This window comes from Strigops habroptila, chromosome 2 (assembly GCF_004027225.2).
Source record: "Strigops habroptila isolate Jane chromosome 2, bStrHab1.2.pri, whole genome shotgun sequence".
In the NCBI taxonomy this organism is placed as follows: domain Eukaryota; kingdom Metazoa; phylum Chordata; class Aves; order Psittaciformes; family Psittacidae; genus Strigops; species Strigops habroptila.
The window spans coordinates 81,566,950-82,114,662 of record NC_044278.2 but is presented as its reverse complement, the minus strand read 5'-3'; the positions used below and the strand labels follow the sequence as shown (position 1 = coordinate 82,114,662).

The 547,713-nt window shown below is 41.3% G+C and overlaps 2 protein-coding genes across 10 annotated transcripts; one reads left to right on the top strand and one right to left on the bottom strand.

Annotated features, from left to right (window-relative positions):
- Positions 1 to 18,588: 18,588 nt before the first annotated feature.
- Positions 18,589 to 37,561, top strand: KLF5 (Kruppel like factor 5). Its single transcript, XM_030477349.1, has 4 exons — positions 18,589 to 19,065; positions 20,920 to 21,787; positions 22,935 to 22,994; positions 35,594 to 37,561. Exons 1-4 carry the CDS (start codon positions 18,832 to 18,834, stop codon positions 35,770 to 35,772), a joined length of 1,341 nt encoding a protein of 446 aa, XP_030333209.1. The 5' UTR covers positions 18,589 to 18,831; the 3' UTR covers positions 35,773 to 37,561.
- A 198,095-nt stretch (positions 37,562 to 235,656) lies between these two features.
- Positions 235,657 to 495,137, bottom strand: KLF12 (Kruppel like factor 12). 9 transcript variants are annotated; one of them, XM_030476581.1, is made up of 9 exons: positions 445,662 to 446,001; positions 415,772 to 415,835; positions 395,682 to 396,112; positions 388,890 to 388,979; positions 330,333 to 330,885; positions 314,577 to 314,712; positions 301,633 to 301,692; positions 261,930 to 262,087; positions 235,657 to 245,319 (listed from the first exon to the last, which is right to left on the bottom strand). In XM_030476581.1, the coding sequence occupies exons 4-9, from the start codon at positions 388,953 to 388,955 to the stop codon at positions 245,138 to 245,140; spliced, it is 1,155 nt and encodes a 384-aa protein (XP_030332441.1). In that variant the 5' UTR covers positions 388,956 to 388,979; positions 395,682 to 396,112; positions 415,772 to 415,835; positions 445,662 to 446,001; the 3' UTR covers positions 235,657 to 245,137. The 9 variants fall into 9 exon arrangements, with proteins under 9 accessions (XP_030332441.1, XP_030332436.1, XP_030332437.1 ...); XM_030476576.1 differs by lacking the exons at positions 395,682 to 396,112; positions 445,662 to 446,001 and adding an exon at positions 494,778 to 495,137; XM_030476577.1 differs by lacking the exons at positions 395,682 to 396,112; positions 445,662 to 446,001 and adding an exon at positions 494,564 to 494,769.
- Between the last annotated feature and the right edge of the window lie 52,576 nt (positions 495,138 to 547,713).

Sequence of the window (547,713 nt, the reverse complement as noted above, 5' to 3'; positions counted from 1 at the left end):
AGTTCAACAAGAGCAGTTGCAGTCCCACGTGTAGGGTGGAATAACCCTGTATGCCAGTACTGGCTGGAAAGCAGCTTGGCAGAAACAGACCTCAAGATCCTAATGAACAACAAATAGAACATGAGTCAGCAATGTGCCAGCCAGCTGCATCCTGGGTGGTATCAACGACAAGATAGCCAGCATAGGGAGGGAAGTGATCCTTCCCTTCTACCTGGTGCCTAGGAGACCACATCTGGAGTGCTGCATCCAGCTTTGGGCTTGTTCAAGACATACTTTGACAGGTTGAAGTGAGTCCAGCAGAGAATCACCACCATGATCAGGGGCTGGAGCACCTGATGCAGAAGGGGAGGCTGAAAGAACTGGCCTTGTTTAGCCTTAAGAAGAAAGGGCTTGGGGGGAATATATTGCAGTCTCCAAATACCTAATGGGATGGTACAGAGACAGCGGAGCCAGACTCTTCTGAGAGATGCACAATAGAGTAATAGGCAGTGGACACAAACTAGAGCACTAGAAAACTCAGCTATTATGAAAAATGTTTTTACTGTGAGGGTGGTCAAACACTGAAAAAGATTGCCCAGGGAGGTGATGGAATCTTCATCCTTGGAGATACTAAGACTGGACAGAGTCCTGCTCAACCTAGTATAATTGGACTTGACTTTGACACTGACCACATGACTGGTTTTCAGAATTCCTGTCCAACCTAAAATCACTGTCTGGTGATATTTCTAAATATAAGGATATAAAATAGTGACATGAATTTACTTCTTAACATCCAAAAGACACAAAGTGTTTAATTCTCTCATGGAAATACAATACACAAGAACATTTTGATGCCTCCAGAACAAATTGTGCAATGTCAATTTCTGTGTCCTCCAGGTAGCCTGATTTTCTAGGATGGCAGACAGAAAATTAGGCTGATTTATGGTGAAATTTTATTGACATATAAACTACTCTTCAGATTGCAAAGTTGTTGGGGTTTTTTGAAAATCACTAATGAAGTCCATAGTTACACTGTCAAAAGTCACTTGTTAGCATATACTTATAACACATAATGCTGTTGGTAAATTCTTGTAATCCACATAGTTCTTGTGTAAATCTCAGTATGGTTTGGGGGATTTTTTTCCCAGTTGAAGACTTTGTATTTTTCCTGTGTCTCCTCACTCCATTAATTATGTAGGAGGACACCTTGTAAGCTTTTCATGTGAAAGCAGAATGTCACTTAAATGTAACTATTCAAATGTGAAATGCCCTACAGCAAAAATTAATTAATCTTTTTGCTCTTTAAGTAATGAAAAGGTTCAGTTGCATTACCTGTCCAGCATTTTTACTGATGTTCCTTCCCACAAACATAGTTGTCAAATGAATTATTCCAAAATTCTTCTTCATGGTCTTTGCAGTCTCCTATTATAGTAGGCCTTGTGTCAATAATGTGCAAGTCAAAAATAATAAAGAGAAATTTCTAAGGGTAGTCATGCATGTAAGCAACTTGTGACTGAAGTGCCCAACCCACATAATCATCCTCATTTCCTCTTTTTCAAACCAAAGGGAGCAAACATAGAAAAACCTCTATCCACTATTACGTGTCTTAGTACATTAAATTGGTGTTACTTAAGTGGCAAGTTTTGTAAGTATAGGGACTGAACAGGAAAGAAGGAAGGACAGTTGATTTAGAGCAGGTTAGGATGGTTTTCCTTGTTTTTAACAGTGTAATTGCTTTCTCACTTTTCTGTCCCTTGCTAGAAGCAAAGAAGCTCTAACACATCAAGGAAACCTTTTGTCTGAGGAAAAAATTAGAAACATTAAATTGCTTTTTTTTAAAATAAGGACCTAAATTTTGAAAGCTTGTTGCTGAATCCTGTAGTCATACTTCCCTGGCATTTTAGTTTCTAAATATTTTCTGTAAAAGAGACAATATGTCATTGGGATTTGTAGTCTTCCTCCCCTTCAAGACCTGTACAAAACTGATGAAACCTTGTAAAAGAGGAACAACTGTAAATTCAAGTATTAGTTGACTGATATTTGTATCTCTGGGATACAATTTTCTACCACTTGCACTTTAGCTGCTATTTTCTGTTTCAGTTATCCTTTTGTATGATATCTAGTTCCTACAAAATGTGATATTTAGTTCTTACAAAAAGGAACACTTAACTCTCCTAAACCTCTGACATCTGCAAGATGGTCAGGTAGAATTATTTTGCTCCTGGTAGGCATTCATCAACTTCAGTGTCTTTGAAACACATGACTCAGAGAACATGACTTTCTAGAAACAAATTATTACCTTTTGAAGAAGTAAATATGTTATTATATATATGTGTCTCAATCAGTTGTCAGCCTGTTGCACATTTACATGAAAACAGATTTATATACAACAGTTTGAGCCCGTAACAGCCTGTCATCTTTCAGGGTTGCACTCATTAGGGAGGTCTACTGAGGAAAGAATTTATCTCTCTGTTAACATTACATTTGATAGAACACATGCCAGACTTTTTACTGAGTCAAATAAATGTATGTCTGGTATTTTCCTATACAAAATAATACAAAGAATCCGTATTCATTATTGAGCTTTGAAAATGAAATAGGTACCTCTAGAAGATCATGTTTCGCTTAGTGTCTTTGGGAAATATTATCATCTTCTTAAATTCCTAGGATTGATTGGGAACTCTTGACCTTTAAAATGCATACTTCTGTAGCTTAATTAAGGCAGTCATACTTAAGGGTATTTCAGACTGAAGCTGGGCAGCAATCAGCAGCCATACAAGGTGCCAGCTCTTAGGGGATGGCATCAGTACTGGAAATGGACAGTAGTTGGGAATTATGGAAGAGTGAGTGGCAGGCATTGCAGAAGTGTTTAGTAGTAGGAGAAGTAGGTACCGCTCTTCACGGATGTTAGACCCTCTGCAGCTCTTTAAGCCCTCTGCTGACAGCACAGGAACCACAAACTTTGTTCCACAGAGTTCATTTTGCAGAGTTCCCTGGTTTTCTTTCCTCACTAATGAGTTTTTCATGACAGTAAATTCCTGTATTTTTCTTTACTTCTTTTTGAGTGAGTGAGAGAGAGACTCTTTTTTCTCAGGACATTGGAGCTGGGTTAAAAAAATGGTGAATTTAATCAGTTTACCCTTTAAAGGATAAGGGGGACAAAAAACCTCAGCGAATTTCATCCCCATGAAAGCAGGAAATGGCAAAAGTATTTAATGCAAAAAGTTAGGACTGATCATGGAAATAGCTTTTACTCAGAAACTTACATGTTTTCATAGACTGCGTGCCCTTTTTGAAGATACTACAGAAATAACCACTGTAAAAGAGAATGCCGCTTTGATTGGAGCAATAGAATCAACTTTGTTTGACCACGAATAATTGAAGTCTTTGTGTTAACGCTTCTTTTAAGAAGTAGTGGATCAGTAAATGTAACTTAATTGCAGGAAAAGTCTTATGGATGGAATTTATGACTGTATTTTAATGAAAGTCTTTTCATTTTTCCTTTTGGTTCAATAGAAGAAGGATGACTTAGATTATTCAGTGTTGCAGCTGAAATTGTTATCAATTCCCGGTGCTCCTTTTTATCGTGAATTTTGGAGATACATATTGTGGTCTGTAAGACTTTCTCTTTTGCTTTCTTATTCAGTTCTTTAGAAGAACTTGTTTCTTTGTGCATTATTATTAGGTACAGACTGGTAATGCGCTTGACTTCTACAAGAGAGTTGTCATCTAGGATGTATATGTGGATTTTAAACATAGGATTTTTACCTAAGTGCAGTGGTCTTTTCTAAAAGAAAGAGTTAGAAATATTCCCACTGAGTTCTCAGATCTTGAGAGGGTCGTTTCTGTGCCCAGGCTTTCCTGAGCTCCCCATTGCTGGTACAGTGCCACACATGCAGGAGACTTGTCACTCCATGTTTCACAGGCCTATGGTTTCCAGGCACACAGCTCCCAGTGCCAGTGGAACTGTGTAAACAAGAGATTCACACATTGTCATCTGGAGCTACATGTAAGATGTTTACACAGAAATTAAGATCACTCATCTCCTCTGTGATACTGTCTAAGCCAGGAAAAAATACAATATTTTGGTGCAGCCTATTCATTTGTCCCTTTTCCTTCTTGGGGTTAAAGTTTTTTAGCGTTTGAATGAAATTGTAGTTGAGTCTTTGTTCTTAGACATTGAAAAGGAAACATTCTACAAGGATGCCAAAGTCTTTTTTTTTTCAGGCACTTCATCAGAGATCTTCCGTGTTAGTTCTCAGGTACCAACCAGACAATTCCTAAGACATCATTAGGCACCACTTCTTAGACATTAATCTTTATTTTACTAACTTAAATACTAAGTCCCCAAAATCCACTCAGTATTTATGAGTGAAGGAGTACGTGCCTGAAAGTTGCAATGAGCAGTAAATGGACTAACATGTCAATGACTTGAGTCTTACTGAATTAGCAAATTCCTTGTCATTTTGTGTCATTTCTTTCATTATTGCAGTAATTAACTTTGCAAATTGCATTTGTTCTATTCAGTGGGGAACAGAGAACAATAACAATGTTTACCAACAGCAGGAGGGAGCTTACCTTTCTTTCTTAACCCTGTAAAATCTCTGCAGGCTTATCTCAACGCACAGCTAGGGTGCCCCCCCTACACAATGGAGACAGTCTGAAACCTCCCTTAGCGAAACCTGTGTGAGCTGAAGAGGTCTGTTGTTAATGAAAACCAAATACCCAATCCTATGAAATATAGCGGTTTTTTGTTCTGACATGCCATACCAAATCTGTACAGGCTGAAAATGTTGTCATAAGGTTTTACACCATGATAGTAATTCTGAGATAGCTGAATGACTTAAAAACAAGTACAGAGTATTTTCAATCCATTAAACTCTGTGAAATTACAAACTATGTAAAGTTCTTAAGTTTCCAGCTGCAGTAACATCAAGAATCTTTGATAATTCACTGTTACTCTTTTCAAGTTGTAATCTGAAATACGTAAATACAGATATATTTTTAATATAAATATAAGTTAAATTATTTGGGTTTAATAATACAAAGCAAAATATTTTTCATAGAATCATAGAATGGTTTGGATTGGAAAGGACCTTAAAGATCATCTAGTTCCAACCCCCATGCCAGGGGCAGGGACAACTTTCTGTGAACATCCATGTTTAAGGTGCTTTTGGTCATGAACGAAATGCCAATAAAGTACCTTGAAATTGCTTTTATTTAATAATATGAAGAACAGTGTATTGCATAATCTTTATGAGCTTGTCTGATCTACTGTCTTGTCTCCAATAATTGTCAGGTTCATCACAGAAAGGTGCAAACTCCCCATGGGCCAACAGTGGACAGCACAACATTTACTGATTTGAATGATAGCCCTAGTTTTCATAAAAATATACAGATCTTTAATATGCAAGATTTCAGATTGACTGGATGTTTCTGGGAAAAGGAATACCTGATCCACATTCTCAGCTATGTTTTTTGTTTTTTTTTCATGTAAGAGATTTTCTGTGTTCTTAATTGCTATCACTTCCAATTTCTGAAAACATAAAGATGTAACTGTAAGGTTCTTAACACCCTGCTTCAGTGCCACTCAGCCATGGACGTACAAAAAGTACAGCTATGCCAGCATTCCCAGTGACCACCTAGACTTCTAGTTTTTACAACGCCAAGTCCAGCTTCTACATAGAGAGATGACAGTACTAACAGTGCTTCACTCTATATAAAATAGCAATTGTTGGGTTTGGTAATAAGACCAAGTGTGGTCCCGAACATTTATGTATTGGACCAGAAACTGGAACCCAGTCTGAACAGAGCTGGCAAGGCTGTTGGCTTCACAGTGCCCTATCGTCCTTCCACTGCTTCCACAGGGAACTGAATACGTTCCCTTTTTCCTCAGGCGGTGGATAGGATTGAATCTGATCATTCCCCTTGAGTGTTCACAAAAGTTAATATTGCAACATGATGATAGGAGCATTTCTGAAGAAAGGAGTGAGCTTCAGCCCTTCAGCTTTGGAAAGAAACAGCCAAGAGAAAATCCAGAGCTTCCAGTCTATTTAGCTTGAAGCACCTTATACAGGCTACAGAAAGCTTCTAAGTACTGTCAGGGTACTGAATTTAATATATGCCTCTTTGTCCTTCATTTTCTGTTGTCTATTTTAAAAATACTAATTTTCTAGTTTTTATTTATCCCATTCTTAAGCACCTAACTTCCTGAAATAATAAGGAACCTTGGGCAAATCTTAGAGATTATGGATACCATGACTACTTTGCAAAGGTTAGCACTTAAATTTCAGTTTTAGGTTGCCAGCAAGAGTAGATTTGATCCAATAAAGCAAATTATGGGGCTGTAGCATTTGATGGAGGGTGGATATGTAAAAATAAAATGCATTAATGTTTAACAAAGTATTTGCAGAGGGGAATTCCTTAAGTTGCGTGATTCAGTGTGAACAGGCAACTTTGGCTATTACGTAGGTTTCCATGAGCACTGCTTTCACTTGTGCATTCAGAGTAGAGGGAAGCAGGCATTGCATCACTCTGTCTCTCAGTGTGATATGTTTGAAAGAAACACTGACATGAGACTAGTTTAATGGTACCACAATGCCCTTGGGATAAACAACGCAGAGCCTTTTTTGTTCTCCTTAAATTCGATACCAGGAAAGCTTATCGTCACTGCTTCATACTACTAGTAACATCACCTGGATTGGAAGTGCTGCAACAGATCATTGCGAAATGCTTCTGCTGATAGAACACAGTGGACCAAGCTGGGCTAGCCTACTGTGACTAATAATTATCTCATAGGTTAATTTCACTATGTTCAAATACTTGTTTCAGTGTAAGATCTAAAACAACAGTGATGGATGCAGATGCTGTATTGATGAAAGACAGTTTGTGCAATTGCAATCTGCTCTATTCACATCATCTGGCAATGATAACATGTAGTAAAAGAAAAAGAGTTAACATCCTCTTTTAGTCCCTTCCACTTTTACTTCTTTCCCTTTTTGGTGAAGTCATATCTGAATACAGAATTTAAAATCTGAAAAACTGTAGTGCTGCATGGTAAAACACTTTAAAACACGTAGAACAAGATGAGGTTATTATCCTGGTCCTGCTAAAATATATATTTTAATATTAATTTGTTTCTTTGGTGCAATAAAACACAGATTTATATTTTTTTCCCACAGGTTACATGCAGTTATGTAGTATCTTACGGCAATTTGTACCTGATGATATGTGCCAGATTAAGGAATTTTAAGGCCTTACTCTTGAATTGCACAGAAGCAAGGTTTTCTAATCACAAAAAACCCCACTGTATTTTGTCACTCTACAAAGTTATCAATACGCAATCTAGAGAGAATTAGCCTTGTTTTGTTAAAAGATTGAATCAACTTTCCTCTCCTTTATCTTATTTATATCTTTCAAGCAGTACAGGGATTAAGATGTGTTGTTCAAAGTCTTGCCTCATCCAACTGGCCACATTAGGTACAAGTTCATGCATAAGCAGGCTCCATAGCTTAACTAAGCATGTTATGAACCAGTCAGGTAAAGGCATTTGAAATGGGTTATACATTCATGAACTGCAGTTTTCCATACCATAACACAATAGACATAGACCAGCTTTCATTAAGTTACCCAGCAGCAAGAATACTTATGGATCAAATGTGAACATTCTAATACATAAATATTTGTATCTAGATCTGCTCTAGCAAAAAAATATATTAACAAAACATCGTTAAAATAGAGAAAGGTTTTTACTGGTCTCTTGTTCTGAAAGTAAGCATTTCTTTTTACCTTTTTTTTTTTTTAATATTTAAAAAAATTTTCAAAAAAATAAAGAGCTCTTAAAAATTATTAATATATTACAAGTGGAAACTAGGTGAGCTGGTTGTAACATGATTGCAATTTAAATCTTTCTTTTTGAAAATAGTATCCTTAATTACCTGAATAAATGAATATCCTTAAACTGTGTAGAATAAAGCTGGGTTGAATATTTTACTGAGTATTTTGTTGCATGATTTTCCAGCAAGTTTTGTAGAAAATAATGTAAGCAACACTTGAAGCTGCAAGTGCCAATATGTATGTTAACAAAGTGTTCCATGTTTTTCTCACTGAAAAATTATTTTACTTCTGTTGATCAGGCTCTAAATATTTTCAGAAAGGCAGAAAATAATGAGAAAAAAGCAATATTATGTTAATTAACTGTTTAACTACATTGTATGTTATTTAACATAATCTACTACTTAATGTATGTCTGAGAACGGAAATTAAAAACATTATAAAGGACTTACTTACTTAGAAAATTAATGCATCCGCAGTTCATGGGAATAATATAGTGAGATGTGTAATACAGTCCTTTGTCATTAGACATTTCACCTTCTATAATACTTGATTTGACTTCTTTTTTTTCAAATGGACATCGTATGTTACTTATTTGAGAAGAAGATGTGCATTTTGATAGATGTATGTCAGTTCTAAAGCCCTGTTGCGTAGAGACATTTGAGTCATTGCCGATGACCACTGGCATTTTTCTCCTATCATCTTCTAGCTTGTTCCGGTGTTGGTGAGTTGGTAATTTTCTGACTACATCTTTCTTACCTAAGTAAATGAAACTACTCCAACTGTGGAAGCAGCTGCTTCCTTGATGGGAGGAGTTCATCATAAGGCAAATAGAAACCATGGAGAGGGATGCAGCTGAGCCTTTTCATTACAGCACATGATTAGAAATATAGAAATTTCCCCATCCAGCAAGATAAATAATTGTCACCAACTCTGCAAGCCCCTGGTGAACAGGAGATAGGACTTGTGTGCAGCCACGGAATATCAAGGCTGATCAGCTTTCTTGTGGTGGAGGACTGGACTCTCCGAGGTCGGTAGTGTTTAGTTCATTCATCTTTCTTATCAGTCAACTTGTGATGGCCACTAAATGGAGCAGATGTTTTGCTGAGTTTTTAGCTCTATTGCCAAGTCTAAATATATTCTATGACTTCTGGAATTTTGAGTAAGATCAGGATTTTAAATACTCTTATCACAAAATTACATTCCTCTTCTATGGTGTGATGGGGATGAAAAATCAAGTACACTTTCAAAAGCTTCCATGGGAAGCACCTTTCAAATCTGATTCACCCTTCTAGTGCAGCCTGAGGTACGTGTTTGTAATCTCTACTTTGCTGTTATGCCTCCTGACAAGTGACATCCAGTCACTCAGCTCACTTACTGAAAGATGTTTAATATGTCTTCAGCGGAGGTCAAACCTCACTTAGTCTTGAGGCAGATGCATGGAAAGTCAGTACTTGCTATTGACGTTTTTTGAAATTGCTTGTTCCTAAACTTCCTCCTTATTTCAAAAAATGTCAATCAAGCTAGCAGGATATGTTGAAAAATGTAATGGTCAACTCGGTTATTACCCTGATCACTAAGCAGGAGAGAACCCTGTTGTAACTTTAATACCCTCTGACTGACTGAACATCCTCCTTTTGCTGCTGCTGCAGCTGTTTCTCAGAGCAGAAAGGCTGGTTCCTTCCTATTTTTTACTCTCCCTAGGGGCATACTGTTTAGATAGACAGGAGATACTACCTAACTCTTTGTGCTCCTTGGAGTTAGGGTGGCTCCTCTGAACAGATCATGGAATTGGGGCACGCAACAGCAAAAATGAAGTAACAACAACACATTACCAGTTTACTTACATTGGGAATTCCTGAGCTATGGTGCACATGCCATTAGTGCTCTATAAGCTGCTTCAGAGTGATTCTCAAATACCAACAAGAAAGATACATTGGAGCATAAATTATGATACTCAAGCAACCTCACTTGGGAGACTGGTCAAGTTTGAAATTGTCTAGATTTAACTGCAAGCATTTAACCTCCTGCCTTGGTAGATCTGTATTTGATAGCTCAAAGAATCCATTCTCGCAGTTTTTACTGTATTTTGGTATCTATACTGCACATAAGTTTTAAGTGTGTACCGAAATGGTCCTTCTAAACAGCTGTCAGTCTGTGAGCTTGTGCTCATGAACTACTACGACTCCTCAAGAGATATCTAAGAAAAGCAAGCTTGTTGGTAATAGGTTTACATTCATTATACAAGCTTTTTTATTTTTAATTTAAAAAAACGGGGGGGGGGGGGGATAAGTAGGAAAGACTGAAAACTGCATTCTTAAAATGAGCACCTCATGATCAATACAAAAATAAGGCCTTAGAGGGAAATACTGTCTGCCTCCATCTGGAGGCCTAGCCATCTCCATTGGCTACACATACCAACTATTTCAGTAGACACTACAAGTAGGCGCAGGCTCAACTGCTAATTGTTGGATTTCACTCCCTCTGGAACTGTGGATGCTCAAAAGGATTGAGCATTTCAGTAGAACACCTTCACCAGTGCCAGTTACAGTAGAACAGCTCTACATGAGTTTCATCTGTTTAGGCATCTGAGATTTACATCCTTCTTGACCACCTGAGGAATCATCTTGAGGTAGCTAGCCATTATTAAGCCAAGAACCTTTTCATGTCTTCACATATATCTGTACTGGAAGATATATAGTTTAGAAGCATCCAACGTACCAAGGAATCTAGGGATTTGTTTCAGTAGGCAGATTTCCCACCTTTATTATTTATTTCATAGAATTATAGAATAGTTAGGGTTGGAAGGGACCTTAAGATCATCTAGTTCCAACCACCCTGCCATGGGCAGGGACATCTCACACTAGACCACGTCGCCCAAGGCTCCATCCAACCTGGCCTTGAACACTGCCAGGGATGGAGCATTTACCACTTCTCTGGGCAACCCATTCCAGTGCCTCACAACCCTCACAGTAAAGAACTTCTTCCTTATATCTAATCTAAACTTCCCCTGTTTAAGTTTAAACACATTACCTCTTGTCCTATCACTACAGTGCCTCATGCATTTCTCCCCCATGTTTAATGCCCTCAGTAAAATTAATCAGTTATTATGTTTCCTTTAAAAAAGGTAAAAAGCTTTTTTTCCTGTTAAAAACCAATCCCCGTAACACCTTATACATCAACTTGGCAATATTCTATTTGAAAAAAGTTGAGACATCAATTAGGAATTTTAGTCAAAAATGTTGAGCTGAATCGAGTGATAATACTTTACAAAAATGTGTTTTGCATAAACTCTGTTACCTTTGGTGACCAATTTTATTCAAAGGCAGTTCAACAAGGTCTTGTTTTTCTTAAGCATATACTGAATGGCATAAATTATATTATCTATTTTAATACATCCTCACATTGACTATTCACATTAAGCTGCTCAAATTAATGTCACGATGCAAATTTATAATTGCCTTTATCATCTAATTTACATTTTCTTTTAAGTATTGGTTCTAACTCTAGCTTTTTTAAAAGTCTTCTGGAACATGTCTAATATTCTAGCAATTACTGAATATTAATCCTGAAGGCTCACTGACCAGCTCTTTTAAAATTCTTGGTGTGAAGTTATCCAGACATACTCCTCTAAGACCGTTAATAGTAGCTGGTTTAATATGCTCTTGAATTACTGTTGAAATGGAAAATATTTTGTCATTATGTGATACAAATACATTTCCTACTATTTTCCCAAATACAGCACAGGAATATTTAGCATGGTTTTCCTCCTTGCTTGTCAACAGTTCTACATCTTTTATCTAAAACCAGACAATTGTTTGAGTTCTAAATACATTTCATGGACATTTTTTAGATGTTCTTTTCAACGCGGGTAATTGACTTCTTAGGCATCTTTCTTCCTCCATATTATTTTTCCATAATCACTGCCATCAAAGTTATATTTGCTGTTACTAGTTCTTTTCCCAGCTGTTGAGTATCTATAATTATAACTGCTTTACAGAATGCCCTCTAACGACACAGAAGGAAAGAGGTTGTTCCTTTGAGGAAGGAGTGTTTTGTTTTGACTAGCTTCTGTGGGATTGTAGAATTTGAGGACTGTACTCACCTCACTCAGACTCTGCCTAATTATTCAGTGGTCACTGCTTAAGCCTACTATTTATTTCAGCTTTGTCAAATCAGCCCTTTTAAATCACCATACCTTTTTGTTTCAGCCCTTTCTGCTGATTACAGACAGTATGATTAAATAAACATTTGGGGATGTCCACCAAGTTTCCCTTTTTTTGACCAGTTATCAGATCTGATGATTATAAACATTATCTAGTGCAGAATTCATCTGTGCTGGATGCAAAATTGTTTGAATACAGAGACTACTGGTTAATTTTAGAAGTTGTGAAGACATTAGTGCCAATAGCATGAGCTCTGCTACTTCACCGCTGAGGGCATAGCTATGCAACACACTGAATTTTAGGTTCCTACCATTGCTCTGAATAAGGCAGTTCAGGCACCACAGGGAACATAGACATAAAGGCTCACTAGCTTCTCTGGACAGCCAAAGTGGTCTGTCAGGGTCCCTGCAGTGCTCCCAGTATCACAGTAAGCAAGCAGCTCACTGTACCCTGCAGATATTACACTCTGAACACCCCAGGATCTTCTTTCTGCACATTACAGGCAGTTGATTAAGGAGCTTATCCTCCCTTGCCATGCTTGAAAGAACACAGCATAAGAAGTGAAGGATTGTTTTTTTTCCTGCCCACATCCCTTAATTATTTTTGCTCTCAACATCAGGTTTTACTTCCAAACGAGTATTCACTGCCCCACCTCATTATGCTCCTAGGGATTGTTAAACAAGTAGCCTGTCATTGCTTTAATGCCCTCCTAGCTTGTCCAGCCAGACCATCCCCTCTGCCACGTCCCAGCCTGTAAAGGCTCCATCTCCCAGCTGGCAGGCCAGTATTTCACAATCCCCAAACCACTCTATGTTGTTTCCCTGATCAGGAGATTTCCAGCCAAGACATGCAAGCATGGCAGTTTTACAGTTAGCGTTTGTTAACAAATTTTCAGCATAAACACTCTGGAGCCAAACTGCTTTCTTTAGTAGTAAAGAATGTGGGTTTGTCTCATATATTCAAGCAGTTAAACATAAGTGTAGGACCACCCATTGCTAACAAATGTTGCCAACAGCATTTGCTTTTATAAAGCGGGCAGCCTACGTGTTGCACAGGGAGGTGGAAGAAAAGAGTGGTGCTGACTCCCACCAAACTTCCAGGTGACAGGGAAACCCCCTTTCCACAAATTGTGAATGTTATTTTCTAAGTATGCATTTTAATTTATCTTGTGTAATTACTGCCATGTAGAGATTTCCATCTGCACTAATAGTACATAAATAATTAAGTGATATGCTCAAGGAGCATGCTGTTGGAGTTTCTGGCCCTACCATACAAGAAGTCAGAGCTGAGCAGCTGTATGACAACAGATGAAAATACAGGAAACACTCATCTCCTAAAGCTGAGTCAGTGGCCTGTTGTTCTCAAAAAGGCCTGTTGTAATAAACAGCCTCCAGTTCAGGTATATGTTTAACCTATAGAGGTCAAAAACAGGACTGGAAACAGTAAAAGATTTTTATGTACTTTGTCTTCTCAGATGGGCTCAAAATATTTGAAAAGCACCTGAAACCGTGAAATACAAGGCTGTTACCTGAAGTTATGAAGACTCCTTAAAACCCCAGTAAAGACTGGGTTCAGCTAGTGAGTAAGATGTCTTGTTTCCTCCAGACAGGTCGATGATTCTTAATCCAAGAATTCAAGTAATGAACAGTTGAAGTTTCCATCTTGAAGCATCTGTTCCGCCAAGTCAGCACTGGCTTTGATAAATAGCAAATCAGACTGGTGCATGCAAGTGTATACACACATGCTCAAGTTAAACTTCAGGGAAAATACTTGAACGGATCTCTGCATAGACAGATTTCTATAATTAATCTGTAATTAGGCTTTATACAGCACAGACTGACTCAGCCAGGTCAAAACACAGAAAATGCAGACATGGTAGGATCCTTACCTGTTGCTGCAAACAAACTTTTTCAAAGGTTATTTGTGGGTAAGTTTACATACCTTTGTTTAGTGTCACAAACCTTCACTGCTATTCTTACTTACTCATCTTACAGTGGAAGAAAAATATGTTTAGCTAAAGGATAAAAACAAACCACAAGTACAACTGCATCTGGGTGCTTTTAGTAATCTCAGCAAACTTCAAACATAACTTTAACAGTTTTGTCTCATTTTTAATTGTGCAGAAGAAAAACTTGCATAGACCACTCATAAAGTCTGTACCAAGCTTTCTAATGGTGACTCTCCCTTGGCCTGTAAAATACAGGAACTATTTATTTTGCAGTTTTTATATATCTTTATATTTTGAAAACCTGTCAAATCCAGTTCTCTGATGCTGGAGTCACTCTACTGAGGAGGCTTCTACCTGACATGATGTGCCACTTCAATTCCAGTAACAAGAAATTCCAAGCTGGTTCAGGAATTCACTCCCAACAGTGCGGCAAAGAAATCCTGACGGACTCCACTGGGAATGGGAAGGTTTTATACAACTGTCCTAGGGCATACGGGCGGTTTGGCAAAATGAAAACTCACTTTCTGTACATGCTTCACAACAGAGCCTTGTCCAAGGAGAACTAGAGGTATTTTCCTCATTGTAAGATTTGCACACTGGAGCAGAAAGGTAGAACTGGATGACTACTGAAAGAGTCATCTTTCAGTAAGATCTCCATTCAGCTAAGAGGGGAAAGAAGTCAAGATGAAGTGTGTTTTTACTCAAAATGGCAGGCTGAAGCAATTAAGGAAGTGCCATTCGTTACTTCAGGAGGAATATCCTTTTCTCCGTAGGGTCTGGCACAGCATTTTTGGTAAAGTGAAATGAAAACCTGCATAAGCAAAGGAAACACCTCTGTAAGCTAATCCTGAAATAGCAACAGGTACAGGTACACAGCAATTGACTATAGTTTCATGATTTTCCAATTAACTTTAGCAGAAAGTCACCCTGCTACATTCCTTATTGTGGTGGTGCTGTATTATATAGCACGAGTGGCATTCACGAAGCCTGTCATGAGCTAAGATGTCACCTCATGGCTAGTGCAATCCTGTTTTCAGTGGAAAGTTAGAGCGAGAAAAATAATGACTTTCTTGAGGTGAAATGATGGTACTGGCTCTCTTTCAAAAGTCGAAAGTAAGAAGAGAAACCATTTCTTCCCTTGGGGACATGGAGTCTAACAACTGGTCAGAAGCACAGCCAGCCACTGATTTTTCAAGAAGAAAGTTTATTTCCCCTTCTCTAGTAAGTTTACATGAAAAAGAGAGGTGAGCATCTGCTGACTGAGAACAGCGTCTGAATGTGCTAAAAGCTCCTGAAATCATTACCAGCCATCTTCCTACAGCTTCAAGCCTGGCTCAGTTCAGCTGAGGTCTTCAGGTTTCCTTCACCTCACCATTATTACGAAAGAACTTGTGCACATCTTTCCACTCCTTCCCTACCCCTCCAAACAATGCACGTGCAGGTCCCCATCAACTCTGGCCCTTCTCCTCCCGACCAGGAACACAAGTACCTTCTCTAAGAGGTGTGTCTGGCAGAGACGAGGAGTTGGGAAACCAGGGAGCCTGTCTCCACCTCATCCCCCCTCGCACCCGTCCTGAACACCTTTGCTCCCAACCCCTCTCCCACAAGGCAGTGCTGTGCTCCACCACTGCCAAGCTCCAAACTGCCTGAAACTTGACATTTGTTCTTGTTTTCTCCTGTCTCCCCTGATGGGTATAGCACTACTAAGTGAAGAGGAATGCACGGAACAAGAGAGTTCAAAGTAATTGAGGCACATTCATTCAGAAAGCCTGGATCCTTGCCCGCTCAGAACCTGCAGCATTTACATAGTTTCAGAAAGTTTAACCCTTTTTTATTGAGCCTTAGAATGCTCTTTTGAGCACAGAGCGTTGCACTGCTCTTATCAGTGACCAAAGACACTGCAAGGTGTCTTTCACATATCCAGCTCAAGGTGCTTACTACTCAAAGTTTTATTCCCCTTTTTGGTCTACAGGACAGTAACTAAAGACCTTGAGTTGTCATTTTTTTGATGCTCAGGGAACTGTGTTGCAGAGGAATGATCACTTACCATAACTCCTGAACACGCCTGACAAAAGTCTTACACAAACAGAACTGTGCTGGGTTTAAAAGAGCTTACTCAGTTTTCTGCTGCAGAAATGCGTAACCTCACTTTTAACTCTGCAAAATCAGTAAAGAAATAGAAATGCTCCAAATAATTATAACTGTAAACTCTTTTTTTTTTTCCCCTGATGATTTATTCTGAACAAACTCTCATTTCAATTTAATTTAGGAGATGACGTTAGTTGGCAGCTTATTACTGACTTTAAATTTGTAAATAAAAATGATTTGTTCAAGGAAGTATAAAATCTAATAACAATGGAAATTCTTAAAATGGTCTATCAAATAATTTTTCTGTCTGGATCTATCCATGCATTAGGCTATCTCTAAGCTTCAATAGTGCAGCACTGTGTAGGTCAGGTAAGCAGACAACCTGAGCAGGAACAAGAGTTGATCTGACTTGCCTGCTTGCTAGTGACGGTAGAAATGCCAAAATAAAAAAATCACCCTTTAAAAATTATATAGTCTTTAGTAATCTTCCATTGACTGTTGCTTGACAAAAGACTGTAGGGCCCATCATTAGCACAAAAACATAGTGATGGGTTTGGATTTATTTACCTGCAGTTCAGACCTAATTATATCCTTTTAAAAAACATTAAAACACATTCAGAGCTGCTTCTGAAAATGTTTAAGTACACACAGAGCTTTACTCAGTGATGCCGTTCTAATTAACCTGCCAAAGCATTTGCCAGAGCAGGCCCTTTATAAATGCACATATATAAAACAAAGCAAAACAAAAAAAAAACGATTTTGAAATGATCTGTTTATCATTCCTTTAATCAGATGGAGGTAAAGCATGTAATTAAAGCACGCAAGTCCCAGAAACATTTCAGTTACTACAGCTACACAATTTACATAAATGTCTGAAAGTTACTAGTATATGCACTACATCAGATGCTGCCTAGCCCTATATTGTGCCTCATCTAGAAGAATTACAGCCGAATTAGTCTCCAGACACCATAGTGCCGTGTTACTAGTTTTGCATTTTTAAAACTGTTCGAGCAGTTCATACTAAACGTGTCGTTTCAGAGGGTCAAAAACATAGTACAAAACCTAACTGGGTCGAAACAGGGTACATGAAGGGCATTCAAAAAATGTAGTTTGAAGCATAACCCTAAACTAGGGCTATGTGAAGAGCATTTACAGAGGAAAAAAGGTGATTTTAAAATCTGCTGGTTAAAACACCCGTTTCTAGGCTAGAATGGGTAAAGAAATGCCAGCCACAGTCCGCGGAAAAGGACTGAAGTCGCACATTGTCTAAACACAAGTACGTGTTAGTGTTGGATGGAAATCCGTCTGCATGACTTTAAATGCTACGCTGACGGGAGTAGCTGGATCTCTGTTAGCAATAACAAGCATCAAGCGGCTATATATTGCTAAACAGACAGTTTGTGTAAAGAAATGTTATGCTGATTTCTTTCCTGGTTCTGTAATTAGCTTTCTGCGTACAGGCTCTGAGATGTTTTACTTGCTGTGGACTGTAAGGCAAAGCGGAGGAGTGCCAGGTTGACCAGAAAAGTGCTTTTTTACATCTAAAAAAAGAGCCTTGTCTGTAATTGATAGGGGATAAATGCATGGAGGGGGAAGTTGCCAACACTTCCATGGATTCACAGACCCTCTCCCAGCGCCGCAGGGCTGGCAGGGCCAGGAGAAAGGTGGAAAGTTTGTTTTTTCTCCAAGGCTCCACTACGTGCTGTACTTTTCCCATACAACGTGAGCCCTTTGGTATTGCACTAAAGGATGGTGTCCCTCCTTTTTCTCCTCCTTCAGTGAAACATGCAGGAGCTTAGCGCACCGTCCTGTGTCTTACGAGGAAATACGCTCTGCGTTGAAACCACACCTCAAAACAAGTAAATAGAAACTTGCCCCATCCGAGGGGGGGGGGGGAGGGGGGGGACTGGCGAGCGGGGGGGAGGAGGGGAGGGAAGAGAAGACACAATCGTCGCTCTTTTCCTCTCCGCTCCTTCCTCCTCCTCCGACCTGTTTCTGTAACAGCGTTTTCACGGCGTACGGTGCAGATGTATATTACAGCACCGAAATGTATTAGCAGCAGGTTTTGGACTACGAGTTGCCTTCGGGACAGAAAATAATAAATTTGAATGACTACCTCTAAACCCCTTTTGAACATGAAAGGTAGGGCAGACGGTTATTTTCCAATGCCTGCATTTAGCAGCGCTTCTTTAAAAGACTATAAATAATAGTCAAGCACGAGAGGGGCCACGGCAGATCGCCGCACTTGTTGAAAACCACCTTCCACTTCGCTGCGAGCACCGAGCCGTCCGTCCCTCCCCGTACTGAGCCCTGCCTGCACTGAGCCCTGCCTGCAAAGCGCACGGTGCCGGGGGCAGCCCGGCTGCTGGCCGCCGGGACCGGGGACGAGCCGAGGACCGGGACAGGGCCACCGTGCCCCTCCGCCACCGCCGCGCTCCCCGGCCCGGGCGCTCTACGGCGGGCGCGGTGCGGGGAGGAGCCGCCCGCGCTCCCCGTAGGCAGGGCAGCCCGCAGGGCCGGCCCCCTTCGTCGGGCTGGGTGGGGTGTAGGGGGGGCCGGGGGTGGAGTAGGGTGAAATAGAGGCGGGCGTGTGTCACCGGGTAGATACCCGCGGCCAGGTACAGGCGGAGGCACTGACGCCACCGGAGTGGATGCGCGCTCGGGCTGGGGCTCCTGGGGAGTGAGCGCACGAGTAGCCACCGCCCGCCCGCCCGCTCGCCCGGAGCCGCCCGCGGGCAGTCCCCCTGCGCCGGGGCGGGCAGCCCGTCCGCGCCGCACCCGCTGCCGCCGCCGCCGCCGCCTCCTCCAGCCCGCCTCATGGCTACCAGGGTGCTGACCCTGAGTGCGCGCCTGGGTCCCGCGCAGCAGCCCGAGGAGCCGGTGTTCGCGCAGCTCAAGCCCGTGCTGGGGGCCAGGGACGCAGCGATCTTCCCCGGAGACGACCTCAAGCAGCAGCAGCCGCCGCCGCCTCAGCAGCAACCACCACAGCAGCAGCAGCACCCGGGGGGCGGCGGCGGCGGCGCGACCCTGCCGGCGGAGGAGATGGTACAGGTAGGCGGCGGGCACCCCCCTCACGGCCCACCGGCCGTCGCCCGGGCGGGGAGTGGCCGGGAGGAACGGACGGGCGGGCGGGACTGGGTGGGGCCGCGGTGCGGGCCGAGGGCAGCGGACCCCGAGGTGCGGAGCTGAGGCGGCGGGCGTGTGTGAGGGGGAGCGGCCGCCGCCGCCCAGCCCGCCTGCGCGGAGCGCCGCGGAGCAGGGAGAGCTCCCGCCTTCCCGCCGGCGGAGCGCGGTGAGGCGGCCGGGGCCGAGGCGGGGCGCGGGCTCCGGGGCGGCTGACGGGGCGCAGGGGGGAGCGGGGCTGCCCCCGCGGCTGTGTTGAAAGCCACAGCTGCTGCCTGCGCGCTTGCCCGGCGGCGGGATTAGAGCGGCCGCCTGTCCTCCGCGCCCACGCTGGGAGTCATGTTCGGGGGGAGGACGGGGACACGGCACACCGGGCGAGAGGGGACTTCCCGGGACTTTCTGCCCGTCCCGGGAGCGGATCCACCGGCAAACAGCTGGAGGAGCTAAAAGGGGGAAGGCGGCGGCGGCCGCAGCCCCGCGGAGGGTGTTCGCTGAGAGGCGGCACCCGGCGGGCAGCGCCCGTGAGGAGACACCGGCCTCCCGCGGCGGGGTGTCAGCCGCGGAGCCCGTCCCCGGGACGGGGCGTCCCGGCGAGCCCCCGGTGCCGGACAGCGGTCTGTCGGGCGCTGTGTTTCGGTGCTGCCTTCCCCAGCGAATAAATAAGCCTTCAAAGCGAGCTGCCCTCGGCTCGTAAACAAGAGCTGGAAAAAGTAGCCTGGCATGTCGGGGCAGATCCAGATCAAAGGGACGGGAAAGGCGGCTCTGTTTGTTTGTGGTGTTTACCGGGGGTCTTTGAAGAAAGGTCCTAAAAATCCACTTTCGGACAGACTTGCTGTTTGTCAGCTGCTTTCTCTTGCGGGGCGCTAAACGGGTCTGGTATGAGCACTCTCTTGACAGGGCAGGGGGGAATGTAGCATTTGCCCACTGGAGAGTGCGTGATAAATGCTTTGCCGATGACTGTACCAGCAATGGATCGGGCTCCAGCCACCCACGGATTCCCTCGCACCACTACGCTAAGGGAGTAATTTCCCAGTAATTAAAGAGCTCTCCTAGGACCGAGGCATGGATAGGGACATGTTTATCACGCTGTTGGCCAATTATACACCACCTAGATTACTATTTTATTTAAAGTGTAGTGCCGGAGACGCGTCACACAAAGGGTATTCTGAGGCAGTTAACCCGTGCTCTTTTTATTTTACATTATTTATAAATGTAACACTTTGGTGTTGTACTTTTAATCAAATACCTTTCTTTTAAGGATGAAAAATCTTGGAAGTATAGAGAGAAAAAAAAAACCCCAAAACATTATTTGAAGTGTTAGCATTCAAATAGCCAGCTGAGGATGTGGCTTTTAGAGTTAGCATTTCAAAGAGAATCGGGTGAAACAGATAGGCAGTCACCCTGCTCCAGCAGTGAATTCCAGAGCAGGAGATCTGCAGATTAGGCAGAGTGCCTGTCATTTCTGCACCTCGCGCTGTCTGGTAGGCATAAAAGATGGAAAGTTTGCTGTACGCTGAAATACCGGCTCACTCTTTGTGCTTGCTCCGCGTGAACGACTCACACCGTGGCTTTTTCTCCTTGTTCTTGATGATGTTGATTAACACGCTGATTATAAAAGACAGGTTTTCATTAGCGTGAATGTTTATAGCTTCCTCCGTAGGTAGCTTGCGACCGGCTGAACAGTATTGGCTTTTATTTGCAAAGCCTCACGTGACTTGCATGCCATCATCTTTCTCAGATGGTAACAAATCATGTGGATTATGATCTGTTTTGTTTTTGTAGACAAGATGCGAAATGGAGAAATACCTGGCACCTCAGCTCCCGCCTGTCCCCGTCATCCCTGAGCATAAGAAATACAGAAGAGACAGTGCCTCGGTTGTAGACCAGTTTTTCACTGACAGTGAAGGGTTGCCTTACAGCATCAACATGAACGTCTTCCTCCCCGACATCAGCCACCTGAGAACTGGCCTGTACAAATCCCAGCGACCCTGTGTAACCCACATCAAGACAGAGCCGGTCACCATCTTCAGCCACCAGAGCGAAACTACTGCCCCTGCACCCCCCACTCAGGCCCTCCCTGAATTTACCAGCATTTTCAGCTCCCACCAGACCCCCGACGTGAACAACATTTTCATCAAGCAGGAGCTTCCTACTCCAGATGTTCATCTTTCCGTCACGCCCCAGCAAGGCCAGTTGTATCAGCTCCTGAGCTCACCGGATTTAGATATGCCCAACACTACTACTCAGGCAGCCGTAATGGACTCCCTTAACAATGTCTCCATGCCGTCAGCCATGGCGGGCCTTAACACGCTCTCCTCGGCTGTTCCACAGACTGCGATGAAACAGTTCCAGGGCATCCCCCCCTGCACCTACCCCATGCCAAACCAGTTTCTGCAGCAGCAGGCCACTTACTTCCCCCCTTCTCCTCCAAGCTCTGAGCCTGGAAGTCCAGACAGACAAGCAGAGATGCTACAGAATTTAACCCCTCCTCCGTCATATGCCGCAACTATAGCTTCCAAGCTGGCAATTCACAATCCGAATTTACCAGCGACTCTGCCCATAACCCCCCAGAACATCCAACCAGTCAGATACAACAGGAGAAGTAACCCAGATTTGGAGAAAAGACGTATCCACTACTGTGACTATCCTGGTAAGCGATCTGTGCCAGAAAATCCCAGCTCTTGCAATAATAAAAAGTGGGAATAATCATGGATGAGGTATAAGTGGTTTCCTTTAGCTGTAGTGTACACCTGAGGAGAAGCAAATAGTTCCTTGTCAGAGTAGAATTTCTCTATTGTTTTATTTTGCGTGGCACACGTTCACATGCTTTAAATAATATACACCCTTTTCTTCATGTCATTTGAAATTCATTTAAACACCTCAGCTTGTTTTACCATGGTACGAAACTTGTACTTCGCAGGGAAAAAAAACCCAAACAATAAAAATAATTCCCTCTTGTAACGTAAGTCAGAAAGTTAGCTCCCGCTTGCACTTTCCTAATGCCTGTGGTGGAGCAGAGGCTCACTTTGTCCAACGCAGCACAGCTCAGTTAGATTCTGCTGGTGCTAAAAGAACCACTTCAGCTCCCGGTAGCCGAGGCCACGGCCGTATGTTCCGTGTTACAAACAGGGGATTTAGCTGCCAACATAAATCCATTAAAGCTGTCTCTGAAAATTGTCCACAGATGGATTCCCTTCCATCCTTTTCTGTGTTGAAGGGGAGATGGACCTGACTATAAACTGCGCCTCCATGTAGTATGTGATCCCAGATACAGGACGTTCACACCCATCCTAGCACAGAGAAAAACTGCTGCTTGTGGTTGATCTCCCCCAGTACCAACATAACTCTTAGCGGGGTATCACCTGTTCAGTGTGCCGTGTGATAAATGTTCAGTGGGAGAGTTATGCTGAGCCCCGGGTGACACTGACACTAAGTCTGGCTTCATCAAATCCTTTAGGAAATTTTTGAAAAAACGAAAGTTCTAGTCTGAGCTGTTAACCTACAGAGCAGGTGTTACAGTACGTAGATTGTAGCAGCTGTCGGTCTATACTACATTACAAGGTAGTAAGTCTACCAGGAACATCCGCATTTTTCTCTTTTCTGTGTAAAGCAACATCTCTCTAGGAGCCTTCTGTATCAAATTTTACTTCTAGATGATGATGGTGCCAGGAGGTGGTAAACTTAAATGTTTCCAGCTAGTACCCCAGCACCGAGTGAGAAAGCTTAAATGTAACACGGAGTGTTTGTGTTCTCCCTGCTGAAATGCCTCTCTGCTTTTTTGTTTTGTTTTGTTGTAGGCTGCACAAAAGTTTATACAAAGTCTTCTCACTTAAAAGCGCACCTGAGAACTCACACGGGTATGTACTCGCTATATCTCACTGTCTCTTCTTCGTTCATGGCTTACATGTTTTCTGAGAAAGCAGGCATGTTCGATCTGCCATCTTCTCCCTGCTTTCTGTGGAGTGCTGTGGGTTGAGGCTGGCTGTTCAGTTAAGAAAAATTTTAAGGTTCAGTCAATAACCAGAAAAATTGCTTTTATCATTACTGCAGTTTCCTTAAACCTTTTATAATACAGAACTCAAAATAGGTAAGAATAAAAGAGATGAAACTCTCCTTTTCAATATAAAGTGTTACAAAAAAAGGACTTTTTTTTCCTTGAATAATGAATTAATCATAGCAAACATGCTACAGTTTTCAAGACTTACGTAAGTAGATAGAATTTTCTGGCTTGGGCTTTTTCTTTGACCTATTAGAATTATTTAATCATAGAATTTTTCAGAAATGTCATTAAAATTCCCAAGATATTTCTGTTTGCTTTGTCCTTAGTGAAGTGTGCCTTTTTTATTTTTAAGACAAGTAATTCTATATATTTATTTTTAAAAAAGAGACATAATTTAAAATTTTCGTCAGTGAAAGATATTAAAATGGAGGAATTTGAAAGTGTTGGTGTGTCACGCTTGGTTTTTGTGCTTAAGTCAAATTGTACCTGCAGCTACAGAGACAGTCCCTGCTGGTGGGCCTGCGTGGAACAGAGCTGGGGACAGCGTTGCTTGTGCATGGGCGCAGGAGCCGTGCAGGCAGAGGACAGGGTTGGAAGGTGGAACCTCCTGCCCTAGGTGCTTTTCCTAAGCATTCACCTGCTGAGGCAGGGGGAAGGAGGAGGGAAATGAGAGAAAAACGTACTCACCAGCAGCATGCCTGAAACTGTTTAGGACAGTCCTTAGCTGGGATGTTAGTACAGAATTGCTCATGCTAAAGCAGTGAATGCACATGACCGATCTCGTAAATAAATCAAATGAGAGAGCTGCAACTGCTGTTTTTAAAACCAAGTATGAACCCCAGCTCTTCCGTGTGTGGACCTGGATTCAGAGCAAAACAGGAGGCACAGTTGAAGCAACTCGCTTATTGAAGCAGGCTGTTGGCGCTGTGGCTGTGCCGTTCAAGTAATGGGGTTTCACCCAAGTTTAAATCAAAAGTCAAAACAAAACTTAACATGAGCTATGATCTAACAAAATGTTTTGCTATCTCTATGGAAACAAGGCCTTCTATTCAGCAGCTATTTTGAATGGATTGTTGGATTATTGTAAAGAAATCGAGTATCTCCAGGCTAAATGTTACTATGGAAATTTTGTTTTGATAAATGAAAGAGTTATCTGTGCTGCAGTCACAGTCAAAAATTACAAGCAAGCGTACAAAGGTTATTGCTTTGCGTTAGTAATAGACTAAGCAAGAACACTGTTAAAAATATTTTTGATGTATGTAATCACTTCTTAGCCATAAGCTTAGTAAGAAAGGAATATTTTTATGAGGCTCTCAACCTGAATAATCTCAGAGAGTATAATCCTGTTGCTCTTTAATAAATAATCTGTAAATTTGAGAGTGTGCGATTTCCTCTTGCGCACTTTAGCCAGCAACTAAATACCAGCTTTAAATATCTCACTTGCTATTACATGATAACTAGGAAGAGAGATAAAAGCAAAGCTTTAGTCTAAAAATGAACAATTACATAGTCAGCATTTCAGACGTACTAATTTCCTTTTTAAAATCAATTTATATCTTTTGTTTTGGTAATGACTGTAGGGTGTATAAACTTAATGCCTGTGTGCACAGAAGTACAGACCATGTTGCTAACATATATTGCTTAGGGTCACTAATGTTTATTGTTGCCTTCACTTTTTTACCTATAGATATTTGACCTTAGAAATGTGGATGAATGTGCGAAGGTCAGAGGAGCTGATGTATTCATGGAAACAAGAATGTTGTTTTAGATAAAAATCTAGTGAACTTAAGCAGGTCTGTAATACAAAGGGTCTTCTGGGGAGGTGAATGAAGGGATAAACTGTCCAAGGAGTGCATTACATGCAAGAATGTGAGTCTGTATCCTGTTACCTGCATTATTTCACAGTTTGCATTAGTTTAACTCTCTTGAATATTCACTTAATACTTGAAGATTTGCAGCACCGATTCTGATCTCTGCCTTAACATATGGTTGAAATGTGTATTAGGAGGAAGATCTCTGACTTACTCAGTACTGTAAATCCATTAAGTGAACATTAAAGTAAATGGGTGCAAACTCAGGGAAACCTGTGAAGTTGCACAGCTCCCCCAGGAGCGCAGGGGAATCTGGCTATTGATCTCCAAAGGGCTCCATGCCGAGGGCTAAATTTGGGTGTGTACCTCTGTGCATCCCATCCCCCAGCACTGTGAATTCATACTGCACTATTAAGCTTTGATTATTTATTTTTTTTAAGTTGGTGTTTTTTTTTTTTTAAAGACTTCTGTGAAGCTTTTACCTTCAAAGTCTAAAGCAAGTGTCACGTAATCCATTTTAATAAAATTGTGTGTGATATTCTTTCAAATCCCTTCAGGGATAGCAGACCTGTTTATCTGGCTAAACCCGTTCTTTAGTAATCATGGACCACTGAAGTTGTTTTCTCCTTATTCTTAGTTTCTTAACAATACCTTTTAAAATTGGCTGCAGTCTCTCTCTCATCCCAACCAGTTCCCGCCCTTCTCAGCAATCTGTCATCTTAAAATAAAAGAGCCTGCAGCAAAGTTTGTCTGCCATTAAAAGTCAAGACAGACCTTATGGTTTTCCTTTTGTATTGGAAAATCTCAGCCTTTTCACAGTATTTATTTAGCAGCCTTTCTCTTCTGAAAGGCTTTCACTGGGTTTAGTAGACATTCTTTGAGAACAAACCTAAGGGAAATGTTATTTTTGATAGATGGAATGTAGGCTGTGGGGGGTTTTTTTGGTTTGTTTTTTTTTTCAATTCAGGTATGAACACACTGTCAGACTTTAAAAATTACAATTAAGAAAAAACTATAGGAAATAATAGGCAACAGAAAAATCCCTTACATTTTTCTTCTTGGGTGTGCCCAAGCTGTTTACCTTACACCAAGTTAGGTTCTATAAGCTGGTGTAGTTACGCTGATTTAGTGTAATTACACTGAACTTTTTGTAGTTGATAAAGAATCCAATATTCACTAACGAGCTAAGCAAGGTTAATATATTTGTACCTGTCACTGAAGCAGGCACTCTTTTTTTTTCTTTCTGGGTAATGCTGTAATACTCATAAATTATGAAGTAAATTTTAGTTGTGTATGTTGGGTAACCCCAAAATTGAGCATGAACAAAGATTTGAATGCTGCAAAGATACAGGACATTTTGTATCCATCTCCACGCAGTTCTGAAGCAGATGTCTGGTACATTTTAGTACCTTAAAACACTTAATTACGATATCTTAACTCAATATCAGTTGTTCCTGAAACATGTAAAATAGTATTCAGTATGCTAAAGTACCTGTTGGAACATCTCTCAAAACAGATGGGATTTTTTGACTTTTTGAAGCAGGGATTTTTCTTTTAAAACAATTTTACCTGTTAGTCATGGAACAAGTTTTTGTTTCATAACCAGCATTGTGCAACTACAGTATATGATGGGGGACAGGGTTACACATTTATTGCGGGCTGTCCAGCAGTAAAACCACCTTCAGGCTCTGGCATAACAGCTGTAACGTGCCAAATGTCACTGAAAAGCAGTTACTTGTGTGTTGTAGATAAATCTCATTCAGTTCCTTTTCCGGCACCTGAGTATGTACACGTATATATCAAGTAGTACCTTAGAAAGAGCATTCCTATAACTTACCCTGTTAGATTTCTTAGTGTTAAAGATACGGACTGTGGAAGTTGAGCCTTTGATATGCCCTATAGGGAATACCTTACCTGTGCCCTACCTGTAACGCTGCAGAAGAGCTGCTCGGTCCAGGGTGGGGGTTTTCTTTTATTATTTCTGTGAACAGCTGCACACTTCAGACTTGTGTATGGTTTTAAGAGGAAAATCTGTCATTGTTTTGAACACATCAAGGCACGCGCATTGAGGACATTTTCCAGCTGCGTGTTGGTTTTCCGTATACAGAGTCTTTGTACAGGCATGTTGTCTGGTCACATGGTGGGCTTGCCATTAATAGTTTCGAGCATTAACTGCAGAACTGTTTCATCTCTATCTATAGATCTAGTTTGTATTTGGTGATGGGAAGTGGAAGCCGAGATAACTGAAGAGAAATGGCATTTCTCTAAATGAGATGCACTCAAAATACATCCACTGTCCCTAGTTATTTCAAATGTTTATGTAGGCATCGGACAGCTGCTGACTTGTGTGGTTCCTCAAGGTGTTAAACGTTTTTATTTTGGATCTCTCCCTCAATAGATCCAGAATTAGGCTCTGATATACATCAGTATTAGGACCAATTGCGTGCAATAGACTTCCGCAGCCCATAGGACTTGACACTCCCAGCTTACCATAGCATAGCTGTGTGCGGATGCTTGTTAAAGGTGGTACCATACAGAATTGCCTGGGAATTCAGGATGCCTGTTGTTCAGAAGGGAGGACAAGCAGTAGCTGGACTTCTGCTGGGAAAAAAGCACCTTTTGAAAACATGTATTGACTCAAATAATTCTGACACTTACGTGGGGGATTTCGCTCATGGTGTACAAGTGGGAAACGGAGGCCTCAAAAGATTCAGCGTTGCTCATGGTTGCAGCATTCTGTGTACATAGCAAATCTCATCCTGGAAAAATCTTTGCATCATGAAAACAGCTATTAAGTAATATCTCTGTGCAGATTCTCCTTCTTTAACCTGTTAGATGAGTCAGTTGCACAGATTATACTTTAAGAAGGTGTCGGTAAATGCCATCATTGGTAGAGACAATAAGGAAAGATGGAGGAGAGTTAAATAAAACTATTGACAAAGTGCATTAAAGTGCAGTGTTGCTAGACACTGCAGGAGAATATGTTGGTATCTTTTATTTATGAATTCTGCTAAATCCATTAGTTGCCTGTGTGAGAAATGGAAGTACATTATTTTCCTGAGCAAACCACAGTTTAAGGGAAAGTAATGTGCTTTTTTTTTTTTCAAACACTTTGTGAATGATTGCAGACCTTGGGATTAATTGATCCGGTCCTTTATCTGTAGTCATAAGCTAAATGAGACATGTTTGAATGTGGTGTTCAAAAGAGGGTGAAATCTTAGCAACACAGACCAAAATTTTAGTGAAGTATTATTGGCCATTCACATCAGTGTGCAGCACACAATTTTTATGAAGCAGGAATTAAATTCCGAGATGTCAGGTGAGGGGTACTCCTGTTAGATTTTTAGATAATGAAGAGAAAAGCCTAATATTTTCTTTCTGATTAAAAGCCTAGAAAGTCCCTCTAAGCATGAAAGCTTAAAAAAACCTGTTGTTTCTGTCAATTGCTCCCTGAGAGGATTAAACTTCAGTTCCAGGATATTTGATTCCTGATAAGGAAACTGTTGACCTAAGAGACCGGCTTTAAATATAGTTCATTTTGAGTCCGCCCTACATAGGCTAATATAGTCCCAAGATTCACAGCAATTGCCATTGATTAAAACTTTCCATTATTTGATTAGACGTTCCTTATTGTAATTAATTTCTGAGCTTGACTGGGACGATTGACTCCTGGTTCCAGGGTAGCGTGTTGTTTGTTGTTTGTTAGATGACCTGCACCTCCCATTGGTGAAAGATTAGAAACATTTAAGTAATGTCCTAGTTTAGTCTGAGTATCTTGGTAGCAGCATTCCTGTCCTGTCAGCTTGCATTATTTATATTCAGTGATCTCTAACAACTCTGATTAAAGACATATTAAAACCTTTGATTTTGGCAAGTGTACAGTGCTTCGCTTTGAGTTAAAACAGCTTTAATGTATTGCTTTTTTTTCTTTTTGTGTGTGTGTGTGTGCATACAGTAGATGGAAATCTGGAAGTCTACAGTACATGTTGAATAAATTCCATTTTAAGAGCACCTCTTATCTGACTGTACAAGAGCCAGTGTTATTGATGTGTGTTCTTGCACCACGGGCATAGATGAGGAAATAGTTCTTCGGCACAGGACGTGTAGACACAGCAGTGCACCCCAGATGGCATGGATTTCTGATAAACCTACTTTAAAAAAAAATTCCTTTCCTCTTTGTTTGCATATCTCCTCGAAGAGAGACCACCTCTGTTAAGACAGAATGTTATACCAGAAAGAAAATAAACCATCACACGGGCCAGTCACGATTCCCCAGTAATCCTCGAACTGTGTAAGACAACACTTAGCAAAACAAGAGTGCTTCAAGCACTGGTGGGAGCGCTGAGAAGATAACACCTTCTGAACCTCTGTAGTCAGAAAGTGAATGATGCACAACTCGATTGTCCTCTTTGCTTACCAGGCAGTTACCTTTTTTTCCTGTTCATGCTTCTGTTAGAGATCAAATACTGCTGGTTTATCAGTGATCAGACTTACATGGTGTGACAGCTGTCTGTTACAGGATTCCTTAAAATGCTGTTTTGCTGTGAAGTAGTACTTAATGGTCACCCTCTAGCCATTACTATACTAGGCAGAGGCTTTATCACGTTTAAAAATGTGCAGCATATGTTATGGATTCGTATTACTGGTGGATGTTTCAAGGACTAAATTTATTTTGTCACTCACAAAATAAGCTGGATGTACCTTGTGTACTGTCAGCCCCCTGATCCATCTCCATCTTGGACAACTGAGGATTTCAGTGCACTAAAGAGCTTTTAAACACCTGAGAGACTTTTTTATGTTGAAATTTCAGCTTTCTGCTATTTCGCGGGGAAAAAACAAACAAACCAACAAAACCCTGTCTTAAAAAAGAGAGGGAAAAAAAAAGCCAACCCCCTCCCCGCCCCAGCAAGCTGCTTTTAATGACGACTACAGTGCTTAGTCAATAGCAAAAGGAAGGTCTAATTTTAGGTAAATGCTGAGAGCTAAAAACCTCTTTTGAATGAGTGCAGGCATACACCCAAGCAGCAACTTTCATTTCCAGTCAGCCTGGAAGAGACCAGAGTTAAAAACCTTAATGCTATAAACTAGAGGAAACCTATTTCAGGCAAACTGAAACAGAGGAAACACATTTCATTTGTTCTTTTTTTTTTTTTTTTTCTAAAAAATTGAGGCTACACCATGTGAGGGAACCAAGACAACTGATGTTAAGACGTGAAAAAATTGAAAACAAGTGCACCAGAAAACTTTGACACATAAATCTGTATAATAATCTGTTTTAAAATAATACAGGTTGTGCATATAAGTGGTGCAATTGCAGTGCAGAAACTTCTTCTTTGCTTACCACCTTTTTATCACACCTAGTTGTACATTTTTTAAGGCTGAACCCTTGCCACTAGAAATAATTCCATAATAAAAACAAGTAATATTAAAATGATGGAAAGAATGGCGGGGGGTGTCTTTACCCTTTTATACCCTCACGAGCTGTATTCAGATGTCTTTTTGGAGTCTTTGAAAAGTGTGCTGCTTCTTCAAGGAAGCTCCAAACTCACTGCTCTGACAGAAATTTCTGATAGGAAATAAGAGAAGTTGCAGGCGTTGGCTGGTGTAATACCTGTATTTGGGTTTCTGCATACCAACAGAGTTACCTAACTTTAGGTTTGAAAATCTGGCCCTTGTTGTTCACAGCTTTATATTTAAAGAAAGCCGTCCTAGCAGGGAATTGCAGAAATGAAGTCACACAACTCTTTGGTGAAATAAAGCAGCTTATTTTCTTGTTGATGGGGATATTCATCACTAATGGAGGTTTTCGGTGGCTTGTTTTTCCCAAACAGGATTTTAACAGAAACATTTTCTTGAGCAGAGGCTGTGTGTTGAAGATAGAGGGTGTCTTCAAAATGACCGTCACCCCCCCACCACTGGTGGCACCATACCTTGCCCAAACGAGCATGCCCATGACAGTCACTGCCAGTGGCCAGAGTTAGAGTTCGGAAAGCAATGGGTACCTTTGACACCACTAACTCCCAAGAAGACAGGTGAAAGGGAGAAGAGCTCACACGGTGTGTCTCACTGGTTCAGACCATTCTCTTACAGGATCAACAAGGATCCTGAAGCTTGGAATAGTTTTATCTGTTGAAGTGGCTGGTTAGTTTAGTATGTTGTATGTGGATATCCAAGCATCTTTTTGACATCCTTACAATCTCGCAGCATTATAAATTCTGGGGTTTTGTTTTTTTAACAGACAGTCACACTGCAAGCAGAATAGTCTCCTTTCAGGTTAAACTGCCTTATCTCTTCCTAGGTGCTTTCTGTAAAAGAGCTTCCAAACTAAACAAGAGGGCTTAAAATTTCTGTGCTCAAATGCAAGTCTGTTTCTCATGCTCCACAAATGTATATTTTTTAAACTGGAGAATGGATGCATATTAAGTGCTCAAGAACTTAAAAATATATTTTGTGATGTATAAGCCTAGCAAAACATTTTAAATCAGTGATACTGGAAGGAGGTTATGCAGAAATCCAATTAAACTTATGAAATCCCTATCCTGTTGAAGTATAATTTAAAGGAAAGCAGTTCTGTTTCCCAGAAGTGCTGTGTATAATATTTCTGGCTTGGGAAGAAAGGGTTGGAGCGTGCTATTTGGCTGGAAATCGGTACCAGCTTCCTCCATGGTGTTTTAGTTGAACAGTGTTGACATTCTAACAAATCCTGTGGAAGCTCCCCTGAAGTGGAGGAGTTAGCTGTTTTCTTGCTTCTACAGTGAAATATCTGTTTGATACCGCGATCGTGTTCCAGTAACCGAGTCGTACTGCCTTTGCATTTGATGACCAGTGGCATTCTTGGTTTAACACCCTATAGAAGCCCTAAATTGCTGGAGGAAAACCAAATATTTCTGAAACTTTACAGCTACTGTATTTCGCACAATCATTAAAGTAAACAAATCGTACATTACTATGTAGCCAATGAAAACAGGGGATAAAGGGTTCAGTGTCCCTTGTTGTGTATACCTGCCTTTTTAAAAATAAATCTTCAACCCCAGATTTCTCAGCAAAGAAGTAGGGTCACTTCAGAAAATACATGAGGCTCTTTTTCCCTTGCTGCAGGAACTTAAACCAAATTCTTATTTCTGCTAAATGACAAAAAGCATGTGTATAGCTTGAGAGAGAGAAAATATTACCAGCTAGTTGTTCTTCTGCTTTCTTTAAAGGAGTGAAAATAATCTCCACCTTCTTTTTCTTGCCCCCTTCCCCCTTGCCCAAAAGGAAAACATTTGAAATTGATTCAGTTCTTAAATAGAACTTTCCAACGGAAACTAGCATTACAAACATAGATATTCAGTATTTTACCCCTAGGATTTATTCAGAATAATCCGTGCCTCTACACTGGCGCTAAAAATACATTTTCCAGTTCTCACTGTTGGCCAAAGCAGGGGTTAAAAGCAGCATTCTGGCTTTAATTTCCAGTACATAAAAGTAACACTGTTAAAACAATCTGTGTAAAGGCACCAGCTTGTTCCCTGACGCGCATCCCTTGAGCACTGCTCGGTTTAGCTCAGGTTTAGCTCAGGTCTGCAGAAGGGCTGGCCAGGAGGAGCAGTCACTGCATGGCACTGCCCCATTTTACCCCTGAGCAACGCTGTTGCCCAGGAGGCTTGGTGGCTGCTGCAGGCAGTGAAGCGACCAGGACAGCAGGGTAAATTTCTAGGTGGTGTGTCTGGGAAGCTGAGTCCCCTGGAGTTTGATAGGGGTCTCTCTGATTCAGCGTTCACTTGGATGCTGTGGCATCCAGCAAGACATGGGGTTCACTGTAGCTGATAGTTCGCATGCCAGGAGCCTTCATATCACCTGCTGATGCTGCTCATAGATTAGAAAATGTTTTAAAAGGGGACAGCAGTTTTGTTTGGACTCGGGCAGGGTGAGGTACCACCTACACAGGACAGTTTTGAGACTCCTTTTTCGGTACAGTGTAGTACAGTGAAGTTGCACATACTTCATACCTCCTTGATGCCAGGCTTGGAAACTGATTTTAACCTCCTGGTCCCCATTCCGGTCTGGTCTGGATATTCCTAGGCTTCTGTTCAACTAGTGGTGTTTTCCTGCCCTCTTTGCCATTTCTCTCATTCCTCATGTAAAGGAGATAAGCAAGTGTTTGGAGTATATAGAGGCTTGACCATATATATGCTCTCTGTGGGTGGTTAGGGTGGCAGGATCACAAGACTGGGAGTTTAGCATCAAGTATAATATGGCGGTTTTAAGTGAAGGCTTTTAAAGAAGCCTTCACTTCAGAAGAGTTTGAAGCCAACGTGGAAGAAAGAAAGAAAGGAGAGAAAGAAATACACTGGCTTTAAGTTAAGGTGCTTCAAATGATGGAGTAATGCTTTTGTGCAACCTCCATGTGTGCACATGTGTTTTAACACAAAGTTCACGGAAGATCTCCCTGCTGCTGTGCCTATGGATCAGCAGAAGTCTTCTACAGACTGCTTTAATAACCCAGTTTAAATACATTAAGGATGATGTATATAGTGCAAAAGATCCTTCGTTGAATAAAGACCTTTCCTGTCATTCTGCCATGAAGAGCAAATGTGTTATCTCAACAGGCTTCTCGGATGTTAGAAATGCTTTACACACTGGGTTTGAATGAAATCTGTATTTTAACCTGCTGTATATGTTGCATGGAGCAAAACAGAGTCCTCTGTAATGGATCATTCCAGTCTTCAGTCAGCACCAGACAGAGTAAATTCAGCTATGACAGAAATTTGTAATGATCGGTGTTCTGATTTGCTATCCACCAAATACTTTTGAACTCTGTGAGAGGAGATGCCAGGCTCTAAGTTTGTTTTTCTTAAGGGATGATATGTTTCCACTGTGATTTCAAAAAATCCCAGTCACTGTTTATGCAATGAAGTGGTTGGTGGGTGGGGGGTTATTTTTTCTTGTAGAGGTCTGGTCCTTGTTGCGGCTGTGCTGCCAACATGAAGTCACATCCCCATTGCGAGCAAAGGGCTGGTTTTGCTCTTAGTAGTAGATAGAAAGTTACTAGTTAGTTGATCAGAGAAGCTGTAGAAACTCCCAGACAAAACCAGTTTCATAATTTCATCTGTATGATAAATTAGCACCTCTGAAGTAATGTTTTGGAGTTTCTCAGATGGTGTTCTCTGCATAGCTGGTGCAGAACAAACAGTCTGATTGCAGGATACTGGCTCCTGTCTCTCTTCCGCATGCTTGTGTGATGGTAAACCAGGGAAAAGTAGGAGTCACTCCACTTGGCTGTAGGATTGAGACTGTGAGGGTAAAGGTCTGAGGCTGGTGGAGAGGGAGAAGCTCTGTAAGATGTGTTGGAAAGGACTTTTTGGAAAGCTCAGGCTTGTTCTGATTCTGCTCCAGATGAAGCCACTGCTGGGAGCTTTGATATACTCATTTTTCTTCCTCTGTTTGCCAAATGAGTCAAGTTAATATAAAGGCTATAGATAGCAATCCACTCTCCCAACTGAAAGGTGTTTTTGTCAACCAACATCAAGCAATAGCCTATAAATAGGTAATCTTAGCCTCTTTATTTATATGAAGATTGCTTGCACGGTGACATCATGTCCATAGCAGCTCCTGAGCAGGTGTATGTACACGCGGAAAGTTCTGGTTTCACACAGAAGTCATCTTGGCTTTGTGGCTTTATAGTTCTTCCATTTCAACAAACACCTATAAATTATAGGCATGCTTAAAATACCTCATTTATGGTTCTAGAATGGATGAATGCAAATATTTTAGGTGCTTGGGTCAGCGTATTCAAGACTAGCTGGATAGTTTGAAGTTGTATTCAGAGCTGCTGTGAACACAGCAAGTTCTCAGAGACAGCATGCTCTTCCTACATGAGTATAGACTTATGGAGAGAGCAAGCACTAAAATATGGCTATTCAAACACCCGATTGCAGATGTTAAATTCTTAAAACTGCTTTGATCCTTTAGGTGCTTTCTCCTGTATATAACTAGCCCAAATCAGGATACCACAAGTGTTTATTGCCCCTGACATTTTAGAAAATACTGTCCCTGTGGTGTTTGTAACACACTGTACCCCTTCCTTTGCACATCAGAAGCTCTTGAATAGATCTGCACACTACAAAGAATGTTTATAGAAATCTTCCTTCCCATTTCAGACCTCTTAAAAAAAGCTCTGTATAACTTAATTTACCCATTTTTTAAAGGTGCAAGCGTAAGTCACAAACTAGGCTGGATTGTCATGTGCGACTGCTTTTTCCCCAACTCCCTATCATATTGAGATGAGTGTAAGGGAGGGTATTTCAGTCTCATGCAGGTTTTTTTTTTTGCTGTGATTTTCTGTACCATAGCTGTCTCCAATTTGTATGTTTGAAGGTTTCTTATATTTTACCGAGGTGTTAAATCACAGAATAACTGAATTGATAGGGTTGGAAAGGACCTCTGGAGATCAGAGGGAAGAGCAAGATTCGCTGGAAAAGCAAAGGGACTGTTAGTTTGAGGCCTATTGGATAGATACATGAATAATTAGGAAACATCAGCTTCTGCTTTGTCATTTATTTCTGGTTTAAATTGAAGAGCAGTGCCATGCAATGCAATCTTGCATCAGTTTTCTCCTGAAGAGTGACAGCTGACAGTGTCCTTTCTCTGTGCTCTCTTTCAGGTGAGAAGCCATACAAATGCACGTGGGAAGGCTGCGACTGGCGATTCGCTCGCTCGGATGAGTTAACGCGCCACTACAGGAAGCACACGGGGGCAAAGCCCTTCCAGTGCGCCGTCTGCAATCGCAGCTTCTCCCGCTCTGACCACCTGGCTCTCCACATGAAGAGGCATCAGAACTAAAAGCTGGACTTGTCGTTGAGGCTGTTCTGTATCTATGCAATTTCCTATTGACTCTTGACACGGAACTAAAGTTAGTTTAATTTTTGAGTGTGGGTTACCCATTTAAAAGAAATCTCGAATGAAACTGGAAATGTATATTTTGTATATTTATGCAGAAAAAGGGAAGACACTGTATCACAATACCAGAGTGTTCAGTCATTTGTTTGCTCTCATGATGTATATGGCTTTAGTCAGCAGGTTTCATCTCTTTATAAGTATTATGTCTTGACACATTGCAGCTTTATGCATTTTTTTTTCCTCTTGCGGTGTTTTGACCAAAGCACTGTCATTATTGTGACAGTGTTTAGTAAACAAATTAATGAGAGGCTGCAGGTGAATGAACACAGTGGAAAAGCCATGAATTGTAATCTGTCAGGTTTTTACTGGACATACTTAGTACTTGTGGGGTTTTATTTTAAATACTAAGTCATTCTGTGGAAAAAAGTACATAGAGAAATTCATAAACAGCCATAGAACAAAACATTTTGTTCTGTATGTTGCATGTTTGCTATGACAAAGATTTTGTAAATATGCAAATCAGCTTTTTAGGTTTAATGCAAAATGTTTTCTAAGAATCATCTGAAAAAAGCAGTTGTTTTACATTTGATAACACAGCACATTTACAAAAAAAAAGTTATTTAAATACCTCTCAAAATCATACCGACTTAGCTTCATTTTTCCTCAGAGAAATGAGCTAAGCATTCAGACGTGTTGTACCTGTTAACTCAAACGGTGTGCACTGAATCTTCAAAGCAGAATTTTGTTTTCAAGTTGCTTAAAAGGGGAAAAAACATGGAGAATGAACCGTAAAGTCAACATTGGAAGCTTAGCTAACGGGGATAGTTGCAAGGAACACAGAATGTTAAACCTCTTACTATAAGCTAAACTTAGTATCACTTTAAAAAGAAGGATTTAGGATGAAATTTTCATATGCAGACATGTTAAGCTGCTTCAGCACCAGTGTGATCTAGTTTCGTGTGGATATTGCATGTAATTTACTAGAAGGTAAGGATACAGTAATTTTGTGTCAAATTACAGCACAGTTTAGTTAATCCACTGTTGAGATTGACACACGTAGGGAAAAATTTACTGCTGACAAAAGTAGCTGAAACTCCACTGAAGACAATGAGGTGGTGCCCTTTTGTGCTAACAATGACTTTGATCCACCGTGTTCAGCCTTGAAATAGTAGATGGAGGGCCAAAGATGAGGTTAGACCACATAGGATTTGGCCAGACAACAGGAGAAAACCAAACAAACCTAAGAAGTGTCTGGACTTCACAAGCCGTAACATTAAGCTGTCAACCAAAGGCTAGAATAGACAATCAAAATACCAAAAAAAGGGTCTTGCAGGAAAACTTAGCTTTGTTAAAACTGTTGTTTGTCTTTATTTATTTGTGGTATATGATAGACTCCTTTTTTTTTTTAAAAAAAAAACAATTTTACATATACTTGATAAATTATAGTTTTGTTTGTTATAGTTAGAAATGTTGCTCTTAATGTAAATAGTTGACAAACGATGTAAATAATTTTGTAAGGCTTCAAATGTTTATACATGGAAACATGCAGAAATTGGTCGCTGTTTTGCTTCTTTTGCCTCCCCCCCCCCACCTTATTTTTGTATTGTGGTATTTCCTATGCAAATGATGGAGCAAACAGCTGTATAGTTGTAGAATGTTTTGAGAGAGAATGAAATGGTTTATATATAAAGACTCTTTTTTTTTTGCAAAATAAAACAAAGTGCCTAATGCGTGTTCGTGTGTGTTTGTGTGTGTGTGCTCTCTGTAGCTCCTGACAGAGACAGTTCTGTGGTTTTGCACTGGGAGCTGGCAATTGTAGCAACATGAAGCTAAGAACGCCCATTCTTCACAGCAAGGATTGTCTCTTTGGAAAGTACCTGGCACTTCTGCATCCTGCCCTGATGAAAATGATAAATGGAAACAGAGAAGGGATGGTGCTGTTCTGCTATCAGAACTTTAAAGGAAGTGTGTGGTAGCCTGAAAATGGGTGGTGCAGTTGTCCATCCACAGTATGACGATGGTAAATTAAAGGTACCCTTTGGGTGCATGGAAGTATACAAATTCTCTCCAACTTTCAAAGTGGGTAAAACCTACTCATGCTTCTGACAACCTACAGTGTTTTCAGAAGAAGTTTCTCCCAAAAGAAACTTCCTTCATGCCCTCAGAAGACGGCAAGGCCCTGCAGCAGTGCTGTGACCACCACTGCCACCACCCCCCGCCCCCAGCAGACTGTCCTTTTCAGTGTTTTGCCCTTGGGAGGTGGAAGTGTGGTTCAGTTGGTAGTGGATGTGTATGTTCAGATCTGGGGGTTACATCTGTCTTCTGGTTGCTTCCTCCAAGCTTAAAGAAAACAGGCACGCTGAGCATTTTAAAAGAAATGTATCTTAAAACCAATCAAAGAGTCAGTTTGAATATAATTTACTATCAAATTATAATCAATTAAATCAACTGTCAGTTTATTAAAATTTCAGTTGTTCTCTTGTAAACTCTGAGCTCCTAAATGCTTTCTTGAATTGCTCTGCTCTTTCCTTACAACCTTTGATTTTTCTTTCATTGCTGTTTCTCTCTTAATTAGCCTCTCCCACATCAACTAATCCCTCCTTTTTAAAAAAAAACCCTAGGATATCATTAACAAAGTCAGCGAAGACCTGGTTAAACACCAAGAAATTTCGCCTGCCTCTCACCTAACTGCACAACCACAAACATGAGAGCGATGTCTTGGAGAGCAAGGAGAGATAACTCCCAGCAGCACTGCTGCGGCATTCCCTTTTCTGATCCAGCCATTAGGAAAACACATGAGTTTCTTAGGAGCCTTTCTTGCTCCAAGGGGAAGCTGGCAATGAGTTGGGCAATCATTCACGTGCCATCACTGTGAAAGAGAGCTACCAGAGCTTATTTTGCTCAGCACAGGGTGAAGTGAATAACAGCAGCAGCAGCATGGGGTGTTTGGAGCTGCAGGCCTCCCTGTTCAGCTCAGCCCACCAGTTTGGGGCCAGAGCAGTGATGGGTTTGGTAGCTCTTTAGTCCTGGGCAGTGAAGTCTTGTCCCATCCTGTGTTTTGTCCCAACTCCATAGATGAAGGCAGCACTTGCTTTTGAGTTTCTCATGCCTTTTCACAACGAAAGCCCGCTGATTGTGTGATTTCAGCCTCCAACATTGCCTCATACTTGTTTTAGATGTTTCTGTTGCTCAGCTACCTGGTTGCATAAACCAGCTTAATGGCTTCATATTAATCTTGAATGAAAGGCCATAATTAGGCCCATCTACTTCAGCAGCGTTTAACCTAATGCAGAGACAGGCACAGCAGACCCGTGCACCAGAATACATTCCAAAACCAAAAGCAGAGGAGCTTCTTTCACTGGCAAGTGCTATGTCTGCAACACACTGTATTAATATAGTAGCTCAGCAGCATGGCTGATCTTGAAACCTGCAATGAAAAGTAGTGCCACCATAGCCCCTGCTTGTTTTGTTTAAAGCAGCTGGCACAGAGTCTCCCAAGGTACTGAGGCCACCCTCAAGTTCAGCTCTCCAATTATCCTTCAGCACCTGAATTATCATTCCACACGAAGAGGGAAATTCCAGTTGGCCGACTGGCTTTTCTGGTGGCTGCATGAGCAGCTACTCCTGCTCTTGACTGGGTGCTGAGTTCCTTCCTGTGGTTTTCAATGTGAGTTTAGGGCCTGATCCTCCACAGAAGTGTGCCCACATGGGAACCTTTTGGCCTTCCTTACATGGATCTTTGCATGGATCCTTGTTTTAATCTGGTCAGTATGGTGCCATGAGGCTCTGCCATGCTCTACAGCTACAATAGTGGTGTTGCTGTTAACCTTAATGAGAGTCTGGCTCAACAACTGACTATTAGCTGAAAGAATGTGGTGAATTACTCATGTGCTGAATAATGCATCCTGGCACTTCAAGTGTAGTAGGACAGAGGAAATTCATTGGCCACTGCAAGTAGAAGCAGCAGCCTGATGGATATGCTTTTAATAAAATGACTTTTATACTTAGCTTGTGTTTATTTATTCCTCCTCTCCTCCCCTTACTCACCATTAGGTTATTGTTGTCATGTACTGTGTTTCTAGCACCCTCACCAATGCTGCTTGTTTGGGATTTGCAACTGGATCTGGCACAGGCCACTGGAGAAGCCTACGGCAGACCAGGCAGAGTCCAGTCTGTCTACAGTGAACAAAGGCCCGTGTATGGCAAGTGAAGAGTGCTGTGGTTCCTGAGATGTCTTTGATGTTGTTATTGTGCCTTTTAAAAATAGTTACTGTTTATATATAAATATGTATGCAAATACATATTGGCACGTGTGTGTGTGAACGCGTGTGCTTTTGCATATTCAGTTCAATCCTGAATCCTGGCAAATACTTGCTTTAGACAACGTGTCACAGCAGCAAGCTCCACAGCTTAGATGGGGAGCGGCAGGGGAAGAGGTGTGTGCTCATGTGTTTCCACACTGAATTCCCAAACAATTAGGGAAATTTAAAGGTCTGCTTTCTCCTCTGTGCATACTGCACTGAGGAAGAAATGCAACAATGAATTTCTATTTCCAAGGATTAGGTTATTTCTTTATTTTGAAGTAGCCTACATTTGTGTGAGAGAGAGCGAGCTGTGGGGAGGGGGAGGGGCAGTACAGTGCAGAAACAAAGCTAAATCACACTGAAGAAGAGACTAACTCTTCAGCCAGGCAAGTTAAAAACATGAGTTATTTCTGCAGGAGAACCTGTGCAGGTGTTAGCAGACAGAATCCTGAAATGACGTCTCAGGTTTATCTTGTCAAAGCAGACTTCATAGAATCACATAATCATAGAATAATAGAATGGTTTGGGTTGGAAGGAACTTGAAAACTCATCTAGTTCCAACCCCTGCCATGGGCAGGGACACCTTCTGCTAGACCAGGTTGCTCAAAGCCTCATCCAGCCTGGCCTTGAACACTGCCAGGGATGGGGCAGCCACAGCTTCTCTGGGCAACCTGTGCCAGTGTCTCACCACCCTCACAGTAAAAAATTTCTTCCTAATGTCTAATCTAAATCTACCCTCTTTCAGTTTAAAGCCATCATTGCTTGTCCTATCACTACATGCCCTTCTAAAAAAGTCTACTCCAGATTTCTTTTATGTCCCCTTTAGGCACTGGAAGCTGCTCTAAGGTCTCCCTGGAGCCTTCTCATCTCCAGGCTGAACAAGCCCAACTTTCTCAGCCTGTCTCCGTAGCAGAGGTGCTTCAGCCCTCTGATCACCTTCTTGGCCTTGTCTGGACGCACTCAAGCAGGCCCGTGTCCCTCCTGTGTTGGGTGCTCCAGAGCTGAATGCAGTACTGCAGGTGGGGTCTCACAAGAGCAAGCAGAGTGGGAGAATCACCTCCCTCAACCTGCTGGTCATGCTGCTTCCTCCTCCCTTAGCTCTGCTTATCCTTTCCAGTCTCCAAGAGATCTCATCTCTTCTGGCCATTGGTCTCAGGCTTGATTCATATGTCCCATCGTTCCCACAGCTCCAGTTGCTGCTGTTGCTCCTTCCCACCCCACCAGCAGCTGGTGATGGGCTTGGACTAGTGCTGCCCCTGCCCCTGCCCTGCTGCTGCACTGCTCCCGGCTGGGGCACACATCTCACCTAACTCAGGTTTTAATTCATGGCATAAAGAATAACAGCGCAGCTTGTTTACTTTCTGCCAGTCTCCCCATGCTGTATAACCAGGCACATCTTCCTCCAAGATGTGCAGTACATGTATCAATACATGGGACATGCTATTACTATGTGCATAATGACTTTCGCACCTAGTGTGATCTTTTTTCTATGCAGGGCTCAGAAAGCTGATTAGGGCCTTCTCCTTCCCATGGGACTGAGCAAAGGCATGTAATGCAAGGGGGATTCTTGTACTTCTGAGGCAGCAGCTCAGCAGTGTTTAGCTGTTCACCATGGAGTTGTGGGGTTTCCATCCTTGCTTTTTGTGCTGACATCCCCATTTTCTTGACGTACTCTTTTTTACTATAGTAGAGTCAGTTCAACCGCTTCAGCTACAGGAAGCTTTAGGAAAATGTGGCTTGCCTCTTTCTCAAGAACTAAGGAGTCACATTGGCTGATCTGCCATCTCCTCTGCCTGGGAAATCAAAGTCTAAAGCCTCTTCTAAATAATATCCCCAAAGGCCATTTCTCTTCCCAGCCTCAGTTGTTGTTTCTGTTTGTACTTGTTTTGTTTAGCTGGCTATTGTTATTGTGGTTTGTCATTATTTCCAACCCATTGGGGTGGATCACTAGACCAAAAAAAGGATGAAGACACCCTCAGAGGGACCAGAGTCCCAGTGTCCCAGGTCAGTGCCCGCACTGTGAGGTTGCAGACTCATGGCTTTCTTTTTCCAGTCCCAGGAATCCAACACTGTCAGCTGCTCACTGGCCTGGCCTTGAGGACGAAAGCAAACAGAGTGAGCCCTTTCTGTGCCTCAGTAGCCCGAGACCTAGTGGGTCTCTTGGGAAGTCAGGGACGTTGGATTTTGGCTCTCTCAGGCCCAGGAGGAGCGGGTACCACATCTCTCAGCCACCAGAGGATTGTCCTGCTTCACAGGTTAGCCTATCAAACAGGGGCATCATCACCAAATTCCTTCAAATAGGTAGCTTCACAAAGTAAAGCAACGGCAGCTTCTGAGAAGCTTCATCCTGTACGCTTGCAGGAAGTGAGCTGGAAGAATGCCTTTGACATTAAAACCCCCAGAGGATTTAGGCAGAACATAAGGCATTTAGGCATCCATTGTTTCTGGATCCTGACCAGGGATGAGGATGACCTGAGTCCCTAACAGCATGAAGCCTGAGGCTTTGCTGCATATCTGCCCAAGCACAGCTCTAGGAACACAAGGAATTTCAAACTCATAAATTTATCAGCATACAGAGTTTACCCTGTAGGGTTAAACATTAGCAGTACGAAGGTTTTCTGGATTATGTGCTTACATTACACCCCACCTTAGGTGCTAAATCCCTTCTAGGTGGATCAGCCCTGATGTTTTGCTTCAGTGAGAAGAAGCAATGTGCAGCTTCGATAACTCACATGGCTGGAGAAGGCTTGAGAAATCTGTTTCTGCAGGCTGCGTTGGCACCAGAGCCGTACTTGAGGTCTGGGTCTGTAGGAGCAGCCTTCTCCCCTGGTAGCAATGGTGCAGAGCTGGCACCAGGTGAGCACTGCCACCACCTTGTAGGTGACTCTTGCCACATTGTATACTTCAGGCTGGACCAGGAACCTCCATCAGTGTTTGAAATGATATGGTGAAATAGGATTTAATTTGAAAACTGCTGCATTGAAGTACGACACAAAAGACCTGAAGTCTGAGTGTATTGCTCTCAGGGAATTTTCACAATAAATCTATGGATTCCAGTCTTTTAATCTGCAGTCTTTCTCGAGGCCAGGTCCAGATTTGATCCTGAAGAAGAGGTTTATTTTCCAGTGTATTATTTATCAGAATACACTGATCTCACAAGAGCAAAATTTGTAAGATTTCTGCTGTGGAAGATGGCAGAGTTCTTGCCAGATTAACACCATTCCCTTTGTTGCCCGTTATCAGAAAGAACCTTACATGATCGAAACCTTTCCCCTCAGCCCATCTCTGGTAAATCTCTTAAATGAACACTCAAATTCGCAAAGTGTTCATGAGAAAAAGAAATAGTAATGTGTTCAGATATACTTGAGGTTGAAATTGGGTTGGCTTGGTTTCTTGTTCTCAGTCTTCTCAGGTAAATAATGAAATAGCAGCAGTTTTCTTATACAAATATTTGTATGCTATTACTAAATTTACCTGTGGCTTCCCCTCCACCCCCAAAATTAATAAATCGCTGCTTTCCTAACAGTAGGTTTAGTTTTTCTCCTGTGCTGTTATCAGGCTAGAACTGAGAATCATTCCTCCTTTGAAGAAGCTCAGACAAATGGGTAAGCCAGGCTAAATGTCCCCAGGGGAAAACTTACTTCATTTCTGAAACATTAACAACAGCAATCAAATGAAATGTGAGTATTTTCAGAGTACATACTGTGCCTTAGGACATTTAAGCTAATTTCTTAAATAAAGGAACTTTTCAGTAACCTTAAAGAAGCATGCCCTGAAAAGACAGTTCTGAATACCAGCTATAATGACATGTACCATCTGCAGAAAAAATAGGCTCAGGGAACCCACGTGTTCCTCTTTTTGTGAGATTATTTTGTTGGACAGGGCTTTGAGCAACCTGGTCTAGCGGAAGGCATCCCTGCCCATGACAGGAGGGTTTGAACTAAATGAGCTTTAAGGTCCCTTCCAAGCAAAACCAAATAATGTATATTTACATTATTTAGGTTGCATATAGTGGTTGGTAGATGTTCCTTCATGTGCTTGTGGCATTGCTGTTTTGCAATGGTCCCTTAGAACCACCTCCTGCTGTTTCTCCTCACTGTTACTCACTTTGTCCCCTTGGTAGGGAGCAGGGTCTTAGCTGAGGTCTAGTGAAAGGAGGATCACCATCCAACCAGCCTTCCATTTGTTTCCAAGCAAATATCCTTTTCATGCAAATACCACCAGCCACCACAGCACCATGAGGTGTATGGGTTGGTGCCCTGTGCCGTGCCTGGAGAAACATTTGGGGTTGGCACATTTGCTGATAAAACCGAATAAACTTGAACTGTATGCTATTTGAACAACTGTGGTCTGGGTTGGTTTAGGCCATGCTTGGATAGACACCTGATTTGAATCATATTCCAGTGCTCAGTGTAAGCGCAGAAAGTTTCCATCTGCTCCCTCTTCAGACTTCTACTTCTTAATGTCACTGGGGAATTAGCAAAATGGACAAATGGTTCCCCCCCCCCCAAGTGTCTCATCCTTAGCATATAAGCATAAACATCCAAAAAAGACCTCCTTGCAAATTAACGGAAATAAATCAATCTATCTTACAACTAAGGCAATGTATAAAATCAGTCTACAAGCAAATATGTATGTTCATGCTGGGAAGTTGGATAAGCAGCTTTCTCCTCAAAATGGTGTAGTTGTATAAGCATTGAGTTCGAGTAACTATTCTGTGTCAGTACGAGTAAATGAAGCATGGTTGGGACCATCACTGGTGCTGATGGAGATGAAAATGGAAATGAAGGCATTCATAGAATCATAGAATCACAGAATCACAGAATAGTTTGGGTTGGAAGGGACCTTCAAAGGTCATCTAGTCCAGCCCCCCTGCAATGAGCAGGATCATACTTCTGGCCTCCCCTTCGTGCCCTGAACATAAACCGCCTATTGAGCATGACCCTGGCCCATGCCAGCTGTTGGCCCATGTTTTGGAATTGTTTGGGAAAGCTGGCCCCAGCCCCTCTGTGCCAGGCACTGTGCTAACAATTAAACAGCACAGATAATTGCCTTCCAATGCCTGGGAATGTTCCCCAGCACTGTTTCATTTACCAAGATGAACGTTAGCTTTGGAGTTCAAGCTTTGGCAGATTCAGCTCAGCTTCACCCTGATTTTAAAAGGAAGAAAACAAACAAACAAAAAAACAAACGAAATGACATTCAGGAGAGCAGATCTGCTGCATGTAGTCCTTCTTAGAGCCTGAGAAATATGCAAATACACAGACTCTATTTGCTTCAAATTACTCCACACTGACAATAGAATAAAGGCAAAAGCAGAAATGACCCAGAAAATTGCCTTACTATTAAGAAAAGGGAAAAGACATTTTATTTTCATTTTATTTTATTTCAGTGAGCGAAGAAGTCTAGTTGGGGGGGGCTCAACTAGAAGCCTCCTCAGGGAGCTATGTAGAAAACAGGGGAGGAAATGTTCAGTAATATTCCTTTAAAAAGAAAAAAAAAGAAAAAGGAAATTAAAAAGAGAGAAAGAAGGAGAGAAAAGAAGAGGTCTAATCCCTTTGAAGCTTGCAGTTTTATGAGAGCTTTGTCCTTGGGAACTGTGCACCAAAGATGACTAGAGCCGCTTCGGGCTTTGCAAAATTACTACAAACATAAGGTGAGTGGCTTTATCATAAAATTGGAGTGGCCATTAAAACTTCAAAGGAGACGTATGACCTGAATTTTACCTGTCACAGTCTGGAGTATTTATTAGAGGATGATTTGATACCTTTCTTTAGTTAACAACCCAGTACTCACGTGAAGTCCTGGGCTAGATTATAGTTTTCATTGGTGGTATGACAGATTAGATGTTAATATTTTATTGCTCCTGACCTTGGGAATCCATAAACCATTGGACAGGTGAGAACTGAAAAAAAACCCAACCTGGCTTCTTTAGGAATGAAGGTGTATTTCTAATACCTGAGTGTGGCCATAGTGGTACCGTTCCTTTGACTAGCACCCAACCAGGCTGACTTTGACGCGTCCCTCAGAGGATGCTGTGGATTGTAGTCTGTTAGGAGTCCCATCAAACAGTGACATTGCCCATTCACTGGCAAACCTTGAAATAAGAATACCCCAAAGGAGGGGCAGACTCGGTAGTCAAAATGGTAGAGAAGGACACTGTGATAAAGCTATCTTTTCCTAGCAACACTCATGTGTTTTCCTAACCTTTTTCCTTCCTGCCACATCTGCTGGTTGGCTCTGCTCAAGCCAGAGTGTTTCAACACCGCACCATCTCATGGGCCCCTTCCTTTGTTCTACATGAGGCTGCCAAATTGGTCACCCTTTCTACTGCCTTGGTTCCTTCTTTTCAACCTTCTCCTTTTCCTCCTTTGAAACTTCCCCAAAAGACAGGCCTGCCTGTGGCTTCCCACCTTCCCTTCCAGTCTTTCCTGCTATTCCTCTGCCTGCCTGCCCACCACCAAGAAGTGCTTTTAACGGCCTTTTTAAACGAGCAATTGCCACACAGACCTTTAGCGTCTCAGGCTGCTTGCATTGTACTTTAGCTGGAATCTGTGTGAATATGCTTGCCTGCAGCTGTACTTATAAATGATCAGAAAAATTGTACCAATATTTGCATTAGACTGACATGCCTTTTGTTTTAAGAGAACATAGCAACAGCATTTTAACAGTACTCAAGTGGGATCCTCTGTAAAACTGTTAGTCTGCACATTCCAAGATAGTGAAGTAGCTTCTGCAATACCCTAGCTGAGGAAATAAAAGCATTAAGAGCTACCTTGATTGAAAGATGTGGTATAGCTGTGGCCCAGTTGAGAGCAGAACCTGCAGGTCTGGATTCTGAGGCAAATACTAACCTTTGTAATTATCTGAATATGATTTCCTAGGTCTAGATTAAGATTTAAAATTGGGATTTTAATGGAATTTTGGCGCCTAGTCCTGGACAATAGTCAAGATAGCCAGCTTGCTAGTACTGCCCTACTTTTAAAGGTACCCCTATGATCAGCCTAAAAACAGTGGTACTTTTGCTTATTAGGAATACTGGTGGTCATAGACAGCTTTTGCATAAAAGGCTTGTAGGAGGGCTACTTTCCCAAGGACTCAGAGGCCCACAAGACATTTTACATTAGCCCACCACTGAGGTCACCAACAGCATGGCATCCCTAATAGCCTTGCCCATGTAGACAAGGAGGAGTGCAAAGACTCCTTGGAAAGGAAGACTGTATGAAGGGGAGAAGTACTTGGGGGTGTTGGTTGGTGAGAAGCTTAACATGAGCCAGCTTCAGTGTGTGCTCGCAGCCCAGAAAGCCACCCATGTGCTGGGCTGCATCAAAAGAAGTGTGACCAGCAGGTCAAAGGAGGTGATCCTGCCCCTCTACTCTGCTCTCATGAGACCCCATTTGGAGTACCGTGTGCAGTTCTGGTGTCCTCAACATAAAAAGGACATGGAGTTGCTGGAGTAAAGAGGAGGCCACAAGAATGATAAGAGGGCTGGAGCACCTCCCGTATGAAGACAGGCTGAGAAAGTTGGGACTTTTCAGCCTGGAGAAGAAAAGACTGCGTGGAAACCTCATAGCAGCCTTCCAGTATCTGAAGGGGGCCTACAAGGATGCCAGAGAGAGACTCTCCATAGGATAGGACAAGGGGTAATGGGTTTAAACTTAAACAGGGGAAGTTCAGGTTAAATATAAGGAAGAAGTTCTTTACTGTGAGGGTGGTGAGGCGATGAAACAGGTTGCCCAAAGGAGTGGTAAATGCTCCAGCCCTGGAAGTGTTTAAGGCCAGGTTGGACAGAGTCTTGGGTGGCATGGTCTAGTGGGAGGTGTCCCTGCCTATGGCTAAGGGGTTGGAACTAGATGATCTTAAGATCCTTTCCAACCCAAACCATTCTATGATTCTATGAAAACTGGATTTTAGATGGACTGTTATGGTACATGGAAGTAAAGCAGACATCTAAAATCTAGATATGATTTTAAATGCAAAATTAAGATGCCTACAGACAACTCTGTGACAGGCCTGGCTCAGACCACTTGCAACTGCATGGTTAAAGTAGGTTGCAATCTTGCAATCTTTGAAATTAAAAAAAAACCCCACCAGAAACAAACAAACATACAAAAAAAAAAACCCCAAACAAAAAGCACACAGCCCACAACCCAAACCTAAAAACGAGGTGCATGCCTGTTTCCCTGGCTTAAAGCTAGGCTCTCAGATCCATCCACCCTTCAATGCTGAAGTGACCAAGAACTGCAGATCTCTTGGGCCTTCAACCAAGATGTCTTTCTCTAGTCTTGATAGATCCCTCTTCACCTCCACAGCAACCTAAAAAGCCATCACCTTATCTCCCTTGCTCTCAGTCACCCTCTTTCCCTCATCCTACCCCATTAACTCCCAGTCCTAGCACCAGATTATCCCGATCATTCATGGTCTGCCTTTTCCTCCTTCCTTTCTCCTCCCAGACTGAACTGTGGTCACAGTGGCCCTAATCACAGTCTGGCTGGTGGCATGGTAGGATGTCCACCATAACATCATCTCACCACCCTGCTACCAGCAAGGTAATGATGTTCTCTTCCAAGACAGCAAGAGAGAGACTCAACCTCTTCTTTCTTGCTGCATCAGGCCCATTGCATTCTCTCTGTTCTCTCCTAGCACAATGGGACCCCAATCCCCTCACAGAAGGAAAAGCCATGATTAAATCATTCCACCAGCAGCTAACAAGCCACAGCAAAACTGGCCTGGCTGGTTGGAGACCAGCCAAGTAGCAATACAGTGGATCATGTGTCATGGGTACTTATAGAAATGAAATGTCACAGCACTCAAATAGAGAAGGAAGACTTGGTCTCAGGCCATGAGGTGTAAAAAAGCTTTATTGGAATCTTTCCTAGTTGAAACTGATCGTAAACTACTTATTGCCACTGCTAAAAGGGGCTTGGCAAACATCTTGCTGGGAAACAATATGAAATAATCTTTTTTTTTCAGTTACAAATATAAAAATTGCAAACTGAATACTAGCCTGAGTGAGACTTGTGAAGCAGATAGGCTCTCTAGAGCACCTGGGAAAAAGTGCAGTGGAATAAAGTTCAGAGATAGGTTATTTACATTGCAATTTTATTGAAAAGCCAGTCTGAGAGAAAATATGCAGTGTGACTGCTGTATATAAGGATGTGATCCCACAAAAAGGAGTTGAGGCTTTCAGCATAATGTTTCTGGAAAGTCTATTTCCAGTTTCTGTTATCAGTGTTAAAAGAAGCTCTTAGAGTTAGTAGGATTTTGGTTAAAGTGGTCATGAGAATGAGCCTTAAAGTGTTATAATAAAGATAAGTGTTTTAAAGAATAATGCGAGCAGCAGGAAAGCAATCTAAGAAAGGTACAACAGACTGGCTTTAGACAAAGAAAGAAATCTGTAAAAGCGTGGCCAGTGTTTTTGATACGTAACAAAAAAGCGAGACAATCTATATTCAGTATTTCAGATTAGGGCTAGAAATAACACAGGCTGACCCAAATAATCATAATTCAGATGGATGCAAAAGCATACATTAGTTTAGCAAGAAAGTTCTACTTGCAAGTACCACAACCAGGCAGATCATCACACATGTCAAGTATTTTTTACTGGACAGGGTGCATTGTAATGTCTGATTGTGTGTCACGAGTTGGTCAAGAATTAAACAACAGGATTAAACAGGTAGTGGATAATGTCAGAAGCAGGCACCAGTTGCATCCAGCCTCTCACCTGATATCTGATTCCCTGCATAGAAGGCTGGTCCCAGCCCTCTACTGGGACTTGCTACAACCCAGTCTGGTCACACCTCTTGGCCTTGTCATGCGGTCTGCCTCAATACCCAGCCCATGGTCTTTCCAGATCATTATGCCATGTCCACTCCACCCCCATGTTCCCCCCAGACCTGCTTCCCATTCACAAGGTTTTGCCTCAAGAGTCATAGAACCATAGAATCATAGAATGGTTTGCATTGGAAAAGGCCTTAAAGATCATCTAGTTCCAACCCACAAAGTCCTCCAGCTCCAGCACTTCATTTCATTGTCTTTTCAATCACGCCCAGTCTTCCCTCATGCTCAGACTGCTCATATCCATTAGAAACCATGGTCATATAGTTGTCTTGGTCTTTCTCAAGCTCCTTATCTAGACTTGCTCTTGGTGTTTACACCATTGGAGCCAAGAGTGCTTCCCAGTTCCAGTGTCTGGATGTGTGCTTAGTCATGCCCAAACTCCATACTGGGATGGAAACCTGGACATGTGTGCTGGATGGGAGCTGCAGCATGTCCCAACAGGCCCAACAATTCAGATGACCAGGAAATGAGAGCCCTAAGATATGCTGCAGAGCAAGTAAGTACAGATGCAGCTGCTGTTTCTCAGCTAGCTGGCTCTCTAGTCCCAGGTTCTAGTCCAATTTTCCATACTCAGTCATCGCTCCCTCTCTCCACACCCAGCCAGCCTAAGTTTCAGTTCCCTGCTTTGGGACAATCTCACAAAACTTCTTCTCCTGGTGGATCCCATTCTGACCCTCTGATCTGATTTTTATCATCTCACCCTTCAAACCACATCTCCGCTTCCTCTTCCCACTGCCTTGGTTCCAGCAACGATCTCCAAACAATGCAGGAAGGATACATTTCTTGCTCTTGGTTCTTGTACATGATCCCTTCCAACTCCTAACCATTGGTACCAGCCACTAAGTCATGAAGAACATCTGCTTTCCATTAGCTCAGTTGCTTTGTGCTGACACTCAGTGCTTGGTTCTACAGGGGCCATGCTTTCACCTCTGATCTGAAAATGACCCTATAGCTTGGTCGTTAAAGGTCTGATGACAAATGCCTTGAACATAGTGGTGTTGACCAGAGCATGAGCAAAGAACTTGGTTTTACATATGCAGTAAATGAGACCAGAGTCCTGCACGGGTGATATGGAAGCAGATACCTGCCCAGACTTGCATGCTTTGCCTGGGACCATGTTTGTGCAGCACGGTCATGTGTAGAAACTTGTGAGAAACTCAAGTGTGTTCAGTGACGCTGCAGGATTTTAGCCTGAGCAGGCTAAAACACCTGCTCAGACAAATCTCTGAGCAGGTGCAGACCTCAAATTCTCAAATTCTCAAATTGATGATTCCTTGGCTCCTTTGATGTGTGTATGAAAGTTGATGAAATTATTGAAGTCTATCAGCTGACTGACACAAACCACCATAGAATCATACAACAGTTTAGGTTGTAAGGGACCTTCAAAGGTCATCTAGTCCAACTCTCCTGCAATGAGCAGGGACATCTTCAACTAGACCAGGTTGCTCAGAACCACATCCAGCCTGGCCTTGAGTGTCTCCAGGGATGGTGCATCCACCACCTCTCTGGGCAACTTGTACCAGAATTTGCTCATGCTCATTGTAAAAAATTTCTTCCTCGCATCCAGCCTGAATCTCCCCTCTCTTAGTTTAAAACCACCACACCTCGTCCTGTCACAAAAAGTCTGCTAAAAAGTCTCTCCCCATCTTTCTTATAGGCTCCTTTTAAGAACTGAAAGGCTGCAGTAAGGTCTCCTTTGAATCTTCCCTTCTCCAGGCTGAACAACCCTAACTCTCTCAGCCTTTCCTCATAGAAGAGGTGTCCCATCCTTCTGATTATTTTTGTGGTCCTCCTCTGGACCCTCTTCAACAGGTCCATATTTTTTCATGAGACAGCCCAGGTAACATACCACATCCAAGCCAGCTTAAACCTAACAACCCCCAGTCCTTTATACAGTTGAGAAGAGCTGGGACTTTCAGCTAGGTCTGTCATATCAAAACCAAGCAGTTCACAGTCTCTTTGTTCCATGGCTGTATCAGGTTCTAGTCTGACTTGAATGGGAGAGGTATTCTTAAGACTGCTTTTGTTTATTTATTTTCAGATGTGCATACCACAAAAATTAGATTACAGTTTGGATTTTGTCATGGCTGTCTCCTGCAGAGACTGATTCTGTCTTTAGCAAGTATTTTCTGGAGGGTTTCTTCTGTTAATTACATGCTGCCACCACTTATTTCCTTAAGGCACATTTTGCATCTGTGGTTTCCCTATGAAGCTTCCTTCCTTTAAGGTAGTATGTCTTCAAGGTGGGCAAACTGACAGCATAGAAAAGGCTTTTACAAGCCAGGGGCCAAATATTTTTCTTCTGCCACATGGAGGAATGGAAAGAGCACAGACTGTGTGACAGAAAGCATTAATCCTGTGCTAATGCTGGAAGCAGTTGCAAACTGAGGACACAGTGGGAGAATGTAGTGTTGCCTTGATCCTGCAATGCCACACGTGCTTGACTTGACATTTGTAAACAAGAAGCATAAGATAAACACCCAACACTAGAGAGGTGATAATTTGAAAGTTCGTTAGCATAAGTTGGTTTTTACTAGTTAAATGGCAGTATGGCTGAGGCATCCTGCTGAGGGGCCGATGATGTGGGTGCAAGCTCTATTCAGGCTGCAGTTCAGAGTCACCTGTGTATGGACATCCCGCCATTCGGGATGGAAAGTCGGAGAATGGGGACTGCCTATCAAAATATCAGCATTGCGTGAGCCTCACAGACCAGCCACACACAGAGACATCTCTAACCTGGGTGTAAATGTCAGTTTTGTGGTGCAGCATCTCTCTGGTGACTTAGTAAACAGTTCATATAGTATGCATACATACAGTTGCTACATGTCTTCATGGGGAAGTCTGGGAGCCCTGGAAACTGCTGTTCTGTGAAAACTGGAGGTGATCATAACTTCTAATGAGTTTGTCACTGCTTTTTAATGACAGATTTGCTGATGCAGGACCTTTTAGGGCATTGAGCTCTCTCTCCTGCCCAGCAGCTCTTGCTTGCAGTAGCACCATGTTTTCTTTTGTTTCTTTCTATCTTTATCTCCCTGGCTTAATAAATATTTCTTTACTCTGTTCAACGTGGGGCCATTTCTGAGGGAAGGTTCAGACAACCCATCCACATACTTTGGGTATCCCCAGCTGATGGCAGGGGTTTCTGGGAGAAGGCCGGGTTGGACCTTGAGCAACCTGGTCTAGTGGGAGTTGTCCCTGCCCACGGCAAGCGGGTTGGAACTAGATAATCTTAAGGCCCTTTTCAACCCAAACCATTCTGTGATTCTATGATTCTATGTGTGTCCTCCCTCCACCTCCTCAGGCAACACAAAGCAGACTCTCGTATCTTGAGTAAGTGCTTGAACTGTGAGGTACTGAGTACAGAAGAATTTGCTACCGTGTCCCTTCTCAGCTAGGCTTGGTGTTTGTTGTCTTACCTGCTCTGTGTGTCCTGAGCCCTTTAGGTAAAGCAGAGAGGCATGGCCAGTGTGTGCGTCTCCTGTGAAGGCTTTGCTGACAAGCTGCTTCACACAGTCCTACCAGAGGCTTTCATCACCTTGATTGCAAACACGTTACCTTCAGGGTTTGTCTCTCTTGTTCCTTTTCTTTTCTTTCTTTTCTTTTCTTTTTAAATGGAGGGCTTGATGGAGCGTCTCATAGCTTAAGCACCACCTGAAAACCATCTTTCCCTTCCCCCTTTCACATACTCTTGAGTGTACACTGGAGTGAAAGCTCGGCCCTTTCACCCTTTGTAGGATGTTTATAGAAAAAACAGAAACATTTTTAGCTTTTAGATTGGTATCTTCACCTTAGTTCTCCGTCCCTGCTCCCATCTGCCTTTTAATTGTGTCAAAGGTTTGTTTGGAGTAGTTGTGGTTTAAAACCGGAGGAAGGAATATTCTGCTTTGGCAAACCTTGCATGCAGAAAATCTCCTGCAACATGGTTGTCAGTTCATGCTTTGTGACTTTATTTACAAATACAGTTCAAGGAGCAGAAACTGAGTATAGTGTGTTTTGACAAATTTGTTAAAGCAGCACTCCTTTGAGACAGCTGACTTGGATTTTTCCACCTCCTTTTCCAAAAGCAAGAACTCATGAGCTAAGTTTCTATTTCCTCATCATTTAAGTTGTGCTTCTTTCCATATACTGACTTTACAAGCTATATCAAATCACACTGTATGTTACTTGGAGTAACCAGAGTTGGAGAATAAAGGTAGAAATGCACCTGAAATGTGTGAGTTATTTGCAGACTGTTAATATAGGAGACTTCACTATGTTAGTAAAACCTATTGCTGGCCTGCTGAGGTTTTTTGTCCTCAGGTTGCACAGCTGGCCTGAGCTGATAGAAACACTGTTCTGAATAGCACAAATAAAGATTTAAATCCCCATGTGAGAATTTTAATGAGTCTAATGACTCCACACTTAAAAATGTTCACCCATGGAAGTAATTTATTTCAAACTTTTAATAGTAGAAAGTATGAATATGTATTTGTATAAGTCACAGTTTTCCACTGACTAAAGCTACATAGAGGCCTTGATGAAAGTTATCATTGAACATGATTTTTAGCTCTCCTAAGCACACTAACATGACAACTGAGTTTGCTAAGAAAGCCCAAATGCTCCTTAAATAAAACTGAAAGGAAGCTGTAGCACCTCTGCTTAACAATAGCAAACAGAAAACAGCGAGAGAGCACTTGATGTTGAAAATTTAATTTTCGTCACCATGTATTTATCTGAGCTTGGCTCTCACTCTTGGCTGATAAGGAATAACTAATCATGATTTAAGCATTTCTTCAAACCTAGCAACCTGTTGAACAGCTTCTTAATGTGCCTATCAATCACTTGGAGATAAGGATAGTTTGCACTCATAATAGCTAGTTGTAAAAATAAATAGAAGTTACTATAACTAGTTCAATCAACAATGGGATCTTTGAGGTCAGAGTGGAAATAATCAAACAGTAAGTATGAATAGGCTGTAATTTTTCTGATTAACAAATGTTTTGCTTGTCATGTGATCTTGAGAGCTGCTCTTAGCTTCTTAGAGGACTAAAATACATTTCAGAACGTATGTATTTACATTAGGGGGTTAAACAAACGTATGCACATACCAGTTACTTTCTAAAGCTATCTGTGCATGTAAAGCTTTTTGTTTCTTATTTAAAAAAGTATCTTCATCCTAAGATTAAATCTCAACAGGCCACTCTAAAAAGCATCCAGGATAAAAAAGGGAAATCTAATAACGTGCAGAAAGTACTGTGGAATGCAAACTACAAATTACTGACATGCAAAATAAACATATTACATCTCTAAAATCCAGCTGAAAATATAGCAGCCAACAGGAACATATTACATCTTAGCAGCAGTTGCTGATCAAAATAACAGTGTCCATATATAGCTACTAGATGTGTGAAAGGAAGAAGAGAACTATATCTATATCTGTATATACATCCAAATCAATGACATCCACAGCCTGAAGACTGAGGAGACATTGACCCTAGCTTTATGAATCCAAAATAGATGCTCTGATCATCTTCTGGAACACTTATCTTTGTCAAGATTATATAAAGAACACAGGCCACTCACTTCAGGTATTTTAAGTTGCACCTGGGCTACACATCTAAAATAGTAAACGTGGATGATGTGAATACAGCTTTCTTCTGTCCTCATGTTGCCTATACAAAAATACAAGGTCTTCCTCTATGCCATGTGATAGTCAGTGCAGTGATTTCAGACAAAGGTAATATTGTAGCTCATATACTATACTCATATATGCATAAAACCTGGAAACATGTGCTCTTAAAAGATACAGAATCACAAGATCACTCAGGAGGGAAGAGACCTTGGGAAGTCTCCTGCCCAAGGCAGAGTAAGACACAAACTCACACCAGCTTGTTAGGGTTCTATCTGTTTGGATCTTGAAAACTTCCAGGGGGTAGTTTTCTCCACAATGAGTTTTGCTCCCCCCCCATCCAGCTACTCTGAACTTCCCTTTTTTTCAGCGTAAGGCCACCACCTCATTTCCCTGCCACGTGCTACTGTGGAGGACCCAGTTCCATCTCCTTGATGGCCTCCCTATAGGTACTGAGGGCTGCTGTTGGGGGCCTCACAGCCACCTCTCCTCCAGACTGACCAATCCCCACTCCCTCATCCTCTCCTCACAGTACAAGTGCGCCAAGTCGAATTAAATTGCTGATGGATTCCCCCATGTTGGCAAGAAACCACAGCATATTTGCTCTATTGATTGGTTACTTCTTCTAACGTTGTTCATTCAATCATGAAAGGAGTGACAGACAACACTTGACAACTTTCTGGGATCTTAGATGGTGAATTCATGTCAGCCTTTTCTCCCTGAAAAGGAGAGTGCCCAGTTCATCACAAAGTAGCATATAAAGTTTGGCCTGATTCTGCAAAGAAATGAGCACTCGCAACTTTTGTATGTCTAACACCTCACAGCAGCCAGCCCTCTGTTAGATATAATAAGGGTGTTGGCTATTTGGTATTTCAGTATGCAGAAAGAAAAACCAGTCTGGAGAGAAGGAACTGCAAGGAAGCATAATAGAGGAAAATTTCCTTAAAGACCTGGAAAAGACAAGATTCATTGATGTCTAGGAGGAGGAGACAGGACTTCAAATACCATGAAGTCATCCTGATAAAAACCCCAAACCTTTCAGAGCAGCAGATTGTGTGGAACTCTATTTACCACACAATATCTGCATCAATTTTGTTTAAGGAAAACTGATGTTCTAAATGAGATGCCGTGACTACTTATCCATCAGTCACTTTGATCTATTTTGACTCATGTCTTTTAATTTGAACACAACATAGGAATACAGCAATAGTAGCTTTATCAGGACCTGATTAAAGAAAACAGAACATAACAAATTGATGAGCAAATCTCCAGAATTGCAGGCAGTTTAGCTGGGACATGTCTTTTCAAAGAGCCATCCTTTTTTTATTTAGGGGTCTCAGATGGAGAATCCTCTTGATCCCATAGTAGAATGTTCCACTCATTTGTTACGCCGATAGCTGAAAAAAAAATAAAAAGTGTGTCTATTCTCTGAACACAGAAGTTAGTGCAAATGTGTTCATTCAAAGGGATCAAAAAAGATTTTTAAATAAATTTTGCAAATTATTGCTTAGATCTCACTTGTGGGAGTGTGCATATGTGTGTTTGACTTAAATCCAAGTCTGTCACTGTAGACTTGTTTTTTGTTTCATAAACTTAATAAGACCTGTAAGTAAATTAAATGAGAAATTATGAATATGCCACTGAGGACACTCATAAATATTAATCATTGGCTTTAAATAATGAGACCTTTAGAAAACCTGCTAAGTAAACTAATCAGGATTCATCTGAAGCCACTTAGATCCCCAGTAATAGAATTCCAAAAACTGTCTTTCCCTCAAGTAAATAAACTTCAGGTCCTTGACCAATTGTAAAATTGTGAATGGTCTAATGCAAAATATTGCATTGTTCTGACTTAATAAAAATGTTTTTATTTGTTTTCGAGATTGCAGTAAGGGGTTGTTTCCAGCAACAGCTGCAGAGTAACAATTCTTTTTTCAGTGTAATAGCCGAGCATCTGTGATGTTGAAAAACTTGAGTTGCAAGTTTTAAAGTTTAAAGCTTTCCCATGAATGCTGGTCATAGGGAAATATAAGCCATCCAGAGGGACCTTGACAAGTTTGAGATGTGGGCCCAGGTGAACCTCATGAAGTTCAACAAGGCCAAGTGCAAAGTCCTGCACCTGGATCAGATCAATCCCAACCACAGGCTGAGCAGAGACTGGATTGAGAGCAGCCCTGAGGAGAAGATGTTGGGGGTGTCAGCTGACGAAAAGCTCAACATGAGCTGGCAGAGTGCGCTCAGCCCAGAAGGGCAACTGTATCTTGGGCTGCACCAAAAGAAGCATGACCAGCAGGTTGAGGGAGGTGATCCTGCCCCTCTACTCTGTTCTCACGAGACCCCACCTGCAGTACTGCATCCATCTCTGGGGCCCCAACACAAGAAGGACGTGGACCTGTTGGAGCAACTCCAGAGGAAGGCCATGAAGATGATCAGAGGGCTGGAGCACTTCCCCTGTGAGGACAGGCTGACAGAGTTTGGGTTGTTCAGCCTGGAGAAGGCTGCAGGAAGACATTAGATCAACCTTACAGTACCTAAAAGGGGCCTATGAGAAATCTGGAGGGGACTTTTTAGAAGGGCATGTAGAGATAGGACAAGGGGTGATGGCTTTAAGATGAAAGAGGGTAGATTTAGATTAGATACTAGGAAAAAAATCTTTACTGTGAGAGTGGTGAGACACTGGCACAGGTTGCCCACAGAAGTTGTGGATGAGCAATTCTAGGAAGTGTTGAAGGCCAGGTTGGACAGGGCTTTGAGCAACCTGGTCTAGTGGAAGGTGTCCCTGCCCCTGGCAGGGGTTTGGAACTAGGTGATTTTTAAGGTCCCTTCCAATCCAAACCATTCTCTTATTCTATGGTTCTATGAGTATCAGTTAACAAGTGAGACTGTGCAATCTGGCTGGATATTTCCCCTTTCAAACACATCCTCTAGCAAAGGCGAGGGCATCCTTGATGTAGGCTGCACCTATGCAAACTAAGGGCTTGAGTCAGGTGCCTGAGCTTAGGTGTCTAGTTCCATATGATAAGCTGTAGATATGTGGTGCCACTGGACTTCTCAGGGCAGCCCAGGTAATTGCATGTGGCTGGTTGATAGGGCACAGGAGTGCTGGGGTGTTTTGGAAGTCACTTGAAACACCTCAGAGCACCTTGGAAATCCCTCAATTCCAGGCAACTGAAGTGAGCCCTAAATGATATTTTGCAGAGACGGGATTCAGCTCCAGGTTGTAGATATCTAAATTTAGGTGCCACTGCAGGCAAAACATGGGAGCTAAGTGTCTGAGAAAGCAGCATGGTCAGTGGAATTTTAGCCGACACAATTAGCGGGGTCCAAAGAGGTATGTGGTAAGTCTTCCTGTGTGGTAGATAGGCCATTCTTGGTATGAGCTGAATAGTTTTCTGGACCTCACTAAACTGACTACATATTTCAGTTTTTATAGATGAGTGGTTATGCAGAGTTTGGAATGAACTGCCTGGGATTACACTAATATTGCAGAAAGAAAAAAAAAAGGAATTATCTGCAATTATCTATTGCAGGGAACTGAGCTAAACCAAAGGCAGTTTTTGGGTTTTAAACTATCTATCTGAAACTGAACCATTAATTTAATGTTTTTGTGGAATATGGATGGCACCTCAAGAAAGTCTTTCCATTTAATGTTTTTTACCTGGTTACTCAAAGCAGGGACCCATTCAGCTTGCAGTGGTTTGCCCTCCCCAATGGCAAAAGCAGATTGAGTTCCATCCCCCTGTCTCCTTCTATCTGGCTCACAGGTACATGCAGCTTGAGTTCTCAGTCCTGAACAGTAGCACTGATTTACTGGAGAGGGAAAAAAGGTCAAAGTCCTCATCTTCAGCTTCCCTGCTACTTCTCCAAGTTTTCTGTGGGACACAAAGCCACGTTTCTTACTGGTCCCTTTCCTTACATGAAAGGAAATGATTGGGGTTACCAGGCAATGAATTGGTCTGACAGATGAATAAATGAAAAAAAAAAAAATAATTAATGACTTTAAATCATGGCTGCAAAATCTTGGGCCTTACTCACTGATGCTTAAGAGGGCTGGAGCACCTCCCGTATGAAGACAGGCTGAGAGAGTTGGGGCTATTCAGCCTGGAGAAGAGAAGGCTGCGTGGAGACCTCATAGCAGCCTTCCAGTATCTGAAGGGGGTCTACAAGGATGCTGGGGAGGGACTCTTCCTTAGGGACTGTAGTGGCAGGACAAGGGGTAATGGCTTCAAACTTAAACAGGGGAAGTTTAGATTAGATATAAGGAAGAAGTTCTTTACAGTGAGGGTGGTGAAGCACTGGAATGGGTTGCCCAGGGAGGTTGTGGATGCTCCATCCCTGGTGGTGTTCAAGGCCAGGTTGGAGAGAGCCTTGGACCACGTGGTTTAGGGCAAGGTGTCAGTGCCCATGGCAGGGGTGTTCGAACTAGATGATCTTAAGGTCCTTTCCAACCCTTACGATTCTATGATTCTATGATTCTATGCTTTTACTCTTGCCAAAAGTCAGTCCTCCTGTGCAAGAGGCAATGTAGTCAATAGAATTTTCATTTTGTTAACAAAAATTAGAAACTTCATCTTTAGAAAAGAACAAAAAAAAAAAAAAGAAAGAAAACTTCAAAACCATATTATTACTTAATTTAGACTTCTTGGTTTTCTTCCTACTTTGCCAACTCAGCCATGACAAAAAGAAACCAAATGGAGCCTTTCAGCTTATAAATTTCTCATGGGCTTACCAATGAATGCTTGGGTTGTGTCTCTGTCATCTGGATTTCCAAATTGCTTCCTGCTCAACCTTTGCGTAGAGTTAGGTTTACTTGGGTCCTTCTATTGGACACCTTTAAGCAGTCATGGCAGAGGTCTCCTCAAGGTTAGCCATCAGACTGTGATTCCCAGTCAAAACTGGAAGAAAACACTGATCAGTGCATTTATTAAAGTATAAAATTCAGTTTATTTAAATGATTCTGCTATACCTACATCCACAGGGCACAAACTGAGGTGGGGGAGGAGGGGTAGGGGCTCTTGGATGTTTTCCTGTTACTTCAAAAGTTAGAAAACTGATGTGTAGTCTTTTATAACTATGTGCTTGATGCAGATGTGTCTGAATCTTTTCCAGAAATAAGTATGTGAAATGTGACACCTTGACGACTTCCGTGTTTTGATTTCACTTTTAAGGACCAGGATACTCTTACACAGCAATGTGATACTATTGTGATGGGCTACTGAAAATATCTACAATATGGAAGTGTTTAAGGCCAGATTGGATGGGGCTTTAAGGAACCTGGTCTAGTGGAAGGTGCCCCTGCCCATGCTAGGGGGGTTGGAACTAGATGATTTTTAAGGTCCTTTCCAGCACAAACTATTTTATGATTCTATGAAAATACAAATTTGTTTCTCCTATTATAATAATAATAAGTTTGTCTTTTACAAACCATGAAACACAATCCAACATTTTCTTACTGTCTTATTTATTCTAAGTTTTGTGGCTGCAATTGAGGTAGGAAAAGGGCTTGTTGTTATCTGGGAACTAAACAAATTAAATGTTAAAAAGATAGGACTTGTGTGTAGATTTAACAAGAATAACGGCACATTTTAGAAAAGCTCAGGCATTCTGTGTTGTTGGGAGAGTGTACTGACACTTTAAAAAGTTTCAGCCCACATGAGGAATACTGGAGATGCTCAAGGAGTGCCCAAGACTTTCTTGATTTCTTTAAAGAGATGCTAACATCCTCTCATTTAGAGTAAAGTGAGCATGTGTGTTCATCTGCACAGACATAAAGTTCTCTCATTAACACGTTTCCATACTTCCTGGTCATATTGTTCCTGAGTGACAGAAACACCCTGTCTCCCACATTTGCGTGACCTGGGGAAGACTGTGTTTAGGCAACTAGTTGCTCAGGAGGCTGTGACATTTTGGGAATAATTTGCAATTGCTTGTTCACTGAAGAGGTCTCATGCTGTAACTCCGGAGATACCAAAAGTCTTAGTGCAGCCCACACAGTTCGGTGAAATGTTGTTCTCATATGTCTTCTGTGAATCAGAATTAATTTTGGAGACTGGAAGAAAGGATATGAAAGGAAAATTGGAGTCTGCTTCTATGTGAGATGCAATCGCTGACTAACAGAAACGTAGAACATTACATTAGTTCCAAACTGTCACCCTGGCTTCCTCTAATCTTATTTAGATAAGAAGAGATGTCAAGAATGTGCAAAATATGTGAAACAAGTACAAAAACTTGAGTCAAACATCTGCCTTAATTCTAAATCTTCCCACTTCTAAATTTAAACTAGTATTTCCAAAATACATTCATGAATACTTTTCTTATTTAAAAGCAAAGAAAAATCCCCCATATGTATAGGCTTCAAAACTCCCTAATTATTTCTAAATCTTGTTACAGTCTGTCAGACAATTGTTTGATCTTTCACTCTTTTAAGTCAATGTCAGAACTCTTACTGAGCTTAATCAGTTCAGAACTCAGGCTGAAGTAGGGAATTTTAAAAATACAGACTCTTGGCACCAGGTACCATAACATTTCTGAAGGTGTATAATGTTAAAAAGGCTTTTCAGCAAGCAGCAGAGTAAATTTCTTTGAAGTTATTCAGCCTATTGGGCATATGAATGTACAACAAGCACACAGTATGTTCACCCATCGAGGACTCTTGTAAAGTTTTAAATGACAAAAATTCCATGCGCTTGTAAATGCTGGTTGAAACCCTCGTTTGCTTTCATAGTTCTAAATATCCAGATTTTCCACAAAAACTAAGGCACAGTCCCTTTCTGAGTACAAAGCTACATCAACATTATGGGGACAGCTCCATTCTTTACCCCTTTCCTAAGTTTGAACACAACTTTTTGTTCTGAGAGGTTATTTTTGAGAAGTTATTTTTCTTAATGCAGCTGGCTGAGTGGATTTTGAAACATCACTCTGGGCAGGAGTAGTCAAGAACTGACTTTGCATTGGGATCTCACCATAGTCTTGGATAACTCTTTCATTACCATGACAAGAAATCAAATTTACCTCCAGAACCTGCAAGGGGCTTAGTGCATCCTCACAGTTGCCTCCTTGGTAGCTTCTGGTGGTATTACATAAGGAAGTGCTTGCTGCACTCTGTGGGTCTATCTACTTTAGCTACTTAGTGCTCTGGAGAAGTTATTGTTGAGGTGCAGGTTTGCCCTGTGTCTGTAATCGGAGTCATGTAGCACACACGTGAGAGCACTCCACTGGCAGTGTGGGTGTGAGGTAGCTCCAAAACAGAGAAAGCACATCTTCCCTATGTCCTCCACAGGGAAAGGAAACACTCTTCACAAGCACATGACTCTGCCAGCAACCTCAAAACAGTCTGAGGTGGCTGTACAGAAATGCACTTTGCATTGCCTACTGGATACAGATGTGTGGTGTCACATGCCTAACACAAGCAATTAGACTGAAATTGATAGCCATAGAGATGCTCCTAGAACCAAGGTGGATCACACCAAACCAAATGCTGGTCCTCCTTTTTCTTGCACCTTGCCAGCTGGTTATATGAATGCCCACAATGTGGCAACTCACTTGAGAAACACAGCAGGTATCTATCTGGTCTATCTGTCTGCTTGTGTTTAATTTATCTCTAGCTCTGTGAGGTAAAGATCTTATCTTTATTTATGGGTAAAATCCTGTGGGGTTCTCAGTTGAGCAACTTCAGTTCTCATTTAGATCTCTCACAAGTTACACATCTTCTGGGGCTGAGACCATCACACTTGCCATGAGGAGGTCCTAAGTCAAAGACAGGGACAGATCCAACACAATATTCATCAAGACACTGAAGTATAAATAGTGCATAAAGTGGATTGCAGAATTATAAACTCTATCTGAATTTATTCCTGGAGTAGTTTTAGGTGTTATTACGGTGAGGATACTGAAGCGGCTTTTGTGTTAACTGAAACCCTGTGCAAATTAATAAACAAAGCTTAAAATTGCATTGGGAAAATTAGACTTGCAGAGTTGCCAGGAAAACAGTTTTAATGGAAGGTGTGTCTTTAGAAGAAGGAGTCTGAAATGGAATCCTTGTGTGTGAAAAGGCTACCCATCCAACCTTAGAGAAATGATCACTGCAGGCGGGAATGAGGGACATGGTCAAGGCTCAGTGATGAGACTGTTGGTTTGTGCTGGAAATAGCCTCCAGGAATCTAAGCCTTACAATACTGAAATCACTAAGAGAACAGATTGTGGGTTGTTTGTTTGTTTGTTTTTTCTGGAAAAAGAAAGCAACTAAAATCTCTTTGCTAAAGTTTTGCATGTCAAACTTTAACCTGGGACTGATTTGCCTGGTCAGAGGGAAGTCAGCAGTGACTGTGCACTGGTGATTGAAATACACAACAGACCCTTCCACAGACTGGGCAGATGGGTCCACAGAAACTGCACAACTGCCATAGCTGCCTCAGAATCTGAAGCTGTGTACTGTTTGGAATAGGAGGATAGTTAGCATGTCTACATGGCACAAACCACTGCTTTGCAAAGCTACCTCTAAATGAGTCGGAAGTAGTCTATCTTTGTGCAGCTTTCTCCTCAGGCTAATGAACTCTCCCTCTTGGCAGGGCTAATTAACCCATGCAAAGTGCTATGCTAATACGGCTAAATTGTGTTCACTATCCACATTACATAGTTTCAAGTCAGGTTGGCTATCTCTGCATTAAACTGCAGTCATGGCTGTGCCCACGGCATCAAAATACCCTGCAAATGGGAGTCTCAGAGCTTGACTCTGCCTGGCCTCCTCAGAGAGAGTTCTCATTGCAGGCAGTGGGAACAGCCTAAGGAGCCCATGACTGGGCCTTTAAACATTCAAGACCAACATTTTGAATAATTGAGTCTCTAGTTTGCCTCAGGATATTATGATAGCTTTCAAAGGCTGGTTCCAATATAGCAATAAGCCACAACAACGTGTGTGTTAGTATGCAATTGGTGAATGCCTTTAGTGCATTGGCATGGAGCCTTTACCACCCAAGACGTATTCCTGAAGTGATCCAAAGCCTACTGAAATCTGTGGAAAACTTTCTATTGACTTCAGTTGGCTTTGATTTCCGTTGACTTCAACAGGCTTTGGATCGGCACCAGAGATTCCTGTCCCTCATATTAGGGCTGTTTACATGAAGTAATCATTAGATAAAATACACAAACAATTCTTGGAACAAGGACCAACACCTAGGACTCTTCTCCTTGGCAATGGATGCAGAATCATACCCTTTCTTGCTTTCTCTCTCTTTTTGTAGGTGCCTGTGTTTGTTTTTCATACAGCCTGGCAACTTGAAGATGCCTGGAAGATGGGTAGCTGAACCTCTGCAGATGGGAAACTACCGTAAGCTCCATATCACCCATCCTTCACGAACACCCTAGCTGCTGAATTCTTGTATACAAAGTGGTTGTTGGCAGCTCTTCCTTTGGCTATGTTTTACAAAAAGTGGTATGAGCCACACTGTTGTATGCAAATGGATTCAGACTGTGTGTAGAGTGCCTTAGGAAAGACATGGATCAAAGTTCCTCAAGCTGTAGATCCCACTGAGGCTGAGGCTTGAGCAGGGGCCAAGCTCCTCAGCTCATCACAGGGGAAATATGTCTGAGGCAGAAATCTAGGTGTGCGGGGAACTTCCTGAGTCAAAAAAGCAAGAATTTATGAAAGTGAGATGTGTGCGGTGGTACTGGGAAGTTGCAAGAAAGCAAGCTTGGATGTAGGTGCTCAGAGGCTGGTTAAGGCCAGTGTTGCAGGCTTCTCCTAGTCCTGGTCCAACCTACTTTTCGTGGCAGAGAGTTCAGCACATTCAGCACTGCACCCTCAAACACAAAGGCTTCTCCATCCATGGTCTAGCTTAGTCTTTCAAGTTAGTGCCTATGGCAATAGCATCTGGGTACATACTCTGTTTTGCTTAGCCTCCTGGTGAAGAAAAACAGAGATGGAAAGTCCTAAGAGTCCAATTTCAAATAAAAGCTCCTGGATTTGGCGTTGTCAAGAAGCCTTATTGAGGTTATTACTCTGGCACAGAAATTTATTTTTATTGTGGAATGGGAGCTTGTTGATGAGTAAACTTTGATAATTGGTGCTGCAAAGGTAGTAGAGATGATGATAAGATCTGAGGTTATAGGAAAGTGGTAGCTGTTTGGTGATAATACAAGTAGAGTGGTTATTTCCACAGCTAGATTAGCAAAAATATCCCAGTAAGAAAGGAATTAAAAAATTAAAATGCTCAGAATTCTTTAATCAGTATCCTCTCAGGGTAATAATTTAATAAATGTATTTCTTATATACAGATGAGATTTATTTCAAATCATTTAATCTATAGGCGTATTGATTAATGTATTAATGGAGAGGCAATTGTCTAACAAAGTGCCTAGGCAATGTGTAGTTAACAATAAATGTTCTGTTATTAATAGTTAATGTATACTGTCAGTTAAATGTACACTCATTAATCAAAACAGAGCAAGCTACAACAATGCTAAGTATTACTAAGTAATATCAGTGTATTGCCAGCTTGGACAGTGGTGTTAATTATAGGCCAGATGTTGATAAACTTGCTCAGATCAAGGAGTTACTTGTCCCATCAATAGCCTCGGGGGCCATTTCTACATTCACTCAGATCTTCCGAGAGGCTGCTCCCAAGACCACATGCACTGAGTCTGCCTTTCCACTAGTAAAATAAATGGTGCCAGGGCACTGGAACTTAAGCCATCAGAGCGGTCGCTGACATGCTTTTGGCCTGGGCCATCAAGCACTCCCTGAAACAATTCCCTGGCACAACTGGGGACTCAGCAGACGCCAGGGTCTGTTTCCAGGTGGCCATGTGAGTATGGCCACCCTGTTTTGGGGAGTAAGAGAGTTTAATAAGAATTGCATGATACACTGTGAGTTGGCCAGCTTTGACGCTGGAGAATGGTCTCATGCAAGTGTCATTCATTAGTGTTAAGTGCAGCTGCGCTGCAGAAGTAGTAAAATTTGCAAGCACAGCCCCAGCTGTGGCTGAAATCTACTTTGCAGAGTCCAGGAGGCTCCCCCTTAATTCACAGTCCTGCTCTGCACCTCACAGCCCACCAGGCAGCTTTGCCAGGCACACCAGAAACTGGAGGGCTCTTTCCAACCCTCTTTCCCAGCCACATGGGCAGTGCCATGGTTGCTAGTAGATGCTTCTAGAGTGCTACAGGTACTGTTAGAAGTACACAAGTGCTTTTCCCTTTTGTTTGTTGCAAACAATGGGTTGTAGCAGCTCAAGCAGTAAAAACAAAGTCTGTGGAGGCTCCTCAAAATAAGATGCAGGTGCATCTGTTGCACCCTCTTGTAGCACACATGGGTATTGATTGCTAGTCCAGTCTGGTGTGTTCAATGTGTTCAGTGAAAAGTCAATTGTGACTATAATGTTCTGCAGAACTGAGCCTGAGGTAAGCAAACCAAATATTGTCTTTTACTTCAAGAAATATATAAATATGTATATGTGTATACACATATATTGTTGACATGTAGTAACTGTTGATGGAGCAAGTTCTGATGCTGCTGTTAAATTGCACTAGGTAGTTAATCAGTGGCCCTATTTTATTGTTTTTGACATCATTTTCTACAGGTTGAAGAAGTTTACCTTTATAAGAAGCAAAAAGTTGTCAGATATTGTAGATAATTCTGTTATGCCTGCTTGGAAATGATTAATGCTAAACTTCTGAACAGGTCTGCCTTGAAAAGGAAATGTCACCTGTTCAAACGCAGCTTTGTATGTTCTCCTGCGGTAATGTATTCAGGGCTTATCAACATGCTGATCTGCTGGTAGTTTCAGGGAGTAAATGTGAGTTTCAGCAATTGAAGCCCGATCCTGCAGGTGCATGTTTAGGCAAAGCTGCCATTAGTTTTAATGAGAGTTGTCTTATTCAAAAGTGCAGGATGAAGCCAGCAAGTGGGTAAATGAAATATGTGAGCACAAGGGTGGGTTTTTGTTACTCAGAAAACATTGATGTGCCTTTGAGACTTCCATCCAAAAATGTTTGGAGTTTGCTTGAATTTTTCATGCAAAACCAGTCATTGGAACATTTTAATGATTTATTAAATTCTCATTTTATTTCCCTCCCTTCCGGCTGGTTAATAAAGAGTTTCCAGCTGTTTGTACTTCCATTTGACAGATAAAGTAGACCCTTATTCTGCAAAGCACTCAGTAACGTGTAACTTCAAGTGTGTGAATGATGTCCTCTGACTGTGACAAGATATCAGTGGGCTTGAAATTATGCATCTGCAAAGAGCTAGCTTTTCATAAGCACCTAGATGTTTAAAAATACAGATGCAGTGCATTGGGATTTTTAAAGCTGCTTAAACATATTCCTTACTCCCTCTGTAATGATTTCTTTAGTACTCCATGTACTAATTAGAGAATAGCAATTGCAGAGCCCACTTGAACAGTAATATATTCCAACAAACTGTAGTTTTTGTAGTATGGAGAGTTAGGAAAAAGAGGTTAAATTTAACAGGAATGCCAGAAATAGAAAGAAACTAAATAATTGCAATACATGACTGTCATTTCCTCTCTAGAACTGCGTTACCCACCTACAGGTTTATTACCACGCTGCCTCTCAGATGTACTAGGACCCCACTGTTTCTGGCACTATGCAAAATAAGAGGTCTTATGATCTATGAAGTTGTTTGAAGAACTCCAAATGTTTCTGCTGTTCATGATACGCCTATGAGCTGTTCACGTTTTCCATGAATTTGTCCATTGTTTGGATTTGTATGAAATTTATTTTCTGGGAAAAGCCTATTAATTAACTAGCTGAGGAACCAAAGATTGGGGCCAAAGGGCCAGGTTTTCAAGGACTCACTAGGGAGAGTTCTGTTTATACATATTTCATGGGAGGGGTTATAATTTCAAAAATAATTGTGGTGGTTTGGAATTTGTAAATGCTTTGAGTGGATATTGTTACATACTAAGTTTTTGAACTAACTAACATTCAAATTACATTCTTAGTCATTTAACTATTCAGTATTTGAACTTCTCCTTAGAAAGTAGTTTGACAAATACCAACACCATGGAAACTGTAATATTTATGTACTAATCGAATACAAATAGAACTTTTCTCTTACCACTTATCTTTGTACAGGGTAGACAGTTTCCAGATCTGTCCCTCTATCTATCTATCTATGTATCTATCTATCTATCCAACCAACTGTGCCATATTCAATTCTTAATTCATATTACCTGCATTCTGTCAATAAAATCTTTGTTCTACACACTTCTCTCCTTGATCAATTTGCATACAAATAATGCACTGATAGTCTGTTTGATTTTTCAAGTTTGACACAACGGAAACTGCAGTTCAGTATGACTATTTTTCCTTGCAAATAGGTAAATTTTCCAGTTTTCTAAATGCCTATTTTTAATGTATCCCGTTTTTAGCTGGATTCACACATTTTGAATGAGACCAGTTCAGTTCTTGTGTAGATATTTGAAGGCATGTAGGTGTTGCTACTGGGGTGTTTGCTTTTTTTACTGAACATTACAAAATGTACTGAGTTAGAAGAATAAATAAGGATTAGAAGTCTTTGTTGGCTGTAATTGGAAATTATTAGAAAACAAGCCTAGTGAATCTCTTCCGTTTTAGGCTGTATCTGTGTGGCAATCAAGGGTACCACTGTAGCCAGTGTTAATATCACCACACTATCCATAAATTAGCTAATAGTGCAACTGTAGCAGTACAGGGCTCTGCTTGGGCCGATCACACAAATGTTTACTTGGCCAAGATGTACATGCAGCCTGTAGTAAACTTACATTGCTCTAATTTGGTCTGTATGGTTTACAGTTAGCTCTGTCCTGCCTGCAAGTCGTATCGTTGGCTGTTGCTGAAGAAAGAGCTGTCTGCAAGCTGGAAGTTAATTGGTGAGCAAGGAGAGCTACTTTGGTAAGCAACTGATAGCCCAGAACTGAGTGGCTGGCTCTGACTGGCTTGGATGATTAAACCACTATTTTTAGAATTAGGAATACTGTCTTCTTGGAAGGTTGATATTGTGTTGATTGAAATAAATATACCAAAAGATGATCATATTTCTGTTGCAAATACACTGATTCAAAGGATCAGTGACACAAGATGACTTGCTTGTTTTCAAATGAGCCTGGCTGAAGTGTGTTTAATAAGAATAATAACAAAACCAGAGAAAATACATTTTAGGCCTGAATCCCAGTGGTTCTATATAGTCCCTAGACCATCCCCTGGATTGAAAACCGGGAATGGATCAGATGAGGTGAAGAAGAAGAGAGATCTGTTTCTAGCACACAAAGTAACAGAAAACCTGTCTGCAGAACTTGCAGGACCAGTGGATGAAATAGTCACTGGACGTCAGTACCTCCTGTGTCATTGTGCAGACAGAATTCAGCAAGAAATGGCGGGCTTATGGGAGATCTGTTGTTGGCCCGTTTTATTCTCTTGCCATGTGCCTTAGTACAGTAATGCAGAGAGATGCAGCTTCTCACAGATTCAAGAAGGATACACTCTCTGCCTGGCTTTTCTTATTGTCCTTGTCCCTCATGTGATATAACAGCATCATTCCCACTGTTGGAGACTTTCCATTGCTCTCCTGGAAAAGTCCAAAGGACTTCTAGGGTATAGAGTTAACAATCTGATTCACCTCCCATTCCCGTGTAATGCTGAGCGGAGCTGCATACCCTGTCTGAAGAACAGAAATCATTACACAATCACAAATCACTCACTGATTGTGAATCATACACAAGTATGTTATTATCTGATTTAATTATTATCAGGTTAAAATATGCTGCCTTTCTCTCTGCACAGAAACAAAATAGTATTTTGCAAATAATCCCAGAAGTCGTCCATTTAATGCATTAACTGCCAGGTTCTTAAGTGTCATTCCAGACACTGATTAAAGTACAAACTAGAAAATAGTGATTGTTTGATGACAATCTTTATAAAGATGCCCAGACTTTTTGTTTCTTCCCTTGTTCAGTGTACCAGTATGGACCTAATGTAAACAGAAACATGAGCTTTCATTACCTTGTATTCAGGCAGCTGCAATAAAAACTGCTAATGGAAGAGGAGGAAAGAAGAGGGAAAAGATCAAATGCCCTAAGAGATATTTACACAACATAAGAGTTCTGTGACCATGAGATACTATTTTGAGGTTATGTACAGGGACTGAAAAAAGAAACTGCACTTTCAGGAAACTTTGTGACAAGAATAGATGGGAAAATAATTATGTTGCATGACTAGCCTTCTCTTTGTACAGACACATTATAGAGCAAATGCCAAAGCAAACAGTTTATAAGTGAAGCGTAAGTTTTACTCATTTGCTGTCTGATCAGAAGTATTTATTCATACCTGTAGTATGAGTCTATTTTTTTCTTTTTTAAACATGGGAGGTTTATTAAATCACCAATAGGAAAGTTCAGGCAATTAGAAATTGGTTTATTTTAGAACATAAGGACTGTTGCACGATTCAAGGTGAAAGTCTTAATGTGCCTTTTTCCTTCTTTGAGTGGAAATGGGAGGGGATGATGTTCCAAACACTTTGAAGGAGAGCTTCGGAAATCAAACGGGCAAAGAGGAGGGGTGGCCTGAAATCCATGGAATGAAACTAAGCAGGGGGAAGTGCAGAGAACTGCAGTTCAGAGGGAGAAATCAAACACACAAATAACATGGAGAATAATGAGATACAGCAGCACAGCAGGGAAGGAGCTGGAGATTACTGTGAAGCACAAACCAAGTCGGCAATCTGAGGCTGTTGTGAACAAGACCAATTCAGCATGATGTGATCAAAACCATCATCTGTAAGAGACAGAAGTGACTGCTTAGCTTTATTTGGTGTTGGTAAAACCTCAGCTGGAAGACTCTGCCCACTTTTGACACTGCACTTGGACAAGTACGTAGGCAAACTCCAGATGAAGGTAACGAGCAGGGTAAGAGGTTTAGAAAACATGACATATAAAGGAAGAGCCACAGGATGAAAATTGTTTGTTGTAAAAGGGAAAGACTGAGGAGGCAACGGAAAAGTCCACTACAGTAAGAAGATTACCATAAAAAGATAGATTCACTTGAGGGAATTGAAAATCTCCTTTTTTTGGAGGTTTTTAAGGGTGGGCTAGAAAAATGCCTGTAGGAATGATCTGGGAACACAGCAACCTCTTAAAGTAATTTCCAGCCTTATATTGCTTTGATTCATTGGCCCACTCCATAAAACTGCATCTGAAATCAAACATCTATATTTAAATAGATTATTAGGAGAGTTTTTTAGGTGGTATATTTTTAGCATGGCGCCCTATTTTTTTTCCACAGATAGATAATTTTGTAATTCCGATGTCAGTGTTTTCTTAGTACTTAATGATTTTCATGAATATTCACACTGAAGCTTTAGGAGGCCTTTTCTAAATCAGAATTATGTTTCAGAGGGTTTCTCTCTAATGTTATAGGTGTTTGTTAGATGGCAAATACCTGTTTAATCTCTTTCCTCACAGATAGCTAATCACAAAGGGTAAAGTTTCAATCTGTCTCAGAACAATTGTAACATTTGTATTTAATGTATATACTGATATTTAGTTGTAAAATACATGATTCTGAATACTTTTTATTTATCCAGTGTCTTTAGTTTCCAAGCCATATCTCAAAGTACTTTTTTTACTGGCACTAGGGAGATTCATTTACATCGCATTTATTTCCTTCGCATCACTTTGCAATGCTTTTTGTTTCAGAGCAATTGCCTTTTAAAAATATACTTACCTTACAATCACTGAGACAAGATTGTGAGAATAACTGACTTCTTTGTTATCTTGAAAACATTTTATCATTCAAGAAATCTTGAACTGATTGAAAAGAAAATGTGCTGTGAAGATTTCAAATAAAATTTAGCATTTTACTTAAAAGAAACCCATAATGCTTCATTTATTTTTGTATCACAGGAAATGGAGAGACAATTTTGCTTTAGAAAAAAGTTTTGAATGTGACCATAGGCTGCAGATCCTCTGGAACAGAGCTCTAGACCCAGCCCAGCCCACGGGCCATGGATTCCCAGCCCGACCCAAGAGGGAAGCCTCTTCCCATATGGCAGCAGAGAAAATGGTGCAGCCCTGGGGGATGAGCAAGGAAGACTGTCTGGCAGCATGGCTTTGCAGGTCTCTGAAGCATGAAGTCACCTCAGTGAAGCCACCCTATGCATGTCAAATCTACTGATAGATTACGTATGTGCGCTGCCTTCCCTTTCAGCTCCATGCTGTCAGCAGGCCTGCATGGGATGCCTCCTCTGGCCAGCGAGATTTTACCAGGGATTCTGCTTAAATTGCCTCTCCACCAACCTGAACTTGACTCTTTCTTGGGAAGAGTTCACACACCTGCAGGGATCTCTGGAGAGCTGCTCACTATTCCAGCCTGCTCATTGGGAAGGTGTGTGTACACGAAGGATGCACCTCCTGTGGTTATTTTCCCTCTGAGGCAAGGGAGGTGAAATTGTTTGCCTGGTATATACCATTCATTTTCCTTGTGCTAATTGGCAAACACCTTTTTCTTGCTGTTGGCTTTTCTTGATGGAACCTGCAATGCTGCACAGCTTTCCTATGCGTTTACCCAGCCTGTAGGGCGCTGTATTCTGGTTTCATTCTTCAGCTTTCTTTGAAGCCAGTGAAGCAGGACTGGCTCTTGAAGTGCAGAGGTTGCAATCTAACCCATATTCATACTGTATTGGGCCTTAACTGTGCAGGTTATACAAAAGGGCACATCAGGTCCAAATAACACATTAACTCACATCTTAAGTAAGCAAGAAACTTTTTTTTTGATTTTTATTATTGTATGGATTTTAATTCAGTTGTTCATCCCAAAATTTTAGCACAATAGATTTCTGCTAATGGTTTGAGGTCAAACCTTGCTATACCACAGGGCTGATTAAAGGGAAAGAAGTGATTTGTACTTTATTGTTTCTGCTTGAAAATTAACAAAGATTCTTCAACTACATTCAAATCAAAGTAATACTTTCCCTGAAACAAGTCAGAAGACTATCGTCACATCTGAACAAAATACAGAGAGGTATGTACTCTGCTTGAAGCTGTCTGGTGTAAGAGTGGTCTTTTTCCAGGGCCATGGTCAATATAGACAGGCCTCTTGCTGGTATGTCCGTATTTGTCAAAACCTGGAAATCCCACATGCAGCAACAAAGCTGTCCCAGCAGAAATGCAGAGCACTGACCAAACCCTGGCTGACCCCATAAATCCAACATTGCATCTCTCCAAGAGCTTGTGTTGATTGCCGTAGTTGGGTAATCCATGTATTATTTATCAAAAGATATATTACAGTAAAGAAAGATGTCAAAAATTGTGCACATCTCCATCTAAGCCTTAGTCCTTCCTTGTGTGTTTTCCATATGTTCCACCCAATTCTGTCCCACTTTTCTCCTACTAGAAGTGACAGAAAGCCAGCAGCGCTGTTTGTTTCCCACCCTTTATACTCCAGGCAAAGGGCTTTAACAGGTTTAAGTTTCTTTGATCCTGACCTTGGAAATATCCATCTATAGGGTCTCCCAGGAATCAGTATTGGGCCCAACACTGTTTAATATCTTCATAAATGATTTGGATGATGGGATTAAGTGTACCCTGACCAAGTTGGCCAACGATACCAAACTGAGTGGGGAAAGGCACACTTTGGAAGGGAGAGCCACCCTGCAGGATGACCTGGATAGGCTGGAAGTGTGGGCTAACAAGAACCTTATGAAATTTGACAAGGACAAGTGTAGGGTCTTGTACCTGGATAAATACAATCCAGGAGTGCAGCACAGGCTGGAATCTACCCAGCTGGGGAGAAGCTCTGTGGAAAGGGGCCTGGGGACATGGTGGACAACGAGCTCAATATGAGTGAACAGTGTGCAGCTGGGGCAAAGAAAGCCAACAGGATTCTGAGTTGGATCAACAAGGACATCACTAGCAGGGATAAAGAAGTCATTATCCCACTCTACTCTGCACCTATCAGGTCACATCTAGAATACTGTGTTCAGTCTTGGTCCCCACTATACAAAAAAGATGTGGACAGGCTGGAGAGGGTCCAAAGAAGGGCCAAAGAGATGATCAAAGGACTGATTCCAAAGTTCTAAAGGACTGGGAAGCCTGCCGTTTGAGGAAAGGCTGAGGGAACTGAATTTTTTCAGCCTTGAGAAAAGAAGTGTTAGGGAAGACATTATCACCTTTTTCCAGTATTTAAAGGGTGGCTACAAAGAAGGTGGAGACTCCCTTTTTTACAAGGAGTCACATGGAAAACACAAAGGGTAATGGGCGCAAGTTAATCCTGGGAACATTCCAGTTGGAAAATTTTTCATGATGAGATAACTAGCCATTGGCATAATCTCCCCAGGAAAGTGGTAGATTCCCCAGTATTGGATACTTCTAAGATTCTGCTGGACAGGGTGTTGGGCCATCTTGTTTAGACAATGCTTTCGTCAAGAAAGGTTGGACCAGATGATCCTTGAGGTCCCTTCCAATCTCGTATGCAATGATTCTCTGATTATCAATCTGGAGCCAGGTGGTACACATTTTGCTGTTAGCAGTCTCTTAAAGGCTCCTAGGTGTCCTCTCAGGAAGATATTAATCTTTGTCATGATTCTATTTAGTATTTGGATTTCTTAACAGTCTCCTTTAATTCTGTCTAATCGAACAAAAAATATGAAACAGATAAAATAAGGTACTTAGGATAGTTGTGAAAGTAATAGAGATATCTCATTCTTTACAATGACCAAATGAATATGAAATGCTTTGTAGACTGCAACCTTACAATCTGGATATTACACAAGTAAAAATAAATGCACACACCCCTAAAACTAGTAAAACTGGCTGTTGCAGCTACACATAGTTCCTTGTGTTCATTAAAATTCTATCTTTATTGAGCTTATCTTGATTGGCATGCAGATCAAAGTGAAAATGTAATAAATAAAATAATATATATAATGGATTCCATGGAAAGAAGCTATTCAGAAGATAATTCCAGTACATAAATTGCAATGCAGTATTAAAAACAACAGTGCAGAAGCATTTGAAACATAACACGTCATACGCTGTTGAAGGGCTGGATCCTGAGGCCATTACTCACTTGCGTAGCCATACTGACTTCAAAAGAATAACTCACCATGAGTAAAGACAGTTGGAGTACAACTAAACGAGAGCATTAGTTTCTTCTGTGCAGCTGTGTAGCTGAACAACAGCTCTGTGTGAGTGTCATCCTGTTGGTGATACCCAGCTCAGCCCATAATGGCAGCTCCAACCCCGCTCTGGGGTGCGATAAGCACCTGTGCAGGGCAGAGGATCTCTAATCAGATGGAAAGCGGGAGCACAAATACGCATAAATATGAAATTACTATGTTTTCCTTCAGTTGTGCCCACCTGCGCTGCTTATGAAAATAATTTTCTTACTTTACTTCCCTAGCTCTGGCTGGCCTTGCACAGCCCGTACATGGAAAAATGAGCTGGATCAGTTTCGTCTTATCCATTATTAAGCAAATAGTTGCGCTTTGCTGAACTGGGGCCTAGATTTCCATAGCTGGATTTTTGTATGTTTAAATGTATGGAGAAAGAATAGTTTGACTTTCAGATGTCAAGGATGAATTTTTAGGCCAAGCAGCAAAGAAAATTTTGTTTTTTCACCCTAAACTACTAACTATTTTGACATAGTCATAGGACATGAACTTAAGGCCTCTTAACGTCATTTTACTGAAATTTTTATTGGCACAATTATACAAGTGAGATAAGGGATGATTTACAAGGTTAGACACAAAAGGTGAACAAAGCAGAAACTAGATGACAAATTCTAGACAACAGAAACTAGAAGACAGAGTCTGTATATCTCGGGCTATGGAACAGAGTGAGTTCAATCCAGAGTATGAGACAAAGAATATGTAGAAAAAATTGACAAAGGAGAAGCCTAACTGGCATCAGTGGCTGCTGTTCACTTCTACTGTTTCAGCATTGGGAATCAACAAAAAGATCTGGGTATGCCAGATTTTGCTTTTCTGGAAAATGAGGGAAAATTTCTCCCACTTTGGTCTTTCATCCCTTTTATATTTGAGCATTCTTATTACGTACACAGTATAACCAAGAATTAGGCAGGCTGTCGTGCCATAAGGATGAGTTTCAACAGAGAAAAACATTTGCCTGTGGTTACAGACTGGCTCTCTGGGAAAAAAAACAAAACGAAAACTGGTTGTGGCAGTACGTACTGGAACTTCTAAAAGCAAAGCATGAAGCTAAGTTTACTCGTCTACCTACTCTGCCTAGAGTGTTTTCCCAGGTCTCAGCTAGTTTATAACACATGGTTACCTGCAGTCATGTGAAAGTGTTTTCAACCAGCCTGGTGAATTATTGGCAGCCACTACTGTTTTACATAAAAAACATTTCACGCTATTTTGAAGTAGTAAGAGGCAGTGTCCCCTTCCTCAAAACATTAATAGACATTTTGAGCCAAATCCACTACCTCTCTGACCCAATTTTATGTTTATATGACTCAATCAATCCCAGCAGTATTACATACATGTGTCATTTTGGAATAAAACACTGTAGTGAATCAGTCCCTTTTGCTCCTTTATTCTACATTTTTCCACCACCACCATGAGCGATTCAAGGAAATTTTCCACATCTGGGACCTTTCTGAATAAGTAGTAGAAGATATTGGCATCCATAAAACCATGACAAATATCTCAGAGATTATGTTTCTATAATACTGAAAAAATGACACCTAGATTATTTCAACTTTTTTTTTTTTTTTTTAATTTATTTTTTCTTGGTTATATTTTGTGAGCAAAACTAAATCCAATTCGAATGGCTGAATGGAGCCTTCTTTTTACATGAAAGTATCTTCCCCAGCTCACCCAAGCTCCTAGCTAACTAACATGGAAGTTAGCTGTATTATGTGGGCTTCAGGCCATCCTCAGCACAATCAGTCTTCGTCAAGCTGAAACTTGCTATGTTTAGGCAGGTTGAGATTTCTAAACAGGTTGTTCAGCCCTATTTTCTATGCTCAGTTGCCCAAGGATTTTTTTTCTTCCAAGAGCAACAACAAAGTATTTGGCTTACAAAAATTTTGAAAGAGTCTATTATTTGGAGAGATTTTTCTAGCCTTAGAATGGGCAGTTTTAACTAGTTCAGACACCAGGTTTTCAAGATGGAAGGGCTCTGCAAACTATGAAGGACTGGTGGGCTGTTACTTCTGGCTTTTCTCCTGAAATTGTGATCTTTCAGGTATGCTGTGACATGGCAGCAGTTTGACAGGATCTGGAGATCTAACTGAGGACATCTGAGGACTCTGAGGAAAGATTCCTCTCGAGTGTTGATGCCATTTTACTTGATCATATTCCTTAATAAGGTGCTTAGAGCCTAGAAAGGGTCTACTCTGTCTACTTGAGCCTAAATGAAGATTAATATCCTTTCATGAGTGTATATATTTGTATGGTATTTGTATGGGATTGTATGTCCTGTGTGTGCTAGAGACTGTTCTTAGTGTAATATATTGAGCTACACATTTAAGCAGTACTGTATGACTAAAAGATACATAAATATCCAACTTACTCAACTTCACAGTTATCTTCACTGATGGAGTTAACCTTGCACCTGTAGACTCCTATGAAATTCTTAGACATTCAACAGCTATGCTGCCTTCGTAAGCTTTATACTACTATAGTAGTTCAAAGAAGAAGAAATAAAACCCCCAGAGTTTTTAGACAGGTTCAAAAACTGCCAGTAGCACTTACTTACACAGTTTCTAATGTTAACTATAGATTTATGTCTTCAGATCTACACAAGTCTGTGGTATTCTGTATACAACAAACATCATATCTGCTTGAAATCTCATGCCAGTCCTCATGTTTTTGTTTACATTCAAATTCCAAACAAGAGAGAAATCCTGAGGTGTTAAATGCCACATAGAGTGCCTAGAAAGAGACAGTCCTTGCCACAAAATGTCTTTGAGGCTGCAAACATAAAAGAAAGAAAGTACCGTTATCCCTGTTTTATAACTATGGTCATCGAGAGATGAAAGGATCTGCCTCTGTTATTCATGGAAAGATTATCATTGACTTCAGTGGGTGTAGTATCAGCCCTATAGCGGTATGAAACTTGGCTCCTAATTACATTAGGCCCACGTAGGCTTAGTTTCAGCCACAGTTCATTTTTATCGCCAGGTTGTTAACCTGCAACGAAAGGTATTTCAACTGCTGACAGAGTCTGACTTGCGGTTCTAGGCTCCCAGGATGCTTGACTAAGAGAAACCCATGTCCAGTCACGTTTTGTTTGTGCTCGAAGTGTTTGGCTTCCATCAATGGCTTGGGATGGCCTGTTCTCTGCAGATTAAGAGGAAATAATATATGACGCACAGGCTTGTCTCACTCACTTCAAAGTGTGAGCAACAGTGACTCACCCACCTCCACAGACATCTTTAAACCCTGTGCTGAGTTTCCTATTTTTCTTTTTGTGCCACAGATAACATTGCTGTCTTTTGTTTTCTCCAGCCTACGTTCACCAGCTTTGCAGAATTTTGAATTCCATTTGGCAATAAGTTTGAGTTTTCTTTTTTACGGTGCCTTTGGTTCCCATAATCTTTCATAGTTTACTTAACCAAACAGCATGTGTTTAAGTTTCTCAGTAACTCCGGGTGTTACCAAATAAGAATAATCTGCATAATATCTACGTGAAAGGGAGACTTGTTATTCACACTTCATTATCATCTTGTCCCAACAGACAGCTGCTGTCACTGTTTGCCCTTTTCAGTGGAAGTGGGCTAAATTCATCCTTGTCACAGGCAGGGGTAGGTGGCTGTGATGCAGTCCCCATCCATCTGGAATATAGCATGCTAGACTGAGTTATTCTTTTACAGAGTAGGGAAGCTTATTGAGCAGAAAAGATTAATTAAACTGTGGACCAAACTGGTCCATGCAAAACATCAGCTGGAACAAGAAAATCTTCTGTAAGTTTTTCAAAATGTACTTCATTATGAATACCATGAAAAAAACAGCAATTACCTTATTATAAAAGTCTTGCCAGAGAATACCACGACTTCACCAGGAAGGATTTATCTGCTCTTGTGTTTGCAGTCCGATGCCAAAATTCAATGAAGCTGGGTCATCCATGGCTGTGTAGGCTGTTGATCCTGTAAGCTAGTATGCAAAAAGTGGATATCACCTCCACAACCACCACTGCTTCTCCCATACCACTGTTTTTAAATTGAAGTGACTGTGGCAGCTCTGCCCTGTGCCGAACCTAGTGCTGTTGATACGCATTAGACATAATCTAAGCATGCCTAGAAGACTGGGATCTTTGGGGGCCTTAGGCAATGGAATATCTACTTTGCAAATCCCAAATGCACTCCAAGGAAACTGCAGTCTACATATTTAGTTCAGTCAAGGTGTCAGTGGTGTAATTTTCAGCATCAAAGTAAATTTTGTAATGGAAATTTTGGGTGTTTTAGTGGGGCAAACTTTATTGGGAAAATCACTTTTCTATTTCTTTGATGAAATTCTCCTCAGTTGCACCATAAATGCTTAGGTTCTTTGTTTGAATCTTGCTGTAGGCACCTGACTGTCTCAGCTTCAGCTCTTCTGGGTGTCCAGGGCTCTGCCTTGGCAAGTGCCCAGAACAGTTTAAGCAACCTGAGCAGCCTGATAGCTATCTCCCACCTAAGAAGCTAGGCATTCCTCTGCTGAAGTCTCCTGAGGGGCTCAAACCTGCAGACATTCTCAAAAAACACGAAACACACACCCAGAAGGCTCCTTGGAAAATGCTTTGTGGGTGATTTTTTAGAACAGACAGTGGAGGAGGATCTGCCACCCACCGTTCACAGAATACTCTGTGGTTAAGCCATTTGCTTAGGAAGTTAGACTCAGACTCAATGCCTTGCTCTGACTGAAGGGGCTGAAACTAATGTTTCTCCAAGGAAAATGTCCTCCCCAGAGGTGACATTGTTTCGAGAGGGAGACATGGGGTTTCATCCACACTCTCTACTCTTATTTTTGAAATTGTTTTACTGTGTAGCTGAAAATTCAAAGGTCACTGGACAGACACCTCCACACTTGTGCATTATTCTGTAACCTGCACAAAGTAGGTTTGGGCAGCGGTCCCTCCTTCAAGGCCTGTTTATACGGTCTCTGGTCAACACCCTTTCAACACAACTCAGACAAGTAGGAGATCTGACACTTGAAAAACTGGAAGAAGTTAAATCCTGGTCTCCCACTTTGTCCTCTACAGCTTTACTTGTAGCAAATTGACAGCAAGACATCACCAGCAAATTTCAGAAGTATGTGTTTGGAAAGAGGAAATTGTAGGCACCTTCTTGCAGGATCTAGTCTATGAATGCGAAGTAAGACATGATATTTGTATTTGCTGTAAAGTAGTAGAAAGTGCCTGAATGGTGAGCATGGCAAAAACGTAGCTCTGAATCCTGTCTTGGGGCACCTGACCTTCCCTATGTTGTGTATGTAAAGCCTCATACATAGGTTCTGGTTTTACACTCCAATGGCCAGCCACACATACTACAACTGTACTTAGTTTTCATTATTCTTGATAAGATTTAATAATGCCAATTTGAGTTCCTTTACACCTTAACCAACAGCCCAGCAGTTCTTTCATTTGGGATATAATTTTACTGTTTCTAGGTCTACTTGCCTTTCTGGACCCCTATATCTCTCACTTAACCTCAATTACATTTGATCTGTCTTGTAGACATTCATTTCAAATCATTCGTAATGGCAAGAAGGTTATATTCTACTGTATCTGTGTCTTCTATCCTTTCTCTTTTTCATGAATGTACGTTTTTTTTCTTGCCCACTTAGCAAACACCAAAGTGGATTCTTGGTAGAGAGTGTGAGGTCTTTAGATCCTCCCAAAGCAGAAGAAACCGTAAGGAAATCCAGAAAGCACAAAGGGCTAGGCAGAGAGTGCCCTGGTTTAGATACCAAGTGGAAGCTCTGTCTCTGAAGTTATGATGGCAGCAGAAGATGGCAACAGCACATCTGTGTAGGGAAAGGAAGGGTTGGCAGGAGCCGGGAAGCTTGGAACAAGGGAGTTTAGGTGAGGGACAACAGGTGAGAGGTCAAGTTGGATGGGCAGGAAAAACTGGGATTTTGTGTTGCTAGGAACTTGGGTGTCAGTCTAGAAGGATGAGAAGGGGTATGTGGGAAGTTCAAGTGGGAGGGATTTTTCTGCAGAAGAGTGGAGAGGGGTTAGGAGAAGTCAGGACATAGTTGACACTTAAAAGAGCAAAGTATAAGATCTGCAAATTGTGCTGGGGAGGAAATTTTCCCTCAGGAAAAGGACACCAGATGTATTGGGAGTTGGTGGAGGCCTCTGAGGAAATATGGTGACTAGGAGCTGAATACTTTGGAGAGTAATAGGCTCTGAGATCAGACTGAGTAGAACTAGGGGAATGGAGGCAGTCTCTCACCTTCCCTTCCTTACTTCTTCCACTCCAGGGTCCTCAAAATTCCTGCATGGGCACAGCAATTCATACAAAGGACAATAACCTCTTCCTGCATCGCGCATCAGTCTTTGATTTCAAAAGGACAAGAGCTGGTTGAAGGTACTGACCATGTGGGTAACCCTTGAAGTCTCTAGGTGACTTGTACGAAAACTAGAGCAGTTGTGGCATCTCCATCTCTGAAGGACTCCAAAACTCAGCTGGAAAAGGCCTTGGCTGAGCTGTTCCAGTATTTGCAACAGTACCTTTGCATTATATAAGCCTCATACCATTTTCCTTAATTTTTTTACTCAAGATGACAGAGAAGTGTGTCTGCATTATCCCACAATGTTGATGTTCTCATAGGCTTGCAATAATATATTCCGAGTTCACATTTCTGTAACAGAAAACAATATAATTCAGAGAGTACAAAGAAGACCACCCAAGGGATGCATGTGCCTGTTGCTGAATTCATCTTACAGTACAGACTTCTTTCTAATCTCCCCCGTTTGTCCCTCAAAATCATCACTTCTCCTTGACCTGCCTGTAGGTCAAAGGGCAAGTTGACTTGACTTCTTTCCAGATCCTGTTAAAGGCCATTTCTGAAGTCATAGATATAGTTTGCTGATGCATGAAAGCACACCTTTTCCTGTATGAACTGGTAGTATAGCTGAAGCTGGTGGGATGATTCAGACCAAACGTGCTTTACTTTCTAATGACATGGAAGCTTTTGTAGAATCAGGAAGATTTTCCTTATGTCTTCTGCAAAAAAACGTAATCCTCAACATGAACACCAAAGTAGGAACAATCACACTATTTCATTGATTTGTTTTGGAAACCAGGAGAGATGAGGTAGTGCCTGAACCTGCACTTGGCCTTTTCAGCTTCAGCCACACCACTGAGGCACTGGTGTTATAGCCCAGCCATCATGGCTCCTTCTATTCTTGTGGAGCCACCAAGTCTCCCTGTCACCCTGAGAAAGTGCCCATCTTACTCCTGCGACATTAGAGGGAGTCTGAGGTGACTAACCCCCTAATTTACATGCCTCTCATAGGTGATTAACGTTAGGTAGGATGAATTGTGGCTGCAGTGTATCGTTGAAACATCTTACCTTATTTTCCAGATCAAAGTATCTCGTGTTTTTGTTCTGATGAAACAGTTTGGTACTTAACAAGAGAAGCACGTAATCATTGGACATACTAATTAGAGAAGCCAGCTGTTTACTATATCTTTCCATTATCCTGCAATCCTGTTTCAAATAATATGTTATGGCATGTGTTTTATTATGGACTTCCACAATCAAGCCATAAAAGTCAGTAAATATCTGTAACTGTAGTTGTATAAATTATATTGCTAACAATTTTGGGTTGAATTGAAATCAGGATTCCCCTCCAAGTTAATTTTAAAAGTAAAAATGAAAACCCTTTTATTCTATGGCAATTTTTAAAATGTTTGGTTTAGTTGTGACTCAGCACCAAAACGAATTTTGAAATTATATTTAACATGAACTATTTTCACAGTTTTAACCCGCCTTTCTGTCCCAGCAACAAGACATATATTCAGCTGTCAATTCTCATCTTTAAGACTGAGTGAAGGGTTGGAAAGTAAAGAGAAATTCCAATGATCTTTGTTGGTAGTAGGTCAATGGACTGCATTACCACTAAACTGCTGGATACTACCCAAATCATTTGACCTTAATATGCAAAAGTAAGCTAAGTGTTTAAGGATATGACAGATACTATTCAGAAAAGTTCTACGTCAACATATTATAAATGGGTAATAAGTATAGATATTTACAAAAACATTTTCTAACAATAGCAAGAAAGTCACCAGAAACTTATTCAACCTTAGAAAAAAAACCAAAAAGAAAAACCTTACATTGGTTTTAATAGACTATGAGCTGAAGAACACACACAAAAAAATCCATTTATGATATTTTTTGACTATGCAGTGTGCAGCTGAAAATGCTGTGATTGTTTGCAGAGTATCTACTATTAAATAAATTATATATAAATAAGAATAAATTATTATATAAAACAAAAGTATGCTGTGACTCGATTGACCTATGCATCAGTGCGTGCTAATCTATTTGAGTTACTTCACAGTTTGGGAATGTTCTCACATAATCCTATATGTATGCTTACTGCATTTTTTTTTTTTTTTTTTGAGTTAACTGCCTTTCTTTTGAATAGTACACGTAATCTTCAATGCTCAGCTGGGAAAACAATTTATAAACAGTGATTCTCAGCGAAAAAACAGCTCTGCTCTTCTTGTTGGAAAGGGTCTGGTACAGAAATCACTGGATTTCTTGTAAAAGTCCACTTTATCTGAGCAGCAAGAAATCTGTCATATGATCTTAAGAAGAGATGTTTTGGTTCTATTACAGATAACAGATTTGAGTCAGCAGTGGACTGTGCTCAGGACTATGTAATCAAGGTGGTTTGTAAGTTGAGAAATATTGCAGCCACATGCAGAGGAGGTGGCTTGGCATTTGGCAGGAATCTCCATTCTGCAACTGTCAAATCCACAACCACAATCCGTCATACAGAATAATGGCTTCCTCCTTCCTGTTCACTCCATGGTCTAAGCATCATTTGCTATCTTGAATGAATCCAGTCTTTCACATACGTTTTGTTTTATTGTATACAATCAGATACACACTATGGTGTCATTAGAAAGTAAATATTTATTAGTCTTTATTAACAGAAATACTCCCTGTACTGGCATATGATACTTGAAAGTAACCATTTATTTTACATGTATACATGGTATACATTGTGGTGTGACAACAGATGACGACTGTTGATTTTTCAACAGTGGTCATGATGGGGTGAATGAGTACAAGGTGATGAGATAATCCTTACTCCTTACTCCTCCCACACTCACTTGTCTGTGACAGGAAAGGGATGGAAATAGGGGGAAAAAAAAATCAGAATTCCATTTCAGGATTTATCAGTAAGTATTCAAGGTATTCCTGAGAAACTCTGCAGCCCTGATAAAATACCGGTTTTTAGCACCTACAAGAAAAATTCCACCTGAAAGTCTAAAAGACCTTTAAACATTATATGGTAGCAAATACATTAATATAATCTAATTTTTTTTTTTAATTTATTTTTTACCTTTAATAACAATAAGTAACATTAGTATTGCCTTGCAGGAACTGCCTTGGAAAGAAAGCCTTGATATACTCCAGATTCTTAGCCAAATGAAAGCTTAGAAAGATTAATGTATTTATCAGCAGTCCCCAGGGAGTTCATTTTATGCTGAGTTAGAATGCAATGACTGGAGGTAAATAATTTTCCACTGCTAAGATACTTTCTTTTGCTTTTCAGTGCTAAGACAAGTTTTTACTTTTTTTTTTCCTCTTTTCCGGGTTGAAAGCAGGATTCCTCCTAGCTATTTGCAAGTTAGGGTCTGAAGGAGATTTAGGAAACAAATGTGTTTACTGAGTAAGATTAAGTCAGTGCATGAACAGGGGAATAGGAAGGATCATAAACCAGAGAGACCAGTTCAAACCAATTTTCACAGAACTCCTCCCTTTAGTAACATTACTGTAAGTTACAAATATTACATCATCAGAACAAATGATTATTTGCTAATCCATGATTCAGAAAGCCAGCCATTGTTAAACAGCACCCTTTGGAAACTGGTTAACCCTTTGTCCTCCATTTACTACATCACCAAATGTAAAGATGCAAAGAAGCTATGAATTAAGTGTGCCACGAGGATAGTGATTACAAAACTGGTAAAATATGTATACTCTCCTTTATACAGGGAACTGGCAAAAGGTGGCAGGTAACCAAACCTGGCACAAAAAACTGTAAGAACAGTCACAGAACAAGTGCAGTGCAAAAATCTTGTCATAACCCTATTTAGTTAATGTTTACATACCTGATAATTCATTTTCTGGGCACCGTGCTGAACTTCTCATGAAGAATGTTAATTACGATAAATTCTTTGATGTACATCTGTAATTTGAGAAACAGACTTGGGCAACTACAGTCATATATAAAGACACTGCTACCTGCCTCTGCCCTGACCTCTCTTTTTTTTTTTTTTTTTTTTTTGTCCCAATGAATACTCCTGCTAAAGGACAGAAATACCTCTGGAAATTAATGGATGTATACAGTGTACAATGGTGTCCTAGGAACTACAAGCAGAGCATACCACCAAAATCAGAAGACAGGAGAAGGAGATGTTTAAGAACAGGTCTTTATTAGTGTTTTAGTTTGGTTTGGGAGTGCTACTTTGAGAGGAATGTCCTGACTGCCCCTACCAAATATAGTCATAAAATCATAGAATGGTATGGGTTGGAAGTGACCTTAAAAGTCACCTAGCCCAATCCTCCTGAAATGAGCAGGGACATCTTCAACTAGATCATGTTGCTCAGAGTCCCTGACCTTGAACAGTACCAAGGATGAGGCCTCTACAACCTCTCTGGGCAACCTGTTCCAATGTCTCACCACCATCATCATAAAAAATTTCTTCCTTACATCTAGTCTGAATCTCCCCTCTTTTAAACCATTACCCCTTGTCCTATCACAACAGGCCCTACTAAAAAGTCTGTACCCATCTTTCTTACAAGCCCCCTTTTAAGAATTGAATGGCTGCAATAAAGTCTCCCTGGAGCCTTCACTTCTCCAGACTGAACAACCCCAACTCTCTCAGCCTTTCCTCATAGGAGACATGTTCCCTCCCTCTGATCATTTTTGCGGCTCTCCTCTGGACCCTCTCCAACAAGTCCATGTCTTTCCTGTACTGAGGACTCCAAAGTGGGACACAGTACTCCAGGTTGGTCTCACCAGAGTGGATAGAGTTGCAGAATAACCTCCCTCTACCTGCTGGCCAGTGAAGCTTTGGTTTGCATCACGAACCCTCTAAAAGCATGCAAGCTGGATTCCTTTTGGATGACACTAAGGTTCCAGAAGACTACCTAACACCCTTGACTTGCTAATGGAAATTCAGTCAACAGGACCAAGCTAGAACTAGTCTGACGTCAAACCCCTGAAATGTGTGCAGTGTACACATCATTCCTTCAGCCCCTGTTGCCATTGCTCTGTATTTGCTAATGCAGATGTAGCCTTGGATAACTCAGGTTTTGAGAGGCTTACTGCAGAGCTCTCAGAGGAGTCCAGAACCACCTCATTGCAATTTACAGCTATTCCATTTGTGTGTGATGTGAGTGGGACAGTGCCCTTTAACATTTTGTCTGCTGTCTTAGAAAGACGTTTTGTTTTTGGAGCCCTGAGAGCCTTTAGGAACGTCCATTTATTTTGGTCACTTGTAAGTGAGTTTTCTCCCATGTGCTGTTGACCATAATTAGGCTACAGATGGTGCCGATTGTGGTTTTCTCCATAGCACCTAATTTCCTTTTCGTCTTTATGCCTTGGTTTACTTTGCTCTTGCTCGTGTTCAGAATTAAAAGTGCAATAAGAGTATTGAAGGGTCCTGAAAAAAGTATGTTTCTTTTTAGAGAAGGTTCCTACAGACACATGAGCTTATTTCCTTGGGGCTTATTTCTTTGGGACAGAGTTAGCATTGTGCATGCAGATGATCCTCTTGACTTTGTGTTTTGGTGGTTGTTCTGTTATGCCAGACAGTAATGGATTACATTGATGTAAATGGCTGTACAAGAGGTGTGAATTACTTTCTGTCTACAAACGATGGGGGCATTCTTGAGTCTATGTGTAAGGATTTGAAGTATAATTGCAAGGAAAAAAGCATCTCATGAGAAGGATGTCTGAATTCCTAATAGTCCTAAATAAGTCAGAATAAGTTAGCCAGAGAAGCCTCCGCAATCCCTGAAACAGACTAGTGTCTGTTCCTCTCAAGTGCGAGTGTGTAGGATTCAGCTCAGCCTAATTTAAGGTGTCTGCAGTGTAGATATCCGCACCTCAATTAGGTGTTAAGTTCTGATTAAAGTTAATGGAGAGATGAAGGTTGCCTAAGCACAGTCTTCTAGTGCCATTTGAGATGCCATCAAGAACATGAGATATATGCAGGAAACTTGCAGATAAGACACAAGACCTAGGGGTGACCTGTGCTTTTCTGGAGCAGCCTAAGGGTGGCAACACACAGCATCTAACACGTAAGACATCTAGGTTTAGGAAACTGGACTGCATCTGAGCTTTTCCTTGACCCTGATGGGAATTTGGACAAGCTCAGATACAGACACCTGCATTGCATAGTTTAAATTCAGGCAAGCTGAATTCTCCCCAGTATCTCATAATGAATGCAGTGGAAGTGGTAAACAAGTGCTGGCAGTGTGAAGAATAGCCCTATTCACAGGAAAGAAAGGACAGAGGTAGGTTGTGGTACTATTAGTGAACAGGAATGGCATATTTATGTGTGCTGGAAACAGAAATGTGCAAATAATGGATTTTGGGGTTTGGTGGTTGAACTGAAAGTTATACAATAAATTCCTTTCAGCTAACCTGAAATAGCACTTTCATTTTTTTTTTTTTTTTTTTTGTGTGTGTGTGTTTGTTAACTAATATAAGGAACACGTGTCTCATCTGGTTTGTTAATGACTGGGAACTAGATTTCTATGTAGCCTGTAGCCATGGTTTAAGTGTGGTAGCTATATTCCTGTAGCTATGGATTAAAAAGCTTAGAAAGGATGCTGGGCAGGAACCACCGGACCATGATCTGAAAATTACCATGCAGCGATATGACAGGAAATAATAAACAATCTTATTTAACAGCATGACTGGAAAGCTTATCTGCTATATTACGTATTTTATGGGTTCTGCTCTGCAACTTTTACTTTGGATTGCATTCACTTGAAGTGCCTCAATACTAACTCACCTACGTGAGCAAGCAAAAGTGATTCATCATACGAAAAGATTGTGAAACTGGGCAGTATCTCTTATGTATCTATGTGTTCACCCATCTCCAAAATAATCATCCAAAACCCATCATTTGAAGGGTATATGAGGTAGATTCTTATGCTCTGACATCAGATTTAGACTTGAAAGTTTGTCTGGTTTAGTTATATTGTTAAACTGTAAAATATGTCAATCTAAACACGCTATCACAGTTTTGGAAGTACTGAAACTGCTGCAAGTTATGCTCATTCAGGGTGTAGAATAAGCTTTAATAGCATTAAAACTTACATGCCAGCATAACTGTGTTTGCATCAGAGCACATAACTGTGCTCATAAAGCTGCTTGGTTTTACCTACTCTGAGTCAAATGGGAATACTCACGTGAATAAAACGAACAGACTTTGAGTCCTGATCAACACAAACTTATATGGAAAAAAAAAGTAAAAATACCTGTGATATTAACTTCATACCCATGAGCAGTTTAAAGCTACAAATGTTCAGAAATATATAAGTTGAATTTTTCAAAGAAGATACATGTTGATACTTCATAGTATCACATGGAAAGTTGTGCAGTTGGCAGCAAAAGTTGCTTTTCCTTCAAAAAAAAAGTTATATTAGTATTTACTTGATTGCCTGATAGAAGTAATACTACAAAAGAATATTTCAAAACCTTGGAGGCTTGGCAATCTTTTCTATGTGGGTGGAAAAATGTTGTGCCAAAGCCAAGTTGGAATGAATCATGAAACTGTAGCATAAAAAATATACTAGAAGATCTATATATTTTTTTAAGAAGATGACAGGTAGAATAATAAAGCTGTGGCCCTTACAAGAATATGCAACATAAACTTGTTACTGGAATAATATTGGATGGTGTATTACGCAGGACAGGCTTTGACTGCAAGGACAGCAGTAGGGCTTTGGCCTTTATTCACAAGTTTAGGCGCTGAACTAAGACGTTAAAGTTAGGAGTCCCATCACCCAAGGCGTTCTCCCAGGGAAGTCTCCTGCTGCGTATGTTCTAAGGGACATATTAAGGTCATATTATGGGATATAACTTAATTTCTTTTGCTTCATCTTGTGTATTGATAAGTGTCAAAATCATGCCGCACTGGTTAACTCAGCAGAGGTTGTCAGGTGGTCAGGGGTTTTTTTGGCTTTATGCTTTTCATTTCTCAACACTTCAGGGACAACTTTAGGGAAAGGCACGCAAGATTTGACTGCTATGCTGACACCCATGTCTCTTCCTATCAACCTAATGCCATAATTACCAGGTTGAAATAAAGACCCCTGTAATGCCAGGTGAAAATAAATGTGTTAATCTCATGTGTAAGCATTTGTGTTGTGTGTATGAAATGACGCTGTCTAAAAGAAAGACAGGGACCATCCCGTCACCTGGAGGCCAAGTGACACTGGCTGGCTTGCAACAATGCTGTCTAGTGCCAGTCCTTTTTACAGCAGACTAATCACAGAGACTGAATGGAGGGACAATCTTAAGGACAGGGCCAAGGAGCGAGCTAAAGATTCAAGCAGTGTGACCATGAAAAATCTGGCGAATAAGTTCATTAGCAGATTGTCTGTGTAAATGTACCATTGTGACTTATCATAGGCAAACAGCCATTGCAGATAATCCTATTCAAGTTATTAAAAGGTACATTATGTAAATGTACCATGTACACTTACCCTATCAATCAACTCTTCTAGTCCTGTGTTTCTACTTTTTATAACAATCATTAAAACACATTCACCAACTGACAAACACGGAACTGTGTCTGAAGTATTTATTTATGTGCAAAATTATTTTTAGAATTCAAGCCAAAGCACTTCTTTGGATGAACCAGCTTAAGAAAAGAGGAAGCACAAATACCAGATGCATAGAGAATTAACTTCATTGGTGTACTTTAGGGGTCAAATTTTGGTTTCTTCAAAAAAATTAAGGTGAAGGTCTTTTGGAACATCTTCAAGGATTTACTTTCAAGATTCCACTGAGAATAGAGTAGTTGGGAGAAAAAAAAAAAAAAGAAAGAAATGTATACTCCTTTTTGAAAGGAGACAAAAAACCAACAAAGAAGAGCAGACAGATCAAAACCCAAGCAGGAGTACGCTCAGAAGCACATGAATGGGAGGAGTGAGATGTGCTTGTGCCCTTGTAGCTGCTTCTTGCAGCTGCTTCTCCCTGCCCCATGCATATGTGTAAGATCCCAGGGATCTTATCACTCACCCCATCTGGTTTTGAGGCTGTTCCCAAGGCAGACACATTGGTCTGGAGCTTTGGCTGGGCATCACGAGCTGCATTTGGCCTCAAGGTCTTCACTTGAGGAATATTGCTGCAAGGTCCAAATCCTGTCGCTCTTGCTGTCATCAAACAGTCCCTTATTTCCCAATCCATTTGCTATCTCTCAGGTCCCAATTTGGCCCTCAATTAGTAATACAGACAAGCTATTATTTACATTACACTGCAATTTTTATTGACATCAGAGAAATTTGCTCTGGGTGATGTCTCCATGTGCTACTTCTAACGATTGAATGAATGAGCAGTTGTCAAGGGGAGGGAGAAATTTAAGGACAAACTGTTGAACTCCATCCTTGTCTCCATAACTGAAATACAGCAAGCCCTGCTGAACTGTGATGCATTTAGGCCTATGCATCCACTTTTATATTTTAATTTATTTTAGTGTTGGCTATTTATTATTTGCTTTATAATTCCATAAACATGAGCTCACTTTAAAAGCTATGACTGGATTAGGGTGCTGGTGGTATTCACTATAAATGAAAGTTTAAAGCTGCGCACAGTCTGTATATATATATGCAGTATAATATATAATGGAGCTTTTTCTCTCTCCCTCTTTTTTCTTTTTTTTTTTTTTTTCCATTTCACATAAAGCTAGGAAAAATGTGTTTCCTATCAACAGTTTTTATAAGAAAAGGAAACACATTTTAACAATATATATTCAAATAACATTTAAAAAAAGTCTAAGAAATACAAAGGCTAGAGAAAATAATTAATCACAGTATTTCTACCAAACAAACAACCTTTTCTGTCAGTTGTATTCAATCAATACAAGATTGGGGAATGAAGACAAGAAAGCGTATGGATAGATAGAGCATATTGTCTGTAGTTACGCAAACAGCAAATATAATTGTACCTCCAGCCTAGTACTGTGATCAACTGCTTCTGTCATCATTGACTATGAGCAACATTTCTTCCACAGAAGCAATGTCTCCACATTCCCTCAGGAAATTCCCACATGACTTTCTCATCATTTTAATTCTACTTGTTAGAAATTTCATACTGTTTTCTTTCAGAAATTTTAATTTGCTCTTCTGTGTTTGTATCATATTTGGCAGTATATGAGGTTTTATATGTTCATTAAATAGCAATCCTTCCCAAATCCCACACACAATTTCTCTCGGAGCTTGGCGTTTCCTATCCTGCTCAAAGATAAAATGTAAAGTTCGATTTTTCACATCTATCCCAGAACCAGCAAGCAGATAAACAGTGAGAGAAATAGTTTGTATTCACCTGTATCTGAACAAGCTACATCAAATATTACCATTCATTATTCTCATAGAAGGAGCCTAAAGCTAGAATCCAGTTTTCCTAAGAGATGTCTTGGATATACCTCTGCCCTTTGAAGATTTTCCCTTTCGTAAGCTAATACCATAGCTTTTTAATTTAGAAGTGCTTTCCTTGGTAGAAAACTTGCTGGAAAACAACAAAAACATATCAACCAGAAACTCCAGCTAGTTGACATAGTTGTAGAAACAACCAAAACGGGGACAACGGACAACGACTTCGGTGGGAAAGAGACTGTGATAATGTATACACACCACTGACATGATAGCATCCCAGGAATAGGTAGTGACAAGGCAAATTAATTGTGACCAAGTGACACAGCTGAGACAATTTGACTCCTAAAAAGCCCTGGAGGCCCAGTCAAAGGCATTCAGTAGTTCAAAGTTCTGTAGGTTATCATGGAGGTATGTAGGGTGCAAGAAGCTGTTAACAGAGTACAGAGAAGATATAACATAAGGAACCTTCCTAAATAATTTATTTATGCAGTGGTATGACTATGATATAAACAACCTTCCTTCCACATCCACCTTTGTCAGTCTCCTCAGGGGGCTAAGACCATAAGAAATACTAGGCCAAATAAGACAAATATCCCCATAACTCTGTCTTTGATACCACCCAGGAGCAGTTGCTTAGAATAAGTTTCTGTAAATGATAAGGGTATCTATTCTTAACACAGTTTTCTGTATTTTTCTGATCAGATGAGTTTGGAGTTGAATCCAAATCATTGTACTAAACAGGCATTGATGAACTCTTCTGCCATGTTTGTCTAACTCCGTTTTGAACCCATTCATGCTTTTGTTGGTCTGCATTATATACGTGGAATATATAGTCAGTCAATTTATGAAAAAGTTTTGTGGCCCTTCTACTAGTAGCTTCAGTAAGTGGCCTCCATTTTATGAATTTTGTAGGAATAGTGTTTCCCTAACTCTCAGTTATACAGATCTGTATAATTTCTGTTCTTCACTAAATGTTCTTCAATGGGAAGAATCCTTTGTTCTGTAGTTACAGAAAGGAGTAAGGAACATAAAGAAGAATGTATAATAAATACAGATACATGAACTGGAAGTATGATGAATACTCTAAACGTTGTGTGTATTGTACTATTTGTCATTCATTTAAAGCAAAAAATAGCTAATTCTTTATCCCAAATAGATAAATTAGGTGCCTTGGTCCTGTCTTTTTCATAGGAAAACCAGATTCAGAGATGGCTGTACAAGGCTTCTGTGTTATGGTCCTGTCCACCTAAACTCAAACACTGGACCTTAATCCAAAGCAAGAGGTTAAGTTTCTTGTACAGTCAGATGCGTATGGAGACTATGGCTATGGAGGAATTTCAAAGGGACATCCAACCTGCTTAGGATAGTCATATCTCCATACTTTTTTTAATGTTTGAGATACTGTCATAGTGGTGGCTGCTGTATATTCAATTACTAGGTGCCTAACTTCTCCACACATCATGTAAGAAACAAAGAACTTTATAGCTTCTCCTCCAAGAACCAGAAACACTAAATTATGAATTCAGGTGACTTGAATATCACGTCTTTTTTCTATTTTATTTTTCCTCTAGTTTTGTTTAAAAAGAAACATTAGTACTCCAATAGGAAGTCTGTGCCATTAGGTGCATCAGGAGCCAATTCACTGTAAAGTTAAATTTGCGTGTTTAACTGCGTTTACATTCCTGGGATACTTTTTTCCCCTGTGACAGAACTACATGGCATACTTGGTTTTTGCTTTTTTTTTCTTGAAGTAGGCATTAGAACTTATAAGCATTCTGAAAACCTTAGTGTTAATAGGGGAGATGGCCACTGATCCATATATGTTCTAATCCTGGTAGGCCTGTCCCCAGAAAAAGCAAACAACTTTGCCTTGAGTCTTGCTTATGACTCTGTGATTGCCAGATAGAAGCCCTTGGCAGAATCCTCTTCTCTAAGCAACAGGAAACCATAATTTTTTTAGTAAATATTTAGTTATGTGTTTGTTTAATTAGAGTGTTACTGTGTAGCATTCTGTTCATCACTTCAAAATCAGCAAAAGCAGTTTTTGTAATGTTAGGTTAGGGAAATGTTTTTTCCAGTATTGAGGATTGTTCTATAGCTAAGTATTTGGATTTTAAGAACTGCCTTTCTAGCCCTTCAGTGTTGCTAAAACAATGGTCCACAGAAGCACTTCTTGGCCTTCAGGAGAGGCATGTTCCAGAAGAATATTCCACCTCCCATTCCTTCCCCAAAAGATCATAGGAAGCTGAAGAATATTGCTGCAAACATTTCCTTTCTGTTTAGAAGTGCTGTAGTCCATGTTCCACTTCAAAGATTGCCACAGACCCAGTCCTTTTTAGGAGTCTTGATATAAGCTTTGGCTCAGAGCAGGATCCTGTCTGCCTCATATTAAGGTTTCAGGGCACCAGAAAAGCAGCCAAGCCCTCCTTCACACAATGTCCTGACCGTGGCTGGAAAAAGAATTTTTCCTCAAGGGGCTGAAAGGGTGGATTGCATTCCTTGGCCTCTGGAAGGGAGAGGCTTCATGCAATTCTCAAAAGGTAGCTCATGGCTCATACTTGGAAGGGCAGCTGTAGGCAAAAATTGTCTCAGCAGCAGTGTCAGCCTTCCCCTAGAACAGGTTTTTTGATAGAGGAGCATTGATAACACATCGCTTAGGACTTCTAACAGAAGACTTTGAACCTCAGGCAGACTTTCACACTTGCATGCTCTGCAGTGCGGGGTCATATAGCTATACTTGCTGAGCCGCACTTGCCTCTTCTAGCATATGCAGCCTGTGGACACAGCTGCATTGATGAGCCTTTTCTTAGGGCTGAAAGGAGCACCCAATTCAGCCTGCTGAGGTTATCTCCTCTGTGAAAGAAACATTTGTCATCTTGTAAACATGACAGTAAAATATTCCCAGTTCACTCAACTAATTCCTGCTTTTGATGGCAATAATTGTAGACCTCAGAAAAGGATGAAGAAGTGCTGCTGTGGCCCTGAAATAAAAATTTCAGAGCTAGGCCATCAACACTGTGGTGATCATGAAGTTTAGAAAGGAAGCTTTCTCATGGTGAGCAGCAACTCCAGTGAAGAAGGGAATGGCAAGGAGGATCTGCAGAATGATGACCTTGTTGGTATGCCTCCGCTGTCAAGTAACTTACCTTCTACTTTTTTCCCCAGGTTGGTCATATCATATACTTGTTAATTCACTTTCAGTATCTCTTCTGGACTGAACCAACTTATTTCTTTTGAGATGATAACCAGTTCTGGGGATAGTTCACAGATGTCAATATGGACATATCTTCACCAAATTTGTTTCTTTTGGTCCTCCGCAGTTCTCCAAAACTATGCCCCAAGCATCCCCAAGTGAATATGTGCCATATTTCAAAACATGTAACACCTATCCTCAGGAAGTACTATTCCACTGGCTGCAATGCAGTGCTCATATCAGACATGTTGAACCAAAAAAAAACCAAACCCCGCACAAAAATGGTTACTATGTGTGCTGGTTTTGGCTGGGATAGGGTTCTTTTTCTTCATAGTAGCTGGTGTGGGGCTACTTTTTGAATTTGTGCTGAAAACAGTGTTGATAACACAGGGATGTTTTAGTTACTGCTGAGCAGCGCTTACAGAGAGCCAAGGCCTTTTCTGCTTCTCATCCCACCCCACAAGTGAGCAGGCTGGGGGTGCACAGGGAACTGGGAGGGGACACAGCCAGGGCAGCTGACCGCAACTGACCCAAGGGATATCCCAGACCATATGGGATATGGTCATACTCAGCATATAAATCTGGCGAAAGGAGAAGGAAGGAGGGACATTCAGAGTGATGGCATTCATCTTCCCAAGTAACTGTTACATGTGATGGACCCCTGCTTCCCTGGAGATGGCTGAACTCCAGTCTACCGGTGGGAGGTGGTGAATGAATTCCTTGTTTTGTTTTACAAAGCATGCACTGCTTTTGCTTTAACTATTAAGATGTCTTTATCTCAATCCACGTTTTCTCACTTTTACCCTCTCTATTCTCTCCTTCCATCCCATAGCGGAGGAGTGAGCAAGCAGTTGTATGGAGCTTAGTTGCCAGCTGGGGTTAAACCAAGGGAGGTTAAACCAAGGGAGCTGTGGTGCTCCTACTTCATGCAAAGCAGGTCCAAGCCAGTCTGGCCACGATGCACGTTGCAGTACTTAGCTTGGTGGGCCTCAGATCTTTTGAGAGACTGCCTGTGGCAGATGTGCCCAATGAACCCCTAAGCCATCATTCCGTTAGCTTCAAAAGTAGTTCGAATTCCTGAAACCCTCATTTTGGCAAGACAAGTAGAAAATATATCAGGACTATATTCTTCAGGTGGAGATACTAAGGAAGTCCTAGACATGACACAGAGACAACCCTGTCTCACATAGCCTTGGATAAGCTCACATGCTACAGTTAGTTCACCCGGCTAAGCTGGTTAACAAATGATTATTGAAGCTGGTGAGAAATGTGTTGGATGCTGACAAATGTGATAGTAACCTCTAAAACAGATACTGTCAAGAAACTTATGAAACTTGTACATTTTTTTCTTTTACTTTGCCCATGAAATAGCGAAAGGCTGGCAGCGTAAGGACACTGAATTCCATAAGCACAGAGTCATGTTTACGTCTCACATTGGAGCTTTAAATACCATGGTCTCATCTTTACTTTTGCACCAGATTACTCATTTGATTATTCTTTTTTCAAAACCTGACTTTTACACAACGAAGCCAGATTGCATATTCTGGATATACATAGAGCTCTTTTTAAAATCAGGATAGGGCCAAAGTTTTCAGTTTCCCCAACGTTGTTTGCCAGTTTCACAGTTAGGACAGAAAGTCAGACAGTTAGCCAGAGGCTATTTAAGTAGGTGTCTAATTGCATTAAGTTTGTTATGAGCTAACTAGATTAGATCTACCAATTCAGGCTAAAGATCATGCCACCACCAGAATGCCGGCAGCCTCTGTGGCTTCCCTGAGAAGTGTGCCTGTCTCTGAAATCTTGAGGAGGCTCAGCATCAGGCCATGGATTTACACATTATTCTTTGGTCGAAAAATCTGAATTTGAAGCTTGAGTTCACAGAGCTGTCCTATAGACATTCTTGAAGGTAGTCTCCAAGTACTCTATCCTCCTACACATAAGGTCATTGCTTGTGAGTCACGTCAGCAGAAAGCATAAGGATGTCAAGAAAGGATGTCAGCTATCGAAATTTCCATTACTAAGGTTTCCCTTTGGCAGAATAAAATGGTTGCAGTAACTGTGAGGATTCTCTGAGATGTTGCCCAACCAGCTATCCTCACTGCTGTGGAGTTTTATAACACCTGATTTCTGTAACAGCAAAAAAACCCATTTAGTCTTGGTGCAATGCGTGGAGGAAATTTAGGGTGCAGGTGCAGGCTTAGTGGATGCGGCTGGCCAAAATAATTCAAGCATAAGTATGTGAAATTCAGGCATGCCAAGTCTGAAGTGCAAATGGACAATGCATCTGAAACAGCCATGGTTATTGCAGGGTAAGTGCTGATTTTAGCTTGCCAAAGGGAAATCCTACTCACTGAAATTTTCCGTAGTCTTCATCATTTCTTGACTTCGTGAGAGCTGTGTCAGCTCTAATGAATAGTAATTGTATAGCGAACCTTCAATTTTATTATCTGTTGTTTGTCATAAGAATTTGAAATCTTGGTGTTGACAGTGACAAACAATAAAGTCAACTGACTTGACCAGTCAGGTCTCCCTTGTAAGCCTGATGAAAGAAACATGAATTTCAAATGGTGTGATCTGCATCAGGAAATCAAATAGTAAAGCAAAAACTGCCTCTTCTTTTTTTTCCCCCAGACTAAGATGAAAATTACTTGCTAACTTCACTGACAGCAAATAATGGTTTCTGCATTTTTCTTAGATGTTGTTATTGGACGTATTTTCAGTGCACTGTATGAGGTAATGCTTAATGTTTCTTAAGAAATAAGCCTGGGGCATATTCATAGTTGGCATGGTGGAGAATATTTTTCGTGGAAGAGAGTGGTAGTGTGCTGATGATGTACATGATAAGATAAAGAGAGAAAAAAGTACATTTTTCTGCATGTTTAAACTTTTTAAATTAGAAAATGCGATCAGCTCAATGTGATGATTCACCTGAAAAGCAACACCGGGAAAACAGGCCTCGTTTATAAATTGATTTGCCTTTTCTGCTGCCACTCCCATAAAATACAAGTAAATAGAATGTGCTGTACATGCTCTGAGAAGAATCATTCTTCCTCTTACTATTCTGTCAGTGTGGAATTTCATATACTGATCTTCAGCCATGCCATCTCTAGATCTTACAGGAAAGCAAGAGTAGATGGGAAACTCTTCAGGAAATGAATTGTGCAGAAGGAAGTGATGCTGATGACTCACTAGGTTTTATTTTTTGTTCTGAGTCAGAAGCAGGCTGGTGCTTGGCAGGCTTCTGAGAGTGCATTTGCTGTCGAATTGCCACTTTTTGGGCAAACAGTCAACCCCATAGTGCTTTTCAGAGTTGTGGCTTTTCTGAACTCCCGGTTTGAGGATTACATGTAGCCCGTCCTTCTTAAAATTCTCCTGCAGTTTGAAAGGAGCATTGTTCATTGTCTCCTTGTTTCCTCTCCTTTTTTATCATGTCATGTCACCCAGTGCCTCGCATGAATTGCCCTCTTTCTCACTGTTCTTACATGACATCTCTGATTCAGAGTCTGTTGGAGTCATTTGAGTCTGTAACAACCCCAGCAGCTTGTGCCTTCTTCACCCTGCAATGCCATCTATGAGAAAAAAAACAACCACCAGCAAGCACCTTAAAATAACATTTTAACTCCAAAATGATGTTACTTAGGAAAAAGACTGCCCCTGATGTTCCATGCAGCCCTGCTGGCACGTGGCTTGTGTTCAGACACTGATTAGCTTCTCTCAGCATCTCTTTCTGAGACACACTTTCCAGTGAGGTGCTCTCTTTTATCTATATCTCCCTATGTGTTTATATGCTTGACAGTTGCTGAAGTGAATGCATGAACTCTCCCATTACCATTCTACACATAAAAATATATTTTGTGGTAACACATGAACAATATTAATTCTCCATTTCATCACCATTCATAAAATTAATACCTCTCCTTTCCTTGACAATTTCTTACTGTATCAGTAATGAAGTTCAACATTATTACTTGGACTTTTAGATGACATAGAGTACATAGACTTTTCAATTCTTACCAGTTACTGTAGCAAAGTTTGACATAAACTCATAACCTTCAAACATACGATTGCACGCCAGCTGTTTCAGAAAGGTTCTGGTTGGACAAAATTGTGTTTGCATTTTGATAACAGAGGTAACTTACTGTCCTTTCCTGAATACTTGGTGTTCAGACAAGTTGTTCAAGTTACTTTATATATATTGTATACACGTTATGTATTTATATAAACATGATTTCCTTCAATCTATTACACAGTCTGCCATGGTGAGTATAAAGAAAACCTGTTCTCCCAGCTCTGCAGATGGCAGAGAAAGGCATAACAGAGGTTAGAGCAATATCAATATTGCAATTGTATTCAAACAGTTTGAGCCACACAGATGGTAAGCCTTGACTGGGCCTTTTAGTTCTTGTAAACCATAGTCAATATGGAGTTTATCACTTAGGGGAACCAATGAAAGATTTTTCTTCAACCTCAATGCAACCATCATTCCGTGGGCAGATAGCAGCGTCATTTGTAATACAAAACTCCGCTGTCTCGGAAGTTGACATATTCATAATGCAAAGACTTCTTTGCATCATGAGTCAGTCTCTGCAGATCTAGAGCTGAAATGTTTTACTCTACACCTTGAGCCAACAATCATATGAAGGTGATTTCTTTTAGAAGTTGACTCAAAATTTGATTACCCTACATAGGATTCAGTTGCCTCAACATAGCTGCCTAGTGCTATCTGAGGTAGACTCAGACACCTAAGGCATCTGGGTATCCAAGAAACCTGCATGGCACCAGCAGATATGGGATGTCTGTGCCGTTCTGTGGTAGCACTTGTTGATCAGGCAGGATAACATACAGTGTTTGAACAGTGCTAAATATCAATGTTTAAGCAGTTAATTTGAATCCCATGGACAGGATTCTTGTCACAGACTCAGATTACTGAAGGCAGATGTCTTCACACGGGTGTTTACATGGAAGCCTGGTGGTTAAGTTCCCATTATAGTAAGATAGCTCAGCGTGGCTGCTCACAGATGGGGCATTTGCAGCACATGCAGATATCTTGATCACCCTAGGGCATTTCATATGGTTAGAGGCCCAATGGCTGTGTAAGTGTACAGGTAGATGAGACAGGACTGCTCTCTAGTCCTGAGGGCAAGTGGTAAGATGTAGCTCACAAGCACATAGCTACCTAAGTGAACTAGGATAGAGAATAGGAACAGGCACTCATTCTAATTCAGCCTGTCTCTAGATAAATGTTATTAGTTTATAAGCAGGGCTGCATTATTATATTAGTATTATTATATTAGTATATATTTTCCAGTTTTAGAGTGAGCTTGGAAAAGATTAGAGGGTCTTTGCATAGTCCTCCACTGTATCACACAGATAGACCTTTAGCATCAGTTATAAATTTAAGTTGGGATTAACCTGGGATTTCACCATATGAAAACAGTGTAACTAAGAGAAGATTCAGGTCATGATTCTCTTCAGTTAAAGACTGTTTATTCCCATCTTTTCTGAAAATAACTCTTTATTGCTGTATCTCAACATTTTATTATGAACCTTCATGATTGATAGCTAACATTTTTCTTCAAACTTCACCTTCCTGAAGTATTGTACTTACAGAAGAATCTCAGCTCTTGTTTCAAATCATGTGGGGTTGCAGAAATGCTTAAAAATGTGAACTCTGCATGAATCAAGTATAGCTGATCTAGGTAAAAGGGAACTTTCACCACCATTAAGGTATGTCATTCACTTTTTCAACAGCCTTGCGTAGTTCTTATAAAGAGAGAGAAAGGAAGACTTTATTTCAGTGTAAGATTTTGTCAATGTAATAACTCTATGGAGTTATTTGCATTAGCAAGCTACAGAAATCTTAATTTCAGATAGAGAATTATTAATAATTGACATATACAATGACTTATTGCCAGCCAAGGAAATAATTTATTAACAGAAGTGCTCACTGACAGTAGTCACAAGAAGTTATGCATGAAATCCTAATTTAATGCCAAAAGTTACACATACCATAGTAGAGGTGGCATTTTACTTGCTCATCTAAAAGAAGAAAAAGGTACAAGAGATAGTCCTATTTGCTTCCTTTTCATAATTATGTGGTTAACTGACATCTTCATCACATTGGCATGCTAAAACGGTGGCTGAATAATGAGATACACTGGCAAAAACATGCATTTATGTAACTATAAATGCATTAATCAGTCTCTTATTTCAAAGTGTTTCCCCCATTATTTTCTAAAAGCAAGACCATCTAATTCTGCTCAAGGCAGGAGCTGTGCTGCTGGGCATTGTAAGACCGTGTATTATTTTCCCATATAACTGACTTGTAAGCCAAGATACTGAAGGGCATATTTCTGAAGCCTCCAAGGCCTCCCAGTCATACTGGCAACACACTGGCCCTCTCCGAGGGATGTGTCTAGTCTATACCTCCTAACCAGTCTCACCTACTGTGTTTGTCTGCCTGTCGCAGATTGCTCTGTGATTGGCATCCCCCCCCTGCATGGTGATGCCAGAACAGTGAATAAACAATGGGATACTCTGGCACGGGGATGTATTTTCACAACGATGAAAAATGAGTATTTCACAGACAGTGTGACTCAACTTCCCACTTCAAAGTTAGTTGAAGTCTTTATTATGGTCAGACGATGCCCAACCCTCTGTGAGAGAAGTGGGAGCTGAGGGCAGAAGCAGCTTACTCTCCTGCTGCCTCTCGGCACAGTTTGGTTTGGAGGCAGCTCACAGCTGCAGGCAGGAGACAGAGTTATCCTGCCTGCCTACAGGTGACTGAGAACAGGTAAACACAATATTTTGGGTAAATGCAGCAAGCTATGTTGCCTTGCTCCTTCACAGAGAAAATCAGACAACAGTCCCTCCTGGAGACCAGGAGGCTCCCACCTGGCTCACCTGAGCTAGTTCTTTCCCAACCTCTTGGAAAAATGCCTGAATGATATCATCTCTACCTGAAAGAGTGGCAAAGCTATCGAAAAGTTCAGTTGAGTGAGTTGTATTAGGGCCTAATTCATGAGGGACTGGATATCAGGACTGAGAAGCATTTGCTAAAAGCAATTACATGGATTAAAGAAAAGCCTTCTCTCTTTCTATGGTCTTGCGAGGGAGAAAACACATTCTTAACTTACATGTTTTATTTACTAATATTAGATGAGATCAAGCTATGTAGCACATATTTCTTTCTATCTGTTGGGAAAAAATGTCTTATTGCACCTGCACTTATCTTTGGAGGTGAGATGCATTACTCCAAACAGGTAGGAATAGAAACAGAGAAGGATATCTGATGTGGTAACCTGGAAGTGTGGTGTCAGGTACTCGACTCCTGAATATTTAGGAGCACTGTTTCACCCATAGTTTGTATGGTCATGGTAATTTTTACTCCAGCCCCATGATGACTGTTTAGTTTTGAGAGAAAACGTAAACTTTCACTGACATTAAATAAACTCTGACAACACTAAAATAACATGTCTTAAAGAACATCTCAAGATAGAAATGTTTTAAATGTGTATGATAAAACAACAGACAAAGATCATGATAATATAAAGAAATAAGTTTGTGTCTCTGGTGTTTAATTATGTTAACTCAACTCTGGAGATTCATGGCATTCCTGAATGAAAAAGAGTGAATTATAGCTTTTTCTTGTACATAGAAAGTTTTTACAGTTATATAAGTGAGAATCATTTTTAGTTTTATATCACAATTTCAGGAACTATAGCAGTACTTTGAAACTGAGCTTCAACCATTTCAGAGAAATCAGTTTCTGTAACAGAGAGGAATGAAGCTGGGTTCCTAGGCAGCAACATCATATGAGGACATCATAGGGTGAGTGGTTTCATATTCCTTATACTGCAATTTCAATCTTTCAGTTCATTTATATGCACCTTGCTCACCTCTGTATTATCTAGAACTCTTTGCAGAACGAATAAAATGTGCCATGCTCATGAATATCATTATTCCATATACTTTTCAGTGCAGGAGTTTGGGGATCAGCAGTAAATTGTTGAGGACAGTATGACAGGCCAAAACACACAGAAATACCACTCCCTGTCTTGTTTCTTGCAGGTGAGGAGTGAGTGGGAAAGAAAAGGAGACAGAGCCTCTAACCAGGAAACATACATTGCACTGAGTACTGGGTCACCGCAAGGTTAATCCTCATCATCGTCACCCACAACAAGGGTACTGAAGGGGAGCATGTTTTGATCTTGTGGGTCATCCCTCACCAAGTAGTTCCATATGCCCAAGGCTGCTAAGCCAAGCCCTGCTCTGTGTTTGGAGCTCTGGCAAAGCATAGCTTAGCCCTTGGAGCAGGTCTCCTCTGTCACCTGGCAGCATGATGTCCTGCACGGACCCTATTTTGCTGAACTGCCAGAGTTAACATTCAGGTCATCTGATCAAATTCATTAGCTACACTCAAAACCTTGTGAACATCACTTCCCCCACTACCCATGAGTAAAAGACCAGACTGTCTAAACTGCAGGTGGCTGCAAGGAGACCAAAGTGTTAATGCTATTCAGTTTCACGTACCAAGCTACCTTTCTACACTTCTCCACGCCTACCTTCTGGCATGTGATTCAGTACTGCTGTCTTTAGTTGTCTAACATTTAATTGCCTAAATGTAATCAACTTGTTTTGTCCTTTAGGGGAGAGAAATAGGCATGTTCAGCTGCTGATCCATGTGCTTTGGATTCCTGTCTTAGGGATGATTTGCCTGTCTCCCACCATTCACTGAAGAGAAAGCCTGAGAAGCTAACTTCCGAACTGTTAGAGGTTTAATGTTAAATGAGATTAATCTATGCCTAGGTGCTTACTTGTGAATAATTTGACTGTCGATTGTAAAGTAGAACAAGTATTATTAGAAGAAATAAAATTCAGGTATGAGGTAAAATAGCTTTTATATTTTGAAGTCATGTGTATGCAATATATCTTGCTATTAAAAATGAAGAAAAGCTTTTTATGTGTACCTGTGCATATGTTCATGTACACAAAAAAAATTAAGGTGTGTTAGTGAAGACAACTAGCTGTTGTAGCTGAATACATGTGACAAAGTTTCAGGCACTCATTTCTTTTAGTCTTGTTTATATATACATATATGCATATAAAGAGATCAAAATGGAAACATGGAAACCTATTTGTCTATGACAGCATACATCTAAAGTCCAAGCACACATTTGGTGTTCTTTAATGATATGCCATCACATGACACGCAGTCCCCTCAAAACTCTCCTTTTTTATGTAATTGCATACATGTACACATATACAACATACATATACTACAGTATATGTAATAGTAGTTCCAAGTTAAGCTTAGTTTGAAATATTGCTTGTATGACATAGCAGAGATGAATAGATAAATGTACACTTGTGTATACCTATGGTCAATTGTTCCATATACCTATATGCAATGTAACTGCTGCTATGTCAAACCTGTATGACTTGCCCCATCCTTCACTGCTTCTTCATGTTACTTTGCAACTAGAAAACAGCCTTGAAGATTTCACTGTACATATCTTGATATTAGATAGTGAGAGACACTGTAATGAGCTCTAAACCTCTTTCTATTCCCTTTGCTGGTAGTGTTTACAAGAAGACAGGAGAGATCTCGTGCTGCTCTATTACATTGCCGAAGAACATGCTGCCAAACCCTGGTGAGATGTGAGTTTAAAAACGGGTGCTCACAATGAGACTGACTGCTTTCAGGGTTTTCCCATTCCAGGATTGGGACAGTGACATTTCTTTGAACAAAGCACAGCTGAGGATTGTGCCTCGTCAATGTGGGAAAAATAAGTAAAAATAAGAGCATGTTAGTCATAAAGTATCATGTAATAATATAGGTATATAAGTAATGATTAATGTATAAGTCATAAACAATAATAATCAAAGTAAATCAGCTGTTTTCTCAGCTGCAACTCTCAGGTTCTATTTAATTTACTTTTGAAAATACATCTCAGGGCCAAATGTTGCCCTTACATGTATTTGTCTCTGAAGTCAAGAGAAACTCTGTGTGTAGATCTGAGCTTAAAATCTGTACCAGTGGAATGGTTGTGTTTTTATTTTTACCCTACTCACATAAATCCCATCTGTGATCTACCCTTATCCAAAATCTTCTGAAATCAAAGGAAGTTTGTAATGACTTCAATGTATTTTGGAATAGAACTAAATTATCATGAAATGGTTTTACTTCAAAAAAAATGCTAGTTCTTCAAAGCCAAAACTTTTCATGAGAAATAGCTGGTTTTGATATGTTCAGAGTGTTGAGAATAATTTGGAAAGAAAGGTTTGGAATTGTTGAAATGTACAAAAAAAAAGTTCTGCTTTTCCAATTCTCTTCATTTTTTTAATTTAAAAATATTGACCACAATAAAAATAATGTTGTTTACATAGAATTTTAAAGGAAATGTTTCCTTATTATCAAACTGAAAATATCAAATTGTCTGAACTAATTTTTCTTCTGTTTTCATTCAAAAATTTTGTGAAATTGAAGGTTTCCATCCTCATCCCTACTGGGATTTTTTTTTCAGTGGGAAGAAAATTTCACTTGGTGAAGAAACTAGTTTGTGAAGAACTCTTCTTTGGTTCAGACCTTCAGTAGCAGAATGACTCTGGAGCAAATTCATACCTTGTGACAATGCCAGCTGTAATTTCCTTTATACTGAGTTAAACCCACTGAAATGAGACAGAGGTTTCTCAACAGTAACCATTGCTGTTGTGCTTAAAAAGAGAAATTAAGAAAAAATAACACCAAACTATTTGTCTCTCCCCAACCCTCCAGCTAACATATTTGCTGTCACCAGAGGAGGGAAGTACAGATAACTTGAATCAGCTCTGTGTTACAGGTTACTAATGTGTCTTAACATTCAGCTGTTAAGTGTAATTCCGATGTACAGGCCTTCCAGTCTTCTCACTGCATTACAGAATAAATTCTTATTATTATTGTAACTAAATGTTGTCTGAAATACCTCAACAGTAAAAAGTGATAACTGAGGAATGCTCTGTTGTTGTAAAGAATTCATATTCTTTATGGAAATACATTAATAAACGGATTTAGGACATATCTCATTAAACTTCAATGAGATACTGTCTTGAGTGGTAGAAGTTTATTGAAAAATTACTAAGGGAATAACAAAAAACAAAATACAGATTTATTTTATTTGCAACAAGCCTTAATTTGCATGAACATCACAGTCATCTGTGAACTTCAGGGGGAAAAGAAAAAAAAAAAAAGAAAGAAAAGGGGAAAAGAATTCCAGTGGAACTGAGAAGGAATTACAATAATTAAAAATTACTTTCATGATGTTTTAACTCCTAGTGCCAAATCTTTGAGTTAGGAGTAATCATATACACTAAGATATACTGATCATATTGTGGATGCGCTTAGAGATATGCATTTGTACTGAATGAATTTGAAATTCAGACTTTGGAGGATAGGAAATGTTCAGATACATGATCAACTTACTGTTTGTTGGATGAACCTCATTGGCTGTCTACACACACATTCTTGGCCCATGACTTATCAGAATTAACATGATTTGCAGTCTGGTCTTTAAAAAGAGAAGTTGAAGTTTAGTTACATTATTTGGTAATTCTCTAACCTATTCCAGTGTGTAATTACTTACTCCACAAAAAAAGTCATGCAAAGGTTTGGATTTTATATGAAAATCGATTTGTACCTCCACTGAAAAATCCATTTAAGTGGTATGAAGGCAGCACAATTATCTGTAGGACATGAAATCAGCCAGCCAGTTCTTTGTTTGTTGTAACAACATGGAGAAGTTATTTTGCCAACATTTTCATAATGTGGGCTAATGTCATGCAACTGCACTGCATATTGTGTCTATGGGCATTTGACATTTTCCAGGGCATTTTCGAAACCTACTATTTAACAGATATCTACATGATATGAAGAAAGGAAAGGAAGTATTAATTTATTGCAGAAGTTAGATTACAACCTTTAAAAACAGGCTTACAAACTTCTCTTTGTGTGGTATAAAAGCTGAGAAACCCAGGGGAATTCAGCAACTGCCATTGGATCAGGTCTTTTAAAAGATATCTATGTTATATTCAGCAAGTTGTTTCAACCTAGTCCCCTGTTTTAGAATATAAAAAAGTAAGGAGAGGTGCTTTAACCTCCTGACTAGGTGTAAGGCTGAGACTCAGAAACCTGGTAGGAATGGAGAAAACGACTGCTATGACTTGAGCCCTGAAAAGCAGAGTTAACAGATTTCATGTGAATGCTGAAAGTGTTTGGGATGGTGCATACAGGAGTAGACCTGCTATCAAGAAACCATGAAAAATAAACCAATTATTCATCTAACTTGGCTGAGAAATTTTGAATGAGAAAAAGATGCCTGAAATTTTCTCCACTAGGTCAACAAGACTGTAAAATTATGTAGGTGCCAACTCCAACCTTTGCTTTAGCTGTAGAGTAATTGATACTCACAACATTGGAATGAATTCCTCTCTGGAAACCTTTAGAATAATTTATGACTTGAAAAAATTGCATTTCATGGTTCTATTAAAATCCTTATCTCCACAATGCAAAAATGCTAGACCAAATAGCATTATCTGTTGCAAGAACCTATGTTGGCTCAAATGAAGACAGACTGAAGCAGAATTTGAAATCTAGCTCTAGAGTTCCTATACTGCCCATCACTGTGGTTTTTACATAGATTATTATCAAGATCAGGATAGGTAGAAAAAGGAGATGCTTGCCATGTAGAAAAAGGAGATGCCTGCCGTGTAAGGTCATATACTTTTATTTGTCAAACCTGCATCAATCATGTCTATGGTTTCTCTGGATACGTTTACACTATCAAAAAACTTAGGTCCTCAGTTCATTCCTGGGTCCATATTCCTTTATAGTGCGTGTTGCATAAATCTTCATTTGCTGCCAGGCCATTCTCTGTAGTGAGAAAAGTAGTTCCTCTGAAACAAAGCCCCTGTACAGTGTGGTAAGAGTGAGACTGCATCAGATTTGTCTGCCTTTGCTTTACACAGTCCTCCAACAACATCACTGTAGGCTTTGGAGTCTCAAACTCCTCTCACTGCCCTCATACCAGACCTCAGGACATATGACACCTATTTTCAATCTCATGCTAAAAGAAAGAAATTTAGTGGATTACCAAGCAGATCTCAGATTAAATTGGATACTTATATATATATGCACACATATATATATCTGTGTTCACTCTATTTTCATATATATATGTATACATATAAAGTGGTGTCTGTATTTAAGGGCTAAGGAAGCACCGCAAGACAGCTGTATGCTACATCAGATTAGAAGTATTGAGCTTTCTCTGAAAGAGCTGCACTTGAGTAGTGTGGATGCAATAATTCTGCATCACTTGGCTGAGGATTCTGCCATCAGCCTCTGGAGTGAATGTGTTTGTGTGAATGTGCAATGCTTTGCAGAAATACCTCAGCTAGCTCTTAATAAACGCTGTTTTGACAAAAGAGTGAGGTGATATCAGAGGAATTAATGGTTTCTTCACTTAGCTCTTTAGTAAAAAATGTCCTATCTTTTCATTCTGAAAAGTACGAAAAATGAAAGAGAGAAGACCATGGTTTCTTACTTCTCTCTTTTTATCTTCCCATCAGATATCCCTACTACCATGTCCCCTGCAATGTTTTCCTCAACATGGCTAGCAAAGCACAGTGGGAGATAGAGGTGAGGAACATACAGCTTGCAATAAGAAGTCCACTAATTAATCAGAGCCATAGCAACAACTGTAAAGTGTTTAAAATTTTCCATAGCAAAACTATTTCACTAGTATTTGCATAATCTTAGACAAAGTGAAAGCCCTGATGTTTGGAGAAAGAAAAAAACAAAGTTAACAACTGCCATGTTAAATAAGGGAAGATGCAAATTTGAGAACATTATGTACTAAGAGTGAAAAATGCAGATTAAAGTTGTGCCCATAGATATTATTATACCTACTGATTTAGGAATAATTGCCTACACGTGGGAAGGAATGCATTATGATATCTTGCCCAGAGTACACTGTGGGTGATGCCATGTCTCTCTGGATTGAATAATTCGTCTCAGAAGACAATACTTTCAGAAGCAGAGAGCCAATCTGCCTTCCTGGCACTGTTCTCTTTTTTAGAATTTTTATTTCTTTTTGTTATTTTGTTTGGATAATTATTTCCTACCCATAAAGAGTTATGTCAGTGCTAAATATCTAATTTTTATGTAAGTTATTTATTAGGTAGTTAAACTAGGCAAGCAAGGTACAGGACTATAAGAGAAGTGTAAACAAGAATTGGTGTTCCTGGTGAGCTATATTTAATTCAGAGATTAAATTTGCAACTGAAATAGTAATTATTTCTCATCCGGATACTGAGAAAGATTCATTTTGACGAATGCATTCATCAGTGTCAAAGTGGATTAATTTGTCAAGATGTTTCTGATGTAGATGTTTCCATCTGAACTGAGGCCAGACTTATGGGTCAGACTTATAGGTAGAGTTTGAAATAGACGAGTTGTTATAGCTGGGAAAAGAAGACAAGGCTTCAGACCTACAAGGTCTATTTCAAACCAGAAAGACTGAAAAGTCCAGACATTTTGCTACTTTTACCAATGCTAATAGTTGTCCAAAAAGGAGTTATTACCTCTACCTACAAACTTTGCTTCATCTTTGACCTTAGGCAATGAACATTAAAGCAATATCTGAGCTAGTCACCATTTTCTAGTCAGTGGAGACAAACAGGACCTTCTAAGGAACATGATTCTTTTGACCCGTTTCACCTATCTACAAAAGTATGAGATTAACCTTTTACTTACATTGCCTTACTTTTCTTTACTGATACTAAGAAAAGCCGAGGATGACCAGCTCTGCTTGAAATGTCCCAAGTTAACTGATATCAATGTCGATACATCTACATTGCAATGTACATCTAAGCTATATCAAATACTAGAAGTAGTCTAACTACGGTAAAGTGGAATTCAGTGCAAATATTAATTTATCCTATGAAATTAGATTTTTGATTGCTAGCATTAATAACATGGACTTGCTAATCAGCGTAGCCAGCTGGAAATAATAATGTGATGAAGTATGCTGTGGAAATAACTATTGTGATGTGATTTGTGACTATTAGAACAAGAAAGATCTAAATAAAATAATTATAAAAACAGCATTTTTATTCACTGCCAGCTGTATTGAATGTTGTGAGTTCCTAAGAATCATCTATATGAGTCATTTTCTCTTGGAAAAGTCTTCCTCTTCATCATCTATCACAAGATAACAGTGAAAGAAAATCTTATGTTCAAAGGGCTTTCAGGTTACTGAGGGTTGATTTTAGTTCTTGTTTGTACATAGAAATACTGTACTATTTATTATTCTATATTATTATGAATATTATCTATTTAGTTGTACATACCTAAAGGCAGGTAAGTGTTCTATGTTATAGAATCATAGAATCATAGAATAGTAAGGGTTGGAAAGGACCTTGAGATCATCTAATTCCAACCCCCCTGCCATGGGCAGGGACACCTTGCCCTAAACCACGTGGTCCAAGGCTCTCTCCAACCTGGCCTTGAACACCGCCAGGGATGGAGCATCCACAACCTCCCTGGGCAACCCATTCCAGTGCTTCACCACCCTCACTGTAAAGAACTTCTTCCTTATATCTAATCTAAACTTCCCCTGTTTAAGTTTGAAGTCATTACCCCTTGTCCTACCACTACAGTCCCTAAGGAAGAGTCCTTCCCCAGCATCCTTGTAGACCCCCTTCAGATACTGGAAGGCTGCTATGAGGTCTCCACGCAGCCTTCTCTTCTCCAGGCTGAACAGCCCCAACTCTCTCAGCCTGTCTTCATACGGGAGGTGCTCCAGCCCTCTTATCATCCTCGTGGCCCTCCTCTGGACTCGCTCCAACAGCTCCATGTCCTTTTTATGTTGAGGACACCAGAACTGTACGCAGTACTCCAAGTGAGGTCTCACAAGAGCAGAGTAGAGGGGCAGGATCACCTCCTTCGACCTGCTGGTCACGCTTCTTTTGATGCAGCCCAGGATACGGTTGGCTTTCTGGGCTGCAAGCGCACACTGAAGCCGGCTCATGTTAAGCTTCTCGTCAACCAACACCCCCAAGTCCTTTTCTGCAGGGCTGCTCTGAATCTCTTCTCCACCTAACCTGTAGCTGTGCCTGGGATTGCCCCGACCCAGGTGTAGGACCTTGCACTTGGCTTGGTTAAACTTCATAAGGTTGGCATCGGCCCACCTCACAAGCGTGTCAAGGTCCCTCTGGATGGCATCACTTCCCTCCAGCGTATCAACCGAACCACACAGCTTGGTGTCGTCAGCAAACTTGCTGAGGGCGCACTCCATCCCACTGTCCATGTCGCCGACAAAGATGTTGAACAGGACCGGTCCCAACACTGATCCCTGAGGAACACCACTCGTTACAGGTTTCCAACTGGACATCGAGCCATTTACCACAACTCTTTGCTTGCGGCCATCATAGAAAAAAATTAGGCAAATTATTTCAGTCCCAGTACCGGACTTCAGAAGTCAAGGTTCCTTTTCCAGCAGGCTTCCTTAGGCACATAGCTTAGGTATTTAGGCATTGCTCCAGTCAGTGTTGCAATGATTCTGTAATCTGTCAAAGCTGTTACATGAACTAATAGCTCTAAGTTAAGTCAACACAGTTTAAGCAGATAATAAGATGAAGTTTTTCAGAAGAGTAATTAATCCTTGTAAGTAACAGACTACACATGCATAGGACAAATTCTCCAGATCCTGAAGTCTAAACCAAAGTAGGAAGTCTTTTTGAAGGATGTTTCTACTTCAGTAATATATTATAAAAATTTTCTAGCGCATTTTGGGGCCTATGTAATGAAGAGGGTCAAACGCTGTCATGGTCTCTTTGAGCTTCAGAATCTACCTAACTTAATTTCTCTTTATCACATGACTGCTATTACCTACCTGCTTCTATAAAGGTACCTATAAAGTCCTGCCTTTACATCTGGCAACTTTCAAGGTGCTTATCCTCATTTACAACCTTGTGAAACAGAGAGGTATTGCACCCGTTTCACAGGTGAGGCAACAAACAGCTATGGCTTGTCTTTAAGATATATTTAGGATTTACTCAGGTTCAACATCACGTTTCCCTGACCAGTGGCATATCTTTACTCCAGAGAGATGCAGGAGCGGGAGCTCTTGGCCAAGTTAACAGGTCTAGTGAGATGTAGAAGTTTCTCACAAAGCATCCCCTAAATATGACGTGTACCCAGCTTGTGGGAGAGTGAAGTATTCTTCCCTGCTCAAAGAGAACTGAACCTGCTCCGGTCACTCCTGAGCCAGGATCTTGGAGAGCAAGCGAGAAGCCAGGAGCCACACACCACAAGGCCTAAGCAACCCCACAAAAGTGGGGTTCACAATTTATTATTGTGAATTGCTTTTGAAAGGGACCTAAATTTCTAAATCAACTACTTCTACAGTAGCTCACAATGAACTCCAGATTTTTAATTAGAGACCTAATGGAAGCCCATGTCAGGTGTTCGAGTGTCACTGTGTTATAGAGCAGCCCTTATGGCTGAGCAGGGAAGACTGAGCAGTGCTATGAGTGGGCATGGATTTCTGCTGATTTTGCAAGGCATATTTTCTAAACCACAGATCACTATTGCATGAATCCTCACCAAGTTTTCAACATCCATTTCAGCAAGGGGAGGAAAAGCAGATGCAGGAAGCACGACTTTGAATGTCACAAGCACCAATGGTGCCACTGGCAAACTCCAGCTTAAAATAAACCTACTTGTGTGTCTGAGTAATGTCTTAGTTTGCTTTTGCTACAACATGTATTGAGAATCATGTTCAGGTGGTTCTGGACATTGACCTCTGTGTCCTTTTTAGTGTCACTGCTTTCTGAATTGCAGTCATCTGGTAAATGTGACTAATCTATTTTATTTTTGTCTTCCCTATGGTTATATGACAATTCACGTTGTTAAATCAAATCCAGCCCTCTGTTACACTTGATTTTGACTTCAAAGACTTTGAAACTAGAGTAAGAGGTGTATTTTTAACTTAGGCACATCCCTAATTGCACATGACTATGGTTTCTTAATGTCTATGAATTTAACACAAGAATCAGAGCACAGCATTGTACCCATTTGCCTAAATCTGCCCACATTGTCTTTCGCTATCACGTTATCAGCATCCAAGGAGATACATGGGAGCTGATGTACAGCTATTGCTTGTAAGTCACATTCCTACAGAAAGGTAATAAACTTGTGTATGTATAAATATTTGCATACCCTTCACACAGTTTATTTGACCCACTTGGGATTTCATCAACAATAAACTCAGGAGGGCAAAACACTGCTACTGAAGCTGCAGTTTCAGGATACAGTAGCTATGGTGCAATGCCACTGTAAGAAGTTTGGCTCTTCTGCTGCCTGCCCTCCTGCCCAGCTTTCATCCTAGAGCAGAGGCTCTATCACTTGCCCTGACCCAACACTTCTCAGAGCATGCACTGAATTGCTGAAACGGTGTGGGTAAAGGAAAAGCTCTGATAAAATAGGGTTCAGAGCCCAGGCTTTTGAACAATCGCGCTGGTAAAGTCGAAAAGACTTGGCACTGCAGCCCTGGGAGAGAGCAGAAAGAGGAGGAAGAGGAGTGAATAGCTGGAGCTGAGTGGGTGGGAATTCCTGAAATTGGCACTGCCACTGAATCTGTCCACTTGCGGTCCACAGCCAGAGCCTGAAGGTTAAAAGTGCCTTGGAAAAGAGTAGTGTAACCTGTTTGCAAACTTTCTTTCTGCAGCATTGGTTGTCCTCACATGCTCATTTTTAGGAAAAGTGATGAGTGCTCTAACACCTTTCTGGGGGTTTGCATGTGAAGTGTTTTGCCTGGTTCAGTCTGTGGCCATGACTCACATTCCTGAGCTCTTCGTCACTACTCTTTGTCCTTTTCATATGCGGACATGACTGTTCTGATGGGTAAAGGTTTGATGCAGATCAATGTGCATATTGACACATGGGGAACAAGGCAGATTATAACTTTTTTCTCCTGGTTTTCTGTTTAATTTTGTAAGGTTATAGTGCCAGTTAGTCTGTAAAGGCGTAATATAAGCTTTGTGTAAAAGCTCTACAGTTCTGACATTAATGCTGTATTTTCTGTATAGTGAACACAGTTGTCTTAATCTGGGGTGCAATGTTGTTCAAAAATCTTCAAAATATTTTAGGTAAGAAAAATGTGACTTCTCCCATTTTAAGAAGTTGGGGTAGGGGTTTTTTGATTGTTGCTGAATACCACAATCTAAGCAAATAGTACCTGTGAGCAAATAGCTGACAAAGCATTTATTTTTAATTTTGAAGATGATATTCTGTTTTAAAGTAGCTTTTCAAGTAACTGAGCTGTCATCACTTGCAAGCAAGGACTGAAGTTACAGATCAAGTCTGGACATGTGACTTTATACAAGGTCTTACAAAGATTATGATAGCATGAAATATCCCTGAAAGATTGTTTTGACTTTCACTCATTTCACTCATAAAGTCTATTTAGTCATGTCAGGGATTTTGCCAGTGGTCTGAACTGTTATCAACTCTATAGACTGTCTACTTTCATATATATGCAGAAACTATGCACTTACAGGAGACTACCCAGACTTGGCCTTCACATCTGCCTTCAGCAGTTTTCATCTTATCTCACTGATAAGGAATTTCCCAGATAAAATGATCAGGTAGAATCAATTTGACCAGATATTAAGCAATTGCTGCAGATATACTAACCTTTATTAGTTCATGATGGAGTGACTAAAATTTTGAAAAAGGTCTTGGTGACATAAAAATGAAGCAGCAAATAAATTCAATTAAAAAAATATGGAAGACAAATTCTTGTGTGTGTGAAAGCATGAGAGAGCTAAGGAAGTATTTTTATTACATTTATTATTCAACAAGGGTCTACATCTGTTTCCAGTTTGCACTGATTATTGAAACATCTGGCTATTTGGCCTTAGGAACTACAAGTTGCTGTTGTGGCATTATTCTCTGAATCAACTTTTTAGACCACCCGGAAAATAATATAGTAAGTCCTGTGAGAAGATTGTGTTATTTGTAATAAGATTACCTTCTGGCATCTACATGTATTGTACAAATGGGATTCTGTCATCTTCTGGTTTATAAATTACAATTTTGCATTTTTTTTTACACCTGTGGGGAAAATAAGGCTGTAGCCAAAGGGTTTACTATTTGACAAAGATGAATCAGAATGGCCTGATAGAGTTTCAAGTAGATGCCAGATACGGTAGTAACTACTTGCCTTACATGGAAAAATACCTTTGCATCAGTAGAAACAAAATACAGCTGAAGTCACAGAAATGAGAAAGATGTTTCTTTAACCTATGGTGAGATGTATTTTTTCCAATTAATAACCCACTGTTTGAAGTAAATACTGTCCGAGTCCTTGACCCTTCAAACATTTTTTCTGTAGTAAACAGTTACATTTTCTCCATCAGTGGTTTAAGGGTATTAATCTAGTCCAAGAGTGTAAAAGAATATATTGTGAAGTACATGGTGAAGAGTTTGAAAAACCAAAAGATAAGATCATAGGACAGAAGGGACCACCTGGATTACCAATCCCAGTCCTTTCCAATTGCATGCAAAAGATAGGATAGTCCTGAAGGATTCACAGAACATCTACTCCAAACACCCCCTCAAACCACAGATCACAAAACACTTCCAATACCCTGTCACAGATTTAAGACATAGTAGTAAAAGACTGACAGTCACAGCTTTTATGTGCTACAGGAAGGAACATGATGAAACGCTTATTTATTACAAATACTTTTAAACTTGGATAATTTGTTGTTTTTAAAGACTAGTCTAGATAATCTATATGGCCACATGAAGCCACAATGCATCTTCACTTGCTATGTTGAATTACATGTGGAATTAACTTTGCATAAAACTAATGCAGCCTTAAAGAAGCATAGAATAAAGATATATAGGAAAGAATTTGCTGCTTTTGGATGAGTTGCAGGATTGTAAATGTTTCTGTGTGCTTTCTCGGAGAAAGTTTAGAGAGCCTCAACAGTTATTTCAATTCCTTCAGGTCAAGGATGCAGTTTTTAATGTTCATTATTGAATTTTTAATTCCTTTAATAGCTAAAGAATTCGAAGTAGAGAGGGCAGGGCAGCAAAAGCACTGGGAGGCGAGAGCAGAGAATGAATACTGTATTATTTGCAGTGCTATACTACACTCTGCTATTCTCTTTAGGCTTGCTCTTTGTACTCTTCAATGTTTTTTCTCTATGAGCAGTTTGATTTCTCTTGTTTTCTCCTTAGGAGAAGAATCTGAGGGTAACCTTTGTGGTTGGAAATCGGCACCTCCTGCCAGGCACGCTGCCATACAGACTGGCAATTGGTCTTCTGCCTTGCCACATCTTCTGTGCACCTTCATGGCAATGATGATGATGACGTCTGCTCCTAGCTGCCTGGCCAACATAAGTGTCTGCACTTGGAGAGAGCATACCCAGTTAGGAAATGACTGCACTAGTGCAGTTTGCCAGCAATTACATGTATGCAAGAATGACTGAGGCAAACCAAATATGTAAAAATAGAAACTACTCAGGGCGATTCTTTTCATGTGCATTTAGCAGACTTAGGACTTCTGCAAGACCTTTGAAAAGTGATTTAGAACTAGTTTGAATGTTACCTTTGCAGTGCCTACAGAGCGCCTGCCTAGTGCTTAGGGAATAAGTCAAAGTACCTAAATCAGTTGTTCAGGAAGCCTAAGTGGACAAGTAAGAAAGTTAGGCATTTGAGAGGATGATTCAGTGTCCCACATGCTGAGCAGTAACATGCCAGGAGCTCTGAGGCCTCACAGATAGGACACTCTGCAAGGATATGCGTGGTTCCCCTCCCAGAGCTGTTTATGCAGTTTGCATGTAATAAACATGGGATTTAGAAAAGACAAGAGACTCAAGGTTCAGGACCTGAACCATGTCTCCACCTCCCAGATGAGTGACCTAAATCCAACAAGTTCCTGAATTGTTTGTTGTTCTCCTAGCAGTAAGGGAATGATCTGTCTTAAATCTGGATATCTTGCTTGAAAAACAAACCCTTAATGGGAGGAAAGCAGAGTGCCTAGCTGAAGCTAGTCTACAGCATGAGGTTTGGGGCACAGATCTAGAAAGGACGAATATGATTTGACTTCCTTTAAGCTAAAAAGGCTCAGGAATCCAAATTTCCTGCATCCTGCATGAGTGTTTAAACCAATAAACTGTTTTGCAGCGGGAAGGCTATATTTAGAAAAGCAAGCTCTGCCTTTATGAATGCCTAATCTCAGATTGGGTACAGCAGCCTGAAACCCATGTAATCAGGAGTGTCTCTCCCAGAATACTGGGTTAGCTGCCTAAACTGTGGAGAAGGGACAGGTCAATGCTGACTTCTGCTGCCTGGATCCCAACCATTTTCTTGTCAGAAGGAGGGCTGGTTCATGCAGTGCAAGCACCTCATTTTATCCACTGGTTGCATTAATCAACTCAGAGGCCAAACAGGTATCTCTAAATCCCTTGGGAATGGTTGTTTTCACACTTTGAGTGTGTCCAAACACCTACGAGGCTCAGAGTTACCATTCATGGAGACTCGAACTGTTGAGGTACCAAGGCGCTTGAAGTTGTAGGTAGGATTTTCAAGAAATATGCGAATATATCCTTGAAATTGGGACTTGTCAAGCTGCTCAGGTGCTTTATAGCATTTTTCTTTTAGATACAGTCTTTTAAAGATTCAAATGTGCCTTATTGTGCAGTAAGAGATTTTCTTTTTGGGGGGCTATTTTAATGTCACTCTTCTGGATGTTGCCACATATGTATTGGTTTTTGTTCTAAAGATAACACCTGAGAAGTTAACATTTTCAGTCAGATGGCAAAGGTTTGAAGTAGTTTTAACACAAATCAGAACACAACTATCCTAATGGGATCATATCCCCAAACTGCTTTATAGTCAGGGTACAATAAAATGTTGGGAACAAAATGATGTAAAAACCTTCAGAGATTCGGAACCTTACACAGTTCTTGGAAATAGGATCCATCTCTTTTCCTCTGAATTCAGCTCCTGCAGCTCTGTGTTGACCATCTGGCGCCTTCGAGGAAAGGAAAAATGTAATTTACCTCTGTCCTTTATGTGGTACAAGGAAAAAAAAGAAAATAAAAAAGAAAAAAATTATAAAGGAGCTATATTCATATCCAAAAAAGAAGAGACTTATTTCAACTTTGGTGAAAGCTTTGTGTTTCTTTGCCATTAATGGTACACACACAGCAAAAATTCTCTTTGAATTAGTCTTTTATGCAATTCATTCCTGTGCACTCCACTGATTCACATGCACACAAACAAACCTGCAGTCTTTCTTACTTAAAAAGACCATTCTGGATCAAACTATTTGAAATGTGAGGTCTTTCACTTGTGTTTGTGCAACTTCTCGTGCTCATGATTCAGTGTCCGATTTTCTACTGAAACTCCTATCACATCCTGGGGGGTCTTGTGGCTTCCATGCCAGCAATAGTCCCAGATGTAAATGTACAAAAATTAATGGAGTAAGGATAGTTATTCATTGATGATGAATAGGTGCACTGTGTATGGAGCATGGGTGGGATTTATATAATAATGAACTGTAGAGAATTCAGTATGTAATGGGACCCTAGAGTTTTAGTCAATAGAAAAGGAAATCCAATAATATATTTCCTTTTATCCATCATATATTTTAAGTTTTTGTCCATTCTTTTTGCCTAAGAATTGCCCTTCAAAAGACTGAATACCACATCACTTTTCTCATTAATTTTGCCTGGAACTTCTATGCCTTATTACCAACATTTGGTTTACCCTAGAAAGAATTTGTTTCATGGCATCACAACTGTAGATCTCTGTAAGGATCTTCAGTATAGTCTCAAAATCTTTTATACTTTTTTTTTAGAATCATTCTGGTGTGTGAGAGGGCTCTTCTTCAATCTCCAACCCCTCTAACCCTGGCATAGATGTGTCAGGGACAGAAGACTTGCTGATGGCATTCTGAATACATCCAAGTGGTCTGCTTGAATGATAGTACTCAGGTAAGGAGCAAGGAGAAAACTGAGCCCCTACTAGAAGACTGGAAAGAAAGAGGCCAAGAAAGCAATGCTTCTTCAGTGCTGCCACCACTGAAGTGGTAGTAGGTTTCCACCTACCTCAGCAGTGCTGGCAGAGCAAAGTGCGTGAGACACACATGAGGAACATATCTCATGGAGGGGGTGGAATGAGTGGGAAGATACAGTATGCACTGTAGGGGAGGAGGATAGTAAATCTGTGCTTTCATAATCACATGTGACTATACACTGAGGGTGGGATTCATTTGACAAAAAGTAGATGTTTTCATCTGAGCTGCTCACACTCTCTGCCTTTCACAGGCAGTGGAGAGAGGTGGGTGTTTTTTAAAACATTAGTGTGTGTTTTTGCGGCTTTATTTGTTAAGAAAGAAGAGTTAGTTTTCCACATAATGCAAAGCTTTTGCCTAAGAAAAGATTTATTACTACTTTGGCAGGGAGCTGTGCTGGAAACTCTCCTGCTTCAGTTCCCTGGACAATGTCCTCCCCTGAAATATGGTCCGACTGTTCTGAGCACTGCCTTGCAAATTCGCACACAGCAATATTGACATCTGGTTTTAGCATATGGGATTCAGATAGTCCTTGATTGCTGAACAGCTGTGCTTCTTTCAAAAGAAACAATTGCATTTGAAGAATATGGGATATAGAGTAGGCCTTGTCCTATCCCACACATCTTGCTGACATTTCTTTTTCTAAATTAACAGTCTGTTTATTAAATTTCCACAGTGTAAAAACACCAGCATTTATACGAGATTGAAGTAGATGGTAATATTGTCAGATATGCCAGCAAACAATCCATTGACAACACATGTTAGGAATCAGACCATTACAATTAGCCAAGAACAATGCCAGAAGATGGTGGGACTGAGTAAGAACAAACAAACAAGCACAAAGGAAAGGACAAGGGAAGTACTGAAGATTCAGAAAATGTTCCCACCAATTTTGTATGTAAAAAACCACTTTGATGAAGAAAACAAGATTTTTTGCAACAATCTCAGCAACTGTAATATAGTGGGCTCATTTACACAGTAACAAAGAGTGCTGCTATAAGCTAAACATCATCTGTCAGTTTGTCAGGAAACAATCCTCCGTAGCAAAGTGAAATGCAGTTATACAGGGAAAGAAAAAAAAAAAATCTTTGCAACCCAGATTTATCTTACAGAAAACAAGGATGTTGGCATATGTTGTTCCAAATTATACTTTATACAGAACTTTGCAAATTGAAGTTGGTTGTTCAAACTTTGTTTTATTTTGCAACCCACTAGTTCATATACCAGCATGATTTGGTGATTGCAGGGCTGCATATCCCATTGATACACATTTCATACACTTTTCACCTATGAAAAATTTCTGTAGTCAGGCAAAGTGTAGACACTTTCCATCAGTAAGGTCATAGGTGCCATTATGAACAGCAAGTCTGTCCAATATATAACAGTATCACCAAGAGATTTTGTATCAGAGGCATGGTATCTGTGTGAAAGATAGTGCATCTTTAAAAAATAGGTGTTTAGTACCAATTTAAAGACCTCAGGACCTGAATTAATCCCACCAAACTAAGGTGCCTATATTAGCAGTCACTTGAGGCTTTCTCAGCATTGGGTGAAGTGACAATAGTAAGCATTGTGGTAAATCAAGCTGAATTTAATGTTTGAAGGTGCCAATTGCATATTCAGGAAGCTGTTAACCTCTTATGTCAGTTACGTGCTTGAAGCCTGTATGGGACCAATCTAGGACTATGTGGGCCAAAGTTATTGCAGGCAAAGTTCTAGCACAAAGAAAATTGAGCGAAATATTGTGGAATAATACATTGGCTATAAAAGAGAACCTCCTGGCAGCACAACCCTGTAACTCATCAGAATAGCTAAGAATGGATTGCAATACAGAAAAGTGAGTTGGCTGTTGAAATAGAGGAATAATAGTGGCTTTTTAAAGGAAGATAAATTATTGCTATTTATTCAGTTCAGGGTAATGTGAAAGAGAGCAGATTTGTACTGTTCTAGCAGGTCAATTCATGATCAAAGCCTTTTAAAGCAAGAGATCCCTTTACAAAATTTATTTATAGTAAAAAAACCTGATGTGACAAAAATTATGTTACCAAGCAGCCAAACAAACCAAAGATGTATTTTCAAAGTCTTCTAGATGTATTTTCAGTCTTTTATCTTATATTTTCATTCCCCAGCAGATAACCATTTTCTCTTACCTCTGCCAAGATCATGCAAGTTATATTCTTTTATTTCATCTTTATTTACTATTAAATTTTCCTAAAGTTTGCCTTTTTTTTTTCTTTTTTGAAGATTCTTACTGTACACTTTATATATATGGTACATACCCTTTCAAATTCTCTCCCTGTCCTAGGCAGAGCAGAGCACTAAGTTGGCAGCAAAGATGATGAATGTCTCTTTCACAGAATCACAGAATGGTTTGGGTTGGAAGGGACCTTAAAGATCATCTAGTTCCAACCCTCCTGCCACGAACAGGGACACCTTCCACCAGACCAGGTTTCTCAAAGCCTCATCCAACCTGGCCTTGAACACTTCCAGGGGCTCAGCAGCCACAACTTCTCTGGGCAGTCTGTTCCAGTGTCTCACCACCCCCATAGTGAAGAATTTCTTCCTTATAGATAACCTAAATGTCCCCTCTTTCAGTTTAAAGCCATTCCCCCTTGTCCTGTCACTACATGTTCTTGTAAAAAGTCTCTCTCCAGACTTCTTGTAGGCCCCCTTTAGGCACTGGAAGGCTGCTCTAAAGTGTCCCCAGAACCTTCTCTTCTCCAGGCTGAACAAGCTCAACTCTCTCAGCCTGTCTTCGTAGGAGGGGTGCTCCAGCTCTCTGATCATCTTCATGACTCTCTTTTGGCCTCGCTCCAAAATGTTCATGGTCCTTCATACCATCTTCTGGGAAGAAATGCCATCAGTGGCTCAACCTCCACATCCAGAGTGTCATTAACTGATTTGGCAGATGATCTGCCAGGAATGCTAAGTCTTTTAATTTCACAATCTGTGGTACATGTAATTTTAAAATCTTTAATACATTTTTCCAAATTCAGTACTGTATTGTGATACAGCAAACAGCTGTGATCCAAAATGCATTGCATTTTTTTTACAGATTGCAAATACAGGAATAAAGGGTGGGGGGGAAGGGGGAGGTGAGGAATGAGGAAGGGAAGAAGATGATATCATACAACTGAAGCCCAGACTCCAGTTTTTACAGCACTGGCATACTTTTTACTCAAAATCTTAACACTTCCCTACCAGTAATGGTTTTGTTGCTCTGTTCTCTGTTTTGATACTTGGCTGGCCCATAATAAGGTGCTTGGAGAATGTACCATGAGCTCTCATTTTACTGAAACATCACAGAGTCTACAAAGGCCAAAGCAAGAGACAGGATATAAGAAGTTCCATAGCAGCTGCTTCCCTTATCTTGGCACACACTCCCTATTCTCTTTTCCCCACCTCATACTAGTGATGAGTTCTCCCTGATGAGCTATCAATTCCTTAATGACAAGAATGAACACCGTAAGAACTATGTACAAATGAAGATTAATAAGTATTCCTACCAAATATTTACTAGTGATTGGCTTGAAAAGCTATTTAAAGTCCAAATCCTCACAGACATAGAAGCTGTTTAAGTTCAAGCCAAAGCAGGATTCTCAAATTAGGGGTATCATAGGCCTGATCCTGTAAACATGACCAAAGTACAGCAAAATGTAGAGCCAGGGTATGCTTTTGTACTGCGCACTATTAATGAAACTATTCTGCTAGGTGAGCATGACATGGGCTTTCTCCTGACAGAGGGCAGAGGCTGGATACAGGCCACCTACATGCTTAGAAAAAAGCCCTTTTCTGCTGAGTTCCTTGTTTTCAGCTTCTCTTGCTGCAGTTATCTTATCTGGTATAAAAGTATTCTGAAGTGGGGATTTGTACTGGGATATTCCATCACTTACGTAAATTCTCTCACACGTTACTTAGAAAACCAGTTTCTTTTTTGGTTTTAAGCAGGCAGTAAGTGACTCCAATTTCAAATCATTGCCAGGATCTCACTGTCTATTGGTTGATGGGCTACCTACAAGAAATCTATTATGTATTCAGGAATTACAGAGCAAAAACAGATCCCAGGAACATATACACCTCTCTGTTTCTTCAGGGTGGCTTTGTCTGTGCCTTCTGGGTCACTTCAGACTGTAGTGAAGGCATATTCAATGGCCTCATTGGTAGAGACTGACATTAGAGAGGGTGCATGGAAATATATGTCCAAGCCATTCTGATTTTAATGGATGCCAGCCACTTACTGCTTCACTCAGGACTTTTTCATAATCCTGATCCTATTTTTTTTATGGGAGTGGACAACATTTTAGAGATTTGAGGAAGGCTTTGGGGATAATTGATTATGGCATTGTCTGTTTTGCAAGGTCAAAGCAGAAGTTATTAAAAGTAAGAATTTTGTTTAAGGAATGGATGGCATATATTTTTAAGTGATAAGCCCATAGGATGCTAAATATGTCCTCCTGGAAATTTAGAAAATGTAAACTATCATTACTCTGTTCTGTTCTGTGGTTGCAAGCACTGGTGCCAGAATTTTTTTATGCTTGTGGTAACAAAATCTCTCTCCCTCTCCCTTTGCCCTTAGCCAGCCTTCCCTGGCCAGGAGATACAACTCATTTTTAGGAGGGGGCATTTTACACTTGGTGTATATACACTTGTGTATACACATACATAAATCTGTATACAGCACGGTGGTTATTACCAAGTAGGCTTGTTTTCAAAGTCCTTCATTTAGAGAATGGACAAAAATGTCTTTTCCTTGAAAAGATGATTTTTTAAAAAACTGAAAGCTTAAGTTTGTGTTACAAACTGAGGAAAGTCTGGATTTTACCTCTTCACAGTGCTTTATATAGTTCTTCCGCTTACATTCTGCATGGCAAAAAGTCATTGTCATCATCAGAAGCACCATATGATGAATGCATCTGGTAAATGAATGCTTCTCATATGTCAGTTTTATTACTATTTTTTAATTATATAAGATTTCGAAAACCTGTTTCAATACTCACTGCAGTCAATGGAAAGACAGTTTTTTAGTCCTGTGGATTTCAGATCGAGACACAATGCCTCGATGGGAAATGGGTGTACTAAAGTCCATTAACATAGAATTGTTTTTTGGACTTGGCATTTTTAAACTCCCTTTTCTTTGTTTTGTGAGCCACATGGTTCGTGCTCAATAAAAAGAAATTATACTGCTGTACATGCTGTAACTGAACCAAGAACTTAAGTTGCACTGTAACTAAATCATAACCTTTGGACAAGTTACAAGGAAAATATATTTGCTTTATTGATTTTTAGTCTCTTCTGCACTGATTGATCATTTACTTTAAACACAAAGGCTGAGACAAGGATATGCAAATGCATAGTTCTTTAGTCTGACAAGATATCATACACAGCAAAATAATACTTTGTGACTTCACATAAACAGTTTAATTTATTCTTTTGTTATCACTTTTTTTCAAATATTTCAAAATAGTAGTAGTAAGAAACTAGTTTAATTAATATTTTCTAAAGGAATTTAGAGGAATATAACCTGTATTGTAGCAGCTGCCAGAAGCCTGAGCCAGACTAGGGGAAAAGGTGTCATAGGTATGTTACAGGCTTATGGGAAAAGACATTCTTGTCCTGGTAACACTGGAGTCTGAATTAGGATGGTCTTGTTCTCTTTGTTCTCTTCAAAATTGTTCTCTGATTTTATTGAGATTAAGCATATGGCGCTGTTTCTGCTGCTTGATTAACTGCAACATTTTTTGAAGAGAAAAGAAGTCAAAGAGAATTAAAATTAGCTGTGAAAATGCTTGCCCTGCAATTCTTTAACAAATATTTGAACAAACTTTTCTATGGAATTTGAAGGAAGTTACATCATGTGTTTCTTTAGGCACTGTCATCAATCCAAAACAATAACCTTAGGAAATTCTGTAGAATCATATACTGTTCTTTAACAACAGAACCGATCTCCATGGCAAAGAGTGTTTTGCAAGGAAGGTATTTTAGCTCAGGAGTGCTCCACACTAACAGGGCCATAAAGCTTCCAGGCAGAGCTGGCTTGCGCTCGGCTTGTTCTTGGTATCAACAAAGAAACTCAGGGTTTTTGCGTGTGTCTATGTAAATACGCACACACATACCAAATGTGGGAAATTGTGTCAGAACTGCTGGTCAGCAAGGATTGGACAGTAGTATATTGTTGCTCTCAGAAAACCTTTTTGCAGGTACGCTTTTACAATACTTATAAATAATGTGTCATTGTTATTATTTGATAGCATTTTATGGACATTGACATTGTGTGCCTTTAAAACTCTATATAAAACATTATAATAATATTCAGAAATAAAAGACAGGCATTCTTAAACAAAAGTCATTCTACATTTTGTTCTGATCTTCAAATCCAGCATTAAGAGATCACATAAATAGCTGATTTAGAGGGAAGTTAAACTCAGATGACAAGTTGCATGAAGGGGCTCAGAAATGGTGCTTGTTTGAACTCATAACTGTCCATCATTCTGTGGTATAGATAAAGCATCCACAAGAACAAAACAAAACAAAAACAAACAAACAAACAAAAAAAAAAATAAAAGAAAAAAATAAAGGCATAGGTTCCTTTCAAGTCCACTGTTCCTCTCAGGTGCCCTTTATTCTATATGATTATGTACTTGTGCTCTTGATATCAGTTTTACTACTGTTGTGTCTATCTATCTGACAACTATTTGTTCAAACGCATGATCCTAGAAAAGTGCTGACACATATTCGTTTTGTTATATATAAACATGTCAAAAGTGGTGTATTTTCAGCGCTGAACACAGGCAAGCACATCAGAGACTTTTAAACAGTGAAAACAGCATTACTCTCATCTTCCCAAGATACTGCTTTGTGAAAATTCTCTTTATTATTCTTCAGTCTTCTCTTATTATCTAAAAGGCAAATGTTTGGATGTTGTTCCTGTTTCAAGAAATTATAGATATTTCTTCTTGAATGAAAGTAATAAGATGACCACAGTTTGTTTATAAACTAACAGGGAACTGAACATTTATTTTTTGTTAAATAAATCTTTAATGATTCAAAAAAAAAGTTTGAATTATTAAACTGGCACTGCAGATTTGGAAAGAAAAGCAGGAAGAGATGTAAGAAAGATATGGAAAATGTGAAAGAAATTGAGGACCAAAGTTTTTGTGGCCATTTTGGAGATTAAATACACGCATCTCGAGGATCGAATAATGATTCGCAAACACAGCTTTTGCTTGTGTTGGAACTTTCTACAATCTAACAGTCCTATCTCTTTGTGTGTGTAGTGTTTGAGACTTCTTGTATAACAGAATAAAATAATGGATTTTTTTTATATAGCACAAATTCTCATTTTTGTATTACAATTATTACTACTATTACTCATTGCATGAATATGCTTATATTGTTATTTTAATCTTATTATGCAAAAAACTTTTCAAACTATTCAAGCAGTTTAGCCCTCTCTGGTTAGTGACTCATGTATGAACTTATCCTCTTTCCTTTCAGAATTATTCCAGTCTGTAAACGAAAGAAAAACAAAGGGAGTGGTGGAAAACTTTAATTTCAGACTACATGTTGTTCATGAACTGTTTGTTTAACTCTATTTGTATTGGTTGGGTTGATATCTGTGTCACATGGCAATATTTTTCTTCAGGATTGGAAGCTAAAACTGAATCACAAAACAATTACTAGTGACTAACAGCAATCACTCTCATTTATATTACCTACTCACAATAGCAGTTGAGAAACTTTTTATTCCCAAATATTTTCAGAGTAACCTGGCAATTGCCTACGTTCTCAGAACAAAGAATGCGATTAAAAATGAACTACACTGGCCGTGTCCATTCACGCACACAGATATTCACAGATATGTAGATCTATTTGACACAGACCAACTTTTCAAATTGTAGCTTTCCTGTTTCAACTATTTCTCCACCAGTAACTTACTTAAAAGTGCAATGTGATGATGTTCTCATATGTAAGTTGTAAATCCAAGTCCTGTTTGCACAAACAATTCTTTCAGGAAAGAATTTACATCAATGACAATGCAAACCCCAATGTGCCTCAGCTTTTGCAGGTGTAAACCCCCTGGGAAGCTGGTCCTGAATGATTGTCTGTTAATTACCTGTTATTTATCTTTTCTACAGTCACACTGTAAATATTGTTTATCTCCAGTAAACATCCCAGAAGTTCTTCATGAGTACATAAAGATGCCGTGTATCAGGATAGAAATCATAACCTGGGTGAATCAGTGCCTCAGCTCCCCTGACACTATGAATCCTTTAGGAAGGTTTTTTAAAATCTGATTGCGAGCTGTGTAAGCTGCATTTTTTTAATATATATTTGTGGCTCTGCCCTCACAAATCTATGATTCATGACAGGAATGCAGCTTGGCTCTCTTGCAATGTAAGCAGCTGCAGATACTTCAAATACTTGGGTACATGTGATCCAGCAGCTTGCTATAAATTTGCCCCTAAAAATAAAGTAACAAGTGATTGAACAGTGATAGGAATTAAACACAGCAGTGAGTGAATGGAATGCACAAGTCCTTACCTCAGAACCTTTTATTACAGCAATTGCTATAATTAAAACTAAAATGAAAAAAGAAACACCCTAGAATACTGTCTTTGAACAAACTTGCCGCAAGATTCCTTTAAAGGCTTTTTTTATACCACTGGTCACTGAAAAAAAGGCATTTGCTGCTATGCAATGTCATTGAGCATGATATTTATGTTGTTACATCATCTGAGAGTCAACTGTATTTTTACTTTTCACAAGTTACTGAATTCATTCATTTTCCAATTTCCCCTAGCTTTTTATCATGTGAACAAAACAGGCAAGCAACCCTGAGCTATGATACCGAAAGAATATTTTGCTGTATGATTTGTACGGAGACTGACTGAAAGATTGCAGGGTAAGCAGAAGAATTTCTACTGACAACGACCAGCTTTGGATCTGTGTCTGATAATTGAAAGTCCCAGGTTTTGTAGCCTCTTGTGTCTGGATTTCTCATTTATTTGCCCTCATTTTAAGCCTGGTACTCTCTGTGTTTTGTAACCCACGTAGGATTACACACTATGTTAGCATCACTCTGAACTGATACTTCCATGTCATCCCAGTTTTCAAATACAGTTTTAATGCCAGATGTTGGAGGATGTGGAAAATTTTAGAAGAGAGATATCATGGTAAAATCATGTATTTAGGTCCCATTAGCAAATCTCAGAATAGCTACCTGGGGGCTTGGTTGGGAATTCCAGCCTAGAGGCCAAAGAGTAAATGAGAATAGGATTTAACTACACAGCCAATCTCATTTCTATAAGTGGGTTGTTTTTTTTCTGCTAAGAGAGTCATCAGAGGATCTGTATAGCCTCCTACCTACACGTTTCCTTTTCTGCAGGCCTTTTGCTTCTGCTGTTGTCAGATTCCTATCTCACCCATGCACAGCAACAACAAAGGTGCAAAACTGCCATTTTTGAAAGGGGGCATATTAGACCCAGAATTTGCAGGTACTTGGGTGCCTCTCCTTGTAGTATGAGGTGGCTGAGCATGAACTCCTATCTTGCTTTGTCTAAAGCATGGGCATATTCTCTGAGCTTGTCTCCCAGGCTCCCTCTTCATCAAGAGAAAGATGAAGGCACCTGCAGAAAGTACAACTAGTGAGTTGAGGGCTGAAACAGGGAGGAGTGCTAAAGGAAAAATAGACTAAATGTTTAAAACCACTGCTACTTCCTTAGGTCTTTGTTGAGTTAATTATAACTCGTTCTTACACCGACAAAACTAATTCTGAAGTTGATTTATTTACAAACACATCTGCCTCGATACAGCATGTCTGATTTTCTGGGTTTCCCCTCAAGCTCTGCTTTTATCTCCGTAAAAATGATGTATTACATTACAGTAGCAGTATTGCACTACTACTTCAAATGAATGCAATATCATTTTTGCTGTGAAGAGCCCTGTTCATGTGTCTCCATCAAGTGTGCTTTGTATTTCCCTCTTTAAATGTGAAAGGTCAGGGGAAAAAAACCCCAGTGTTTATTTTGCCCTTGAATTCTGCACTAGCTGTTTAATATGTTTCTTATGAATTACCATTAAGAAAGGATTCCGGATTTAAAAGGAAGCTTATGACAATATAGGTAAGTGTGAGTGTGGTCTTTTCAGAAGAATGTTTGATTGAAGACCTGTTTTTGGACACAAGGTAAGGAGAAAGATCACTTAACCTCACTTGAATAAGTGGAGATTAAAGGTTAAAAGCTTTAAAGCTTTAAAATGCATTAGCAACAGAACAGTAAATACAATCCATGGAGACATGGAGGAATTAGCAAAACAAATGTTAAACTAAGAAATGCACTTTAATATTCAGTGGAATCTCCACACTGAGTCTGAATGCAGAGCACATTTAAATGTTTCACAGATTGTTTTAAAATTGTCTTTGTATTCCTTATATTGGCTTTAATGGAGATGATACTAAACCTTGCCATGAATTATGCAGGCGGGTTTTTATGTAGACCTTTCCATGTTTTAGCTTCCCTGGAGTTTTAAAGGGTGATTTTTACCATATACCTCATTTAACCTATTGCACATTGGCGGGGTTTGTACTGCTAATGTATCAATAATGTAGTCACAATCCTGTTCAAAAAATTCCTGTACAATATTAGGGAAAACAAAGTTGCTGTCATCAGTAAATTAGGATGTAACCTAATTGTGTAGTAGACGCAATATATTTTTTGAGTACGATATCTGTTTTATAACAGACTGAGACATCTATATTTTAACTTGTATCATGGATACCTTCAACAAATGCATTGGTTCTCTGTTCACCTTGCACAGATCAACAAACTGATTCTTACAGCTCAGTAAAACCCACAAACAATGAGCTGAACTATTTGTGAAAACAGTTACCTCTGCAAAGAAGAGAAGGAATCCCAGGCAAGGAATACTGCAACAGCCTAATTGTAAAGTAGGGAAGCTGTATATCGACAGGGAGTATCTGTCTGAGAAAAGGTTGAACAAAAAGTAAAAATGGATTTTTTTACTATTTCAACTATTGAAATGTATAGAAGCACCCGAGGTTCCATCAGGACTCCCAGACTGACAGTCCTCACCCAAGGCAGCTAAAATCAATACCCCTACTTGATCTTTTGAGCACAGAGCACAATCTTACTGAAGATGGGAGTCTCAAACTTGTAGATGCAGCAGATTTGGCATTGTCCAAGTAGCAGGTGAAATCCTGCTCCCATGGAAATCAGCATCAAAATTCTGATCTTCTTCAGTCAAGGCCACTGTGTATAGGTGACAATACAGAGCAGAGAACAATTAAAGATTTTAAACCACAGATTATATTCGATAAACTTGTAAGTGTAATCATAACATATATTTCAAGTATGGGATATTAGAAATATGTGGTAATTTTTTGCAGGCATGATCAACACCTTTCTAAAATTTGGCTTCTTAAGGATTCCAGTTAATGTATAACAAATTAGTCTCATTGCAGAATGTTCAGATATAAGAGCTTCTCAAGAGTGACTGAACTTATTTTGAACTTTTATTTTCATTTAAACTCTCCATTAAGGAATTTGGGAGGGTGAGTAGGGGAGAAAGGCATTTGTTTAGATTCTGTTTTTAATAATGTTTTAACACTTTGATATCAGTCTCTGATTAGGTGCAGCATCTTGCATTCCAAAGTGAAGAGAGACTATTTGCTCCTTCTCTCCTCTGCCCAACACATATCTTCCTTGTATCTTTCAAGCAGAGCCTCTGATTCAGCCTAATTATTGTTGCTCCACAGTTTTCTGCAGAGCAACATTCCTTTCTGTGGCCTCTCATTCTTAACTGAATAAAGGATTTATCCTAAACCCCAGTCTAATAACACTATTTCCAGCCATGGAGCGGGGGAGAGAGAGGGAGAAGGGAGGGAAGTACCAGATTCCCTGTGCCCACATTCTATGCTCAAAGCTTGATCAAAATAATTGGTTTTCTTGGTGTTTACAAGTAGTCTGTAAAATGCCTAAGGATGGGATTCAACTGCAATGTAGATGTCTGCATCTAAGCAAATCCTTGTTCCTTTTATAGTCAATAGATATCAATAGACACTCAGAGTGTGTGATTCATCCCATCTCAAGATAGACGTCTAATTTAGGTCAGGTGACTCACACCCTGGAAGTAGTTATTGACTATAAAGGGAATCTGAATGACTAACTCAAACTTTACTAAAACGATTTTTAAAGTGAGTTGAGATGAAACTCATTCTGCATGTTTCATATCTTCTGGCACAACATCTTCCTGACCCTTCTGCTCCTTGAACAGATATTCTCACTGTATTTACATCCAGATGTTTCACAGAGCTTACTTCCATTTCCAGTCTCTTCCCTGTGAAACCCAATCATCAGCTTTCATTTCAATTCTTCTCACCTGGGAAGACACTCCTCAAGCCTTGCCAATCTTCTTTTCCTTGAACACTTAATGACCCCATTATCTTTCCTTCCTTGTCTATTGTAATCCGGGACTTCAGCCCTGGTATCAGATTTTATTTTTGTCTTTCATGCTTGCTTCTTGAGGCAAGTTCTTTTTGTTAACTTGTCTTCAATTCAGAGAAAAAAAACCCTGTTTCTTCACTTAGTATTATAAGATTTTATAGAATCTCAAAATTCTATAATATTAAATCATGACTAATAAGAAACAATTGAGTTTTTGTTGTTGTTGTTTTACATTATGAGTTTTCATCAGATGTTTCACTGGTTACAGTAGCTCTCCCTGTATGTGGCTTTCTAGCTATGTGAATTTGGTCCTACCTCCCTCTCTGGCTACACTGTTATTCATCAGGGAAATCCCAGTGGAACTTGTATTTATATTTTCAAAAATAAATAATAGGTTTGAATTTTGGCCAAAGTCTTCCTCCAGTAGTGAGCGAGAGAGTTGCTGCCTGAGAGCCTCTATCTCTCATGTGGCCACATAAATTAGAGTCCTGATCGAAGATGACAAGGATTCTGCTAGCTAGATAAACATTAATCTGGTTAACTCCCCTTCTTCCCACTCCTTCCTGACACAGAGGAAAGAAGTGTCTTTGGAGAAAGTTTGAGATGTGTAGGTTGATTTTATTGTAGCTATAGTGTGGCAAAGGGTCTCCAGACAGCTTCAGGAGTTTATGAAAATCCTAAGCAGAAAATAAGCAAGCTACGTGAAGCACAAACAGCTGTCTTTCCTGTTTGCTTGCTTTTACAAGATGCGAATAAAATTATATTTTTATTGTTTATGATCTCTTGAAAAATATTTTTTTCCTACACATTCACACAAATATTTAAATCGCAAAGTCCGAGATTCTCGAGTCCTTTAATGTAATTTCCATTAAAATAATTTTGCGTTCACCTATATGAATAAAATGAGCAACCATGTCAAGTCTTAAATATAAATCTTATTCACCATACTGCGCTGACAGAGCTGTACTGTTTTCAGGTGCTGACCCATTGCTGCCCCTGAGTGGTTCACCAGGTTGTTGGACATACATGTGCTTGTTGGTGCTGTTTGCTATATTGTGGTGGACAATGCAGATCTATGCTATATAGCCCCAAAGTTTTACTCCAAAACCTATCTGCAGGACATGGTCTTCCAGGAGCCTGCCTGACTTTCAAGATCCAAACAACATAAAGAAACTTTTTTTCTGCGGAAAACAAACTTACTCAGATAATTAAGTGAATTGCCACATTTAGGATTAAGTTCTTATGTTTTTCTGTATTTGGTAGCAGTTCCTTCAGATACTTACGTGACAGTGCTATTCAAGGTGCATTCCTCATACTTTAAATAATGATTCACAGCCTGTGGATAGATTGTTGTAACTTGGGAGGCAAAGAGACCATCTGGAGGTAAAGTCTCCTGAAGTTTTTTTTATTAGGCATGAGTGTTTGCATTTGCTTCACTCCCTTTAAGGGCTCCAAAAACTCCTTATCAAGGGCTCGTACAGCTATTGTCTTCATTATCTATTCAAATGACAAAGTGTTGCTGGTGCTCTATAAAAGATTGAAAGCCAAGGTGGCCTATTCTTCAGCCTACCCCTGTTTGACCTGATCTTATAAGTAACTTTCCAGCAAGGGAAAAAGTTTGACTTTTTTTTTTATTACTATTTTATTTCTTTCCCAGTGCTAAGGGGAGTGTTTTGAAGATTCCATATACAGTTCACTTCAGGAATGAAAGACTATTGTTTTGCTCCATGAAGAGTTTATGTAAGGGATAAGGAAGGGAAAATATTCTTGAAAAAACAACCCCCTCCTCTTAACCCCTCCTCTTAAGTTGTGTATCTTGGAGCTGAGGAAACACAATCAGGATCTTCTATTTTGATTAGCAAAAAATAAAAAAATAAAAACTAACAGGACAAAGTTCATGGTATTTGTCTAATTTTCATAGGTCATTACAGACATTAAGACATTATGCAAAACTGAGAGCTGCACCAGAAAAAACCCCAACCCAACAAAAAACAACTAAAAAAACCAGCCCGAGTCTCCTCCAAAACTCAATACCAACAGCTTTCAATTATTCCACTCTGAAATATGGTCTGTTTAATTATATTTTCTCTGTCTCATTTTTCTCTTTTATCAAAACAGAGACATTACTGTCAAGTCAATCCTAATGTTGAACATCCTATGTGGTCTCTGAAGAAATTGTTGCAACTGTGGCTTGATTTATTGGATCATCCTGGATCACTTTTTTGCTTGTATCTGCCTCTGAATTCCCAAAGCGCTAGAGAACACTGTTCTCAAAACGCCTAATTTCAGCCACTGAACAAGCTCTTTACCATCTAAGTCCTGAGAATACCAAAGTGGTAGTTACATAGCTCATGACAAAACCACAGATTCTCTTTAATCCTATAGCTCAGGTGTTAGAGCAGTTTTCCTAGAACTTGTGTAGGAGCTATAATAATCATATTCTTATAAAAAAGAGCAATTGCACCACCAGCATCACCACTACCACCAGCTGCTGCCATGTTTCAAGAGAAAGTGTGATTCTTGTATTTGGATCCTGAAAATTACCATTTAACGGCCCACACCAAGTATCTTCCCATTTTACAGGTGTACCAAAGGTTCACAAATCCCTTTGGTCAGGACCTTAAAATTTCTGCTTACTTCAAAGTTCTGCAGCTATATACAAATGTATAAAACACCTAAGCCTTGATGGAATAGAGCAGCTTGCTGCTTTTTCATTCTTTTGTCCAGGACACAGTCAAACCTCAACCAATACACAACCTCAAATGTTTACCAAGGTAGCATAATGTCCCCTGATGGATGGATACTATATGGGCTGCTGCTCTCTTCTCAGTCCCTAATGGAGAAGACAGAGATTTCACTCTCCCTACTCGCAGTTTCCTGCCTCTTCCTATTTTTAAGAGAGAGAGACATAGGAACATAAAATTACAGGATAATTTTGGTGAGACTTGACTGCTGGAAGTCCTCTGGTCCAATCCTCTGCTCAAAGCAGGGCCAACTCTGAAGTCACAAGTCGCAAGGTCTTGTCCTTTTCAGGACAATAGATTACCTTCTGAATTCTGCCTAACAGGTCATTTTTGACTGGATTACCCCTTCCCTGTACTCAGAATCATTTTCCACTTAATATTATCCTAACACATATATTTCCATCTTTGCATTATTATCAATTACCAGCTAAAAAGAGGAACTTGCAACCCTTTATATTACTTAGAATTTTCATTACTTCAATTTCTCTCAAGCAATGGACATATACTTTTCATCCTTATCTATTCAGCTCAAATGAAATTGCTACCAATTTCTGATTGTCGTATTTTTAAGTCTGGAATGTGTTTGCCAATAGCTTGTAAACATAATTAACTTATTTATAGTAAAGGCTACAATGAATTTTCTATTGAAAGCTCAGCTTTAGAAATTGGCCACCACCCACTTCAATAAAAAACCCAACAGTTTCAACAGCATGGATTAAGACATGGCTAGTTTGTCACTTCCATACTTCTGAGATACAGCCTTACATACAAGATCAATGTATAAAATCTCTGTACATTTCTTGTAAGAACATAGTATAAGGACAACCACACTGAATATGACCATAGGTCCTTCTAGCACAGTAACCTGTCACAGAGAGTAGCCAATAAAAAAAAAAAAAAGATTCTGGAAGAAAACTCTAAAGATCAGGGTAACTATTCTTGATGAGAGACAGGAGAAAAGTCCTTTGTATACTGCTGGAAAGTACCATGCTTTTTTATTTGGTAAGTACAGCCATTGTGTAATTCATGGGGGAAGAAGATAGCAAAAATTAAACAGAACAAAAGGCAAAAAGAAATACTCTATTCATCGTAAGTATTGCATACGTGAAAGACTACATTTTTTCTAACAGGGTAAAACCAAGTCTGAATGTGGATGATTCTGGTGAATCCCATTCCCTTTCTGAAAATTATTTCCCTCACTTGAGCCCTTCTTCAGTTAGCATGCAGTGTCTTGCAATGCTGCATAATGTTCAAACTCTTTCTTGCAAGACGAGACTGTGTAGAGGGTACAGATTAAGGTAGGTTTGTGCTTTTTTACCTTTGGATTTATAAGCTGTATCATATCAGTATTTCTGCATGTACACATACCCTCTTCAAGAACCAAAATCAATTACTGTTGATGTCAATGAGATAAGCTGGGCCTGAATTACTAATAACTGAAGTTTTTTCACAGTTATTCAAAACATTTCAAGAGTTCTTGGAGGGCACAATTTTTCTCGACATTTTTTAATTTGTCTTTGCTTTATTTCTTATTCAAATATTTTATTATTATATGCATTTTTCGTGTTCCATGAAATAAACACCTTATTTAAAAGGAAAACCAAATGAAGAAGCTTCGAATCTTTGCATGCTGCAATTGTACATGTTTCTGAGGCAAAAATCTAAACTTTTAGCATACAGTTGATTAATGATAAGCAAGTTCTGCTTTGTTTAAGACAAACTATTTTGATGTGACTAGAAATTTCTGAACTAGACAAAGAAACCAGCTTTTGTATTTTTTATGGCATTTGCTTTTCATGGATTCTTTCCCAGTAGCTTGGTTATAGATTTATGCGATACTTACTTAGTATCTTTGCTTTACATTCCAGAAACAAAAAGCTGATATAAACCAGAGATTAAGATATCAAAACCAATTCTTTCTACTTTTCTTTTGCATAAACAAAGATAGTCAAGTATTTAGTACAAATTGTAGTTGATTGCAGCAGATTTTTACAATATTTATTTTTTTAATTGCTTTGAAGACTAGAGATTTGTAAGTGATACCTTGCTTGGGTCAGGGACTCTATCAATGTACTACTAAATAAATAACTTAATTTACTAAATTAATTTTTATGTAGTAAGCTAACCCTTACTGACATTATCTATTATCACAGTTCTCTTTGACTCAGAATAATTAATTTTAGGATGCAGTTGAGCTTCTTTGTGGAAGACATAGCTGAAACTGTGAAGCTCTTCAGCCAAAATAAGTCCATTAGCATGTCACTAGTGTGTGATGGAAAGCTTAGCTGAGTATTTCTGCAGTGTACAACATACTGCACAATACTGACTGATTGATTGATACTTACCCAGGTTTTAAGCAGTGCAGCCACACTAGTATCCTTCTGGTGCTTTTTGTAGCTCAGAGCAGTCATGAGGTATGGCTGGCTTTTGCTGTCTTGTATCATGAAGACATGCCTCAGGGGCAAAGGGATTAGCATATTGCATCTGTCTCTAAGAGTGTGAGAAATACCACAGAGAGACAGAGGAGATAGATAGAGAAAACCAGAAAAGCTACCAGAGGCAGCACTGGGAGGTGACTGGCGAAAGAGGCTCAGGACAGGGTGCAGACCTGCTCTCCCTTGTCTAAGCCCTCCTGAGTGTAGGAAACAGCAGCCTGAACATTTGCCATGAACAGGAGTGAACCAGGAATGTGTAAAAAATGTAGGTTGTGACCACCATCAATTGTTCATTAAGCTAAGCGCAACAAGTGGCAAAATTTCCACAACAGTCTCATCAACAGGGTCAACATATTGAAATAGAACTGGAATGGTGCCATAAAGAGAAACCAGTGTATTAGTTCAGTTTATGCTGTTTCCTGCTTGTCATATTTTTGAGAATTTTGCCAAAGATAATGTCACCAACGATTTCTGACCGCATTACTCACATTATTTAAATCTTTTAGGCAACTGTCACAGTGGAGTTACCCATTTCAGTTTTTCTTTTGACACCTGTTTTACAAGGAACTAATTCAAGGGAAGGTAGTAGAATAAAACATGCACGGCAAGCTGCTTAGATCAACAGTCAGACCTGCATACTGTATTGTTCTGTTAATTAATCTTGCCATAAAACAAATTAGTGTGCAAGCATTCCTCCTTCAAGCCTGTGTGCTGTCTGTGGTGCCATGCTTGTCTCCAGACTATGGTGTGGTAGTGTGTCATATAGAAGCCTTAGGGAGTTGGGTAAGTTTCGCATGGGAGCTTGTGTAAGTAGCCCTAGCAGCTCAGTTCGGGTTAGCTGGAGTTAAAAGTGGTGCTAGATCCATGCTGAATCCTTCTCCTGAGGTGTGATGGAGTGGTCAGAGAGAGCAAATGATCTCCCACTGCTGTGTCTACCTGTGAAAATGTCAGCTATCTCCACCAAATGCTCCCTCACCTCTGCACAAATTGCTCTTGGTCAGCATCAACTGGCAGTTCAAAAGGTACAGGACCAAAGAGATCATCTGCATAGGGGACCTAAATAATTAATAAATTATTGAACATTAACAGATATCTCGCCTCCACACGACCTACCTGTTATACTCTCCAGAAGACCAGTGTCTCTTGCAAAAAATGCTTTTGGAAACAGATCTCTAGTTCCTATGACTTCGCAGCATGGTAAGACCAGCTGTTAGATCTATTAAAAATTAATGTCTAATCCTTTTCTTTGAAGACCCAATCTTTGTCATTAGCAAAGAGTGATTCAAAGGCAGTGACGGCATGGGAAATCCAAATCTTTCTCCCTAATTACTGAATAAAGCCATGACCTTCATTCAAAAGGTTTTTCTTCCCTCCAGACCTTCTGATTCTGTGCAGGGAAGCCAAATTCAGGACTGCAACATCCACGTGCTGGATTGCTTGTTCCTTCCATTGGCTTTGCAGTGTGAGATTTGTCTCTTCTCCCATGGGAACCAGGTGGTATTTGTCTCACTGACCATTAATCACCTAAAAATTAAAGACCAAATCTCAATAATTTATCTTGGCTCTCTGCAGTCAATGGAAAGAATGAGATGCAGCTCATCTACCTAAAGGGCAGCTCATCTACCTATCTCTCTTAGACAATTATCCTAGAATAAGATGAATTGCCGCTTCCCTATTGACTTCCCCACAGAGAGGCAAGGTGGCAAGTTTAGATAAGAAAATTCACTTTTAGATGACAAAAATAAGGAAAGGAATCTCATCCCACCAGAATCATGGCCTCCAGCAACCACATATTTTTCTAAAAAATGCCTCTTCAGTTGTCAGTGACGTTATTTGTTTCTTTTTCTGGTGTAAGTCAGATAATGTAAGAATCATTGCTATCCCAACTGTGAACTGCTTCAAGCAATGCAGGATGAACATTCGGTGGGGTTTCATGGCTGGCATCCAGAACATGATCTTGGTATTAATATATTTATTGGTACAGCTTCTCTATAGTCTTCTGTGCAGCATGACTACATAAATAGCAATTTACAAATACATGCTTTGAAAATCTAATTTGATTTTTTTGTTGTTGTTCAGTTTTTCCCTTGCAGATCTGATATAACTCAAATGTGCATGTGCATACATACATGTGTGTATAAATATATATGCATAAAGAATAAAAACATGTGCCTTCTGTAAATGCTTTGCCGTTTTCACAATAGAAGTGATTGCTGTCCCGTCTTACTCGAGCAGTAATATGAGCTGAAACTCTAAAGCTTAATGATTTTTTCTTTGTTACAAAAAAATCAGGTAGCAAAAGCTGCTTTTCTTCTAATGCTCTTTATTAATAATAACCTGCAGACTCTTTGAGTGGGGTGTTGCTGGAATAATGATTGAGAACGGAATAGAAAAGGTACCAGTAGATAAGGACTGTTTTGTTTCAGAGTAGTTGGAAGTATAGCCAGAAAGGAAAAAAGCTATTCCATGGAAAATGCTGGCTTGATTTTCTGATGTTAAAATTGCCAGTAATTCCCCATTTCAAGATCTGCAATGTCAAAAGTACAGAGCTTCCTAGAAGTGCATGTCTAACAGCACAGCTAATACGTATTGCTCTGCTCTTTGTGATGCCCGCCAGGTTTTCAACAATGCTTGAAAGGCCAAGCAGGATTTTTAGATTAATCAGGGCAAATATGAGGTTTGGAAAATCCGTCATTTTCTTCACATACTTTTTTTTTTTTTTTTTTTTTTTAACCACTGACTAAGTGGATGAGTTGACTTGGGGTACTTTTCTAGAATGAGGTTTTCTTAGTGGCAACCACATAAGATCAGGATTTGAGAAGCTTTCAGGAACATTACAACAAAAGATAGATTGGAGAGAAATCCCTACTCCCATTTCCCTGGGCAGCACATGATGTATTATTGAACAACTGCTGCTTTCTAAACAGGATTATAGTTAACTGCAATTAATCAGTCTCCATCATCTTTAGGTAAAAAAACTGTCAAGCCTGCAAATCTGTATCTCGTGATATTTCAAATGTTCATTATTGATCCAGGGGGCCATTAAAAGCTAATCTTTACATTTTTTGACACAGTAATAGCTTGTGATGTAATTCTACACTCAGGAATTTTTACATGATGAAATGTGTTGTCCAGGAACTCCATGCAATATGGATTTTTATGATATACCTTAAAAGCTGACATATAAGTATTTCCATTTGAGCAAATGCACACACCACAGGTTATGCTTCTAATGAAGAAAGGAAGACAAATAAAACACACACATTTTCCATAAAAGGCTGAGAAGTCAGTAACTCATCTTGGAATATTGTGCAGATGAATTAAAATTCCTCTGCTTTAAAATAAGTATAACGATATCTCCTTTTAATTACATAGCTACACACAAAATAGTTTAGGTTTCTCCTCTTTTAATTGCCAAGTTTCATACGGCACAGCGCAGCAGCAACCCACGCATTACTTACAAACAGAATTTAATCTACACACTATAGGAATTCTGGGAGAGATCCTATATTTAGGCTGTACACCACTTTCCATTACAAAAGATTCTTGTGACCTTTTTGTGAGAAGCTATAATGCCTCCTTTGTATACAGCAGACTTTGACTCTTGGCAAGGGAAAGAAATGCCTTTTCTGGAGAACTGGCTGGCTTGTAAGCTACTAACATTTCCCGCTTTCCTCCTGACTGAGCTCCTCAGGAATATATTGGCTGCACAGCAAAGCAACAACAAACTACTCAGCCCCATCTAAAGCTGGGCTGATGCCACCAGTGATGCAGCAGCAGTTGGGGCTGCACTGGGAATGCCTGAGAGCTGCCAGTGGGAAGGGAGCCAGGCTGCAGCCAGCCCTACCAATTAACCACAGCACAATTACCCTTCCCGCTGCCCAGCCTCCCTCCAGGAGTGCCACATGGGCAGCTCCAGAGCGGAAGAAGGGGTATGGCTAACAGTCCAGGCTATTCATTTTCATGAATTTTTCAACCAGTTTAGAACATTTTGTGCTGGCTGACAGCAGTGATCGAAACCTTACCTAACACAAATTCGGAAGCCGGATTCTCAGCTGCGTAAAACCACAGCCACTCATTTATATGAAGGAGAAAACGACCCAAATTATTTAAAGATATTCAGCCAGGCTTTGACGTTTGGCTGAGCAATTCATTAACTCTGAAAAGACTCTTATTTAAGACTAATGACACAGTAATCTGCAATTAGTTCACTGGCACATAACGAACCAATAAAACTAAATGATATTGCATGTGTATTTACAAATCTGAGTCCTCTGCGAGTAATGTTAATGATAACTGTATGGTCCATTTATATACAGATTCCTGACCAGTGATCTCACTGTCCTTTAGGAGTCTGCGCTGGTGGAAACTCACAGTAGCCTCGGGAGGTAGGCCAGTTTCGTTATCGTAAATTACAGGTGAGGAAACAGAAGCACCAACAGTTCAAGTGACTTGCGCAGGGTCCAAGCCAGGAACAGGAGCCAGGAAGCAAATGTACCTTTGATTTAAGGTGGGTGTGCCTCCAACTGATTACCATTCGTGTTGCACCTGCCTATGCCTGGGGTGCTTGGCTCCATGTTTTCTGATCCCAGCTGGGGCTAAACCGCAAGACCATTCTTCAGCATTTGAATGATAAAGAACAACAAGAGGAAAGATTTTCTGGTGGTTAGGGTGCTAGCCAAAGTCTTTGCAAGACCTGGGTCCGACACTGTTCTGCATCGTGGTTCCTGGCAGAAGTCCTCAAGAGTATGTGGGTGCCTTGGCTGGGAGTGGGCCTAGGTGGCAAGCTTGCACTGGGTCCCAGGCACCTAGACGGTACTCAGAATCCTGCTAGAACAGCCTCCTAGGTGAATGCCTATAACTGCTTGGTTTTCAGTCTGTCCAGAGGCACTCGAGAGAAGGTCTGTTTCCCCCCTCCTCCTGGACTGCCCTGTCCCTGCGGGTGCTGTGGCTCCTGTGTCACTCCAATCTGTCAGTGCATGGAATATATGTTCAGTATGGGCACTATGTAATTCCAGGCGCAGAATGGCTTAAATGTCAGATGGCAGTTTGCTAGAAGGCAGAGATGTATATGGGGAGGAAAAAAGGAGGAGACATTCCATTTGCTCATTATTTTTCTAGTTGCTGAAGAAAGTGCTATTTGCTAATTAATACCACAGTTCTGTGCCGTATTTCACAACTTCCCTGTGTTTACTTTCATGATGATTTCCTTGAATCACATCCTAAGCTTTATCACACATTAACTTCATAGTGTGCTTCTTTCCTGTACTTCCCCTCAGTAAATCAGATGAGTGGAAAAAAACACAAAACAACCCACAACATTATTCTCAAATCATATGGGATAGATTAGGTTCTTAACCCATTTATGGTGAAGTTTCTAGTACAGGCACCAAGGAAATGCCAACAAGAAGTTAGGAGATAACTGTTGTTCTGATAAGATTTGATACCCATCCAAATGGGAGCTTGGCTTTCAACCCCATTGAAGTTCCTGCAAATTTCAAATGAGCTCAGATTTGAATCTTCACATTTGACCCACCCTGAGAAGTGATACTGATTTCATGCTTCAGGCCACATTTCAATTCAAAATAGAAAAATGGAATTATTTGTGACTTACAAAGAAGAAATGGTGGTATCAAAGGGTACTGAAATTTATCCATTGTCTTTACAGTTACATAAACTTTACAGAAAAAAATATTCCCATATGTGAATGTTAAAGAATGGATTATCATGTAGGAATGAGCCATTGTGAAAAAGTAGGTTATGCTGGTTTTAGCACGTTGATTTCCTTCAGTGCAAAGAGAAACTACTGTTTTACTCTCTCCTGCAAGAAATAAAAGAATATTGCTTCTGCTTTGGTTTGAGATTTTGCATGTTTGAAAATTTGGCGTGAACTTTTATGTTTGTTATTCATGTCTGAACATACTAAAATTTCTATGACATGTACTGATAGATGATCCTTTAACAGTGTCTGTATCATACAGTAAAAGTAAAGCAGATCTGTCTCTGTGTGGAGTGAAATGACTGATGAAGTCCATCTGAGGCCACACCTTGAATCCTGTGTTCAGTTCTGAGCCCCTCGCTACAAGACACTGAGGTGCTGGAGTGAGTCCAGAAAAGGGCAACAAAGCTGGTGAAAGGTTGGGAGAATGTCTGATGAGGAGCAGCTGAGGGACCTGGGGTCGTTTAGTCTGGACAAGAGAAGGCTCAGGGGGGACCTTATCGCTCTCTACAACTACCTGAAATGTGGTTGTAGCGAGGTGAGGGTCTGTCTCTTCTCCCAAGTAGCAAGCAATAGGATAAGAGGTAATGGCCTCAAGCTGCACCAGGGGAGGTTTAGACTGGATATTAGGAAAAATTTCTTCACAGAGAGAGTGATCAGGCATTGGAACAGGCAGCCCAGGAAACTGGTGGAATCATCATCCTTGGAAGCATTCAAAAACCGTGTAGATGAGGCCCTCAGTGGTGTGGTTTAGTGGTGGACTTGGCAGTCCTGGGGTAATGGTTGGACTTGATAATATTAAAGGTCTTTTCCAACCTTGTTGATTCTATAATTCTATGTTGTGTATAATGTCTCTGGTATACACACCCTTATGGTAACTACCCACAGTCATTATATTGGATTTAAGCGTGTATGTAAGACATAAATGCACTAGAACAGACTTCTTTTAAAATACGTGCTGAAGTCATGGAAGTAGTTTCTGAATGTACTTGCTGCAGGATGAATATAAATAGAGCAGTACTCAAAACATCCGTGCAATGAAATTCTTTGGAAAGGATGAACTGTATATGTAAGGCACTATAAGATGCTGAAATGTGACTATTTCAGCATGCATGTATATTTGCAACATAAATCCTTGACATACATAACAAGTGCCAGGCCTTTTTTATTTTATGACTTCAAAATATTTTATATAACATGTTTACACTGTAATTCCAGCAATGTAATAGTCAGAAAAGAACACGATGAACTTTATACATAAATCATATTTCAAATGCATTTGTTTGATAAACCATACACGCATGTAAGTTCAACAGAACTCGAATTGTTTGCACTTGCCTCCTGGGCCAATCAGTGAGTATTTTGCTATCCCACTTCTTATCACTTTGTGCTAATTATCACATTATGTTGCGGCACTGAAGGGAAAGACATACTGATACTGAGACCTTTACTGAGGAAGTGTAGTGCTATGGAAAAGCATTTCTTGAAGAGGCCTCTGAGGTTCCATTGACAGGTGCTTAAAGGTGTACACCCTCTGCAGAGACTGCTGGCAGTGCTCTCAACATTTCTCTTGTGTGCCAGATCATAACTAAAGAATACTTGTTTCATTTCCATGTGTGATGGAAGCCACGTATGCCATACTGTTAGGCCAGCTGTTGCAAGGGAATACCTAAAACGGCTTGTGGCAACTTGCTTTTTTTTTGGAAGACTTTCATGCAACCCCAAACATATCAATAGCATAAATTAATTCAATATAGACCAACAGAATTTTTAAAAATTTGGGGAAAACTTCTGGAGACCCTGCAAGAGATATTCATAGATGCCAAGAGACCAGTTCACAAGAGTGAAGGGAAAAAGACCCTCTATTACTGAAAGTCCTCTGGAAGTCCTTCTATTCTTGAGATGACTGGAGTTTGGCTGTCAAAGAGCAAGCTCCAGATGTAGGTGGGGAAAAGAAATTAAAATATAAAAATTTCACCACGTGGATGGAAAAGGCTGAAAAAAATATATTCCAATGTCTTAAAAGTATCTGAATGGTGTTCTGACTCAGAGTAGTATTTATAGCATGATAATGAGGTAGGTAGCAATGAAGAAAAAATGAAAATCAGCTATAATAACTCATTGAACTCCTACTGCCCTCTGTTCTTCCCCCTGCTTGGGAATCTTCCTTCTAAAAGCTGCTGCATCAGGTCCTGCACATGTCCAGCTATTTTTAGGTTTGCAACAGGCTGTTTACCAGGGATTTGAAGTCTGGCAATCCAGATACTCTAGACACAGTTGGAACGCTCGCGCCTCTCCGCAGGTTACACTTGGAATTAAAAACTGCGGTGTGGCTCTGTCATTCAAACCTTACGGTGTCTGTCATTGGGTATCAAAAAAAAATTTGTGATGAAATAAAGCACTATGGTTTTAATTTAAATTACTTAAGGCCAAAAATATTCATGGATAAGTTATTGGTCAGTGGGCAAGCTAAAAGTTTCAGGTGATCTTCCATTTAAAATCTGTAGTTTTGGTTCAGCCAGGAACTGGGATTCTTTTTTACATTATTTAAGAACATTTCTTCCTTTAAAAATAGTATTTCAGACATTTGTATTCAATATTTAGCAGGTGGCTCTTGAAAATTGGTATTCCCTCCTGCCCCAAGCATGGATTTCAGCAAATTTCTCATTCTCCATTACATGTAATATTATACCTATCCACATGATCAGTGTATACGAACTGACAAGATCAGCATAACAAGACATTTTAAATTCTGAGGTATTCTTCACCATTATATCTCTACAGACTTCTAAAATTAAATATCCCCACTGATTTTGAAATGGCTTTTAAGAACAAATTATAAGTTATTTAAAACATTAAATACATACAACATTGTTCAAAACATTACACCACTTTGGGTTTATATTTAATTTTTTATGGTTTATTTTTAAGGGTTTTTTTTAATAACGTACATTTATTATTAATTTTTAGAAGTTATCAAAATCAATTATTTTTTAAGCTTTTTAGACTTTTCAACATTTCCATGTTATGGAATTGTGATTCTTAGGGCATCCTGGATCCAGCATATTGAGGAAAATGAGGACAGATAAAATCTTATTCAAATTAGAAACTATTTAGAAAGTCAGATACATTTGAATGCTTTCTTCATTCTGTAGCTCCTATGGCTATTTTTCTACCAATGTATTTCTATAAATGCAATTCCAATTTAAATTTGCTTTTTTTCATGTAGTCCATATATGGCTTTAGCAACTGGAGGTGAAATTTTTTTCAACAGTTATAGGAGTATGACCAAAGACCACAGTACAGCAAAAGAATTTGATGTTAGTTCTTGCTGGATTTTCCCCCAGAAACACAAAGAGGACGCGATGTTAGTACTTCCTGTCAAATGTTCTGCCTTGAATTCTGTCATCACTGTTTGATATAAGTTATGAGCTGGAAACAAATGGAAAGTTAATGTTGACTTTAGAGAGACCTGAGGAACATGTTTATGTACTTGGTTCCAAAATGCTGAAATGTGAAGCCTGAAACCTTAAAGAGAGGTCAATGGGAATTCATCATCTGAATGTCTTTGAGGATCTGGGCTTTGGTGCTGTAAAAATGGAACTTTTTTATTCCAAGGTAGGCCTGAGGGCACTATCCTGATCTACAGATAGCCCCAGCTTCCTGAACAGTCTTATTGCCTGTCTCTTGACAGGGGCTGTGACTCCTCACCAGCTCTAATATTAAACCTATTGGCACTGTTTAAGGTTTAAGGTCCAACAGGACTTACCACTGTTTGAAAATGTTTTTACAGTTTCTAAAATACCATCTCTGTCAGAGGCAGCGGGCAAGATGGGAGCACATGTACTTTGCTTTTTCCCTCCTCCAACTTGAACTCTGTGTTGTGAAACAAAATCAGTCTGGTCATGATCTACACAGCTGAGTTTTCCTTAGACACAGGAGCATTCCTCTGAAGGCAACAAGTGTTTAGAATGATGTAAGGGGGTTTCTGACCCCCTGAGGGTAATACTGGCAGACAAAACGTGGACTAGGAAGTACTCTCACCTTTTCTGACCTTCCAGAAAACCAAGAAGAAAAGTCTAGTGGAACAAAGTCCCTATTAAAAGGACACAAATAGGTTTAACAAGCACTTGTACAATACTGCTATCTCTTAGATATTCTTCTGCTGAGTATGCAGGACTTCTGTGTGTTTAGTGTGCAGGTAAAAGTAACATCTTCTGGTAACTGAGCTGCTCCATCCCCGCCATGCATCTCTGACTGGGAGCTTGTTGCCTTGTGTAGCTTCATGCAATGACTTCAGCTTGTGCAGCTGTCCCTCTGTCAGCTTCAGTCTGTGCTTCCTTCCATAAGTACTGATAACAGCCATGCCCTTATAGCACATAACATGGCGCGAGCTAACAACCCAAGTATTTTGTCAACTTTTTGATCAGCCTTTGCACCTTGCCTCAAACTCTCTGTTACCACAGCTACATTGCTTTGCCTGAGCTAATGAGCAGCTCTGGTATGTTTACCTGAGCTTTAGCCCCAGAGAGTTACCTTCTGTGTATCCCTTCCTCACTTTATATGTATTGTGCAGAGTCCCTGACAGGCAGGCAGCACAGCTAAGTGGTGACAGAAGAAGGAAGGGCAATAGTCTTCTCAGTGGTGGGACTATGGCTGCTGTAAGCACTTGCTCTGAAAAGTCACTCAAGTCTGATTTCAAGTTTGTGCTTCCAAACTTCAGGTGGATTTCAGGATTGGCAAAACAGTTTCAACAGTCTATCGCTGTAGATAAAACAGAGCAGAAGCCTAGCTTTAAGTGCCCTGAACCAGTCCTGGAGGAGTGGCGAACCTCATTAGACTAAAGTCAGCCTACCTGTGTACTGCTTTTATACACCTTTGCAGAAGTCCTGTCACTAGATACCATCCAGTCCTCACAGCTTTACCTGGAACAATCCTTTGTTACACCCTGTTTCTCTTGACAGTCGCATTACATGCGATGAGAAGGAGTGATCACAGCTTTGGCATGAAAGCATATTCTTATCAGTTAATCCTTTAAAGAATTTCAAATGGCTACATAAGCAGAGCTATGGCTATCCTATGTCTAAATGAGAGAAGGTACTATCTCACCATGATCTTACATGCCTACAGACTAGTGAGTATAGAGATGCTTGAAATACCTGTAAGATTCTCCACACACTAATGGAAGTACCAGTGCATGCTCCACAACACCTGTTTCAAGTATTTCTGGGGAAAGGATCTAGACTATCCCCAGCAGACAAGAGCAAGTTAAATCATCTCCTGCAGACAGAAAGGCTAAAACTATGACACATGTACTTGTATCCGCCTTTATGCTGGCTACCATGGTTTCACGTGATCAAGTATCTGGAGAAGAAAAGGGAAGCACTTCAAAAGGAAAGAAGGGACAGGGACAGTCTTTGTGATGCTTTCTTCTGGGCACAGTTGAGCCAGGGTTGTCCAACTGCTACAGGTATTAAGGGCCCTCAAAACAAGAAACTTGCTGTAAGTGACTCCAAGCCTGTAGACACAGAGCTGGAAATGCCTAGTTGAATAAAAGAGACTTTACTCCTGGTACTCCCAGGTACTTTACTCCTGGGAGAGAGCAGCAGCAGGGACCAAGTATTGTGGGAATCCTACTGGAAGGCTCCATAATACTTTCCCAAGGAGTTAAAAGCACATGAGGTCCACACCATTTTGCTGCTTATTTTCTGTGCTCCTCATTCTGCATTGTACTGGAATTAATGAGTCCAACAGTGGTATCATAAATGTATCACTTCATTGTAATGGTATTCAGCTACCCTGTACAGATCCTTAAAAGTGCAGTCCAGTTCACATTAACAGCAAATAACCTTTATCCTTGAGATATCCTGCCAAACTTGTTTCATCTCCATGGTACACCAACAGCTTCTTGTCTTTTGGGAGTATTATTTCAGCTGCCTTTTCTCATCTGCAGCAGCACAGAGCAGGGTAAGAGGTAATCCTCAAGGTAAACATTTGTCAAGCCTTTCAGGAGTTTATAGGTCAGAAACAACACTGTCAGTCTGAAAGAAGGAAGTTGTGATTACAGGTCTACAAGGAGGAAATGCCAGAATTAATAAAGAGTCCGCTCCACCTTCAAAAAAATCAACAGGTTGGCTCTGAGAGGTCACAGGAACAAGTTATTTCTAGTCCTGTGAAGCTTCTGAGAGGAATGTTCTGCTGCCGCCTTCTCACCTTGAGGACGCAGAGCAATGATGATTCTCATAACTGACCAGAGAAACGCAGTATGAGACATTGTGGATGAGATGTCCACAAAGGATAGAGAGCTTTAACAGCTCTCTGTCTAGAAAGTCTCCACCTCCTTCACTGCAAGAGCGAGGGTTGGTCAGATGCAGAATTCAGGTGTTATGTTAACTCAGAACACGATGCCACCTAGAACTGAAAGCAGTTATCCTGACTTTGTTTCTTACAAGATTTAGACCAGTGGCAGGATATATGCTCCTGGCTGTCATCAAGTCATTTTCAATCTAACGAGCATCCTGATGAGCTGTTTCACTTGTCTGTTGTGCTTTCTCAGGCACCTAGGACCACATCAGAGCTCTTCAGGGAAACATGTTCCTTTTTCTGCCTGAAAAACTCAGACTCACTGAAGCACATTCTGTCTGTGCTAAGTAAGCACTGCCCAGGCCCCAGTAAAACTGACTCTTGCCTTTCTGAGTTATTATAAGCCAGTAGAAAGTCAGTCTGCTGCTAATGAGTACTATTAATATCTCCTTTTGTGAAAACAAGTCATCTAATACCCTGAAGCAAAAGGCAGTTAGATTCTTGCTTGAGAGACCATATCAGCCAATTATCATTTTCATCTGGCAAGCAAATATGAAGAACTAGAATGAAGATGGAGAATTAATTATACATTTTCATTGCAATTCTTAATCTCATTAAAACTTTTGCAGGCAGGATGGAATTGTATGGCAACCTTGGTTATTTATTTCTCATTGATGGATATCAGACCCTTGAATCAGAACCTCTCTGGAGGGAGGCACCAACTGGCTCAGGCTGCCTGGACTGCTCTGCATGGGGCAGTGCTGGAGATGGATGTACCTCTCCTGCCACACTCACACATCCACTGTTTTAGCAGGATGTGTCCTCCCTCGTCATCTGGTTTTGAGAGACAGGTGAGTGTCTCTCAACATGGGTGACACCCTGTATTCATGCCATGGCTTTTACATTTTGAAATCAAAGTCTGGTTAAATGACTATTTGGGAAAAGTGGTTAATGGGTAGCAGGAGTTTGGTGCTCTTAAGGAAGCTTCATTAGGTGTGTAGTATCTGTGTTCTGACAGTAATAAACAAGTTTTGAAAGGAAGAGTAGAATCTGCATGCTTTCATGTAGCTTATGGTTTCATTTCCTTGCTTTTTAGCCTTGATTTGGATACACTGCATATGTAGCAGCCCCATGAGCTTGACAAGCAAGATTTCCGTGTATTAATTATAGCAACTTTATTATTTCCTGGATATTAACATCAAATTCTTAAAATGTCATCTGGATGCCAAGCACTTAAAATTCAACATGTAGTGTGTTTAAGAAAGACTCTTATCTTGTGTTAAAGAAATGGTGCTTTTTCTCTAAGGCAAACAGTTATCACTGAAGTAATTTACAAGTAGTTTTTTCAGTTGCCTTAATCAAGCTTTTTAATATACATGCAAATTGTAGCAGCAAAATGTTTGGATACACAAAAGCAAGAAATAAGTGCACATGCTGTACTTCTTTCTAGATACTGTGTAAGCACAAGGTGTATATTTTTATAAATATAAATGCATAAATGCATGAAAAGCACACTTAAAGGCTGGTTGTAAGCTGAGTCTGGATTTAAAACCTCATTCAAAGACAAGGTAGAAGTGAAGACTAAAACCACTGAAGAACTGGGCATTGAACAATGGTATTAAACGTTTACAAAAAAGAATATTTTGTAATTTCTTGTTTTGAATCTTAATGTGGGTGGAATCCTGGCTCTGCTGCAGTCAATGGAGTTTTGGCATTGACTTCAATAGGCCTATGTTTCACCCTGTATTTTTAGGATAATTCTTCAAGGGATTTATGAGATATAATTTTAAATCACAACAGAAAACACCCACTAAGGAAGCTACTAAATATTTTTTTGGGAAGAACAAATAATTTTAAGATGGGAGCAACTTGAAATAATCTTCCAACTAATTTTCATTTGCTCTTCTTATTTAATGCAGCTGGAGTTTTATACTGCAAGAAGAGAAAAAAAAAAAAAAGTCATGCAAATGTGCATGCTGGATAATTTTGCTCTTATGAGACTTGTAAAAAAGTTGCAGCATCTGGGTTTTTTTTAGTTTCATATTTGATGAACTTTAATGAACTGGATACCCTTAGCCATGAGATAACCACATCACATCTCATCATTAGTCAGGCAGATAACTAATGGTTGCAACTGCTGTAATAGAAACTGATATTAATCAAACCTGCTATGGTCTGTTTATTATTCAGAAGCAATTCATGTATGACGAGCTGACAGCAAAATATGGAAGAAACAGAAAAGCTATTCATGCTGATTGTTTCAGTGAGTGACATTTCACATTGTTTAACACCATCTGACACAAAGCAGGTAGCCGTGTGTTTTCAAAGGCCTGCTTCAATGCCTATGGCAGACAAATAGGAGTCTTTATGCTAACTTCTGTGTGCTTTGAAGTCACTAATGATTATATTTTTGAATAGCTTATAGTGTGAAATCTCAGCTGAAGCAGTAAATACATTGGTATTAGGGAGACTGGTTTCCATTCTTCCTCCTTCCCTCTACTTCCTATGCTTGTGGTTTTCTGATGTTACGTCTTGTCTGTGATTACAGTATAAACTCTTTGAGACATGAAGACTGTATATGTATATACATGTATACATATAGGTATAGTCATATATATGTATGTATACACATATAAGTGTGTATGTGTGATTGTGTTTCTGTATGTGGCATCTCATTTGTTTTGAGCCCTTTGCATACTCCCGTGTATGAGTTTCCTAAAGCAGAGCTATATGGTCCAGGTGACAGTATGTCTTATGGTTCCTCAGTTGTTAAACCAGCTTTTTTTGTTACTCAGGGGCTATACCGTTTAATGGCAGTTACATTAAAATCCAGTGTGCTAGCTAAGATCAAGGTGATTTTCAAGGAAGTGTTTGCTTAAGGGCTGTGAGTAGTACCAAGAGACAGATTTAGTGAAGAGTTTAGATCATCCTCTTGAACTGTTTAATAATACCATTCTTCTGCAGCTTTTGTCAGAGGGGTCTGTTCATTGAGGTCAACATTTTCAACCTAAGAATTATATTTAGGTTCTTCAGTCTATATTTACATATCTAAATATAAATGGTTTCATTTTCAAAGGTGCAGATTACTCTGGACTGGCGCTGACAGCATCTATTCCCATCTTCCCTGGTAGAATTATTAACTGGCACCTTTATGCATGCTGTGCCAAGCAAGGATTCCTGACATGCAAACACATGTAAATATCATGAGTGCCATCTGCACACGTAAAAGGACCAGGATGAGGAAGGTTGTATGGACGCACTTCAGGGGGAATGAGTAAGTAAGCACAGAAGCTGGGAAGATCAGAGTGAAGACAGATTGTTGTGCTTGATTTTTTTATGGCAATGAAGATCTGGTTAGACTACAAGTAAAAATGAGTCAGTTGATCCAAACTAAATCTTGAATAATGAAGTGTGCAATTACTGAAGCACCTTTTTAAGGAAGTGTTTGTTCATGTCAGAGAAGAGCTGCAAAATGCAGTAGAGTTTATTGACTTCAGCCTAGAAGAAACCTTAACATGGAAGGGCAAAGAGCTGATTGTCCATGTTGAGTTTTATAGATGCATTTGCATAAGGATGGGTGCAAAACATCTAATTGGAACTGCTCATCCTTTCCTTTTGCAGTGTTGGCGATAACCAAGAATATTTACTCAGAGTGTGCAGAAAGACCACCAAATGTAGGTCACTTCTGACTGAAGTGCTCTCACTGAATTTAAACAAAATAAACAGCATTTATGCTGCTCATCTTGAGAGAGTTTAACAGTATTTGTTCTTATATCTTATCCACAGAGCTGCCAGGATTTGCTCCTTGTAGAAACAGTAACTGACAATACACAACTAAAACAGAATACTGGTTTTCCAAAGAAAGTTGGCCAGTTCAGGTAAAAACACTTTCAGATTCAAACTCCCGTACACACATATTACTGTTCACATTCGCAGGTATCTTTGTTACCAGGCATCTTTGTATATGATAAGCCTCCTCTTTCTTGCTACCACTCCCCAGTTTAAGTTGCTATATAAGGGAAGCCTGTAATACCTTACTTTTCCTAAATGTCTATTATTAAAAACCAGTGCACGTTCATACTTCAGAGGAGAAGTTGTTACCAGAAAAATGCTAGAAGTCTTGTAGTCTTTGAGGCTATTTGGAACAAACCATTACTGTTTGCAGACTAATTGTTTGGTGAGAATAAGGCAAGCTACCTTAATGACAGCTTGTGAAATAACAATCTATGATATAGTACTTGGATGTAGCAACAACTGTATTTCAAGCCAACTAAAAAAACTGTCAGTATCTTGTGCGTGAGAAGCTTGTAGATACCCTGAGGTGACTTCATATAATTCTAAACCAGCAGGTAGCTTCTTGCATAGCTAATCATGGCATCAGTGCCTGGAGCAAGTGGAGGTGGTTGACAATGTACTTTACTTTTTAGATGAATTCAGCTCCTTTTGAATATCATTTTAATTCCCGTTCCAGTTTCTAAAGTAAGCATTTACATGTTTTACTTTTGCAAAATATGGAAGGCAACCTTGGGGAGGGGAAACCATAACTTATGCTAAGAAAAAAAAAATCAACAAATCCAAAACAAAACAAAACAAAAAAAGAAAACAAACCACCCTGATTTTGGGAACTCTAATTAGTGTCTTGGAAAGCTGGGAGAACAACTCCCAGAAAACAGTCCCCAAAATGTCTCTTTTTCTCTCTCTGTGAAATATTTCTAAAATATTTCTGAGAAAGCTTTCATGTAAGTCATTTGAGCATGTAGGTTATCCATAAACTACTTAAACTGTACATGTCCCAAAGTATTTGCCACAAACTATTTATGGTGTTTGACTGGTTGTGTGGTGCTACCTCAGAATATCTGCTACCTCATAGAATAACTGACATTTTTCTAAAACAAGAGGAATGCAAGTGATTTCAAGATGTGTCCAAAAACTTTTCTTTAAAACAGAGGGTCAGTTTTTAAAACCATGTGGAAGAAGTGTTAGGTGCAGATAGTTCTTTAATGGGATTAAAGATAGGTAAGCACTTACATGGGTAAGCACTTAAATACTTGCCTTTGAAAAATCTATTAATACTTTTTAACATTTTTAAAAATCTGGGTCCAATTCACATTGGTTTGGGATTTCTGTTTCTCAGCAATACACTTGTTACACTTATCATAAAGAACGGCAAATTAATACTACCTTGATAGTAAGAATTAAGACAAAAACCAAGTGCTTGTTGTAGTCTCTGTGAGAAATATTTAAAAATATGGATCAAAGTGGATGTTTTACTTTCATTCAGTGAATACTGAAAAAAAAACCCACTTGACTTTTCATTCTCCCACCTCTGTTGTCTTCACTAGACAATATATACCTAGACTGTCTCAGTCTAAACTCTGAAATGGCGTGTATGTATCACAGCTTGTGTACACATGTAAAAACCTGAGGCTTACTAAAAGCTTGGGCTTCAGCACTTGAGCTGACATTGCTGGGCTAGTTAAATTTTTTGGTTAGTGGTCTGTTGCTCCAATTCACGGCAGAGGAGAATAAAAATGCTGAGAAAGACCATTTTACAATCATGTTATATCCACATGAAAGTCAGTCTCAAAAATCAAATCATGTAGACAAATCACTCACCAATGCTGTATGCCTTTCCTTCCCGCACAAATGTCCCAAACTCCCCACTATGATTGCAGAGATTTTCCAGAGCTCTACTTCCTTTCTTTTCTATTTGACTATCACTCACTTTACATCTACTGAGAGCTATTTTCTTCTCATCTGCCTGTTTGGAGCAGAACCGACAATGCAAAAGGTTATCTGCTGCTAAACTCTTTCACTGCAGACAGACCCATAAGGTGGCTCATGACAAAGAGCAGTTCACCATTCGCGCTCGTTACGCGAGCATGTAAATCTGTTGGGGGTGACCAGGAAAGTCAGGAGCTGGATGAAATTTTCAGAAACTTTCCAGAAGCCTGCATGGACTCTGTTGTCTCTGTGTCCTCAGTGATTTCAGATGCAATGCTATAGCAGTAAGCCAACATTTGGAATGAGGGATAGGAGGAAAGGGTGCTTTCCATATAAATCTAGTTAAAACTTCATGCATGAAGGGCTTAGGAAGGGCTTAGGAAGCCTGGTGGAGTATGTAAATGCCTGCCTTCCCTCTGAAAGAGTATTGTCTAGGTGGTTTGATGTAGCAGTTTCAAATCACCTCTCCCTGCAACAGTATTAATGGGCAAAAGCTTTTATAGTGTAGATGCAAATTTAGCTTGCTTGTAAACAGAAAGTAAACACAAGAGCTGGATGAGATGTCTGTGTAGGCTAGCCAAAGATTCTCAAGAAATAAGCCATTTTTAAAGCAGGGAAGATCTGAGTTATTTGTCCTAGGCAGTATAAGGAAATACAAGCCTATCTTTAAAGACTCTGAGCTACTGTTTATAATTTATTGTAACTTTTCTTCAGCAATGAATTGACACAAGAAATTGTAAAAAAAAATAATTAATCTTTTGGTCAAATGTTTAATTTTTCAAAGGATGTTGGAACAGAATATATGAACACATGCCTACAACAATGCATTAGATTTCACCCACTTTTCCTCTTTCCCTTCATTTTCTCCCACTGAAAACATGGAGGATGCAAGGAAGAAAGGGACTAAACAGAATGAATAGTGTTCTTGTACCAACACATTTTCTAATATAAAGTTTAAAAGGATTCAAAAGTTGAGAAATATATTTTCCGACCATTAAAAAGAAATCTCTGATGATTTTTCCAGTGAAACAAGAGCATAAAAACCTACCCCCAAAATATCAGGGTGAGAGACAAACATTTACATGGAAAATTCTAAATAAAGCAAAAATAATTTTTTTTTCTTTTTTTTTTCATCAGAAACAAGGCCCAATTTTAGAATTAAATGAAAACTGTTTAAGTGGTTTTGAAAGCATAACATTTTAATCAAAGATACTAAGAAATTGAGTCATTTGGCTCAGTTCATCACAGCCAGTCATAACTGTGAAACAGAACAGCCTGAGAAACAGTCAGGGAGCCACAGAGGACAGATCATCTGCAGATGATCCGCAGGTCGTGACTGAGGTCATTTAGCACAGAACAATCACTATTTTTTGTTGGTATTATGAGATCAACTGTCATATTATGCTTTCTATTTGAGCATGAGCAAACACTTGTATGTTTGGATGTGCCAAAATGAATGGTTCAGACCTTGTGTGGTGAGAAATTTGGTATTCCTGTATTAAAATGTTACAATATGTGCAAAGGTGATAATGCACAAATATTCTATGCATTATAAACAAACAAAAAAAAAAAAGGTAGAAAAACCAGAAAGAGTTAGGATCATGTGTGATGTCGTTATAAGAGTGAGAAAGGGTGAAGTATATTAACTATATGTCCATGTCTACATGTTATCTACAGAATAGATGTTTACATCTGAGTTAATCAATGTGGTCCTCCTTAATAGTCACTGGAGAGAAATAGATATTCATAGTGTGTGAGGCATCTCCATCATAACAGAAACATCTAAGCCAGTTGAGATGAAATGTGTCCTGTGTGCTTATTCCTTTCAACTGTAACTAGCAAGACTAGATCAGCTGTAGATGTCTACTTGGTACAAGCGTAAAATTAGGTGAGAAGACTCCTTCCCCAAACAGCTCACTAGATCTCTAGCCAACTCTATGAAATTTGCTTAGGAGCTCCTAATGAGAAAGAGACTTGAGTATGGCAAACTGTCAGAGGAGCCAAGTCTGTCTGTGATACTTTTTGTTAAAATTCCTAAGAGTAGTAATGTTTATCTTTCCCTCAGAAGAAGAAAAAGACCCCACCAGTGCAATGGCCACTGGTCTGATAATTCATTCATTGTTTGGGATAAAATCTAAGAACCCCATAGATGAGTGTTAATCTGAGCTGTGCCTAAATCCCAGGGTTAAGTGTGGCTATGTGTGGTTGAAAGGGTCATTCTTTTAAAATTTGTTTCTGGGCTAATTCCAGCATTCGCATTAGAATGATTGGTGCCTCTTCAGTCTCTACTAGCATGTCCTTTTCTAGTGTTAATGTAGCCAAGTAGCTTACTCCTCTCTTTAGTTTTTACCAGCCAAAAAACCACTGGTGATATTATGCCTTTGATTCTGTGATATGAGATATAGGATGAGACTTGTCATAAGTGTCCAGCTTTGCTTAACTCTGCTACCATTGAAACTACAGTGAAACGCACATTTCTGGCCATACTCTGATTTGTAGAAATGTCTTCTTAACATCTTCTGTTTATTTCTATGTCCCCATCACTTCTCCTTTTCTGCAGCTCTCACATGTACACCTAACATGTCAAGATTTCTTCAACACCTTCCCTGGTATTCTTAGCTGTGGCCAAGCTGTAGCCACAGAAAAGGCTACAGGGGTGTTCGGTATGGCTGATGGAACAGACAGACATGAAATATTGTATGTCAGCAGCAAAAGCTGGTGGGAAACATGGGGGCTGCTACCCAAGGTCTGTGTTTCCAGATAATTCTTGTGAGGTGGAGGGATTCCTGCTAGGGAAGGACGTACCAGCTTTGGAGCTACAGTTGACTAACTGTTGACAGAGTGGCCAGCTATTCAGTGTTCCTAAGCCCTCATCTGAAGTAACAGGAAAGTCAAACAGCAAGATGCCTAGTGTATTTTCTAAGCAAATAATCGCTCAAACAGAAAATCCAATCATCCCTTAGAAATTTAATTAAAAAAAGATAATTCAAAGATAGTTTAAAATTACTATGTCAGGTGATAGAGACAAGCCCACTGTGCTCAATAAATCTAGCATAGCTGAAACACTCAGCGGGTTTGGCTCCCTTGCCTCACATGAAGCAATTCTCAATTAAATGTGAGTTTTCTTCTTTAAACAATTTCCATGGTTTGATTTTCTTTTTTGTGGTTATTTGTTCCCTTGGAAGGTGTGCTAGTCATGTTGCTTTTGAACTAAAATTCAGCATACCATATACTTTTTATTGGCATCAATGCAACTTCTTCTCTTTGGCCTCCAGAAGTCCCAGACCTCCAGACTAGAACTGCTGCAGAGCGCTGCTGGCACCTGCTCACAAGTACAAAGAGGTGCAGACACATAACCCCCACATTGAAGCAACTGTAATAGTTTCTTTTTGATTTCAAGATCAAGTTCAAAATAAGTCCCCTGGTTTGTCAGCTTTTCAGACATTTGCTCCAACTTATTGTACCTCATACATCTTGGGCTAGATCCACTCCTGGCTACACAAAGAGGCTGGAAAATTGCCCGAATCATGCAGCTGACCACTCTCCCAGCTGGAGGGGTTGTGATCAGAGCAAGCTGTTCTCTAGTGATCTCTGCTGTGCAATTCCCATTTGAGAGAGGCTACTATCTATCTACCACACTTTTAGGAGGACTTCTAAGCATACAGAAGATGACATGCTAAGAAGCCAAAAGCCTCTTTCATGATACAGAGCTACGATAGGTGCTCTGTGAAGCAATTTTTCATGAGAAGGGATCTCTTTCACAGCAATTCTCAAAACTTCAGTGTGAACACCGTTAAGACTTCAGATTTTTCCTTCAAAATTCCCTGGTTTTTCTAAAGTTGTGTTCTTCTCTGGACCTCCAAGTAATCCATCATCAGCTGAGTGATGCCTGTTTTGCTCCCTTGGCTCCTACCACCTACAGCTTTCTGTTTCTATAACTCAGCACTGATGACTCTGAAGATTTTATCACAAGTCTCATAATATTTTGCATTTTTTTATCTAAACCTCCACTGAAATAAGGTAATTAGAAGAAAATCCCATCTCATTTTTTATGACATTGACACATAATCCGAGAAAGGTCTGGGCTGTGAAAATTTTAAAAGTCAAAAGCTACATGAAAAGCTCAAGAAATATTTTTAGTTTCATGGGGTTTATGGTTGTCTCCCTAATTTGGGATTCTAGCTCATAATTTTTGAATGCTTACACTGTTTCATCAACATGCTACCTGTTTTCGTGAGATGACTGTGTTACATCAGTTTACTTTGTGCTGAGCACTTGAAATGTGCATTACTTTCAGGTCAACAGCAGTGCAGATGATTAATTAAAAATAATGAACCATATATTCATCTACCCATTCATCTACAGCCTGATCAAAATATAATTTCTTCAAGAATATGATACACAGCATACATGTATATGGGTGTAAAGGAGACTATATTAAGAAGGAAATATACACCAAAGCTTGGGATGACTGCTGTATTCAGTAGTAGAAAGCTGTGGGTAAACTATGGAGATCATTCCATCTAAGAGGCAGAAAAATTTATAGCATAATATGTATTCTGCATATCCTATGCATATTACTGCAGAATCTTTTAAATGTATTTTACCAGAGGACACTGAAAAAGTGAGCAAAGTTCTGAGAGGACATATGATAGTTCTCTATAAATACATTAGGGAGGTAAATACAGGGAGGTTGAAAAGCTATTAAAAATAAAGGATAAGGCTGGCACGAGAACAAATGGTATAAACTCACCATGAATAAATTGAAGCTGGAAATTAGAAGGAGGTTTGTAACCATCAGAGCAGTGAGGGAGTTTCGCCTGTTTTTACTGAGACTATGCTATGTAGCCTTGAAAAGCCACATGCCCTACTTACCATGAATCCAGCCTTTCAGGGGTCAAGAAGAACCATAAATGTCTTCAAAAAACTCTACTGCAAAGCATAAAAATGTCACAATTCTGAGAGCTAATATTTATTGTGGGACCTTTTAAGCTAGAAACAATAGTATGAAGTGCTTGTTTCTAGCTCTGCAGTGTTGAATATTTTTTAAAAAGTAGTTATTGAACGTGTGTTTTGCATAAGGTGCCTTTTAAATTTGCCATTCCATATAGCTGAATATCACCTGTTCTGAACCTTCCTTTTGCTCTGCCATCGCGTCAAGGGAAAATTCCAATTTTGAGGGAAAGAGGGAAATGTTTCTCACTTACTTTAAAATGGATAGTGCCGTACTGTTAGATTAGTGAAATTAGAAAATCAGGAAGTTACATTTGCCATTTTAAGAGGGAAAATCTGTCCATGTTTTAATCTTGAGGTCTCTGGGTATATTGTGCAAAACTATGATTAAAAAAAAAATTGGAAAATTCTCAATACAAACAAATTATAATCATGATATTGGAGGCATGGCCTGATCCCATTTTTAGTAGGTTATGGGAAAATAATATGGAGCTGTGGTAACAGTAACAAAATAATAACTTTGAGGTGATGCTTACCAACTTCTAATTATTTTCTATGAAAAAAATAAAAACTTTCCTCAATTTGTTAAACTTGTCAGTTCAAGTTTTACAGATGTAAAGTCTTCCAAATTCACAGAATTTTGCAGGTTATGACTTTAAAATAGTATTTATATATAATTTGTGTCACATGGCTGTACAGAATTAGACAGCACTTAAGCAATTCTGAGAATAAATAATTTCAAATGTTATTTCTTACTGCGTAGCTTGTTTGGTTGGTTTGTAACTTGTTTCACCCCTTACCTAACTTAACTCTTCTGCCTGTTCAGAGGCCACCATTTAGAAAGCTGGTAGTTCCACCTTAAAGTTAACTTGCTTTTGTCTTTACTGCCTTAATTTTTGCAGCCACATAACAGTGGTGGCTGCTTCACCTGACTGTGTCTAATTACACCTGGAATAAAATGCAAGTAAATCCAGCATTGCTCTGAAACACTTTCTTGTTTCCTTGCTGACTCCTTTGGTCGTGTCATATTCATTTGCTAGATCTGAAAATTCATGTTCAGACTCAGCTACGCATCCAACTCACTTTGTTTTTATTTATCAACCGCCTAGCAACATTTTCTTCATACAGGATCCACAATGACTATGTGTCATTCAAAGGCATTACGTTGTGTGTTTGTAGCTGTGCAACCACATTTCTTTTTTTCCTGAGGTAATTCATCTCACAGCACTCACTATGAAAAAGAGAGACATGATTTGCAATCCTTTACGAGAAGCCACTTACATTTTTCTAGAAAACCTCTTTAAAATTTTTACATTATAAACAGTCATTATTACCAACTCTTAGCAAAGGTAACAGGAATATTGAAACCCCACTTTCCGGAGTCATTTGATTACATGAGCCTTTTAGACTTCAGCTGTAGCCTTCATTATAAGAGAGAACTTAAATACATGACCAAAATGTGCCTTGAAGGCTGAACCTGCCCCCCACAACACAGAAGGTAAATAAAAAAAAATGTCTAATATGTTTCATCTCTAAATATCTTTGATATTAGGGCCAAGTTCATAATTATTAGCAGGTATGAAAGAAGAGTTTTGAGCATTTATGGCACTAAGACATCCTAGTCCAGAAGTAAATATTTTGTTTACACCTAACTTCAAACACCTATAATATAGGCATCTGCATTGCTCTATACTCCCTTTATTGCCAGGGTAGAGAAACAAACACTTGCTGGGAGCCTGTTCATGTAGTCTCTTTCACATATACACCAAGGTGAGATGAAGAACATCCTGTCCATTACTTATTCTACTACACTGAGCATAAGGAACCTTCTAGTGACTGAATCACATCTGACACTGGGTAAGATCATCTTTCTTACCTTCATGGGGCTGTTATTCTTGCAGGTACAGATTTTCCACGTGAAGAGTAAGATGAAGAGGAGACCCTCAAATCCAGATGGGTTAAGGGACAAAAAGCAGACATTTTTTAGGGGAAAGGAAAAAAGCAGAGGGCAAAGTAGGTTGTTTAACCCTTTAGGGACTGGAATGTGTGAGTTTAGGCTCCACCACGGATCCTCCACAGTGGAGGGTAGCACGCTGAGCTCTCTGCTTTGTGTCCCCAAGAGCCTGACAGCTGGATACTATCTTGTGTCAGGTGTCTTTAGGGCTTGCTGGATGGAAGATGAGGCTGGAGCCAGGCAAGTAATCCTCCCAGACAGGCTTTTTGTGTCTGGCAAGGAGCAGGGCTCAGCAGTGGCTATAGCTCATTTACCGAACAGCTTACCTTTCCAGGGTACTCCTGGGCACATGTCCTGGTTGTCCTCTGAAATAAGACCTGGGCACTGCTCTGGGATAATTTGCTCCAGAAACAGTATAGCTACATTAAATGGCACTGGGCTTGGCTGCCTCCACTGTTCTCTGTCTTTAAACACCACCCACCACCCAACAGTGCACACCAAGGAGTGTGTGAAATACACTCTAAGCTTTGTGATACAGAAACACTCCTTTGGTGGACTACAACACAGCCCTCACAATATACCGTGCAGCTGCAAAAGACACAGTTGTATGGTAGAGACATAGAGGCAGCTTAGAAGAGAGCTGGAGCCATGTGCTTCATAGTGTGGGCTGTGGCTGCTCCAGCTAGGACAAGCGATCTGCATTTTTCAAGGATTGTGAATCTCCAGTTCTGCTGCACTACGCTGTTGTAGTCACAGTGTCACACTGGTCTGACTTCATTGTAGTGTCTTTCAGACATAACACCAGTCCCAGAACTGGCTTTGGGCTCTTTGCATGACAGTTCATTCTGGTTGTGAACATGTCCTTAGTTATGGTCAGCCTCATGCTCTGCAAGTATTTCATTGGCTCAGGCAGGGGTTCTACTGCTACTCTGTATAAATAAAGCTAGCGAAATCCAGCCCAAATTACGTAAGTGTGCACAAAGTTCCCCCAACCTTGGCCACAAAGCTGCATTAATACCCAGCCAAAATAAGAACTGCTTATGTTTGCATTGCAGCATGTTACAGTGATTTTTCTAAAACCTTTTGTACCTGTATGCATTACACTAATGGTCTGTCTAGGCTTGGGGTCTAGATGTTATTTTAATATAAAACAATAACATTATAACAATGATGTATGAAACATCGCTGCCAATTACAGCTAAGGGATCTGAGTTTTGCAAGGTGCTGAAAGATTTCAAATTGCATTGATTTGAATGAAATACACAGTATCATTTTCAAAACCCTAATTTTAAGGTATATTATACATGTCTTTAAAAATTGTTTTTGTTTATAAATAGTTTTAATGAAGTCAGTGATACCACTTATATCAGTAAGCACTTCTAAACTGGAGATTAGAACTCAGAGACATTGTGTCACTGGTACTTTTTTAATTGAAAAGTGGCTTTTGACCACAATAACAATTTTTAGACAGCCTGTTCTGTCTGACATTTTGTGTTCTTTTTTTCTTTTTTTTTTCTTTTTAATGGGAAATCCGCAAACTAAAACTTTTCCCTAGTGACCTTTGGGGACTTTCAGAAGAAAATAAGCTATTTTTTTCTCTTTAAATGCTTTTTTGAAAAAACTTTTCAGCTCTAAAGTTCCTTGAAGAAACAAATAAATAAAAAAGATATTAAAAACATTAAACCAAAATGCTCAGAAATCAGAGTCTTCCAGCTAGATTTGCAGGATAGGGTTCCGCAGTTTGGAAATAAGCCGGTTCCCTTATGGTACACATATATTTACATATATTATTCTAGATAACTACTAGACGTTCATTCTCAGCAATTATATGGTGATCATTTCCTGTGTAAATGCTCATATGAAAGCACAGGCCTAGATTTATCCTATCTAAATTTAAGCAATTAGGCATTGAGGGGATTGATAACCCTCTCTATGCAATGGAGAGAGAGGTATGTCTGCAGGGCAATGCAAGTGTTAGGTGGATGCAGTGGGCGTCTCCCCCTCATACCCTCTCCAGGGGCTATGGGTCACCTTGGTTCATCTCATTTCCTAACTGAAGAATCTCAGTCAAGTGAGAAATATTGTGTGTTTATGGCTCTGTGAAGTCATGAAACAGCAGAGGGTCGGAACTTCTGTGGTGGTCAGACCAAAGTCTTTCTCCTCCTATCTTACCTCCACTAGTGGTCAGCAAGGACAGGTCCTGCCCACCTTGTGCAGGCAGAAGGTATTTTTTGAGCCAGAGGTGGTAGCTTTGTGTTTAATAGCCCTCTGTTTGTATATCATGCATTCAATCAATCTTGTATGAACAAATTTAAGATCCCACATCTGCAACATCTTGTAGGAAGAACTTCCACAACTTAGCTGTATAGAATAGTTCAATGGGAAGAAAAGGGAGGGAGTCTCTCGTCCTGGTAGAACACTAAGGAAGATGCGAACTGTGATACAAATAGAGTTTGCTCAGAAAGCAGTGCACTGATACAAAGGACTAACCCTTTAGACTGTGTACATCTCTATAAACACATAATACAGAAAAGCTTGATACACGCTCTTTTTTCCCACTCTGATTCTTGGCAACAAATCAATTCTTAAATCATTACAAAGCATGTGCAATACATAATCCCATGAATTATGCAGTCCATTTAATTTATCTACTTGTTTCTGTACCTGTAAACCAGCTTGATGTCGGTGCAATCTGCCAAGTTTGGGCCGGGGAGGGGGAGAAATGGTTCAAGGTCCTTATTAAGACCTTTTCAAATCACACTACTACTGGACACAGGCTGTGGTTACCCACTCTATCATTCTCAAATATCCTTTATGGACTGTGCAGCTCAGGAGGATCAAAGTTTGTTCTTGCTGAACAGGACACATTATGCCCCTTATCTGGTGGAACTTTGTTCTTCGCTTGTGGATAAATGTATTTTTCTATTGTATCCATGGGAACTACCTTCAGCAAGGGTGGATGTCCAAACAGACGGTTCAGTTCTGCCCCCACTTCCTCCCCCCTCCTCTGAATGGATTCCTATCTAAGTAATTCCTGTCTCTACAGGTGTTGAGACAAGCAGTTCTCACATGAAAAGAAAAAAAAAGAAAAAAAAAAAACAGAGTGAAGAAAAAAAGGAAAACAAAATGATGACAAATGAGTTTACCTAGTAACCATTTGGAAACACTACCTCCTGCCTCCATCTAACTATAAAAGGAAATATGTGGTTTATTCCTTCTCTAATCACAAGGTTTCAATGAAAATACTGTAAGAGTACATTCAGAGCTACTCATCATCACTAAGTCCTAAGATTTAGGATATGTATGTGCTTGAATATCTTAGCCATAGAAACCTCAGAAACTGCTCTTAAAGTTCAAAAAGCTTTTCTTTAGTATGCACAGGCATAACACACATAATCCTTTATCTCTGGCAAAGCTGCTGGGGTTTTGCCAAGGGCATGTTTGGTGGTGTGTGCAATCTGAGGCTGCTGCATGACATTGCTATTGAGGGTGCAGAGACACCATGGTGATGGGAGTGATATAGGTGCCTAGACAGATGGATGGATGGATGGATGTTTTCTTTACATACTCACCAGCATTTTGATTCAACCAGTCCAACCTGATTTTCCAGATTATTTAAGTGAGGAATCCATCTGTTTGAGAATCCTGGCAAGCAATCAAGCCCCCTGCAATTCTCCCCCATTGCCATCTCAAAGTTAAAGGTAAACACTGAGCACTTCTCATTTAAATATGAAGTATCTGATACAGCCTTGATTTTTCTTTCTCTCTCTCCCTTTTTTTTTTTTTTTTTTTTTAGTTGCTGGAGAATAAAAACAACAGTTGAAGGAACCGCAGTCAGTAAAAAGGTTTCTCTGGCAAGGAGGCCAAACTAAATAATGACACCCAAAGCAAAAACATGCTTCACTGAAACTAAACTTTAGTCAATTCACTCTCTGAAACAAAGGATTTTTTGTAATTTCAAAAGTGAACATTGTACTTTACTCTGGCAGCCATTTCTATGTTTTTCAATGATCTGATTATCTATAAATCCCAATTTAGCATGCCTTTCAGCACCTAAATCCTATGAGTGATTTCAAAACATTAATGAAGTTTTCTATAGAATACAGCTGTGCTTCTCTTCCTCCTTTTTTTGAAATGCAAGCTTTAGTGACAGTGTTTTGATGTGCCTCATTTGTTGATGTGTATTTTCTTTCCTTTTTTCTAATTACTTTGTAAATATTTATAAAAGATATGAGATCTGTTTCACATTCACACAGCAACTCAATGCTTTTCCCTTCATTCCTGTCCTCTGCAATTGCTGTGCTTTCATGTGCGCTTTCAGACCTTTGATGGAACCTGTACTCCTTAGGAATGCAGTCATCAACACAATCTAAAATTTAGCATAAGAGCAGTTCAAAGGTTGCTCACTCAGGGGATGAAGTCTCAGCTCCTACTCGGAGTCTGAATAATCAAGCAGTTTGCAAAATTGGCTAGATTTTGTTCCTAGCTTTGCTCTGTGCCTTGGTCTCCATGTCTTTACAATTTGTAAAACATCTCTAGTCTCTGTTTGCAGGATTGTACATCTCCTTTACACTGGCCTGAAGGGGTACTGTAAATCTATCCCTCTCAGAATGATTTCAAATGCTGCAGGTGAAACTGCCTCCCCTTTGCCTTCTCCCAGGCTCTGTGTGGGGGCTTGATGCCTGAGAACACAGGTAAAGGCAAGAATCAAATGGGAATGTCTCCTGAGTACACTGTATGTCTTGGGATAGCTGCATTCTTCCCATGCCAAGTACTTCCTACTGTTAGCAGGGCTTTTTGTGCTAAGAGGGCAGTGGGGGCTGTACTTGCTATTCCAAAGGGCTCTCTAAAAATGCTTGTATATATCTGAATAACCCTTTAAAAAGAAATGCAGATAGATCAACAGGAACCTATTCAATTCTAAACAACTTTTCTATAAAGCATCTGTCTTCCAGAAATTGTTGTGAATTCTTTTTTTCTTCTTTTAAAAAGAAATATATCTTTACTGCTGATTCCAATGTTACCAGCAATAGAAAAACAAGTTTTGCAAATAACTCCTAAAAGCATGGAGGTAGGGAAAAACCTGTGAAAACCAGATCTTTTCCAAGCAAAGGTTTCCCTAGACTGAATTGCTGTTTTCAGCTGAAAGTCTGAATTGTTGAAAATTCCTACTCAGCTCTAGCCCTACTTACCCTGTACTTTTCCTGTAGGAGGAAAACCAAAACCTGAGTTACTGGGAATTATTTTCCTAAAAGTTATGGGTTTTTTTACTGAACTGAGAAATCATTTGTAATACCCTGAGTCCTCTTATTTCTTCAAAATAATCTCCCACCTTATACACATGAAGTAGTGTAACCACATTCCAACACAGTCATATTTATTAAAAGTTCGATGTCCCATGTATTTTAAGCAGAAGATGTTTTGGTTTAAGAAATAGTGGAAAACGTTAAAATAAATATTGTTCCAATCATTGCCCAGCCTGTGCTCTTACTTAATTTTACAACCAGCTGGTGAAAATGAACTTCCTCTTAATTTTAGAGCTATTTGGCCCTGCTGAACATGACATGACATGATCAGTACCGTGAGTCCTACTGTACAGGGTGAATCCAGCTGCTGGTAAAGATGCTGACAGAAATTTTAGGCATCACTCTATGACTTAGAGCCTCATATAAAATGCCCCTTCATTTCTGTCTGCTGAACCCAAACATCTGAAAAAAATATACCTGTGTTTTCAGTACGATAGGTAGTCTGCCCCACTCTCTTTGCTCTGAGGAGTAAATCCTTAAGCCACTTTTCACTGATGATCTCTTTCTGATGCCTTGGCAACCTAAGCAATTTGCTAATGGTTGTTTTAGCCTCTCTTCCAGACATGAGTCTTCATTCTACAATCTCAGATAAAACAGGGTAAACTTGGGGAAATTCCAGACTAAAGGTGTTAATGGATTGCTAGATTCAAAAGCATTAACTTGGTGGAGTTATTTTAGAATAATACCAGCATAATTGAGATGCAAATTAGATCTCTGTAGTATTAATAGATGATTAGTTAATACTCAAAATATGAAATTCATAAGCAGTTCTACATAAACTTACAAATAAATAAATTGTACTGTCAGTGCCTTATTTCTACCCGATTTTTCCTTAGAGTTATTCTTTTGATGGTGATAAATATTTTTATTATTCTTGATTTGTGGGTTACTGAGTTTTGAAAACACCGTCCAGAGGCATATGCAAATGCATGTGGTTTTAAAGGATATTGAACTCACTCCACTGTATTTATCTTAGTGTTAGAAATAGAAAGTAATAGAAATTAGAGTAAGTGCACATCACCCAAAACCCAAGGAGCAAGAAGCAGGGCTCGGTGCTCTATGCTGTCCACATTAAATGTAAGAGACAAGAGAATGCTGTGCTTCTTTAAGGACATTCTTGCATCACTCCTGCATTGCCTATGCCCATCAGTGACTCAAAGGCAGAGTGCTATGACTGAACAGATTTGATTAAACCTTTCTGGGAGTAGATCTATCACAATCTTGCTTCTTCATGTTGCATGATAACATCTGGCCCCAGGCAGACTTTTGATTAAAAGTTCCCCCGAAGATTTGTGGAGAAATTCTGTTTATTCCCACAACTCAGAGCACTGAGGTTATGTGCCCACATTTTGAAGTGCAAATTACACAAACTGCAATTTGGCAAAGATGTTTCTGGAGCTGAGAAACAGACTGGGGAGATGTATACATGTTTTCTGTTGGACTACTGTCAGGAAAAAAGAAAAGTTCATTTTCAAAAGATTTCTTTAATTTTTTAAGTCAACCCACACAATCTTTAAAACTGGGAATAATGAGCAAAGAGAAGGACAGAACTTGGAGTGCAGGATGAGAATGGGAAAAACTTTAGAGAATCCTTTTTCAAAGGAGAACCACACACTGAGGGCACAACCAGGCTTCTGTGATATGATTTATTTTCTATTCAGCACTTGCTGTATTCTTGCCTCTTCATCTTTACCTTTGTTTTGGAGACAGAAAATTTCTTCCTTGATTTTGGAAAGTTTTTTGCTATGTTTTAGAAGAATTTGAAGAAGTATTTGCCAAGTCATTTCTGAACTGCACACCAGCAAAGTGATTATTTATTAAACTTCTCACTGTTAAAAGCACGTCACTTTGGCCTACTCATAATGCAAAAAGAGCCTGATTGTACAAGTTCAAACTCTTTTTCATTAACTTTTTCCAACTAGACCATAGGTAAGCGATGAGGAGAATTGGCCCATGAAAAATAAAAGAAGTATTTGAACTGTTAGTTTGTAAGCGGTTAAGCACCAGAGGCACAGACTGAAATATTTCATTGATGGTTTGGCAGGTAACACTGCAGGGGATGACTCAGGACTTCTTACTCACTCTTCGCTCAGACTGAACCACGATGATTTTTATCAAATTGAGAAGTTAGTAGAAAATGCTGACTGGATCTCTTTGATGCCAGTGTCAGTCTTAATTCCAGATTTTTCTGAATCTGATATGCGTTGGAAAATACTTGAAACAATATGAAAAGATCTATATTGCTGTGGTATGATTTTTCTGCAATGTTAATCCCACATGGGCAGTACACTGAAGGGCCACTGAAAATCGGGCTCCTTATGTGAGGCATTGTACAGATGTAGTGCGATACTGAGAGTTCCTGCTCTGTTCTTAGCTTCTGTGATCTTGATGGTCTGTGCCAGTAGGGTAAGATGATTGATAGTACCCCACTAATACAGATTTCCTGCTGAACACAATGGTCACAAAGTGCTGTGTGAGTTTCAGACTTTCTGTTTCTGCTGTCAAGCCATCTCCAGGTTGAAAAACTTTTGCTATGTGTATTAAGTAGCAGTTCAGGACAGAAACAGAAAGGAACAGAGATTTCTGTCACCAACATCAGTGAATACAAGTGAGCAGCATGCGGTTACACAACTTTTAATTTTTCCTGCTGTTTACAAAATCTTGGCATTCAGAATATCTCCCTGTGCAGTTCTCCAGGGATTGAGCAGAGCTGACTCTGCTCTTGTTGTAGGTTGCTTGGTTCACCAGGCTTCACGGATCAGGGATTAGTTTTTATCAGTTGCACAAGTAAAAGAGATAAAGACAAAGAGATAAAGGGAGCACATTTCTTCCCCATGTTCCTGTGTAATTTGCCTATCCCCACAGGACTCGTTTACAATAAAAGAGATCAATAACTGTATACCAGTATAAGCAGGAATTCTTTTAAGAGTCTTTATCCACAATTATAAACCAGTCTCTTCCAAGTGACATATATATACTTCATCTTTGATCTCTAATCATCATGTTTAGCTATAACAGTCTGTAGCATTCTGAATGTGTGATTCTTATCTATGTGTAGAGATTAAACAGATGAGTACACAACGGTCCTGTGATTATTCCTTTTTGAATATTTTCCATTCCCCAAAAAACTATGGGACAAGGTGTCAAAGAGTAATTTCCAGTTAAACAATTGGCTAAAAAATCTGAAACAAATGGATCATTTCTAATGACTCAAGCACTGAACCATGGAACAAAACACAGAACCACTTCAATGCAGCTAGTCTAGAAGTAAACAGTAAAAACCAAACATTCATGGAATACAGGTCATGTTTTTGTGTTGAAAAAAAAAGAATATAAATAATACATGTGATGTGGAAATAAACTGAAGTTGACTGAACCTTGCTCTACTGGAGTTACTGAAACCCACAACAAACTTATGTATCCATATGAAGCTGTTACACTTTTTTGGAAGATTCTGACAAGAATTCTTATCAATTTACAAACACATACATTTAAAGTATGCAAAATCATGTGTTAGACTGAAAAAAAAAATCCACTAGGTTTAAATAGTAAATTTAGATTTTCTACAAAAACTTTATTCTTTCACTAATCACCTGATCTCTAATTAAATCCAAGAGTCAGCTTGTGCTGTGTTACTCCAGCAATTTCCAGTTGTAATCAAATAAATATTGGACTAAATGTCAGGAGACATATTCTTTGTTTTATATTCTCACTCACACCAGTTTCATAGGATTGTGGGATCACAGGATTGGAAGACCCCTCCAGGCCAGCCTCCTGCTCAAAGCAGGTTGCTCAGGCCTGTGGCCAGTTGGGTTTCGAAAACCTCCAAGGACAGGCACTGCACAAATTCTCTGGACAGCCTGCACTTTGTCTGACTGTCCTCGCAGGGGAAAAGGTTTTCATTCAATAACTTGTGGGAAAATGTGTATATATAAGCTGTTGTTTTCAATGTTGTTGTTGTTTTTAATTTCTCAATAAATATTTCATGAAACATCTGCCAGTGACTGCAGAATGAGTAACACTGGTCTAGAGCATAAAGGCAGGATTTCTCAAAATGGTCTCTTAGTCACTTTTTTAATGCTAAACTTGCATTTTTCTAAATAATTCTAAAAAGATTCTAAAAATTAGAAGTAATATAGAGCCAAAATACTAATTAAAACAGACAAATAATGGTTGGGGGGAGTTAAGTAGCTTCTCACGCTAGAGTGGTTAAGATGTCCAGCTGCAGACAGCATGTAAAAGCACATTGTCCAAAAACCCAATTATTTTTCAAATTAGAGTAATTATCTGTAGCTACTGACTGAGGAGTGGATGGGAAGGCTTTTTTGCTAAAAAAACCCAAAACCTGAGGAACAAATCCTTGCTGGTGTAAATCCATCTTTGACTAATATTGGCAGAGACTGTGTATGTAATGGGTTGCTATTTTTGGTACTTCTCAGAAATCTAAATACTAGTGTACAGTGCAATAATAAGACTGGAAAAGTTAGCCAGGGCCGTGGACCTAGCTTGAGCATTGATGGTTCACACAGTTTAATTGCTACTAGTCTCTGCTTGGGCTGCTCCAGTTGCTTCTGCCCAGAGGAAATCTGCTGTAGGGGCAGCAAGCCTGAAGCAGTGGGGATGCGAGGTAATTATTAGCATCGCTTGCCTCAGGACCAGGTGCCAGACCTCTTCTATTTGTTGGTAGAGACCACATAGCCAGGTCCCTGTGGGGCTCCATAAGAAAGGGAATGCAGTCTGGCTTGTTCTGTGCTCTTCTGCCAGGGATCATGTAGACTTGAATTCCTCCAAGAAACACCTTTAGCCAAAGCATGCAAGCCAGAAGCTTCATTGCTCCAGGCCCCTGGGGAGTCAACAGAGAAAGAAAGACATATCTGGAAGCTGATTCAGCACCCAGAGAAGTGCCTGCGTCTCCCTGTTGACTGCTGACAGCATTTAGGTCACCTTCACATCTAATGGAGTTGCCTCAGATGATACCTTTAAAATTACTCAGGGTTAGTTTGAGCTACAATTAGTCAAAGAACATTGTGAAGAAAATCTCATGATAGCTCCAGCTAAGATTAGACAGGACTATTTGAAGGGTTCTGGACATCTGGGCACCAAGCACGCACGTGGCTGTGAAACAATAAATGCAATTTATCAGACCTACCAGAGCGACCATGCATGGTGTGCATCCAGACATATTGCATGGTGTGTGCAGAACCCAGAGTTTCTGGTCCGCATTAAATGAATGACTGAATAAAACTGAGCTGAATGACTATACACAAAGAAGTGCATGCTTTCCTTGAACATGAGGGAGATGCGAGGCGTTCATTATCTTCTGCTGCACCCAGGTTCAATAGCTTAGCTAATTATGTGGTGTGCATCTTTCCAGCAATTGTTATTTCATATGACAGCACTATGGAGTCGGGTTTCAAGCTCCTGAATGTACAGCTAAACAGAAATGTTAGAGCATTTATCCTGTTCATCTTTGACAAATTGAGGGAGACCATCTTTTCCAGACTGATATTACAAGTTTATTTCACATTACTTAATTGTCTAGTTTTTTATTGTAGCTATATCTTAGTCTGCACATATTGAAGAATTTAAGGACTAAAATATGAAAACAATGAATTAAAGTGCACTGGATTATCCAGACCAACTCTTTCTACATATCATGGTGAGCACTAAGCTATCCAGTTATGCTGCGCAGCGTCCACTAGCAAATCTTTTACAATCTCCATATGAATCTGCCCAAAAGCCATCAATCATTCAGTCCATCCACTCTTTCTCTGCTCGTTCAAGGCCTGGCAAAACAGGTGCGTCTTCCAGTTAATCCTGAAAGTCATATATCTTAGCTGTAAAAATGAAGAAACATAGAAGTGACTTGTGAAGTCTGAGACGGTAGTCCATTCATCTTTCGAATTGCTGGGGACACTACTGTCATAAACACAGCTAACAATTAGTATCCATTGTTATGTACAAGAAGCCATAAACTGAAGTGGAAGAATAAAGGTCTGGTTTGCATGTTGTAAAAACTGGCGTGATGAAGGAAACCTGCTGTGACCACTAGAACCTCTAGGCTAAATGTGCCTGGAAATTGCAGATAGTTCATTGTCATTGATTTCACATTTTTCAGGGTGGTAGATGTATGGAGGAATTCCCATTGCCCATGGCCATTCCCCATGCTGAGGTCAGGGAAGGTAAAGAAATTCCATTCCTTGGGAGCTATCTTTCTAGTTTTCTTCATGTATTCAGCACTTCTCCCCAGTGCTTTACGACGTTTTTGCCATTATTGCTCAAGGTTGCTGCAGGTAGGATAAAAAATTCTCTCTTCAGGGAATTCCCTCAGATAATCTCTTACAGGGTGTGTCCATACAGTTTTTTGCAGGCACTGAGTGAGCTCTGCCCAGTCTCTAAGAAAGCCAAAAGCCATGTGCCTCCCATTAACACAATGTGAATCCCAGGCTAACTGGTCTTATTACTGGAGCTCTCAAACACTGCCTTCAGATGGCTTCCAGATGTCTGAAAATCGGCCTTCTAAGTGTGAGCTAGTCAACCAAAGCTTCTTTTATACTTAGTGTAGGAGAAAATAAACACCACCAGAGGCAAATTGTATGACCTATCTTAGATACCTATCTTAGGATGAGATGAATCACCTTCTGGAGGTGTCTCTTTCTCTATGTCTACTGTATACAGAAAGGCCAACATGTCTCTCTCAGACTTAAATTCTCATAAAAAAAAAAAAAGGCTGAGATCTTTAGACAACCATTTGTCTGAGGAACTTGGACTTCAATGAAACATCAAATAATATGGGACTTGTCATGTGAGATAGCAATGCCGTGATCCTAATACTAGGTCTCAACCCTGATTTTAAAGTCTTCCAAGAAACTTCTTTAAATTTGTTTGCAACAAGGTGTCTACACAGTCACCCTAAAAGCCAGACTCATCTTCTGTTCATTTTTCAAGCATGCAAGTAATAGCCCTAGGCTTGGACAAACCATGACCTCCCAGATCTGCCAGTGCAAGCATGCCTCCCGATGCCTGGCATGTTTACTTCTCTCTCCTCTCACCCAGCTTCCTCCACATTAGGAATTCAGTCAGGGCCAGTTCAGTCAGTCCTTGAGGGAATAATATAAATGGAAGGATCTCAGATCCTGGCTTTTCAAGACTGGTCTTAATTATTATGTACAGTATGTATGTATGCACAGTGTCCTCTGAGCTGGTGCTGTTAGAAGTTTTGACCTCCTCATTAAAGGTTTCATTTTGTATTCTAACAGTCTTGAAGAATTTAAACTGCTTACCTTTGTTTCTGTGGTGACTATATGAAATTCTTGGGTGTGCTTGCTGGCCTAAGAGCTTGGGCTAAATGTGCTACAAAGTTTGTTCTGGAAGTCTAGATAACAGAGCAATTAGAAATCAAACAGGTGTTGGAATTGATGTTTATTAAAGTAAGCAATTGTGACAATGGGATACACCCTTTTCGGAAGCACAGATTATTTCCCTTTCACAATTGGTAAACCATATAATAAACCTAGTCTTTCATAGTCACAAGAATGGCTAGAATTGTTGTTTCAGTCCCACTATGCATATCTTTAAAAACTATGTAATACATATAATGAGTTTCATTTTTCTTGATAGTTATGCTTTCTGAAGCCAATAGATTAATCAACAGCACATTTGTATTTATACCTGTACACACATGTGTACATGCTGTGTATATACATCAATACAAAAACATAAACACGGATCACTTGACCCAAAGGTAACCATTAAGAAGAGTTTGTCCAAAGCATGCAACAACACAGCAGTTCCAAACTGGAAAGGCTGGTTTCATACTACTTAAGTTAGGCGCCTATTCACCATAACCTTCGTCCTTGTCAAAGGAGACACATAGCTCCAGAGGGTGATTTGGCTTACTCCAGAATTAAGTTGTCCTCTGACAATGTTTGTTTCTTTTCACTGAAGGGAGGCCAAGGTATTCAAAGTGTTACACACTCAGAAACACCTTAGGTTTGCTAAATATAGGGTGGCTTTGTATTCATTTGAGACAGAACAGTACTGAGTTTCTCAAAACACATGGCCTAGTGTAGGAATCTGTGTGAGTGATTCTACAACCTTGCTGAAGTCATCTGAGACCTAGTCAGTTCAGGTCACTCTCAAGAAGAAAACTACATCTGATCAGCTTAACTGTTTCCAAAACTTCAATGGTTTTTCTGCATTAGAAAATTAGATACGTAGATTGCTCATATACACATTAGGCAACAAAATCTAGGATGACCTAAATCCTTCCTTGAACCTGGTGGCTTGAGGTTCACCAGGCTTCACAAGGCCTTTTCACAAAATCAAGCCTCATAAGTAAGAAAAATAGAAGTCTAAGAAGTCTGATAAGGCCAGAAAGATTTTGTAGTTTTAGTCCATACCAGAGTGGTTAAATTACCTGACCACTTAGAAAGACAGGTTTGGGTCTCACTACTGCTATTTGATTCACGTTGAGCTCCCAAAAGTATTTTAGTGCCAAGCTAACAGCTGTTCTAACAGAATAAGTCTTTCATTATTTCCCATTTAAGCTCTTCCAGTTTCTCTTTAATAATTAAAAAATCCTGGGATGTAGGAAAACAATAACCCTAAATACAAGGATTGCACCTCGAAAATGGTTGGGTACAAGTTATTCAAGCTTGTTGCTATGTTGTGCTGACCAGTCAGAACATGGACAATGAAAAAACTCTGTGAACTTAGACATCTCAGCTCTAGCTGATTTCTAAACAATGTGTTATTCCTAGAACAAACTCCTATTATTTCAATAATTATATTCTGCTGGCTGCTCAATGATTTAAAAAAAACTTCCCCTGATGACTGTATCTAAATCTTTAGCTGTCTAGTTGGTTTTACAAATTTGCCTCTTTAAAATAAAAGGTCTGGGTTCATAAGTCACTTTGAAATTTTTATGACAGTTTTTCTTTAACAAAATTAAAATATCACATGATCAAGTCTGAATTTCTGTGGTTTCCTTCCTTGTTATCTTCTTTGCCTCCCTACCCTGTTGTAATTGAGATTGCTAATCCACTATGTCCAGTGAGAATAATCAAATACAATATTACAGTAGTTTTGGTCCAATGTACAGTACACTTACCTCAGATAAGTAAGTCCCTCATTAAGGTCTCTTCTCCAATTAGTATTTAGATGTTAGCATAAGTACTACTAACAATTGCCTAAGGAGCAATAGAGAAGGTTCATCATAAAATAGTGAGTAGCAGCTTGGTGGTAAGGGTCCTTACCTTACAGAGACGTGTGAAATGGCAGGACAGGAGAGCATTCCAAAACTAAGTGATATAACAACCAACCTCGTTGAAAGAAGGGCTTTCTGATTTTTATTAACTGTGAAAATGTTCTGTTTCATTCCTACACAAAATAAGAACACTTTCTTAAATCTCAGGAAAGCTGTGTAGAGGAACTTTGGGGTTTTCTTGCAGTTCCCAGGTCTTAGGCACATAGTACAGCCTCCCATGAGTCCTACAGACTCTTTTACAAAACCTTTGACTCCTCCCTACATGACATGAATTTCAAAAATACATGGAATACAACGGTTTGTTGTTTTGGTCGGCTGGTTGGGTTTTTTCCCAGCAAATAAAGCAAGGTAGATTATTAATACAACTAACCCATTTTTAATGTTTGAACTTTAGTTCCTCACTTCCATGAATGATCATGGGAGAAAGCAGACTTGCACACACAGGGGATCTCCTTCCTCTCTATCCCAAAAGACTTAATACAGGTAGTCCTGTGTTGCGGCAGACAAGCATTATTTAATACCTGTTTGGCTTCTTTGTACTACCTGCTACCCAGAGCCCTTACCTCTGGCCAAGATTCCAGTCTTCATGACATGGTGGTTGGGGTTCCCCACACACACACTTCTTAATGACAGGATAGAGTTTTATTTGTGTATCCTTAGATCCAGCATATTTCTCTATCTCTTTACATGTCAGAGTGGTTCTGTTGTACTTTAAAGTTAGTTTTACAATGGTAATTCTGGATCAAGAGTTCACATAGTGTTGTACTTGATGTTAATAAGCAGATAAATGTATAATCGCTCAGCATTATGCAAAGTTCTAACTGAAGGACCGAAAGAGTTTGTCATTTTACTCCACCCTTTGTGAGTCAGTAAAATGGATTGAATTATATAGCAGAACCAGCACTTCACTGAGATGAAACTCATAAAAAAACACCAGAAAATGTCACTACATGTTGGCAGTTTATAAAAGGAGATTAACTAACTATCCATTGGTATTAACATGTCTTTAATAATGGTAACATTCTTTGCAAATTAAACAGCTATTAATTAAAAAGCCTGTCCAGATATGCTTATATGCCCATGTGAATATAGTCATCTACCTACCTTATTGAATAGGCCTATATAGAAAGAACTAAGCCAATTTCCATGTTTTCAGCAGATTATGCATAGAATTTAAGATCAGTTCACTCTCACTTATCCAAAGGGTGACATTTTGGATCCTAAAGTTCCTTTTCTGCTCATTCAATGACGTACAAAGCTTCATTAAAATAGTGCCTAGAATCAGTGGGGTTTTTTCAGTCCAACCTATGACTTCCCCTTAAACCAAAATGCCTCATCTGCTGCTAGAGGAAGGAAGAGTGTGGATGGTGCATACTGGATAGTGTATCCTGGCTCTGATGTTTTGTGTTTGTGTGGTTCCTGTCAATGCTGTAAGATGTTACAACAAAAGAAGCTGAGATGGTCCACTGCACTGGGGAAAAAGAGTGTCACCCATTTCCTCCACAGCTGCAGCAAGTACAGTTTAGAGGCATTAGATAAAATGGCATAGGCAGGAGAATTTGGATAGAAGTTCTTCTATTTTGTAAATCCAAATATTACATGAACTTCAAAATGTATTCAAGGAGGAAGTTTTGAAACTCTTTCAGGGATCTAAAAAGGCACATTTGCTGTAATTTACATCTGAATATCTTCAGATCCTTTTTTCTTCAGGAAGAATCTAACCTTCAAGATCAGATAACCTAAGATCCTTACGATATTTTTTTATGGGATTTTAATAGTCAACATACAGGTCTGTCACAATGACAGACACTTTCCCTCCATTACTGCATTGGCCAGGTAACCACTCTCCACCAAGCATGGATTTCATGGCAATGGACGCGTCTGCATAAATTGTGTCTACATGCCTTTGAGGTGCTGTAGGATGAAGGCTGCACTACAAGTGTTCCAATGCAAGGATTCCAGAGAGCTTTTCCATCTACTAAATATTATAGTTATGTGTGAAGGAAGGACTCTGCATTGGAAATAAACTTGGATACACTGCTCAGTGCAGTTGCAAAAACAAATTGGAATGCAAAACAGCCAGCACATCTTCAAAGGGCAAAGACGTGCATGTGTATGCGTGTACGTATAATAGTCATAACTCCCATTTATTACTGCTAGAGCAACAGTGACAGGCTTTAGAGGTCAAATGTGTCTGGATGAAGATGGAGTGACAGTTCGGTGCTAGTCTAAGCACAGCGAAATCTAGAGATGTCCTTTTACTAATTCTATTTTTACTTTCAGATGAGACCTAAAGAATGGCTTCAGATCTGCAGGAGGAAACAAAAAGGTAACTTAGAAAAGACTGTATGCTAAAGGAGCAAAAGGATTCGGAGATGTGGATACTAGGTATTCTAATTCTACAGTGTTTATTTCGTGCCCTGTCCTGGCTCCCACTATCTCTACAATATAAAGTGACAGCTGATGTCCAGCAGAAGAGTTTTATATTACCATAGTCTCTCCATTTTTGATAAAAGAAGATAAGAACCTACTTAAATTGTACCACGTTGTTAACCTTAGATTGATTCTGACAAGATTACAGATAGTGGGTTAAGAACTTCTAATCTTTTTAAGAGATACAGACCAAAGGCCGTGAAACCATCATCTTAAATCAAAGCTTTGTCTCTTCATCTCCTTATACATTGGGCCGTGGCATCATATCCTATTATGAACTGCTAAACCGACTAAAAGCAGCAAGCACAGAAGCCTTTTCCTAACTTTGTTGGAGCTCTTGATATACTGAATTTAAGCTGTGAGACTAAACTCTGGAGAACTAAAGAACAGCTGCTCCATGCCCATTCAGATTGTGCCTTAAAAGACAGTCCCACACAGTAATGAAAGGAAACTATCTGTTTTATATTGTTCAGCCCACACAGAAGGAAGCTCTCAAATTGTGAATTCCCAGTGTCTTTCTTATTTCTTTGCAAAACATACAACAAAAGACAGTTCTATGCTAGGATTATGTGTTCTTCTGTAAGTGTGCTTTATTCATTGAATAACTGAAAACAAAAGAAATAAAATATCTGACAAAAGCTTCATCTTTGAACTTCTGACACAGGCATAAAATCAAATACCAATGCACCCCCCTCAATACTGATAACATCTAAGGTACAAAACCTCGTGAGTTTGACCCCAAAATAATGGCTTTTCTGTGACTTTCATCCAAATCCTGATCTTTAAGTCTTGCCACTTACCCCTAGTAGCATGTATTATTGCTTGTTTCTTCCCAGATTCTCAAAGACAATTCTAGGCATGTTCTTCTGTCCATAGCCTTCTCACAGGTCCTTGCCTCTGCATCACCTCTGTTCACCTACAGTGCCCATAACCTACACAGAATAACATTAACTGTGAAGGACTGTCCAGGAAGAGAAATAGGAACCTCATTGTAGCTCTCTCTGATCTTAAAAAGGTCTGAATTTCCCACTGGAAGTGCCTGTTGCTGTTGCTGGTTCTAGAGACATACCAGACAACAAGGTTAGGCTTGTCTAATTATGTGAAGAATCAATCCAGGTTGTAGGCATTTAATGTGTACAAATGGATGTGTCTATGTGTGAGATAAGTGTCTAAGTTCTTATTATGGTAAATGGTGATTCAGGGGTTGATTCATATATGTTCACGAGGATGCTGAGAAGATGATTCTAGGTACCTGGACTTGTTTGGGGCTGGCAGATAGGACACATGGATGAGAAACCCAACCCCTTCTTCGTTGGCAGCCAGTCAGAATATCCTTGAGCAGATTATATGGAACCAAATTTCTACATTTACAAGTTACATTTAGAGGGATAGGGAAAAAAAATTAGATATTAGGGAAAAAAAAATCTTCATTATGAGAGTGGTGAGGCACTGGAACAGGTTGCCCAGAGAAGTGGTGACTGCCCCATCCCTGGAAGTGTTCAAGGTCAGGTTGGATGGGGCTTTGAGCAAGCTGGGCTAATGGAAGGTGTCCCTGCCCATGGTTGGAACTAGATGATCTTTAAGGTCCCTTCCAATCCAAACCATTCGATGATTCTATGATTTACATAGCTGAGCTGGCTCTCAGTAGAGCCAATAAAATTTGGAGAGCTATGCAACTCTGTCCACAGTAGATGCCTGCATTTGGCCAGCTGAATACTCCATAATCCATTCATTGTATTGACTACAGCTTGGATTACTTTCACAGGTTAGAGACTTTGCTCATGTGTAGACATCTCCATGCTGATGCATGAATCTCACCCCCAAAGACAATTTAAGCATCTGAGGGCTCAAGTCACTTGCCTAAATATAGGCATGCAGCACCACTCAAAATATCCTAGATGCTAAAAAAAAAAACCAAAAACGTGTTGACCTGCATTAGACAGGACTCATACATCTAACACTTTTCTGGGGGAGGTGGTTGGAGGCATGGTGGACTAACCTAAGGAATCTAAGATGTCACTAGACTTGTATTCTGAACTGTCGCTCTAAAGACAGGTGAGATAAATTGACCCTGCTTGTAGATGAATTTCAAAAGAAAAAATAAAGATGTCTTAACTAATTATTGAGGGATTCATTCTATTTTCAACATTCCTATGCAAACATTTAACATAATTAAACGCAATCTCTACAAATCCATACCAATATTACTTGGACAGACATAGATACAAAATGGATCTTTGCAATGAGGAAAAAACATATTTTCTTTTTAAAGAAACATTTTATTTTTTATTTTTTTTAAACATACTGATAAAGGCATGTAATATTAACTTGCCAGTAATTTAAGGTCTTAAATTCTGGTTTTGTGTATGCATGAATGTTTAGTTCACTGAAACAAGATTATTTCACCAGAACACCTAATCTAACTGACAACATCACCTGTTGAATGATACATTTCTGGCAACCATAGCAAATTTGCCGCTGGGGATGTTTGAATGGAATGTTGCTATGAAACCAAACTCCAAAAAGTGTCTTTAAAACAGTGATGAATGAGTAAAGTCCACAAATAGGGTTTTTTCTGTCACAAATGTAATACTTACATAGACCCTTTTAATTGCATCAGTAACTGAACTGTCAAGCAAATAAATCTGACAAAGAATGTGAAAAACCTGATAAATCCTACACGAATGGGTGGAGAAGATTTCAGGGAAGCTTGAACTAGTTATTCACTTAATAACAAGGTTATATTTGGTCTTATGACTGCAATTATGATTTCATGGAGTTTCAAAATCAGGATGACAACAGCCTTCACATTTTGTATAAAAAGCTAGGTATATTTTCTCAGTAGCCTATAGAAATGTGACTCAACTGAAAGCGAAAGATTTAAGAGAAGCTGAAAGATTTACTGTTATAGCAGATTAACAAATGAACTTCTTGAGAAGACCTTCTCTGTATGAAACTAAACTTTACTCGTAACAGAATGGCTGTTTGTTACTTATTTAATGTCACTTTTGGTCTACTTTATTTTCATGTGCTTTCTTTCTTAATGGTCTCTTGATGCTTTTGCAACATAAAATTTATGCAGGTAATAATTCTCCCTACTTTTACTTTTTAAATAAAAACTTTGAAAATCCTTTTTCCTAACCAACTAAATGTAATAACACAATACTGTTAAAATAATGGCACAGTAACGGTGTTAACTCAGTTAATTTTTGCATTTTTTTGTTTTCTTGGTTTTAAAATTGTAGATTTTAGACTACACCAATACACCAGCATATCTCAAAATAATCCACAGCCATTGTGAACAGTTTCAAGGATAGCTCTACAAGGCACATCAATTCGTACTTGCTATTTCAAGTCTGAACTTCTGCTAAATGCATAAATGCCCCAGTATATCCTAGCTGGGTTCTGTATTAAACTAGGAACCCAGATCTCCAGAGACAACAGGTTAATTTGTTATTTTTAGGATGTATCAGATAAAGTATTTCAAGTAGTAAAAACCCCAGAAATATGGTAGAGGTCATGGCAAGAATCTCAGACATTCCTCTCTCTGGCATTTCCTATGGTGTTGGCACATTGGCATGTTGGCTCTTGTGAGTGAATTCCATTCATAAGCACCAGCTGTACCAAATCCTCAGACAAAGAATTTAAATGTATTACTTGGGATTGTGATTTCCATTCTTGTGCCCAAAGACCAGAAATTTGTGTGGCCTCACTGTGCTAAGTTCCCCAGCACAGAACTGGTCGTTGGTTTTTTAACTAGGCAAACGGAAGGCTGAGAGAAGAAATGGCTGATCTCTCGTTAAAGTCAGGGTCTAAACATAAGAGTTCACACAGTTCAGAGTAGAAAATAAAGGAAGTACGCTAAGAAATAAATGCCCCCTCCCTGGCAGTGTTCAAGGCCAGGTTGGAAGGGGCTTTGAGCAACCTGGTCTAGTGGAATGTCTGGAACTAGATGATCATTAAGATCACTTACAACCCAAAACGTTCTATGATTCTAAGACTTTATGACTCTATGAGGTAAAGTTGTGAATCTTACAAGAAAAGTAATGGGAGGAAGAAACCTAGACATTTTAAAACGGCTTTGATCAGTTCATAAAAGGCATTCTGTAGTCCATTTGCCCATGATGATAAAGAACCGTACGCGATGATGTGATCTACTCCTGACATGGTCTTCATACTCAGTAATGTTAATTAATAATACAGAATTTGAAGTCACATGAAGCTGAGGATGTCCCATCTTATTTTGAAGTATTTCTTGAGATTTATGATAAAGACACAAGTGCCTCTCATTCTCTGTGTGGACTTTATCTGGTAAGATCCTTAATCTGCTTGGACTACCTTTATCTTCCAGTAAAACTGAAGAATAGAGGATATTCAACAGTTCTTCAGATGTTTTCCTTACTTTACAAAACCAGATCCTTTCAGGTAACAGTAAGCTAAAGATGCAGTGTGTAATAAAAATAAGAAAATTTTAAAAGACAGCTGTAACTAGCAAGGATATGAATACAGGTGGAAATAATGAAGGATCCCGCAGCAATTTTCTGGATTTGGCATGTGTATTTCAAATACTTCAGTACCTTTTAAGCTGCATTTCAGCATCGGGGAGATTCCTAATTTAATGGACAGTCTGTCTTTTTCTGAAGTCCTTCCCTTAGAGACAACAGTTACAAACAGAGGAATTAATCTTTCCAAATTTCAATGTCCACAATCTATTGGTACCTGCTTCTGAGATAACAATTCTTTGTTATAATCAGTAAAAAGAAATAGACACTCATATTATTCAATTCCCAGTTTCTTGGGGAAGATTCTGAAGAAGATCAGATGTTTAAAAATATAACTAGTTCAAATGCAGATATTTGTATTGCAGATATTTAAGCACAGGTCACACCAATTCCACTAATAGGGATTGCCTCTGCCTAGCTTAGGGACCTAATTTTTAGGGGTCTAGGGAAGTATTACTGTAAGCACCAGAGTTCTCTGGATACCAAATTAAGAGAAGTAGATGCCTCACTTAGATACCTAAAACTTAATGGGCAGTGATTCTTTTTGGATGTCTTTGAAAGCACTTACATTTTTAATTTGACTTTATAAACACCTACTTTTATAGAATAAGTTCAATAAGAACCTAAAATAGAAACCAAGTTAGATGTGTAAACTAGACAAGCAGAACTACCCTTTGCAGTGACATCTGATGATGACATAAGATTTACACAGTAGAAGGAAAGAGTGACTGAAGAGAACTCATCTTGGAGAAAATTAATCATATATTGATTTCTGTCTACATACTACAGTGAGGTCTGTCCTAGGCACAGGTGCATAAATCTGTAGATATACAAAGAAAAGAGAGAGAAAGATAGATGTGATACCAAGCTCCAGACACTCCAAAAATATGTAGGTAAAGAACAAGGTGAAAAGTTCAAAATAAAACCATTTCTTATCAAAGTAATTTTCCATTGTGCGAGGTTTTGTTCATTAGGACTGTTTTGCTGTATTACCTGTCTAAATGTATGTGAGTAAAATATCAACAGAAGTCTTCTGCCTCCGGGAAGCAAATAGGATCTCAGGAAGACTTCTCCAGCTGAAAAGAACAACAATTCAAAGCCAGCTGGTGCCTCATAACAGCATAGATCCTATGGCCCTAGGTTTAATATTTGTCTGCAAAGCGATGCATTGGAACTTGTGTGTTAGCCTGGAGTAGTAGCATTATGGCAGAAAAGTTCTGCAATTGGACTGCTTCCTCCATGCTTCCCTGACAGTGTTTCCATGTCTACCTTCTTCTTTATCAAGTCACACAGCTTGTGGTGATTATGCTTTACTACTTGTGTGCTTAAAACGGGGTTTCTGCTCCAGCTGAGTGTTGTTGTAAAACAAGCAGTATGTAATAACTACACACTGGGCCATTTCTCCTGGAGGAATTTCACTCCTCACAGCCCATTGGGGGTATCACATAACACTGTAGTTCTTGACTGGCATCTTTTCGTCAACAATGAATTGCTTTCAGAATGAATATTTGGAGTAAAAATAGAAAGTCCTATTTATCAACAGATAATTAGAATCGACTTTTATATTCCTAACTAGTTTTACAACATATTACTGAACAGATACCTCATGCGTCTGAGACATCATTATTGTTATCCATCCAACTAAGTGACACCATTGTGTATTTTTCTTTGCAAATTTCACTACCAGACACTTTCAATATGTTTCATTTGTTAAAGAGCATCAAGTATGCTATTTAAAAAGTAGCACTCGTTACTGTGCTTACTTTCACCATAAAAATAGAACTCCCAGCACTCAAAGATGCAGAGAGTTTCAAAAATAAGTATTTTAACTCGTGTCCTAGACACCTCTGAATCTGCTTTACACTCAGAGCACAGTGGTCTGTGCATGGGAAGAAGAGCACTTGCTGCTGTGCAGAAGCTGATTTTATGGAACTTTGCTTGTTTCAGAGCAATTAGTGCCTAATGGCCTTTAAAAAGAAATCCTAGTCTCACATATTTATCAACTATCTCTCCTGGGACACAGCTCCTTTCTTCTCCATTTCTTCTCTTCACACTCAGGGTCAGAAACAGGGCAGGTTTTGACATCATTCAGATATCTTTTCTTATTGATTTTTTTTTCTTTTTTTTTTTTTTTTTCCCCCAAAGGATGGATCAGCAGATCTGCATAGGTACAGCTGAAAGCAGTAACTAGCCACTTACACCTCTTCTTGCAAGGGTGTGATTTACCCAGGCAGGTGCAGGCAGACCTGAGCTCATTTTGCCTTTCCTCAGAGCTAGCTGACTGAGCAGGAGTGCAGACAGGATGAACTCAGGGCTGTCTGTACCCACCTGTGCAGGCATGCTCCATAAATCATTAGTCACAGCCATGGGATTAACTCCCCTAACACTATCCACGTAAAAGCTGGCTTTGGAAAGCCTGCTAGGTGCAGAGGTTCTCTCTGTCAGCAATGGAGATGTGGGCAGCTCAAGCGGCAATTCATCACATCAGAAAATAGGGCGATGAATGTCTCTTTGAAAATACCCTCCTTTTTCATTCTCTAAGGAACTGCAGTGCTAATCTTAGACTTCTAACTTCAAGATGTGGAATTTCTAACACATCTAAATGTCTAACTTTGAGATGTGGAATTAGGTAAGAGCAATCTGATCCCCCAAGGGTAAGGTTATGAGCAACTTCTGCAGAGTGGGCACAGCCCTCGGGAATCAGCAGTAGGACATTGATCAATGTGACTGCAGCTACCTCTGTCTGATGTTCCAGACAGGATCAACCAAGTGATTAATGCCATTGTTTTCATTGTTATCCCATTGAGACATGGGATATACAAAAACTAGAGCTTGGAAAATGTGATGTCCTGGTTCAGTTCTAAATTGATAGCAGGTCTAAGCAGATTTATGTAGCAGTCATGGGCATTTACAGTTAGGAACCATGGTCTATTTAAATCCTAAGAAATATCTTCTGCTGGACTGTGTCAAAACAAAGTGCAAGATACCTTAAGTGGATTCCTTAAACAAATAATATTAAACTTACTTAAATAATGCCCTCCAGGTATTATACTGAAACACCTGTTTTCTTGAGCAACATCTACTCCCATGGGAAATAAGTTCAAAGCCAATATAGCAGCATACGAAATGTTTTTGCCAGATACAAGCGCTGCCTATATTCAATATTGCAAATGGATTTTTCTTTTTTCCATTTGCAGTCATCTTTCCTTAATAATCCATGGTCATTTATGCAACATGACTATTTTTATTTGTATGAAAGGTATTATAATTAGAAATATTAAGCTGCAATTCTATTTTTAAAAGACTTTGTTGAGTTTGAAAGAAAGAAAAAGTAAACCTCTGCTTAGATAGGGTTTTAATGTTAATTCAGAAAGGGGAGGAAAAAGTATCTGTACTCCAGTAACAATTTCCCTTTGATCCTCAATGAGAATCTGAAATGAAACTCATCCTAATGAACAAAAAGATCCCACTTTCCTTCAATAGGCTTTGGATTACGGCCAACTCTCACTCTCACTGATTTCAACATTACAATATCTACCTGGGTTGAAATGATCTAATTCTTATCTCTCTGTATATCAAAAGTACACAAAATCAATAGTAAATATAAAGTGAGATTATAATTAGGTCTTGCTAAAGCTGACTTATTATGCAGAGTTAAAATCTAATTTGCAATGCACATTAGTTTTGGGAAGGATGACAGTAGAGAACAATAAAGGGAAGCAAGTAAAGGCTACATTGTCGGTGTCATTTCTGCCTTTTAGCCAGTAGCCTGATTTTGTTATAATCAAAGGCAAAGCTGTCATTGATTTCAGATAGAACAGGATTTTATCTGTTGCACTTTTTGTCTGTGGTTCATTTAAGAATCATGGCAGTTAAGTCCTCTGAGCAAGCAGAGGATACACTTGATTACATTTAGAGACTTTTCCACTACTCGGATTTTTCCATTAATTTCAGTAGGAGTTTGATTGAGCTCTTTGCAAACAGTAAAATCCACTGAGGGCTGGGCGTGAGCATTTCCAGAATTAATGGCAAATGAACATTTTCAAAAATAATGTTCTAGCTAAAACAATTTCGTAGTAAAGTACTCACAAGCAGCAGTCTTCCTGCAGTTCTCAGCTATGCAAAACAATTTAACCATACCTTAAAGGCAACTGGAAGAAGTTGTCTAAGTTTCAGTCTCTCCTAGAAATGCAACTGTTAACACTTCCGATGATCTTTCCTGATTCCTGTTGGAAAGAGCTTTTATTGTGGCACCTACCAGTTCAGTTTGCATTCTGTGGAAATCATCTCCAATGAGACGATTACCTCAGAGCAACTAAACAGAAATTTAGAGACACAACCAAATAAACAGAAAGATGTGAAATCTCTTTCTTGGTTGACTTTGCCAAAGCCAAAGCAAATGAATTTCCTGGAAAAAGACTGGTATCTTACCACAAGTAAATGGTAGCAGGTTAGAGGAAGAAGGTAGGAAGCTCAGAGAAGATGTAGCTTAGCCCCTCCTTGTGTTCTGGGGACATACCTGCTGAGGTCAAACCTCACTTCGCAAAGCACTGAGAAAACATATTTCATCCTGGAAGAGGGAGAAACAAGGAAAGAGTTGTAATTCTGAGAGGAGGCAGCATGATTACAGGATCTGCTGGTGGGATAGTAGGGCAAGCCGCTTTACTTGATTCATAAGATAGTATAGATCTGGGTATTGGACTCATTTTTGCAAGGGAAAGTTTGCAAAAATTCTTTTTTGTGAGCTTAACTAAATTCAACTGTTCAAGCTCAACTATGTCATTGTTCAACTATATTCTTACATCAGTTCATAGCTAAACATGATGAGTGTGTTTTTCCTGAGTCCAAGGAAAGGTTGAAAACTTGATATCATCCAGATTCAAAGGGAAATGGTGGAAAAAGTAAATCTCATTGATGAAAAGGAGTGCTCAGCCAGCCCTACAGCAGTTTGACCTAAAGATAGCCTCTTGCAGCCACCAGTGCAGCTGTCAGTGGGGTTTTCAATAGCCAGATGTTGTTACTGGAAAATACATTCCGGAGTTCATTGGAGCTACTTATAGTTCTAACCTTGTGTGACCAAGGCAGCTGATTCTGTAGCTAAAAAAAGGTATTGTGGATTAAGCTGAATGTGAAGCTTCAGCTATAAAATTATATGGTATTTTGCTAGCAGAAGAGTAATGCCTAGAACGTGCATGTGCCTCTTTACTGTGCCAACACAACTACCTTCTGAAAAAGTCCTAACCTGTTCTATATATCTCACTAGGTGAGCTTATCATTCAAACAATGGGTGGAGCTGGTATATTTTCTTATCTTCTGAGCATTTGGCTGATTTACTGTCTAGTCCCTTTAAAATTCTTCTTGTCCTTCAGGGTGAATACTGTAAGATAACTAGAAAAAGGTTTTGTTAAAAAAAAAAAAAATGCCTCCCTTTCTGGAGAACAAGAAACATTTTCAAGGTCCTGGAATGTGCTTGTTGTTCAGCCACCCACAGAATATGTGGCAAAATTAAATACATCTGACATGTACAGTACATCATGTCGTGTCTGCTAATGTCTGCAATGGAGTACTAAGCATTACTCAGTGCAAACCTTATAGAAACAAAAAGGAGATGCTGATTGCTTAATATTTACTTGTAACTTGTGAAACAGAACAAATCACACATTGATTTCAGGGGAATTTTTCTGAATTCCTGTGTAGAAAAAGAAATTCAATTAGAAAGACTTATTTTTCCTACCTTCATATAATGTTTACTAAAATATGTGGTTTGGGGTTTAAAATTGTAATGGGTTTGCAGTATGAGATGTCCCTTTTCAGCAGTGAGACAGTAGAGGGAATGGAGGACATTCAGAACCAGACGCTATAAGCAGGCACTATTCATATTCTTTAACATGGTTCTGAATCTGCACCTGCAATTCTATCAAAGGTACTGTGTTACCATTTTCTGTGTGAGCTGCAAGTGTGAGAAATCCATATAAATCTGTAGTGAATTTTATAATATACCACGTTACGTCAAATTTTAACACTATATTATACCTAAAAAAATACCTGTGCAGTTTTGACAGGTTGAGAAACAGTGCTTATAGTTTACAGGTATTAGTTCTGTGATATTGAAGTTTCATTATACTCTGTGTTAGGCATGCCCTGTGGGTTTGGATAAAAGCACTGCTAAACCTTAACCTCCTCCCTCCTTTCTCATCATATCCATTAAGCAGAAGGCAGATGACAGCAGTCATTCCCACCATAGCCTCATTTTGCCAGGTCTCTTATTTTCTGTAGAAATAGTGCCACTTCAGCTGGGTTTTTTAGTACAGAGTATACTTTTGGCTTGGTCCATCTCTTGCCATTGCTAGCACTGAAGAAATGCCTCTGTAGAGCACCTATTTGGTCTTCTTAGGGGTCTATCAGAGGTGATCAGCTCTTCATCAGTATTGCATTTTTACTGCCGTATTAGTGCAGTCTTGTATGTATTATAGCCTCTCCATTACTTCTTCCTTCAGCTTGTCGTACTCTAAATAATTCAGAATTTCTGACACCTGCCTTATAAACCCTTCAGTTTTCTCTAGAATTTGCAGTTATTTTTCTGTACTCTCTGTTTTATGGGAGGATGTTTCAAATACTATACCTCGGGACTTGATTTTTCTGGTCCTCCTAAATGCATGAGACGTATGTACTATATGGCTTCTCTAATACATTCAGGTTCTTAAATACAGTGTCCACTTTGACAATTTTTAGATTTCTTATCAAATGTATAATCACTCAGTACCATTTTAGAGTTTGTTGATATTTGAACACATCAGAAGGATATTATACTAAAATGCCCTTCCAAGAGCAACTACAACAGAAAAGCAGCTTCTATAATTATGAATAGGAAATGTATGTCTTACAGCTTCTGGTATGAGGAAATTTTGATAAAAATAAAAAAATCGTAAGGAGGGAAAATAATTGGTTTACATATCAGAAATTTACCTTCTTTCATTGCATTATGTCCAAGAAACATCCCTTTTTGGCTGACTGTACCTAGTTATTATTAGCAGTAAATATTTCACTATCATAGATAGCACAAAAAAGCAAGCAAATTCATGAATCATCCAACCTAACGTAAACTTTGAACCAACTCTGCACTTAACTCCAAGATTAAATTCCCTTTTAATTTGTCTGAAATTTTTTTCTTTTATACTTATTAATGATAAAGCAACTTCTTTGGCCATTTGAAACCCATCAAATGCTGCCTAAAATTAATGTGAAAGGAGGATTTTGTGATGGTGGTATCATAGCTACAAAGGCATAGAACAATTTTTAAAAGAACAGTAGAGACTCAGGTTTTCTTTTTTTTTTTTTTTTTAATTATTATTTTAAATAGACACTGCTTACCTCACAGATTCCTGTGTGAAAATTAGAGGCTGAGTTTATAAAATTACCAGCCCTACCCATGTCAGATCTTCTCCACGTATATCAGCTGAAAAATTAGAGAGGGGACATTAAGCTTTATAGAAACCCACAATTATGAAGAAACAAATATGTGCAGAACTATTAGAGGTTCATTTGAAAAGAAATCTCTGAAAAAAAATGTTGATCATCAGACGGAAAATGTTTGCAGAATTGTAAAGCAGTAGGGGATTTGATTCTGCAGACTCCCCATCACTGGGGAGACAGTTTGGGACTGTGGTGCATTGGGCTGCCTGGAATACACTGTCTGTGATGCCCTCTGGGCTAAGTGGCTCTTACAAAAATGACTCAGTTTTTATGGCACGTAGACATTGTTAAAAACAAGGAGGCCAGGGAGTGAGCTCCAGCAAGAGTCTCCTGATGATCCAACCACCTTGCAAGGGTAGCTTATTCCCCGGGTTTGGTTCAGAGCTCTCAAGCTAGTTCCTCCCAAGGCAATTTGCTCTTAGGGGCCAGGAGTTTTACTGTGAGGGTGGTGAGGCACTGGAACAGATTGCCCAAGGAAGCTGTGAATGCTCTATACCTGCCAGTGTTCAAGGCCAGGTTAGACAGAGTCTTGGGTGACGTGGTCTAGCAGAAAGTGTCCCTGCCCATGGCAGGGGAGTTGGAATTAGATGATTGTTAAGGTCCTTTCCAAACCAAACCATTCTATGATTCTACGACTAAGCAGCACAGAGGAATCAACCCATGGCACATGGCCAAGGTTTGGTCTGGAGACTTCAGTAGTATAAGCACAGCCCCGCCAGTATGTAGGTGGAGGGGACAAGGTGGGGCCCTACATTTTTGTTCAGATCAAAGAATAACTCCTCTTCTCTCACCTAGAAAGCCCCATTTTCCATTCTTGGAGAAAAGCAGGAAAAGTGCTCTTTCTGGAGAAGAGGAAGGTTGGGAAGCTGGAGTTCACTGAGCACAATACAGAAATGGGTTGAAAGTTGTGGGGAAAAAAAAAAGGAGAAAATTAAAAGCAGAGAGAAATTCTGAAGAAAAGTTTAAGACCACATGGACAGGACAACTGAGAGGGAAACCATGCAGCCAGAAATGCTGAGGAAGAATCATAGACTCATAGAATAGTAAGGGTTGGAAAGGACCTTAAGATCATCTAGTTCCACCCCCCCTGCCATGGGCAGGGACACCTCACCCTAAACCATGTGGCCCAAGGCTCTGTCCAACCTGGCCTTGAACACCACCAGGGATGGAGCATCCACAACCTTCCTGGGCAATCCATTCCAGTGCTTCACCACCCTCACTGTAAAGAACTTCTTCCTTATATCTAATCTAAACTTCACCTGTTTAAGTTTGAAGTCATTACCCCTTGTCCTACCACTATGGTCCCTAAGGAAGAGTCCTTCCCCAGCATCCTTATAGGCCCCCTTCAGATACTGGAAGGCTGCTATGAGGTCTCCACGCAGCCTTCTCTTCTCCAGGCTGAACAGCCCCAACTCTCTCAGCCTGTCTTCATACGGGAGGTGCTCCAGCCCTCTTATCATCCTCGTGGCCCTCCTCTGGACTCGCTCCAACAGCTCCATGTCCTTTTTATGTTGAGGACACCAGAACTGTATGCAGTACTCCAAATGAGGTCTCACAAGAGCAGAGTAGAGGGGCAGGATCACCTCCCTTGACCTGCTGGTCATGCTTCTTTTGATGCAGCCCAGGATATGGTTGGCTTTCTGGGCTGCAAGCGCACACTGAAGCCGGCTCATGTTAAGCTTCTCATCAACCAACACCCCCAAGTCCTTCTCTGCAGGGTTGCTTTGAATCTCTTCTCCGCCCAACCTATAGCTGTGCCTGGGATTGCCCCGACCCAGGTGTAGGACCTTACACTTGCCTTGGTTAAACTTCATAAGGTTGGCATCGGCCCACCTCACAAGCGTTTCAAGGTCCCTCTGGATGGCATCCCTTCTCTCCAGCATATCAACCGAACCACACAGCTTGGTGTCGTCAGCAAACTTGCTGAGGGCGCACTCAATCCCACTGTCCATGTAGCCGACAAAGATGTTGAACAGGACCGGTCCCAACACCGACCCCTGAGGGACACCACTCGTTACAGGTTTCCAACTGGACATCGAGCCATTTACCACAACTCTTTGCGTGCGGCCATCGAGCCAGTTTTTTATCCACCGAGTGGTCCATCTATCAAATTGATGTCTCTCCAATTTAGAGACAAGGATGTCGTGTGGGACAGCGTCGAACGCTTTGCACAAGTCCAGGTAGATGACGTCAACTGCTCTGCCCCTCTCCATCAATTCTGTGGCTCCATCATAGAAGGCCACCAAATTGGTCAGGCAGGATTTCCCCTTAGTGAAGCCATGTTGGCTGTCACCAACCACCTCATTGTTTTTCATGTGCCTTAGCATGTTTTCCTGGAGAATCTGCTCCAAGATTTTGCCAGGCAGAGAGGTGAGGCTGACTGGTCTGTAGTTCCCCGGGTCTTCTGCCTTCCCCTTCTTGAAAATGGGGGTTATGCTACCCTTCTTCCAGTCATTGGGAACTTCACCTGACTGCCGGGATTTTTCAAATATGATGGACAGTGGTTTAGCAACTTCATTCGCCAGCTCCTTCAGGACCTGTGGATGGATTTCCTCAGGTCCCACGGACTTGTGCACGTTCAGGTCCTTAAGATGGTCTCGAAGCTGACCCTCTCCTACAGTGGGCCTAAGGTCTTCATTTTCACAGTCCCTGCATCTGCTTTCCAAGACTTGGGTGGTGTGGTCAGAGCATTTGCTAGTGAAGAAGGAAAAGTTAGGTGTGAAAATCATGTGTCACCAAATTGATGCCACAACTCTTCTCTCCCTTTTCTCTTTCGCTCTGCCACAGAGCGAAAGAGACACACAGAGAAATGAGTTTTCAGGATTTTCCTAGACTATATTGGTGAACAGAAACAACAGAAATACATTGTCATCTCCAGGGGACAGTTCAAACAACTATCTTCAATACCTATTTTACAATGGAAATAAAAATGAAGTGGAAACGGAAATAAAAAGACTTTGCATGTACAGAGTGAAGAAAAATTAACAGAGGAGCATTATTCTTTCTCTGAGTGCGTTTACATTTCCAGAAGGACGGTAGTTTAACGTGATGGTATGTGTCTTAAAACAGGACCTCATTCCTGGCCATCTGTTAGTCTCCTCTTGACTTTCCCTCATTTTCATAGCATAGTGTTTGTATCCTTCCAGCACGTGTTCATTTCTTCATTTCTAATCAAGTATTAAAATACATTGGGAAACAGCTGAGACCCTGGGGAACAACAAGATCTAAGTGTGGTCTGAATGAACTTCCAAAAGTGATCAGAAAATTCCCTTCTCTTTCTGAAACAGTGTTATGACTTGACCTGTCTCTGTTCTCCTTTCAATATGTGATAATAGCACTAGAAGTTTCACCTTTTAAAAGTTATAGTCTTTTTTACATTTCCTCTGAAAAGTGAACCTTCATTTTATTCTAGTATCATCTAGGGGTTTGGGTTTGGTTTTTTTTTCAGATGGAAAAGCCTCAGACATAGTGTGCTGTTTGTACTAAGACACCCAATTCTCCCTGACTAGAGTGGTGCAAATAGCTTGGTATCTGAAACGACATGAGAAATGAAATCTTTCAAAATGAGTAAAAAACCATGTCCACAAGGAGGTTGGTCTAAAAATCTGTGCAAGATTTAGAAAAAATGTTAACACACCACCAATCTCCTATAAGGAGAGGAAATGACAAACCCATTTTGACTATGAAGAGACATCCAAAAATAAATTCTTGATTTAAATTTTCAAACACATATAGGGATTTTTAGCTGTTTCAGGTTGCTCAAGTTGCTGTCATAAAAGAACTTGGTACTAAAAGCACTTCCTGAAAATCAAGGTCCTTTAAAACTGTCTCTGACCGAGTGCCGAGACATTGTGGAGGGCAGAAGTCTCACTTGTCACACTTCTTTGAGGAAACACTTTATTTGGAATTCTGAAGTGTGTCAGCAGCTCCTACTAAACACTTGCGCCTCTCATTTTTTTCTCAAGACAGCTTGTGCAATGTGACATGTAAGTCAGAAAAATGCAAATACATTTACATGTGTTTAATACACACAGAATAGACCCTAGGGTATGTATTACACCAAATTAGGAGCTCAGTTGAGCTGCTTGAAACATTTTCCTTCTGTCAAACCCTGTTTTCTGCACAATTACTCAGGCTCCAGGTAGACACGGGAGGGACTTTCCCTGAGCTGGTGATGTGGAAATGTGACAGAACTCAAATCAAAGGCTTTCTGCACCTTTCTTGAGGAGAGGAAAGCATAAATCCAGACCAATCACGTCCCTATTAGAAGTCTTATCTAAAGTAAGATCTTATGGCTGTTGCCTCTTGCTATATCTATATAGCTTGTAGGAAGACGTGAATATTCAGGAGCTTAAGGAGCAAGACAGACTCTGCAAAAGCTTATGGTACTTGGCTGGGCTGTGGGCTTGAAGTCTGCACTCTGATCAGAGTGGATCAGAGCCTCACAGCTCCATCATAAGATGCCTTCACTCAGGCTGTGGGTGCTCTCTGATGTTTTTGTTTATTGTTCGTTTCCTCCCACACACAAAAAAATACCCAGGCTCTCATTTTTGTTCTCCACTAGAAGCAAACCACAGAATGTCAAAACCTCTGTGAGCTGCAGGCATCATGTTCTGGCCACCGTTCAGGTGCAGGGCTGCCCTTGGCACTTGGCTGGCTCTCCACAACGTATCCGCTGTTTCGGTGTAACACCACCCTCTCTCCCTTTACTACCAGTTGCACACCCTTTACACTGAGCCTTCTTGGCAAGATGTCTGAAGAGTGAGTAAACAGAGGAATACATAAGAGTTTTCAGGGAGCTGCTACTTCTTCTCTCTTTCTGATTTGATCCTGCTTTGATCTTTTCTGTCTTTTCATTTTTTTAAACTTAATTTCTGATTTTTAGAAATGTTTTTCAGAAACAAAGAGAACGACAGCAAAAATATCCCATTTAAATTGTTAAAAGAAGCAGTGTAGGTATGACTGTATTAGGAAGAAAATAATTCAAAATAATTGAAAGGCAGTGATAAGAGTGCTATATAACAACTGGGGAAAAAACAGTTGACATAATCAAGAGACATGGCAGTTTTTAAAGATCCCAGAGAGATTCATTTCTCCATGATATAAGAAAGCAATTCAGGCAATCTGGAGATCAGTAGGACTCTTAAAAGAAGGTATGATGAGGCTTTCAAAACTAAGTGTATCTTCTTTGTGACAGTAAGCAAGAAATTCGTAACAGTATGATGCTCAAATGCTACTTCCTGTGCTAGGCAATTGCAAGGCAGCTGAAAGCAATGTGGGAGTGGAGAACCTCTTCTGCACATCAGAAAGTGGCAGAATTCAGATTGTTTATCCTAGATTTTTTAACCAGATAGCCCCTACATCTTTTGCTAAGTCTTTAATGCTTTGTTATGAAAGGCAGTTATCAGCTGAAAAACTCCAGGCCTATTGCTCACCTTCCTGTAACCAGGATCTGCCATCAGTCAGGTTCCAGTATTTAAAAAGTGATGTCTAGCATTTAGAACTGAAATTCGCTGGACCTCCCAGAGGACTTTTATCTTCACCATTTTATTGTGCCATTTTAAGCTGCTTTTTTTATAAAATCTAAAGATATTTCTTCCTTCGTTGTGTACTGGGAATCTTCATAGTCTTCAAAAACACCTGCTCCTAGTGAAGACTGTGCAGTCAGTACGCTTCAGTCAAGGGCATATAGAAGAAGCAGCACAGCAGTAGGTGATCAGCATCCTGCCCTGAGAGTGCCTGCAGCCCATCTAGATGATTGTAGGGGAAGCCTATAGAAAGCAGATTCACCCAGCAGACCTTATGGCCTTGTACATACCACCCGGGGCATCCTGGGCTACAGTCAGATGAGTCTGAGGTTGCAGCTCCAAACATGGCTGGGCTCAGTTTACATTTGACTTAACAAAATCTCCGTGACGGTTCTCTCAGGTACAAAAAAAAAAAAAAAAGGATAAATGTGTTTTTCTATTACGTTCATTTGTTTGAAATGCTGTGCATGTCAAAACACCCTCTAAAAGTGAGGATATCTACTAAATTTTGGAGGTAAAAGCCTTCTTAGCTTAAAAGTTCTCTTGGAATACTATCACAGAGAGAAAGTTTAATAAACCAGAACTATTCACCAAAACCCCCTGGACAATATTCAGCTGTTTGTGCCATTTGTAGTACCACAACCCAGCTCTACATGACAACGCAGAAGTTAGTTTGCCAGAAGTTTAATCTCTGATGGCAAAGAGGAGCCACTGTTTCACCTTTTCAGGCTGGAAAAGCACCTCTCACCTTTCTCCTCTCTCCCTTCTGAGTACCCTTTGTACTCTTGAAAAAATGATGAGCAACCCCATGCACTGAAATTCCTGCATAATGCCAAAATGTTAAAGGAGAGAAACTTTTTTTTTCCTTAGCAAATATAAACACATTCCACTTGAAGGTACAGTTATAAAATAGCAAAGATACGATTAAAGAATTCCATGTGGATTCATTACAAGCTTTCATTTCTGGTAAACTAATAAAGCTTTCCAGCTCATTTAAAAAAAATAATGTTCCAACATTACACAGGAAGAAAAAATTATTACTCTTTGGGCCTCTGATAGGATACTAGCAGAAAGGCAAAATATAATCTATGCCAGATATACAAGCCAATATCACAGAAAAACTCATAAAGTATATCAAGTCCAGGCAAAAACATAACAAGCGAAAAGCAGAAAACCACTTGAACTGTAGCAAACTGATGGTAGACTCATAAATATAACTACTGTGCTCCCAGCCAAAGCAAAAACCTCAGAAACATTTTCAGAGATATACAATTAAGACCGGGGGCGGGGGCAGGGGGAGAAAAAAAGAGAGAGAAAATTAACAATAAACCCAAAAAGCTTTTTACAGAAATGTAATGAAGAAGGAAAAGAACATAAGGTACAATAATAAGCCAGATGAGGTAATAATATACCCAGAAAGAGTTGAGAAGAAGGAAAGCGGACAAAAGTCATTCTTAGTTCAACTCGGTAGTAGTTTAAAGAAGCAAGAAACAGATATATGCATGTGTATATATGTGTTTAAAAAACCTTCAAAAGCACTGCCAAGATTCCTTGTGGTACTATTTCTGTGCACACAAATATTCTTCCACAAATGCACGCAAGTAGCCACATGATGCAGGACATTAAGTACAGCAAACATGACTTGTTTCCATTCACAGCCTTTGAATTTCTCTAATATTGGGCTTCAGAATGCCGTGATCTGAGTAAGAATTTGCTCACTCCTGAAGATTTTCCGTAGCGAAAGGAAAAAGAGAAAGGAAACAATACCAGTCATACTGCATGGATGTTGCATGGATGTTTCCATCCTAAGTACTGTATATGCAGGTTTTGTGTATTGGAGGCCCAGCACCTAAATTAACATTTTATACATTTCTTTCAGATCTTAAAAAAACCCCAAAACAACACTGAGCCTTTCAGTTTATACATTGAAACTCCCAGAATGTATTTTGAGAAAGTCCAGTGAGTTGAGTTTGAAATATACATCTGGTAGGCTGTTTTGAAATCATATTTCAATTTTCATCTAGATCTCATTTTTCCACCCCTAGTGGTGCTTGTGGTGTAGATCTGTCCTGAAGGAACGTCTTTTGAATGTGCTTTGAAGAAATCAAAAGGTGTAACTACAGTGGGCGAAGTGAAGCAAGTTGTTCCCACACGTTTATTGCCAAATAAGAGAAACATAAAGAGCTCTCTGGAGAGTTGTAGCTACAGTGGCAGCTACGTCTTGACCTGCTATGCTGCTTTTTGGTTTATAGTCCTCAGAGGCAAATTACATAGGGTTCACCTAGGCAAACACACAATCATCCAGCTGCAGATTCATCCCACCTTGCTCTAGATCCCCAAACAAAAGGCTATGTTAGGAGCAGACCTATCTTACCCTCTCTGTACAGCTAGTGGAGAGGGAGGATTTTCCAGAAGATGACTCAAACCAAAGTCTGAATCTTGTTCAACAGGGGCATATGTCTTTCACCTAAAATCTCCGTAGACTGGCACAGTGAGGATAAGCTAGTTTAATTTTTTTCTTTCTACTGTCAGTTACAAGGTTTTTGAAGAGCAGTCCACTAGTTGTTATAAATTCATATTGGGCAAAATGCTTCTTTTTAGGCTTTCCTTTGTATGCTCTTGGTGCTCTGAAGCTTCCCACTGTCCTGCACCTTTGTGGTGGATTTTTGCTGTTTATTTTTCCTGCAGAGATGGAGAAGCGGCACCTTCTGGTACACTCAGCTGCCTCTACAACTAATGCTTGTGTTGTTTTAAAATCCCACTTAATCCACTGCCTCCGTCCAAGTCGCACTGTATTTCATGCCATTCCCCCAAGTGCCCCCTTCCTGCTCCAAACCATGTGCTAAACCAAAGCTCATTTGCCGTGTTGAACAACCCCAAATTACTCTAGGAATTAGGGCATTTCTGATCCCACTGCTACTACTGGCATTACACAATTGAGGGTCCTTCCAGATCTGCTTCTACCTAAGGATGGATAATAGAAATTGTTCAGAGGGACATGCAGTTTGCAGGGTCTGGCTCCAGCTGCCAGGGCCTGATCCTGAAGTTCGCAGCAGAGATCCACCCTCTGGAACATCTGCTACCATGGGCGACTGGGAAGGCAGACTGGGCTACCAAAGGTGCTCTGCGGCCAATCCAGCATCACCAAAATTTAGACAGAAGGACTACATGGAAGTGCCTTGTCCCAGTGGAAATCAAAGCTAGCAGGCCTCTAGATGAGCTTGTTCCTATGGGGAGAGATCCATGAGATCTCAAAGGACTCTCTAGGTTGACCAAGTGGGAAACACAGAGAAATCTACCAATGGCACAGAGAGGATTTACCAGAAGTTGGGTTAGTGGTAGAGTTATGGACAGCAGAGATCCTTGGAGTCTAAGGCCTCTACCAGTGCTCTGATAATCATTGGTTTTCTTGTCTAACATCCAGCACACAGAGGCAAAAGTCTGGAGCAATGCTGATTAACTTTAGACCTGAGAGCCTAGTGGCTTTTCTGCCTATGAATAAGTAATGAAGGTGCTGGCAGCACAGTATTCACAGGCACAAATACATGTGCCTGAGAGAGAAATAGAGAAAAGCAGACTATCACTGTCTCTTAGCTATATTTTATTCATATACTGGAAAGAAAAATAGACTTTGGTGTTTGTGGTATTCTTTAAATTGATTTCAGGGTTAAGTCTTAATTTACTCTTACCTCAGGAGTTAAGAAACAAACACTCCTTTTTAAAGTGCAGATTCTAAAACACATACTTATGGCCATCTGGAAAAACATACTGGTTGATTAAAGTTCAAACTATCCGCTTTAAGATGAGCTCACAGTGACTGCAATGGTTGCAATTCCAGCTATGAGCTTTTTCTTCTTAAAACATTCCTCACCGTTATCGGACCACTCACTCAGTAAAGCTTTCACTTATTTCGTGTATTTCATTGCCCAGGACATATCTGATAGTGTGGAGCACAGTGCTGCAGAAAGAAGAGGGTTTTGTGTTTGGTGACTCAGGGCTGCTAAAGAATACAATGGTCCAGGCTCAGCGATATGTAAACAGAGATCCACTTGCGTACCCCACGTACCTTAGAGCAGCTGAGAACATAGTGATCAAAAATATTGACCTCAGTTCAATTAGGTACTGATATGTTCCGTCTGTCTTTATATAATGTTCTTTTAATAATTTAATAATTAGGTAATTAGCCCTGAGGATATTTTGCCAACAAAGCCTACCAGCATGCAAAACAAAATCTAAGTTTAAGTTTTGCCTGTGACAAAAAAAAGCAGTAAATTATTTCAGTGCAAGAAGGTCACTGAAACTGCACATTTTTTGAATGTTCATCAAAAATGGATTTTGAAATCCAAAATTAATTGTAGAAATCTTCATGGCTACATGATCAATAGTCAGAAATCTATTCTGCCTGTATCCCTAATGGAAACTAGGCAATGCGTTTTACACATATACTATGAGATAAGCTACATACACCACATTTAGAAAGCTTTCAGACATCTCACACTCTTTGCCTGGAGCTAGCATGGGCCAGTGTTTCCCCACATCTCCCAATTATCTTCTCAACCATGACTGAAATACTTGTGATTAAATCATGTATCTTTAAATTTTCTAATAGCTCAGGGATAGCTTGAAAAACAGAGCATGAGTCAAAAGCTCATTGACTATTATTCAATGCGCATTCCCCAATTACTCTACCAGTGTAGTCAGTTCCAAACCACTAGCAAATTTGCCATAATACATTTTTCTATCGACTTTCCTTTATATATTGGTCTTGCCTTTACCATACTACTCTGAGCTCCTCCCAGCTGGATTCTTTTGCTGCTGGCAGGAGGTAAATATTTCCCTGCTGCCTTCTCAGTGTCTGATTCATTTAGTGCTTATCCTTTTTATTCAGTCTGTTAGCTACTGATTTTCCAAGTCAACGTTACTGCGGGGCCCTATTCATGCAATATAGACACGGACTAAGAAGCATATCACTTATCACATGGACCAGGTGTGCATAAGAAAAACTGATAACAGATGGTAACTACAACTACCACTCATTAAAATCCTGACATTGAAGAGTGTCATAACCAAAAGGAAATGCAGAGCTCAGGCAGATGAATCAGACCCAAATGTTCTCATCTTTTTATTTTAAATGAGGTCAACTATTTCTTCTGGTCTTCTTTCTTGCTACAGTTATTAACAAAACCCAACATCTTTAAAAAATCTTGGGGTGGAAGGATTAAATGTATGACAGTGTAAGGCATAAGAAGAGAAAATACATTTTGAATTGCTGCATAGAAAAACTATCATAGTGGCACCTTATCAATACCTGCTTTTTAAATATAAATGAGTACATAGGAAATGAGTAGTGAAAAATAAATAAGAAGGGATAGGGGGAGATTTTGGCCTGTCCTTATCCTGTCTACTGAACTTGTTTGGTGTACTTCTTATCCTGTGATTTGCTTGTAAGTTCTCTTGTAGATCATAATCTTGCATAAGGACCTAGTTTGGCACAGAACTTCAATAAATATGTTTGTAAAGGTTTGTAACTGGGACAGAGATCTGCCCATGGAAACTTTTCTCATTGATTTCACTGAGATTTAATGACCAACAGCAGCCTCTGTTATCAGACATCAATAAAAATCTGAGACTGTACTTGAGCATCTTGGATTGGAGTGGTAGCCTAGTTCCCCGGGTGTCCCATGTCTTGGTTCAATTGCAAGGCAGTTTGGGGGGAAGATAAACTAGATTCCTTCCAAAGGAAACTAAGACAGAAGCCCTGTTCCAGCTGCACACCAGTGCTTTCTGACCCCAAGGAGGGTCATAAAGGTTAAAAGCAATGACTGGCTCTTCACACAGCTTTGAACCACAGGATTTGTGGGGTTTTTCGGCCCAGAGCACGAAGCAAATCTGAAGCAAGCATGGTTGTAAGGCCTTTGCTGTGAAGCACTGATCTGCTCCTGTTGTGGCAAATTACTTGTTAGTGTAAACCCAGTCTCAGTTAGATATCTGCTATGGAGAGGATTTAATGTAATTAATTTTAGCCACCTAAAAGACATGCACTTTATCCAAGCTAGTTGGTCTCCACTTGCTGTAGTCACTAGGTCAGGGTTTTCAGTTTTTTCTATTTGAAGACTGATCTGGGATATGGGATACTGCATATTTAAAGTATGGGATGATGAACTTTGAAAGCTGCTTCTCTTCCTCCATGGGCTATCAAGGCTGGTAAATGACCTACTTTATATGACCTGTCTAACTTTTAGGCAGTTAAAATTAACCATCTATCACAGTTTGAGATGTGAGGTGGGGTTTCATGAGCAAACTGTAATTAAAAAAAAAAAGATAAGAACATCAATAGTCAGATGCAAATTCATGTTGGGGACATTCAAACTCAAGCTCAAACTTAAGGAAATACACTTTAAAAAGCAAAACCACCTATCCTGCCACCCATATAGCTGCCTGTGTTTAAAACTCAAGGAATGTTGTTAATTTGTTTTGTGCCTTTGATTTCTCTATGGAAATAACCACCTTTATGTATGCTTATCTACTAGTAGATTTCATGTTCTGACAGCGAACAGCTTCTGAGCATATTTGGATAGAAATTTATAGTTACATTGGAAGAAAACACACAGGGACAATAACACTTCCCAAAATATGCAGTAACACTTTCATGCAAAACACTTCAAAGAAATGTACATGAAAAAAAGAAAGAAAATTACCCTGAAGAAGTCTGCTGAGGGCTTCCCAACTGTGAGACTGTGCAAATTAAGATTTTTTTTTTTTCAGTCTGCTTTTAAATGGCTCTGAGGACCCAGTAATCTTTCTTGCTGTCAGAAATCCAGAGTTGGGGCGCACTCCAAAGACCCTCCACAAATGGCTCCCTCTGGTGTGAAGCTGCAAGTCTCAGCCTGCCCTGGGAACAGTTGCTCTTTAAGTTACAGTTTGTGTTTTTAACATGATGTGTAACAGCCATAGAAACATCAATCCGAAGATTACCTCAAATGTGATTTTGCATGAAAGAATTGCACCAGCAGGTCTTCATTATCTGGGCTACTGAGGATGAAAGAAGAACTTGGATAACCCAGTGCTTGACTTGTTGAATACATAGTACTAATGTCCAGCCAAACTGAATTGGCTTGGGTCCATCAGGATGTACAAGCTCTAACAGAACCCAGGAGAGCTGCTGGAGAACCACCCTGGTGCCTCTGTATCCATGTTTTCCAGCATCCTGAGGATCAGGAGACATTCTTAAACTGGCTACAGAATGAGTATACAAAGGTAACTCGGGTCAGACAAGGCTAATAAACCCTGTTAGGTCTGAGCTGGTTGTATAGCATGTGTCATATTTTGGACTTGTTCGGATCTCAAGGATATGGAGCAGGGGCAGCTTAGCTGGTTCTACCCTGAATTAGTACTCGTTTAGCAAGTTTTTTTAGTTTGGACTGTAGACACACTGAAGTGGTTACAATGCTTCTGAATATGAGCTGTCCCTAAGCAGCAGCATATTTGTGTTCAGGGATTACGGATACTGAGCTACTAAAGCAGACTCAACCTGGAATCAACTTATATGACCCTGTGGTTCTGACCCATATGATCCTCAGCCTGGATTCAACATGTGCAGATAACTGAGAGTTGCCTGAAATTCATTACTCCTGTACTTGTAACCTTCACGTGTTCTCTGCCATCGTGATTATGACAGTTTCTTGTTGCTCTCCTTTTATTCCTAGAACTCCAGGAAGAAAGAGGACCATATTAGCAGCAGCACACTGATGGCATCACCTGTGGTGAATCCTGATAGCCCTGGTCAGAGTGTTTGTGCAGACACTTTTGGCAAGAATGGCTCTCTGTGTGTTTACAAGCAACATACGTGCTGCAGAGCCAGAGCTCCACTCCAAGTCCCTTGGATGCGTGTGCTTGCCACGTAAGATACTGGATGAAGAACAAAGTCTTGCTTGGAAAGGAACAATAACTCCTAAAAATTCAAGAACAAATTTCTAGCAGCTTCAGCTGAGCAATTGAGTCTCTAAACTAAAAGTAGGCTCTAACATGACTGCTTTCACAGCTCTGAAACTCTTGGATGCCTGATGCTGCAGTGACCTGTCTTCAGTGCAGAAGTGGAAAAACAGATACTGGGCTCAGCAAGAATATCTCGTTGCCTGCCAGCCTTGGGAACTTGCTCAATAAGCTTGAATCCTTTTATGTTTAAAACTGAAATCTCACCCTCCTTGTGAAGAGGAGGAAGTCATCATACAAAGAGGTGAAACTACTTGGCAGTTACAAAAAATAACAAGAATGACCCTTACTAATGATATTGACTGCAGTTTTTACCATAGGTGAGCCTGGAGACTTTTCCAGGGAATACCAACAGCATTCAGGTGTCTGCTTACCTACAGGTAGAAGTAATTCACCAGAAACAGATGCTCGTGACCACATGTAGGTGGCTAAACCTAAATGCCTGGGGATCTTTCATGTTAATTAGGAAGGAATCTAGCAAACTTAAGCACATACAGTATTAGGCGGTTTTGGAAAGCAAGCAGGCTGAACCTTCATCTTGGATCAAACCAAGGTTTGGGCAGTAATGACTTAAGCTGGACAGAGTTTAGGATGCTTTTATCCTACCCCTAACTGTAACTAGATTCTGACTGTTGGGCTGCAGACTATGGAAAATAACCAGTCCTCAGCAGGTAGTTTGGATTTGTTATGGGCAACAGTCAATCAGACATAGCTCATTGGAGGGTGCAAAAATATGGCTGTGACATAGAAAAGAGATCCTTCACAGGCACAAGGGTGGGAACACGAAGTGTTCCATGGTTGGGTGTACAAGGACTTCCTCCCATTCATCACTGTACTGTATGATTTGCTGGCTCAAGACTGTAGATCTTACAGATGAGAAAAAACTTGAAGTGTGATTAGCCTCAATACAAAGCCAAAGAAACCAAGGCACAAAATGAGGTACAGCTTGCCTGCAGCCACCAGGGGGACAGTGGCAAAACCCACATGTCCTGACACCTAGTCCATGTGACAAATGAGCTTACAACTGCTTTGGCGCAGGCATTTGCATATTATTGCATTTGAATGTTATAACAAAGGAGACGTTTTGGGAGAAATTAGTATAAGCTCTCCTACGGGAGATCTGGAGACTTTTCTCTCCAGGTGGGTGCAGAAAGAATGGCTGTACTCTGCTCTAAGCTGGTGAGAAACAGCCTCCAAGCCCACACATTGTAGGAGCTGTATTAGCACCACACTCGGTCATAGTATAGGCTGCATTAGACGATGCCCTGAGCTGTGCTGAGGTTGCTGAGAGGCCTGCAGAGCTTCTGGGCTGGCTCACAGCTATAAGCTGAACAATGGTGTTTAACAAACCCTCAAATAGAAATACTCCAAGATGCCAGTTTTCTACTGTCCTGTTCACTGCTCTCTCTTCAGGCTAGTGAACATCTCTGGAGGACAGCCAAAAATTTGATTACTGGTATAAGCAAGAGAGAATAAATTTCGTGGTTCTGGCTGACCCAAAAGGCAAACAAATTCTGTGATTCATTCTGATAATGATAATGTCTTTGAAAATGTTGTGGAAAGGAATATATTCAGCACTTTGGAAATAAATATATTGTATGCATTTTCATTTTTAAGCTGCTATGGAATGTTAATGGTGACAAAATATTTGTGTTATACAGCCAGTATGTGAATATAAATATTTTCTTAGTGATTTTTCTACAGTTTTATAGTATTCGGGAACTTATAAGTGAAATTAAATATATGTTTAAGTCTGGCCATCAGAAATCATAATAAAAACTGTTTTCTGCAATGGAAATAAACAGACCAGACTACTTCTAAGAGGCATTAAAGCATTGCTGAAGAAACATGATTTTTACACTACTCAAGCTAAAAAGCAGAAGCATGAAAAATGCATCCAAAGTCACTTTAGAAACATAGAAGCCTATACTTCAAACCCAGGTGTAACTTCATTCATGAGATTAATTCCATTTAGTTAATAGGAGAAAGCATGCAGATAAAATTGATAACACACATAACTATCACCAGGACCAGGTCCTAAGCAGGAATTATATAGGGCCAAGAATCTTCAGAACAGAACATGATTTGTGACTGGATCCTTACCTGCTGAATACACCAATCATTGTGACCAGATTCAGTCCTTGGGGGATCTGTTCCACCTGCTCACCTGAAAAACAGCCAGAATACCCCATCCAGATGTGACCAAGGTCTGTTCATTCTGGTCTGTATTTCCCTGCAAAATCATCCCTGATTTATACCTATCAGTGAAATAGAGCAAGGGCTAACACCTCAAAGCAACACTACTTACCCAAATGGAGCAAGAAACAAAAAAACTATATTCTGTCCAAGTAAAACTGCAGGTGATAACTCATTTCAGTAAAACATGATTAGTGGGATTGGAACTTGGCCAGGAGCCTCAGCTAAACATTTCTTTCAAAAACAGGAATTGGATATTATTCTAATAAGTTTTTAAAACCAGTCTTGAATCTATGTACTCTCTCTAAATGCCGAGAATATTTCACATACAGTTAAGTGCAGGATACATGCTGTGCACACCAATAATATTTGGTGTAAAGGAGAGCTTGGGGTGACCTCAAGGCTCTTCAAAAAGGTGAAATTTCTGTGACATTAGTCACACTCATCATTACTGGGACATGCCCAAAGGAAAGGTACAAAACTGGCACTTCTGTAAGCACGAGTATAATAACCAAGAGTGGTAAGACTAGATTGTTTCTTCCCACTGGGTGTGAAAACCAAAGCAGAACCAGCAGTGATTTTTTAGTATTTTTTTTTTTTCAAGTTTATACTTTACACAGCTCATACATTTTCTGGTGGTCAGTTCTTCCTAAAGTCATTTTTTAAAATCAAAGGATTGAATTTACAGCCCAATATGGGTAACAGTTGTAAAGACTCATGTTACTTTTAAAACAAAAAATCAGCACCCCATTTGCAGGTGTTCTTGAAAGATTTACAAGTCTCAAACAATTTCACATGTCACTAACATCCTTGCAAGATTATATAGCAACCATGGAAAATGTCTACTTCCTGGTATTTTGGGGGTTTGCAATCCCATCTGTTACATTTCACAGTTCATTGCTAAGAATATGAGTTATATGATAAGTTGTGCAAAGTAATTACAAAAATACATAGCAGTCCTCTGACAGAAGCAAATGTAGTAAGGATGAGGGTCAGGTGGGGGATATGACAGCTTCAGTAAGAGTCTGACAGTAAGGTCTTCTGGAAGAAGTCTTGTCCATCTGCCAAACATAGGAGATAATTGACATCTTGGATGTTCCCGCCAGCTGTCTCAACAGTTCAAGATTGAACAGGGGCAATTCGCAGTCACCAAGAAGCAGAAATGCATGTTGTAATGCGGGAACTGGAAAACATGACAGGTGACATTTGCTAATGACTGGTAATGACACATAAGAGACGTTAAGTATTGTAGCTATAACACAGCCATTTTGGAAGACTGAAGTTGAAATACAAATTAATTTGAACACCTTCTAAAAATGCCCTGAAATGATCCGCCATCACTCCAGGTTATTCTTTGTACATCCTCATTCGACATCTAAAGATGACATGTTACCTCCTGGGCTGCTGATAGCCCTACACCTTGGATAACCACTGAGAATACAGAATAAATATAGAGGAGAAGTACATTTTTGAGATCTCTGCCTTTCCAGTAGGTCTGGAACAATTATTCTTTATAGAAGTGTCTGAATATCTTTAACTTATTCATAATGCATGGATAAACAGAATAAGTCATTAAATCCCCTTCCTCCATTATATCATCATACCACCCTCTGAGGATGAAATGCTTTCTACCATATCAGTAATTAAGAAACCTAACAAATGGCATTTCTTAATTTACAGACATAGACCTCCTGAACAATAGAGTAGTAAAGCAAAAAGTTGAGAAGCAATCTGAAACATTTGCTGCATTTTAACAGCAACAGAATTAACACCACTCTCCCCCACCCACCCAAGCATTCTGCCAACACTTCGAAAGGGTAATTGGAGTGACTTGTGTAATTATAGATGTATCATCCTGATGTCAATACCAGGCAAAACAGTCCAGCAGGTGGACATGACTCAATTAATACATAATTAAAGAAAAAAGATGCAATTGAAATAAGTCAATATAGTTTACGAAAAGTAAAACTTAACAAGCTACCATTACAGAAAGATGTTCCACGCTTGTATGGAACACACTAGCTTTAACACAAAGCCTGACCCTGCTTTGCTGTCACGCTCAGAGCACCTCTCAGCAGAGGGGTGTGTTACCTGAGCAGCAGCTGGTGGCTCTCAGAAGGACTATCTCCGTGGTCCTTTGACCAGCTCCTCTGATGATGCAGCCTGCAGGAGCTCAGCCGGCTTCAGCAGAGCTGCACTCTTTCACATCCCAAGCCCAGATTTGAAATACATACATACATACATAGATACACACAGACATACATAAATTCATTACTTCAGAAATTCAGTCAAGTGGAGCTGGCCTTGCTGGCCTTTTCAGCACTGCGAGCTTTTTGCCCAATATTACCTAAATTGAAATAAATATTTTGTGTTAGGCAAGAGGCACGTGTATCAAACCTCTTGATCTTCACTGTGTGCAGTGTAAGACCTGTTCCACTTGCTAGTAACAGGTAAAGTGTATCAGGTTTGAACAATGCAATAGATACCCAGGAGAAGAGAATTCAGAATACGGTATGAGTTCAGAGAACAGACCTTTTGGGGCTTCCAAAATACTCGAGCTCATTCCAATAATCATGCAGAGTCGCAGGTGCACCATAGTGGATAAGATGAGCTCATGTCCAGCCACAAATTGTGGGCAATGTAAGGTGATGTATTAAGTGTTTTCCTTCATCACGATTGCTCATGTGTAACCATTACGCCGACCATTAACTCACAAAACACAGGCAAGCCAAAAATCACTCAGAATGACAGTATATGTTTACTAAAGTGACATTCAGAGAACTCCACCACTAGTACATTGAAGTTTTTGCCCTCTAAATGACAACATGAATTAATTCAGTTATTTCCACCACCACCTGCAGGTCTCTGTTCTTTACTGAGTTTTGTATGGCAGAAGCAGCATAGCAGAACAGGCCTGTATTGGAGACAGAGAGTAGCTGTACACCATAGTTCACCATAATTTGTTAATTATGAAATATTTGTAATTGGAAGTAGTTGGCAGACAACATGGCAGATGATTACAGAATGAGGGTATTAATTTGTTGGCGATTTTGGTCAAGTTGTTTTTATTAAACACCCTCATTCTCATGTCCAGTCCCAAATAAGGGAATAAAATAAAATAAAATAAAATAAAATAAAATAAAATAAAATAAAATAAAATAAAATAAAATAATATAAAATAAAATAAAAAATTTTAAATGTGCTAGAGTTGAATCAAGCAGGGTTATAAATGCCACAGGTACAGAACAGAAAGCCCTGCTGATGCCTGCACTGACCAAATCTGGTGATCAGTTGATTCCTGAGCAAGCAAGCAGGAGAGACCAAGCTTGCATCTGCTCCCCCGGAGAACACTAATGTGCAGCTCTTCCTCCAGCTGGGACAAACCTGCAAGGATTCAGAGGGAGGGAAAAAGCACGTAAGCATACAAATATATATGGACATTGAATGCAAGGAAAGAATGGGAAATCCTCTCCAGCTACCTACTGAAGATACGCTACAAGTCTCTGTCAAAATGTGTAAGTTAGCAAGCATGTAACTCCCCACCACATGGGAGGTGGTGTTGACTCTCCTCAGGGACAAGTGGCCTTGGAGGAGGATCTAGATAGGTTGGAATATTGACTATGATTAATGGGATGAAATTTAAGTCCAAATTCTGGGCTCTGCAACTAGGATGGGGTAATGCCAGACACAGGTCTGTGTCTGGGGGAGAGGTGGCAGGAGAGCAGCCCAGCAGAAAGGGATCTGGGGGTGCTGGCTAAACGCAAGCTCAGTGGGAGCCAGCAGTGTGTTCTGTCAGCCAAGAGGGCAAACCTCATCCTGGGGTGCATCAAATATAGCAAAACCAGACAGTCAAAAGAGGTGGTTATCCCACTGTATTCAGTATTGGTGCAGCCTCACCTTGAGTACTGGGTTCAGTTCTGGGGCCCACAATTTAAGAAGGATGTTAAGATACTCAAATGTGGCTAGAGAAAGGCATGAAAGCTGGTGAAAGAGCTGGAAGGAATGTACTATGAGGAGCAGCTAAGGACTTTGGGCTTGCCTAGTTCAGAGAAAAGGAGACTGAGGGGCCACCTCAATGCTCTCTATAACTTCCTGAGGAGGGCAACTGGAGAGGGAGGCACTGATCCCTCTGGTTTGTAGTGGTACATGAGAATGATTCAAAGCTGTACCAGGAGAGGATTAGCCTGGACATCAAGAAGCATTTATTTACTGAGAGGGTGGTCAAACATTGGAACAGGCTTCCTGGAGAGGTGGTAGATGTCTCAAATGCCTGTCAGTGTTCAAAAGGCATTTGGACAAGCCCTTAACGATATGCTTTAACCTTTGGTCAGCCCTGAACTGGTCAGGCAGTTGGATGAGATGATCCTTGTAGGTCTTTTCCAGCTGAAGTAATGAATTTTATATTTTTTATATTGTATTTATATTTCTATATATTTTAATCCAACAAACTTTATGTTGCCTAAGAACCCTTCCTGAAAACAGTTGGTATGGTCAGCAATGTTGTTAATGAAAATACTGAACAGTGCCAGCTTAAGAGTCAATGGTGGAAACAGACTTGCTCTTCCTTTGTAGCAACTGCTTGAGATGTCTCCAGCAGCTACTTTATGACATATTTGTTATGTGTTACACTACATTAATTTTCCATAATTCACGTTTCTTAGTCAAAATGTAATTGATAAAAAGTCAAACGCCTTGGAGAAATCCAAGTATGTGACATCAGTATAGTTCATTGTCTGCCAGCTTCATGAACAAAAGACAAGCAAAACCTACCTTCCAACCAAAATACTTACAGCCTCTAACACTTTGTTCAGTAGTTCAAAACCCATGGCCATTTAAAAAAAAATGGAATTGAAGGTAGATCTGATTCAAAACTCTATTTTGAAAGCAAACAAAAACTGAACTTCCTGAGTGGCAGACACCCTGCATTTTGAGAAGATTTTTAAGTCAAGTTTTGAAACAAATTTTGACTTCCATTTTGTGTCCTACTGCCCATTCAGGTCTTCACAGAATGTGACACAGTCTTAAGCAATTTCTCACCAAATTTAAAAGAAGAGTTGCTGGAAATTTCATGGAGGGACAGCAAAATATACCACAGCAAAAAAAATTATTGAAATATGCAATTATTATAATTAATAATACTGCTGTTAACAAAAGGCACTTCTCTGCCAAAGCTTGAGGAACTCTTCAAGTCGTTAAAAAAAACCACAATAATTAACAAAGAAAATATACCGCCTAGTAGAACTTTGAGATGGAAAATAATTATTACATCACCTAGTTCTTTTTCTCTTTACCAATGGAGGACTGAAGCATTAAGTACAAATTCATCTCCAGTATTCAGATGCAGGTTTCCAACTTTTTCTCAGCATAGCAACAACTCTTTCAGCATAAGAGTAATGAAATCTTGGCAGTCTGGCCCCCAGCTTGAAAATCTCTACAAAAGCCAAAGCTTGCCCAGACTTTTCTGTGTGTTTGCCCAGGTAAATATAGTTAAATGGAATTGTTTGCATTGCTGTTTTTCCTGTTGCACTTGTTCTTCAGCAAGAAGTCCTATATAAGAAAGAGCATTTTGCATATGGTGTTGCAAAACAGGACATCTCCATACAGTACAGCTAACTTGTTTTAATAGAGCAGAAAATCAGGCTTGACATTTTTTTCATCTGCTTGCAGCTGTCTGAATAAGTTACCAGTATGTCCCAGCTGCTTAAAATTTACGTTTTCTATATGCATATTCCTATTGTAAATAAAATAATTACTTTATAGTGGCACAATGGGACAGATCTAGCTGAGGTCTTAGATGATGCTTCCAAGCGTAGCACTTGAATACTTCAGTTGTAGGCACCAAGGTCTGGGATCCATTCCACCAGGCTTGTAAACGCTCAGTGGGAGCGTTCACTAGGAGGTGTGAAAACGAGTGCCTTCTCTCTGCAGCTCACGTCTTAGATGTCTATATGGCAGTGCTCTTTGAAACCTCTGGATCAAGCCATTCTGCTCAGTCAGACTCTGAATCTCAGCATGTTGCAGACTGGAGCTAAGCCCCAAAACTACTCAGACCAGTGTTCTGGGGCATGCTCAGGCATGTGGGCACCAAGGCAACTCTCAGGTCAAACAGCAAATCAGCTGAGCAAGTCTAGTGAGCTCAGTAAGGTTATGCTGAGCAAGCATGAAGTTTTTGTTTGTTTGGCTTTTGGATCAGATGCACCTAAAGTTCATCCTTTTCCTGTCTTAGACTTCTCTGTCCTCTTGTTTTTAATTTGTGGAGCTTAATCAGTCACTTACATGAATGGGATGCTAAGCAGATCCCTGGGAGGAGAACCTGGTGTTACAGTTAAATGACCTCAGTACTTAGGGAAATGAGGCATACAACAGAAATTCCTGATCTATTGCATGCTGCTACCAGATTGGAAGGTGGAATTAGCTAATGAGAACAAAGAAATGGCCTACACTAAAATATCCTTTAGGCGGTTCTCTTTTTCCTGTTTTACACACTTGACACTGGCATATAAAACCTATTTTAGGAATGCAGGCCTGGATTGTCAAGTCCAGATCCCTGATGATTAGATAGGCAATTCTTATAAGAACCTTATTATTCCTTGATTGTGATTCTGAGTCACTTCCAGTTTGCTCAGTCTGGGGAGGCCCCATTTGCAGGTGGAAACAAGTCACAGGTTCATTTATTGAGGTCTTCTTTTTGTTGTCCTGTCAAAAATATATACACCACAAATCTCCTCTTTATTTCAGAAACACTGGGGGGGAGGCTCATACGTGTCACTTCCAACAAGCATTCAGCTTTCACCTGCCAAACCTTAAAGATCTTTTCTCTGTTCCAGTAGCTGCACAGTCACGCAATGTCCTCCCTCAAAAGAAAAAAAAAAGGAAGAAAAATAATAGGATTCAAATAAAACAAGCAGAGAAGTTGATATTGATCTAAGCTGACTACAGAGGAAAGTAATTAAAAGGCTGATCATTGCTCCTGTGATGCAATTTTGAGAATCAGCAGAAGACATTCTCTACCTTGTTTATCCTGCTCTGCCCAAATAAATAAAATCCATCTTCTTACATTAGTTAGCTCTCTGTTTCATTTAGCAGTAACCTCTGCAATTGGCCTGTGTACGTGAATAGGACCTATTTGTTTTTATACTTCTTCTCTTATTTATATGCTCACCCTGGCAGTAGAATGAATTCAAAACCAGTGACCCAGTGCTCAACTAATTATCAGTCACTTTCTATTCCAACTGTTTACAGGAAAAAAACCCAACCCTGACGTAGCTGAAGACCTTCTGGTTTTGCTATATAATATTACAGTTACTTCAATTTGGTTTAGAAAAAAACTGAGCTAACACTGATCTTACAGATGTCAGCGGTGAAACGCCAGCTGGCTCTAATGAAAGCAGTTTGGGCTCTGCTGAGGACTTCTGGAAATGCCACTTTTAATCACCAGAGTGGCAGTTTTTACAAGAGGAAAGCTTTCCCCACCTGAGGCATTCACTGCCTCCGCAGCAGCTAGTAAAAGTTACAGGGACTGCAGCAATTTCTCCATGACATATCAGTGACTCTGAGTGCTCAGGCACTCTGCCCCAGGAAATCCTTGCCTCAAGCACCACTGCGGTTCCTTGACACCACTGCTGTGCTGAACAGTCTGTGTGCTTGAAGTTAAACATGGACTTTATGAGAGCCCCCTAAATTAATTTTAAATACTACCATAGGGGAAACAGTGAGAAGCATTAGCCCGGGCTTTTAAACTCTGAAGGAAATATCACTGTCTGCCTTATCTATCCTCCTACACTTCTGCTGGGATGGAGAGCAGATGGTCATGAGGGCTGTTTAGTCTGACCATTTTTGAGTTCTTCACTTTATACATCTGTTTGGTTTTCAGCCTTTTTGCAAGACAGTGTGATTGCTCCTCCCTGTAAAGGCCTTCCAAAAGTACAATTTCACCATTAGTGAATAACATTAAGGAACTTCTAAAGCCAGTGCTAAATCATACTGGCTGGTTTCCATAGAACTTTGCTGTCTCCACTGAACAAGAGCACATTACTGCTTTGGTTACACTTGTGACAAAGCAATTTATTAGACTCCTTCACTGCAATTTGTCTGCCCTAAGCTATGCATCCAAAGTAGAGGTAGACATCTCTCCCAGTAAGGTGTTTGCACTTAGCTGCAATACGGTTGCCTGCAGGAGACAGTTAATTCTTCCATACACCCACTATCAAACACCGAGATGTCAAGGTCTTCACCCTCAGTGGCTTCTTCAGTTAGGATGGCATTTACTCCAGATAAAGAAGGCTTCCAGATTCAAGTCAGTACTTTAAACACAGGCAAGTAGATGGCCCACATGGAATTAGCAGCTATGAAGCCTGGTCTGTGAGTGAGCCTTATCCTCATGGGGAGGCAGCTCAGGCCAGGTACAGTAGTCTAGGACATCTCTGATTATACTAGATACATATGTCTAGATAAATGAGTTGAGATTTAAATGTCTTATCACTTCTCCTGCCCACAACCACTTGCTCACCCAGCCTGTGGATAGCTGTGAACAGCTCTCTGCCCACTGCAAGTAGCCAATGGGTTTAATTCCAAATTGCACTGGAAAAGAAAGCAAAACGTCTCAGCTCTGTGGTCTCCCTTCACAGCTGTGTAAGACCTTTCATGCACGTCTTAATATATCTTAAATCCTTGACTCCAGGTCCTTAGCAGGCTTCTAGCTTTCAGTAAAGTGGGATGAAATAGAAACTGCTTCAAGTTCTTAAAAGACATGTGGATGAACCCAGTGCTGAAGGCCACCAAGCTGCAAGAACAAAGTAATTGCCCTGCTACCTCATGGCACATTAGTACATTAGAAAAAACCCACCCTGAAAAAATTTTCTGCCACTGATGCTAGCTGGGACAGGACACTTCTTGTCTACACTGCAAAACTCAGTCTCCAAAATAGCATAGCAGCATCCAGCTGCCTGTTGGGAAGAGTCTCTGGGCCACACTAACTCTTTAAGGGTGCTTGGGTCTTGTCTGGAAGAATGCTAGCTTCATGATATAACAGTACAAGCAGTTGCATTACAGTTCTCGTGAATGCTTCCCACCACCATTTAATTTACAGGTATAATTGTAGCCAGAGCAGCCAGCCTTGCTCAGTGCTCAGGTTCATGGGGCTGATTCTTTCCTTTGCAGGGAGGACAAACTTAGTGAATAAAACACAAATTCCTCTTGGGCTTGATTTACAACCTGGTTTTTTGTTTGTTTTTTTCAAGCCATACTCATGTCTCAAGAACACTGTAGGGCACGTGACTCTTTGGGTTCTTGTAAACCTCAGTCACCTGACAGAGTGAGCTCCTGACAGACCATGCATAGAGGAGGGAGGCCACTCAGCAGCTGGATGAGCCTATAAGCAGTGTGTGTCCAACCTACTCAGCAGGGGGGTTGGAACTGGATGATCTTTAAGATCCCTTCCAACCCAAACCATTCTATGAGTCTGTGATTCTATGGAAACGTGATTAGTCCCTTGGTTGCTGCTCAGGGGAAACATTATCCTAAATCAAATGAGTGTCCTGAGCAGGTGGGGAAGCTATATTCAAAGCTGCATGCTGCTCAGTTTATCAGTCGGCACACATTAGGCAACGTAAGTCTATTTTGGTTTTAACATATATTCACTCTATCCTTCTGTTGCATTTTCTACATTTTCTGTCTTAATAAATCCTGTGGGGTTTTCATAAATACGACATAGTGTGGGCACATGTCCTCCCTTTTAGGATCAGCCATAGCTGGTTAAAGATACGGCTGTTTGCCACAGAATATCCACGAACTCTCCAGGCACTGGGTGCTGCAACCTTCCTACTTTCCTTTTCAGGCTGCTGGAGTTATTTAATTCTTTCTGAGGTCCTCCAGGCCTCCACAAAGCCTTTCCTTACCTACCATTCCCACCCCAGCTTCTCTTTGCCATAGCTTCTAGAGGTAGAGGAGCAAGCTGTGCATTATTTTACCTCTCTCCAGGATATAATGAAGTGCGCTCCCAGCCCAGAGGTGGTGGTGTCATCTTACGTCAGGCATTTACCAAAGGTTATGTGTATTACCATGGGAACAATCACATCGCTTCTCAGAATGGGTTTAGGTGTGCTCCAAGTAGGTCTGGTGTCAGAGACAAGGAAGACAGCCACTGGCTTCTATGGAGAAAGTACAAAACCCCAAAACAATGGATAGTTTTGAGGTATTGTTCAACACACATTGTAGTAGCTGAGATCAAGTCAAGCATCAGGTGAGACAGATACCCAAAGAGCAGCAGGGTCCCAATGTCACGTACTTACCAAAAAGCCCCTTATCTCTCATCACATTCATTCTGACTATGGCTTTGAGACCTGGGTTAGACCAGTCATTGACCTAAAGCTAAAACCACTCTCATCTGTCACTGGCTAGTCTGTGTTCATGAAGAGTCGAGGACTCACCTAAAGGACCCTGCTCTCAGTACATCTGCTGTCTCATTTCTCCACAGCTGCCTAAAGGTCAAGGACACCCTGTGTGGCCTTGATGCTTTTCACACTGTCCCGCTGCTTTATTTTCAGGCTGCCTTCTTGACCTCATTTGCTCATTAATAGTATAATAGCTTTCAGTTAGTAATAGGTTTTTCCATGGTTTAGGGACATATGTTGTCATTGATGTCTTTGCTGCAAATGCTGCCATGGATGCATGAGGAATTTTGAGCACCTGAATTTAGCCACTTACTGGATGTAAATCCAGGAGAGTAGTGGTAGCATGGGAATGAGATAACCCAGTGACAAACATTTGGGTGCCTAAGGCATCCTGGCTACCTGAGATAGGGCAGGTGAATCTCACATCCTCATGAGACATAAGCAAGCTGTATTGCATAGCACTGGGGCAGTTTGGTTACATGTAGATAGGGCACTGGGAGAAGAATTAATGGGGCAATGTTGGTCTTTGGAAAAAGAAATAGTTCATCACTGGCATCATCACTCATGCTTCTGTTTATCTCTGTCTTCTCACTTTTCTAGTGGCATAGAGGTAGTTATCCTTTCTCCTTTAATGTGGTTATCTTTCATCCTTCTTCCTCTCTACTTAGAGTCTACCTCTTCATATCAATAAACCCCCAACCTGAATTAATTTTGTAAGGAAACCATGTGACAATGAGCAGTGGTAGCATCTCTTTTACTAATATTTCTTATAATTACTTCCTCTTGAAGCTTGTTCTAGTTTCCTATGACACTAATATTTGAGACTGTATAAAAATCAAGATGTAAAAAATAAGTTTCTTGTTGACTGTCAGCTGCTTTTGACATTTTATCTCGGGTAATCTTTTTGAAAACTGTTTGTCAAGAACTTGCTTTCTGGATTTCTTCCCAGAAAGTTTCTAATTTCTCTTTCACTGCATTCTTAAGAGCATCCTTATTCTCACACATAGTCACTGTAGATAACAATGTCTCTAATTTGCAGTCCCTGTGTAGATGAACTGTATGGCTTTAACAGATGTTTCCATTTGGGGAAAAAAAAGGAGTCAGTTGCAAGCAACTCTTTCTTAATGATTTTACATTTATCTTCTACTAGAATCTGCATAATTTTCTAAAGGTTAATCAGCATAAATTCACTTCATCATTAATAAGAGGCAGCTGTTAAGAATAGTGAATGAAGACATTTTTAGGATGGTGGATTTTAAAGCTCTTGAGCCTAGATTAAGAGAGTCTAAATTCCACCTACTTCCCTATAACTTGTGTCACCTTTTGGTTGTCCCCAGTGTTCCTGTGTCTTCAGGAACACAGGGCACACTAAGCCCAGGGACTTATAGATCAGGTTTTCACTGACTGACCTTGTACTTTGGTGTGTAGATGTAACAGTGACCAATGCTTCTCAAGTTATTTAGCTACTTGTCAGCAAGTGACTTACATATTTGGTTACTGGTGCTTCATGACTTCAGGTTTTTGGTTATTTTATTTTTTATGTTTTCCTGCTGCTTACTGTTATATATTAGAGTTCAGAAAGTGCCATGGGACATAGTCCCATATGTACCTGTTCTGGGTATCTAAGTGAGATTGTGGGTAATGGTGGCAGAACTAGGGCGTCACTGGTAAGATTTCAAGCCTTGGTCTCGACTTCAACTCTTTCTCCTGCTGAAAGCTGCTTCCATTCTGTGCAATTTAAATGCATGTGTGGTTATGTGAGCTGAGATCTGACCTAGATCTGATGCTAAACACATTGTTGCTTTTCGTGCTGTTGGCTACAGAAGCATTGTATGTTAACCAATCTTGCTGCAGCAGCCAACTACTTTATCTTCATCTTTGAAGAGATTCTTAGTCTTGGATAACGATGTGTTATTGTTGGTCAGATAACACTGGCTTTTAAGGAGCTGTTGCAAGCAGCTACAGTCTTTGCCCTCTGCCTAGCTTTCAGCCAAATGTTGGGTAAGAGATTTCCAAAGGAAGACATTTTCTTTATGTTGTTCTTGACCTGATCTTTTGCAAGACTGCTGTAGACATTTGGGGAAAAGTCTTACTCTAGAAAAGAAAACAGCAGATGGACTATTGCTGATTTCACATAAAAGGGAAGATCACTTCCATGGTCAACTTTGTACAGCTGAGCAGGGAAGGGATAACGTCTAACAGGACAAAGTCTGACACAGAAGGTAGGCTGATAGGTAAGAAAGCATGTCAGGTACTTTAGCGTAAAAAAAGACTTTGCTATAATGCAGATTAATGTAGGAAGATTTACATTTAAAACTTTGAAACTCTGAGTATTTAGCCCTGAATGTTCTCATAAAAGTCCCCACGCTACTTTTATCACAAACACATCTACTTTTTCATAACTTTACATTAAGTCATGTACAAAGACTCATCAAATAGAAGCAAAGAGTCTTTTGGCAAAAAAAAAAAAAAAAGTCCTTAAAATGTTTACCTAGTCATAACTAATAGCTTTTGATTGTTCCTTAGTAAGCTTGGAAGCCATTATAGAAAGCGCAATTAAGAATCTTGACATTTACTGTGTGTTCCAGTTCAAATTTACTAATGGATACAATTCAGTTCCTTTTTGCACCACACAATGCCACAGATTCAGTTCAGAGTAATGCAGACTTCCAAGGGCGAGCTGGGAATAATTACACAGAAGGTCAAAAGCCTCTTGCCCTGCCATAAGCACCATTTCTGACAGGCTTGCTAGTTTGTTTAAATAGAACATTATAATCAAGCAGATATTGGAATAGATTTCAAGGAGACTGCTTTCATACAGTACAGAGTCCCCCTCATAAAGAAAGATATACCTCATTTTCAATTATGTGGAAGGTTTCCAAGAAAGAGGGGCCTTTTAATACAGAGGTGCAATTGCATTTCAAGTCATTGTGAGCTGCAGCTCCTTATCCGAAGTAGTATTTTATTGCCAAACTTAAAACTTACAGTGTGCTGAATATCCAGCCCAGTGCAAACAGGCTGCATAAGTATCTTCAAACCGGCCTCCCTGCATGAAAGAAGTGATGCTTTTGTGAATGAAACCTGATACTGAAGAATTAGAAATGCAGATACTCCTCTGGTCACTTTTCAGAGAAAGGATGGGGGAGGAGGAGTAGAAGAGATGTTGATTACAACATGCTGTCTACATAAACCAAACGTGTGGAGGTGTGGGAACATGCATATAAACCTTTCTCCAGAGTTTGTTGTTTCATTAAAATGAAGAAAACTCAAAAAGGTGTTCCTTCCTCTTTCCTTCTTCCACATGACCATTCTTGCTGAGCAAAGTGTAAGTCCTGGACAGACACGGGTGTCACCATTTTGACTGACAACTGAGTTCTTGTAAGAAAATAGCACAACCAATTTATCTGTATTTAAGAACAAAGACCAGATTGATACAGAGGCTCTTCAGGTTCTCTGGGAAGCCCTCAGAGTACCATAGACTTGCTGCAGAATCAGGGTACACCTATGCTGAGAGGAGTACAGCAACAGGCAGACAGACATCACCATGGTGCAAGCAGTCTAGGGCATCAACGGCATTCCTCAACACAAAGAATGGCATTATTCTTACTTCTTTTATTTATTTTTTATATATTCCAAGTATCTAAGGTACTCATAACCCTTCAATTAAAAAGAAGTGCCATTCCTTGATTTGAGAAACAAACATCTCGTGAACTCCTGAAGCACTTCGGCTTTGATAGAAAAACAAGTAGAAACTTTTGCCAGTTTTCCATTAAACTGCCCAGTGGTTCTGCGTCACCTGAACATGGAGAAGCTCAGGTTTAGATGTTTTTCTAACAGAAGAAAGGACTGCTAAGGTAGCAATTATCTGTCCTTTGTAACACCACACCCAGATTTCCTTCTACCCCTGTTGCTGCAGCTTGCTGAAAGAGCATTGGTGGCAGAGAAAAGACAGTCCTCATCACCTGGTCTTTGGCTTGTGTCACAATCACCACATGATACTTCATCTAGAGATGAAGTGTGATATTCTCTTGTCATCTTCTTTTACTCAAAAGTCTTGCAGAGCCCTTGACTCATAGCCCCATACAGAGCGTGCAGCCTCTCTAGTCCATATAGGACTTAGGATGATAGCAATGAGATCTACATGTAGTCAGCAATCATGAGATCGTAGCTGTTCTTCTGCAATAATCTCCCACTTGCAGCATGTGTCACAGGTATGAACTATTTGGCCTGTAAATCAACAGGTTTGGTCTTGCCTCTGGATGATTCCTGAATAGGCTGCTGAAAGGCTCTCAAAAGCACCTCCACCTTTCAAATGGACTCCACCCTCTTTACTCACAGTGGGTTATGAGGAAGTTGCTGCCTTTCTCATTTGTTGCTTAAGCTGACCTGTTAAAAACCATGAATGTGTTTTATGTCGTACATAAATTGTGGGGCTTCTTGCAAGTCTTACAACAAAGGAGTGCTTTAGGTATGAACGTGTTACCTTTGAGACATGGGAGAGGGTGTAGGCTGTTTGTTTCAGGGTTCAAAATGTGCACACAAACAGGGGGACCTCAGTCGAATGTAGCAGTGTTGATAGCTGGACCTTTAGAAATTTTACTTTCAAATATAGAAATCATTCACTTGTATTTCTGACCACATCTGAATCAAATCCAAAAATCTGGATCATGTGACAGTTTTGAATCCAATACCATCTAAAGGACAGATTGATTGACACAGACCACATTTTTAGGGAGGGTTATTCACAAACACATACATTTTGACACAGTAAGTCAAGTGAGTAATATGGCATACCTCAGCACTCCAAAGCACTGGGCTATGATGGAGATGATTCCTAGGTACAGTATTTTCTTCAGTTGCTTGAGCAAATGCGTTCATGCTTATTATTTAGTTACAATTCCACTGGTCATTTTTATTTAAGTAAAGGTGCCATAGATTTTGCTTCCCCCCTCCCCACCCCGCTTTCCTGCCCCGAGTTAGCCATATGTACGTGTGCTCAGCATTCTTTCGCCAAGTCATGCTACAGCTGTATCTCTAGCTGTGAATACACAATCCCACTTCCTGTCCACCTGAGGTCCTCATATGTAACCTGCAAAAAATCTCTCCTGGTCTGCTTGACCTGACTTCCTTATGTGCACCCTGACCTTCTCATAGCATGATGACAGCTTACAAACAGGCTGGACATGCCTGAACACATAAAGCACTAAAATGCTCCAAAGGGAAGTCTCTCATTGCACCAACCTTGTGTCGTCCCAGATGGTCAAGAAGAGATTTGGCTTTCAAATGGCCTCAGGTAACCCTTGAGATGCAGTGCACCTGCATCAATACACCTACACGTTCTTACCAAGCAGAATTCTCTCTTGGCTAATACAATGGAAACTAGAAGTAGGTGTGCCAACACATATCAGTAGGGAAATGCACCCTTAATCCACAAATGGTTGCTTTATAAAGACTGAAGTACTGTAAAAGCCATTCCTTTATGCAATGCAGCCTACAGATTATAAGACTCAAGAGACAAGGCATGGATTAAGTGCATTACCACACAATGGACATATGTCAGTTTGTTTTTTATCACTGCCAAACAAGCACTGGGAAAGAGTCATAAGAAAAATATTTATAGCAATAAATCCCATCTTAGCATGATAACATTCAGACTGAACACTAAAAGGACTAGAGGAATGAAGAACACAAACTGACTCAAGTATTCTGGGTAACCCATGACATATTGTAGAGTAATTACACTACTATTTCTGGCTGGCTAATAGAAGTTGCAGGAGAAACTGCACTTCACTAGTTTTGGACAAGAAACCAGAAACGTCTGGGCTGGATGCACGTTAATCTTACTGCAGTAAGTACAGACAACTTCTCTTACCATTAGTGACATGATCTATGTTAATAAACATCTTCCCAAATGTAAGAAGCACAAATTATAACTGCTTTCAAAAGTCGTATAACAAGGTGTGCACTGTTCTCAAGTCTCACATAGTCACGGAAATATCATCACTGCAGTAGTTTGCCTCCCTCTGGATTTTTCCCCTTTACATGCTTATGCTGACAGTTTGCTTTGCTTTACTTTACTTACTAATGTGGTTAAAATTTGTAACCCTCTCGATGAGTGCCATGGTTACAGAGCACATCTCTTTCAACAGGTTCCTTTTTCCTGGCGGTAATACAATGTCTCTGATTCATATGCTGCATGATGATGGTGGTGAAATCACTGGAGCTTACCGTCCCTTGGCACTGGGGACCAAACTGAGCACTTGTGTAAGCTGGGGATTACCATAGAGTAGAGAATACCATCCCTGACTTTGGCTTTTGAGGTTCAGCTTCTTTGTCAGTATTTTTCTCTTTCATTGCCTTTCAGAAACTGAGAGGAATGCAAGTGTTTCTGTATCACGCTATATAGTTTAATAGAAGACTAATATTTTGTCTGGCAACTTTGTAGCTTGCAGAGATGATTTCTTACACCAGGCTTCTCCTTCCTTTCTCCCTCTCCCCCGCCCCTCTGAGTTTCAGTGTGATGTTTTGAAAAGCAAAGCTATTTGACTACAGAGTCCTTTCCAGCAATTAATAAATTAGGTATGGGTTAATATGGCAAATGTCTCTCGTGTATGCCTTCCCTTTTCAGTTTGCTTTACCAAAGCCTGTTAAACAAAAAACACGTGCATTTGAATTGACTGAAAGTGTTCCACTGAGGCTGGCTTTTAATGAAAAGGGGTTTTTAAAGAGAGTTTTCAGAGTGGAGAGTAGAGAAAGAGGGGGAAAGGCACTTTTTTTTGGTGCTAAAAAGCAAAGGTATTTATTCAACAATGGATACTTTACAAATTAAGGATGTTTAATTTGCATGTAGATCCCAAGATAACTGCTTTGGTGTCCCACAGAAATCTGTTTGTGCCCTAATTCTCCTCTGTGAGCTGAATGTGTTGCTTTGACTACATTTCCCATCATTTGCAATAATCTTGAGACCCATGAGGCAGGTCAGCAAGAAAGACACAGCACTGTATGAGTGATGCTCTCCACAGTGTTCACCTTATAGAAACATTTTGGTTATGGTTCCTGTAAGGCACTTTGACACTTTCTCCATGTAGAAGAGGGTACTTTCCAGTCAATGTTTTGCAGTTTTGAAACAAAACTCTGCTTTTGCAATGGTCCTTATAACAGCAGTGATGATTATCGTAACAATAATAATCACAACAATAATAAGCTCATGGGAAAAGAGATCCCATTTTCTGCTTAGCTCTACTATTCCTATCTGTGTGAATCTTTTCTCATTGAGAAGACGTTCAAAGAAAAGGTGAGCCTGACATGAGCAGTGAAGAATCCAGAAATCTACACTGAGGGCCTGTTTTTAGCAATTCCTTCATCACTGAACTCAGCTTCCTTCCCAGATGAAATTAGGCTTCTGGAATACTCACTTAATATCCTTTCTCAGGCACAGTCAATCAATTTTACATTAAAAATATGGAAGGACTGCAACTTGCTGCCCATACAATTTTTTCCTGCTATACAGTATTGCCATCCTTTTAGTTATAAAATTAAGTAATGCTGCCATGTTCCTCTTGACTGAATGAAGTGTAAATATTGATCAAAGCTTCCATCAGCTTAAAATATCAGAAAATGAAAATGGTGCTGCCAAAAAGATGAGTATTTAATATACTGCTCAGTACTTCCCTGTTTTTCTCCTTTGTGTTTATCAGTGCATTAATTTTTCCTTGTTGCACCAGCGTATTTTTATTCTTTAAGCAAATTATCATGGCTGAGGTAAGTAACTCAATTATTCTTTGTTAGCTGGCACATCGCCATTCCTTTCATGTGTTCAAGAGTCAGCTATGAATTACAAGGATGTAACGTCCCTGATGGATTTAGTGGTGACATCATAAATCCTCACTCTGATGAAGACACTAATGTGTGCTGTTGCCAACAATTTGCTGACACCACTGATAGTTAAGGACACAAATAAAGATGTCTTTCTTGGCATAGTACCACGGAAGCCAAAGCTACTGTGAAAGAAAACACCAGTCAGGTGAATTTCAACTCCTTGGAAATACATCTGTTAAACTGGGAACAATACACCTACATAATGAATGCTGCTTTTCTGTGCTCATAACATGCTTTGAAAACCATGGTCAATTGAATATAAAAAGAAAAAAAGTATGCATTTGAAGGATCTGGCAATAGTTTGTGAATTATTTCAGCTTAGCTGGGGGTCACCATGGCATAAGCATGTGGCTGGATTGGACCCAGCACAAAATAGGAGGCTGTTGAACTAGTTTCCCGAATTAGCTTCTGTCCTACCCTTTCTACAGTGGGGAGTTAGGCCTGGACACAGATCCTGATTTAGTACTGCTACCACACTCCATAGCTGCAACCCATTGAGGTCAGCATGTCCATATGGGCTTTGGGGCAAACTCTGAGAGCACTCGCAGGTGCAATGGTGACCTATTCCTCCTGAACCAACAGAGACAGTCACGGTGGGACAGAAGCCTGGCTTGTATTGAGATCCATTGGTACAGATGAGTTTCTGGGTATCTGTGTAATGCACCAAAATACCAGACTGGCACAATGTGCAGGCCACAGAGGAGGTTTGTCCATGTCTTGTCAACATGGTGTATGGCAGTAGTGATCCGCCCTTTCCCATCACCCTTTCATCCTGCCTAAGCTTTCCAAAAAGAAATTAAAGTGACAGCACATGTTCATAAAGCACTGGTTGTCCTCTAAACTGATTTCTTTAAACATACCCTAAAAACAGGGTCCCCTGTGCTTCCTCCCTGAACCACTGTTGCTCAGCAGACCTTTGTTTTAGGACATTGCAACCTCTCTTAAACATCTTTAAGGTAGATTTAACAGGTCTCACATTTCTCACTACCCATCTCTGACACCCAGGTCTTTCTTTCTTCTAATAATATCCCACCCAGGTGCCTTAAGGTGGCACATGCTGAATCCCACAGCATGGTGGGAAACTGAAGATCCCAGATTTTGCTTCAGGAAATGCATGTGCTCTTGGGCAGCAATATGAAAATCTTTTCTGTAATATAGTACGTTAGGATATTAATTACTCAGGTTAGTCTAAGATGTCAGGTAGCGTTATCAATATCATTATAAAGATCTTCATGTTAGGGTTCAAACTTTGAAATTGGCTTAAAACCAAGAACGCTGTAGAAATCTGTTCCTTCTATTTGCCTTCTCTATTCCTGAACAATTTCAACTTTTAAATATTTTCTGCAGTCCGAAGAATGACCATTGCCGCCCCCAGCTCAAATGGGAGCTGCACATCACAATGCCACGTGACTCCAGAAGCTGTGGCTTTGAAAGTAAGCCAAAACATCTGCCTCCTCCTGTGCAAAAGGTAGATGCTATTCTAACACTGCATATAAAATACACTTCATATTGCCTTGATAATGAATATGTTTGTGCATTGTATCAAGAAGTGCTTGGCTTCCTTATGCCATATGCTGCAGTTTTATTAATACTACTGATTTTCTTCTAATTTACCTGAACGCTTTTACCTACAGCTCAATCCAGATCGTACCTGTTTTAAGCACTCCACATGAATTTCTATCCAATTTCTATCTGTTCCAAGCTTGCTGGGACCTGTCAGTATTTCTACTTTGTTCTTCGCTGGCAAAGCATTGATATGACATTTGTAAACGTTGCCAGATGAATCGGTGGCCTGGGTTTGGTACATAATTCAGAACTTCAGTTTTTCAAGCCCTCTGAAGCAGCAGCCAGCATTGGAGCCAAGGTTTAATATCATTAGTGTATTCATTTATGTCAGTGGTTGAGTCCATTTTTTTTTTACCACAGTTCACAGAAAATCTCCTACCACCAGCAATTGATCAAACATGACAAGCTCTCTCTTGGCTATCACCCGTGATATGGGCTACTTAACTCCTGTATTCCTTCCCAGAATGGAAACTGTGGCTTTTGGTGAAATAAAGGATCTTCTGTTTTTCTGCCACTGTCAGAAATGGAAATCCAGTGCAATCTTTTCATCAGCTTGAAATGCCAGATCAGATTAAAGGCCCCGATGCCAAGAGGAGGCCATCTGATGCTCTGCTTTGAACTGCGGTTCTTAATGCTCTTTGGTGGACCACTTTGCAGGAGCACCTCAACCTTGTTGTTACTCCCCTCATTAGAGCAGTGCTGAAGTGTCAAATCATTAACAGAGGCTGAGGTTTTCTGGAAATAGACCTGCTTGGGCGAATCAAGCCTGCTGTGGGCTGCCAGGCTAAGAGGGAGATGTAAACTGAAACTCATGGGCACATGCAGGCTACTCGGTGGGCACATAAATTGGACATTGTGACATCTTTGCTGGGGACATTGAGTGCCATGGGTTGTAGAAGCAGTCAGGATCTGGTAGCCCCAGAGAGCAGTGCCTTTGAATCACTCACGGATCTCTTGATCTTGGACATCTTAAAGGTTGTGATAACTAACCTGGGCGTGAGAAACAAAGCCCGTTATGGCTGGCAGCCTGAAGAATCAACTGCCATCCCACTTGGACATGGCCTTGTTACTAAACCTTCCTTGCATTTCACACACATAGAGTGCCTGCTATGAAGTGTGGTGTTGTCATAATGAAATCATGAGGAATCAGATGGAAAAATGTGTGCTTGAGCACTTAAAGCTAGACTTGTAGACCACAAAACAGACTTCACAAGTAGAGGTCAAGGTGGCACCAATTAAGACTAGATTATATTTAATAGAGAGTCACCTGGATTGAATTAAGTGTATTTTCTTGGACCTAGCAGGCTGGAATCAGGATAAACAAACTGCTCCAGAATTCCTAGGTGACCTTCTAATAATTATGACCAAATTTGAGTTTCAAGTCTTCAGAGCCCCCAAATTCTCTTTTATATAAGAACACACATTGCTACTCGGGAGGTCTGTTTGTTGTGATGAACAGAACATAAAATAAATCCCTCACACACAACACTGCAGGTGGAGGCTGCAAAGCAGTTTCTCCAACCGATAGAGCTAATGGGCCTCCAGTGTAAAACACATTTTTGTAACTCTCTTTCTTCAGACCTTCTTTTGTTGTGAGAAACACAATGCCAAAAGAACTTAATGGCTTTGTTTTCCAGTCCATAAAACCGCTGAGATGTCACTGGTGTTGTGGTTCAGCATTCATTGCAAGTCCACCAGAGTTCAAGTTCATGCTACAGTCAAGCACTGGGGCCACCGCTTTTCTTTTGTTGTAAATTTACTGTTGTTGCATATTTAAAATATAATGTACCTCTACATAGAGACACAGGATAAAAACAAGATACACACACTTCTCAGCCCTGTGGGTTCAATCTGTGGCATCTTTGCCCCTTATGCAGACAGGGTGCCCTGAAAAGGAACAGAAAGACGCACAATTAGGCTGAATCTAATTCCTGTGTTTTTGCGAGTCTTTGAATGTATAATCTAGTGGTTCACAATAAGATGAGAATTGGTCAGCAGTTTTTCACCACAAGAGAATTTCTTTTGAAAATGTGTTGGTTCACTGAGCTTCACAGATCCAGCCAAGACATTTCAATACCTACTTAATGAGCCCATGTAGATTTTCAGAACCCTAATGGATATCAGTTATTTGGACCTTATGAATCCCTGGCAGCATCTTAGTGAACACACACTCTTTTCCACTTTCACCATTTTCTGCTAGCAGTGAAAACAATAAAAGCTCATTATCTCCAGGCAGATGCAGAGGAAGCTTCCTTAAAGTTCACTAGAAATGCGCAAAATTCATGGTTTGAGTTAAAACTGGGCTAGAACATAATTTCAAATAAGAAAACAGTACTTGTGGACCTAAATTGATTTCATACAGGCTTTTCAAGAGTTAGCCCAACTTCTAATCTCTTAATAAACTTAAAACACTTCTCATAAAGAAATAAATGTCACTCTCAGCCGTGATTGCTTCACTGGATGTTGATTTTAATCTTTAAGCCCGTAGCTCATGGTCTTGCCCACTAGGATTTAGAAATACTCTTTTTATACTATAAAAGAATGGGAAGACCTAGATTTTCACATTGGATACAAAATGCTTGCTCTTTCTCTAGTAAAGCTGGAGATAAATCTGGTAGAGTTAATCAGGCAAGATTGTACAAGCTGTTGAAATAGGTATTTCTGTGTTTGTTTACTTTGAATCTTGGGGGTAGGGACCAAATCTTAGTGCTGCCACCACCCTCTTCCCCCATCCTTTACCGCTAGGATCACTGTATAATCATATTTCATGCTCATCTCAGCCCCAAGGGTGTTGAACTGCCCTGTGTCCTTTCATCCCTTTTCCTGACTTCATATCCCACTTCTATCTTCATCTTTGGTTCATGCTACAGATGCCTTACTGCCTCTTCATGCTGCTGTTACCTCTTTCTTCTCTCCCCAGGCCCACCACCCTCTGCTAGGTAGGAATTAAAGATAACAACCTCAGATAGACCCAGCTGAATCTCTGTAACACCAGGCATGCACAAAGGCCAGAAAAATAGTAAGCTGTTCCCATGAGGATCAGAGAGTTGGACCTAATGATCCTTATGGGTCCCTTCCAACTTGAGATATTCTATGATTCTACGATTCTATTAAGCCTGTTGACTTGGGCTAACAAGCATGGTGTGAGACTTGCCATCCCAGGCAGGAACCAGTGACTTGCATTACTGGTGGTATTATTTGTTGTTGTGAGTAATGCAACTGTTTGCAAAAGGATGCTGAGAAAGCCCAAGTTCTGCATCCTGTGCTTCTCCCACGTATAAAGGCACAAGCTCAAAGTCTAGCTGCTATATTATTAGTATCACAGCTAAGCATATTACATGGGAGTTATTAAACACTTCCTATCTGGGTCCTTTGTCAATTTTAATTAAGCTTACAGTATCCCATGCAGAAGCCACTGCAGTCAGCATAGTATGTTTACTCTTAAGAGACACAGATGTTTTGCACAGGGAACAAGATGTGTTTGATGGCCTGTGGCTTTGGCATGAAGGGAGCCAAGTGGCTGCAATTCTGCTACTTTATATAAATTGGCTCTGGTAGAAAAACATATCAGATTCTGAGGCAGATGTGGGACAAGGACTTCATCATGAGTAACAGGGGGCTCCCTGGAGACATCTAGGAACAGGACTTGGTGGTTCACATGTTACGGGAGATTCACCTTGAGAGGACAACACAATGTTGTCTCTGCTGCCTCCTGCCACACGCTCATGATTTCTGCTGAACAGTTAAGTGACCAGTCTTTCAGCACTGACCCAGGTGGTAACTCTGCTACTCTCTCTGATGGGAGTGTATGAGGGATTCCAAAACCTCTGCTCCTCTGGGAAGAGGGTCATCCTGGGCCCCAGAGAGATTTCCCGTGCAGGAAGCCTTCCTGCCCGGCATCCCTCACACAGAGGAGCAGGCATCACAGAACATGGAGCCCAGCCATTTCCGCTGCCCTCCTATGCCACCCCTGCAGGGTCTGTGCCCTGACACCACACATTAGAGAGTGGGCAGCCTTCCTCCTCTTCCAGCTATAAACCCAGGACTGTGGTGGACAGCTGCAGAGCCCAGCCTCTGCCCCAAACACTCTGAACACAGGAAAACACACGGCAAATAATCTGTGGCACAGGGGTACCCCCATGTGGGGCCCAAAAGTGCTCCATGTGTTATGCAGCATGGACATGACCAGCATTTAATAGGGGCTGGCACCAAGCAGTGTGGATGTGGGCAAGCCTTCACCTTGTGCCTTCAGGACCAGGGTTTGCACACAGTCTTTCAGTCCACCACTAGCAATCCAAATCAGAAATAGAAAAGGATAGCAAAGAATAAAACCACTTAGTTTCATATATTTATTATATTTATTAAGCCTTTCCTGACTCCTAAAGCAAGGCGTCACCTTCCACTGTGTCTTTTGTAAGTAACTCTTGTCCTGGTTTCAGCTGCAATAGAGTTATTTAAACCACGACAACTATCGATCTACTGCATATCACCACCACTCGTGCAAGTTATGGCCAGTGAACCAAAGTTTGATCGCTACTTCTCTGAGCTGAATTTGCTGGCTATTCCACCCCTGCTTCCTACCAATAACTTTCCTGCTAGGGTATTCAAGGAGAATATTTTGAAGCCTGAAACCTTCTTAAAGTTTATGGTACATGGCCATCAATGTGAACTAAATGTAGAACTAAAGCTGACAGTCCCAAAGGGCCACATTAGTTTTCCCACAAAAAACCACGAATGTAGCACTTCTGTCCCACACTTGGCAGGTTATTCATTTATTTTAATTTGCAGTAACCGTGACTGAGTTACATTCATCTTCCCAGATGTTGTTAGTGATGAAAGCTCAAGGAATAAGCCTTTACTGCTGTTGGTGTACTGTGTGCCAAACCTCATCTTGAGCCCCTGGCTCCTGCTGTACTTTCTTGTGTCTGTACTGCTGCTTTGTGATAAATGAAACTTGCAGAATCACACGTACTGTGGTACAGGAACAAGCGTCTTGTCTGGGGAGTGGTCAGTGCCGGAGGCTAGAAACTTGGGTTGTGTGTACATCTGCAGAGGCTCATGTAATAACTACAGCAAAGTTATTATAACTAAAGCAAAGGTGCTGAGGCTTTGATTACAAATGTCAAATGAAACAGGAAACAAAGCAAGGCTGAGGAAGGAAAAGCGCCCCATCCCCACATTCTCCTTCCCCCTGCCTTGTCACAACGAGCTGCTTTTCTGCCTTTGTTTTATTAGCTCTAAAGCCTTTGCAGTCTTCCCTTCTCAGCACATTCATTCGGTTCTGGGAAGCACAGAATTTTCTCTCAGTAATGCTGAAAAGCCCCAGATGGTACAAACGATCATTTATAAATAAATGAATAATCAGAACCAAAAAGCACTACAGAAACCCTCTACCAGCCTTTCCTAATTCTTTACAGAACGCCTAAGAAACAGATTGCATACTTCACCAGATGACTGAAACAGCCATGTTACCAATTCGCACATACAGATACTGGTTTCATTCCAGCTAATCCCAGTCCCCTGAGCTGCGACTACCCCGGAAGCAGGATTGTACCAGACCTCCACTTGTCGAAGGACAGAGAAGGCACCCGTGGAGCAGCCCCCAGTTTCCCACTCACATCACGTACCTCCTAATCCATCCACTGGCTTGAATGTGAGATAAACCTGAAGGTTTTATCTGCGGCTAAAACCTCTGCTTTGTGTCCCTGCTGTCCCCTGGGGCTCTGCTTCTGTCCTGCCTCTGTCCTGCTTCCTCTCCTGCTTCTGTCCATGCCTGGATGGCAGTGCTACATGCAGGACCCCAGGCTATCTGGGTGACCCCGGGCTCCTTTATGGAGGGCCACACCATTCTTTACCACACACACTTTGCAGTCTGAGCTTGGGCTGAACCCATGCTGCTTGTGGGGGAAATGAGAACAGGTCTGGGGGGCACCTAGGGCTTTGGAGCACCCCTTGAAGCACCAGCTCAGGTGTGGGGACAGGCATAGAAGAAGTCTAAGCATTCTTTTCCTTTCCTTGGCCTTTTGGTTCTAGTATCTTAAAATAAAAGGCTTCAAAAGTCCTATGCAGCTACACGCACACCTGGCTCCCAAGATATTCCCTGTAATGCATGAATTTGTAGAGGTACCCCAACTACCTTTAGAAAGAGCTAGTCAGTACATATATGCATATACACATACAGTGCATGCACGTGTGTGTGTGTGCATATACATATGTATGTACTAAGCAGATATATATGTGTACTTGCATGCCTATATGTGCTACCAGTCAGAGCTGTGATGTCAGTGTAGAAACAGCCAATATTTAAGAACAAATGAGGAATTAAAGCAGCTTTATCAGCTGGATAAAGTGATAGCTGGGGAACAGTTGCATTCGCTTCCTGCAGTAGCCATCTCTCTCTTTCGGTGTATCTATCTGACATGTTTCCACTAGGCTGTGGAGGCAGGAGAGGAAGCTGTTTCCCAGGAAACCCCCTGCCATCCTGTCCTTGGCCACACACAGATGGGCATCATGCCATCCTGGCAAGGAAGCAGTTTCAGAGTGCTCCTCTTCCAAGTCTGCCAGTTGCTTGGACATGTGGTTGCATCAGCAAGAGCTGGATTCGCCTCTGCTGAAATGAAACAGCATGGCAGGATGGTCATAACCATCCTGCTGGAAAGGCTCTAGATTTTCCCACCTCAAAATCAGACTCAGTGTGTTAGCTAAGGTGCTACAAGGGCTATTTTATTTATGCTATTATTTGCAGTAGTTTCTTTTCTACATACATAATGTATTTAATGAATATATTTACCTATACTTTTCCAGACAGAGACCGCTGAATGGAGACGAAAACTCCTTTCCAGAGCTGTGGGCTTCCATGTTTCCTTTCAGAACCCAATGCTGGCATTCAGCCACCCGCAGCGCTGCATACGCTACGCCACATGTGTCACATTTATGACCCCATTGATCCCAGGAGAGGGAAATCTAACAACTCCTTACAGGCTGCATACCAGAGCCTCTTCACAGCATCGCATTAGTAAGAATCACAGAGGGGAGCCCATAATAAATGTTACAAGGGGAAATACCTTTGACTGATAAGAAGCTGAGCGGATGACAAATCACAAAAGCCTCCAGGAGCAGATAACCTTGAGACGTACCTGTATATAAAGATTAAACAGCAACCCGAGCTCAGAGAGATTTATAGAGCTTTGCAAGTGTCTTGGTTTCGCTGTTTGCTTTTGTCGTCATTTCTGGACTTTATTGTTAGTTTCTGTCTGTTAATATTCTGTACAGGCCCAAAAGTACAGGTGGGGAGAAGTCACCCCAGGAAAAAAAAGGAAAGAATTCATTTGAGATACTTTAAAAGGAAATTTTATAGATCGATATCCCCAGCAAATGAGAAAGATGATAACCAGGAAAGGGCACAGTACACCTGTGAGCGAGCTTGTGCAAAGATACAAACAAAAACATGAAGGATAAAATATACTGACATGTTCGAGCTTACTGGCTAAATCTGGTTATTCATTCCTCCATAAGTGGCAGCCCTAGTTATTATGGCTATATATTTTCGGTAAGACAAATATGCGAGGCAGTAAATGCCTTTGTTAGTATGCTTCGACAGGAAGGGTAGTGGCTACTGCTGCTATTCAGGGCCTCTCAGGGAAAATACTCATGGGTAAAAAAATATGGCCTGTTACGGACTGGGTTGAAACCATAACTAGGGAGACCATTCTGCCTAATGGCTAAAGCGGGAAGGTAAGGAACTGAAGTGGTTTGGTACCATTCTGAACACAAGAAAACACTTTCTCACTGTGAGGGTGATGGAGCCCTGGCACAGGTTGCCCAGTGAAGCTGGGCAGTCTCCATCCTTGGAGATATTCAAAAAACATCTGGTCTCCACCCGGGCAACTGGCCCTAGCTGTCCCTTGTTTGAGCAGGGGGGTTGGACTAGGTGACCTCCAGAGGTCCCTTCCAGCCTCAACCATTCTGTGATTCTGTCATTTCTTCCTCAATTACTGAGTCACTCCAGCTTCAGTCAATTGCCTTTGGCTCTTGTCTATTAAAAGGGTATTAAGTTGCCCAATTTGCAAGGATGGGAGTGATGGTAAGGGATATATTTCCACAGTGTGCACCACAGGCATTGCTGAAGAGACTGATATCCCCAGCAAATGAGAAAGTCTTTTCTCATTTCTGAGAGATGAGAAAATGTCTGCCCCATGGGGCTGGCTCCTCTTTGGAAACAACAAATACTCAGCAACCACTAAAATTCTGTTCCCCTAGCCTTGCCCTTTCCGTTCCCAACTGAAACCTCGAGCCGTTGCGTCCCAGTGCAGCAGGCTGGAGTACAGCGAGCAGGCCTTCCAGCCAAACCTCCCACATGGATGTGCTTCCCTATTGCAGGCTGGCAAGGAGTCATAGCATCATAAACCCACGGGTGAAAGTCTGCACTGCCAGAGCTCCGTCTAGGAGGCGGGCAGAGCCCCCTGGTTCAAGGACGATGCTGATGTAATTGTTTTCTGCACGTAGAGAGGGGACTGTGCATATATGATCCAGAAACTCAGTGTGTGAAGTTGAAGGTGGTTACCAGCAGCTGCTCCTTGTCACGCTCGCAGAGCCAGATGTGCCCTGTACAGTGTATGGAACGCCACCTTTTCACTCCAAACTGACTGTTCAATAACAAAAGGAAAAAAAAAAAAGGGGGTTGGGGACAGAGAAGAGGGATTAGATGACAATTGAGTTGTTGTTTGTGCAAGTGGAAGAAATAACTTTTCAGGAACGGACCACGGGTTAGGGCAGTGGACGGTGTGGGCGTTCACTGGAGAAGTCAGACTAAACAGGCAGTGATGCGTCTGATGGCACTGCTGGGAGAAAAACTGATACTAAACACAAGCAGGACACTGAGGAAGAACAAACAACTTATTGTGTGGAAAGCACAACCCTCTTCAACGAAGTATGAAGCTGATATTCCAGTGTGCCATTGCCCTCCTTCAGTAGCTGGTCCTTTACTACACAGGCACAGAGTGAAGCTTCTCCACACACAGGGAAAGAAGCAGAGAGAGACAGACACAGAGCTCCATTTTAAAATACTTGGGGAACTCAGATTATATAGTAATGCAAAATATTTTTATATCATCCCAGGACATTTTTATATATACTGCTGAGGAGTGCTATTTTATTTGTTCCAGCTTTGCCACAGATGCACAAACACTGTGAAAGAAGAATGTCTACTCTCTATGATGGCTCTTAAAAAATCAGAAAAGCAAGGAAAATCCATTTCTTATGCAAACATTCCATTTAAAAAAAATCACTATATGTTTATAGAAAAGATTTTTTAACAAAGGTTTAATTTAAAGAAGTTAATAGCTGGGTATTCCAGAAGGTTTGAGTCATCCACAGTAATAATTAGGGGGTTTGTTCCATACAAAATGCTTTATTTAACCTTCATGCCTCCATTCAGATAATTATACAAATGCATACATTTAAAGGTTTAAACTCTATTTCAATTCACAGCTCAATTCATAGGAAAGTTGAATACAGAAAAGCAATGCACCAACAAAATATGTCTGAGACACCATTAAAAACGATAACACTTGTTCATTTAAATCTTTGAGAATAGAGTGGAATAATCATCCTCTGACAGAATTTCATTAGGGGGCTCCCTTTACATTATCATAGGGCAAAAAAATCACCATTTTACAGTAAGAGGAAAAAAAGCTCTGAGTATATTTACAATACATACACTATACATAAATACAAGAACAACACTTACATAATATTAATAAACTTATAACATAGGTTTTGCCTAAACACTACATAGTATATAAATGCAGAGGAAACTATTGGGAAATTAGATCTTCAGATGTTTACTTTTATTTTTGAAGAAAAGTAATTTTTGCATTTAAAAGCTTTTGAAAAGAAGGCAAAAGAAAGACTTAAGAAACTAAAATGTTTGCTTGCTAGCACTGGTATTTTTATTCCTTTCAAGTGTAGGACCTCTATTGACACTATTATCTCTATGGGGTTACCGATAATGACCCTCCCTTTTGCATCTTATCTAGGAAAAAGATCGAGGTGCCCTACATACTAATTCCATTGCTGTGAAGCTTCAGTCCCAAATTAATAGCTTTGTAAACCAAGGGATGTTTTTGTATTTTTACACAGGAGGATCAAATCAACACTCATTGGTACATACGACGATTAACGACCTGATTAGAAGGAACAATCTGGGGCCAAATGCAACCCCATCCTTAGGATTTCATTCAACTAATGCCAGAGGGGAATTTGCTTCTTCCATAAGTGACTTGGCCAAGAATGATATTTTTCATTATTGTTGTTTCTTCCTAAACACAGCTGAAAGAACTTTCCAATTTAATGGTAATTTTGACCCCACATGTTGATAGCAGTGTCCAAATCATTTTAAGTGTACGAATGCGTGTGTCTGTGTGTGTGGGTTGAAGGTCTTAAGGCTGATGGTGCATGAAACTGAAGTAATTCATTACTATCTCTGTGTATATTCTATTGCAAAGGCAAATGGGAGATGTAACCTTTTAGGGACAGACAGCAGTTCAAGAGAGCATATTGTGTAGGTGTTCAGCACATAACTTAACTTATATTACCAACAAAGCAACGTCTAGGACAATAAAGAAAGAAATTAACTATGGGGATTTTTAAATGAAAAATAAGATACAAATGTAGCAGTGAAAAAATAGTTTGAAACCAGAAATGACAAAATGAACTCTGAATTGAGGAAAAGATTAATTCAGCCGTGCGGATTATGGCTCAAGCTGTCTTTCCAAAGAAGCTCTTTACATCTAGAAAGGCAGGGACAGGGAGAAAAGCAGTATCTGAACCTCTATCTGTATTCCATGGTTCATGCTTATGACAAGCCATCAAAGTCATCACCTGTGGTCCCTTACCAGTCACTGAACTATTGTTTTATAAACGCAAAGGTCACAGCATGGAGCAAGGTTTAGCAAGTTAATTTGTGAACCACCATTCACCACTTCTTTTACAAATGGCAGCATCTTGGCTCATTGAAACTTTTGAGACTGAACTGGGGAAGCTGTTGCAGGTCACACACATATAGACAATAGAACCCCAGAGAATTATTCTATTCCTATCTTCCTAATAGCTAAAATTCACATGCCCGGTTTTGCTTGTCTGAAGGACTGAACAACTGTGTACTGAATAATCTAAAAATTACTACATGGGCAATTCCATTTATTTTGTACTTTTAAGTCAGTAAGCACAAGCTACTATAGAAGTATGCTGGCAAATCAATAAAACTGACAAAAAAACCAACTCAGTATTTGTTTTTCAGAATGGAGGAAAAAAAGCCTGGCTCATTTTGGGATAGCGAAGACAAGGTGTTCTTTCCTACGCAAGAACTAACACTCGTAATGCTGCAGTCAGCCAAACCTCCCAACACTGCAAGTTTCTAAGGGTGCCTCCTTGTAGTGTTGCTGCTCCAGAACAAAGAACCAAACCCTCCTCTCCAACAATGGCTCAGGCTCAAGGTAAGAAACCATTGTTTCCGTTGTCCCTCTGATGACACATTCCCTGGTGTCCTCCTAAAATCTCCATCATGAATTGTGTTCTTTTATGTGCTTAATATCTGGAGATTAAACTCAGGATGACAGAATAAGTACCTGCATGTTCTGATGGGATAATTTCCACCGGTGGCTAACATTTAAAACTAAGCTGTTAACCAAACTAGCCGTCTTGTCACAGGATGAACCAAGGTCCATAAATGTCTAGTTTTCACATGTGAGCCCATGTGCTTTTTTTCTGCACCTGCACTTTCTTTCGTATATGAGCATCTTCATGCACATCCAATCCTGCCTCCGTGAATAAAACCCTAACAACCATCCTGTTCCTGCAGCAATCCACCAATGCCAGCAAAAGCCTAGGCAAAATGTGGAATATTTTCAAATGCAAAGTTCTGCCTGGATAAATAACAGGTACAAATTTAAAGGATGGAAAGCAATCTTCCTTGGCAAAGGTATTAGGACTAACAGTTACATTTTGATCTCCAATAAAGTCATTTTTAGAAACAGAAGAAGCATGAGGGATGGCATTACACTGCTATTTTAAGAATCCATTAGCAGCAGTTAATATTTTTGATTTTTACAGAAACTTACCAGATTGAAAAAAAAAAACCCCGTAATTGAGAAAAAAGATTAGAAGAGTCACAGCTGGCCATTTTCTTGCAAGATCAATTAGTCTATTGATGTAAATGTTTAGCCCACTTGCTATAATAAACCTCCTTACTTCATTTTAGGAATAGCGACTTCTTGTTTGCTATTCAAATAGTCTCTAGACTGACAGTTCCCAGTTTTTCATTCATTTGTCCCCAAAAGAAAGTGATATATTTTGCCCACTCCTGAAGTCAACCAGTTCTAAGATGATATTAAATACCACGAGCACTACGTGACAAATAGAAAAGCGACATAAGGTGAACTCTGCATTTCCAGAGTTCAATGCAGAGGATTTTGCAAGAGAATCCCCGCTCTACTATATACCCTAAAAAAGCTCCATTCGGCTTATTGCTGGTTTTTGGATTATTTCACTAGAGAATACCCTGGATACATGGGCACATCAGACATATATTAGGGAAAAAAACCTTAAAACGCTGCTTGACAATGACCTCCATTCATACCTACTGAGAATTGATATGGATATGAGTCACTTGTAAACTAAGATTCATTTTCTTCTTACAAGTATATGACAGATGTTATCTGAGAAAATAACTAAAACCTCTAACACAACATCTCAACATGTGAAAATACAAATGGCACTTTGTGTTTCTGTGCTGCATTATTTTTCTCCAAGTAAAATTTCATTTTCACCTACTGTTAACAGAATCCTGCAAGTTATTGCTGTGTAAAAGTATAGGAACATCCCATCAGTTTTAATTACAGGCACTTTCAGTTTCTGTTTCATCTTTTAAAATAGATTTTAGGCTATCCTGCTGAAGCGTATGTGCATTTTAAATGTCATAACTGTCCTGCTACAATTGATTTGGTTGACATGTTACTGCACCTAAAAGACTAAACTCCCCTGCAACCAGCAAAGAGCAGCTGTCCATTTCAGCTCTGCAACCTTTATTCAAGGTGCACTGTAGTCAGGGAAATATAAGAAGAAATAAAATGAAATGAGAGTTTGCTGTTACTGTATCTGCAATTCACTGTAAAATGCCAGAAAGAAAAAAAAACCAAACCCCACACAAAAAACCCCAAACCTTTCATATGGTTTTCATTTTGTTTCTTTTTTTTAATTCAGTCAAAGACATTCTGAGTGTTGACTTATTTGACACTGAAGGACTCAGTATGACTTTGCTATATCACATGCTATCTGCGAAACAGCAAAGAAGTGGCCACTCCATGTTGCAGAGAAAACATGCTCTGATAAAACTGAACAATTTACTTCTTACATTTTGTGTTTAAGCTTTGCAAGGCATTTTCTAACCAGTTTTCCTGATGAAAATGAAAGGATTTTTTAAAATGTACTTCATTTTACCTATTTACATCCCGTGTAAAATTGTGAGTTCGAAAATACTTTTCCACTATCACATATATTACAGAATATCTAAACTGTCACAAGTATAGTAAAATACTTTTTTGATTTCTAAAGATGCAGTATCCTTATAGCTATGTTTTTGTACTAAAACCTGATTTACTGCAGAAATTGATCAGAATTGAAGCCTTTTCACAGTACCAATGGGCATGACTGCAGAAACATACATTACAGAGCAATTGTTATGCTATCGCAGAGCTGTGAAAATACAACTATCTTTAAATTTCTGTGTGCACTTCTCCAGTTACAAATCACAGACAAAGGCATAATACAACAACATGAGCTGGTTTCTTAAGAAGGTAGTATTTTCTTTTATAGTGCTTATTGCCAATTTGAAATTTTCCTATTCATTTTTTTAAAATAAACTAACTTGGTTTTTTACCTGCACATGGGTGGAGGCACGTGGAAGCGCTGAAGTTCATATGCACGAGGGTATGGATGAACATGCAGGAGTGGGGCGGATTTACTGAACCATCCTAAGACTTGTCTGCCGTGGATGATGCAGTTTCAGACACTGACCTTTCCAAAGTTCAAACTAAAAAATAAGCGGGATATAAAAAGTGAAACTTACTCTGATTTTGAGGTACCCACCTTCAATAAAGGAGAACGAGATTTTTTCCGTTAAACAGCATTTATTATCAGAAGATAAATTTATAAATGGCAACTAGAATACATTTTCAATGTGGCTAATGGAAAATGAGACTTATGATAGCTGTCATTCCAATTATTAAAGGGGAGAAAGGTTTTCCAGCTATTTGTCCATGCTCTGCACTGTGAGTTTACCCCAAACATCAATGCCACTGATGTAATTTTCAACACTGTTAATTTTGTTATACATTACTCCAGCAAATAATCATATATACAAGTCAGTCTAAATCTATTTAGTTAACTGTATAAGCATGATAGAGAATAAGGAATACTGCATCTTCATCCCTACGTATAAATTGCTGTTGCTATGAGCCAATTTTATAGTGCTGGTGCACTGTAAAACAGGTGCTCAAAAAATAACGACAATTTAAAATTCAAAAACTGCTTGCTCCTTACATTTTCCTAGAATGCTGGCTTCTGAGATTTCCTGACAGATCAGTGAATTATAGAATGGTTTGGGCTGGAAGTGATCTTACAGATCACTTAGTTCCAACCCCCCTGCTATGGGCAGGGACGCCTTCCACTAGAGCAGGTTGCTGAAAGCCCCATCCAACCTGGCCTTCAACACTGCCAGGGATGAGGCATCCACAGCTTCTTTGGGCAACCTTGGCCAATTGAAAACAGTCTTTTTGAAAACATACAAAATCTGACACTTTGTGGCATAGTTTCTCTTGTAAGCTGTAATGGGCATGGTGGATGTTTCCCATCGTTACTTACACTCGAAAGCATAAATGTCTGTCTTTCTGAAAGAATGGGACAGTCTATATTTGTCTTTCCCAACTGCTCAATTAAGATGGACCTACTGTGTTGCGTCAAGATGAAATCTGGTATTTCTGCATGCTACATATGACATAAGCCTTCACCATGGTTATGAAATGTCATGGACCTGCAGTGAGATACCAGGATTTTTGAGGAAACTACCCTTGAGCAATTGCCCTTGGTCTTTGCACAAGCACAGAAGTTTGGCGGGTCTGAACCACAGCCACTGAAAGGACACCCTGAGAATCTGCAGGACAACAGCTTCACATCCAAACACCCCTCTCCCACACAGTAAGTTCTCTTAAAATACTTCTGAAGGAGAAAACAAATCAGAAGACAACCTTGCAGAGTATTTGGGATCAAAGCCTGTGGGTGCTGGTACAAAGAAGAAACTCAGTAAGAACCATACTGGGTACTTGTAACCCAGTGGCGGACTACTGCTGGTTGTGTAAGTTGCCTAGAGGTAACAGCAGCACAAAAAGCCCTTACATGTGTGCTGGAAAGGTTGAGGATATACTTCCTGCCTGTGAAAAAAAGAAAATTTAGTGTACACTACTTCACCTTTTGGCTTCATTCTATTACCATTGATGCACTTTGTAACTGTGTCCCTTGGTGCCAGTGCTGCTTTAATCCTGTATCACTTTGGAGTTCCTTGAGTAAGACGAGACCCTCTTTCTGTTGCAGTGCTTCCTATGCATAAAGTAATGGACAACCAGCTGAAAGACAAGGGATTCACAAACACCAACCTCAGCCACGGGAGACGAGCCTCCCCAGTGTCTGTGATACATATGCTCCTCCTCAGGGCAGTTTGGAGCCAAATGCTGAAATAACTTTAAGGCCTCACAATTTCTCTCAGTTTTTCCTCTCTTTATTGACTACACGGGAAACCTAAAGAGGAGACTGGTCTCTCCCAGTTGTGAATCCTCCCTTTATGAATAACATCGGAGATGATCTCTCTCACTGCTCCTCTTGTACGCTAACAGAAAGGCTGTAAGAGTTTCTGGTCAAATAAACTTAATGTTCTATGGGAGAAAATAAATCACAGATTCTGAAAGTAATTCTGTATGCCATTGGTTCTTCTACTGAATTACTGCTATTCAAGTAATTAGTCGGTAAAATGTTCTTGGGCAGGAAAACAGTTTTATCAATTGACTTTTACCTGACCTGACTTCTTTCCCTAAACGGTGAGAATGACAGATCCATTTAAGGGAACAATCTAAATGTACATAAACCACAGACCTCAGACGTAATCTCTGAACCATCTCACGCACAACACTGACAGCTAGTTTTTTAAACCAACAACAGTAATGCTGCTGGTAAAGACCCAGGTCTGCAGCCCCACAATGCCTCATGGCCTATCCAGAAGCTCTGATCCAACACAGCCTTTTCACCCTTTGCATGGACACTTAGTGCCTCTGCTTTGCTCCTGATTTGGAGCCAGATACTAAAGCGTTGCCGAATTTGGTGGAATTTGATTACCAACCCAGTCAATGGGAATTGACAGACACATTTTTCCCACAATGGCTGTGAATAACTTGTCTTGTGTTTCTCTGCTGACCACTCGGCAGGGGGAGCCTGAGCTAGAACAGTATTGGAGTTCTTTCAGAGAGCTGATAATCTACCCAGTACTGGGGAATATTAAGAACATACTTAAAGACAATCAAACTCTGGGTACTGTGAATGCTGTTCTGAAGTATTATCCCAGACATATTAATCCTCAATTAACTATAATTGTTTTCAGTATCTGTATGTGTATTGAAGATTACCCTGTGCTTGGAGATTACCTCGATTTCAGAATCCCCCCAACATTACTACAGCTACTTCAGGAATCAGAAATCAATTTGGACTGGTCAAACATTTAAAAATGAACAAGTGGCATCACAAGTTTAATCTGTGCAATTCCTGGAACCAAATATTCATAATTAAATGCATTACAAAAGACCTTTATGTATACATCTTTCAGCTCTAAGCTATAAAAATCTCAACACTTAAAAAATCTTGCCAAGCCTCCTCTTTGTCAAATTCAGCTGAATAGGCAGATCCTTGTGAGGAAAGAAAACAGAAAAACAGTATTTTGTTTGCATTAACAACTGATGACTAAGAGTTTCTCTCTTTCCTACACAATTCAATTAATACAAATTGGTTCACAATTACAGGGCTGTATGGGAATGATCAAGAATTTCCTTTTATTTAATCTGAAAAGGCTTGGATTGAAAATCCCAGCAGAGGCAGCCACTGGTACCCATATAAAGGACCATTTATATCACACCAGACAGCTGGCAAAATCTTGTTATTCCCTAACTCCCAGTGAGAAACCTAATGTCTTGCAGAGCACCACTGCAGAAACATTTCTCCTTCCTACTTACGGTTCATCCTCTGAGTTCTGAACAATCAGCTCTTTCCTTTATCTTTCTTGCTTTCCAGATATAAATATTATGTTGAAGGAAATGAAAGTACTTAACTGTGGTACCTACCAGGTGAGTGAAACCATCAGAAAGATTAACTTAAACGAGCTTACGTGCTATTTCTGCATACCCCCTGTTTCTGTTGGTGTGGAGTAAATTATTGTCTTGAGAGCTATTTTACTCATTATTGCTTTTTCTCTGCAAGAGATGCAGCCGTTTCTTCTCTGTTTTGTTTTGTTGGTACATTCAATTCCATTTCATGAATGGCTACACCACTAACCTTGATAACAGCGAGTGTAAGATCTGACTATTTCCTTTTGTTCAAATAATGGTCGTGGGGAAGAGAATACCTGCATGAAACAAAACTGCATGTTGAGAATGGAGTAGTAGTTTTTAGATGGACTCTTTCTATACAAATCAGAAACGGTTCTAAATAAGTCCATGGTAAAATATAGATACTTAATATTGTACTTTCAGCAGAAATGCTGTTGCCCCTTGTTTATTTTACAGACTTCAACAACAACAACAACAAAAGAAAAGAAAGGAAAAAAAAAGATAAAAGAAAAAGGCTAAATGGCTGGTGTCCTCTAGGGCATAATGACAATTGTGGTACAATACTGAAATGCCACCATCATTATTGCAAAAGTCTGCTCATGCGACCCTTCAGCTCTGACAGTGGGACCTCTCCAGCAGAATCTTCTTGCCTACTCACACGCAGCTTGTCTGTAGCACAGCTCTGGCATAATGCTGACGCCGGCCAGATGGTATTCAAAATAAGGGGAAACGATGGGATAATAAAGGTCTAACGGTCTTGCTTTCATCTTCATCATCATCATCATCGGTTTGTGGTGTCTAATCCTCCAACCAGCAGCGATTTTTCAGGAACAGAATGTCTGACAGCTGAGAAACCATACAAGCTATAAACACCTTTTTGTCAAAGGATGCAGCATGTAAAATAATGCCCATTCCCGTAGCATTTCAGCTGCTATTTCCCAGATGATTGTGATGACACTTTCAGGGGGTAGCCATGCTGAAGGGCAGGTGGGGTTAACTTCAGATGGTGAGGAGAAGAGTGGCACTTCTTTTCCTGCCTTTTTTTAATAATTTTTGTTACTATGTTTTGTTACGGACATCAGGGGAAGCCCTGAATGCTAACACTGTAGAGGGGGATTCAGCCCTGCTGAATTCACTCCAGGTAGTTAAGAGACCCAGCTCTTAAACTTGGCTGGAACAGGCAGCGTTTCTCAAACCAGCATGTGTCTACGGCGGTGGAGCGCCAAGTGATCTGAGCGGGAAAAGCTGCGGTCACAGTCTGCACACTTGAATGGCTTCACTCCTGTGTGCTTGCGGTAATGCCTCGTCAGTTCGTCGGAGCGAGCAAACTTCCAGGTGCAGCCTTCCCAGGTACATTTGTAGGGTTTTTCTCCTGGGAAGAGACAAAAGAAAGAGGGGAGGGGGTTGGAAAACAGGTGGTGACTTCCCCTTGTTGCTCTTAATCCCCACAACCCCCTTTGCACGCTTCCCATGAACACCCACTGCCTAGGGGTTGCTTCAGGCCAAATTACACAATTACGAGGTACCAAATCTGCTGAATATAGGAAAGGGCCTTGACATTTATCATTCCTGTGGCATTCACATGACTAAGAAAAAACAGGATTAAGGCAACAATATAGATCCTACCTTGCAGGGGTGATGCAGGGATTAACATCAGGACAAAGAGATGTGTAATTATTCTCATGATTACCATACAAGTTTGCTACCGTCACCTTGTCAGGCTACACTTTCTCCCAAAATGGCCAGATTACCCGATATTTCAGCAATTTAACACAGGCTGCCACAGACCTCCAATTATTTGTATGAAGTTTATGAAGGTTTCTGATTATTTGTGTAAAAAACACTGCAGGACATTTCTTAGCAAGCTGGTAAAAATGAACTACAATTTCCCAGTTAAACATAAAAATTCAATCTGTAAAATGTCCTCTATTTATTGCCTTTACTTTCAGTAAAATTAATTTTGCGTGTAAGATGTTACCAGGAACGGTGTACGATTTTCAAATGCCATGGGACTTGCACAACACTGTTGATAAATAGCCATTTACTTCAATGCCATCACACTTGGGTTAAATGTAGATTTTTGGAAAATTCCACACTCTGCTTTTTATTTAAAGGCAACATTGATGTATACCCCACATTCTGTGTCGTATCATGTCAGAGGAGAAGATTAATACAGCAAAACTGGATTTGGTGCTTTCAAACTGTTTCAAAAATCCAATTTTGACCATGTTTGTAGGCTATACTTATTTGTGATTTCTATCACCATCCTTCAATGTCTGCATGCTAAATGCTCTTGGCAGTTACCTTGATCCCACAGTCGAGCATGCACCAAAAATGAGGAAAGGAAACTGTGTGAGGTCCGTATGTATCTTCTTCTGGTGTGTTAAAAATGACTTCTTACCTCCCCTTCTGAAACCAGCTAATCACAACCAGGAAAACAAAACAGCATCTCTGCAACAACTGTTTCCTTCATCAGGCACAATCATTCCTCAGTTATTTATTATCTCTTATGAATCATGAGCAGCTTGCAAGAAACTACTTCAATTACATGAACCACTGATGCAACACTTGCTTTGTTGTAGGCAGCACCTCCCTCCATGTGCCTCTTCAAAAATCAATAAATGTTTTGCTGAGAGCCCTCAGTTTCAAAAGAAAATTCCCGAGTAAGAGTATCATCATGAAGTTCAAACAGCCCCGAAAAGTCCAGCTAAAATGGCCACGGGTGCCTCTGTAAGGAAATTGGATGCTGTACAGGCATGTCAGCAGGGTTGTCAGCAACATTTGAGCTCCTTGGGTTGGTACCTTCTGTGCACCATCTGGGCTGTGCTGCAGTTTTGATGTCAGACGGGGGTGGGAAACAGTTGCTGTGAGTTGAACGCAGCAAACCAGGCTCCAAGGTGACCACAGCCCATAGCTGTACCAGCAGCAACTTAGCCCAGATAATTTTATAGTCCTTGTCCAAGCACAAAGCACCAAGTAGTGTTCATTGCCTTGGGTGGCCGCAGTGCTGGGTGCCTGGAATCCAGCAGCTGCTGTGAGCTGGACAGGCATGAGATACTTGGCAGATGGCAGGTTGCATGCTCTTGCCAATGACACAGCACTACAAAATGTGCTCAGATTCGCCACCAAACTGCCTTACACACATCTCCTTGCCACAAACAGTTGGTGCAGGGCACTGTACAAATATAGCAGTACCCCCATCCAATTTGGCAGGTCTATCCTAACGGTCTCATCACACCACATCAACCAAGTGGAGCATCCATCCTCAATGTACTTTTAAACTCTTTTTGTTTAAACTCCAGCTACTGCATCGGTTAGTTTCTTTGATCACAGAGACTTCCAGAGCAAAGCAGAGGGATATTTCTTAAGCTCTGGATTCTTACTTAAAAGCATCTGAAATTCTAAGTCTCTCCTACCAGACAGAATCATAGAATCACAGATTCGTTTAGGTTGGAAAAGACCAACTGTTAATCCAGCACTGCCAAGTCCACCACTAAACCCTAAGCACCACATCTACAAGTCTTTTAAATACCTTCAGGGATGTGAACTCAACCGCTTCCCTGGGAAGCTTGTTCCAGTGCTTGACAACCCTTTCACGGAAGAAATTTTACCTAATATCCAATCTAAACCTCCCCTGGTGCAACTTCAGGCCACTTCCTCTTGTCTTATCTCCTCTTACATGGGAGAAGAGACCAACCCCACCTCACTACAACCTCCTTTCAGGTAGCTGTAGAGTACAATAAGGTCCCCCCTGAGCCTTCTCCAGACTAAACAGCCCCAGTTCCCTCAGCCATTCCTCATCAGACTTATTCTCCAGACCCTTCACCAGCTTTGTTGCCCTCTTCTGGACCTGCTCCAGCACCTCAATGTCTCTCTTGTAGTGAGACGCCCAGAACTGAACACAGGATTCGAGGTGCAGCCTCACCAGTGCCCAGCACAGAGGGATGATCACTGCCCTGGCCCTGCTGGCCACACTATTGCTGATACAGGCCAGGATGCTGTTTGGCCTTCTTGGCTGCCTGGGCACAAGCTGGCTCATGTTCAGCGGCCGTCAACCAGCATCCCCAGGACCTTTTCCAAGAGCAGCTTTCCAGCCATGCTTCCCCAAGCCTGTAGCGTTGCATGGGGTTATTGTGGCCCATGCGTCAGACCCAGCACTTAGGCTTGTTGAACCTCATACCACTGGCCTCAGCCCATTGATCCAACCTGTCCAGATCCCTCTGCAGAGCCTTCCTAACCTCAAGCAGATCAACAATCCCACCCAACTTGGTGCTGCCTGCAAACTTACTCAGGGTGCACTCGATCCCCTCATCCCGATCATCGATAAAGCTATTAAAGATATTAAAAACATCCACAAAATCCTTCCTCTTCAATAGCCCCTTTGGTACACAAAATGGCAGATCTTCTTTCCCTTCATAGAAGGCAAATGGAGAAACCAATGCAGGAAGGGATGGTTGGTGAAAGAAATACCAGAAATAGTTTGTTTGTCCATTAAACTAGTATCACTTCAGGTAAGAAACAAAAGTCAGATGATGGAAGGACATGAGTGAGGGTCACCTGGCTGGAGTTCCCAGGTGTTGCTTCCAGCCTCCCTCCTCAATGAGTCCTGCTTACCCAGCCCCTATAGAGTTATGTGAAAGAGACAGGACTAACCACATTCCTCTCAAGCTATTTACACCACTGAAAGAAAATCACTCTTATAAGCTCAACCTAAGAAGACCTTTCATTATTTTCAATTAAATATGCATATAGCATAAGAAGGTAAAAAAAAGGCAAAGTAGCATTACTCTGCAGACATTCACTCATAGGCATCTTAAAAAAGCCACTGTAAAGAAAACTGTGAAAGATAGGATTTTTCATTAAGATTAATTAACATTTTACACAGACCTAATTTTTAGGGGAAGAATAATATTACTTCTTTCTAAAACACCTATGTTACCTGTGGATGGACAAGTGCTAGGAAAAAAATGTTCTTCATAGGCAACATCAAACTAACTCTTAACCTTTTGTTAGGTCATGAAGACTGACCACTGAGTTTGTAAAGACCAGAAGGTCCAGGAGTTCAAAGGATGAAGAAAGGACCATCGGGAGCAGAATTGCAAGAGGATGGGAAGCTGGTGTCAGGTGTCACACACCAGATTTGGCTGATGAACATGAGCTGAAATTCTCAGCACAATCAACAGAAAGAAGCTGGACCTTAGCAGGGCAATCCAGAAAGCACTTAGGAGGTGGAAAAAGCTAGTTTGTTAACTGGAAGAAACTAGCACCAGTGCTTATATATCTCTATATATCTATATCTATTTCAAGGCTGGATTGGAGTGGAGTCAAATACTCAACCATTTTGACTCAGACACTTCTGCCTCTGTGTGAGCACTTGAGCTCAAGTGTCTAAGAAACTCTTGGGTTCAAAGTGTGGGCATGTTTCGGCTGCTTCGATGGCTTGGCAGCCACCGGAGCAAGGGTGCAGAGTTACTATCATGCAACCAGACACTCGAATTCTCATTCAGCTCTAGGGAGCAAAAGCAGGTGGTGTGAGTCTTGCCCAGGGTACTGGAAACACGGGAATAAAGAAGACAAAACAGCACACAGTTTTTGGAAGAAAGCTGCAAAAAGAGACTTAAGAACCTGCAGCCATTCACAAGAGGAGAAAAAGAAAACTGCAGAAAGATAAACCCCTGTTAGTTCAATCTTCTGAATCTGTACAGTTTTAGTCTTGAAACTACCCATTTAAAAATAAATGCCTGAAGCTGTGAGCATTTTCACAGGAGCTTACCCTCCTCTACTTTTGCACCTGTCTTTAAGATCTCTATTGTTTGTCCTGAAACCTGACAAAAAGATCCCAAAACACAGAGAAATTGTGTTCTGATGCTAGTCCGCAGCTTTGTCTTGCAATGCGTGGACAGTGAAAAGTATGCCATGACAGGCATTTACATGGATCAAGTGGGACCCTGGAGCATGAAAAATTTCTTCCAGACAGTTCCCTGTAGAAAATTAGTATTTTTTATTGTATGGGGAAGTTATTTATGAAGTTTTAAAGGTATGACTCAATGCCCCAAATGAAACTAGTGATTTTTTAAATCTTCTACTAACAGAGCCTTCCAAAACCTTGCTGTTTAGTAGTCCAGATGCCACAATACAAATTAGTATAACTACTTTGACCATTATTTTTCTTACCCTACCATGGCTCCTCTCACTTAAACACTTAAGAACATAGTTACAACTGTTACTCATTAAATCTCTCTAAACTCAAGCAAATAATGAATTAATAATGCTGAATAATGAACACTGTTCAGTCAATCCTTCCAAAATGTTTCACATCCCCCCCCCTCAGCCTGTCTTCCCATATCCTTATTCATGTACTCTAACATCTTGAAGATCAGTCACCCTGACAACATTCACATATTCTTTAAAACCAAGCCCTATGTAGGTACCAGCAGGAGACCACGCCATGTAACAGATGAAGGGACCAGGGTCTGTTCTACCCCTGGGCAGAATTTCCCATGTGGTAGATCCTCGGCAGTTATTCTCTGCCCATCAACTAGCTGGTATCATGGTATTTGATGCCAGATGCTTCAAAGACAGGCACCACGAAAACATCATGTAAATAGTTATGGGTTATTCTGCCAGAAGGGAAACTGCTCTGGAGCTCCAGGAAACAGAACCTGGTTTATGTTCCCTAGGCAAGGAACTTTATTTACTGCAAGCGCAGATGCCCTATGTACTCCCTGTCCATTTGCAGGTCTTTTCATTTGTGCACTATTTAAGCTTCATTTATTCATCGGTTTAGCAGGCTCTTGGCAACCATGTCATTAAGCAACAATGAAGTAATGCCGTCTACTACCAGGACAGAAAACACCCCAGTGATCAAGTTCTAAACTGATTTCTTTCTCTGGTATAAACTCACCCCCCCCCTCTGCTATTACAGGTGAGTGTCATGTCCCTTTTTATTTGTCCCCTCTTCAGACATCCCCATCTATCCAGTTTTTCTACAACATGGAATTGTTACTACATTACTTCTCTGTAGTCCCTTCCTGCAATGGTACTCAGCCTTTTGAAACACTGGTAACATTTTTATTCCAAACAAGAGTCAATTAGAAAATAAACATGAGGAACTGCTCAGGGGTACAGGCTTAGCCACCTAGTCAGATTTAAACTCTCATCACCCCATAGAAGAGCCACATGCTGAAATTCCGCCTTTCAGAAGGACAAAGTTAGAAAAGCACTTGGAAATGAAACTTGGTTTGTAAGTTTGTGGAGTGTTTCCACTGGGAGGGTGGGAGCATAGAGGAGATGCTGTCCCTCACTCCATTCACAAAATGCAATGGGTTTGAGTCAAACTCTCACAGTTTAAATGTAATCCTTCATAAAAGTCTGCCTTCATAATAACACTGTGTAACAAATATTGTGCCCATTCTGTAGGTAGGAAAACCAACACAGTGAGCACCAGCAACCTGCCCAAAACTGCAGAAAAAGTAAACAGCAATGCTATGACTTACACATTAGGAACACCTTGCTTTCTATAATGAAACTGCTAGATCTCAGTTCCACCCCTTTAAAAGTCTGAAATATTTTCAGTAATCTTGATACAAAAATCCACTTAATTATTTAAATGTCATTTGGGATCTCTGTTTCCAAGTTACCGATTCACTATATATCTCTTTGGTGAACATAATGAATTCGATTTTCATGTTTCAGCATTGTCAAAATATGCAAATGAAGTATCTTTCTGGGAAGAGATTAAAGTTTCGTATCAGTTGAGCAAGTCTGGCAAAACAATTTCTACGAGCAGAACAGGAACATATTGTGCTGCCTCTGACATGTCTTGAAATTCAGGTTTTTTCCTTGTTCTTAGTCTGAGTTAGGCAAAGCACAGGGACATGGTTTCTTCATGTGAAAACTGAGAACAAAACAATTTCTTTGGTTCAAAAATACAGTGACACCCACCACTCTAAAACAAGAGACAGAACTTGATCACACTTCAGGCATCTCTTGAACTGATTATTTACAAGGTCTACTTCTGAATAACTCCCATGTGAATCCTTTTCCTACATCACATCAAAAGAACTATCTTTTCATTTCACCACACTGCTGAGCTTGGGTCCTGTTTGCCATCCTGGCCCTTCTTCTCCCTCCCTCTGTAAGACGAGTTCAGCAAAATCTCTTTCCTTCTGATATTGTTCCACATGCCCCTCTAGGTACACAGCTGCTTCAGTTTGCCACTATTCTAATACAAACACCAGCAAAAAAGCCTTCATGACCAGACTCAGAAAATCAAATTCTCCATCATTTAATAAGGCAAACCCAATATATTAGTCTCAGCCCTGTTCTGACACCACACACAAAGAAACAGGGAATGCAAGAAACTTCTACGTTTTCTATTTATTGGGCTTCTGCACAGATACTCTGCCCCACAATGGGACATACCTAGTACTATGTGAGATTATAGAAATGAATTAATGCTCTGGGACAACACCTAAAGGGGGCCTACAAGGAATCTGGAGAGAACCTTTTTACAAGGGCATGTAGTGATAAGACAAGGGGGAATGTCCTTAAGCTGAAAGAGGGGAGACTTAGAGTAGGTATTACAATAGAATTCTTTACTATGAGGGTGGTGAGACACTGGAATGGGTTACCCAGAGAAACTGGGGATGCCCCAACCCCCAAAGTGTTCAAGGCCAGGCTGGACAGGGCTTTCAGCAACATCGTCTAGTGGAAGGTGAAACTCCCCATGGCAGGGGAGTTAGAACAATCTTTAAGGTCTCTTCCAACCCAAGCCATTCTCTGATTCTATGACAAGGATTAGTTACATGCATTTCCAAGAGCATTGCTGATGTAAAATTTTTAATTCCTATAAAACCAGAAAAAATAAAATTTTTGGAAATGTCAAAGGCCTCTTCCTGTGCACCTGAATCCAGGAGCCAGTTTTATACAACTGATTATTTGTTGTTTGCACTGTGCTAGAAGTCATTCTCAACCAGAGAAATAATGTGACCAAGATCCCACTACATTTCATTTCCTATGTGGACAAAACACTGACATCCAGAAAATAATCCCTCATCCTACAGCTACCTAAAGGTGTCATCTTTTTCCTTTCCCACAAACTAAGAAGGTTTTGTAACATTTTCCCAGTTTTCTACCTACTTATTTACAAAAAGTGAAGATGGAAAACACTAGCTTTCAGGTTCTACCTCGTTTCTTTTTAGCCATGCAGAAAAGCAAGCAGAAAAAAAGAAAACCTGAACAAAACATTAAAATAAAGGCTTTTGTGAAGCTTACTTGCAGTTCTGAGCATGCTGCACTCTCAACGACTGCGTTTCCAATTGGAGGCTGCACTGAAAAGGACAGGGTGGGCACAAGTGACTCCAGACACACTTCCCAAAAGTGGTATCATCAGTAATGGGCATTTCAGCAGCAAGTGGCTATCCTCTTCCCTCTGTCAGGGACCGAGCAGACTGCAAGAGTTAACATCCTTGGAAACCCTGTACTGTGTATTTACTCCTCCAGGTCTGGGTGCAACATCTGGGAAAGCATTTTGGAGGGAATGGGAGTAGAGAGGTCTTTCTCACCTTCATGCCACTGCAGGGCTACACATGGTAGACCACAATCATGTCGGAGACCTTAGATGAACTGCAGTTCTTTGGAGGTAGAATATTAAGTACTAAATGGTTTGCTTAGAGAAAACTATTCTGCATAATGAAATTATCATTATTCCCTCGTGCCACACACAGACAAAACACATATGCACCCCATATTTACAAAGTCAAGGGGCACTGTTGAAAATATTTTTCAAAACCTAGAGACTGAAAGTAATCACAGACGCAATTAGACTTGCTTTCCCATCAAAGTGCCTTGGAATAACCACATGGGCACTCTTCCATATCGGCAGAGCATCAGACCTACAATGCAGAGGAATGACTCCCTGTGTGTAAGGTGAATTCAGAGCTCACAAAATGCGCCAGAAATGAAATCATTTAACTTTCCACAGAGCGGCTATCGGAAGAGAACTGGATGTACAAGCTCCTTGTGGTATGGACACCTGCCCATAAGTCGCTGGACTCAGCCAACTATCTCACTACATCCAGAGCTTCCCATTTCTACAACTCTTTACTAGGCTGTGGTGGCACTGGTGAGCCTGCCTGCATACCCTGGTACATACTGCACCAGCAGACATCTGCTTTTAAATATACTTCTGTCCTGAAATGTGAACCCCACCACATCAGTGGGAATAGGCTGAGGCTTCAGCTGAGGCTTCAGCAGCCCCATTTCTGAAATAATCTGTTTATCTACTAAATAGAAGCTACATGAAGAAAGAGCAGAAAAGCTAGAAGTGAAAACTTCCATGAAATGTATGGTTTCTACATAGGAAAGCTCTACTGTTTATTGAAACTGGCAGTAAACTTTAAACACTAAAAGAAAGTATTTCTTAAAAAATAAAAGCATCACCCAATACAAATAGAACCTCCTATTTTACTTAAAGCAAATTAATTTAAAAATTGGCTTTGTTTATTTAAATTTCCCATTTCTGGAACAGCATGTGAACCTGATGTTGCAGCTTTTTTCACCCGACAGATTTATGTGGAGGAGGGAAAGCTCTGGGATAAGGACCTAGGGAGCACGTAGAACCTGAGAAAGAAAAGCTGGGCTTTTAAAGAGCGAGTCTGGAGGGCAGGTGACAAAGAGGCATTCATTTTAAAGTAGGCCAAAAATCACACAGTCCAAATCAAATCCAGAAGGATTATTTAAAAAATGTTGCTTCCTCCCAATATTTACCTAAAGAAGGGATTACAAACCTGTAAATATCTCTCTGGAACTTACAGGTAGCAAAAGGCATTAACAGACCTTAAGAAAACAACAGATAATTAATGGAGTTTTAAAACCTACAGAGCAAAAATTACTTTTTTAGTGGCTCTGTCTTTTTAAGTCTGCTCTGAAATTGCTCAAAGGAAAATGTGAACAAAGAGTAATGACAGGGGCCCTTTCGTATTAAAATAATATATGGAGCAATAGTGAGTGAGAGGAATGCTATGTTTGAAAAAGCACAGACTAAATAAAACACCCATGTACTCACTAGCCCTCGCTCTTCCAGGGTGGTGTCTCAACCCAGCTACAAAGGAACATTTTGTGGAGGAAATGCTGTCATTTTCTCAGGTACAAAATTGTACTTCTGCGATGTTTACTGCCTCCATATAACGCTGCTGAAGACCACCTGACACTGACAAATAGGCTTCCTTACGTCTGTGGCAAAGGTATTTGCTCTCATCTCTCAGTAATGATACAGGCGTCGATCAAGGACAAAGCACCAAACACAAAAGAATTCATTTGGCCTGGGGGCTATATTCAGCCTGCTTCTGTAAGCACCTAACAAAGCAGTCGCATCCTCTGAGGCAGTGGCACCGAGAAGAGTGATTCAGAGCTGGTGCTGGTTGGGGCCCATGGATGGAAACCAGCAGTTGCAGCCCAGTATGAAAGTCCCACAGAAAGTGCTCTGGTTACAGCCCTTGCCCTCTTCCACTCCCCCAAGGCAGAAACAAACCCATGGCGGTGGCTTTATGATGCCAACACTCATGGACTAAATCCATTCCCACTTCACTCCAACTGGAAAGTCCAGCCTTTTGTTGCCATTGACCCGAGAAAGCCACTCTGCAACGTTCCAGAGATTTGTAACCAATTACTGAAATAAGGCTGCACAGAAATACAGGAAGCTGATTACTCCTACAGTAAAAGAAAATCCTATGGAAATGAGAGATGGAGAGCAACCTCTTCTGTATTAGATGTTGTAAAATTATGTCTCACATAACTTTAAAGCAGCCATCTCTTTCTTTATGGACTTCTTCAGGATGATCCATGCAATGTTTTAAGCTCCCTAGGCTTCTCCATATAAGAGGGTAACCACAATGAGCTAGAAATGGGTTTAGCTGCAAGGAACTTCAGATGTGAAATCCAAGACAAATCAAATTTCCCTTTAAATGCCCGTGTACTTGGTTAGACTTCTCAAGCCACAGTCCCCATGCCCAGCACCCCTATGGGACACATTCACACCACCCAATGTACTCTGCATACTTAGAAAAAAGATCTTTAAATCTCCTCCACGTGTACCATCTATCACACATGTTTCAAGTCTCTGTGTTCTTTAGCAGGGTCCCTAATAGACAGCATAATTTGCCTCTTCAATTTACATCATACGCCTCAAATTTACATGCTCTCCCTGTTTAAGAGGAGACAGATGGTGCCTATGAAAACTGGATCATGGTATGCAAAGGTTAGCTTTGGTACCAACAGGATTGCTACTCAGCTTAAAAAAGAATACTGCACACTCGGATCTGCAGGGTAAGCAGTCTGTGGATCAAAAACGAAAGTAGCTTTTAGCCACGTGTTCAGCCAGTGGGACAGTTTGTCCATCACCAGTTGCACCATGAAATGCATGCCCTGGGACATTACCCATAGCCAGCAGCCACTGTCTTGCAGCATCTCTGGTGGCAGCCAGAACCTGCCATCCTTTGATAATCATGCTTTTATTTTTTTAATGCATTAAAACAAGGCAACTGAAATCAGTATGAATAAAAAAGGGTTTGTCTGATTTTCGTATTATCACTGTTACCTATCTAAAAGGTGTTTTCACCTCCTATTGTCTCCTTTGTGCTGTTACAGCAAGTAGCCCAAAGGGTCCTGGATGTTCGTTCTCTTTTCCCTCTTCTGTCCTCTCATCCTTCCCTTTCCTCTCATCTTTCCATACGCACACTTTATCCACAACTATTATGCTGATTGAGGCTATAATGAAATGTATTATTTCACTAGATACTTAAGTGCCTTGCATTCAACTTGATAAATGGTGTGACTGTAAGGCTTTGTCCTGCTGTCTAGCTGACAAACCTATTTTCATTACAGTTACAGATGACTGAAAAATAATGACAAGTCAAGTGAAATTTTGCAGGGAAACTGCAAACATTTTTGACTGCTTTGCAGCTTTACATTGACATTTCAGGAATGTCCAGCTAACTAGAGAGGAGGCCAAGATGTACGTCCTCAATTTTATGGCATTAAAATATCTTTCTGCTTTTTGCCAAAATAATAGAATTATTTAATGCATTTTACAGTTTTCACAGACCCATGATTTCCAGTTTCATCAACTTCACAGATCAATTATTAAAGTCTAGTATTTATAACCCGCATGAGCCTATCAACGGAGGGCATGATTTGACCTTTTGATTTACATAAAACATATCAGTTGTCATAATTTCTCTTCAGAGGGAACAGATATCTTTAGATCTTTCAAAACCAGGACCAGCAGAAAAGGAAACAGCAATTCGCTAATATAAAGTTAAGTATTTTTAGAATGAAATTTTGATGGTGGAAAAAAACCGCAAACACAATGGAAGGAACCAGTATTAGTCTGCAATGCTCAGCTGTCCTACTGGAAGTGTCAATGACAACTTTAATACTGCCTATAAGGCCTGAAATAGCCATTACATATCATAAAATAACACTATGGTTTTTTCCCTCTCCATCTTCAAAGTGAAAGCAGCAAACTGAAGAAGGTGAGTCCCACCAGGGCTGCAGGGGCACAGACTTCAAGGGAACATCAGTTATAGCTCTCCCGATTCCTGGGGCTGACACCAAGCACCTATGCCGAGCACAATGCAGGCATATAGAGACCAACAATGCAACCCAAGGCTGCTGGTTTTCCCATGTTTCAAGATTACTCATTTGTCGAGTCACACATTAGTAATTTTCTTTAAGTTCACTGAAGCAGAAACTAACTCAGCACAACTTCAGTGAGTCAATTTCTCACAGTTTCTCCTTGCAGAAAGAGTAGATAAACCTGAGCTGCGAGATTGCCTGCGAGCCCGGAAGGCTCTCCATCACACCCGATACCTCCCAATAGCTTTATTTGACGATTTGGCTAAACAACAACAAGAAGCTGATACTAGAAAAAGAAATTTAATACCGATGCTTGTGATTTATGAACTGCTCTAAGGAGTACAGGTTTCACTTGCAGTTCTTCTAGTTGGAGAGCCTATGCGTAATTCAAGCTCGCCCCCCAGTGGACTCCATGCCCACACCAGTACACCAAGTTTTGAGGACACTGGTGAGAGTACTGGGGAGCCAGGGCACAGCATACTTAAAAAACCCAGGAGTTACTCAGAGAGAATTAACTGTTAACCTTCTATAATATTTTGTTTCCGTTCTCAATTAAAAGAAGTATATACCTTCCAACCAATCAAGTTATTTATCCTGTCAAAATACTACCTTGTTTAAAAAATAAAAAGCAAAATACCATGCACAACTACAAGCTGGGGGGAGACTGGATTGAGAGAAGCCCTGAGGAGAAGGCCTTGGGAGTGCTGGCTGATGAGAAGCTCAACATGAGCCGGCAGTGTGTGCTCGCAGCCCAGAAAGCCAACTGTATCCTGGGCTGCATCAAAAGAAGTGTGACCAGCAGGTCAAGATGATTCTCCCCATCTACTCCACTCTCACGAGACCCTGCCTAGAGCACTACATCCAGCTCTGGGGCCCCAAACACAAGATGGACATGGACCTGCTTGAGTGGGTCTAGAGGAGGGCCACAAAGATGATCAGAGAGCTGAAGCATCTCTCCTATGGAAACAGGCTGAAAGAGTTGGGATTGTTCAGCCTGGAGAAGACAAGGTTCCAGGAAGATCTTATAGCAGCCTTCCAGTACCTAAATGGGGCCTACAAGAAACTGGAGAAGGACTTTATACAAGGGCATGTAGTGAGAGGACAAGGGAGAATGGCTTTGAACTGAAAGAGGATAGATTTAGACTAGATACTGGGAAGAAATTCTTCATTGCGAGGGTGGTGAGACACTGGAACAGGTTGCCCAAAGAAGCTGTGGCTGCCCCATCCCTGGCAGTGTTCAAGGCCAGGTTGCACGGGGCTTTGAGCAGCCTAGGCTAGTGGAAGGTGTCCCTGCCCATGGCAGGGGAGTTGGAAGCGGATGATCTTTAAGGCCCCTTCCAACTCTAACCATTCTATGATTCCATGATTATTTTTCCTCCTGTATCCAAACGACTGTGAATGTTTTAGTGGCTATGCATACATAGTAAATAGTAAGAAGAAAAGTTCTCAAGCACATTTTGTTTCGGTAAACAACTGACAGCAAGATCAGCCTGCCTAAAATAAGAAGAAAAAAAAAAGTCTATATTACGCAATGCTGAGTTTCTGTGATCTTTTCTCAGAAAGCTTCCTACTGAAACTTGCTCACCCTTGCATGCATAGCTGTCATACTTCATTTATACTTATCCAAAATGGCACTAATTACTGTGGGTCATAAATGAATAATTAACTTCTTTTGCCTGAAGCAAAAGTAAAGGGCAAGATAAAAAAAGTAACATGAGATTAATACGTAAGAGTATGCTCATGGCCAATGCTACATGTGAGTCTGAATCCACCGACTTCTAACCAAGACCTGAGAAGTGTTCTGTAAAACAAACTTAATTTTAACCGTATGATACAGATTTTCTCACTGGTTCTATCATCGGCTAAATTCAGTGCTCACCTTCTCTCTAGACTACACTTTACTTGCTGCAGGCATGAAGACATGACAATATAAAGCTGTTAACAAATGACCATTTAATGAAGTTTTTTTATTTGATTTTATTTTTCTTTTCTCCCTTAAGGAATAAAGCAACATCCAAAATGACTGCAAAATATTTCAGGCAGATGCCTTTTGGGGTGGGGATTTGTTTCAGCCAGCTAACAGCCTAGTAGGTATCCGGTCTTCCTCTATATTCAGCAGCGAAAGAGAAGCACCTTTGCAAACCAATCCCTGGGTCTACCTGAAGAGGGAATAACGTGCCCCAGAGGTGCCAATCCTTCTTCTCTGACTACCCAGAGATCCCAGACAGATAGCATAGCCTAGACACCCAGCTGCCAGGGAACCAAGGTTGGGGAGATGGATCCTATGATTATGGCAGGTACAGAAACTTCCTTTGTCCTGCTGGAGAGTTACAGCTGCAAAAACTGTAATTACCAACACCATTTCAAGCCTTCAGTGCCTAGTTTTGAACACCCTAAGTGTACAGCCTGAGATTCAGAGGTGCAGACTATCTAACACTGATTTGAGTGTGTTACTTGTGAGCACTGGCCTGCCATAAGATCACTAATGAATTAACCAATGAGATTATCAGTGTTTTAAAAAGTCACAGCAGAGAAGAGCCTTCTGTATTTCTGGGCTAACGTGGGTGTGACATTTCTGAGGTTGTTCACATTTGGTTTTGTAAATCAGCTCCTTACAGGATGCTTGCTTATAGTCCTGGGCTAGTCACCAGTCTTGCAGGCTAGAAAATAGTGACCTCCCTGTGATATAAATATGTAGTAGCATTTTTGGTTCAAACCAAACAGTCTGTTTTCACGCCTTTGCTGGGCTCTCTGCCTTCTAATCTGCTACAGCCATATAATGCTCAAAGGGCGATACAGGCAAGAATCAGGGCAGGGGGAGGGAAAGGGACAGAGGAGGGTTAGATTGGGATAAAAGAAGTAAAATAGGAATGACAGAGAGCAAGGCGAAAGGGTAACGTATATAAAATATATTGGAAGGGTAGGGGATTAAAGACCACACTGAAGATGGGGAAAAGAAAGAAAGAGGGAAAAAGAATTAAGACAAGACATGATAAATCAGGAGAGAAGAAGGTACAAGCATTAATGGGAAGGTATGAAGAGACTAGAATAATTGGCCTGGAGGGAAATGTAATGAAATTGCCAGATCACCAGAACATTTCTGCTGTTTAAGGAAGGGACTCTTACCTTACAGAAATTGATTTAGTAGGGGGTATTAGGATGAGCCTTGTTCAGTATTCCTCTCACAAAAGCCCTACCAACCAAAAGACATATTGGAAAGAATGATGGGAGAAATGGTCTCATTTGAAATGGAGAAGCCATCACTTATTTTTTTAAAATAGTATCTCATATCTCATACTCGTTAGAGTACATCACACAAAAAGCAAGCGCCAGCAGGCTCTCAGCAGAGAACAACATTGGGCTACATGCTGGATAAACACCGTTTTTAATCCAAGGAGCTACTAGAATGCTGAAGAACATCAGGAGTAGAGAGATCAAAAAATTTAATTTAAGCAAATCAGCAGCAGAGTAAGGAAGAGCACTGAAGCTCGGAGTGTTCTGTCCACTGTCTTTCTAGCCATCCGAGCAATGCCCTCTTAAATCGTTCTTGATGACTTCAAATCACTGCTCCTGAGTTTATCCACAATAAAATTACAAAAATTACTACACATCATCGCTTCAGCTACCCTTACATGCCTGTCATGTAGACTAGTAACAACCCTTAGAAGTTAATAAGGACACCAGGTACTGATTCAGTGTTAAGTATTACCACCGCTGAACAGGATCCAGCTCAGGTAGGCACCTCTCTTGAATCTCTGTTGTAGGGACCTAGTGCAACCTATTCTCATAAAGTGTCTGACTTCCTTCTGTAGTATGTGGTAGGTGCCTCTGCAGCCTTCAGAAAAAAATACTGAGGTATTCAAGTTTACACTTGAATTGAGCTGAAGGCATTTAGTGGCACTTACCATTCAAGGGCTACAGCTATAAAAGCAAGTAGTAGCTCAATAAGAGTAGGTCCGTACAGTGAAAAATCCCAATGGTGCTGAAGAACCATGTCCACACTGTATGCTCTTCTTGAGGGTTTTCTTCGGACTAGCTCTGGTTGGTCCCTAGCAATCACCACCCATTGTTTGTTGAAGCACAGTAGATATGTCACTGAAGGCCACTTTTCTGTTTAGTTTCATCTGAAATCAGTCTGGTTTGTGCTGACACCCTGAGAAGTGGGGATGACAGGGACGTTCAATTCAAAAGCACTCTCTTGATCTGCACCAGAATGGACATCTCTGTTATTTAGGTACACGCCTTTGGCTCTCAGTGTAGGATGATGAGTTCAATAGGTCCTAAATTAGGCAGAAAAGAACCTGCTTGTCTTAACTGTGGTACACAGTGCCAGCAAAGTCTTACCCGTGTGCGTCCTCCGGTGAGCCTTCAGGTGGGAACTTTTTGTGTATACTTTGTTGCATCCCTCAAAGTCACACCGATGGATGCGCCGCTTCCTGGAGTCTGGAGACTCAGACCTCCTCTGACGCCTTGTGCTCTCAATACTGAATGGTGAAATTGAACTAAAAAACAGAACAGAAACAAAACAATGAAGCAAGAGCGTGGTGTATATCTTGTGTCCCAAAAGATCAGCTGTAACATATGACTGTGCCAGAAGTGACCTTCATAACTAACTTTTTCCTTTTCTACCACGTAGTCCACAGCACATATTTGAAACAATCTGTGCATGAACCAGAGCATATTTGATAATTCAAGTCTTGATTTAGATGTGCTTATTGCTGAGAAAACGCCACAATGCTTGAAATACTGCTCCAGTAGTGAAGTAGCCTGACTTTATCTGAACTTGTTTTCTATTTTATATGTGTCCGGATCAAAGCTCACTGAACCATGCTTTCTAAACATCTTTATATATAGCCTCCATAATTCCTCTTTGACAAGTTTAAATAGATAAAAATCCTGAAACCTTTTATGAAGAAGTGTTTCCACTACCCAGATCTGGACCATGGATCCTCACATTTCACCAAACACTTGTTATTTGCTTGCGTACAGATTGCCAACAGATCCAGATCACCCCGCATTCCATCTCCTTATTTAACAATTCTCAATCTATCACCTGCAAGTCAATGAATTTTATTTCCTTTCAGACAACTAATAAAAAGTTTATTAGCACAGGGCCAAAGGACTATCTCCACAGAAACGTGAATGCTCATTGATGATACACAATTTATAGCATCGTCCTAAGGCCTATCAGTTATCCCAATTTTAAGCATTTAAAAATATAATGTTGAAGTCATGTTGCTTAAGTTTGCAAATACTGTGCACACCAAGTCTGACTCCTGAAGGAAGCCTGCTACAACAATGTACTTGCCTAGGTTAGATAAACTTGTGTCATAAACTGTTATCAAGCTGGTATGCCAAGATCCAAACCCCTGCTGACTTCCATGAATTATATTACCCAGCTATAAATCATTATTAATTGATCACCTTATCAACCCCATCGTGGTTATACTGCACAGCAGTCACGTTCACCTACAGTTGTACTAGCCTGTTTAGCTACTTTGAGTACTGGAACAACATTGGCCTTCATCAAGCTTCTGGGGCTTCCCGCACATTCTTGGGTTTATTGACATTCAAGGTAAATGGTCTAGAAATTCATCAGCTAGCTCTTTTAAACTCTTAAGATGAACGTTCCCAATTCTCCTGAAAGAATTTGTGACTGTCAAACGAAAATGAATGGGAGGAAAAGAAAGTCATCACAAAAAGAAGTAAGCACAGACGTTGGGGGAAGCCAAGATACTAAGAAAGAAAGAAGCACTGATGTTGATGCATCTGCTGAGAAGCTCCTGTGTCAACACCAGTCTGCAACCTTCTGTTAAAATAGCCACTGCTTGCTACAGCTATAGCTGCTCTGGCATAAACTGCACTTCCAGAGATCTCCAGAATTTGCTGAGGACTATTTATACTGGGTTAAAACTTTGCATAAAGCATCTTGCACCATCTGACTTGATGTGATTTGACTGATGTTCCAATTCTCTGCATACAAATCTTTAAGCCTTGAACTAATGGTACTTGAAATCATGCATTTTTCTTTTTGTTTAAATATTTTTACAGTACAACCCTAATTTAAAGCATTATTTTAGAAAAATGGAGTACCCTCTTTCTGACAGCCCTCTTTCTCTCTTAACACTTGATGTATATACTTATTTCAGCTTCAGGCAAAGAGATTTTCCAGATTAATTATTTTTGCCTCTAATAACGATGTGCATTAACGGGTGTGCAAGGAATTTCTGAAGTGGAGAAAGAAATGGACAGAGTGCCATAATATCAACATTAACTACCAAAAAGTAGTCCCCAAGAGAATAAGACTCATCAGCACTTTAACTATGTGACAGGAATACAGATATGTTTAGCTGTCACAGAAACGGCTTAATAATGGCATTTAAGCATCTGGGCAAATAACAGTCTTGGATTAGATGACTCACTGAGAATGGTCTTGCTACTCTAGTCTTTTCTTTAAACATCTAAAATAAAAAGCAAACATGTAAATCAAATCTTAAAGCTCAATACTGAAGGGACAAAATCCAGTGCTCTAGATCAGAAAAATATTTATCTTAAAAAAAAAACAAACCTGTGCATTATTTTTGTGGCATGTGATTTACAAGCTGACTTAAAAGCCTATTTTGTAACAGGGTGTTCAGATCCTGGATAGTACAGCTTGTTTACATGGGAGGAGGATCGAGCTTGTAATGCTGCTGTAATTCCCAGCCCCAAGACAAAACGAAGCTTGAGAAGAGTCAGCACCTTGTAAAAAGCTCTTTGTCACGTACAAGAAGGTGACCTCATTGCTGGGAACTGCTCTGTGCTTTCCCAGGAATTTATACAGGAAAGGGTAGCATAAAGCAGTGCCAAGAAGGTGGCACATGATCAGTGCTGCTGCTTCTTATCTGGATTGCGCCCTCTTTCTAAAAGCATCCTATCTATTCCATGCCATGGAAAATAACTGAATAAGCCACAGAAGGTGATGTGCGTTGCCACCCTGACTGCTTCACAACCACCATTTGCTCAGTGCGCCAAGAAGGGTACTGTCAGCTGGAACCAGCAAACGCAACCGCATGCCTTCCCTTCACAGCAGTGCAGGCTACGTGACAAACTAATCAGCAGAAGAGACTCACATGGTACGTGAGAGCACACCTCCACAGTGATCTCCCCCGCCTGTCTAAGCCCTGTGGCACAGGGGAACCCCCCAGAGCAGACACATTCACTGCTGGAAAAGGAGCCAGATCCTACCTGATACCACCAGCTTTGATGTAGCCTTACAAAAGCTGTGTCATTTTTTTAAATGGAGATACCACAGCCCTAAAAAGAGAACAATGTGCTTTTTTGAGCTTCCTGAGGTTAGTCTCTCTCACAGAAATTTTCAGTTGATCTGCTGATGTTCTTTCCCTTGGCTACGCAGCAGTAAAGGGACACCCTCCTCTTCCATGAGCAGTTTCTACAAAATACCCTCACTGACCACACAGACATAACAAAAGTCCTCAAAACCATGTTTTGTGCCTTTTAAAGCCCATGAGGGTTCTGCCACATGGCTCTGGTTGGGACAGGGATCCAGAAACTACGTCTGATGGCACCACGGTAGACAAAGACTTTGAGAATGGACATGACAGGGAACTCGAAAGTATTTAGTTTCAGTGTTTTGTTTTTTTTTTCCCCTGAGGTTTTTTTTTTTTTTTTTTTGCTTATAATGTGTTTTAAAGTCATGTAAAAAAAGTAACTGAAAAAAACATACAATAGCAGCCTCTCTTGACTCTAAGTGTCCCTCACCGACTGCCCAGAGAGAAGACCTGGAAACACATCAGCAGCTGAGAGGTGCCAGGATGCTGAGACGAGGAGCTGCCAGCTCTCCTGTTAATGGCCAAGATCTCAGGCAGCCTTTAAGGCTTAAGGTGGGGTTTAGCAGTAGGACTGACGCCACACGTAACATCCCAGAGAAACTGCAGGATGTATCAAATTACTGCTGATACATCAAGTTTGAGAGATTAACAAAGAAGAAAACTGGGTTCTGACCTGCCAGCTTGATCTTTATTTATTTGCAGTTCATTTCTAAAACCAGTGTAATTTCTATATTAGCGTAGAAGCTGTTACACTAACAGAAATCATAAGAGACTGCTGGTTGCTTTCATAAGCAGCTGCAGCATCTGTAGTGAGCACTGCTCAGAGGGTGAAATGAATGAAACCAATGTGAGCATTTAGGGTAATTTACAAAACTTCAGCTGTGTTACTTCCAGCTACAAGTGAAAACATGCATCTTTGCAACTCACACATGGCCAAGTGCTTGTCCCTCCGACGCAAAAAAGTCTGCAAAGTAAAACAACGACTGGGGCTTCACCAGTAGATGGCCATCAAGTTCTGCTGAACATGACCTGCGCTGCATGCGACAGGGATTATAACCCTCATAATGCAGGATTATTTTTTCTTTCTATGAATGCTGCCCACAATCTCCTAGGAGTTTCTCCTCTGTTCTGCATACAGACTGTGAAAGGCCCCTGGCATACTCAGTAACACTGCTAAAAACACATGTAGAAGGTATTTTTATACCAGTCCTGTGTTTTCTGAGTGATATACAGAGCAGAACTGCCTGGGGAGGACAGTGTGTTTACTAAAGCCTTGAACTGTCTTCAGTGATGCAACACACCAACAACATGCCATGCATGCGGTGACAAATCACTGCACACTGCTGCTCTCCATGAACAGCCTGTCATGTGCTCTCACCCTGTGGCAAACATGTAGTGTTACCTTCATCCACGAAAGTACGAGCTTCCTGGTGCTGATGGCCTCCCAGCAAGCCAGGCAAGAGCTGTCTAATGTTGCATTTTCGTCCTTGTGATTGCCACCTTTACTCTTCCTTGGTCCCTCTGCTACGAGCTCAGATTGTGTGGCTATGTCTCCTGCCTGCCTTGCAAAAGACCTCATGGAAAACACACTGACACTGAGTTAATAGGTATAGGATAGCGTGTGTCCAAAGTCCTCTTCACCTTACCATACATCTCTCCTTTACAGCATTCAAGCTGCACGACCTTCCTCCCAAGCTGGTCCTGTAGTTAAACAAGAGATTTATGGCTGCACCTTAACAACAGGCCACAGCTACTAAAAACAGAAGCTGACTTTATTTTGAAGTGAGACCCAGGCATGCATCAGCAGTGTCCTCTCCACTCTGGCTACCACGAGAAGGAGAACCAGACGTGGCTCAGCCCCGTGTGGCATCTGCTCAGCCTGGATGAGGGGCTCAGCAGGCCAGAATGCGTCCCCCAAGGCGGGCATAACACAAGCCACATCCCTCTTGCATTCCTCAGGCTCTGGGCTGTTGAAGGATGTGATGTGGCTAAAATGGCATACCAGGACAGTGCTGCTCCAGTTGCTTTCCCTTGTGTGGGCGCTAGCACTCGCCTGATCCTGCAGCAAGCCAGCTCAAGGACCTACACTGGCAAAAACTCCATTCTGAAAAAAACCCCCCAAACCCAAGCAGCTTGCTTGCTTTTGCTGGTTTCGTTCCCTAAATAGTGAAGTCTGCCAAGTACCTGCTGACACGTGGGAGAGGATGGGAAACTGTGGTCAAGGGTTAGGGGAGTGTCATAACAACTTTCAGTGTCAACTAGCTGTGATTACCACCAAGGCCACAACTTCCATGGAAATAAGGGATTTCTATGAAGAAATCGAGAACACAGACATAAGCAAGCAACACAAGGAAAAACCAGAAAATCCACCTTTCACTCCACAATGAAGCTTCTTCTGGTAATACTTGTGTATGTAACACACACAAAAATAAACACATACATAGACTGAAAACAAAAATTGGGAGATATTACCATGCTAAATACTTAGGAGGTGACAATGTGCCCTGACAATACAGGATAGAACCAACATTCGTATCTTACCCTCAGGCCAATTTTGGACATCCAGATACACACAGGTTTTGTTTAGAAAGGGAAAAAAATATATAAATATACAAGATTCAAATATACAAATTGTGTATAAATTTAGCAATATGAATCTTCAGTGTACGAGACATGCAAAGGTTCTGGGCCAACCTTGTCAGTCATAGTAACTAAAAGTGCAGGCACATGAAATAAAAGCAAACAAATAGAATATAACATGTCTGCATTCAGATGTTAATGAGCAGTGGAAGAAAACCCTTGGAACTCTTGCATTTAGTAGGCATTCAAAGGGAACCTGGGCTGCAGAAAGAAACATCATGGGGTTTTGCCTGCTTAGCATTTACAGAAACTAGAGCTCTTAAATATATAACTATGGGCACAAGTCAAGCTTTCTGCATTATTCTGTACATCTCAGCTTTTGGATCCAGTGGTGACACAGCGCCTCCGGAGCGCATCAAGCAGCACGCTCATGTCAAGCAGCACGCTCATGCAAATCCATGGCAGCTGTCAGTCCTCTGAGTGCGGCTCACAGAGCAGCTCCACACTCCCAATGTCTTTGCTTGGCTTCTCTGGCACAACAGCACACCTCTCATTCAGGGAGCTCATCTCACTTAAGATACCCTCTTTCTGTTTAGAGCTTCAAGTTTCAGATGCTAACAGGTAGGACGTGGGTACTCCATGTGTTTTTGAGAAGGGAAATTGAACTGCATTTCCCAGTTTCCAGCTCTCAATTACTTTCTTTTGTAGCAGCTTTCCACAAAACGTAATTTCATTTTCTGACAGTTGGTATAATGTTCCGCTCCCACTCAGGATATTGGTGAATGTATCCTTATAAACACTACACATTAAACTGTGAAGAAATAGGATATGGATTATTTTTCATTACAGTTTATAAAACTTCACCCAGTAGTGGGATGCCAAAATCATACTATATGAAAACATAGTAGGGGTTTTTTTGCTTTAATATGCTTAAATATCAGTGTAATCTCCTGATACAGTGTTCCTCTCAAATATTTAGTTACTGCTTTTTTTTAATACAAAGTTTGTGCTGTCTCCTGTTCGCAGACAAACAGATGCACATGCATATATACATATGTATTTTTTCTCCTCTTTGATTCTTAGATTCTAATTAATGTTTCATGAAAAGCAAACATCTGCCTTAGGAATGTTAGACATTAAAACATATCAAGCAGCACTTAAGGCGATCATAAAAAGAAAACATGTACTACTTTTTTAATAGCAGCAGTTACTTCAATCAGTGTGCTTTAAGGTGATGTTATACTGGAAATTATACATTTTGTTGAAAAAGAAAGGAGGAATTTGGCAGTGTACACAAACAGTACACATATTAAGTGGGAAAATCACATGGGTAAACAAGGCACAGATAAGAGATTATTTGAATACATTTGGTTCAGAAAGTGCCTCAGCTGGAGATGGTGGGAAATTGCACTGGGAGCACATGGGAGTAGAAGCATGATAAATTTGCCCTGTGCTGTGCTCTGCCCTAGGTGTCTGCTGGTGGCTGCTGCTGACGGCAGAGCCCTGCGCAAGAGGGTCCTCTGCTCTGGCTCTGTACAGCAGATCTTGTGCTCTTAACATCTCTGCCCTGGGCAGTCAGCAAACAAAATACCCTGCACATCTCTGACCATGACTTTATCTACAGCATTTATTCCCACTCAGACATGCTAAAGTTACTTGAACTGTTGAGCTGCCTTGCGATACCTGGGTGTGTCACAAGATCTCTCTGGCTGTGGTGAAACCGAAAGCATGACTATATATGCATGACTTCCCTCTGGCAGAGGGAAGGAGCTTTAGGGTCCACTAGAAAAAGCCATGTCATGCCATAGCACACCTTACCAAAATTATGCATCACCTCTATTATCAGCTGCGTTAAACTGAGACATGAGAAAGAGACAGTTGCCTGATCCTCCTGATCCGTGTTTGTGCTGTGGGATCCCGGAGCACTTTCCAGATTCTAGGGCAGACCTATCCCAGGGTGCATCCAAGCTCCACACTGGGATGAGACCCAAGTACATGCCCCATTCTCCTCTTTCACGTTGTTACTCTGTGATGGGTTTCCAAGTAAAGGAAGTTGGGCCAGAAAATCCTACAACATGCTCCAGCATGTGCCCAGATCTGGAGGAGTGGGACTGCAAAGCACACTTCCGATAGAGAAAACTTATAAACCAACCCTATGATAAACTCTGAGATGATGCTAAAAAAACCCCACAGCAGAACTTTCCATGTATTTTACCCAAGAAAATTTTACGCTAGAGAGCTATTGTGTAAAAAGCCTAAAGGAAATACACGTTAACTATCTTCCATGTGTTAACTATATTGCCTACATAAAAAAAAAAAATGTTTATTCCTGCTTCTGGGGAAATTCATGGCTGTATGAAAACCTGCAGCACCTGCAGGCCCTGCTGTAAGAACCACAACCCGGGCCAGCTTTATTCCTGCACAACTACATCCAGCTGTAGCCACGCATGGGCAATAGCAGCTCCTGGACCAGTGACACCCCCACCAAATTGCTAGGCTGCTGCTTAACAAAGTTGAATTTCACACTTCTCTTAACATAGCAGGATGTACAGAGCTTGTTTCTACCTGCAAAAGTTTTAGAAACACTTGACAGTAAAGCTATAATGTTTTACACATGGACAAAATACTTCCAGTAACACGAAACATAGTTCTGCTTTACTGCAATCTGTCTTTTCCTTGGTTTGGATAGATGGACTCACAAAAGGTGAGACACTTGTCCTTAGATTTTGCCATAGATTTTGAGGTGACAAATGACAGCAGTTGTTTAAATCTGTTTAGGAGATATTCTTTTTCTAACAAACAAGTGCAACATACAGAAGATGCATGGCTGCATCATTGACAATTCTCGCTCGCTGGGATGGCTGAACACAGCGCAGACTGCTCTGGGTGCTGAAGCTCATGTCAACACTTCTTTTTGTAACATGCTGCATTACCATGGAATAAAAGGTAACAGAAAAACTCATCTGAAGGGGGACATATCCACTTTCTGCTCAGCAGGGTAAACTTCAGAGCAACATCAGACTGCTCATGACCTCGTCCTTCTGAAGTCCGAAAATGTTCAAAGATGGAAAAAAAAGCATCTTTCTGGGCAACACATTCCAGTGCTCAACCACACAGATGTTCTAAAGGGAGTTTCTGATGAATGCTAGCTTTTTCTAAATAGTTCCTACATAAATGTTTATATTTATAAATACACTTATCTGCACATCATAATGAAAGATCATGAGCTAATCCTGAATTTCTTCCTGTAAAAGAAAATATTAGATCACTTTGCTTCAGCCCAATGCTCTTCCGAGCTGAAGTCAAAATCCAGGAAAATAAAGATACCTCAAGCAGTGGGGAAAATCTTCACAATGAATTTGCAGGTGAATGAAGTGCATGAGCAAAGGTTCTTTGGATTTGAAGACAAAGCACTGCATGTCCTCCCAAAAACAGGAATAGTTCCTGAAATCCTGTATGCCACACATGTCTGATGCATGCTAGTTCAGGCCTGGGAGCTGAACCTGGTCTAGCAGAGAAAGAGCATCTTATTTCGTTCGCTCCTTTCAGAGCTGGCAGAACAGCAGTGATCATTCAAAGGATCTCTAATGCACCAGCCATCCTAACACTCCTTCCAGACAGAGGCTACATCAATGCCAAGTCTGTCCTTTCTTTTTAGTCTGCTCCTAAACAGAGCAGAAAATTGGGTAACTGAGCACCTCCAACTCAGCTTTGAGAGCACAGGGCCCTGCTTTTTACCTTTCCGATTCATGCTTTTCCTTCATGTTTTTCTGGCAACACATATGCAAACGAGCTACAGCAATACTGGTATTCTCATCAGAAAAAATTAAAAAAGGGATTCAAGACTACTTTGTTGGAGACATGGGCTGAGCTGAAATTTCCAGCATGGAAATTAGATGAGCATGTGCATATTCACGTCTTCCACCTTTGTTCTGGTTACTTGTAGAAACAGTACAGACACTCCGCGTTCTAGTGCAGGACTCCCAGCACCTTGTACCTTGCTTTCCAGATTTCACTTGCTTCTCGTATCTCTAATTCTCATTTATCATACCTGTGCAGCACAGCAGTCAGTCCCAGTAGTAGTCAGTACAATGATGATTTTCGCCTGTGCATCCACGTCCTCTTGTTGGTCTGACTAACAAATGTGGAACTGATCACAGCAGCGATTAAAAATGCTCTTTTCTGTATCCTTAGCTGACAAATTTGTCGTGTAATGTCTTGCCAGGTCAGTGACATTAAATGAGGACATGGCATCCACTGGGACTGAAACTCGTGTGAATGACCTTTTCTTCCTTGCTGTTCAGAAGGCTTATTATTGATAATTTAAATATTTGATTACCCTCGATACCCATGTATAATGCAATTATGGGTGATCATCTGTCATACTTTGTGTCATCAAGCAGATTCTAGTAACTACTAAATAGTTAACTCCATTGAATCCATAAGCTTCCAGTACCTTAAGGGGGCCTACAAGAAATCTAGAGAGGGACTTTTTACAAGGGATTAGGACAAAGGGCTTTAAATTGAAAGAGGGTAGATTTAGATGGGATATTAGGAAGAAATTCTTCACTGTGAGGGCGGTGAGACACTGGCACAGGTTGCCCAGAGAAGTTGTGGCTGCCCCACCCCTGGAAGTGTTCAAGGCTGGATGGGGCTTTGAGCAAGCTGCTACAGAGGAAGGTGTCCCTGCCCGTGGCAGGGGGGTTGGTACTGGATGAGCTTGAAGGTCCCTTCCAACCCAAACCATGCTATGATTCTGTGATTCAATGAGCTTTGGAGCTTATATATGTAAAGATAAACTGCTGCTCCCAACAGAACGTCATCTCAAAAACCCCAATTTTGCATGCCCCACAATTCTCTATCTACAAGCTCCTGTTCGAGAATATATATTGTAAAGAATTCATCTATTGCAGAGCTAAAATAAGTATTGTACCTATTTGATCTGGATAGGAGAAAAGGGGCTAAATAATTTTAATTCAATTTGGGACAAAAATAGTTCCTCAGCACAGGATCATACTTCAGGGATCTGGGTTTCTTTTTCTGAAACTACTTTCTAATCAATAAAGTTTGAGATTTATGTTTTTGTTTAGTTTTGTTTTTCTTTAAGAGCACCCTCTCCTATTGAAAGGAATTTTTTATAACAGAACATGAGAAAATATGAGACTAAATCAACATTGTCACTACAACGCAGAGGCTATATAGATTGTGTTACCCAGCATTTTTGTTAACAACAAGGAATCCTCCTGTATTTATGTTATACAAGAAGCTAGCTTTTCTATTCAATATGCTAACTTGTACCTGGCTTTACAGTCATGCATGCCAATGAAGTAACTCTTCATTTACATTATGAGAACCTTGCTATACCCTTTTTGCTGTGTTGTTATTGCAAAGCAAAATAAGTATAGTGAGGTCCAAATCCATGAACAGAGTACTAATACACTACTGCAATATGAGAATTGAAGAAACCCCATCATCACCTCTCCTTGCATCTCTAGTTTTCCACACCTATTTATAATATAGTCTCTCCTGAAAACCCAGCAATGTTCTAGGCTTCACCAGCTCCAGCTCCTTGGCCTCCTTTCCCACAGACTGCCTTTTCTTTTCTTCTCCTGCCCTTTATTTTCCCTCCCTCTTCCCCAAGAACTGCTACCACCTCCCCAACTTGGAACTGCGTTTCTAGAGAATCACAGGGCCAGGTTTTGCCACTGAGTAAGATATCTACATAGTAAGAAATGTATACAGTTGCAGTTTCACTGTATTTGCTAGTATCTGAAAGATTTCTAATGGCTTCATCTGCACACTGGGATAGAAAGCATCCCTGAAAATTGTAGAAATCACTTGGCCATATAATTTCTGACGAATGACTACTACCTACGAGCTAGAAGAGTTACCATATCTTTTTACTGGCCTTGTACAGATTGGTTAGTCCATGTGGGTAAACATTTCTTCTCTTCTCTCCATCACTGTAATCAACTTAATTTCCATCCAGCAAATACTCACTCTGCACTCTGAGTAACTACAGGTAGGTAGAGCCTTTCTACTTGTAATTAATTAGGCAACAGAGCATTTACCTACTTCTTACACACACCAAAAAGGTACATTTCAACAATTTCTTGTTTATCATTACACCAGTTCATCAGTCACAAAGATATCCAGTTTGGACCTGGCCCTTGGAGAAGTCCAGCAAAGCTGCCATTGTCTTCATCAGAGTCAGACATATGATCTCCCAAGAGAAAGAGGAAACCAGAGTATCACGGTTTTCACTGGTCCTCTGAACATTATCTCACCAACAAAGCATTGCATTTATGTTCTCAAGTGCTCACGGGCAGAGCAAGGTTTGATCAAGAGCAAAATTTCTTCTGTAGGCAGACAGCACACGGCAATAAGGTACATTTTGTACTAAGAAATCTAAGGAAATATATCTTTAACAGATTTGTCACATCAGAAATTCTTCCATTTGCACTCAGAGTACAAAGTCTCTATTCTTCACAATAAATACCCCATAACACTTTTTCAAGAGCATTGATTAAGCTGGTGATCAAGCAGCCCCACTCCTCTGGGCTTCAATGCCTCAAGGTGACTGTGTGGGCTTGCTCTCATGCTCCTCCACTTGAACAAACATATGGTCTTCACTGTGGCTATTCTCTGGACGGTAAAATCCACAGATGCCTTTAGGAGGACAATATTCTTCTTTAGAAAAGCAAGAACAAAAACCTGATGACTCCTTGCTGACAAAATAAAGGGTCAAGATTTCACCCTATGCATGATCCTGCCCTGCTAAGGCGAAATCAGATTGAGGACTTGGCTGGTTATATTAACTATCACTTTATAAGAAAGTTCTCATGAGAGGATTTAAACTGGGTAAGATTTAAATAAAGTTGCCTCTTTAGATTTTTAATAATGTAACACAATGCATTCTAATGATAAGAAATGTTTTCCCACTGGCTAAAGGGCGGATGTTTCCCTTTGGGATGCCAAGTATTCAATTATTTGAGGGAAATTATTCTGGTATTTCCAACTGACATTGAATGTTTTGTTCAGAAAAGGATAAAAACATACAAAGTTGAAGAAGCTTTGTAACTGTCAGATTTTTGAACCAACTATTCCCTAAACTCTAGCAACAGGCAAGATTTCATGTTTGCAGGCTTTATGAAATAAATTTTATTTAGCTTCATGCACAAGAATTACTTAGATAAATATTTAGAAACAATGCTGCCCAATGGAAGAAAGACAATTCATAGTCATAGAATAGTGTAGTTAAATGAACCCTTTTTCACAGGGGGTTAAATAGCCATTTTTAGATTAGCACACTTTTTCCTTTGATTCAAAAATGTCTCAGGGAGGAGGGAAGGAATTTAATTTCCATTCACACAGAAACATCATCCAGTCACCAGTGGGATTTCTTGCAGATGCCTTAGAAACACATAGCAGACCTCCTTCATCCACATGATATTCCTTGTCCTGTTTAGTGCTAAAGAACATTTGTATGGCCTTGTTATTACTTAGTGTATTTATTTTTTACACTATCATCCATATAATTTCTGTTCTCACTTGGAAGCACATGCAGGTTACAAATGAAACCTTGCGAAGAAGCAGAGCAGATCTGTCTAGCTGCTCTATCTGAAGCTGGTGCATCCCTCCTGACTGTGTCTCCTATAACACTAAGAATCAAGGGATGATAATAACGGGCCACTGCATTCAGCTTGCTAATTTACGCACACTGCTCATTAGCACTCTACCAAGTGTAGTTTTTAAGTCCCAAAGGTAGGTCCACAGATCCGAGTGGCTAGAATTGAGTGCTCTGAATTTCAAGCTTAAATGTGCAACCAGGAGCACTGGTCTAAGACCCAGCAGTCCCTTGGTTTGCCACAGGTTTCCTGCATATATTAGCCCAAAGCCAGTTGTGCTGCCCCAGGATCCAGTTCATTCATCTCTGGAATTTCTATTACTTCCCTGAAAGCACCAGCCTTCCAAACCTTCACCAACAGGATGTTTGGCTTAATAATTTAAATCCACATAAGGACTTCTATAGTTGTACTTTGTAAATTTCAGTTTTAGAAAGAAAAAAAAATAAAACAACACACCCACTTCTGGATATATTTCCCTTCCTAATCTATTAAAATCTCTGCTTGTTTACTATCATCTGAGTTCTTACAAACGGTATCAGTCACCAAATAAAGCACCAAGTAGTACTGCCAATATAGTAATTAAGAACAACTGGCGTGCTTACACGCAAGCTTTTACTGGAGAAATCAGAGTCTGTTAAAATCTAGCAAAACTCAACCCTGCACATATGTTGTTTTGTTTTGTTTTGTTAAATGGGATGGAACATACCAGAACTTTAAAGATCAAAAACCACCCATAATTTCCTAAAACATTTGGAGCCTTCACATGTAGCAAAAAGGGATAATTATCAAACCATTTTGCTGCCACAATTGTTCATTTGGAAAAGGCACAGAAAAAAAACCCCAACACAAATACAAATCCAAAACTCCCAATACGACAGAATGACTTCGCTGTAACTACAGTAAGCAAGAAAAACCGATAGGCAGATGGAGGGAGACATTAGAGTGGCACTTGGTTCAAGGTCAGATGAGACAACCATGACCATGGCGAGCGACAGCCCGAATAAGAGAAGTTAAGACATCTCACCCTGGAAATGGGGTTCTGCGCCCTACAAGTACTGCAGAGTTGAGCACCGCTTTGGGCAGGCATCCCTGCCAACGCTGCCTGGGATGTGAGGGACATTGCTCAAGGCACCTTGCCTTCACTCAGAGGTGAAAAAACACATTTCAGGAGGGGAAGAGAGTGCAGGGCTCTTCCATCACAGTTCTCATTTCTTTGCCCCTGTTACATACTTCTATCCCATACAGGAGGGATGAAGGAAGGAGGGTTGTCACTGCAGACTGAAACTGAGTTTGACACACAAAACAGAACTTGATGTGCCAGTATCAATTTTTTTTTTCCTCCAGAAATATTGCTACAGGGAGGCCATTCACTTAAACTACACCCCTGAATCCTCTGGAAACTCCAATTTCCAAGCCACCTCTTCCCCCTCTGTCTGGATAAGTAGAGGTCCATTGTGACTTTTGTATTAGCTGCAACAGCAGCCTTACTCAACATTGAAACATTTGAAAGTACACCCAAATTAAATGCACAGCTTCTCATTGAAGCAATGTCTTACATTCAAACAGTAGCAAGGACTGAAAAAAGAGGGTAACATGACTTGGGGCTCCAGAGTGCTGCAACTGATTTCCTGGATATCCTTAGTCCTGTCCTTTATTCTTTTTGTGGTTTACTTCCTGATTTGAAAAGTGTGGGGATACTACCTTTCCTCCTTCTCTTCTTCTTCCTCCCACCACCTTAAGCATATCATCTTTTTGGGTAGTGGCTGAATCACATCCTTGTGTGAACACACCCATCTTCCAGGCAGAAGAGTAAATGCTAGCACTAAACACAATTAACAAATTCCAAAAGTATATAGTATACAAGATCAAACATAATCTTTCTTCATATTATCTGACCCTGCTAACAGTCAGTAAATACTACTTTCTGCAACTGTGCTTGGAGAGTATTTAATCCTTACTGTAGGTGTGTATTTTAGGCGAATATGGTTAGGAAGAAATCCTTACTAACGCTGTATGGTGATCGGGCCTATGGTCCTACTTCATTCTTTCACATCACATATGCATCCCAGACAAAATGTGAGTCAAATACAAGTATGGGACTTTTAAAAGATCTCTTAAGAAAATGTTAGATTTTCTAAAGTAATGATTAAAAAATCATTGAGGAAAACAGGACTGCTTCTGCCCTGCTGGCAAACCTGCCAGAAACTGCAGACACCCAGCTCTGGGACAAGAGAGCCATTATTGACCAAACGTTTGCAGGAATATGAAACTGCTACTTCAAGTTCTGGCAAACATCCCTGCAAAAGGTGGTGCTGTGATTTATGTGCCATTCAATGTTGTTTTCAAGACATTCAGTGAACTGAAGAAGCACCATTAGAATATGTCAAGCATATGTCAAAAACATCTAAATCAACAGGGGTTGAAAATACATCATGTGCTTGACATACAATAATTGACATGTCATATTACATTTGACATTTCAAGGACAGTAGTGCCTGTTTAAATGGAGACATGATAATATAAATATTTTTTTTTACTTGAGCCAACCAAAATCTAACACGGCATCTTGGTGAAGAGTTGTTCAGTAAGTATCTGGGGGAAAAAAAAAAGAGTTATTTTGAAAGAGTAAAATCCCTAAATGTCTCAAATTATGAAATGCAGAGGAGCCAACTTACAAGAAGATAACTCTACTGACACATCACTATCTTGGGGGGAAATTCTGGTCATACTGGCTAGCAACCTCCTGCTGATTTCCATGGAGCCACAATTTCACCCATTCCCCCTTACTCCCTTTGCAAATCTGCCTGGGCTTAGGCCTGCAGTTAACACTGCCCAGACTAGCACCACGACATCTGAGACAGAAATATGGATTAACTTGATGGGAGTACAGGAAGGCATGCACACAGCACGGGTCATACTCTTTTTCCTTGTTCAGACAAGACAAATTGAAACGCAGCACAACTTTGAATTACATACGCTTCACCTGACATCTTGTTCTCTCTCCTGGTAGCAACTGCATGGGGACATCACCAGTAATAACAGAAGTCCTGCAGGATGCATTGACAGGAGAAAGGGGAGTGCACAAACCATTCAAAGAAGCAGCAGCTACGCAAACAACTCCTTACAGCAGGAATAGGAGATTCCCCCAAATTTAACACCTAATAGAGAGCCTGCTGTCATACTTTCTTCTGGTTCCCACTCATAAAGGATCCTTGGGCTTTTTTACTTTGTTTAAATATTCTGAAGCTGGTTTTCCACCATATGTTGTGATGCAAAGGAAAAGTGCTGGCAGAAAGTTTTTGAAATGAAGGTTAAATAGATTAAATTAATCTGCTGCCATTGCTTGTCTAATACTTTCATGTAAAACCTTAACTGATTCTTTCTTGTTCCATCTTTTATTGTCTACATTTTCAAGACATGATGCTACACTCTCCTGAACTGCTGTTTAGACAAGCCAAACATATCTAACTCTTACTCTGTCCTCTTAACTATCCCCTCCGGCAACCTGAGCACTTTACTGCTCCTCTCAGGTCTTGTTCAGATTTGTAAATACATTGAATGCAGCACAGTTCCCTGAAATAATGCTGTGTTCTCAGCGAAGAAGCATCACAATAGCATTTGCAGGATAAGACCCACATGCTGTATGAGTAATCTTATGATGATACGCTGTGTGGATGCCACACACGAAAAGCCATTTTAAATAATGGTGGGTGGAACTGCCAGCATAAAGAATGAAGCAAGCATGCAGAAATCTAAAAACCAGGTAAAAACCCCCTGTGCAGAATATTCTTCCCCTCCACATTTTCTTCCATGCTAAACTCTAGTTTGAATAATGCAGTGAATTTACTAATGACTAAATGCCGTATCTGTCAGATACACAAGCAAACTAATCTACTTTTTTTCGTTAAACCCAGATCCTGCTCATGAATTCTGAGATGCTTATGCCCAAATAAGAAAGTAAACAGAAACATTGTGTTAGTTTAAAATGATTAAACCAGAAGAGGGAAAAGGAGACTGGAGGAGGTAATCACGTTAGACCAGAAAGTGGAGTATTTTAATCTCCACCAAAACCCTCAAAACATTTTTTGGTGAATCTTCTGAACTGCAGCAACTACAAAGAAAAATAGTATGAGTAATCTGTCATAAATCTCATTCTCCTTTCAGAGCTGTGGAGAACTGAGCAAGGTAGAGAGAAAGATATGGTGCCACCGTTTCATTTTAGAACTCAGAATTAAATACAGAGCTCAAGTAGTTCAAAGGAGATGAAGGAAAAAGGAATTCACTTACTTTGTGAATTTAATTTCTTTTTAATAGTTGTGTCTAGGCTGCAATAACAAGACAAGAGCATACTGGGGGAAAATGGAAAAAGACAATACTAACGAATGTGAAGTTATTTTCAAGGTTTGGAATAGGATAATTCAAAGAACTGAGAACAAAAGGAAGGGTAAAACTATAAAGCGCTTTTTGACAGCCATCTTTTAAAAAAGTGGCTGAGCAGATTTATCAAAGTGTGTGAAATGTTTGATCCTAAGCTGAACTTCCATGAAAACAGAATCATATTCCTTTCTGTTCAGAGGTCAGAGAAACGCTGCCAGAGCCAAAGAAAAGGACAAAGAGCACTTTCAAATTTTGAATTAGGAAGTGCTGCACACATGTCTCTATATATGTAGCTAAAAGGCAATTCCCAAACACGAAATGTGTTTAATTGACTAAAACCAAGAGATCAAAATCTGAATAGCTGAAAATTAAAACAGTATCAAATGACACAAGTGAAGAGGAAGCTAATTGAAATATAATCTTATATAGAGAGAATGGAAATACTTAAACTTACTCAAAATATTTTTGCTAATTGACAGTTATATCAAGGCTCTGCAAGTAGGATGCACCAGCGATGAAAAGACATAAGGATGCTCTAATGGCAACAGGTATCTATTCTGAAAGCACATCCAGCACCAAATATTAGGGCACAGTACTTTGAGCTTGTGTATGTCATGCTGACCCCAGCCCTGCTCTGCTCCACCAGACGGCTGTCCTCCTTTCCCTGTCCCTATCTGCAGCCCATCAAGGGGAATGAGGCCATTCCAACACCCTGCAAGCCATGTATTACAGATGGGACATTCTCATAGATTCAAACTGGGACAGTCTGCTACCCATTCTGCATCAAATGCCATACCTCTACTCCTTCAAGCATGCAATGGGATATCTAACACCTTCAGGAAGTGACTGGGACATGCTGCTCTATGCAAAGGCTGTGCTGTGAGGCAGTCCGCTTCACAGTCCTAGTGAAACATGAGTGGGAGCTTTCTGTTTGCCCCAGAGCAGGAGATCAGAGCTACCTGATCTCACCAACAGTGTTTGTTCCTGCAAACTCAGACTTTGGTGGGGTGCCACCTTGCTGGGAGAGAAGAGACTGGCCTTGTGCAAGATGGTCCAGAAAGACCCATCGCTAGATCTTCCCTTGGGACTGTGCTACTGGACAACCAGGAACACAGCAAGCAGTACAGGAGGACCAGACAAGTGATGGACCAAATGTGGCACAGGACAAAAGGCATCTGCCACTGTCCCAGTTCAAGGTGCAGCAAGTCTTCAAGTCATCCAGACTAAGGTCCTAATTCTGAATTCCAATTGTAATTAGAAGGGGGGAAAAGGTAAAACAAACAAACAGCAGTTATTTGTGGTTTCTGAATTAAAAGTCACAGCCTTACTCCAATCAACCCTGCACTGCATATTCTTAGCATGCCTGGCTTGCTCCCAGTCCTCCCCAGTATACTACCACCTAGTCTGAGTGCCCCAGTATGGCGTTCGTTACACAGGGACTGAGAGGCTAGAGCTGAAGAAACATCTAAGGGAAAGAAGACAAGAAAGGTAAAAAAAGCCCTGTGATACTTCAGTGGTAATAGCCCCTCTCTATATGCCCTGCTATACACAGGTTGCTTTTCTGTCCATACTCCCAGGATACTCTGCAAACCCTTGCAAATAAGAACGCAATTAACTTGGAAAAAACTAAAATTAAGCAAAACCAAAGATGCTTGTCAGTTAACAAGTCCTAATACAGATCAGATGATAGCATCTTTACATGTACTCTTCTAAATCCGATTTGCTTTTGGTGCAACTTCTTGCAGAAATACAGCCAAAAAATGGCACAGAAGGGTTTAAAATTCAGCTCAAATGTTAAGTTTAAGTTGTTTGGAAAGTTAAGGAGAGGCCATATCATTCCAAAAATGTCATTAATTTTTAAAGTCTAAAACCAAAGTAGGATACCAGAGTGATTTGTTCACATTTGGAAGGTATCTTAAAAGGTACCACCTGCTTTATGCTATAAAATTAGAGAATTTTAAAAATGAAATGTATTTTTATTCTATTAGTAATCTGTTGTCTTTCTAAATCTCTCCAGGGTTTGAACTTACTTACAAAAACTAAGTAATTGGTTTTGTTTTCCTCTGGAGACAAAGCTTACATTCTAAGCAGCCTGCTTAGCTTCTATATGCATACTTTTTCAGGCTGATCTTTGTGTTACAGTTTGTGCTCCAAATCAATATTTTAAAGAAAGCTCAAAATCCCTCTACAACGTGACCATCAGGTGAAGTTTGAGATTTAATAACCTTATATATTTGAAATTAATATTTTAAAAAATACTGAAAAAGTAAAATTTATGTTTTGCTGCTGAATATTAAAGCATATCCTTGCAATATCTTAGATATGAATGAAAATTGCATTGTGTTGAGTACAACACTGAAAGGAATGCTTTTCATCTCAGTTACCTGTACCCAGCTTGGTTGCAACTTTTTATTGCATCCTCTAAACATATACCTACATGTAAATTGTTGCCCCCATTTTATCATTGTCTTTCTTATCTCTTAATTTTTATATGTGATTAGAAATTCTTAATCAGAATTAATATACCTAGATTACCTGTACACAAAAAAAGCACTTACTAAAAATCCAAACTTCTTGTAGAAACTCCCATTAATCCCAATGAAATGAAGAGCAAAGAAAGCAATTCTATTGCTTTAAGGGGTTTTCCTCTACTACTGTTTTCACATACACATTAATGGAATGCCACTCTTGAAAACACAATCAACGTGAAGTCTCGACTCTAGATGGCAGCAGCCTCCTTTAGTTTTTCGTTTTATCCTTCATTTCTTGGCCTTTGTTTCTTGACCCTCAAAACAATTCTGTATTTCCTTCTCTTCCCTCAAAGTAAAGACTTCAGTGGTCCAAGCTGCACAGTTTGGGGAAGATGTCTGAAAGGTATTTTCACTAAAAGAAATCAGGCCATTCCTGCAGTTAAGCTACAAGGTTCTTCAAAGCGTACAGAATAATTGAGGCCTGAAGTGGGAAAAAAAGAAAGGAAGAGCTTTCCCCTCCCCCTTCCCCTAGCAGTCACCTGGAGAAATGTTAGAAAAACAGTGCTTCTTTTTGTCTAACAACAGCCTCTCAGATAGAAAAGGAGGGGGCAAAGGACAGAGAAAAGAAAAAGACACAGAAGAAACGGAACAAAAAGGTGCTATTTCATAATGACTTTGAACCAGGAAAAAAGTCTACCTAAAGAGTATGGCTTTAAAGCACTGAACAATTTTACAAATCCCTCTCTTCAGGCACAGTATATATACTGGTGGAGTTTATCAGATGAGCAAAGGCTACTTTATGTATCGTAAAACTTAACACGTAAGGATAACTATTGCTCACGCTAAAACACCTTGCCTGAACTCCTTTCCTTTTTCCCTTCCCCAATATTAGCATTCGGTTTTGCCACTCAGCCACCAGTCTTGGCAAGGCTATGTATTTTTCTACACCTTCCTCACCCTGTTGCTAGTGCCTTCCCTGCAATGGGTATCAGGCAGGGTACTGTAACTCCTCCAGCTCTAGCGCTTCTCACACGGTGTCTTTGACATGATCACATTTCTGGCATTCATGTGAATCAAATGCAAATACAAAAATATCTCAGAGATTTCTAAAACCCCAGGCATGCATAATTCCTTAACATGTGTAAACTGTTGCAATTAGAAGCTGATTCTGTGAGTCCTCAAGCACACAAGCAATTTTACTGGGGCATACAATTCCAGTTCAGCTGGATCAGTCCCCTCTGTGCACTTTCCTACAAATGCGTTTTCAGAACCGAGCTATTGGACTTTAAGTTCACATTTACTGTCAGCATTTTGAGAATTCCCACATACACATGCTGTCACGGTCTTATTTCTACTGGTGAGGACACATAGGGACATCAGAGACCACTCAGGAAACTGCCTTTTGGAATAGTTACTGCTGAGGGGTACTTAATGTGGTGCTCCAACATATCACTATGTTAGCGTTGCTTCCTAGAGTTAGGTTTGTACTTTCTTCACAACTCATGGACTTCTTTTTTTCTGTGTAAAACCCACACAGTTCAGTCCCCTACATGCCAATCTGAGGCCCCCAAAGGCTGGTGAAGCTGAAGTTAAAATGTATGGACCTAGCTGCCTTGCTGTGGGGCTTACGCACGGTCTCATGGAAGGATAAGGGCTATAAAAACACTGAAAACTCCAACAGGTATCTTCACCATTCTCCAGATGCAGTCAGGAAATGCATTTTTCTATGAGAAGCATAGAAACAAGAGAACCAAGGATTCTGAGAACCAAGGATTCAAGACTAGCAGACTGACAGAAGGTACCATAAGAAATATAAACGCATAAGAAACAAAAAATATCAAGTTCAACTTCTGAATTCACCTCTGACTCCCTCTACTAAAAGATCAGATGATTTTAAGAAGTCTGAATACAGACCAGGCCTGCTACTAGATTCTACTTGACCACCATTACTAATTACATGGTCATCACATGACATTTCTCTCAGTGCTCTTTTACCATACACCTGCAATGATGGAACCACAAGCAATAAAGGCAGCAGTTTTTCTTCCCCTTCTTTCTTCCCCTTTGCTTTCTCCCCAAGCCATAGGCACCTTTAACCCTATGGAGAAGCAGATTAGGGAGCTAATGTGTGCTACTACCCTCCTCGGTGTGATTCACTGGCACTTGGCTGAACTTCAGTACCCACACAACAGAAGTGGCTAAAACCCATGGCTAGGAATGAGGACTGAACTCCACCCATTAGGTTTGCCCATCTGTGCAATCAGGTTATCCCTGCTACTTTTGGAAAAGAACTTGTATCACCAAGTCACATCATTGCTAAAGGACTTGAACACTGAGACAACAAATGAAGACTTCTACCCACATGTACTCAAAACTTAACTTCCTTGTCACATCACAACTGAAGCACTCCAGTCATAAAGCCTCTTCTAGAAGACCACACTAACACCACCCCAGTGCTTTTTAGGGAGAAAGTCCCAACTACCCAACACTGACATACATAGTTCTGTGTTGTGTTTGTGGGTAAAAAGCTGAAATTGGTGAATCTGAATGTTAAATCCTACAATTGGATCAAGACGGCTGAACCTGTGTCCTCATGGGACTCCACAGAAGTCAAAGATGTTCCCTGAGGGGTGCAAAGGGTTGCTTGCTTCGAGTGCCCTTGCACCACTGCAATTGAAATCTTTACTTTTGGGTCTAACACAATTAGGATTCAGAAATTACATGTGAATCACAGCCACTTTAAAAACTGTATCTCAAGAGCACAACACAATTTATGAAAGCATCAGAAGTCACCGGTGCTCTCACCCTTATGACTGCAGTAATGAACATTTCATTTCCGTGCTACTAGAGGGAGCAAAAAGAGAGCAAACAAAGCAGTAAACCTTCCTCTTCCCTTTTTTCTCAATTATTATAAGGTTTATCTATAATTCATAGGGTTTACTATGAGAATCGACATAAAACCTGAACACAGTTCAGATTTATTAATTTATTCTCTCAATACCCAAGTGAGGCTGATGGACAATGTTACCATCATTTTTCAGACAAAGGAATGACACACAGAGTAATTAACTGCCCAATTTCTTTTCTTCTTTTTCTCCTTTTTTACAACAGGCATGACCTGGAATAGAAAATATGGGTGACTGGGTCATTCTTAAAAATCAGGGCATAAGAAATCTAAGATAACACGGATGGCATATGGCAGATAAAAAATCTCAAGTCACAGTCCCATATACCTACTGAATGCAAAGGTGCATGTGATTTCAGGTAATTCATCCTTCAAACTTTTCTGGCTTTCACTGGGTGCTTGTATCACAGCATTTAGGATTAGAACTCACACACTAATTTTCAAAGAAGGATTTCTCTCTCCAGGATGGTATTTTTACCTTACATCGCCTCTACATTTGTTATGTCCTCTTCAAAACTCCTTTTTCTACGTTCTTAGCTAGGTGGTTTGCTGAGACTCTTTTGATGGTCAATGGAAAGACAGACATAGGGACAAACTGGCAATTCTTGGAATAATTCACCTCGTGCATCTTACACATGGATGTTTTAAAATGGGATGGAGGTGTCCACCTCCCTCCATTAAACGCAGAATGAACTCTATCTATCTTCTGTGCTGGTGAATGGAGTCATACCAAGAGAAATGCTGAATATTTATTTTTCCATGGAAGTATCTTTAGCAGTTACATGCAAGGCAACAGGTGACACTGAGAAATTAAAGTAACTATTCCTCACAGCTGATTAAAACAAAAGTGTCAGTTTGCAAAAGGTGTTTAAGAACAGAGAAAAAGGAAAGAGACTCATTTGTCTTACAAGTTGTTTGACTGACCAACAGATTTCTTAGTCATATTTACCATATGTGTACATTTATGAAAATGCAGCCTGAGCAAAGGATCATGGAGGCTGTTTGGAGGCAACACAGGGCATGCTGATACACCCTTGACTTTAATGTATCAGACTTGTAATGAGGGGCTAATTTGGTTCTAAGCACTAGCTTGGCAGAAACAAAATACTTATAGACTATTAATAGAGAAACTTTTCACAGAAGCTGTGACTTCTACGACTTAGCATGGTTTACAGCCCTACCTCTGTACAATGAAGGAGATCCTTGCTGCAAAAGCAATATGTTCTTCCCCCGATTATAAGGAAAGGCCTGCTAACATAGAGCAACTCTTCAGTACACACACTGATGCAAATCCCTTCTGCAGTACAGAGGTGTTCTGAAACACGGCAGGGCTTATGGTGCTCTGAACAATAATGTCCTCTACAGTCCCTCAAAAATCTGTCCTCAGTATTTACCGCCACTCTAGTTGAAGGCCTATGGAGACTTAAAGGCAGTGATCTCTATTCTGTGATATCTCTATGCTGTGATAATAAAACTGATCAATAAAAGCAAATATTATCAGTCACAACGTTGCACTGGAATTGGGGACAGGGAGGAGGAGTGTATTGAAGCGGTTACTTCTCTCCCTTCAAAGTCAGCCATATATAATAGATTTCTAATGACTCTGAGTATAATTAAAACATTTAAAAACAGTATTGCAAATGCCTGATGGAAAACAGTTAGGAAACACATCAAAGAGGATAGTCCATTTACTGTTTCAGCCTTTATTTGCCAAGCCATGTGTCAACAAAAATACTGGTTGTTAAAGGTCACTGAGACCAGAAGAACCAGGGAAATAACTGTATGAGGATCATTTTTAACACAAGTAGTTAAAGTCTAGAACTCAGGAAAATATATAATGCAAAATATAAATGTGCATTTTTAGATACATGAAAATATTTTTTTCTTTAATCATAAAAGATACTTATAGGTCTGACTCCATCTGCTCATTGTTGTAACTCACAGCAGCATACAGAACATTAGCAAAAGGAAACATAGTCTAAAAGCACAGGTGCATGGGATTAAACAAACTAACACAAAGACATAGAACAATTTATAAAAACAAATTAGCTCCAGAAATACAAGCTAAGGAGAGAAATTTGGAAATAATTAGAACAATTGGTACAGTAATCCTAGTTCTTTCTGACACTACAGAAATGAGGAGCTCTACAGGGATACACCAGTAGCCCAAGCAGCAGGACAGCAACAAGCGTCATTTTGTCATACTTAAAAAAAAGGGTTGAACAAGCTACTGACTCATCAGAAGCAAATGGTGAGAGCAGCTAAATAACTGGCATTTCAACAGTTCTATGCTTTACAACTATTAGTGCCATGAGAAATGATTTGTAGTGATGTTATGAATGTAAAGAGTGATAGAATAGTTCCTGGGAAGCATATTTCTTTAATTTATCCTGTGCTTAGTAACAGATTCAAACGATGGCAGACCTAGGATTAACTTGGTCTCAAGAAGAAAGCACAGAGTGAAAATTATTTCAGCCACATCGTTGACAGCTGGCCCACAATCATGTTACCCTGGGAATGCCAAATTTGTGAGATAACCAAGGGGAAAGAGTAGAGCTCTGCACAGCCAAGAGAATGTAATGATAGGAAGTGATTATTCACTGTTTTTTCCAAGAACTGGAGGCTTAAACTGAACAGAAGGAAGAACTTCTTTTATTTTTCACGTAACACATACTTAGAACTCATTGCCACTGCATACTGCAGAGGCCAAGAGAATAAATGGGCTCAAAGGAGGATTAGCTGAGTTCACAAAGGTCAGGGCCATATATAGATATTGAACACTAAAGTCAAGAAATAGCCTCAGAGACTGAAGGTGCATAAACCACTGGGATTTTTTTTAAAGCTATAACATAGAAGATGGATAGAGGGAGGGGATGTAGGTATTCCAGAGGAAGAATCACTCTATGCCAACCCTGTTTTTCTGCTCTTCTGTAAACACTAGCCAGGTTACTGGGTCTGCTTGGACCGACTCAGTAGGAAGGATTTTAGACTTTGGTCAGTTGTTTCTACACACACACTAGGGAAACATGCCCTTTTGAAACCAAATGCCAACTGTAGTGAAGGACTCCCACATCAGAGGAACAGGCAGGCTAGTTCTTATGCCAGCAGGACTAGGATGACCTGCACCTCCATACGGCTTGGGGCATTTACAAATACACGGCATGTACAACAAATGACAGCTTTAAAAATGGCAGACCCAAGGACTCAAGCTCATCAGAAAGGAAAAAGTTCAATTTGGAATACCCAGGCTATCCTTCAGTCCAAGAAGGCAGGGCTCTCTGCTGTACGCTGTCCCCTGTTCAAGTTGAATCCAGATGAAAAGCTGATGAGGACAGTACCATTTCCTATTCAAGAATATAGTCCCATAAGGACATGCCATCTTCTCAGTATCATCTAGCCCAGGAAGCAGGTGTAGGGATCATGAAGAAATACCTAAGGGCATGGGAAGGTGGTGGGTGGGCTTCTTGGTCTTGGGGTGAAAGGCAGGAAGAAGGGCGAGGAGCCATTGCCAAGGCAAATAGGGAAGGGACAACAATGGATAGGACATGTAGGCTGCTGAGGTGACTGAACCGTGCTGAAAGCAGCAATAGGAAGTCTGAAAAGTTCAGATGTGCAAAGATTTCAAGTTTCCTTGGCCTCATTGTTAAGACATTTTTCTCTAAAAACATTCCTGCTCTAAGAGCAGGATATCTTAGCAACTTCTGTTAATCAGGTCTGCTGGTAGAAACAACAATACCATGTAAACCACTTTAATTTTCTCCATTGTAGGGCTCAGCACTTGCACCAAGATCATACACAACAGTATTTAACAATCTTACCATGACATAGTGATGGAGATGATGGCTGGGAAAGGAGAACTTTAAGAAAAGAAACCCATCAAAAAACCCTCCACAAAATTGCCTGACGAGTCATTTTTGTGAAATGAAAAGTAATTTACACAGCAGTTTTACAGAAAAGAGAATTACGCAGTTAATCGGCACTGCTGGATAATTACACTGTACATGAGGCCTTGCTTTTAGGGAAAAATACAAGCTAATAAAAAGACTCAGACAATCGATAATGGCAGGGCTTTTGGGAGATACTGGAGACACAAAGCTAAATAATTTAAAACTAAGAAGTATAATGACTGTGAAATGGAATTATTTTAAGTTTACATTAATTCTCCACCCAATTACATACCTAACATGAAGTCCAAAAGCTAGAGAATTCCCCTTGGTTGCAAACAACTGCAGCAACAATGAGAAAGCCGAGGGGATGTGATCCTGAACATGACCAGACTCTGAATGTATCCTCCCAACTGCTGTGACCATCCTTAATATTCAGAGGTCTGCTAGAGAATTAAAGCCAGTTTACACTTCCCTCCAGTTACTGCTGGTTCAAGTAAGGTCTCTCTCTAATACAGTCAACTGCAGTCAATCAATTTTCTTTGTGGTGCCTTTTTGTACCTTTCAAGTACCAGCAGCAGCCAGCTCAGCCTCGCTGCCCCACTGCTACGTTTGTGATGTGAGAAACCAGTGAAAAGTTAAACAACATTGAATTAACAATGAAAATGATGACCGGTGTAATGAGAGCATTTCATTACCTTTGCATTGTAAGCAATTTAGCCCTGATTATTATCGACCTTCGGTGATACTGCATCCAAGTAAAACGTGCTACTCTAAAAAAGCGTGGGTATAGTGGAAGGCAGGCATTGTTTCTGAGTGCACTCATAAATAAACCAGACCATTTCCCTTCCTGTGATAGAGGTTTACCTTACAGCTGAGTTATCAGCATTCTGCAGTCACCCTTTCTTTGTGTCTGCGCAACAAACAATACAAGAGCAACTTTACACAGTACACCTGAAAAATTATTACTATTATTATTACTTCTGTGGCACCCAAAAGAGCACTAGGTACTTCACAAAGTACTTAAAAAGACAAACTATTTGGTGCAAGAGCTAATACTCAGAGAAACAGTAGAACGACACAGGGTGGAAAAACAGGAGGAGGTGGTGTAACAAGAGGAAGTATACAGGTTACAGGAATAACATTAAACAGTTACTAATCTGGGGGACATGAGATTCAGTGCACGCTGCCTATTAGACCACGCTGAGTTCAGAGGAATCCCCATGGCTGGACATTTTGTTAGCTCACTTTCCAAATCCACTGTTTTTATCAAAAGTGCCCTTTGCTCACACACTAACAATCCACGTCTTTTTTCGCTTAGGTTTTGCAGCCTGAAAACAGATACGTTTGAAAGTTCTGTCAGTTCCAAACTAAATACAACTATTAAGGATTTATGGTTCAACAAACAGCAGCCAGAGATTTTGGAGCTTTCACTGATTTCACAGTGACGGCACGATAAAATCCTTGACTTTGGGCCAGGACACACCAGGCCAAATGCACAGGAGCAGCTCGCTTCCCTGCATGCTACAAAATCATTGAATCATAGAATCAGCTAGTTTGGAAAAGACCTTTAAGATCATAGAATCATAGAATGGTTAGGGTTGGAAAGGACCTTAAGATCATCTAGTTCCAACCCCTCTGCCATGGGCAGGGACACCTTCCACTAGACCAGGTTGCTCAAGGCTCTGTCCAACCTGGCCTTGAACACTGCCAGGGATGGAGCATTCACAACTTCCTTGGGCAGCCTGTTCCAGTGCCTCACCACCCTCACAGTAAAGAACTTCTTCCTTATATCCAACCTTAATCTCCCCTGTTGCAGTTTTAAGATGCACCAACAAACCACACTGTGGGACTCTGCATGCTCACAGCAGAAGTTAAGAAAAACTTGTGACTGACCTGCTTCTTTTTCTCACTCTGCATCTGATTTTTAGGGCTCATTGTTCAGGGCACCACTTGGCATGGCTGACCTCCCACTGAAAAGCCTGCCACTCCCATGCACCTCTGTGTCCTGACAGTACTTCCGAGAGGGATTACAGCATTCTTCACCTGCTGAGTGCACTGGGGACAGCCCAGGGTGGGGAGGCAGAAAAAAGACCAGGACAAACTGCAGCACTCGTTCCCAAATCCATCTACCAGTATAAAAACAATTGCCACACAGCTCCCTGCTCTCTGGCCAACCGCATACCGACCAGAACAAAGCACGCTACTGGCGCCTCCAGACTATTAATAATAGTAAGGTATGTGCTGCAGCGGGAGGGAGAATCGCAAGGGGCAGCGCTCCATGGGGCTGGCATAAGGAATGGATCTGCTCCAGGCTGCCTGCCAAACACACTGGAAAACTTGACTTTCTGGGGGCCGCCCAAGGATGCTTCTCTCCTGCCTGCAGTACTCTTCGGAGGGCTTTTGCCCAGACCAAGCTGCACTGAACTAAGTGCAGGAGGGAAGTATTCCTGCTTGCTCTCCAGCCTCTCCAACTGGTACTGCTGCCTCCTGATGAAATGGAGTCACTGGGCTCCCTGACCATCCTAAAAGCTTTTGCTTCATCCTGACATGTCTGTGTGGGTTTATAGAGGTGATTGGAGCTAGAGGTGGGCATCTGAGGAAGAAATCATTCCCACTTGCCCCTTAACCTAAGGAGAAACAACAGGGACAGCAGAGCCTGCCAGAGAGACTTTTTAGGTTTGCCCAGGACCCACTGCAATTGTAGAGATTAGGACGGTCTCACAAGATACAGAGGAGAGAAAAATTCACAATGTTTTGACAGAAACACTTCACTCCCTGCTAATAGCCTCCTACACCAGATGTTTTAGGAGGGGGTAAAGGCAGTAAACCAGCACTGAGAAAGGAAGGGGCACAAGGGAAAAATAATAGAGATACTAGTGTCTATTAGTGCACCATTTAGCATGGGGAGACATGTCCAAGGGAAGTGTGTATTCATGAACAATCTATCACCAGTTCAGGTCTTGCATCACCTTTAAGTTTTCACACGTCATACCCCTGAGATGCAACGTGTCCCTGCTAGGGTGCTTCCTCCTCCTTCAGATGGCTGACAAGCTGTAGAACCATGCATAAAGAACGACTGCTGGCTTGGTTAAAAAGATTACAGATGGCTAGCTGCTAGAAGCATTACTAAATATGTTGATGTTTCATAACTGAGTTTACTCTCATTGCTGTTTGTGTTTCTGGTTTGAGTATAGCAGGAGCGGTCAGGCAGGGCGAATGCTTACTGTTGTGCAGAACCGCTGCAATACCTCATTTCCACCGGCGGAGCTGATCCAGGCTTCCCAGTTCATTTCTCCCAGCAGTCTACCCTTGCTGTGGAGATATGCTGTGGTGCATTGAGAGAGCCCAGCTCCCCACGGATGTTCATATAGAAAATGTATACCTTTGCCTATACACAGCCTTCAGCTTTCATATCACTAGCAGTGACCCCACAGGAGGCGCAATTTGGCTTCCATGTGTACCATGCAGAAAGAATTTGAGATATCATCTATTTAGCAGAGGATTAAGGCTACCAAGTGTCTATCTCGAACCATCAGCCTGCCTCGCAAATACAAACATGCAGTTAGGGTTTCCAGGGACACATTATCTCACATTATGGTATATGCCAAGGGGTTAACCTAAGAGTTGGAGATATGTTTGGAAACTGGTTTTGTTAAGCCACTGTCATCTCCTAAATATAACCTTGTGTTCATTGAAAAAAAAAAAAAAAATCCTTTAGGAGTTTCCTCTGGGGAAAAAAAAAAACCAACACCCCCCCCCCCTCCACCCCCCCCCGAAAAAAAAACCCAACAAAAAACCAAACCAAAACCAGTTCTTTGAGGCTGTCTGGAGAATTCCTGAAAGTTTGCCATGTGTTTAACAATTTCCCCTGTGAAGCCCCACACTGTCTTGCCTCCCTGGCGCAGATGCCCAGAGAATGCAGAGCCTGTGCAGCTCCTGCACCGGCTGCCCCCAGCTCTACAGCTGAGATGGCTCTTCCTGACCAGAGCTAACCAGCTTCCCAAATATTTCCACCTGACTCTACAAGCTACTTCTTGCAGAGAAAAGCTGAACTGGATTATCACCACTTTCCAAACTGATTCTTATAAGAAAGCCTGCGAGCATAACACCGAAATTTATTGAAATGCTTGTTTTCCTGCAATGGGTCATAGAACCATAGAATGGTTTGGGTTGGAAAGGACCTTAAAGATCATCTAGTTCCAACCCCCTGCCATAGGCAGGGGCACCTCCCACTAGACCAGGTAGCTCAAAGCTCCATCCAGCCTTGCCTTGAACACTGCCAGGGATGAGGCAGCCACAGTTTCTCCGGGCAACCTGTGCCAGTGTCTCACCATCCTCACAGTGAATAATTTCTTCCTAATATCTACTCTAAATTGACAGGGTGCATATTACTTTTCAGCAGCTAATACAATTTTGCCCCTGTTCCTATAAAGGGCCAACCTCGGTTTCTCTCTAAGACATAGCCGATGTTCTTCCAGGTCTCCTTATTAACATTTTCCCTACGAGGGCTGCTGCAGTTGAGCTGTTCTGCACAGATTTCTGCTCGCTACGGGGGAGTTGGGGAAGGGGGGCGTTAATTATACAGAAAGATGGATCAGGGCCAGGGAGCCCCTCTGGTGCAGTGTCTCCTACATGCTCAGCCTCCTTCCTGCTGTTCTGCAGCTACAGGGATCACCTGTTGGTCTTGGCATTCCCCCAAGCTGGGGCCTAGCGGAAATGACAGAATCAGCTAGAAATGAGAGCCAGCTCCTATTCCAGCCACCCAAATGAGAGACATGCAAAAACAGATGATGGCAACATGATCTCGCTGCTGCATGCGGGAGCTAAGAGGGGGTGGGGTAGGGGGAATGGAGAAAGAAGGGATGTATGTTGAAAAAACCAAACCAAAGAAACGGACATCCCCCTCAAACCACAAAAAAGACCTTTTCTCCTGCTGTTCTCTTTTCATATTCAGCACAGTAAAAACATTAGGAGAGTTTTTCTCCACATGAACACCTGCTGATAGGGAGAACTAACTATCTTGTTCCTGCTCCCACTGGGAATGTTGGATGTTTCCATCTCCCACACGAGAAATGTCAAAGGGATATTCAGGTACGCAGCAGAAACAATCTGCCTTTTTCAGATCGGCTCTTCTTGGTACCACACGGCTACACACCAACTGTTCATAGATCTGTGTCAGGAATCCCCTTCTCCCATAAAAACAGTGCTCAGCAAAACCTTTTACTTGGTATTTGGGTGAGCTGCAGTGATGTGCAGCAGTAGGATTAAGTACCTCTCGCCTCTCATTTCATTCTTCTGGGCAGAAAACCAGCTAAGTAACCCATAGAAAAGGTAACCATCAGAAACAGTATTTAGAAGACAGGAATTCTGCCTTTTAAATGATGAAAATACAAGCTTAATTGCACACTGCATTTCCAGATATAACTAGTTTCATATAAGCTCTTTGAATCGGTGTTCACTTGAAGGAGTAACCATCTGAACATCCAAAATTTCTCAGCAAATTTATCTGCACCCTTGAGTTCAATGACACCATAAATCCATACTATCTCAAATAGCTTAACAGGCTTTAAATGAACTTTTAAGATTTTTTTTTTAACCCTGTAATTTTTAGAAACAATAACAATAAAAATGGGAAAAGCCTAATTCTTAAAAGGAAATCTTTTCCTTCTCCGAGAGAAACAGAATGGGTCCCCAGAGCTTACTTCTTCCTGAGAAAACACTTCATGAATAGTCAATGCACAGTCCAATTCCTCAATAAGCACCAAGCCTTCAAACACACCCAGTGTTCAGCAGTTTCTGTGACTTTGGCCTTTAAACTGTAACACTTTTTGCCTTGCCCTCTTTAGTTTCCCAAGTCTCCTTTATTTCTGTTCTTTCTAGCAACTAGGTAGGTAAGCAGAAGCAGAATTTGAGCAGTGGGAGCAAGCTGGGGCTAATTTGCACCTTATGAATTATTCAGGCCCTCCTGATTCCTGCACCTGCACCGAGGCAGGAAGCTTGCGAGGAACAGTCATTGCTCTTCTCTGGGGTTTGCACAAGCTTGGTTACTGCTCAGACACTTTGTTCTGTAACTAAGGGCTTCAGGTCTTGTATTAAGCAGTAGAAGCGTGTGTGGGGGAAAAAATAACCTCACATTGTCAACCCCTCCCCTTTGCTGCCCCAAACCCAGGGTAATCATTCAACCCCTTCGGCGTCAAACAAATTGCAGTGTGTATCAGACTGCTGAATTCACCTCACACATGCTAATCTGGATCAGAGCATCAGCAGGGGCAAAAAATGAATGTGTGCACGAGCTGGTCTCATCAGATATTTACTCAGCTGTATTAGATTGCACGTTTAAACTTCTCCCTAGCTCAGTAGGGAGTATTTCATATGCATCAAGTATTTCACATGCTAACTGATCATTAAGGCATCCTTCTCTACAGATATGGCACAAATAAATTCTCTTCCTGGCATACTGGATAGCATCAGGGGTACTAACAGTTTAATACTACTGGAAGAGCCTATATTGTGCTTTCAACAGGATGGATTTAACGAGCAAATAGGTCTTTTCCATCTTCATCTTCTGTTATCTTGGTAAACAGAATGTGACACCTAACTGCAAATCCAGATACGACCCATGAATCTAGACAGCCATGAGGAACATTTGCAGAGAGCAGATACAAACCAATTAGCACTATGAACATTTTAAGATAACAGTATGTTTTTGAGTTAATATGCTAAGGCAAACAGATCTAAAAGTATTATGCAAATTCAAAGCAGCAAACACCATCTTTACTGTATCTCATGTCCACATTTGCACTGAATATCTTCAGGTCCTGTCCTTTATTAACATTCTGTTACCAACAAGTTTTCCAGTTAAAGATCATCTCATTAATCGCAAGCAGCTAAGCATCATGCTTTGATTGATTCAGCAAAACAGATCTGCAGTAACTGATAATGAAACCTCTTTAATCCCCTTTTCCAAAATAACGAGTCAAACACAAGTGTTCAGCATTCAGAAAAGTACAGTCAATCCTTATCAAATCTTCACTTTTTTTTCTTTCTATGCTTAAATAAGCATCCTTTCAATGCAGAATGTGTGATTGGTCCTACGCAGCTCTTCTGTCACTTCTATCCAATAATAGGTACTCTGCCTCTTTTTTAAGGTATTTTAATCAGGCATGTAAACATGTTTTATTCTTTGATGCTCTTTCATTCAGCATCATTAATCCCCAGCATGAAATCAATAGACTTAAAACATTTAATCATGTCAAAATGCAACATAGAAATCCACAAATGACTTCACCTCATCACACACACTGAATAGCTTTCAAGTTGGAAACTATGCCTTCTTTTTGCCTTAGGAATCAGCAAACTCTAAGCTAGTCTTTCAGTGAAGTAAACAGATTCTCTCTCCAAGTATCTGCCACTGGGTAAAAAAAAAAATGTTGATAAACATAATGTGAATTTCTGTTTGCTCTGTCATCTTTTTTCATCCCTTGTGGTCACATTGGTCTTATGAGAAACACTTCTTTTACTGCAACCTCTTGACAGTTTGTGTGTTTGAAAAAGTTTAAAAACAATTACAGTAACTGGGTTACAGAATGTACTGGAGGTGCAGGGGAAGGGAAAAAACATCTTTGCAGTTGTTTATTTTCATTTTTTAACAGCACACGTTGTTTCTCTGCTTGAAAAAAGTGCACAAGGGACAACAATCATAGTTGCCTTTTTTTTTTTTTTTAAGAAGAAAGAAAATAATTTGCTCTACCTTATATATGATTTCCAAAGCCACTGGGATACAGAAAGTGACAAGAATCTTAATAATGGAGCAGAAATTGTGGCTGAGATTCAAAAATTAAGGACTGCCAGACCCATGTAAAAAGGCAGAAACAGGTAAACAGGGAAAAGGAATACTCTAGATAATGGAATAACATCTTTATTATCTACTACATTAAAAATGACTTAAAGCTTATTCATTTGAAAGGAGAAAATATAGTTGGGGGAGTGAAATACATTGTGAGAAGTGTGAAAACCAGTGAGCTGAAACCCTGATTTGGGAGGCAGGCGCCCAAAAGCCTTCCTAGGTCCATGACCACATTCCCACCCACTGTCCATGAACAGTCCTGCACAGCATGCCACTAAACTCATGAGGTCCTTCACTGTTAAGCTGGAGCTTCTTTAGGTACCAACCACAGTGGCACTGCTGTTGCATTGTAGCCTTGCAGTCAGGTAATTCACCCACAGAAGGAGAGACTTCTGTTGTAGGTCCTTCTCAGACAGAAGATTGATTCAGCATCTTCATCACCCCAGGAATAACCTAGCTATAAGGACTTGTGGTCTTCTGCACGAGTGTCATGTAAGCGAACTAGTCTGCAACCAGGGCTGTAGGAACAACAAAGCTAAAAGGTTGGGCAGAACAGGGTGATCCTGGCTCCATACTAGAAATCTGGACACTCAGCTCCAAGAGGGGGATGATGATAGCTCTATTTCGTTCTGGCCTAATGTTGCTCCTGAGAATAGAGCCTTCAGTCCCAGCCCTGTTCATACTCAGGCAGGATTCAGGCTCTTACCCATTTTCCTTTGCATCCCATGACTTCTGTGCTCTTGTCTACACGATGGCCCATATTCAGCAAGAACTGAGGTGAGAGACTCCACTGCTCTTCAAGTATCTCATCTGATGAGGTCTGTGCCAAGGATCCCAATGATTATAACACCCCTGTGATGCCCGCGCTGAGAACCTAAACCTCAGGTCTCCCGCTCTGTTGACAAGCTAGTTAATGAAGCCCTCCTACAAAGGTGGGAATATTGCTGTTGCTGCTGCCAGCTTGTTTTTCAATAGAATCATTTCTGCTCCATTATTGTTCAGAAAGAGCTATGTGGCCTACCTCTGAGTGAAACATGCTTTTATTTCCTATTGCTTCTCTATATAGTCCATAATGACTTATGTAATATAACCAGGCTGAATTCCTATTGGAAGCACTAATGTCCATTAGGCCATCAACAAAAAGGAATATACACCTAAACCAGATGGGTAGGGTCTCCTTTTTGATTGACTGTTCTTGAAACATGCAATGGCGGAATTCAGGTGCTTTTTCTCACCCTGCAAAGATTAACCTTAACATACAGGTAGAAATTTGTGTCCAAGTAAGGCACAAGTGCTATTTGCTCAAGTGTTAATAAAGTTTCATGAGTGTGTCACAGAGATACCACTGCCTCCAGTGCAGCACAACATACTCTCACTACAGCTGAGTGAGGGAATGAAAATTTCATAGCAGATATGACTAATCTGTACTTTACTGTAAGTATCCGGAGTCTCAGTAACCTCCTGAATTTGCAGTTTTTCCCACTGAAAGTAATGTTTATGCACCAAGCTGCACGGAGGAAAAGATGTAGATTAGGGAATTACTTCAAATGCTTCGGCTATCCTAGATGCATTAATTTTTCACTACCTCATTTATAGAAAGAAAAAAAAGACAACCCAACCAAAAAACCTAAGGTAAAACTAAAGTATGTAATGAGGACATTCCATATCAGGTAAAGAGAAGATTAAGCATTTTCTTTTGGCAGTGCTTTTAATCATTACCAGTAACATCCTATTTATCATCATCATCATCATTCTTTATCCTTTTTCTTTAAAAATGATCCAGATTGTCTCCCTAAATGTGTATTATTTTTCTGTTCAACAGAGGCCAGATTCACTCATGGTTGAAAGCAAATAAAGTTTAGACTTAAGAAATATATTTTTTTAAAGCCTGTGCTCTGTAGTTACAGTTTGGTCCCGAAGATGAATTGCAAGTACAGACTTGGGCCTTACATTTCTGCTAACTGAATGGGAATCTTAACAAGTGAAAGAGTGTACTCTGCAAAGCTTCTTTTCTTTTTGAAGTGGTGACAAATGAGAACTACTGCTTCAAGTTAGTCTTACAAATGGCAGGAATAAAACAGAACAGTGCAAACGTTCATCTTTGAATAGTGGAGTCAAAGCAAACTAAGGTCAAAATGCTGTCCAGCAGGATAATTCAGATCAGGAATGTCATCCAACCCCATAGCAGCTTGACCCTAACATAGCCCCAGAGGCAGTGCTACAGCTGCCAGCTACACAGTTAGCCAAGCAGAGGTGCAAGCCAAGAAGCCAGCCATGAACCCACATGCCAATGCAGGAAAGCTCTATTCCAGAATTTGGCATCTCCAGCTGCCAAACATCTCCCATCTGGCCGAGCCTGTGGAATAAGGTGTTAAAAAGAAGAACAGGGGTAAATTATACACAAGCAAAAGCAGTAACATTTCCAAGACACCAAGGAAGGAGAGGCATGTTGTGCCAACCAACATCTGAAACTCACACGTGATATCACCAGGGAAATGGCAGATAAGGGCACTTCTGGATCAGGGGAGGCAGTATGGACAAAATGCTCAACATTTTGCAGGAAAAGAACAGTTAGACATGTACGAACTGTAGCAATAGTCCCAGCCTGTGGCCATCCACAGAGGTCAGTAGGTGCAGAACATTTGTGTGGAACTGGTTTTGAGTAAAACTTACAGCTTTTAGCAGATTTCATGAGACCAATAAAAAAGGAGCCTACGAATAATGTTTCTTCAAGACTTCATGATCCATTCTGTCCCCAATGGCCACCAAAAAAAAAAAAAAAAAATCAAGTATCTAAGACTGTTTCTGTACTTTCATAACTGGAATACCATAATTTAGACCATAATTTTATGGAAGAGTAATTTTCTTGAAATCCAGTGAAAAAGATAACTTTAGTAACACAAAATTGAAAAAGAAAACCCAAAACTGGGCAGGCATGAAATTTCATTCAAATGAAATACAGACACTCACTAAGATGTACTTAATTGTAGCACAAGCCACTTCTGACAAGCAGTTACTGTTCCTAAACTGCAATAGTGCTATACTCCAAGAAGCAAGACCAGCTGTGAGGAATATTCCTAGCAGAACAAGCAGTTTTAAGTGCACCATAAGAATTCATACTTTCAAATGATACACTAACTGAAATATTACTCTTATTGGTCTCATTTCCACCTTTCACTTTGCAGACAGATCCTCATGGCCTAAATGAGGTTTTACAGATGTGAATTTCTTGAATAATTTGGTCCTTTATGTTAAAAACACATAGAAGACCCTATATCTCTCTTAGAAGTTTCTGGTTTTATTAGCAGCTATTTGCCTCAACAAAATATCATATTTCAATCTCATCTCATTCCAGTCAGAGCCAACAAACTTCCAGTGGTTTAGAACTTGTACATGGGATGACTTATGCCATCTTCATCTACACCTAACCATGCATGTTATTCAGAGGGCCTCATTAGTAAGATCTCGTATTCATTGTTGTGGTATGTGTAAACTCTACATGTATAAATTCATGAGCAACGCTAAGAAAAGAGCAAAAAATTGACAACATTTTCAAGCCTCCTTCTTGAAAATGCTTCCTACAGAATAGAGGCCAATAGAATTGGTGATTATATAGAATATTATTGCTGATTTTTGCTAAAGTAGCCTTGCATTCAAAATCGTATCTGAAATATAAATTTATTCTAGAAATACAACATTTTGGGAAACTAGTAGGCTCTTCAGAATAATTTCTGAAGTTGCACGGAAAATTTCAATCAGATCGAAGAAAATTCTAAGGTTTGCTTTTTTTTTTTAATAAACTTATAATCGCAATTTCATATCCACAGAAACCTTAAAAGCTTTGTACTGGCTTTAATAGAGAAGTTGCTGCTGCTGCTCCTTTGAAAATGTTTGAGTAATAAGATCCTGCACATTTTTAATATAAATATACCAGTTGTAATGCAATTAACTGCAAATTGGAGTAAATTTGAGGAACGATTTCTGTATTTGACTACTCATTAGCAATCTGAAAGTGTAATTGCTCTTAAACGTGCCGTCTTCTTAATTTCATTATGAAGTTTAGCTCTACTTATAAATGTGAAGAATTAGGTTTATTCTGCAACTTATTTGCTTATACTGAATGTGTGAAGTTGTTTTTCTTTCTGTATTCTACACAGGAGGGCCCATGGATTACTAACAGTAGATAAAGCAGTGAGTTGATGGGTGTACATTTGTCACACAACAAACACGACTGCAAAGGAATCTTTTTAGGGGCCCACAAAACAAACAGATCAAGGGGGAAGGACAAACAAAGCAAGCAAGCACACTGAGAGTGGACGTTTCATCGCACACAGTTTTAAAACCCAATAAACCAACAGCAACAAAGCCAACAAAAACAGGAACCCTATCAGAGTTGGTACATCCCTTCTGCCATATGGTATTTCTGCTTGGGCAAGCGAGGTGAACCCGAGGCACCTTATGGCAACACGATGCTCACTGAAACCTCCCAGTCACCCCCCCGATTGGATTTGTATATAAACTCTAAAGCAGGGCATCTACTAGGGCATTGCACAGCAAAGTTTTAAAATTTTGGCTTCCTTGAAAAACAAGCAAGGGGACATTTGCAAAGATCTCTTCCTACATTCACAGCTTTGCTGGTCGACTGGTTCATGGTAACTGGCAAGGACCCATTATAACGAGCTATGTTGATTCACATTGATTTCGTTACTCAACTTCAATAGACTATTTTGAGCATTTTTAACTGCATTATCAAACATCAAACAGAATATTTTCTTTTTTCTGGTCTTGTATTTTACTCATTGAGATTTTGAAAAGAAAATTTGCAGCTTTCCCATGATGTACACCGCCACCCTCGCAGCCCCAAAATATTGAAAGCAACAACACAAGCCAACATTAGACCTTGCCTAGCTCCGCATATCCCCCAGCCATGACATTAAGAGGGAAAGAAAGCTGAAAAGCACTGCTACTCGACTTTGTCAATAAAACAGAACATTATATAATACACAATAAAATGCTTCATACCTGGAGTTGAAAAAACGAAAAGGGTTAACAGCTGACCTGGCACAGCCCCACATGCTCTCTCTGGAAATTGAACACAGACAATTAGGAATTTTAAGTTACCCCAAACAATTGCAGGGGACTTAGACAAGCTTGAGGAACACTTACTGCAAAGTAAGTACATAGCCTCAGTGTGGAAGGAATTTTAGGATTTTCCCATTCACTTAAAACTCCTTCTTAAACTTAAATTGCTCTGTAGAGGTCCCAGCTGGTGCTAAGCAAGTCATCAGGAGCTCTGCCATTAATTTGCATGGGAGCAAAGTCAAAGCTTAAGGGCCCAGGTGTCACTTAGTGGTAATTCTGGATTATGGTGGATCATATTTTCTTATTAAAAAGTAATCAGTGACCAAGAAGTAAACATTAACGAGAACCTAGAGCAGGCAGGCACAGGCAGGAAATAGAGGCTGGAGTGAATGTCCACTCCCAGAATTCTGCTGCTTAAGTAATACTGTTCCCAACACATCACTGAAAAATCAAGCCCTTTACTTAAAACTGAGACTCCAGGGAAAATAGATAATCTTCTAGAATATTATTTGGAATACTGAACACCACAAATATATGATGTCATAGCTGTATAAACTCCTATGTTGGGATTTGGACTACGTGGACTGCTCCTTTTCACTGACAAATTCTGATGTGCTGCATGTGCTCCAACAAAAGGCATCACACAGCTGGCTTTGGAAACAGTTCCACCACAGCGTTAGGGGAAAAAAAAAACCAGTAAAGCCTGTAGAAAGCCAAGCCCATGAATAACCCCCTTCAGTGTTTCTCTCTGTGGTTTAGACCTCAAATGTACTGAGAAATTAGCCTGAGGCCAACACCCAAGAAACTAGCAAAACTATTAGAATAACAACATGAATCATAAAAATGTTCTAGCACACCAACAGTTGAATGCATTTGCACTGGCAACATTCTAGATCCTTCCCAATACTCAATTAAAATTGCCGGCTTGGCACAACAATTGTTGAAAGTGAAAAGGAAATTTTCAAAGCAACTTCTCTTGATTTATATAATTGCATTTTCCATTTGCCCTTGGAAACCTACAAATAATCTATTCTCTCCCAAGATTTTGCACTGAATCTTTCAAATCTCTCACATGCTTCAAATGTACAGTAAATATTAGTCTTCTTTACTGCTTGTTTGATTTTGCCATTTGGTAAATGTTAAATTTCTGATAATAGCAGAAATTTAACAATTCAACATCTGCTATCAAGATGACAAAATGATGTAAAGAATTTCCAAAGTCTAAGTTATTAGCTCTATCAGAGCCTGAGACTGCTTTTTTTCCACCCTCTTTTATGACTTTCTGTATAGTCTCTTCCTTCTTCAGATATGTGTCAGGTACCTGTCCCATGGCATCACTAGATACAGATTTTATTTCACAGTTGTGTCAGTACCTAATCAAGGGGCACTGGAACAAAATCATCCCCACCTCACCAGCCCTCAACTGATATCAATGTGCACTGGAAAAACGGCAACTGGAAACCATAACATTGACCGTTCTTTCCTATGTCAATTAATTTATAATAATCTCTGTGTCTTATTGGGAAAAATATTTATTCCTACAGTTGATACAAACAGCAACACATTACCCAGAAATCATGACTCTAAATTTTGTACATAGAGGTCCCTTTTTAACAAGTAAGCAACAGGGCAGGCAAGAATACTGTTGGTGAGGATGATAAGTATTTGCATGCTGCATTTTTGTCAGTGGGACAACTAAAACTCTGGTTAGAACCTACAGTATCCAGGCACTGAAGCAAAAGACACACAGACATCTTCCAACCAACCTCACAGACACCTAAAACTTCCTATGTTCCTCTCTGTCTGGCTTGAAAGCCAAATGGCTGTGGCCTTCCACCTAGCCTCTGCTCTCATCCAGAAACCATGGGGAGAAACATCCAGCCCTTGACTCTGGGGCTTGAACCTTACCTGTGCTATGAAAATGGCTAAACCACACCTGACAACATGGATTCAGCATAAAAGGGACCTGTAATAGTCACTTCCCAATCCAAACCACAAGTGTAGGAGACAAAATAAGAGGGAAAGTAGGACCACTCCTGGATATCTTTCGTATCTTTTGCATCCTACCCTTGTGTTCCAGAACTGTCAAACATAGGTATCTGGCTTCCTGAGTCAGTACTCTAACCACTAGGTTTTTATGCCAGACGTGGGTGGCTGCACCACTGCTGCCGCTGGCCGTTACATTTTCAGACACAGAGAAGGCTGGTAGGAAGAGGACAGCGTGCTCTGGGTTTCAGAACAGGCAGAAATAGGTAAGCTCAGAACAAAGTAATTGATCTCTTATTTTCCACAATGGGAAGTTGGGAACTTCAGCCTTTTTTTTCAAACTGTACTTTAATGAACAACTACAGGTCAGAAGCCCAAGCTCCAGAAGGCAGAGATGACTCATAGTTAAGTGGCTGGCAGGTCAAGGAAGCTGGGTGCTCTGCCCATTGAACTTCAGAGCATTTAACTCTGTTGACTGCACTGTGGGAGCGTTGATGCCTTGTGTAGGTGCTCAGAAACACTGCTGGAGCCAATCATCTATTTTATAACCTTGCAATGCCTCCACCAGACCTCCCCCAAAGCAGGCAATTCATCTCAAGTGCCTGTGCTGTTATGGTTCACCTTGGTTCTGGGTATCTGTAGTGTCACATGTGTTGCAAGCATAGGGGGATAGCGGTACCTCTATGCAATGCAGTATGGCATAGAAAAGGATGAAAAGGCTGTACCTGTTACAGAACTGCATGCATTCGGTAGTTCTTCTCAAGCAAGAGGAAAAACACATTTCATTTTGATTATGCCTTAGTAGTGGCTAAGAATCTCAGAAACGATGTGGTGATACAGACAGCAAGTAGTTCAGAAGCAGAAATGTTGAGTGCAAAGGAAATCACAGAATCATATATTGGTTTGGGTTGGAAGGGGCCTTAAAGATCATGTAGTTCCAACCCCTCTGCCATGGGCAGGGACACCTTCTGCTAGACCAGGTTGCTCAAAGCCCTGTCCAACCTGGCCTTGAACACTGCCAGGGATGGGGCAGCCATAAATTCTCTGGGCAACCTGTGCCAGTGTCTCACCACCCTCAGAGAAAAGAATTTTTTTCCTAGTATCTAATCTAAATCTCCCTTCCTCTGGCTTAAAGCCATTCCCCCTTGTCCTATCACTACCTGCCCTGGTATAAAGTCCCTCTTCAAATTTCTTGTAGGCCCCCTTAAGGTATTGAAAGGCTGCTCTAAGGTCTCCCGAGCCTTCTCTTCTCCAGGCTGAACAAGCCCAACTCTCTCAGCCTGTTCAGCTGTGTAAATAATTTTCAGCAAATAATGTATTATACAACATTATCCTGTTGCTCTGCTTTTGAAAATTTATGACTGAGATTTTGGTCATTCTTCCAGTTCCTCCTGTGAACTTATTTATAAATGGTTTGACTCTCTGGCCCTGATAAGCAACTCATCACAGAAATAGCAATGGCCATCAGTTCGTAAGAGAAACACCTTGGTGACTTCTATGTGAAGCCATCTCTCTATCTGACAGCACTGTGTGGCTCTGATTTATCACACAGTATTCCAGCCCTATGCTAAATATTGTATTTTTAAAGCAAATAATTGAGAGAGATACTCTGACAAGACTGAGACTCCTCCTGCCTCTCAACGAGTACATAAATGCAAGTATTTCTTTTCATGCCTGTTGGCAGCTTCTGGTCATTTCCAGGTTATTTCAGTTTTCAGGCTCTGTTTGCAAGGCTGGAGCTTTCCGCCAGCAGCAGATACTGTAGACAGGCTTTAGAATGCGCACTTTCCAGGGCAGCCTCTGACCTCAGTACCTGCCAGCCTGCTCCACACTGCCTGAGCTTAGTGATACATGCAAGGCAAGAGTGCTTCGGCCATTGCTGCCTCCTAGGATACACTTCCTTTTTTTCTGCCTACCTCAGTTTTTGTATTTCCTCGCACCCTTGTGTCCTGCTACAACTCAGTATATCCCAGAAGGGTAAATAACTAAATAAAAGCATGTTCATTCTTCACACATCTTTGATTTGTCACTGCTAAAACAATGAAGGTGCTCAGCTTGACTGTAAAACTTGTGACTGTCACTACTTCTGACATACCTCAGGATTAGATGCTGTTAGCCATTGCATTGCTTTACTCCTTGTTTCAGCCTTCAGTTCCTTTCAGTTTGGCTAGAGGAATTTCATACGTGTGGTAACTTTAAGCTCCAATTATCCTTTTCTCAATGTGTCCAAAATAGTAACACTCATGTCCTCAGTCACATACACATGGAGAACACCACCTCCTTGGCACATAGGCTCAGGACAAAACACTCTTCCATACCCATCATTCAAGAATTTCCTTTCACTCCTTTTTACCTCCAGTCTAAAAAGAGCTTGCTGTGAGAAATTAAATTGCGTTTGAGTTACTACTAGTGAAAAAGGATTGAACTAAGAAAGGGGAAACACAGCACAATCTTTTCCCATTGTGCAGGAGAAAGGAAAATGGCAGAAAAAATGTGGTTTGCTTATGTTTTTAGATCCCTGTATTCACATGCTCACTCAATTATGCCTTGCTGAACAGTGCTCCCCTCTTCATAGTGCCCTCTTTTGCATGCAGTTTACGCACCTGTGACCTACACAACATTTTTTTGTGGTTTTACATGCATTGATCTAAACATTCAGGAACATTTTTCCATAAATCAGTGTAAGAACTGCTATTAAGATTTAATTGTGCTGCATGCTTGTCCCTCAGAAAATCACAGGAACTGCCTTATGGAAAAGGAAAGATAAAAACTTATCTGATCTAGATAATGAAAAAAGAAGTAATTTTGGCTCAAGTGACAGCAGAGGACAATGCTCTTTCTTTTTCTTATCAGTAAGCCAAGGTAGCAGTTAACTGAGGTAGTTCTATTGTGGCTTTTTCTGGTACTGTTCTGCTATCTAATCCACACTTATGAGTATTTGCTACAGCTCTGAATTTCTCAATGCACGCAGCTCTGCCCCTGCTTTCTGTGCTGATTTAGAAAGAAAAAACAGAAAAAGCTGAATAATAAATCGCTAGGGAAACAGATGCCAAATAGACAAGCAAACTGCTAACTGGGTAGCAGTAATGCATAATGTTATTTATAATTCATTCTTCAGTGTCATGCTCTTCGAGCAATTGCACAATGCCAGCCTCCCTATCAATAAGATGCATTTCACATACCTAACCGCTAATGACTCAAGCTTCACTCTGGAGCAACACATTGTAGTGGATTAAGCATGGGACTAGAAGGCAGACATTCCTGATCCCACCTCATCCTCTGTTTTGCTGCATGGCCTTAAGCAAGTCACTAACCTGCAGATAATTATAATATTTGAATACACAGGAGACCTGTACAATTTAATTACTTAATGTTTGCAAAGCCCTCCAAAGATAAAAAGTGCTATATGAATTATAATCATACACTATTGTTTTGGGGCATTTTATTCCAAAGCACATTTGTGTAAACATGTTTAGTAATGCAAAATCCCAATAATGGCAATGTTTGATAACCACCTGGAAATGACTGGCACTTCTTAGACTAAAATTTAAATTAATCAACAAATTATGTCTATTTTGTGAAAAGATAATTATATGAGACAATTTGATATAGACACTGAACTGATGCTGGGAAGCAAGATCTTTGGAAGTCTTCCTGTGACGGATAAAGGTAATGAAAGAGGCATATAGAAAGGTATCTATGAACCCATACATGTTACAAATGCCTCTTTTGCTGCACCATACTGGTCCCAAAAATACTCTAAAAGTGTTGAGTTACTTTTTTTCTTTTTAGCATCCAGACTTCTGTTATAGTTTCAGGGTTAATCATCAGACCCAATGAAGTTAATGGTAAAACTCCTCTGGACTTTAACAGAACCAGGATTCTTTGGTTCTTCCAGCTTATTATACACATAATTCAAATATTTCTCTTAGGAGAATATTACTCCTAGCAATGGTGTGGTAAAACATGTATTGAAGAGCAATGTCTAGGACTTCAAAGAGATTCAAGAGAAAAAACGCCAGACATCCTAATGGCAACGTGTCCTTGCTTTAGATCTACTCAACATTCATGGTAATTTACTGTTACAGGGAAGACAGGAAAATATAATTTTGTGTAGTCCAAGCTAAAAGCACTTTTATTTTCAAATTAGCCTTCTTCAGGAAACAATTTAACAATACCTCTGTCTCCTAATACACTGTCATTTAAGCAATACCATCCTTTCAAAGCAGGCAGTGATGTCAATTTCTTTGTAGAAGCTGCTTTTGATTTACAGTTGCTGCCTACCTGGCCCTTGTTCCTAATGATTGCTGGCTGATGGGAAATCTGTCATCCTGGCAAAAGGCTCTGGCACTTATACCATTGAATTTCCATACCAAAAATCTTAGAATCTGTGTGCATGCACAGAATGGCATCCTTTGATTTTACTGCCCAACTGCCAAGCTATTGAACCTTTTTAGAACAGGCTCATTTGGATTACTGAGACCAAAGACTCCGAGTTACTGCTAAAGAGCAATTCCCAAAGGTATATAGGGCTTTCAAACTCTTGCAGTAGAAGTCCTTTGTACAGCTTTAGGCACATTCATTTTTATATACAATCAGAGAATTCTGAGAATTCAAATTTTACTAGAAGAAAGTTTGTGAAGTGCCACATAAATACACTGTAGGAGAAGTCAGTACTTCTTCAGCGAGTTATCTGAACCACATGCAGGTAGGAGAAATCACACCTATAGTAGTTGCCAGGGCCAAAGTGTAGATGTACTAGTTCAGTTTCTTCTTGAGTCACAGACTTCTGGCATGGCCTTAGAAAATCACGCAGAGGGGGATTCCTCATACATAACTTCAACAGTGTTAAGTTTTATCATCGCTCTTCCTAAGCTGTTTGTCCAGGGTCCTTATAAATAACCATTGGAGAAGGCAGGCACCTCCAAAAGGTAGATGATACAACTGACAAGATGATTGGACCTGGAAGTATGCACATCATTCCTCTGAGGGAATCCAGAACCCTGAAGCCTAACTTCTAGGCAGATTACATTGTGAGAGATGAATCTTGCTGCAAGGATATGTCCAAACTGGACTAAGAAGGAGAAAAATAACTGTTACAGCCAAACCCAGGACACCAGTACTGCCCAAAGGTAGCTGAGACACAGCGCACGTCTGCTACCTCAATAGTGCCTTTGGGTCATAAGCCAACTTCCAACCCAGCAAAATTTTTCACTGCAGAAACCTCTTCTTTTCTGCCACAGGATACGTATCTGAGACTGCTGACAAAAAATAACACAAAACTAGAACAGAAACATTCCTGAAATAATGACAGTGGGGGCATCAACTGTAATACAGATGACTGCTTGCCTTACAGGGCTCTACATCACCAGTGTCTTTCACTCATGTATCTGCACACACCCCTCCCTCTATTAATGTTTAATGACTCAGTTCAGTTTGTAGAGTGACTCTGGAGGAGGCTGAGAAGCCCCACTGTGTAACAGCCCGTGGGGAGATGGGAAGCCCATGGGCAGTTCTGCTTTCTGAGTGTGGAGTCCAATTTCCCCCATGAGCGTTGCAGCAACTGTGTGATCTTCTGCTGTAAAGCCTCGCTGCAATGGGAAAATGCATCCCAGACTTGGGAAATCTTCACAAGAAAAGTAAAATTGAAACTTATTCCCACAATTTTGCTTTAGACCAATTAGGATTCTCCAGTGAAAAAAAAAAGCTTTACTGGGAAATTCTGGACCAGCACTAGCCAGTTCTTCACTTGTAAAATCCCCATCCAATTGTGTGCCAGTTTTAAAATGAGCACTTGTTCATGGAGGGCAGATGTACCAGAGGAGAGAGGAACAAAGTTCACACAAGTACTGCCAAAACACCCTCACCTACATTTCTTTGAGACTCATGACAAAGTATTTTGTCTGCAAGTAGAAGAAAAAACTGAGTTTAAAGTTCCCTATAGTGAAGAGCACACTGGTAGTAATGATAGCAGCTGAAGCAGGAGAACAGAAAATACCAGTGTAGAAAATGAATAGATGATAACGGAGTTATAAACCTCAGAAGATATAAAAATCCACCAGAAAAGCTGATTTACGTTTAAGAAGAGGGAGAAAAAAAGTGGTCTAAGGAGAAAAAAATCAGACTTGAAAAATACATACATATTTAAGACTACATTGGTACCGGGGCTATGCTGCCTGTCTGCTGAGGAATTTCTTTCTCGCTAGTGCAGTATCTAGTATCTTCCACTGCACTGCAATAATGAAAACTATTCTACTCTATAAAAGCCAGCAGAATTTAAAAATAAAAATGATCACATTAGCATCAATATATCAATTGCAAAGCATAGCCAAAGAGAATGGGGGTAGGGTCAAAGCCCCTAATCTCATTTTCATGCAAGCACTCAGCGGCACCCAGCTCAGTGCAAGGAAGAGTTCATGCTAAAGGTCACCACAGTCACATCCAAATGACAAATCACATTTCTATAAATTAACTGCAGTTATAACTACAAGTATTCAGGATTTCCTCTCCACCTCTCTGTTACCCCAGAAAAACAAGAAGCTACCTTAAGCTTCTTGTTTATATGCACAGTTTATATGCACAGTCCATATGCACAGTCCATCTATTCCTTGACATTATTTGGAAGAAAAAAATGGCTTTGGCAAAGGAGTTCCCTCAGCCTACAACCCTTAAGGAGAAAAAAATCTATAGAGAGGAGGAATTTCTGGATCTTTGGATTTTTATCAATGTACTGATCAAAAGTTCATGCTAAAAATCACCCTCTGCCTCTCCCACTTCTGCCCTCAGCCTCTGCAAGCAGGAAATCTTTATGTTGTGTGTTCAGGGAGAGAGAGCTGCATGCTGTAAAATAATGTATTTTACTGCACAAATGTGCAGGGAAAGAGAGAGATGACTGCCCTGTTCAGGGTTTCCTTACTATGTACCATGGAGATGGCTCCCAAGCCCCACTGTAACAGGACTGTCTAGGGATGGAATGGCTGCAAGGCTGAGGAAACAGCATGTTGCCTCTGAGAGAGACCCTTAAAAAGTTTTACTGGTCTTCTAGGGCTTGACTAATGCCTTCTCTTCCCTTGGCTTCATAAAGATTTCTAGAGCGTGTCTGAGATTTGACCCTGAATATATGATGCTATTCTTGCTGTGTAATAAGCATCCGTAGTGTTAGGCATAGAGGCAAATCTGCTCTTTGTTAGAGAGCTACATGTCAAATCGAGTTTGTAAAACATGCTACAAAAAGGCTGAAATGCTGTTTACAATCCAAAGCCCACTGAAGTCTAGATATTGCTGCAATATTTATTATCAGCCAGAGCATATTATCTGAGATTAATAAATTATTCTTAGTCTATATTATGGTAAGGCACAGCAACTGCCATAAAGCAGCACTGTCACATAAAGAAATTTCATCAAAAAGTACCCTGCTTGAAATAACAACTTTGTTTATCTATAACTTTACATTATTGATTGCGTTTGCTGAGGAAAGACTATGAAGTCATTCCAAAAGAACTACTGAGAAGTCTGGAAGCTCAGCCAATATAAAGCTAGCAGCAAGAAGGCAATTTGCCTGAGAAGAAATAGTCATACTTGGTCATTTTACAACTATGCAAGCAATTACACTCTGTTTATGTGAATAAGAACTAATGCCAAACATGTGGCTCTTAGTGTCTGATTGTTACAATTTTTATTGGTAAGGATTTTTTTCTTGTAAGACTTTAGTGGACCTGAAATAAAGCAGCAACATAGGGGATGCTTTCCTGTTTTAGAGGACGTGAAAAGCAAAGCTGTCATGCAGGCATTCCAAACTGCCCTGTGACCCAGCCACATAAGAGTAATTTCCAAGAAAACAAACTTAAAAATGGCTGTATTAAAACAACAGTTCCACCCCAAACACCAATTAGTTAATTTCTTCAGCTCGTGGTTAAAACCTTGGCACTGCTAACCCCACCTGGCAGATTTAGATCCAAGGGAAGATGTGGAGCATTCAGTATCATCCTGTCACTCCCAGCATCTGGCACACTGACTCCACAGTCAGGCGCCGTGGATTGCCGTACCCTCACCTCACACCAGAGATCTGCAGTACTGACACGTTTCCCAGGCAGCTGTCCGCACTGCCTGCACTTAATGGAGAGGAACAGGAGCTCATGGGCTTGAGTGCTTCTCTCTCTCCCTAAATTAGACAGCTAGGATAGGTCAAAAGAATTATCGCCTGGACACACCACCTGCTATCTGGTCCATATGTAGGGAGGCAAGATAACTAGCTCGGATGAGATACCTACGTTGCAGATGTCTAAATACGCAAGATGAATCCTGAACCCCACAGATAGCACAGAGGAAAGTCAGGAGCCTCACCAAAGCAATCCCCCACAGGGTATTTGAAATCCTTTTCTGCTCTTTGAAAATAGGTGGCAATAGGCAAATATACATACATACATATATATTTATAAGCCTTACGCAGGATAATTTAAAACGTGTCTGAAAAACAACCAGGAAAAGGTCAACTGCTCTCTTGCACCTGCCACCAGCATCTGCAAACTAGGCTTGGTATTTTGTTTAACAAAGACAAGATTGCACAACAGCAACTGAAGGAAAGGATGCTGCCATCCCTTTGGAGGTGCCACGCTGTACTTCCCAGCCAGCATACGCAAGAAGTTGTTTTTGTTATTAACTGTATAACTATTCACAAGAAAGAGCTTACAAGCTCACTTAAGAAAGAACACACTCTGCAGGACAGTATTCTGGACTCTGAGGTCCAGCCTCCGAGGCCACTTCAGCACCTAGCTTAGACCTATGCTCTACTGCCTACTGGAGCAGTCTTTCTACGCATGCCCTTACGTTGCCCAGTACAGAACAGTAGGTACCTTTCCACGTCCTCAGAGGAAATTCCTGTCTGCTAAGTTTAGATGCTAAAATTGAGCACACAGGATCTCCCTTTGGAAGGCTCTCCCTTTGGAAGGCTTCAAAGGCACTTTCCTCTCTGCAACAGGGTACGTAGAATGCGGACTTTTATTTTCAGTGGACTGCTTTGCTAAATGTCTAATATTAAGGTATGTGTTAGATACATAAATTCAGAAGAGGGTCTGCCTGTAAGGCGCTGTATTATAGACCAAGAAAGAAATGGATTGAGTGAAGTCGGTATAATGTGCTAATGTCTCTTTTCAGCTCAGCAGCTGTATGTGTAGTGTCTGTGACTGAGAATGAAGTCAAGAAGAAGACAAATTGCAGATCACAGTCAAATTAGATTTTCCTAATGGGGCTTTTGAAATAAACTAACAGATTACTGTTTAAATAAAACTCATAACAAGGACGAGTTGATGTTATATTAGTAAGTTGCTTAATTTAATTCTTAAACTCCAGAGCCAGCCAAGTAATATTCCAACACATTTACCTTCACAAACTGTGGAATGCATTGTAGAAAAGCTAAAATGCTTTTCACGGTTCGAACAATTCTCTAAGTGTTCAAGCAATATCAATCACAGAGAACAGTATCTGCCTGCCAGTTGTGCAGTAGAAGCATTTTCTAGTGCCCCGTGCTTCCTTTTTTCATTAATTAGACAGAACTATTTAGTGCAAAATCACAACGGGTTGTTTTACTTTTCTAGCTTATTACGTGTGCTATAAACTGAGAAAAAAATACTTAGCACTTCAGGGCCTGGTGCTGTAACTAGCGAATTCAAAATACGTGTGAGGCCTGTCTATCAAGCAATAGCGTCACTAGCGAAGAAACCTTCCCTTCCTTTATCACCTTTATCCAGAAGGGGAGCATGCTAATTACAATGAAAGCCAATGCCTTGCCTTGCCCATAGAGACCTCCTTCTCTGCTTAAGGGGAATATACGGGTTTGAGGATCAGAGTTACTGTGCTTGACTAGAAGATGAATTAGCAGATGTCTGGTAAAACACAAAAAAAGTAGTTCCTCCTCAAACACAGCTTGGAAACATCAGTGCTTTTGGCTACTGATGGCCAGGAAAGCAAAGCAAAACCTAATTACTTTTAGATACCACATTTAGACATTTAAAATGCATTTATAATGAATTATATAATAACAATGTCTAATGGCCTTTACTATATCCCTTCTTATTTAATAATGTCCAAAATGTCCGTATTTTGAACCTCTCAGATAAAATAACGTGCTTCGTGGGTCTAACACAGGCTTCAGCGCCTGGAGGCTCCAGTTCTATTTCCAGCTCTGCTTCAGACCTACAGGGTGACCTTTACGCATAACCTCATTTTCCTTACCTATAAAATGGGGATATTAATACTTATTTACCTCACAGTTGGTTCCCTTCCAGCTGCTACAATGACTGAGCAAGCTCATGCATCTACAGAATTGCTAATGTTCATGATGAACTGTTCCCTTTTTTTTTCTAAACGAGAAATGCAGACACTAAGTTAAGAATTTACTTGTCTGTCCGGTGAGTAAAAGTACACAAAAAAATAACAGCAATGGATAAACTCTTCCAAGTCCCTCACTAATTTTCTTTCAGTGACACTGTCCTTCAGGAGAAATGTAGGTAGTTCCTAATCAACAGCAACTAGAATGAACTCCTTGATGCTGCTTTCAGTCAGGAAAAAAATTCATATTTTTTTGAGTGAAAGCCTGACTTGGACTCCCTTTGGAGAGGATATAAAAACACTGAAAGCGTTGCAAGTAAATAAAGGGGAAGAAACGATTTCAATATGAAACTTTACCTAATAATGAGGGCACACAGAAAGAAAGGAAAAGAAAATCAGAGAGAGACAAGAGATACAGCCATCTCTTCCTAAGGGGAACAAAGCTACACAGAAGAGATGCTGGCAGGTATGCTGACCCGCAGATGGGGGGGACACCCCTGCGGTGCTGGCGCCTCCTTCAGCCTGGGAACACCTTGGCAATATTCATCTTGCTCTGGGAATGTGATACTTACTCTTGTACTGCTCTGGCTATGGAGAGCGCTGTAGATCCAGTTTCATTAACGCTATCTAAGGTCACATTTGGCAGGTCGTCATCATCACTGTCACTTTTAATTTGTCTGGGAGATAGGCCTCGGGGGTCCATTTGTGCTGGAAAGAGACATATAATGGATTAATGTGAGTGTGTTGAAATTAATCTCATCCCAGAACAACATCAGGGCACACAACACATCCACTTGCTCGGGCCGGACGGCACCACTTGCGCTGAGCTTCCCAAAACGAGGTGACGGAATCGCAAAGTCACCTCGGGATGTCACAGCATCTCCAGCAGCATGCACGCATGTGAACAGGCTACACCAATGCACCCAGAGGACCTGAAATAAAACTGCACATGTAATACCCATCAAAAACTCAGTTTACACTCAAGTTACTTACTCTGCCTATCTTCAGAAAGTGAAAGGGAAGGGCTACATCTGCTTTGTATGACACAGGACACTCAGGAGTAAAAATTGCACCAAAACTTCCTAAGCAGTGTTTGATTCTGAGTGTTCATCATGAGATACCAGGCTGGGACCCATGTCACCCCACTCAACTCAAAAAAACCCCAGCTGTCCTAATTTCTGACTCAATTCAACAGCAGCGTCAACCTCTGAAGGAGCCTTCCTCCACAATTAATTACATGTAGCAGAACCACTGCACTTAACTAGTAACTTTCAGGTGACTGATGTCAGCTAGGCTTTGTCAGATGATTGTTTTTAAAAGTCACACAGACTCAGGTCTTATGAACACCTGAAGATCGGGAACTGCAGGATTGCTTTGTCCATCCACAGCTTACAGTTTCCATAGCGTACGCGAGTGGTGTCGGCAGCGGCCTCTGTGAGGAGAGGCTGGGGCTGCCCTAGTGCCGGACACAGTCGGTTCCTACTGGCTCCAACCGACCCACTGCAGGGCACGGCTGAGCCCCGCAGACAAGGTGGATGGTGCCACAGGGAAAAACCTATTTAAGAAAGGGCAAAAAACAAAAAACCGCACAGACAGAGTGAGGAAGAAAGTGAGAAACAGCCCAGCAGACACCAAGGAGGGAGGAGGTGCTCCATGGTGAAGCAGAGATTCCCCTGCAGCCCCTAGAGAGACCACAGTGCATCAGGCTCTTCTGATGGGAACTGCAGCCCATGAGGGCCTACACTCAAGCAGGGGAAAAGTGTGAGAAGGAAGGAGTGGCAATGAGGAGCTGTTATGGACTGACCCCAACCCCATTCCCCATCTCCCTGCAGTGCTCTGGAAGGGGGAGGCAGACAAACCAGGAATGAAGGAGCAAAGTTGAGCCCGGGAAAATAGTGGGTTGCGGGCTGTTATTCTCACCATCCTAACCTACTTTTAATTAACAATAAATTAATTTTCCCCGTGATGAGTCCATTTTGCCTGTGATGGGAATCGGTAAGTGATCTGTCTTTATCTCAGCTCCATGAGCTCTTCCACCTCATTTTCTCCCCTGTCCTTTTGAAGAGGGGGAGTGTGAGAGTGGCTGGGTCAGCATCTGGCAGCCAGTCAAGATCAATCCACCAGAGCGATGTTTTGTGCCAAAGAGAGACAGGAAAGGAGCGGGGAGCAGAAAAGTAGGCCTTCCCTCTTTTCCTGGCTGCTGCCCTCCAAAGGGAAGAAAGCCCAACCCGCATATGGGCAGGGGGAGGAAACTGAGAGATGGGCATGGGGAAACTATGGGGCACATGTGTGACCTGGGGCAGTCCTGAGAGGAACTGGGGGTTACTTGTGTCATGGGAGAGACCCAGAGACAAACTTCAGAGGTGATACAGTGAAAGAGACATTCCTCCTTACTCATGAAATACCACATAGGATTAGTAAGTGCTGAGAGATGCTGAAAGCAGCTGGAGTAGAGAGCAAAATTGGAGACCTGCCTGGCCCTGCAAGGGAGGTGCGGGAAGGGGAAAGACAGGCAAGGAGATTTGTTTAAAAATGTGCTTATTTTGTTTGGTCAGGTGAAACACAGGAATCCAAGAATGTTTATTTAAAGAGCTAACTCTTGCAGTTTGTTAGCTTGTGCTCTCCTGTATTGTGGTCTCAGAGATGGGCATTTTCTAGGTGTTGCAACAAGTTTTTCAAGACAGGTAGCTGTCATTCCTACTCAACTCTGCCTAACCACAGCCACGAGTAACAGTTATCAAGGTATCACAGGCTCCCTTTAGAGACCATGAACAGTTCAGCAAGCCTACAGCTCAAGAGCAGCACCAAAAGCCACAGTAAAGTTTCCTATTTTGCCAAGTTTCTCATGTTACTGTGTTCACTAGCTCTAGAAAAGGGATGGACTCACACTGGAAAATGGGAGGACTGTAGATACTCCAGGGGCTGTGCAGCCATAACAGTAGCACTGATGGATAGCTGGGCTCTTGAAAAGAAAGCACTCCCAAATGAGTGATGACTCAATGGAAAGTTGATCTTAAATTTTAATTTATGTCCTAGCTGTGAGCCACCTCTGAGGAAAAGAACAGTGAGTGACTATAAATACCCTACAGCTGTATTTTTGGGTTTGTTTTTTTTTTTTACATTAAAGAACTTCATAAAGAAAATACTATTATGTTCAGTAAGCTGATGGAACAGCTCCTTCTGGAAGCACAGTGCATTTACAGATGAACAGTACGTCTTCTATTTGCTTTCTACTAACACAGTTTAGGTGCCTCAGTAATACTGGCTACATTTGCTTATTATTTCTTCACATATGGTGAAGAAAACACCTTTGGCTTATCAAAGCAAAGAGTATTGAAAATGAACAATGACCTGCACAAGACAAACGTACAGCAACTTAGATGTTGTTCAAAACATTTAATTGTTTTAGATAGAATGAGCACCACTGTGACTGTGCTTCTTAAAATCACAACTTACACATGATGGTATCCAATGCATACTTGAGCATTAAGGATAATCTAGTGTTTGATTCAACTGAACCATCCAGTCAGCTGATTTGGCCCCAAAAAAGTGCTACTTCTGCCTTGTTCCCTAATATTCCTTCTTAAAAGCAACTTTGAGATTATTGTTACTTATTTCATTACTTCTTCAGTTTTCTTAAAAGTGAATCTCATTACAAGAAGTTACATGTTTGTACCTGCCCAATATTTAAATGCTGCTATACATGATGCTTTTGTGAAAACCAATATTTGTAAATAAAATTGTAACAAAAACCCTATGCAAGCAACTTTGTGTTAACCGTGGCTTAATCTGACTTGCACTACAGTGTGTTAAGTAGCTAGCTCAGAAACGTTTTTAATGTTTAAACCCAAGCCTAACTTGAAATCACGAACGTTGTTACATAATTTAGTCTGTAATACAGTTATACATCAACTTTGATCGTTTAAACATGAATACATCTACATGAATAGAGATGGTATAAATGTATATGAAAAATCTTACGTAATTTTGTTCCTTGTAAGACACGTTGATTCATTATTATTGCAGATTGACAGTTCTTAAGATACTATTGAAACTCCTATAATATTTGGTGTTGGTTTTAGATTACCAGAGGAATGTGCTAGGATGAAAAGTCTCAATTACCATCTTTTTTTTCTGCTCAGCAAGGTAAATCCTACTCTGTCTATTCCTAACACAGCCATGAAGTTGCCAACAGAGTTGTGCTTTTGCACCCAGGCATAATTCAACCCACTGGACATGATTTGCCCCACCAGACACCAACATTTGAACACATCACGAGGTGCTGTGAGACATGAGCATGGTGAGAACAAAAGGTGAGGAACAGGCATGTGGGCAAATTCAAAGGCAGGCAATTCAAGGACATTTTTTGATATATTTTTGCAGTGAACCTAACTAAAGGTGATAATTAAATTAGAGAATTATCTGGGGATTATTCCCTTATTTTTTAATGTCGGCCCACATATACATGCTTTTGTGTCTCCCTTTGCACTCGTGACCTCTCCTCAGCTTGCAGACTTGGGTGGCCGATGCACTGGCAAGCCAAGGTGACTAACCAGGAGGCTGAACTTCACCACTGCTAGCTGGTGAATACTGCCCTGTTTTCTCATCAGCATGGCTGCAACTGCCACGGAGAAAAACAGCCTTTACAGCTATTCTGCTCCCCCAAATGAGACATGTGAACAACCAACTAGCCGAAAGCCTACCAGATCTCTCCTCCTCACAGTTACTACAGTGTGCAAACTGCAGTACAGGATTTTTATACATTCGGAGTTCATGACTCCTACTTATGTCAACAGCTTTGACTTTCTCTCGGACATCTATGAACAACTGTGGAACTGCTGGCACCAAGGTTTATAAATACCAGCCGCAGTTCATAAACACTGAATTAAAAGTAATTACTGGCCTAACGAACATCAAACGGGAAAGAATGAAGAGATGCAGGCACAAGATAATTTAGCAAATGAGATGAAAAAGGTGGAGGACAAGTGAGTAATTGAATGCAACTGGCAAGCAAGGTGGAGGAGAGCCCACAAAACATGCCAGTGCATTCTAACCTCCCTTCATGCTGTGCTTTGCTCTGACAACCAAGCTTTTCCTTCAACTTAGGACCACGGAAATGGGCCACTGAATTGAGTCCTCCGTATCACATGCAGACACATTTCATCAGTAAAGCTCAGGCCCTAAAACTGAGCTGGGTTTCTTACCCTTGTCTACTCCTCTTGAAAGGCAAGATTTGTCCAGCAGAGTTATCTGGTGGTTTTGTGAAATGTGAATGCGGCTAAGGAGAGGCAAGCAAAAAGAAACAAGTCAGAGACTGCTTTCGTGGGACAAAGGTGTCATTGAAAGAGTGCACAGGAGCTAAAGAAGCAAGCTGTTAGCACTCAGTGCTGAAAAGACTGGCAAGCCAGGGGAGTTATTTAAGAACGTCTGCAACTGCTGAAGGTTGCAAGTGGCCACGTCGCTCTTCATCCTTGTTAGCCTCAAGAAACAATGTCCCTTTTGCTAAAGAAAGTACAGAGAATTACTCTTGATGCACGTACATACATGCAATCACTTCTCAATGACCCCTCTGCCAAACCCTACCAAAATGGGGTTTCCCTTTGGGCAGTAAGTGAATTCAATCTCTGCACTTGTTTTAAGGTCAGATGTGCAAATGGGTCTCACATAAGGCAAATACCAGCCTGTAAATACTCCAGAACTACCATCATTAATATTGTATCTGCCAACTGTCAGTTGCCTGTAGGAAAAAAATCTGATCTGGATCAGATATAAGCTTGCTTCTCTTTCTATTGAACTAAACAGTCTTTGGCTTTAAAATTTATGCTGGCTATAGAGGCCAGACAATACCTGATCCTGTTTCTCAGGACAAAATAGCCCCTTCTACAATGCTGGAACAGACTAAAACTTGCACAGCAACTTTCTAACAAGCACTGATTGAATTTGTGCTTTCTGGCACAAGGCTGTGTCGGTTTTGACATGGTACTAGCCATATCATGGAAGCACATTCTCCAGGAAGGATCCAGCCTGCTGGCAAACCAACCCCTCAGAACACAATGCAGCCTCCATGTTCCAAGGGGAATAACCTGAGCATAGGGCCATGCCTCCAGTGTATTTTTCTCGTTCTCTCCCTAAACTGGTGCTCCTGTCCACATTAGGGCATCTCTTGGGAAGAGGGGACTACGGATTTCAATTTCTCCAGGCTGACAAGAACCCAGCACGCCTCCTCTCACTTCTCACATACTGGCGTTGCTGGTGTTACTAGTTGTTGAGTAAATGCTGTCCCCTGTCTATCATATTCAGGCTTCACACGAATATGTCCTAATCGCTTTGCTTCCTGCCAGTGATTATTTAGGGATATGCAGCTCAAGTGCCCTGACCTGGTCAGGCAAGGCCAAGCACCAACAGAAATCCTGCAGTTGGAGGCCTGTAGATGGCCCAAATCTGAGCTCTTGTCAGCATAAAAAGGGCTGTACACTAACATACTGCTATCACCACTGGCAGGTTTCAGTTGCCACAACCTGATTTATTTCCTCCTGTCAAATTTCCTGTGAGTGAAAGGGATGAAAACTCATCCCATCAGTAGGCTCATGAAGACCCACTAGAAGTAATTTCACATCTACATGCTATCTTTGATTTAAAGGCAAATACGAGCCCCTTGGGTTAAAGATGAATGAAATATTTAAGAGCAGGAGAAAACTAAGTAATCATCAGGAGTTTTGCCTCTTGTTATAGCTAAGCCACGTAGTATTAACTAATGCCAAAATGGCTCATTACGAGATGATGCTTGCTGGTGTGAAAGCAGCATCCTGAAATATTGAAGCCTCTGGCTCACTTTGTCTTAAAACCTCAGTTTTCTGCATTAAATTAACTTCTCCGCAGTAACTTTGTAAATGTACATACACGTAGGCCTGCTGATACACCACATCATAATACAAACTAAATCAGACTTAGCTGCTCTCTTAAAATAATTAAAAATCTACTTCTGCTTTTTGAAAGGATTTCCAAATTCGGAGTCTGTTTGCTCCCCCTGCTTTCTCTGAAGGATGCCTAATATTCAACCCTCTATTCAAAATGATTACTTGTGATGGGATTTCCAAGCAGCCCTGACATCAAACCACTAGACTTGCCAGCCACAAGCAGGGTTACAGATGTCTGCAGTGGGGAGAGTAACACCAAGACCTGTGCTAGGTGAGATGTCAGCCTGGATGGTGGGGAGGCCCTTCTGGCCTTGCTAGTTCTGATCCATGCCAGGGTGATGTGTTTGCTGTCACAAACATAGCCACAGGTTTTTATTGCAATGGAAATTTAAACAGTGCAGAAATGTGATGTAGCCAAAAGACTCATGTTTGCTGTTGCCAAATGTCCGACTTTTAGAAACTCCTCTCTAATTGCTTCCAGTGCATGCTGGCATATAGCAGGTAAAAGAAGATTATCTCTAGCTGTAAGCAACGGTTGCCTTGCACTTACCTCCTTTAGGAATGGAAATAAAATACCACCCCACACCCCAAAATTAACATTTACAAGAATTTCATTAGTACTCCTGTTACACATGTGTGTGCCTGTGTCTGCAGAGCATGAAGGACTCAAATAACAAAGCAACATTTGCTGCCAGCTCTTAGAAGGATGGTATTGGAAAATACGGTAAAGAAAATTACATAGCACTCATGCTTTAGCACAATATGCTATTAATCTGCCAGCATCAGAAACACTGTGAAAGAAGTAGTTGGGACCTAATAATGATAATAATCTGCCCTTGCAATGACTTCATGACCCACCAGCACCTAACAGTATGTTTTCATCAGCCCTCATCCTCTCTCAGAGCCTTGGACCTCAGGAGCTGGGTAACACAGGAGGGAAGGGAAGAGCCTATTGCCTGCTGTTTTCAGGCACCTGTACTGAAAATACAACCACCCCAGCCCTCCCATACAGCCACCAAAGGGAGATAAGTGCCTTCAGAGGTGCTGAGCCCACCCACCTCCAGGACAACGTCAAAGGAGAACACCACAGACACCACTCTGTGTTTTTACCAGTGGAAGAAACACTTCCAGACACAGATGTAAATGAGCTGTTTGAAATTATGCCCTCAAAGATTAAGTGTTGTACTCAGGTTTACTTAATGTGTCTTAGGAAACCAAATCCTGGCTTTATGGCCCTAGCAAATGCACGGGAATGATGATACTCATTATTTTCTCCTCCTAAGCTGGTAGAATCATAGAATCAGAGAATCAGCTAGGTTGGAAAAGACCTTTAAGATCATTAAGTCCAACCATTACCCCAGGACTGCCAAGTCCACCACTAAACTGTATCACTGGGGGCCTCATCTACATGGTTTCTGAACACTTCCAGGGATGGTGATTCCACCACTTCCCTGGGCAGCCTGTTCCAACGCCTGATCACACTCTCTGTGAAGAAATTTTTCCTAACATCCAATCTAAACCTCCTCTGGCACTCAAAAACGGCTTGAGGCCGTTTCCTCTTGTCCTATTGCTTGCTACTTGGGAGAAGAGACCAACCCCACCTCACTACAACCTCATTTCAGCTAGTTGTAGAGAGAGATAAGGTCGCCCCGAGCCTCCTTTTCTCCAGACTAAACATCCCCACTTCCTTCAGCCGCTCCTCATCAGACTTGTTCTCCAGACCCTTCATCAACTTTGTTGCCCTTTTCTGGACCCGCTCCAGCACCTCAATGTCTTTCTTGTAGTGAGAGGCCCATACTATATGAAGCACATATATGGCATTTTTCTTCCTATTTAAAGTTCACTGTAAGTGCTTTATGTGTTGGAAAACACTCTGAGTGCAACTATCAGATTTTCAGTCAAAACAGCTTGGTGTCTGGTAGGGGAAGCAGAATTGGTCGATTTATTTCATAAAACTTTATGTACAAAGCAGCAGTATCCATGAATGTAACGGTCAGAATATAGAGTCTACAGGGGTAATTTTTATTACAATTTATAGCAAGATTACCCATACTCTACAGTTTTCAGATTTTATTGAGATTTTATGGGACTATATTGGCTAAAGCAGTTAACTGCACTCAGCATAGCTATGGTTCAGAGACATGGGAATTGGCACTGAATGCACGGTGTAACTAATCTACCACAGAATATTAATTGCTATGATCCAGTCAAAGGCAATATAATTTCAATCATTTCACCAGTCAAATAATTTGCAATAAGTCTGTAAAAGAATAGCTGTGTGGAGGAATACAGAGATGCGGGTGATTGCATGGATGTCATACATGCACATACTTAAGCATCTCTGTCATTGGCCTGTATACATAAACATACAACACCATTTTTTTAAGCAAAGGACTTTTTTCTAAGCTATTTCAATGCCCTGAGACCTCAGCTACACAAAACCAAACTACTGACACTTCTGAGATTTATATCTCACTGATATACGCAAATACTCTATCACCAAAAGTAAAAAGGCAAAATAATAAGGACAGAATATATTTAATATGAAATAAAGCCACTACAAAACAGTAACAGATTGCAACTCATGCACTGCAACAGTCTAGAGATATTTTAGACACCAGAAAGTTTCCAGGAAGTCAGTCCAAAGCACAATGAAGCCCAAGGCAGGGATAAAATACATGAGAAGTTTTATGCCTGTGTTTCTTCTGGATCCAAATTTGTGGGATAAAAGCAACTCAAAATCAAAGCTCAAAGCTCAAAGCTCAAAGCTCAGCCCTGGTGAGAGTACAGAGCTGAAGGACCAGAGGCATTCTTGGCATGGAAGACAAGGAATTAACAGTTTCCAAAAGGTGCAGGGACTTGGGATACGTCAGAATGGACTTTATAATCCTCCTTATCCTGGGCTTCTCAAATCTGGAATAAACATCTACCTCATTCCCTTTCACAAAACTGCTCCTAGTTAAAACCATACATGATTTTAAATACACTGTTGATAAATCTTAGAAGAGCGTGTGCTTCTGTAGTGGAAAAACCTAAGTATGTCACTACTGAGTCACCAGAAATATTACTTTTTTTTGAGATTTAAATAGAAGACTGTTTATAGGACTGCCCATAGTTAACCCAAGCTGCTTTGTCTTCATGCAACCTCCTTCTCAGTTTCAAATACTACAGCATATCTTGTAACCTGTGTTTTAACTCTCCATTCTGGCAAGAATTACTATTTACTCTAGTTCTTAAATATATGCACCATCTCCAGTAACGCAGGTTCCACCCTGAATGCCAGCCTCTCCTCTAACTGCTTCTCCTTCCTGGCTAGCCATTACCAACCTGCTCCTCCTTTCCAAAACCACTAACATTTCTTCCAGATGAACCAGGCAAACAGGGGGAGAGAGATTCAACATTTTGGGGGCATTTTGTGAGGAGGTAGACAGGTTGGAATATGTACAGGCACTAAAGACTTTTGGCCTAACAAAAAAAGTACTGTTAAAGTAGAAACTCTCTGCCTCAGTGCAACTCAAGTCCAAAACAGCCATCTACTAAAATGTAGAAAGGATAATCACTCCATATGAAATAAAAAAGGCAACACTACTGGTTTTAATTAAGAGTCTCTTCCATGGCGTAATTTATATAAACAGACCATATAATCTGACCTTTAAACATATGGAATGGTTCTCTAAATCTTTAACTTGGTACTACAAATTGGATTTACTTTTGCGGAATGAATTTTACAGTAGGCAGAAATAACAGGCTGTACTTAAAAAAACCAAACAACAAAAAAAACCCAAACGCAAAACCCCAACAAGGGCGGTGGAAAATGTAATCTAGTGGTATTACCTGTTTTAAGTTGCAGAAAAATCTGCAGCAAAAGGTACTGCATTTACTACATATTAAGGTATCCACAGTGAGGAATATGGCTTGGAAAGACACAATCTGTGTATTTCTGCTAGGTCTATATACAGACATAGTAACATAAAAATAGTCCAGGCCAGTGTCATTACAGATGTTTATGCACACAGGAAGTGAACAAAGTTCAGTCAGCAAAGTTAAACTTATAATGTTCTGACTTCTGGATTTTGCAAGTGGTTGTGTCTTCTGAAGACTGTAAGACCCATAAGAGTGAGCACCCCAAAACCTGAACCCAAGCCCCCAGAAATAACAAAGTTGCACAGGTTCTTGGTGCACCATCATCAGGAGGAAGCTTTTAAAAGGCCCTTTAATGAATGAAGTAACTTTTCTGAACTACAGAAAACAAATTTTAAGGATATTATCATTGGCAAAACCTGCTGCTAGAGGGACATGATCTGCCAATAGTATTCAGAGAATCACGAATGGTTTGGGTTGGATCTTAAAGCTCATCCAGTTCCAACCCCCTAAGGACACTTTCCACTAGAACAAGTTGCTGAAAGCCCCATCCAACCTTGCCTTAAACAATGTCAGGGATGGGGCAGCCACAGCTTCTCTGGGCAACCTGTGCCAGCGCCTCACTACACTTATAGTAAAGATTTTTTTCTTAATATCTAATCGCAATCTGCCCTCTGTCAGCTTAAAGCCTCCCCTCGTCCTTTTACTACATGCCCTTGTAAAAAGTACCTTTCCAGATTTCTTGTAGGCCCCCTTTAGATAACGAAAGACTCTTCCGAAATCGAAGCAGGGGAAAGATTCAGGCTAATGGGACCCGAGTTTGTAGGGGAATGTGTTGCTGCCACTGCAGGCCCTTTCACTCCTCTCTGTCCAAGCCTCTTTTTGTTTTCCTTCACCCTGCCCAATCTCCTTTCTATCCTCCTTTTGCTTCTTCGCCCTTCTTCTGTCTCCAACGCTCTATCACTTTTATTCCTGAACATGTTCACACACCCGTAGCCATCTCATCACCTCTCCTTTTCTCCCCCACTCCTTTCCATCCTGTCCCTCTCCCCACTGCCCAGCCCCTCCCCACCTCCTCCTTCCCTTTTCTTAGCCACATTTTTTCTTGCTTTATCCTTTAAAGAAATTCATGCCTTTTTCAGATCTCCAGACTTGGTTTCCACAAGCACTTATTAAGACAAAAAGAAAGGACAGTGGTCCAAACCAAACTTGAGGTTCATGGCACAAAACCACAGAGGTTCTAGAGTTCTTCACCAAGAAAAGCTGGAATAAATTTTTCAACATGGAAAATGCTACATTTTTTTCTCGATGATCAGTCTCAGGAAAAGTGGAATAGTTTTTCCTTGAAACTTTCCTCAAAAAGAAAGAAAAAAATAAAAAAGAAATAGCCTGAGGCAGATTTGCGGCATGGAAAATGTTAGCCTAAATGGTTAACACACAGGCAGACTCTGAGCAACTGAAGACAGGGTTTTAAGGGAAACCATGAGGCAACCTTATAGAGGCTGCTACCTGCTGTACCTCTAATTACACCTTTTAGCAATCCTCACCATTGCTGAACAGGGAGAAAAAAAGGGTGAAGAAAGAGTCTATCACTGGATTTTAAAGATCTGAAACACTTTAATATATAATAAATTCTAGACACCTACTCCATGCAGAAAAAATCTCCAAGTGCTTTTTAAAGGTCTGGATGACAAGACATCAGTGGTGACCACTGAAAGAAGTGGACTTCATCTCTTTGACACGTTGTAGGGGGTGGCAGAGGCTGCAGCCCTGACCAGCGATGCCCACAGGGACTTGGCCTGGCTCCTGTCCCCTCCGTGCCTCAGCAGCCCTAACACATTATTATGCTTTGTGCATATGAAATAACGTGAGGATGAGGATTTAGGGGGCAAACTGCCCAGCAGGGCTGGCAGTGTGGGGGGCAGCACACTGAGACCCCCACTTTAGGGGTCTCCCTGAAGTGTGTCTTCCCCTGTGGGGGCATCTGGGGGATGTCAGGGAGCGGAAGGTCCACAGTCGGTGGGGGAGTCGGCATGTAAGTGTGTGTATGTACACACACATGGGAGTGTTGTGGGATTACAGAACAGCGTTTCTAAGTTTGTAAAAACTTAGTAAGCTTTTGTAAATGGCTAGTGTTGTATTACCGATACTGAACATATTGTCCACTGGTTGCCTTCTAATTATGTGTTGTTCATAAATTCCTAAAAATGCTTCAATCTCCATTTTGATTTACACTAGGAGAACTGAGAGGTTTTTATCCTGCAAAAAGCATCAATCTGACAGAAGGATGCTTTCGTAGCTCCTATTGCTCCCCTTGGGATGTAGCATGTGGCACAGGACCTGATGGGATGCTGCTGGCAGCTCATATATACAAGGGCTAATTTTCTGTGAACACCCTTGGTTTGCAATGCTGCAGAAAGGGTTTGATTTAACAGGAACCCTTGCAAGTGAAAAATAGAAGGGAGGAGGCAGGACTGAGAGAGCAGAAATGAGCAGCACGTTGGAAGGCAGAAAAGGAGATCTGAGTCTCTCCTGAAGGAAGATGCGACGGAGGCCAGGATGAATGATGCCACGGCAAAGGATGTGCAGTGGCAGAGGAGGAGATGACAGTATGGGTTAGAAATATTAACAGATAAGGAGGGAGAGATGAAGCAGAGCTGCTGAAACTGACACTCACATAACCGTCAGTGAAATTGGAAGGACTAGGAAAAATGGAAAGATAGAAAAAGGAGGAAACAGAAGCGAGGTATTGATTACTTGTGCTGGAAAGAAGAGAGAATTCAAACAGAACATGGAAAAAGAAGTATTTGCTTGAACTGCCTAGAAAAGCAGCCGCTGGGAGGACAGTTTTGTGTGAGAAAGGTGGACTGGGAAGCATCAGGGAAATAGAAGCCACCTGAGCGAAACACCTGGAGGAAGGATTAGAGGGATGGTGATAGCCTGAAAAGGTTTTGCAATGAAAGTGAAAATGAAATGGTTTCTAGTCAAACCTGGAAGGAAGAGGAAAATTCAGCATGATGAAAATAAAACTGTGAATAACAAGGAATATACCTTTCTCTATATCCTGTTTCTTTGCAGTTTTCCCCTATATATCTGTACCTAGAAAAACAGAAGTCTGAACTTAAGTCTGATGTAATTTTCATCAATCTTATCACTGGAAGTATCTTTGTTCAGAGAAATGCCTAAGCCTCATCTGAGTGAAAGATACAGGCTAATATAACTTTAAGTGCTTCCCAACCATACCCCTGGATCATCAACATGTTCTCTGGTTTAGCACCAAAACAGCAGCAACACAGGGATTATGCGACAAATGCTGCTGATACTATCTGTGGATCGATTTTGTTTCAGCATGAGTATTTTTTTGTTTCTGAAAATGATCAACATTCATGTAGAACTTGAAAGTTGCTACTCAAGATGATTCCAAAACTGCACTTCTCCTTCAGCTGGTTAGAGGCTTAGCAACCAATTCAACTTGACAGCAGCAACCTGTTAGCATCTGTATACATCTGAAATTTATTTAATCGGTTAATTTGTGCAATGTCATTGCAATTTATTATTTATATTGTTTTACATATAAAAGAAGAAAAACACACTCCAGCAAAAGCTGACAAAAGATGACTACCTAGAGAATTGTTGCCCATTATTCTTCTATTGTATTTATTCACATTAACCTGAACATTTATATCAAAAGAATTAGTGATAGCAAAACGGGTAAAACTGATGAGAAAAACAAAATTAAAGAACGCTTAATCCCTTCTTTTTCTTTAGCTGTACATTACTAGGTGCTGCAGGGCTGGTTATGATCTCTGCCAACAACAGCACAAAGGCAATATTGCCAGGTCAGGAGGCCCGGAGCTTGTGGGCTGAAATCTCTGTGGCATACTAAATTGTGGAATTTTGTTGACAAAACTGGGGTAGCAAAGTTCCAGTTTTACAAGATCAGGAGGTGCTTCCTATAGAGGAGACTACTATCATAGCCAACCAGCACCTCTGAAATTAAAACAAACAAATGGGAAAAATTCTGGATGAGCTCAAGGTCAGCTGTGGCTCAAAGCTCCAAAATCGAAATACATACTAAAACTTTCCTTTTTCTTTTTTTCCCAAACAACATGGTGAAAAGTTCTGCTTTCATTCATCATTTCTTGACACAATGGCACAATGTCCTAAAATTACATCACTGTATGAAGTACAATAAAACTTCTTAACCATGATTTTGAGGCTTAAACCAAAACCCAGATCAGCCATGAGCTCATTTCCTATGTTCAACCCTGTTGAGAAGGCACAGTCCACACTCGTATGCTGAGAGAACGGGAGGAGATCCAACAATCTATGGACAAGAGGATGCTACTAAACATCAGAATAACCCATCACTGTAGACCTGTACAATAATACACAGTCACCAGTATACTGAAACCAGACATGAGGGTTAAAGAAAAAAGGTCTTTTAGTTGTAGAGACCTGTTCATTATGCGATTAAGTACACAAGATGTTATAAGATGTATTACTAAATGCCCTGTAGCCCCATAAGCCCTGAAGTAAGGTTATCTGTCAGTACCCTTCCTTTCTGCCTCATGCAACACCTTGTTTCAGGGAAGAATTAGCCATATTTTATTCACTCACATGCAATGAACCCTGAAATGAGTCTCTCTTGCTTCTCTCCTCACGTTCCCGTCTCGGTCACTAATGCCTTCTTTATAAAGCTATGCTTTTCAAAGTATCTGGGCACATATGTTTTCTCTTTTCTTCCTCTACCCATCATGTCACCATCTCTAACAGATTATTGCTCCCTCAGTAACTGTAATGTGCTCATTTTTTGTTGCTCTCCAGCTCACTTTTCTGTGTTCTTTGGACACCTTTCCAAGAGTATCTGTTCTTTTGGCATGTGCTTTCTTCCTCCCTTCACACCTCCATGTGCCTCTCAGGTCCTGTGTCTGCAAAAGCCATTCCCAACATACACACTTCATGTGGCTTCCTTCCCTTTGCTGTTTAATCTGGAAGAAGAAAACTAATTCAAAATACTGCACTGCCACTCCTTGAGCTTAATAAAATCTACCTCTCTGCATCTGCTACTGCTCTTTGGTCCAAATGCCTCTCTTTCACAAGTTCCTACAGCCCAGTGATTGCCTTCTTTGTGCATGGAAATGTGCAAATTCTCTGTGCAAAGAACCTCTCTGACATTCCTTCCCTTGACAAATCTGTATAACCTGGTGAGTTTTCCATGTTCATCTATGATGTTTTATATATTGTCACTATTCGGTTGTCCTATTTCTTCAGCTTCTGGGGAGGACTTATTCCTCCCAGGACAAAACTTGCCATGAGTTGTCTGAGCATCTAAAACCACTGCTGACCTCCATCTTTAAAAAAATATTTACTTATTTTAAAGACCATCTGGGATAAGACTTTGAAAGGTTCCTCCTGATAGTGTAAGTTTTCAGCAAACAACACAGTAAGTTTGGAAACTAACAAACAGCTGTATAAAATTGCTATAATTTCCTCATACAAGAGCAGTTTTAAGGATGCCACAGATGCACAAAACTGGTTCCACCTTACCTTTGACGTGGCTTCTCCCATCCTCTAACAGTGGTACTACTATAGTGTTGTTCATATTCCCAGGTGATCTCACAGCTGTATAGACAACAGGTACCGACTGTACCACCACGGGGATACGGTGCACGTGACTCATTTTGTTGGACTGCAAGTTCATGGGGCTGGAAGGTGGTACTGGATGGATAATGTGCAAAAACTGCTGGCCTCCAACACCAGATGCTGAGGCCACAAGAGGACCTGGAGTTAATACTGACGGTACAGATGCTGCTGAGGATACCGATGTTATTACTGTGGGTGATGAAGCTGGCCGACTAGAAGAAGAAGAAGAAGAAGAAGTAGAAGTGGAAGAAGGGGAGGAGGCTGATGCTGTCATGGAAACTGGTGAAGATGAAGCTGCTGTAGGGGATGACCTGGCTTTGTTTATTGACAAGTCCACTGGTTCAGTCTGTGTTTGGAAATGGTCCGTAGATAATGAATCCTCCGTGGGGTCTGCCTTCATGTTGTTTAGTAACAAGGGTACAGCTTCCATATCTGGATAGTTGTGGACGTTTGGAGACTGTTGAGAAAGGACAAAGGGACATAATTACACGTGTGGCTAAAGACAACTTACATTCCCAAATGCTAAGGTGGATCACACAACTCAGTCATGAAAGCCACAGGATTTGTTTCTTTTTCTTTTGAGAGCTCATAGTTTTAAAGGACAAATTTTAAATCATGCTAAAAAGCACAGACATGTTCAGTTTGAACAGAATATTAAAAAAAGTTCTACTCCCATTTCTTAGAGGTGGCAGGATTAACAACTACAAAATCACCCTGTTTCTTTGCATTACACAGTCATCAGTGACAAAAACTTTTGTATCTCCACAGATAACCATATTGACAGGACATTTCTTCCCAACATCTGTCTTCAAGCTACAGCATTACTCTCTGGCGTTATCTCCAACAGACATGAAGAAAAACTGGTAATACCCATTTTTCAAGCAACTTTCTGAATGCTCAAGGACTGTAATTTCTCCCTACTTGTCTACTTTCTTCTAGACTAGGCAGACCTTGCTTCTTTCTGTCATAAGTCAGCTTTAAAAAAAACAGCCTTAGCACTCTCGTTTGCTCTTTACAGTGACCTCTGCAGTTTTTCTACACCACTTTTCAGAAGACAGTGCCTTACACTAAACACAGTCCGTCAGTTCGGTGTTCGACTTTTTGCATTCTGTGTACTTAGTGATAATGAACTTACAGGTCAGTACAGAGCCCCACGTTTGTATGGTTGCCCTGTTACAGGCAGCAATGGCTACAGCAATTCATTATTCTGAATTCGCACATTAGATTTTTGTTACAATTTTCTTTTATTTTTCCCTTTTTAATTAAGAACAATTTTCCTGACTTCACAAAATAATTCTATGCTTTACACCAACTCTTTCAAAGCTGCTTCATCTAAATTTACTCTAGACTGGTGCGATATGCTTTTTATAGTTTTATTCCTTACTTCCACCATCAAAAAAGTTAACAGAATTTCTGAATAATGCTAGGGCAAAGACAGATCCCTCGAGAAGCTCATTTGATTCATCCTTCCTTTCTGACATATATCATTCATAACTACCCTTTAAAAATATTTTTTCACGTAATTTTCAATAGGCAGAGCAAGGAACAGAATGCCCATCAATCACCTGGTAGAAAGACATAGCCCAGCTCTCAGTTCCTCAGCTAAGTACCTCCATGGCATTGCACTGTAGCAGAGCTCCTCTACAGGCACGCACACACACACCGTTATGTGCTGTAATATGGAAAACCAACCTCAATAAAAAACATTTGCCAAGCTACTTCAAATCTCACTCGACCCAAAGCAATTACTGCACATACAGATCTAACAAGCAATCTTTTTATGGTACCTAAGCAGCTCTAAATGCATTCTCTCGATCTCTAGATTATAGTATTTACTAAGTATCTAAAAATATTAAGTCAGAAATATTTAAACCACAAATATTTTAGTTTGTCTATCCTAAATAAGTTAACAGTCAAGCAAGCTATGAATTCACTTTGGGATTTTTATAATCAACTATGTTAAATATTTTCATGGAGAACCCTCCTGGTTTTGAGTCAGAGCCAGATTTCATCACAGAATGGAATTCTATTGCAAAAGGAAAACAGAAACACTAATATTAAAAATTGTAATAATAAGAGCCTAAGTGGGTAGTATCCCTGGCATGCTGAAAGATGAGATATTCTACTAGATCCCATCTATTCAGCTGATTTAGACTGGCTCCCAGAGCTGGCATTTTCCCCCATTTGAAAGCAAGAACATCTCTGGTACAGCGAGTCTCTTCCTCTATTCATACACAAATCAACTTAAAAGAAAGGGACCCCAATTCATCCAGTCCCTGGACCCTGCTGTTCTGCTGTAATACAAATAACAAAAGCAAAAAATCCCTTTATAAGGACAATGGGAAGTTCTCCTGCTAAAGAAGAACACAGAGTGAAGAACAGGCTTTTAAGGTGCATAACTAGCTACAAGTGACAAGGTTACAAAAACCTCTTCCTGAAGAAGGCAAAACCGCCTGTATTTGCCCAGTAATGATTCCTGGTTACTTCGTCAGAAAACACCCTACCCAGGCTATTGCTGGTAATGAGATTCTGCATTAGGCATACCGTATGTGCCATGACAAAGACAAAACCATAAACATACATGGCATAAGTAGGCAATTTGTCAAATCTTGAAAAGTCTTGTATATGCAACTGGCAAACAAACTGGTTCTGCTGAACCAAACTGACTGGTTCTACAGGGCAGACAAGGCAGAGGGGGACACCCTGCACAGGCTATACCCAAATCTTCGTAAGGCCAAAGGCAACATCTTGTATCTTACATGTCTGAGAGAAGGGGGATAAACAGAATCAACTCTCATACAAGGGAGATGCGGGATGCCCTTGTGCAAATAGCTGGGCAGGGGTTACCTAGAAGTAGTACGAATTGCCAGCTCCATCCAGAGGGCAGATAATGTGCCACGGCGGAAATCCTACATGTTGACATACTTCCAGGCTTCCCCTGGGTGCCAGAGGCAGACTTCAGGTTGACCCAATGCCGCCTGCCACAGCAGCACAGCTTGTTACTTTGTGCGCTGAAGGATGGAGTATCCTGCTGTTGCTGTCCTCTGTTGCTCTTCAGAGCACCCTCAAGTGCACCAGGGACTTGGTGTACCCAGCATAAGCACATCAGGTCCCAGGACTCTTCTGACTTCCAGGATACTTCTGAGACTTGACACAAGGGATCCACATGGACACTGAAAGCAGTCCATCACCAAACGGAGCACAGTCTGCCCCAAAGTCCCACACCTGCCTTTGCAGCAAGCAGCCTCAGGTCCCTTACAGGAAGGGTAAGGAAGAACACCAAACCCTCATGTAGCTGACGCCATACAAATTACTTGTTCCATGGATAGAGTCAATTGTCTTTGAGACAAAACACAGGTCATGACCTACAGATTTTTCTTGACTGTGCTAAGAACAGGCCTTTGTTTTACTATAGTAATTACACCTAGTCTTTTGGGAATAGAAAAAAAAAAGACAAATAAGTACAATGTAACTGCAGTCAATCATATAAATCACTTTCTCTTTTAATAGCTCTACTGCATTTGCTTTTACACTGTACCTTTCTTACACTGCATCTACCTTTTGGTAGGTATCTTGTTCTTGTCCAGAGGTGCTGGAGGGGCCATGCAGTCTCTATGTACTACGGTACTACAGTTGATAGTATTATTTCAGTCTTCACCAGTGAAACTAAACTCGAAACCTTTACAAATCCCTCATGAATTTCTCCAAACAGGATGAAAACTGGTTATGTCCTTCAATGACCTCCTTTCCCTGCCAAAACTCTTAAGATTAAGAATGCGCTTTCTTTAGTAAATTCAGGTTGTGACTGATGTTAGCCAACATTACAAAAGACAGCAGGATCCTTATCAAAACAGGTTTGTACATCCCGTACTTCAGATAAAATTGCAAACAAGTGTTATATTTTGTGCTGGTGGTGGTACACAAAAAGATCTGCCCCAAGAACTGACGCTCCCTTACAGTGACCTACAAGTGGTATGGATGTTTCTCCATGATCTCAGGTTTTATTTCAACTGCCAAAGCTCTATTATCTGAATCAAAACTTTGAACATTAAATTATCATTATTTTCTGAAAATGGACGGCATAAGCAAACCTTTCCCAACAACAATGACTATATCAGAATCAGGAAGTATGGGACGAAGAGTAGCAATGAAGCCAAAAGGGAGGGCTCAGTTCTCAGCACGGTATTTCTCAGAATCTCCCCAGAACACTATTAACTGTTCAGTTCCCTAGATGATGAGTGTTGATGTTAGATTTATTTAATGGAACCACGTATTTTCTAATTGAGAAGCTCACAATGGCAGGGATATTCAGACGTATACCTCCAGCCATTCTGTCAGCTCATAAAGTCAACTGGATAAAAAACAAATGGTTGCTTGTTTTTTAATTCTGTCTCTCTGTTCCTGCCTTCCCACCCTCACCTAGTGAACTGGGCTTCTTGTGATGGTGTGGGATCAGCTGATTGCTAGTTTGGGCATCTGAAATGGGTTTTCCAGTCTGGCTCCCAAAAGTGTCTGTGTTGTTCTTGCAAACTTCGTTTTGGTTTTAGGGGTCTAAACTCTGTTGTTGAGAGTCTGGCAGCTTTCAGAGCATGTGGTGGTTAGAAAGGGTTCAGCCTGAGGTCCCTGTAACCCAGAGGGCTTCCTTGGAAGCCAGCCCAGACCATGGAAATACAACATGAGGGGGTATAGCTCCATGTGGCTTCCCTCATCTCAGGATGCAGAAGCATCTGTATTGCTCCTGCAGCTAGTACAAAGGAGAGGGACAGCTTCAGCCTTGCCTCCATCCAGCTGGGACTCAGAGGCAAATCTCAGCAATGCCCCTCTCTGCAACAGTGCCATCACATCCTTATGCTGCTCACCATCCTCTCAAATCCAGGCTGAAACGTAACTGGAAGGCAAGTTAGGATAGCTCCCTGCTAGAAAAGGCTTTTTAATAAACCTGCAGCCTCTATCAGTCAGTGCTCTTGGCTCTTTTTTTTTGCGCCTGCCCTTTAAAGCTGTACACCAGTATTCTCTGCAGTGCTCTGCTTCGTTAGCTTGCCATTAATAAACACCACCAGGAACATAACACGTGATTTCCCTATTCACAAAGCTTTTCTTGGCTGTGTAAAAAAGCATTCCTTACTGCCCTTTTCCCCGACCGTTATGGTAAAACAGCCAGCCAGCCACAAAACCAGCCACAAGACCAAGGGCGATGCATGGCGAAGTCATGGCTGATAATGTCTTATCTACTGGACGGCCATCCTTTACTGCACAGTTCTACTTCATCTTGTTTCCAACCCCCTGAACAACAACTTACTTGGGAGGGAATTCTGCAACAGCCCCTTTCCACTCTCTTACTTTACTCATGGCAATCTTCCCTGTTTACCAGTATTGTCCCCCATCCATAACCAAACCATGAAGTGCTCGTAGTTTCCACACAGCTGAGGTTAAAACCAGTGAAAAAGCAAAGATCATTTTGTTTTCAGCAACTCATCCCGATGCCTTGCAGCTCATTGACTTCACAGGGTACTAAGCTTCGGTGAGTTTTTATGTCTTTTTGGAGTTTTATTGCTCCCACACAACTGAGTTTACAAACCTCCAACAATCAGTTGTCAGCTTCTGAAGTGTTCTTCCTTTCTGGCAGCAATCTCTCAAGGTCAAACAATTTGTAAGAAAGCATACCAAAAAAGCTGTCCTTGATGACGGAAACTGAACAGACTAAATTTAGCATTTATAAAATAAGCTGGCTTTGAGGACAGGAAGTTAAAAAATAAATTGCTAAATATTTTAACTCCCAGTCAAATCACACAAGCCCTCCTGGTCGTCATCGTGCTGCTCCACCTCATTCTGTTCTGGCAGGAGAAATTTCAGGCAGGATGATTTTGTTTTTTCAGAGCTTTTAACATCTCAGGATACTGAGATGAGAAAAAAATCATACTCCTTCTGAAAAGCTACCCATAATTTTAACCACGTCATTGCCACAGCTGTACCAAAATGCCAAGGTTCAATGATGCAGGAGTGAATTCTTCTGAGCAGGCAGTGCAGAACTCTGCCCAGCTAGAGCAGCTTTCAGCTCTGATCGTCACGCTTGGAGGGTGAGATTTAAATAACTGGGAATATTCTGCAGGTTACAGATTTGCTAACACTTCATAGTAAAAGAAACACAAGCTAGGCTCAAAATGACAAAAAGTGCTTGCTCTAGCAGAAGTAATTTTGCTTCTGCATAGCATACAGATGTGCTTACAACTCTAATGCCATGAGACGTGCAGGTAGATTGGGTTTAGATGTGTTTATATTTGGTATACAGTTTGTCTTTTAAAATTAAAATGGAATATTTTCCTAGTATTTCCTGTAGATAGGAGTAGAAATAAAAAGCTCATATCCCTGAAATTGCAGTTCTGTTGGTGCTCTCCATGAAGTGTATCATCTGCCCACATGTGTTTTGTCCTGTCATGCCCCCGCTAGGCACTTGCAGAGTACAAAAGGTTGGCACAGGGATAGCTTGCGTAAGCAGCAGCCCGGGCACTTCAAAGAGCCCTGGAACTTACGGCCTCAGTACTCAGCACTTTGCTCAGAGTCTTTTTTGGATTATCTTGCTAATCTAGGAGTGAACTCTCCCCAAAATTACAGAAGAGATTTTTTGAAAACACCTTTCCATCATGAGAAATTCCATTCACAACGATCACATGCTTCTGCCTGAAAATCTCCACTTCAACCAAAGTAACAAAATACTCTAAGAAAAGGAAGAAGTAATACAGTCTGCAAAGACGTGAACTAAAAAATCTCTATTTGAAACACTGCTCTCCCCTTGAAAAAAACATTCAAGACTCAACTAACCTGTACATGAAGGGTGCATCAGTACAGTGGTGACAGAAGCTGTATAAAATCAGAAGGGCGAACACGTAGACAGCTGAAAGCCTAAAAGTGAGCAAAATACTTAAAATTTCATTTCCAGATGCAAAAGCAGCAAGTGAACAGGAATTTGTGCCTTTTTGCTCAAGGCTGCTGCTGCAGACTTTCCCAGGCTGACAGAACTGCTCAGCTCGGATGCGTTGGGCAAATGCAAGAGGTCACACTGAAAAAGAACAAAATGCAAGGCAGCTGGATCTTTCTGCTTCTTTTCTGGAAGCATAAATTAAAAAGTGGCTTACTATCAGTTTTCAAGAAATGGTTGCTCAGGGTCAAGGTTAAATTTGTGTTCCAAGGAAGAAAAGAGATCCCCAAGAGACAGCACTCCCAAGTAAGGGTGAGTCAGACACTGTTACAATTCCTCCCACAGCAGCTTTTCTAAAAAGCACCAGTTGGCATCAAGAAAGACAGAGAGAGGGTAGAGTCCAGGAATTATTAAAACAAAAAGATGTGCAATGGAAATGCATTTAAACAAATTAGAAGCGATTCAACAGGAGAGACACAGAGATACTCACTTTAAAGTACTTGCAATTCACTTAATACATCATTATTTCTGTGCAACACTTGGATGTTTGAGTTCAAAGTGGATGTTTCCAACCCTCAAGGCCTAAAAATAAAATTCGTATTCTCTTTGTGAGTCTGAAGAGGCAAAAGAAACATGCTATGAGGCACAGGTGGCCTTTGTTAGCAGTGTCTCTAAATGTGTAGATCCTACAAAAGATGCCCCAAAATAAAAGAGAATTAACTAAGAGCTGGAGAGAGCAAATTCAAACCAACCATTCATAAATAAGCAAGCAAAATTCAAGCTTCAGGGCTGTAAAAATCACCTTTTAACTCTTCCTGAACAGTCACAGTGCAGGGTTATTCCACAACTATTTCAACAATAAAAATGTACTATGTGCTGCAATCTTTAGTAACAGCTCACACTACGACTGGGGAAATGTGCTTCAAAACGAAAGGAGATCCCAATGCAAACAGCATTAATTTTTAAACATGTTTAACAATGAATGCAAATACACCTAGTGTGAAATGAATTATTTTTAAATAACGCATTAGCAGAAACAGAGCAAGCATTAAGGTTACCTGGCATTTAACTCTCTGATAGAATCATAGAATCATAGAATCATAGAATCGTAAGGGTTGGAAAGGACCTTAAGATCATCTAGTTCCAACCCCCCTGCCATGGGCAGGGACACCTTGCCCTAAACCATGTGGCTCAAGGCTCTGTCCAGCCTGGCCTTGAACACCGCCAGGGATGGAGCATCCACAACCTCCCTGGGCAACCCATTCCAGTGCTTCACCACCCTCACTGTAAAGAACTTCTTCCTTATATCTAATCTAAACTTCCCCTGTTTAAGTTTGAACCCATTACCCCTTGTCCTACCACTACAGTCCCTAAGGAAGAGTCCCACACCAGCATCCTTGTAGACCCCCTTCAGACTCTGAAAGGCTGCTATGAGGTCACCACGCAGCCTTCTCTTCTCCAGGCTGAACAGCCCCAACTTTCTCAGCCTGTCTTCATATGGGAGGTGCTCCAGCCCTCTTATCATCTTCGTGGCCCTCCTCTGGACTCGCTCCAACAGCTCCATGTCCTTTTTATGTTGAGGACACCAGAACTGTACGCAGTACTCCAAGTGGGGTCTCACAAGAGCACAGTAGAGGGGCAGGATCACCTCCTTCGACCTGCTGGTCACGCTTCCTTTGATGCAGCCCAGGATACGGTTGGCTTTCTGGGCTGCCAGTGCACACTGCTGGCTCATGTTAAGCTTCTCGTCAACCAACACCCCCAAGTCCTTTTCTGCAGGGCTGCTCTGAATCTCTTCTCTGCCCAGCCTGTAGCAGTGCCTGGGGTTGCCCCGACCCAGGTGTAGGACCTTGCACTTGGCTTGGTTAAACTTCATAAGGTTGGCATCGGCCCACCTCACAAGCGTGTCAAGGTCCCTCTGGATGGCATCCCTTCCCTCCAGCGTATCAACCGAACCACACAGCTTGGTGTCATCGGCAAACTTGCTGAGGGCGCACTCAATCCCACTGTCCATGTCGCCGACAAAGATGTTGAACAGGACCGGTCCCAACACCGATCCCTGAGGGACACCACTCGTTACAGGTTTCCAACTGGACATTGAGCCATTTACCACAACTCTTTGCGTGCGGCCATCGAGCCAGTTTTTTATCCACCGAGTGGTCCATCTATCAAATTGATGTCTCTCCAATTTAGAGACAAGGATGTCATGTGGGACAGTGTCGAATGCTTTGCACAAGTCCAGGTAGATGACATCAACTGCTCTGCCGCTGTCCATCAGTTCCGTGGCTCCATCATCGAAGGCCACCAAATTGGTCAGGCAGGATTTCCCCTTAGTGAAGCCATGTTGGCTGTCACCAACCACCTCGTCGTTTTTCATGTGCCTTAGCATGTTTTCCAGGAGAAACTGTTCCAAGATTTTGCCAGGCACAGAGGTGAGACTGAGTGGTCTGTAGTTCCCCGGGTCTTCCACCTTCCCCTTCTTGAAAATGGGGGTTATATTACCCTTCTTCCAGTCATCGGGAACTTCACCTGACTGCCAGGATTTTTCGAATATGAGGGACAGTGGTTTAGCAACTTCATTCGCCAGCTCCTTCAGGACCCGTGGATGGATTTCATCAGGTCCCATGGACTTGTGCACGTTTAGGTTCTTAAGATGGTCTCGAACCTGATCCTCTCCTACAGTGGGCCTAAGGTCTTCGTTCTCACAGTCCCTGCATTTGCTTTCCAAGACTTGGGTTGTGTGGTCAGAGCATTTGCTGGTGAAGACTGAGGCAAAGAAGTCATTAAGAACCTCAGCCTTCTCCAAATCCATGGTAGCCAGTTCTCCTGATAGCTTCCGGAGAGGGCCTACATTGTCCCTAGCCTGTCTTTTATTTGCTATGTATCTATAGAATCCTTTCCTGTTATCTTTTACATCCCTTGCCAAACTTAATTCTAGCTGGGCCTTAGCTTTCCTAACCTGGTCCCTAGCTTCTCGGGCAATGCTCCTGTATTCTTCCCAGGCCGCCTGTCCTTGCTTCCACCTTCTATAAGCTTCTTTTTTCCCCTCTAAGTTTCCTCAGCAGCTCCTTGTCCATCCATGGAGGTCTCCTGGCCCTCCTGCTGCACTTTCTTCTAGTTGGGATGCAACACTCTTGAGCACGTAGCAGGTGATCCTTGAATACCGACCAGCAGCCTTGGGCCCCCCTGCCCTCTAGGACTGTATCCCATGAAACCTTACTAAGGAGGTTCCTGAAGAGGCCAAAGTCTGCTTTCTTGAAGTCCAGGGCAGTGAGCTTGCTGCACGCTCTTCTCACCGTCCTGAGGATCTCAAACTCAACCATCTCGTGATCACTAGAGCCAAGGCTGCTCTGGAGCGTTACATTTCCAACCAGTCCCTCCCTGTTGGTGAGCACAAGGTCCAGCATGGCACCTCTCCTCGTCGGCTCCTCTATTGCTTGAAAGAGGAAGTTGTCTTCCACACAATTGAGGAACCTCCTGGATTGCTTGTGCCGGGCCGTACCGTCCCTCCAACAGATGTCAGGATGGTTGAAGTCCCCCATGAGGACCAGGGCCTGCGAGCGTGAGGCTGCTCCTATCTGTCTGTAGAGCGCTTCATCCACAGAGTCCTCTTGATCAGGCGGCCTGTAACAGATCCCCACCGTAATGTCCCCTGTTGCTGTTTTCCCTTTGATCCTGACCCACAAACACTCTGTTACCTCATCACCCATCCCCAGACAGAGTTCCATACTCTCTAGCCTATCACTGACATAGATAGCAATGCCCCCTCCCCGTCTGCCTGGCCTGTCTTTTCTAAACAGCCTGTAACCTTCCATTCCGACATTCCAGTCATAGGAGCCATCCCACCATGTTTCTGTGATACCAATGACATCATATTCCCGTAGCCTTGCACACATCTCTAATTCCTCTTGCTTGTTCCCCATACTACGGGCGTTTGTATAGAGGCACCTTAGCCGAGCTCCAAATGAAGCCGACTCAATGGCTGGGGCAGCTGGAACATCTCTGCATTGCTCCAAGTGCTTATTACAGGTGCTGGCAACTGACCAGGAATGTTGGGATGGATCAATGCTCCCCTCCCCCAACACATCTAGTTTAAAGCTTTCCTGACCAGCCTGGCAAGCCTCCTACCAAAACAGCTCTTCCCCTTCTTTGTCAGACCAGCTCCACCAGCCTCCACTAGATCTGGCCTCCCAAATGGAGCCCCATGTTCTAAATAGCCAAACCCCTGACTATGGCACCAGCTTTCTAACCATTTATTAACCTGCCAGACACGCCTAGCTTTTTTAAGGTCCTCCCCTTTGCCTTGGAGAATCGATGAAAAAACTATCTGAGCTCCAGAGCCCCTAACCACCTCTCCCAGGGCTCTGTAGTCCTTCTTAATGTCCTCCAGGCTACTGCTGTCTATATCTCTAGCACCCACATGGACCACTAGAAGGGGGTAATAGTCAGCAGGACTTACTAGAGCAGGCAGCCTCTCAGCAACATTCTTGATCCGAGCCCCCGGCAGGCAACACACCTCCCTCGAGACTGGATCAGGCCGGCAGATGAGCGCCTCTGTGCCTTTCAAAGTAGAGTCCCCTACTACTATGACCCTCCGCTTTTTCCTGGAGGCACCAGTAGCGATCCTCTCTACTGGTGCATCAGCAGGATGCTCATTAGGTGTGGTGGGTGCTTTCTCATTAGCCTCCTGCAGAACCGCGAAGCGGTTCTGGGTGGGGACATCAGATTTAGGAGGAAGCCCCTTGTCGTTAATTGTCCTCTTCCTCCTTTTTTTGTTCGTTTTTCTCGTGACTAATTCCCAGCTTCCTGGGTTGCTGCCCTCCTTCTTTCCTATATGAGCAATGCTGGACGTTTGCAGCCCCTGCACAGTTTGGGCCTGGAGCAAGCAGCCCAGCTTCCTCTCAGCTTCCCTGGCATCTTTTAGCTCTCCAACAGCCTCCCGCAGCTCAGCCACCTGCTGCAGGAGGACCTCCACCAGAGCGCACCGAGTGCAGCCCTGTCCATCGTGCACCCTCGCCTCAAGAGACCAGTCGAGGCACTTTCTACACTCCGAGGTCTGCACCGCAGCCTCCCCTCTCATCGGCTCTGTCTGGGTGCCTACGCTGGCCACCGCCGGGGCAGAGCTCCCAGAGCGGGCCCTGCTCCTGAGGCGAGTGCTCACCATCCCGCTCGCTGCCCGCTCGCTCTGCCTGCGCGAACTGCCGCGCAAACTGCCGGTTTACCAAAGGGTTTCTCCAATGGCACCGGACAAGTTATTACTGACTTCTACTGCCCAATAAACTAATCAGCTGCTGTACTACCTGGAACATTAAATGTAAACTGGATACATTTCTTGAACATGAAGCCAAATTCTCAGGATCTCAAACTCTATGTGGGCCTGTGTGATTTTTTGTTGAAAGCAACAAAACCTATCCCCTTGATCCCTAAATCATTAACACATTAAGAAAGCTAGATGCTCAGCTTACAGAATCATAGAATGGTTAGGGTTGGAAAGGACCTTAAGATCCTTAAGGTTCCACCCCCCTTGCCATGGACAGGGACACTTCACCCTAGACTATGTTGCCCCGGGCTCTGTCCAACCTGGCTTTGAACACTGCCAGGGATGGAACATTTACTACTTCTTTGGGCAACCCATTCCAGTGCCTCACCTCCCTCACAGTAAAGAACTTCTTCTTGTATCTAACCTGCTTAGATGTATTATTTATATGTGAGCAGTGTTACTAGAATGCTCTATCAAAGACAGAATCTGTTGAAAAAAGCTAATTTATGCCTATCGCTATGACACAACTCTTCAAGAGAAAGAAGCCTAACAAAGGTGTAGAACAACATTAGTGTAAGATGTTGCTTGCAATATTATTTGCTTAAGCATATAAACTGGGTTCAAACTTAAACAGGGGAAGTTTAGATTAGATATAAGGAAGAAGTTCTTTACTGTGAGGGTGGTGAGGCACTGGAATGGGTTGCCCAAGGAAGTTGTGAACGCTCCATCCCTGGCAGTGTTCAAGGCCAGGTTGGATGGAGCCTTGGGTGACATGGTTCAGTGCGAGGTGTCCCTGTCCATGGCAGGGGGGTTGGAACCTTAAGGATCTTAAGGTCCTTTCCAACCCTTACCATTCTATGATTCTATGATTCTAAATATTGATAGTATATTTGTATTCCTTGTAATAATCCATTTTAGATTTGAGACTAATTTCTGAACAAATGGCAGATCCCCAAATAATTGTTAAAGGGGAGATAAAATACCATGAAAAAATATCCCATTGCCTCCAATGGAGAATTACTTTTGGGGATTTAAAAGAAATGTTACTTTATAAAATCCCAGACAACAAGAATTTCACACATTCACTTAGCAGTTCTTCTTATAAGTTTCCCCCCCATGTTTCTGGGGTAATTCTTCCCATTTTTGATTTCACAAAGTCCTTTATTTTCTTTAGTTCAATCATAAATCAGAATTTTTCCATTTAATTTATGCAAAAACTTGAGTGAATAAATTGAATCCTTGATGTTTACATCAGAAAATAATAAAGAAAATTGTACCAGACAAACATTGGGATTTTGTTTTGCTAATCTCAACTAATTACTTGGCCTGACGTGAAATAAAACAGGAACTTTCCCCAAATACCTACCAAATTAGCAAGGCTTAGTGAAAGTCATTTTTTGAAAACAAAGAGCTCAGCAGCTTTGACATTTCTAGGTGAAAATACTCAAATTATATTCTAAGATTTATTTATACCTAACATGGAAGCATTCAATGTTTCCACGCAAATCAATCTGTGCTGAAAAACAAGTAAAGCCTGAAGAACAATTTGCAGCCAACAATTTGCTGAAGTTCCACAAGTCAAAATTTTGATGCAAAGATTTGCTAAATGTTTTTCTGTTCTGCACTTCATCACAAAATATTCATAAATGTATTATCAAAAAAGGACTATGGCAAATAATGCACAAAACTATTATTTATACCCTTTAACCACCTGCAAGCTGTTGCCCAGCTCTAGGCAAAACTCAGCCGTGTCCCCACCAGCCTTGGAGCCCAGCACTGACAATTTGGTCTTGTACCTCCACATCATTCCTCCTTGGACAAGCAGTGCCACAGGCTGCAAGAGGACTCTGCACCCACTAAATACAGCTGATGTAAAAAAAGCTTTAAAGACCAGGTGGTTAATTCCTTTTAGTTATTTCTCATAACTCAGTCTCAGTCTTGCCCACATGTCCTCTGAGATATAAAGATACCCACAAACTACTTCAACAATTCTACGACTATCTGATAAATACATCAGGAGTGGTGGTGGTGCCGCCACGCCTGAAACTCACATCCAATATATTACCCATACACTACAACTGGGTTTCTCTCTGTCTCTCTCTGCTTGTCTTTGTTCATCATAATCTCCATCAGAAGGGATTCATTTGCCCAAATGAACCTCTTTCTGTTCACCGCCCTTAAGGCTGAAGTTTAAGTTCATTTTCTTCTTCTGACCTCTCAACTGAGATTGCATCTCAATTTTGACACACTTTACTAAAATAAATACATCTAGTAGAACTAACTACAGCTAGATCTGACTGAAATTAAGCCATTCAGTGGTTTGGAAAGAGAAAAAAAAGATTCATGTCAGAGAGAAAAAGTTTAAGAAGAAGTTTAAGTAAGCTTTTACTGAAACTAGTACTTTCCAGTGTCTGTTCTCAAACAGACCTCCAGGACCACCCTATTACTGCCTGACAGTCCCAGTAAAACAAACATGCCCAGTACAGTTAGCTGGTTCTTAGGGTCAATGGCTTGAATTCGTACAGCCAAAACCTCTCATCCTTTGTGTGGTGGTGGTTCTAGCCCTGGCTCATTAAACTGGGTGCAGTGAGTTTGCCTCTCACCCCCTTGAACTCCTGCTTCCCACTGCTGCTCTTCCTCTGGGACCGGGCAGTGCCGAGGAGGATATCAGCTGACCTCGAAGAAGGAAAAAGAGCCAAATCTAGGAGGAGAAGAATAACACTGTAGGAAAAAAAATCAGAGGCAGACAAAGATTAGGTCTGGCACTGTCTGAGAGAGGAGACTGATAGCAAGTCCTGGCTGGGAAAGCTGGGATACCACCAGCAAAGAGACCAGGGCTTCAAAGGGTCACGCAAGTAGAGTCTGCAAATTAAGGAATTTAGGCATTTTAAATCCTAAGGAAGCCATTAGGTCAACTAATGTTACCTCAGATGTAACTGGGAAGACTATGAGATAAAGATGAGGTGGGAAGTAAACAGCTCTCATCTCCCTGGGTGACGGGATCAGCTAAGAAGGTGGCAGCACTTGGCTGCATGTGAGGAAGAGTATTCCAGCCCAGAGAAGACGAGGCAGGTCAAGCTTGGAGTGATCATACCCCAGTGAAAAGGGTTTGTGCCAAGTAAAGCAAAATGCCCTGCCAGTGCCTGGCACAGGACCCAAAACCATGTGGTTCACCATTCCCCTGCTGTCAGCAGATATCCCTGAAACCTGCTGGTGGAACATCCCGTCCCTCCGCAACACCCATCCACAAAATAAGAAGACACAAAGTGTGTATTGCAGTAATTGCCCGCTAGAAGGTCTGATCAAAGTTAGCACAGACAGCCCTCCTCCTAACCCTGCCCAAAGGCAGATTGCTTCATTGTTCAGGCTTACCAATGTTCTTTTGACATGGCTTTTGGGAACGGAGACTTGGGATGTCTATTTCTGACACTTTCCCCCAAAAGTAAATGTGCTTTTATACAAACTAAGAAAATGTGTATTTGGAAAATTAGTTTTTAGTGCCTCCAGAATGGATTTTGATTCAACTCCTTGACCTGGTATGTCAGAGTACTTACTGTTACAGAAGAAAAGACCAAAAATAAAAACCTAACCGTCTCTGTGCCTCTTCTCTGAGTCTTCATATATATGTTACAAAAATTACAGTTAAAGGCTAAATAAGATAGGATATGGATTATGAGATGGACAACCTATTGACACCATGCATAAGCAGACACTCAGGTACAGACCATTTAATACCAATACTCTGAAGCTGACTGTGAAGGCTTCCTTGTTTCCATTCTTACCCTATGGCAACAAGAACCACTTCCTGGTTATTGCAAACTGATTAGTCTTCAGAAACCTCCTTTAGGTGGGGATAATACAGACTACTTCCACTTTACAGAAGGGAAAATGTAGGGGGAGAATCTCAAGAGTTTTTCCAGTAATACAATATAAAAGTTTAGAGTTACAGTATTAGAGCTGAAACCTCATATTAATAAAAAATTAAATGCATTCTAACCATGAAGCTCTATTTATGTTATTTTATTCTTTCTTATTTTAAAGGTACTGAATATAAATAGCCTAGAACAAAATCTATCATTATTCACATTAATTTTCCTGCTCTAAAGCCCACTGTATGTGTCTATAACAACTCTCATTATTTGAAACTATCACACCTGAAATCTGAGACAATTCTACATACTCATACTCTTATTTCTTTCTACCTTTAAAGTTAAAATACATATCTCAACAGCTGAATAATAAACTTAAAATGATTATTTTTTTAATAGCTAACAATATCACAGTGATTTTTATTACAGAGTAGAATAAACTGCGTATTTACTTTATTTCTCAGAACAGAGTAACACAAAACTAGTACGATCATCATATTATTAGTTACAGATGACATCACTCTAAGTTTGCTCTAGAGGACTAATTGTTTTTAAACAGAAGAAACACCAATTTTTAAAGAAGGTGATTGCAACAGCAGCTCAATAACTTTTCATTTCTTAAGCTTATAGCAACTTGGAAATATAAGATAGTGTCTAAAACTGCACGTTGACACATTTAATATTTAGGCAGTTAAAGAACACACATCGGTTATTTCCTGATCTGTTATTTCTTTACTGATTATAATAAGCTAGTGAATTTGAAATCAATTCCCAAAAGTTTTTGGTTGACTTAAATCCCCTTTCCCTGCCTCCTCCCCACCCCTGTCCTTTGTTAACAAAACCACATTTTGTACAAAGTTTACCCTCAGCTGTTTCACTAAGCCAAATGATTTGGGTTCAGTTCGGATGCTCAGGCACGTGGTACCATCTGAGGCCTCCTGGAGTTCAGAAGACAGCAGGGAGCTGGGGGACAGGCTCTGTCACCCTCATGGGGAGGTGCTGGCAGTGGCAGGGGTACAGCAGCACACCTCCGAGGACACAAGATGACAGACAATTCTGGCAGACATGCAAGCCATTGCCTACGCAAACCCCAGCAAAGGACGCACACAAGCACCTCCTGCAAGCACAGGGGAGCCAGAAGAAAGTTCATTATTTGCTTCGCTTCGTGCTGGTAGAAAGGTTCTGCAATTCTTTATTTCATTTTTAATACAGAAATAAAGAGACTACCTGCTGTGTGATGTGTAACATTACAACAGCGATGTTAGGGTGAGCACTGACACACACACCCATGTTAGATACAACAGGTATGAGATATGGAGCTGTTGTTTTGCCACAACATTGAAGTCACTCCCCATCTTTGAGTCAAAATTATTATTACAGTCAAAGAAAAAAGGCACTTAACTGTCCGTATCCATCAACTCTGAGAATTTATCGTGGAATTTTGAGATGCATACACAGACACATGGATTCACCCTACTCAACAGCCAAAGCTTATGTGAAGCATCTAAAGCTACTGAGCATTTCCATCCATCTTCATGATGTTCACGGAGCATCATGAAGAAAAAATTCTTCACTATGAGGGTGGTGAGACACTGGCACAAGTTTCCCAGGGAAGTTTTGGATGCCCCATCCCTGGCACTGTTCAAGACCAGGATGGACAGGGCTTTGAGCAACCTGGTCTAGTTCCAACCCCCCCCGTGGCAGGGGGGCTGGAACTAGATGATCTTTAAGGTCCCTTCTAACCCAAACCATTCTATGATTCTGTAGTTTAAGGTGCAAGAGTTGATCCCTGCATATGTGCTGCTTTGCTGCTCTGACTCAAAGGAAGACTTGAGCTACATGCAAAACTGATGTGCTGATTTACTCCAGGAGGGTAGCATGAAGTAACTTTAAAAGATGTATAAATTGAATTGCTCCATTTTCCCACCAACAAGTGTTACAGTGCACAACCAAATGAAGATAAGCACACCACATACGTCTTTGAGTAGACATACTCAAGTTTCTTGTTCTCCTGAGACACAGACACTATTACTCTTATTGACACATGGGTCTTATGTTTAAGATATTTTACAGCACTAATTAGTACTTACAACTTTTAATATATTAAAAATTAAATAGGAGAACTCACACTTAGGTTTAGGGGTTTTTTCATCAGTGAATTAAGGAAAGTATCTCTAGCTTTAATATATACAAAATTGAATGTTACAGCCATGAAAATCTAACATGAGAAAACTAAAAGCTATGCAGCTTCTTCAATGATTCAAGACTGCTGCATTGAAGCAATATAGAGGACAGCTTCTGACACAGAGCAACACCCAGGCAGATAGGGCCATGGTACCTCTGTGCTGCTTCCTGAGGCAGACTCACAGTGTAATTGCATTGATTAGACCAGGTACCCCTTCTGAGTGTGATTACACTCACGACTTCTGCTCCATTCTCAGCTCACCTCTGCTCTCCACATGTAGACATGAATGTATCACAGACTTGTAGAATGATTTGGGTGAGAAGGGACCTTAAAGATCTCCTAGTTCCAACCCCCTCTGCCAGGTTGCTCAAAGCTCCATTCAACCCGGCCTTCAACACTGCCAGGGATAGGGCAACCTGTTCCAGACTCTGGAACATCTTTAACACCATCATTGTAAAAAATTTCTTCCTGATGTGCAGTCTAAATCTACCATCCTTCAGTTTAATACCACTGTCCCTTGTGCCTGCAGGCCTTGATAAAAAGTCTTTCTCCATGTTTCCTATAAGCCCTGCTTAAGTGCTGAAAGGCTGCAGTAAGTTCTCTGTAGAGCCTTCTCTTCTGCAGGTTGAGCAACCCCAACTCTCTCAGTCTTTCTTCATAGAACAGTTGTTCCAGCCCTCTGATCATTTTTGTGGCCCTCCTTTGGAGCAAGTCTAAATGTCCCCCCTATCCTATTTCTTTGTACCTTTAATCTTGAATTCCATAACAGAGATTATCCTTCAACAGCTTGTCTAGTCCATGACTTTCAATCCATTACACTGGGGAAAGTTTGCCAGATACTGCTCATCTTCACAGATATGCTGGCCATGGCCAGGTGCTCACCTTGTGTGTGCTTCCCAAGCGACAAAATTCACAGTAACCACCACACCACCAAAGAACAACAGGCCTACCACTTGCATCTCCAACTGTGCACAGGCCAGTTTTCCAAAGAAAGATTAAAGCGTCTCTGAAAATGAGCAGGTATGAAAAATTCTGATGACAAGGAAGGCTTCCTCTGCCCTCATTAACTAGAGAATGTTAAGCACTTCAGATTAACTTTGTAAGGAAAAAAAGTCTCCATCAAATAAACCCCATCACACTGAACAGAACCCCCCCCCAACTTAGCTAGCAGGGAAGTGGTCTCTCAGAGCAGAACATCCCACTGACTGTCCTGCTGGTGCTGAGCTAAGCCACACAGCACCCTCACCATCACCTCCAGACTACAGCACTGGAGTCCTCTTCTACAGCCCCGAAGTTCCTCCTAAAAACAAGGAAGGTGCAGCTGGGAGATCAGAGTCCCACACAGACCTTTGTTTCACATTTTATAGGAAAATAATGACTATTCCTCAATGAGGAGACAGTGAGAAGGGAGTCTTGAGTTCTTGTCCCATGTTATTTTAGATAATGACTGGATGAAATCAATGAAGGGTATTTTGTAAGCAAATTGTGAGATGGCATGAGTGCGCCTTCCTCCAACACGGCTGTTGGCAACCTCTGGCCTGTGTGCCTAATGTGGAATGTTGGTAGACTGCAAATAGTACACAGCAGGAATTAGAAGCTAAAATCATCTGTCTCTCATAGAATCAAGATGTAATGAATTACCTGTCTGGTAACACACGTCCAGTTAAGAGAAAAATCCTGTTGAGAACAACGCTCTTGAAAATTTGCCTACAATCAAAATATTATTTCTCTCTCTTGTCCTGTAAATCATAAAACCTGTAAAGCAGACCAGTTTGAAAAGGATGCATCAGAAGGATCCCATCTCAGAACAGCCTCATAACTTCACCTCGTAAACCATGAAAGCCTCATAAATAGAGCTCTCCTTGCAAGTGCAGGAGACAGATTTGAATCTCTTCAGGCACTGGTGCAAACTGAACCCAGGTCTTCCACATCATTAGTCATTAAATGATCCATGCTTCTAGGTAAAAAACAGAGCAGGAACATTACCTGCTGTTTCTGTATTGTAAAATAAAGGTTTCAGGGTATCTAAAGTAAAGTCTGAGTCAGACCAGTAAAAGTTTTAACATCTCAACTGCCAGGTCAGATACCCTCAACTGGAGACACAGAGATCACCTCTCTTGTAGTCCTGTTAGATGCATACATCACTGAGCTGCTCTGCCTTTTAAAAGGACCACATACACATAAACAAAATTTTGGGCCCTAAGAAATGTAATACATCAATACAGATAGATATACATTACATTCCTCCAATTTGTTATTGTCAAACAGAAGATTTCAGTTTTGAATTCTGGCACTGAAATCTCTACTGATGTTCTGCTTCAGGAACAGGTCAGGCTAAATGTCCATTTATTTTGCTGTGTAAAGAATTAGGAAAAAAGGAAAGTCAAGATTCCCTCTTGATTATGACGAGGTGTCCAAGTGACTTGCTAACACGGACATCATTTAACACGACAACAGTGCTGTGAAATGACTGTTTATAATCCCATTACAAGATTTTAATAGAATGACTCACAGTTAATATAAACCCAGGTGGTCCTCACAGACAGATGAGGTACTTCATCATATTACACAGTAACAACTTTGACATACAAGGGCCTATTCTTCAAGTGCACTAAGCATTTCTGAGGATCCTGTTTAACTTCAAACCAATGACAGCTTAGACAGCAATTTATAGTCAACTACTAACTAATCTAGTGCCTGCATAAGGTATAATTGATAGCTTTATTGCTTTATTATCCTTGAATATAACAACAAAGTTTGTCACCATTTTTTACCCTTTCCTCCTTTTAAAAAGAGAGGAAAACAGTTATCTTTTACTGTCTGTCACAGATATTGCAATTTTATTAAATGTAAAGTTAGCAATCATACTGAAAGATCATCACTTGGACTTTAAAAAGCCAGCTGTCTTAGCCCGAAGGCTGACTACAGTGGCTGTGCTGTATGAAGAAATACAACAAAGCCAATACACTTGTAGATTAAAGGAAGAAGCTTTTGCTGCCAAATTCTGGTTTTGTTTTGTATGTGAGTGTATCATCCTCTAAAATTTGCCTATTTTCTTTTATGATCTGCTAGGTGTTGAGAGAGTTGGGCTTGTTCAGCCTGGAGAAGAGAAGGCTCAGGGAAGCCCTAAGAGCAGCCTTTCAATATCTTAAGAGGGCCTACAAGAAATTTGAAGAGGGATTTTATACAAGGGCAGGTAGTTATAGGATAAGGGGGAATGGCTTTAAACAGAGAGAAAAAAATATTTGATTAGATACTAGGAAAAAATTCTTTACTATGAGGACAGTGAGGCACTGGTACAGGTTGCCCAGAGAAGCTGTGGCTGGCCCATCCCTGGCACTGTTCAAGGCCAGGTTGAACGGGGCTTTGAGCAACCTGCTCTAGTGGAAGGTGTCCCTGCCCATGGCAAGGGGATTGGAACTAGATGATCTTTAAGGCTCCTTCCAACCCAAAGCCTTCTATGATTCTATTACATGTTCTGCATAACATTAGACAGTGGATTGGCCCAGACATTAGTCCTGTGGGATGCAAGCATTGCTCAGAGTGACTGGAGCTGTTGCTGAACCAACTAATGACTGCTATTCTGAGGGAACAGCTTTCCAAACGGCCAAGAAAGCTACCTAACCAATTGACTGACCCTGACTATTAAAAATATGTCCCAACAGGGCTGATCGATAGTTAAAATAGTAGGGCAGGCTGGCTGCCAAAAAAAATGACTGAATGTGAGAATCTATTGAGGGAAATCTCAGGTTATTTATTCATATCTGGCATCTCAAAAGAGAAAGAACATTTGTTTAGGCCACAATTTGCAGACTGTGCCCTGCTTCAGGCATCAGTCCTGTTTCAAAATGCTGGCCTTGATGTACCTAAATGTGAAAGATTAAGGAACCCTAGTAAAACAAAACAACCAAACTTTTTATAGCATTACATATGATATAAATCTAAGAAAAAGGAGAAGTTTGGCCAACTAAAAGCTAATTCATGCTTTGCCTTCATCCTACCTGTCTCCAAAGACTTCTATACACAGAACAATGTAAAAGCATATGATACAGTTGATCTTAGAAATATTGATTACACACTGAAATCATGACATTTCAAATCACATCTTCCTTACATCCCGAAGTAACAGAAAACGATCATAGAGGGATACGTTTATCATTGTGAGGCTAAGCCGGTTATCTCTGGAAAATTAGTTTACTCTGTAACTACAGAAATATGTCTTATGACAATAATGCAGCTCGTGCAATAGCAACTGTGTACAACAAAAGACAAATATGGTAACTAGTGGTTCTTCGAAAGGTATTGTTAAGTTCATTTTGAGTTCAATGAGCCTCTCCTGCTTTAAAGGTTGTGAACGATGCAAGACGTTTTTTCTAGTGTTCCCCTTACAGATTAGCTCTGGCCAGTAAAAGAACTAGTACAGCTATTCTCAAACAAGCAGCCAAATCCTCCTGGAGAACAGATGTCTTTGGGTCTGGCTTTCAATCTTTCAGATCTGGCAGAAAGGCCAAATCCTTGGTATACAAATAGTAAGAAGTATGCCACACTTTTTCCTTCCACATATATTTTTGGTAATGACACCGAATGCTGAAAAAATTAAGGAAGAAAAAAAAAAATACCCAAAATTACACAAAACAGAAAGTTGAATAGATTAATTAATTTAGTTCATGCAAATTCATTTAGAATATCTAGGAAAGAAAATTAGGAAAAACAAGCCCTCTGTTTTAAGTTACTGGAGCCTTACATTTCCCCTGTACAGGTGTGCATGCATATCAACACGGAAAGAGAACATCACTGGTCAAGATGACCTCAAAATCACAACTAGCACTGAGCTTTCTTTCCTCAAAAAAAAGGGAATATGCAAATGAAAGTTCTCCCAAACCGGAATACAATGGCTTAAACCCCAGAATGTATCATCTGTTTAAAATATCATAGGATGGTATTTCTGATGTGTTACTTCTGTTCATTAATTAATTTAGACAGAACCCCTTCCTTAACGGGTAAGTAGCTTATGACATTTGAGAGTAACTTAGTTATCCAATATTATTCTGCTTATGGTCAATGAGCCTCTTGAAATCTTGCTGTGAGTTTTGAGAGCTGGTTTTTAGTTCACTCCAAGTTAACTTAACCATCAAATAAACTTGATAAAACACTACAGCTGAAGCCAAATGAACTACCATGAATTACACAGAACAAAATCCAGAAAAATTACTGATAGTGAAAGAAGTTTGTCAAACTGCTTTTATTATGATAACAATGGGCGTTAGACTTAAGTAGCTTTTATGAGTATTTGAAGAGAGTGTACTTTGAATATTGTAAAAAAAGCACTGACACCTTCCATCCTAATGATGTACCACAAACAGGTTTCAGGTAGGGATAACATTCCCTGCTCCAGCATTTGGATGTCTATGATGTAAATGTCTGCGTGTGAGCTATAGGCATTTATAGTCAGTAGAGCCAAGAGAGGCCAGCAAGTCCCACAGTTGAGCAGAGCTGCTGTCTCTCCAGGGATGAGATCAACCCTTTGAGCATCCAAAGCAAAAAATCTCACCCCTTATAGCAGGTCCAATCACCAGCCTATGTACACACACTGAAATGGGCTAAAGCTAAGGTAAGGAAACACATCACTCAGTGATTTTTCTAATATTCTACCTGTATAATGCAAGAAGGCAACTCTTGCCCTAATTACAACATGCAAAAGGATAAGGAAGATTTCAGGTTGGGAGCTGTATACTCATCCCCTTCTAATTCCTAATGGTAGATCCCAAGCTCTAAAATGGCTAAGTAACAAAAAAGGGAAGCAACGTGCCTCAATAAAAGGAGTAATCTCATTCAGAAATTCTGATTTCTTTGATCTGCCAATATCCCCCTTTTTTTGTCTAAATTAACCTTCAGCCAAAGGTATGAACAGTCAGAATGAAGCTGAAGTGAAAATATGAAGAGCACAGTAGGAAGAAGAAATAGCACAATGCTACTCATCCAAACTAAACCAGAGCTGGCTATAGGATGCTCCAGAAAGACTTTTTTTTTTCTTCTTCCTTAAACAAGGCATCATTTAGAGGCTTTTAGAAGGCACTAGACTTAAAGGATGTCCAGAATACTGAATTTTAACTTCAGCCTGGTTTTCCCAGGAAGGTTATTAATACCTTTCGGGCAACCAAAAGAATCACAGGTATTAAGAATATTTATTACTAGAAACCAGTGAAGCTGGTTGAAGTTGGTCACTCTGAAGTGACCAACACAATAAAAGAATCTACATAGTAATGAATGGCTTTGATAATATGGAGTAAGATTCATTGTTTGCATTCATGACAGAGATTTTAGAACAGGAAAATTAACAATAAATAGGGGATTAGAAAGAATGAGTAGGGCACATGTGAACTGCTGTCATTTCTGTTTTACCATGCATCATTCAACTATTGAAAATTAAGATATTTAATCTGAGCTTGTCTTACTGAAGTCAGAATGTAATGTGATACAATGTGCGATTTACGTACTATTACTAGATATATAAAACCAGTGGAAAGAGAATAAACAAAACACTTGTGTGGTTACTAAATGGCCTACAACCTGTGACCAAGTTCAGTCTGCAGTCAGTTTGATGTACTGAATTGGTTCACCTGAAGCAATAACAATTTCTGATGAAGTAGACTGCAAACAGGAAAACCAGATTTTATTTTCCATTAATAGCAACTAAAGTCAACCCACCTCCAAGAACTGTGAGCTATAGCTTTTTGCTTGCTTAAACTACCAAGATTACTGCCAATATAAGAACAGGCATTAATGTGAGGACTGCAGACCTGGCCCCACATGTCCCTAAAGCCTTGGGCAGCTATAAGACCACTGCTGTGCTCCAGCGATGACTAACTTCATCAACGGTTAAGTCTCTCTGCCTGCCATCTGCTTACACCACAGTCAGAGAGGTGGTAAATACTTAATGGGAACGAAACTGATGACTGAGTGTTTGGCAGCCACAGTCAGCACAGTGCTTATTTTTGGGTGACAAATCACCATTTTTATCCCAGCCACATGGTACTGGGACATTCATTGCACAGGTAACTTCTTTTACCTGTGCTGGATGGGGCTGGTGGCAGGGCAACAAGCACTGCTCTTGGTAGAGCCATGTCAAGAGACTGCTTTGGACAAACCAGAAGATTTTAGGGTCAAAGGTGGCTGTGTGCAGTATTGCTCACCATCACTCGTCAGCCACACACTGAGCTCTGGGAATATGGGACTACTTGTCTGGACATCTCCAAAAGCTTGTTCACAGCCAGTAAGGACCACCTTTTCTTTCACAGACAGTGAAAACAAGAGTGAGGATGCAATGAAGTCATGCAAGGTGTCAACAACTGCACCCAGGGCGAAAGCTGGATCCACCTCCTTGTAGCTTATTTGCATTGAAGTGATGTCACACCACAACAATACTTCAAGCTCTGTCAGAATCTTGAGTAACTCACAAAAATTGCAATATCATCAAAAAACTGATTAAGCAACATTTTGATACACGCAGCGGAAGCACGCCTCTGAAACCTCACTCTCCACAAAGCCCTTGACAGCCCCACTGCAGGCTGCCTGGGACCAGGGCCAGGAGATCTTCCCGATGTCGTCACGGGCTAAAAACGTCACTCCAGCTACCTTCAAAGCTCACCGAGATGACAGCAAGGTGGAGCAGCTTTATTTGGCACTACAGTGCAAGTGCTTTTTAGCGGTGCTGTACATTGTCAAGATTTATTTGCCCCTCTCCCCATGTCTTTCATTCAGAATTTAGGACTAGTTCAAGGTTGAACCCAGCTTTTGGTACTTCCTCTATGATCTCTTGAACACAGATTTCCACCACAGTAGCACTCAAGAGTCACAGTGTAATTACATATAGGTCAGCAACTACCTTCTATAGCGCATCAGCTCTTTCCCAAATGGCTTCCCAATGAAAAGATAACAGATCTACTGACATTTTGTCTCAACAAGAAAAGATGTGACAAGGTCAATGAAAGCATCACACACGCTTCAGGGTAGTGAATGGGTCAAAGCGGTGCTTTTGCTTTAGTATTAACTTTGGTGGAACCCAGAATCTCCATGAAACACAGCAAAAGATTTCCTTTTGCCACCCCAAAACAAGCATCTCATAATTCAAACACCTGCTTTAGCATTGCCTACAGCACCAAGTTATTTGTCCTTTTCATTCTGCCTTTAAATTGACATCAGCAACTGCCAAGGCTTTTATATAAATTCAAGCCTGGAAATGCATCTGTCTAGATTAACAGCCATCCCAAATCCATTCATTTTGGGATCCACCAAGAACAGTAGGATAATAATCATTATCTATATATACATATACACATAAGTATAAAATATAAATTTAAAAAAATTAAATATAAAATTCTGTATTTGTATAGTTGTATAGCATATGTCTATATATTCATATCACATAATAGTTTATTTATCTATTCATATAAAGACATAACTACAAAGACATATATTATAAAGACATATATTTTTTTGAGACCAGGGCTGCTATTTGCACCACTGATCTTCTACTCACTGATCTGCGTAACAGCTGAAAAATCAGTGTAAGACATTGAATTCATTTGAGCATCTTTTTCTCTTTTTTCCCCTTTGCAAACTCTTTAGAAATACCCCAATGAACACTAGTTTTTCCTTTTTAGACAGTTTTTACTACGCTTCCCCTCAATATCCTAATGTACACTTTAGTTTGAGAATCTCTAACTAATTTCTGCTTATGACATTTGGTTTTACACCAGCACAACCCTAACATCATCCCATCAAAGACCAAAGGAAAAGAGAGTGAATTCTATAAAATCAGCTCTAATTCCATCAGATTTCCAGCTGTGCTTATGAATCTGCTCCTTGGGGGCCAGTCACTAAAATGCCTGTTTCAGCTCTGGCTTCTTTTTATATCTTCTTCAGAATTTCAGTAGCCATTCATGACATTCAGCGATAAATATTTCTGTAGTGTATATAAAATATATTGCAGTGACTATTGACCAGAAGCAGATCCTTAATACACACTGCACACACACTTGTTGCTTCCAACTTGCAATCCTTCAGTGTGTAAAACAGACCTAAAGCCACACGACTATTTCTACTCCTCATTTCCACTGTCACCTGTGGAGCACAACTGTAATTGATAGCCTGCAATTCACATATGATATAAAGGATATCATAACAATGTGTCATACATCACTCTGTAAAGCAATGATGTCTACCTAAAAACCTGTTTGTCAGTTGTAATGAATCTGCATTTAAACTCCATTTTTAATAATCAATTATCATATACAACAGTAGCAATTTTTTCTAAAACCAAAGTTCTGCACGATGCTATAGGATACATCAATATTTTTAAAGTGGTTAATAAAAAATCCTTACTTCAAAGCCAAAATACAAATACAGTAGGGTCTTTTACACTGCAAACTATGCCTTTAGTAACATGTTATCTCTTTCCAAAGTAAGAACTTAATCATTATTCTCTTAGTTTATTATTAATAATAAACTGGGCTGCATCAAAAGAAGCGTGACCAGCAGGTCAAAGGAGGTGATCCTGCCCCTCTACTCTGCTCTTGTGAGACCCCACTTGGAGTACTGCGTACAGTTCTGGTGTCCTCAACATAAAAAGGACATGGAGCTGTTGGAGTGAGTCCAGAGGAGGGCCACGAGGATGATAAGAGGGCTGGAGCACCTCCCGTATGAAGACTGAGGCTGAGAGAGTTGGGGCTGTTCAGCCTGGAGAAGAGAAGGCTGCGTGGAGACCTCATAGCAGCCTTTCAGAGTCTGAAGGGGGTCTACAAGGATGCTGGGGAGGGACTCTTCCTTAGGGACTGTAGTGGTAGGACAAGGGGGAATGGGTTCAAACTTAAACAGGGGAAGTTCAGATTAGATATAAGGAAGAAGTTCTTTACGGTGAGGGTGGTGAAGCACTGGAATGGGTTGCGCAGGGAGGTTGTGGATGCTCCATCCCTGGCAGTGTTCAAGGCCAGGTTGGACAGAGCCTTGGACCACGTGGTTTAGTGCGAGGTGTCCCTGCCCATGGCAGGGGGGTTGGAACTAGATGATCTTAAGGTCCTTTCCAAGCCTTACTATTCTTTCTATGATTCTAATTGAAGTTTCAGTACAGGCATCTATTAAGAGCCTGCAACAAGACTCAGCAGTGTTTTATGTAAATTTACCTACACAGGAGAGATTTCAGTAGCATACATAAAGAACCAAAATTTGCAGAAATCATTTTACAACTTTACACATTAGGATAACCTTTTTTTAATATGACATGTAGACCAAGATGGGGGATTTCAGAAAGGATTATCCCTCTGCTATGGAATTCAAAACTTCCACAGAAACATTAAAACCCTTTTGAAATGTTATCAGTCTACCATCACTAGTATTGTTTGAAACACCTGAGCCCAAATGTATAAAACTCCTTCAAATCCTTGAGCACCGTATCAGAGCGAGGGTGGCTGACACCTTGCATCCTGAGCTATAAAGCCTCTGAAAAAAGAGCAGAGCCAATGCTACAGCTGGGAAAAAAAAAAAAAAAAACAAACCAAAAAAAAACCCCCCAAACCTTCTTATTTATTTACTTATTTTAAAATTAATTAGCTGCATCTGTGACTATATACACATCTTCAAGAGACTGACAGCATTAAAGACCTGATCTACATATCTAGTTAGGTACCTAAATCTCCTTTGTTTAATTGGAAATTAGGAACAAAAGTGTTGTGGTAGGTCTGGAGCACAGTCTGCTTACTTCGAAGCAAAGATTTACCTTCCAGCTCTGTCCATCTGTCTTTCTGCTACTCCCCTCTCCTCCTCTACCATGTACATCGCTGCCACCAGTGTAAAGACAAAGGTGATCATTTCTCAATCAACCTGTCAAACAACCGCTGCTGCGTCATAGCTGGTTAATCAAACACGTCCCTCTTGAAACATACATGCTGGTACTTTATCTGCCACTTCAAATTAGTGGCTCTGAGAATTCAGGTCCATTTTCAAACCACAGTCTGTCCCAATCCATTATCACATGACACTTGGTCAGCAAGCAGATTGTAAATTAACATTTCCATCTTCTGCTGTAGCCTTTTAGTCATAGTAATTGCAATAAAATCTCTTTAATCAGCAGACTCATAAAATAACCAAGACGGATGTCTTTTATTTGAGGAAGACCTTGTGATACACATTATGCCACCAGCTGCATGGGGAGAATATCAGGCTTTGCTAAGGTAGCAAAGCGGGCAGCTTTCCCACACTCGAGCCAGGACCAGCTATTTGAGTTCCCCACTGATGCAACGCCTTCTGCTGCAGTTAAACTTTAATAAATAACAAATATTTCCAGTTTTCTCTTGTATTCTTAGTGTATTTCTGATGATTTTAAGGAAATGATCCCACAAAATGCCTGCAGATCACCTAAGCAAAGACAGACGTGCTCCTGCAATATCATTTCTACAGCGTTCAAGGCAGCCTTTTCAAGTGGGCTTATAATTAAGAACGCTTTTGATGGCGAAATTGGGCCTCTGCTGTTAATCAAAGGACCAAAGACACCCCTCAGCATGCATAATTCTGCACCTCTTTGTTTCAGAGAAATCTTGACAGGAAAATAATGGTTCCTTCCATTTCTTTCTTCTTCTCCGTCAGTTAACCAGGGAAGGTTATTCTGCTCCAGTCTCCCAACTGCTGCAGCATAAATTACCGGAGGGGGAATGAGTCGGAGGAACATACTTCCCAGGAAACCTTCTGCGTGTGTTTTGTGCTTCGGGTGAATAAACTGACTTCGGTAAAATGTCCTTTTCCAGAACCTACAGGTATGACCCAAAGCAAATTCTGTGCTAGTGTAAAACTCAGGAAAATTGTAGCTAGCTGAAACAGTCTGTCCCTCAAACCAAAGCCATTTCACATTCTTCAGATCTTCCCAAATATGATCTCATCTCAGAGTCAGCTAACCTCAGAGGCACAGCACTGCCAAGACTCTTCAAAGGCTTGAAAGACCTGAAAACAAAACTCAACGTATTTTTGCAAAGCTTCTGTGTTGAAATGAGGTCCACCTTAGACAAATCTTCCAAGGTTACCAACTCCTTGCATTTCCAGGGAAAATTCTTAGGTTTATAGGACACATCCGAGTTCCCAACTTGTAGAGCTAGCTGGGGCTCAAGGCACAAGAGTTTCTGGTAACAGGGAAGTAAGTCAGAATTAAAAGGTACATGAAAAATAATGGGAAAAATGTATGCAAACAGAAGGAATCTAAGAAGCTTTGTTCAGTCTCAATCTTAAAGACAGGTCAAACAGTTCCTGATCCCACTTTTTAGTATTTTGATCCTGTCATTGATTTGTTCCCCAGAGAAAGTAAAGAAGTTTAATTTTCAGACAGATATTGAAATCACTGCAGCTGAAGAGGTAAGGAGCTCTCAGATATAAACCATCTTGGCTTGCAAAAGCTTTTTATACTTGCAAATTTCATTAATCATTCTTTTTACAATGTGCAAGTTCAAGACAATAAATCCAAACCACTCCTAAGAATTATCAAACTAACAAAGATAGAGGTCCTACGGCAATCTCGACCATAGGTTAACCATTCCTGTACTGCTTCCTTGATGTTACTGGCTAAAGAGGCTTGTAAGAGATATGCACATCCCCTCCTCACCTTGGCTGTATCCCCTCTGTGCCACATCCACGTACCTCCCCCATGCAGGACATTCATAATTCACAGAATATACAGTCTTATTCGGAAAGGATATCCATTTAAAGAAAACTCCAGCATGAATTTTTCATCAGTTTGCTCCTTTGGGTATTCCAGTATTCTTCAAAGAGAATGTATCAGTAATTAATGCAGGTTCATACATTTCTTCCTAGGAGTCAGCTCAGATGTGTTTTTGTCCAACAGGATACATCCCTCAGCAAGGGCCTGAGGAGCACTGGGACCATCGTTAGTTCTCTAGTGAACTGTCAGTCACTTCAATATACTTTTTCTGGAAGTCCTTCTGAAAGAAGCATGGTCTTTATTTTTCGTTGTTCATACAGAACTTGATCTGATCTAAATATCTCCTCTCCTGACATAGCCTATTTATACTGGCTTTATATTTCTCCTGTGCTGCCCAACATGGTATTAAAAGCCAAGTGAAAAAGTTCCAGAAGTAACTGAAATATTTTGTTTTGAAATAATTTGTTTTCAAGAAATGTTACAGTTTCTGGACAGAACATCATGGCTATCTTCCCACCAGAACCAGCTAGAAGTAGTGGGAATTGCAGCCATTTCCTTCTGGTTTGCAGTTAGAGAGAGACAGGCGCTGCACTCATAGGAGATGCCACAGAAAAACATTTGGGGACACAAAGATCAAAGAAGAAAGAAAACCTGAGATAAGTAGCAGATAGGGCATTACCAGTTACAGCAGCAGCTAAATCCTCTTCTACCAAACATCATCATGTGGCTCTTGCAGCAGATTTGAGGCCACAGTGTTACAAAATAACTTAGAGGGCTGCATCTAGTCTTATTTTTAGTTTTACATCAGATAGCATTATGAAGATGATGTCCCTGTAGGCCATTCCCACACACTAAACATTATCTCCTGCCACCCACAGAGAGCATGGGGCACAGCCTTTCCATAAACTACTTTTTCACTCCATACCAAAGCAAACCATAATAAAAGCATCTTCTTGGCAGCTCCCCACCACCTTCTCTTCCAGAATCACTGATTTACGTTGTTATGCAAATTCTTCCCAAAACTTACTTTGACTTTCTTCCCAGACATGCTAGTCTGACCACTGGAACAGCGGGAGGGAGATTAAATTTGATACCAGAGCGTCTCCGCCAACGAGAAGTCAATTTTTTAAATTAGGAGCTGGTTTTAATCACTAGCAACACACTGTGTGCAACAGGGTTTTATTCTGGTCTTGGCTAGAAGAAGAGCTATTAGTCTGAAACTGAAAACTTTACAAAAATTGGAGGACATACTTGATGGACTTTTTCATGCATAATCAGATGTTCTAACCAGAGTCACAGTCAGGGGATGAAGATTATAAACTTCTGTATTTAAGTCAGAAAGTACAGAATGTAAACACTGAAGATTCAACAGCAAACATCTTCAAATATGCTCAGAGTCCTGGTGAGTGGATCCAACCAAGTTTACACACCAAGAATCCAAAATATGGTCTGTAAAGGCAATCCAAAACTAAAAAACATACATGGGCTACGCTGTTTAGTTTCTCACAACTTTTTTATGTCAAAGGTGCTGTATAGAAAAAGGGGATAAACTTTTCCTGACTAAGAATGTAGAAAAGTTAGAAAAAAAGAGCACAAACAAGCAAGCAAACAAAACCCCAAGCTTCTTTCAGAAACAAAGCAGTGTCATGACACATGCTGCTCACATTCCTTCTTCTAGGACTCCCACCCTTTTTTTGACTCCCTGATATAGTAAGCTTATACAGGGTCTTTGTGAGTGAAACATACTGGTTCAGCATTTTTCTAATACCTTCTATTAGGCAACGTGGGGTTTTTACTACTGTTAAACTAAATTTACATCAAAGTACAGCTACAATCCTGAAAACAGATTTATCTGAGTTTGACACTTGGACTACATTTGTTGTAAAGTTGGCATCCTTGCAAAAACCAGATTGTGAACTCAGACTCACATGGCACAGCAAAGCCTGCTGATGCGTTATCTCCCTGTATCTCTTTATAAACCGTGTTTTTTCCAGAGCACCAGTCACCATTCAGGCACTTTCAACTCTGATCCTTTGCAGACTAAGCCTTTATTTCCCTTTCAAAGTCTTTTCACTACTACTTTCCAGCAGTAATAAACACAGTGCTTTCAGGTAACAGCTGTCTTGCAGCTTGGCACTCTGCTCAGAAACCTATTACAATGACTGCTATGGGAAGGTATCTTAAAATCAGGCTGGTCTCCAACAGACTTTGAAACTATCTAAGCTTTTAAATGTGAGCATATGAAGCTCATTTTCTCTGTAGCACTTGAAGCTGAGCAGTTACCCTGACTCACCCAGCGAAGAGGAAAATGCCAAGCAGCACCCCTCTGAACTGGGCATGCAAAGCCAGTGCAATGTGCAAAACAGCAAACGCAGGACATGGCACTTGAAAGAAAAATGGTTTTGTTTTTTTTTCTGTTGCCAGCAGTGACCACATTGCTTTCAGCACCTAAAACACATCAGCAGATCAGAGTTTGGTGAAACAGGATGCCTGTCGTAGCATTTTTGTTTTCAAAGACTGTTTAAGAAAATACTTAAGTGTCCACAGACATGTCCCAGACTTCCCTGTTCACTCCAGCACTACTCCAATAGTAACACTGCTATGTGTTCGTAAGTCCTAGAGAGGTAACAATGCAAACTCCATGTTCATAAAGTCACAGAATCGTAAAATGGTTTGGGTGAGAAGGGACCTTAAAGATCATCTGCTTCCAACTCCCCGCCATGGGCAGGGACACCTTCCACTAGCAACGCTCAAGTTGCTCAAAGCCCTGTCCAACCTGGCCTTGAACACTGCCAGGGATGGGGCATCCACAACATTTTTGGGCAACCTGTGCCAGCACCTCACCACTCTCACAGTGAAGAATTTTTTCCTAATATCTAATCTAAATATTTTTTTCTCTCAATTTAAAGCCATTCCCCCTTGTCCTATCACTACAAGCCCTTTTAAAATGTCCCTCTCCAGATTTCTTGTAGGCCCCTTTTAAGTACAGGAAGGCTGAAATGTTGATGTTAATGTTGACATTAAAAAGCACACCAAATATATCACTGTCCCTAATTTTTTTTTTTTTTACTATAATTATAATTGGGACATACCAACAGGGCATGAAAAACAAGTGCATTTTTGTAACACCTGTGAAGTACAAGCAAGTAAGCAATGTAATGTGTAGTGTTATGTTTAAATGCCTTGGCTTTGGTCATGCACAACTGGACATCAAAATCCTTCAGAAGAGCTCTCCTGCACCCTTCTCCAGCCAATAGTAAGAAGGTATGGAGAATTAAAATAAATATGGATTCAGCCATTCTTCTGCTGAAGAACACTTAGAAAAATAAATACACAAACACTCCCATGGTCTCAAATACAAACATGGTTTTGCATGGATTAGTCTACAGGATAAATGACTTGGGTTTTTTTCAGGGGGTAGGGTGTAACAGGCCCAGCTCCTATGAGAAGGGGCTCCTGTCTTGCAAGAGAATTTTCTACATCCCAATGCAATACAAACCTAAACTTCCACCGCAAACACAGGAAGGGCTGGATGACTGCATGATGTTACCTCATCTAGAAATGCCAAAGATTACAGCAGCATCAGCCATTTACTCTGTGCTTGCATAAAGCATAGAAATTGAGGCAGGTGCCTCCTTCCTCTCCATCTAGTTTATAAAGAAAAGCAATATATATACATGCATATATACAAAAGAGGGGGCTTTTTTTTTCCATTCCTATGAAAAACTAGCAGATGACTCAGCCCTTACAGCATTAGAAAAAACTACTCAGCATAAGACATGGTTAAAAAGTAAGTACCTCAGCTTATCATTCAGTTTGGAGACTGACGAGCCTTGAACAAGTACCTCAGGATCTCTCTTTTCTCACTTCTAGAACTAAGCAACCACCACTGTCAAAATCAAATAAAATGGACACCACCACCCACTGCTACCACTTCCCCCTGGCCCTGGAACCTTCCTGTAGTTATAGCAAGCTGTGGGTAAGTACAAAATAGTTGTAAGGCTCCAAAGTAAGTGAAAGAAAATGCTCAGGTTCACAAGTCTCAAGGAACAACCCCAACTGTTTGCATGGCCACTGCCTTTCTCTTCTCCCCACAGACACTAACCCAGATATAATCATGGGTTAACTTTAAAAACACGAAAAAGTTTTTCATGGAGAGATGCTAAAATGGTGAATGGGGCAGGGGGGGAAACCACCTCTCCTTAATTTTTGTCAAGTTTCAGCCACTGAGTAGGGATTGGCAAAACTGAGCAGAGACAGGCTAGCAACACATCAAAGGTCGATATACTCTTGCCTTGAGGTACACAGAGACATCCCTCTGGTTTTACCAGGTTTTCTGTTACTGGGCTGGCGTATTCTTGTTCCTATTTCAGCTGAGATAATGTACCACACATCAATATGCAAAATGCCTCACCACTAATATTAACAGAAAAGCACTGTACAATATTATTCATGCCAGATATTATAAAAAAATTATTTTACAAATCTATTTGCTATATTTCTCCTCCCCTCTTACTTGCTGTTTACTTAGCTGCTGAAATCACTACATTTCAAATGTAGACGTGAACCTTAACATGAATATCAACTAACATCTTCTGACTGAGCTACAATTTAAAATGTCAGTTCCAGGCAAACAAGTGAGCAAAACTTGTGAGGGTATAATTTATTAACACTGTAAAATGGACTGCTGCTAAGTTTTTTCCTCCAGCAATGACAAAGTTAGTCCCTAACCAGATGTGCACACACTACAGGAAGTTACAGGATCACCCTAACTCTGGCAGCTGATTCAGGTTTTTACATTTGCTTCAGTTCTTAACTGAAAAACAGACAAAACCTTAAAAAAACATATTGTACAGTAATGATGACAGACTACTTCCTAAAATGTATTCAAAGGATGCCCCGTCACCCACAAGAAAGAAGATTCCCTTTGTAGAAGAACATAGTGTACAGGAATGTGAGGCTGCACGTGATATTAAGGTAGAAACTAATTAATTTTGTTGTCCTAAAAATTTAACCAAATATATTTAGAAAGGTTTGTTCAATTCATTGTTAAAGCTTTAAGAACTAAAGCTTTAGGAGTTTACAACCTCAGAAGGTGTCCTGCTAGTGTGCTTAGCTATCATTAAAATTACGTGTTTTCTTCCTTGGAAAACTAAATCTTCTCATCGTAGCCCCAGAGATTATGAAGAACAAATGTTTACTGCGCTCCTATAAACAACCTTTTCAAAAATTTGAATGCTAGCCTTTCTCTTTTTCCTCATTTGGAGACTAAACAAATGTTTATCCATCAATGCTGCTTCTATTCAGTCATTTCATGCTATGTATTTATTAAGAGGATTTTCCATTCCAAAATTATGTCACTTTTCTGTACTGATCTTCCTCTTAATGGTTCTGGATCTCATCTCCAGTTTACCAATTTTAATGAGGTCTTCTATAGAACTTGCAGTCCAGCTTGAAGTTTACGGGCTTTGCTTAGCCACGCGAGAGCTCGGGGGGATCTTATCTATGTTTTTATAATAAATACCCGATGGGAGGGAGTATAGAAGACGAAGCCAGACCATTCTCAGTGGTGCCCAGTGAAAAGACAAGAACCAGTGGCACAAACTGAAATACAGAAAATTCCATGTAAACAGATGAGAAAAACTTCTGTACTGTGGGGATGGTCAAACACTGGAACAAGTTGCCCAGAAAGGTTGTGGAGCCTCCATCCCTGCAGAAACGCAAGCATAGACTGGATATAGCCTTGAGCAACCTGCTCTGGTCACATGGTCCTGTTTGACCATGGAGCTGGACCAGACAATCTCCAGAAGCACCCGCCTGCCCCAGCCACCCTGTGATCTGTTCAACTGCATCCTACCACCTACAAGTTGATAACCCCACTGGATATATCCCTCTCCCAGACAGCCTGCTATCACCATTTACTCAGTACATGCAAGGTCCTCCACGTAACTTGCTTGTGTATGATTGCAGTCATCCATTTAGTAACCATCTCACATATACTATAAATCTCCAGATTGTTTCTGAGATGTCATATGACTCTAACCAAAGACTGAAGTCAAGAAGGAACAGTCAGACTGTTCCTCCATCCCAGCTCAGCTCCAGTGCCACCAAATCACTCTATCTCAAACAACCATCTCATAAAATTAATTTCAGAAGCTGACTATATTCCATCATTTAGTTTTGTCCTCAGTACTGTAACTAGCAGACTTAAAAATCTATGTGCTCTATTAGAAAACTGTCTTTAAACTTCCAGCTCACACTTATTCATGGCCACTTGCTTTTAAAGAGTTACGCATTTGAGCATCTTCCATGGTACAAAATTTGGCTGACCAGTGTGCAACTCCATGGTCTTCCTCTGTTCTAAGAACATACTATCTATGTACCCTCTTACTGGATCCCACCTCTCCTTTATGGTTTTTACATGGTAATTGCTCATGGAGCCAAAAGTGCTTCAATTAGTTGCTCAGGTACACCAGAATAAACTCCACCCTAAGCTTACAAACCTGAACACACCTAACTTGTTAAACCATTCTTTAACCTGTTCTTTCCTTTTCCTGCCCTGTGTTCCTTCCACCTTGCTGTTAGCTTCAACCATGCTAAGCAGCTGATCCCAATTAATCTTCTTCATAAAGACAGAAGCAAGAAAGGTCGATCCGTATTCCAACTTCTTCTGTCATCCATTCATCTCCTCCTTTAGATAACAGTCTAATAGTTTCCTTTGTCACCCTCTACTTAAAGAAGCTTTTTGCTATTTACAAAACCTTATTTTATTGTGCATTACCTCCCTTATTATCTCTGCATTTTTTAATTCATCCAGCCTGCTTCTGATCTTCTTTTATCTTTAATAGTCATAGTGCAGAAAGAGTTTGAAAACATTTCTCCTTTTCACCCCCATACTGTTGTTCAGATACTTCACTCCTATTAGCCAACAGTCTCGAATTAAGTCTCAGCTTACCTGCAGAGAGAAACTGCTAAAGGATCTCGGGTTTTTAATATTCTTTTGTAACTGTATTTCAAAGCTGTGCTAAACAAATCAGTCAGAGAGCATCAGCCAAGCAGTCCACCCACGTTCACAACCTTTCTTTACCTAATGATAATTACAGATTGTACTACAGACAGCCTTTAATAAACAGCATCAGGTTTAGAAGGAAGACATCTGTAGGGACCTTTCTGTTGCCATGGAAATATCTTCAGGCCAAGCTGTCTTTAGCTCCACACATTACATCCATATTAACCTGTTATTATGCTTTTCTTTGGGTATTAGTACAAATTATGGACTAATTCACCCCAATCAGATTATTATAAATGATATTACATATGACTTTGAGGGATTCCAAAGAACATGGACTCACAAATGCTACAGAAATGCGTAAATTCACAGACTTCCAAACAAACTAAACACTTGCCTGATGTTGCACGGATTTTATTCTGTGAGGTCCTGAATATTTTCAGCTTCCACCAGTAACTGGGGCAAGTCTGGGCTCCCAGCAAGGAACTGAGCCCTGCAATCACCACTACACCTTCGGAAGGGTAGCAAGACTCTTTTCATATCATTGTAAAAGTTTGGATGAACCTTAAGTTGTGCTAGCTCAAAATATCAAATAGATAATTACTTTTTGAGACTGATCAATACAGTAATAATCACAAATGCAATAAACGTAAATGGTGTCAAACACTGTAGCGACAGGCACAATAAATGTGTACAACAGACTCTCAAATGGAGGACCTTTCGCTTTGAAGGACCCGAAAACATTTTGCGGCTATGTGCACATAACACTACTGAAATGTAGTCAACTCAAAGGGTAGACAGCATATAGCATAACAGTGAGATCTTTTAACACCCACACAGAATAAACAGGATCTCAGTTTTCAGGATCTCATCCAAAACACACCCACACAGCCAAATTCCATGGTATTCAATTTACTTATTTCATATAAATGAAGAAATAAATTAACTTCTCCTAAGGTATGAACCTAAGGTAAGGTCTCGAGAAGAGTAAGGGATCCAAGCTTGAAAATTAGATTTTTCAGAATTAACAATGACATTTTGACTGCTTCTCTAAAATTAAATAGGACATAATTGAAAATGTTCCTTACTCTGACAATATTTCATACTGTCAATAACTTTTAAACAGAAAATCAATCAGAAGTTTTCCCTACTGGCTTGAATTGTGACTTTACATTTTTTTCAACAAGTATGTGATGATAGTCTTTTGAAGATATCAATAAGATCGCTGTCTAAAGAAACTGTCTAAAGACAACCTCTAAAGCAGGAACTGAATTACATAATCTGAAACTCAACAAAAATACACTTACAGAGAATACCAGGAAATGCAAAGCTAAGGCTGCTGGTGTTTACCTAGTATGAATTGCATCTGCTAGTGAAAAGGTTGTAAGGGGAATTTCTCAGATAAAGAAAATCATAACAAAATTATTTTTCTATATAAGTTTTTTTCTGTATTTTTCTAATACTTTATAACTGCAAACTGAAGAAAAACATGGAAAAAAGTATTTTTACCAGGATGTCCACAGTGTGAACAGCAATTTAGGATCTATTTTTGAACTGCTGACTCAAAAGTTCACAGAATTCATCCATGGGCCCTAGAAAATCTGCGATTGTTGCTCAGAAGTAATGTTAAGTTCAGTCAACAATTAAAAACATTTACTTTCATAACAAAAGCAGAGCTTTCCCTCTTCTTCCTTACTTCTTGGATCTTTATTTTTTCCTGCTTGATCTTATTCCCTTCAATGAAGAAAATTACTTTTTTAGTAAGCAAAGGGATGTGGCTTTATGCAAACTGTAGAATTACAGATACTTGAGAACAGACCTTCAGGCTGAAATTCTGCATATAACAACAACAAGTGGCCTGGCTACCAGCAGTACCAAACAAGCAGCACCACAGGTAAGGAATTAACCCATCACACTGGTCTTCCTAATCAAGAGCAGCATTTGCAGTACACCACCATCCCAAGGTCAGCGTAAACTGACATTAAACCCTGATGTTACGAGACGCAGCAACCCCATCTCCCTTCCACCCTCAACTCACCTCCTCCCTCACACTGCCTTAGGGACTAGCACAGCAGCACCAGGGAGCTAGTGGGTTGAAAATAACCTCTTCCTCCCAAAAAATTATTCATTTTATTGTATATATGCTCCTCAGTCCAATGCACTAGAAACACTTCTGTTGGTGCTTAGGGTCCACCACGCATGGCCAAGAAGACAAGGTAGGAGGATGCTGTGTGCTGGCAGCAGCACTGGTTTATGCCATGGGACAGTGATAATGAAATGGGCCTGAGGGCAAAGCAAAAGGGACACTGGCATCTACTCGAGCGGTTGGAGTCCTGTATAATCAAGTCACATCCAGCAGTGACTTCTGTCAGCAATCCCACTGGGATCAGCAAGACCACGCACAGATGACTGTTGTACTACTGCCCCTAAAAAGCCTTCCCATGTGTTTAGTTCACATGATTGCACATCACCATTCATGCAAAGCTCTCCATTGTTCAGCACTCATGACAAATGGCCATGGGTGAATGAGACAACAGGTCATACTTTTTATTCCGCTGTAAATGATGACTGATGCTCTGTTTCATTTGGAAAATGCCACTTGGCCACTTTAAGTAATATTAAAGCTTTCTCATTCATGACACAATCTGAGTCCGAAGTCAGCAAATTCTCCACTGCTGTGCAGACCCACCAGCCAGCCCTCGGCATGGTGGGAACTGAGGCCCTGCAGCACAGAGGACTCTGTGCCTCCATGAGCTCCACTCCTCTTCCTGGCAGAGCACAGGAGATCAGTGCTACTTGTCCTGCCAGCCTTCCTCTCAAGAAATCCTCCCTAAGGTAAAAGTGCCACAGGGGTGAGGCTCTATGGATGTGAAAAACACACCCAACAAACTACACAGACCCAAAGTAGATGGGGCAATAAGGCCAATGATGAAGAAAAGGAGGACGATAGAGATTGGCACGGAGGATCCTCCCCTCTACACTTCAGAAGCTGAAGAAGTTAAAGACAAACAACTGAATAACAGCAGAAAGTCAGTCTCAAGGCTTAATTTAAGCTGCATTACACACGAACAATCCCTGATGAAGAGCAGGCACAATAAGAAGGTTAAAAGAAGTATTATTGGTTTTTAATTAAAAGAGAAGAACGGAGATCTCTGCAGATCCTAAGTTCAGTACAGTTCCAATTAAGAACAATGAGATAATGACAAACAATCTAGTAGCACTTAGCTGTACAGCCAAGTGATCTCTGTTAGTGTTACTGGCTTTGCAAACAATGTATTTGCCAAGAATCTATTTAAATAAGTAACCAATAATACCACCGCCACTTTCCATAGATAAAACATATAATCCTGTTATTTCTGAGATTTTTTACATTTCAAAGTAGACACAGAAACATAATTTTTTTTAAAATACACTTTCCATCCAATCAAACTCCAAATCAATGAAAAAGTGGAAGTAGAGAGTGCCATTTCCTAGGCAAGAGGGCTTCACACTCAGCAGCACAGTGCTGAGAAAAAACTTGCCACTTGACATACAACAGTTGTGTGAGAAGACCCACACTAATTAAATCAAGAGATCTGCCACAAAAGGTCATGCTATTTAATATGCGGTATTCTGGGGCCTTTAAAAAACACTTAACATATGGCACTTATTTTCATTATATCTGCTTTCCACCTACAAAGACCTGTAGAACAAACTTGCAATACTGAGTGACAAGGCAGTAACACGTAATGCACGTGGGAAAACTAACCCTACTGTGCATATACAATGATGGCTTGTAAACTAGCCACACATGTAAATGTAGCTGTTCTGGTGGTAATGGGTTATATTACAGTAGTTCTCCTGGGAAACAAGACATTTCCTTAAAGAAGATGCCAGGCTAAGGAGCAAGATTCCTTTAAATGCTGCAGGGAAGATAGACATGAGCAGAGTGGTAAAGACGACCTATCTTTCAAGAATAAACCTGTAAAACGGGGGTTTAAGTAACATTTTTCTTTTAAGCCAACCACAACCTAAAGCATGAAAACTCGTTGTAAATCGATGTATAAAAAGAATGCTAACACAAATGTCTCAAGAGATCCTTGAAACTACTGTGAACACTTCTCTGACAATATCAGCTCAACCATGTCCAGCATGCTATCACACGAGGAATACGCAGGGAAGGAGCAAAACGGAAAACGCCACGACACAACTGAAGAAATCCAACATGCACCACGTAACTCAGGTTCTCCCCCATGGGACCCACCTCTTCTACCTTCAGATAGATACTTGACACCTTAATCTGTGCTGGTCACCCATGCACCCATTCTACCTACTGTAGAAAAAAGGCTACAAGGATGATGTAAGAAATTAACATTCAAGGATATATAAAGCAGATAACACACTTTGGAAAATATCAGATGTAAAGCTAATTTTTCCTCTTAAGGACACAAAGCTCATTTGAACATCATCTAGTGCAGCATCTCTGAAAAAAGAGCAACAAAACAAATACCTGTGTTTTGCAAAAGGCAGAATCTTCTTGTTCTTATCAGGGTGCAATGGAAGCAGTTGTTTTCCATCTATGAATTCTTTACTGACTTAGAAGCTGGTTAGCCCAGATAAACTCTCCTCCATACATTCTTTCCTGACAGCTGAACTCAGATAAGGTTCTCCAGCTAACATCTGACCAGATTAAGATGTTCAGGGCTTCCGTGACATGAGTGCTTTCGTTGGCCCAGCAGAGCCCGACCTTTTCTTCTTTCCCCCCCCGAGCTTATGAGAAGGATGAGAAGTTCTTTTACTTCCTCAAGGTCAGGCTTAAAGTGATGGGTAGCAGTGAACTAAATGATTTACTTGGGAGAAGAAACCCTCTGAATTCAAAATTAGACTGAACCTTTAATTAAAGCTGGACCATAATGAATATGTTTATCTGTACCTCATATGAAGAGGGTGTTTTTTTGAAAGCTTCACTTTAGGCACTTCATTCGTAGAGCAAATTGATAAGTGAATTTTAAGAAATATCTATAGAAATACACTGACGTGCTACAGATAAACAAAATAATAACAATAAATGCATAATAGGAACAGTCTTACGCACACCGAAGCTCATACTGAAAACCTGATGCAGCAAATACTTCAAAACTGTGTGAAACAGTAACAATGTCCAACCAATAACAGTATTATTCATATTGATCACTGATTTTTAAAAGCTGATCTGATCAAGTACCTCCTGCTACTAGTCAATGACCTTCATTTTTAAGCCATTGCACAGGCACCAGGCTCTACGCAAGGTAAAACATCAAAATTTCATGTTGGTTCATCACTTCCAGGTTATGAAGCTCCTCATACAAAAATAGGGAGTTTATTCATTTCAAGTTCCTTTCTCAGGATAAATATTAAGATTACATTAACACTGTATTATTACTCATTAATAATGGTCCACAAAAGAAATTCTATGACTGTAGACCAAACAGAATTATGCAATGGTTTGTATGTTGAGCTTGACCTATGCAGTCTCCTGTTGTTCCTGCATAACTGCCAGTTTGTTACACTCAGAAGAGAGGGAATATATTGTCTGGAGTTTGTTTTTCCTTCAGGTCTGTAGGGAAAGGGATCAGTCTTTATGTTTCTTTAGTGTAAACTTGCAAGTCATCTGCTCAGGCGCTTTTCTGTCAGGTTTTAGAGAGCAAACAGAAGCCAGAAGGAGAAACCGTTCCCACTTACAGAGTCTCACTAACTCACAGCTGAACACATGCCATCTATGGAATATACTGAAGAAGGAAACATGATATAGATCAAGCTTCCCTCCTTGTAATTACTATCTTTGAAACTACAGAAAACAAAAGACCCCGCTGCTGAGGATGCCTTGCCTCCCGGAAATGTCTAGGGGCAATCTGCAGGGCGTCAAAATAAATAATGATACCCTCACACCATTGTTTTTGCTCAGTCATGCCAGGACAATCTTACTGTTACATATGAGATAATGATGCAATAAATCCTAACAGATCTGTGCCACTGCACTCTTTTTTTTCTTCTTTTTTTTTATGACATGCTTCCAAGATTTCTAGCATGCAGATATATCGCCCTCATAAAGAAAAGGCCTTGATCCTCTCAGTCCTTGGGTGGCTCAAAAGGTTGATGTACTCCACTACCAGAAACAGAGCAAGCTATACACAAGCACTATAAAGGATGAGCCTCAGATGTAGCCCTCCACAGTGTCAGAAAACTGACATTCTTCTCCATGCGTGATCCCTCATGCTCAGAAAAACAAAACAAAAACTCAGCAGCAGGTTCCATCAGAAAAGCAGGGTTGCAGGGAAATCTCTGTATCATCCTAACCAGGACAAGCTGTGCTGTCACGTAGCTGTGTTATTTCATGTAATGCCACTTAGCCATCCTTTGCTGGAGTCAAGATGCCTGCCTTGTTCACTCATTTAGCACCTACAAACTGCATGGTGAAGCATAAACCGCAAGTTTCATCCACGTGGCATGACTGAAAAGCATGACTCATGAGTTAGGGTAGCACATATCCAAGTGTTTCCTGTCATTCTTCTTCCCTGCATGTTCCTTTCTGGCTACTTTTGTGCCAGACTGGCAAGCTGAATGGGCTCACCAAGTGATCCCACAGGTACCAGCATAATTTCAGGTACAGTGGTTGAGGAGATGGGGAAGAAAGAGAGTGGAAAGAGCAAAGGAATAGAACATGCTTTTCCCATTCCTGACCTTGCCTCCACTACAACACTGCTTTAAGGGCAGTGGAGGTAAAGCAATGCAACTGCCCTGCACTGCTAATTCCTCCTGCAATGCATGAGCAAGACAAAATTTCAGCATTTCAGATAAAGCTTCACTGACTTTTTTTTTCTTTCTCTCTCTCGTTTTTTAAAGTCAGAGGTCTTATAAAGCTACAGGCCAGACACAAAAAGCACGTCCAACTTCCAGGACACCTGGCTAATCAGGATTTAGAAATAAGTATCTGTAAGAAATGCCAGTGTTAGAAGTTTTTCTCTTCAGCATTTTCACGTTGAGTTAGAAGAGACAAGGCAGACAAAAAGTAAATATCATAAAATCACAGAATGGTTTGGGTTGGAAAGGACCTTAAAGATCATCTAGTTCCAGCCCCCCTGCCATGGGCAGGGGTACCTCCCACTAGACCAGGCTGCTCAAAGCCCCATCCAACCTGCCCTTGAACACTGCCAGCGATGGGGCAGCCGCAGCTTCTCTGGGCAACCTGTTCCAATGCTTCACCACCCTCATAGTAAATAATTTTTTCCTAATGTCTAATCTAAATCTCCTCTCTGTCAGCTTAATGCCATTCCCCCTTGCCTTGCCACTAAACATGCTATCAATGCTTTAAAGGAAAGACTCAAAACAGTTACTAGGGAAGACAGACTCATGAAATCCTCATCTGGGTTTCACAGCTGCTCGAGGAATGACCCATGCAGGGCTCAGGTTTGCCTGCAGCTGTGGGCTCACCATTGGCACCTATCACTGCCCCACAGGTGAGAACTTCCCAGGTCAGCAGATGGGCAGAGCAGGGTCTGGCACAGAACGGCAGGAAGCTCTGACAGAGAGATTGCCAGCACAGGATTCCACAGGGGGTAGCAAAGGTTAATTATCAAAAATGCAACCTTTTGTTTTTTCACAGGGCACGTTTTTGTCTTAGAATTCCCACTCAGAAGTTACTCATTACCAGCTTCCTCCTGCTACAGAAATTACTTGGTTGGCATGGCAACATATTCCCACCGTGAATTTCTACCCCTGTGCCTCTCCTTTCAGCTCCAGAGGACTGGTGCCTCTTCTCCCTTTCATGCCATCACTGTCCATACCCTATTCCTTCACACAGGCTTGTAATTCAATTGCATCTGGCATCCATAGGCATGCACAGTCACCTTGTTCTCTGGCGAGCACATTCCACAGTGGAGCTGGGGACTAAGCTGCAGTTCAACACATGCTCAATGTAAAGAACAATTACTCCTAAACATACAGGAGGAGTGGTCAGGGCTCAGTTACTGACCTATGCCATGCATAGGCATTTTTTTAGATGAAAAAAAATACTGTTTGGGAGAAAAAAGATTTTTCCCATATTTTAAAATGAGTAAGGCAAATCTAATGATACTACATGAAAAAAAATTTATCAGAAAGTTATTTTAGTATAGCATGCACTCCAACAACACTTGTTGATGTAATTTGCACTTACCATTAACTACTAGATAACAAAAAAATTTATTTTTAGAGATTATACGGTTCTAGAGATTGTTTGAATGGAATCAAGGAACATACTAAAAAAATCAGGGTACACAATAAACAACAAACCTTATTTCATACAGACTTCACAACATCCCTCCATTTGATTTGAACAAAATTAGCCCACGAAGAGTATTTAAAATTCCCTTCTTCGTAAAAACATCTCTTCTTGTAGAATTTATTGGAAATGTATTAGTTTAATAGTAATTATAACAAAATTAAGAATAAGCATCATTTCTGACATATGATATGTTACCCTGTCTTAAAGAGTGAGGAAAATTCATCTAGTTGATTTCTTCCAATTATTTTAAAAACTTTTAAACACCTCAGTGATTCTAGAGACTATGGTTAGCAATTTCTATAGATTTAAGGTTCCTGCACGGTATCCTGGCCCCGAGTTGGTGCCATGAGTAACAGAACTCCTTCTGTTCTTCAAAACTACGCAAATATTTACATTCTCTGCTGGATGCTGAATATTCAGTACCTTTACAGAACAAGCCTACAGCATGTTTTCCACTGTGGACCAGATAATTTACACTATGATAAGTGTCTTGGATTTACTTTATTTTGAGCACCACTTGTTTCTTTTTAACTTGCAGTACACAGACAAGAACTTGCAAGTATCAATTTATGGGAAGCTGCGTTTCTCCTTAATCCCTTTAAAGCTATCAAATTTCTAGATAAACCGAATATTTTACGGTTCAGCCTTCGATAAATATTTGATCCTTTTCTGACAACAGTGAGGTCCTGATCCAGGCAGGGAAAGTGGGATAAAACTCAAGGAGTACCCTTGTGTAGGCTAGAAGCATTTATGGAATTTTAAACCAGGAATAATTTAATGTTTGTTTATCCAATTCTAACAACATGTGTATTTATTTTATGCTAACGGCTGTCTTAAATTGACACTTTATCCCATCCATACTTTGAATGGTTATTCAGGAAACAAAAAATAAAAATTAAGTGTGTTTCATCTTCCAGACATTAACGAAATACATTAACGAAAACTAACATGTATAGCAACAAAGGAAACAAACTCAAGCTTCAGTGAGCCACTATGAACTATGAATAGTATCCCAAGAGTAGAGGTAAGTAATACTTACTTTTCCACTCTACGTTTTTTTAGTTTAGTTTTTTAGTGTAAAAACTAATACTATTCAGAAACTAACCAGAATAGTTTTGACTTCTACTCTATCTGCTATTTTCAAAGTTTTCTTCCATGGAAATCAGTAATGTTTTCTGTGCAATGTTTGCACAGCATGTTTTAACTTGCAGACCACACAGAACTGTGGATGTTGCAGATCAGTTTATGCCTAAACTCTAACCTGGATCTGAGAAATAACCTGAATTTAGAGAGAAAAACTCTTCAAGGTGTTTTAGCTTTTTTGCCTCTTTTTGTAGTTTAGAGTGAACTGACACAACCTCGGAAGAGTTAACAGCAGACAGGAGTTTTCCAAACCAATGTTCTGCCATAAAAAACACAGCCCAGACCACTACTACTTCCATAGGTTGTTTTTTTTTGTTGAAAGCCACTAATGACATGAGTACTTGATCTGCTTTTTATTCAACAATACAACAACTTTAGTATTCAAGCCCTAAGTACCCTATTAAACATTAGGTTTATAGTCCCGTGAAGTCATTACAAAGCAAAGTTCCACAATACCCAGCAGCCAAAGGAACAAAAAATCTTTTGCATGTCTTAGCATAGCTTCTGCCCTTCCCAGAAACCTCACCATGTGGACTCCCTAAAAACCCACAAATGTTCTGCTCTGACTAATGGGAAAATAAATCAAGAGTCTATCACAGGAAATACTCTTTTTGTCACTGCCATCTGTATCATTAAATCTTAAGTTCTTATTGTAGTCTCAGGATGGCAGTAGGCAGGTGCAAGACAGTTTAAGGTTTTACAGGTCAAAACCAACACCACAGCCTCTGGTTATCAGCAAAATCGCCACGGAGCTCAAAGAGCAGTGCCAGCTGCAGTACAGCTCACATGGTGCCCAGTCTGCACACTGATGGATGCTGGAGAGTGTACCAGGGTAGCATGCTTGCTTTTTGCTTGAGCTTTCTGTAGGCAGGTGCTATGAGCTGCCACCGTGTGGGTAAGAAGAACCTTTCATCTGATCCACTGTGGTCACTCCAGTGTTCTCATAATTTCCATATGGACAAAATCAGAATGACCACTGATTGTGTGGAACAAAGAACAGGTTGGACCTGCAGTTATCAGTGGTAGCTTTGGTGTAATGACCTGGAAGTAATGGGAGTTTGAGAAGCTAAGGAGACTGAAGACAGACAGTAACAGAGACCTAGTCCAGATCAATCTAAACCCTTGACTACAGGAGACCAGAAGTCTTTGGGGAACTAAGTGGGATCCCATGGGAGGTAGCTCTAAAAGGGCCAAAGAGCACAGGGAAACTGAAAGATTTTTAAGGACAAAGTGCGAGACTAGTGCATCCCCTTACTCAGAAAAGCAAGAAGTATGAGGAGACCAGTTTGGCCAATGTGGAACACATGATGGAGCTCCAGTTCAAAAAGGCAGTATTAGCAGGAGGAGCAAGCAGGGGTGGGCTACAAAGTATGAGCACCCTTCTCTATCATACTTGAAAGGTACTGGAGACCATGGGAGATCCCTGACGACCAGAAGAAAGTAAATGGCACACTCCTCTTCAGAGAAGTCCAGAAGGGTGATCTGGGGCACTACAGACCAGCCAGCCTCCATTTGGTTCATGGAAAAATCACAGAGTGAGTCCTCTGGGAACAGAGGTGGTGTCAGGAAAGCCAAAGCTCCGCTGGGTTCAGACTTGGAGGGAATATCAAAGACAAAAACAAGAGCTTCTATCACTACACCAGCAGTAAAAGGCTGGACAAGGAAAATGCTGGTTGGTGGCTCAATGAAGTGGGTGAGTTACTAACAGTGAATACCAGTAAGGATGAGGTACTCCACCGCCTTCTCTCCCTCAGCCTTCACCAGCATTGCTTTAATGCTTACAGACAGGGTTCAAGGCAAAGAACCATAAGTCACGAATGACGACCAAATCCCAGGAATTACCCAATTAGACTCAACCCAAACAAGCCCATGAAACCAATTGCCTGCATGCATGGGCATTGGGACAGCTGGTTGATGTCCTTACAGCACCCTTCTCTATCATACTTGAAAGGTACTGGAGACCATGGGAGATCCCTGACGACCAGAAGAAAGTAAATGGCACATTCCTCTTCAGAGAAGTCCAGAAGGGTGATCTGGGGCACTACAGACCAGCCAGCCTCCATTTGGTTCATGGAAAAATCACAGAGTGAGTCCTCTGGGAACAGCCTTCTGAGCACCATGAAGGAGGAGAAGATGATTGGGAACAGTCAGCATGGACTCACCCAGGGTGGAGCATTTGGTATAGCTAATGGTACCAAATCCTACCTTTCCTTCCTCAGCCAACAGTTGTCCCCCAACAGTTGCTCCACAGTGCAAAATAGAAACCCACAACTGATCTCTTATCAGTTTACACCTTCCTGTTCACAAACAGTATTAAAAGAGCAAAACTACCAAAGAAATCCAGGGACAAGAAAACATTCAGAGCCACTAGGCAGCGATCACTTGAGAACTACCAACCCCGAATATATCCAAGGCTATATTCAAACCACCCAACTGGCAAAAAGCTATCAATGAAAGTGGCAAATGTTGCGGAAGGGCACCTACAGTATTAAAACCACAACCAACTATATCTGTAACCCAGACAAGAGAATATGATGCTGCTGTCTTCCAAGGACAAACTGACACGACTGCTAAAGGCATTTCCAGTAACTCACCTAACGCAATGACATAAGCTCCACACACAGTATCATAGATGAAGATCAAAGCCAAAGTCAATGCCCTGGCATCAATACTGATCTCTAGTGTAAACTATGAAAGTAGGAAACGGGCCTCAAATGCTGCTCAAGCACCCTAAGGAGGGAGGATGCAGGTGACACCCGTGCGGCTGGTGTTCCCCCAAGGAACAAGGGGAGCGGAGGCTCTTAGAGGAGACAGGGCTGGGAGAGTGATGTGACACCAGTCTTTCTGTGAACAAGCCTTGTTTGGGAAGAGATGCTGTCCACCTTCTGTTGCATCCCCATTGCCTCTCCTCCTCCATCAGCCCCTTGGTCTCAGCCCACCCAATGAGCTCTACCGCAGAGGTGGCGCTTGTGGAGCTGCTACAGGGCTCACCATCCTCGTCTCCATCCTTGTGCAGTGACAAGCACAGGCAGTGACCTGTGCAGTCAGGGGAGGAGGAACACTGCCTCTTGTTGCTGTTGGCTTTTTTGCCTGTGGTTCCTATGATTTTCTGTTGTGTTTAAGTGATGCAGCCAAGCAATAACAACATTTATAAAAGGATGTCTGTGAACGCAGATGCCCCCTAAATAACAGTTTATGAAATACTCATCCACCCACTGTGAAACAAAAGGGGGGGGAGGGAGAGGGATGAAGAAAGGGAATTAAAAAAAATAAAAAGGAAAAAAAAGAAATAAAACAAGAAAACAGGATCCTTAAAGTAATTTATGTAACAGCTCATCTCCACAGGGAGAAATAAGGAAAAAAGCCAATAATGATAAAAAATACACAGCTCTTTCAGTACTTCCCAGCAGGACACAGCACAAGAGTAAAATATACATTTAAAAGACTACTCATAAGGCAACCTCAAATAGAAAGTAACGTTAAGAGAACATCAACAAACAAGTGAAAACTAGGAGAAATCCCTTCTCATAACATACAACAAAGATTAAAATAATTTTGGTACTATTGTAACATCATGGCATTTGTCTCATGCTGCTGAAGTGTTCTGTGATACTGTAAATTATTGATCTATATTGGCTTATGCTTAGTTTTCGTAAGCTAGCCAGTATATGATAAAAATATAATAATGACACACACTTACACAGTACTTCTCACTTCAAGTATCTCAGTGTCCTTAAAGAAGTAAAGTATAGCAATTATCCACGTGAGAACCAGGAACACAGAAAGAATACTTCACCCTGAGCCAATACAAAGGAAAAGGACAATAGCCCAGTCACTTCCATTACTCCTCCATTCTGAATGTACTAACATGCCCTGTTGAACAAAATAAAGACTGTCATAATGAAGTGACTGCTCTAATGAGAATTAAAAAGAAAAATAAAAACCCATTAAACTCACTGGTGAGTAGAACAAGATGAAACGTAATGATTAACTTTTCTCTTAGCAAAATAATCTAAAGATTTTGTGATGCACAATTATTTTACTGAGACATTTCAATTGAAAGCATTTTAAATAACGAACTCCGCACCATGAAGAAGTTACTGTGCATCAGCAAGTTTGCACTACCCATCTATCTGCATAATCACACGTGGGGGTAAATGTGAGGTAATTCAAGGTAGCTTTCTTGTTAATAAAAGTGGGATTACCTAGCTCACCTTCATCACTTTCTCCATAGGAACAGAGGGACTACATTCACTGGGAACCTATCGAATTTCACTGCAGTTGCAACCTGAATTAAACTTCTGATGCCATACCAGGTAAGTCACCAGATCAGAAGAGTAACTGCTTTTTAGAGGCCAATAATTGTTTTGCATGAAGCCTAAATCTTGCATTAATGTATCTTAGAATTGCATTGCATCTGAGCACGAAACAACACAGACCTGTGTTGAGTTTCAATGCAGATGTGCAACAGGGTATTAGACTACAGTGCTGTACAGCAGCTGATACACGGCATGCTCTGTGCTCCCATGATTACAGCATTAATACCTTTCTGGCAGGATGCAGTGAGCAAAAATCCATACCTCACTGGTTCCTCAATTAGGACTGCAAATTACATCAAAATTACAGTTAAGCTTTGGAGATTGGATTCCCAAAAGAAACAGAACATGGAGCACACAGAACAGTCATTGAAACTGGGGTCATCAGGGAGAATGATATATATATATGATATATATATATGATATATATTTGGATGTTCGAAAATTTTTCTTATGCAATTTTTTTACATTTCCAACTATTTTTTTAATAGCAGTGAAAGAAATGTTGACCTTTCACATCTGTATAACACAAGCAATTTTCAACTGAAAAGGTGGATTTAGAAATTCACAGTAATCGACAGATATACAGCTTGTATGTACCATGCTTGTTTTTCTTTACGGCTAGAGCTTCTCAGCTGAATAAATCTTCCATGAGATTCCCATCATAAGCTCTGGTAGCCGAGCAAGCTGAGAGGTCATACATCATCAAAAAAGCAGACTGGCTTCAAGGTGAGCTCACAAAATAATTGACTGAGGGATAGAAGGCAACCAAACTATAATCTCACGAGGTACTTCAGCACAATGATGAAATCAAAGGGTTGACTTTCCTTCTCCCAAAGCCAACATTATTTCTGCAGTCCATATAAGAACATAAAACTTGGCAATTCATGTATTTAGCATATTGTGTAACTACGAATTTTCTACAGCATTGTAAAATATTAAGTTGTGCTAATTTCTGTGTAGTATCACATTCTCTTTGAAACTCTTCTCAGTTTCGCAGATAAAATATTATCCTTCCCCTCCACCAAATACATTCTCATTAAATTTAATCTTTTAGTAAGTGAAATCATCTAGCTGCCCTTCTATCATTATACGTATTGGAAACCTCTTTCTGGCATGGCACTGTTAACTAAACATGAGCTGTTTGGAGCAGAGATCTTACTCTGCTTCATTCCTTTGAGACTTGCTACTGTATTCCTAATAGGCACAATCATTATTATCTGAAGATGCCCATTAAAACAGTGTCTAAGCACAACTTTCAATTAATTAAACCAAGATACGCAGGGACTGCCCATTATTTGCATAGTGCCTAGTGCAATGAAGTCTGCATCCACAAATGAAAATCTCCATGTTCCTACCATACATACAACAAACCATACCTGACAGAATAAGTACATTCCCAGCAGTGCTCTGTAGCAGTCAACTTAACTGCCTAGGAAATGAAAGGAATGGCAGACAGTGGTCAGTAAATTAAGCCTCAGAGGATGTGGGATCCTTCTCTCAGTGACAATTTCAGACAGCATCATACATCTTACAACCTCACCTGCATTTTGTATCTGAACTTCCCCTGTTGAAGTTCTAACCCATTACACCTTGTCCTATTGCTACAGTCCCTAAGGAAGAGTCCTTCCCCAGCGTCCTTACAGGCCCCCTTCAGATATTGGAAGGCTGCTATGAGGTCTCCACGCAGCTTCTCTTCTCCAGGATGAACAGCCCCAACTCTCTCAGCCTGTCTTCATACAGGAGGTGCTCCAGCCCCCTTATCATCCTCGTGGCCCTCCTCTGGACTCGCTCCAACAGCTCCATGTCCTTTTTATGTTGAGGACACCAGAACTGCATACAATACTCCAGGTGGGGTCCCTGATGTCATTCAGTCACTGGCAATGGATACAGCAGGAATGCCAGGTTGTGAGCAAAGTTGTTACAGTTGGCTATTTTATTCTTCATGAGAGCTTCCATGGGTGACACAGCACCCAGAGTTATTTATTAGCTTGTGGTGCTTCACTTGGCTTCAATTAATCCAACTGATGTAGCGGAGGAGCGCCCTTGAGACATGTCTTGCACCCTTCTGGGTTGCAAACATACTCTCCAGCAGAACTTGGGGAATATAGCTGTATCTCCTTAGGTACATCCTACATGGCTTTGAACCATCCCCTGTAGGTTACAGAATCATAGAATCATAGAATCATAGAATAGTTTGGGTTGGAAGGGACCTTCAAAGGTCATCTAGTCCAACCCCCCTGCAATGAGCAGGGACGTCTTCAACTATATCAAGTTGCCCAGAACCACATCCAGCCTGGCCTTGAAAGTCTCCAGGGATGGCGCATCCACCACCTCTCTATGTCCTCACTGGTTTTCGGGATCAGACCTTGATCTCCTACTGAAAAATGTCATATATTTATGGCACTGTAAAGCAACTAATGAATCGTATCAGCTGTATTTCTAACACCTCAATAACACTCTTCAGGTATCGCTTCCAAGATGAAGAAAACCAACAGAAACAAGGGCCAGTTTCTGAACAGAAGAGATTGATAGATGCACAGGCCATATGCCGTTTGTTTCCCCAAATCAGTGGCGCTAAACATTCAGTAATTTGGAAAAAAAAAAAAACAAAAAACACACAATTATTTGAGAGATTCATAAATTACAACAGCAAATACTACAAGTCCTTTTTCTTCTAATAATACAGTGTCATAAGCTGAATGAACCAACACAAAACAGTTCCCCATATAGTCAAGAAGCAAGCTATGATACTGAGACTATTCTCCACTGAATTTCAACTGGTTACTTTTGGAAATCTATGAAAATAAAACAGATTTCTGTCACTATTACCCAGGCTAAGGTAGAACATGTTTATGTATATAATAATATAAGCATGGATCGCATTCTTCAGACATGAGGCAACAAGACAATTTGGCTGGAGACAAGAGAGAGAGAACACTATTGGCTTGTTAAAGGGTTTTGTCATTTTAGTTATTCCTTACATAATTTAGCCCTGATAAGGCATGGGAATGGAGATGGATCAAGCAGAATTAGGAGGTGAATTCTGAGTAGAATATATAATCTTCAAATAATGATTTGAAATAATGCAGGCAGAGGAATGGATGAGATTGCAGATCTGGAAACAAACAGGCTGATGAAAATTAGAGGTTCATTATTCTCTGCAGTTAAAGATTAATTGTGTGACATAAGTCCCACATTCATATCTCCTTTTAACAAAAGCTTATGGCCCGACTCTGCAAATACTTGAGAAAGTGTAACTTCATATGTGTAAGTCAGATACATGTACCAGCTTTTAGAACTGGGTCACATCCTGCAGTGACCAGCAAGACTTTCATAGATTTCACAGTAAAGCCAGTCAGCTCTATCCAACCTAACTTCTTGATAGTAGCACCAGCTAACAAATTCACTGCCCAGTCTGTATTACTATTTAATTTAAAACAGCCTCCCTACATTTTCACAGAGGAGTATTACTTTTCAAAATAGTTTTTGGCAAGCCAAAGAATGAATATTTTTTTCCTGCTGAAGTATGCCACCTTCATCTGCATGGGGAGCGACCATCTTCTTCACATCCTCTGAAGCTGGTTACTGGCATACAAAGATTTTACTGCAGACCAAAAGATCTAAAGCTGTAGGTCACTGGAGGATATTAAATGATAAGCAAATTCACATTTCTAAAGTAATTCCACCAATTTATTAGCAATGCTAGCTCCTGTTTCACAGTAGGGGAGATAATAACAAAGCCTTGTTAAAGGGCAATGCGGTATCTTTTATGTAATGTCTTTTTTTCATTTGTGATAAAGTCATTAAAGCAGCACTGTGTCTTCTTGAAGCCTCAAACAATAGTCTGCATTAAATCTCCTGTGCAAAATTAAGGACAGTAGTTCACTGGAAAAATAAGCATCTGTTCTTGCTAATGCTGATGGCCTTCTAAAAATCATTAAACTATTCTAAATTGGCGATGATAAAACAAAGCAGAACTGTTTTAACTTTTTCCAAAGCAAAGTGAAAATCCATTTCTCTCGTAAATACTTCTTTGTTCCAAATCTGCCTAGTAACCTCTATCTCATAAGGCATGTCTCCCTTATGGGCTTGCCTAAATCCCATTCTTCCACAACCACCTAGCTTGAACTCAGTGTCTTTTGAAGCCAGGTTGGTAAAGGTTTGTCTACACTACATCAATGCAGGCTGTAGCTCCTGAGCCCTGCCCACCTCTCCTCTAGTCACAGGCTCAAAGGAACTGGTGCATGAGACACAGCTGAAACAGAGATGTCAGCTCCAATTTCCTTTTGGCTTCAGCTAAAGACTGAACTGGTTTGCAGTTGGAGCAGCTGACACAGCAAACATGGAAACTCTGTGCTCTCTGGTCTCATCGCTCAGACCTCGCCACCCTGGTTGAAGGCCACTGGTGCTCCAGGCTCTGTTGGTTTCACTCCTCCACAACTCTTACAGCCTTCAGGATCCCATAACCACAGATTAAACTTTCTTTTCACAACCCTTAAGCCATGTCTCACTTCTGCCCTAGCAGCAAGCCTAGAGCCAATAGCAGATACCAAGCATGAACAGCAAAAAACCCAGCTGTCTTCCTACAGGTTTTGAACAAGTTTGACTAGTCTCGTCTAGTGTTCAGTGCACCTAAGTTAGGTGCCTTAGTGCCATAAGAAGCTTTGGCCACTACTTTCAGAAGATTCAAAATGCCATCTTAGATTACAAATTTTCAAACCAGAAATCATGCCTCCCTGTATACCCATACGCTGTGATGGAGGCGCAACGCAAGGGACTTTGGGCACTAGAACGACACAAACAGACATCGCAATTTCAAATTCATACTACTTGGATCGCACTTTAGTTCCCATTCCATGCTTCCCAGTTATGATATGCATCTTCCCTAACAGCTCCACATGCTGTTTTCGGTAATCACATCCTTCAAACATTTGTCCCTGTTATGTCTACCAATACCTACATATTCAAAACAGTCTCTGAAGCACACACTAAACATCTGTTTCAACCACCTTTTTCTTCAGAGTTTAAGCTGTTCGATGGAAAATTGCCATGCTAATGGCTAGCTCCTCTGTTAGTGAACTGGAGAATTCATTTTGTATTTATTGATTGTTCCCTAATGAAGAGTCATAAAGGTGCCAGAGACTCTTGACCAGACACTACTTAATTAGTACCAAAGCACATAAAATCCCAAATCTAACCAAACTCGTTGTCCAATGGCTCAGTCACTGGAAAAGAAAATTATGACATCATTTTCAGCTTACAGAAAAGTCCATAAAATTTTATTAAAAAAACGCTAAGGAAATTAAAAACTATATAAATTGTTCATTTCCTTCCAGTTCCTCGGACACCGAATAGGTCTTCCAGAATCAAATCACACTTTGCTAAAGGAAGTATTCTTCATAAAGGACCCAGCAATATGCATAGACTTTATTTTAAGCGAGACAAAAGCAAATACCAATAAAACATTTGTCTTCTGAACAATACAGAGAAAGGTTTATGTCACATACAGAAGACATAACGCAAAGCATCTATAAGGTACTAAAAATTGCCTTTAATGGATCTGTCTTTTCATCATCGTGGCTCATACAATAGTCCACACTTTATTTTTGCCCTTTTTTTTTTGCCTTTATTTTTGCCTTTATTTTTGCCACACTTTTTTTTTTTGCCTCAAATTATGCTGTATTGGAGCATTCTCTGAGTGTACTTGCTCCCAAGAAGGCAGAAAGATGAGCAAGAACCATTAAATGCTTCTTCTTCCTCTCTCAAAGCCTCAAAACCATCCTGAATAACTGGTATCTCCTTGCAACTTTCAAATTAAGTCATCCTGAAAGTTAATTCCCTCTCTTCCATATCATTTAAATTCTCAATTAAATAATTGAGAAAATAACAGGAAGGAAAAAAAAGCCAACAGAAGGAGGCAAAAGCCCATTCCCTACATGGCAATAGCACTGCTGCCTCTACTATGCTCTCTGCTTGTTGAAGGCATCTGTCTTCAGAGTAGTAAGGTGGCTTGGATTCTTCGTGATAACGTAAGATGCACACAAAGAAACAAAGACTCATGATAACATAAAATCAATTAAATATAGATGCCCTCATATTAATGCACAATTACTACAACATACGTAAGAAAATACCCTTAATGTGTCTCAAAACGTAGTCTTCATTTTCCTGATATTTACCACTCCAACAACAAACACTTGTTCTGAAAAAATTCAAAATCCTATTCATGATCTCTGTCCTGTATCCAGCAGTCAATATGATACCAGCTTTAACCATCTGAAGCTTATAGCTCTCATATCATAATGATAAACCAGCATATTCCACCAGAAAGAGAGCAGGTTTACACAAACAGAAAATGAAGTAGGACAAGTATATAAAGGATGAAGCAACCACAGTAAATATGCCAAGGAGGCAGAATAGCAAAGACATGTATGGGCTTCCCAGTCATACGAATTTTGCTTCTTCATAATAATCCGTTATTCCTTCCTGTTTTTTCAAACTGCCCCTTTTTTAATAACCAGGAAATTACACCAACAGCATCTTGGCTATCCCAGATAATTTCAGTAAGTCTTCTACAGAGTTTTGGTTTGTGCTCACAGCAGATGAGACTAGATGCTCACCAGTACATCTCCCAAGAAAATGTGCTCCAAAAGAGTAGAAATGAAGATAAACATAGAAAAAAAATGACAGTACAACAGGAGGGACAGCTAAGCACAGAGAAGCTCAGGAAGAGTCACCAGCATGCTTCAGAGTGAGGCCGCACAGAAACCTCTGCTTACCCCTTGCTCAGATTCCAGCAGCTCTGTTTTGACTCTGACTGCCGGCATCCCATCAAGCATTAACATTCTGTTCTCAAAGGCGCTGATGTCCTAAGGCAAAAAAGGACAAGGTTAATCAAAAAAGTGATGAAAACACTGGGTTAATTCACTGGCTTAGTTCTACGACATTGCAGAAATAAGTTTCTTTTAACGGAAATGAAGTTAACGAAGATGTAAGATTTATTTCAAGGAGTAACTGCCAAGTGACTACTTCTGTTAAAATAGCAAATTATACTTTCAGTTATCCTTAAAAGAGAACTAAATCTTTTTAAGCAACAAGGGAAAAATCATCTCCAATTAGTATTTTTTAATTCTAAATTAATCATGCAGGTGCATGTATATAAATTCCTTGCTTTAGAACTGGAAAGGAAAGGAGTGTTGTGAAATAGCTTCGGGTTTTTGGCAGTGTACTTGGGTATATTTGTTTTCAGTCAAAATATTTGTACTTCTGTATTACCTAGAGAAAGCATAAGCTTGAATTCAGAGAAGTTATAGTGAAAGCTTTTGCACACACACCATAAATTAACACACATCTACAACTCTTCAGACCTCAATCATTGTCTTGTGAAGTTATCAACATTTGCAATGAAAATCTCCACACAAACACCTCTGACACAAAAGAACTATAAAAGCATGTTAAAAACATGCATTGTCCTTGTAGTAATGGGAAGTATAGGGTAAAAATTTCAATCTGGAGATAAGCAGAACTGTACTTCTCTGAATCAATATCCCCGTGATGAACATCTCATCCCGCTGTTGCTGGAGTAGTTCATGGAGGCATGCAAAACAACCTTCTGTGCCTTCAGCTCAAACACTACCTCAACCTCAGTCAATATTCTACTCCAGCCAAGGCTCAAGGCTGGTCTCTGAAAGCTAACCCCTTCAGCTGCCATTTAGTTTGGATAACAGGGAGAGAATCCCTTAAGAGACAACAGGGAGAGATCCCTTAAGCTAGAGTCTGACCTTACGAATCCAGACACCTTGCTCAGTGGTAGAGAAATCCGAAGATGCTGCAGCTATTTTTCAAACAAAAAAACTACAGCACATATTGCATGTGACTCACCCACAGCACTTATCTGCAGTTCCTGTCTGGAAGGCAGCGCTCAGCGCTGGAAACTCATCTCCACTCTAACTATTACCTTGTAGTCCTCAATAACCACACTGTAATGGGAACACACTTCCCCTGTGTTCCATAGGCAGCAGATCTGTTCAGTGCTGCACGGTGCTGTTATTCATAAAGAATACATTCATAGCCCTGTTTCTTGTCATGGTTGATTCAGAGGAATTTTAAGAAAAAAGGTCTGTCCTAATGAAGCTTCCAAAATATGTTTTAAAAACTTGAATTACATGAAACATTTTCTTCTTTCCTCCAATTAATGCACCTCGTCCCATGATCTCCATTTTCAGGGTTACAAGTATTGCAGCAACTGCTTATTTTTGTATACTTCTTTGCTTTACTGTAACTTAAATAACATGCCAAGGCAGGAAAACCGATATGCCCATGCTCCGCAGAGCAAATGACCTGCTTAAAATCCCCGTCGCCCTCACTTTGAACCCCATGGGTTACGGCACACACAGTCACGGTTTGATACCACAGGGCAGGTAGGAACTTGATGGCGAAGCAGATAAGCAAATGCAACAGCAAATGCAATCTCTATTCTTTTCCTTAAAAAGTTGATTTAAATAGTTCATAAAAAGCTCTAAATGCTTAAGTTACAAAATTTCAGATCAAACAAGTAATTTTTAGGAGAAAGCCTCCACATTCAAATGTGTGAATGAAGATGAGGCAAGTTTTTTAAATGTCCTGGTCCATGCTATGCTACCACTTCGTATCTACTGTGATTTAAGCTTGACACAACAGGAAGAAGGAAAAGAAAAAAGGGGGGGAAAAGGCAACAAGCTCTTCCTATGTCTTCTTTGCAATTTATTCTTTGCACCTTGGCCTTTATTCAGTGTTTGAGGCATGAGGGTCGGGAAAGAACAGGAAGGGCTCCGATGCCACGAAACAGCTGGCTGGAATTGTTCCATGGTTTACATCCCTCTTCCCAGCAAGGGCGGTGCACTGCTTATTTATCAGAAGTGGCTCTCCTTGGGTGTCACTGAGCTCCAGCGCTTTGGATGTGGTTTGGGGTGGAGCAAGAGCAGAAGCCAGCCTGGCATTCCTGGTTCCCCAGTGTCTATTCTGCAACCAGAGAGGTCCCTCTCCCTTGTTGACTTATACACAGCACAGTGAAGTTTTACAGCAAGATCAGGAATACACCATCATCAAGCATCCCTTAGGCTGTTTAGCTCCTAGACAAAGAAGGATGAGCTGATATTGCTTCGTGTCCCTGAGGAAGTCTTACCCGTCTGAATGAAGGGACCAGCCTGGCTTGTGCAGGAGGCGCAAGCAGAAGGAGGGGGGAAGACAAAGCGGCACCGAGGAAAGGCAGGTTTAATGAACTGTTAGAATCTGATTAGAGGCTAATGTCCCTTTTAGTGCTTTGTACCAATTTACAGCTGATATACTTGAACCATTTTTCCCCACTGGCTGTGATAAACTCATTAGTTTTAAAAATGCAAGCTAACCAGAGCCTTTGAAGTTTAAAACTGATAAATCATGAAAACCTGACTAGTTCATGTACCATTTAACACATTTACATTTAACTAAATTTTCATAGCACTTGCTTCCCCTTTTGTTCTCTAAAACCATATTTCTTAAAAGCAGCACTCTGTGTTCTGAGTGCTCATCTGAAGAGTGAATGCAGCGAATAGCTCTGGCTTTTGGGTTATTTATAATTCAGAGTAGCAATAACCACAGAAGTAGATTGTTTCCAAACTATTTGATGCCTTCTGCACTGGTAACTAGAACATTGTGTGACACATCCTGGGGGGCCACTGTATGGTACTAGCTGAGTAGACAGATCCAGTCTGTGTGCTATACATATGGATTACATGTTTAGCACAATTATTTGCCCAGAGAGCTCATATTTTCAAATTGTGCTCTCCTGCCATATCCAGCGTTTGTGCTACAGTATGTCCAAAGCCATTCAGCAAACAGGATGCAGTCGCTGAGGTGTGCATACAATGGGCAGTCACCTAAAGCGTCCTTATGGGGCTGGCGGAGTGAACTGAACTCCCCTGGGAGCCTCTCCAATCAGCCGGGCAGATGGAGCATCCACACCTGAGTGAGGCCAGGCTGCTCCAGCATCTCACGTTAACTGATGACACTCAGAAGACTCACCAGCAGAGACTGGCGATATGATGTATTGCACCAACGTGTTTTTCAGGCCACAATCCCCTCCTGGCTCGCTCAACTCTCTTCATCGACCGTGGTAGCTAACTTCCAGCTCCCAAAATTGCCCAGGTGAAGGTGACCTGACAGCTCTTTGTTCTCCTACCTCCCACTCCTACCCACCTAGAGGACACCAGTCACCCACCTAGGTAAAAACACATAGCTGATATATGTCCTAAACTGGGCATGTAATCAAGCCAAACACTGCATGACCTTACCAAAACGTCTGTTCTCTTGGATCAATAAATTAGCTCCTCCTAAAAGAGATCAACCTCTCTTTCTTGGTGCCACCCGTTAGAGTCTTTCACTAATCACTTCTGGGCATTTATTCCCTTGAAAGATTAATTAAAAACACAAAACATATCTAGGTCCGGATGGGCAACTGCTATTAGAGCAGTTGTTACAGAAGACTGATAAGCTCTCAGGCTTACAAGCTCTTCTTCTGAGAAGCTACGGCAATCAGTCTAATAACAAGCCTCTCCCTCCTCCTAAAAGGCCTACATTTCCAGTACAGCATCCCTGCAACTGGCATTTTCTTAATAGGATGTCTTTCTGTTGCGAGTTTTAATCAAGTTATCTTCAAGAGGAAGAGAAAATAAAACTAAACCTCGTTATCTAATCCTGGTACAACTCCCCAACCCTTCTTTCCCTCCCCCCCAGCATCCCGTAGTACTTATTTAATTATAAGTTATACCATTATGAAATTATGATCTTTAAGGTCCCTTCCAACCCAAACCATTCTATATGTTTGAGAATCATGCTGCAAACTTTTAATAATAACAGATAAGCCAGTGCCACAACCGACCTCCTGACCTGAGACACTGCCAAAGACACCCCTAAACCCCCACCGTAATTTCTTCTAAGCACAAGATGACAGAAACTGCACATCCTCATCCCACACCACAGTTGTCTCTCCCACTCTCCAAGATTTTAACGTCTAACTGCTCAGTACTAAACCATCAGAAATGAAACTATGCTCTTCCAGACCTGGCCAGACTGTGATGGGCACGACCCCATGTAGAAAGCAGTGAACTCAGGCTTCAGAGCACCCAGAACCCAGATATCACTTTGGATCAGCAAATATTTATGTTCCTATGTAAGACAGTCATCTCTTGTTTCATCTCATGAACACAAGAGATATACAGAAGCAAGGTGGACAATACTAGTTCCTGCTGTCACTAATGAATGTAACAGGCTTACTTAGTCACTCTGAAGAGCTGTACACTGGCAAGACAAAGCCACTGATGGTTCTGAATTTTTCTATGAGACACTGAAAATGTTCTGCCGTCAATTCAAAGCTTCATAACTCTGGTGGGCTGAAGTTAGCTGGCTGCCTGATGCCCACCCAGCCGCTCTCGCACTTCAGATGAAAAAAGCTCATGGGTTGAGATAAAGACAGGGAAATCACTTATGAGGTACCATCACAGGCAAAACAACTTGATTTGGGGAAAATTAACTTAATTTACTGCCAATTAAAATAGAGTTGGATGGTGAGACACGAAGACAAAAACTGTAACACCTTCCCCCACCCCTTCCTTTCTTCCCAGGCCCCACTTCATTCCAAGTCTTTCTTTACTTTTCTGTACAAACTTAACTTCTAACATGACACACTAAGTAGCCTACTAATATGCTCTAGCAATAAGATTACTTTGTTGAGTTTTCTGAACACGAATACCTAAATTTGTGTTATTCTCATTACTTACATTACTATACTGAAGTTATCCATCAGTCATAGAATCATAGAATAGTTAGGGTTAGAAAGGACCTTAAGATCATCTAGTTCCAACCCCCCTGCCATGGGCAGGGACACCTTGCCCTAAACCATGTGGTCCAAGGCTCTGTCCAACCTGGCCTTGAACACCGCCAGGGATGGAGCATCCACAACCTCCCTGGGCAACCCATTCCAGTGCTTCACCACCCTCACTGTAAAGAACTTCTTCCTTATATCTAATCTAAACTTCACCTGTTTAAGTTTGAACCCATTACCCCTTGTCCTACCACTACAGTCCCTAAGGAAGAGTCCCTCCCCAGCATCCTTGTAGATCCCCTTCAGATACTGGAAGGCTGCTATGAGGTCTCCACGCAGCCTTCTCTTCTCCAGGCTGAACAGCCCCAACTTTCTCAGCCTGTCTTCACACGGGAGGTGCTCCAGTCCTCTTATCGTCCTCGTGGCCCTCCTCTGGACTCACTCCAACAGCTCCATGTCCTTTTTATGTTGAGGACACCAGAACTGTACGCAGTACTCCAAGTGAGGTCCCACAAGAGCAGAGTAGAGGGGCAGGATCACCTCCTTTGACTTGCTGGTCACACTTCTTTTGACGCAGCCCAGGATACGGTTGGCTTTCTGGGCTGCAAGCGCACGCTGCCGGCTCATGTTAAGCTTCTCATCAACCAACATCCCCAAGTCCTTTTCTGCAGGGCTGCTCTGAATCTCTTCTCTGCCCAACCTGTAGCTGTGCCTGGGATTGCCTCGACCAGACAGCATAACACCTCAGGGCAAAAAAATCTGAAGTGATCTACTGAAGGCAAAGCTTTTGAAGATAAGACAGATCCTTTTAAGGATACGACTAAGTAAGATTTCCAAAGTCTGAAATTGTTTTTTCTCTTTGGTTCAAGGGATAATAGAAGCAGGAAAGACTACCATCCCTTCCCAAACAAAACTATCTCCATAGGGAAAAGAAGCCAAGGAGAATGTCTTCTTTCCAAATTCTCACAGGAAAGAATCACCCCGTCGTCTACTACCTCAGCCTTGTGAAGATCTCTATACACCATACAATGAGATTTGTTAGTCACTTAAATGTAGTTATCTCTAGGGTGATGCATAGCAGTTAACATTGCCACAGCATGTATAGGAGCAGTTAATTCCATAAGTGAAGGAAACAACTATCTAATAGAAAATAAAAGTAAATTTATGTGGCTAGAAGATAATCACTCAATTGGGAGTTCTGCCAGGAAATCAGGGTTAACAGCCCATGTCTTGCCATAAGATCTTCATCATATGTAATTATGTCTATAGCTGTGTGAAATGTTCATAATGAAAGCAGAGATTCTGGTAGTCCTGCATTTTACTCTGAACTTGACTTTCCAATCAAATTCACCAGAAAAGAAAATTAACATTTTTACAATATTTTAATGATTTATTGATGCTTCAAGGAAAACTAAAACAATTTCTTAGGAAAAAAGTAGAGTGAAGCCTTAAACATCATACTGTTTTCATGTGCAACTGCATGAGATTGATTTGAGTTCATTCCAATTCAAAACAAAATTTCTTTAGCGCGAAGAGAACACAGAGTTTGCAGAAGCCTGGGTGAACAATATGGACATACAAGCTGCAGTTTATATCTTATTAAAAAAAAACCCCAAAAGTTTAAACCACCACAGCAGCACACTTCTGGAAATACGTTAGGTCGGCAGCTCAGAGTGACAGTGAAGAATAATTAACTAAAGCCAACAACATTGTTTCCTACTGATCTACATACCTCTCTCTGGTCTGCTTGCTAGCCCTGAACAGAGCTTAGGGTGGGCCTAAATGCAGTGCATGAAATTCCAAGCATCACCTCGTGCCATAGGAGGTTGTGGGAGGACGGCAGTCTAGGTGTAGGTATATGTCTATCACGGACATGCATCTGCATGGCAACCAGTGATCAGGGAGGCATCATAGCTCTAAGCTTTCCAGGAAGGCCTCTGAGTGTGGTCTCTTATTATAACCACTGCATGCCAGGTAAAGTAGTGACTTGATGCTGTCAGTGCCCAAAAAGCATGTGCAATGATTGGCCTTCAACTCATGTTGTCCTGCTGAGATCCTCATGTGATGTAACAGACCATGTCCAGCTGAATCTTCCTGCTACCAGTACAAAGATGTCCACATGCAACACAAGCTTCTTGAATTTCTATTCCAGTGCCTAGATCCCTTAGGAAAAAAAAAAAAAAAACTAATTTTGCAGACAGCAGATTTCCAGAAGTTGTTAAGTAGCCAAATCCCTAAAGATGTAGCTATGTTTCAATTTGCTCTGTATTTTTACAAATCTGTCTCCAGGGAAAAAGCTCAAGTCCAGACAACATTCAGTGAAGAGCAACAAGATATCATGTTTTGCTTCTGAAGTCTTTTTGGTCTGTTTGAGTTTCAATTAATTTTAGCAAATAAACAGAACCGGAGAGAAGTGGTCAGCTTCCAGGTGACAGAGAAGCACCAAGTGCAATGGCAACTAGAGGCCACTCTGCTATTTCTCAGACTCAGCAGGCAACCCTGTCAGCTTAAGACTGCTTAAAATCTCTTTACATCAGCTCTGCTCTCTTCTCACTTGTAGTTGTCTCTACAAAGAATCACTCCTACAGTATGTAATTCAGACACAAGATGTGAAAAGTAACAGTAATTACAGAGCCATACATTTAACTTTTATCAGCATTAATGACTTCATTGTTTTCCTTCTAATATAACATTCACAGACTATTTGATAAGTTTTTTGTGAATACCAATGGTTTAGTAAGTATTTGTGGGTTTTCTTTATCTTAGAAGTCCTGCTTAAGAAAAAAAAACCAAGCCCCCCAAAAAACAACAGAAAGAGAGAGGTGCAAAAGAGCCATGACTTAGGAGACACATATACTTAAGAAAGGGTAAGTTTGGAAAAAGCATGCGCTGCCTTTATCTTTACACTAGGATTAATTAAACAACGGACACATTTCACAACACTTCATGATACATACTGGTAAAATAAACTCAAATGTTTCCTTTGGATTTTAAAGCACAGACAAACAGTGAAGACTGCTATCAAGTGGAAATTCATGACTCTCCGCCACACCCCTCCCCAGTAATTGGCATAGATTGCCACTTTTCCTTGACCACAGTTACAAGTCAAGTGATTTTAAAAAACTGCTACTCAATTTCCAGAGTAGTTTTCTGCTATCTTATGTCAACTGCTCTCGAGTTCGGAGAAGAGTTGGAAGAATATGAGGCTTAAAATTAAAAACAAACATCACCACCATGACCACCCCCCCCCCAAAAAAAAAAACCAAGCAAGGCGAAATATGAAAGAATTATCATAGCATACAAACATTATATTGCTCAAATTTATTAAAACACACACTTCTTAAAGATTACCTTTAGTATTAAGCAGTTTATTGCCTCAGTTATTAAATTTGAGAAAAAATTACATGAACAGTTTGGTGAGAACAGTTTCAGGTCAGGATTTCATTCAAGAGGTCCCCTGTCTTTTGCCTTTACCAAAAACTAAAATCAAAGATTAGATAATCAAAAAGTAAATCTCAGGTCACAACACATTTTAATTAACTTCTGGTGCTGGAAGCAGTATGCGACATCAGTAGAGCATCAGGGGAATAATTCTGCCATCTGACAAAATTTTCCTGTATTTGTTGTCTAAATTGTGAGTATTTTGTGTTTGCCGAGCAAATGAGCGATGAAAGGCATTGCCCAGGAGCTTATCAGCAAACATACAGTGATCAAAACTTTATCCTGAATTCTGCCCTGGCAGGAAAATGAGAAAGTATGGGGAGCTATTTGGCACACTTTCCCCCCACCTGCCAACGTGCAAAAGTCTGCTTCCACGAAGACAGATACAACATGGGCCCTGAGTGCTGGAGAATAAAGGGAACATGTAGCATGTAGCAGTCGCCATGGTTAAGGTCGAGATTGTGGTCCAAGACGTCGTGTGGCAGTCCAAATGACCAAAATAGCTGCTCTGTGCCGAAAAGCCAAGATGCCACCCACAGGATCTGCTCAGCTCCATCACGCCCTGCAGCCTAAAGGGACCATCACCTCAAAGTGACAGCACCTTCAGCTCTGTGATCACAAAGCCCCAAAGGGAGCAGTGAAACAACCTACGAAGCTCACAGGAGGCTTCATAAGCCTGGACAACACTGCTTTTTCCATAAATTATGCTGGCCCTTTTCATCCTGGGTTTAAAAGAAAGCAAACACACTACCAAGCACACTGTATGTCCTGGTGGAGCACAGCTGGCCAGCAGATCACCCTCAGTCCTTTAGCTGGGGGAGAAAACTGCTGCTCCTCCAGGTGCCATGTTCCCTCCCCTAGGATAAAATATAGTGATACACTGATTCTTGGCACCAAAAGATGACTTCTTATAAATCACAGACATTGCAAACTATATGCTCCGAATAAGAGCAATATAAAGTAAGGCTGTCATTAAATATGCCTAGCTGTCTTCTAGCAGCTGGGCCACGGAAATGTTAAGCAGCTGACACTGCTCTTAGCCAGCAGAAGCGTTCTTCTCTTATTTGAGAGCTCTGACATATAGGCAGAACTAAAAGGCAACCAGGAAGAGCCAGCTTTCCCCCTCTGGGTTAAAAATATAACTGCTAAAATTTAGAAAATTCTGTTAAGCCTCATTTGACCTTAAAGGTCTGTTTCGACCTAAAAGATTCTACGATTCTATGAATTTATTTCAGATTTACTTTGTTCACAAGCAATTTTTAAAAGTTTTTGTGGGTTTTTTTGGGGGGGTGGTGTGTTGCCATTAAAGAAAGACAGAGCAGTATATGGTACCCATATGAGAACCCCTTGCACCCAGAAGTCAGTTGCTTGTTTCCAGCTCAGGTTGTTGCTCTGCCAGCTACAGGACAGAGCAAATTCACTGCAGCCCCGAGAGAAGGAGGACGAGGAGGAGAAGGAGGAGGAGAAGGAGGAGGAGAAGGAGGAGGAGAAGGAGAAGGAGGAGGAGGCGGAGGAGGAGAACATGCTTGCATGCAGCTGCACCCTCCAACGCCAGATACCATAGGATGCACCTGCAAGGAGCACAGCCAGTTCTCACAGGACCTCAGAAACCGCCTGCCCCACCTCACATGCGAAGTCAGAGATATGACAGGCAATAAGCAATGAAACCAGAAATGTTGTTTCAGTGGACCTACTCCAGCTGCTAGGAAGAGCTGTAACCGCAACCTTCGCCCCAGCAGCTCCCCCAAGAGCAGAAGCACAGCCAGAGAGCTGGTGTTTGCGAAAGTGCACATAAAGATCACCTGATTCATGCACATGCCAAAATAACACAGAATAATTAAAGCTGAATGATGAGATGAAAAAGTCAGACTCTTTGCCCGAAGCTGAGCATTACTCCATCACCTTTCCCCACACCCTTTGCACAGTGCCTTACGTGCACGCAGAGGAATGGCAACTGCTTTATGTGCTTCTCACCATGGAACAAACAAACTGCTTATTCTGACATTTCAAAAGAAAGGGTGTATGCTCTGATGAAACTCCCATCATGCAAATGTTTAACATCCTGTCGCAACCCCATCTCTGTCCTATTTAACATCAGTTGGAGGTTTCCTGCTCCCCACAGGCTTCAATGCAAACTCCTGGGATAATATTAATATTAAGGCTGGCAAGTAGCACTCAGTACATTTCAAAAAATAGGGAAAACTCTGACTTTTGCTCACTTAGTGAATGAATTACTGTCCTGGGTTCAGCCATGACAATTAAAAAGCACTTCATGAATGAGAATTTGTAAGTATCCACCACATATGTGAAAAAAATTATCTACAGTAACATATTGCTCTCAGACTGCTCATATCAGCTTCTGGATACAAGCTGATACCCAACTGCTCACATGAGGTACTTTCTTACCCAAGATAGGATGACCAAAATGCTTATGTACAAAACTGTCAAATTAGATCCCACGAGCAATAAATTATTGTGGAACCAGGGTCCACTTTAAAGGCAATTCTAATTAAGTGTGAAGATTTTCTAATTAACAAGTTTCACATGTCACCAACACGCATTTCCCACAGATTCTCAGTGAAGTTGTGATTCCTCAAACGCGTTTACAAAAGAAAGTGCACTGCACATGAACAAAATTACTGCCAATAATTAAAATAACTGTGTAACTTCAAGATTTTAAGAGTATTTTAAGTAACTATGGGTATAGCCATAAAAATGAGAGAACACCATCAGAAAGAGAGATATATGAGTAGCACATATAGCACACATTAACAGATGCTTTGAACTTTCATTATAGCATCTTTAAAATTCACAGATCAAATCTGCTATATACAGCAAATCATACTGGGCACATATATTAAATTTAAGGTTATATGAATAAAATACATGAGCCTGTGCCCAGGGAAAAGAAAAGATAAGTGAGTAATTAATTTATAACACATCATTCTACAGCATGAAAAATCATGAAAACATGAAAAATTAGGGGAACAATGAGTGCAGTAGCCAATAGGGCTTTTTCTTAGGAGACCAGGATAGTTTAGGTGGGAAGGCGCCTCAGGAGGTCTCCAGTCCAATCTCCTGCTCAAAGGTCAGACCTGTTTGAGGTCAGACCAGGTTGCTAAGGGTTATGTCCAGTCAGGTCTTAACCACCTCAATGGATGGAGATGGCACAACCTCTGTGGGCAACCTGCTCAACTGGGAGACAGCTCCCATGATGGGGGGAAGGTCTTCCTCACACCCAGCCTGAAGTTCTCTTGTTTTCAATGCATTGTCTCTCATTCTTCTACCACACGTTGCTATGAACTGACCAAGACCCTCCTTGAGCCCACACATCCTGCCAGTCTTTGCTCATCTGACTTTGCACCCATCCAGGCTGTTCAAGTAACAAGAACATTGATGGAGACATTATTGAAAGCCCTGCAGAAGCTGAGGTGAATGGTGTTCACTTCTCTCCCTACATCTACTATTCTACCCACTTTAAACTGCAGATGACAATCAGATGGGTCAGGCATGCTTTACGTTGGGTGAATCTATGACGACTAGTCCCTGTCACCTTCTCCCCCTTCATGGTGCCCAGAAATCTGTTCTCAAAGGACTCACTCCATGATTTTCCATGAATCAAACGGAGGATGATTAGTCTGCATTGCGCCAGATCATTCTTTTGTATTTATCTGGAGATGAAAGCACCAATTGCTTTCTTCTAGTCACCAGGGATCTCCCGTGGCCTCCAGCACCTTTCAAGCATTGTAGACAAGGGTGTCACAAAAACATCAACCAGCTCTCTCAGCACCTGTGGATGCAGCCAGGTGGGTCTCATGGGCTTCTGTGAACTGAGTCCTCTCAGGTACTCTCTGGGACACAGTCCTCACTGATGACTTGTAGTTCTGCTTCTTGAACCTTGTCTGTAAGCACAGAGGTCTGTGAGACATGGCCACGCGGGTGAAGGTGGAAGCAGAGAAGGCAATGGAGTCCCTCATCTTTACCAGTGCTCACTGTCAGTCACCCACCCCATTCAGCCACCAACCTACATTTTCTTTGTCCAGCCTTTTACTGCTGATGTAGTAGTAGAAGCTCTTGTGTTGTCTTTGATATTTCCTGCAAGTCTTAACCCCAGCTGAGCTTTGGCTTTCCTGACACTATGCCTGCAAGCCTGCATGGTATTTCTGTGTTCATTCTTTGTAGCCTGTCTCTGCTTCCACTTCCTGCTATACGCTGCCTTTCTGCACAGGAATCCATGGGGTTTGCACTGGAAGTCATGATTTCCCCACTTAGAAGAGCTGTTCTCCTGACAAGCCCACTTGTTTGAAGAGCCGGATATCTGCTTGAAACCAATTGGACTTTTCTACAGATTTGTTTATTAAGAGCTATCAAGTATAAAAATACAAATACAACCTCTGGCTATGGAAGCATTTGTGCCCTAGATTTTTTGCAAACACGGAAGATGTACCAGGGCAATACCATCACTCACACACAACCTTGCTACATCCTTTCCCTTAGCATCTATTTGTTGTTGACTGTTGTTAGAGGAAACATACAAGGTAGGCAGACCTTTGCTCTGACAGAAAACAGTCACATTTATATTCCTATGTCTTTAAGTACAACACATGCCAAAAACATGGAAGTTAAACCAGCTCTAAACCACAGGATTCCAGTCTGAAGACTCATACTCAAGAATGAACTGACATTCTTTTGCCAAGTACTTAGTACGGATCACTGCCAAAAAGGAACCTTAAGCTAGGTGGGCCACTGACTGTTCTGCAGCATTTCACTCACTGTGATTTAGCCCAGAGTTAAATGAGATGGTCAGCACACGACATCTACAGCTTAGCATGGACTTCAAATGACACCGTCGGAACCCTCTTCCTTTGTTTCCCTCAGACATTACTTGATCGCTGAAAACACAGCAAGACAGTCGGTCCCTGCGTACCACCATTGCTGGCTGATTTCATGAACGGTACAAATCACAGCCAAACAAATAGTGCCTGGCAAAGCACCAGAACATTGCAGGTTATTGTTATTCTCACTGAAAAATACAGAGGTATTACACCAAGCTATACAATAAAACTATACATTCCTACCCACTGTTGAACTCCACCTTGCCTCGGAGGTGCCCTATGCGAAAGCACTTGACAGAATTGTGTGTGACTGCTAAATGTGCCCCTGCTGGGTCTTTAAATTCTCATTAGCGTTCTTTAAGCCACTGCACCTGATTATACATGGCGCAGCAGGAAGATCTAACAAAGTATCGTTATTTGTATTATCATTCTATAACCTAGCGTCATGCTCCCATTAAAAATGTATACTGACCTTACCCATGTCAAGGCTTCTGAGAAATAATGCACTGAGATAATTGGTTGTTTGGCATCATACACAGCCTTTATAGTGTGTGTCAAGCCTTGAGTCTTATTAATATATTTAATATTTCTCATTAGGACCCGAGAAGAAATTGTGCCTGTATAAATCACATATTTATTCCCAACACATGGCTTAGTTACACTGTGTGAAACGATGAAAACGATTTCCTGTCCACACTAGCTATGTCTCACATAGAATAAAATGCTTTTATTAGATTTACTTTGCACCACAAGAACTGGATGGGCAAAGCTGGTCATATTTTTAAGCAATAATTTCTGCACAGGCATAGAGTTTTATATGTACTGCATCTTTCTGAAGAGATCTGGACCACTAACATTAATAATATGACAAACTGCCTCCATCATCATTCTGGATGCTGAAATTCAATAAACATTACTAAAATATTCTAACCACTAAAATCACAGCCACAGTGGTTTCAAGAGTAGTGTTTATCGACACTGAATAGCGCTGGACACAAATCTAGGGAGCAATTCCCTCAATCAATGGGGATGATTCACAAGAACGCTTCTCACATTGAAAGCTCATGACAAGTCACCAGTTCACATGTAAAGTAAAAAATAATTCTAAGAATTGTTTCAGGAAAATATACCTTTTCTTAAAAATCACTCATCACAGGACTTCAGCTTATAAAATCTATGGGAGGTACCCAGCTCATGTTTTGTGACGAAAAACACCAAAGTTATGTCATTGTTGGTGCTGTCATCCCCTGGCTCAGCACAATCAACACAGAACCTGCATGCAACTTTTGTGCTCCTGCATATGCCTTATGTATGTGGAGCTACGCTTTATATAGTCTGAAGACATTTAATAAATTCTGCATTTCAAGAATCACATTAAAAAATCATGGTAATTCTATCATGAGATTTGGTATCAGGAATAATAAATCATCCACTCTTGCGTGAAAATTGCAGAAGTCTATCATCATTTATTCTTATGTTTAAAATAGTCTCTGAAACATTCTGGTGGGATTTTTTTTTGTTTGTTTTTGTTGTTGGGCTTTTTGTTTGGTTGGTTTTGTTGTTGCTTTGGTGAGGTTGGTTGGTTTTGTTGTTTTTTTTAAGTAATGACAACTTTGTGAGTGGCCATTTGCCTGAAAATCAGCACAGCTCTGATTTTACTTTCAACCAAAAAGAATACTTAGATGATTAAAGGATTATGTTTATTATTCTAAGACACAAAATTAAGTATTAACCTGAATACACTAAAACTGTGAAGAAAAAAAAAGGAAGTCATACTGCTGATCAACTAGGAGGAACTACTGACTAATTCAAGAGATCGCTGTTAACACTGTTATGACTATATCTAATTATCAAGCCCTGCAGAACCCTACTCAGAGAAAAGAAGCCTTTTAAAATAGGTTACCAAATAATCCTTCACATTTTTACCATCATCACCTGTCATATACCCGCTCTAGGGTCAGGTGTAAAGGTTTATGCCTGGCTTGGATAACTTCTGTTATCCAAGGCAGATACTAGTTAAGTACTTTACATGCTCATCATTAACCTACAGAGAGGTTAGTAACAAGTAACCATGCAGGGTGAAATCTTGGCTGGCTACCTTGAATGCCCCCTAGGGTTCAAAGCAGTCCAAGCTGATGCAGGATGGAAACGCCCAGCTTCACTCCTCATTAGCAAGGAACACAGGTTCATCAGTTTAAGTGTAATAAGCATTCTTCAGCTGCCATCTCAGAAAGAAGTGAAGGAAGGAGACACTTCCATGCTACTATACTGCAACAAGCAGTAGATGCTTACTCTTTTCTCCCTTTAAAAATTTAATTTTTCTAACTTGAGTTCAAGATTTTTAACTAAACAAACAATTTTACAAAACAACTACAGCCATGAAAGCCAGCACTTAGATTCCTTTGCAAATGCAACGTTATCTCAGCCACCCATGGAAAAATACTCTTTTTTCCTGACTTTCTAGATAGGCATGTAGGCAAATACCCGTAGGTGACTTACGTTTCGATTAGAAAAGAGAGGCTTCTCCCTGAGATGACTGTATACGCATCCCAAAGTAGGGTAAGCTGTGGAGAAGCAGGGCGTGAGGAAGCTGTCCTCACCAGGGGGCTTCTTCAGACATCATGATTCTTCAGGATCCTCTTCTGTGTCCTTACGATCTGGTGCTACAGAGCTACGTAATGTGTTGGAAAGTCTGGAGGTTGAAGTGAACTTTTCCCCTCACTTGCCTTGCTCATATCTTATTTAGGGTTTTAGCACTGTTTGGGGAACAGTTACAGACACTTTAAATCACATTTGCCTGGTGTGATCTTTTATTTATTTACTCTAAAGATCCCCATGTGAGAGAGTTCAGAGCCACCGCAGTGGAAGAATTTCACTGGTTTAGAACACTTTCTGATGAAAACAGCTCTGTTTGTCCTTATAAAACATTCCTCGGTCTCTGATCCCACCAGGCTGCAACATGGACAGACCCCAGCAAATACAAGCAAAGAAGTTAATACTTTGATGCCCTCCCTTGTATACTGCAGTAACTATAACTGATACAGACTTAGGACTAAACAACAGAAAAAAAGATTTACTAGAAACCCAGCCAGAAAAAGAAACTGGTAAAAAGAAAAATCTAACTTTGTACATCAACTGATAAATAAGAATCACTACCCGGTATCCAGAGTAAATTTGGCAGAACTGATCCCAGCCTGCATCCTGAAATTAAGAGTGGAGCACTGCCTATTTAGCAGACTGACTACGTATTGTCCATAACTACTGAAATCACTGGAAATACTTTAAGTTTTTCATGAACAAAAGCAGAAACTAAGCCTAGCTCATGGAATGCTGCATTCATGAAATTATTTCTTTTTTTTTCCCAATACCCTGGTTTCATATTAGGCAAATAAATGCCTATGTTCATTATGTATGATGAATTACTTACCCAGACTCTTCTAAAAGAAGTAGCAATTGACATCAGGTGAATACAAAAGAATTTTTAAACTGCTTATAGCTCACAGAAACCAGAAACTAAGGGCATCATTCACTCTTCTAGAAACCTGCTATGTCAAACAGTAAATCTCTTCCTTCAGGCAAAAGTGGTAAGTAGCCTTGATCATAACAAACTGTTGCTATAGATTGAAGAGTAATGGCACATTTATATTCAGAGTAAAGCAATAGTCAAACTCTTACTGAAAGCCAAATACATGGTCGAGAAGCACACAATAGGAGTTGGGTGTTTTTATTACCATCTACATTTAACTATCCTACTTTTCCAGTGTTCCTTTGTCCATTTTCCATGCTGAAAAAATATCATAAGCTAAGATAGAAAAAACCACCCACACCAACCAAAGTGGGTGAACTGGTTTGAGTGAATTAAAGCCTGAAACCTCTCAATGTTAATATTAAAACTTCTTTCCAACATACACCCACTTCGAAATTATGAAGGTTCTAAAACTTTTGAAATTATTATCATTACCATTATAGAAATAAATAGCAGGTGAGCTTGGTTCATAAATGCTTTCCATGTATTTAAATACATAGCAGTTAGGATAATTACCCAGCCTCTTATGAGCCTCTTTTATCAAGCCATGAATTACCATCAGATAGTATTTTTTTACTGTGCAAAAGCTATATTTTCACAGAGAGATACACATTGCTTGCTGTTCCTGAAGAGCTTTAAAAGTCCTGAATAAGACAGTATGTAGTTACAGGGATCCAGATTATTCAGAAGAAAGGTTTGGTTCCTTGCACATGAATAGCCAGGGTATTATGAATCTCTGGCTCTCTTTCTGCATATAAAAAAAGATGATCCTTGCTTTCTGCAGAGATTATTAAGGCAATTCACTTGTTTTACATTCTGTGATAAAATAAACTCCACTGTCATGCCGCCTAGAGCTCCTGTATCTCATCCATTATGTAAATCTCCAAAGAGTAGTTCAGCAAACAGCATCTCAGTTCCACTGCACTTAAGATGACCTACACATCTAAGGTAATTTTCATCTTCCTAAGACCAACAGAAACTCCTTAATTCTTAGTTTGCAAAAGAGATTCTCATTATCATCTCTCTTCCTAACAAAGCCATATAGTTTCAAATGAAACTCACTTAACTCCAAATGTTTGGGTTTTGGGGTTGCACCATCTCCTCTAAAAAAAAGGAAAAAAATAACGTTTTGAATTTCACTATTTCTTGGACATCTTTTTTGTTGGGTTTGGTTTTTAGTTTTGTTAATATAAATACTAAAACACGTCTATATTACTCAGAAATTTAGGTGGAAACTCAGTACATGTTTACCTATAACGTTTGATAGCCAAGGCTTTTGTTTTCACTTGAGCTATGCCCACATGTCCATCACAGCTGACTGAGTGCAGCAATCACAGCTGTAGTGGAATGCTATCAAACTGAACTGAAACAACAGCAAAAAAAATTACATAAATAGCGAAGTTCAAAAGAAGGTGACAGCCTCAAAGCAGAAAACTTGCCCCTTCCTCATCACCGAACCTCTGCACAAGAAAGACTTAATGAATCACCAGGAGTACACATGAAGTGCCATGTGGGAAGCGTAAGAGTGGGTCAAGATTTAGATTAATACCAGAAGCTTATTTTCTCTTTTAGACGCATGTCCTTGGGTATATGAAATACTGTATCCAGTGGAATCATTATTCAGGTCTGTTAGCAGTGGATATCAGTATTAATAACTGCCTTCTCGTTACATGCTAGCTACTGAATTCAAACACGTTCTACGCCTTCATATGAAAAGTGACAAATTGCCATTGTTTGACATTATTCTCTCCACTGCATGTCAAAAATAATAAAATCCAATGCATTTATTTCTAGCACTAAATGTTTATAGTCAGATATGTGGGAAAAGGAAAACAAGAAAGCATATGCAGTATTTCAATTTCTGGTTCAATGTATCTTAATCAGCATCACTGTGCAGACCAAGAACCATGGGTTTTTTCCCTTCTCATTGAGAAGTAAAGATCAACTCCAAAATGCAGTTAGCTGTGCTGCTTCAGGATGCTGAGAATTAATACCTCCTACAAGAGAAATATCCCATTTTCCCCATGCAGACTTACAACCTGATAACTAATAACCAGAAACAGTCATTATGGAACAGCAGAAGTAGTAAGTCCTCTAAATTTCTGGTTTAAATTCGTTGTTAGTCTTTTTGATGGATCGTGGCCAACAAACTGAATAGTATTCAGCTTCTTGGAAACCAAAAACCTAAGAGCATGAATTTAAACATTTTTCTCCCCATTAAGCACTTTGGAAATTTTTGTCATACTTCTGAAAATACACACATCAAAATGGTCTTGTCAAACAGCTTTGAAATTCAATGCCTTGTGCTTCCCTCTCTGGAGTGGTATAAATTTAGTCATTATTAGAATTAGTATAATTGTTCTGTAAGTGCTGTAGAAATAAAAGGTGAAATGAGCTCGGTGACTGCTCTTTCATTCCCATGAGAACATGCTGCAGCAGGGAGCTCAGGCTGCAGGAGCAGGGATGCTCAGGGATGCTTTCAAAACCCAAGGGCTAGAGAATGAGTCCAGCAAAGTGGAGCCATGTCTGCACCAGCACAGCTTACAGGCAGAGGAGATATCTGTTCTTCCAGGGAGGACATATAGAAATCCCATTGGAAGAACTGCCCCCTGGAGATGCTCACTGCTGCCTACTGATTACTGGTATAGAGAAGCCTTCAGCAAAATGACTAAGTTGAAAGGAATGGATCCAGACCTTTGACATCTAGCTCCCTGTGGACAATGTACCGTCACTTAACAACTCATCCTCAGCAAGGGTATCACCTGAAAGAGGAACTGAAGAAGCTGTTCTGAAAGAGAAACTGGTTGAGAAACCACTAAACAAAGAGGGACACCGTGCAATCTCAAATGGGAGGGCCCTGAGCATTCACCTAGCAGAACTGCGAGTCTGCACCTCCCTCAGCAAGCTGCATTGTTTCAACTGGAAGGGATCTTCTCAGTTTAACTGAAAATACCCACAGCCCATGAGAAATCAGAGCACGTTAGGTAAGCGTTTTGGAGCACACCTCCTAGTTTGCTTTCTTCCAAAAGCCGCCTAGCATGCACAGTCCAAGTCCATGCTATGAGGTGAACCAAAGCACATTGGGCCAGGACATTCATGGAAGCATTTCCTGATCTAAACTAAACCACTACTACACTCAGCTCACTTCCCAGCTCTTGTCTGGACTGCTCCAGCCAGCCTCCTCCAACACCAAAACCAGACTGTGGTCTGGGGGACTGATCCTTCCAGGCTTTTCTAGTAACAGTGTGGACAAACCACTACCAGTTTGACTGGTCCGACCGAACCCTTCAAGCCTACCCCCTCAGACCCTTGTGCACAGCCTCACATCCGAGCCCAGAGCATGCAATGGATACCTTCATGTCATGGAAACAAGACACTGATAGCTTCCAATTAATTACAACAACAATAACGAGCAACAGGAGCACCGCAAAGGTTTGGGCGTCCTCCACAAAGGAGAACACCCACACTCCTAAAGGCATCAGCACACCAGTATGGAGGGAGCTAACCCTGGCCAGTGGGCATGCAGGGACCTGGCATCACTCACACCACAGACACAGTTTGCTCCCTGCAGTGAATGCACTTGGCAAGGCAGATGCGGCATGTCCTACACTTAGGCTTGGTAGTCCTGACGTACTAAACACAGCTGCAGCCAGAACTGAGGAAATGCCCACATCAAATGACCACCTAGATCCTCAGGCAGCTTCCATAACTTTATTTCATATAATCTATGAAAGTGCATTTTGGAGACTGCAAGAGGTAGCGGCATATGTTTCTCTTCCTCCCAAGAAGTGAGAACTCTGCTAACAGCACAACACTTCTCCCTCCAGTACCGGAACACCAACACACCACTCATTTCAAATACCAGACATGGGAACCATGGGTTATTAGAAAGCAGCTTGTTATTTTATGCTCACAGGCTAATTTTGCTGTATTTGTTCTCTGCCCTGGCTAAACGATTCAAGTTTGGTTTATTTTGGTTCTTTTTCACTCCCAAAATGAATTTAAAAACAAACAAACTAAAACTCCTCAAATCCCCCCGTATCCCCAAACTTTAAAAAGTAAAGCAACAATTACAGGAGGACGCTCAGCCCAGGAAGAGTTTAAGCTCTATACAACCTAAATTAATAAAATTTAAGTAGTCACACACCAAGCCTTACAATCAACAGCAGCAAGTAATACAAATGATAGATTCCAACACGTTTACTAACTAAAATTTTAAGGGGACATCTATTAACTTTCAGAAGTCTTTTAACAGGCACTCTACTGCACTGAGTTAGGTCAACGGGTGTTGAAGCAGGCCCTTAAACACAGCTTTCACTTACATCCACAATTTACTAACTACAGACTCAGCACCACCACCTATCTCTTCATGGAGGAGTGATCTCGGCAACACCAGCAAGATCTACCTTTGCTTTACAATGACATTTAATAATTGTAATGACATGAACTATGAAAAGAACTCTGGTATTTTAAATGTTCCACGTTTTCATCCCACTTTGTCAATTCTAGACCAACTACTCTCCTGTGAGCTGCACTACAATGGGGGCCACCTTACTCCCACGCACCACCGCCTCACATGACAGTTGCTGCCATCTTTTTTAATGCAAATCTGTATTCTTCCTGTTTCAAAAAACTGCTTAATAAGTAGGATTTTAATTCAAGATGTCTGTCCCCTGATACATACTGGCAGGAATGACACAAAGCCAAACCCCTCAAAATCATAATCCAACTTGATTTAAACAAGGTCAGGTCACAAGCCAAGCACTAAATATGATTTGGCGTAAGTCTGATGAACTGATTTTGTGTGTGTGTGTATGTGGGTGTGCTCTGGATACCCGCCCCAAGCCAGCTGCTGAAGAGCACTGTGTAAACACACCAAAACAGTTGGGAAATGAATGGAATGGAGCCAAGACCCAGGACCCAGAAACAAGAAACCATTTAGGCTACGAAAGCAACTGCCCAGCAGAAATGAAGAAAGAATCTGTGCAAAACACATTTTCTACTGCTGTTCATAAGGAAAGCCTAATAGAAATGCCGAGGTCTTCCCAGAAATCATTGATTATCTTTAGAAAGGCAAAGGGAAGAGGTATGAGCTCCCATGCAGACACATCGAGCTGAAGGGATTCGTTGCAGGCATGTTTTTCTCCTTCTAAGAGACAAGTGCTGGAAATGCCCCCAGCAATTTTTCAGCCATGGGGATCAGTTTCAAGACCATCTCACCCAAAATCAAGCAGGGCCGAGCCAGCACTGAGCAAACCTGGAGGCTACACCTCCCACAACACATGACCCCTCAGTCCCACCGGCACCAGACTGGAAAGGATGGGAGCAGGAGACAGCACAATATGTGGCAGTCAGTGTAAGGAACATGAAAAGAAGCAAAATCTGCTGCTCCTCCCTTTCCTGAATATATCAGGTTTGGGGGAAAGTTTTTCTCCCACTCTACAGTTTCAGCATAAGTTTTACATTTTTCAGTGACAGTAAGTAAAAGCAGGTCTGTCCTATGAAAATGACTGGACTCTGGACAACAAACTGCCTGCTATCTATTTACACTGTGAAACAGTCATTAAATACCAACCACCAATCGACTGTTAAGGGACCCATCTTGATAAACGCTAGACGAACCAAAAGAACTTCACAGTCTCCCTCTCTTGCTGAATGGGGCCATTGGCCATTTTTCAGTGGTCGTTTGCTACATTGTTTTATCCAAGATACTTCTAATCATAATGAATTGAGACAAAACATCTTTGCCTGCAAGTAATCTAAACTGAAAAGCACATGACAGAAAGGATAGATTGATAGCCAGTGCAAAATAACCCCCTTGAGATTAATATATTTTATCCTGTTGATGTTTCTAGTCATAATTATACTCCAAGAATACACTGAATTATGTTAGATGTGAATGAGCACTTAAGAGCAGTCACTTTCCTTCTAGAACTGCATTTGTTTGCAGTAGATACAGAGGGGACAGCTGACAACAAAACTTAAAACATATCACCACACTGCTACTAATATGCTGATTATGCAAATAAAAACATAAAACTTCCTTGAAACACCCTCAAATACATTAAAAAAAAAAAAAAAACCCACACACAAAAAAACCCAAGCCATTTTTGACAGGACCAGACTTTAAAATCGCTGAAAAAAGAGTAAAGTTTGAAAGTCCCATGAGTCCAAACTCCATCCAAAATCAGGGCAGCTCCGAAGTCAGACGATGACTCCAGGTCTCGTCCAGCTTGCAGGAACAACATGGGATTATTCCTCCCCATGTGCAGGATTTTTCCCTTTGCTGAACTTGATGAGGGAGGGAGAGGCAGTGAAACAAGCGCACACCAGAGGCTGGGAGACCGCAGAGATGGGGTGAGCTCTGGAGAGTTCAGGAAACACCCCCTTGTATTGAGTCCAGCCCTCTAAGCAGCTGAGCCAAAGATTGCTCTTGTGTTTGGTTTTGGGTGGTTTTGTTAGGTTTTGGGGTTTTTTTGTTGGTGGTTCGTTTTGTTTGGTTTTGACTTTTTAAAGAGATGACACATAGGTTACATTCACGAGACAGCAATACTTTCCCTGGGCTTATCACACGGACCTCTTTAGAAAATAAGCAGTCGCCTCCTAACACCACTGAATTCAATACACTCTGTGTTGTTTATCATTTTTTGAGAATTAAATAACTCAGCTTATCATTAAGCCTGCTCAACTGAACTATCCCAGTAGTATTTTTGCAAGCTGTTTGTGAAACCACAGTGTGAGTGGAAGATAGCACCCCAGACGACTTAAGTACAACCCAGACCCGCCTTCCCAATCTGAACAACCTCTTCTCCCCCTTAATTTTGCTTTCTGACCTCCTTTTAGTCCTGTCCCCTTGTTTTTCATTTGAAGTCTTGATCTTTATTTTGCCCAGGACTTTCTGAGCTATAGTTCCACCCTGTCAGTTACCTATTTTTCTTACCAGCTCCTACCCTGGTCTCTCATCTCCATACATTCACATTCAATCACCGTAGACTGAAAACCATGAACTTTAAATGTCAGATTCAATAGAGAACTGAACCTCTGGATTCAGTCACTGTTATTATGGAAAACATAGAAGCACTGTAAGCTGCGTACATTCAATATACGTGTATGCCATCACGTTTATTTTGCATATTTCTCGTTTTTCTGGGAAAGATTCAGCAGACCTCATTTTATGAGACAAAAATTCGTGTTCATGTTTCCTTCCTTAGTTGCATTTATGCTTAGATATCAGTTATTTATTTAAAATCACATTTACATATATTATGACATGGTCTGAGGAGACCAACAAAAACCTAAAATATAACAATATAACACACAGATGATGCAACCCAAGTTCTTTATACCCCCAATGATATACCAACATATTCCCGTTAGCAAAGGAAAACTTTCAAAACTTGGTTAGCTAAGCAGCAACAAAGCGAAAGGCTGAGGCAGGGTGCTGGGTGAAATCCAACCTCTTTCCTATTGAAGCCAGAACCTTATCAACTTATCTTAACAGTGACCACAGAGAAGTCCTCTTCACCTCTATTGCTCAAGTTTTCAGGAATCAGTCTTCCCAGAAAAGGAATTTTTAGCCTCGAACTTTGAATTCCTCCACATAGCCACATTTTTTTCTCATTCAGCAATATGATTTAATCATGGTACTTTCCTAATATAAAAGATTAACAGCTGGATTCAGAGCCCTACTTTTGCAAAAACTGCCAAACAGAAAGCATGCAAAGAAATAACTCGGCATCCCCTTCCTTATCTGCACATATTTTGTGCAGCTTTCCCATGATTGCTGCGGGATGTTATCAGAAGGGCATGAGAGAGTGCAACTATGGCTTGACGAGAAAGAGGTCACCCTGTTCTCCTGTTCTTCCTTCCTTCTGCCACCACTCTGCATTGAACCAAAAAGGCAATACCAAAGAGAGGAACAGAGATACAGAGCTAGCAGTGCTGCATCCTTCATGCAACCACAGTCTTTTCCAAGAAACTTGGGAAAAAGCCAGGTTAGTCCAAGAGTCATAGTGTTTGCCTGAGCTTGAACCCCTCCCTCCACTATGCAGACTCTGGTTATGACAGTCCCTCCCAAGGATCTGACAAATCCTTAACTGCCCTGGTGTCACTTCCCAAGCCAAATACCTTAGACAGTCCTCTAGTGTGGTCCAGTTTATCCTCAATTCAATGCAAAACATTACCACATTATGGCAATACTGCCCTGTGCTGTCTTCTGGATAGTATGAAGAGTCCACTGTACCATAATAATACCCAAAGGTAGCTTACAGATAATTAGTTTGGTCTTTGCATCCTCTCATGCTTTCTGCCAGTAAAGAGCCTCCCTGAGTTTGTACATACAGGATCCTATCACTGCAGTTCTGGAAGATGCAAGCAAGGTTTGGATGGTATTAGTTTTTCACTCTGCTTTTCATCGCCAGGAGGCCAGAGCAGGGAGGTGTTTGCTCTGCCACGATGCGAGCCCACCCTGAGCTATCAGACGTCTGTATGGAGAGCAGCCATCAACGTGTCAGCAATCAAACCAAAGAGAAATTCCTTAAGACTTCGTGCGCTGGTTTTAGCAAGCAGCAACTGCGGTTTCACATCTGGGCATACAGAGTCTCTGATCCCATAGAGAAATGGTGTACAGTACTGCAGAGCTACTAATAACCACTCACTGTCTCTATTAGGGTTAAATTTGGATTCTGGATCCCAGGATTCTGGGATCTGCAACGTGCAAAGTAAAAATTCTATAGATAATTCTATCTAATGATTGTTTCACTGGCTTATTTTAGGAGACTGGATTCAAGGACACAGATGATTCCCTCAGGTCTTATGCTGCTTGGGAATCTGGAGGTAGCTAGGATCAGCATGTCCACCACCTGTTGTGAACACTAAAAAGGAGCACCCAAGAAGGAATTAAACTTTCCTGTATCCAAGTCAGTCATTGATAAACTGCAAAACTTCTGAATCACTGAAAGATTGATAAAACCAAATTATCACTGAAATAAGTGAAGTGAAGGAAGAATCTTTGTCCTTCTGAACAACTTTGCTCAAGTTAATAGAACTACAGACTTATATTTCTGGTATTGAACTGATACCGCACTTTTGAAACAATCTGGGGGTTTTGCTGGTTTTTTGATTGTTCAACCCCTGGATCCCAGTCAGGGGTAGGAATAAAGCTCTCTAGAAAAGGGGGTTTCCACCTTAACATATCCCTCCTTGACTACTAGGTTTTCCAGAAGGCCATATTTAACGGAGCTGCTGTGCAGCATCCCAGTGGACCGTGACCTGTATTCCACTGTACTGCACCCTGCATTTGTCATTATAATTCATTTGCTTCAGTGCAAGCCCACAGGTAGAGCCAGCTTTGTTTAAACAGCCTGGGCAGGAACTGGTTAATGTAGTATCCCAGCCAAAGCCTGCAGTTCACAGCCGCTGACAACTCAGATAGACAGATGTCAAGGCCTACCGAATTTGATCATCTTATGTTATCAATAAAGTCGATAAAGCACAGAGGTCCACTAACAGCTTCTTCCCTTTTAACTAGCACAGAATGTGCATGCTGTAAGACAGCCGTCTCTCTATGATAAGAAAACAAAGCACCAAGATGCCTTCAAAGACATCACATCCTATCAGACTTCTTAAACAGCATTTGTCAATATGCCACCCCACAACGTATTAAGCTTCATATCCAGTAGCTGTAACGGAAGGTAACGCCTCTCTCATTCTCCATTCATCCTGGCATATAAGAATAACGAACACCACTATGCATCAGCCCATTCAAACACCTGGCTTCAAAGGAATTACTTATTTCCTTAACGTATTACTGGGTTTTTCCTTTGAACATTCAGGTTTGGCCAGAAACTGTTGCATTAAGCTCCAGCTGTGTTAAACTATAGCATTCCCCTGCCTGAAAGACAATATGGCATATGAAGCTCAGACCAGCAATTTAATCTATTATGTTTTGTAACACAATATAAATTTTTGATAATAGCAGTAACATGTATAATGCATACAGCTGTAAAAATGTCAACCAACTTTTATGGCTTTCCTCTTCATATGAATATTCAGTCATCCGTTTGTCCGTAGATCCACTTCAATTCTGAAAAAGAAAAGATTAAATAATTTAATTGATGTATTTTCTTAGAGATTCATTAGTTTCTCAAATATTACTGTAAATAAAAACCCTAACCACCAACATCTGTTCCATAGTAAAACAGAGGTCAGAAGAACAGGAAGTTTATAAGCACTTTAAATAAAACTGGATAAATATGACAAAAAGTATATTGGAGAAAACCTTATGTTTCCTCTTAACTAATGATTTCAGTCAACACTCTCAGTGTCTCTAATTTCTGAGCTGCTACTTGAGCGCACTAAATCCCAACTGCCTTAACTAATCCTCAAGGCCCATTGTATATCAGTACCCTGCATTTGTACAGGTAAAGACAAAAACCTTCCAGCAGTTTCCGAGTGCCAATATTCTTTACGGGTATTTCGAAATGTGTTTCCCAGAAATACTATGCGAGATCTGGGTAACAATGCATTAAAAGCCAAAATACATTTATTAGTGAGTTCAGTCAATACTCCAGCCATGGGAAGTAACTGTGCAAGACCATTACAAAATTTGAATAGTTATTTCCTGAAAGGTTTCCTATGGATACATGATTATTTTAGTTATGTTTCCATATGAATCTATAAAAGAAAAATACATAAAGAGATTTAAGTACTATATTATACTTCTGGAAGGCTCCTTCAGGTTTAAGAAAATATACTAATCCAGTAGCCTAACTTTTTTAAAGCCTGGGAGAAGAGGGAAGAGAAGCTTCATATGTCCAAAATTTAAATAATAGACAGTATGTCTTAAACCTCTTGCCAGAATATGTGCATATATCTGGAAGCAAATGCTACATACATATGTCTCTCTTAATAATGGAAATGGTGTGAAGTCAAGAATCTAAATCTGCTGTCAGAGTTATTATAAACAATCTGCTGTTATTTTTGTATCATTCAAAATAAGGTTATCCTTCAAACAGCAGCAGAGCATCACCTGCCTGCTTTTAAACCACAGACCACTATTTCATTACTGCTGTATATACGACAACTTGACTAACAGGTTTCCAAACACTAAGCAAACTTTTACACTGAAAACAAGACAAGAAGCTCCCTTCAGCATATAAAATTCATAAATACTCATATACTTTGCTACTATTATACTGATTAAACACCATGCACTTAATTTTATTTCTAACAAAATATCACGCTTAATAGAAAAAAGTAAATTCAGATATTCCTATGACTTATAAAAGGTTGCAAAATCACCACAAACACTGACCTAACTAAACGTAATTAAATACTGTGGGCTTAGAGCACACTAACTATTCTAGACCGTTTGTCCCATCGCTCATGCATCTTGCAGACTTCTTTTTCTTGTTTAATCTCCTTTGGCATTATTTGGATTTCTTAAAAATTTCCATTTCATGAAGTAGATTTTCTTTTTTTTTTTTTTTTTAATTTTAAACTGTACACTCAAAGAACCACCTTTGAGTCTTTAGCTGCTCCTTCTCTGTGCTAATGTCCAAAAACGGGACTAGTGGACCAGGTTTTCCATATGCTGGACTTACATGATGTAGTTATCTAATCCGAGCAGGAAATAACCAAGTTATCAAGTTCTCTAAAATTAAATGTAATGCTTTCAAGAGCTTCCTGGGGTCTCTTCAGAGGAAGACAGAGTTTGACCTGTCACTGTTTTCAGTTCTCCAGGTTTTCTCATTATTACTCTTCCCTACATGCACACAGACATTCGCGCTCCCACAACACAACTTAGCCTCAAGTTACACAAGAACACTAAGTCCTATTAGGTTACCGTAGCTATGGTGACAAGCGCAAACATGGGTACGTGTTTCATCCTAACACACCTCTATACAACTAGCCACAGCTGCAGCTAGTTTTGCGTTATTAAATCATATACAACCACCCTTGTTATGAAAAAGCTATTTAATTAGCAATGACAAATAACTGGGTTTGCTTATTAATTATTTTCAGGTCTGCACTATTTATCAACCACTGAATTGCCCATGTCCTTGCATTACTAGGGTGCTCCCCTCCATGGAAGCGCTTTTGCTTGTCCTTGTCTTCACCAAGCACAAGCCAGGCACACTACAAGCTCCGGCAGCGCAACTATCCCGCAATGCTGTTCCACCATAACATACAGAGTTTGGGGACAGGACAGGGTTTATCCCCTAGCACTGACCACCAGGGTGACCAAGAGCATTGATTATGGTGGCCAAGGCACACTTTCCACACATGCCGTCCATACAGGCCACGGGCCTCTTTGCTCCAACTATTTTAGGCTGCTTTTGAGGAGAAGATGAAGAGCAAACCATTCATATGAAAAACATTTAAATAGTAACTCCACAAATACATTGCCTGATTTTCAGAAGAGGTTAAAATATTCAGCTTCAGATGAAAAGACTTTGAAATGCATAAGAAAAATAGGACCGTCTGCCCTTACAGATATAGTGCACCCATCCTGCCACTAAAAGAGGCCGCTCTTTGTGTAGAGGTGTCCTTGCCTCCACAAATAGAACGTTTTTGAATATATAAACCCATGTTAATTCATTAAAAAACAAGTTCATGCTGGGATCACTTTTACATCTCTTTACATACTGCTAATTTTTAAGTAAATTCCCATTAATGCAGTTACACATTATTCCTCATGCTGTTCTCCCCCTTTTCTAATTCAGATTGATATGGGAACATACATTTGGAAATGAACAACTCATTTGCAAAGTTAAGTCATTTGCTGAATCAGGATTTATTAACTTCTCCCTCTACAAAGCAAATCCCACATTTGGGCACAACCATGTTTCTTAATCTGCACTCACACTTCTGCAATCCCTTTCAAAGGCCCTGAGTCACACCAGACTTCCCTGAAGACAGAGCATGACTTCTCCTACACTCACAAAGGGGGCCCGAACATCAGGTAAGGCAGGATCACTGAAAGCACCGTTTCAGCAAGGTTCAGAGACAAAGCAACCCAGGTTATCCTGAGGATGGCTACCTCGACATTAATAGCAGCCACGTACTTTATCTTTTTTCCTATGCTTCTGATTCTTGCAGGAAAACTTGTAAATTCCATAAAACAAACATTCTGCAGAAGGTACAGGTAAAATATACATTAACCATGAGCTACAGATTTCCAACAGTCCTCAACATTTAAAATCAATAACAACAGGCGAGGCTGAAATTCAGTGCAGCAATGCACTGAATCAGCATACCCAAATATCTACCTAAATTACACTTTGAGTGTCTACCTTTCTTGCCTTGGGTCTAGCCCCCAGGATGTTTGTAATCCAAGTTCTGTAACTGAAACTAGACAAAATACTTTGCCACAAAGTTGTCTGCAGAAAGTTAAAAAACTATAAATTCCAAGATAAGCCACTGTCCCACCAGCAGCCATCACAAACTGCAAGATGAACTGGGTAATACAGCTTAAAATGCATTCAGTTTAGGATAAGTGTAACTGCTATATATTTTCTAGACCTCAGAGAACCAAAGGAGCACTTGCTATGCATTTGGTTACTCACTAACTGCAGTCATAAGGTTTATTCTGTCCTCAGAATTTTTGCTAGTCTTTGATAGTGATTTCTGTTTGAACAAGGCAGAGTTACTTGCTTTAAGATGCCAGCCCCCCTCCACCAACATCTTTGTTGCTCTGATGTAGTGTCATAACAAAAATATCTCAAGCTGCTCAAAACATTTCTAAAAATTAACTTAATGCCTCAACTTTTGGTTCTCCCTGGTATTTTAATAAAAGTAAAGAGGAGCAGGAGGCAGAGAGTGGGATGCTTGTTGCTAGGCAATACCTAGCTCTCTTGAACTCCTACAGACTGAAATATTTATCCAGACTCCCACCAAGAATGACATCTAGCATAGAGAAAGAAGAGACACACGCACTTACTAAAGTACATCATGATTCAAGGTAAGAAGTAGCAGCTCTGCCACCAACTCAGTCCCTGGAGCACCTAAGCCAAGGAGGCTGCAGTCTGGGATGGGAGGGTGATGGAGCTCCTCCTGAACATCTACCCTGATTTATTTCAGCTGAGCCTCATGGGTTGATGCCTCCAACACTTTTACACTGAACCAGAATGACTTCAACACCACTGGGCTCTTGGCAGCATAAAAAAATGCATCCTTTGCTCAATCTGACTGTAGAGTTCTGATGTTCTTCTGTTGTTTGGGTCTTTTTCTCCCAAATCATTATACTTCAATAACAGGTTTCCACAGAAAAAAAGTATGCAGCTGGCCAGATGTAGATGAATGATTCATTTAACCAAACATACAACCTTTACGCCATGCTCCTCTCTCTCCTCCCTTTAAAAGTTTATTCAATGATTAAACTTTCAAGGAGTGCTTACACAGTCTTTCAGTAGAGACTTAACAGTAATAAACATTATTCTTTAAGGGGTCTTTTATTTGACATTAATGAATTATTTTGAACTGAATAGCTTCAAGGATAAGTTCCAGACTTTCTGGGACTTAAAGATGAATTCCGAGGACTCTGTTCTCTCTAAAACTTAAGGGTCTGGTTTGACAAAGTTATGAACAAATATGCTACATTTCATAGTTTTTTGAGACTTATTAGTCTGGGAAATATGATGTCTTTCAGTAATATTTAAAAAAAAACCTGCAATTGTATCAATGTACACAAATAAAATCAGAAAGTGTGTGCACCCTGGTATATTGCAAAGGTAAAAAAAGACTTAGTTAAAACCTGGAGAAGTAATGGGGTCCTTAAATGACTGGATTTAGGTAATAATCAGCAGTCAATCTAGAAGAGTGCAATAAATTGCATGGAGAGAGGAGAATGCAGGAAAATACTAAATCCCCTTGAAGTTTTATTCTAAAAGTAGTTATCTTTGACACTCTCAGTTGTTTGAATTGATAGCTCTGAAACCTTGATACTCCTTTCACAACTCTAGTTTAAATAGAATTACATTGTTTTTCATTAGATCTAAATAAAAGAGAATGTTGATAAACACAGCCACACATCACTTTGGACAGCTTCTGTGACATAAGGAAATGTTCACGTTATGGTGCGCACACTCAGCACAAGGTCTCTTAGTTCACCACCTTATCCTCGCACACAGTTCAAACTCCACATTAGAGTTAAAATTTTATTTACCAGCCCGTGCACAAAGTCAAAGGGCACAGTGGGCCTTTTCTTGTTACAAGAATTACAGCTTTATACATCCATATATTTATATACACACATATATGCATATGAATATAAAAACATGCACCCATACACTCACAAATTTTTGGTGAATTGATTATATATTTTTTGTAAATAATTGCGTTAAAGAAGCTGCCAATAGCATACTTCTGGTACACCATCAAAACAACACAGCATGTTCAGCCAAGCTGTAAAATTTAACTATTTTTCTGAACCCATAAAGAACTGGAATTTAAAAAAAAAAAAAAAAAAAGTGACATTTTTCCATTATCTTCAGACTTTCTTTTTCCCCTCTTTTCAGACTTTGTTCAGCAAAACACTACATACTACTCTCCAGATAATGCCTGTCCAAGATTTCTACCCATAAAGGCTTACAAGCATCTGAAAGAAATTATGAAACAGTAGTATTTTAAAACTGGTTATTCCTAATTACAAGTTAGAAGCATTTATGTTGTGTTTCTTCAAATAAAACAAATGTGATTAAGTGTACTAAAAACAAAGTCAAAGTGTGAAATCCAAAAGAAAGGTATCCCTACAGGAAAGCTACTCATGTTCCAAGTAGGATAAGAGCGAAGCAACTTGACAGTGATTCCTCCGTATCATCACAATGGGGAAAGGGATAAAGACCAACCTCTCCAGTGTATCTTTCATCAGGAGACTAGATTGACTATAGAGGTTGCACAGAAAAAGACCTAACCATAAAGGTATCATATTCTTATTTCACCTTGCTGATAAGGATTAGCATTACCAAATGCTATCACCCACTTCCCCTCTTCTGGCCTGATACTTTTACTCAAATTAGGTTTATGCCCCGTACAGAGTCAAGCCAGCACTACTTGCAGTACAGGCAACAGTTCTTACCCTCTTTTCTCAAAGTTGCAAGACAATCTTTGTTTATATTCTAACCCATTCAAAAACAAACCAAGGATTTTATTTCCTGTTATAAGGCTGCTGAATCCCAGAGCCCATCAGAAGAACAAATAATCCTTGCACCTGTACGCAGTTACAAATGAAAGAGCCAGAGCTTAAGGTCACCAGTTTCTTTAGGACACTTGGCAGAGCATCACGGACTGCACACCTGATATTCCACATGGTGATAGTAACCCCACAACTACCCAATCTAAGGGAGGGTGGCTGAACACCTAAGGCGCCATGCTACAAGTCCAAAGGAACACGCACAACTTCAGTGCAGACTTGTGCCAAAATCTGCTCCCAGTCAATCCAGCTGTAGTGAGCACTCCGTGATTTGGTTACAGAGCATAGGTACCAGAGATTTAGCCTGCAAGAAAGTCTGAAACACATAAATGTCTGAAACAGATAAGTTCTGCCTCACATGGCAAATACTACCTTTATGCAGCTCAAAACTTTGTAGAGAGCCCTCAGAGGGAACATCAGGACAATGGAAAAATCAGAGTAGGAAGAAAAAAATGTAACCCTGTTTATATGTAGTAGCTTATATAAACCCTGGCATGTCTTCTCCTTCTACGCTGTGCACTAACATTCATCCCACTGCAGATGAAATACCACACAACTTTCCCCTTACCACAGTGTCGAGCACCCTGTGCCAACTTTCACAGCAAAACCAGTTAAAGAATAAGCAAAACCAGAATAAGCTGAGCCCATTAAACTTCTTTTTAAAAGAGGAAACAAAATCATTCCCACAAGTAGCAGAGAAAGCTAAATAAGCTGTAAGTTTATACACCACCAGAAAGCAGTTGTAAAATCAGCACCTATGCCCACATGGCTGGCACAGGCAGCAAGAGCCAACGCCTCGTTTCACCAAGCCCCAGCCTGGAATGGTCACCTCCGCAGAGGTGCCCACTGAGCTACATGTACGAGTCCCATCTCACTGCATCAATCAGCGCAAGGTAAGTTAGCAAAAAAAATCAAACTGCTCAAACAAACTTGGTTTACTCCTCCAAAACAGAGGTGTCAATAAACATGAGGCAGCACTTACCTCTATAGCTAGCGCAGCCACAGCAGCTGAGAGAAGACAAGCATCAACAATTTACCCCAAAGTTAGGAAAAATGAGCAAAGAAAAACAAGCAAACACTGTCCCAAGTTGTGATATACGCCAAAGTAAACCCAATCATCCTCATTTCCAGGCTCAGAGTTATGATTCCAAGGAAAAAGAAACTCAACAGCTGAATGCACCCTGCTCAACGTAGTGGGTAGTAATGTTTAGCTCCTACTCCTTCCTGCCTTTGCTCAACCCACAGTAAATTTCAGCATTGAATTTGTCACAATTTGAGCCCCTTCTTTTGCTTTCCATTTGAAATATACCAATAAAATGCTTTTTCAATAAAACAACATGATATTTATGTATATGAAGGTCTGGGTACATATTCAGGCTCTAAACTGGGGGGCACCATATGACACCAGTGATGCTATTAATCAGTTTAAGGAGTCTATTTGGCTGGCATTCTACAGATGCGGCTGACGAGTGTCTCTTTTAATTGGAAGGCACACTCTCTAAAATTATCAGTTGACCACAGGTGTTTCCAGTAGTAATTTTTAATGTCTTTTCTCCTAACCTGCTCTTTCTTGAAAGGGCAGACCAGCATTACTACCAATAATTATCCCTCAGCATATTGTAAGTAAAAAGCTCAGAAAAGGGAGAAATCCCACATTTAAGTATAAAATGTTTCCATCAGGCACTGACCAGCTTGAATCAGCTCCACTACCAGATTCGGTAACTACAAAATCTTTTATTAATAATTGGAATTCCAGAGAAAGTCACTGAAGCATACTTGTAGACTTGGTATGTTTGGAAGGAGCAGAATTGACTGCAGTACTGTTCCTGAAGAATTTCCACTGGAAACTCTCCATCCCTCTGCAAAGCTCAACACAAGCCCTGATTAACCTTAGGAAAAGGCGCATGTGTTCGGAGATCAACCTGATACATACCTGGTCATATTCCACCAGCCTCCCTAGCTCTTGTCATTTCTCTCCTTGTTCTAATAGCCCTTGTATTTTTGAGAGGAGACACAGATGCTCTGGTCATTGTCCTGTCCTTATTTAAATAGAAATGTATTTGCTCCTCCCCTATCTGATAGCTCCCCCATCACTTAGATGTTTTTGGGGGCAGGGGAACGTTGGGGGGTAATTGAATGTACTATTTTATTCAGATTTCAAGGGGTGGAATTAATCTGCAAATCTGACTACATATTTAAATGCAAAGACCAGAAGTAGCCCGATTTCCAAAGGTAATTTGTTCTTTCCAGTCTCCTACTGAGATCACTGCAGAAGCCTGCAGGACTCACCATCTGCAAGCACTAAGCCAGTGCCATTTCATTCTGCAGACCAACACGGACAAACAACCCCCTTAACTGTGGCTCAGCAATTATTCACATTCACAGCCCAGAAAATACAACCTGAAGAATAACTTTAGTGGACAAAGTTCTTGCCAGTTGGCAAGTTTACCTCACCTACCTACAGATACCTACACCTGCGCTAGCTGCCCTTCACGGCTCCATAGTTAAAGGAGAGAAACAGGCAGCTCAAGGGCCTGAGTTACTGTCATTGAAGGCAATCCAGCAACTGCTCTTGATCAAAAAAGTGTTCTACATAAAATGGTACTAAGTTGTCTGCAGAGTGAAGGGTACAAGTTTTAAGAGCTTTGGGTTTTTTTTAACAAGTCCTGGGTTCATTGTTCTCCAGATCTAACCTTCAAATTATTAAGACTTTAAAAGTCATTCTTTTCAATGGAGCCAGGCAGACTTGGAAAGGCATCCCATTTTTAAAAGAGTTTGGAGGAAAAAAAAAAAAAAAAAAAAGAAAAAGTAACTTGAGATGGTTAAACGCTACTGTCAAGCAGGAACTGGCAACACCACGCTTCCTGCATACCAAGGTGATACACAGAAGTTAATACTACTCATCAGTTACATGGACGCTGGCATAAAAAAACATTTACAAAAATCAGAAACTAAGGATAGTAAGGAAGTTGCATTGCTTGGTTTATGAAGCTAGAGAAGAAACCACTCCACAGAAACAATCCTGTATTGCATGGGGAAAAACACAATTTTAAAGACCAAAGGTTTTTGCCCTGGAACTCAGCCAGACTGGCTAGTCCTGTACTCTGTCTCACCCCAGGAAAACCAATCAATCCCAAATCCCAAATGGTCCTCACCATTCCCATTAGAAGCTAGCAAGTGGACTCATCACATTTAATTATCTCTCAAGGAAGAGGGTACAAATAAATTAATAAAAAGCATTAATAAATTATTTAGTAACAATAGACTATGCACATACCAGAGGAGGTTACCACTGAAGAGAACCCTTTTTTGTTTGGGGCTTGTTTTGGGGTTTTTTTCCCCCAATATTCCATGTTGAACAGAAAAACAATGTAGATGTGACAGTATGCACACTGTTTTGAATTAAACATGCCCCTGTCAAGGCTCAAAGACTTCTATCCAAGACACCCAAAACTACTCCTGGCTAACCACCATAATCTGTAACCCCTACAAACCATCCTGACTCAGAAGAACATGAATTACATGAACAACTACACCCACCATTTCCCTGAGGATCAAATTCAGCAAATCCTCAACAATCAAAGCTTTGGTTTTTCTATCAATTCCCTTTGATTACTTTTCTGATTTGCAGGAACACATGACATGATACATGACTTAAATTGCTTAACAAAGCGGTTAAACTAACTGGCAGTACAAGAAATGTGTTAGCTGAAGATGTCCCTGGGGGCTATAGCCATTCTCAGTTTAATGCCAGGAACACACCTACCTGGTATTTAGTAATTTAGGAGCTTCCTCATAATTTCATTAATTATTGAAAAATATTCCTGTAATTTAAATAAGAGAGAACACAGCTTTTGCTGTTAAAATTACAGATTTCAACTGGTTGCCCCTCATCTACCATTAGAGTCAGAAAGGTCCCCCCACCTTTTCTCCCAACTACTTACTCCCTTCGGTTACGCCAGTTCTTCTTTCCGCATTACCCAACACAGAAACATTTGCAGTTGCCCAGATCTCAAGCCTCAAGTGTACTCTGACCTCTCTCAGATTCATGATCCCTATGGCCACCCTTGACACACAGCCACCACCAGACCCCGCTCCCATTGACGCTTGACCCAGGCAGGGAGATGCTCCCCTCTTAACCGTTGGATCTCCCTGTCCAACCCCCTCACTGCAAGGTTGGGGTTTGGGTTTTTTTAAATACACAATATAATTATTTTTTCTATATCCTAAGTGGTACTCCTGATTATTCACTAGATACAAGGACTCTCTGTTATTTTGAGCTTTCAATATTCTGAATTCACTGGTAGCAGTACAGGTGGCTGGTGGTACCTGCTCCACACCATCACCGAAACAGAACCTGTCTCACACGATCTTCTCCTATGGAAAAGGTTTTGTTACCAAAGACAAAGCAATTATAAAAGCATCATTACAGAAGCACACTTCAGTTACTAACACCACCACATACAAAATACTTACAGCAGTCCAGAGGCAAGCAGCACATTATCGCTGTATATTGCAAGATGTTAATGGGTTCAAACTTAAACAGGGGAACTTTAGATTAGATATAAGGAAGAAGTTCCTCACTGTGAGGGTGGTGAGGCACTGGAATGGGTTGCCCAAGGAAGCTGTGAATGCTTCATCCCTGGTGATGTTAAAGGCCAAGTTGGACAGAGCCTTGGGCCACATGGTTTAGTGCGAGGTGTCCCTGCCCATGGCAGGGGGGTTGGAACTAGATGATCTTAAGGTCCTTTCCAAGCCAAATCATTCTATGATTCTATGTTCTAAGAACAGTTTTATTAAAAGCAGAGGTAATTCCAATGGTCTTTGTAATAAACATAAGGAATACTGCAAACAACTAATACTCCCACAAGTGGCAAATGTCATCATCCTAATGATAACCCCTACAGAGTTGCATCCTGTTGAGTTATCACAATTAAGATTCTGTTAAAATGCCCATTACAAATATCTATTTTTAATTAACTGTAATTCAGTCTTAGAATAAGAAGCAGGTTATAATTTGCTGATTTTCATAAGACAATGAATTAAGGATTAGAAAACAAAACAAATGTTAGTCTCCTGGCGGGAGACTAAGCAAACAAAACCAATTTTAATATATATGGGAGAAAGTAACCTATGTCAATAGAAATAAAAATCATAAATTTTGGTTACATGGACCAAATTTAATAGATAACAAAAAGGAAACCACTGAAAATAAAACTCCCAGAATTGTACATTTAAAAAAAATAAAATAAAATAAAATAAAAAACAAAACAAGCCCACACAGAAAACACGTATCAACAGGTTAAAATCCCAACTGCTCCCACCAGGGCTATTACCATGCCTCCCTAGCCTACTAGGCCTTGGTACCCAGCTGAAGACTTACAGCTGGGGAAGGCAAACAGGGGAAGGCTTCTTGCATTTAAGGGCCATTTTGAGCAGCTGCATCACCTCTGTTCTTAGCCCCACTGATGCAATACGGTCAGATTATTTTCCAATCTCACATACAGAGGAAACCCACTTTTCTCATCTCTCTTTCCCTTATCAACTGACCAAGTGACAATAATGTGAGATAGGTCTGGTGATTCACCCGCCAGCCCGCTTTCACGTCCTGCTGCTCACAGCAGGCATGCGAACATACAAGTGTCAAGCAGCCAGGAAATCTTGACAGGCCCCTAATCTTTAAGGTATCAAATATGTTAAGTCATCCTTTTGTACAGAAAATTCTCATGGAGCGGGGCCAGCAGTTTAACAGGCTTTGACACATGGAGAAGGATTAGAAAAAGCCAGCACAATTTCAGAATGAAAGAGCAGCAAGGTCTGGCTTCCTAACATGCAAATTCACTAAGAAGCCACAAGCTTAACTGGAAACATCTTAACCTGCAGTATGTCAGCAAATACAAAGTATGCTTTTTAAAAACACATACTGAAAGAAGTAATGTATTTTTTTCTGTGTTTTTTTTTTATTAGAGTTTGAAAAGAGCTCACAAAGGAACACTACACTGCATGAGTTCAGGAGGAGCATTTTATGTAAATACAGAGGAACATTTGTACTAATATCATAGAATCATAGAATGGTTTGGGTTGGAAGGTTATCTAGTCCAACCACCCTGCAATGAGCAGGGACATCTTCCACTAGACCAGGTTGCCCAGAACCACATCCAGCCTGGCCTTGAATGTCTCCAGGGATGGTGCCTCCACCACCTCTCTGGGCAACTTGTGCCAGGATTTTACCACCCTCACTGTAAAAAATTTCTTTCTCGTGTCCAGTCTGAATCTCCCCTCTTTTAGTTTAAAACCATCACCCCTCGTCCTGTCGCAACAGGCTCTGCTAAAAAGTCTTTCCCCATCTTTTTTAAAGGCCCATTTTAAGAACTGAAAGGCCATAAGGTCTCTGCAGAGCCCTCCCTTCTCCAGACTGAACAACCCCAACTCTCTCAGCCTTTCCTCATAGGAGAGGTGTTCCATCCCTCTGGTCATTTTTGTGTCCCTTCTCTGGACCCTCTCCAACAGGTCCATACCTCTCCTGTACGGTTGTCTCCAGAGCTGGATCCAGTACTCCAGGTGCGGTCTCACCAGAGCAGAGTAGAGGGGGATGACATTCACAAACATCTTGTTACTATGCTGTAAATTACTTCAAACCAGACAAGCATCTCTAGGCTGTACCAGGGATGCACAAGTTCCACAGAAGCTGCTCTTGAGGAGTTTCCTGAAGACCTGTGTGCCAGTGATGACAACAGCAGTGCCAGTTATATCTTCTGCATGAGATTTTTCATGCTTTGTACCCAGCACTCTCAGACAAGCACTATTTCTCGGTTCAGGAAAGAAAAGGAGAATAAACTCTCAAGATATAAGACTGAACAGTCATGACATGCCCTCCCTCCTCTTGAGGAGGGCAACAGACAAGACGTGGCTGTGTTGAGTTCTGTTACAGGGTTGGAGCAGTAGGTGGCAGAAAGGAGGATGGAGCAATACAAATCTCCATACAGGGGATCATAAAAGTCTCCTGTAGGCTTTGGAAAGCAAGATGGGGCCATGTGCTGGAGAAGGCCTGCTACTGACCTCAGCAGGAGACTCAGCTTCCTGCTCAAGTCATCCTCTCTCCTCCCCTCCTGTCTCTCAAGCTAGACAAAGACAAAACACCTCTTCTATGAAAGTGAGGGGCATTAACACGATATTAAACTAATACTAAGCTTCAAGCAGCTGATCAACATTAGCTTGAGCTTAAGCTACGACAACCCTAGAAGCAAGACCCCGCAAGACCATGGCATTTTCTGAGCTGTTCCCAAACTGAAAGAATTTAGCAAGAGCATGCAGCACAGCTAGGAGAGCATCTGTCTTCTTCCTCCACTCCTGCTAGGGGTGTGCCAGATGAGGATCCTCATCTCCCAGCCCTCCCCTGCTTTCACAGTTTTCTCTGTTGCCACCTAAAGAGCCACCAATGGAAAATTCACACAAATTGTAGAAACTAGGATGGAGGAAACCTCAAGAGATCATCTACTCTCTCACTAGCAATTCACACCACTGTGATTACTTCAAAAATCATTACATCTTTATTATACCCATTAGAGACAATCTTCAAGAACAGAGTCACTGGACCTGCAAAGAAAAACTGCCTGTAGCACCAAGATTCATTCTGATTCACTCTGAAGACAAAACATCTGCTTTAACTTACCAGGACCACAAATAGAACAAAAATAGACAGTGTATGCGGCTGGGAGTTTGCCAAGAGCTCTGATATTTACTTCAATTGTTCCTATAGACATCTTTAAAGTAAACATTTTTCGATGGAAAATTAGGATTAAACCCCCCACAAAATATGACTAATTCCAATAAATTCGATGCCTTTTAAGGTTGTTTTGCAGATCAACTACCATAGATGCTGTCTGCAAAATGTTTTAAAGATGAAAAGCAACATGAATTATTATCAAAAAGTTTTAGCTGTCCAGAACAAGGGGCAACGTTTAGAAAAATACATTTTCGTTTCTCAGTATGATATGAAATAATACAGCAGTCTTTTACACGGAAATAACAACCCATGCACAACAGCAATCAGTCCTCCGGTTTCTTAAAATCTGTAGACAAGCTTTATGATTCCTGCTCCCCCAAAAAAAGCACTGGGAGTGGCAAAAGGCAGTTCCTTCATGCAGAAGTCTGTGTTCCCCTGGCTAAATTTATTTTCTGAGAGAGGCAAGGCTATGCTAACCCCAGTCAGATGAAGTTTCAGGATACTGTTGAACTCTAATACTGGCACATCTAGGTCATTACAAAGGTCCTTGGAGCTGGTGATCTAATTGCCTGTGATCTCTAGTGAAATACAAATGTCAGTACTTGGTCCATGTGTATACATGTGGGGTTTGGGGTTTTTTTATTTCAATTAACCTCAACTCAAGGTACATAAAGACATAAATGTAAATCTGTAAGTGTAAATCTGTACACAGGCTATATGCTAGTAATGAACAGTAGTGAATCCACCCAAAATAACACTATTCTCACCACTAATAAAAAATTAATCTTTTTAGTACAGGAAAAGGACACATGGAAATGTAGACAACCTCAAGGTTGTCTATGTCTATGTACAGACACTTCTGAATACCTGTGCTCTCCTGGGATTTGGTTACATCTGATTAGTCACACCCAGAGAGTCACCACAAATAATACCACAATTTTTTTATCTATTGCATACACAAAACCTTCCAAACTACTTTTTTTAATTAGAATGTGATCATACAGTGTTAATATAGTTTTAGCTATAAGGATCCTGGACAGTCAGATGTATTCAAATGAGTAATGGTCAGACAGAATGCTTCTCTACTGTGCCTTAGGGATGCACTGTTTGAAAAAGATATTAATAAATCCATTATCGTAAGCATTCCCTTACACAGAGCAATTATGTAACTTTTAATTATCTTCCCTTGTATGTTACAGTCACATAAGAAAACAATGCTGTTAAAAGCAGTAACAAACCTCAATACGCACTTGTGAGAGACAAGGGCAGACTAACAGGAATGGAAAGGAAATAGCAGGAAGAGGAAAGAAAGAATCAAATGCCACTGAAAAGTAGAGAAGGGAAATGAATACATGTTTACTGCAACTAGCCCTACCGCATTTGCGTTTTCTCTGATTCTCAGAAATGGAAACGGAGGACTATTAATGATAATGAAGACCATCTAGCTTAATGCCATCACGGAAGAAATCCTCAAACCCTAGAGTGTAAAACTAGGGTTATACACAGTATCTCTTAAAAAATACATCAAATGGAAGGCTATGCTTTACATTTATTATGCTCTGTTCATTTCTCTGTCTATGTCTCGTATTTTTTTAATGAGATTTGTCTCAGGGAAGTAGCAGGTGAGTGCAGCAACTGACTGTTATTTTGTGACTGTGCACTCCTATTTACTTTAAAACAGGTGTATTTGGGAATTTTTGCTTGCTTGCTCACACCTCAATGCCCCAGCGTTGCCATTTTTAGCAATTCCTTCCTGTGTGAACAGGCTCAAGCATTGGGTTTTCTTTCACACGCTGACAGGAAGCCCTGCCACCAAAGCTGCAAACAGTGCGTGGGGAGAGGTGCAAGAAAACAGCATTAAAAAAACCCAGAAATTCTCATATTAATTTCTATTTTAAAAGTAAAACAGAAAAGTAACTTAATAGATGTGAGGTCTGTATGAGAAAGGGTTAAAGTTGCTATCTAGATTAAAGCAAAAAAACCCCTATGATTTATTATGTGCATCAGATCAATTGTCCTTCTCCTCCAACTATTGGACTAAAAAGTAGATGGAAAACCAGCTGGACCACTGACCTCAAAATATATTCACCAGCTACTCAAAGTCCTACCAATAGCAAATTTCTAGGTGCCAGTAATGTAAAACAGCTTCATTAAAACTGGTATGATGGGACAGAGCGCACCGTCAGCAGGTTTTTAGGAAACAAAATTTGGGGAAGCAGCGAGTACCCTCAAGGGCAGCGCTGCCATTCAGATTGATCTCTGCAATTTGGAAAAATGGTTTGGCAAGGAACGTGCTGATATTCAGCAATAGCAAATGGCAGGTCCTGCAGCTGGGGAGGAATAACTCCACGCATGAGTAGATGCTGGGGACCAATCAGCTGGAAAGCAGCTTAGCAGAGAAGGAGGTGAGGTCCTGGTGGACAAAAAGGTGACCATGAGCCAGAAATGGGCCCTCACGGCAAAGAATGCCAACAGCATCCTGGGCTGCAATAGGAAGAGCATCACCAGCAGGTTGAGGGAGGTGATCCTTCCTCTCATCTCAGCACTGGTGAGACAACTGGAGTGCTGGGTCCAGTGCTGGGCTTCCCAGCACGCCAGAGGGAGCCCAGGGCAGGCTACTGAGCTGGTCAAGGGCTGGACAACATGGTGCTGGTGGATAGGCTGAGAGAGCTGCGGCTGTTCAGCCTGGGCAAGAGGCTTGGGGTGGGGAGGGCACTGACTGCTGTCTGCCACTACCTAATATGGTGCAAAGACAACAGAGCCCGACTCTTCTCAGAGGTGTTCAGAAACAGGACAGGAGGCAAAGGACACAGCTGCAGCAAGTGAAATTCTGATTAAGAAAGTCCAAAAAGGAAAAGGTTTTATGAAAAAGGTCATCAAACACCGCAAGAGAGTGCCTAGAAAGGTCACAGAATCTCCATCCCTGGGGACTTTCAACACTTGATTACACAAGGGTGGGAGCAACCCCACAGCGAACTATCTACCATTCTGAGTCTTCCCCTGTGCGTATTAGGTTTCTTCAACCATTAAGACTTTGGCAATACAGTTTTTTGAGAGTCTAGGAAGATCTCATTCCAGTGACACAAACTTTTAAGACCCAGAATTCAGAGAAAAATCTGAACTAGGGAGCTTCACACGAGTTTCAGCATTCTTACAACTAGAAAAACCCCAAACCTTATTTTCCTTCTAAGATGTTAAAAAATAATTGTAATTTTTCTTCAGAATGCCTAATCACCAGTATGCATGCATGTGTGTATGTGTATGTAAAAATATATATTGTGCATTTGTATGTATTTGCTAACACATCTTGAAACCTCTGATTGGCTCATGGCATTCTGAAGAGGTGAAAAACCCAGCAGCTTCCTACGTAAGTACCACAGATATACAGTTCACATTGTTAATTCTCACTGTTTAGGGATATTCCAGCTTTCCCATAATACAAACTGTATTTTAAAACACAGTTCCTGTGTCACAGGTTTCCTATTCTTCCCACGTGATGTCCACTAGCGTAACAACAGCTATAGCCACAGCTTACAAAGACACCAGAAAAGTGACAATATGTTTTCAGCTGAAAAGAAAGACCTGTGTTACTGGAGTGACAAATCACATGCCATCACTAGCACATACTTTAGACTACATCTAGGGGACTTCTGTATCTTGGGTCAGCTGTTCTGATAAAGACTTTGTAAACTTTGAAGAGGTGAAAAGCAAAGTAATAATAACTCCACCAGTCAGCTCCACCAACTTGGTTGGTGTTAGTATTTTTTTTCTCCTACTCACACATGGCATGTTTATGTAAGCATGTTATAATCCATCTGAGATGATAAAAAATATCTTCCAAAGGGAAATTTCAAGTTTCAGATTTTTATGTACAAACAAAGAATAAGAATCACATGATGAAACAGAAGGAGGAACAGATTTCTGTATTTTCCCATCATCTGTGAACGAAGCACCAGGTCACATACGTGATATTAATCACTCAGGACTTCACAGATTGCATCAGCAGAATTACATATGGAATCCACAATTCTTATTATACTTCAAAGCTTAAGTTAGACTGTCCTTAGTACTGAGGACTCAGAGGACATGTTCAGTTCCCTTTTCCCTTCAAAACTGGTGCAACCTCAGATGATATTGTTTCCCCCTTCTAGAAAAATTACACAATGTCCAGGTTGCGTCTCAGTTCCAAAATACTTAATAATGCTGCCCTAAAACAGTGGTTTTCAGCAACATCTGTAGAGTCATAGAATCATAGAATCAACTGGGTTGGAAAAGACCTTTAAGACCATCAAGTCCAACCATTATGCCAGGACTGCCAAGACCACCACTTAATCATATCACTGAGGGCCTCACCTACACAGTTTTTGAACACCTCCAGGGATGGTGACTCCACCACTTTCCTGGGCAGCCTGTTCCAATATCTGATCACTCTCTCTGTGAAGAAATTTTTCCTAATACCCAGTCTAAACCTCCCCTGCGCAGCTTGAGGCCGTTTCCTCTTGTCCTGTCACAGACTGTAGAAAATTCTGACTGCATTTCAACCATAAATCACAAAGGTCATGCATGGTTTCAGGTCGTGGGACATATCTATACTTGGGAAACATCTGGAACAGAGCAAGGGAGCTCTGCCTTGGTCCAGCTCATAATGCGCATGGCACCTCTGGGCATCTGTCCAGAGTCCCCACCACCTTCAGCAATGGATGCTCACTAGCACAGCTCTTCATGAACTACACCATCAGGTGCCCACAGCAAAAGCCCAAGGGTGAGCGACTGTACCTTCCTCTGTGTTGTGTCACACCAGGGACACTCAGTATTTGTGAAAGCAATCAGCAGCCAAGCAGCTGGCAGTGGTATTCCATGAATAGTGAGAAAACAACCCCAACAGTTCACACCGAATGTCTAGGTCTCTGTCCCATAACCACCCTTGCACTGTAACTGTAATTTCAAAGAGAAACCTCATATGATTTTTTTTAAATTATCAAGTCACACGCTAAAGCGAATATACAGCTTGGGGAGGGGGGGAGCCACCACCAAGAAAAAAACCCAACCACAAAAGCAAAGTATCCTCTTTCTTAAAATACAGTCACGAGACTGAGATATTTTAACTTTTAACACACATTCTCCAGGGGAGGGATGGAAGGAAGGAGGATAAATACATGTTAAGCCTAAGAAGGCTTAACAATCCAGATTCACTGTTATACACTGTTGTTCGTAAAAATACAAAGCCAGTTTCACCCTTATGGATTTTGAAGTGGGAAACACAGGTGATTTAAGTTTATTATTGTACTGGCAAGTATTAAGAAAAGTATGGCAAGAATAGTTTTACATATTAGCTTTCCCTGAAAATAAGAGGAAAAAACCCACAGATTTATGACACTTTTGATTATGACTATGCTGTATAAATATAGCCTGAGGCAAGGGAAAAAAAAACACATTGGTCTAGCTCAAATTTTTAATATCATAAATTTGTAGCTAATCCTACAAGACAATGTATGAGTAATGCTACAGCCCTAGTGTTTCCTTTTTCCATACGCAAATATGTGACTTAACTATGTGAGGTGCCTGGGACGCCCACTGAAGTTGGGAGCATGGGTTGCTTCAGAGCCCAGCAAAGGTTTACTCACAGTCTCCAAGCACCAAGTCCCTTATTAAAATCACTGCTGTCATGCAATTCCAAAAATAGGTTTTGACTGTGGCAGTAACAGTTTCTAGCTCTTGACATAGACTGAGATGTATCTGAAAGCTGTACTTTGGAAAAAAAGCTATAGTTTCAGTTAATTATTCATTTTACTTCTTGCATTCCTTAATTCAAACTTAATCTACTATTCAATTTCTTTTTATGAAGTTAAAAATCAAAGCACATTAAGAAGCGCAGTATCCTTCTAAGGAATAATCCAGACCCAGCACGAGTAGTTCCCAACTGTAGTCCTGTTTTACACACTGTACCACCTAGGAAACCCTTTGTGCACCCAGCCACAGCTTCCTCGGTGGTAAAGCAGAACAGCAACTCTGCCAGGACAAGACAGTTAGGCTTCCTGATGGAGGGCACCGTTAACCAAGAGGAGGCCACAAAGATGCTCAGAGGGCTGGAGCACCTCTCCTATGAAGACAGGTTGAGAAAATTGGGGCTGTCCAGCCTGGAGAAGAGAAGGTTCCGGGGAGACCTTAGAGCAGCCTTCCAGTGCCCAAAGGGGGCCTACAAGAAAGCTAGAGAAGGACTTTTTACAATGGCGTGCAGTGATAGGACAAGGGGGAATGGCTTTAAACTGAAAGAGGGGAGATTCAGATTAGACATTAGGAAGAAATTATATACTATGAGGGTGGTGAGACATTGGTGAGACATTGGAACATTCTCAGTGAGCCACAGAGAAGCTGTGGCTGCCCCATCCCTGGAAGTGCTCAAGGTCAGGTTGGATGGGGCTTTGAGCAACCTGGTCTAGTGGAAGGTTGGAAACTAGATGAGTTTTAAGGTCCCATCCAACTCTAACCATTCTGTGATTCTATGAAAAGTGCGGTACCACCAGCTTTCCTCCCTTCTCCCCACTCTGGATTCACCTCACTAACTCTTGGTTCATGAGACATTCATCTCCTCTGATGTTCATCTGAATACTTTGCAGAAGTAAGGTCACCAAACGGGCAAAACTACAATTGACTTTTTAAAATAATTAATTTCCAGTCAGTTTAATGAACTGAATCTGCTTTCCCAGAGGCCAAATCAGTACTGGAGCCAGCCCATGGAAGGGAGTACAAATGGAAAGAGAAGGGGAGACGGAGATCACTGCTTCTGGCATAGTGAGGTGCAGGGTTCGCTAAGTCTGTCTCATCAAAACCAGATCTGGTGGACAAATGGGACAACATGTCAACTGCTGACTGTTCCTGCAGAACCAAAACACATCCCAGAATTTTTACATTCTTCAATAACAGCATGAATTTTGCACAGAATTTTTAAATAACATAAGACAACACTTAGGTTTTTGAATGGTGTATCAAAATAGAGAGATGTCAAGGATTCATCAGCAAGACCTCATAAGATCATGTTCTGTGGCCTCATAATAATTTCATTTTTCCCACAATTCTGGAATCGTCTCAGGACTCATCTACTATTGACAGAGCTATACATTTTCTCATTAAACTTTAGTGGGATCACCCCTTAATGTAATTGCACTCATGAAACAGTGAGCGAAACAAAGAGAACTCTATAAAAAGGAGATGAAGAGTCCACAGGAGTATTTTTATTCCTCAACACTCTTTCCCTTTACGTTACAGGCATGCTTCAAAAGAAAATTAAATTAACCCATGAGTGCTGTCAGATATGATGCCGATGGGCACTTTCGAAAGACCAGTCAGTCAGAGACAAGAGATAGGATATGCTGCAATGACTTTCAGTACTTTGCTTCCATATGAGTGAACACATCCAAATCTTTACCTGCACAGTGTCTCACAGGAGACAGCACAAAAGGCATATTTAAATAATGTGTTTTGTTTAGTGGCAAAAGACAACACAGTAACAATGAAACCTCCAAGATTTGCTTGTAGGCCCAGCAAAAGGGAGAAGCATCCTGGACGCAGTTGTTAAGCCGATGGAGCACACATTCCTATGTCCATCTAGGAATACTGTGGTATAGTCGCTACAGATGACACCTTGTGTAAGAAAACCGATCTCTCCAAGGTAATTCAAAGCTACCATTGTTACTGGGCAACACCTTAACTCCAGTCAGATACAGAGCATTACCATTCCTTTCTGGACAATAAGCCATTTCCATTATATAGCAGACTTCTCTGCACTACAGTACAATATTTTCTCCAGTCCTGTTAACTTGTTTTCTACAGTCAGCAGTTAGTTTATACCTGAAGTGACTTTATTTTTGTTGAGCTATCCTATGCTGAGTTTTTGCTCAGAACACATTTTTACCACTGAGAATTATCAGCCCTTGAATAAATGGATTTCCAGTGGAATCATGAACATATTTAACTAGAGATGGTAAAAGAAATATGGGCTTTCAGCTACTAAATATTATCAAACACCTTTACTGTAACAATATAAAATGAAATAGACAGTTCAAGGTAAAACATTATCTACAATCACTTCCATACATGTCGTGTCTTTATAACTGCTGGCTGCAACCTTTTTAAGGTCCTTTCACGAATAGTGCTTATCTCAGCTTTCATTTTAAGAGCTTTTTTTTTAGAAAAAAAAAACAAACCCAAACAACTGCTTGCAATGAACTACCCTTCAAATTACAGATCAAACTGCTTAACTTTTACTTTGTCCCAATGATTTTTCACCATCAGCTATTCATAATCCCAACTACCTTCTAATATCAGAACCACAGACAAAAAGATACCATAAACTCCAATGTTTAGAAAAGACACTCAGCGTGTGGAAGCTGAGCATTATTTGTCACCCACAAACAGACCTGAAGATACACAGTACACAGGACTCAAAGCTCGCAGGCACCTGGTCCTCCAGCTCCGGCACCCAGAAGCCTGTGATGGGAACTTTGTGTATGGGAAGAGAGAGGCAATTCACAACAGGATCCAAGCCTTCACCCGCTCTTTTAAAAGCTGACCAGAATTAGCAAACTGCTAATGCACCAAAAAAGACCAATCTGAAACCCAAATGCTCTGCACAAGGTACCACATCCACAGAGCTGACCAGAATTAGCAAACTGCTAATGCACCAAAAAAGATCGATCTGAAACCCAAATGCTCTGCACAAGGTACCACATCCACAGTTCCGCCATCCCAAGGAGAACAAACATTATTCACTTGAGAAAATATTGCAATGTTTCATTCCTCTTACTTAAATACAAACTTAAATAAAGTGGGGTTAGCACCACTCACCACACTCATCAGGAGCTGCAGAGAGGACTAAGCTCTTCCTGGGTCTGCAGGGTCCAAACCCATGCTCAGCTTCTTCCAGCCAGGAACAAGAGATTTGCTCTTCTAGAAGGCACTGAGAAACAAGGGACTGGTCATGAACTGAAGGTGGTCCCACCTTCCCAGAGCTGTTTCAGGCATTTGGATATTCCCTGAAGCACATTGCTGAAGTGTCTCATTTGGGTCCAGCCTCACATGCATCATGTATGACCATCATTTGCAGACACCAAACGGCCTTGCCTTTCCCTGCAATTAGACCAGATTCTTCTCCAGAGCTCCAAAAACAGCCACTGGCACAGTAATTTCAGCAGTATGTCAGAATAAACAGATTTTCAACAGGATTTAGGCACTCCCAAACTTTCTCCCTGAAGGAAAAAGATGAACAAACCAAGCACATCAGCCCTGCAACACGGAACACAGCTGCACAAGAGCAGGAGTCTACTCCAAGTCTTCCACTAACAGAGGAAAGCAGAGAAGAGATGGCAAGTGGCCGCAGTTACCTGTAGGGACAGGAGGAACGGCAGCAGTGTAACTTCCTCCCAGGAAAGGAAAAGGATGGACAAAAGAAGGAAAAAGCACTAGAAGGATGAACATGAGAAAGAGAACAGAATATGCAAAGTAAAAAAGGGTGGGCAAAAGGAGAAAGAACAGACTAAGCGATGGAGAGAGAGAAAATACAAAAGAAATGGTGTAAACTTCTACAGGTCTTTCAGTATGAACATTCTAAGTACTTTTAGAAGCTTCAGAATACTCCTCTAAGGTAACAATGTCAGGAAGTAAAGTGAAATCTTGGAGACAAGCTGTGTCTATTGATTTTAAATGTTCTCAAATCACAAGAGCATCTTGCGTATGCATACTTATGAGCAAGAGGCCAGAATGGAAAGAGATACAAAAAGGTGAGCCATAAACAGAAAACATCAGGCAAATGTGAATGAGACACTAGTATAAAGATGAGTCAGATATGGAAACAGATAAAAAAACACATTCAAAGAAATGAGAGGATGGAAAAATTCAGAAAAATGTAAATTTGAAGCTACTCAGCTGTAATGTTTGTGTTTTCCTTACTTTTACAATATACACATCTGGCAATGTCCTGTATTTTTAAGCACAATAAAAAGGTGATAGGACTGGTAGGAATAGTTTCATTATATTAGTATTTCTGGCTATTCTGAATTTTAGCAAGACAGAAAAAGAAAATAGCATCTCCTGCACCCATGCTCCAGCTCTGCCCGGGAGAATACAGGAGCCCTCCCATTACACAGGTTTCTGCTTTATTTGAAGATCAATTTCTTGAAAGCACTTTCAGTTGTTGGCAGCTACAGCAACCTCAGAGGAAGAAGTCAAACTCCACAGCCAGAGAGATCCGTACCATCCTAGAGATTTTCCTGCTTTCTCCAATCCCTACCTGACTGCACCCAATTAAAGCTGGTGATTGCTTTGAAAGCCTGGGGCTAGTTTTATTTTCTCTATTTACCTCACCTAGAACTGCAGCAGCGCTCTGGGTCCAGTACACTAGTATTTTTTCTGCTCTCCAGTTAGAGTTACCTTGTCTGCCTTGCACAGTCCTATCACAGCTCTCCTAGAACACAGGAACACACTGTCTCACGTGGTACTTGGTTTGCAATTTGTACACCCCTTACTGGTTTAGTTCAAAAGTTGTGCTGAAGAACACTTAAGTGCATGTATTTATATAAGCATGTCTGTATGTACATATATGCATTTGTATATATTTATACATAGATATATATGCCACCTTCCCTTATTGCTTATTCCCTTATTTATACATAGATATATATGCCACCTTCCCTTATGGTATTTCATATCCATATATACACACATATATATGTATAAATACAGTGTATGTATGTAACATGTATACATACATATGTAATATGTAGTACATAAGAGCATAAAACTCCTCGATATGCTTACACTCAAGCAGTAAGCTGATCTTGCAAAGAAACTAACTGATCCAAATCAGGACAGACTGCTATTTCTCTCATCCAACTTTACAGAACCTCTAAGTCTTTAGTGATATGGGTGCATCTCAATACACAGATCAGTAACTACAGTCTGCTTTGTGTCCTTTAAATATTGTCAAAACATGCATGAGAAAAAGGCTAGTGGACTTCACAGTGAAAGCTCTATGCACTCCAACACTCCCATACAGGGAACTAGCATCCACAGGAATTAACAGAGGGAGATGTATCTGCAAGCAGGCAAGTAAATAAATAAATAAGGATGAGGAGCCTTTCACATTCTTTCAGCCATTTATATTTAATGATCTCAATGCAACACAGTCTACAGTTCTCCAATAACAGCCATGCAACATGTGAATGAGAACAGGAAAGCATGAACTCAGAGATCAAACCCCAACTCCTCCAGCTTTAAACTGAAAATAACAATCCTTTCCCTATTGATTTTTTTTTTCTCCTCTTTCATTCATGAAAAATTGATTTTTCTTGCCTGTGTTTGCTGAAGTGTCCACACCTGCAGCTCACTGCTTGCTTCAATCTTTGCATTCATTCGTCCATACCTCCAAGTAAGCCATGTCAAACAGGCACCTGGGAGCCCCTGTCCCACACTCACCGGTGGTCTTACCAAGTCTCAGAAATCTTTTCTCTCCTGTTTTATGACCAAAAGATGGCAAGGCAGCTCCTGCCTTGGATAACAGGAGCTCAGATTATGCTCAGAAGGCTCCTCCAGCAGCCAGAGGCGGTCAGGACAAAGCCCATATCACACATTTTTGCAGAAGACCATCTCAGAGCAGCATCAATACCTGAGGAAGATGCGAGCGGAGCTTGCGCTCCCCCAACAGCTCCTGAGAAAACAGCAGAGTAAAAACCCCAAGCTTGCCATGCCTGAACATCCTCAGGAGACCTGGCACACACAAAAAAAAAGAAAACCCTAGAAGAAGAGAGATTTTGGGGAGGATGAGATGAAAAGGTGGAAAGTACTCACACAATAAAGCCCTTGCCGCAGCTACTGCCCATTTTTCTCACGCCCTCAGTGATGGATTTAACAAAGGAGCTCACACTACACTTCGCCGACCTACTCAGTTCCTCCGAATACAGATGGACTAGCTGGAAAAATGCCAGACAACTCGAGTCCTTCAAATCTTGCAGTTATAAAACTTTAAAAGTGTAACATACATTTAACATTTAAAAAAGTTGGACTTTTGAAAAATTTCAAATAAGACTGACTTGGGGACTAATCTGAATAATAATTTAAAAAATAACTTGAGGCTTAATCTGTAGTGCTTATGAAATAGTAATATTTTAGCACTGAATCCCTTTTACGAAAAACAGGAGCTCTTAATTGCCAAGCCAGGCCAGCCTGTGCGGCAGCATTTATGATGTGCGCATGTGTCCATTCTGAACACCTATGGCTTATTTTGCTTTTGATCTGAACCAACACTTGCAGATGTGAAAGGTATTAATCCACTTTGGCAATCAATCTCTTTCATGCTAAAAAACCTGCACGTAGCACACAAAAATAGTAATTTGCATGTAATAGGCAACTGAATTTTAAGATATCTAGCCATGTTGCAAGCTTATGCATTTTAAAACCTATAATATATTCCTATTCCAGTATCCTCTGAGCATTAACTGTTTGGGGCTTGACTCGAGTCAAATTATTTCGAGCCCTTACTGACTGTTGTTACTGTCTCTCCCTGGCTCTTTGGTCCGGAGGCACAAATAACAAATGAATTATGGTGAAAGCCCACAATTATACAATTCTACGGCTCATTTATCAGACTGGCAAAAGAAAGGAGACCAAGGGCTCGTGACACAATCAACACATCTAAATATATTATTATAAAACTATAAAACACATCTAAAACCCTAATTACCTATTCAGGATTCACTATAAGGCAACGCATCCTGCTTTTATGATATGGGAAAGTTAAAGAAGGAAACTAGGTGACTCTCCAGGTGTCGAAGAGACAAAGTCCCCAAGTGAGAGGACCTGGGACAATGGTCCTCTTTAAGGTTAAGTTCTAAATGGACAGCATCTGCATGACATGTTGCACTGCGACTTCCACAGTGACATCCTCCAGGACACAGCAAAAGGAGAGTCATCTTTTACGTAGCTCTGTCTTATTTGGTCGATTTTCTACACAGCAGCAATTCCCAAGGGAAAAAAAAAAAAAAGCAAGCACTGCAGAGATGAATGATTCATCGTTGTGCCCTGAGGAACATCCAGGCCAAACAAGGATGCCAGATAAAGAGACAATCATTCCACAAACCAAGTGCAGAGTAAATAAATAAAATGAGACCTCTTCCCTTTCTGAGAAGAGGAAGAAGCATTTTTCTGTGAATTTGGGTCTGCTCTAAACTTGTAACAGCTCAGAAAATTCAGCGCGCAACAAATCTTTCGCTGAAGCAGTAACTGGGAACAGAGAGTTTTAATACAAGACCACAAACTCTGTGACAAAAGGAGCAATCTTCTACTACTCTTGAAGCAATTAAATTGAGCTTTACTCCACATTAGCTCTAAATGCCACAAACTACCCTATTCAGGAGTTTGGTGACCCTAAGATTCAAATATAGTCAAATTCAGAGAGACAGACGAGTTGAACTGCCCCGGCAGATATGCCCCTCTATGGAAAGACCTTGCAAAAGGGAGGAAACCTCTGTACCAGCACACCGGCTTGGGTTATCAGCCTACCCTGATTCCCAGTGGAGCTGTGGTACACGCAAACCCGGTTGCTTTTGGAGGAAGCTAAACCAGAAACCCCTCTGCAGCTGCATGCCAAATGCACTCCAACCCCCAGCAGGGTTGTAAGGGTCCTTAATAACAACTGCTCTCACCATTTCTGTCTGCTTCTGCTGGTCCAGATCACCTGCCCGCGTAGATGTAGCCTCCAGCACATAGTTAGGTGAGACAAGCCTATATCTGGTAGCTTCAAGATGCTGCATAAGACATATGTTTTGCTAATATTACCAATTCAGTATTTGTTGGCTATTTTATGGTTCCCTTTACTCTCCTTGACTCCTGAACCAACTTCCCTTATTTTCCATGTGGGCATAATATTTAAGTATGCTTACAAAAAATTACAAATAATCATGGGAAAGGAGCTCAAAGGCTGAAGTACTGAAGCTGAAGAATGGGGTAGCTTTTCCCCTGGGAAGTAACAGTAGGTATCCTGGGAACACGTAAGGAGGATACTGCTAGACTTCACTGACATCCTCTGATCAAAAAAAAGCAGACATCTGATCAGTGGTACCTGTGGGCAGCAGCACAGCTGAAGCCATCACCCAAGGCTCCCCTTACTGTTGAAGGGAGGGAACAGAGGCTTCTAGAGCTAAGCACAAATCTCACAGCAATCTTCCAGGTGTGCTTGGTAAAAGGACTAGCCCCAAAAGGCAATGTTGAGATCAGGTCGTTTCAGTAGGCAGCTCTTGCACAAGCATCAAATACCACCACAAAGACTACTGGGTTACACTATGCAAGATACTTTCGCAAGATTAATACTTAAATAATAATATTTGCTTTATGGCTACAGCACTGATATACACTGGTTTCCTAGTTTTATTGATGAAATCATCTTACTTAAAAGGACACATCCTATATTCCTTTTATTCCTCATCTATCTTTAAAGAATTTTCTTTTTTATTTTCCATTCACCTCCTCCACTATATATCTTGAATTTATATGAGCAATACCCAGAAGCTACTTCTTAAAGCATTTAATGTCAAATGCAAGCTTTTTCTTGTTACTATTTCACGAATTTAACTACAGAAACTTATGCCATGATGGCCTGAAGATGCTCTTTGCTTCAACTCAATTTTATTTTGTCCAACAGGCAGAACAAAACAGAGAATTTGGAATGTTCTGACCAAAATTATTTATAATCCATAAGAAGTTTTAAAAACAAGACTTGGACTTGCTCCTGCCTGACCAGCTCTTACTCATCACCTCCCTGCCCCAAAGTATGTATCGTGTCCTTCAATAATGGCTGAGAATAAAAAGAACCACAACTGGGGTATGTTGAAGTCTGAAAACCAAGACGTAAAATATGTTGTCCTGGTTTCAGCTGGGATAGAGTTGATTTTCTTCCTAGTAGCTGGTACAGTGCTGTGTTTTGGATTTGGTCTGAGAATAATGCTGATAACACACTGATGTTTCAGTTGTTGTGAAGTACTGCTCATACAATGCCAAGGACTCTTTAGCTTCTCCTGCCCTGCCAGCAAGAAGGCTGGAGGGGCACAAGAAGCTGGGATTTGACACAGCCAGGACAGCTGAACCAAACTGGCTAAAGAGATATTCCAGAGCATTTGCTGTCATGCCCAGTATATAAACCAGGGGGAATTTGCCAGAAGGGGCCGATTGCTGCTCAGAGACTGGCTGGGCATCAGTCAGCAGTTGGTGAGCAATTGTATTGTGCATCACTTGTGTTTTTTTCTTGAGTTTTATTCGTCTTTCTCTTTTTGTTATCTTCCTTTTCATACTCTTATTATTGTTATTACTTACTTTATTTTAATGATTAAACTGGTTTTATGTCAACACACAAGTCTGCTCTTCTCAGATTCTCATCCCCATCCCACGACAGGCAGACAACAAAAAAACCCAATCCTTTAGGCCTAGTGTTTGCTCCAAACCGCATAACCTACAAAAACTGAGTGAAGAATGCTCCCATTAAGTCTCAGCTGTGAGGATACAGGATGCAAACCTCCTTGGTAGAAGAGGGAACTAAAACTAGGGTGGGATTTGGCTCTCTCTAACAAGGTAGCCCTTGTCCTTCTGAGAGATTTACATTCCATTCTGGGAATACCACACTGTCACTGCTGGGACAAGTAAGGCTGTGAAATCCCTGAAGTTTGTTGAAGGTAGTTTGTTTCCACAAGTACTCAGCCAACTAGGAGAGGAACCCTCCTAGACTCGTCTTTGTGAATCAAGAGGGATGCATGCAAGCTGTGATGGTAGGAGGCTGTCTTGGCCACCCAAATCCCTTGAGCTCAAAATTTTGGGTGTCATGAGAGAAAAGATCAGCAGAGTTGCTACCCTAGATATCAAGAGTGCAAAACTGAAGCTGCAGAGGGATCTACTTAGCAGGGTCTCCTGGACATGAGCTTTTGAGGACTTAGGGAACCATGAGAGCTGCTCACTTTTCAAGAACCACCTTTGGAAAGACCAGGAGCAGCAATCCCATCGTGTCAACGGAAGTCGAGCAAGTGCGGCAGAAGAGCAGCTTGGAACTCCTCCTGGAACTGGGGTGGGAACAGAAGTTGTATGCTCTCTAGGAGCAAGGTCAAGCTCCTCAGGAAGACTACCGAGCTGTGGCTCACACATGGAGGGAGACATCACGAAAGGCCAAAGCTCAACTAGAGATGAAACTGGACAGTGTTCTGTCAGACAACATCAAAAGGCTTTCTGAAGTATGCTCATAGCAAGAGGAGGCCTAAAGAAAGTCTCAGAGGGACACCTGATGAAGATGCTCCGTGAAACCTGGGGATGAAGAAAAGACAGAGGCATTTAATGCTTTTGCTTTGCCTCAGTCTTCCATGTGCAGGGTAGACCTGGGGCTCCCTGGTCCCATGAGTCCCAAGACCACGGCTGCAGGTGCCGTGACTTTCCATTGGTGGACACTGCAGTTGTAAGGGAGCAGTCCCTGGGGCCAGGGCTGGATATGGCCATCCTGGGGAGAGCCCCACCTGGGCCCCGCCCCACCTGGGCCCCCACATTCCCTGAATTGTGAGGTCACCATGGTGTTCCATAATATCAAGGTGCCGGCCCAGCAACGGCCCCAGTGCCTGCGGAGACGGTGCTGTGTTCGGCAGCACCAGCGGCACTGGGAGTGCAAATCTCCTGTAGAGGAGCACTCCCGCTCTCTGTTTCACACACGAGTTTATATCTGGCCCTGCCAGGATGGGCCAGTGGCTCTGCTGCTGCGAGTCCAGGTGGGTTCCCCCACAGCTCGGGAACGTGCCGGCACAGCCAGGCCCCGCAGCAGCTGCCTTGCTCATGCCCGACGCCGTCTGCTCTGCAGGGACGACCCTGGCCCCGAGCAGCAACATGAGCCCGACCTGGCATCACCCGAGCCGCTGCTGCGGGAGCGCGTGCGGGTGGCCCAGGGCCGTGGCCAGAAGAAGAAGAGGGACCTCCTCCTCTTCAGGGACAGCGTGGTCATCGCCAAGACCAAGTAAGACTCACAGAGCCCAGCTGCCTTTCCTCCCCCAGCGGGCTCGGCCACCTCCAGGTCACTCCCTGCCGCTCCTCTCTGCAGACGTGGCAGCACCCTGCGCCCGCAGCTCTGCCTGGCGCTGGGCCTGCTCCAGGTGCTGAGCAGCGGGAAGGGGTCAGCAGGGGATGCTGCCGAGAAGAAGAAGGAAGGGAAGACCAGCAGCTCCCTCGTCTTCCTCTGGCCCTGCGGCTCCTGCGTTGTCACCTTCTGGTGAGTCTTGGTGCTACATCCCACCAGAGGGGTGGGCAGCACCTCTGTCCTGCCCCATGGGACATCATCCTGACCCTGTGGCCGTCCCCACACCTGCCTCTGCCCGCAGGCTGGGGCACAGCGGGCACTCAGGCTGTTTCTCCTCTCTTTTGACAGCTCCCGGGCAGTGAAGGAGCTGTGGGTCAAAGCCCTCCTTGGGTAAGCCCTGCCTGGCACTGCAGCCTGGGCAGCCTGTGCTCCCATCATGGGGTTATGCTCCATGCATGGCATCCAAAAAACACAAAAAAACCTCTTCTGAGCTGGGCAGAGGTGTCCCCACTGCTGAGTGGACACATCTGGCAGAGCTGCTTCATCCAGTTGTGTCCAGCCAACACCTGCCCAGCTCCATGCTCACCACTGCTGCTGCTCCCCCTCCACTGCCTGGCAGCACCGGCTGTTCTGGGCAGTGTGGAAGTGATCCCCAGGCTGGCAGCAGAGGGAAGAGCTGGCTTGGGTCTCACTCAGCTCTTTCTCTGCCCCTTCCCCGTGCACAGGCCACCAGAAGGAGTGCAGGGAGCCCGGGTCACCCAGCTGCCCTCCATCAAGATGGTGCTCAAGGAGCTGAGTGGCCACAATGCTGTGAGTGTCCCTCCTGTCCCTGCTCTGCCCCCAGGGGCTGCCCCAGCCCAGCATCAGCTGCATCGCTCCTCACCTTCTGCTCTTTTCCCCTTGCCCAGATGATGACACTGGATGCCGGCAGCCTGGAGAAGCTGCTCCAGCGCCAGGCTCAGGTCAGGGTCACTTGCGGTGCAATCTCACCCATCCCCACCTCTCACACATGGCCAGGGGCTGATACAGCTCGCCGGGGGCCCGTTCTGCTGTGGGGCTGCTTGGTGAGCGCAGCACATTTCTTGCAGGCTGGTGCCAAGCAGCTGACACCTCCCGTCCCCTCCGGCAGTCGAGGCGGACATGGCCACGTGGATGGTGAGTTTGGAGAAGACAGGGGCAGGATGGCCCTTCTCTCCTGCGCTTGCAGGCGGGCACGTGTGCTGCGATGGGGCTGCCGCTGCCCTTCCCACAGGGCACGTCCATCCCCATCGCTCTGCGGCAGGAGAGAGCTGAGCCCTGGGGCCACTTGTTCCCACATGATGATGCCTCTCCCGTGCCCTGGGAGGCAGCGGGGGGACAGAACTGAGGGAGTCTGGGAGCGCTCTCCTGGTGCTTCTCCTCCACGGCTCTTTGCTCTGTTTCCCTTGGCAGCAGGCGGGACCCGCAGGAGCAGGAGGAGGCTGCCCTGGCCATTTGCACGGCCAAGGACCTCGGCTGCAGCAGAGGCGCCGGGGCCGTCGGGCTCTGCTGGCCAGGGAGCTCTCTTTGGCCGGCCCCTGGCAGCTCTCTGCAGCCAGGACGGCACGCTGCCCCAGACCATCCAGGTAAGTCAGCCTGGCCACGGGGTCCCCATCCCATCCCATCCCACCCCATCCCATCCCATCCTGCTGGTTCCTCCAGAGAGGGGCCATCCCCAGCACCTACCCCAGGGCCTGTCTCCAGCCCAGCAACTCTCCTCCTCTGTGCCCTCAGGACCTGCTGGCTCTGCTGAACGAGCACGGGCCATCCACAGAGGGGATCTTCCGTCTGGCAGCCAGCGAGCGCGCCTCCCGGGAGATCAGGGATGCCCTCGACAGCGGCGTGGAGGTCCAGCTCCAAAGCCAGCCTGTGCTGCTGCTGGCTGTCATCTTCAAGGTGAGCCCGGCTGACCTGGAGCCCAGCAGCTCCCGGCTCTCTTGGTGCTGATGGGCACCTGCGGGAGCACAAGCGGAAACCCAGCCGCCTGCCCATGAGCCAGAGGGCCAGGGATGCTGCCTGTGCTCCTGGGGGCAGTGGCCAAAGCCTCACGCGGAGCCCTTGTCACTGCAGGACCTCCTGCGGAAGATCCCCTCCAAGCTCCTTGACGTCCAGCTGTACGAGGAGTGGATGAGCGCCCTGCAGAAGACCAGCAGGCAGGAGAGGCTGGCAGCACTGAGAGAGTAAGTGTGGCAGCAGCCTGCCTGCTCCGCAGGGACTGGCACAGGCCGGGACTCGCCTGCAAAGCAATGGCCTGCCTGAAGTAGCCATGGTTCCTGCAAGCCACCTCCTGCTGCTCTGGGGTTTTGGTTTGGGGGGAAAAGGGGCACAGAAAAGCATTTCTCTCCAGGGATCACTTCCCACAGGCCCTGGGGCTTGCTCTAACAAGGGCCTCTTTGAAAAGGGCAGGGAGGGAGGGAGGTAGCCGTATCTCAGCGCAGGCCGTCCCTCTGCTGTAGACCAGGCAGTGGCCTTGGGTGAGACCAGCCTGGGAGACCTCTGTTGTCAACACCGACTTCATTAACGTTGTGCTCCTGTTCCCTCAGGGTGGCCAGCAAGTTACCTGAGGCCAACCTGCTCCTGCTCCAGCACTTGCTGTCCCTGCTCCAGAACATCAGTGGGAACGTGGCCACCAGCAAGATGACAGCCAGGAACCTGGCCATCTGCCTGGGGCCAAACCTCCTCAGCCCCCCGCAGGAGCTGCCCCTGGACGTCCTGGTGCAGGAGATGGAGAAGGTAGCTGTGTTCACCACCCAGCTACAGCCTCCCCCGCCCACCCCAGCTTTGCTGCTCAGAGGGCCCTGGCTGCCTCCTCCCATCAGCAAAGCTGTGGGGCAGCAGCTGGGAAGAGCAGCCCCACGGCTGCACCTTCCTGCACAGAAGCGCGGGTCGGGCTGGGAAAGGCTGTTTGAGCCTGTACCAGACACCTCAGTGAAACCAGCGGTTTGCTGTGTGCAGGTGACGCAGCTCGTGGAGTTCCTCATTGACCACCACGAGGAACTCCTTGGGGAGGAGGTGGCTGGGCTGGCCAGCCATGGGGACGAGGAGCCACCAGCACCACAGATGGCACCAGAAACAGCAGAGGTATGTGAAGTGCACAAGCAGCGTGACAACAAAAGCCTCCTCCCTCAGAAGGTGGGGCTGCTGCCACGGGGACAAGCACGGTCATCCCCCAGCCTGCAGCTCTGCCAAAGCGCAAAGCAAGGCTGATGCAGGTTGGCCATCCTGCTTTGTGCAGTGATCCCACCACAGCTGGCTCAGCTGAGCTGAGCAAACCCATCCAGGGGGTGTGCCCTTCAGAGCTAGGGTAGCAATTGGACAGGGAGGTCCTTGCCCCCTGCTAACTTACACATTGTCATTGCAGGTGCCTCCTGTCGCTCCCGAAAGCAAACACCTCAGGAGCTCTTCCAGGGAGAGAAGGTAAAACTACCTAGCTTTGCTGGGCTCAAGGTAATCATGGCTTCACCTGTCTAACAATACTATTGAATGGAAAGGTTGCCAGGCTCTGCACAGGACACCAGGAAGAGAAGAGCAACCTGTGACGAGGGCAGTGATGGGCCACCCTGCAGGAAGAGGAGTAGATTGTCAACTGAGCTCTCAGGAATGGGCAATTGAGTGAATCCAAGCAGGGGAAGAAGAAAGAGGCGCCCGGGTATGTAGCAGACCCTGTTTTCTATCTTTCAAACTTCTCAGTATGGGAAACATCCCTGAGGTGCACAGGATGGTCCTAGACAGGAGGCATGCACATGCCCTCAGGGGAACATGGATGTCAGGTGCCTCTCTCCTGTGCTAGGAATGACCCTTTTCACAGCAAAAAACCAGGAGCCAAGTCCCGCCTGCTCCTGCCCTCATGGCTTCATCAGCGCTTTCTGACTGTGCCCTTGTAGGTGCCCATTTACTGCTTGGATTCCCCGGATGAGCTCTGCCGCCTGGGCTTCCAGTTCCACCCTGCGGCCCCAGCACCACCTCGGCGGCGGCGAGGGCAGCGTCACCGTGTCCTTCTGCTCTGGCTGGAAGGCTCCACCAGCTCGGCCCGGGGCCAGAGCAGCGCCCTCAGACCCATCCCAGCCCTCGCAGGAGGCCTTGCGGGCTCACTCCTCAGCTCCGCCAGCAAATGCCCACCCGCTGGCACATCTCCCCAAGTGGGGAGCTGGCCTCTGAACTCCATCTACACAGGGCCGTGATGATCACCTGAGCGGGACAGAGGGCACAACACTTATGCTGGGCCACTTGTTTATTACTATGTTTCTCTGCTTGTTACTATGTTTATTACTCTATTACTATGTCTTTTTGAAACAAATTTTAGGATGTAGTTTAGTATATATTTAGGATATAGTTTAGGAAACGCGTTATACAATAGTAGTTATTTCACACTGTCTGAGTATACACTTCGCAGGACCACAGAATAGTTAGGGTTAGAATAGGATAGTTAGAGTTGGAAAGACTACAAGTAATTTCATGTTACATCACAAGACTACTCTTACAGTGACTTTTCAGATATATTATTAAAAAAACAGAAAAAATTACAGAAGCCGTATCTCTCTGCCTTGCCATCTGCATCCTTCAGAATGCAAAATGGAAAAGAAAGTATACTGAGAGAGTCTATGGATTAAGAAAGAAATGACAGAAATAGATTTATGAATGCAGAAGAACTACTAGTACACCTTTAAAAAGATTCACATAAGCTCCAGAAGAGTACTGGCCTGCTATTGGAACACAGCTGCATATCTTAGACACCTGTTCAGGTCCAGAAGAGAAAATGGTTTCTAAAAGAAAATGCAGACAGGCAGCAGAAAGGAGCATTCAATTGCACCACTGTGTTTTCGTTGACGACTGCTCATTGTGGGCACGAAAAAAAAATAAAAAACCAAAACCCACAACCAAAAAAACCCAAACCAACCAACCAACGAACCAAAACAAAACAAAAAAATAAAAACAACAAAAAACCCACGAAAGCCATTTTTGGGGGGGAAGGGGGAGAAATCAGATCCCTCTGCACTCAAAAGGGAGAAACATCAGCTCTCAAGATCTCAGTGTGATCTACCATAGATGTCCAGTGTATATTGTGATTCTTTGCAAACAGAAGACCATTTAAATGTCATTGGGAAGTGATAGCAGGCATCCCAGCCATCTGCAAACAAAGCTGTCTCAAATCTGAGCACCAACAGAGTGATTTGTTTGTAATAGGGCTGAGCGACTGATACACGCGTATGTGTTGCCCTTGCATTTGCTGGAATACATTGTACAGACTGCCTGCAGTTCTCAGCATTTCCTCACGTGTATTACGCCTTCCTGAATTTTCTTACCATTTCTATGCAGAAATAAAGTGTCAAATGTGTATCTGGCCAGCCTCTGTATTTGGAGTAGTCCCTTCCCTTTGTATTCCTCTCTCCATCTCTGGGTTTCACTTCTCTCTCTCTCTGATACTTACCTGTCCAAGAAGAGAAAAAGGTCATGCAATGGTTGCAGTTGTTTCAGACTTTTCTTTCTCCCAGGAACTTTGTTGTTTCTCCTAAGAAACCTAAGGAGACGCATCCAAGAAAAGGTCTGGACAAGGAAAGAACTTGAGTATGTTACTACTTCTTCTAATCTGAGAAACAAAAGCAGAACTTTTGCCCAGAAGGCCATTGGTCAGTATTTCTGTTATCTTGCTATGCTTTCGTTTCATTTTTCTTCACATTGAGTACCAAAGCCCCAAACCTCTTGGCCATGTTGCCATACCACAGACTCTGTTAGGACGAGAATCATTTAAAGACTGTAGGGAGCTTCTGTTTATGGAAAGGAGATTATTTTTTGAAAGCCCGGTCCAACCTGGCCGTCAACACTTCTAGGGATGGGGCAGCCACAACTTCTCTGGGCAACCTGTCAGTCTTCTCTTCTCTGAATGATTATTTGGGCCCCTATTCTCATTCTGTCATAGCTACAATTGCTTTTTAGTGGGAGCCTTCCCAAACTTCCACATTCTAAATTATCAGGATGATAATACCAATCCCTAGTATATAGCTAGAAGAAATCCTGCAGAGGAGTGTATGATTGGGTATTGGGTTTCCTCTCAAAGCACAAGTTGCTTGTTTTCCTCTCACCCTTGTCCATTATTCCTGTCTTTCCCTCACCCCCTGCTTTTCTCAAAGCAGAAGATTACTGAAGAGATTATTGAAGAGATTACTGAAGAAATCTACCTGATTCTTGGACCTGATCAGACTATTCTTCCAAGCTTTCATTGACTACAGAGATAGCCTGGTGGTCCTAAACCACCAGGCATTTTTGTCTCGCTCCAACTGGGAATGTACTGATTAAAATATGCTATAAGCACTTCTATTTTAAACATCTCCTTGTCTTGGTCAGTGGTGCAACAACCTTTCCAGAGGTAAACAGTGAAAAGTAGAAGTGTGTACAGGGTGGAATGGCTTTTGCATTATTCATCCCAAGCTATTTGCACATCTGCAGAGTAACTGAGAGGAGAGAGTATGCAGAGGCTGTCATTTGGCCCTATAGCACCCAGGGTACATTATCCCATATGAGTCCTTTGCTCCATGAAAGAAGGGTAGAGGAAAACACAAGGGATCAGGGGAAAGGCTCGCTGAGGTCTTGCTGAAGACCAGGATCAATAATTTTTAGTACAAACCTCAAGAACCTTGAGGAAACTCCAAAGACAAAAGCAGCATTGCTTTACTTCATGTTCACACACAGCCTTTTGCTGGTACGATTCCATCAAGATGCAAAGTACTTGGGGAAACTTGGGCGGCCTTCATGGAACATCAGCTACTGTTGTTCTGTGATTTTTCCACCCACTTCATGCCTTTTTTGCATAGCAGACATTCCCCCACTCTTTCTGGCGTATATGCCATTGGTCTCTTGAAGGGGCTGCCCAAAGGCTTCTGATATCATGAAAACTTCTGAAATGAGGCAGCAGAAACACAACACGGGCAGTGTTACAGACTGAAGCTGGTCCTTAGCTGGCATACTTAAGCATTGGTTCACCAAAACCAGGTGGCACTTACTAGTTCTGCTCCCTCCCTAGTGCTCTGCCACAGTGGGAAGCTTCTCCCCTGGATTTGTATTTCATTATATTCTGCCAAGGGAGGCTTTGGATTTCCTTGACAAGGTGTATCTCTTCTAATAAAGAATTCACAACTGATCCCATTTCAAGATTCCTCTTTCCCTTTGATTTCTCATTTGTTGGCTTGTCTGAAGACCAACAAAGTGGTAACCAAGTCCAGCAGGGTAAGATACAGAGATGAAACCACGCTCTTCTCCTCAAGAAGCAACCTCAGCTGGGCAGAGAGTAAAATCAAACTACTTGAAGAGGTCATATCTTTTGTTTTCATGATTGTCCTGGTTTTGAGTGGGATAAAGTTGATTTTCTTCCTAGTAGCTGGTGCAGTGTAGTGGTTTGGATTTAGTCTGAGAATAATGCTGATAACACACCGATGTTTTAGTTGTCGCTAAGTAATGCTTACCCTGATCAAGAACTTTTCACTCTCACTCTCTGCCAGTGAGGAGGGGCATGGGAAGCCGGGAGGAAGCAGAGACAGGACACCTGATCCAAACTAGTCAAAGGGGTATTCCATACCACAGCACGTCATGCCCAGTATATAAACTGCGGGAAGTCACCCAGAAGGCCCAGATCGCTGCTCAGGTCAGGCTGGGTATCGGCCGGCGGGTGGTGAGCAACTGTATTGTGCATCACTGTTTCTTGGTTGGTTTGTTCATTTTCCTTTTCCCTTTACTTTTATATCTCTCTCCTTGTTATTCCCTTAGCAGTAGTAGTAGTAGTATTATATCGTACTTCTAGTTGTTAAACTGTTCTTATCTCAACCCATAGGTTTTATATTCTTTCAATTGTCCTCCCCATCCACAAATTTTAGGTGATTATTTTGGAACGTTTCACAATTGCAGAGACCAGTGCACTAAGAGGAAAGCCTCTCCAATTACGTTCTGGTGCTCCCCCTTTTTTTTTTTTTTTCCTATCTAGGAACACACAGGCAAAAAAAAAATCATGTGAGTTCCAGAAAGGGCTAAGTGAATTATTAGTATATTTAAATTGTCTGCTCTAGGCAGGAAAAAAGATCACGCAATTATAAAACAATCTCAAGGCCGCCAACCATAAAGAAAGCAAAATGTAAAAGGTACAAAGATATTTAAACAAATGGAATTAATTTTGGTCCTTTGCTCCATAGTGTCTGAGCATCTTCCAGCAAATGGATGTAAAGAAACATAACTAACATCTGTCATCTTAAGCTTAGTCTCAAGTCTTTCCTGGGAAATAACACAAGTGCACCGCAGTGTTTGGGGGATTTGGAGTTACTTCATTCTTTATGTCCCCTACATGCATCTGCACGTTTTTTTATCCTTAGTCATGAGAACATGGATGATTTGAAAATGACGTCAGGGAAGAGGGATGGAGCAGGCAAGGTCTAGAAGAGTCTGAGCATCATTAAAGGAAATAGATGCTTTGTAGCAAGAAACCAAGAAGTCAAAAAGGAAAAAAGAGGAGATAAAGTTCATCTTATCCAGTATGTCTTGCTTTATAAAAATTAACATGTGCATCTTCGGTTTCCTAAAAGACTAGGAAAGAGCAACATGTTCAGGAAGATCCAGCTTTTCCAGGTTTTTCTGATGGTTATAAGATACAGCCTCCTGAACACACTCCTTTCATTTCAACTGCCTCTCACCACAAAAGCAGTTCTCCTTACTTATTGTTTCATTAGTATTTTATGTCCATCACAACCTAAGTATCTGGAAACGTAGCTCAGAGCTTCGAAATTGTTTTCTACATACTGCACAAGGAATCTTTTATCCCCTCCTGTGTTCTTGCCATTCCCAAAATAGTCCAAAATTCCCACTGTTAAGGATTTGTGAACCAAGAAAAAGTCAGAAGTCTCCTGCTGCAACCCTGACATGTTGAAACAGGAAACAGCCCCAAACAGTAAGACACAACTACAAGGTATCTGATAACAACCACCAGAACTACCCAAAGGGGTCACTTAGGAATGTAGGTAATTTACAAGTAATCTGTTAATTGGCTATCCTACCACAGATCCCAACATTTAGAGAGGATGCTCCTAAGACAGAGCATTATTTCTTCTTCTGCCTCAGACTTCAGGGCAGGTAGGAGAAGTCACTCTGGCCTTCTAAAACACAAGACCTCTTCTGGGCTACCAGCCTCTTTGCAAGCTCTACATCTCTGAACTTGAGCCCAAACCCGAACAGCCCTCAAATGCCTTTTTGAAGCTAAATACAGCCAAAAGAGGAGTTTATCAGAGAACCTGACAAACTTTGCTTAGGAGGAAAGAAAAACCTCTCATGAGTGTCTGCTGAGACACTGGCTCATGCTCTCACAGGCAGCTGTCACCTGCTGAGGCTGGACCAGCAGCACGCAGGGACTACAAACCTCCTCCTTTCCGCTGGACGATGTCTAAAGACATTACAAGGTATGAGACCCCAAGTGCCAGCCCCTCCCCACCACATACCTCTAACACCCCTTGTCTCTCAAACAGATCACTCCTCTGAGCCTGCCGATTTCTCATCTCCTCTGATCCAAATGAACGCTACCAGGTCTTTGCACTCAACCGCATGTTGCTTGACTTGTGACACAGCAACAAGAAAGCAAACCCAGGCTTCTTCACCCAGACAAGGTGCTCCACCAAACCCCTGTTTGGACAGACACAAGCATGAAGAAGAAAGGGAGTCTGATGCCTAGTGCACCCCTACCTCCCTAGCGGGGCGCTCTCGAGCCACTGCAAATCTTCTGGGCTCCACTTTGTCAGCTGCTGGAGTCTACAGACAAAAGCAAATAAATATAAAACAAAACCTGCACTGTCAGCCAGGATTTCCAGAGGAGGCTGGGCTTCTCAGAAGTTAAACACCCAACTCGACATCTTAAAGTGGTTAGATTTTACATCTTTAAAGCTTGTCTTTAAGGCTGGGAAGCACATAATTGAGAAGCCTGAAAGACTGTGGCTTTCAGGAGATGTGGGTGTCAATGCAAAATGGCACTCTGAACTTTAATTCTTCCATACAGACATTACAAGACTAATTTGTTGTAATAGAGGTAATGGTATCACTGCCCCCTACATATCTGCACTGCTCTGCAATAACGAAGTTTTCCAACTCAGCAGCTTCAAATCTGTATCACAGGGGAGGAAGGGGGGAAAAAACAACACAGTTTTAGGCACTTCTGTCTGGTAAATTTACAAACACAAGGCAGCAGCTAGAAACTCTTCACTGAACTCCCCAAAAGACAAAAACCAATCAAGCTGCAAAATTCATTTCTAAGTACACAAATTACAATGTTCAGTGACCCCCTCTGTTCATAAGATGGCTATGTACAAGGGGTTTGTGCTGTGCTCTACAGTAAACAGAGGTCTGGGCAAATTCAGAAAGCCCAAAGCTCCCCATGGAAAATGTATTGCTAATAACTGTCTTTTAATACAAAAAGGACTCCAGCTCAAGTAATTTCTCTCATCACAACAGCAGAGGTATCAAAGAGGAAGAGAAAGGGGTTATTAGTTGATCCCAAGAGATTTATTACGTGATACACCAAACAAAGTCACATCAAAAAAGCGTACATAAGGGAATTCCATGTTCTCCACAAAGACATCACAAGACTGCCATCATCACCTCTGTAACCCATCAAGCCATTTTATGAAAGCAACCACTACATTTAACTGAGTCAACATGAATCTAGACCACCCCTAACTGCACATTATGTGTAAATGCTGTGGTAGAGCAAGGTATGATATAAAAAGGAGCTAATCTAGCTACTCAGTTACAAAGCAAAATGCAGACCAGCCAGACTGGAGCTCTTTGTTCCTGCCTCCCCAGCTGGAGAGTTAGTTCACCATCCGCCCAACCCACATGCCATGCTTGTAATTCAACCCCAGCAGTGACCAAAGCAAGCTCAAGTCTGCACTTTCCTGACATCTGAGGAAGCAGATAACACCAGTCAAGCTCAGAATTAACTGTCTGCTGCGTTTCGTCAAATTCCCCTCTGACACAGGATGCCAAGAAGCACCAAGTAAGAACCAAACTATAAACGTGCAACAGCTCACCCAGGGCTCCCCCCCACCCCGTGCTTTCCTTTCTGCACTGATTTCATGCACAGCGCTTATGCAATTCGTCAGCTGAGCTTGCGGCAGGTTAGCAAAGGGCGGCAGGGACAGTCTGCCCTTTCTCTGACTCCTGGGGAGTGGCGAGCAGAGTGAAGAGTGATGCCATGGGCACAGCAGCAGCACACGGCACTGTGCTTTGGTAACCTGGCGCATAGCCCTGTGAGGATCAAGTCAAGCTCAGCTCAGAGCTACAAAATGGCAGAGATCTCAGGAAAGTCAGCAGGTACATGGAAGAACCAATAGACAGGACTGAGCCTGGTACCACAAAGGTTCAGCATCTTTTTAAGTGTTCACAGTAACACACCAGAAAAAGGTACCTAAGATTAGAAAGAGTGAAGAGATTAACAGGCTGCAGAACACAAAGCCAACAAAGAGAACAAAACTTTTTGAAGTTGATTAATACCACCTCTTATGTGGAATAACGTAGCAGTTTAAATGCTAAATCCATGCCTCCATCATGGTAGAGAAACAGATTTGAAGCGGAAAATCTTCACCAAAGTTCTTCATTTATCTTTGGCAATTAAATCATTTTCAGACAAATTACATTGAGAAGGCAAAACTGACTGACATTTTGTTTCACAATAACAACGTCAGCCAAAAATCCTGGCTCTCCAGTCTCATTTGTTATCATAGCCAAAGCCTGGGAACTTCACTTCTGATGCTTTATGCATAAATATAATCCACCTACACCAGAAAACACGCATCGCACTGGGATAGATTCAACCTTGACTGAGGTGTATAACTACCAGGGCTTTCCCTTCACTTAGAAAAACAAAATAAAAATTACTGCAAAACTTGGAGTTTCTTCACCAGTTTCAATCTAAATTCCGGGTGGGGCTGCAAGTGAGATGTGTTTGTGGGGCATTCAAATGACTATGAAGAGACATTATTTCAGCAGTCAGGCTAAAACAGCCCAGTATTTTCAGAAAGCATTTTGAAACAAAACCAAAACCACTTAATTTCTGCAACCGAACAAAACTACTGACAGGAGAGGTCTTTTAACCCAATGAAGTGAGCAGCAGAATCAAGCAGCCCATCCTCTCAATTTCTACTGAAACAAACCAAAACGGTTTTCTTTCCCCACTTCTCCCCAACATATATTTCATACTAAAAAAAAAAGAAAACAAAACAACCAACCAAACAACACAATAATTGGTGGTTTGGAATTATTTTACCTTTAATCCCTTTCTGTCTTACAAAAACCATGACTGATGCAGAACCAGAAATTGTTATAGTTACTGGAGACAGAACTCCTGTCTCCTTCACACTCCTGATGCCATCTAGATGTTTTTAACCCAAGTTTTCAGCAGCGGTGCCTGCTATTCATAATGAAAGCCACGGTGGAATCTTTCAGAGCCGCTGACAGTTGTGGTTACCCTGCTTCTTATAAACACGGTGGTTTCCTGCCAAGGCTCCCCTGCTACATCAGGTTGACTCATGGCATCCTTCACCGTCATGACCCCTGAACACAGTCATGCCACAATTCTGTCTAACTCCATTAACTACATGTCGCAGTGAGAGAGCGCTTCTGTGCCTTGCTCCAGAACAGCCTGCATCTTCCCTAAGCCAGCTGAGAAGCTGCCAGCACGTTCCTCCTTCAGGCTGCATAGAGTTAATAGTATTGTCATGTTTCAGAAATAAGTTTTCACCAACTGTCAGCAATACAAAGTTCATGGTACACCTTTAAATACACTGTGGTGGCAAGTATGTAATCCTCACAGCAGGATGCTATGTGCTATTTACTCTTCTAACCCTGCAGATACAAGCACATGAGATAAAGCTCTTGATTAAGTGAACAATAAAGAACAAAAGCTACTTCTTTTTTTAACTAGGTGAAAAGGGGTGAAGTAAAAAAGCAAGCAGAGCGTCTTATCGCTCTTTGGTGATCCTGTAGTGGATACATTTATTGCACAGCAGGACATTAAATGTGTTTTCCAATATACTGATAAATAATGAATGATGTGTGTCCTCCTTCTGGTAGTACCACATTTCTAATCACCTCTTGCAGGACTGAGTCACCTAATAGCAGTCTTGAAATTCCTGACCTTTACTTGGTCAAACTATTTCCATTTTGTTGTTTAAATCAAGGATCCTGCCTGCAGCCCCGGATGGGCACCGTTTCATCTACCCACAGTGAACTGGCCAGTTCAACAACGGCACCATAGCAGCTTGACACCAAGCCATGCACACATGAGGCTGAGAGCAGCTTCTCTGGATGACAAATGTTGAGGTGCCCTTTCAACACTTCTGGCTGAGTTGTTTCCAGCCCCTTCAGATCACTCCATCTACTAAACCCTCAACAGGGTTGAAATGGTGATGCTGTCAATCAGCAAGAAAAAATTTCTGCTGCTGAGGGAGCAAAGGAAGGAAAAATAAAACCCACCCTCCCTTGCTTGTTCTGCACCGGCACCTCCAGCTGCCTTGGTGCACTGTGTCACTGGATGAAAATAGAAGGGCTTGACAACTTTGCTGGCTCTCTCAAAGCGGACAGTTGGCAAAAGCAACAGTCTGCTGTTTCTGGGTAGAAAAGAGTGGGTTTATTATTTCTTCCCTCCCCCCAAATCTAAATGTTTGCTTTCATTTTGACTAGAAGGGAGGGGAAAAAAAAAAAAAAAAGCTCTCTTTTGAACAACAACAGAAATAAAAAAAAGGGAAAAGAAAAAAAAAGAAAAATCCACACATCTGCCCACTCCTGGCAAGTAGGAAACTTTCACAAGTGTCATCTGTGTCATCTGGTTCTGCAGAACCTAATCTTCCCTATGAGAAAAAATAAACCCTAAAAGTTATGAGTGCAGAGATAACCTTCCAAACACAAGCAAGCATATAGTCAGGCAATGAGCTATGGAAATGCTCCCAGTGCTGCTGTTGTACCTTGCTACACTGCTTCAGAGCAAAAGCATTCCTGTTCATAGAACCTGGGACAACCCCAAAACTGACAAGCAAACCTAAATTTTACCCTGCTGCTATTCTGCCATAATGCAGAGAGACTCTGGAGAGGCAGACTAGCAAGAGAGATGTAAGAGCTACAGGGCACACCAAAATCCCAAAGGACAGTTCAGAAAAGCCTGCAAGAGTGGATGCACCAAGGAGTTGGAGGAGATGGAGGGAGATTTAGCCTGCTAAAGAGTACAAAATACTCAAGATGACAACTTAAATAAGCTTTCTTAAGTAAACTTAAGCGCATATCAGCAAGAAGAACATCTGCGTCTGTAAGCTTTGCTCCAGTAAGACCATAAATCACTGGGAGATAATTGACGATCAATGCTTTGCATCTCAACACACAAATCAGTGCAGAGTGCAAGAGCTTGCGATGCATCACAACTTCACAGCCCTGCCTCCGGACAAAGCCAAAGAGCAACGCTGCCACGGCTGCATCCCTACCCCAACAGACCAAGCTTGCAGAGCTGCAATTCGAGGGACTGCAGCACCTCACTTACGCACGCCGAGCTGGAGAGACCTGGAATTGTGTTTACAGATCAGGTGGCACAGTCAACACACTTCTGTGGTCCATGACCACTTCGCACCTTTTCAGGATCACATTACCAAGGACATGAATCACCTGTGTAAGATTTTAACCAGAGTCCAGGTGTGGTCACCCTGCAGACAGAAAACATCACTGCTCATGCAGTGGTCAGTCATCAGTGCCAATACAAGAGGAGATTTTGTAAGGCAAAGAGGTTTGAACTGAATTCATGCAGAAATCTAAATTAAGTATCTCAGTACCAGATAGGTCACTCTCCAAATCATCTCTCCATTTCAGATGTTTCAGAGCCATTGCTAAAGCTGCTAAGTTTTGGAACCCATTTTACATTTGAAGTCAAAATGACTAAGAGGCTTTCACGTATTTTAACTCATTATTTATGTTCAGAAATAAAGACATGGGTGGTTTGAATAGACAAATTTGCTTATTTACAAAACTGTTGGTACAACAGCACATAAATGCTTAGTATGGAGGTCATACACAAGAGATGACCTCTGAAAGGCACTTCTGAAAGGTCGTAACAGGACTAACCTGCTTCCTCCCAAACAGACATCTAGTAGCAGCATCTCAGGGGTAGCGTGCTCCCAGCACACCTCCTCAAGCAGAGAGTACTGAGGGTCTGTGGGCTGTCACAATGCAGGACCATAGCCTACTTTTCTGCCATCAATGGTTGTAAGTTGCAAAAAGACTGTGAAGAAAAGGGAGGGGGAATTCACACTAAAAGGAGGAATGGTAATGGATATGGAGAAAAAGAAGAACAGCATCAGCTCCAATACCTTTTTTGACATTTGTGCTTAGTTAATTTTTAAGATAAAAGTTATTTGTTATATACAGGTGGTGGACCAAAATCCAACATATGTCACATGGAGACAGCAATTTTACTATGGAGAAGAAGCTGAACTTATTTGTTGGACTCAGACAGGCCTGAAGTCCAGTCACATCACTAATTCCCATCTCCTGTCTGATCTTTAGGTGTTTACTCTCTGAAGCTTTCCTGCTGCTACTAAAAGGGAGTATAATTCACCTGGGTAGGAACTTTCTGCCTGCAACCCGTATCTGGTAACACAGTGTTCCAAGTTTTTCATCCTTTAGCCTTCAAAAACCTCCTTTTAGAAGGAATCAAGGCATTTGGGAGAGGGCTATAAGAGAAAGCAAGAGCTCCTTAGGGTGAAGTCCTAGATCCATTGGGAGAAGCCAGGAAGTAGGAAGGAACTGGACTTAGAACTGTTCCGAAGAGCAGCTGTGACATTCATGCCAGAAAGTCATCAACACAGCAGCCTGGCAGGGTACGAGGTCACCTATCTCATGGCTCCACAGGCCTTCATACTCCTTCCTACCAAAAAAGGACCCTTAAACTGTTACCATCTTAGAAAGCAAGCAGGACTAAGACAACTGTGGACGGCACTTTCTTCCTTTTGTTTTGATATATAGGCCTATCGATCCAGTAACAACTTGACCATAAGCAGCCCGGAGGTCCCGGTCTCCGCACCAGCAAAAATTGTTCCTGACATCCCGTCTCACACTGAAGGACTACAAGTAATCATGTCACAGCTAGGGACCATTTTTAAGATACAGATAAGGGTCTGGGTCTGCCAGCACCAAGCTGGAACTGTGGTGGAAGCCATCTGTCTGCAGAGGACTAGTGGGGTGACATATACATGTAAGCTGGCCACATCAGGGCCTGACCAGCTGGGGTCTGGGCCGTCTTTCGGGCCTGTTGCTGTTGACTGGTGAGGACCACAAAAAGGGGGTCTTTTCTACCTCAGATGAGCCATTTGCAGACCTCTGACAAAAATAAACCAAATAAAGCAGTTAGGCTGCCACATGGCAAGTAAAACTCAGTAGACAGACCACCAGGAAAGCAATGGGAAGATCCTCATGTACAGAACTGCAAATTAGAGATAGCCCAATGCAATGAATGAAAAGCAGATGGAGCCCTTTGACTCAGTACAAACCCAACATACCTCGGAGAATTTGTGGGAAGAAATCCTTTTTTAATATTTTAAAGCTAAAATACTTCTAGCTTTGCTGTCTGGCCTGCACACAGCAAAGAGACAAACCCAACCGAATAAAGCAACCACTTCAACTTGTGCTTATAGGCAAACCATCACAACAAGGGGTTTTCCTAAGGAAGTATTTCTACCTTTAACAAAACAAGCATTACTTACCCTAATGCTTTAGGGTTAGCCTGTGAGAGCAGTCTTCTGCATAGCTGCTGACTTCTGTGAACACTTTCACAGGTTGCACCTTTTCTGTGAATACTTCTAAGAGTTCTGTGCTGCAAAATAAACTAATCCCAAGCTGACAGCCCAACAGCATAGAAAGAAATTTCATCAGCAATTCATTTAGTAGATTATTTGCAGACAAGTGCTACCCAGAGTCAGGACAACCACAGCCCAGAACACAACACGGCTCCTCATGTGTCTCCAGCCACATGGGCTGTCAGAGCAGCACCGGATCAGTGCAACACGAAAGCGAAGGAAGCTTTATACACCACCTAGAAACTGTTACTGAAGGAATGCACACATGGGGATACCAGCAATTAAATACTGCAAAGGTGCTGGGAACTGCCCACTAAGGAGCCATTTCACACCAGTCATACCCACAACCCACTGAAATGGCTCAGTGGCCTAAAACTATGCCAGAGATAGAATCCCAGTCTGACATTCCAACTAGGCCAATGCAGCTGCAATGAGTGAGAGCACTCAGGAGAGGGAAGGCAGCAAGCCAGGCTGGCCAACCTTGCCAAGCCCACATACCAAACTCTCCACATGCTTTGAGAAGCACAAAACACGTACCTCGCGCTTGGAGGAGTCAGGGGGGAAATGACGATGGATCTCCAGAGGAAACAGCGCTCTGTGCGAGGGAGTGCAGCAATGTCAGTCTCAGCAGAGCCTGTTGGCTTGCCTGCTCCTACAGCTGTGCACTCAGACTGCCCAAAACCCCTGTGGCAGCACAGCCCTGCTCCTGGACACACGATGATGCGGTTGCCTCACTGAAGTTGCACATGAGCCATGTATGGTGATCCAATCACTCAGTGATCTATTTTCTCCTTGCCACCTGAAACAGCCCAGCTGAAAACTAGAGACACTGCATGGAGGAAGGGGACGGTTCTCCTGCAGTCTCCAAGAAAAGCTTGGTTATGTTTCTCATCAGTGCATGAGTTTGTGGTGCTCTGCTAAGAATACCAAACCCACCAATTGGTACTGGATTACCTTACTGGGTACTTCGGGGAAGCCTGAACATGAACTTAAATTACCACTTAATCAGTGCTCTAAAAATAGTTGAGGGGAAAGGGTCCATCCACATGGAAAAATAAGCCATTTAGAAGAAAAATGCTCTGGCAATCACCTCGCATTTACTGCACAAGGGAAAAGAAATCTATCCTTTATGAACTGCTCTTGCAAATAAAGGAAATTCATGAACTTGCCAGATAAACTTTTCAGAAGGAGGAGAGGAAGACAACCGTTTCATGCCCCTTTACCAGCCAAGACTGAATACACTTACAGGCAGGTGAAGGGAAAATGTGAGGGAATAAACCTGATTTAGAAAGAGATGGATTAGAAGGAGTGGGGAAGAAATTCAGAGAAAAAAAGCAAGTCAGTATTTTGTTGAATAAGTCCACTAAATCATGGAACAGAAAGACAGTAATTCAGAGCAAAAGGAAAGAAAAGGGTGAGTAAAGAGAAGATTTACACATGCATGTTCACGTTACCTTAGTATTTGACTGATTTGATGACCATCCCTTGTGTATTATGCAGATTGAGTTTTCAAGAAACCTTTATCCTTTACTCGGGCCTTGTTATGGGGATACATCAAGGACCACAAATATAGCACTCCCTTGGGGTTTTCTTTATTCAACATTTTCTGCATTATCCTCCCAAACCAAGAGGAGGATAATGCAGAAAAAAAGGGTACCTCAACTACTCAACTTGTACTACAAACTAAAGCTGGATTCAGCTCACCTAATGTTAGCTACCTAAACACTTAACTAAAGCTAATGTCTAAAGCTCCCTCTGTAGCCAAGGAAAAAGACAACCACCTCCAGACCCCAATTTATCCTTTTTTAAGATCCATTTCTGTGACTGGTGGTAGGAAACCCACTTTGGAGATATCTCTGACTGCCACTGCTGATGGAGAACACCTAAACTACTAGGTTAGACCTGATGCTTAGCTCCAGTGACTGAAAGTACGGCAACAATTGCCGAGGTGAGTATCTCCAGAGAGGACGCCTTTAACACCGGAGCGGGGGGAAACACAGCGTCCTGGAGCCTCAGTTCGGAGCGGCAAGAGCGACCGAGGGAGCCTCAAGTCCTCGACAGGACTTGCCCAACACTCGGCAGCTCAGCTCACGCGAGCAGCTGACTCACAGGGGGCGGCGCCAGGAGTGACGGCACCAGCCCTCAGTGGGTAAAAACCCATCCCAGGGAGCACGAGCGACCAGGAGCGCGGCGAATAGGGCGGGCAAACTGGGCGTGGCACGTCAGTGCGGGCAAACAGGGCTCCATTTGGGAGGCCAGATCTAGTGGAGGCTGGTGGAGCTGCTCTGACAAAGAAGGGAAAGAGCTGTTTTGGTAGGAGGCTTGCCAGGCTGGTCAAGAAAGCTTTAAACTAGATGTGTTGGGGGAGGGGAGCATTGATCCATCCCAACACTCCTGGTCAGTTGCCAGCACCTGTAATAAGTGCTTGGAGCAATGTAGAGATGTTCCAGCTGCCCCAGCCATTGAGTCGGCTGCATTTGGAGCTCGGCTAAGGTGCCTCTATACAAACACCTGTAGTATGGGGAACAAGCAAGAGGAATTAGAGATGTGTGCAAGGCTATGGGGATATGATGTCATTGGTATCACAGAAACATGGTGGGATGGCTCCTATGACTGGAATGTCGGAATGGAAGGTTACAGGCTGTTTAGAAAAGACAGGCCAGGCAGACGCGGAGGGCGCGTTGCTATCTATGTCAGTGATAGGCTAGAGAGTATGGAACTCTATCTGGGGACAGGTGATGAGGTAACAGAGTGTTTGTGGGTCAGGATCAAAGGGAAAACAGCAATGGGGGACATTACGGTGGGGATCTGTTACAGGCCGCCTGATCAAGAGGACTCTGTGGATGAAGCGCTCTACAGACAGATAGGAGCAGCCTCACGCTCGCAGGCCCTGGTCCTCATGGGGGACTTCAACCATCCTGACATCTGTTGGAGGGACGGTACGGCCTGGCAGAAGCAATCCAGGAGGTTCCTCGATTGTGTGGAAGACAACTTCCTCTTTCAAGCAGTAGAGGACCTGACGAGGAGAGGTGCCATGCTTGGCCTCGTGCTCACCAACAGGGAGGGACTGGTTGGAAATGTGACGCTCCAGAGCAGCCTTGGCTCTAGTGATCACGAGATGGTTGAGTTTGAGATCCTCAGGACAGTGAGAAGAGCGTGCAGCAAGCTCACTGCCCTGGACTTCAAGAAAGCAGACTTTGGCCTCTTCAGGAACCTCCTTAGTAAGGTTTCCTGGGATACAGTCCTAGAGGGCAGGGGGGCCCAAGACTGCTGGTCGATATTCAAGGATCACCTGCTACGTGCTCAAGAGTGTTGCATCCCGACTAGAAGAAAGTGCAGCAGGAGGGCCAGGAGACCTCCATGGATGGACAAGGAGCTGCTGAGGAAACTTAGAGGGAAAAAAGAAGCTTGTAGAAGGTGGAAGCGAGGACAAGCGGCCTGGGAAGAATATAGGAGCATTGCCCGGGAAGCTAGGGACCAGGTTAGGAAAGCTAAGGCCCAGCTAGAATTAAGTTTGGCAAGGGATGTAAAAGATAACAGGAAAGGATTCTATAGATACGTAGCAAATAAAAGACAGACTAGGGACAATGTAGGCCCTCTCCAGAAGCTATCAGGAGAACTGGCTACCACGGATTTGGAAAAGGCTGAGGTTCTTAATGACTTCTTTGCCTTAGTCTTCACCAACAAATGCTCTGACCACACCACCCAAGTCTTGGAAAGCAAATGCAGGGACTGTGAGAATGAAGACCTTAGGCCCTCTGTAGGAGACGATCAGGTTCGAGACCATCTTAAGAACTTGAACGTGCACAAGTCCGTGGGACCTGATGAAATCCATCCACGGGTCCTGAAGGAGCTGGCGAATGAAGTTGCTAAACCACTGTCCATCATATTTGAAAAATCCTGGCAGTCAGGTGAAGTTCCCGATGACTGGAAGAAGGGTAGTATAACCCCGATTTTCAAGAAGGGGAAGGTGGAAGACCCGGGGAACTACAGACCAGTCAGTCTCACCTCTGTGCCTGGCAAAACCTTGGAACAGTTTCTCCTGGAAAACATGCTAAGGCACATGAAAAACAATGAAGTGGTTGGTGACAGCCAACATGGCTTCACTAAGGGGAAATCCTGCCTGACCTATTTGGTGGCCTTCTTTGATGGAACCACGGAACTGATGGACAGCGGCAGAGCAGCTGATGTCATCTACCTGGACTTGTGCAAAGCGTTCGACACTGTCCCGCATGACATCTTTGTCTCTAAATTGGAGAGACAGCAATTTGATAGATGGACCACTCGGTGGATAAAAAACTAGCTCGATGGCTGCACTCAAAGAGTTGTGGTAAATGGCTCGATGTCCAGTTGGAAACCTGTAACGAGTGGTGTTCCTCAGGGATCGGTGTTGGGACCGGTCCTGTTCAGCATCTTTGTCGGCGACATGGACAGTGGGATTGAGTGCGCCCTCAGCAAGTTTGCTGACGACACCAAGCTGTGTGGTTCGGTTGATATGCTGCAGGGAAGGGATGCCATCCAGAGGGACCTTGACACGCTTGTGAGGTGGGCTGATGACAACCTTATGAAGTTTAACCAAGCCAAGTGTAAGGTCCTGCACCTGGGTCGGGGCAATCCCAGGCACTGCTACAGGTTGGGCAGAGAAGAGATTCAGAGCAGCCCTGCAGAAAAGGACTTGGGGGTGTTGGTTGATGAGAAGCTTAACATGAGCCGGCAGTGTGCGCTTGCAGCCCAGAAAGCCAACCGTATCCTGGGCTGCATCAAAGGAAGCGTGACCAGCAGGTCAAAGGAAGTGAGCCTGCCCCTCTACTCTGCTCTTGTGAGTCCTCACTTGGAGTACTGTGTACAGTTCTGGTGTCCTCAACATAAAAAGGACATGGAGCTGTTGGAGCGAGTCCAGAGGAGGGCCACGAGGATGATAAGAGGGCTGGAGCACCTCCCGTATGAAGACAGGCTGAGCAAGTTGGGGCTGTTCAGCCTGGAGAAGAGAAGGCTGCGTGGAGACCTCATAGCAGCCTTCCAGTATCTGAAGGGGGTCTACAAGGATGCTGGGGAAGGACTCTTCCTTAGGGACTGTAGTGGTAGGACAAGGGGTAATGGCTTCAAACTTCAACAGGGAAAGTTTAGATTAGATATAAGGAAGAAGTTCTTTACAGTGAGGGTGGTGAAGCACTGGAATGGGTTGCCCAGGGAGGTTGTGGATGCTCCATCCCTGGCGGTGTTCAAGGCCAGGCTGGAGAGAGCCTTGGACCACGTGGTTTAGGGCAAGGTGTCCCTGCCCATGGCAGGGGGGTTGGAACTAGATGATCTTAAGGCCCTTTCCAACCCTTACAATTCTATGATTCTATGATTCTAACAACTTTCACCTTTGCAGCCTGCAAGGTGACAGAACTATCTGGCACTAGGAAGAGAACAACCTAGACAAAACATGAGTTGCACAAAATACTTATGACTTAAATTCCTTAGGGGACAAAGAGAGGGATGCAGACTCAGGTCAAGGACTGCTAGTGGAAGGATCTTTAATGTTTACATCTAAGACCTGTTCTTCAAGTCAAAATTAAGTAAAACCCGTAGAGGCTGTATAGTTTCCTGGTGAAGCAATGCTTGGCACTTATCTTTTCTGATGTGTACAAGCACAGCATGGTGAGGGACATCTGCCACCATTAGCACACCTTCCTGCAGTCTGCACAGGAGAGACCACAGAACTTGGCTCCGGCTGATCCCCACTGACAACATGAAACCTTTGGAGAACGCTGCCAAAAACTCAGTGTAAGAGGATGATTAAGATTGGTGGAGACTGCATAGAGAGGGTAAAGGAGAAATACGTGCCACTGGCCTCACAAAGTATTTCCACTTCTCTGCAGCGTGGCAAGGATACTTTTGAGTAGAAGAGGTAAGAATGAGGCTGACTAGCAACACTCAAAACTACTGTGATTTGCTGCAGTATGTTTAATAAACTGGGCTCAATTCATCTCTTCTGGCTTCTTTCCATCACATTTTATCAGCTTGTTCAAAGTGAGCATTAAAAGCTCTTTAGTACCGTGCTACATTTGTTACTGCTGAGCACAAGTAATTGCCAAGTAAGATATCTATCTGCCAGAGCTTGCTCATGCCCAAGACAGTAGAGGTCATGTTCTGGAAAAGTTCTGACTTCAAACTTTTCCAACTTCCTAATTCCCGCTGAAGTTACACACACACATAAAAAGACTGAACAGCACAGAAAAAAAGGAGGTGAAAATCAGAGATGCAGCAAAGCTGCCACCTAGCCCAGAACAAGTTTTACTTCTGAAACTATCTGAGCAATTTTAGGAATTTGTTTGCCCCATTTTCAAATTATGCATCTGAAAAATAAAGATATCAGTTACCGTCACTGAAAATACCAGGGATCCCTGAAATACATGCTGGCACCCGCACATCTGATGTGGCCTCTCCTCTCCCACCTGCTCCCTCCCCTAAAGATGCGCGGAAGTACCAAATCCTGTTCAGTGCTCCTTGAGGAAATTCTTTGCATGTAATGTTTTCTATAAAAACAGTCCACAACCAGCTTGCTTTTTACTTCCAACATAGTAGGATTCAATTTCAGTGCCCCAGCTGCTGTGTGAATCAGATGGGAAGGAGAAAGCTTTGAAGCGCGGCTGTGCAGAGGCTGCCTCACGGGATGCCAGGAGCTCCAGCACACAAAGCACCAGCACCATAGAACCACAGGGACCAAACCAATACAGCACATCACAGAGAACACCTTGGCTGTGGAACCAGTCCTGGGCATGTCAGTCTCGCCTGAAGGTATCCTTACACATGCAGTAAGGTAAACTCAAAAAAAAGGGCAAGCATTTAACCTTCTGTGATGGCGTTTTCAGCCAAAAATGTGCCTTGAAAAAGCCTTTACATTTCTTGTTCAGCTATATGTATTATGGCATAAGAGTTAAGCACCGTGTCAGTAGCTAATGTCACTTGATAGCCTACTAAAGCTTTGTTAAGCATGAGGATTTGCATGCTATTATCAACAATGTCATAAACTTACCAGACTTTTGCAAAAACCTCTTGGCTGCCATTAAACTGTTAACACTGTCTTTTTTTCTTTTCTTTTTCTTCAATCTCAGTTGCCAACCAGACAGCATCGCATTTCACCTTTCCAACTCTCACTGCTGCTGTACTGCAGTGCTGTACTGCTGTACTTCCCCCCTGTGACACAGCCACCCAAAAACCTCCCGTCCTGCCCACCGGGCTGCAAACTCAGCAGGAACAATCCTGCCTCCAAGCATCCCTCACACCTATAGAGCAGGCTACAGCACCAGCATGAGAAGCATGCCAAAAGCACAGTGGGAAGTGCTCTCCCTCTTTCAGTGGACCTAGGGGGCAAAGTCCTTACCTCAAATACTTGCTGTCTGCCCTCAATCTCTCCCCTCCTCACACAGCCTCTGGCCATCTTAAAACTGTTTCAACTTTTACTGATGGACTGGTTAGCAGGTTGCTGAGTTGTTGGGGTTTTTTTGAGCACCCATCATTAAGCCCAACTCCAGATAAAGTCCTTATCCAGGAGGACTCAAAGTCTACGAAGACAGGCACAGCAGAAAGACACGAAGACCACAAGATACTCAGCACACAATAAAGGAAAAAGTTGTCTCCTTGAAAAATAAAAAGTTTGAGCAAAGATCTGAGACAGATTTGTATGCATGTATCCTTCGGGCTGGATACCAACCAGTAAGGTGAAATAGAAGGAAAATGCATGGCCATAATGAACAGGGATGTAAGAGGGGGAAACACCACCAAAACCCAAACAAATAATAATAAAATTAAAAACAAACAAGCAAACAAAAACACCCCAAAACCCACCCACCAAAAAAAAAACCCAAAAAACCAAACCAAACCAAAAAAAAAACCCATACCATCACACAAACACACGTCACACAAACACACAACTATAAAGGATTTTAAAATGTAAAGAAAAAGTTATCTTGATGCATCTCAGGTAGAGTCAATGCAAGGACCTGCTTTCTGAATACAAAGGAGAAACAAGAGTAGATCCTGAAGAGCAAAGGGTCAGCGAGAGCAGTGAACCATCACTGCTATGGGCTTGCTTGCGGTGCAAGCACCAGTTGTACTGAAATGACAAATACCCAGGAAAGAGCAAGGCAGTTCTTGTACAACACAGTGACAGTCAAATGAAGGATGGGTGGAACACATAGAAAAGACTGTATTTACATAATAAATATCTATAGAATAGATATTTGTATATATATACACACATAATATAGTGCATTTTCTACTCACTTATAAAAGGGATCTATCCACCTTCAAACTTTCTTTTCCACAATGCTGATGTGCTGAGACCTGGCTTGGTTTTCTACTTGTTCTGACTTGTTTGGAGGGTTTTCTTGTTCGTTTTATTCTTGTTTTCTCTTTGACAAGTATACCCCTCATTGCTCTCTCATATCTTCCCTTGTGCCCAGCTGCCTCACTTTTACTTAAACACTTCAAGGAGGTTTTTTTGTGGACCACTTATCATAAGGGGATCCTGACCTATGACCGGGGCTTGTATAAATAAATAATTTGCAGATGAAACATTTATGATGCATTTACGGACAATACTCTCCAACAGAACAAGAAAAGCACAGCTTAACTCTGTGATGATGCAGAACTGCTGATTAACATAATTGAATAGCTTTTGTGCTCTCCAAGCAGATTAAACAATTTACAGTCACTGAGTCTTTGGACAGACCCAAATGAGGAGACCGGCTTCTCTACCAAGGGACCACCCATGTACTTGGTGTTCTTCTCCATGGCTTTCTGATCAGGCACTTCTGTTAGCAAAACTGAAGTGTGCTTTGGGTAGTGATTTAATTATAACAAACCTGTATGAAAAGTCTTAGTGAGCAGGTTCATCATAGTAAAAAAAATAGTTTTACAACTTCACTTCTCTAATTTCAGTTTAACAGGGTACAGATGCACTGAACGCAAATACGCTAAATGTTCATATAGTTGGTATCTGGAGAGAAAGATCAAAATTGTTCTTTCTCACTTCATTCTAGTAAAATCACTAACAGAAATCACATACTCCCCAAAGACAGCAGCTCTGAGATTTCAGCTCCTTGTCAAGGCTATGCTACAATTTGCGGGAGTTAAAACCTGAATCACATTTTCATCTTTTGAAACCATGACCCAGGTAAAATTCATAATTCTTTAAAGTGACATGAGGTGAGATACATCTCATACCACTTACGGTTTGTACAGATGATAATGAAGGGAGCACTTTTTGAAAAAGGGTAACTACTATGTCCTTGGCATTGAAACTAAAACAAGCTTTATTTATGCCTGTGAGCAAAATGGCAAAGGATGCAATGCTAATAATTTCTCTGGTTGCCTCTCAGATTACTCCCAGATATGGAAAAGTAATAATTGTCTCCAGCTACTTATGCAAGAATTTTTAAAGATATCCATCTATAAAGAATGCTTCTCATAACTATCGTGTGTTTGTAAACAAACGTTTGCACGTAATTTGTCAATGTCTCAAAACTAATACCAGTAGCTGAACTGTTCAAAAGCAGACACACATTTTAGGCACCCAACTTCAGATACCCTGTGGGTAAATTTTTAAGCTAACTTTACTATTGCAGCAAATGAGTTGAGACAACTCTGCGTACCTACACTGCACCCAGACTGTCTCTCAAGCCAATCTAATACAACCTCCAGTTTCAGCACCCTTCCAAGAATACTCTTCTCCCTCAAGTATTAACATCAATATTCAAATAAAAGAATAAACACTAAGACCATGTCCCAGACAACACATACCAGGGATGGAAAAAGAAAGCCCCTACACTTCCACTCTTCCCAGTCATTATCTTCCTCTGCATGCTATTGCATCATTAATTTATACCAGAATGGGAAGGAAGGCTAGAGAAGTAGTCAGTCACTATTACGTGAATTTGGAGAAGGCTGTTGCCCAATTACCTGGTTAGCTTTCAAATCCCAAACAAGAAAGGGCACCAAAAAAAGAGAAAGAAATTATACACAGAGACTAATTAAAAAGATAAGCTGGCAAAAGACAGAAGAAAGGTTGAAGTGTTATAAAAGATGCAAGTGTAAGCTTGAAATAACAGTTTCTTCTACATATTATACGCAGGCAAGATGAACAATGCTGAATTCCTGTATTTTCCCTGTTTTGCCCAATTTTCTTTCTTCCCACTCAAGTTACCTATGTTCTTATACAGTGAAATGAAAGCTAACAATACACCAGAGTCTGTATTTCATTCCCTTCGTATCACTTACATTTTTTAAGACAACACAGTTACACATGGGAATGTGAAGGCCTCTATTTACCTGCTGCGCTTTTATTACTGATGAGGAAGCAATCTCAGCTCAAATTTTAAAGTATGCCAAAGGAAAACAAAATAAATCAACATTTTTTAACTTGAAGCCCAGACACAATGATAAACCATGAAAATCAGCAACTTGTATGTGCACAGCCATCCATACCACACTTCACAAGCATCAAGTCTTTAAAACCCTGAAGAAAAGTTAGCTTTAAGTATCTAAGAAAAGAAGTCAGCAAAGAAGGTGCCCCCAGAGTGTCTACAAACTACGGGCTTTTTCACTACTATACATCCAGACAATATGAGGAAACTATGAAAGAAAACTAGTTTAGCTACAGTGACATTCAAGACAAACTGCCTGAAATAACACACTCCCCACACAAAAAGCTGCTAGTGACAGAAGTGGATATCCACCTGTATCGAGATTAAAACTCTACTATGAAATGTCCCTGCTGCTTGCAATTTACAGGGCTAGACTTTTTAAAGCACAATTGTTTCAAAAAAAAATCCCTTAGTAGCTGTTTTAGATTTTGGCATGCAGCGATTTCCTTTAATAGATACTCCTCTATCTACTGTGTAAACAGTGAGAGCTTTGCTATTTAAGCTTCCAGTAAACCCAAGATTAACGCACTTACTTTTTTTCCCCATGCCACATTTTCTGCCTATTTGTACAGCACCTCCAGTCCAGGATCCGAGAACCTCTGGGTTCAGGAAGCCATGCTCTCTAGACCTCAGCAAGGATGGAGCCACTTCTGCTCCTGAGCAGGAAGGACGACAGAGCCAGGAGAAAAGGGCCAGATACTGCATGGGTGCACAGCTCTGGGCAAAGAGCTGTTCTTACACCCAAGCAATATGGGTGTACCCCTGCAGAGGCACTGGCTCTTCAGCTGTGAATTACAAAACCCACTGATGTGTATTTTCATTATTCCCCATGCACAGAAGGTAGGCAGTACCCTGGCATTGAAGAAGCACAACCTTATTCCCTGGTATTATGCAAGCGCACCTGGGTCTTGCAGTCCTTGCGTCTTCTCTGTTATTATTTATTAGTCTCCTGAATAGCCTGTTGGTAAGCAGGAACCCAACCAGTTCTCCTGTTCATCTGGAAGCCTACAGATGCCATGGCCCACTCTATTTCCCATCACCTCCACACCAAACACTACTCCTTTGGTACTCCACCGGTTCCTGCAGCTGTCCTCCCTTGCTTGTCCATTTCTTTCCAAGGACTTGCTCTTTCCCTAACTCTTCCCCCCTTTAGTTCTACGACTGATTCAGTTCAGAAGAACACTCGCAATTTTAGCTCAGTGAGAAACAGATCCTTCCCCTCCCTCCTCTCCATTCCCACCTTCATCTCATCCCACCACACAAATACTTATAACAATGCAATTAAGACCAGATTCCTAAGTCTTGTCCCCAAAATCTCAACATTCATAAGTTTAGGACAGCCACTATGATGCAGTGAGGTGCACCACAGTGTATAAGCTGCCTCTAGCAAGCACAGAGAATGGTGTTAAGTTCTTATGTATATAGGAAAGTCATCTTTCTTGGAAACAGGGCCAACTGTTCTCAACCAGCTTCACTCTTGTTTTTATATGGCTACCCCAGTTGCATTCTGTGTGCAACCTTCACCTGTTACGAAGTGATTTTCTTGTACAATATGCTCATTTGTACATTCTACAGCATTTCACACCTTTCATGTTTCAGTTCAGAAAAGCTGGCCAAGCAAACACATTTCTCATTTTGCACAGACATGCTTCTACAGTTTGCTAACTGAAAAGAATGCCTGCCAGTATCTCAGATTTTTACATTTTTTAGAGTACATTAAATCACACTTTTTCCACATGAATCTTTCCCTCTTAAACCCAGTATTTCCTATTCTCGCAGAAACTTCACCATTTACATATGCCCAGTCTATTATATTGCTGTTCAGTGAATTTACTTTCTAGCCATACTGGCTGCAGATTTGAATCCAGACCAAGTAAATCTGATGCACAAATCCAGAATACTTAGTTCCTTCCAGTCAGCAAGGAGGACTCCGTAGGCCTTGCCAGTTCCACAAAGAGATCTCTTCCCTACCCCTTCCTCTTCTTAGAGGAAGCCATTTGCCCACTGGCTCTAACCTCCCTGGACAGCCTGCACCAATGACACCTTTGGGACAAACACCCACTGGAAAACACGGAAGAGACAATTCTGATTCAAAGAATATAGTATGGAGGTAAGGTGCATATACTGACTTCTCTCATTTAGAATCACAGAATGGTTTGGATCAGAAGGAACCTTTGAAGATCACTCAGTCCCTGCCAAGGAGTGGCATCTTCTACTAGATCAGGTTGCTCAAAGCCTCATCAAACCTGGCCCTGAACACTTCTAATGGTGCTTTCAGCATTAGCATGAAGAATGGCTTGTCATGGAGATGAGAACAGAAATCTCCATCTTTCCTCTAGCAGAAATAGCTCGCTCGCTCTTTCATCACATCAGCCTACAGAGAATTCAAGTGCTCTGTTCAGAAAGCTTTGACACCTTGTAGCTCTCATGCCCAGTCAGAGAATCAGCTGATAGTCAGAAATTCACACACTTTCTACTTGAATTGATATTTCTCTATTTGTGACTAATGTAATCTCTCACTTACTCTCATCACCTTACTCCCAGAAGTCAGTACAACCTAAGGTAAGAGCCAAGACATCTGAGGACTGACACTGATGCTATGTTGGAGCTGCTCTGGAGCCACCACAAAGCTGAGAGATGCTCTGAGCCTCCAGTATTATACAAGCAACAGTTAAATAAGTATCACATAACTATTTCCAAAATCTACCTATACTTGCTAGAAACAACAAGAGTTTAAAGCTGAAAAGGGTATCAACATTCTGCCAGAAAAACACTTTGAAGTACCCCCGATGTTCCTACAGGACTGAGGTTTTGCAACTACCAATTTGCTGGTGACACCTTAGAAAATCAGAAGAAATTGGGAAAGGGCAATAGGTTCAAAGGGGTATTTTTTTCCCAACTGCTGCCTTAGAGACTGCATACTTTACTTATATGGCTACTATTCTAATGACTTAAAGTGAGTGATAATCAGAAGACACTCATCATATTATGAAAGTACCCAGAATAATCCTATCTCTTCAAATAAAAGCAACATCACACTGCCATTTCATATATTTCCATCTTTTATTTTTGTATTCCAAGAATTCTCTATATACCTTCACTGCAGTTATTCCAAGTTTAAGTAAAAAGCAGAAACTTCTCTCCAGATTTCATCTGGAGGCATTTATCTTACAATCAATCCTGCCAGATGAAATTCAGTTTGTACTGGCACAATGACTTTATATAAAAACAACGTCAATTTTAGCAGAACTCTGATGCTGCCAATCCTTGTTCCTATCTTGACCAATTTTGCAGTAATCCATGTAGTTTGTTTGGTTACATGAAGAACCACAGTTCATTTGACGTAATTATCTTCTTTTTCTGTTAGTATCCACATTTGGCATCCTAAACCACCATACTCACTTTTTTAGATGCATGTTCACAACCCTAAACAAATGACTCTGCATACCTGCTGTTCTGCCTTCAGCCACACAAAACTCTACCTTCTGCTTTGATTATCTGTGGACTTCAGAATCAGCAAGCAAACAAAAACCACACCTTACCCTAAGACTCATCAAGCACTTCCCTTACTCGGCCTTCCTTCTGCAAACACCAACCACAAACCCTTTTATATTTCCCCCATTTACTGACCTCTCCTTCAGCTTAACACTTCTGTACATGAGTTGCCAACAGTGGGAGTCTCCACAGAATTCTGTATCACTGACATTTTCCACTCGTCTTTTCTACACATACACTTTCTCTCTTTCCATAGGTCTCTGATTCCCTTCTCCCACTCATTACTCTTTCTGCCATCTCACAGCCTGTGATCCATAGCCATCGCAGGTGGCAAGTCAAGAGCAAGCTGCCCTCATCTGCTTGAGACAGCCACTGAAAAACAATACAGCTGAATCCTTCCTTAGCGCCCACATCAGAGACAAAATATCCTTGCAACTTTCAGGATGTTAGCATCATTCACAGAAGCATTAAACAGGTCTTTCTCCTCAGTTAAACTGGCTTGATGAGAAACAAAGCATCGCTTGGCCCATGCATGAAAGGCTTTTGTGGTCTCCTATTTGCTCTTAACATTAAAGTTCCACAAGACATAAAGATGTAGCTGTCTTATCTGTGACACAACAACCAAAAGGTTTCAGTGATCTTTGCTTGCCTACACTACCACCGCCTCTGGACATTTAGGACCTGACCCCAACAAGCACCTGTGCAGCTGCCTGCCTGCATCCCACCTCTTACTTCAGCGTAAAATCCTCCTGCAGCCCCACATCTAGGCAGACCTAGATTCATCCTGCCCTAATTAATGTAGCCACATAAGGCTGCCTTAGGCCACTCACCATAAACACCTTTATAATCACCAAGCAGGGTACAGTTTGTAAGGAGTAATAATATTTTGCATAAAGCGATCAATACATTTTGGGGAAAAAAAAATCCAGTGGTTTGACACATAGAGTCTTATCAGGTCTAAAACAGAAGCACAGGCTTTCATGCTCATGTTCTTTCTAAATACATCATTTGTTCATCATAACACATCACTCCTCCTCAAAAACTGTGCCTTGCCATCTTCTCATGGCTGTGAAACAACCAGCACTACAGCCAGCAGACAAACACACGTGGGATAGGCTTTTGCCCAGAGAAATCCAGGACCTCATCTCTGCTCCTGAGGTGTTCCTGTGGTTTAAAAGCACTAGGGACATCAAGGCTGTCACATTCCCAACTCTGGGAACAGCTAAAGGTGCTTTCCTGCCAGCAGCACTGGTGGCCTCCAACCACTTTGGCCTACTCCTGAACAGCCACAGCTATTTTGGGAGATGAACTGGGAAACTAACCCAAGTTAAGAATATATCAGTAAAACCCCAAAATTTAGGGCAGTTTCTTCATCCAGTCCAGTCCACTGACAGTGGAAGCAGTATGACTGACAGAGGGACAGGCACCACAGGAGATGGATGGCAATGCAGACCACATAAGCCAGCACTGACACCAAGAAAAGCACAAATAAAACCATAGCTGGCAGCACCTTGGTTAGATAACTGAAGCAAGACCTGCTCCTCACTAATGAGTACACAGAAGCCATCTTTATCCACTCTGTATACCACTCGGCAATTGTAACATGTACGCAACTCTCCATTGTATGCTTTTTATCCCATACGGATGCCCCTTTTCACCACCCCCACTCCCTCCCAGCATGAATCTAACACCAACTTCAGGATAATCTAACACCATGCTCCAGGGATAGAGCAGCTTATGTTTTGAAAACCTTAACAAGCCCAGCAAGGCCAAATTACGATGAGCAGCCTTTCAAAATAAGTCCATATGAAAATTCCTACATAATAAAAATAAGCTATGCAGTAAATGCAATTTACTTAAGCTTATCACACAATCTCTTGCATAAGTATAACAAAGAGCATTCAAAACACCCTCCAAGGTTTAGAAATATTCACAAGACATGAATGATGATTTTACACTCCACCAAGAAGAAAACATTCCAGGTTGCAGTCCATCAGTTGTGAGTCACACACTAACAACCTGACTTTTAGGAGCATTAATTTGTTAACCCCAGTGAGAGCTGGGTTGTTCGAAATAGGTGGAAGTGTAGCCAGGGATTCCAGTACAGTACTGGAACAGTATAACTCTCAACAGATTCTCTCCAGTTCTCCAGCATCCAGAACTGGCTATCATATCAAGAAACACAGAAAGCCAGAATTATTACAAATTTCGCTTCATGGAAATGCAATAACTTTCAATACAGCCTAAACTCTTTAGATATATTAATTTAAAAGCCTGAACCAACAGTTTAGGATTTCCTTTAAGCTGCAGCTTTCTCCAGTCAATATTTGTAAATCATGTTTCATGTTTCCAAGGAAACCAAGTGGGTAATACCTCTTGCAACAGCCTCCTTCAATGTACTTTTCACAGCTACAGGGCTCAAAGAAGTTATTTGCAGTCTGACAAAAGAAAGAAGTTATACTTTTCCTTACATCTTAGGAAAAACACCCACCAGCCTGCAGAAGCACCTGAAGCAACGTACATAGCAACCATCTACAGAAACCTCTGTGGACTTTGACTTCTGAAGCACATGTACATTAACTTGTATTATTCAGCTTTTCTTGATATTTTTCCCAATGTCCCAAAGTGTCCAGGGTAAACAGCATTACATTCATTTTGCTTATGCAAAATGAGGTGCTTTTTAAATGACTTCCAAATTACCAGCCAGTACATGACCTATGGAGGTCTGAATACGTCTCACCACCCTCTCTAAATATGTATTATGCATCTCCATGGTAAAGCTCAAATGTTAATGAAGATAGAGACCAAATCTAGGGATAGAGTAGCATGGTGTAATAGAATGCTGCTTATATGATTTTTCCCTATTATTTGTCTTACTTGACAGTTATTTAAATCAATTTAAGGCGTGACTAACTTACTGCATCCTGTAGACAAAATAATGGTGAGGAGAACAAAATATATTCAAAGTAATTTTGTTTATGGGATCTTTGGAAAAAGCAAGATTATCAGCAAAGCAGCAATGACATAATATCTCTATCTGAAGAACAGAGGAGAAAAAAGTAGAGCGTGACAGCAAGTAAAAATATCAAATCTATGAACTCCACTTTGATTAATGTGAAGACATAAAACTTTAAAACAAAATGCCTGTAACAGTATTTTTGTGCTCTTGCACAGTGAAGACAGATCAAAGAAACAAAAAAAGCCATTTTCCTGTCTGTCAGAAGTTCTGTCAACTTCTGTTTCCAAAAAGCTGGGTAATGTGCTTTTAAATTATATAAAGAACATTATGTGTCCAAACATCGTAGCTGAAAACCAAAGACTCTGAAGTTTCACCAGGAGAACCCAGACTAGAAAAATATACGTTGCACTCTCACATCTACCTACAAGATGCCCTCAAAAACTGTTAATACACAAAACACATATCCAGAGCTCCTCAGGATGGTGCATTTTGTTTGCTTAGAGAAACTCAACACTGGGCAAGACGCAGATGCTCTTTGGTGGCTCAGGGTAACAACAGGAACATCAGTTCTTTAAGGAAGCACCTCAACCTCCTCCTGATGTAACCGGCATCAAGCCAAAGTCACGGACTTTGGTTGTAACAAAATGTACTGCATCCAGCACAAACTGCAACCTGCAAAGATCCACATTCAAAAACAACACATGAAACAAACCTGAAGCTTCTCAACAAATCTAGAAGGAGCAATCTGGAGACTCTTTTGACATTACAAGAGAGGATTGTTCAAACAACAAAAACTAAACCATTACAACAGAAACACTTTACACAACATTCCAGGTATCACATTAGCTACGTTACTTATGTTGCAAGCAGTGAAAACCAGTTTCTGTCTTACAAAATGTCTCAAAGTTGTCTACAGTATTAGAAATGTCATTCCAGAGCTGATGACTGAGATAATAGCAATGGACAAGATCTTCACTGGATAGTAACTAGTGCAGCAATAAGAGAAATCCATGTTGCATGGAAAGCATATTCAGCGGCAAATAGTTTTCAAAGCTCTTAAGTCACTGAGCAAAAATAGGCTTTCTTTTTGCCACCACTTCCTAATGAAACACAGACCCACACATTTACTTTTCCTGGACCATTTGTGTCCTCCCCCTACCCCTTCATTTAGTAGTTTCTCTCCCCTGAAACCTGCCTTCACCCAAGAGAAGGGCAACTCACACAGAGTCCAACAACACAACTGGGAAACAGATGGGTAAGAGTAGAAATACTCTCCCAAGATCCTGGAGCCTGAACAAACACAAGGACGTGTACCAAAGGCAGCCCTCACCCAGAGTGCAAGGAGAGGAAAGGCCCAAGGGACCCTCCTGCTAGACTGCAAGTGAGTCATGGTCACCTCAAACCTCAGATGGGCCAGGTACAGAAGATCACGACACGAAAGGTACCTGACAGCCTGACTTAAACAGAAGAAATGGAGTCACTTTCTACACGGCAACTTGTGGGGTACCACAGGTTTTCCCAAAGGTAATGGAAGAGACCAACACTGAGACACCACGTGCAGCTCCAGCTGTCTACAGCATTGACCCAGAAACCAAGGGGTTACTGCTTCACCACGGTGTTTGCAGGAACCGCTGCAATAAATCTTCAGCAGAAATTCGGGGCTCCAGGGACCTGTAACATGCTACATCATCTATTACATGAAAATATAAATTAAGAGATGGCTGGTTTTTACATTTAGAATTGTATGCAGCGGAAACTAATTCTGCATTAAAAAAGGGAAATTTGAAAGTTTAAAAAAAAGATAAAAAGGCTAATAGACATTGCATGGAGAAATGAGAGCAACAAACAACATCTAAAAATTCCACTTTAGTAAAAAATGAAATCATCATTAGCTTTTTCAGAGAAAGGGTTTTAAGCTAATGACTGCAAACGCTTCAGGCTCACATTTCTTCTTTGCTGTGTGAAGAACTGCACTCAGAAGACAAAGTTCAAAAGCTCCATGGAGAGCTGTTCATGAGCCTCACACACCACTGCTGGACTGTAAGGGGCTATTTCATAATAAACTGGTGGTTCATGAAGAACATAAAAATCACAAATAGCAGCAAGCCCAATGGAGGGACGCACAAGCCTACTTCAAACACCCACTGGAAGCTTAAACCAAGACATCACAGAGTGCACTGGAGAAGAGTTTGTCAGGAAAGGGAACTGGAGCAAATGCTAGGACTGTAACAAATGACCAGAGGTTGATGGGATTTTAGATAGGTGGTATTTCCCCACAGACCAATTAGTTTTGCAGTAGTGGTACATGTTTTATGTGTAAAAATAGCTCTACAATGAATTTCACTTTGCTTTTTTAAAACCCAGATAAGTAAACACCCATCTGGACTTACCGAGAGCATAAGGAAATACTCTTTAGGCAGACAGTTTCCCTCATGCCTGGATGTATTTCTAGTGCTTTTACCTGGTTCCCTTTCCTCTGAGGCAGCTTGAAGCATTAATAATCCTTCCGTCTGACCACCTCTTTTCAGTCTTCCGACTTGCTGCACAGGGCTACACCACACAATGGTCCTTGTTCCCAGCCCTGATCCTTCTCACAGGATCTGCACTAATTACATGAACTTGCAAAAAGAAAGTGACACAGCCAACAAACTTCCTTTTCCCTCTGAGAGGGAGGAAGGGAATCACATTTCCAGTGGTACCGGTTTTTGATAACTCTGCATCTACATCATTTTGCCTGGCTCCATGAGATATACAAGTTGAAATGGAGTTATCACACTGAACAAAACTACACAATGAAAAAGCTGTCGCACCCCGCCCGAAAAAAAAAATTATCTTGCTTTGGCATTTAGTTGCTATTTCAAGAAGTCAGGGAGAAGACAGAGAAAGTAAGGAGAAAGGCCCATCTTTAGTTTGGTTTCCTTAAAAAAAATAAGGTTACCTGTGATCACAGTTTTAAAGTCAGAATATGTAGAAATTAAACTTTATTTACATAATTGTACCTCCTCCAGAAGGCTGAGGAAATAGACTTGAGCAGAGCTCAGCAAAATCACTTGGCATCCTTACTCACTCTTTTAAAACTGGTATGATTAATGAACAACAGTCGGGGGAGTGGAGATAGGGGGGAATGAAGTATACCAATAACAGCATTATTAAATTTGAAATTATCCTGTGAAAACATAGGAAGAATAAACAGGAACAAGAGACAAAAAGGTCTGAGAAGTGCAGCACAAGGTAAGCACACCAAACACTGAGCCTGGGTGATTCTGCTCAGCTGGTACCTCTAGCCAATGACATCCTACTTCATACTTTAGATGTAATACACTGAATAGGCATGTCCAAAAAAGCACCTGAGTAATGGGGTATCAGTGTCATCACTTGAGAAGAAGTGAAATATTTGAAAAAGTTATTTTCATAGGCAGCTTCACAAAATGAGAATAGATGGCTACTCCTATCTTCTAACAATGTTTAGTACTTCGAGAAGAAGCAGGGTAACCAACAGTGCTCTAACACCTGTCTGGTAAAGAAATGGCCCTTTTCTGTAACATTATTATAATTTCTAATGAAAAATTCTGACTCTCATTTAAATTATTCAAAAAAATTACATTTGAAATTAAGAAACCCATTTACATTCCTTTTTTTCATCAATGCTCGAGCAGTACTCATTTGCTGCTGAACTTTCAAAGAAACTACTAACCTGGTAAAAATCACAGATTAAACAAAACTGAAATGTAGTGAACTAATCAATAAGCAGGTGCATAACAGAGTATCATCTTTCTCACAGCTTATTCAATCACCACAGACCAATAACTAGCTCATTCAAAAGTTGAAAAATCTACTGGGAGCAAAAGAAACTAGATAGATGTGTCTTTCTCTTCCAGTTTTTTAATATAATTATATGCTGAAGGGTAATACCTACTAGTTCTAAAACTCTCAAGGATATTTTAAACAGAAACTGTGAGTTTCTCTTAATAACCAAGTATTACATTTCCTTTATTAAAATAAAAGTTAGTTTGAAACACAAATACATTTTAATAAGATCTTTTAAGTAATCTGGCACATTAAAAATAAACATATTAATAAGAATTATTTCAATTATGTTCTCTACAGTTTATGAGTTTCAATTTCTAAGTGTAGCTGACAGTCAAGAGTAAAATTAAATCATCTAGTAAATAAGAAACACACCATCAGCCATATTGTAATATTAAGTTTGCAAAAATTAAAACTCAGTAGATGAACATTAACTCCATAAACTTCATATGCATACAATGCATTCTCCTGGCTAAAAACTTGAGTATGCTCCGCATAAAGACTATTTTGGCTGCTGCACATCAGCACACTACACGTCACTTACCCAACAGACATTACCAGGAACAGTAAATCAGTAAAAACTGCAGAAACCACCCAAGATTTAAATTGATTGTTTAAATCAAGTTTTCCTAACTGCTACTTTAAACTTAAAATGATTTAAATGAATTCACCCTCTTCAACAGCCGCAAATTAAAACACTGTTCAATTATGCAAACTCCGAGAAGGAAGACAGAGAAGGAATTGACAGGAGACTAGTTGACCGCTCACTTAAGAGACAGAGGTATAACAAGGTTAAGTGGCTAGAAGCCAAATATATGGATAAATTCAGGGTACAAATAATGCATAGACGTTAGAGTAATTATAACCACTGAACAGCTTACCAAAGATGACAGCTGATGCCCCACCACGTGAAGAAGTTTTTCATGTTACAACCGTGTATTCACAAAATGTTCCAGCTCCAAGAGACCATGCATGCTTCATGCAGACCAAGGTGATACTCTACTGATGCCATTATTTAAAATTAGAGGATCACAGCAGGTGTTTCTGATCTTCAAACCAATGAATCTACAATTTGATCCCATGGTGAGATCTTGTATTTCTCCCCACTTCACCAAGTCCTGCCCGCACTCGAGTTTGCAGTACTCTCCTTCTGCTAACTGCTGAAATGCCAACACGTCCACCAACAACCAAAGACTTTGAACAGAACCAGCCATCATCAGAAACCATCCTTTAGGATGGCACTGAACTCAAAGTGCAGCTTCCCTCTTCAGTGAAGGCCTCAAACACGCACTTTTCAAAGCCTTCTCACTAAGTCATTGTAGACTTAAATTCTATTTTACATGCTACCCTACAGAGGTACCCAACATGTTCTTTAGCCTATGATATAAAGAAATAAATCCCCCACTCATCACGGGGCTTCATGTTTAGGCGGAAGACTGCTGTACAAAGAGCTATGAAAGCCTGCATCAGGCATCAAGAGCAAGGATGACAGTTTTAAAGCATAACAGTTCAGTGGTTTAGGAGTACTTCTAGGCTAAGAGCTCAGTTTCAAGCTGGAAGCCTCCTATTAGACATACAGCACCAGACGGGTCTCCAAAAACAGGGCTCATATTACAAATTGGGTGAACGAATTGAGTTCAGCTTCTGTATCTAAATTAAAACTTGTAGATCCAGGCAGAAATCCTTCAAAGTCTTTGCAACTTATATGGTGGTTAAATGTGGCTTCATGGCTTCTCTGCTGCTGCTTCTACAGCACTTGCGGCAATGTCAAGATGCTTTTAGGACACAGTTCCTGTACTTGACACAGTTGCTAATCTTCAAGCTTCATAAAAGCTGCGGTCTAGTTGCTCAAATTTTAAACCAAAAACGCTATAATGTCTGATGAACTCCGACTGGAATTACTGGTTTAGATCATATCAAATGATTGCAACAGCATGTGTCTCACTTCTGTTCCCTCCTATAAAAATTACTTTTACAGCTTCTTTGATATAGATAAAAATTCTCAGGTTTGCTAAATTAATTCTAACATTGTATAACACAACGAGAACATTTCCACTGACTGTTTTCACATTTCTAGTATCTAACTGATACGAAAACTTTTCATGCTACCCCCATGTTTCTATTTATGCTATCACAGTAACATCCAAAGAGTCAACCTGGACATGGGACTGACCCTAGCTAGCTCTGGGCCTGGTGCAAGACGCTCCAGCACCCACAGCTTTTTAAAAGGCAAGGAAAAAGACATGCCATTGAAAGCCACACATACCTGGAACTTCAGTAATATTTGGGAGGGATCTGAAAGTACAAGCATTTTTCACTTCTGCTGATAGACTTCAGGCTGTGCCCACAGAGGACTTGCATACCAAACCACTAAGGTCCCGGTGCTGTCCCTACTGTGGGAAACTACAGCCTGGCAAGGGGTGCTTGTTCTAACAACACATGGGCTAAGTTAAACACCAAATAATGAAAGCCACGAGAAGAGCCCACCGAAACTGCTGCTCCTTCCTCACCACCACCAAATCCTGCAGGGCTGGGAAATGCTTCTCCCAGGATTTCAGCAAAGCAGGTCTCTCCTCACATATCTCTAAACAAGTACAGTGTATTCATCCATATGCGAGCTAAACATCCGAGACTTTCTCCACTGTCAGCCAATGGAGAGGTTTTCCAACAGTCTTTTGACCATGGGAATGATTCTGGTGTCATGATTTTAATACACACTTCTGAGGCAAGGATGAGTTAGGCTCCTTTTTTTGGGAAAGGAATGCATTTTATTCAAGCTATCTGCCAGAATTGACTTAGGCAAGTGTCTGTGATTGCTATGCAGACTCAAGCCTCCCATCCCTGCCTAGCCCACATACTTCTTTAGCATTGCAATGAAAAAGAAATATTGTCTTCCGAAATCCAGCAATACGTGAAAACTAAAGGAGAACACATCTCTGGAAAGCACAAAACAAATTTATCTTGAATACTGGCTAGGATGCAAAAAAGAAAAAGAGTACTAAATCTCATGATATTTTCCAATTCACACTATGTTCATATTTAATTGTTCCATGTGACTATTGTAAACTTTATCCCAATAGAGCCACAACCAAAAATTACAAATCTGACACCTTCTCAAAACAGAAAGTCCATAATTATTGATGTATTTTCCTAAGATAAATGTCAACGACATTTTAGCAAAATGTTGATTTAGCTGAATATAGATCTAGAAAGCAAAAGTGAAAATGGCAATGCTTTCCGAAATAGCAGCCTCCAAATCTGCCTGCTAACTAGACTGAGTTTGCATGCTCTCCCTTTCAAAAGGGGAAAAAATAACCCACTTAACTCATTTTTTCCATTCAAAATTCTGTAGGGCACTGTCTATACAAAAGATTTCCTTGCTTAGAATGGAACCAGGAAAATATCAAGTTGACTTGTAACTGTTACCAATTTATAGAAACTGGAAATGAATGGGGTTTGCCCCACCTTTTAAAAGTAATCTTTTCGTTTCCCACTTAACCCAAATTTTCTTGCAACTGATTCTCTGAAAAAAGAACTGGAAGAGCTCCAACTACTGTCCAAACTTTAAAAGATTTTAAAGCGTCATCAATCACAGCTCTTTACATGCTCTTCTAGAGCACTGCCAATCCATACTGGAAGACTAACTCAAAACTGGTTTATGCCAGCATTGCACAAAAATGCAAAAAAATAAAAAATAAAAAAAATTCTACATTATTCCGATTTTAAGTCAAGTCCTGCTCAGATTCATGTCAGATGTTACCATATAACACAGCCGCTATCTTTCTTTTTTTCCTAGGAAGAACTGGCAACTGATACCATTAATCCTAAATGCCTCAGTGGCTACCTTATATGACAACGTGTCATCACATTTGCTATAAAAGGTGTCCTCAATTTTTAGCAGACCATCTGAAAATGCTGGTCCCATGGAAAAAAAAAAAAATCAGTAACATCCATGGTAAATGACAACAGTCACAGTTATTCTTTGAAATTCATGTTACAAATTTTAATATTGCACTATTCCATTTAACAAACTTGAATCATTTCAGCTGAAATTCTCAGTGACTGCTTCTGCAAAGTCTGATTTCAAAGTTTTTGAGAACACACCAGTCACTTCTGACAATTTTGGTAATGGAGAAAAAGCAGCTAAAAAAATCATTAATAACATTTTGTTTGGAAGGATTCTTCCTTAGGGTTCCACAGAAAAAGACTGGAACTGCTGGAGTTAGATAGCTGCCTTTACCCATGTCAATGCCAATGTGTTGACACTTAAACACAATATCTGAGAATTACGGTTCACCCGTGCTCAGGAAGGCTTCCAGAGCTTGCTGGTAGCATCTCCAGCTCTGCTAACGGACCTGAACTTATTTCCAGCTGGGCTGAGCTGTCTGCACATCACCTGCACCGACCCAGCCAGCCAGCATTACTGAGCTTCCCGCATTGCTGTCCGGCACCTACAATGCTCCAGGAAAGAGATGTAACACCACCAGCAGCAAAGCCCTTCTTGGCCTAGGCAGAGGAAAAAGAAACTACTTAGGCAGTCAGCGGATGGATCAGAGTTAGCATGCATAACCTTGCGCTCTTTGCAGCTTTGACCACAGGACAATGCCCCACACTAATTAGGAATTGGGGTCACTGCTTACCACCTTACAGAGAGGTTGTCCTAGGTGACATCTGACAAAACCAGCACCAGAACTCAGGTCTCCCAACAGGATACATTGTCTGATTAATTATCCCCTTTGTGGCGCTGATGTCCAAGGTCATGCATTTGATTGTTCTATGTTTAAACGACGAGAACACACTTGCCCCACTGCCAGAAACAAAGCTTGGGATTTCTGAGTCCCATCATTACTCTGCTATGTAGCAAACACTGTGCCAGCCATTAGCAAAGAGCTATGCTTCATTCTTCATTCCAGTCCTGGAGGCTGGTTCACAGAGAGGACAAAAGCTTGCTACTGCTAACCAGACATTCCTTAACTCAAGTGGTGCTGGTCTGCACTGCAACTCCAAAGCCTGTCAACACCAGTGCCACCAGCAACCCACAAAAGGATAAACACCATTGCACATGAAAGCATTTGTTTCAAGGAAAAAAAAAAAAATAACCTATGAACAAATAAACAAACCAGGACATTAAAAAAAGAATACAGACATTGTTAGGATGGCATTCAGAGGGTAGGAAATGCCAGTGTGAAATGGTCTTGGCAAACTTTCTTAGTATTACTGAGTGTAGACTTTTAATAATCTTTAATCACGGGATCTCCCTTGACACTAACACACACAGTTTTACTTCTGATATACCTTAGCTTTTGCATTCTTGTCATTCTACTGAACTTAAATTAAATTTAAAAAGGAATAATCAGCAAGCCAACACCTAGACAAGCCCTAGCCTTGTGCCTGCAGCTGAAGGGGCTCCTCTGACACAGGAGCTGATGTGCACAGATGTGGAATGCCTGAAGAAATATAGACAGTATGAAGCATACAGTCCTTGAATATATTTCACATTACTTCATATATTCACTCCCAAGTTTACCATATATTTCAGTTGAGAAACACTGGGATAGCTCATGCCACCATCCCTTCCCAAAAATGCAGGAAATGACCAAAATAGTTACAGGATCCAAGGCACACCATAATTTAAAGTTGTCCTCTCCAAATCAAAACACATCATTCTGCAGTAGACACAAATGCAAAAAATATTTGTATATTGCAATTTAATTTTGGCTTAGACCAAAGTCTAGATTATGCTTTCTGATAAAGATGAGATTTTGCACTGAACTCAAAAAAGTAAAGTCCACACATGCTCAGTGTTACATACAGTGTAGGAATATTGACTTTTTGGCAAAGCCATATTCATTTTTCTTCTTCCTTCTGTCTCTCAGTACTATTTTAAGAATTCTCTGCCACTAAAAGGTAAATAAAACTGATTAAAGAATACTCTATCACTTTTGTGTTACAGTTATTGCCTGGGAGCAAAGGCAAGTGCACAGACTCGGAATAAACTTCAAACCTACCAGCCACACCAAACTTTGCAGAAGTATGAGAAAGTTCACAGATTTCAGCGCACCAAGTCTAAGTGTAGAAAAGAGCTTCCAAATGCGAATGCAGCACCACTAGCACGGATTTGGATTTTGTTTTTTTTCTTTTTATAGATATATAAACCAAAACAGACTGCACAAATATCCTCACATTGGTCCAATTTTACCCACTTTTGCAACAGTGCCACATACACATATTAGGCCCAGTCAATGCTCCAGTCCAGTCCGTCAATGCAGTTCTATGTCTAGCTATAAACTAAAACAATAATTTTGACACTGACTCCTCAAATATAGCAAATATAACTCTTGTTGCTCCTTTTTTTTTTCATTTAGTACCAACTTCAAAAAAAAAAAAAAACCCCAAAAAAAAACCATTCACTTGAAGCAAGAGGACTGTCTGAAGTTCAATTGTTGAATACAGGGTAAGCTTACATGGAGCTTTTTCCACTGATAAACAATGTTGAAAGTGTCCTTAGTACTACATGCAAAAGCCCTTCTCTTTTTCTAGTGTAAGTGTGCATTCAATTTGTAAAAAAATAATTTCACTGCATAGGAAGCATAGCCATCTCATGCTTTCACATTTGCACTTCCAAGACTTAAAATCTGTCTTACGGATACAGCACAGCACACTTTGTACAAAAAGAAAAGGAAAAGCAACAACTTGACTGCTCAATACTTTTCTTCACATCTCACTTCGAAACAGCATGCTCATTCTATGCTTTCCTCTTAGCTGGGGAGAGTGAGCATGCTTGAGTTTGCAGCTCCTCCTCTTTCAGCTGCAGCTGTAGTAAACAACCACTAGTCAGGAGCTGAGAAGGTCAAAGTCTCCATGCTGCATCCATTTCAGCTTCTCTAAAAATGAAATTTCCATTTCACTCAATTAATATTTGTGTCACTTTGTAGTTACATCAAGGTAAGGCAAACCACAATCACCCTCCAACAAATAAATTAAGATACAACACTTCAAAAGTCAGAAGCAAAACACTTCAGTAAAAATAAACAATTCCCCAGCTTTATTAATATACAAACCTCACAGCCTCATGTTTTACTTGATTCAAACAAAGATTTGGTCAAAACCAACCTTTTACCGATAAGACCTGTTACACCATGCAGATGACACCGAAGGAACAAGCAAGGAGGTTGACCATCCTGAAAAGCAGCACCAGTGGCCACGCAAGGCTCACAGAGGTCATCCAACAGCCTGAAACACAGAGGCTACAGCACTACAACTTTGGGAAGGCTAAGTGGGCATCATCAACACAGTGACGAGAAAAGGCACTCACCTTCCCTTTATGTCATGAACTACCCAAAATCTAAACAATGGGATGCCCTTCTAGCGCCAAAACCTGCACTGAATTACACAGACCTTCTGCAACCCCACGGTGCAGTAGAGAACTCCCCAAGCACCTAGGAGAGGCATCACCTATTCTCCTTCAAAAACATGGTCTGTATATCTATTTAATTATGGTGGGTACCATCACCCAGCACCTCAGTGTAGGTGAAGATGGTCACTACCAAATGGTTCTGCAGCCTAAGCCCTGCACTGACCCTGCTCCACCATCTCCTAGGGGAAGAAGAGCTAGTTCTGACTCACTGCATCTCAGCCTGCTCTCTGAAGTAAAACTCTGCTTGAGCACGTTCAGGTCTGGCGCATCCCGACAGAAACAGCTGGCAGAGGACTCCACGATTAGCCTGTCTTGGAATCTTAAAGTTTATTTTTAAAAGTTGTTACACACAGTCCTCTTGGGCTCTCAGGGGCCTTTCCAGCTAAGGCTTTTCTACAGGAGGTCGCAGGAAGGCCTGGAAACATTACCATTACGTACTGCCGCGGAAAAAAATAAATTAGAGATACCTCATTTCCCATCCCCCCTCCTTCACTCGCTGATACTGCCTCACTCCCAGAAGCAGAAACCAAACAGTATCTCCCACATCCTAAACTCCTTCCCAGCCCCTCCAGCACATGTGCAGTCACTCATCAGATGCCCCACTGCACATCTCCTCCTCAAAAAGCCTCTTTTTCCACCCACAGCTGGGGGATAGAAGAGAAAATACAATTTTTTTTCACAGTACCTCTGAACGGTATCGACTACTCCATGAACTGGCGGGAAAACAAATTAAAAAAAAAAAAAAAAAAGGAAGGGGGGGTGTTAATCCACCTTGTAAAGCTGTTGGAATCTTAATGAGAAGGTTTGCCTGAAGGAAGGTGCCACTTCCCTCCCCCCTCAGTTCCAGGTACCAGACACAGCAAAAGAAAGGAAAGGGAAGACAATAATAAAAGGAAAAAAGAAAACAGAAATACTAAGGCGGATACTCCCAGTGCTGTTCTGGAGGCGGCGGGTGGGGGTGCCAGCCTGGGAAGGGGTGCGCATGGGTGCTGCTCCAGCCTTGGAGGGGGTGATGTCATCCCACCAAGCTCCAGCCTCGGCACCTGCCGGCAGCACAGCGGCAGCAGCTCCGGCCGGCTGCCAAAGCCTCGGGCAGGGGAACAACAAGTAATAATAAAAAGCCCTAAAAATAATAAATAATAATAATACAAAACCCCCAACGCAATGTTCCCTTGGCTCCGCGCGGCCGGTTTGTGACGTTAGGTGACACGCCGGGCTGCAGTCAGCGGTTTCAAGTTGATTACGTCCCATTAGGGAGATATTCCCCCTCCCCCCCCGCACGAACCATACATTAAAATAAAAAATATCAGCAGACCGGGTTTATGCAGCCTTACGTCATTAATAAAACGCCTCCATCGCCCCATCTGTGACCTATTCAGCCCAGTTACTAATCCAGCACTAAGACCACTTCTCTGTTCCTGTGCATTTCGGAGTTGTAGACCAACCAGAAAGCAGAAAATGGAGCCCTTATGCCAGCGCTATATAAAGCAGCCCCGCAAAGTTGCTGCGAATATCTACCTGCCGTGAGCAAGACAGCAAGGGAAAAGCAGGGGAAACACCACGGGAGGGGAACACCACCATTTCTTTCACGATGGATAACTGAAAAAATAAATTGGTTTACTTACTTATTGAGGGGGACTGCCGAAAGCTTGCAGGATTTTACAAGCCCGACATAAACCCCGATGCAAGTGAACTTCTCTTCAGTGCCTCCCTACCAAACTGCTCGTACCTGCTCCCTAACCCTGTAAAACATCTTATTTTCCATGCCAGGATCCGAAAAAAAACCCGCTGTCTGGAGCGGAGCATCACACCCCTGCAGACCATGGCACGGGGGGGGGCGGGGGGGCATATAAAATAACCCATCTCGGTTGCTCCTATCCGCCTACCCCCCTCCTCCCCCCAAAAAGGGATTTTGGTGGGATGAGGCAGATAGGAGCCCAAATTTCATCCCAGAGCATTCACCCAGCAGAAACCTTTTGGTGGGATTCGCAAGGGGAACACCGATGCCGTGGGGAGGGGGGGCACACGCATCTCCCGCAGCCACTCTGGGCATAGGTTTTAACATAAATACCAGCGGTTTGCTCCCCAAGCAATACCGGCCGACTTCTGGAACAACAAGTATTTATTTTAGAGAATTATTTTTGTAGAAGGTAATGTAGCAGTACACTCTTGATCTTTATTCCCTCCCATAGATCATTACACTGATTTTTTTTTTCCCCGTAGAGTGTTACACTCCTATTATTTTTCCCCATAGCGCTTTTTACTCCTATTTTATATATATTATTTTTTAATACTTGCTTTTATATTATCTTTTCCAGCCCAGAGGCGCAGGGGCACCGCGGCCGCCCCAGGGACGGCAGCACAAAGAGCTGGGCGCTCCCAGCTCGCTGCTCATCACTCCTAGCTTATCGCTTTTTATTTTTCCCCCCTCTTTTTCCACCGCCTTCTCCCACCTCCCTCCTCGCCCCCCTTCTAAAGCCTCAGCGGGAAAGTTGAAGGAAAAGTTCGAGCCGGCTCCCAGCACCCTGCACACACACCCCACCACCACCCCCTCTCTGGTATTGCTGTCTCCGGGGCATCGGGAAGGACGGAGGGGAGGGATGGGATGAGAGGAGGGATGAAGGGCGGGAGGGCACCGCCGTTAACCCCCGACTGCGCTGGGGGAAGAGGAGACAGGGGGATGGGAAGGACGGGGTGCGCTGTGCCCCCGCTTTTCTTCAAAATTATTTAACTTCAGTACCGGAGAGATTTGGTTTTTTTTTTGTAAAATAGAAAACTGATTGGGACAGCAGCAAAAAACCCACACGTTATCCGTTTATTCCGGTAAGAAAGGGAATCGGCACAGACCTGAGCAGAAGCGGCAAAACAGGAGAAACTGTTTCCTTCCCCTGACACAGGGTCCCCGCTCGCTCTATGTGTCCGCCCGCCTCGCTCTCGCCGGGCAGCACCACACGGGCGGGCGGACGCTCGCTCGCACAGGGCACACCGGCGGACACCGCCGCCGTCCCCGCGTAATGAATGGGGGCAGCCCGGGGAGCCGCGGCGCTCGCCGCCGACTTACCCGCGTCACATGATGAGCCGGGGCCAGGCTGGGCCGGGGGTGGGGGCTCCCGGCGCCGCCTCGCCTCGCCTCACGGTGGGGCCGCCGCCGAGACACCCCACCGGTCGCTTCAGACAAAGGGCCCGGTCCGGACCGGCGTCCCCCTCCCCAGCTCCCGGCCCCTGCTCCGGCCGCGGCGGGCGCCGGTGGCGTCGCTGGCATGCGGCGCGTCCCCGCCCCCACCGGCAGCCGGGCGGGGGGAGGGAGGGAGGGAGGGAGGGGCCGCGCCCCCGGCACCCGGTGCGCCGCCCGCCCTGCCCCGCCCCGGGGGGTGGGGACGGGAACGCCCGGCCGCACCGCCCCCCGCCCGGACACCGACCCGGCCCCGGGCCCGGCCCCGGGCCAGCCCGGCGGCGGGGGGCAGGGCAGCGGGGAGGGGCCGGGCGGGGCCGGCGGCAGGGGCGGGGGGGCGCCGAGGGGAGGCCCGGAGCGGGGGAGCGCCGCGGGCGGGCGGGGCCGGGCAGGGCCGAGCCGAGCCGGAGGGGGCAGGTTAAGGGCGGGCGGGACGAGGGGGAGAGCGGGGGGAACGGGGCAGTTGGGGTGCTGAGGGGATCCCCGAGGGGACAAGGCGGGGGTGGTGCTGAGAAGAGCCCCGAGGGGACATGGCGGTCGCGACAGTGAGGAGAGCCCCGAGGGAGACGACACACAGGGCGGGCGATGTGGAGGCTGAGGGGAGCCGCGGGGCGGGACACGCGGAGGTTGAGGCACGGAGCAGGCGGGGCGCGGGGGATCGCGGCTGGCCCGGCCCACCCGGCTACCTGCGGGGGCTGGCAGGGGCCGGGTCCGCAGAGCTCCTGGCTGGCTGTGGTCTGTTTTTTGTTCACAGAAGTACGTGAGGTGGGTTTTGCATGGGGGTCAGCGCCCGAGAGCGGGCAGCGCCTCCGCAAAGGGAGAACTTGCCTTACGGGAAGGTTTTCAACACGTAAGGCTGCAGATAGTGAGTTGTAAAGGCTTTATAACAACGTACAGAGAAAGAGGCTCCAAAATCTTTAAGTTTGCTTAAAACCTAAACTCTTTTATTGCATTGATGTTTTGAAAGAACTTTAAAAACCTTAGGAAACAAAAACATAAATCCTGAGAATCAGTGTTTAAGCAGATCTCTCCTTAAAAGCATTCTTACATATATGTGTTTATACAGTGAAATACTTCGGTGGAAAGATCCTGGCCCACTCCTGACCAGTGTCAAGGCTATTAATCTGGCCTGTCAGGTTACCTAGGGATTTCCTTGCCTCCGAGAGCCTTTTGTTAATGTAAAGCTGATATGGCTGTTTTCTGCCGCCTGCTTTGTGGTTCGTGTTGTATGAAGTAAACACTCTGGCCAGACTGCAGGTGAACTTTAGCCAGCCCTGGCTGCTGAGATGGTTTCTGGACAATATCTGGGGGAACAGGGTTCCATTTAAGGTGGCCTAATAGCCTGGTGAATAGAAAAGGTGCCGTGCTGGACCCCATGGTCACAGCAGGTAGAAAATGGCAAGTTCTTAATGAATCCACAGCCCTGCTCCTGCTCAGATTCAAGCTCAGCTCAGCAGCTCCAGAGGATCCCACTCGTAACAATAATTTGGTAAATAAAATGCAAAAAGAGGCATCCCTTGTCTAGTGGGTTGGCCCGTTGTGTGAGTGTGTTTGTAAAAGCCTGTGTAGCTTGTCTGTTTACACAGAAAGCCAGGCTGAGCTGGAGTAAATAATTACTGCTAAAACGCTATTACTTTCAGTAAATACAAACTAATGTTTGCTGCTCTACACAGTATTTACCAAGGAAGCCAGAAGAACCAGAACCAATGTTTGTTCCCTTAGAGGATTTCATGCCAACTGCCTGAAATACATCTCTGCATCTCTTCGTGTGTTCTCCCTGTAACTGGTCCTCTGCTGCCTTTCAGCATAAACTGTTTAGGTAACAACCCCCTCACTATTTGTCCCTGCATCTTACCTCTATTTCCACAGAGTTAAAAAAAAGAAAAGACAGAGTACCAAATAAGAAGTGTTAAAATGGTTATAAACAGAAGTCTGCTTCGCAGTCTATATAAATATATGTCTTCACAAGCTATAAAGGGGGTTAGGTACAATTTAGTATTATAATTTTGCCTCTAGTGTGATCATTTCCTTTGGAGAAAAGTGAGCACCAAGTTAAAATACAGCCTAGTGACTCAAGCAATTTATTTCCTCATATTATTACTTCAGATACAGAACCAGTTCCAACAACTCGCCCTGAGTTACATATGTGATTCATTAGATTTCGGGAGATTTTACCCAAGTCAAAAGTTAAGATTGTAACGCTTGTTTTAAAAGATAAAATACACAATCCCATAAGGGAAGCAGGCTACCATAGAACACCACTGGAAACGTGCCCTGGACAGATGCATAGCTTATATTCAGATTTATCAATAAAAAAACCCATGAGTATTAACATTCAGTCTTCTTTACCACTTGGAACAGGGAGCAAGGATTTCCCAGCACTGAGTGTTCTGCAGAGGAAAACTGATTTCTACCTGCTGAGGTTACAGGATTAATGAATACTTGGCACAGGAAAAATGAATAGTGATAGCGGGAAGAAGATTGCATGTAGACGGTGCGATAAGGTGAGGAACAGAGAAACACCCTGTTACACATGTTTCCGTGCCCTGAGAAGCAGACGAAGCTCATTTCCATTGAATTTCAGATAAAATATTTAAAAACATCGATATTTATTTTGTCATATTTACTTAGAAATATTCACTTATCTAATATATCTAAGGAAATCATCTTGAAGAGGGGTTGGCTGACTGGCATTTGGTGATAAAATTTGCTCTCTGTGAGCTTCATTACGTGCTATGTTGGCTGTTTACGTGGTCTGTTGCCTGCTGCTAAGAACTATTACCCATATGCATGAATTTGCAGGGCAGTATCTAAAGCAAAAAATATGTAGCTGCATTCACAGGAGAAATGCATTACATGATTATATATCAATAGATTGATACAGAAGTAGGTATATTACACATTAGTATTTGATATATATCATAGATTTATAGAGAAATGTAGCTCTTAATCACATGCTTTTGTGGAAAACCTGTCCTACTAAATCACCATCTTGGCTCACTGCATACACCTGACCCCTCTGTTTCCATTCTCATCTAGCTTAACAAAGCTGAGCATACAGTGTCTATTTGAAAATGTTCTGGCTTACAATTTAACACAGAAACACTTTGAAAACATTTGGTATTTCTAAAGATTTAGAAAGCTGTCTTTTTTCTTGATTTTTTTTCTTGAGAAAAGAAACTAATCACATTTCCTATTAAATGAGCAAGAGTCTTCAGCATGCCATGTTTTCAGAAACACAGTCTTAAATTTTGAAACAAGAACCTTAACAGTGTATTGCCAAACTCAATTCTAAAAATAGAAAACCCATACTTTTGGAAGCCAGGAGAACAAATCGGCCCACAGAACATTTTTGGTTACTTAACTTTTTCATAAGCTTGACAAGTGTGTTTACATGCATATTTTAACTTTTTCCCTAATCCTCCACTTGTACCATACTGCCTGCAGAGCAGTACTACTGACTCGCTTGTATTGAGTCTTGTCACTCACAGTCACAGATGCCTCTCTCCAGTCTTCTTAGAGGTGTTCTTCCCCTGATGGAGTTTCCTCAAACTCACCAAAAGGAAGGTCCCATAAAATCTACTCATAGTTCCTCAGCCTCTTACCTCTCCTATATTTTTCCTCCACTGATACAGAATTTTCTTCACCATTCTTCCCCAATATCCATTGTCCTGTTTGCATTTTGTCTTGGATCCTCGTCCAGCAACAAACAAGTAATACTCATGAAAGCAATTTAGCAACTTTTACCTTTAACTTTTGCTTGGTGGTTTTTTTTGGGTTTTTTTTTTAGTTTAATCATAACGAATCAATCATTTTTCAAAATGGCAAATGGCATCACCAGCAGAAAGCACACTGGAACCTCAGAACAAAAGAAAACAGAAAATCAATAGCATATTTTAACAATGCAACACATAAAAATACATCTGAAATAAATCAGTGATGTACTGAATATCAGAAGTTTGTCATTGAAATTAACACCAGTTATAAAAAAATCACTCTTAAGTTATCTATTGTTTATTCCGTTTCAGCTCGTATCAATTTTCTAACTCAAATAAAGTCAACCTCACTATCCAAACAAAAAACTAAATGCATTTTCTGTTTGGGATGCATGGTTAGACAAAAGCTTTAACAAAGTACTTGATATATTTTAGAAGACAGAATGTGTTCATTTGCTGAACTTAGGGAAACCTTTAGGTTGACAGATAATCAGTTCAAATACCTGCAGTTGAGGGATTGTGTTACCAGTTCCTTTCACAAGCCTTCCCTTTTGGATACAGGCAAATAAACGGGTTTTCTTTGCCAAGGAATTGACCACATCAGCAGATGCAGCCTTTTAGGTATGGTTACTGTCTTGCAGTCCAGCCTGTGATCATCTGCCAAGCGCTTCCTCCGCTCCTTCTCCACTGCAACTGCTGTTAAGCTCAACATGAATACGTGGGCCTTGCCCCTTTATCCGTCAGCTGCCACCAAGCATAAAGTTGCAGACTTTTTTTGGGCAGGGATGTCAGCTTCTGTTTCTTTGAATCTACTTCTAAAGTATTTCAACGTGCACGGCATTCTGCCATCGAACGCTAGGGTTTATAGCCAACTTCTAGGTGGCCATTAACCAAACTGGTCAATCTGAAATGTGGAAGTACAACTAACAAGTAACGCTATTTCATGTGACTCACTCAACCGTCAGCAGTAATACTCCTTGGGTATGAAAATCAGAGCTTTTGTACACCACTTAAGTACTTTTCTGTACTCCATATAAACCAATTGTTCATTCTTAGACAGTTCATTCTTAGATCAGGAAATCATCTTCCCTTCAGCCCACTCTCCTTAAAAAAAAGCCAAGAAAAACAACCTAGCTCAGTGCATGAGTGGCAGTGTTAGTGTACACACTAACTAGTGGAGAATAGTTCAGTTACGCTGCACAAAAGAGGAAAATTATAATCTGATATAATAGGTGACTGTTTTTCTCCAGGGACAGAGGTCAAAATACTCAATTTGCCAGATTTAGACTAGCAATGTTGCCAAGACACATATTCTGGGAAAGTGAGGCCACACAGTATTAATGCTTCACTCCCTTGATCTGAAAGCTCTGCGCCCTTTCTGTTACCTTTGATTGAGATCATGCACTACTTTTTACTTAATTTTAAACTTGCCTTCTTTTAGTAAGAGCCCTTAAAGGGTTGTGATCTTATTTAAGAGGCAGAAGAACAGAAGGGACAGTTCCTTACTTAGTATACTCCAACATCAGCAAAAGATAGTAGGGAGTAGGAAATCATTGAGGAACATGTTTTGGGAAAGAAGGAGCTTTGGGTTTTTACATCTCTCCAATGTTTGGCTAATGTTTTTTGTAAGAAAAAGAAAAGGAGGAGAACACTTCCTGGTTATAGACACTGTGTCAGTTTGATGCCCAGGAATGGAATAGGTTGCTCTGGATTTTCATTTCAAAACTCTGGAGTTTATAGCTGTATTTATGGACCTAAACATCACCCTGAGAAAATTTCTTACATTGGTCTAAGCTCCATGTTCAATTCCATTATCTCAGCTCCTCACATTGTGGTGTTTGGTTGTTTAGGAAGCAAAAAAAAATAGGGATCTCTTAAACAGTGCTTTATAAAGAGAGAGGTGTGCTGTGTTCTCATATGAACGTTAAAGCTACTCCATCTCCATTGGAAATCTAGAGAGATGGTGTGGGACAATCTTTCCAAGTTTTCCCTGTAACTTCCGCTTTGTCATGGTCTCTGTGGTTTCTGGTTATTTTGCCCTCCACTGTGTCCTTGTAAAATTGGTGATACCTGATTTGTTCCCTGTGCATGGGTTTCGTAGGCTACAAAAGAAGTTCTGCACATGAAAGACTTGGAGGAGCAGTTTCAAAGCCAGAAGAAAGGTTTCAGAAGTGGTCGGCGTTTGTGCATTGAGACTGAGAAATGTTCTGCAGGCAGGTTAGCAAAGGAACATGTTCAGCTGGGCATGGATCTGATTTCGTACCTAGTAGGCAGCCAGAAACACCTGGGGTGTATTCTTTGCAGATATCATCATAGCAATCTTTCACACTTTCCTTGACAGGTTTTAGGTATATCAGATATTTTCAAGAAATTCTGGGTTTTCACCCAGTTGTTTTTAATTCAGCCAAGTTCATTGTTCTCCATGGAGGTGGTAAATAAATTACAACAGTATCAATCTCCAAATAAATAAGCACTTAGATGCTTTTTCTCTACTCAGACGGCATTCATCCTTTCCCATCTTCCATCCTGTCCTACAGATGCTTTCCTGTGTTACTAAGGCACTCACCATGATAACTTCTGTTTTGATTTCAGGGCCACGCAACTTGGCTTTTCCAGTACCAGAATGTGTTGGATTCAAGACATGACATACCTACCCGCTCACAAGAATGGAAAAGATTCAGAATCGGATTGGAAATGAGACACATTTGAAATGGTTCTTTTCAACACTTCTGTTATTTCGTGCACCGTGGACATAGCCATGTTCATGGAGATTTCTGGATTGTCTGCTTTCTGGTTGCGAAAGGTTGATGGCTTACAAGCATTAAGAGGCTTCATCTGGACTTAGTTGTACGTATCACATTTCAGATGAGTACATTATCTTTTTTTAATGAGTTAGAGTTGTTTTTTTAATGGAGAATTTGACAGATTATTAACCATAGTTGTGCCACTGGGTATCAATCTAACAGCTGAAGAACTTAATCATCATATTGTAGCAATTGCTTATTTAATGTCTGGGCTTGTTTGTGTGGTTTGGGGATTTTTTTTAAACTGAGAGAATTAATTCGAGTGACTGCAAAGCTCAGAAATACTAGTTATCAATTCTCTTTCTAATGACAACTGATGACATGATTTTTACAAATGGTTGAGCACTTGGCAAATGCTACCCATAGAAATCGAATGAGCTGAAAGAAACTCCAGTCTGCCCCATTGTCACTACTGAGCTGACAGATGGGAAAAAGAGGAGGAGGTTGTGATGCTCTCCCAGAAGCGCAGGGGCACACCACAACATGACTACTGAAGTGTCTTGGAAGACCATAAGTGAGAGAGGAGCAGATTTCAAAGAGCAGACATCACCTCTATTTTGCTTTAAAAGTTGCCCTTTCTAGCACAGCCCCCCACCACGGGCTGGTCAAATTATCTGCAGAGCAGCTAGCACCAGAGCAGTGAAGGTAAAACTGCATTTCCACAAAGGAGGGACGAACTGGAGCCAGGCTGCCTACCCCAGCAGCTGCCAGGGGAGCGGGAGGGCAGGGCTACCATTACAACTGCCCCAGGCAGGTGGCGCAGATGCCAGCATCTGCTGCTGCGCTGGCCACCATCACCTGCCTGGGCACCCTCAGCATGGTCAGGGCGCTTTGCTACCTGGCCATCTGCTGCTGTGAACAGCTGCCTGCTCTGCCGGAGCCTAAGAGCAGGGAAAATCCCCCGGTATGTGGAAAAGCCTGTAAGCCCCAGAATATGAACTGAGAAATGGGCAGTGGCAGTCTGTTGAGATCAGATCGTTCAGCCTTGCCTTGCCTTGCCTTACCTATCTTTTCTATCTTTTTTTTTTCCTCAATTAGTCTAATGTGTCTCCTTTGATTTTATAAAAAGTGATTCTAAAAGTTAAAAGTACCAAACTTCAGTAGCTTCACCCATATGTGCTGCGCGCCTCAGGCTAGACAGCACATATTGGTAGCCAGACTGAGAAGAACATTTACCACATTACCTCTTAAAAACTCACTTTATTTTTCTTGTTGAGCTGGCTCCCATCCAATGTGACACTCCAGCATGAGCCATGCAGTGACAGCAACAGCTTCCATGGAAACACACCGGAGCATGAGGCCAGTCGTGGGGTAGAGAGAAAAGGCAGCTCCGTCCTTTTCCTTCGTTTGACGCATTTTTTTTCTCTGAACAAGCTTTCTTTTCATTTTTAAAGCATTATATTAGGAGCGCCCCTCCTATGCCACCATGTCTTTGGTAAGTCTTTTGTAGCAATTCAAAGTTATGCTGAACCTGGAAAACCTGGTGGTGGCAAAGCATCACCATATCACAGCCCCAGAATTAGGGACCTCCATTCCTCTTTTTTATGAGCTCCCCCATCTAATAGCAGCATGCAAAGTTGCCAAATGCCATTATGATATAATTGATGATATAGTTTTCCCTTAATATTTCTCTCAAATTGTCCTTTTTTCTCCCTGGACTGCCTTGGAGTAAATCTCTCAGCCTGACTATCCACTGCTCCACACAGACAGTGAGGCAGGTAGCTGTTTGATCTGGTTCCAAGTGTTTGAGCATTTCACAGATGACAGGTTAATTCTGGGAAAAATTGTGAGCTTACAGACTAGCTGCTACTGTGCTTAACTTCTAGACACCTGGCTTTACATCCACAGACCACATGACAATCCTCTGAGTTCCACTGTACATCGCTTGTAGTCTCCTACTGCTGAATTCATACCATGTGGTGTGAAATACCCATTCTGTGTATGTCACAGGGAGAACCAGGGGCCTGGGATTCACCACAGTCAGAGTACTGTGCTGGAAACCTCTTAAACTAACCAAGAAGAACCACTGAAATCAGTTATGTAGGTGAATTTCCCCGTCTCAGCACTTAAGGAGCTTAAACATGGGTTGCAAAGCAGTAGCTTTATGGAGCTGGGAATCACAGCCTGGTACTCTCTCAAGCTGAGCACCTCAGCCATCTTTTCCAGGAGTTGAATCAGCTCCCCCTTTTTTTTCTAAACAGTGCATCAGTACCCCGACAAGAATACATATATGATATGTAATAATATGCAATAAGCACATTTTAATGTATAATGTATGTATTATTATTAACAATAATATTACACAGCAGGTGCCTAGGAGATGTATCTTTCTCATCTCCCAGCACCACTCCTTATATTAGCTGTGCTTGCCTGAGGGACTGGGGTATTGCTGACTAACTGTGGACTGTAGGCATTTACATCAGGACCAACCACCCTTGCACCCTCCCTACTAAATGATATTCACATTTAGGGTCTGACTTATCTCATCCTAAAACAGGTTTCTAAATTTTACTGACATTAACAGATATCTCTGTCATGCCAAACACTTCAGTGAGCAGCAGGAGCACACTTTGCTTCAGCAATGGACTCCAGCTCTTTTGACACTGGTTTTGTCACTCCTTATGTCTTTGCTGTACCAAGTGCTTTAGGCTTTTGTGGTTAACACCAGGTCACCGAGGGTAGTTCTGCTCTGCAGTGTTAGAAGGTGTAACAACAGATCTTTATCAATCTGGCCACTGTTTGCTTAGTTAAATTTCCTCACTGGACTCTGTCCCTGATGTCTCAAGACACACAGGAAAACTAACTGCACAGCAAGCCATCCATCATAAGGGAAGCCAGTGACCTGGCTTCCTAAATGATACTCTGTGATCTACTGAAATTACTCCTGAGTATCTGAAAGCACTCCTGAGTAATCCTCAGTACTCCTGAAAGTACTCCTGAGAAATTACAACTGAAATTACTCCTCTGAGATCTCCAAGGGCTCTAGGACTTCAGTTAACAGTCTTAATATCTATTTTCAATGTTCGAGACCAGGTCCTGAGATGACATCACTTCGAAACATCTACATTGAGTTAGTGGTCCTGGGTGTGTTTATCAAGCTGAGGATGCAGCCCATGAATTCTGTGTGTCTTCCCAGTATCTTTCAGATCACTTCACCTTTTCTCCTCCTTCTCCTCATCCACTTGACATTCCAAGAGAACCTGATCATTCCAACATCTTTATAGTGTAATACATCGGAAAAAAACTTTGTTGGCTACCTTTAAAGCAGTTTATATCACTTTAAATCACTTGCACTACCACAGCAATAATGCAAAGAATGCCATCTAATTTACATAAAGTCATCCAGAGGTTAATTAGTATATGGAGGTTAATTTCCAAAAGAGTGCACCAGCAAAAAGCAGCAAAAAGCAATTCTTTCCTTAATTGGTTTTGTACACACACCTCTCATTCTATGTTTTACAAGCATACTCGGTAATCTCTGTCTTCATTTTCTGGGAAGATTGCATGTCAGCTAGAAAGGAAGTCTGTCATTGTGTCTGTCTGAGTGGTTACTTGCTGACCTTTTGTTGTGAGACAGACTATTTGGAAACATTGCCATCACATGCCATCACAATTGCATGGTAAATGCTGTAGTGCTACACTACAGCATCCTCTGCAGTGGAATAAAAAAGAAATAATCCCCAGTTATCTTTCTTCTGTTTGAATAACTGCTGGGAAATGTTGATAAAAACACCATATTACAATGTCATTAAATAGTACACATCCCCAGCTCTGTCCACATTGTGGAAAGGAGGGAAGGTGGTCGCCTGGCAAGGCCACGTGCCGGAAGAAGAGGGGAGCATTTAATGTTAATAGGGAGGGGCAACAGTGATTACTTTTCTGTTTGGAAAGAAGCACTCTGCGGGATCACTAGAAACTGTTCCCAGGTGACCAAGGAAGAAGGCAATCTCAGAGCGTTGCTGGATTCACCTCTGACACTAGACACCCAGAAGTCTGTATTGGCCCCAGATCCATCGCTGGATACTGAGGCTTCAGTAGAAGTTACGCTTTTCTACAAGAGCTTTAAAGGACACAGTCCAGGTTAATTTGGAGACCCTAGTTCTCTCAGCAATAGTAGCACACACTTCTACTATCAAGACCCAGAAAACATGATGGGTTACACTACAGTGTTTTAAATGAGAGTTTTTAGTATTGGCATTTACTGCAACTAGACTTGTGGCTAAGCCTGAATCTTGATAACCTGGAAATGCTTAACAATGTGGAGTTTGGCTTTTTAAACATGAGTGAAAAGCTATGTTTTCTTAGAGGCTTTGGAGCTGTTCTAACCCCAAAATGTGTCTTTCTCCGAAGCAAGTAGGAGAAATCCCTACAGCAGGGTTGAATAGCAGCTACAAAGACTTGAGCTTTATTTCTTTCTTCTCCACCAAGCTGGTTAGAGACCTGACAAAGCAATCCTGATGTTGGAGCCAAGGATCTGCTCAAGTTCATGCTGGAAACAGAAAACCTCCTGCCCCTAGATGCTGTGTCAAAACCACCTGCACACTGCTGTACGGCCTCTGCTGCTTTCCTTATTAGTCCTCCCCTCTCTCTGCAGTAGCAAGGTAGCAGCTCCACCACCACTCCTTTGAAGGGTGAAGTGGGTTTGCAGTTCTGCAAATGTTATTTCTGGTGAACATCTCTAAAACAGCTGCCTAGGAAGCAGACCTGATGCAAGCATTTACATTATGAGGGGCTATACAGTGGTACAGCCTCTCCCTGTTCACATGAAAGTAGTGGTAATAAAGTAATCAGAGCCTTTCCATTTTCCTTGGTCATGAATAAATCTTTCCTTGACAAGTAACATCCCTGTGTTCATTCAAAAGCTGTAATACACTAGGAATACCAATAATCGACATTAAACTTATTCTATTTACACATCAAATATTCCTTATTATTCCTCGTGCCTAAGAAAGTGTTTTTTCTCTTCCTTTAAACAGCTCTTGTCCATTGTTGGTGTTTACAATCTTCCTATTGTTGTCGAGGGTTCTCCTGTTCCCTCCCTGTCATTGTTTAGCAAAGCTAAATGCATTTTGTTATTTTAATCTTTCTTGAAAAGTCAATCCCTTAATTAGAATCTATGGCTGTGGAGTTCCACCGGTGTCTGCAGGCTAAACACTACTAAGGCCATTCGCTTACTAATTGTGCTCACAGACAGGATATTTGTTCGTGTTGTTGATGGCATTAGTTTGTTGTGGGGTTTTTTTCAGACTGTTTATTTAGGTGAGAGGCAAAAGGCAGAATTCATTAGATCAGATTTTCAAAGGATCAACGCCTACAAGGCATAGAAGGTGATGATTTTCTTGGTTGGGATTTGAAACTGAAACATGCAAAGACAAACCTAAAAGCCAGGGGTTTGGAGAATGAGCACATCAAAATCTCTCTCTAAAACACAGAGATTTTAAGATTATGCTTGTGAAAGAAGGCTGTCAAATGTTGATCCGCTCGCTCTCCTACCAGTTCCTAATGAGCATCAAGAAATGTGGAAACACTGCTTCATTCCTAACCTATCGAGTACATTTTGCTAGAGATTCAGTAGGAAGAACAGTAATGCCAAAAAAAAAGGCAAAAAAAAAAAAGCCTGCCTTGTCCTTTCTCACTTTTGCCTCCAGTTTTGCTCATTAATCAGCCTGCGTGCAAGTTTTTAGGAAGGATTTAGCTCTTCAAGCATGCAATAGGAGAAGAATCAAAAAACCCTTACACAGACATCACAGCAGCTTTTGGAAATAAGTTTTAATGGGCTTCTCAGTGTGTCAGTTCTTTTCTGTGTAACTCTTAGGGATGTAAATTTTTTACACATGCAGTTGCCCTTCACAGCACCACACATACTTGTCTAGACAATAAATGTAGTAATAACCTACCTGAGGGATGTATCTTTTACCCTGCACATAAATTTACTGTAGTTTGAATGTTTCTTATGCTGGGATATGTCCCATTTGATTCAGTTCTATCTAAATTAATTATTTCATTGCCCATGAGCTAAAACAAAGGTTGCATTGTTTGGACATACAAGGTAATGGTATTCCATCAAGGTATGCTCAGAGTGTGTTTCTGTCTGTCTCCTCTGATCACCAGTTAATAATACAGAGATTATTAGGATCAGCTGTGTAGTGTGGTTTCCTCTACAGCACTTGGATTGAATTCCATTCTGTCAGTCTGCATCATCCAGTCACTTCTCCTGGGTCTGGCATTGTAATATGCTGCCCACTTTCAGTCTAAAAAGTAGCCTTTTTAAGGCATTTCTCCTTCACCTGGGAGATGACTCCTAGCAGCTGGGACTTCCTAGTCCTTGCCATGGCCACAACTGAATTTTGGACGCCAATACTAGACCTGATATGGCCTTACCCCTGACAACATGTGGCTAATCTCACTCTAGTGTTTAGTCCTGTGCCCTGGTTACTGGCATGGATGTGATTTGAGAACAAGTACCCACCGAGCCATACTGTTACTGTGCCTTTGGGGATGCGTATGTCTTTCTATATGAGCTTCACAGTGTTTCGTGCCACCTGTAGCATCTGTACCTCCCCTGAGAGCAATTATTGCACCATGTCTGCATTGTCCACCTCATTCCTTTCTATCACCCCTCTGTTACAGCTGCTGCTACAGGCTTTCTCTTCTCCGCTCTTTTTCTGTCCGTGCAACTTTTCCTGTGCAACCCACACAGTGGCTTAAGCAGCAGCAGCACTTACTCCCTCCACGAATTTCCCCAGCACTGTGATTTAAGCACGGCCTAAACCCCAGACAGTTCAAAACCTGCCCTATTTCCAAGGTGAGATGGTTAACACGAAAGACTCTGAAAACTGAGTCCAGTAGCTTAAGGGAATTTCAGAAGAGGTCACGCATCTTGTCTGGTCAGTCTGGAGCATGGCAGATCTTAGGTGAAAGACATGGGGCATTACCTGACACTGGCCTGCATCTGAGACAGCTCAAAACTTTTCACTGAGGGATTTGACAGCAAATCAGGATGTTTCTGGAAAGTAAACATCTACTGGTTAGACAGTGCTGGAGAGTAGGCAGTCTGGATCTCTGGGATTTAGGTACATGGATTTTGTCCAAGTGCCAATATAATTTTGAAAGGTGTATGTGTAGCTACTAATGCCTGCTTCTGAAAAAAATCTGGCAAAAAATTGCATGTCTAATACCTATATATCTATATATCTATACCCTTATACCCCCTGACTTTGATTTTCAATGAAACCCCTATATTTACATGACTAAATGACATGTCTGCATCAAAAGGCCCTTGGCGTACAGCTCAGCACTGTGCATTGTACACTGCAGCTCCATCCCAGGCCTTGGTGCCAAACACAGAAGTTCAGCCATCCCGGAACCGTAAATGGGGAGATTCATTCCTCCTGTGTAAATAGGAGACAAACTAGCTTTCAGGTAGCACAGAAAAACAAGCATGAATGCTTTTCCCCTTAAAAGAGTAAAAAGCACCTGTAGAAGGAACACCCATCATTTAAAAGCACGAAAAATATTCAAATTTGTCAGAGAACGAAATATTTTGATATGATGGAGCACAAACCAGCCACTGACACCCCTCCTGAAACGTGACTCTGGTTCCAGGATGTTCAGGCACTCCTGCTGGGACAGATAATCTGCATTTAAATTACAAGATTCAGCCATTTGTCTGGCTGGGAAATGAAAAGGTTGGAGTGATAGATACCACCTTGTGCTTCTGCAGTTGGAGTCTTTCATCCTGCTCAGTCACTCTCATGCACTGTGGTCTGTTCCAGGATAAACTCCCTTCCTATTAAATAATACCTGAATGTCTCCAGGGCCTATTTCAGAACTGAGCAGTCTCCTTTTTTTCTCAGAAACTATATATCAAATCTTTGGTGGGAGCAAGCTTTTGACTAATATTCTCCTCCGGTTATTTAACTTGTAATAACCTATCAATTTAACCCATGCAACTTTTATTTGAGATTTAGGCTATGACATATGACTGGGGATTCGTACTGCTCAATTTAGGAAAAGGTAAATTTTCTTCATTTATAGAAAGGGTACCCCCTGCCTCCCCACTCCTGTGTGTGTGTGCATGTGCTTTAAAATAAGAGAGTAACAAATATTTCCATATAATCCAAGTAATTTTAATTACTGGGGTTTTTTCCCAGCTGGTATTTGTTACTCATTGCCATTATCTTTCAGTGGGAAAACATATTTTTTGTTGCACTTTGAAGTAAAAACAGCATCTTCTTTTTAGCTGCTGGATGTATTCTGTAATGGCTTGGATTTCACTTCTTTTAGACTGTGAGAAATTACTATTATATTTCCAGTAATTTAGGTGTATGTCCTGAACAAAAATAGAATTAATTGATGAGAAAAATCTCAGTATTCCAAAGAAGAAAAAATGAAACACCATAAAAACAAAGATGTCTGTAATCCGGGACCTTTTCCCACATTTTCAGTGTGTTACTGTTTCTGGACTTTCTTTTTTCTTTTGACTTGCCATCACACATGGCTTAGGTTTAAGAAACACTGTATAATGATGGCACCAGTGAGTGGTAAAGGCAGGATCTGGGTTTAGAAATCTGGTTGCTGTGCTCTTTAAATCAGAAGTATTTTGGGGAGATCTCATAGCAGCCTTCCAATACCTTAAGGGGGCCTACAAGAAAGCTGGAGAGGGACTTTTACGAGGGCATGTAGTGATAGGAAAAGGGGAATGGCTTTATACTGACAAAGGGCAGATTTAGATTAGACATTGGGAAGAAGTTCTTTACTGTGAGGGTGGTGAGGCACTGGCACAGGTTGCCCAGAGAAGCTGTGGCTGCCCCATCCCTGGCAGTGTTCAAGGCCAGGTTGGACGGGGCTTTGAGCAACCTGGTCTAGTGGAAGGTGTCCCTGCCCGTGGCAGGGGGGCTGGAACTAGATGATCTTTAAGATCCCTTCCAACCCAAACCATTCTATGATTCTATGAATTTATAGTCTTCATTGCAATCCAGGAGGACACTCTACACAGCGTCAGTGTGTTGTCAACCTTGTAAATGCTGCTTTGAATTTGATGGGGACATTTTTAATCTACACATGCAAGGAGATGAGCTGAAAGCTGGTGCTCTTCAGAGAGAGAATCTGCTCCCAAGGACTTCAAAGGATGATGCTAACACGGTGCTTTCCTGGGGAATTTTCTGGAAAATACAGTTTTGCAGGTAAGTGAGACAGACGTCAAAAGAAGCCTTGCTGTGGTTCCTGTCCATCCAAGCCGCTGTCTGTGGTTTGCCCTCCCCTCTTTTAAGGCCCTGCTGTTGGACTGAGCTCCTGGCTGACCCCTGGCAAAATCAGTGTGGCATGAAGAGCATCACCATCATCATGGGATGTCAGGGAGGGACTTTCCGTGGGCCTTGACTGCTGCCCTGTTTCTGCTGTCTTCAGCCGCCAAGGCAGAGCTTTGAACTCAAGTCTCACCTGCAGATCTCTGTGCTTTTATCACCACTTTGAAGTGGAAGGACCATTAGTTTAGACCAAGTGTGAACCGATAAAAAGGGATGTCCTTGTGAATTGCTCCCAGCATTGTCACAGGCCTCTAGTAAGAACAAAGAAATACAAGAAGTAGCGTAATCACTCTGAAGGTGCTTATTTTCATGTACTTTTTATTGTTGTTTTATTTCTGGACAGTTTTAATTAAAAGTAAGCACTAGCAGTTATTATATGGTATATGTAGCTTTGAAAGATCTTTTTTTCTTAAAAGATCCTGATAGTGAGGTTGATAAGTCATCTAAATGAGTGTGCATAAAAACTTGTAAAAAGTAATTTGGTACAGAATTTTTCCACACATGTCATGTATCATAAGTAAGCGTTTTATAAGAGAGACCAGAGAGTTTTATGGAGTGCGGTTTGGTATAGAGTAAAAATACATATAGCTTTGTATATATGTGACTCAAAATACTACAGGTATCTGTTCAAAGGAAGATAGCATGACAAACCTCCAGGAGCCACAAAGTCTACCTGGGGTGCATTACACAACAATTGGCTAATGGATATACAGATGCCAAAGGACCCTTTGGATCTTTCTGAGAAGAATACATACATAAGCTTCCATGAAATATGTCATCCTTTTCACTTATTTATACTAAGGAAATACTAACAAAACACTGTGTTTAAATAGCTTTAAGGATCTGATACAAATCAACAATAGCCAGGAAATTCAAGAAAGCCAAAGCCTGACACTCCCTCTTCAGCACATTTTACACCCTGTTTTTGCAAAGTGAGTTGGAAGCCTTGGGTATCCCACCTCTTTTTCAATTCTTGATTTATGCCAGACCCTATGGGAAAAGTACCAGCAATAACAGAAGCTTTCACCTCAGACCTTGCACGGCAAGGGTTCACATGAAATCACAAGAAGAAACATGTGCTTTACATAAATATCGGTAAGTTTTTGGCCTGAGACATCATTTCCCATCAGCTGAGCCCGAGTCACCGCTGTATCCAGCAGCTCCCTGTGGCACCCCGAGCTGCCTGGCCAGCGCTGGTACAGATGCCATGCCCTGCGGAAGGGAGGGATGCTGTATACATGCCAAAGGAGCGGCTCCCCGAGCCTGTAGGACATTTTCCATGCTGACTTCGGTTCAGTGGCTGGGGTGAGCACTGGGTGGCCACACTGCCTGTATCACTGCCAAGCCCTTTGGCTCCCAGTGGCCCCCAGAGCTGGTCTGTGGTCAGGGTGGTACTGCAGTGCAGCCCCCCTGTACTGCCACGCTGCTGGGAGAGGACCCTGGTGCCCTGTTTTCCAGCTCCAATATATATTTCAGCATACACATACTGGAATATGTAATGCAAATACACACTTAGTGTCAATCTTTCCTCTGATGCAATCCAGACAGTTAAATCATTCTAAGACTCACTGTTTTTATGTTTTAGATGAAGGCAGGTTGACAAGTTTAGCCTGGAGAAAAGGAGGCTGAGGGGAGAACTTACTGCTCTCTAGAACTACCTGAAAGGAGGCTGTACCAAGATGGGGGTCGGTCTCTATTCCCAGTTAACAAGTGATAGGATGAGAGGAAATAGCATAATGTTGTGCCAGGGGAGGTTTACATTGGATATTAGGAAAAAATTTCTTCACTGAAAGTGTTGTCAAGCATTGGAACAGGCTGCCTGTTCCAATGTTGAGTCTCCATCCCTGCAGGTATTTACAAGACTTGTAGATGTGGCCCTTAGGGACATGGTTTAGTGGTAGACGTGGCAGTGCGAGGTCAATGGCTGGACTCAATGATCTTAAAGGTCTTTTCCAACCTAAATGATTCTATGAATCTATGAAGATATATCATTACAGTGCAGGATTAGTTCATGCAGGAGGATGAAATGAAGGATTTATGACATACTCTGCCCCCCTCCTATTGCAGTGGCCTCAAACCCCAGCACCTGCTCTGTATCCATGCGAAAGGAAGGAGGCATGTTCCCCCAGATCTTCCAGGCACCTCTAACCCCAGCAGCCCTGTCCTACAGCAGCAGCTTGTCTGGTCCTATCTTTGTTGCCCCAGGGTCCTCCCCTAGGCCCTGGGGATTCCTCCCAGCCAGAGGCAGAGCTGTCACCCCCTCTACAGCTGCAGGAATGTCCCAGGAAACAGGGAGGTGGGCCAGGCCCTGAGGACTCAGGCAAAACTAGTGGCTGAATGAAAGCCCCATCTCCTTTTGCTGCTTCTGAATTCTAGTTATAACTTTGATTTGTAGTGAAACAATTTGGTGAAGAGAAAATAAAAGACTTCCCTGTAAGAAGGCTGCTTTTTATTGTCAACTTTCACACAGTCAGAGGAAGAAATTCCCTAGGCAATTAGAGCTTCTAACATTACAGGCACAAGGTTTGTTTTGAGAAAACAAACACATGTCAGCATTTTTAAAGTTATTTTTTTCAACCTTTAGACGTGTTGGCAAGGCATCGATTCAGTGGGTTTTTATACATCAAGGCATATAGACAGGAAAGCACAGTACCAGCTGGGAGTGCAATATGCCACTGGTCTGTTAACGGTAAAGAGCAACAATGCAAAGGAGCTGTAAACCAGACAAAGCAAAAGGAGGAGAGCAGCATCCACCACATTGGGGGCGTGTGTGGCAGCTACCCAATTACTGGAGATTTCACTGGTACTAATATCTAGAGTCGTTAGCGTAAAAGCAGCATTGGTCAGGGACATCTGCACAGCTGCGAGGAGCTGAGGGGTTTTGTTTTGGTTCTGGTTTGGTTTTTTTCCATGTCCTGCTTTCCACAGTGGCGTAAAAATAAACTTACACTAAAATCAGTTTACAGGGAGCTGCATAAACACAGTGTAACGATGGCCTCACTCTTGCAGCTTGCATCCTCTATTAAATGTTAGCCCTGAATTTTCATAATATAACTTAACAAATATAGGAGCATTTAAAAACAAATGTGATCATTTTAAGCTCTTACCTTAAAACTCTGCCCTTTTTTATGTTAAGTAGCCCCTGTGACTTAAATCTATTTATTACAGTAGGGGGGGTTTCAACTAGAGCCATCAATGGCAAACGTGAGATATAGTTCTTCCTAAAACAAACATTTCGGTGTTCCTATACACATATTTGAACAGTGTGAAAGATCCAGCACACATAATACTATTTTCAGCCATCTTGGTGAACTTGTGTTTAACAGGTAAAACATGAAATGAAAAAACAGAGTTTGAAACAGGAGAGGAAAGAAGAATATAATAAATCTGTGCTAGAGCCAGGAGCTATCTGAATTTCCTGTCATATTCCCCTGAAGTGCATCTGTGATGTGCAGAGTCAATAGTGGAGGTATTTCCCAAACTCAGCCCCTGACCTTGCTGCTGGACCCTGTCCCTGCCCAGCCTCCCACCATCCCCAGCAGACTTTCAGCCAAGCCTAGATGTGATAACTTCGCCAGTGACCTAGATAAAACACATTTCCTAACCCACAGAGCAGACAATTTTAAGGGCACATTACTGTCTCCCTTCCACAGGAGAAACGTACCCCCAGAGGACATCTCAGTGTGGGAGAGCTGTGGTTTCAGAGGGTGGCATGGACTGTCCTCCAGAGCAGGGATTCTGCATGGCAGCTCTATGAACGTGGGAAAGAACTGGAGGGAAAATATGAAGAGAAGATGAATCTGTTGAGCACTAAACATGTTTATTTTAACTCCTCTGGAAAATTACTGAGCAAAAGTCCAGGGTATAAATCAAAGTAAGAGAGAGAAAGAAAAAGGGCAAGCGAAAGAAAGTCATTACTTTGGCAATGAAAGATTACTCAGGATCCATAACTGTGCTTACCTAGTTCAGCTTTAAGTTTGCCATTCCAAAACCCTTCAAAGAAACCCACGTTAAAAGCTAAACAAAAAAAGCCCAAAGTGTTCACAGGAAAATGACTTGTGTAATATCTGGTGGAAGTTTGGGGGTTGCCACCTATGCTCACAAAGGTGATTTCTTTACTATTAAACGCATATTTTATAGAATTCCAAGTTTTCCATACTAAGAGTTTAAATTACAGAGTAAAGGCTAAAATGATTAACGTAAAGATAGCTATCTGATTCTTGTTCTCTCTCTTCTGTTCCCTGTACTTCAGCTATGCCTTAGCACAGCCCAATTTACAGTGTAAGGCCAGAAAGTCAGTACTAGGCACGCCATTACAATAAGTACTGTTCTCACTTTTTCAATATAAGCTCCCTATTTCCTTCTTAAAAGTTGTTTTCAAAAGGATCTGCTTGCGTAATTGTGCAGCAGCAAGCCCTGGTAGCCTCAATCCCCAAGAATGTTTTCAGTGACCTCTTCCTGCCCAGTTTTTCCATGAGAGAGAGAGCTGTTAGGAAAGGGGGAGCCGGCAGTGTTACCAGAGGGTGAATGAGTGGACAGATGCAGAACAGAGATTAGTGTTTTAGAAAAAAACCCCACATTTTTTTCTCTCCCTGGTGTTACGATCACTTTTAAAAAGCACCCCCTCATTTTAACATTTCATGTCATTTCTGTAGGCCCTTCCAGCAACGAGCTAGACCCTCATTTTAGAGGTAAGAATATTAAAGCAGAGGAGTGGGTATGTTTCACCTACACAGTGGCTGCTAGCATCTAACCCAGCCTGTGGATCAGTCCTGGCCATGGAGAGGCCGGGCAGCTTTGCAGTGACAGTATGAGTCAACACGGCCGCTTGCATGACAGATAAGTAAGTGCAAACAAAGCGTGGGAGGGCAGTAGCCAGAGCATCAAAAATGAAATACCTGCTCCTGAGGGAAGCCGAGCTCCCTAATACAAACACGTACCTGTACCACCTCTGATTTGTTTATTTACAGTATCAGTTTTGGTTACGGAGAACCCTTTGAAAACCTAAGGGCAAAATGACCTTGAGAAGTTCACATTATTAAGAATTAATAATTACCCTCTGACAGACCCCATTTATCACCATGAAAACTAGAAACATTAATTAGAACACTTCTGGCATCACAGCAAACCTGTTCCCTTCATGTTCCTTAGATTTTGGTTTAGATTTTGTTCCCAAAGGGAGCACAGGAATTCTTAAATGTACCAAAGAGCAGGTTTGAGATTTTCCACTACAGTGAGTTTAAAAGTTGGGGGTTTTGTCCCTGAATCAAGCTCCATAATAAAAAAAAAATCTTTGCTAGTAACAGACAAAATTAATCATCAGAGTTTTGTTTTTTAACTCTGCCTGTCACCTGCAGCACTGACACTGAGGACCACGGGGCAGATTTTTCAGCAATTAACATTATGTGATGTTGCTGAATGCAGCATATTTGCTGTAGCTTAGAAACATGCCATGCTGTGGCAATGCAGAGTAGGCAGCTTTTAAAGTTTGGATTAAATCTAAGTGAAAGTCTCCCATGACTCATTCAACTCCTGCCATTACCTTATGTGTTGTGATAATGGTGTAATGCAAGGTAGGGATTTAAAAGGACAAGAACATAAATCTTTCTTCAAGATTGATATGACTTTTTGCCATTGCCTGTTCATCAAGAAGATGGAGGGAGCTTACTGAGTTGCAATTTCCCACCCTACTCCTAGTAGGAGTACAAAATGAAAACTTTACACTCATGTCAAACCCTGTATTTGTCTCCAGGACAAAATCTCCCATTGGATTAAGACCTGCAAAATCTGGTCCCGTAGGGAAGAACGCAGGAGTTCCCAGTAATGTTCTGAGGAGCCATTATCACTTTGTTAGCCACAGTCAGCTACAAAGACTCCAGCATTGCTTTGGTTGCATTCTTTTCGCAGATGGGAGAAAAAAATCCCAGCAAATACGATGTCCCGGTGCTCCGTATTCTTCACTATTCACCCCAAATGGTCTGCCTCTTTAACTGAAGCACAGGCTCAGACACGCTATCTGCTTCTCAGAAAGCCGAAGGTGGATGTGTGCCAGGGATTTGTGCAGCCGCCTGGCTTTGCTGATAAAGAAGGGCCACCATGAGGTAAACCTCTGCTCTCTCCCTGACACATTTCCCCAGCAGCTGCCCAGAAAAAAGGGACCCGAGAAGACACAGATAACATGGAGAGTGTGGCACCAGAGCCAACTGCCTGCGCGGGAGGAGGCCTCTGAAGAGTTCGTGCACTTCTACATTTAGAAATGTGAGCTTTGAGCCCGAGCGTTTGCATCAGCGGGTGGAAAGTATGAGAAAGCACATCTAATGCTGAAAGTTAATGATAGCATTTGACCATGTTAACCAGTAAATGACAAGGCAGGGCCATGGGAGTTAATTATTCAAGTGACTGCTAAAAGAAATGCTCAAGAAATGCTGGTAGTTTGCACTGAGAGCAATGGAAAGTGACTAATCATTTCAAAGTTTAACCTTGACAGCTCTAAGCAGACTCTTCTTGCTCTTTTTCTGGTTTTGTTTTTCTTTCGTAAATCAATATTGTCTACCTCTCAGGTAGAACATTAAAGGTTTCACAGCAAAAACCACCCTAGCTGGCTAGAAAGGCACCTGGGACATGAATCATAGAATCATAGAACTGTAGAATCATAGAACGGTTTGGGTTGGAAGGGACCTTCAAAGGTCATCTAGTCCAACCCCCCTGTGGTGAGCAGAGACATCTTCAACTAGGTTGCCCAGAACCACATCCAGCCAGGCCTTGAATGTCTCCAGGGATGGTGCATCTACCACCTCTCGGGCAACCTGTGCCAGGATTTTACCACACTCACTGCAAAAAATTTCTTCCTCATGTCCAGCCTGAATCTCCCCTCTTTTAGTTTAAAACCATCACCCCTCGTCCTGTCACAGCAGGCCCTGCTAAAGTCATGTCCCCATCTCATCCCTAACATAGGCCCCTTTTAAGTACTGAAAGGCTGCAGTAAGGTCTCCCTAGAACCTTCCCTTCTTCAGGCTGAAAAAGCCCAGCTCTCTCAGCCTTTCCCCCATAGGAGAGGTGTTCCATCCCCCTGATCATCTTTATGGCTCTTCTCTGGGCTCTCTCCAGCAGGTCCATGTCTTTCCCATACTGAGGACAGCAGAACTGCACACAGTACTCCAGGTGAGGTCTCACGAGACCAGAGTAGAGGGGCAGGATCACCTCCCTCGACCTGCTGGTCACACTCCTTTCTATGCAGCCCAGGATACAGTTGGCTTTCTGGGCTGCGAGCGCACACTGCCAGCTTATATCCAATCTTTCATCCATCAGTACTCCCAAATCCTTCTCTGTAGGGGTAGTCTCAATCCCTGTACTGATACCGGGGGTTGCCTGGCCAATGTGCAGGACCCTGCACTTAGCCCCATTGAACCTCGTGATGTTTGCATGGACCTCTCAAGCCTGTCCAGGTCCCTCTGGGTAGCTTCCCATTCCTTGGGCATGTCAACTGCACCACTCAGCTCCCTGTCATCTGCAGACTTGCTGATGGCACGCTCAGTCCCACTGTCTGAGTCCTTGATGAAGATATTAAACAGTACTGAGCTACAGGAGAGAAGCAATCTGGTTTAGAGCTGTTCAGCTTTGGGAGGCAGGGACCCTTGCCTCAGCGCCCGACCCTTCGCCTCTCAGTACTCATGTATTTTGGTTATAACCTCTTTGCAGCAAACTCTACCTTGTTTGTTCACTGCCAAGCACAATCAAGCCCTGCTCGCTGCGGATGTCCCTTGGTACTGCCATGATATAAACGCTAACGAAGACAGACTGCTCATACCTGTGTAGCCCCAACCGAATCCACCACTTAAAAAAATTCATTATTTTTGTGGTGCCTGGATGATTTAAAAAACTCCCAGTCAAAATAAAATTGCTGCCCTGCCATAACTGCTAAGCTTCTGTGGGACATATAGCTGCATAATTTTAAGAGCCAAACATTCCAAACTGGACCTCTTTGTTTCAACAATCAAATACTAGAGAGGGAGGTAATACTGGCAATGTATTTTTCTCCTTATGTACGCTGAACTGTTTTACAACTTCTCATACTGATACAATCTACAATACAACAACAACAACAACAAAAAGTCAAGTATAAACTAACATTTTATAACACTACAACGTATATACAGCACTTCTCATCCCAAGTGTACTTAAATCAGACGTACAGTTGCCACTTGACCTCTAAGGGAAGTGCAGCTATCTCCACACTGGGACACAGCTTGTGTTTAATAAACAATAGTTGAGGTTTGGACATGGACAGGAACAATTTTTCCCACTTGCAGCTTTTCTAAAGATAAATAAAAAAAATAAAAGCACATTTAATGCATATATGTCTATTAAGATACTGAAACTAAGATAGACTTGGAGAACTTCAATATTAAGAATATATTAAAGAGGGTAAAAATGAAATTTGAGCTGGAAGATGAGAGGGCAACTAAGTGAGTATTATTTTTTTCCTGGGGGAAAAAAATGCCTTTGAGGTTAAAATCTCTTTATTTAGAAACCTGGTGTTAGCCTTATCTGAAAACCAGAACCCCCAGTGTTACTTATGCCCATTGCTGTGGTGGGCACTGCACTGGAATACAACCCTTGGGAATACCTTAAAGGGAATACTGCAAAATCCCCAGTAGCATTGCCTGTGGGAAAATAATAATTCTTCAGGAGTAATTTATTCTTGATGTGTAGCACGAAATCACAGAGGTTGTGGGAGTTTCCTATTGTTCCTGCTCATGTTGTAGGGGTGCTAGCAGGGTTATATTACTGGGTTCTCAAAGAGACAAGGAAGTCCACTTGTAAAATGGGTCAACATGTATGCATGGTCAACCCTTTGTTAAACATTGCCTTGCATCTGTTGCCCAAAACGTCTCTTCAGCAACAAACCACAGTGCCCTGGGTATATCCTACAGTGCTTAACCCTGTCACAAGTTTAAGTCCTGCTGCCCAGGGTGTCATTGTCCCTGGAACACCTGGGACAGCTTTCAAATGGCTGTCATGATCTTTCCTTCTTGCTAGCCCATCCTTGTGAGCACAGTTGACACCTCTGCAAACAAACAGGCTGAACTTGAGGACAGTCTCTGGTAGCAGCCCTTAGCCTCCTAACAGAGGCTGTGCAAGCTACACTTTAGAATAAGCAGTAGAGATGTTCATCTGAATAATCAGAGGACTTGCAGAACTGAGCTGCTGTATGGATTGCTAGCAACACTGAGTGACAGACACATGACCCAATGTACCAGAATACATGTGAAGACAGAAGTCCAGGACCATGCTTGTGCTGAATACCATTTTCTGTATCAATTGAGAAGTTCCAAACATCATAGGGAGCTGTCAGCAACCAGGAGGAAGGAATATCATCCATGGCTAGAAAAAACGTACTCAGGGAGCAGGGCAAGGGTAATGGGAGCATGGGGCATAAGTATGAAGAGAACCTTTGATACAACTCATACCTGCAAATAAATACAAAAGAACATAAAAAAAAGAAAAAATTATCACTGCAAACAATCCAGTGCCAAGTCAGCCTACATTAAGGGTAAACTTTTAAGATAAGCATGATAATTAAAGATTGCAGAAAACAGAGCTTTGGTTTTCAACTCCCATTGCTCAGGTCAAGAACAGTTTACTGTCCTGTGGTACTTGGACCGAGGCAGAGGGACATGGTAAAGGCAGCGTGGGTGGTTCACAGTGTTCACTTTGCTTTGGCCTGGGAACCTAGGAAGCCACAACAGTTCTTTGCTTGTAGACTTTCTGTTGCTCTAAGCATGAATGTCCCTTTTGTCCTCTAACAATCCCATTTTTGTGTTTAGGAAGACCGTCTTTGACCCTGCCCTGGACTAGGAACGGAAGCCAACTGAAGCAGCAGGATGCTGTTCTTCCAAAACGACTTTGTGGTGCTCTCTTTTGATGCCATTGCTGGCATCATGCAAGCCAGGGTGATTTCTAGCTGTTTTGCTAATCTGCCCTTATCAATCTATGCTAACAGTGGTAACTCCGCTTATAATATGGGTTTTTTCAGTCTCCTCTGCCCCATCTTTGCACTCATTCCCTAGGAATAGTATCAGTCGGTGGTTACAGATCTTCAGCTCAACATTGTGTGTCCCGGAGCAGGCAGATGGGATGAAGAAAGGCCCTGCACCATCCTCTCTTGATGCTGGCCTGCTTTCTTTTTCTGAGTTTTGACTTTTCCTTCCTCCTGTAAACCTACCAGGTTTAGTGCGACAGTGATACATATTTTCAGATAAGTGTTGGTACTTAGACATGCCTGAGCTCCCTTTATAGTCATTGGACATGATTCAGAGGCAACAGTCACATATTTAGTGCATTCTTAGGAACTGCAAAGTATCCACAGTCCTGCCTACCTGTCTAACCTCCAGCTGCCACTGTGGGAAGGCTCTTCTGTGGGTCAGTCCTCGGTCACATCTGCCGCCTCCACATGGGTATCTTGGTACCATAAGTGATCTCAAACAGCATGAGATCCTTACCTGTGCACAAATAAATGAAGCTCCTATCTCACATCATTTAGCACCATCTATATTTACTGTTAATAAATACGTGTCTGTTTATCTTACCTATGTGAGAATAGGCTGGTGTGCCCCCTGGGGATGCCTGTCTCTATTCATTGTTTAATAGGAATTTAGGTGAGTAGATGAGATGCGATGACTTATTTTTAGATGGCTATAGTGAGGTGAAATGAATCCCATCCATCCTGGCATATGATTAATGTTGGAACAGTAAGCACCTTGCACTGTGCTCTTAAATGTCATAATAATTTTGGTTAGATTCAATGTATTTTAAAAAGTGTTCCTGCTTTTATTAAATTGTTCCTTTTTAATTATAATCCAATAAATTTTAGAAGAGGCTGTAAAGGGTAATGATTTATGCATCTATGTTCAAAAATCAGAAATATTAGACAGCTAGCCAGCAAACTCCTACAGAACTCAGAACATGTGTTTGAGAAGTAATTTCAAATCCCTATGCAAGTCAAACAGAGGGAGAAGTATGTATAAGACATATTGCTATATTGTGAGAAACCAAAAAGAAGCTTTCAGGTATACAGCATCTTGACAGTGCGATCAAAACCAAGTGTTTAACCTTGCTTTTTACCTTGACAATCAGGTTTCCCTCTTTTCTTCACACATACATTATGCCATATTTAATACACAAAAGAAAAGGAAAAGGTGGTATTTTCTTTACTGAGAGCCAACTTTGTTGTGATGCACTCCATCACTCTCCTTTTATCATAAGAAAAGCATTCTGTACTTGCTTGTATAGCAAACATCTTTCCTAGCAGTAGTCCTTATATCTGGAATAGGGATTTATGAGGCTGTAGTCCTGCCCCTCAGGAATAACTGCTAGTGTGTTAGTCTGCCAAAAACCCAAAACAAAGCCAAAAAACCCAATGAAAAAAAAAACCTGAAACCCCACAAACATAATTTTTTTCCCTTAAGTCCTGTCTCTCTAAAGATACTGGCTTTACTTACTTCCTGTGAGCAATCAATGTTCAAGTTAATGACACAACCTCAATAATCCATTAATGCTCACAAAACTACATAATAGTACTCAAAAAGTATTTATAGACTCAAAAATAGAAGTCAGGGCATATCCCTATCATAAACAGCACCTTTTCTATAACGTTCATTCCACAAATTTAGTTATTCATTATCACACCTAGCATGGCAGCCTTTCTGGACAACAAATACCTACAAGACCTGATGATTTTCATGCATTATCTGTATCATCTACTTTTCTTAGATTGCCCTATTCCAATCACTGTTCAAACAGCTGCTGCAGTTACTGAGTTTCTTCTGGTATATCCCACTCAGCTGCTGTGTCTCAAAACAATTCTGCTGGTCTGCTGAGGAGCTCCATGTGAGATGCTGGAAAGAGCGAGGAGGAGCAGGGAGATACCTAAAGGTCTTCAAAAAAAAACCAAGAAAAAGCGAGTTCTGTCGGTTAAAACAAAAACACCTCTGCAAACTTGGCTGAGTCCCATCATTCTCTTAATGCACTACTGGTATTTCACAGCTCGTTAAAAAAATGCCTCAGAAAGGGCACTGTGAGGAAGTGAACAGTGATGCTTGCCCATAATGCCTTGGGACTCTGTGAAGATGCATGTTGTGAGCATAGGCAGCGTGCACACTCTGCCATCAATGCTGATGGCTGCATGCTACCAGTAGAACTTCCAAGATATAGAAATGGACAAAGTTGGTTTCGGTTATTGTTGGTTTTTTGAGTTAAACTTGCGACTTCTTCCACTGACTAAAATGACGGCAAGAATCAAGATAAAAACAAGCTGATAGACACAATGATTGTAATTTATAATCCCTCTCAGAACCAGTTATCTGTTGTACTACACCAAAGATCAAGATGTAGCCTTATGTATAGAATAAAAAGCAGAAAGAAATAGGTGAAATATTTTTGGGCTAATCACATGCTGAATGTGTCGATTACACAAATTTTCAGCAGCACTGCTACACATTGGTTTTGATTGTGTCATTCTTCAGCATTTCTCTAGACCAATTGTCCTCAAATCACTGTATTTCTGAGTAGATACCAGCCTTTATCTCCAAATTCAGTGAAGGTATAATAAGTGTAACACACAAAAGTGGGTTTTTTTCACTTCAGTAAAATTTACACATGAACCCTATGACATATTTATCCTTTTTTTGGGAAAAAAAAAGGTATAAAAATAGCCATTACTAGCAATAGGAAGTCTGTATGAAGGGACAGCTTAAAGAAAATCTGAAAATGAATGTGTCTTTTGAAAGCACCTATGCTATTCAAAGGTCAGGCACATGCTGCTCTTTCCTTGCTTCTTAATAACAAAGTGGTAAGCTTGGTTTGTGGTAACAATAATAGGCACTGTACCAAATTCAATCCAGCATTCTACATACAGCGATACTGACATCTGATGATACTTGTGACAGATTATTATAGTCTTCCATCATCAAAGTGCAGTAAAAATTCAAGGCTGCAGTAAAAATTAATCTGGCCGTGAAACTGCCCTATAGTTATTTTCCCCCCTCTCCTAATGACTGGAACGTTGATGTATACAAGTCATCAGACATGACTTTGTGAGGGTGTTAGATGTACATAAAGCTTGCAGGGAGAAATGGGTGGTTACTACAAAATATTCAGAAACCAACTACTTAAAAGTGCATCTTTTTACACCTCCTGTGTCATTATTACTGACAGTACCACAAGAAACTGACTTAGCAATATCCAGGATGTTTTGAAAACCTACTACCAGTGAGCTGGTAATAACATTTCACCTTTCCTATGGAGACTACTGATTCAAAGTCTGGCCCGAGTCAATCTGACCAAGAAAATGATTCCAATTTAATTGCTGATTTGAAGTAAGTCAGCAGTTTTAGTGAAAACCCTAAGGATGAAAGTCTTCATTACAAACCACAGCCATCCCTAGGACTCTTCTTGATCCTCAGAAAATGTGAAGGAACTGAATACCCAGAAGAAACTGGTCATTGGCATCAAGTTGAGGACACTGTGTGCTGCTGCTGGTGGCGAGACAGGAAGAAGGTGCATCTCCCGTCGATGAGACTTTTCTGTGCAATATACCAAGGGAATAAAACAACATTAATTCAATCAAATACTGACTTGGAGGTAAAAAGAAGTACTGCTTCCTGCTAAAGACTGTAATATGAATATAAACGGATGTGAACTACATCCTTGGGTTTTGCCTCATTTGCTTAATTGCTTTTGTATTCTTAGTTTTCAGAGCATCTGTATAACCCATATGTGGAATGATTTCATGCACAAACTTTAGTACACACAGTGCTGTAGAAGTTGAACAAACCTTGTCAATCACCGAACACAGGAAAACCTGTTGGTGGAACAAATTTGCTGCATGCTTTAATTGTAGTCAAAGAGGCCTAGCTTCCCCTAGATTTTCATGGTTTGTTGTTCAACTAGAATTTCTTCCATACATCTGAAATTTGCTCCAGGTTATATGATGTTTTGTGGTCCATCACAACATGGCATATTACCAATTGATACTATATAACCCAGGATGAAAATATGCCCTTAATGCTCCATGACAAATGGAAAGAATTTGGATATCTTATTTAAAACAGTAGAGGGGAAATGGAATACAGCCCAGCTCTGTAGTTTAAATTTGTCCTTTTTGTTAAAGAAAAGGTATCTGAAACTTAGATTTTTCATAAGAGGGACTTACTGGCTTAAGCTTTTCTGAGTCGGCTTGCCCATTTTTTTTAACTGCTTCCTACCCAAACTTTATCTGTAATGAATGTGCGAGTATATTTTTGGATATGCTTTTGTGATACTAAAATAGACCTTCTGGAAAACTCATTTAGCATTTGAGTATAACACTTCTATTGAATTAGAAAAACAGAACAGAAAACTTTATTCTTTTGCAATCAGTGAAAACATCCCTTTTGACTACTCGACACTGCAGTTGCACCATTTTTAAGTTTTCTTTAAACATTCCACAGCATCATAGATGCAATGCCAACACAAAGAAAGGTATATGGTCTCTACTCCCAACAGCAAGCATTGCCAAAGAGAAATTTTTCTGTTATATTCTACGAACTAGTTTCAGACTCTGTGGACATGTGCTTTTTTAATAAATTCTATAGGCTTTTAAAATGGTATTCATAGATTCTCTCACTTTAATTACTTCTAAAAATCTATCATCTTTTTTCCAGGGATCTGCTTATTATTTTTAACATTATAGTATTAATACTTCTTGGTTCAGACTTGTTTGTAAAAGTAGTACAGTGTGACAGCACTATAGGAGAACAACTAATTATAATTTTCATAGGATCATAGAATCTTTTAGGTTGGAAACCACCTTTAAGATCAAGCCTGTAGCATTGCATGGGGTTGTTGTGGCACAAGTGCAGGACCCGGTACTTTGTCTTGTTGAACATTATACAACTGGCCTTGGCCCATAGATCTAGACTGTCCAGATCCCTCTGTAGCAGATCAACACTCCCACCCAACTTGGTGTCATCTGCAAGTTTACTGAGAGTGCACTCAATCCCCTTATCCAAATCTGTTAATTTTAAATGCATCCCAATATTTTGAAAAAGACATAAATAGATTTGATTACTGCTTATGATATATTTAATGCATGTGTAAGTAGGTGTTTAAATACTTGGCATTTGCGACTGGAGCTGAGCCTTTTTATTCTACCTGCAGCTAGGCTACAAACTGAGTGCATAAATAACAAGTGTTCTGGTTTCATTGACTCATTTCTCAGCTTCCTTGGGGTCAGTTAAGCCACTAAATATCTCTCAGATGTGCCTTACTATATAGGGTCTCAAATCAAAACACAGTTACTGTGAGATGCCTCATGTTGAGATTAACCATTCTCTTATTTGAAGCTTTTTCTTCTGGATCAGTGGCTAGCTGTCCTGGAACAGCCAATATTCATGGCTGATACTAAACAGGCACAAAAAAATCTCATTTTCTTTCACCAAAATTTGACTTTGTTTCCCTGATGCTGCGCGATGCATTTTAATGACAAGGTTTTAAGGAGCTGAAGTGAGATAGGGCCTGGAAACTATTCTACATTATTCTGTGCTTTTCAGTTCTTACCTTTTTTTCCCTCCTTGTCTTCCACCATGTGAGGCAGACTGCATTGCATCAGTGCAGTGGCAGATGACCAATAGTGCTACATTTAGCTGTTTGAAATAAACATTCCCTGAATGTTGGGAAATATTTCTACCTTGGAGCCAAGTATGATACGCTTTTTTTTTTTTCTTTGTTTGATTGTTTGGGTTTTTTTTGTTTTTTTTCCTTGCCTGAGCAAGCAAAAGACAAGAACTACAAATCAATTCCAGCAATCTTGCATGACTCTGCAAAACATTGCCATTAAGCTTCACTGTCACTGGTGAAGCTGGGATTGTTTGTAGTCATATAAATTCACTTTCAGTCACCGAAGCTTTAATTATTGCATTTTGAGGCAGCTCTTTTAATATAATAATACATTTGAGGACATTTCAAAATTGTAATTAACTGGAAGACTGAGAACCAAAACCAACTCTAAATCAATATGAAACATGGTTACTTCATGGGACCAAAAGAGTATCTGTAAGAGAGTATTCCTCACTTCATAGGTATATTCCTAGATGGTTTTGTCCCCTATGCCATTGAAATTGTTATCACAGACCCCTAAAGAAAAGTCAAAATTATCACCCTGAAGTCTGTAGAAGATTAAAGCATTAGCGGACTGACCACTCAGTATCATGGACAACTTCGTACAGCTTGGTAAATAGTTTAATAAAACCACGTGCATTTCAACATGGTGACAGGAAAACTCATTCATCTACAATGGGGGAAGAAATGAATCTGCAGAAGCTTGTGAGCAATAAATCAGGTGAACAGGCTCTCCCATGGTAATGCAATGCCTACATGTAACCAGGAATTTATACTCAGAAAGTGTAGGAAGGTTACATACTGCTGTGTGTCATCCTGCTGGAATAATAAGCCCAGCTCTGGTGTCTACAATTTGGTAAGGATTTTGAAAAATCAAAGACATTTCAGACAAGGTCCTCTAGAATGATTAAAATGGAAACTTCCTCATGGAACTCATGGAACAAACTCCTTAAGACACTGAAGACAGATGAAAAATTACTTAAGTACCTACCTGGAGAACAGGAATTCAGTAATAATGGGCTCTTTGATCTCACAAATAAAGGTGTGACATTCTGAAGGCTCAAAAGGGCTGTTTTCACTGATCTCAAAAGGGCAACATTTTCTGTTCCACTGTAGCGGCAGAGATATGGTCAGAATTTAAAGTGATAGGATTGAAATACCATCAGTTTAGGGGTTTTGAAGAAAAGTCTCCCGTTCCTTATGACGACTGATGATTTTCATGCATGAGGTAGCTGACTATAGTGAGAAGAACATGGTTCTTTCAACTGCAAAAGGGAAAAGCCTTATGAGCAGGGAGATATACTGGAACTCGGACACTTCTTACAGAAGCACAGTCAGAGCATCTCAGCTGGATGCTGAAATGGATTAATTCATAGGAACTTCTGAAGTCAGACCATTCAAAGAAACCGAAATGAGAGTGAGGCCTTGAAATATAAAATGCTCAAATGTATTTGTCTTGGACACCAAGTCTCCAGGGGAGAAACCAGCCTGACATGTGAAGGGTTTCTTTGTGTTAGTCAGCAGTGTCAGGTTGAGATGACAGTCCAGTGACCACCACACATAGTGAGGCCACCAGGCAGGTGTGAGGTCAACCTGGGATGCCCAAGCTGCAATCTGCGCAGAGGGACACCTCCCCAGGGCAGGGCTGGGATGAGCTGAAAATGAGCCCCTGGGCCGTAGGCAAGGTGTGAGGGGAAGCCCCAGGAAAGGCTGGTCAAGGACAGTAAGGTCCTTTGGGTCCTGGATGGCAGCTTCATAGGGCTCAGCAATCAACATTTTCTTCTCAGAAAAGATGTCCTCAGCATGATGACATTTTCTGGCAAGATTGCTAATCTGTATCTCTTACTACCATTTGTGAAAAGGGGTCACCCATCCTTTCACAGTATCTATGAAGAGTGATGTTCTCATACAAGCATGTCATTGTCTTCTGAGACCATTATTCCCCGATGCATAGCATCAGTTTATGAAGTGAAGGCAGCTCTTGGGTTATGAGATCACATCAGGCTTTTTATCCTGCTCTACTCCTGTCTTTATACAGCAGTCTAGTAGTTTTCAACATTCTGTCATGTAAAATGTCAGTGGATGACAACCTAAATTTAATCATTGTCCTTCTGTAATTTAGTCTAAATACAGATCAGTCTGGTTCTGCAGGTTATTTTACAGTGCTTTATTATTTTGATACTGTTCTCTAACAACACTTTAGATCTGAGATAACAAGGACTGGCAGTTACTTGATTCCACTCCCCTCAAAACTCTTTATCTACTAATTTTTGTGGCTTGCATTTTGTTCTTTCTACACCGGAAAATAATTTGTTATGCCTAATTGCCTACTTAGTTGCAATATTTTCTAGTAAAGCTATCATCAGAATGTGAAAATAGCAAGCTAGGACAAATATTAGCCTTCTTCAGCCAGCATAAACAAACCTATGCCTACCTTGCTCCAGGGGTTCAACAATTTCTGTGGTGCCAATACGAGTCTTTTCATTTGACTGGGCCTGTATTTTTGGCATACACAACAAACTTCAAACTTCTCATTTCTTGTCTTTCCAATACCTACATTCCTTTTTTCTAGCTTTTGAAATAGTTTTTGTGCAACATGTTGGAAACATTATTTTAGAAAAAGTCTCTAGTACTATAGTATGAGGATCATCCATAAATCAATAGCATTATCTGGGAATATGCTAATATTACATCATTATTATTTTATATTTTTATTTTAGATATCATAATACAGCAGTAATATTAGTACTTTCCTTAGTATCTCACCAATCCAAATTGCATCTGAGATCAGACAGTTTGATACTTTTTCTTTATCAGGTCAACAGACACATAGTCTGCCTTAAGACGTTGCTCTCCCGCACTTTTGCCAAATCTCCATGCCAGGGATGTCTGACCTTTTGAATCGGGGCTGGATACCTGCTCTGAAACCTCTGCAGTTTGCTCTCTCTCACTACTCCCCTGTGTTTTATGGATGCAGTAGCAGCTCACAGGACTAAACACCTGGTAATGTGCAAATGCATCTCAAATGTTAATAATATTTTTGGGGCCAGATTAAATTGTCGGTTGGAGAGCCCTGCTATTGTGAATGTACCAACCAATGCATTTTTTCCTAGATGTGAATTCAATCTGAAATCATATACTTATAGCTGAAAAATAGGAATATCTGTTCTCCAAGGTGTAGAAAGGGTGTCTGTGAAGTGCTTTTGGCAATGGTAAGTGGTGGTTTATGCTCAGCTTCCATCTGTCCCTCATAAATAACATTCTCACTAATAAAGACAAAAACTTTCTACACCTAATTGCTAGAGCCAGAGTCCTTCTCCATTTGCTCTCATCACCATTCTTCATTTGTCAGCCTGAGTGATCTCTAGTTTTGACAAACACTTACGAGAAACATGAAAATAAAAAAGAAAGTACCTTCCAGCTTGTTAAGGCAGGTAGGTGATAGCCTCAGCTGTACTTTCATCTCCCTGTACCTATCATTGGGTTAGCTTCTGAATGAGGTATGCTATTTCCGCCATATGAAATTTACATTTTTTTTGTTTCTTTTTGCTTTATTCCAGAAGCTGTAACTCTTTCCAAAGCTGCCAGGAGTCACTTGTCAACCTACAGTTTTTTCTCACATCAAAATTTCATCTATGTATAACTTAACAACCTCTAGACTGTCAGAAAGCTGTATTTTCATGTGAAACATCTGTTAAAAGCAACTCAGACGGTGATCTTCAAAAACGATGTTTCCCAATAGGGAGGAAAATGGTCCAAAAACTGCCTTATTTTGCTTTTGCATCAAGTAAATGCAGAAAAATATTTCCAACTCTTCTCAACAGAAATGTGGTGGAAAACATTTCCACTTTAAAAGTTTGGGACCTATACAGAAGTGAAAGATTCCACCCTTTTTTTCCACTGTGCTTCCTGCTCTGCCCAGGAAGTTGCACCTGTGCTACCTGCTGTTTCACTTGCTTTCCTTCTGCAGAGCAGCAACCTTGTCCTGTTACAAAGCAATTTCTATTTCAGGGTAAAAGTGGTTGTCCTAGGAATTTGAACAGGAGGGCACAGGAGAGTGGCAAAAGGAAGGCAACGTGGTTTTCTCATCTGTGTTCTGAAACTCACTGAGATCTTTCGAAGTCCTTGCGAGACCTACTCTAATGCTTTTATCCCTTTCTTTCCAATGTAGTCTCTGTATGAGTGTTAAGTCTTAGATCTTAACTATGTGTTGCTCATTTAACAGTTACCCCTTCACTTAGCCCCTCAGCCCTGTAACTCAGCCCCTTGCTTTCTTTTCCCACATAAAAGAAGAAACAAACCCCAAACAACAACTCTAAAAATGCAAGACTGTCTTGGTGGGCTTAAGACTTTGACAGATAAAACCCAGCAAATCTTGCTACAAGGGTTGAAAAGTTTTCTCGTGCCTCCATTACCATCACCAGTGCAAGGCTGGCAGAAGGGATCGTGTGCTTGTGCCTTTGCTGAGCTAAGGCAAAGGCTGACAGCCAGCCTCAAATCACAATAAGACACAATTCCTGTACTGAAGCAGATTGTGCATGGGCATACATTTCCTCCTGTCAATTCTGCTAAGGGGTGATAACCTGTTACAAAGAGACCACAACAAAGAGCTGGGAAGCAGTAACATCTTAAAGCACCCGAAATGTTTGCTAAGCAAAGCTGAATGAAAGCCCTTAAACCAGTCACAAGTGCTCATACTTTCATTTTATGATTTTATTCTTGGTTTCAAATCTTATCACTCCTATTTTTCATTTTTATATGAAGTAATATTTTCCTCACATTTCTACAGTGCTTTCATGGCCAGCCTCCTCCACTAACGTTAACTGAAAAGAATTAAAAACATGAAATGATTCTGCGCCAGCTCCTGTCAGAGTAAAGTTAATTCCTGAGTTGTCTTTCTTCCAGGCATGACTTGCCACAGGAGAGGAGCTACTTAAATCTTTTCTAGTTGTCTTCCATATTCATAAAGTTCTAACTCTAGTGGGACTTTCTGCTGGCTGGTCCATTTCTCCCTATGGGAATTTTTTAGTTCATTTCATTGCTGATACGATGTGTGATTCAGTGGTTACTCAGCACCAAATACTCTGACAGTTTTACTTCATTCAGTGACCGAATTTTAACTCTTCAGCACTTGCCACAACCCTCTGGTGTCTCTGACCAGTGAGCCAACTGGTTCATGTATAAGAACTATACAAAATACAGTTCCCACACGTTTCACTTCATAGTGTTTGCATTCATTAACAAACCCCCTGAAAACTGTTGTGTTGCAAAACTAGAAGTGAAACTAGGATTTGACTTACCAGTTTTCTGAGTTCCCTTTGACATGTTGCAGTTCATGGGGCTGTTTTTTGAATTTCAGGTGGCAGGGACTTATACTTTTGGAGGACAGAAGTGTAAGTTCTATTGACAGTCACTGTGGAGACCCAAGGGCTCATGAGTTGCTGCATGGTGACAATCGAGATGCTCCTAGACAGGCACTGATATATTACTATTGGTTTCTTGTCAAATGTGTTCCCCCAAGTGTAATTATGCACAGAACATGAATACATTAAAGCCATTTCAACTACCACGTTTAGCCTCCTCAGCTCTTGTGAACAGACATGCAAAAACCACTCCAACATTTTTTCCTCACTCTTAAAAAGCCCCAGTATCTTTGCTTCCCACCTTTAAAGAAAATCAATGTTTGGCAGCTGCCTTATGTTTTTGCTATGTTCCTGGTTTCCCTCTGTTTTTGGCATTGCCAACACATTCTGCAATATGCTGCAGTGCCCTTAATAACATTTTGGAACAGCCTTGCTAGAAATGACAGTTCACACAGGAGTGAATTAGCAGACATCATCTACACTGTGGACAGTTATGAGTTTTGAGTCTTTCCCAGTATTTTATTGTTGATATTTATTTTCAGATGGGTTATACTCATGAAGGGGAAGAACATCTTCAGTCGTAGGCTTGCCAAGCCAGTGAAGAGGGCTTTAAGCTAAAGTTGCTGGGGAAAGGAGAACCTCAATCCATCCCACTCCTACCAGTTTGATGCCAGTGCCAGCAGGAGATGCCCAGAGCCTGGGGAGGGGTTGCAGGTCAGAAGACCTATGCACCTGAAGAGCAACACAAAGGAATTCCAGATACTCCATCCAGTAACTCAGCTTCATTGGGGGACCAACTTAAACGCCTCTGTGCAAACACACATAGCATGGGGAATAAACAAAAGGAGTTAGAGACAAGTGCAGGGTTACGATCTTACTGGCATCACATAGATGTGGTGGGATGGCTCCTGTGACTGGACTGTTGGAATGGAAGGATACAGGCTCTTTAGGAAGGACAGGCAGCGGAGATGAGGAGAGAGGGGGAGAGGTGTCTCCCTCTGTGTCAATGACCAGCTGGAGTGCATTGAGCTCCGTTTGGGGATGGAAGAGGAGCTGACTGAGAGCTTATGGGTCAGGATCAAAGGAAGGGCAGGGACAGGGGACATTATAGTAGGAGTCTGCTACAGGCCACCCGACTGGGAAGACCAAGATGAGACCCTCTGTAAACAGATAGGTGCAGCCTCACGTTCACAAGCCCTGGTCCTCATGGGGGACTTCAACCATGCTGATATCTGTTGGAGGGAAAACACAACAGGGTATAAGCAATCCAGGAGGTTCCTGGCATCTGTTGATGATAACATCCTTCTCCAAGTGACAGAGGAGCCAACAAGGAGAGGTGCTATGCTGGACCTTGTTCCCAACAAGGAGGGGCTGGAGGCGAATGCAAAGATCAAGAACAGCCTTGGCTGCAGTGACCATGAAATGGTGGAGTTCAGGATCCTTAAGGCAGCAAGGAAGGTGAACAGCAAGCTTGCTACCCTGGGCTTCAGGCGAGCAGACTCTGGCCTTTTCAGGGATCTGCTTGGTAGAGTGCCACAGGACAAAGCTCTGGATGGAAGAGGGGCCCAAGAAAGCTGGTTAATATTCAGGGATGACCTCCTCCAAGCTCAGGAGTGATGCACCCTGACGAAGTCAGGCAAGAATGCCAGGAGGCCTGTGCGGATGAACAAGGAGCTCCTGGACACACTCCAGCATGAAAAGGAAGCCTACAGAGGGTGGAAGCATGGACAGGTAGCCTGGGAGAAAAGGGAAATTGTCTGAGCAGCCAGGGATCAGGCTAGGAAATCTGAAGCCCTGACAGAATTAAATCTGGCCAGGGACATCAAGGGCAACAAGGAAAGCTTCTATAGGTACACTGAAGGTAAAAGGACTAGGGAAAAATGTGGGCCCTGTCTGAAAGGAAACCTTTTTACCTGGGACATGAAGAAGGCTGAAGTACTCCATAACCTTTTTGCCTCAGTCTTCACTGGCAAGAGCTCCAGCCACACTGCCCAAGTCTCAGAAGGCAAAAGCAGGGACTGGGAGAATGAAGAGCTGCACACTGTAAATCAAACACTGCTGTGACTGTGTCACTGATCACAACCTGTTAGCCCAACAGTACAGCCAATTTTCCACTCACCTTATCATCCATTTATCTAGCCCATATCTCACCAGTTTGGTGATAAGAAGACTACAGGAGATTGTGTTAAAGGACTGCTAAAGTCAATGTATACAAACCACACTGCTCTCCCCTTGTGCACAACATCATCGCAGAAAAGAAATGAGGTTGGTCAGGCACAGTTTGCCCTAGATAAACCCATGCTGGCTGCTCACAATGATGTTCTTGTCCTTTGTAACTTTAGAAATGGCTTCCAGGAGGATTTGCTCCATAACTGCCTCAGAGACTGAGGTGAGGCTAACCAGTCTGTAGTTACCTAGATGGTCCTTCTTGCCCTTCCTGAGGATGGGTGCAATGTTTGCCTTTTTGTTGTCATCAGGAGCCTCCTGGCTTTGAACCTGCTATGACCTTTCAAAAGCGTTAGCAGCATTCCAGTGACATGAGCCACCTCCTCCAGCACCCTCAGGTGCATGCCATCTGGTCCTATGTGAATGTCTAAGTGGGTTAAGTGGTCCCCATTCTATCTTCTCCTACTGTGGGTACAGCTTCACACCTACAGGCTGCTAGGAGCCTCAGAGACCTGGGAGGCCAGAGGGCAGACCTTACCATGGAAAACTGAGGAAAAAACCCCACTCTGAATACCTGAGCCTTTTCCATGTCCCTTGTCACAAGGTTCCCTGCCCCACTGAGCAATAAGCCCACATTCTCATTAGTCTTCTTTCTGCTACTGGTGTACTTACGGAGAACTTTCTTGTTTCCCTTTGTCTTCCTTGCTAATTTCAACTCGAGTTGCCCTTTAGCTTTCCTAACTGTATTCCTACATGCTTGAACAGTGTCTGTTCATTCCTCCCAAGTAGTCTGTCCCTGCTTCCACCTTCTGTGTACTTCCTGTGCTTGAGCTCAGGCAGGAGCTTCATGTTCATCCATGCTGGCCTTCTGCCATGCTTGCTCAACTTTCTGAACATTGTGCGCTGTTCTTGTTGTCTGAGGAGGCTGCCGTCGAAGATCAGCCAGCTCTCCTGGGGCCTTTTGCCCTGGAGCAATTTCCCATGAAAGCCTCTCCGAACAGACCTAAATGTGCTCTTCTGAAGTCCAGGGCTGTAATTCTGCTGTTTATCTTGCTCATTTCTCTCAGGATGTTAAAACTCCACAGTCTCACAGTTGCTGCAGCCAAGGCTGCCCTCAACCTTCAGATCTTCAATCAGTTCCTTGTTTTTTGAGTAGCAGGTCCAACATCTCCTCATTGGTTTATTGATCACCTGCATCAAGAAAGAGTTTTCAATACAGTCCAGAAATCTCATGGATTGTTTGTGCCATTTTGCCCTTCTAGCAGATACTGGGATGATCAGAGCCATCTGTGATCACCATGGTCTGTGATTTTGATGCTTTCTTCAGCCGCTTAAAGAAGGATTAATCTACAATCTCAAATAGGGATATCTACTACAACATTGACTGTGCAAGTCCATCCCATGCTCCTTACTGTTGTGGAGATGTAGAGTTCAGCAGGTCTGGGAGCAGATGTCTGAGCTTTTGTGGTACTAGGGGGAAATGGCAGGCTACTAGCATGGTATCACATGCCAGAGCATTTCATTGAGAAGCTGTCAGCATTATCAGCACTTCACCATTGATTGATGCTGGCAGGAACCAACTGAGATGGAAAACAGAGGCTATAGAGTAACAGTGGAATTAGCACTGGTGAGACTCAGCTCAAGATTATGGCATCTAAATTCAAGTGGTTATGTATGCGGGGCCAGTGTCTAATCTCAAGGTATGAACAAGGGTGTCATCTGCAGCTTGCCACTCCTCACTTTTAGGTAAGGCAGCTGAAACAACAGCTGTGGAGATGGGATACCTTTCATCAGTGAGAAAAGGAAAAGATCCCTGCAGCTGGAAGACAAGAGTAATAAAACGCTCCTTGTAGAGCTGTAAGCATTTGAGAGTCCTTAAGAAGCAGCTCCAGAGAGGCTTGCTGGAAACGTCCCATGAGAGATGGGTACATCGACAAAGGGGAGAGTATGTACTGAGCTGGGGGCCATCCAAGGCTCCCAAGGATAGAGCTAGTTTGATATCACACCCACTGGTACAGCAACGTAACTGCAGCTGTCCAAGATGATTTTAAGTCTACACATTGGTCATTGCAGAGAGATTTAAAATCTAATGGCAAACACCCCCCCCCCAACCTTTTCCTAGCAATAACAGATGCCGATCTAAGTTTCTTTTCTGAAGCTCAGTAGCATTTGTACCTACAGGTACAATATTATAAAACAATATATTGAATTGCCGAGGTGAGTATCTCCAGAGGGGATGCCTTCAACACCGGAGCGGGGGGAAGCACAGCGTCCTGGAGCCTCAGTTCGGAGCGGCAAGAGCGACCGAGGGAGCCTCAAGTCCTCGACAGGACTTGCCCAGGAGCCAGCAGCTCAGCTCACGCGAGCAGCTGACTCACAGGGGGAGGCGCCAGCAGTGACGGCACCAGCCCTCAGTGGGGAAAAACCCATCCCAGGGAGCGCGAGCGGCCAGGAGCGCGGCGATCAGGGCGTGGCACGTCAGTCAGGGTGTGGCGCGGCAGTTGGCGCAGGCAGGGCGAGCGGGCAGTTGGCGGGATGGTGAGCACTCGCCTCAGGACCAGGGCCCACTCTGGGAGCTCTGCCCCGGCGGTGCCCAGCGTAGGCACCCAGACAGAGCCGATGAGAGGGGAGGCTGCGGCGCAGACCTCGGAGTGCAGAAAGTGCCTCGACTGGTCTCTTGAGGCAAGGGTGCACAATGGACAGGGCTGCACTCGGTGTGCCCTGATGTAGGTCCTCCTGCAGCAGGTGGCTGAGCTGCGGGAGGCTGTTGGAGAGCTAAAAGATGCCAGGGAAGCTGAGAGGAAGCTGGGCTGCTTGCTCCAGGCCCAAACTGTGCAGGGGCCGCAAACGTCCAGCATTGCTCATATAGGAAAGAAGGAGGGCAACAACCCAGGAAGCTGGGAATTAGTCACGAGGAAAACGAACAAAAAAAGGAGGAAGAGGACAATTAACGACAAGGGGCTTCCTCCTAAATCTGATGTCCCCACCCAGAACCGCTTTGCAGTTCTGCAGGGGGCTAATGAGAAAGCACCCACCACACCTAATGAGCATCCTGCTGATGCACCAGTAGAGAGGATCACTACTGGTGCCTCCAGGAAAAAGAGGAGGGTCATAGTAGTAGGGGACTCTACTTTGAAAGGCACAGAGGCACTCATCTGCCAGCCTGATCCAGTCTCGAGGGAAGTGTGTTGCCTGCCGGGGGCTCGGACCAGGGATGTTGCTGAGAGGCTGCCTGCTCTAGTAAGTCCTGCTGACTATTACCCCCTTCTAGTGGTCCATGTGGGTGCTAGAGATATAGATAGCAGTAGCCTGGAGAACATTAAGAAGGACTACAGAGCCCTGGGAGAGGTGGTTAGGGGCTCTGGAGCTCAGATAGTTGATTCTCCAGGACAAAGGGGAGGACCTTAAAAAAGCTAGGCGCATTTGGCAGGTTAATAAATGGTTAGAATGGTGGTGCCATAGTCAGGGGTTTGGCTATTTAGAACATGGGGCTCCATTTGGGAGGCCAGATCTAGTGGAGGCTGGTGGAGCTGGTCTGACAAAGAAGGGGAAGAGCTGTTTTGGTAGGAGGCTTGCCAGGCTGGTCAGGAAAGCTTTAAACTAGATGTGTTGGGGGAGGGGAGCATTGATCCATCCCAACACTCCTGGTCAGTTGCCAGCACCTGTAATAACTGCTTGGAGCGATGTAGAGATGTTCCAGCTGCCCCAGCCATTGAGTCGGCTGCATTTGGAGCTCGGCTAAGGTGCCTCTATACAAACGCCCGTAGTATGGGGAACAAACAAGAGGAATTAGAGATGTGTGCAAGGCTACGGGAATATGATGTCATTGGTATCACAGAAACATGGTGGGATGGCTCCTATGACTGGAGTGTCGGAATGGAAGGTTACAGGCTGTTTAGAAAAGACAGGCCAGGCAGACGCGGAGGGGGCATTGCTATCTATGTCAGTGATAGGCTAGAGAGTATGGAACTCTGTCTGGGGACCGGTGATGAGGTAACAGAGTGTTTGTGGGTCAGGATCAAAGGGAAAACAGCAATGGGGGACATTACGGTGGGGATCTGTTACAGGCCACCTGATCAAGAGGACTCTGTGGATGAAGCGCTCTACAGACAGATAGGAGCAGCCTCACGCTCGCAGGCCCTGGTCCTCATGGGGGACTTCAACCATCCTGACATCTGTTGGAGGGACGGTACGGCCCGGCACAAGCAATCCAGGAGGTTCCTCGATTGTGTGGAAGACAACTTCCTCTTTCAAGCAATAGAGGAGCTGACGAGGAGAGGTGCAATGCTGGACCTCGTGCTCACCAACAGGGAGGGACTGGTTGGAAATGTGACGCTCCAGGGCAGCCTTGGCTCTAGTGATCACGAGATGGTTGAGTTTGAGATCCTCAGGACAGTGAGAAGAGCGTGCAGCAAGCTCACTGCCCTGGACTTCAAGAAAGCAGACTTTGGCCTCTTCAGGAACCTCCTTAGTAAGGTTTCCTGGGATACAGTCCTAGAGGGCAGGGGGGCCCAAGACTTCTGGTTGATATTCAAGGATCACCTGCTACGTGCTCGAGAGTGTTGCATCCCGACTAGAAGAAAGTGCAGCAGGAGGGCCGGGAGACCTCCATGGATGGACAAGGAGCTGCTGAGGAAACTTAGAGGGAAAAAAGAAGCTTGTAGAAGGTGGAAGCGAGGACAGGCGGCCTGGGAAGAATATAGGAGCATTGCCCGGGAAGCTAGGGACCAGGTTAGGAAAGCTAAGGCCCAGCTAGAATTAAGTTTGGCAAGGGATGTAAAAAGGATTCTATAGATACGTAGCAAATAAAAGACAGACTAGGGACAATGTAGGCCCTCTCCAGAAGCTATCAGGAGAACTGGCTACCACGGATTTGGAGAAGGCTGAGATTCTTAATGACTTCTTTGCCTCAGTCTTCACCAGCAAATGCTCTGACCACACCACCCAAGTCTTGGAAAACAAATGCAGGGACTGTGAGAATGAAGACCTTAGGCCCACTGTAGGAGAGGATCAGATTCGAGACCATCTTAAGAACCTGAACGTGCACAAGTCCATGGGACCTGATGAAATCCATCCGCGGGTCCTGAAGGAGCTGGCGAATGAAGTTGCTAAACCACTGTCCATCATATTCGAAAAATCCTGGCAGTCAGGTGAAGTTCCCGATGACTGGAAGAAGGGTAATATAATCCCCATTTTCAAGAAGGGGAAGGTGGAAGACCCGGGGAACTACAGACCACTCAGCCTCACCTCTGTGCCTGGCAAAATCTTGGAACAGTTTCTCCTGGAAAACATGCTAAGGCACATGTAAAACAACGAGGTGGTTGGTGACAGCCAACATGGCTTCACTAAGGGGAAATCCTGCCTGACCAATTTGGTGGCCTTCTATGATGGAGCCACGGAACTGATGGACAGGGGCAGAGCAGTTGACGTCATCTACCTGGACTTGTGCAAAGCGTTCGACACTGTCCCGCATGACATCCTTGTCTCTAAATTGGAGAGACATCAATTTGATAGATGGACCACTTGGTGGATAAAAAACTAGCTCAATGGCCGCACGCAAAGAGTTGTGGTAAATGGCTCGATGTCCAGTTGGAAACCTGTAACGAGTGGTGTCCCTCAGGGACCGGTGTTGGGACCGGTCCTGTTCAACATCTTTGTCGGCGACATGGACAGTGGGATTGAGTGCGCCCTCAGCAAGTTTGCCGACGACACCAAGCTGTGTGGTTCGGTTGATACACTGGAGGGAAGGGATGCCATCCAGAGGGACCTTGACATGCTTGTGAGGTGGGCTGATGACAACCTTATGAAGTTTAACCAAGCCAAGTGTAAGGTCCTACACCTGGGTCAGGGCAATCCCAGGCACTGCTACAGGTTGGGCGGAGAAGAGATTAAGAACAGCCCTGCAGAGAAGGACTTGGGAGTGTTGGTTGATGAAAAGCTTAACATGAGCCGACTTCAGTGTGCGCTTGCAGCCCAGAAAGCCAACCGTATCCTGGGCTGCATCAAAAGAAGCGTGACCAGCAGGTCGAAGGGGGTGATCCTGCCCCTCTACTCTGCTCTTGTGAGTCCTCACTTGGAGTACTGTGTACAGTTCTGGTGTCCTCAACATAAAAAGGACATGGAGCTGTTGGAGTGAGTCCAAAGGAGGGCCACGAGGATGATAAGAGCACGTCCCGTATGAAGACAGGCTGAGAGAGTTGGGGCTGTTCAGCCTGGAGAAGAGAAGGCTGCGTGGAGACTTTGTAGCAGCCTTCCAGTATCTGAAGGGGGTCTACAAGGATGCTGGGGAAGGACTCTTCCTTAGGGACTGTAGTGGCAGGACAAGGGATAATGGCTTCAAACTTAAACAGGGGAAGTTTAGATTAGAGATAAGGAGGAAGTTCTTTACAGTGATGGTGGTGAAGCACTGGAATGGGTTGCCCAAGGAAGTTGTGGATGCTCCATCCCTGGCGGTGTTCAAGGCCAGGTTGGAGAGAGCCTTGGACCACGTGGTTTAGGGCAAGGTGTCCCTACCCATGGCAGGGGGGTTGGAACTAGATGATCTTAAGGTCCTTTCCAACCCTTACCATTCTATGATTCTATGATTCTATGATTCTATAATATATGTATTGCTATGTTGCACTATCTTTTATTGCAGGAGAATCAAATTCCTGTGTTTTAAAATTTATTTTTAAATTATTTACATTATCCACAATGTTAAACAATAATATTAAAGTTTCAGGCAGTATTTTTCTATTTTTCTTTCAGGTAAGTGCCATAGCCCTAAATACAACACTTTCTTTTTTTCCCCTCTCTTAGGTATCAGTCAAGATCTGATGGGTCAGGTAAGAATTTCTTCATACTGTTTTTTTATTTCTGCTCCAAATGTGTGTGTGGTTTTTTTTTTTTTTTCTTCTGCCTCAGACCTTTCCTTGTTATACAGGGCAGGAAAAAACTTGGCAATGTTGTTCTTTCTTGTTATCTGCCTCTCTGGTTTAGTCTCTCTACTCCTTTGTTGTTTGTAGTTGCTTATGTGGGCTCTCTTCTTACAATACCTGCTCAATCTCCAATTACCTGCCCAGCTCCTTGGTCTTTCCTCCTGCTTGCTGTTTGCAACAAGCAAGCCAGCTGCTTTCTCCTAAGATTATTTCACTAACCCCATGAAATCTACCCTCAGTTTATCAAGGGTCATAAATGCTTCTCACTCTGCCTATGTTGCTATTGAGAACAACTACTCCCGAGAATTCTTACAAACCTGCTGGTCTTGTTCTCACTTTCTGGCAGCCTAGCTGAATTAAGGTCTTTTCCCATCCTTATCTTTGATTATTCAGGACTTGGCTTTCTGATTGTCCTCGCTGCCCAAAGTCCTCACTATTTCAGAATTTAAAGTTCTGATTGTTCAGATATTTGGAAGTCAGGATACTGATCCTGCACTTCATAATTTCTCCACCAACACACGGCACACATATATGTGCATGGAGTTAAGCCTTTTTAAAAAATAAGTTTTGTATGTAAATGGAAGTACATTTTTAGGTACATTGCTATATCCATTACAATAACAGATTCTCATGCTTGATTATCACAAAAGCTAGCAAGTGCCTTCTCCACTGGAATCCACAGTAATATTATTTCTGAAATACACTTTTGCAAAATTTCATGATCCTGTATATGACAGTAACTACAAGCAACTCTAAAATATGAAGCTCTTTCACAAAACCCCATAGTAATACAAAATGACATCCAATCTACTGTATGCACTAAAAATCACCCTTTGTGATTGTGGATAATAACAGGGTTTTACCGTGCAGGTGGTTTATATTGACAACAAGAATTCATGATAAAACCACAACATTAAGATCAGGCTGACATTAGGAATGAGTGTAGATTGTCAAGTACAATCTGGCAGCTAACTTAAATCACAGAAAATAATTGAATCACATTTTTCTTGCCTGTTGTGGGTCTTTATACAATAATATGTCCTTTAATCTGCTGAACCCCAGTTTAATTTCTTGTCTTGGAGTTTCAGAAATTGTCTTGGCAAGAAGAATGTTAAAGGGGCATGTCCATGTTAATTCAGACAAATCACCCCACTCCCTCCCAAAAGTTAAGGGTCTTGGGAGAGACCGTTCTGAGATCTTGACTGCTATAAAGAGGAGCAATGATACCTTTGCATTCCTGTCTGGAGGATATATGACTGATGTCTAGGAAGAGCCTGCCTAGCTCTTGCAGTTGTAAGCAACTGGCCCAGATTTTACTTTGCCATAGTTTACAGAAGCTGCAGCTTTCACTTCAGCTAAATCTCAGTTTTGGGGGAGTTTTTATCGTTATTATTTTATATGGTTTTACTCATGTATCTGATCACGTAAATGTGTAAGCTAGTAGTCAATACTGCTATTAAAAAGAAGAACACAACAAAAGCAACCAGCTTGACTCCCGATTGTCACATCTCATGTCTCATTACATGCTTTCTCTAGTATCCGTCTCTAAAAATCATACATCATGGAACGGCTTCTGGTAGTTTTACTCAAAGCTCTGTGCCTCTTTACAGAAGGGCAAGGCCATTTAATTCAATGATGCCACCTCTGGATATGGATGTACTCAATATAAATTAAGCTATACAAACCCCAGCTCACTGATGTGGTTAATAATTTACTGCACGCTTTCAGTGCACCCTTCTCATAGAATCCAAGACAAGCTCCTATAACGTGAAACTCAGGACTGTATGGAGAAATTTCCAGCATGTCTCTCAAGCACTTTCAGAACACCTGTTATAAAAGGTTTGGGGTGATTGCAGCAGTTCTTTACTCCAAAGTCAGAAAATACAGAGTGCACACACTAACTGATGCAGTACAGGTAATTAAGCTGGCCAGGTTATGTTCTCATGTATTCCAGCAAAATCGTAACAATCTCACTTATTTCAGTAGATTTCCTCTAGTCTTGAATATCAGAAAGAAGAATCTGAGCAGTGTGTATGCATTAGAGATGCAGATTCATTAGTGTCAGAAAATGACATTACTGTAGAGCCTGAAAATTACTTGCTCATTTGCGAAGCCTGCCTTGACAGGAAGATATTTACTTTAAACAAAACCCAAACTTATAGCTGAAGACTTTTCATGATCAAATCTCTTGGCTTGAAAGACACCTTTTCTTAGTTTCCTTCCTTCCACCACATGCCCACTACATGCAGATTAGAAAAAATTGCTCTGTGCCATGGAATCATGACCAGTTTTTTCATCCAAATTAACCTTTGCAAGCACCATTACTTTCCTGTCAACTTCCCAGTTACTGTCATAATCAGATTTCTGAAGGTTTAGTTGTATTTGAGAGACACAAAACTGCAATGAGCATTTAATCTCTCTAGCCAGAGCTCTAAAAGAATGCTGCCACATGCCGATATATGCTACAAAATAGTGATGATGGAGCTCTCTTTTTGTAGCTGTCCAGCCTTGCTGGCTCATAGAGAGAAGAAGTATGGTCACCATCTTTCTTTATTTCTATTTGTGTCACAATATGTAGGTAAACTGCTCTGGAAAGGCTCTTAACAAGGTTTAAAGCAAGAAATCCTGTTTGGAGAATATGTAAGCTAGAAAGAGAAGTTCTGCATTAAACATCTAAATCGGTACCTCGAGAAGCTAGCACTGAACAAGCAATTTCACATCTTCTTTGCAGAGAGGAAGCAGATCTTCCTTTTGATCTCTGGTTCTTCAAATGAAGACTGAATGTGAGCCTGAAGACAGCAAGATGTTCAGTTGCCTCTATGAACAGACAGGCAAAGATGTTAAGATGAACTGGGAAGTATGATTCATGAGAAGGTCTAGTTTCATGGGAAGAAGGTGCTAACAGCCAGCAGCCCAACTGCCCTAAAGATAGAACTTCCAGGAAAATACACGTTGGAGTCTTTCTCCACCAGGCAAGGTTTTGCACTCAAAATGAGGAACATTAATGATTATTGCATAAATCAAACAAGCAATGATATCCTAGGAGCTTAGAAAGCTTAACTGTCAGTCATGTTAAAGGGTTACATTTAAAAGCATTGTAGGGTAATCTGAAGTGATACAAACGATTTTGCCATCTCTTTGAAAAAATTAGCAGATTAAGTTCTAAGCATTTCTAGAGTTGTGAACTGCAACTCTGATAACACTGTTGATTTCCGTAATATATCTGAGGGATCTCCAACATCGTGGTGGTCACTGAATGTTAAATAGCCAAGGACAAAGCTTATCAAGAAGACAGACATAAATTTAGTGTGCCTTGCTTGCCCTTTAGCTTCTTTGCTACCCATTTCTTTAGATAAAGGGAGGAATATAACCACGGGCCTTCACAGTCTGCCAGAACATCAAAGCATGGGAAGAGCTTTACTTGTTTAAAATCACACTGAAAACAGCTACAGTTAATGTGTGGAAGACATTTATTGAGAACACAGTGTCTATACTAGAAAGATGTTCTTTTGAGAAAACACCAGTTCTGACCATGAAAGTGAAAGGCAATACACAGATTGTGAGTTTGCTACAGAAAAAGGGCTATCTGAAACTGTAAGCATTTTCTTACTCTATTTACCATCTTTTATCTCAACAGAATTTACATCGGGGGTACATTCACTACATCTCCATGAAAGTTTTTTTTTTCACTCTTTAACTTTATATCCCCCTGCTTAGATTTATTTCAGATAATCACAGTGGTTTAGTGGTTTTTAGATACTGTGCTTGAAGATTACTTTGTGAAACTGCTGCTTTTGTCAATCAATCAGCAGTATTTCTTCTGACTTTCACAAATGTCAAACATATTTGAACTCCTACATTTTCTTTAAAATACAGGTTTTTAAGTAATGTTAAAAATAATTACTGTCATCTCACACTGTTAAGTAACTGAGTCGACTTAAAAATAAATTATACTTTTCATACTTTGCTTAACTTACATTTGGATCAGCTACAAACAGGGGTTTTGTAGGTACTGAAGGTAGAGACTATAGGTTCTGCTGCCCATCCCCCTTGAGATATTCACCTGTGTTTGACTCCATCCACAAAGTTTACACTCATCCTCTAGCCCAACACTTACTTAGTTACATACTCAAACTGAATGCAGTATGGGTCTCAAAAAGGGTGATGAATATAAGGTTTAAAGAGCTCCCTCCCTGACAAGAGCATCTCAGCGCAGGTTTCTGGGCTAAGGGACCACAGTCCCACTGAAGCATGAGGCAGTGCCCAGCTGTTGCTCTAGCCCTGAGGCAAGGCAGCATCAGGCAGAAGGAGATTTTTGAATGATTGATAGTAAGCAGAGCTTCAGTGCCTAATTGATGTTTATACCTTTTGGGTAAAAAAATCCCTTGCTGTCACTATTGTCGACAACGTGGCTCAAATTTCTCTTCTCACAACAATAGAAAAATGCCGCTAGGCCCACCTGAAGGAATCCTGCCTGACAGAAATGATGCATAGAAAACTCAGGCTGTCCCTCAGTGTGCCAGCAATGACCCAGTTCAACCTACTGACAATCCAGATGAAAGGCTGTAATGTTCTGCTAATGCATGGTTCTCTGCAAAAAAAATTTTCCTATGCTTTTTTGCTTAGAGTGACCATTCCTTTGCTGGTCTGCAAAGCCGGTATTGTGCTGCTATCGTGTGCTGTTGTGCTGCTACGTGTTAGCACTCAGCACCTTTGGAAGCTGTGCCTGTATCATTCTGAAGATCAATTCTGAAAATCATTCTGAAATCATTCTGAAGATCAATTATTCCCAGTAGAATTAATTCAGGATCTGATCCCACCATTTCCTGTATGCCCTTGGCTCCCAATCTGGGAGATGCTCAGTGACAGGCAGAATTAGGAGACCTGCTCCTGGTCTCGTGAAAATCAACTGCAGAACTTCAAATGCCTTGTGCGGTGAAGGATCAGTCTCCCTGTGAAGAAGAGGATAAAAATGAGGAAACCTGTGATATCTTTGCACAAAAGATTGTTCAGTACCACTGTGTAATGTGAAAATTCACCGGAAATTTCCTCAGGCTTACACAAACAAGAATTTTGCATGGAGACTATTATAATGATGGCTAATAGTATGGCTCCAAAATACCATGTAAAATACATAATCTTGAGATCAATGGTGAGTAAAAGGCACTGAAATGACAGTCTTGCAGTTCAAACAAAGCTCAGTGTTAAAATTCTGGCGGGTGAGTTTGGAAACAAAAAATGTCAGCTTCTGACTGATGTAGTCACCTCCCCGGCTGAGTGTCAAAATAGGTCAATAGAGCTTTCTTTTCACACTAGCGAGAAGTAAATGGAAACTTTGCTGTGTTCCAGCCTAGATCAGTAGGAAAAGAGATGTTCTCACTGTCATGTAGCTTCTACATTTGTTACATGATATCCAAGTGATACAAAATGACAGCTGGCAGGTTTTCAGCAAGGGAGAACACTGTTGGTACCTGGGGATGGCACCACCCCTTGCATGCTCACACATTAAACGTTGGGTCCCATCAATGTAAAACACTGCAGCACCTCAAGGTTCAGCTCAGCCAAGCGCAGCAAGGTCAGCCAGCAGAGCAAGCGGAGAGCAGGGAAGGGAGGTGGGGATGGAGATGGCAGTCTGACCATAACCCAAGCGGCTAGGGCTCAGTTTCTAATGGCAACAATCTCAAAAGCTTCTCTGTGCACAGCTTCCTAATTAAGTGTTAAATAAAAGTGCTGTGCTGTGCTGTGAACAGTGCATCCTCCCTCACAAGTTCTGACTTCACCTTCAAATCTGGTAGTCTATTAAATAATTCAGTCTGAAAGTTTCTTACACTTAAGCAGAGGCTGTGAAATAAAGACAAGATTCGAGTCTCAATACCATTAACCACTGTGACTTCCTTGCCCAAGTACTGCTGGTGATCACTGCGTTCCTACTACTTGGAACCACATCTTAATGTTAATATCTTGCTAGGACATTTTCTAAACGCATGTCTAGCTCCATCATAAAAGCTTGATCGGAATAACAGATTACAATCGCAGGAGCTGTTCACAGAAAGGTGTAAATGGAACAAAGGTCAAAAAAGAAGTAACATCTTTTTAAAACTTGCAGCAGCATTTTTCCCAAACATGAAAAATAATCCTTTTAAAAACAGGCTCTCAGTCACGCAGCATATCTGCAACGAAGCAAGGCTACCAGCAAGACTGAGTACTTTTAAAGGAAAAACAGAACTCCTATCTTCACAGGGAGCAAAAAAGTAATGCCCTAAAACACCTAAATGACTAGATATTATTCATCAGAATGCTTTCATGATTACAATTAGCATACACGCATTTACTGTGCTTCCAAACATCGGTGGGAATGTCAATGTGCTTACATCAGTGTAACAGAGATCTGTGTATTTTCCTTACAGCAAACTATTATTTTTAAAACAGTGTAGGAACAGGAAACAGGAAAGCAGATATCTGAAAAAAGGGCTGACCTACTATTTGGTTTATAGCTATCGCTATTTTTGTGCATGTCGAGAGAATTACATATAATCCACGGTAGAGTGAGATTTTAACATCTTTGTGCACAACCATGTGATTTTCTGAATACAGGATTCTATCGTGTTACAAATCCTACCAAAACCCTTCTGTTCATGCTCTGGGCAAACGTGTTTCAGTGTTGGGTGGATCAGTGTACTACTAATCAAGGCGATGTTCAGAAAGAGGTTACTGCAGAGGTTATGTCTGCAATTTGCTTTCCTCGCAGTAGAGGTGTACCTGTGGTGCCCTATGACACTGTATCCAACTTTTCAGGTGATTGCTTTTTTCTGCTCTCTCTTCCCCTCATCTCCTTTGGTGTATGCGAGTGTCTGTGTATGTCTGGTGGTAACAAAGGCAGAGAGAAAATAAGGT

Excerpts from the sequence above, each read along its gene's own strand:
- KLF5 (XM_030477349.1), top strand. The coding sequence starts at position 18,832 with ATGGCTACCAGGGTGCTGACCCTGAGTGCGCGCCTGGGTCCCGCGCAG. Across the intron at positions 21,788-22,934 it reads CCACTACTGTGACTATCCTG|GCTGCACAAAAGTTTATACA; the intron begins GTAAGCGATCTG and ends GTTTTGTTGTAG. Across the intron at positions 22,995-35,593 it reads GCACCTGAGAACTCACACGG|GTGAGAAGCCATACAAATGC; the intron begins GTATGTACTCGC and ends GCTCTCTTTCAG.
- KLF12 (XM_030476576.1), bottom strand. The coding sequence starts at position 415,792 with ATGAAGAGGAAAGCCATAAAA. Across the intron at positions 301,693-314,576 it reads ATAGCCAGAGCAGTACAAGA|AGAGAGCATGTGGGGCTGTG; the intron begins GTAAGTATCACA and ends TTCAATTTCCAG. Across the intron at positions 262,088-301,632 it reads TTTCGTTTTTTCAACTCCAG|TTCAATTTCACCATTCAGTA; the intron begins GTATGAAGCATT and ends TCTGTTTTTTAG.